Source organism: Diabrotica virgifera, chromosome 1 (genome assembly GCF_917563875.1).
Source record: "Diabrotica virgifera virgifera chromosome 1, PGI_DIABVI_V3a".
NCBI classification, from domain to species: domain Eukaryota; kingdom Metazoa; phylum Arthropoda; class Insecta; order Coleoptera; family Chrysomelidae; genus Diabrotica; species Diabrotica virgifera.
In genome coordinates, this window is record NC_065443.1 from 25703483 (window position 1) to 26210655 (window position 507173).

The 507173-nt window shown below is 32.4% G+C and overlaps 4 protein-coding genes, 1 long non-coding RNA gene and 1 other non-coding gene across 11 annotated transcripts; 2 read left to right on the top strand and 4 right to left on the bottom strand.

Annotated features, from left to right (window-relative positions):
• Positions 1-333: 333 nt before the first annotated feature.
• On the bottom strand, positions 334-96132 carry LOC114324164 (uncharacterized). 5 transcript variants are annotated; one of them, XM_028271915.2, is made up of 6 exons: positions 95948-96132; positions 58643-58796; positions 49355-49603; positions 27018-27310; positions 23360-23444; positions 334-784 (listed from the first exon to the last, which is right to left on the bottom strand). In XM_028271915.2, the coding sequence occupies exons 2-6, from the start codon at positions 58734-58736 to the stop codon at positions 771-773; spliced, it is 735 nt and encodes a 244-aa protein (XP_028127716.1). In that variant the 5' UTR covers positions 58737-58796; positions 95948-96132; the 3' UTR covers positions 334-770. The 5 variants fall into 5 exon arrangements, with proteins under 5 accessions (XP_028127716.1, XP_028127715.1, XP_028127713.2 ...); XM_028271914.2 differs by having other exon boundaries at positions 23153-23444; XM_028271912.2 differs by having other exon boundaries at positions 23153-23444; positions 95874-96000.
• A 32596-nt stretch (positions 96133-128728) lies between these two features.
• LOC126887729 (uncharacterized) lies at positions 128729-130477 on the bottom strand. The gene is made up of 2 exons (XM_050655445.1): positions 130121-130477; positions 128729-129645 (listed from the first exon to the last, which is right to left on the bottom strand). The coding sequence occupies exons 1-2, from the start codon at positions 130167-130169 to the stop codon at positions 128933-128935; spliced, it is 762 nt and encodes a 253-aa protein (XP_050511402.1). The 5' UTR covers positions 130170-130477; the 3' UTR covers positions 128729-128932.
• Positions 130478-174088: 43611 nt separating this feature from the next.
• On the bottom strand, positions 174089-174160 carry Trnaq-uug (transfer RNA glutamine (anticodon UUG)). Its single transcript has one exon. It is a non-coding gene; the product is annotated as a tRNA-Gln (tRNA).
• A 7250-nt stretch (positions 174161-181410) lies between these two features.
• On the top strand, positions 181411-184707 carry LOC126887741 (uncharacterized). Its single transcript, XR_007699180.1, has 2 exons — positions 181411-183853; positions 184432-184707. It is a non-coding gene; the product is annotated as an uncharacterized LOC126887741 (long non-coding RNA).
• A 236-nt stretch (positions 184708-184943) lies between these two features.
• LOC114328870 (titin) lies at positions 184944-374591 on the bottom strand. Of its 2 annotated transcripts, XM_028277838.2 has the most exons (18): positions 373920-374591; positions 343784-344086; positions 342631-343464; positions 334348-337218; positions 315986-317935; positions 311697-312229; positions 303236-303552; positions 300332-300762; positions 290894-291252; positions 285940-286035; positions 280391-280507; positions 279125-279340; positions 219013-220012; positions 208976-209121; positions 207463-207763; positions 196205-196455; positions 192264-192413; positions 184944-187109 (listed from the first exon to the last, which is right to left on the bottom strand). In XM_028277838.2, exons 2-18 carry the CDS (start codon positions 344025-344027, stop codon positions 186840-186842), a joined length of 10086 nt encoding a protein of 3361 aa, XP_028133639.2. In that variant the 5' UTR covers positions 344028-344086; positions 373920-374591; the 3' UTR covers positions 184944-186839. The 2 variants fall into 2 exon arrangements, with proteins under 2 accessions (XP_028133639.2, XP_028133640.2); XM_028277839.2 differs by lacking the exon at positions 315986-317935 and having other exon boundaries at positions 373920-374568.
• Positions 374592-375423: 832 nt separating this feature from the next.
• LOC114328871 (piwi-like protein Ago3) lies at positions 375424-464770 on the top strand. The gene is made up of 9 exons (XM_028277840.2): positions 375424-375983; positions 386730-386909; positions 388275-388638; positions 395791-396139; positions 428662-428916; positions 437085-437291; positions 441347-441648; positions 458165-458436; positions 460564-464770. Exons 1-9 carry the CDS (start codon positions 375599-375601, stop codon positions 460893-460895), a joined length of 2646 nt encoding a protein of 881 aa, XP_028133641.1. The 5' UTR covers positions 375424-375598; the 3' UTR covers positions 460896-464770.
• Positions 464771-507173: the final 42403 nt, after the last annotated feature.

Here is a 507173-nt window from a genome sequence, read left to right on the forward strand (position 1 = left end):
TCTACATACCATAATATGAATTGAAGTCAAATTTTATTAATGTAAAAATTGTTAAATCAAAATAACAATTTACTATTTTTTACCATTTTGTAAAATACAGGATGTTCATAAAAATAAACTTTAAAATGTAGGTGTAGACACTTACGTGATAGAATATAGTATAGGGCGTCAATAAGTTATTTAATCGATGACATACCATGACGCCACTTTTACTTATTCTCCCTAGGGAGTAAAAGTACTTTGTATTCCTAGGGAGAAAAAGTAGGACTGCCCCCTACAATGAGGCCAGGAAATGTATACTTTGGATAGAGGTAGGTAGAAAAAACAATAAAATCCACTGAATTAAATTTTTTTATTAATTGGTAAAGCTTTACATGATTACCAAAATTGAAACCAATCAAAAATAATATAATTTTTACAAATTCCTGCACTCTAGGACGTTCCTAAAATATAATGATGGAATGCGAGACACGCTTATAGTCAGCACCGATCGTCCCAAAGGATCATTTACAAAAAATTAAAGAAAACAGTGTATATGTTACATATTTTACATAAAATTAGGTGTTCTTAATATTACTTTGTATAATTTAAGGCACTTTGTAGTAAGTATGTGTATATAACTTATATTTTTTGTTAAAATGAACACTCGGTTGAAACATAGGTTTAAATAAGTGCAAACAGATGTTTCAATGCTTTTTTTGTTCAGTCAGTCGCTTGTGGTATACTGATTTTATGTTGACTCCTCGTTGTGTCATTCTTTTTTATTCCACTTAGTAAACGGCAGCTGCAAAAATAAAAAAAGATTAGTAAAGGAAATAACTCCAAACATAAAAAAACATCTAAAATATATTTGTAATTTTCTTGCAGAGATGCAACTTTTAATGCCACATTTTTTTTTTGTTCAATAACAATATGATATTAAAGAAAATATCAACATTTGAAAATAGGTATCTAAAGACAAGAATTAGTGTGGTATTGTAAAGTTAACACAAGTCATATTTTCAATAATTCTCAAAAAAATTACAAATAATATACCATCTTTTGAGCTTTTCAAAATTTCAGTTGTATCCAACGCTCATTTGGAAAACCTTTGTATAAAAAATCAGTTAAAATGCAACATACTATTGACAAATTCGACAAAAATACATAATTTTAATATCTGAAATAAAATCTACGTTTAATACAAATAATATTTTATGTAATAATAAGCGTTGTTTACAGTTTTAAGATTCAAATTTAGGTTTTATCATGTTTGACTATATCTAGGCATATTTTAACATAATTTTTGTAAGGTAAATACAAAATAACGTATTTTTTGACATTGTAATAATTAAAGTTTTGGATATTCCGCACTCATCAGGTAGATATGTAAAAAAAGGAACAAAAATTAAGGCTGCATTATTATTTAAAACAGTAGTAAAATATAAAATTTGGAATAGTTTTTTTCTGAAAGTTATCTTTACTTTAAAAATTGTCAAATATGATAAAACGATTTTTAATACATGGAAAATATTAATTTATTGTCTGACTACTTTATCTATACCATAGACAGATTAATAGCGAAAAAAGTACAAGTTTAAAATATTAGTTATATTACATAATAGTATGTTTCACCTGAACATTAATCACAGTTTTTGACCAAGAATTAACAATTTTTAATAATGACAAAGCTGCTTCTAAATGTCACACTATCGTTGCTGTGTAAGAGCGGCTTCAAACTTATGAAATTTGTTATATTTTATACAAATAAAATAACATATATTTCAAAACTTTATAAAATTCGACAATAAACAAGAAATACGTTGGGTAGATGTAAATTTTAGTAATGTTTAACCGTTTAAATGTTCAGGCATGTTGTTTTAAAAGTCTCTAGTTTCCCTAAGTTAAATAACATTCAGTCCAAAAACTACTGACTACTGGCTATAGGCTATACTATAGAGTGGGACAAAAATATTTAAGATACAAAATCTAAAAAACGAGTTTGAAATTTTTTTAATATCTATTGCTAAATTGCGCTAAAAAATATAAAAATCAAAGATTTACCAAAAATAACCATCCGTTTTAAAAATCTGGAAAAGTCGGGGGAAAATCTGGGAAGATTAGCGTTTTAAATTTGATTTGCAATAAAAAATATATCAAAAAAATATCCCACCAAAAAATAACAATATCAAGGTTAAATTTCCCAAAAATCATAAGAAGCTTCTACAAAGACATCTTTTAAAAAAGAAGAAAGGAAGACAGGATTTGTCCTCCGCAATACTGCATCTTCATTTAACTATTTAACACTAATGCTCTTTCTCAAAGTGCCATACTCAATTTTGGAAGTGAGCACCCGTCTGCAGATATCTGTGATATAGTGTATATAGATACACGGACCTTATAGTTTAACGTTAGGTATATCCGAACGACTAGTGTAAGTGTAGAGGACCTAGACTATCAGATAACATAGATTTATAGACATATTACAACATCACGATTTGTCAAAGCCCTCGAAGCGGCGACCTAAATAATCCTTTTTGACTTTTGTAGCGAGGATCGAACTCAAATCATTTGGCACAAAATGCGGACACACTCACCTCTGAGTTACCTAGGCCCCCTAGGATATCCTTCACATTATATGAAATTTAATAGTTAATTAAACATATTCATCACTTTATAATAAGGTATGTCTCAAATGGATTATAAACCAAAGTTCTTATTTATATACAGTTTTATCCTTGTGTAAAACTGTATAACTGAATAATTTAATTTATTTTCCTATTCCTCATAAACTTAACAAGCTTATATCTACGTTCCCCTGTCTCTTCCATTTTTTACTAAATACATTAAAGTTTAGTTAAACATAAAATAGAAGAATAGAACCCATACCAAGAAAAAGAAAACAAAACCGAACAAAGCTTCAACTTGTCTGTCTATGCTCCTATGCTTATGTATGAATTTAGGAAGCAAGAAACTGATAATTATCGGAGGAACGGTTAAAAATAGAGGTAAAAACCACTTATTATTTAAAAGTTTTAAAATCCCAACCAGCAGGAAGACCTGCTATGAGATGGAAAACTTACATAGGAAATTCTATGATAGATATAGACCTCAAAGATGGCCACTGAGAACACAGAGTGCTGTGAAGGACGAACACAGCAAACTCATAATGGGAAAAGGCCGAGGAAAAAGAAAATTCCAATCATTAAAACACTTAAGTATGAGTATCTGTACCGACTGTATCGATATTATTACAAATTGAGAGTAAAGTTACATCGGATGTAGCTAGTTTTACACTTCTTGGTGACCACAACATGGCCTTTGTATGGCTTTTGTAGCATGAAAAGATTTAGTACATAATATGTCTCTTATTACCATAAACTGCTTACTACACTTCGATCATACTAATTTTACGTCAGAGCGAGAACATGATTCCAAAAGTTACAATAATAATGTTTTTTCATACTGAACAGAGATAGCTAATTTTTTACCGTAAATTGATTAATTAGGTTAGATTATGTTCAATATTAGTATAGATTATGTTCAATATAGTGGGCGTTTAACTATCCCTCCATTCGACCGAAGAGGTCTATCGTGTTAAAGTTATATATTCAGCTCAGACTTAGACTCAGACAAACTAGCCCTAGTTGACACTTCTACAAAGTCGTAGGGCTGGAGTTGATGATGCTCAAATGTATTGAGCATTATACTCTCCAACCCTGAGAAGTTGCACAGAAAGTGCAACTGTAATGCAAGTTATTTATCCGTTTCACCCAGTTGAGTATCTTTCTTTTGGCTGTGTTTCTTGCTACGCCAACGACAGGGTCTGACTCTATGTATGTTGATTTTGCCACTATCGTCCCAAGCAGGTCTACTTTTTCATTCCTTTCAATACCAGTGTGCCCAGGCATCCTTAGTAAATTTACTTTGTTACTTTTTCCGATCCGAATCAGATTCTGAAGACAGTTCCAAACTAACAAAGTCAATTTTATGCGATTCTAGTGCCTTTAATGCGAAATGGCTATCTAATATAATTTTTATAGAGCCATGTCTACATTTTCTCTTTATTAATTTACGCAGGCACACATCTCTACAGCAAAAATTCCTGCTTGGAAGATAGTGGAGTGATTATCTTAGCTTTCCTCCTTTGTTTTCCTGAAAGCCATCTGAGAGATTTTAGAGGCATCTGTTTACCAGCAAAAATTGCTTACTTAACTTACATCACACTAATTGTATGCCAAAGTAGACATTTAAAACAAAACGCTTCCTATAGTTAGCATCATGTGAGTAACAGGAAAATCTACCACCATCACTTTTGTTTTCTGCTTGAAGTATACAATTTTCTTTCCACTAATTTCATTTACCCTACTTCTTAAGTCTTAAACTAGAAATTAAATAGATTGGTCATTGCAATAGGTCCCATTATAGGGGTCTAGGACGTTTCATCGCCGCCAGTTCATCGCCGCCGTTTCGATGCCGCCAGTTCATCGCCTGCCGATTCATCGCCGGCCGATTCAGCGCCGGCCGATTCATCGCGTCAGTTAATCGTTATCTGATATAATGCCTATATTTTCGACAGTTACATTTAATATTTATTTTTAATATTAATTAGGAATTCTAGGAAATGCGAGATATGACCATTCCCGTTGCCATACTTAATCTTTTAATAGACTTTTAAACTTTTATAATATAAAATATATTATAATGATAATCTTTTAAATTTCACGGTCAACATTTCCAACCAAGAGAAACTGTTTCTTAAATTCGAAAAGAACCCAAAATTTCTGTACAAAAATTTAGGGGAAGTAGAACAGTAGGTAAATATAAAAATATTTTTTATCTTTTTAATTGTCATAAGTTTTGAACTGAATTTAACGTCGTGTCGTGTCATCTCCCATAATACAAAATGAACTGACTTATACGTCGTGTCGTGTCATTTCCCATAATACAAAATGAACTGGCGATGAAACGGACGGCGATGAAACGGACGGCGATGAAATGGACTGGCGATGAACCGGCGGCATCGAAACTGCGGCGATGAACCGGCGGCGATGAAACGTCCCATTCCGCATTATAGGTATTGTTCAATTTTTTACATGCAAAATATAATATTTTATTTTTTACTGTATTAAACCCATAATTACAATCCTTAATTTTAAATAATTTCTAAGCCAACACTGAATAATAGTTTCATCCCTAACCTAATACAAAAAATTTTGATGAGACATGTTATGAACTGAAAACGCAGATACCCTTTCTTATGTTACCCGCTGAAGGATAAAGACTCCTTTGGGTTAGCTTTCGTTGGCAACACATCTATCTCACTACACGAACCTTTCTCTGGGTTCAACTATTAATGCGAACCTTTCTCTGGGTTCAAATATTATCACGAACCTTTCTCTGGGTTAGATTACCGCTGAAAAACGCTTTCTCTCTCTGCGCAATAGTCTAAGACGATAATCAGACATAAGCAAACTCCTAATCCGCTAAAACAATTAAACCTCGCACAAGAAGCAACCGCGTATGAAACCGGCATATGTGTTCGGGTGACAGACGCGGGCGAGCAGTGACCAAACAGTGACTTGGGTAAGATTTTGTATAAACTTATAATATTGTCTATATCGTCACAATCCCTCTCTAAATTCTACTTTAACCAGCCACCTAAAAACATACAGTTCACACAACTGTGAAATTATATGAATAATTTCATATATATGTAGGTACGTGCCTTAATTGTACAGGTGTGGAGATTATCATCGCAAACAACAACTCCGAAACTTGGTTATTCCGAGAATTAGATCACTGTTCTTCTAGAAAATGCAAATATCTTATAGGGAATGTAATATTATAAAAGTTAACGACAATAATATGTGTAGTTGAACAAACGCATTGTTTGATGTATGTGTGTAGCTTGTTACAATTTTTGGAAAATTACCTCAAATACACAAATTAAAAAACATCTTACATTTTATCAAAAATTTTTATCAAATACAATATTTTTTTTTCTGACAAATGGCTTTGGCAGAGCCAATTAGCCAGAATAAGATATTTAAAAAAATCCGCAAACTATTATAAAAAAAAACCTAACAAAAATTTACCACTGTAATTAATAAATATCGAGAATTAACCAAAATTACTAAATTGAGATTATTATCTAATGTTTCGACTTCCAAACTGAATGCCAATCCATCAAATAAATTAGTTCGAATTTAAAAATTATGGTTAGCTAGCAATATAGATTAATTAATTACTATCCTACATTCATTCCCAAGATAAGCACATGGTCAAACCCATTACTGCGTGTGTCGTGACATCGAAGCTTGTCATTTGTTAGAAATTAATTTCCAACCAATGACAAGCATCGAAGACATGACACACTCACAGATGGGTGTGACCTCGAGCTTATCTTGGGAATGAACGTAGTGTAATATTTGTTTATATAGAGGTACGTATAGATATGCGCGCCGTGTGTGCGCTATGCGCTCGTCGGTCCGTTAGATTAGTATGCGTTAGTACGTGCTTTCAAGTGGCACACAAACGGTGCGCACACGATCCAATTTCTGTCGGCGCCACGAACGCACGGCGCACACACGCGCGAAGTGCGCGGCGCGCATATCTATACATACTTTTATGTTTTTAATTTAAACACAAAATGTGAACCCTTTATTAGTACATTTATTCAAGCAATTCACGTCGCAATTATAAATGCCTTCATGGATTTGTTTGAAATTTTGACAGTAGCTCAAAAATGATGCAAATAAAAACCTGACTTGGTGCCAATGTATGCTTCCACCCCGGGGGCGAATGCCAACCTTTCTCGGGGGTGGATATTTAAAATTTCAAAATGACACCAAGAATCGATAGAGAATTGAATTTTATGAAGAAAATGTAGAATATAATTTTTTACTTAAGTTCTGAGTTGTTCGCTATTGAAATTCCAAAAAAAAAACACGTTTCAATAGTTCTTAGCGAATAACTCGAAAATTACGCATTTTCAGGGGAAAATTATCCTTAAAATTGAAGCTTGAAAAAATACAGAAACCAGTCAGTTTTAATTTTATTGTTTAGATAACATTAAGCAACTTATGAGTCATTGAAAACGAATTTTTTGTTTTTCGTAAATTTATGCAAAGATTTGAGCTCAAATAACGGAAAAATGATTAATTTTTCATAGAAAATGGTAATAAACATTTTTAAAGTACTTTTTTAGACCTTCAAAAAAAGCTTTGATAATAGCCTCTAGCATGAAAATTAAGGAAGTTATGATGAAAATTAGTCAAATACCTTGAATTTATAAAAAACAAATTACGGTAAAATGTATTAGTCCTGTCGCCAGGGGGGGTACAACGGCCTCGTTAATTCAGATGGACTTACTCAAGTTTTTTTTATGTATTTTGACCCGTAGAACACGAATTTTTTGGGTAACAGTTGATCCGGATGTCGATAAGATTGTTATAGACCAAGAACTTGAGGAATCAAATAACAGCGATTTTTGGCAAAACAAAACAATATTTTGTATTTTGTGGGCCATTTTAAGTAAAAAATATTTCTACAAGTTTTTTCGTAGGATGCACAGTTTTCGAGATAAACGCGGTTGAACTTTAAAAAAATCGAAAAATTGCAATTTTTGAACCCGAATAACTTTTGATTAAAAAATAAAATAGCAAGTCTGTTTACCGCATTTGAAAGTTTAAGTCAAATTATATCGGTTTTGATTATTTGCATTGGTAAAAATTTATTTTTTTATTGTTTAACAAAGCTATAAACACGTAGGGTTTCCCGTGCTTTTACATGCGTTTTAACGCATGTAATGTAGAAATAGTCTTGATTGCACTAGTACCTATTCTACCTACTCGTTCGATTTTAAATGAGAAATCATAGAAACATCACTCACGCACTAGTTGTTTTTAGCTTTGTTTAACAATAACACAATAAATTTTTAGCAATGCAAATAATCAAAACCGACATAATTTGACTTGAACTTTCAAAGGCGCTAAGCAGAATTGCTATTTTATTTTTTAATCAAAAGTTATTCGGGTTTAAAAATTGCAGTTTTTCGATTTTTTGAAAGTTCAACCGCGTTTATCTCGAAAACTGTGCATCCTACTAAAAAACTTGTAGAAATATTTTTTGCTTAAAATGACCCAAAAAATACAAAATATTGTTTTGTTTTGCCAAAAATCGCTGTTATTTGATTCCTCAAGTTCTTGGTCTATAACAATCTTATCGACATCCGGATCAACTGTTAGCCAAAAAATTCGTGTTCTACGGGTCAAAATACATAAAAAAAACTTGGGTAAGTCCATCTGAATTAACGAGGCCGTTGTACCCCCCCTGGCGACAGGACTATATGCCATGTGCGTCAAAATGAATATTAATCGTAGCCCATGTAAAATTAACTTTATTTATGTTCCGACAACACGTTCCAAAATTTTGAATTATTTAGAGCAATTACATTTTGAAAAAACTTGTTTTAAGTAATTTTTTTTTTCTCCATTTTCCAAAAAATACATTATTTTTTCAAAATATCTCAAAAACTATTGGATTTATGAAAAGTGTCCTGACCAAAAATTTAGCTTTTTTTTGCTGAAAATTTTGATTTTCTTTATAACTCACGTAACTTAAAAATTAAGCGAGATATAAGCGTTTAAAGTATTGATTTCAATGCAAAGGGAGCGTCTTTTAGCCATTTAACATTAAAATTATCTGAACAAAAGGGTCTAGAAAGATTGCAACCCTCATGATCTTATGAAAGTACCTACAAAATTATGTGAGAGTGAATGCAAAAATCTTAAAGGGAAGCCGAGTTATTGTTAAAAAACCAAATAAATTTTTCTAGAGATAATGTTTGAAAATTACGGAGCGTCTGAATTTTGATGTTTTTGGAGTATTAATTCTTTATACATGCAGTGTCTGCTTTGTATTTGCATATCGGGCAACAAAACTGTCAATTTTGCTGATTGGGGATAGACAAACGTGAATTGGCACCTTGGCAACAAACAAAATAACGGATATTTCTGCACCAGAAGAACTACTTAAAATGATATTTTGCAATTGCAAAAAAGGATGTGGGTCAACTTTTGGGTGTCGCAAACTTGGATTATATTGCATTTAATCATACGGTTCTTGCTCTGGTGATAGCTGCCAAAATTGTCCTCCTGTCGACCAAGAGGAAAAGGAAGTTGATGCAGAAGAAAAAGACGAATTTGGAAGTTGAAGTTAAATTATCGATATATACTTTAAAAATCATATGCATTTTATACTTAATTTAAGGTTGTAAAATAAATATTTTTCTTTATCATCAAAATGTGAAGTTTAAAAAGTTTAATTTCCCTCAAACGTATATTTTTATGGGACACAAATTTTATAAATATATCATGATATCATAAGAAACAATAATTAATTTTCCTTGTCTTAACGAATTCCATTACTTCAAGCTTTCAAATAGATTTTTTCCCTAATTTTTATGATAAGGTGTAGTTTTTAGTGGTTGATTCAAATTAAAACTTGTATGTATCAGGTTTTTTATATTTAAATAATATATATATTTTCTATTTAAGATCAAAAATAAAATGATTTCATAATCTCAGCCAATTTTTAAATAAATAGAAACAGAAAAAGACTGTTTGACTTGTACACACTTCTATATAAATCAGTAACAGCTGTTGATTGTAAAAATGGTAGTCATTTTTTAAAATACATTAAATGTGAATATTTTATACATAAAGGTTACCCTGACCGGTGGTTAGATCCCTGGGTTAATTTTTAATATGAGAATGTGTTTGTTCAAAGTTTTCTCTTCATTTGAGGTAGTTACAATTATAAGACGATAGCTCTGATGATGGCATTAAAAATGCTGAAAGTACTTAGCTGATTTTAATAAATTTATTTACACACTATCAGTCTTTGAAAACATACACCAGTTCCCGTTTTGATTTAATTTTTAAATAACTGTATTAGGGGTAGTTTTTAAGGGTAGTTACATACTCGTATAAAAATATCGAACTATTAGTTACATTGTAAAAAAACAACAAAAATTTAACATGTTTAAACATATTGATGTGTCTATAACTGCTTCCATTTATTAATTTTCAATTTTTTCCCAAGTTTCATTCTTAGGGGTGGTTTTTGGTGGTTGCATTATGAAAAAAATTAAGTGTCAGATTTCTTGTACTTGATGGAAAGAAATTCTCCCATTACGATCCAAAGTAAAAAAAAATTTATGTGTCTTTACCATATTTTTGAAATAATCTTTTTATGAGGGGTTGTTTTTAAGGGTTGGTGAGCTGTAAAATATCAAAATATTAAAGTCATGATTTAAAATAATCAACATTTAACATATTTGAACATAATTATAGGCCATTACTGCTATAATTCATTAGTTTTCAATGTATTGGAGTAAGGGGTAGTTTTCACCCCTTAAAATTAAAAAGCATACTTAACAACTAAGTCAGGTTTGAAGAGGAGGGTAAAATAACCTTAATTTCAAATTTTCAAGAAGATCGATGAAGGCAATTAGAATTGCGAGGTTTGGATTTATTTTAAGCTTGAATGATTGTACTATATACAATATACAGGGTGTAACAAAAATACAGGTCATAAATTAAATCACATATTTTGGGACCAAAAATAGTTCGAATGAACCTAACTTACCTTAGTACAAATATGCACAGAAAAAAAGTTATAGCCCTTTGAAGTTACAAAATGAAAATCGATTTTTTCGAATATATCGAAAACTATTAGAGATTTTTTATTGAAAATGGATATGTGGCATTCTTGTGACAGGTACATCTTAAAGAAAAATTATAGTGAAATTTGTGCTCCCCATAAAAATTTTATGGGGGTTTTGTTCCCTTAAACCCCCCAAACTTTTCTGTACGTTCCAATTAAATTATTATTGTGATACCATTAGTTAAATTCAATATTTTTAAAACTTTTTTGGCTCCTATTATTTTTTCGATAAGGCAGTTTTTATCTAGTTGCGGCTTCTTTTTTAATATGTTTACATAAAAATTTTATGGGGGTTTTGTTCCTTTAAACCCCCCAAATGTTTGTGTACGCTCCAATTAAACTATCACTGCGATACCACTAGTTAAACAAAATGTTTTTAAAACTTTTTTGCCTCTTTGTATTTTTTCGAGAAGGCACCTTTTATCGAGATATGGCTTCTTTTTTAGTACGGTTCAAAATATACCTAAAAATGTAAATCATACATAAATTTTCATATTATTACCAAGGCTCCATAATCGTACTTAACCATATACAAATATGTCGTGCATTTGACAAATATTCAAAATATCTCGATAAAAACTGACTTTTCGAAAAAGTACTAAGAGCCAAAAAAGATTTAGAAATATTGTGTTTAAGTAATGGTACTACAATAATAATTTAATTGGAACGTACACAAAAGTTTGGGGGGGTTTAAACGAACTAAACCCCCATAAAATTTTTATAGGGTGTCCAAATTTCACTATAATTTTTTCTTAAGATGCTGCTGTCATAAGAATGCCATATGTCCATTTTCAATAAAGAATCCTTAATAGTTTTCGATATATTGAAAAAAATCGATTTTCATTTTGTAACTTCAAAGGGTTGTAACTTTTTTTATATGCACATTTGTACTAAGGTAAGTTAGGTTCAATCAAACTATTTTTGGTCCCAGAATATGTGATTAAATTTATGACCTGTATTTTCGTTACACCCTGTATATTATATTTACATTTTTGCAAATACATAATATTTGGTATTGTTAATTTGATACGAAATTAAATCCAAAATGTTTCATATAAAATAAACGCTTTTAGCAGGTAATTAAGGTGAAACAGTAGCGAAAACGCGTTCCAAGATTGCGGCTGTAATTTTGAATATTTTTTCGAGATATTTGGCACACGAAATTACTCTGTAATTAAATACAATATTAAAAAAACGAGCCTGTACCGCCATTAAGAAGAACAAAAAAATACACTTTCTTCAAATAAACTTTTTTATCCGATGCCTAGATTTTGTGTCATTTTGGAACTACTAATGAAATAAAAAATTTTAGTAGTTCCAAAATGACACAAAATCTAGGCATCGGATAAAAAAATTATTTGAAGAAAGTGTATTTTTTTGTTCTTCTTAATGGCGGTATAGGCTCGTTTTTTTAATATTGTATTTAATTATAGAGTAATCTCCACATATTAATATATTTTTCAAATTGGGCTCTGTACCGCCATTCTTTATTATATTACGAATACGTGTGCCCATTATCTCGAAAAAATATTCTAAATTACAGCCGCAATCTTGGAACGTGTTTTTGCTACCTGTTGGTCGCTACTGTTTCCTCTTAATATTACCTGGAAGAAAAAGTAGACAGTAGTCATACCCGATTACAAGAAATAAAAAAATAATTTGTCTGGCCATCACCAATGTGATATTTTACCAAAGTTATATAAAACATCGTAATTTTAAGAACATGTGGTTACATGTATTAATATAAAGGATGTCCACAAAAATGTTCTTTTCAAAACAAAACTACTAATTCTGGAACTCATTTTATGTGGATTTAACGTAAATCTTATCCAAAAATGCTTTCTAAGGAAGTAATTATATCAAGTTCAAATTAATATTATACACCTTTACAAACAATACCAAAAGTTTTTTCATATATATTTACAAAAAATTTTCTGTATTTTTTATTGTTACAAATGAATGAAGTATGTTAAAGTAAGTAAAAAAAGCTTTTAATTTTTAACATAGCGTTACTGCGTTTTAATTTTTCTGATGTGGCATTCACTGTTAGTCTAAGAGCTAGTGAACCCTCCGACTAACAGTCGTCCTGTAAGGCTAGAAATTTGTCTAGTGATTATTCATAGCACACCAAGGCTAAAAACCATAACCTGGCAGGCATCAGCCGTGCACGTGTATCTACCAGGTGAATCGAAATGTGCATAGTTTAGGGGTAAAATAAACTTTCTCCTCTAAGGTTTAAATTCAAGTATGTGTTTGAGTAAGTCATTTAGAAGAAATGTGTACAATGACAGGCGATTCTGAAGAGCATAAGACCTTGCCAGGCGAGGGGAAAGATTAGGGGTTTTTCCTAAAATTATTTTTTTTTGCATCGAACAAATTTTTTTTAGGTTTTTTGAATCATTCCAAACAGAAAAGGTCTTTAGTGATTTTTCTCTTAAGATAATAGTTTTTGTTATATAAGCGATTGAAAATTTTGAAAATTGCGAAATCGGCCATTTTTAACCCTAAATCGGACATTTATCTAAAAATTTCAATGTTGCCAAGGTACGTAGATATTCTTTAAACATTGATTGATGAAATCCCGAAGAGTTTTTGCAATAAAATATCGAAAACCCCCTTGTTTTTTTAATTGCTAATCAAGCGAGCGCGACACTGTAGTATAAGTGAGGATGTTTGAGTTTGCATAAATTCATTATCTCCAGAATGGGCAAATTTCAAGAGAAATCCTCAGCCAGGTCGATTTTTTATTTTTGAATTAGGACTTTTTGGCGTATATATAATACTAGTGACGTCATCCATCTGGGCGTGATGACGTAATCGATGATTTTTTTAAATAGGAGTAGGGGTTGTGTGATAGCTCATCTGAAAGGTTATTTAATTCTCTATTCAGTAATATAAACAATATAAACATATAAACAGTTAACCTAATTATTTATACAGGGTGTACAATAAAATTTTTTCTTCTATTTGTCAAATTTAATCAAAGTTAATTTAATAAAAAAAAATTTTTGTACAGCCTGTATAAATAATTATGTTAATGTCTATATTAGTGAATAGTGAATTAAATAACCTTTCAAATGAGCTATCACAAAACCCCTACTCTCATTTAAAAAAATCATCGATTACATCATTCCGCTCAGATGGATGACGTTACTAGTATTATATATATATATATATATATATATATATATATATATATATATGATATATATATATATATATATATATATATATATATATATATATATATATATATATATGCCAAAAAAGTCCTAATTTAAAAATAAAAATCGACCTGTCTGAGGATTTCTCTTGAAATTGGCCCATTCTCGAGATAATGAATTTATGCCAACTCAAACGTCCTCACTTATACTACAGTGTCGCGCCCGCTTGATTAGCAATTAAAAAACAAAGGGGGTTTCCGATATTGTATTGCAAAAAACTTTTTGAGATTTCATCAATCAATGTTTAAAGAATATGTACATACCTTGGCAACTTTGAAATTTTTAGGTAAATGTCCGATTTAGGGTTACAAATGGCCGATTTCGCAATCTTCAAAATTTTCAATCGCTTATATAACAAAAACTATTAACTTAAGAGAAAAATCACTAAAGACCTTTTCTGTTTGTAATGATCCATAAAAATCTAAAAAAAATTTGTTCGATGCAAAAAAAATAATTTTAGGAAAAACCCCTTATCTTTCCCCTCGCCTGGCAAGGTCTTATGCCCTTTAGAATCGCCTTTCATTGTACACATTTCTTCCAAATGACTTACTCAAACCATTACTTAAATTTAAACCTTACAGGGGAAAGTTTATTTTACATCCAAACTATGCACTTTTTGACTCACCTGGTAGATACACGTGCACCGCTGATGCCTGCCAGGTCATGGTTTTTAGCCTTGGTGTGCTATGAATTATCACTAGACAAATTTCTAGCCTTACAGGACGACCGTTAGTCGGAGGGTTCACTAGCTCTTAGACTATAATTCTGGAACTCATTTTATGTGGATTTAACGTAAATCTTATCCAAAAATGCTTTCTAAGGAAGTAATTATATCAAGTTCAAATTAATATTATACACCTTTACAAACAATACCAAAAGTTTTTTCATATATATTTACATAAAATTTTCTGTATTTTTTATTGTTAAAAATGAATGAAGTATGTTAAAGTAAGTAAAAAAAGCTTGTAATTTTTAACATAGCGTTACTGCGTTTAGTCCAGTCGGGTTAGACGGTTAGACGAATAACAGGCCTAACCTTGCATTAGGAGCTGCCCCAAATTTTATTTTTTAATCTTTAGGGGGCTCAATAGTAGTGTAAATTTAAAATCTCGACTGAATTCCGCCATTGCTTTAGCCGCCATCTTGATTTTAAACGAGAACCGTTTTTGCTCAATATCTCCGCCATTTTTAACTTTTCAACAAAAAGTATAACAACCAAAATTGTTGAAAATGTAATTTTCCATCATTTCTATTTTCACAATTTTTTCGTGCCATCGATATTTTCCGAGTTATAGCGGAAAATAGTGACAGTTATACATAAAAATAGAGCATAATTATTGAATTATCTCGTTTATTGTTAGCTTTACGACAAAAATGTCCCTATACAAAAATATTCTACACAATTTTAGTTTCTCATTTTTTTGCTAAAGTTAATATTTAAGGTAGTATGTATGCGATAATGGCGCGAGCGTAAGACCTGATTGATTTTGTAGCAAATGTTTTTGTTCAATATCTACGCCATTTTCAACTTACATTTTTCCAAATATGATTTCCTACAATTTCTTTTTAACAATTTTTTTCATGCGGTTGATGTTTTACGAGATAAGTGGGAAAATAGTAAAAAGTGGTGAGGGGAGCATAATTACTGAATTGAATCTTTTTTTCCAAGCTGCCCCAAATTTTATAATTCTATCCTTTAGGGGAGATCAATAGTAGTGTAAATTTAAAATCTCGACTGAATTCCGCGGTTGCATTAGCCGCCATATTGGTTTTAAAGGAGAACCGTTGTTGCTTAATATCTCCACCATTTTCAACTTTTCGACAAAAACGGTAGGAACTAAAATTGTTGAAAACGCAATTTTCTACAATTTCTTTTCCACAATTTTTTTATGCGATCAATATTCTCCGAGTTAAGAAGGAAAATAGTGGAAGCGGAGGGGAAGCATAATTATTGAATTGTCTCATTTATTATTAACTTTACGACATAATTGTACATAAACAAAAATAAAGAGAATTATATTTTATACAATTTTTGAAACTTCCAATGAAACCAACCAAACTAAGTACATAAAAGACATAAATAATAACTTATATGCATTAAGTTCATTTAATTTTATTAAATAGCGGGTTTTATTGGTTGAATTTGTCTGTCGATAATTAAGTTTCATGTCAGCTAACATATTTTAATATTTCAACAACTTTTCTTTAATATTGGACCCCGTTAGGGGGACTTTTCCTATTCCCCCCCTCTTAGACCCGCCACTAGTTCTCTAGAAAAATTGTAGTAAATCGTAATTGCAACAATTTCAGTCCTTACACTTTTTGTCGAAAAGTTGAAAATGGGGAAAATATTGAACAAAAACAATTGCTTGAAAATCAATCAGGTCTTACGCTCGCGCCTTTACCGCATACGTACTACCTTAAATATTTATTTTAACAAAAAAATGAAAGACATCAAAATTGTACAAAATTTAATTCTCTTCATTTTTGTATAGGTTAAAATTTGTTGTAAAAGTAATAATAAACGAGATAATTCAATAAATCAATAATTATGCTTTGACTGTCACTGTTTTCCCCCTTCTTCTTAACGTGCCCTATCAAGCCCCCTTGACGTTGGCGATTAACATGGCGAAACTGTCTCTGTCTCGAGCTATTCTAAATAGGTGTTCTGCTTTTTTTATTCCTGTCCACTCCCGGATATTCTTCAACCAAGAGGCCTGCTTTCTATCCCATCCCAGATTTTACCCATCATAATAAGTTGAAGAATATTATACCGGTCTCCCCTCACTACGTGTCCAAAATAGGCCATCTTTCTATATTTGATGTTATCAAGCAGCTCGCGGGTAGCATTTGCTCTCTTAAGGACTGCCACATTTGTCAGAATAGCCGTCCATGGTATTTTCAGAATACGTCTGTGCAGCCACATTTCAAAGGCCTCCAAACGGTTAATGGTGGATATTTTTAATGTCCATGCTTCGACACCATACAAGAGGACTGACCAAATGTAGCATTTAATCATGCGCTTTCGAAGTTGAAGTTGCAAGGTATCATTACAGAAGAATGACCTCATTTTTAAAAATGTCGTGCGGGCTATCTCGATTCTACATTTTATCTCTTTTATCTGTTTTCCCCCATAACTCGGAAAATATGGACCGCACGAAAAAAATTATAATAAACGAAATTATAGAAAATCGCATTTTCAACAATTTTATTTTAAAATGGCGGAGATATTGAGCAAAAACGTTTCTCGTTCAAAATCAAGATGGCGGCTAACGCAACGGTCAAATTCAGTCGAGATTTTAAATTTATACTACTATTGATCCCACCTAAAGATTAGAAAAATAAAATTTGGGGCAGCTCCTAATGCAAGGTCAAATGGTATCCCGACTGGGCTAGTTTTAATTTTTCAGATGTGGCATTCACTGTTATGGGTCTTGTCCAGATGAAGCGACTTAATTCGCGCATTTGTTTTTCAAAATATCCAAAATTGAATTGCTTTTGTTTGTTCATGGTAAATGGTATTTGTTCATGGTGTTTGTTTCATGATCTCTTTGTTAACTAGAAATTGTAATCTTCGGTGAATTGTTAAATTTATTACATAATATACCTAGTATAATGAGAAGAATATTTCGTATTTTCTTAGGATGCCTCTACTTCAATTTCGTCCATCTAGTTTACATGCATAGATGGATTCATTATAGTCCAGAGAAATAAGGATTTTCTCGGGACACTCAAAGATCCAGGCAGCTGACCACTTTTTTGGTTATTGTAGACCTAAAGGAAGAAAACCTACCCGTTTCCTGCCTAGAGTTCGTGTCCGCTTTTTAATTATTAACAATTTAGTGCAAAAATCGCGATATTTTCGATTTTTTGCACCCCATTCAAAAGCTAAATAGTTGACATAAAATTACAAAATTTAATTTTTTAGAACATTGAAAAACCTTCAAAATGCCGATTTTTGAAAGTTAAAAAGTTAATTTGTTGCTACGCAAACTGCAAAATAAGTGAAAATCGTTATTTGTTAATAACTTTTACTAAAAATACCTTAAAACTATAGTGTTTCAATCAAAGTTGAGAATTGGGGTACTTAACAAACACTAAAAATTTGAGATCGATCCATTAATTAGTTTAAGAGTTATTCTATTTGTTTATCCCAGAGACCTTTATTTTGCAATAACATAAAACAGAAAATAATGAAGATTCTGAGCAATTCTGAGTATTCCAAATGAAAGTAGAAGAGTGATAGTATCAAAATGTATTAAAAAAAGATAAAAAAATAATTAATATAGTCAAAAATCCTAATGCCAAATTTTTGAAATTTTGTAATTTATAAATATTTAGAATAACTTTAAAAATTTTGTCCGTAGAAATAATTTTTTATATATTCGAAAAGCTAGTATTTTAACACGAATTTTCAAATAAAAAAATTTAGCCTGGGTTCATTTGGGACAAAGTTAGCCATGTGTTTTTTTAAATTCACAGCTAATTTGTTTATAATAATTAAGGAATCTCATTAATGCGATTTTAAAGAATGGGATTTGTAATTTTTTTTTCATTTGTACAAACATTGTACCTTCACAGCACCCTCTACGATTGTTAAAAGATGTAGTTCAAACGATTACTAGGGGGAACCTACAACCTACAATTCCACCGAGTTAAAATACCGAAAAAACAATTTTAAACCAATAAAATTTCTAATGTCATTTCTACGTACATTACAAATATGCAATTTGTTTATAAATTTATTAATTAATAGACAGTCTAATTTGTTTAAACAATTCTTGAAAAAATATTTTTTTACAAGAATCTATTTTATTATTCATAGTATCATTAATGATAATATAAAAGGTTAATATATTTTTTATAATATAAAACGTTAAAGTACACTTTAATAAATAAATTATTTTTATTAGATGATTATTTATCGAAGATAATTTATTTATTAAAGTATACCTTAACTTTTTCTGTAATTAATAATGATAGTATGATTAAAATCATGGATTTTTGGGAAAATATTATTTTTTTAAAAATTGTTTAAACAAATTAGACTGTTTATTAATTAATAAATGTCTGGACAAATTGCATATTTGTAATATACAGAAAAATTAAATACAAATTAAAAAAAAGAACAATCAAAATAATATTCAGTAGACCCCGAGATATAGAAAATGATAGTAGTTTTAAGTTGCCTTTTTTAGTTTTTGAACTCGTGCATTTGTTGGCTCCCAGCTCCTCCTTCACTTACCACGACTAGTCACCAATTGAACTACATTTTTAAAAATTCGTGTAAAATGCCAGATTTTGAATATGTAAAATGATTTTTTCTACGGACAATGTTTTTAAAGTTATTCTAAATGTTTATAAACTACAAAATTTAAAAAATTTAGCATTAGGATCTTTGACTATATTAGATAATTTTTTATCTTTTTTAGTACATTTTGATAGCATCAATCTTCTACTTTCTTTTGGCATACTCAGAATTACCCAATGTTTAATATTTTTTGTCTTATGTTATTGCAAAATAAAGGTCTCTGGATAAAAAATTAGAATAACTCTTAAACTAATTCATGGATCGGTCTCAAATTTTGAGGGTTTGTTAAGTACCCCAATATCCAACTTTGGGTGAAACACTAAATTTCTAAGGTAGTTTTAGTAAAAATTATTAACAAATAACGATTTTCATTTATTTTGCAGTTTTAGTAGCAACAAATTAACTTTTTAACTTTCAAAAATCAATGAAGGTTTTTTGAATTCAAAAATGAAGGTTTTTCAATGTTCTAAAAAATTAAATTTTGTAATTTTATGTCAATGATTTAGCTTTTGAATGTGGTACAAAAAATCGAAAATATCGCGATTTTTGCATTAAATTGTTAAAAATTAAAAAACGGACGCGAACTCTAGGCAGGAAACAGGTAGGTTTTCTTCCTATATGTCTAATAACTAAAAAAGTAATCAGCTACCTGGATTTTTGAGTGTCCCGAACATGGTCTATTTCTAGCTTATTTCCCTGAAGTATTAAACAACTAATATATTGAATTTTTATTTGCAGTTTTTGTATCCAGATTTCTTGCCCTCCAAAACAAGTTTTGAAAAAGTCAGGAGATTCCGTTGAAATTTTGTGAGTTGCTATAATAACAGTAGGTATCATCTCTATCCGTTTGATGATGGTGACTGAAGAAGTAGGAATATCAGTAACTATAAGATCAGCCCCATTATATTCTTTGGACTAACCAAGCAGTGATGTTTTTTTATAATTCTTTTTATAACCAGCAATTGGTATCCAATGTTTTTCCAGCGGGCCTAAATATTTTATTAGATAATACGTAATTAGAGAAATTATTTTTGTCATTATTTTGTTAGTAATGCACCACCACCGATCTCGATGTGGTTAGGTATTTCTTGCATGCTTGTCCAATATACGTTTTGAAGTATTTATTTTGTATCAATTTAGTGCTGTATTTTTCGATGAAGGTTGAAAACCTACGAGCTAGCTAAAATCATTGTCAACTTAGTTATAGTTTGCCACTTTTCCATCATGGTAGGGGAGCCCAAGCGGGGATTTTTGCAGTCACTCGAGCGCGTCAGATTAGCATATGGTGAGAAACCTGGTACCCTGCAGATGTACCTCTACTATATATTGGCTCTTAACACAAGGGAGTTCGTTAAGGGGGGCCCGAAAAAAAAATCTACCCTTAAAAAAACTCGAAATTGTCAGATTAAGATAAGGTAGGTTAAGTACATGCAAACGAGTGTATGTTTCAAGAATCTGACGATTTGAGCCGGGCGTAAGGAAATGGGTGAGCCCCAAATTTTCACAAGATAAAACCGAATATTTCGCGAAATGAATGACAGATCGAAAAACTAAAAAATATATGCTCAATATTTTTTAAAAATCTATCGAATGATACCAAACACGACTTCTCACGGAGAGGGGTGGGGGGTAAATTGAATATTTTAAATACGAATCCCGTGATATTTCGCGAAATGAACATCAGACCGAAAAACGGTAAAATACACTTATTCAATATTTTTGACAAATCTGTCGAAAGGCACCAAACACGACCCCCCATGGATGTAGGGTGGGGGGTAACTTTAAAATCTTAAATAGGAACCCTCACTTTTTATTGCAGATTTGGATTCCTTACGTAAAAATAACTAACTTTTATTCGAAACATTTTTTCGAATTATGGATAGATGTCGCTATAATCGGAAAAAACGATTGTTGGAAATGGAAAATTAAATTAAAAAATGGCAAGCGCCCACTAAAATGGAAAACTTTACTTAACTTTTTTTGGTTTTAGGACCTACTGTTTACAACCCAATAGGTTCCCAAAGCGCTCGAGTGACTGCACATTTAGCATACTTTGCTCCCCTACCATCAGTGAGATAGGATTTATTAATTGTCAGCGGGAGCGAGATTTTAAGGATTTTGTGTCCAAATTCTTCATGTTAGATCTTATCAAAAGTCTAACTAATATAAAAGAATAAAGATTACAACATTTATTTTATTCTAGTCTAGTATGTTAAGTATGTTAAGTCCTGTATTCTACGCAGTCGCTGAATAATTTCTTCTTCTTATTGCGGCAATATTCGAAGATCGATGAACCAAATGGTAATTGTAGCTTTAGAAGATGCATAAGTAGTAAAACCATGAACAATTTAATAAACTTATTTTTAGTTAAATTGATCCTTTGTTCTTATTATTTGTTTGATACGTTCCACATCTAAACGCAAAGAGTTTTCGAATTCGCGTATAGAAAACGGGTAGAAAATGGCAGTAAGGTCGCATCATCTCGACAATGTCATGGTGCCGCATCTCATGGTAGTTTAGTAAATATTATTGAATTAATTTTATTATATTGTCTTAAAATATACTGAGAAAATATGTACAATAAATATCATTATAATAAAATTTTGTTGAAATTAAAAATTTTAGTGTTCGCTCAGTCTTTGATCATGAATAAATGTATTCTATTTTAAGATATAAATAGTAGATACCCATATACTGATATTATTGTTGTGTTTACGTGCACAATTAGATTTCTTTCTACACACTACTGAAATCATATTTTGTCTTCATTATCTTCTTGATTTCGCTTTGAAGTATAATGAATTTAAGGGTAAAAACTCCAATATTGTAAATTCAAACTTCCAAAAATTCTCTATCATTTCCACCCTACTTTTCATAAACCTTCATCTAATATAACTTCAAATTCTTTCTTGTTATATGGTAGATCATTTTTCCTGCATAAATATGATGTTTACATCAAAACCGTATTTTCGTGTAAAAGTATAAATATATCGTAATATATGGAGCTTATTTTCTATTGCAGATTTAGATTTTGTTTACATTGTAACTATTTCAGTTTACCAAACTCTGACCAGGCTTACTCAATTCTGAATATATTTTATCTTCCGAAGCTATTTTATTGTGGCAATACAATTTACTATTTTTACTAGGAATAAGCCACAATTTTACTTTAAACATTTCGATTTCCACTTCGGAAATCGTTCGAAATCGTCGAGACCTAAACGTCAAAATAAACTTATTTTAAAGTAAAATTGTGGCTCATTCTCAATAAAACATGTAAATTTTATATGTTATGTTTTTTGTACACTGTTACCCTTTTATTCTACATTCCAAGTACTTACATTTTTGAATATTTTTAGATAATTTGTATAGTAAGTCAGTGGTAGTAACTGCTTGAAGTTGGAAGACCAAGTATGTCTTTCCTTCCTTCTTAAAACATATAATTGAAATAAATATATTCTTAATTCGTGAAAATTTATAATTAGCAATGCGGAGATCTGTAGTTTTCTTATGACTCTTGCTTAAGAAGTCCTATTTTTTAACGGTCTTCTGAATTTTATGCAGTTCTATAAGATATTTACCTAATCCTTTTTCCAGGGCAGTTCGTTTTGGTATTTGAAAAAATATTTCTTTCTTCTTTATAATATTTTGGTCTTCGTAACAAACAATTTTATCAGTAAGCATTTGCTGTGTTTCTATTATATAGTACTTTCTTCTGTCTTTTAAACCATCAATGACTTTCTACATGAATTTCTTATAGTATAGTGTCCAATTATTTTTAACTGATTGTAAAATATACTTTTCTCAGTGTATATATTATATGTTATATTTTGATGGGATACATGATTCTGATATAATCTCTCCAAACCACAGCGGTGAGGAATGCGCAATTAGTAAAGGAACTTACCGAACGGCCTAACGGGGTGTTTGTCCCACAGGAACGTCCTCTTGACTGGGGAAAGATATGAGTCGCGGAGATAGAATGGGGATTTGCCCCATGGGTTGTGCACAGAAGCGGGTTTGAGAGGAGAGTCCCACCAGAAGGGATCACGAGATACAGCGGATACAGGGAGATTTGGAGAAGGGTTTAAAATGTCGTCGAATAGTTTCTTACTTGGATACAACCCTCCACGGGTATAAATTGGTTGGCCAGCGTAGTTAAAGGCTACTTCGTTTGGACGAGGAGCAAATTCACCAGCCTGCAAATGAAGAAACAGTATGAATTAAGACTTATTATTATTTAGCATACTATCAAAATTAGAAGAAACATTCTTGATCTTTAATACATAATATATTTGTTTGACAATTTAATAAGATTTGCCCGCTTTTTTGCACACGAATAACTTTATTCACAAAATAGGTATATTGATGGCTAAAAAATGCAACACTTTGTATACGGTTATTTATTTGGATCAAAAGTATTTCTTTGTAAGTCTTATCAAAAAATGTATATGTGATGAAAGTTTTCACCTCACTATCTTTTCTTTAACTGAAGTTTTTTCTTTTTTTTTGCAAAAACAAATAGATAAAAAAATTATTTCTGTATATTTAACTTTAGTTTATTTTTGTAAATTTTAGTTAGTCATTTTAGATTGTTTTTGATTTAACCAAAATATTTAAAATGCCTATAGTTCGCAGCTGTCGGCAAGTTCGTCATTTAAGTGACTTCGAAAAAGGCCGCATTGTAGATATAAAAGAGGCCGGTTTTATTTTACGGCCATTTGAAAAGATTTGAAGCATCCATCAACAGTATTAAGAGTTTGGAGGAAAAGTGGTCTACTGATGAGACTTATCGGCGTGAGGGTCTGGACGTCTTAGACTATTTCAAGGCCTTGATTCTATGACCAAGACCATCTTAGACTTCTTGCTCTCAGAAATAGACGGGACAGTGTAATTCAAGTAAGAGATGTTTTATTTGCAGATACAGTAAGGGTAGTCTCAGAAGGATAGAATAGACTGAGTGCTTACGGTCCGATTTGATGTTACCTTTGACACCACATCTTAAAACTCGACGCTTAGAATGGTGCAGAGCTCTGCAAAACTGAAATGGCTAATGGAATTTTGTCTGCTTCAGTGATGAATCTTGGTTTTGTTTGGTGGCTCCGATGGGTGCATGATAAGACGTTTTTGAGATGAGAGACGAAACATAAACTTGGTTGTTGAACGTCATAAAACAAGACAACCAAGTATTATGCTACGGGGTGTTTTATGTTTGGGAATCAGATCACAATTAGTGAGGAACAACAAGGTTTTCGAAAAAATAGGTCCACAATAGACTCCATATTCATAGCCAGACAAATTGCTGAGAAAGCACTGGAATATAATGAACCTTCATTTATGTGATTTATAGATCTGACTAAAGTCTTCGATTGTGTACGATTAGAAGATCTGCTAAGATTGCTAAAGGAAAAAAATCAGCCCAACAAGATGATAAAGATAATTAAAGACATTAATAAAAAGAACAAAACCAGAATAAAAGTCGATAATGAATTAAAAGTGGAAGTAGAAATCAACTCGGGAATCAGACAACGGAATAGCTTGAACCCATTGCTTTTTAATCTAGTAATGGACAAAATCATAGAAAACATTAAATGTACAGGAAAAGGATATAAAATGACAGAAAAACAAATAAAAATCCTTTGTTATGCTGACGACGCAATCTTAATCTCCGATAACGAGGATAACTTACAGCGAATGGCACAAACTTTCAATACAGTGGCGAAGAATACAGCATGAAAATATCAACAGCTTAGACCAAATCCCTGGTAGTGTTACGGGAACCCATAAGATGCAAAATAGTAATTAACAACGAACTAATTGAACAAGTCTCGAGATTCGAATATCTGGGAGTCGAAATATGCAGTTATGGGGTTTTTACGGGGTTACGGGGTTACGGTAAATAATAAAGAACCTAAAAAGAATAAAGCGCCAGGAACAGACGAAATTTTGGTAGAATTATTAAAACATGGATGATTCGAAAAGAATTCATTATATAATAACATTCATATGGACAAAGGAGGAAATGCCGGAGGAATGGGCAGTTGGCCATAAACAGTCAATATTTATAAGAAAGGAAATAAGAGGAAATTCCAGAATTATAGGCCAATTACATTGCTATTTTGTAGTATACAAAATTATTTTAGGTATTATCTACTCGTACAATATATTGTTAGAATACTAGGAAAAGATAATTTGTGATTATCAAAATGGATTCAAACCAAATAAAGCCACTACTGACAATATATTTATACTAATAACTATACAATAAAAAGCTTATGAAGACCTTCGTAATCTAGGTATTCTTAAAAAATATATCAGCGTTATAAAAATGACGTTGCAGGGTTCAAAAGCCGTAGTTAGAGTAGATGGAGAACTGACTCCCCTATTTGACATCAATGTGGGAGTGAGACAGGGAGACGCACTATCAACCATACTATTCAACCTAGTTCTTGAAGCAATCATCAGAAAAACCAATGTAACCGGCCGTATAAATACCAAAGCAGTACAAATTACTGCATATTATGCAGACGATGTAGCTATCATTAGTAGGAGTAAACAACGAGTAATGGAAGCGATGGAGGAAATTAATCCTAAAGCACGAAAAAGAGGGTTTGAAATAAACGAAACAAATATGAATTACATGACCGTCAAAAGAAAACTTGACAATGAAAATAATATCGCAATAGACAACTATACCATTGAAAGTGTGCACAGAACATATATGTGTGTACATATCTGGGCACAGAAATCAATTAGAAGAATTCCGTCAGCAGATAAATAATAATGAATGCACGTATTTCCAGTGGGAATCGTACATACTGTGCTATTAAAAGATTGATGGCATCGAAATGATTAGACAAAAGAACCAAAATTACTAGCTACAGAACATTGATTAGACCCGTAGTAACCTATGGTTGTGAAACCTGGCTAATGACAAAAAAGATGAAGCTGAACTCAGGTGATTTGAGAGAAATCTACTAAGAAAATTATATGGCCCGGTGCAAGAGAAAGACGGCACATGAAGAATCAGGAGAAACAACGAGGTTAATGAATTGAATGAAGGGCAAAAACAGCAAAAAAAAAAATTATAATGGAAGCCGATAGAAAGACGAAAAAAAAAAGGAAGACCTAGAACGAAATGGTTGGATGACATGGAAGACGACCTGAAAAATCGGGACAGGGATCACTTGTGAGCCCTTCAGACACCTAGACCTCCTACGGCGGGTCCATTGTATCACCCCTATCTTACGGACAAGTTCCATAAGACTCTGGTCTTTGGTCTTTGGCGTTTCTGGTGTCTATGAATATAAGACAATGGAGGAGAAGGGCATGAGAGAGGCCTAAATGGAAGGACATAGCCAGACAAGCCAAGACCTATCCAAGATTATGATCCTAAAAGAAGAAGAAGAAGAATTTCTGTTGGGACTGAGCATTGAATTCTCCACTATAATTTGTAATCTACTATTGTTGTTCAATGGAGATAAGTGTAGAAGCTATAAGCTAGTTTTTATTAAACAAATTCATAAGAACTCTTCATTACATTAGGAGATGAGGGCAATTGCATAATAATATTCACTTCTGGTGACGAAGTATTCCCAAAAATTTTCGATTTCCTAGTAAAAATATTTGAAGAAAAGTTTGTGAACTGTCTTTTGTATTTTAGGACTGTGATATCTCCCAAATCTCTAGATGCGAATTGAAATCTGAAGTCAGTTCATGACGTAAACAAGATGCTAACGTCTATATTAATTTTAATTATTAAAGATTCTTACCTTGATTGGAGTTGGTCTTCTGCTTCCAACGGATGGCCATAAGGAGGGATAGAGTTTGTCGAGCTCGGCAAGACGGTCCATGTGATCCAACCAGGAGCGGTGTGGATCGTATTTGTCAGCAGCTGGAGCAGGTCTCTTACTGTACACTAAGTACAATGGATAGCGAGAGAATGGGTAAGATGTGTGGAAAATGCTGCTGGGCCATTGTGATGGCTCGCGTCCTTTTACACGGTCAATGTGGTGTTTCCATGCCTCGTCAGCGTCGATTGGTTTTGGTTTTGTGACGTGGTATGCTAATTAACATTAAAATAAGAGTAAAGGTGAATTATCATTGCATGTTCTTACGTTGGATACCCAAGTAAATTACAAAAGAGAACTGAGTTTTTTCTGCTACAAATTTTAAAATATACATAATATAGAGTTCTAGTTTTACTCGTAGTAAATTATCTTGTGAGTTTTTGTATTATTGAATTCATTTACAAATATGCAGCATATAAGAACAGATCGTAATATTTATTAAATCTAATTTTTTAAGGCTTAGTTTTTTTATTTTCTATTTTTCATTATAGTAATGTGTAGTATAAAATGTCGAACCTTGCTCAAGATGACTCAAGTGTGCACAATGTATACAGATCTGAATCAATGGAGGATAAAGAATTTTTTAAAGAATCTATTTGGAATAGTCTGGAAAAATCAAACAACGTCAACATTAATGTTTCTAGCAGGTGTTAAGTTTGGTAAAATGTAATAAAACGTTCTTGTATATATAGACACCTCAGAACGGGGTGTCAGAAAAGGAAGTATACTATGTCCATAATTTTTCAAAATTTATGTGGGGAGCATATTATGAGAAGAGCACTTGCAGGATTGGGAAACGGCATCTTAATAAATGGTCATCAAATAAACAACCTACGTTTCGCAGATCACACAGCCATACTTGCGAGTAGTCAAGCAGAGCTTATTGATCTTATACGACTGGTCGAAAACGAAACTCAAATAACTGGATAGACTACATAACAATCATCCACACATAACCACAATTACCGGTTTGAGGTTGTGACGGCTACTTATATTTGGGATCATAGATCATAAACATAGGGATATTACAGGAAGAGATTGAACGTAGATGTGATCTAGCAAAAGTTGCCACAGCAAAAATGACCAATATATGGAGACTGTCAAATTTAAAGACCTTAAAAATAAGTTTGATCAACTGCTTTATTCCCAATACTGACCTACGGATGTGAATCTTGTACCTTGAGACAATCGAAAAAAAAGATAGACGCCACTGAAATGTTTTGTTGGGGACGAATGTTACGAATTCCTTGGACCGACCGGACCGTATGACAGATAATTTAATTTTAAGAGAGCTAAAAGTTAGGCAACAACTCTCCAGTAAAGTCCATCTCCAACAATTAAAATACTTTGGACATGTTATGAGAGCAAACACAGCAAACATGGAAAGACCCATTATACAAAGAAAGGTGGAAGGCCGAAGATCACAAGGAAGATCCCTTATAAGATGGATCGATCAAATTTCAGAAATATGCAAAAGACCTATGTATGAATTAAAAGAAATGACCAGAGACAGAGATCTTTGGAGGCAGACAATACACATCACGTCGACCATTACACTCCCTCTGGAGGGTCAGGGTTGAAGGGAGATTGGTATAGAAATTATTAACACCTAAAGTTATTAATATTCTGAAGAAACAGATTTTTCAGACAAATATCAGCTCATAATCATAAGGCAAGTTTCATTCTATTGAAATAAAATACAGTATTTTTGTCTGCGTTCTATGTTATGTGAGTTTGTATTAAGTAAAGGGGCAATGTCATAAATAGTTTTTATACATTGAGTTGTTCGAGTAGTTGCTGTATTCTTTGAGTTGAGTGTTTTAAGTATAAAAACAGTTTACAGAGTTCTGAACGACCTACACACAAGTTTAATCTAAATTTAACTATTTATAATAAAACTAGGTAACTCACGATGTCACAAACTACTACGGTCAAAGCTAGAAAACGATCTATTACATGTGACTCCGATCGTGAAACCAACGGTCTATTTTAATATTGTTTACAATTGATATAAAAGTTAATAGTTGTTTATTTACGTAATACTCTTTTGTATATTGTCCCATAAAATCATTTATAAAAGGTATATTTATTAAAAATAACCCTTTAGGGCTACATCACAGAACGTTTTCAGAATGATAATTCCATCTTCAGCACTGCTACGAGGTATAAATGGTTAAAATCACTAAAATATATGGGTTAAACCCATTTAAATGTTATAATATATTATGTTATAATAATATGTTATAATATTACATGATGTTTAAACTTTAAGGTGATTCACTTCATGGCAACGTAGACCTCCCAACTAGGGCGTTGCTGGCCCGGAGAGAGCCTCTTTAAACGGACCTTAGGCAGCAACTCTACCTATCTATCTACTCGTACCTATCAGCAACAATGTAATATAATAAAAATTTTATAACATTTAAAGGATTTTCACCCATATATTTTTAGTATCTTTAACCATGCAAACCTTGTAGTAACACTGAATATGGAACTGTCATTCCGAAAACGTTTTGTAATGTAGCCTGAAAGGGTTTTTTTAAAAATAAATACACCTTTCATAAAAGATTTTTTAATAAACATTTTTGTAATTTGTGGTATACAAATGACTATAGGAAATTCATTTCCTTGTGGACAATATTAAATGGTAAAAAATAAGCTTTTAAAATTGATATGTGATATTCAAAAATCTTCTTTCTCAGTTCTAGTTCTGTAAGTTACAGAGAAGAATTAGTGTTACAAGATTAGTTGGTATCTGTGTTAGAAGCAGATATTTACATGTTAAGAAGCATTTTATAAACACGCCCAATAAGCAGAGTAGTTATTATAGCATAATGTTTTTGATTCTTTTAGACTTCTTTATGTTTTTATTTAAGGGTCTAGGTTTCAGATAAGTAGTTCATATTTTAGAAACCTCAACAGTACATATTTCTTGTTGATAATTATATGTTGTAAAAAAGTATTTGTGCCAGATTCATAAATCTATAAACCATTTGCAATTTGCTTTCCATTCCGGAAATCGTTCTCAAAAAGTGAATAAACAAATTAATAAATAGTTTGTTGTTTGGCACTTGGCAGTTGATAAAAAATGCTTCTGACTATTTAATCTTACCTGTTTCGCTCCATATAATCAAGTGTAGATACCGTTTGACCTTGAATGGCGAGCTACTCCAAATTGTATTATTCTAATCTTTAGGGGTGGTTAATATAAGTATCTACTGTAAATTTAAAATCGCAACTGAATCTTACTGCTGCCTTAGACACTACCGCGTTAGCTGCGATCTTGGAGCTAAAGGAGAACCATCTTGCTCAATGTCTCCAATGGGTCAAACTTTTCGATAAAAATGGCAAGAACTGAAATTTTTGCAAATACGGATTTTCTATAATTTCTTTTAATTCAATTTTTTTCGTGGTCAAATTTTGGTTTCTTTCATTATTTTGTTAAACTACTGACTATTATGGTTTAAATGGTATGTCTGCCATATTTGATTTTTTAATTTAGGTATGCTTTTTTAGTTGCAAAAACATATTTAATAATCACACACACGTTTATTTTTTTTGAAAAACGTTGGTTTATGAACACATAATGCTGATGCCAAAGCTCGCTGAAATAGTAAGCATGTTGAAATTTATTTTTAGAACATATGTCAAAATCTTGACACAATTATTTGAACCCAGTAACAGTTTGATAAATTTTTGTAAAACTATATTCTTAAAGTACATTTTTGACGAATTTTTTACCTGTTTAAATTTGCATATTCATTATAAAATAGAAATATTGAATTGGATATGAAAATTATATTTTTATTTAACAAATGTTTGACGTTTCGATTTCCACTTCGGAAATTGTTGTCAAAATAGATTATTTTAAAAAATTCTGAGAAAATTTTATAACCTCGTTTTTAGGTTCAGTATTTCTTTTGATATAAAGGTCAAATTTTTAATTCTTATAAAGTACCATGATATGGATACCTCCAGTTTTATTTATATTACAATAATTGCAGTAAATGGTGATCTATCATTATTGATTTAATCCATTATAACAAGATAATGTTATAATATGCATTTATTTTTCACAAAAATTGTAATTCAGGGGTACCAAAACCTTTTTAGTCAAATTTTCTTTTTTTAGATGCCCATGAGATATGTATATTCGTCAATGTAATCAACAGGATAATAGTGTACCTATAATCTAATTTATTCAAATTGAAATTTTTTTATTTTAACGATATCATTATTTGTCATTGGCGATAAGCGGCAAAAGTTTAAGGTAAACAACTTTATTCGACTTTAAAACCTTTATAGTACCTATCATGTTCTTCTTTTAATCAATACTTTGTTAACTTTTATAGTAGTGATATGATGATTTAAGAATTCTCTACGCAACTTTTGGTTTGAATAAGCAAAGTTTATTTATTGTTTGGATATCATAGATTATCGGATTTCGATACAAAATTCAACCACGACTTTATCCCTTATGCCTTTTTGTGTATTGAAAATGTCATAATAGATAAACAAAGGAAAAGGAAAATTAGAGTTGCACGGCGTTCGGTTTTTTAAAAATCGAATTTTCCTTAATTTTCTCAACTATTTTAAGGTAAAATTTTTCGTTTTCACAATCTGCCGTTATGCCTCTTTTGCCGGTTTCTTGCCATGAAAAGTAACATACTTTCAATTGACATGAAGGAAAAAATATGTTTATGTGAAATATGAAATGAGAATGTTTAAGTCATAATTAGCATCTTATATTAAATTTTTAACAATAGAATCAATACTCCTCTATCGATTCGTAAAGTGGCATAAGGGAAAAATCATCGTAGCACATGTGATTTTCTTTACAATAGAAAATTCCATTTTTGCGCCGATTTCCCGAGGAAACCCCACAGTTTTCACATATTTTACTCTCCTTGATTTCATATTTCAGTATTTTCAAAGGCAAAAGGAATAAAATAGTGGATAAACTTCTATTAAAATCCAACGTACTATCATAGCCGTCGAAAAATCCAAACTAGATGTATCTCGTATTGTCCACCCTAATACGACACGAATTTTGTATATTATTATTATTGAAATATGGAAAAGCTAAAGCAATTCTACAAAGTGGATATAATTAAATACATTAGATAGTAGAGGATATGTGATATGTGTAATTTATAATGGGCTAGATACCTATATAATTTAGAGACTTCACATCAAAGGCAATAAGATCATTTCTGTATAATATATTTATTTCATCCAATCTATGTCCTATAAGTTAAAAACTGTGTAGTTGTGTTTTTGCTCACATTTTTAATTGTAACGAATTGTTTATTTTTAGTATTTTGGTTTAGATTTTTTCAGTAGATATTTAAAAAAAAGTATCCAAACACTCGTTTCTTATTCCCCTTATATTGACAACAGGTAGTTATGTTTATCGTCATACAAAGATTTGTGTTGTAAATAAAAGAATCTGTTCGAAATGAATCTTGCAAGGAATTCAAAGTTTAATTGAAAACTTTCAGGTTCGAAAACTATATAAAAACATTATTAAGAAATTATGTGATCAACTAAAGACTTTATTTTTGAGACTTTAAAAACCTTTTGACGACACGTTTTTTTAAATTAAACTTGAAATTGATCTAGATTCTAGATAAAAGATGTAAAACTTAACATTGCTTATTGGTAACAATCTGTTAAAACAATATATTGTAACAATCAATGAAACGTGTGTTATAAAGTATATAAACTCAGGAAATCTATGGAAAATGTATCTAAGACTGAAGCATGTATCAAATATCTATTTAACTACTGGAGTAGTATTAAGTCAACAAAGTAGTATCGAACTTATACTTCGAAATGTGGGTATATGGCAAAATATTAAAAATAGTTTAGAGATTATATATATTAAATGACAAGATCATTTTTGTAATATAAATTAAGCAATTACAGTGGCTAGAGTGACGAAAATAAATATTATAACAGTATCGGATATTAAATTTGAAAACGGCAAGTAAAAATCTCATAAATAGAAAAAACCTTGTTTACAAAATCACATAGACCAGAGTGTAAGACAACAGCTGAAAATAGATAAGATTGTGCCAAATTTCAATAGATGGGAACGAGATCTCCAGACGAACATGTATTTATTAAATTTTGAACACTATTTCCACTAGATGTTTGATTTGCCAAAAATCGTTTTGGCGATTATTTATTCTTACCAATTTTTCATGTCCTTAACTTTTACCAACTTTTTATTTAAACTACTAGACACTTAAAATACTTTCACTTTAAAACTTTTATTTGCAGAGAACCAATTTTTATGTACTTTCTTGTTTCACTTATCACTATTTTATTTTTGAACTTATCACTATTTTATTTTTAAATTTTCATGGAAGGTATCCTTCCATATCCATAAGATGGCTTCTTTGTATATTTCAACTATGTTCGTATATTCTGTCCCAAATAATTAGGAGTGTGGAATAATGTAACACTATCCTATAATAGTAGTCAAAATATTTCAAAATTAAATAAACCAATGCTTAAAATTTCAATCAAGCAAAACCGTATACACGCTAACGGCTGATTCAAATTGTTTGAAATATGCTGCTGAAGCCTTGCTATAAAAATAACTTAAAAAAGTGTTTAGATATGATAAGTTTTTATTTAAAGTTTCAAATAAAAATGTAAAAGCCTCTTTCCATTTTAAAAAAATTGATTGCTATTAGCTAAGCCATACAATAATTGTTAATATGAAACGCCAAAGCATTGTTCTCTTACCTCCAAGGCGACCATGCAACTCCTGATCCCCTCAGTAAAAAAGTAAACAAAGATATTTCCAAATAATATTTAAATAAAAAAGGTACGAGGGTAGGAAAAAAATTGTGGTTCGCCCTGGCAAAGGCTGGAGCAACTTAAGGGTGGTTGGTTAAAAAAGCCATGAATGTATGCGAATATTCGCTGTTAATCAAAAAACAATTGACAACTCCCGTTTCAATCATTTGTTTATGTTACTTTCCATTAGATATGCAATTAGCATCACTCCTTTATTTACTTAGTTTAAAAATTGTTTTATAAATAGACTTACTTGGACGCATGTTCAGATCGTAATACCTAGAGTCAAGTGGTTTGCCGAGTATAAATACCAAAAGTATCAAGCGCAGTATTTTTGGAAGACCTTCAGTATTTCGTAATCGGCATGAAGTCACCGAGTAAAATTAGGTTGCCAGAAAGCCTGATCATATTATTCGTATATTTAGGAAAGTTTGAACAATGTGGAAAAATGTTTTTGAGACGGCCCACATCATCGACTGAAACGATTAATCACGAAGAGGATAAATCTATATATGACGTTATAGATAGGTATGTGTGACAGTGTGACCTACCTAAATATTATTAAAACCGATGTTAAAATATGACTTTCAAATTTATAGAAACAAATTTGCCAAACATGCCAAATTTCTTCAAAAATAGAAAAAAGTGACAGAAAATCAATGTTTCTTAGAATATAATATATTATTTGATTGCTTTTTTTATCGATTGAGAGATGGAGAATTAGTTATCTAATGCAGCATTAATGGCAACAAAGGGTATTTTGTTTGTTTCGTCTATAGTTTATTTTTTAACCAGGAGCAGCAAACTAAAAAGACAGATTCACATCCAAGAAAGTCACTAGAAAAATAACCAAATACATCTTCTTTTTTCATTGATCATGTCAGCCCACAACGGTAATCCATAAATGTTATATTATATTAATACGTCACTAAAGAGTTCTAAAAATACCTGCTTTTTATTCGCGGTGTGCAAGTACTTGGAAGGGAAACGAGAAACGACCGTGCGCGAGTCGCGGAGAATATTGCAACTATCTTAAATAATTCATATTGTCACTTGAAATTGTCAAATTGACGTATATTTTTACCTTCTGTCATTGAAGCAGAAAAATTATATATTGCTCCACAATATTGATATGATATGCAATTATTATATAAAGGTAAATTTAATTAATTGTATTTTGCTTGCAGTACTGCATTTTAATAACTAATTTTATTTACTACATACAATTGTTTACGTTTGCATAGCATAACCTGCATCTTATTTTTTCTTCTTATTATTTTTTGGGACTATGGCCTTGACAATTATCCAGCAACCAGGACTAATATAATTGACCAATATAATTAAAAGTGCGAATAAAAGTACAGAGCGTAGAAATAGAGGTCGCTTTGCCGAACTTGCACGGTCCCAATATCAGAGCAAACTAAAAATCTAAAAAATAAAGGAATAACACACAAAATACAAAAAATCGCCGATATAACTTAATTAACCTATGAAATGTCAATTGTGTCAAAATGTAATAAATGTCAATAGTGTCAAAATTTTATATCAGTGGAGTAAATTTGCCTGCGGTTGGACCAATTATTACAAACAAGCATTACAGCGCGGTAAATTTGAATCACTCCTCTTGATTTAAAAACAAACCATAGTGGGCAAGTTAACACATACAGGATGTCCAAAAATCTCCTCACAAACGAAGACCGGAGATTCCTCAGATACTTTTAAGACAATTTAATCCAATTCACCTAGTCCGAAAATTCTTCCTAAGGGAACTAAAGCTCTTTAAAGGTGGCATTTTGTAATTAGTTTTTTTTAAGTATTTCCAGAACGCTTCTATTTAGAAAAGCTAAAACTGGTACGTCTATTTATCTTCCAGAAATAAATCGATTCCATTAATAGGGCTTTTCATTCACAGTCATGTGTTTCGAGCTTCTGTCATATGTCGTATAATCCGTGTATATTAATATTATACACAGATTATACAACATATGACAGAAGCCCGAAACAAATGGCAATCGATGAAAAGCTCTATTACGAATTTATAGTACCTACCGGTCGTAGGTGTCCGTTTTGAGTAGGGCAATGGTTATTTTGTCGCATAACGTTTTTGATAAAATACCCGTTGCCGTTGAAACTAGAAATTCGCAATTAATGGAATAGATTTATCTTTGGAAGATAAATAGGCGTACCAGTTTTCGTTTTTCTAGATATGAGTGTTGTGGGGATATTAAAAAAAAAACTAATTAAAAGACGTCATCTTCAAAAAGCTCTAGGTCCCTTAGGAAGCATTTTCGGATTAGGTGGTAAAATTATCTGAGGAATCTCTGGTCTTCGTTTGTATAATAATGGTAATAAGGTATATGTATAATAAACATATAGAAGCCGGACAGAAAAGACTAAAAAAGACAACTAATTTTACAATAATAATTAACAAAAGTGGTTAAAATATCTTTTCGAAAGTCAAAGTATAAAAATTATTTAATTAAATTACCTATTCTCATTAATTCATTCGTCTGGAAGTATTTGGAAGGATAATTTTAAGGCTAACGCGAAATAAACAAATTAGACCATAGAGAAATTGGCATTATAATATTAAAATTGTATTATTTGGTTTGTTGTAAGAGAAACAGAATATAAGCTGGTATAATTGTTTATTTGAGAAAAATTTAAGAAAATTCAGCAAAACTATAATTGTGTTTTTTAAAATTGGTTTGACTGCATATCCAGTTAATTGTTTATAGCATCAACATGATAGAAATGCGATTAAAAAATAGAATAGGAAGTTGTTTTGAAAAAGGAAGTTGTAAAAAATTGGTTAATTAAGATTAAAAGTGCTTTACTAATATTATCTACTAGCAATAAGATAAAGTTTCTGATTGAAGAATGTTATGAGTTGCACTGTCTATAAGAAGAGAGAGTATCTGTTAAATAGAATGGCGATAAAATGGCATAAGTTTCTGATTGAAGAATGTTATGAGTTGCAATGTCTATAAGAAGAGAGAGTGTCTGTTAAATAGAATGGCGATAAAATGGCACATATACCTTTACTACTATTGTGCTTTTCAACTGGTAAGCAAAAACAATTTGAGAGATTTAGGTAAACATGCTACTTATATTATAACCTGACGTTATTTCTCAAACGCCATATTCTCCTTTTCACAATGTATATACCTTTTTCAGAATAGCTTAACTTTTAAAAAATTCGAATACTATTAGGTTTGTTCTAGCCAACAGTCAAACTAGTCACTAGTCAGAAACCGTCAGCAAACAGTTGGTCAGTGAGAGAATAATATAATACAGTCACCAGTGCTATCCCCTCTACTCGCGCTGGTCCACTATTCGCTGATGGTTTCAAACCGTTTGAAACTGTTGCTAGAACAAACCTATATTTTTTCAATGGTTTTGCTTTCTTCTTTTGATCTTTTATTTAAGATTTAATACATGTATATTTATATTGCTAATATATTTGTATTTACTGCTATTATTTAAATTTATTAATCATGCATTCATTATATTATTATGTTACTCAAGAAAAGAAGGTCCGGAAAAAAATACCGAAAAATTGGATTGTATGAGTAATAATTAGAGAATCTGCATTACAACACTCCAGAAAAAAGAAGAAAGTAACACCAACTCACACATGAAAAGATTCACAGAAAAACTATTGGTAGCTAACTAAATATGGAACAAAGCAAAATACTTATGGAAAAGCTGGTAAACACGGTCGAACGGGGATCAACAGGTAGTCGAGAGATTAACAACCTCACCATCACTACTATGTATTTGCAGTTGAATTACTGTAAGGTTAGGATAGGTTAGGTTTACTTCACTTCATATAATATTTTTTCTAAATGTGTGATTAGTAACCTAAATAAATAAATTAGATATTATTTTTTATTCCATATTTTAATATTTTTTATTTTTAGGCATCAGATGTTCATTCGCCAAATTTTTAAATATTTTCATATTTTTGAAATTTTGGTGAATGCACTTAACCCATTATAATCTCAAGTTTAAAAATTAAAATTAGATATACAGAGAGAGTCTGTAATTTGGAATAAATTCAATATCTCAAATACTAATTGTTTATTTGAAAAATGCTCAGACCCGTCGATTAGTATTTCAAATTGTCCTTTTTGACATACAATAATAATGTATACCTACAGAGTGTCCCAATTTAGAGATATGACGTCATCGTTGATTTTCTTAAAAGGCAACACTGTCATTTTGATAGCTATTTTGCTAGGGTGTGTAAAGTTATACACAACTGCAAAATACAAAATTTTTATTCTCTACCATTTACAAGATAATAGAAAATAACAAAGTTATATCTGTAATTTGGAATAAATTCAACAATTAAAATACTAATTGCTTTTTTGAAAAATACTCAGGCCCGTCGATTAGTATTTCAAATTGCCATTTTTGACATACAATAACAATGTATACATGGTGTCGCAATTTAGAGGTATGACGTCATCGTTGATTTTCTTAAATGGCCACAGTGTCATTTTGATAGCTATTTTGATAGCGTGTGTAAAGTTATACACAACTACAAAATTTAAAATTTTGATTTCCTACCATTTACAAGATAATAAAAAATAACACAATTATGAAAACCTTGTAATCAAATAATAATTGAATTTAACTATTTCAATTAAGCAAATACTCATGATGTTGCCCTCAATGATGGCCAAATTGTCAATGGGCAACGTTATGAGCATTTGCTTAATTGAAATAATTAAATTCAATTATTATTTGATTACTTGTTTTTCATAACTTTGGTGTTTTTTATTATCTTGTAAATGGTAGGAAATAAAAATTTGAAATTTTGCAGTTGTGTATAACTTTACACACGCTATCAAAATAGCTGTCAAAATGACAGTGTTTCCATTTAAGAAAATCAACGATGACGTCATATCTCTAAATTGGGACACCCTGTATATATTATTATTATAATATATTGTATAAAATGACAATTTGAAATACTAATCGACGGGTCTGAGCATTTTTCAAAAAAACATTTAGTATTTTAATTATTGAATTTACTCCAAATTACAGATATAACTTTGTTATTTTCTATTATCTTGTAAATGGTAGAGAATAAAAATTTGATATTTCGCAGTTGTGTATAACTTGACACATCCTATCAAAATAGCTATCAAAATGACGGTATGGTCATTTAAGAAAATCAACGATGACGTCATATCTCTAAATTGGGACACCCTGTATACATTATTATTGTATGTCAAAAAGGACAATTTGAAATACTAATCGACGTGTCTGAGTATTTTTCAAAAAAATCTATTAGTATTTGTGATATTGAATTTATTACAAATTACAGACTCTCTCTGTAGATATACTATGTATGTATTGTACAAAATGTACTATTTTTCCAAGCATAATCAAAATTGATATTAAAAACTGTTGTATTAAAGAACTTAATGAGAAAAATACTGAAAAAATAAGTGTTACTGAAGACACCATTATATAGTCCAATTAAAAAAAGATCTAAAGGACAAATCAACAAATTAATATTGTATCTTATATAAAACATGCACGCGAAAAAGACGCCTACGAAAGATATTGCTAAATCAGTTGCAAAAAAAGAAAACGATTGAAAAACCGTAATTTTAATCAAACGAAAGTCAGTCTAATTCAATAAACTACATACATACTAACAAAATAATATTAACTTGAAAGCAAGACGAACATGCAAGTTTACAGGTAATATCTTGAGATATTGTAATGAAATTTAAGGAAAATGGATATATACCAGGAGATCATGTAAAATACGTTTTTGCACGATTGATCATTTTTGACTGTTTACCGTGACAGATTTTACGTCAGTAGGTGACATTTACTAGCAACTCGACGGTAAGTAATCCAACTTGACGGTAAGTACTTTAACTCGACGGTAAGTAATTCACTTACCGTCGAGTTAAAAAAATCTCTTAATTTTAATTTATTTTTTGAAAGAATAAAGAAAACTAACGAATTATTTATTAATATTGAAACTTCTTAGGCCTATAGCCAACATTTTTTCTCTTCAAATACGTGATCAAAGTTGAAAACTTGGAAATATCAATGCCATCATAAAGAAAAACGGTGGATGTAATCATTGAATATTCTGCCCAGAGGCTTCCAGGAGCTTTCAACTGCATATGTCTTTGAACGAAATGTGCCAATAGAGTCTTTTCTTCGATTCTTAAATTCTTGCCTTCGCACCATTTTTTAATACTTTGGTAGGTATTTTGATAACGGATTTTGGATTTTTCGGGAATAATTGCGGAACACCCTTCTTCCCAAGCCCGTTCAATTTCTTCAAATTCACTTTCGCTCATATTTTAATTTATAATAATCAAAATTGTACTTAAAATTATTGACAACTAAATAAAAACTCAATTCTCCATTGTTGTTATGCACCCTAGTTACTACCTAACAACCAAAGTATCTATCTTGATAAAATGAATGAAACTAGTCAATATGACGAAAATGTTTAATTTTATAATTTATAATGGTATCAATCGTGCAAAAAACGTTATAAGCATGTCGAACGTTAAGGGTAACCGATCTCAGACAATAATTGGAGTCGTCGCTCCGCTCCTCCTCCAAACAATTGTCTTCGATCGGTATAAAACCCTTACCGTTCTCCATACTTAATATACTATTAAATCACTTTAGAATTTAAACGTTAAAGAGATAGCAAAATTTTTCAGAATAAAGGAAATTAGTAACAGTAGTAACTTATTTTCAATGATAACTTTTTATCTTCTTCTTCGGCACTATTGCATAGTGAGTTTGCCGATTTAGCCCTCCAAAGAGTTCTCTCCTCACAGTCATCTTCTCTGAGATCCCTTTCCATCATTGTATTCCCTATAATATGTGTTTACCATCTCGTAGCTGGTCTTCAACTCCATCGTCTTTCTAGAAGTTCCCATTCCATTACTCGTTTTGGCCACCTATATTCTGGCTGTTTTTAAATATGACCGTACCGTTGTAGTGCTCTGTTTTCCAAATTTTTTTGTTATTGAGCATTCTACTTCCATCCTGTGCCATATTTCCTCAGTCCTTAGTCTACTCCTTCTGTTAATTTGAACACATCTTATTCAAAAGTTCAATTCGACTGTGATTATTTTAATTCGTATCGTTGTTGTCACTAATCATATTTCCGCTCTGTGTAGCATAATGCTTTCCACGATACTGTAAAAGATTATCTTTTTGGTTTCGTTGGTGAGAGGGTTGTTCCATATCAACTCATGAAATGCTTTTGTAGCTTGCTTTCCTCGAGCTATTTTTATTCCCATATCTCGTTAACTTGTACCATTTCTATGTCATACCGGTGCTAAATACTTAAAAGTCTGGCAACTTTTGAGGGTCTCGTCTCTAAGCTTAAGTTTATATCTGCAACCTCCCCATTTATACATAAGTATTCCATCTTACTCATATTTAACTTTAGGCCCCCTCATTCGTACGCAAATTTTTTATCATATATTTCATGTGATAACTATGACAAAAAACAAAGCTGGATAAAGAATACTTATTGTGACAAGGAGTAACCATAAATATTACATGGAGGCGAACTGAACCAGTGATACAAGAGAAATAAAGTTTTTCATTGCAGTCTACGCTGCGCAGTATTTTACTCTTTTACTTTTCATTTTTACGTAGAAAATTGGAATTAATTTTTTTGGGGCATTCCTTTTCTTTCTTTGTGTTGGTGACCAGCTACAAACTCGTGACGGTATTCTTTTATTGATAATTTTTCGTACATGAAATTACTCTTTAATTATTTTTTATCTATGTTTTTTATTATATTTTCTAATTTCATCGCTTTTCTTATATTTCCATTCCTGACATGGTCAAATAGAGTTAAACCTAAACATCTTCGCTTCTGTGAGACATTTTTGCTTGTAAACCAGTTTTGACGTACAGATCAATACATGTTAATATCTCTTCCTTTTCCTATATTTATGTATATTATTATTTTTCATGTATATTAAGTATATAGCTCCACAATATTTATGCTGTTTTCTAAAAAAACGGGTTTGTTTATTTCTATTTAATACACAGTTTTTGTTATTTTTTCTATCACAAATAGTCCAAGTAATGAAGCTTAAAATAGGACAAAACCTCGAAATTTTTACAGAATGGATAGATTTGCTTGAAAATTTGAGAATAAGTAGTGGATAGTTCAAGGATCAAAATCTATATCATGCCGAAAGGCGCTTTTACCATGGGGGTGGTTGCCACCCCATCTCGTGGGTGAAATTTTTTTATTATATTTTAATCACAAAAGTTGGTAAAACTGTTCATTCTAAGCAAAAAACGTTTTATACATTTTTTTGATAAAATTGATAGTTTTCGATTTATTCGCTACCGGAAATGTTAGTTTTATATAGAAAAAATCGATGTTTTTAATAAGTTTTCTGCTAATAACTCCAAAAGTTTTCGTTTTATCAAAACAACTTTACCTAACAAAAATATACCTTTCGAAAAAATAAACAAAACTGTTTTTGTTAATTTTCATTAAGACCAACAGTAATCGAGCTATACTTTATTATATGTTGGCTCTTCTTTTTCAAATGCTAAATATTGTAGTTTCAAAGTCAAAAGACGGGAAAACTATGCATTTTTCAAGGACAACTTGTTCTAACTAATTTAGAGAATTTAAAATTTCTATCTTCAGTAACAAAAAAAAAGTCTCTAGATAAAAGATTAAGTAACTTATAATGAAAAGAATATCAGTCCCTATTTTTTCAGCAAAAAAGTGTTCGGAAGCAACTACCTAATCACCACCCTAATTAAAATTAGTCATTGATCTTATTTGGTCTTTTTTATTTTTGTATTGTTAATAGGTACTAGAAGTTTCACCGGCTTAATTAGAATGATTAATTTAAAAAAAAAATGGAGTTAAAAGCGAATAACGAATTTTTGTAGTTTGGAAAAAATGTCTTTTCTTCAGAATGGCAAGATTAGCATCAGAGATACGAAAAAATGTTTAAATATGAAATTGTAGATTATTTAGTTTCCAAGAACCTGGTTTGCAAAAATTTTTTCTACGGCAAATATTGAGTGAGCTATTGACAATTAAATCTTGTAATAGCATGCAAAAAGCACCTTTACGAACCCTTTCAAAGTCACCTCTTTTTGCAAGTGAGGATTCTAAAAAGATTTAATATTAATAAGCTTATAGATCTGGTAAAAACCTACAAAATTCTTTTTTATCACACTTTCTAAAGTAAAAAATAAAAAAATTACGGTTAAAAAATCAATATATTTTTTTGAAAAACAGAAAGGGGGAAACAAATTGGAAGCATAATAATGTAAGTTAGCGGTGTTTTTAGTCATTGACCTTATCCATTCTTATTTATTTATATATTATTAATAGATTCGAGAAGTTTGACTCTGGAGTAGAATGATTAGTTATTAAAAAACTGGAGTTAAAAGCAAATAACGAATTTTTGTAGTTTGGTAAAAATGCCATTTTCTTCAGAATAGAAAGATTAGCATCAGAGATACTAAAAAATGTTTCTTTATAACAATGTAGGTTATCTAATTCCCAAGAACTTGGTTTAAAAAAATTTGTTCTACGGCAAAAATTGAGTGAATAGTAAATGAATACATACATCGAAAACATTGATTTCTTCAATATAAAACTAACATTTTCAATAGCGAATAAATCAAAAACTATTAATTTTATCAAAAAAATGTACAGAACATTTTTTGCTTAGAATGAATGTTTTTATTACTTTTTGCGTTCAAAATATAATAAAAAATTTCCACCCCCGAGATGGGGTGGCAACCACCCCCATGGTAAAAGCGCCTTTCGGAATCATATAGATTTTGATCCTTGGACTATCCACTACTTATTCTCAAATTTTCAAGCAAATAGATCCATTCTGTAAAAATTGCGAGGTGAAAAGCTTCGGTTCCTGGACTAAAATACTGTACATAAATCACGTTAAAAGAATGGCGGAGCTAATGGAGACTATTAAAAATATTAGGGACATTAAAAATATATCATACAGGGATAAGACCAGAAAAGTGAGACGAAAATTTATAATATGTACAAATAAAATATCAACAAAAAAGCATTAATTCAGTTAACATTAATTCTATCTATTTTAATACACATAATATTAAGATACTGAATTGGACAACAAACTAAATTTAAACAACAAAAGATATCAACAAGTGCTTAATATTTAAATTTAGAATGGCATGCCTGTCCCCAGAATATCTAATTTTTCTTGAAGAAGAATAGACTCATTTCCCAGAATGTACCACGGGATCTTTTTTTAGACTTGAATGCTACTCAAACTCATTTACGATGCATTCCTTGTTTAATCGTGGATATCAATGAGTTTAGTCGATCTGAATCATACTTTACAAGCATGCGATATAGTGAATCACAACCTGATGTCTTTAAATAGTTATTAGGACTATTTAAAACAGTTAGCAACAACAAATGATCATATCAGCTGTTAGTATATAGATAGTTTAATAATAGAGATTAATACTTTTGTTATTTACAATAAGTGTGTGGGTATTTTTTTGTATGTAATAGGCACGACCATAGAAATCTTTTTGAATAACACTACATGCATCAGACGATTTTGTCATCAAGATAGTTTAAATTGGATGTGCACACAAGTGGTTCCAGAATACCAAACTCCCAATACAAACGCCCAATTTGAACTACAGTAGAGCGTCGATTATCCGAACTAATTGGGGGACATGGGTGTTCGGAAAACCGATTTGTTCGGATAATCGAACTATATTGAGATTGTCATACATATTTATCCACAAGTGAATAAAAACCATATTTATATAACTGTATATTTGTTTATACCTTGATAATGACAAATAGCAATTAAACAAAAAAGTGCAGTCTTTACAACAACATATTTTTGGATACACAATTGAAGAAAATTGAAGATATTTTAAGCGTTAATTACTAATGCTTGCTCAGTACTCGAGTGCGGGGCACGGGAGTCGGGAGTTCGGATAACCGGTCGTTCGGTTGATCGACGTTGGGATAATCGACGCTCTACTGTATCTTAAAAACTGGGTCAAACATTCCATGTAGCGTCATCCAAGTACACTCATCTCTCACAGGCAAATACGTTTTTTTGTTATTACTAACTCTGATAGAAAAATAGTGGCCCCAAGAAATAATGTCTATCATCACTCTGTTTAGTATAAATATTTTTATATACAATGATTTTAACCATGAAAACAGGCTATCTACATTAAGTAAAAACTGTTAAAATGAAAATTTAGTTTCGCTTGTACCCTCTCTGTTTGTATAACTACTCTTATGTCAACCAATAAGAAATAGTATGTTATACGGACGACGCAATAATTATCTCAGAAGATGAGGGTAACTTACAAAGACTCCTGTATCATTTCGAGCAAACATCAAACAAATTCAACATTCAAATAGGTAACGAATACGAAAGCCCTCATAGTATCTAGAGAATCTAAACTGTATAAATTCTTCTGTGTGCAATCTGCAATCAGTGCATAGAACCAATAATGATATTTAAATACCTGAGTGTAAATATAACGAGTGACAGAAATATAAAAGACGAAGTAAGGCCAAACAAAAGGGTATCACTAATATCAGGATATCTTAGAGACATATGTTGGAGAAATAAATATATGTGCACCACGAGTAAAGTAAGGATCTATAAGACTTGTGTAAGACCGATCATGACCTAGGCATTAGAGAGTATAGAGTGGAAAACATAACAACAAAGAGAGTGTCGACAACAACGGAAATACGGACGAAAATGCGAACATTAAGAGCTAGAATCAGAATATACTCTATATGAAAGTAAAAATAATAAAGCAGAAATAGAGATATGTGACATCCAGGACCTAGTACGATGGACAAGAAACAGAAGAAGAGAATGAAGAGATCATGTTAACAGAATGTCCGGAAATTGGTTATCCAAAATTGCCTAACAAAAACACCCAAACACACCTCTACAGTTGTAGGTCTTCGTCATTTCAACTGCTACTCCTGAACCGTTAAAGAAAAATAACGCCATTGGGCATTAAATTAAAATAACTAGTTAAATACTGTCATGTTGACAGATAACAACCTAATGTGGTATGGTTACCACAATTACGTGACGACTATTTCTGGTAAATGTACTTATTTAAAAACCAATTAATTCAAAATTAATTCAAATTTTTTGCATATAAAGAATAATTTAGTCGGACATTAAACGTTGAAGGCACTACGGGTATTATAGATAATAACGCTTTCGGTCAACGTATATCCCTCGGGCCAAAGACCCTCAGTATATACACCATTGACCTCAAAAATAATTTAGTCGGACATTAAACGTTAAAGGCACCACGGGTATTATAGATAATAGCTCTTTCGGTCAACGTATATCCCTCGGGCCAAAGACCCTTAGTATATACACCATTGACCTCAAGCATTATTATCCTTATAATACCCTTGGTACCTTAATAACTATAATATATTATTAATATTCTTACAGTCGGAAAAATGAAAGAATACCCATGAACGATGACATCAATCACTTATTTTGTATTTGCTGTCTTTTTCTATAAATAACAAACTTTTGTTATAGAAAAAGACAGCAAATACAAAATAAGTGATTGATCTGATCTTTCATGGGTATTCTTTCATTTTTCTGACTGTATATAAATTTTTAATACGAGCTTTTTTCCGCTACTAATAGCAAATACATATTTGGCTACTTAGTTCCAACTAAAGGTCTTAATTATTGGTGAGTGATCATAGCTCATACATTAGCTGCTCAATGAGATGAAGCAAAGTTAGAAATACAAATGGTAATAAAAGTGCTCGTGGTTCAATAGTAGCTAATAATTAAAACATGTTAGTGTTGTTCTGAAGCTATTTCCTTGTGGCATTTTTATAATCAACTATTTTTAATGGGAATAAGCCACAATTTTACCAAAAAAATGATTTTATTAACGTTTCGAAGCCCAAATCGGGTTTCGTTGTCAAAATACAAAATAATACTAAAATTAACAAACATGTTGTTGCTAAGTAAAAAATTCTTCTAATAATTTATTTAATCTGACTCATTTATTTTGGCAATTCAGACGTATATTATAAGTCTTCTACTTTAAAATGATATCGCCAATATTTATGAGTTGCGTTCCTGGGACGACTTTACTAAAAGATAGTTCATTCGATTACATGAAATCAATCCCAACTCAAGAATATCCGTCACAAAAAAAAATAAAAATCATAGCATGTGATCTGTCTTTAAAAAGACAACCAAATGCAACGATGACAGTAAAATTCTCGCGTTAGAGATTCCATAGTAAATCACGAGGGAAAACCAGGAAAAAACCTCGTTATACTATCCCGACATCGTAAGTATTTGGTCTTACATTTAATTTACTTTCAAAAAAATTAATACCAAATTCTGACTTTAATATGTTTAAATTATAAATAATATTAATAATGCATAGATATACAATAAGTAATACAGTCGAACCCGCTTATTGGAATAGCCTTCGTGCCAAGTAAAAATATTCTTATAACCGGGATATTCTAATAACCGATCGTTGGTAGCTAGCCGAAATAAATGTATCGAATGTACGTAATGATAGTACATAACTATGTTATCATGTATATGTATACGGTTTTAGGTCTTTTTATGTCAATAATAGATACAGTAGTGTAACTATTAGATACTTATTTATTAAAAACCAAATTGCATTATATAATGTGGATACATAGAGGAATTAATATGAAATGTATACAATATAAATATAGATGTGTAAATATTTTCTTATTAAAATACATATAAAAGAGTTACTTATTTTGTCTTGAAAGAAAAATAATAGGTGATTGTACTGTTTTTTTTTTTGTTACATAAACCACTAATTAGTTGTTGCTCTAAATTATAGAAATTACAAAAATTTCCATTGGATTGTACCCCTTCAGAAAACTTCTTACCTACGAGCGGTCAGGATAGCAGATTAGCTGTTTCTAAAAATGTTTTTATGTCAGGCAAATGGGCGGCAATATGTAAAGAAATTTGCAGACAAATGAAATTATTTTATGACCTGTGTCGGCGAACGATTGAATTCGTACTCATAACAAAGTAATAAAGTAATAAAGTGTAGGTATTACTTGACAAACCCCAAAAATATATTAAACAGCACTAAAGGCCTTCGAGGTCTTTGTCGACAATCCGTAATACCAGACATAATTTAAATTTTTAGGAAATTGTAGGTAAAAATTTATTCGTTGATATGAAGAATATTCTATAAAGCGGTACCATCTTACTAAATCCTATTCCAATAAACGGATAAATATATTAAGCAGTAAATGGAAACGTTTCGGGACCTCGAATTTTTATTCCATAATCCGGGATATTCCTATAAGCGGTACTCTAATAAGCGGGTTTGACTGTACTAAAATATAAAATTTGTACTAACTCGATATGTTATTGACTTACTAATCGTGGTATTTTCTTTCTATTGACTTCCTCTTTCAGTATGGGTAACCACATCCTACTGCATTCTACAGAGGAATTTGCGACACAATTGGTTTCATTTAGCATAATTAGAGCCGCTTCTTTGATTTTTCTCTTTTTACTATCTGATTATTTCAGGACTATACTTGAATCTCTCCACTGAACTCTATGTTCATTTTCCCATGCGTGTTGACATATTTGAGATCTATCAAATTCTCTATTTTTAATATAAGACTGATGTTCATTTATTCTAACGTTTAATGGTCTTGATGTTTCACCTAAATAAAATTGTTCGCATTCACAAGGTATTTTATAAATGCAATTCTTTGTTCTTTCTTGTTCATTGTTAGGTTTAGTTTTAGATAGAATATATCTCAATGTGTTTGTTGTTTTGAAACGTTAATAAAATCATTTTTTTGGTAAAATTGTGGCTTATTCCCATTAAAAATAGTTGATTAAAAACATGTTAGGTTTAGGTACTATATTACTAAAAGAATTCAACCATCTTGATAAGATTAGTACACTATGTATTTTGTAAGTTTCAGTGTTAAAACTGCACGGATATCTGTTGTTTATTACTTTTATATGATTGAAACGGTATGTGTCAATTGTTACAAAAAGTTATACAGGGAGCTCAAGCTTTTGCGGGGCGGCGCACACAAACGGTTGGCTTTTAAACATTTTATTATCCATTAATGATATACAACACGTATAGAATTATCAAATATCAACACAAAAGATTACAAGAAAATACAGAATTAAAGATGACAAATAAAATAATAATAATCGCACGAGAGCAGTGAACGCAGCGTTGTTCGCGGTATGCTACAAGGACCCGTGCTTGGACTCATAAGCTATCAAACTGTCCATAAAGGCACTTGAAGTGGCAGATAACATAAAATACTGAGAGAACGACTTTCAGTTGTGATTTCTAATGTTTGTATTCGAACCTACCGGGCCGGTATCTGTCTAGAGAGCCATAGTTGTGTGGGTAAATTGGCCTGGGGGAGTAACCGTAGATATCTCTGTGAACTGGATCGTATCTGTAGCCGGGAACGTGGATACGTTCTGCAGCTGCGCTGGGCTCGTCATAGATTGATTTGGTGTATGGCCAAGAGGATGAAATTTCTGGGATGTCACTGATGGGACGGAAGATGCCCCTGCGGGAACTGACTGAATCGGTTGCCCTTAAGTCATCGGATCCTGCAAAATAAAAAATAGTTGTAAAATATTTGCCTGTTTATATCTTGTATTTAAATTTATAATACTGGACATAACACATCTATTTTATGTCATTTATATAATTTAAAAAATCCACAAGGAAAAAGTTTTCCTGTAGTTGGCTGTATACCATGTAATACAAAAAAACAATAAAATCCTTTATAAAAGGTATATATTTAAAATCCCTAAAACGAGCTACATCACAGAACTAGTTTTCGATTTGGTTTACCAATCATCATCAGTGCTTACGTGAAATTTACATACTAACCACCAAGATATAATTTTACAAAAATATGTGGGTCAAAGCCCTGTATAAGTAATCCGTCAAGGAAACATCGATTAAAAGCAAGGAAAGATCGGTTAACATGCTTAAGTTAGCATTTTTAACCGATGTTTCCTTGACGGATTACTTGTACAGGGCTTTGACCCACATATTTTTGTAAAATTATATCTTGGTGGTTAGCATGTAAATTTCACGTAAGCACTGATGATGATTGGTAAACCTATCGAAAACTAGTTCTGTGATGTAGCCCTTTTTAGGGATTTTAAATATATACCTTTTATAAAGAATTTTAATGTTTTTTGTTTTTTTTTATATAATTCAATTTATAAATATATTTAGCGACTTTACTTTCTTACACATTCTACATAGCACATTATTTTTGAGCGGTAATCACTTGTTTCTTTTTCTTAATAATGATAATGCATCTTATTTTCTAATTATATATTATGTTTGTCGTAGTTTTGCAATTTTCTTAAAATAAAAACCTAATGTTTTTTTCGTAAAGAATTTTAAAGTTTTAGGGTCTAAAGTGAAAGGATTTTACTAGGTGCTTTTTGGTTTACGCCTTGACGATACAATTATGCATTTACTTTTATTGATTTATATGTCCTTGATATTGTTGGTTTTTTATAGTTTATAGTTGTTAGTCATCATCTTATTAACATATTATATTTTCAGTTTAATTGGGACACTAAAAAAACACTTGCCGATTGCTCCCTTTTAACATATTTTAGAAGATAACTTTAAGTATAGTTTTTGTATTGAAATTTTGAAGAGTATAAACACTCACAAGATAACATCTTGTATATTAAATTACTTGTACGATATTTTAAATATTGTCAAACAAAATGTAGTCTAGATATGCAAATAAAATCAATGTCAAGGTATGTGTTAAATGAAAACTCTCAACAAGTGGACCAATTAGAGCTCATACTCAAATGTTGTTAGGAGGCCAGGAACCGAAGCTTTTAACCTCGCAATTTTTACAGAATGGATCGATTTGCTTGAAAATTTAAGAATAAGTAGTAGATAGTCCAAGGATCAAAATCTATATGATTCCGAAAGGCACTTTTACTAGGGGTGGAAATTTTTTTATTATATTTTGACCACAAAAGTTGATAAAAACGTTCATTCTAAGCAAAAAATGTTCCATACATTTTTTTGATAAAATTAATAGTTTTCGATTTATTCGCTATTCGCTTATTTATATTTGTATAGAAAAAATCAATGTTTTTCGATATACCCGTTTACGATTCACTCAATTTTTGCCATAGAAAAACTTTTTTCAAACCAATTTCTTGGGAATTAAATAGCCTATAATTTTATATGGAAACATTTTTTCGTATCTCTGATGCTAATCTTTATATTCTGAAGAAAATGGCATCTTTTACCAAACTACAAAAATTCCTTATTCGCTTCTAACTACAGTTTTTTTAAAACTAATTATTTTAAGCCAGTCAAACTTCTATAATCTATCTTCTTCTTCTTAAAGTTCCCTATCCTATCGGAGGTTCGATATCATAATGGCTATGGTAACTTTGTTAGCTGCTGCTCTGAATAGTTGTAATGAACTACAGTTAAACCATTCTCTAAGGTTCCTCAGCCAGGAGATGCGTCTTCTTCCTATGCTTCTTCTTCCTTGGATCCTTCCTTGCATAATAATTCTCAGCAACTCATATTTTTCTCCTCTGGTAATGTGACCCAAATATTCAAGTTTTCTAGTTTTTATACTTTTCATAATTTCTAACTCCTTATTTAAACGTCGTAGCACTTCAACATTGGTAATCCTTTGAACCCACTGAATTTTCAATATTCTTCTGTAACACCACATTTCGAACGCTTCTATTCTTCTTATGTGTTGTCTCTTCAATGTCCAAGCTTCCATTCCGTATAGCAATATAAAAAATATGTAGCATCTTAGAGCCCTCAATCTGAGAGGCAACTGAAGGTCTTTGTTTGTAAGCAGTGTCTTCATTTTTATAAATCTTTGCCTTGCAGTTTCAATTCGGACTTTAATTTCTTTGGTTTGGTCATTTTTGTCATCAACCCAGGTTCCCAGATATTTGTATGGCTTAACTTTTTCTATTTGGGTTTGCTCTATCATTAATATAATCTATCATTAATACATAAATAAATAAGAATAAATAAGCCCAATGACTAAAAATACCGCTAACTTACATTATTATGGTTCCAATTGGATTTCTTCTTTTTTTTTCAAAAAGATATATTGATTTTTTAACCGTAACTTTTTTAATTTTTAATCTTAGAAAGATTTGTAAAGAATAATTTTGTAGGCTTTTACAAGGTCTATAAGCCTATTAATATTAAATTATTTTAAAATCCTCAGTCGCAAAAAGAGGTGACTTTGAAAGGGGTGGTAAAGGCGGTTTTTGCATGTTATTACAAGATTTAATTGTCAATAGCTAACTCAATTTTTAGCATAGAAAAATGTTTGTAAACTATGTGCTTGGGATTAAATAAGCTACAATTTCATATTGAAGAAGAAAAGGCCATTTTTTCCAAAATCCAAAAATTCGTTATTCACTTTTAACTCCATTTTTTTAAAAACTAATCATTCTAAGCCGGTCAAACTTCTCGAACGTATTAATAATACATAAATAAAAATTTTTAATTAGGGTGATGATTAGGTGGTTGCTTGCGATCACTTTTTCGCTGAAAGGGGAATGGGGACTAACATTCTTTTCATTATAAGTCACTCAATTTTTGAGCTACAGATTTCTTTTTAATTTCTGGAGATAGATATTTTTAAGTACTTTAAATTAGTTTGAACAAATTGTCCTTGAAAATGCATAGTTTTCCGGTCTTTTGAGTTTGAAACTACAATATTTAGCATTTGACGAAGAAGAGCCAAAACATATAATAAAGTATAGCTCGATTACTATTGGTCTTAAAGAAAATTTACAAAAAGGGTTTTGTTTATTTTTTCCAAAGATACATTTTTGTTAAGTGAAGTTGTTTTGATAAAACAAAAACTTTTGGAGTTATTAGCAGAAAACTTATTAAAAACATTGATTTTTTCGATATAAAACTAACACTTTCGATAGCGAATAAATCGAAAACTATCAATGTTAGCAAAAAAATGTATAGAACGTTTTTTGCTTAGAATGAACGTGTTTACCAACTTTTGCGATTAAAATATAATAAAAATTTTCACCCCCGAGATGGGGATGGGGTGGCAACCACCCCCATAGTGAAAGAGCCTTTCGGCATCATATAGATTTTGATCCTTGGACTATCCACTACTTATTCTCAAATTTGCAAGCAAATCGATCCATTCTGCAAAAATTGCGAGGTTTTGTCCTATTTTAAGGTTCATTACTTGGACTATAGTCAACGATTCCCAAGATAATAAAGAAAATCACTCGGTTCACTTAAAAATATTATCCAAACCTCAATTTTAGCTATCATATCTCACTATGCATCAACGCACAGAGGGCTAGAAAAAAAGATCAAAGGAGAAATAGCTGGAACGTAATATGTTATGTTCAAATTGCGTACGAGTACCTATCCTGTGCGTAAAATGAATTAAAAATGCAGCTATTTAAGATAATTATATTCAGCTATCACGAGAAGTATATGTCACAGATATTATATATATTCAACCAGAAGCTCACTGTAGTCAAAACAATTGATTTGTTAATGTTTACTACTGTGAGCTGAATACTTTTTACTATGTAAGAAAGCGACATAGTATAAATGGATTGCATAATTAGATTTAAAGGTTTTATTCCTACTTCCTCAATCTACTGACGCCTCCATCTTCGTATGCCTTTTTATTGGACGCGTTATTAAGTGCACCTTACACGCGATTTTTATGTTTTATTGCCTTCTGGAGCATGCTATGACCTGATTATCTTTTAAAGTTCTTCTTCTTCTTTTTACTCTCTTTCTTGGCTTGCATACTTGTGCATCTACCAGTTCTTTTAAAGTTCAAAGCTGTTTTTAATTGTCAATATTATGTTACCCAGAGACCGGATCATAAAAGCTGTTACACATTTATAATTGGAGTAATCAAAAAATCCTAAAATTTCCAGCCAATAAGAATATCCCACTCGATCTTAAAATATCTCACTCGACTTGGGGAAAATTTTCCAGACAAGCTGTTACTACATGGTAAACTGCATTTATTTCGTTTATTATGGAGATATTTTTCAATGCATATGTGGATAGCTATAAGGAAAAGTCAAACAATAAGGAATGCATGTAAAAGACTAAGTTTTCACTCTAATGGCATATAAAACAACATAGTGTTAGTGTTGCTCTACATCCCACCAGACTGAAAACAACGGGAACCTTCTCTGGTTACACCTCCAAGGCTTCTACAATTTGCAAGCCATACGGATGCTGAGACTAAGGAAGATGAGGGAATTTTACAGTTATAATTCACGTCCCATCTGCTTAGCGCGGTAAAGTTCCAACGAGAATGGTTCCCTTCGTACTCCAATCAGAGTAAACACGTAAATCAAAAATGAATAACCATTTTTAATTTCGTTGCAAAACGAAAATACAGCCGCACCATATTCTAGTCCAATCAGAGAGTGGTTTCGAAACTTATTAGTCTCTCATCAGGAGGCACATATGCTGCTCTCTCTGATCCAACCAAAACAAACCCCGGCGTGCAGTCCCGGATTGCAACGAACGAAATGGCATAGATGCCCTAGCGGCAACTGCTAGCAAAAGACAGATTTCACTCTAATGGCATATAAAACAACATAGTGTTGCTCTACATCCCACCAGACTGAAAACAATGGGAACCTTCTCTGATTACACCTCCGAGGCTTCTACAATTTTCAAGCCATAATCTCTTCCTTCCTTAGTCTCAGCATGCGTATGGCGTGCAAATTGTAGAAGCCTCGGAGGTGTAATCAGAGAAGGTTCCCATTGTTTTCAGTCTGGTGGGATGTAGAGCAACACTATGTTGTTTTATATGCCATTAGAGTGAAAACTTAGTCTTTTGCTAGCAGCTGCCGCTAGGGAATCTATGCCATTTCGTTCGTTGAAATCCGGGACTGCACGCCGGGGTTTGTTTTGGTTGGATCAGAGAGAGCAGCATATGTGCCTCCTGATGAGAGACTAATAAGTTTCGAAACCGGTAGAGGTGCTTGCTGCACTCTATGATTGGACTAGAATTTGGTGCGGGTATATTTTCGTTTTGCAACGAAATTAAAAATGGTTATTCATTTTTGAATGCATGTAATTTTCTCCTTGTTGCAAAATTCTAAATTTGAAAAAAAAAATATATTGGGAATAATCAGATTTTTTTGACATGCCATTTCCATTACAGCGATCATTTCATTGGCTAGAATTAGTGACGAGTTTATACGACGTCCTTATTATATTTGGTGAGATTATAAATGGTAACTGACGTCCATAATATTGGAGGTTAAATATAATGTCAAATTATTGTTTTCAAATTATATTTTATTTATTGAGTTTATATTTTAACGACAGTTTATTTTTTAATCAACTTCACTTTCTCTTTCCTATCCTTGATTGGTCGATTAGGTTCATAATAGTTTTGTTGTATGGTAGGTTTAGTTAAGAGGCGTTGATTTTAAGAAATGTTAGCTAGATAGGCTAGGTAGGCTAGATAAATGGATACAGCTCCCAAAGGCCATAAAAGAATAAGAAAAAAATTAACAAACAAAAATCTTACATAACCTTCTGTAAGACAACATGACCTTGACACTTATATTACAGATTTGTTTCACACTCTTAAAGCCAAAGAGAAACAGTGTTGCCGGAAGTTTGGCTTTTTTATTTGGCAACAACGCTTTCCTGATAAACTTAACGATAGCGAAAAAACCAATACACTTGAGTCCACGGTTCTTTACCCGTGCGTCATCATTTAAAGCATACGAAATAAGTCGGTTTACTAAACGCAAAAGCAAGTGACAGAAAGTTGCTACTGCTCCGATCACGGGTTATACATATAAAATTTGACGTTATCAAATAAATAGAATGTCAAATAAGGTAAGTTTTGCTTTTAAATTTTGGTGTAGAATTACAGCTGCATTTGAAGTAGCTTAATAAATTCTTTTAATATCATTAGTGATTAATAAATAAATAAATAATTTATAAGACAAGCGTAAACACAGCCATTCCTTAACTGTGTGAATGAGGTTGAGGTTAGCTTTATGTTGTAAAAATTAATAATAAATACACTTTTATAAAATTTCAAACTCCGATATTCGCGGTGTGCAAGTACTCGGAAGGGATACGCGAAACGATCGTGCGCGAATAGGGCTTTTCATCGATTGTCATTTGTTTCGAGCTTCTGTCATGTGTCACATAATATTAATATATCTACGTCATACGTCTTTGGTTTGTATCATTGTAAAATACCAATAACGTATGATGTACATATATTAATATTATGTGACACATGACAGAAGCTCGAAACAAATGACTGTGAATGAAAAGCCCTATAGCGTAGAAATATTGCAACTTTCTTAAATTATCCATATTGTCAATTGAAATTGTCAAATTGACGTACATTTCATACCTATTGTCATTTAAGAAGAAAAATTATATATTGCTCCACAATATTGATATGATATGCAATTATTATATAAAGGTAAATTTAATTAATTGTATTTTGCTTGCAGTACTGCATTTTAATAACTAATTTTATTTACTACATACAATTGTTTACGTTTTAATAACATAACCTAAATCTTATTTTTTCTTCTTATTATTTTTTTTGGACTATGGCCTTGACAATTATCCAGTAACCAGGACCATATGATTGGCCAATATAATTAAAAGTGCGAATAAAAGTGCAGAGCGAAGAAACCAGGTGTCGCTTTTCCGAACTTGCACGGTCCCAATAAAATTATTTGTGAAAACAACTGTTTGTGTACGATAAAAACTTCAAAATGCAAAAATTCGACAAAAACACAGCAAAAAATTCAACAGACTGACAGCCACAAAAGTAAACAAACCAAAACGTCACAAATGATTGTACTTAAAATCTGAAAACATGCCCAAACGTCTTTTTTGTACGCATCTCTTTTCAATGTACTGAGTCTAGAGCGTTCATTAAAATGAAAACATGTTTTTACTAAATAACAGGCAGTAGCTGGTTTGTCTTTAGTTTCATACGTGGAAGAGAATGATGCTAGATAAAAAGTATGTGTTTCATCTCGCCAGGTATTAATGACGCACGGGTAAAGAACCCTAGACTCAAGTGTACAGTTGAGTCAGTGAGTCTTTACCCGTGCGTCATTAATACCTGGCGAGATAAAACACATACTTTTTATCTAGCATCATTCTCTTCCACGCATGAAACTCATGACAAACCAGCTGCCGTTTGTTATTAAGTAAAAACACATGTTATTTTTATGAACCATCTAGACTCAGTGCATAGGGCTTTTCATTCACAGTCATTTGTTTCGAGCTTCTGTCATATTTCGTATAATCCGTGTATATGAATATTATACACTGATTATACAACATTTGACAGAAGCTCGAAACAAATGACAATCGATGAAAAGCCCTATTGAAAAGAGATAGGTACAAAAAAAGACGATTCGGGATGTTTTCATATTTTAAGCCCAATTTGTTTGACGTTTCTGCTTTGTTTACTTTTGTGGCTGTCAGTCAGTTGAATGTTTTGCGGTTTTTGTCGAATTTTTGCGTTTTGAAGTTTATTTATATTACACAAACAGTTGTTTTCACAATAATTTTATATTGGGCTTTGAAATTTATATTTTGGCAATTAATATTTAAAACATACAAAGCTAACGTCATTCACACAGTAAAGAAATGATTGTGTTTAGATTTCCGTCAAAGTGAATAAAATAACAAAAATAAAGTATGTTATTGATTTTTTTTTATAAATTGTTTATTTATTTATTAATCAATAATAATAAAAGAATTTATTAAGCTACTTCAAATGTAGCTGTAATTCTGCACAAAAATGTTGAAGCAAAACTTACATTTGACATTCTATATATTTGATAACGTCAAATTTTATAATAAAACCCGTAATCGGAACAGTAGCCACTTTCTGTCAGTTGTTGTTGCGTGAAATAGATTTCCGACTTATTTCGTATGCTTTAAACATAGAGTTATATATTAGCATAGAGAGAGTATCATTCAGAGCGAAGTGACGACACCATCTTTTTTATTTGGATTAGTGCTGTTTCACTCTTAAGCATAGTAAAGCTGCTACAGTTGTCCTCCTCTTCCGTGCCTATATTCACACTGAATGTCATCATAGATTTTCGATACAATGTGTTAGAAAGAGATGCAACAAACCAGTCCATGAGATCTTGTCGTCAGGAAGCGCGGAAGGTAGGCTCCCTCTATGTTAATATATACCTCTATGGCTTTAAATGATGACCACGGGTAAATACTCGCGGACTTAACTGTATATGAGGAAAAATTTGTTGAATTTGTTTGCCGTCAAGTTTGTACCGGTGCGCGGTGGGTTGTGATGTCATTAAATCTATGACGTGCATTCCTAATTGTTTAACTTTTAGTTTATTGAGCATTCAGTACCAAGCCAATAACACTAGTCGTAATTATTTACGGGAGGTCTATGTTCAGCAGTAGAATAAAAACGGCTAATGATGATGATGAACATTAGTCGTGTTTCTTTATATTAATAGAATGAGTTGGCATCTTTCATTTCACTTGTATTTGAATATTTAAATTAAAATAACCTTAAGACAATTTTTATAAACATGTAGGTGGTAAATTTATATTGTCACCTTTTAGGGATCTGACAAAGGCCTGCCAGAACTTAGCCTTCTTAGAAGGGGATTCGTTAAGGCTTATCATCTCCAAATGTTCCTTGAAAGACATGGTGTTAGTTGTTGGATGTTAACTTTCTTTCTAGATTCGGTCTTTTTCGGTCGTTCGTCCCTGTAACAAAAAACACGTAATATAAATATTGTATACAATCTGAAAATTAAAATAAAACAAAAAGACATGTCATTTGTTCAAACTTTATAACTTAAGGCCATCGGTACATAATTCGCAAATATTTTACGGCTATCCCTACTTTTTCTATCTTTACACGGCAAATTATGTGTACAGTTGAGTCCACGAGTCTTTACCCGTGCGTCATCATTTAAAGCATACGAAATAAGTCGATGATAAGTCGGAAATTTAAATTTACTACACGCAAGAGCAAATGACAGTCAGTAGCTACTGATCCTATTACGGGTTAAAATTTGAGTTATCAAATATGTGTTTTATCTCGCCAGCTATTAATGACGCACGGGTAAAGACTCGTGGACTCAACTGTAGTAAAATTCACACTGGTATGGATATGTAAACATTACTAGAATGTCATTCTACTTGACAATGTCATCATTAACTTTAAAGAGATGGCTTTTGAATGTTCTTGGATAACTGTTATTTTTTATAATAATTGCAAATTATTAATTCAGTTAATAAATGTGATAATGTTTTTCACTATGTTTCCAGTGATTGTAATAATTTATATGTACAACAAAAACTAATACTCAATCGAGAAAAGAGGAAAAGTGTTAAAGTGATTTTTTAATAATAGGTTTGTTCTAGAAAACAGTCAAACTAGTCAGAAACCGTCAGCAAAGAGTTGGTCACTGAGAGAACATAATACAGTCACCAGTGCTATCCCCTCTACTCGCGCTGGTCTGCTATTCGCTGATGGTTTCAAACCGTTTAAAAGTCCTAGAACATAGCAAAAGATGCTAGAACAAACCTATTATATTGTTACTATGGAACGCTTACAATCAATTTGAACATATTTAACAACAAAATACTTAGATCACAGAATTTAATCCTGATGTATTCTCTGCTTGGATCTTCCATAAATAACAAACAATAAATAACTTTTTATTAAGTTCACGTCTTCAATTAATTATTTATCAAATACATTATCAATATTATTTAACCAACAACTCAAAATATTCCCGGTGCCATGTCAAATATTTAAAATATTTAAAACTGTCACTGTCTTGTCATCGTATTCTATTTGACTCAGTGCGCTGTATGACAAAGATAGCGAATGTTCGATTTGGAAAATATCACCACGGACATGGTGTCCATTTTTTTCGAATCCTGAAGAAGCTAATAAATGTTTTTGAAAAATTTAAACGCAGAATGAAAAACTAAATTATTATCAAGGGCAGAAAGTCCCTTAGAATAAATAAAAAGTTTCTTTTGAATGAGATATTTAAAATTAAAAATCACACTATATTTTCTCTTAGTTTTTCACCCCTGTAACTTATTAAAATAAACATTATAGAAGTTTTCAGAGACTTTCGGCCCTCGGCAATAACGTAATCTTTAATTCTGCGTTTAAATTTTTCAGAAATACTTATTAGTTTTCTTAGGATTCGAAAAAAAAATGAATCCGCGTTTGAATGACATTGCAGCCAAAAATACGTACCCATCCCCTTAAGAGAAAAGGAACATTTTGACGCCTGTCAAAATTTTCAATGCATTTTAAATTTAATCATTTTTTAATCCTGAGTAAACTAATAAGTAATTTGGAAAAATTTAAACGCAGAATGAAAGATTACTTTATTACCGAGGGCGAAAGTCCCTTAGAAAGAATAAAAAGTTTCTTTTGAATGGGATATTTGAAATTAAAAATCACACTAAATTTTCTCTTTGCTTTTCACCCCTCGGTAATAACGTAATCTTTCATTCTGCGTTTAACTTTTTCAAAAATATTTATTAGTTTTCTCAGGATTCAAAAAAAAATGAATCCCATTTAAATAGCATTGAAGGCGAAAGTTCGTACCCATCCCCTTAAAAAAAACAGAAGTATACTATATGTATATATATATATTTTACAGTTCAAGTTGATTCTCAGTTAGATTTGACTATTCCTAGTAAGAGAAACTAAAACTAGCAGTAAGAGTTGATTTGAAAATTTGAATTCGAGTTTTACTAGTTGAAGAAGACTCTTTCTAACCCTTGTTAGTGAGAGTAGATCCCGGGAAGAAGAGAATCAACTCTTACTAGTTTGAGTTTACTATTCCTAGATCTACTCAGTAAATGTAGAATCGCACGTGATTTTTGATGCGTGCCTATCTCTTTATTTTGATTGTTATTAACTCTTAACATTTTATTTAAAGAATCTGGTATTTTTTTTATGATGGATTTTTAAATACTTAGTTCTTATTTCTTTTTTAATTTTAGGTGTTTCAAGTTTTAATAAATTACATTTATGTTGATTGTTTTTGAAATGTCAGAAATGCATGAAAATCTTGAAGCTAAAAGATGAGCGTTTGAGGGCAAAAGCAAATATTTTGATACTATTAAAAGATAAGTATGAAGAATGAAGAATATATTAAAGAAGTCAAAAATCTGAAGGCTAAATCTAAAAAAGAAAGTAATTTTTACAGATTTTTTTAAAATATACGATGTTATTGAAATGAATAATGCTCCTAAATTAAACCACCCTGTGACTTGAAGAGGGATTGTTTGGAATAAAAATGGATTGATTAGGTATTATTAGTTCTCAGAAATAAGGAAAAGAAATATCCTGTTGGTGACACAATCCCCTCCAGGCCGAAACCAAATTTTTTGGGTCGTATGGACATCTATAATAATAACCCACATGTTTTCTGTAGCCGATTTTGATGATATACGTAGTTATAAACAAATAAAGATCAAAAAACGGTAAATTTTCGCTTTTTTCGTCTATTACCAAAAAGTTAAGCATTTTAAACAAGTTTGAGACTAAGAAACTCCTAAATCGTATAAAAAACATCAATATGGCGTTCGCTGAATATGTCTATCCTTATTGGTTGCTTAGAAAATTGCAAAATAAATCATAAATTTTGAGTTTTTATAAATATTCATACCTTGTGTAAAAATTAACTTAGAACCCTCTTATTACACGAAATAAGTTAATAGTATAAATGTTCTTCTTTCATAAACTGTCCGAAGTTATACTGTAACTTCATAATTTTGTGACTTATAGTGTTGCAAAAAAAATTATTTGGGATAAACAAAGTAAATAACTTTTAAACAATTTGACCAATTGCTTTGAAATTTAAAATATAATTTAAGCACAAGAAGTCTCAGCATTCCGTGTAATAAGAAGATTCTAACTTAATTTTTGATTTATAAAATCTCAAAAATTTATTACTTATTTTGCAATTTGCTAAGCAACAAATAAGGATTGACATATTCAGCGAACGCCATATTGAAGTTTTTGATAGGATTTATGAGTTTCTTATTCTCAAATTTGTTTAGAATGCTTCCCTTTTTAGTAATAGACGAAAAAAGCGAATATTTACCGTTATTTGATCTTCATTTGTTTATAACTATGTATATTATCAAAATCAGCTGCAGAAAACATAAAGGTTATTAATATAGATGTCCATTACTACTCAAAAAATTTGGTTTCGACTTGAAGGGGGATGTGTCACGAGAAAAATCTTATTTCTCTGGACTATATATACATGACAGTGATCTGTTCTCAGTTCTGAATGAAGCACACATATCCACAGGGTATGGAGGACGAGATAGAATGAATAATCAACTAAAGACAAAATATGACAACGTCACAATAAAATATACTGTGTTTTTTGTAAGCTTATGTTCAAAAGTTGAAACACAAAAAGGAGTGGTCGTTAAGCCTTTAATATTCAGTGAAATGAACTCTCGGTGCCAAGTAGACATGATCAATGAAAACAAAGTCCCAAGGGATAAGGAAGTGGCTCTAAGAACAGTTGCAACAGCACAATCATCGGGAAGTGGACAAGGATTTTTCAGAGGCTCCTGCCAGACAATGTTTCTCCAAAATGTGAAATGCAATTCGAAATTCCACAGCTGTAGAATGTATAATGAAGTTGTATAAATAGCATCAAAAAAGGAAAGAAGCTCCCATAGCTCCAAAAAACATTATGGTGACAATCAAGTATTATTTTGTAAAAATTTATAAATGAAGATATTTGAAATACAGAAAATATGAATACTAGAAACTATGCTAGAAGAAAGGGAAACGGAAACATTAGTGACAATTAAAAACAAGAACACAGATTATATAAAATTCTCATGGGTATTGTTTTCCTATGTAACATACAAAATAACCAATAAAAGTAAGACCATCACGAGTCCAACATACCGGAATGCTAAGACAGATTATTAAAGTGACTTGCAAAAGTTTTCTATAGTGGCAATAGAGAAAAGGGTGTAAAAATAGTGTTCCAAAGCAATAACACCAAAAGGAAATATGTATATGAAAAGTAGTAGAAAAGAAGACCCCCTTTATAGCAATATGCAAGCATAGGTAATAGATTTTGACAAAAACTATGACCTTGAAAATTTCATGTTAACGTGTGTACTAAATGGGCATGACCCCATAGCTCTTGTCAAAATCCAATACCCATAGACAGAAAAATTTTGATAAAAGATAAAATAAATAGTCTTATCATCGATATTAAATGAATACCTATTTGCGAAAACTATGAATGTAGACTAGAAAATTGCGAAAAATATTAGAAGTCAAAATAAAAAAGAAAATGAATGATATTGGTACAGATTAAGAAAATATATTGGATGCATTCTCTTGTAAAGGTGATAACGCTGATGGATAACACTGGATAAAAGATCAAGATGCGAACTGAAGCGATAACAACTGAAGCAGGATAGAAAGAATGAACAGTTTAAAAGAAACTGAAAATTAATAAGAGATATTTTACACAAGAATAATGCAAAATTTCAACACCTACGTAAAATAAATTCAAACTCTATTTTCTAACAAATTTTCATTGTTTTTAAAATTTATATTATATTGACGCATGAGATGTTTCACAACACTGTGGTTACTTCAGATATTAAAATATTACTCAAAATAAGCTTTTAGAAACCATCATGTGTTCATACATTTTGATTTATAAATACAAATATCAGAAAATTTAAAAAAATATAGTTTGAATTTAATTATGTGGTATATTTTATATTTATAAGTAAAAACGTATTGAATTCTATATTTGCGCATATAGTTCTACCGTTGCATCTTTGCACATGAATGAAATTATTCACGAACTACTTTTTATACTATACTTTGTTTCACGTCAAGAATAGAACGTTACGTTTACGGAGGTCAGTGTTGCCAAACCTCTCACGCACGGGTGGATACTCGACTGCCGATATACTATTGATTCTAGTCAGTACGGAGTGGCATCGGCTCGCTTCTATCGTTTATAAGAAATACATGGCGCTATCTCCGCAATGTTCTATTCTTAACGTGAAATGCTCTATAGGTCTCTTTTTTACTCACAGAAATTAGTATCGCAAAATAAAACTGGTTGTTCATAGAAACCACAATAAGTTAAACAAAGATAAACAATACGGCATGTCTTTGATACCTTGTTTACTATGAATTTTGACGTTTATCATTTTCAGTGACAGTAACATTATCGCATTTGTTGTATTTATTGGTTTATTTGCATTTATTGTTCATCTTGTTTTTCATATTATTTAAACCTTTATTCTTTATACAGGGTGTCCAGAAACTCTACCGACAAACGAAGACAGGAGATTCCTCAGATAATTTTAGGACAATTTAACTAAATTCACCTAGTCCGAAAATGCTTCCTAAGGGAGCTAGAGCTCGTTGAAGATGGCGTCTTGTAATTAGTTGTTCTTAAATACCTCCAGAACGCTTCTAGTTAGAAAAACGAAAATTGGTACACGTATTTATCTTCCACAGATAAATCGATTCCATCCATTGTGGATTTTATTACCAGTCATAGACGTCCCTTTTTGGTGGGGCAACAGTTATTTTATCGCATAACTTTTTTGTCTTTAAGTTTTAAGCATTTTTGATACTGGATTATTAAATTGTGAGATATTCTAGTACTAAAAGGTATCATTCATTTAAGTCGGTAGGACACACAGTTTTCTAGAAAAATCGATTTGAAAATTTTTCGTTTTTAAATTTGAAAAAGAATTAAAATTTTTTTTTAAAAGAAACGGTGTATTTTGCCAAATTAAAGCAAGAGTAACTTTTAGTACTAGAATACCTCATAATTTAATAATCTAGTGTCAAAAATTCTTAAAAATTAAAGACAAAAAGTTATGCGATAAAATAACCGTTGACCTACCCAAAACCGACGCATATGACCGGTATTAGAAATTCGCCATTATTGAAATCGATTCATCTCCGGAATATAAATGAACGTACCAGTTTTCATTTTTCTAAATAGTTTTTTTTGAGATCTTTTTTTTTGATATTAAAAAAACGAAAAATTTTCAAATCGATTTTTCTAGAAAACCGTGTATCCTATCGACTTGAAGTAAGAGTTTCTTTTAATACTATAATACCTTACATTTTAATAATCCAGACTCAACAATTCCTAAAAATTAAAAATAAAAAAGTTATGCGATAATATAACTGTTGCCCTACCCAAAACGGAAGCCTATGACCGGTACTATAAATCTGCAATGGATGGAATCGATTTATCTCTGGAAGATAAATATGTGTACTCATTTTCGTTTTTCTAAATAGAAGCGTTCTGGAGATATTTAAGAAAAACTAATTACCAGACGCCATCTTCAAATAGCTCTAGCTCCTTTAGGAAGCATTTTAGGACCAGATGAATTGGGTTAAATTGTCTTAAAATGATCTGAGGAATGTCTTCGTTTGTCGGTAGAGGTTCTGGACACCCTGTATATGTCATTGTAATTTTTATTTTTAAACATAATTGTTAGAACGACTAACTGTTGCTCTCTTAATTCGATTACTTCCGGTAAGCATTTATTTTTTACGCTAATGAGATAATTCTATTTTCTAACTTACTACCGACGTACGTTTCACTTAATGTTTTGATTTAACTTGTTTGGAAATTAATCATGACGTTTGTGCAAAGATATAATGGAAGATCTATATCTGCTTCCACGTAAGCGTAAAGTAAAACGTATTAAAATTGATACCTATATAGAAATAAAAACACTGATAACGACTAAATGCATGTTTCTACATAATTACAATCAAGTATCCTGTAACTTCATAAAAGAAGCAATATGTATATTTTATTTTATAACGTTTTTTACACAGTAGCCACGAATGATACATAAACTTTTTAAGCTATAAAGTTTTGCGTCATACCCAAGTATTTCTCAAAATGTATAATTAGATTATATCAAATATGCGTGTACGTCAGACTTGTTTATTTTAGTTTTAAATAAAAATCATGTTTAACACGTGTGTTTATAAAAGATAGAAAATAGAAATTGTGTTCAATAATTTATCTGATTACGAGCCATCAAGATAGATCCTGGATACTGCAACACAAAGGACAGGATTTATTTAATTTTGAAACCGTAATTAAAATTTACATAATACTATAAAATTTGTTGAAATTTTTTTTACTTAACATCAGTCCAAATTATAGCATAATAATATGCTGACGACGTGGACATTGTAACAAGAACACGGAAATCCTGACCGAGCTAGTAGCAGCAGCAGAACGAATGGGAATACATTGTCATATAAATCAAAATAAAACCAAATTTATGGCGACTAACACAAACATAAGAGATAGATATGTTGATGCAGATCTCATTGTTAATGACAAAAAACTTCGTAGAGGTCAAAGAGTATATATTTAGGGACATCGGTTAACCCCAATAATAACACATCAGGGGAAATAAAAAGGCGACTCATAATTTCAAACAGGTGTTATCATGATCTATCAAAGTACTTAGCTAACAGACGTCTGTTTTAAAAACTCGTATAAGACTGTATAGAACACTGATAGTACCCGTTATCACATATGGATCAGAGGCATGGACTCTAAACAAAACAGATGATGAAAGGTATTACGCGAGATATTCGGAGCGGTCTGTGAAAACGAAATATGGAGGCGCAGATATAACTTTGAACTGCAGAATACCTACAAGCATAAGTTTCGTGGAAAATAATACCACTATATAATCAAGCGAAATCGTCTGCAGTAGGTAGGACATGTAGCCCAGGCCTCCGAATCGAACGGGATATAAAAGATTCTAACAGCGGAACCGTTGGGAATGAGAAGACGGGGTAGACCAAAGCTGAGGTGAATAGACGGTGTAATACAGGATGCTGAGGAGATCGGTATTTTCAACTGGAAAATCCAAGCAAGAGACAGAACAGAATGGTGCAGAAAGCTTGAGAAGGTCCAGGCCGTCCAAATGCTCTAACACAATGATGATGAAGGTGATGATATCAAAACACCTAATAGGATCCGCAAATAACAATGGATATTTTTGGATTTTCATCCTGACGGTTTACGTTTAGACTACCGTCCCCTTCCAATTCTTCTGCCGATGTTATGAACGTTTTTTCCAGAAAACTGCACAGAATTTTTTAATACACCGTTAAAATCATTACGATCAAAATCATTCAGAGTGCACATTCGCGAAAATGTGCCATCCATTCTGGAATTGAATGCTGCCGCCAATGATTTATTTCTATCCCTACTAATATTTACAGGAACAATAATTACAAAATATTAGCTAATATTATGTAGATATTATTTAAAATTTAAAACAAAATGTATCTCCTCATATCACAAAGAATTTATGTTTTTTTTAAACTAGTAGAATATATACAAATATAGAATATAGTACAAATATAGTAGAACTCAAACGTTGACCTCTTTGTTTGAGGACGAAAATAGAACATAATATTGAGCATACAAATTGCAGGATGTGCAGACGACGTTCAACAATAGAATGGAGCAAAAACAAAACTTATATTGAAAACCTTAGTAAAGGACGTAAAAATGATTGGACTAAATATATATATAAAAAAAAAACAAGTATATACTTCTTGAGAAGTATATACCTATCGATGTTACAGTTCAAGAACACTTATTGTAAATTAACTGAAAAGACCAATATATGGACATATATATGGATGTGTATGAATTATATGATACACTGATGAAGAGCAAAAACGTTGAAATCGTAATTGTGTTTTTGAATTGGAATCGGAACTAGTTATTGTTAACATAAGTTAGCAATAGAAATATTGGAGAATTCTTTTTTATGCATTTTCTGTGTGCCTTAAAAAAACGTCAACAAAAACGTTTAAAAAAATCAAAGGAAAATTAAAAACTTTTTGGTCATAGAATGTGAGCTGACTCACATCATGTAAACTATTAATATAAGACTAGTATACTAGTATACGAAAGCAGAAGTATTGAAAAGAATGGATACACGTCCTCATCTGGTCAATACTATCAAAATTAGGAAGACGTCATATTTCGGGCACATAATGCGTCATAGGGAATTTGAGCAGTTCCAGGTAATATTAGAAGACAAGATCGAAGGTAAGAGGGGTATAGGAAGAAAGAAAAAATCTTGGCTACGAAACATCAGAGATTGGACCCACACAACAGGAAATGACTTAATTCATCAATCCCAGAACAGAGAGAAATTTGCCAAATTAATCGCCAACCTCAATAGAGAAGGCACTTAAAAGGAGGGAGTATAATCTTCTCCTGTTATGTCACTGTCTATTATCCTCCTGCTATTCCACGTGGATGCAAGCTTGGTTGTGAGCTTGAATAGAAAATGTTGTCAGAAAAATGGATTTTTTCTAAAACGAATGCAAATCTTCGAACAAAAGAACTTAAGAAAGAAGAATATCCGTAGAATGTGTGGTAATCTGGGGAACTGGATCTGGAAAAGGAGATATAACTTGGAGATGTTTACGAAATATGAAGACATGGCAGATGGCAAACATATTCTTTTTAATGGATTAATTCAACTAAAATTGTGGTCCCTAAATCCCATTAAAGAAAATAAATAATATTAAAATGTCCAAGATGTGAAGAAAATAGCTTCTAAAAATATTATTATCGATCCTTGTGGGAAATTTAAGTAGGTGCAGGCCGAGATTCTGCATCTGGCGGGTCAAATTGGCAATGGCTGGTAATGGACAGGTACGACTAGTGAAATTGTCTGAAAAAGTCTCAAGTAGAGGTGTAGTACTAATTATGATAATAAGAAAAATGGAGTACCCAAAGGTTCTAAAATAAAAAAATATCAATAGAAATACTAAACTAGGTAAGGTAGCGAGCCGACCTTTTGTGACCTAAACAATAGGAACAAAGTACCAAAATTGGCAATTTATATTGTAGTTGTGGCTAATTCTCAATTATATAGTTGATTCAAAAATAATATGCAAAAAGAGAATAGTTTCAAACATTAAATATATGTAAAGATAGTCTAATAATATTAGAAATTTCATGAGATACGAACTCAAATGAGATGAGATGAGAAGATAAAATGATCCAAAAAAATCAAAGAATGCGAAACAGATGATAAGTACATATGAGAAGATCAGATTAGAGAAGATAATGGTGAAGATAAATACGTAGAATACGGGATACTGATCCCTTATACAGACAGGAACTCATAATGGACAGACTGTCAGATTATGATCATATTTCAATACTGAAGACATAATTAAAAAAGTATCTGAAAGAAAGTTTGGATTATATTTTAGTAGGTAGAAATCGTCACTCAATACAATAATTTTCAAACTTATTTACATCAATCATACGTAGACATTTACAGTTAGTATTTAGTACCATTTATATAAATTAATAAATATGTTAAGCCTTGCGCCCATACTATAATACATTTGACAAGTAACTTTTCTGTTGCAGCATTCAGGTGGAATCTCACATGTGTTATTTATAGAAGAACTACCTGTTACCGTTCACATTGATAAAAATGTTGTGCTCCAATTAGAATTTTTGGGGGTTAATTTTTCGGTTAGTGATAAATATATCTTGCCTCTCGTTTTAGCTGATAACAGCCAAGTAAATGCAAACGAAAATAATTCCCAGAAAATACACGATAAATGTTGATATTTCTGAGACTGGTATCATGGCCATCACATCGGATTGGATCGGTTTCGTACTAATTTGGGTCGGTGGATTTTTCAACTGGCGTACAGCTCTATTTTCGATGCCGTATATTCCCCTCTCCCCGTGATGTGTTTGGACTCTGTGGCCCACTCGAGAGTCAATTAGATTTGTTTTATTTGCCACCCACTTGACGACTCTTGAAGTTATTTTTAGGGAGATTTGCTACAGATTTTCGCGGATCAAGGTAAGGTTTCCAGTTGGTTGCTCCAGATTAAAATTATGACGAAACTCCATTGAGATGAAATGATTACTTTGTACTGGTGCACGTCTTGGGTTGCAAATTGTTTACAAGGTATTAACTGTGTTTAAATAACCTGGAGTGAATTTCATAATATAACATAAAGTATTTAAACAAATCACTGTTTTTATTCTTCACAGAATATATTCAACTTAACATGTTCCGATTAAACACCAGTTCTCCTGATAAATGGCAATTTTATACTATTTTTGAGTGCTAACAACATGTATACCTTAATAGACCAGAGTTTTATTGCTTTCTACTAAATACCTACTAGAGAGTCTCGGTGGTCTCCCAATATACAGGGTGTTTCATTAATAATTGTCCATATAGTAACTGGAGAAACCTTAGCACAAAATACGAAGATTTAACCTAAAACACTTAAATAAAATGTGGTTCCTTACTGAGTTACAGGGTGTTTTATCTAAAAATTTTAAAAATATTTTTGCTCGGCATTTTAAAACTATTCGACGTATCCTTTTCATACTTGGCAGGAGGTATAAGTACTGTACAAACTACTAAATTATGTTAAACACACATTTCTGGCTATTACCAGAGGCGTACGACGGGGGAAAGTGAATGGTTGACCCTTTTCAAATTCTGCGCCACTGGCGGAATTGCTATTTTAGTTAAATTTTTATATTCTCCAATACTTTCTATGAAAATAATATACTCTTCATTCGTAACGATAAAGTCATCAGTTTTCGAGATCTTTGAAGTTAAAAATGAAACGACACGGTTATTTTGATTTACAAATATCTCGAAAACTAATCATTTTATCGTTACGACTAAACAGTATATTATTTACATAAAAAGTATTGGAAAATCAAAAAATTACACGAAAATAGCAATTTCGTCAGTGGCGTAGAATTTGGGAAGGGTCAACCAGCCACTATCCCCTGTCGTACGCCTCTGGTAGTAGCTAAAAACGTTTATTTATCTTAATTTAGTAGGGTGTACAGTACTTACACTTTCTGCCAAGTATGATAGGGATACGCCAAATAGTTTTAAAGTACTGGGTACAAATAATTTTTAAATTTTGATCATATGAATCATATCATAAATTAATCAAAATAACTGTGCCGTTCCATATTTAACTTCAAATATCTCGAAAACTAATGACTTTATCGTTACTAATAAAGAGTATATTATTTTCGTAGAAAGTATTGGAGAATCTAAAAATGGCACTAAAATAGTAATTCCTCCAGTGGCGTAGAATTTGAGAAGGGTCAACCATTCACTATCCCCTGTCGTACGCCTCTGGTAGTAGCTAGAAACGTTTTTTATCATAATTTAGTAGGGTGTATAGTAGTCGCACTTGCTGCCAAGTATGAAAAGGATTCGTCGAATAGTTTTAAAATGCTGAGCAAATATACTTTTTAAATTTTTAGATAACTCAGCTTTTTTTAGATAACTTTTTAGGTAACTCAGTTAGGAACCACATTTTATTTAAGTGTTTTAGGTTAAATCTTCGTATTTTGTGCTAAGGTTTCTCTAGTTACTATATGGACAATTATTAATGAAACACCCTGTACATATAATATATCTATAGATGGTAAGTATTTATATATAGTGGCTAAACACCCCTTTAGGAGTTATGCCGCTTAAGCTCTCTAGATCTATGTTTTGAGGTAGATCAGTCCTCATGTTCTTTATATAATTTTCTCGGTTATTGTTCTCCACTATTTCCTATCTCTGGTTTTTTCTTTCCTTTGTCGTATATCCGCCTTGTTGAGATCATTTACTACTTCTTGTAACCATGTAGATCTTGGTCTTCCACGTCTTCTTTTGCCAGCTGGTGTCCATTTCAATATTGAGAATATCGCCGTAGTTGATCCGGATCTCCATATGTGTCCTAGCCATTTTGCTCGTTGCTGTTTTATTTTACACACTATATCTTCCTTAATTTCTTCCAGTAGCTCAAGGTTCGTTCTTTGTCTAGATTCATTTTCATTTATTTTTATTGGTCCTAATATTGCTCTTAGTATTTTTCTTTCTTGTATTCTAAGGTTTTCCTCTTGTTTTTTTTTGTCATGCTAAGGGTTTCGGCTGCATACATCATCATAAGTATTTAGATAAGTAAAAAGTAATATTATATTATGGTGTTTCATGTAGGCGGTATACATTAATGTAACTATACTCTATGGAAATTAAAAAGTGATTCGGTAAATGGATCTAAATTAATAACTAGAATACGCGGACGACATAGACATTGTGGGAAGTGAGAAACACCGTCACCAAAGTAAAGGAAACTTTCAATAAATTAGACACAAAAAAACCGGTCCAAGAGTCAATGAAGAGAAAACCAAATAAATGTGCATTATCAAAAAAAGGACCAAATAGAATAGAGCAAAATGAAACAATAGACCCATAGAATTTTAAAACAGTGAAGAGTTTTAAATATCTCGAAATGACAATAACCACCGATAACGATATCACGGAAGAGATAAAAGGGAGAATTCAGGCAGCAAACAGTTGTATGTTAGCCTCCACAGTACTATTAAATCCAAGAGCCTAATACGCACATAAACAATCAGGATATATAAAACAGTGATAAGACTGGTGCTCATGTATGGGTGTGAGACATGGATGGTGACAAAAGTAATGGAAATAAAACTCAGATATTTTCAGAGAAAAATTCTCAGAGAGATCTTCAGACTCTATCACGACCAATACCGAATGTCGAGGTCAAACGGATGTATAGGGCTGGCGACGAAGTCCAAGAGATTAAATACCAACGTCTAAGATGGACTGACCATGTCCATAGGCTCCCTAATTACCAAGTTAATCTGGATAGCAGAAGGTCAACTCTATGTCAACCAAACCCCTGTAGAACGAGTTACCAACTACAACTACCTCAGCACCCTAATAAATAAATAATGGATTAACACCCAAGGAATAAGAGCGTGTATCGGAAAAGCTAGATCCGCGTTCAAGTAAGAATGCTGCGATGATACGTATTCTCTGTCCTTTTTTATAATGTTGAATCGTGAATCTTAAATGAAGATATGTGCAAAAAGTTGGAAGCATTTGAGATGTGGTTGTATCGAAGAAATTCCCGTGGAGTGACTGGGTCACAAACGAAGAGATTCTCAGAAGAACGATGCAAAACCGAGAGGTGTTGACCACCATCAAATCTCGAAAGTCTTACTTCGGACATATTATATATAAACTCACACAAGTCATCCTACAAGGAAAATTATTTGGAAAGCGAGGTCCAGGAAGAAGAAAATCCTGGTTAAATAACTTAGAATATAGTTCAACACAACAACAGCTTTTTCGCGCGGCTGCAGATAAGATAAAGATTTTCATGATGATCGCCAATATTCATCACGGATGGGCACATCAAAAAGATCTGTTTAACTATATTTTCTAACTAAACGTTCCCCCAAAATTTTTATTTAGAATTTATTAATACATATCCACCCACAGTGAACAAAATAAAAATAAGACATGGCAGGAAAAGCACTGTAAAAACCTCATAATACCGCACAGGAAACATAATAATTCTAATAATAACAAGAAGCTTTTAAGTAAATGGGCATTCTTAAATAATACGTCAAAAGTTGATCATAATTATTATTAACTGCAAAACTTATACTCTGGGCTAATTAGCAAAATACAAGGAAAAGTTATTTACCAGCAATTTTATTGCTGGAATCGAATCTTATGATTATATATAGTAATAATATAGGTATGCAAAGTCCGCAGATAGTGTGCTACTTTTTTTATAAACAAAATGGTGCCCGAAAATCGTGTTTTTTTAATTTTTGTTCTATAACTCCAAAGATTTTAACTTTACACCGAAAACACCCAAATAAAAATTCACCGTAATTAAATTCTGCATAGAAACGTGTTTTTCCCGATTTACTTCGACGAAAATTTTCCCCGGAAAATGCGGGTTTTCCCAACAAAATCTTTAATTTTCAACTAAAATTTTAGTTAAGTAATTGTTTTATAGTAATTAAATAACTTGGTAATATAAAAGCTCTTTTCGTATAGATTGTAATTCCAGAAGCAGATGAAAACTGATTAAACAGTTTAGCAACAATTGAATTGTTAATTAAAAACTTACGGTCACTATAATAACCACAATAATTATGATACATAAGAATTAGACAAGGCAGAAACGGCGGGTTCGTTGGGAAAAATTATTCCCATGAGATATTTTTGCATAATCACATTCGTGAGACATCCCAGAATAAGGTTCAAGAAGTCGCCCACGTGAAAAGTGGGCCAATTTTTTTTAACAATTTTTTTTAATCAAATTGCAAAAATCAATATTTTTGGCCCGGACTAATTTTTTAGGTTTTTTTTGACCATTCTGGACAAAAAAGGTCTCTTATAATTTTTGAAACGCGAAAATGGCCATTTTTAAGACTTAATAACTCGGTTAAAAATTATAATTATGAAAGTCAGACGTGACTAAATCAAAGTTTAAAGTCGCCGCTACATGATCCTGTAGAAATCTGTGTCATTAATTTACTGCTAAGCTGTTATTTTTAATTAAAAACAATGAGCAGTTAGATCGTATTGACGCCGCTGTAAATGTGAGTGCGAGTAAGATGCAGAATATTGAACTGCTGGAATGGCTTCTCTCTCGCACTCAGAATTTACAGCGGCCGCAAACGTGCATGGCGCTTATTACTATTACTTAAAAATAACAGCTTAGTAATAAAATAATGACAAAAATTTCTTCAGGATCTTGTAGAGGGAGCTTTAAACTTTGATTTAGTCATATATTGACTTTCATAATAATAACTTTTAACCGAGTTATTAAGCCTTGAAAATCGGCATTTTTCGTTTTTTTCAATTTTAAATTGCTTAAAGTCGAAAAAGATCAACTTTAGAGAAAAATTATAAGAGACCTTTTTTGTCCCGAATGGTCCAAAAAATTAAAGAAAAAATTGTTCGGGACAAAAATATTGATTCTTGCAATTTGATTAAAAAAAAATTGTTAAAAAGAAATTGGCCCACTTTTCACGTGGGCGACTTCTTGAACCTTATTCTGGGATACCTCACGAATGTGATTATGCAAAAAAATCTCATGGGAATATTTTTCCCTTCGAACCCGCCGTTTTCGCCTTGTCTAAATCACTATGATTTTTGTATAAATAGATACTGTACCTATATGTATAATGTACTTTACAGAATTGAAATTGGACTATTTAAGCGGCCTTAGGAATATTTTAAAATTATAAACAATTTTTGGCTTAAAAACAAATAGAATATCTCGGGAAATATTAGATTAAATTAAATCGTGAAAACGGTATTGAAAAAAGAGCAGCAGGGCGCTTCTATTAAAAGAAAAAACGTTTAATTCTGATGAGTGGTTCCTGAGATACAAACGTGGTAAGTGTGTGGGTACCACGTGTGGGAGTCATATGTTGCCCTAGGGCCGTAGCCATAGGAATTATATCCATCCTTTAGATTTTGACATTTTTGCATCTATATGAGACTTTTAGTCAGTTTTTAAAAGGCTTTGACCTTTGTATTTTTTGGTTGGCTCATCATGTTCTTGTAACACTGATGATGCTCTTGTTACAGAGCGAAAACGTTTTGTTTCTATGTTTGTAGCCCTAAAGGGGCTTTTTAAACTAATATACCTTTTACCAAGACAAAATTTTTTTTTATTAAATTTTACTTGTAATTAATGGTATAGAGCCAGTTACAGGAAATTCTTCCTCATGGGTTTTTTTAATATTATTTGCTTTAAAATGTGATATTTTGATAGTATATTTAACCTGGAACAATTTTTCTGTAGATGTGTTTGTATCAAAAGTGCATAGAACTCACCCTAATGCACCTTGTGCCTAGGTGTTTCTTTTTATTTAATTTATTTAATTTAATTCATCCTTTAGCCAGTTTAGTCTTAGTGACTTTACAAATCTAACAATATCTGCGCTCTGCATTAGTTCATCCAGTTCGTAGCTCATTCTAATTCTCCACGAACCATCGCTGCAATAGGTTGGTCCAAATATCTTTCTTAGTATTTTGTGCTCAAATATTCTCAGTGGATTTTCATCAGTGGTTAAGAGGGTAAACGTTTCAAATCCATATGTGACCACTGGTCTAATTACTGTTTTATAGATTCTAAGCTTAGACTCACGATTCAGTAACTTACTTTTCATTAAGTCTTTGTATGCATAAAAGTACTTATTACCGCTAAGAATCCGTGCTTATATTTCTTGATTTGAGTTGTTGTAATTTATTATTGAGCCTAGGTAGGGAATTTCAGATTCTCATGTTGATTTGACTTTGTGTACTCCATATGTTTAGTTTTACTTTCATTTATATCATATATACAGCTTCCGATTTCAGCTCTACAGCTTTTTCGCTTAATATCCTTTTGTTGCGGCTTATTATAGTAACATCATCCATATATGCACATATTTGCATAGGTCTTACATTAATACAGCCGTTCATATCAAATTTTCTTCCAACAGCTTTCGAAGATAGATTAAAACGTGTTGTTGATAAGGCATCACCTTGCCTAACTCAATTTTCAATATCAAATGCCTCTGTCATATCTCCATTTATTCTCACCATGGCTTTGGAACCCTCTAAAGTCATTCGTATAAGTTTAACTAACTTATTGGGTATCCCTAACATAGATAGTTGCTTTAACATCTTTTGTCTATCTATTCCATCAAACGGCTGTTTGAAATCGATATACAAGTTGTAAATTGGTTTGTTATATTCAACACATTTTTCATGTATACCTCTTAACATATATATTAATTTGATCTATAGTTGACCTCTTTGGTCTGAAACTACATTGATATTCGCCAATCATTTCTTCAGAAAACTATTCCAAAAACGTTCATTTCGAATGAGATAATTTGAAGTTATCCATGATCAAAACTTTGTTGGTTGTGAAGTGGTGTCTTCTTTGACACATGATTCCCCGCAAGTGGTGCAGTGTATTTTGGATATTTTTCCGTTTTTGACAGTTAAGTTCTTTTCTTCTTAGTTCTCAACCTACACAAAATCTACGAACTAACTTTCGAATCGATTTTCCCAATTGGTCTTTTGCGGCTTCTACCAACCTATTTGATTGAGCACTACTCAATGCTTTAGGTCAGGGGTCAGCAATTAGCGGCCACGGTCTGCATCCGGACCGTCATTAAATTTAGAATATAGCGTTTGGCAGTTTTGAAAATGTTTGGCCATGAAATTGTATATTAAGTTTGACTGAACTTATGTGTGCGAAGCCGCTATATCAAGAATGAAGTTTATTAAAAATCGGTACAGATCTCAGGTAACAGATGAATATCTCAACTCCCTAATGAGAATCAGTTGCAGCAAACTCACTCCAAACTTCAGACAGGTTGTACATAATAAAAAATGTCATTTTTCTCACTGATAATTTAATTTTGTAAAGAATGACAAATTTTCTGATTCGGTTTTTTGTGGATTCCTGTTCAAAAATGTCCCCTTAAACAAATCAGAAGGGGCCCAGGATGCCGGGCAAAACAATATTTGTATACAAATTCAAAATTACCTTTTAGCCCCGAAAATTGTATTTAAAAAAAAAGGTCTCTTGTCATTTTTTTCAAAAGTTGATGGTTTTCGAGTTATAAGCGATTTAAAATCTGAAAAATGTGAAAATTCCTACGCATTTTCGAGGTTTGAAAACTCATGTAAATTATCAGTTTTCAGGTTGCCAAGTGCCTAAATTGAAGTTTATAAATTTAATTTCAAGATTCTAACGAGTAATCGGGACTTACTTCAATATAGACCGTTGTTTTTTAATTGTTAATTATGCGAGTCCACTCGACTTAACTCGCCGCACAACGCAATTTATGGTTCGTTTCCGGAATGGGACGTTTCATCGCCGCCGGTTCATCGCCGCCGTTTCGATGCCGCCGGTTCATCGCCAGTCCATTTCATCGCCGGCCGTTTCATCGCCGGCCGTTTCATCGCCAGTTAGTCAGTTGATCTTGTATTATGGGAGATGACACGACACGACGTTAAATTCAGTTCAAAACTTATGACAAATAAATAAATAAAAAATATTATTATATTAATTTACTGTTCTATTTCTACTTCCCCTAAATTTGATATTAAACAGTATTAAATTTGTAGTGTTAAATTATATTTTATATTATAAAAGTTTAAAAGTCTATTAAAAGATTAAGTATGGCAACGGGAATGGTCATATCTCGCATTTCCTAGAATTCCTAATTAATACTAAAAATAAATAATAAATGTAACTGTCGAAAATTGGTCGAAAATTTGGAAATATATCAGTTAGCGATTAACTGACTGGCGATGAACCGGCGGCATCGAAACGGCCGGCGATGAATCGGCCGGCGATGAACTAGCAGCATCGAAACGGCGGCGATGAACTGGCGGCGATGAAACGTCCTAGACCCTTCGTTTCTGTCGCACTTATTATACACATTATACGTACTTATGCAAGAAATGCCCAACAAATACTTCTCATTTATTAAAATTTTATAATTTATTATTAACATATTTTTCTTTAATGATTTATTTATTTATTCAATTAATTATTGCCAACGACAACGACGCTACTTGGACAATAACAACGACAACCGACTTGGGCGTCGAAACGTTAATAAAATAATTTTTTTGGTAAAATTGTGGCTTATTTCCCATTTAAAATACTTGATTATAAAAATGCCACAAGGAAATAGCTTCAGAACAACATTAATATGCTACTTAAATACACCAATAAAAACAAACGGTCGAAATTGAAATAAACCCCGCTAACTCATCAGAATCTTAAAATTGAATGTTTAAACTTCAATTTAGGCACTTGACAACCGCAAAAATAATAATGTACACATGAATTTTCAAGCTTTGAAAATGCTTATTTTCGCATTTTCCGTTTATAAATCGCTTATAACTTGAAATCTATCAAGTTTTGAGAAAAATGACAAGAAAATCATTTTTGTTTAAGATGACCCAAAAATGCTAAAAACATATTTTCGGAAGCAAAAAAGGTGATGTTTTGGATTTATTAAAAAACTGTTAAAAAACAATTTCTGCCTAAAAATTTCGCACTGCATCCTGCTGATTTGTTTACCAAATTGGAACAACCAGACAAGTAGTGTTAACTCCGGACCCCGGAAGTGTCATAGGTTTTCGAAACGGATTAGGACTCAGGAAATATAATTGGTGACCCCTGACTTTAGGTGATCGTCTTTTTTGGAAGCCTTGCACGTGCATTTATACATGGTGTACTTTGTTCTCATTCATTTATGGTTTTATAAATGATGGATACCGATGATTTTGACCTCTAAATAAATTTAAAATTTCGCGTTTTGGCAACCCTCCAACTAAATTGTACACGGATTTTCGGATGTCCAGTTTGTACGAAATAATTTTTTTAATATTTGACAAATAGGATATGACATATTGAAAGACAATCATCCAAAATTTGTTTGCAGTCGTGACTAGAATATATTTAGAACTAATTATCAGATAATGAATTGTTTCCGAAAATTTTTGTTAGGTACATTCGTTATAGTGTAGTAAAAATTCTAAATTCTAAAAAACTTCTAAACAGGAAACTAAACAATGTAGGTACAGGTCATTCTCACAGTTTCTTTTATTCCGAAGGAAATCTATTAAGTCGGAAATGGTATAATGATTATTAATGTTGAAATATGTGTGCAATCTATGGAAAATGTAAATTATAGATGAAGTATAAGAATAGAAGCTCCTGAAAAAATTCATATGTAGCCTAAGGCCTAAATTCTGATATAAAGTATGTTTAGATTTAGGAAATTACTTTATTCATTATAAAAGATTCGGCATTTATAAAACCTAAAATATAACCACCAGGTAAATACATTTTTCAGTTGTTTTCGAGGTTTGTTAAAAATAAAAATGTTGCTTAATTTTTGATAATATAAAGCATAATATTATTGTCCTGAAGCTTATTTCCTTGTTGCATCTTATACAATTGACTATTTCATTTAGGAATAAGCCACAATTTAAGTTTGAAATTAAATTTATTTGACGGTTTGACTTCCACTTCGAAAATCGTTATCAAAATATGTAGGAATATGTATATGTAAGTATGTTGATAACAATTTCCGAAGAGGAAGTCGAAACGTCAAATAAATGTAATTTCAAACTTAAGGTGGCTTATTCCCAAATAAAAATGTAAATTGTGTAAAACATATAACTGCAACATCATTTTTTAAAGCATTTTTAGCTTCAGGTTTCATATTCATTCGTCGTTTTGTTTTCACCCAATTTTGAAAAAATGTGAAAACTTTGAATTATTCACGTCCGTCTGTCATCCACGTCCGTCTGTCCGTCTGTCTGTCTGTCTGTCTCTCTGTCCGTCTGTAATCACAACTCCTCCGTCAATATACTAGCTAGAATGATAAATGAGGTGTCAAATGAAAGCTTATAATCCAAGGATGGTACTAAAGGGGAGAAATTTTACCTAGGCTGTCTGACCGTCGGTCTGTCCGACCGCGAATATAACTCCTCCGTCCTGATACCAGCTAGAATAACAAATGAGGTGTCAAATGAAAGCTTATAATCCAAGGATGTTACTAAAGGTGAGAAAGTTTACCTAGGCTGTCTGTCTGTCGGTCTGTCCGACCGCGAATATAACTCCTACGTCATTGTACCAGGTATAATGACAAAAGGTGTCAAATGAAAGCTTATAATCCAAGGATGGTGCTAAAGGTGAGAAATATTACCTAGGCTGTCTGTCCGTCGGTCTGTCTGACCGCGAATATAAAGCCTCTGTCCTTATACTAGGTAGAATGACAAATGAGATATCAAATGAAAGCGTATAATCCAAGGATGGTACTAAAGGTGAGAAATATTACCTAGGCTGTCTGTCGGTCAGTTCGACCGCGAATATAACTCCTACGTCATTGTATCAGGTAGAATGACAAATGAGGTGTCAAATAAAAGCTTATAATCCAAAGATGGTATTAACGGTGAGAAATTTGACCTAGGATGTCTGTCCGTCTGTCTGTCCGACCGAGAATATAACTCCTCCGTCATTTTACCAGGTAGAATGACAAATGAGATGTCAAATGAAAGCTTATAATCCAAGGATGGTACTAAAGGTGAGAAATTTGACCTAGGCTGTCTGTCAGTCTGTCTGTCCGACCGCGAATATAAGTCCTCCACTATACCTCCAATTGAGGTGTCGAAAGAAAGCTTAGAATCCAAGAATGGTATAAATGTGAGAAACTTGACCTAGGACTTCCGGGTTTAGAAATGCGACCAGAAGTACTGTTTTAAAGTCACCGGAATAGTACAAGTGATATATTATTTGGCGCGACTTCGCAACAAGAGAACAAATATATACTTCCGGTTTCATGACTGTCTGTCCGTCTGTCTTTCTCCTCCGTTATTAATACAGATAGAATGACAAATGAGGTGTCGAATGAAAGCTTATAACCCAAGGATGGTATTAAAGATGAGAAATTTGACATCGGACTTCCGGTTTTAGAGTTGCAACTGTAAGTACTGTTTTAAAGTCACCGAAATAGTATAAGCGATATTACATTCGAGGTGCCTTAGCAAGATAAGAACAAAAACTGTAAAATTTTGGTTTTATCTCATTTCCGGAAAAGTAGTTCTAACCAGAACTGCCGTTATAGTCGCAGAAATATTACATGTAACACATCAATCGAACCGTATAGTTGAGTTTTGAATCTTTAGTTTCGGTTTTGAAATTATTTCTGTTTAAACAATGATGACCCAAAGTTTAGTAAAAATGACTAAAAATTAGTAAAATCGTTTTCAATCGGTGCAAAGTTATATACACGAAGCGTTCAAATATCGACTACCAGTTCTACTTTCGATTACTTTGGGTGAAAACCTAGGACTTGCGAAGTCCAATTACTTGTTAGGCTATTGATTATGTACTTTAGAAAGGAACTACAACGCTTAAGGTGTTTTATTGTTTCTTCAAATGGTCAAGAGACCTCCAAATATGACAAAACCGCGGAGTACTGTTATTTAAAGTGGTACATTTTGAGAAAAGGGTGAATTAATCCCTATGCAATAAGGCGCTTTAGAGTGAATCCTATGCACTCTTCGTACATACAGAGTGGGCCAAACAGAACAGTCCACCTCGATATTTGACAGTATTTATTAGATTTTAAGAAAATGAAGAAACAGGTCGATTTATGATCTAAGGGGGACACATTTTTACGGTACATACATCTGTCATTTGTCAACCCCCCCATTCCATTTCCTCACCCCTTATTTTTAAATAGAGAATACGGGTTGTGTGCTACCTCATTTGAAAGGTTATTCAATTCTCTATTCAGTAATATTAGCATTGACATATTTATTTATACACCGTGTCCAAGAAAAATTATTTTGAATTAAATTAATTGACACAAAAAGAAGAATGTATGCAATTTATTCAACTCAAAATACATTCTACTACTGACAGAAAACAGAGAAAAATGTTTATTTGACAAATAAATAAATGTGTCCCCCTTAGATCAAAAATCGACCTGTTTCGTCATTTCCTTAAAATCTAATAAATACTGTCAAATATCGAGGTGGACTGTTCTGTTTGGCCCACTCTGTATATGTACATCTACAGAAAAGTTTTTCAAAATTTAATTTCCTATCGAAATGTCACCTTTCAAAGTTAAAAACAATTTTTGAAGTTATACTTCTTTAGGAGCGATGGAGCAAATGTAAATGTACGCGATTTCATCAAAAAATTTTAGCGCAGATGTAATGTTATACGTTTGCTCTGATTGGGCATTACAATGACCTGTCAAAAATTATTCAATATGGCAGCTATGGGTAAAGAGAGACCAAAGTAAGTTTATAGTTTTAGTGACTTTTTAAATAGTTTTTAAAAGCAACAGGTTGTTAATTGTAAATGTTTTAATATTGTAATTAAAAATTACGTAAATACCTATTGTTTTAATAAAAAATTAAGGTATAAAATTAGTTTAATATTTAGATAAAATAATAATAAACTGTTTAAAGTATATTGATTTCGTTGAAATTATATAATAGAAGTATGACTTCTTACGTGCGTACAAAGTACGCATGCATTCTTTTTCTTTTGATACAAATATATTCAAAAAACAAAGCAAAAAAAACATAAAAAAGCGCGATTTTTTTTGTCCACAACCTTTTTCCACGGGTATAATGGCATTGCTTCACATAATAAACACTTGTGTTTTTCATTTTCATTGATATCAATCATTTATATCATTGATTTCAATGATATGGTTTATAGTATCCGAGATACGATTTTTGAAAGTTCGCCATTCATTGAGCCATTTTCGCTATTTTTTCACAAACTTTGTTCTATAAGTTTTTTTTACGCACTTACGCAGTTTTAGGTATGTGCAATGGCACACTTAGTAGAAAGAAAAATCATTTATCTTTAAAATTACATATTTGAATATGGTTTTTAGTTGTGACAAATCTTTGTTTAACTGTTTTCGATATTCTCAAAAATAAAGCTATTTTACCCTTGACCAAAATTTATTCATTTTAACACCGTGTACACAACTGAGCAGATGCCATGAAAATTTTCCAGAACGTTCCAACTTAATAAAACATACTGTATAACAGGAGTAAAACAATATCTGACAAATCCCTCTTGCAACGTACCGTTTTATGATATTCAGTTTACGCGAAATATTGGTATCAACTTTTGAATTTTTTGTGCGTACTTTGTGGTTTGTTAAAATAATATTTTTGCGAATCTTGCGTGGAAACTAATTTTGACGGAGCGTGGATATTATATTCGCTATAACGTTAACCAATGTAGGGCATGGTATGCCAAACCAAACTCCGAAAACGATTCGAAAATAGATCTCCCAAAATTAGATCCAACGGCCTCCACACTTTTGCTATTCGGTTCGTCTTGTCTCGAATAATTTACAACTTGTAAGATATTTCTTAATTATTTTCAAATTATTAATACGAATTATTTTGTTCTAATTCAAATAGATGTACCTGCATATAATGACTGCATACTAAATATCGTTTGTGTATACATATAACTTATTTTAAACGTCACCTTGATATTTGAAACAACTGCTGATATCATTTTTATAATGTCAAATGATTAAATGCTTGATAGATTCGACCGTTACTTGATGAAAGTTCATTTTATCTAACAATAAAACACTGAAAACTTTTTCAATGCTCCCACAAAATTTATTATAACTTAATATCACTATAGCTGTTTCGTCAGAGTGTCTTTCTCAAGTGATTTAATTCTATTATGAATCTGCATTTTAAAATCTCTAACTGAATAGGTTGAGGAGTGGGCAGCTGTTGGTGTCAAGTTGGTCATTCAGAATTATATCTGTATTTTTTAATTTATTAATTTCCATAGATTCTAATAAAGAGAGCTTAAGTTCTTTATTTGGGATATGAAGAATTTGAAAATGTTCATTAAAAGAATGATTATGATGTAGAAGATGAAGTGTGTAGGTAAAATGTTTTTCTATTGTTGAAAACCCTTTTGTGTTTTGCTGTCCGTTTGTCAAAGTATCTGTCAGTTTGACCGATATAAGTTTTTGGACAGTCACCACATTTTAGTTTGTAAACACCACTATGCAATTGTTTTTTCTTTTGGCTCTTATTGTTCTTAATGTATTTTGATTAAGTTGTTGTTAGTTCTGAAAGCTGGTTTTATTCCTCTCTTTTTTATGTGTTTTTCTATTTTTGTTGATATTTTGCCTGTATGTATATGTGAGAGAGCAGAAGATACCGGGTTTTTACTGTGGTGGTGGGAAGACTAATTTCAGTTTTTTCAGTTTTTTTAAGGAGTTTTTGGTTTAAAATTGTGTTAATTGTTTTTTAATTGTACCCATTGTTTACTGCTATTTGCTTAATGATGTTCAATGAGGAAGGCACCATTCCGTACAAGAGCACAGGCCAAACGTAACACTTTATTATCTTGTATCGGAGGTTGAAATCCAACTTGAGATCAGTCAGAAATTTCCGAAGGCATGCCTGGCTTGTTCTGCTCTGCTCTTTATTTCATTCTCAGTGTCCCAACCCTCGTTCAGCGGACAACCCAAGTGTTAAAATTGCCTGACTCTTTCGATTTCTTCTCCAGAGACATATATCTTTGTTGGCCCAAGATGGTTGGTTAAGGTTCTCGTTTAGAGTTTCACCATGTTCTCAGAGGTTATCTTTTAACATCGGCGTTTAGCCTTTTCAATTTTACAATACTATAATGTAGATTCTGAAGAATACAGAAAACAGAGTCAAAATAAACAATCAATCATCAGAAAAATTTATAGTAAACGAAGGATTAAGACAGGGCGATCCTCTGTCATCTTTACTCTTCAACTTATGCCTAGAAAAAATAATGCGAGAAGCAAAAATCAATAGAGAAGGACTCATATATCAAAGAAGACACCAAGTTTTGGCGTTTGCGGATGATGTGGTGTTACTGGCAAGAGGAAAAAAAGAGCTACAGGAGATGGTACAGAGAATAGTAAAAGCAGCGAAGAAAATGGGACTATATATAAATTCAACTAAAACAAAATGTATGGAGTGGACAGATGGTCAGTTTAGGAATGGTCAAAAGTTTAAAGTAGAAGTAGAAGAAGGAACATCATACGAATTCGAAATGGTAGAAAGATTTACATACCTAGGGGCAATAATATCACGTAAACCTATCATTAAAGAAGAAATACAAGCTAGAATAATGGCAGGCAATAGAAGTGTACATGCGCTTAATGTAATGTTGAAAAGCAAGTTTCTATCAAGAAGGGCAAAAGTACAGCTATACAAAACAACTATACAGCCAATAGTAACATACTGCAGTGAGACATGGACAATGACAAAAAATGAACAAAATTTACTGGAGATCTGGGAAAGGAAAATACTAAGGAAGATATATGGAGGAAAAATAAGGGACGGTTTATGGATAAGAAGATCAAATGATGAGTTAAAGCAATTATACAACCAACCTAATATAATAGGAGTGATAAAGGCTCAGAGACTTAGATGGCGAGGTCACATTGAAAGGATGCCAAACACGAGGACTCCAAAAAAAGGTACTAAACTACACTATAACTTCAAGAAAGAGAAGAGGAAGGCCGAAAAATAGATGGAAGCAAGACGTCGAAAAAGATTTGGAAAGAATGGGGCTAGAGGGCCAAAAAAGAAAAATGAGTGACAGGAAGGAATGGAGGAAAATCACATATCAAGCCAGAGAAGAGCTCAGCACATAAAGAAACGTGAAAATGAAGAAAGAAAAAAACAAACTTTTCAAGCCATGGGCCTCTAAGGCCTTTAGTGCTATTGTATATATATATATATATATATATATATATATATATAATGTAGATTGGATAATAATTACAACCATTGTTTGATTCTGGGGCTAGGTATAGTATATATGAATTCACTGATGATGGACTGATAGGTCCGAAAACGTTCTGAATGAACATATTTTGAACTTCGATGTTGTCTGCCACTATCGCTGTGTCATCGGCATGCCTGATGTTATTAATAAATATGCCGTTAACTTTAATACCCTCATTAAAGTCTGCCACTGCTTCTGTGAAGGCTTTTTCGACGTATACATTGAACAACATTGGGGACAGTATACAATCTTGAATTTCTCCTTTTTTAATTAGAAGTCTTCTGTTTCTGATTAACCTGATGGATAAACAGGTATATATGTATATAGAGTATAGAGAATATTAAGAAGAATATACAGTGCTAGTCAAAAGTCCGTACCCCCCCTCGTATCTTTTGAACGGATATACCTATAATAGTGAAATTTGGATGGAGGAAATAAACGGATGTAAGCTTCTTAACTAGACATGACAGGTGACGTAATAGTAACAGATGACGTTACAGAGCCACTGTGACCGATAATTTTAAATGGGACCTTATGGCAAGCGATACCTCGTTTGAAAGGTATTCAAAATACCTATTTAGTCATACTAATTCTTTTTGAGTTTAAGCTAATTTTGATGAATAAATGAAATAAATATAAAATTGAAATTTCGCATTTAATTAATAAAAATTCAAAATTCCGCATATAATTACTTGTCAAATAGGTTGACGTTGACGTAAAAACTACTAGAGAATTGAAATACGTCAACCTTTTTGACAAAAAAACCATAGGCGGACATTTGAATTTTTATTAATTAAATGCGAAACTAAAATATTATATTAATTTAATTTATTCACCAAAATCAAAATCAACTAAAACCCAATAAAATTAGTATGACTGAATAGGTATTTAGAATACCTTTCAAACGAGGTGTCACTTGCCATAAGGTCCCATTTAAAATTATCGGTCTCATTGGCTCTGTAACGTTATCTGTCACTATTACGTCATCTGTCGTGACTAGTTAAGAAGGTCACGTTTGTTTATTTCCTCCCTCCAAATTTCACTATTATAGGTATAACCGTTAAAAAGATACGAGGGGGGGTACGGACTTTTGACTAGCACTGTATACATAGATACAACGGCGGATCCAGCAACCTTGCAAGGAGGGGGCAATGAAATGAAAATTTTCTCGTCACTCGCGTACGCAGGATTCTTTTTCGCAATGGGCTGTTATTCTCTTTTTCTTCATGTACCATGTCCTTTCAGAACGTTGGTTTATATCATAGCTATCTTAATTATTTTATTCACTGCCACCCTAAATCAACCACGAAGTGCTTCTTCGTCCTGGGCTGCGTTTGGCTTCTATTTTCACTTGCATAATATTTTGTAGCAACCTATATTTGAAACTTCTCATTACATGTCCAAAATACTCCACTTTTCTCTTCTTGATGCCTTCTATAATCTCAGTAGTCTTGTTGAGACGTTCTAGTATGGTGGAGTGTCGAATCTTCTTCACCCAAAATACTTTTAAAATTCTTCCATAGCACCACATTTCGACCATCATAACCTTGGATTTAAAATATTGTTTTTATTTTTATTTCAGTTATATTAATTGTTTAATTATAGTAAACTTTGTATCTAGTTCTTTTCGTCTTTCTCGTTTTACGAGAGATGTCGTTGTTTCTCGTCTCAAAGGTGGAATCATTGCATCGCGGTGATTTCCATTAAATAGGCAGGCTGTTGATATTTGGTTTAGAGTTGTGACTGCATAGCTCCACCGATGACGCATGATATGCAGAAATAGCTATCTGGAGATGGTGGTCCAACTCTGAATCAAATAAAAACAAAAACTTCCTTTTCCTCCTTCCTAGATCGTTTTTATTCACAGTCCAAGACTCGACACCACACAGTAAGACTGAGAACACGTATTTCGGAGAAGGAATTCTGTTTTATGTTTCAGTTATTCAGTTATCAACAGGACACAAAACCCACTATTTATTTTCAATCGTAATTATCTCTTTCTTAAAAAAAAATGCAACACCCGGCGAAGTCTCAAGGAGGGGGCAATTGACTCCATTGACCCCCCTTGGATCCGCGCCTGCATAGATACATATGAACATAACAAGTAATAACAAAATTGATGGTTGTTAGTAAAACGCCAATACAACCACCGACAATACAACCGGAAGTTGTAACAGCTTATGGTGAACAACTGGAGAGAACTAACAATATCATCTACCTTGGTTATAATCTAAATTAGAACTGGGACATGAGCAAAGAAATTAGGATACATGAAGTAAAGAAACACAGACGTACTCACAATCATTTAATTTACTTCGACGACCGGTTTCGATCTCTACAATATACAGATCATCTTCAGGTCGGCGTTACAAGTGATTAAATGCTACAATTAAAGAAAGCCAGAGTTAGAACAGTGTCTGGTTGTATCAAAATGCTAATAGAAAGCCAAAATTTTGAAAGGTATGTAAATGTTGACATTTCAGAACAACAAACCAATACATACGTATGCACCCATATGAGCAAACAGGTACTCATAAGCACGCACACGCACACAGATGAATTAGGTTTATGACTATTTGTTAACTTAAATTAAATTTTAAATTTTGATCTACTTACATGCCGTTACAAGGGATGACTTGTAAGTTCATCAGTAACATGTTTAAACGTCCAGATTATGCTAGTAGGATAGCTAGGTGAAGGCCTGGGTAGGCGGACATGCTTCGTATGTCAAACCACAGTGTATTGGAATGGATCCTGAAGGCAGATGTGTGATGTGAAACAAGAAACAAGAGTATTCTTGTTTCATTGTACGTCTGTGTTTCTTTACTTCATTTAAAATGAACTCACATATTACTCCCATTCAACATTTAAATTAGGATACGTATAGAGAAGGCCAGATCAGCATACTTTAAGATGAAGAAACTTATGTGGAAACAATATTACTTTAAGTCTGAAAATTAGATTAGTGAGATGGTAGGCATTCTCTACTCTTTTGTATGGTGTCGAAGGTTGGACTTTAACACATACACTTCTCAAGAATCTGGAAGCCTTTGAAATCTGGGTGTAACGGAGAATCCTGCGAATAAGTTGGGTGAATAGAGTTCGAAAATAAGTTGTTTTGTATCGGATGGAAAAAGTTACGAAAGTCGTCAAAACAGTTAAAAATCGTAAACTTGAATATTTCGGCCATGTTATACGACATCCACAGAGGTAATATACCTACTCCTTTTAATAATACTAGGCAAGGTAGACGGAAGAAGAGGGCCAGGTCGAAGAAGAACGACATGGCTTAAAAACCTGGGAGAATGGTTTAACAGATTTCTGCATCCCTTTTCCGAGCTGCCGTCAACAAAATTCCTATAGCCAACTTGATGGCCAACGCTCGATAATCGAGCACGGCACATGAAGAATAAAATTAATAAGTAATAACAAAATATGTACTATATAACAAAAACATAGTTTGTAATATTTTGCTTAAGTATATTTCTGATAGTTAATTATTGTAAATTTATTAACCTGTTTTAATTTAATTAAAAAATAGACCGCTTAGTGCCTGACATTGCGATCATTGTTTTCTCGTGTAATTGTTTTTAACATACGTATCTCACACCGTAAACACATGTCCAAAGCTTAATGTTTTCTATTTATGACATCGTTGGGTTTAATTTAGAAACTATTTTAAAAAAAGAAAGTGACATACGGAAGTGCGGTGTAAGTATTTTCCAGGTTAGGTATCTCAAAACTAACAACATTGCAGTTCTGGCCTATATAAAAATTTGAAAAATTTTTAGGAATGAGAATTTGATTATGTTAGCATATTATTGGCTAATATTATATTAATATCTGGTTTTCAAATAATTTCAAATCTTAATGAAATAACTTTAAAAACGTGTTAAAAGTTCTCTTTTTTTTTAAATTTTTTATTATGATTTTAAGACCATACTACGAACATATTATTATGACCAGATCATCGATTTTTTTAAAATTTATTATTATGATTTTAAATTATTGAAATTGTTGGAAAACCAACTATAAGTTTATAAATGTCCCATTACTTTATGTTGTCAAAGGCAATACCTCCTTGACATTCAAATACCTTCCGGTTCCTCAAAAAAATCACTTCCGCTTCCGTACCCTCACTCAAAAATTAGTCTCAAAAAATGTAACCCCACGAAACACGTCGCTCTTAGCATTTTTTTCCACCGTAAGTTTCTCTTTCTCTATCTCCCTCTCACTCTCTTCATCTTATGTTCTACAAGAGTAAATAATTGTAACTAAGTGATAAGTGTTTTTGTAATTAAGTTAATAATAAATCGATAAAGAAGATGATAGAATAGAACCGGCAACCTACACCCAAAATACTGTAAATACTCAAATTCGACAGGTCGTCACAACGGTTTGACTCCCAACAGGAAATTTGTTGAACAACAGAAATAAAGAGGATGACCAACTAGACCATACTAAGAAATATAAAGAAAGATAAGTCATATACACAATTAAAAGAAAAAAGTTAGAATATCTCGGACATATAATGAGAAACGACAGTAAATATAGATTACTATAAATAATCCTGGACGGCAAAGTATTCGAAAAACGTGGAATTGGGAGAAGATGAATATTATGGTTAAAAAGCCTGAGAAAATAGTCCTCCATAACAACAACTAATCTATTCGGTAAATAAAATAATTATAGGCAGAATGATCGCTAATATTTTAAACGAATAGACACGAAAAGAAGAAGAAGACTTTTGTGTATTCTAGATACTTTTAAATATGTAAATGATAATTATTTTATAACAAGTTATGAAAGCAAAGGACAGTAACTAATTTATTGTTTCCAATAAAATATATAAGGTTCTAAATACATTGAACGTATTATGAGGAACGAAGAAAAGTTTTTGTTATTGGAGGTTATTATCCAAGAAACGATTTAAGGCATTAAAGATCCTGGAAGAAGAATCTTCTGACTTGTTAAGTTGCGTAAGTGGTTTAGAACAACGTAAACCGAACTGTTTTGCAGTGCAAAGAACATGGCTTGTACTGCATTGATGATTGCCAACGTCCGGAACGAAAGGACCAAATAAGGATCCCAAGAACAAGAAGAAGTAAATACGGATACTTTTATAGTGTTTTATTTTCTTCTATAATATTTCTTTATATTTATATTTATATTCTTTATATTTCTATTTATATTCTTCTATAATATTATCTTCTATAATATTTTCCAGCCTTAACTTAAATCAAAACAGGAAATGGGAAAACGGCAAGTTAACAATACAAAAAGCAAACTCACGTTTTGCTAGGTCTGGGACAATTTTTTAAACTAACCAAAATCAAATATAACTGAGTTAAAAGGGAATTTCGTACTTGGGAACACAATTAATTATGATCTCAATGGCGTATTGCGCCAGTGCCATCAAAAGTAAACAGCTTAGTAAGACTAAACTCCGTTAGCTTAACTGAGATTCATTTTGTCAGATTCGGAATAGGAATCATACAACACAAAAATTTCTACCTCACACTATTTTAACAGATCGAATAAACTTACTTTTTCATTAAAAAAAATAATTATTGTAAATAGTGGAGTGTATACTAAACTGTTTCGGTTATTATATTCAAAATATTTAATTTCAGCGCAGCCTGTATTATTAGATATTACACTATTATTATTGTTTCGTTGTTTGTTTACTTTTAATCTTGGCTATGAGCACGTGTGCTTGGTTGTATAGTAATTTCCAGCCACGTCTAGTCTGTCAAAATGTAATTAACTTCGCAAAAAATAATTACTAAAATTACTAAACAATTGTGTCTGAGATTAGCGAACCGACTATACCACCTAAAACGTCAAAGTACCTACCTTCTAGAAAAATGTGAAAAAACATTATGGTAATTGGTCTTTTCATAGCTCTGAGTTATCACTTCAAATGGGAAGTGAGTAAACTAGAACTGCCGTTGCTGTAAAAATAAAAAGACATGGCAGAATCTATATTATGCGACTGTAAGTTGCGCGAAGTATCTCCCGAAATAAAAAAAAATATGCCCCATTTGCAATTTACAAGTAAGACATATGCAACAAACAGAATAGTCAAAAATATCTAAAAACTGTTTTATTTTATAATTCTTTGTTATTAAATCGAAATAAACAAAAAAAAAAAATTTCGACCCTTTTGTTTGTTTTTTGTTTTTTGAGCAGTCTGCAAGTCGGTTCGCGGATTGGTGTAGCCAAAATTGTACCAGATTGCAAATTTATGACGGATTTCAATTCAGCATTAATAGTTATGTGGGTGAATTCGAGAAAACTAAAGAAAATTTATGTACTCTTAAACTACGATACTATTTATCCCGTGTTTGGAGTTTCCGTTGTGACTGAGTATTGAATTCCCCAATATAGGTTTTAAATACTACCGTTGTTAAGTGGAAATAAATTTTGAAGCTGCAAGGAAAAGTTTACTCAAGAATTTCTAAAACTTTGATAAAACTTTAACCAATGAATGAGTGCTATTGATCAACCAGTTTTGAGATTTAAATATTGATGTTGAAAATTGTAAAGTTTGAACTGTGGCCTGTAAAGAAGGTTCAGGAAAATGAAAATGTTATTTTCGTAATAACGAAAAGAGTCAGAGTGAAAATAGTCTTAAAAAGACTCAGTGACAGAGGCTGCAGAGATAGAAATAAGAACTATGTGCGATGAAGGATAGAGCTGTTAGGAGTTGAGGAAAAGAGAGGTAGAGTGTAAAACTGAGAGGAAGATGGAAGGACTGTATAGCAGAGAACTTGAGAGAGAAAGGTTTAAATGAAGAATAGACGATGGACAAAACTAAGTGGTGGAGAAGAATAAAAAACAGCGACCCCCGAGAAGGGAAAGTCTGAGAAAGAAGAAGAAGCTAGCGATTTTTTATTTCCGATTTTTGCTGATTTTACAAAATTTTGCACCTAAATGTTACTATTGCCATTTTATACTATTTAAATATTTGCTAGTGACAACAATGTATAAAAATGGCAAAATGGAAAATCTAAAAAATATATAAAATCAATTTTTTAAGAAAAATAAATATTTTTAATAGTACTTCCAAAAACTTGTTATTCAGCCACTATAAAATCCTACTTAGTATAAGTATATAAATAAAAATATATGAAACATCAAAATACTTTCAAGATTTAAAAAAAATCAACTTGCAAGATATATGAGAAATCGTAACGTAGTAAGCAAAACATTTTTCAGAAAATTGGAAAGAGGCGCAAATTTTAAAAAATTTAAATTTAGGTTGGAAAAACGCCAAATCTGCGCCCCTTACCACCTTTTTACAGTAGTGGGAGTTTCATATGCAGCATCCTTCTTATATTTCTCAGGACAGTAGCTTTTAAAAAACAACTTCGCTTAAACCTTCAATATTAAATTAAATTTTTAAGAATATTAGGTGATGCATGACAAGACATAATTTAAGGATAAAAATCTATACTTATAATGCAAATATTTTGTTTTTCTGATAACCATTTCCAAGATGAAAATAAAAAACTACGTTTAGTTTAAACTGCGGTTAATTCTGTTAATCTAGTAACTGTTCGAAAACACAGTTTTTTAAAACACATTTAAAACACAATATTTAGCTGTCATAGTTTACGTTTAAATAATGTGTTCTTCTAGTTTTCTTTTTCGATCTGAATCCGAATCCGACACCAATTTTTGTATTTGTTACAATTTTGGCTGCATTAATCATATGATAGATAAATTATGTAAAAATTGGAAAAATTAGGCTGTGTTTTTCGTTAAAGTTCGTTCAAGAGCCACGCAGCCTTTCCCTTTGCATAAAAGTAAGAATGGTGCGATGCTACGTCTTCTCTGTCCTTCATATGGTGTTGAATCGTGGACCTTGAACGAAGATATGTGTAGAAAATTGGAAGCATTTGAGATAAGGCTATATCAGAGAATTCTTAAAATCCCGTGGACTGACCGGGTCACAAATGAGGAGATCCTCAGAAGAATGAAGAAGAACCGAGACGTTTTCTTCTTCTTGATGTGCCTATCCGTGACGAATGTTGGCGATCATCATGGCAATCTTCACTTTATCTGCAGCAACGCGGAAAAGCTGCACAGATGTTGTATTGAACCAGGTTCTGAGATTCTTTAACCAGGATGTTCTTCTTCTTCGTGGACCTCGCTTTCCAAATATTTTTCCTTGCTTGTAGGAGGCTTGTAGGAGGGCATATCTGGATTCATTTCGCATAATGTGTCCAAAGTATTCCAACTTTCGAGATTTGATGGTGGTTAGTACTTCTCGGTTCTTCCCCATTCTTCTAAGGACCTCTTCATTTGTGACCCGATCAGTCCATGGGATTTTAAGAATTCTCCGATAAAGCCACATCTCAAATGCTTCCAATTTTCGGTACATATCTTCGTTCAAGGTCCATGATTTAACACCTTAAAACAGGACAGAGAAGACGTAGCATCTCAGCATTCTTACTTTTATACCAAGAGGTACTGACCACCATCAAATCTCGAAAGTTAGATTACGTTGGACACATTATGCAAAATTAATCCAGATATGCCCTAGTACGAGCCATCCTGCAAGGAAGAACATTTGGAAAGCCAGGTCCAGAAAGAAAAAGAACATCCTGGTTAAAGATCCTTAGAATCTGGTTGAACAAACATCTGTGCAGATAAGATAAATATTGTCATGATGACCGCCAACATTCGTCACGGATAGGCACAAGAAGTTCGTTAAAATATAAGCATAAAGAAGTTTCTGAACACAGTAAACTTAAAAAAAAATAGATACGTGTTATATTCTGATTATACGACGCACTGGGAAATTTCGGTAAATCGTAACAAATATATTCAATATAAGTAGCAAAACGGAGGTAGAAACTATTAACTAAACAAAAGAAAATGGATGTATGCAAAGGACGAAAATGAAAAGCAAAATAGGTACTAATACATACTTAAACATTAATAATGAAAATACACTAGGTCATGCCAAAAAATCGAAGCCATTGAGACTTGGCCTTGTAGAACATGCTATACATTCCATAAAATTAATACAGAATAATTAATAAGACAAAATACATAGTTGGAAAAGTAGGTCAGATTATAGAACGTTATGGAAACTACAACTGTGGCAAAAATAATCACATTTTCGGAAATCACCATAGTATAATTTATTATATGATCTATATATATTCAGTAAATGGTAATTAAGTTAGTAGGGTCTTTTTTGCGGTAGAGTAAAAGAGATTGGTCCAGAAAAATGGCATTACTGTTCCTCGTACAAAATTTAATCTAGCACTGAATCGACACATTTTTGTATTATCAAATTTACGTATTTTGCTCAGAATCCGCAGCAAATCCGATCTGCCAAACCGTATCTGGAGAAACACACTTCAAGCTTTGTTATATAAATAGACAACTCTCAAAGTCAGTGGTTACATAAAGCGTCGTGACGGTTAAAAAAAGATTTCCTCTTCGAAATAAATAATCCTCACTATTTTCTTATCACATATACTTACGAAAATTATGTTAGAAACTTAAAAACTACACTGTAAAATCACTTTTTTGTAAAAAAAATCAGTTAGGTACTAACCTAAGTAGAGCGTTAGTGAGTCGAAATCTGCGACTGACGATGTTCGGCACTGACTGCGTCCCAGAGTGCGTTGATAGCGTCGTAAGGCGTCTCTGGCCGCCAAGGCTATACCGAGAGATGCCCACGTCACAGCGTGATGGGGGCGCCGCGCCTTGCGGTACCCCCTGTAAACGTTACTTGTCGATGCCATTCAAGGCAGATTTTCTGTTTTTTGGAAGCTTACTTTCTTTTGGCAAGGATCCGGAATGAGTATTTTCGTATGTTGATTACCTATTTTGATATTAGAAGTAAATATTTGCTGGGACTATTACAGAAATTAGTCAAGAGAAAAAAGTCTGTTCAAACTCTCATAAACAGCTAGGGGTCGAAAAGATAAGAATTCTTGTCTTGACAATAACTTCTTGTCTTGTCTTGAGAAAAAATTAAGAAACTTAAAAAAATCTTGTCTTGACGTTTTCTTGACATCTTATATCTTGTCTTTGCTCAAGAAATTTCAAGATCTTGAAATTTCTTGATTACCCGGTCGGGTGATTCCACGGCGACCTTTTTACTGCGTTGCGTGCTAACACGGCCTCCGCTGCCACTGGGGGGAGTCCCTGATCTGCATTTGTTTCCTGACGAACCCAAAATTGATGTGTAATTGCATGCTTACAATAAGCATTTTGTATGTTTCGCACATATTCTAAGCTGAGCTGTCCAGGATTTCATAAAAATTGCTGAGCCAAATCGAAACAGTTTAGACATCGAAAAAGATTTTGATTATTTGGAGGATGAGATCGAGGTAGAAAATGCTATAAATGCTACTACAGTCAAACCCGCTTATTGGAATAGCCCTGGTGCGAAGAAAAAGTATTAGTATAACCGGGATATTCTAGTAACCGATCATTGGTGGCTAGTCAAAACATTTCGGGACCTCAAATTTATATTCCTTAAACCGGGATATTCTTATAACCGGTATTCTAATAAGCGAGTTCGACTGTACTTTAGATTTTAACTCTCCTGTAAGTAAAATTAAACACCTTGTAAAAAAAATCAAAAACTCAGGGCAAATGCAACTTAAACTTAACAGTGCTTGCGAGGAAATAAATTGTAAGATGACTATGCCAGAACTAGATGTGCCTACAAGATGGCATTCAACTTTCGAGATGCTAACATGGGGCTTAAGTGTAAAAAATGTTTAAAACTATACATATTTTGTGACAACAACCAAAATTTAAATAATTGGAAAATTTTAGATAAAGAATGGTTCTGATCAGTAAATTTTGTCAGTATCTGAGAAGGTTTAAAACACTTTCTTCAATTCTCGCAGGGGAAAAATATTGCACACTTCCATTGGTGGTAGTTGGAGTAAATTTACTTTTGGACAAACTGGAAATATGGGCCCATGAACTTAATAATAAAATTGGTAGAGACGCTACCGATGAGCAATTAATTTACTGCATTCAAGCTGCGAGAGATAAAATACTGAAACACTATAACAAAACTAATTGAATATACTGTAGTGTTGTTATTTTGAATCCTCGTCCTATAGACAAGGCGAAAACGGCGGGTTCGAAGGGAAAAATATTCCCATGAGATTTTTTTTGCATAATCACATTCGTGAGACATCCCAGAATAAGGTTCAAGAAGTCGCCCACGTGAAAAGTGGGCCAATTTTTCTTTAACATTTTTTTTTTTAATCAAATTGCAAGAATCAATATTTTTGGCCCAAACAATTTTTTCTTTAATTTTTTGGACCATTCTGGACAAAAAGGTCTCTTTGATCGTTTTGATCTTTGAAAAGTTGATCGTTTTCGACTTATAAGCAATTTAAAATTGAAAAAAACGAAAAATGGCGATTTTCAAGGCTTAATAACTCTGTTAAAAGTTATTATTATGAAAGTCAATATATGACTAAATCAAAGATTAAACCCCCCTACAAGATACTGAAGAAATTTTTGTCATTATTTTATTACTAAGCTGTTATTTTTAAGTAATAATAATTAGCGCCATGCACGTGTGCGGGGCTGTAAATGCTGAGTGCGAGAGAGAAGCCATTCCAGCAGTCCAATTGTGCACTCACATTTACAGCAGCGTCAATACGATCTAACCACTCATTGTTATTAATTAAAAATAACAGCTTAGTAGTCAATTAATGACACAGATTTCTTCAGGATCATGTAACGGCGACTTTAAACTTTGATTTAGTCACTTTCTGACTTTCAAAATAATAATTTTGACCGAGTTATTAAGTCTTAAAAATGGCCATTTTCGCGTTTTTCAAATTTTAACTTGCTTATAACTCGAAAAAGATCAACTTTAGAGAAAATTATAAGATACCTTTTTTGTTCAAAATGGTCCAAAAAACCTAAAAAAAATTAGTCCGGGCACAAAATATTGATTTTTGCAATTTGATTAAAAAAATTGTTAAAAAAAAATTGGCCCACTTTTCTCGTGGGCGACTTCTTGAACCTTATTCTGGGATGTCTCACGAATGTGATTATGCAAAAATATCTCATGGTAATATTTTTCCCAACGAACCCGCCGTTTCCGCCTTGTCTGATAAAGTAGAGGCATTTTCCTCTTCATCTTGGGAAAATCTTCTATAATCAGAGGCAGTACAAAAATTTGAACAAATATTAAAGCTAACTGCTTTAATAAATCCCAGAATGATCTATAGAATCCAATACCAGAGCCAGTACTTAATCTGAAAAAAGAAGATAACGAATTTGATTTAGATATTAGAGAGTTATCAAGTAAAATTCTATCCATCCGTTATTTTGACACGTAAACGCTATTTTTTTACGGTATAAGTTTTAACGTATATGTAATTTTAGAGTTATCAAGTGGTTGAATTTCTGCTTCACGTTAATAGTTGGCAGCTGTCAGTCAAATTTCGTATTTGACAGCACATAATTAAATTTGTTTAAATTTTTTTCTGTTTTTGTTTTATTTCACCCAAGATACATCTTTTGTAATTTTGACTTGTTTTGTACAATTTGGATTTCAAATTTTTCTAAAAAATATGGAAGAGATCTTATAACAGGCAATGTTACTTGAAGCCAATGACGATGATATAGAGTACTTAATACTAAATCTCGTTTTAAATGATGATAACGTTCAAAATCAAAATGTACATCCTGTCTTTAATTTCGATACCTTAGAACTTGAACAAGCCAAACAGTATTTTTGGTTTGAAAAACAGGATATTCCAAGAAGGCTTGTACAATTGTTAGGGATACCAGATATAATTGTAACAGAAACTGGCCATACCTGTACTGGTAAGTAATGCTGAGAGGAACTAAAACTTTAAACTCAACCAAACCAAAACAGTCAACCAAAACCAAGCGAAGAAAACAAAGAAAAAACACCTGTTAACATACAAAATAAAATTTCATAACACAACATATTTATTTATTACATGAACATGACAGAACTGAAATGGCCGAGTCACTCCGAGTCCTGCCGAATTGGTGCGATTCGCTGCTAACGTTACCGTATTTTAAGCCCGCTATCCGACCTACCGTAACGGAGCACGTTAACGTTAAAATCATTTCCGTTATTCAATATTCATACTGCGCATGCTCCATTGCTAAAATAACGTTACCGTATTCTCCTCGAGTTACTTGATAACTCTCTATTACCGTTGATTGAGATTACCGTACAATACCTCAATCAACGATATTACTTACCTATTTATGAAAGCTGATAATGATAATTTACAATCTTGGAAGTATGAAATTGAAAAATACTTAAATGAGCCTAGGTCAAAAGATTCTGAGAATATATATACTTGATTGGTGGAGAAGACACGAAAATATCTAACCGTCATTATCGAAAATGGCCAAGGATTTTCTCGGAACGCCAGCAACATCTGTACCTGCGGAAAGGCTATTTTCAAGAGCAACTTTAACAATAACAAAGCCAAGAAATTAGCTAGGCGTTGACTCCATAAGAAGTGTTATCTGCAATAATTTATGGCTTTTCCGATTTAAAAATGTGCTAAATTTGTTATTTAAAATAAAATCTAGTTTTTATTATTAGGTAGTCAAGATATTTCAAGATTTCTTGTTTTCTTGACAAGAAATCTTGGTATTGACATAAAATTTCTTGTCTTGTCTTGAAATCTAAAATTACTTATTGTCTTGATCTTGTCTTGAAATCAAGACAATATCAAGACAAGATCTTGAAATTTTCAAGAAGTTGGCGACCCCTATAAACAACCTAATTATAAATAATTATGTAGTAACCATTATGGATTTGGTTGAAGATCAGAGAAGAAATAGCAGAGTGCTAACCGGGATAAACTACTCCATTAACTTTTCCAAGTAAACTCATTATGACAAATATACCAAATGTAAGCCTATCAAGGATAAACAAAAACAAAAACAAGGATAAGGTACTCCAGTAATACTTCCTAGTAAACCCATCATGATAAATGCACCAAAAATAAGACCCTCAATCCCTTACAGACTACGGTCAGAGGGTGCCAATAATCTCTGGGAGATGTATAAAAATTGGAACATAAAATGTTAGAAGCATTTTTCGGATTGGTAAGCTGGAAGCATTTTGCAGATTGACAAAAGATAAGTTACATTAATTACATTACTCCGAACATAAATATCATCAAACCCACTAACATGGAGTCCGAATCATAGTACATAAAGATGTAGACAAAAGTACAAATGAATCAGTTATAGGCATGGTTCTTTTATTGCAGAAAATATTGAAGCTACAGCTGTAAATATCAAAAGGAAAAAGGGATATGATACATATATATATATATATATATATTGTTGTGATCTTGATTATTGATATGAGATAATATTTTCATATGTCATTTAATTTAATCAATGCATTAATAATAATCTAATTAATTTACCAGATCACATATCAATATGTTTTCAATCTCAGGGCTTTTTATAAAATTAATTACTTACATACGTGGCTTCTAAGTATTTCTTAATGGTTCCTAATCGGGATAGGAAAGAAAAGAGTAAAATAATAACACATATGGGTTACAATTGTAATCAAAATATTGTTTATTTTATTTAAATGGCAATCACTGCTTAATATTTGCTATATCTTATTATTCTTAAACATAACATTTACACATGGGAATCTTATTTCCTTTTGATTTCCAATTGAAAGTTTTTATTAACATTTAACTATTATGATTTATTAGCAACAATTCTATTTAAGTTTGATGAAGCTTTTCTGATATTATTGATTATGTTTCTTCAATTTTAAATGTGGTATTTACTACGAAAAACCCATACATTCATGTCCAAACAAATGAGACTGACCTTTTTTTTGTGCACTGAGAATGTCTTCACACAAGACCCGTTTCCTGCTATCCTTGGCTGCAATCAAAACCTCGTCCTGGCTTTCAGTAATGTTCTCCTCTGAAACTAGCTCGTATAGCTCTCGTTTCCTGCTTCTGTCGTGATGCTGTGTTCTACCTTTTTCGAAACTGCAATCAGCTACCGGGAACTCTTGGCTCAAAGAGGTTCTTTTACTCTCAACCTGGCCTACCTCTCGTTCTACGATAGATACTCCACACTCACGGAACTAAGGCTTTCTCACTCTCCGTACACTACCGTCTACTACTCGACTTCACTTCTCGACAGCTCGAAACATTCTGCTCTCTATTTGTCATTCATTCCCCTACTTTCTAAATATCCCTTCCAGATTCACAAATCAAAATTCCACCACCAACTCTCATTCGTAATATTCCTCAAAACCAATTTTTAAACTTTCTAAATATGCTTAATGGATTTCAAAGAAAATAGTTAATTCCCATTCTAAAATAACTTTCTACTATATACAAATTTTAATGACCTATTCTCTATTTCCACTTAGTCTTATTTAGCATCGGCTAATGACCGATCCTTCCGCGAACAAACGATAATGACCTATTAACGATTTCACTTGAGTCTTATTTAATCACTTCTTAAAATTAAATATAACAATTTGTTGTATACAGGTTGTTCTAAATTTATATGCCCGTGGTTGAGAAAATTGAAAATATTTTATATTAAATTGAATTCTGTTTATAATTATCAAATTTTAATTTTCATATCACATAGAAATATAACAAATCCCCGCCTTGTATTCGATAAAATTTATCTGCATTTTTAAATAAATTTTCTCGAGGCAAAACCAACTCCCTGTATATTTCCTTACTTTAATCTACGTCTTATACCCCTTCTTCTTGTATTACTCTAATTAGTCCCACCTGTAGAGTAATTGTTTCCTTTTTTTCAGTGTCCTCATCCTGTGTTAGAGTGTCGGCTATTATGTTGTTTTTCCCTTTTTCCCATATCAATCTTCTGTCTTTTTCCTCAGATTTTTCACATACTTTTACCGTGTATTCTGCATCCTCGTTTTCATATGCCTCCTCTTCAAATGCCACTGTTTCGATCATATCTTTTTCGCTTTCATTTGTTAGCTTTATTTCTTCTTCTCCTGAGCTCATCTCTTCTTTTGAGGAATCCCAGTTTTCTTTTGCTTTTGATACTCTCAATTTTTCTTCTTCTGGGCTCAACTCTTCTTTTGAGGAGCCACAGGTTTCATTTTCTTTTGTCTTTTTCTGACTTTTTCTCCCTTTTCTTCTTTGTCCTTGCTTCGTTGCCAAATTCATTTCCACTGTTTGTTCTTTACCTGATTCGTCCGTATTTTGTTTCTCCTGTTCCTTGTCCTGTTCTTCTTCTTTTTCTTCTGTTAGATTCATCGTATTATTTTTAAAATCTATCACTACATGTTTTTCTGCCAATTCGTCAACTCCTACTATCATGTCATGTGACATGTTTGGCATTATTACACATTGTAGTGCATACATCTTCTTACCCAGTCGTACTATTACTCGTATGCCTTCATTTATAGTTGCCAATGTCCGTTTGTTTGCGCCCACTAAATTTACCCTAGGTATTTTGTAAATTAAATTTGTTAAGTTAACTTCTTCTATTAGTTTTCTGTTGACCAATGTTATTTCAGATCCAGTGTCTATCATAATTTTAATTGGTTTCTCGTTGATAAATCCATCCACAAATTTTAAATTAACTCCATTTTTCTTTTCGTTGTTTCCTGCCAATTTAATAAACTCCTTGGGGTGACAAAAGATTCCTGTTTGATTTTTGGTTTTTAGTGAGCGCCGTCGTGAAAAGACGCCGGTTGCTCATCGTTGTTTATATTTTCGTCATAATGTCTCTCTCCGTCATATTCATCTGTCTGGGTATTATTTACTTCTCTTCTATTTTCTCTTGGTCTGTCGGATCTGTTTCGGTTTTCTCGATATCCCTGTTCATTTTGTCTACCATTATTTCTGTTTTCTTGATTTGAGCGTGTGGTGTTTCTATTCTGGTATTCTCGATTTCTATCCTCATTCCATTGCCTATTTCTTTGTTCATAATTTCCTCTTCCGTTGTCTCTATTTTCGTTTTCCCTTCTGGGATTAAATTCTCGTCTTGTATAGTCCCTCCTATTTTGATTTCTATCTCTGTAATCCTGTGTTTCTCGGAGCCTGTAATCTTCTCGCGACCTTCTTGATTTTCTTTCTCTTAAACGTGATTCTCTTATTTGTAGGAATTGGCATAAACTATCTATGTCTTTGTAGTTTTGCAATGTGATATGGTCTTCCAGCGTTTCTTCGAAATGTCTTGCAATCAGTTCGACTAATTGTTCCGATGAGTAATTATATTGTAGATGTTTTGCGTTATAGTAAATTTGTAATGCATATGTCCTTTCTGATATACCCATCCTATCATTGTATTTCCCATTTTGCAATTCCTTGTTAATTTCCAATTGTTGGACTTTTCCCCAGAAATAATTCAAAAATTTTTGTTCAAATTGTTGCCAACTGTCAAATTATTCTTCTTTGCAATCGAACCATAGGCTTGCTTCATATTTTAGATGGTTTCTGATAGTTTCTTTTGCTGTTTCGAAATTTCCGATGTGCTGTATTTTCTTTTTCAGGCTATTTATGAACGGCACTGGGTGTAATCTTCTTACATCCCCGCCAAACCTTATCTTCACGTCATCTGTGCTATGTATAACATTTTCTCTTCTTTCTCCTACATTTTGTTGAATATTGATTTCCGCAATCTTTCTTTCCATTTCTTCTCTGATTGCTTGAATAGCGTTTTCAAACTTGTTTTCCACATTTTCTATTTCCTTTTTCTGGCCATTCGTTAACTCCTCCATTTTGTTTTGAATTATCATTTCTTGTTCTTTCATGTGGTCCTTCATTCTAATTTCTTGTTCTTGCATGTGATCTCTAATTTTCATTTCTTGCTGTTCTATCTCGTTTTTCATTGTTGTCAAACATCCTTTTATTTCCTTTTCATACTTTTCTATGCGTTCCTCTATTTTCTTATTGTTCTCTTCTATTGCTTGTTTTGTTTCCTTTTGATTGTCATCCATTTTTTGATCCACTTTATCCATTTTCTTTGATGTTTCTTCCTGATTTTTATCCATTTTTTGTTGTGTTTCATCCATTTTCTGTTCCATTCTTTGTGACTGGAGTTGCATCATTTGTAATATTTTATCTATTCCTGATAATTCTTGCTGTTCTGATGCCATGATTGTCTTGTCTAAAATATCTTCTTGGTCTGAATTATTCTCTTGATTTGAATGTTCTTTTTGTTTTTTGTTGTCTTTGCTTTGGCTTCTTGTCACAGACATTTGTTTTCAAGAAGTACTGTCCCCGCCAAATATGAAATTTTACTAGTATGTTACCAAGACGACTTTTTCTCACCCAAATATTATAAATTGTCAATAAATATATCAAATGTAAATATCGTAAAAATAAAATATTAAATCAGTCATGTAAAATTTGTACCTAAAGAGATCTAAAATTTTATGTTATCAAATGTAAGTATCTCACTTTTTACCACAGGCATATAAATTTTCAAATACCGGCTTTACTCTTTCTATCCTTCAAATTTGCCACTAGAAATACTTTCAAAATGCTTTCCACGTTGGACGACAGTTGTTGTGATCTTGATTATTGATATGAGATAATATTTTCATATGTCATTTAATTTAATCAATGCATTAATAATAATCTAATTAATTTACCAGATCACATATCAATATGTTTTCAATCTCAGGGCTTTTTATAAAATTAATTACTTACATACGTGGCTTCTAAGTATTTCTTAATGGTTCCTAATCGGGATAGGAAAGAAAAGAGTAAAATAATAACACATATGGGTTACAATTGTAATCAAAATATTGTTTATTTTATTTAAATGGCAATCACTGCTTAATATTTGCTATATCTTATTATTCTTAAACATAACATTTACACATGGGAATCTTATTTCCTTTTGATTTCCAATTGAAAGTTTTTATTAACATTTAACTATTATGATTTATTAGCAACAATTCTATTTAAGTTTGATGAAGCTTTTCTGATATTATTGATTATGTTTCTTCAATTTTAAATGTGGTATTTACTACGAAAAACCCATACATTCATGTCCAAACAAATGAGACTGACCTTTTTTTTGTGCACTGAGAATGTCTTCACACAAGACCCGTTTCCTGCTATCCTTGGCTGCAATCAAAACCTCGTCCTGGCTTTCAGTAATGTTCTCCTCTGAAACTAGCTCGTATAGCTCTCGTTTCCTGCTTCTGTCGTGATGCTGTGTTCTACCTTTTTCGAAACTGCAATCAGCTACCGGGAACTCTTGGCTCAAAGAGGTTCTTTTACTCTCAACCTGGCCTACCTCTCGTTCTACGATAGATACTCCACACTCACGGAACTAAGGCTTTCTCACTCTCCGTACACTACCGTCTACTACTCGACTTCACTTCTCAACAGCTCGAAACATTCTGCTCTCTATTTGTCATTCATTCCCCTACTTTCTAAATATCCCTTCCAGATTCACAAATCAAAATTCCACCACCAACTCTCATTCGTAATATTCCTCAAAACCAATTTTTAAACTTTCTAAATATGCTTAATGGATTTCAAAGAAAATAGTTAATTCCCATTCTAAAATAACTTTCTACTATATACAAATTTTAATGACCTATTCTCTATTTCCACTTAGTCTTATTTAGCATCGGCTAATGACCGATCCTTCCGCGAACAAACGATAATGACCTATTAACGATTTCACTTGAGTCTTATTTAATCACTTCTTAAAATTAAATATAACAATTTGTTGTATACAGGTTGTTCTAAATTTATATGCCCGTGGTTGAGAAAATTGAAAATATTTTATATTAAATTGAATTCTGTTTATAATTATCAAATTTTAATTTTCATATCACATAGAAATATAACAATATATATATATATATATTAGAGCGGAGTAATTTTTTTTGTCATCGGGTCACAATCAGTTTCTGATTCTAGAATGAATTCTGTGAAAAAAAAACTTTACATCATAGGTATCTGATGAATTTCGAGGCGCCACATTTTTCATTTTAGTTTTGAGGTACATCAGAACTCGTCATTTTACGACTTCTGATGTACATTGAGGTTGATTATGGACAAAATTTTAACTTTTTTTATTACGGAAAAGTGTATTTTTGTAGCTTTTGAGACGAGGAATCTATTTTTGATATCTATTTGTACCAAAAACACTCACCAGGGGGCGCTACAATGCAATTTTTGTCATTTTACGACTACTTTTTTGGATAAAACAGTGTTAATATTATTTTTTCAACGTTTTTATTTAATAAGCCCTGATTTTATGTTACAAAAAATAGGTAATATTAATTAGTTTATTATAAACTTTACTAAAGAATATTTTGCTTAATTAAATTTATTTGAAATACCTATAATAAATTAGATGTTTTTGAGTAACCAAACCACTCAATTTTGGATCAAAAAAAATTTGGATCTTCGATTTTTCTAAAACTTGATGTATAGCTTCTGAGGAACGTAAAAATAAGCTCAAGCTGAAACATTTAAGCCCGAACAGTCTTCTTATTTTTTCTCAATTTGTATATTTTATCATAAAGTATCAATGGAAAAATATAAGGTATTAATACGAGGGACTCAAAAATGTCATTATAAGGCATTATAACAAATTATTATAATTCAAAACGAGATTTTGGTCAAATTTTGGTGTAGAAAACGTTAGAATGCCGTTTCTTACATTTTCCTCCATTCCCAAAATATTGTATACTTCGATTTTGCTGATCATCTTGGCAATATTTTGCCAAGCATAATTCCTGTCCTTTGACATGTTCTACGTATCGGACTTATGACTTATTAAAATGTCCAGTTGGTGATAAATAGTAGTCTGATTTTCGCAAATGTGTGAGTGTTTAATGAAAGGGTAACAAATCAATTGGAAGTTCTGACAAAATATATGGGACGTTTTCGTAGTCTGACGTTCCAAACCTTAACCTGTTTCACAAAAACTTCCCTTGTTCCAGTGTTCCCAAAGATCAAAGTTTGTCCGACTAGACACCGTTAAGCTATTAACAAATTTTCAGCTTGCTATTAATCAACTATTTTTTTGTACGCGCGATCCAGGCCTGTATACTTTTAGAGCGCTCACTTCCGCCTTTATCTTAATTGTAAGAATTTTATACCTTTTTTGTCTTGGAGTTACATGACTGCGGGCTCTTAAATCTCCTTCGCTGATTTTTGTAACTCATAATTATACACAATAATTGTTTAAAACGATTTTAGACAATATTTGTTACATTGCAAACCGCTACAAGTAATATTACAATTGGTTGAAGTTTTTATCAATTTCCGCGCCCAAATCATAAAAATCTCACAAACACATCACCGGGGATTACGGCTTTTAGATATGACATTGGTGAAGCAAGTTGTAAACCTTTAGAGATGTTTCTATGTAATCTCGTGAAATATTGATGGGCAAACGTTGGAAATTATAAGTATTTTAGCGTGGGTTACTAGTCTTCTTACTAGTACTTCAACAGTAGTTTTGTAATCGTAGGATATTCAGTTATAATTTGTTCCGCAAGTTCAGAGTTTATTAGGTAGATGCATATTCTGTTATTGGAGATTCTTGAGGCTAAGCAAAGGTTTATGGGACTAACAATGTTACCTATGTACTTGACATATTCGAGTAGTAGTAAATTTGGTTCTGCATTGATTAGTACCTATGGTTTGCTCTTTTTGGATAGGTATTTAGGTTTCGGCTTTGACATAGTAACAGTTGCATGTGAACTAGAAATATTACTGTTAGAGTTGAGTTCAGACATGTTGTTGCTATCTGTTACTTATATAGTCAAAAGTACTGGACTAATTTGTAGCGTTAATGTTTTTATACCATTGAATGTAGCCATTCAATGGCTACATCACTGTACGGCAAAACATCACTGTAACACTATAACATAGAATATTATTAGGTAAACATCTATTACTGATCGAGGTTACAATTTTCTCTTGATGATTAACACTTTACACAACAGTTGATACTTACTATCTGATGAGTAAATAGTATTATAAACTAGTATTTAAGGTAATAATAGCAAAAATCGACACTAATTTTCAGATCGGTACGTAAACGATCTGACGCTTATTTGACAGTCAAATTAAAATTTTAATTGGTTAATTGAACTAAAGCTAATACCAAACCCTTCTTTCTGTGCATCATAGTTTGTCGAATTCTCTCGATCGTGATTATTATAAATAGAAGTCAGAAAATTATGTATTCATTGAAGAATAGTTACATACTTTCACAATGTCAAGAGAAGAAATTACAATTGTCATTCTAGGTTAGTTACAATTGTCATATTTCGACATTTTATCGTTGACGCACTGAAAGAAGGGTTTGGAATTAACTGTATGTATTTTTAGTATGTAATACGTTCGTATTAGTAGGGGAGACAGGTGTGCTAAATTGGCACTTACTCGAGCGTTATGGAGACCTATTGGATTGTGAAAATTAAGTCCGAAAACCAAAAAAACTTAAGTCAAGTTTTCCATTTTACTGGAGACTTTCCATTTTTTAGTTTAAATTTCAAAAATCATTTTTTCCGATTACAGTGCCATCTATCCATAATTCGAAAAAATGTCTCGAATAAAAGTTACTTATTTTTACCTAAGAAATCCAAATCTGCAATAAAAAAATGGGGAATCCTATTTTAAGGTTTTAAAGTAACCCCCCACCCCACCACCGTGGGTGGTCGTGTTTGATGTCATTTGATACATCTTTAAAAAATATTGAACACATATTCTTTAGTTTTTTGATCTCATATTCATTTCGCGAATTATCGCGGGGTTCCTATTTAAAATTTTAAAGTTACCTACACTCCACCTCTGTCCGTGGGGTGTCGTGTTTGGTATCATTTGATAGATTTGTGAAACATATTGAACACGTAGTTTTCAGTTTTTCGATCTGACGTTCATTTCCGACGATCAAAGTTGTAAAACTTTGTGACTCATCCATTTCCTTACGGATCTGCTCAAATCGCAAGATTTTTTTAAATATACTGCATGTACTTAACTTACCTTACCTTAATCTGATGATTTTGAGATTTTCTAAGGATAAATTCTTTCGGACCCCCCTTAACGAAATCCCCTGTAGTTACAGTCCATATAATATATATTATGGTAGGGGTACATTTACAGGGTACAATGTTTCTCCCCATGTGATATTCTAATGTGCTCGAGTAACTGCAGAAATCCCCGCTTGGGCTCCCCTACCTAATATAAAAGTAATTGCTTAAGGTCTAGTTAATTATTATATTTTAATTAATTTCATTAACAGAATTATTAATTTTTTTAAATTTCATAATTATCAAGTTAATGTTAAATATTTTTAATAACACAAAATTAATATCTACCAAATAAAAATAAAAGAAAAAATAATAATATTAACATTGCTTTACTCACAAAATGACGCAAATTGCGCTGTAGCTCCCCCTGGTGAGTATTTTTGGTACAAATAGATAAAAAAATGAATTCCTGGTCTCAAAAACTACTAAAATACACTTTTTCGTAAAAAAATGTTTAAAATTTGTACACAATCACCCGCAATCTACATCAGTAATCAGAAAATGACAACTTCTGATGTTCATAAAATTGCATTGTAGCGCCCCCTGGTGAGTGTTTTTGGTAGAAATACATATCAAAAATGGATTAATCGTCTCAAAAACTACTAAAATACACTTTTTCGTAAAAAAATGTTTAAAATTTGTACACAATCACCCGCAATCTACATCAGTAGTCATAAAATGATAACTTCTGATGCTCATAAACTTGCATTGTAGCGCCCCCTGGTGAGTGTTTTTGGTAGAAATACATATCAAAAATGGATTGCTCGTCTCAAAAACTACTAAAATACACTTTTGCGTAAAAAATGTTTAAAATTTGTCCACAATCAAACGCCATGTACATCAGAAGTCATAAAATGACAACTTCTGATAATTATAAAATTGCAATGTAGCGCCCCCTGGTGGGTGGTTTTGGTGCAAATAGATAACAAAAATGGATTCCTCGTCTCAAAAGCTACTAAAATACACTTTTCCGTAAAAAAAAGTTTAAAGTTTGTCCACAATCAACTGCAATGTAGATCAGAAGTCATAAAATGACAATTTCTAATATTCATATAATTGTATTGTAGCGCCCCCTATTGAGTGTTTTTGGTAGAAAAACATATTAAATTTAAATTTCTCGTCTCAAGAAATACTAAAATTCTCTTTTCCGTAAACAAAGTTTAAAACTTGTCCACAATTAACCGCAATGAACATCAGTAGTCATAAAATGACAACTTCTGACGTTCACAAAATTGCATTGTAGCGCCCCCTGGTGAGTAATTTTGGTAAAAATAGATATTAAAAATGGATTCCTCGTCTCAAAATCTACTAAAATAAACTTTTCCGTAATAAAAAAAGTTGAAATTTTGTCCACAATCAACCTCAATGTACATCAGAAGTCGTAAAATGACGAGTTCTGATGTACCTCAAAACTAAAATGAAAAATGTGGCGCCTCGAAATTCATCAGATACCTATGGTGTAAAGTTTTTTTTTCACAGAATTCATTGTAGAATCAGAAACTGATTGTGACCCGATGACTTTTTTTTTGTCATATAAATTACTCCGCTCTAATATATATATATATATATATATATATATATATATATATATATATATATATATATATATATATATATATATATATATGCACCTACATCCCGAAACGAGGAGGGAGAACTAGAAAAATTCGATGATCACTTTTGTCAAGCATTACACACTAATGTTCATATTTCCTACTAGTGTGTACTATTTGACTATAATACTACTGAAACATGTTAAATGTTGACTAATGAGAACACGAACAGCTGATAAGAATAGCTGAAGACAGAGAGGAGTTTGAAATTATATTAGCCAACCTCCACTGAGGACAGGGCACTATAAGAAGAAGAAGAAGAAGAAGAAGAAGAAGAAGACGACGAAGAAAAATAAGAAGAATTAGAATTGGAGATTTAAATGTCAAATTCGGCAAAGAAGAATACTAGTACTTGATTGGAGGACACAAACTTGTCAAACGTAATAATAAATGGGAGAAATATTTAGGTTACCTAATACAAGAAAAAAAAGTGGTAATCATAAATACATTTTATAAACTATAACATAAAGTTTACTTTCACCTTACAATTACATATCTCAAAAGTTCTTTTTTCCGCTGGTGACACCTTCAAAGCTGTCTGTGATAGATTTTCTGTACATTTTCTCCACTCCGTCCGGACCACGGTCAATCCTTACATGTCTCTCATCTTGTTTCTCTTTTCCTGTCTATTTCGAGTATTTTTTTCTGCGCCTTCTTCTTGATTCGTGAACCCGGTTGACAAGTCTACTATCCATTCCATTCCATTCTGCAAATGTGTCCTTACCAACTTCGCTGGTTACTCTCCATAGTATTTATTATAGGTTCCTGTTCAGATTCAGTTCAAATTCAGTCCTTATTTCATCATTTCTAATTCTATCAAATAGCTTATGTTGCCTTGTCCATGTTTTACTTACATATAGTATTACTGGTTTAGCTTGTAACGGGTAGTTCTTTTAAGGACGACAGACTCAGTAAAACACAAGTTAGAAATAAAGCAAATATATTAAAGATAATTATATACAGTTTAAAACAAACAAAATAAAATATAATTCCATCTTCTGCAAAGGAAAAACAATATTAAACTTTATTATATCCATCCGATCATATCAGCAACATTAAAATAATACGATAAACCATATGTACAATAACAACATTGCTACGTTAAATCAACATAGCCTGGAGACCGCATTTTACTACAATGCAGTCACTTGCTCCTTGCTACTACCGCATACTGCGATAACGATTGCGGCAAAACTCCACGTCACTACGGTGGCGTCTACCTCTAGGCATAGTTCCACCTCACAAACGGTGCATCTTTGCCAAGCCAGCTAAAGCTCGTTCAATACGCGAGCATCAGCTGTTGAGCCATAGTTAGTTCAATACGCTAACCATGACTGATTTTCTCATTCTCCTAGCTCGCCTTAAATATGCTCTCGATGCCCTCTCCTTCGGTTTCCCCCCAGCGGTGCTATGAAGAAGGAATGCGCAAACACGGACACTCCGTCGGTCGTCTCTGGTAATAGCAGCTCATCGCTTGCCGAGGTATCATATCGTTACACCCCCTTCTCTTTGGAAAACAAAAAAAATGTAGCATACATTTTTTTTGTGCCGTGTGTGCAACACGGCTTGGACTCATCATCGGTGTGGTCTTGGTCGGTTCTTCCTTACTTCGTAGACTGGTCCTGGATGGCTGTCAAGAAGATGCTTCCCTCTGAAGATCTTGGTCGTGGTCCCCTCATATCCATTGGGACAGTGTACCAAGGCTTTTCTACAGCAAATGGTCACATTCTTCCTGCTGGCTGCATCTGCGACGGTTTACTCTTAAGGCATGTACTTTCTGTCGATTTTCTTTTCACAAACTGGTCTGGGATGATTGTCAAGAAGATGTTTCCTTCTGTAGATCTTGTTCGTGGTCCCCTCAAATCCATTGGGACAGTTTACCAATGTTTTTCTACAGCAGATGGTCACATTTTTCTTGCTGGTATCATCTTTGACGGTTCCATCAACAATGTCGTCTTTTTCGGTGATTCGTAAATCGGTCTCGGATGACTGGCTAGAAGGTGCTTCCTTCTGTAGATCTTGGGCGTGATCCCCTCAACTCCATTGGGACAGTATGCCAAGGCTTTTCTACAGCGAACGGTCGCATCTCTTCCTGCTCGTTGCATCGGCGATGTTTATTTTCGGATCATTCTCGATTTGGTTCATTTTCGGTTCCTTAATAATCTGAAAACAAAGAAGCTTAATCATCTTTGAACGGGTTTTATTTATATATCCACGACGTGGACCTGTTACTGAGTCTGTGTCTTTATTTGTCGGCATTTTTGGTATTTTCCGGGTGTCGAATAACGACGTTTACTTGTGTATATTTCTAATTTTTGCTCGGGCGCCATTTTGTAACGGGTAGTTCTTTTAAGGACGACAGACTCAGTAAAACACAAGTTAGAAATAAAGCAAATATATTAAAGATAATTATATACAGTTTAAAACAAATAAAATAAAATATAATTCCATCTTCTGCAAAGGAAAAACAATATTAAACTTTATTATATCCATCCGATCATATCAGCAACATTAAAATAATACGATAAACCATATGTACAATAACAACATTGCTACTTTAAATCAACATAGCCTGGAGACCGCATTTCACTACAATGCAGTCACTTGCTCCTTGCTACTACCGCATACTGCGATAACGATTGCGGCAAAACTCCACGTCACTACGGTGGCGTCTACCTAGGCATAGTTCCACCTCAAAAACGGTGCATCTTTGCTAAGCCAGCTAAAGATCGTTCAATACGCGAGCATCAGCTGTTGAGCCATAGTTAGTTCAATACGCTAACCATGACTGATTTTCTCATTCTCCTAGCTCGCCTTAAATATGCTCTCGATGCCCTCTCCTTCAGTTTCCCCCCAGCGGTGCTATGAAGAAGGAATGCGCAAACACGGACACTCCATCGGTCGTCTCTGGTAATAGCAGCTCATCGCTTGCCGAGGTATCATATCGTTACAAGCTATGGCTTTATACACATGTAATTTTGTATTTTGTCCTATGTAATTTTTCCTTAGTATACATAGTTTTATTGATGGCATAATATATTTTTTGCACGATTGATCATTTTTGACTGTTTACCGTGACAGATTTTACGTCAGTAGGTGACATTTACTAGCAACTCGACGGTAAGTAATCCAACTCGACGGTAAGTACTCCAACTCGACGGTAAGTAATTCACTTACCGTCGAGTTAAAAAATCTCTTAATTTTAATTTATTTTTTGAAAGAATAAAGAAAACTAACGAATTATTTATTAATATTGAAACTTATGGTACAATTTGTTAAATTATTTAATGAAATCCCACTTGTTTGGGCTGTGGTTTCACTTCTAACAGAAACTCCTGCAGAATCGCATACATTAGTAGTATTACTAGTATTGCACAATATTTTTTCGGCAAAATCTATTTTATTTTGAAGAGAATCTTCTACATGACGCTTTAATCCGAGGACATCAACACCTTGATTAGCCAAAAGCGTTGCTGATGTCTTCCTGAACGAATGGCCAGTATAGTTCTCGGGATTAGGCAAATTTAAGAATTTGGCAATTTGAGAAGGCCAGCCCCTGATTGTCCCTTTCTCTATTACTTGAGCACAACATTTTCCTTTGGCGTATCTTAAGAACAAATGATTTGATTTTACTTGTAATGGACGAAGTTTTATATACTTTTGCAGAATTTCTAAATATGGAATTTTATCGTCTGGTTTATTAACGACTGTAAAAGTACGCTGGATGTTCGTTTTTGTATTGGGTACTTTTACAATCATTAAACCATCGGTTTGTTGGATGTCATTCATAGTAATATTATATAATTCTTCTCTTCTACAGGCACCAGATATTCCCAATATCATTGCGACCTACAAATTATGAAAAAATCTTCATTAGAGTATTTCTTTTACCTAAACTAGCTTATATTACCTTGTGAACTAGAAATTCTTCATCCGGTGCTTCCATCAGAAATTTTTCAAATTGCTCCCGTGTAAAAATGCTCGCTTTCTTATGCCTATAGCCAACATTTTTTCTCTTCAAATACGCGATCAAAGTTGAAAACTTGGAAATATCAATGCCATCATAAATAAAAACGGTGGATTTAATCATTGAATATTCTGCCCAGAGGCTTCCAGGAGCTTTCAACTGCATATGTCTTTGAACGAAATATGCCAATAGAGTCTTTTCTTCGATTCTTAAATTCTTGCCTTCGCACCATTTTTTAAAACTTTGGTAGGTATTTTGATAACGGATTTTGGATTTTTCGGGAATAATTGCGGAACACCCTTCTTCCCAAGCCCGTTCAATTTCTTCAAATTCACTTTCGCTCATATTTTAATTTATAATAATCAAAATTGTACTTAAAATTATTGACAACTAAATAAAAACTCAATTCTCCATTGTTGTTATGCACCCTAGTTAGTACCTAACAACCAAAGTATCTATCTTGATAAAACGAATGAAACTAGTCAATATGACGAAAATGTTTAATTTTATAATTTATAATGGTATCAATCGTGCAAAAAACGTTATAAGCATGTCGAAAGTTAAGGGTAACCGATCTCAGACAATAATAGGGATGTTCACAAAAAATTAAAAAGTCATTTCAAACATGTAAAACGATTAAGAAACACCCTAGGAATAATTGTCCAAAATTTCAACAAAATTGAAAAAGCCTTTCTATAAAAAATCTTTATTAGAAATCTAGCATTATTTTAAATTTCAAGAACGCTTCTCTATTGGCCTGACGTCACTAGTTGCATACCCCAAGCGCGCGCTATTCTCATAGTGTTACTGTTTACCTGTTTGACGTTTCAGGTCATTTTATTTTGTTCTCTTCTTGTTTTATCAGGGTTAAAGTGGAGTTTTATAGTGTATTTGTTTAGTTTAAAGTGGATAGACTGTTTGTAAGGACATATTTTGGGTTTTACAAAAATAAACAATTAACATGGAAGAAGGTTTTCAGAAAGCCGATTCGTATAAACTACCGACTGTAGTGTAGATGTAACAATGGTGTATGATTTATTGCATCTTGTAAAAAAATAAATCTACCACAGCTTTACTGAGTGTATATTCCATAATATAATTTTCCATGTCTTCTTTAAGCTAAAAAAATAAATGCTTAATACTCCACAAAAAAAAATAGAGAAAGTTGTATGCATGCATTGTACGCATGCATATTGTATACATACATTGGCTGGTTATTACTTTACCTTGGTTAGGTGTATTAAAAATATTTTTATTCTTCTTCATGTGCCTTGTCCGTTGTGGACGTTGGCTATCATCATGGCAATTTTAATTTCATTTGAGGCGTTTCTTAATAACTCGATCAATTTTTGTCCAAATCATTGGCGTAAGTTTTTAAGTCATGAGTGTCTTTTCTTCCGGGTCCGCGTTTGCTCTCTATTTTACCTTGCGTTATCAGTTGGAGTATACGATATTTATCATGCCTCAATGATATGACCGAAATATTTAAGATTTCGTTTCTTAATTGTAAAAGAGATTTCTTTTTGTTTTCCCATTCGACGCAATACCTGTACGTTGGTGTGGGTCGCCCAGGATATTTTGAGGATACGTGGGTACACCCACATCTCGAATGCCTCTAGCTTTTTCATTAATGTTTCCATTATTGTCCAGGCCTCTGCGCCATATAGCAAGACCGGAAATAATAACATTTTAACAGCCGCATTTTTAGTGGGTTATTATGTCGCAATGGGTGAAAATATTTCTCATGCATGTTGTTAAATGTTGCTATGTCCTTTTCAACTCTAGATCTTATTTCGGTTGTTTCGTATTTCGAGTTGACAACTGTTCCAAGGTAAAAAATATTTTTGAACTTGGGTATTATACCTTTTCATTTCAACCAATCTTTTCACTAAATTATTAATGATTTTAATATAATATAACGTCATACCTACAACCACATGTAGTTATTTCAAGGTTTACTTTTACTGTATGTATTATTAGAATCCCGTTTTTAGGAATATCCCAGTTTAAGGAATACAAATTTGAGGTCCCGAAACTTTTTCATTTACTCTTTAAGGGGGTAGGTGCAAAATCTTGGTCCAATGCGATTTAAATTCATTAATTTTTTTCGAATCCTGAGAAAACTAATAAGTATTTTTGAAAAATGTAAATGCAGAAAGAACAATTACATTATTACCAAGGGCCGAAAGTCTCTGGAATACTTCTATAATATTTATTTTATTAAGTTAGTTCTTTAAGTTAGTTATTTTAAGTTCTAGCTGCAACAAACCATTTCTTTTTCTGTTTTAAATTGGCTGGAACGGTAATAAAAATCTTGTCAGAACTATTTTTTGATGTATTTACACACCCAGGAACAAAACACCACTTATTTGGCTTTATTTTTAATAATTAAATACGTAAAAAACTGCGCACATTCAAATACACTGAGTAAATAAGTATACAAAACTAGTCGTCGATCAAAGACGTTACGACTGCTGACGTCACAGACCGCAGCCTCGCTGCAGGGTACCGTTTTTCTAGCCTCCAAGAAAATCAACATTATGAACTCATTTATCTTAAAAAATATACATTTTTAAACAGTTTTATGATTGTTACGTTTTTATATACCTTGTAATCTATTGAATTTAACTATATTTAAAAATTAGTGAACATCCCTATTGGAGTCGTCGCTCCGATCCTCCTCCAAACAATTGTCTTCGATCGGTATAAAACCCTTACCGTTCTCCATACTTAATATACTATTTAAATCGTTTGTTATCAATCTCCTACGTATTGGAATGTTGTCACTTTCTTTAGTTCTTGTCCGTTGCAGTAGATTTTATTTTCCTTATTTTCTTCTGTTATCTGTTCGTTTGTTATTATTATTTTGGTCTTTTCTGTATTTACTGCCATCTTCATTTGCTCTATTTTTGCGATCCATCTGTTTAGAATTCTCTGTAATTTCGTTCGCGTGTAAAAGTAAAAAGAGTAGAGGACTAAGGATAACTACTTGTTTTATTCCTTTTTCGATGTGGAATTCATCCACTTTTTATCAATTAATTTTTGTATCCATCTTCTTACTGTTCTAGAGATACTCTTGATTACTTGTATGACGTGCCTTACACTTACCTCAAAATAGAAAGGAAAGTTAAATCTTTAAATAAATTAAACAAAAATGTTGTTGCTTAGTAAACAAATTCTTCTAATTTAATTTAATTTGATCTGACTCATTCATATCGGCAATTCAGACATATATTATACATTTCAAAGTAGAAGACTTTAAAATGATATTGCCAATATTTATGAGTTGCATTCCTGGGACGACTTTATTGAAAGATAGTTCATTCGATTACATGAAATCAACTTTAACTCAAGAATATCCGTCACAAAAAACCACATACAGTAGAACGTCAATAATCCGGATTAATTGGGACCAGACCCCATCCGGATTATCAAATTATCCGGATTATCGAAATTACCTCAAAAAAGGCCAGTATACACATTAAAGTACAACAAACGTTTTAAAGTTTTATGTTTTCTCTTGTACAGTAAAGTGTCTAGAGGTGAAATTAATCAAAATATTTTTTTATGTTTAAACACTGTATTGTAATTAATTTTTAATAGCACCATGTGTACAGTAAAAACATCAGACACTATTTGGGCTTTTAAAAAAACGTGTAAAATATTTTTGAACTGCGGTAGAGGTTCGTTTTTCGCAACGAAGTTCTTAATTTATTTTAAAAGAATCAGATATTTTTGCTAAATACAAATCCGGATTATTGACGGTCCGGATTTTTGACGTCCGGATTATCGACGTTCTACTGTACAATGGTATGAAATAGAGAATGTGGAAAAATCCCCTTACGAATAATTCACACATCCACTACTTCGGACTGGGAAAAATTTTTTGAATAGAATCAAAGATCCAAACACCAGTTCTTAGAAATGTGTTTTGCCCTCTTCAACCTCTCTGGGCTCATTAGTGAATTATTCGTAAGAGGATTTTTCCACGTTCTCTATTTCATCCGTTTGATTTCGTACGAGTGGTCGTTAAACCATTAACCTTGGATCTTTTGATCACTGAGTGTGTTTGAAAGATCTACATCTTTTGTTTTTAAACATCCAATGGTGAATTAAAATTCTCGTGTTAGTAATTGCAACGAATGCTACAATTGCGATGTCTGCAACGAATTCTACAATTCTTCGTTCACGTGGTTCGCAGAGGTGACGATAGTTTGGAAAGATTAATTGTTTCTGGAAACGTTCCGGGGAGAAGATCAAGAGGACGATCACCAACTAGATGGTCCGACCAGATTAAGAATTCAGCTGGAAACTCATTCTGCGAAGCTCTTAGAGTAGCTGAAAATAGAGATCAATGGAGAACAATTGTTAGGAATATTGGAAGAAATCACCATCCTCAGTAATGGGGAAACGACAAGAGAGAGAGAGAGAGAGAGAGAGAGAGAGAGAGAGAGAGAGAGAGAGAGAGAGATAGTGATTCCATAGTAAATAATGATACTATAAAACACAAAAAAACATAACATACATAAAAAAAACCTCATGATACTATCCCGACATTGTAAGTATTTGGTCTTACATTCAGTTTACTCTCAAAACTAACATCAAACTCTGATTCTATATGTATGTTATTTTAAAATATAAATAATGTTAATAATACATAGATACATATATAAATAATACTACAATATGAATTATGTACTAAGCTTCATATGATATTGACTTACTAATCGTGGTATTTTCTTTCTATTGACTTCCTCTTTTAGTATTTGTCACCACATCCTACTGCATTCTACCGAGGAATTTGTGACACAATTATTTTCATTTAGCATCATTAGAGCCGCTTCTTTGATTTTTCTCTTTTTACTATCTGTTTCTTTCAGGACTATACTTGAATCTTTCCACTGAACTCTATGTTCATTGTCCCATGCGTGTTGACATATTTGAAATCTATTAAATTCTCTATTTTTATTATAAGACTGGATATTCTTGAGTTAAAGTTGATTTAATGTAATAGAATGCACTATCTTTCAATAAAGTCGTCCCAGGAACGCAACTCATAAATATTGGCAATATCATTTTAGAGTCTTCTACTTGGAAATGTCTAATATACGTCTGAATTGCCGATATGAATGAGAATTTGTGTAAAAATTATTAGCTTTTCAAATATATAAAAAAATCTAGTTAAAAGTTGTTCTAATTATTTATAAGTTAAAATGACAGTAACTTTACAAAACAGCTTTAGGTTATGGTTATAAAAATGATTTTTTTAACTTTTTTAGTGTTTATTAAAAAGAAAAGTCTTTAACTTTCGTAAGGTTTATGTAGAACTGTTGTATCTTCTGAACTGTAAAAACAAAATAACAGTTTAAAAGTTATTCTAATTATTTTTAAGTTAAAAATAACAGTAAATTTACAAAACAGTTTTTGGTTATAAAAATGATATGTTTAACTATTTTTGCTGTTTATTAAAAATAAAAGAAAAGTAAACCTTTCGTAAGGTTTCCGTAGAGTTATTGTATCTGTTATTATTTTATATCTTATGTTATTAGTGAACAATTACCTCTGGAAATACAAATAGTACAACAAAATTATCTCTGGGATAAACAATTTGAATAATTTTTAAATTAACTGATGGATCAAGCTGAAATTTGATCGGTTTATTAAGTAGGTAGGTACTATAAAACTCCCGTTTGAGAGCAATCACAGAAATGTAAGTTAATTTTTACATAGGTTATAAACAATTAACGATTTTGCATTCTATTGCTGGTTTGCAGCAACGAATTAATTTAAGAATTTTTTTAAACCCATTTTGGAAGTTTTTCTATTTCTTAACAGATAAAATATTTATATTTAAGTATAGATGGATACCTTTTAAATAGTAAGCAAAAAATTCGAACAAATCACATTTTTTGCACTAAATTGTTAATAATTAAAAACCACGCCGCAGTGTCCGCAGCAGAAAACGTATGTTCAGAGGTATAACGGAAAGCTATTGCGATGTTTTGAACACCCTTCCCCTTACATTTTGCTTATTCCCTGGAGTACAGGCCGAAGGAAGAGAAATGTAGACGATCTTAGAGAAATGAAGTAGACAAATCAATGATAAAACGTATGAGAAACGGGGAATTATGTCATTGTCTTGTTTCATTGAATATTTTTTTACATCTAAAAATAAATATACATGAAAAACAATGGGAAAATTATAACTTTAACCATTTTTTTTTAATTTAAATTGTAAAAGAAAAATTATAAGAAAACATATTATTATTTACACATACATTCGTTAATGTTAACCATTAGTCTCTAACTTATTACATTACCACTACACCTTTAGGTACAAAAATATCCTTGTTATAATAATTGTTGGCATCGTTCTGAGTAATTGTGTGACAAAACCATTGAAATTGAATGGTGTTTGTATTTTAAATGAGATCTTGCAAGAATGTTCCAAAAATAACTAGGTTGTCCCATTTTCGAGGAAGGCCGTACTCTTATTATTGAAAAATGAATTTTTAAGATTTACAACCGTACAACTGTCAAGGATATTGCTTTTTTATGGTAACCATGACACGTGAGGATCGATTTAGTATAAATATTGTAGCCTGTTGCAAAATATAAGATATAAAAAAGCGATATACTTTAGCTCAACCTATCGTTATTATAAATATAAGATAAACCGATTTTAAACAACTTAAAAGTGCCTTCTGGGAATCTTCTATTCGTTTTGAAAGTTTACAAACATCAACGTAAAGGCTCATTTATGTTAGGACGAGACGTGTACAACACGAGCCGGGGAACAACCGGGTTCCGCACAGATTTCGATTTATGGTACGACCGGTCGCCTCCGTCTTCTGCACGGGTTTTTTAAATTAGTTTTATTTGCGAGTGTCTTGAGTGGGTTTCAAAAATTAATTTTACAAACATGGAATTGCTAGCGATATCTAGCTATAGCTTTGGTTGAAGATGAAAGAAGGAAAAGGCGATGGGCTGTCCACCCAGCATGGATATTATAAATAGCTGGGTACTTCCTCATATACTCAATTAAATGTTCGTCATTCATTGTAGAATATAACTTCTTATTCTTTAGCTGCTTTTTCTGGTCCAGTCTTGGACATAGGCCTCACTTTTTGTTTTCCGTATTCGCAACTATTGTGCTATCTTGTGCCAGTTTCTTCCTGCCTTTTCTTTAATGTTGTCGATCCATTTTCTTGCAGTCTTCCTATGCCTCGTTTATGTTCTCTTGGTCGCCAATGTATTTTGTGGGTGCCTCTTTGCCAACTTTGTAACCCTTACAAAGGTTATTGGCTAGCTCAGCCTGGCGTAGGTCCTGTGCTGTGCAACAATAAATCACTTTTCCAAGAATCTAAGTAAGGGAGGTTCTGTCTGTAGAGTAGGGAGTGTGAGTCAAGTCCCACAGCACTTAGGCCACAATTGACCCATTGTACATCCTCCCAGGGGGTTGTCGTCCTTAGTTCATTATCCATCCTGCTATTTCCAGGAAGGTGGACAAATCACCTGGTGACATCTCCCCTATATCGGCAAGTGTAGGCCAAAGCTCGCCGAACGCATACTCTCGTATTGACGATAACTCCGGACATTCACATAGGACATGTTCGACAGTTTCGTCATCTCGTTCACACCTCCTGCATAGAAATGTGACTACTAGCCCCAGTGTGTGGAGGTGTTTTCTTAGTTGACAATGGCCAGTTAAAAAACCAACTGTCAAGCGTAGGTTTTTCCTGGTCATTCTCAAGTACTTTTTTGATGCTGACTTCCCAAGGTTCCTTAGTGTTACCTGGGCAAATCTACATCCTGGCCCTCCTTCCCATCTTTTTACGGTTTGTGTGTGGGAGTGACATTTGACAGTTTCCGCGATTGTTGTAGTTAACAAGCCAAAAAGATCACAAGATCCTAAGAGTCTTGGGCCTGCTGCCCTTCTAGCTAGCTGGTCAGCAATGCGGTTGCCTTTATTTCCGTTGTGTCCTTTAACCCACCTCAGGATGATGTTGTTACCATCCGAAGCTTGGGCTAGTGATTCATGACACTCCATTACTAGCCCTGATATGACACGTGGTCTGTTCAGGGTTAGTAGCGCTTGTCTGCTGTCTGTGCAGATTATTACAGTTTTGCCGGCTATATATACCTTTCCCGATTATCTCTTTTGCGGCTATGGAGATACCAGCCAGTTCAGTCTGAACTACGCTGGCATTTTTCCCATACCCCATTTTATACTAAGGTTCAATGATCTGGAGTATATTCCACATCCTGAGCCTTCTTCCGTTTTGGAGCCATCGGTGTAGATGCAATATGCATTTGCCACGTTTGACAAGTAAGGGAGACTCGCGGGATTCCAGGACTCGCCTACGGCTCGCCCTGGAAATTTCCTACTCGTTTCGTAAAATATCACTTTCGTAACTTGTTACGTAAATTACTATTAGTATCCAACCAGTACATTAACATCAAAATAAATGAATTAAAACTGGTAGATAATTATAATTATCTGGGGCACAAAATTATAATTTGCAGAGCTAACCATACGTATGAATTGAAAAGACGAATTTGTCTCGGACTGTCTCGGACTAGCCGCATGTGGAAAACTATGAAAAAGGTTTAAAAGCGATATATTCATAGGTTTGAGAAGAAAAGTGCCTAAACAATGCGGCCTACCCGTACTGAGGTAAGGAGCAGAAACTCTTCCCTAATAAAATCATCAGCCACCAACAGGTCTTGGGCCCATACTTAAAAAAAATCATGAATACCTCCCTGATCAGATTTCGTTTATTCATAAACTGAAAAGTCTCAGATACAGAATCCACCATTATAATAAAATTAAAATGGTAAATAATTATTTAAATCTGAAAACTTTTCTTGTTGGAAATTCTTTCTGGTACATCCTTAATCTGTGACTTTTACAATTTATAAGGCTCTACTATATGCAGTCACATTCCGTTTTCATTCGTCTAGGAAAAGGGCAGAAAGAAATTTCCTAGTACTCAAATCTGAGTAAAAATAGAAAAGAAAAAGACGGTTTATGCTGCCTTTCGATTCAGAGGGATGCACAATCCCTGGACAGCTGTTTCTGTCTTACAAATTTCCTCAGCAGACCTCTGAAGCAAAACCAAACCAAACCATATATTTATGTGGAATTTCAAAGATCATTTAAAATTCACTTTGGGACGCAATCAGCGACATCTCTTAAATAAGCTGAAAAGTCTCAGATACAGAATTCACCATTATAATAAAATTAAAATGAAATACCCACATACAATGATTTGGGATCAAAGAAACCACTAAAAGAAAACAATGGGAGCGCAGCCTCGAAATAAAACTACGTATTGAGATGGCCAGAAGCGCTTTCAATAAGATGAAAAGAGTATTATACAATGGAAAACTGGGAGTAGAAATTAGAACTAGAGTATTGAGATGTTATGTATTCCCTTTCCATTTATATGGAGTTGAAGCCTAGACAATTACAGATGCAACTGAAAAAAGACTTGTCAGCATTGAGATGTGGTGGTACTGAAGAATGTGGAACATACCAACACGCAACAAACTCGGAAATATTATGAAATATGAAAGATGAAAAAATAAATACCTAACACTATGAAAGAAAGAAAAATGAGTCACTTTGGTCACATACTAAAAAATGACGTGACCCGTCAAAATGGCCCGGTCAAAACAGCCCCGTCAAAAAAGCCCCGTCAAAAAAGCCCCGTCAAAATAGCCCGGATACAAAATAGCCTCGACAAAATAGCCCGTAAACAAAATAGCCGCGACAAAATAGATCGCACACAAAATAGCCCCAGTCAAGACAGCCCCGGCTAAAACAGCCCCGTCTGAAACAGCCCCGGCTAAAACAGCCCCGGCGAAAACACCCCCAATAAAAAGTTTTACCTTTTAACGGAGTACCATTTATTTTATATTCCTATTCTAATTGGGAAATAAGCCACAATTTAACTTAAAAAATTATTTTATTAACAAATTGAAGAATCTCAGATGCAGAATCCACCAATTTAATAAATTAAAATGGTAGAAAACTGGGATTTTTCGTGTTTGAAAGTTCTTACTGGTACATCCTTAATCTGCGACTTTTTCAATTAATAAGACAGCAGACGACGAATATAGAAAACGAAAGGGAAACGATCACATTTCGCTTTCATTCGTCTCGGAAAAAGACAGCAGAGGAACTTTCAGTACTCAAATCCGAGTAAAGGAAATAAAAATAATAAATGATGGTTTTGCTTGTTTTCGATTCAGAGGGTTGCACACCAGCTAGACAGGCCCTGTTTCTACCCTTTCAGGCGTCATCAGTAGCTTTCTTTATTAACGTTTCGAGTTCCACTTCGGACGTCATTGTCAAAATACAAAATATTAATAAATTACAAAAATGTTGTTGCTTAGTAAAAAATTCTTCTAATAATTTAATTTAATCTGACTCATTCATATCGGCAATTCAGACATACATAATGGTGCAAATGAAAGGAATAAATTCCTTATTTCGTAAACCCGCGACGTTAAGAAAAAATCCTGAAATAAGTTAATTTTTATTTTTAAATTATATTTTGGTATATACGTCATACTAGTGACGTCATTCATCTGGGCATGATGACGTAATTGATGATTTTTTTAATGAGAATAGGGGTCGTGTGCTAGCTCATTTGAAAGGATACTTAATTCTCTATTCAGTAATATAAACATTTACACAATTCTTTATACAAGGTGATCAAAAACTTTTTTTAATTCATTATTTAACAAAAAAAAAAAGAAGAATGTATGTAATTCATTTAATTCAAAATACATTTTACTGCTGTCAGAAATCAGACAAAAATGTTTATACCACAAATAAACATTGATTTTCGCTTAAATTAAATGTTCAAATTTGCAAGAGGCAGATGGCTGGCGGGAGCTGGCTTGAACATTGAATTTAATCGAAAAGCAGAACACATTTAATCGAAACAGAAGACAGGGTTCGAGTTCCCTAAAAGGACTATTTTTATTTAATGTGATTAAGATAAACATCTGAATAGAGCATAATTATAATTTCCGAAAAAATATATTTTCAAGGGATTATTTCATAATGAATTCTGAAGGGAGTTCTTTTGTCGGGACTATTTTGTCGGAGCTATTTTGTGTGCGGGATATTATGTTGGGGCTATTTTGTCGGAGCTTTTTCGACGGGGCTATTTTAACGGGGTACCAAAAAATGAAATATAGGTAAAAGGGAAAGTGGAACGAAAGAGACGACCGGGGAGACGACGCACCTTCTGGTTGAAAATTTTAGTGTAGTGTAGCAGTGTAGTGTAAAAACAACAATAGAACTCTTCAGAACCCCTGCAGACAAAGTAAAATGGGCCATGATGATCGACAATGTTCTTAAAGGATGAGGCACTTGAAGAAGAAAAAGGTGCATGATACGAGTACAAGAGGATTGGACCTATGTTTTACATTCGACGATAAATTAATGATGATAGGCAAAATATAAGAGAAACCCTAGGTAGGTATTAGAAAATTCAATCCCATCAAAACCTAGAAAGGGTCAATGGCAATTCTAACTACTTGCTGGTGTACGTCCAAAAATATTTTTCCTTAAAAACACAATATAGGTAACATCCATAAACTACGTCGTAAAAATTTTGGACTTTTAATACCCTCCCCCCTTCCGTCGTACACCGTCGTTTACAGTTGACCCCCCTCATACCGATGTCGCAATTGCAACTCATGACCCCCTTTTTAGTGATTTTTTTAAATTCCATGTTATTTCTGGATTTTTTAAAGTTAGCTATCAAAGTTTATTTACGAATGTATCCAAATCAGTATTACTATGTAGCTCATTAATATCCGCGTACTTTTTTGTCTCAATTCACTGTACAACTAATTAGCTTTATTGGGACAAAATACAATACTTTTATCGGAGTTTCTATGCCTTCTTATCTGCATCATATAAATCTTGATACTTATTTTGTTTTGATTTCAATACCATTTCTTTTAGTATAAATACAATGTACTAACTAAATAAAATAGAATATTTTATTTCTATTTATTCTTGTAGAATAATAATTGTTTCACACAGAGTATTCAGTAAATAAATGAACAGTTTAATATTTATTGCTTCAAGACGTTGTTCTGTATAGAAGCGTTTGTTTAAATACATAGAACAATGTTTTATTGTTTGTTATTCTGTACAGAACTGCTAGCAATATTATTAAGGCTGTGAGTGATAAAAACGAAATGAAAAGTATGTATGCGACAAAAGTAATATATGTACCTACCGTTTCTTTTTAATCCTACAATAGGGTATATTTTTTATATTCGTGAACATCAAACGACGTCGGATGTGAACTCATGGCCTCCTCCCCCCTGTCGTATACCGTCGTAATAAGCAAAGACCCCCTCCCCCTTTTAAACGACGTAGTTTATGGATGTTCCCTTACCTAATAGAATATTGACAGACATTGATTGACTTAATTTAAAATTAGGTAATCAATAATATTATGATATGTCATGAATTTTCAATTTTTGCTCTATATCTATTTAAAGATCGATTTATTTAAAACCGTTGCGTATTATTAAAAAGACTCCATCTGTTATTTTATAATACATTAGCAGGGATTTTATTATGTATTCGAAAAGATAAACATAAATTATAGAATACACGAGATTTGGCTGGCAACTTTCTTAGATGCTTTAACACATTCCTCTATTTTTAAAATCGAACAAAAAGTTGTAAATACAAGACTGACGTCATGTGGTATCCGGTCGCCATTAGGCTGGATTATTTGTGTTTGGTTTCCACTTATCACTTATTTATCCTTCCAAAATCCAAAACATGACTTGCACTTGGTGGTGCGCAAAATAATTAGACTTTGAAAAAATAAAGGCACACTCCCGCACAATATAGCCCACGTTCCATTTTTTGGCAGTGGATTAGTAGAAGTTGTTCACATTAATCATTTTTAATTAAAAAATTAATCTGTTTATATGGTAGTTTAGATTAGGAACATTGTGTTTACATGTTTTGGTCAGACGAATATTAAGAAAATATTGCCACAAGCCTTATGATAGTAGGATGAATATTGTTAATAAAATGTTCCACTTCTCTTTCCTTGTCTCCTTGAGTGCAAATTTTTATTAATTTAAAAGGCAATTATACATTCAGGGCACTATTTCTTGTCGTATCATAATGAACAAAATGATCAGATTCCGTTCATTCAGTTAACTTTAAGATAAGTTTAATAGTGTTGCTGGTTGTAAATATAAGGCCACGGTTATATTGGATGCGTAGTCTGACGACCAATCAGTCGGACATAAACGGACGACCTTCGTAGTGCGACTAGGTGGTTGGATTGCATGCGTATAACTGCGACTTTGCGTTCAGAAAACATGGCTGAAGATGAAGAATATTTATTAGAAAATAATTTTTTACGCCTTTTGATGTTAGAAAACCCAAAAATATGGGTAAATGATTTATATAGAAATAGAGAAGAAAATGGCGAGTTTCACTTAATATGGAATGATTTGTTACACCAACCACAGCAGTTTTTTGAATATTTTCGAATGTTACCTGAAACATTTAATTATATTTTTTCTCATATTTCCGGAAGACTGGAAAAACAGTCGAACTTTCGAAAGTGTATTCAACCAGCAGAGAAACTGGCATTAACGTTAAGGTAAGTCATTACTTTTTATTATAGAAATGATTTATTAAACTAAATATGTTTTATACAAACTTAAAAAAGAAATAATTTTTCATGCAGTAAGGATATAAAAACTAAAATAAACTAATAAAGTACTTTCATTACACTACTGAAAATTATGTAAGTATTCTCGAACACCTGAATATCCTGCTTCGTTTTGATCCATTTCTTGATCCACTGCAGTAGTTCTTGTCCAGACAGACTGAGCACGTGGCTGGACTTCCAAAAGAACTTGTTAAATTTTTCGCACATCTGAACATCCTAGTTCGTTTTCTGATGAAGCTGATGGCAGTACCACTTGATACCTGCTTTGATCGGTTTCTTGGTCCACTGCAGTAGTTCTTGTCCTGACAGACTGAGCACGCGGCTGGGCGTCCAGAAGAAATTGTTGTATTTTTATCCGTACTGATAATTTTTGGTCTTCGGGTATTTTCTTCATGTACGGCATCAGACTCATGAGGAAATGAAAGTCACTATCTTCTTCCTTTGTTCTTTCCTTACACTTTTCTCTATATGCTTTCAGTTTTTCTTCTTCTATAGCGATCATTTTTTCATATACTGAAGATTTAGCTTTTTTACTCTTTGTACCCGTTTCCTTATTTGCTTGAGCTATTTTAGCAGCCTTGGGTGTCGTAGGCATAGTGTCAGTATTTAATTCTGAATCTGAATTAAATTCAGAATTATGATTTCTCTCATAATCAGGTTCAGAGATTGTATCTGGCGTAGTATTTTCCTCGTATGAATTTTCTTGGTTATTGAGAGGAGGAATATTTCCTGTAGCATTTCTTTGGGTCATATTGTCTTTTAGGAAAAGCATCAGTGTGAAATAAAACCATTTTGATGGTATTGATATTCCACCAGCATCTCCGGATCGCCCTTTTTTTGTTTTTGTTAGTTCTTTTCTAAAGTTATCTCTTAGTCCCCGCCATTTTGATTTGAGTACATCGCCTAAAAATTAAGAAGTAAATAGTATGTTTTGCAAAATGAAAAATTAAATATGTGCTTTTGGCATATTAACGTCCAAATGGAGAGTATTAAAAAACGATATGGAAGTTTACCCCGACAAAGTTGATATAATTGTAAAATGTACATGTATTCTTCATAACATTGTCATTGACCAAGAGGGTATAAAGGAATTAAATCTTCCAGAAACAGTATCAACTATGGAGACGTACCAACCAAATAGATCAAGAATTAACAACAGAGCAAATCGACAAGCATATGATATTAAAAATGCCTTTAAAACGTATTTTAATAGTAACTCTGGGTCCGTTCCATTTCAATATGATAGTTTTTAACCTCTCAAAATATAAAATGCATATATTTTAATAATGACAATATTAAAAATAGTCTGTAAGTACCTTAGTATGTATTAAATAAATATTAGATTAAAAATAATGCAAATATCTATAAATATACTTACTGTTTTCACCCATTTCTTTTGCCAGGGATATCCACATCTTACGAGCCATATCTCGGTTGTGGTAATCCTTATTTGTTTGGTCCCATAATGCTTGTCTTTCGAGTACTCCCAAAATTAATTTTTCAATGTCCAGACGCACGTTGCCGCACGAAAAAACAAACAAGTTTGTATTTTAAAATTAGTCGTGCATATACCACAGATCACCTACCTCCTCTAGATGTTTCACGATAACGCTTTGGTTAAATATGAAAAACAGCGCTCCATGCCGCTTGTATCGGAACTAATTTCAAGCGGGAATTTCAAAATGTAATTTTGGTGGAAAGAAAATGTTAGGTTAAAATATTTGTATAGTTGAAAAAAAAATAATTTGGTTTTAAAATATGTAAATTATTTTTAATTTCAAATATACAAAATACCATTTGGGAAAAAATAAGACATGACAACGTATTTTTATTTATTTATTTCATACCAGCAAAACCACTTTGTATATACTTTTTTACAAATCGTATCTTTACAAATGAAATTATTAATAGTTATCTTCCAAATACTTCTACAAAAGGGTATCTCAAATGATTGAAACATGTGTGCATCTCTACTTGTTGAGGACTTTCAACTAAAACAAAAAATTAATATAATTGATTTGATAATAACCATATTCATTTCACGTAAAATAATTTGTATTAATTATATATTTTCTGTAGGGGTTACTTACTTGGTCTTGGTGTTACATTCGTTTGCTTCCCTACACCACTAACTGTGTTACTTGTTCTCTAATAACAACTCACCATGCAAATGTAAGCTAGGAATTTGATCTTCCTAGGGATCTTCAAATCACATTCGTTTTGTTTCAAAAACTGTATTTGAATCCATTTTATCTAAATCAGGATTTTTTATTATTGCTAACAATCAGATAAACATTTTTACTGACATAAAGATAAAAGATAAAGGCATACTGACACTGACAATGATGACAATTGACAAATTATAATGACACTCAGACTCAGTGATATAGAAGAAATCTTCACTCCAGGTGCATGGCGACATCTCAAAAAACGTATCATTACTAAAAATGACATTTAGTTTAGTATGACCTTGAGATACCTGCGTGAAACATCTAAAGAGAGTTAAGTGATCTGTGGCATATACGTGCATTAACTGACGACTATTACTTATTAGGGAGTTTTTGTTGCTACGTAACGTACGCATCTCCGTATACGTAAAGCCACTAACGTGTCGTAGAGGATGAACGTTAAAATAGGTAGTTTTTGTGACTGCTTTAACGTAACGTAAAGCAAATCGTAAAGTAATTTTTAAATTCCGTTGACATTAAAAAAATAAAACAATGTTCACACAATATACAATTAATATACAAATGTAAAAAAAGATAAATGAATGATGAAATTGTATGGTTTTTATTGCTTCTATTTAAATATAAAAATATTATTTTTCCTTAGGTTAAAATTTTTTTATTTTTGTTTATACCTACTTTTTAGTTGTAAATTATTGTACCTACATCAGAATTCCAGTATAATGTAAATAGTTTGTTCATATTTATTTGAAAATTTTACAGAAATTAGGTCATTTGTTTATCAAGTTATTAATTGTGGTGATCACAGTATTTCTTAAATTAATACAAGATTTGTTTGTTTTGCTTTATTAATAGACAACTTGAAAACAATAAAATTTTAAATCTATTATGAAGTTCCAATTTCCAATTACAAACACAGAATAATTTTACTCAATTAGACTAAACCAATAACCAATATAACCTTAATTATTTATAAACGGGTAGTACGCTGATGAAATGTTCATTTGGTAGCCATTGGTAGGTAATCGCCAATCGGGCAAGATCCTCGTGTGCATTCGGTGACTTTCGTCTCGATAGGGATGCGTTCTCACGTACGTATCAGAGCGCTACTTTAGGTAATACGCATCGAGATACGGGAGTTCAACCATTAATGCGCAAGCGTATATGTCAAAAAGATGGGTTACGTTTACGTATTTGTGTGCACAAAAACTCCCTATTCAATATTCAATATAACCGTTCTTACTTATCTGCCCGTGTTTGTTTCATTCGTCCGACTACGCACGAGTACGTCCGACTCGTTAGTCGTCAGAGTACGCGTCCAATATAACCGTGGCCCTGGTGAATGTGAATATATTTTTCAATAGGGCTTTTCATCGATTGTTATTTGTTTCGAGCTTCTGTCATGTGTCACATAATATTAATATATCTACGTCATACGTCTTTGGTTTGTATCATTGGATATACCTTAGACAAGGAAAAAAGAGAGGACGGGTAACACTCATTTAAAACACACGTTCCAAAAGTGAAGCCAGTTTTTGGTTTGTTTGTCACCAGAAACATGGCGGCCACGTCAAAAATAACAATAGGTTGCCAGTGGTGGGTGTTCGTTGAAGGTTAAAATTTCATAAAAAATAAAGTAAATCATCATCTAAAATTCGTAATAAAAACATATGTATGTATTGAAACATATGTACGTAATATGAGCAACTTAATAAAACATTTACCGTACACAAATTCTTCATTTTAAATACATTTCATGTTTTTATTTTAAATACTCAATGCATAACAATACCCCAAAGATACGTCGATGATCAAAATCTCTGGTGTCAGTTTGGCTTCACTTTTGGTCAAGGATTACTCGTCCTCTCTCTTTCCTTGTCTAAGGGATATACCAATAACGTATGACGTAGATATATTAATATTTAGTGACACATGACAAGCTCGAAACAAATGACTGTGAATGAAAAGCCCTATTGAGTGAAAGTGAAACACGTAGTGTGGGTATATAGTCCAGAGAAATAAGGTTTTTGTCGGGGGACACTTGACCAACCAGGCTGCAAATCAGTTTTTGGGTACTATATACGTAGTACATTATAAATACAAAAGTGCCGTCACAGTTCGGATGAGAATTTTACTTATTAACAAATAAGGGTCAAAAATGGCAGTCTTTTCGTTTAAATCGCTACAGGAAAAAATGGGGTAATTAAATATCTAATTTTGAGTATTTATCTTTTAGTAGATGACCAAAAGTTTAAAATGGCAGTTTTTGAATTTTGGTCCAATCATTTGTTGTTTTGGATAATGCAAAATAAGACTAAAATTTCCAAAATCAAAAATTTGCTATAACTTTTGCAAAAATGAACTAACTTAAGGCTTTGATTTTCATGAAAAGTTTAGTCAAATAGTCCATATAATGCACAAAAAATTTCAAGACGATTTGTCGATTAGTTTGAATTTTGTTCAATTTGTTTATCCCAAAGAGCTTTTTTTGCAATATAATTGCTCAGAAAACATTATATCGATAGAGAAATTCTGTGGATACCACATGGAAGGAGAATACTTATACTTTCAATGTATTTAAAAAAATCAATAAAAGGTCATTTTTACCATTCCGAAAACATTTTACTAATATTAGTCCGTTCTTTAACGGCAAAATATTGCAAAACCTCTAAATTTTAAAGAACCGCTTGAATTGACATAAAATTTGGCATACACATAGCTAACAAGTCAAAGAAAAAAAGTGATATTGTGCCGATATGTGCTTTTGCCCTGGGGGTGGTTTTCACCCCCCTCTTGGGGGTAAAAAAATATTCGTCCAAAGAAAGTCAGGAAATGGATAAACTGGCTAATTTTAAGTAACTTTTGTTCTATAGAGTTTTTCACTAAGTCTATACTTTCGAGTTATTTGGCAGTGAATATGTTCATTTTTTCAACAAAGTAACCACGCTTTTAGACGGTTTTTCGCAAATAACTCAAATAGTAGGTAATAGACCAGGGCGCATCTGTAAAAATATTAGTACATTTGGACGTTGAGAGGTGACTCAACTTTTTTTGCAGAAATTGCTTGAAAATAACTCAAATAATAATATTTGAGTTATCCTCCCTCTCAAAAAGGTCCGGAACATTGTTTAAATAATCAAAATGTCAAAAAATGAAGGAAACATTCGATTTTTTTCTTGGTTTTTTGATTATAACTTTAAGAGTAGTCATTTCCGAGAAAAGTTAGAGTATAGAGGGTATAGAGTTAATTGAAAATTTAAAAAATAGTCACCCTTGTTGCAAAATAGCAATAATTGGGAAAAAACTAGACAAAAACAAGTATTCGCATTTTACGTTTTTCAACCATTTATACTAAACTTGGGACCTTCAAATTTCACCCAGAAAAACTATGTCATACAGTTAAACAATACTGTAAATTTCATTAATATAGGTTCAATAAATTTTGCAAAATAAATTTTGCCATCCAGCTTTCGCAAAAAAAATTAATTTCTTAAAACTGTTACAGGACTGAAAATAAAGCAGGTAGCAAGTTGAAATTTTTTTTGCTTATAGAAGTGTACCGTACCTTTCATTTGCAATTTGCAAAACTAAAATAGATCCACCACCACGGCGTCAGGATTTTTTTTAAATAAACATTAATTATTGGTGTTGCGCGCAGGACACCGGATAGTTTGCTCTGATTGGGCATTCCAATGACCTTTGATAATTATTGATACATTTTAATTTTTATTACATTTCGATATAAATAAATAAATTTGTTTATGGCAAAATATAAACACATACTCTATCCTTTGAAATAACACTTTTTTTAGCAAAAACTTTCTTTGTTCATATATTTTAACTTGAGAATAAAAGTTTATTATTTTTAAACATATGCAATTGTTTAAACAATATTTCACAAACAATAATAAAATTAGTTTGATTTTTGTGGAATTAAAATATTAAAATACAACAAAATATAGAGTAAGAAAATAATATATTAGATGAAGATTGGAAAAAATTTTGGTGGAAATCAACTTCATGTGAATCGAACACCGCTCTCCTGCGCGTAGCACCAATAATTAATTTTTATTTAAAAAATTCCTGACGCCGTGGTAGTTTTCCATTTTAATTTTGCAAATTGCAAATGAAAGGTACAGTACACTTCTATACGTAAAAAAATTTCAACTTGCTATCTGCTTTATTTTCAGTCCTGTAACATTTTGAAAAAATGAATTGTTTTTGCGAAAGCTGGATTGCAAAATCTATTGAACCGATCTTAATGAAATTTACAGTATTGTTTTACAGTGTCATAAAGTTTTTCTGGCTAAAATATGAAGTTCATAAGTGTAGCATAAACGGTTGAAAAACGTAAAATGCAAATACTTGTTTTTGTATGGTTTTTTTCGCATTTATTGCTATTTTGCAACAAGGTTGATTCTTTTTTCAACTTTTTACTCATTCTATATTGTAGGATATTTAATTATGCAACTTTTAAGTCAGTACATCTTTTCTGGGAAATGAATAGTTTTAAAGTTATAATCAAAAAACGAAGAAAAAATCGAATTTTTCCTTCATTTTTTGACATTTTAATTATTTAAACAATGTTCCGGACTTTTTTGAGAGGGAGGATAACTCAAATATTATTATTTCAGTTATTTTCAAGCAATTTCTGCAAAAAAATTTGAGTCACCTCTCAACGTCCATCTCAAAACAGATGGGCCCTGGACTATAAGTATTTTGTCGAAAAAACATTCTTAGCAAAAATATAGTCTGTAAAACATTTAAAAAAAAATGGTGTATATATCACGTCTCTACACCTAGTAGAAGCAGAGTTATAGCTAATGAAAAATAGGTTCATATTCGTGAAATTCCAAAAATGAAATACTTTAACGTGAAATAACCAAAAATGAAGCACATTTCGGGGAAAACTCATTACAACTTATTTAAGTGTTTAAAAAAAGCTTCATTTTTGTTTTATAAAAAAAATGCTAGCATCCAAATTAAACAAGTTACGCTCAAAATAAAGTTAGTCCCTTTTGGTTTTGGTAAAAAAATCGAGAAAATCACCCCCTAATTAGTATCTTAAATGAACTTAATCGTTACGACTTCACAAGTTTCTTGATTCGTGTATATATTGTTTATATGATTTGTAAGTTTCATCGGTTCAGAGTCCTGATTATTGAAAGGGCTGTAGTTAAAAGGGGTTGAACGAGTCACTGATCACGAATGTATGCAAATTTAGAAACACCAAATCTCAATCAATTTTTGTCTAACAGAAAAACAAAAAAATACATGCTATTCAGAAAAGCAAATCTGACTTTTTTTGTCTTTCGAGATTTTTGGTATCTCTAACAATTTTTAAGTTATTTTGAAAAAAGCATATTTTTCAAAATTTAAATTTTTAAAAATTTTACTTTGAAACCAAATTTTTTCAAAAATAAGCACTGTAAATCGATAAAACTTACAGATCATATAAACACAATATAGGTAAAATAATTTGTGGAGCGGTAACGATTAATTTCATTTAAGTTGCTAATTAGGGGGTGGCCTTCCCGATTTTTTTTTGCAAAAACAAAAGGGACCAACTTTATTTTGAGCGTAACTTGCTTAAATTTAATGCTAGAAACTTTTTGTAAAAACAAAAATAAAGCTTTTTTTAAACACTTTAAAAAAGTTATAATGGGTTGTTCCCAAAAAGTGCTTAATTTTTTGGATATTTCACGTCGAAATATTCTATTTGAAATTTGGTGAATATTAATCAATTTTTCATTGGCTATAACTCTGGTTCTACGAGATTAAGAGACCTAACGTGTACACCATTTTTTTTTTGCTTTTTTATAGGCTATATTTTTGCTAAGAACATTTTTTTCGACAAAATACTTACTTTTTGAGTTATTTGCAAAAAACCGTCTAAAAATGTGGTTGTTTTGTTGAAAAATGAACATATTCACTCGCAAATAACTCGAAAAGTGTTGACTTGGCGAAAAAGCTCTATAGAACAAAAGTTACTTAAAATTAGTCAGTTTACTCATTTCCTGGCTTATTTTGGACATATATTTCTTTACCCCCAAGAGGGGGTGAAAGTCACCCCCAGGGCAAAAGCACACATCGGCACAATATCACTTTTTTTATTTGACATGTAAGCTACACGTATGCCAAATTTCATGTCAATCCAAGCGGTTCTTTAAAATTTAAAGCAAAAACCGTGAAAGAATGGACTATATAGAGTCATTTTTGGCTTATAAATAATTTTAATAACTTTGTTAATATTGACTGTATACTAAATCTACTTTGGGATTAGAAACGCTGAAATTTTTACACAAATTAAAAAAACACTTTTCGCCTTTTCGCCTTTTCGCCTAGGTTATTTACGGTCAAAGTTTTTTTTCAATTTTTGCTCTATAACTCCAAAGATTTTAACTTTACACCAAACACACTCAAATAGAAATTCAGCGCAATTAAATTCTGTATAGAGACGTGTTTTTTCCGATTTACTTCGACGAAAACTTTCCCCGGAAAAAGCGAGATTTTCCAACAAAATCTTTAATTTTCAACTAATCTTTTAGATAAGTAATTGTTAATCAATAATTAAATAACTTGGTAACGCAAAAGCCCTTTTCATATAGATTATATTTCCAGAAGCCGATAGAAATTGAATGAACAGTTTAGCAACAATTAAATTGTTAATTAAAAATTTACGGTCGCTCTAATAACAACAATAATTGCGATGCATAAGAATAACTATGATTTTTTCATAAAAAGACACTATACCTATCTAATGTACTTTACAGAATTGAAATTGGACTATTTAGGCGGCCTCAGGAATATTTTAAAATTATAAAGAATTTTTTGGCTTATAAACAAATAGAATATCTCGGGAAATATTAAACTAAATTAAATTGTAAAACCGGTATTCGAAAAACAGCGGCAGGATGCTTCTTCTAAAAGAAAAAACGTTTAATTATAATGAGCAGTTCCTGAGATACAACTGGTCAAAGTTGACCGGAATTTACGGCAAAGATATAAACAACAGGATCATAATTTTCAAACCATCAGCTTTTTATTTTCGTCCTCTTTTTCCACACCAATTTTCATATCCTTAAAATACTCATAACATATATTATTATAATAAAAACTATCGATAATACGTGTGAAAATTGCCAAAAATAGCAAAATTCCAATCAAAAATTAGGTTAGAGAAAATGTAACCCTCAAAGTTCAAAATCGGTATACGTTAAAAAAATGCATTTTCTCGGCTTCCCATGGAGCAATTTCCTTCATTCTTTTTTTGTTCCCAAGTAACTCGAGTAGAGGCATCGAACTAATGCATTATTAAATGTCAAACTTGCTTTTGTTTTGTTATAATAAATTAATTTATTTATTATAACACAAAATTTTAATTTGTTTAAATAAAAATTGTTTAAATAATTATACAGCTTTCAAATGAGAATATTTATATTTTTAACTTTATAAGGTACACTTGTAGTAAGTTTATCTAAAAAAAAACTGGAAAAAATATGTAGTTTTCTGTTCTTATAAATAAATTAATCTATTATAACAAAACAAAAGCAAGTTTGACATTTAATAATACGTTAGTTCGATGGCTCTACTCGAGTTATTAGGGAACAAAAAAAGAATGAAGGAAATTGCTCCATGGGAAGCCGAGAAAATGCATTTTTTTAACGTATACCGATTTTGAACTTTGAGGGTTACATTTTCTCCAACCTAATTTTTGATTGAAATTTTGCTATTTTTGGCAATGTTCACACGTATTATCGATAGTTTTTATTATAATAATATATGTTATGAGTATTTTAAAGATATGAAAATTGGTGTGGAGAAAGAGAACAAAAATGAAAAGGTGATGGTTTGAAAATTATGATCCTATTGTTTATATCTTTGCCGTAAATTCCGGTCAACTTTGACCGGTTGTATCTCAGCAACCACTCGTCATAATTAAACGTTTTTCTTTTAAAAGAAGCGTCCTGCCGCTGTTTTTCGAATACCGTTTTCACAATTTAATTTAGTTTAATATTTCCCGAGATATTCTATTTGTTTATAAGCCAAAAAATTGCTTATAATTTTAAAATATTCCTGAGTCCGCTTTAATAGTCCAATTTCAATTCTGTAAAGTACATTAGATAGGTATAGTATCTTTTTATGAAATAATCATAGTTATTCTTATGCATCATAATTATTGTCGTTATTATAGCGACCGTAAATTTTTAATTAACAATTCAATTGTTGCTAAACTGTTTAATCAATTTCCATCGGCTTCTGGAATTATAATCTATATGAAAAGGGCTTTTACATTACTTAGATATTTAATTATTTATTAACAATTACTTATCTAAAATTTAAGTTGAAAATTAAAGATTTTGTTGGAAAAACCCGCATTTTCCGGGTAAAGTTTTCGTCGAAGTGAATCAGGAAAAACACGTCTCTATGCAGAATTTAATTGCGGTGAATTTTTATTTGAGTGTTTTTGGTGTAAAGTTAAAATCTTTGGAGTTATTGAGCAAAAATTGAAAAAAACACGATTTTCGGGCGCCATTTTGTTTATAAAAAAAGTAGCACACTATCTGCGGACTTTGCATACCTATATTATTAATACATACAATAATAAGATTCGATTCCAGCAATAAAATTGCTGGTAAATAACTTTTCCTTGTATTTTGCTAATTAGCCTAGAGTATAAAGAATATTTTCCGAGTAAGCGGAAGCTTATTACGGAGTAATAAGCCTATTTTCAGAAGAGAGTTGGTAGTCTTTTTTTTTAATTTAATGAATTATTTATTGAATTATTATTTTTATTTATTTATTTTATATTGAATTATTATTATTATAATTGTAAATATCTATTTTTGAATTTATATTTTATTTGATTTATTTTAACTTTATCTTACTCAACTTCATCAGGGTTGGATTATTTGTTGTCTTCTTCTATTATTATAGATTTCTTGTTGTTTTTTAGATATTATTTCTGTTAGATTGTTTAATATTCCAAAATATTCTTCATTTTGTAATATATCTCTTATTTCAATTCTTTCTAATCTTCTTCTCATTTCTCTATGTTCTTCACTTTCTATAGTATTTTCACAATGTAACACTATATGTTCTGGTGTACCTAGTTCTCCACATTCACAATATGCATCATATTTTAAGTTAAATCTTTCCAAATATGTTGTGTACGGTCCATGTCCTGTTAAAAAGTGTACTAAACCTTGTTTTGGATTAAAATAAGTTGGAATGTTTTCTAATATTGGTATAAAATTATATAAACGTCTAGTTTTTGTTGAATTTTCCCATTCATTTTGTCTTTTTCTATTTATTATTTCTATTAATTGTCTTTTATTTCTTATATCTAATCCTATTATTTGTATTATTTTTTCATATTTTTCTTTTTTTAGCCAATAATTACCATGCAACCATGCAACAGTGCGCGCTCCGCCTCGGCGGTCCAATCGGTGGCGGTTTACATGTAGAGGAGCTCATGCCGTATCGATTGAAGCAGTTGCAGGGAGGGTGGAACGCAAGTGTAGTAGATATGTGCCTTTAGTTATGGAAGTGATTACCTTGTACAACAACTTCAACTTCTCATCATCATAATCATACATCTCCAAGTGGAGCAAAGGGCACCTTGCGGTGTTTCAAGTAGCATGAGAAATGATGGTGAGGTTGCTAGTCCCATGCATCATCTGTTGAGTTCCGTCCAATTTGGTTTACTAGTTTTCTCCATTCTCTTCCTTTTTTTGCTATCTTTTTTGCATAGTTTCATGTTAAATTATTTTCTTTGAGTTCTTCCTCTATTGTTCTTTTCCCCGTATAAGATGGTCTACCTTTTCTTCTTTTGCCTTGAAAATTGTAATGTAGAGCTTGTCTAGCAATATTTGTTGCTGATTTTCGTAAGGTGTGTCCTATCCACTTCCATTTCCGTTTTTTTATTGTATGTTCTATCCTTTCTTCATTTGTTATTCTCCACAATTCGTCATTAGTAATTTTGTTTGGCCAAAATATTCTCAGTATAATACGTAGGCACCTGTTAATGAAGGGTTGTATTTTCTGAAAGAATTGTTTATGATGTTTCCATGTTTCTGCTCCATATAACAGGACAGACTTTATATTAGTTTCAAATAATCGTAGCTTTGTTGCTCTGCTGATGTTTGTCGAGGCCCATATCTTGCGTAAAGAGTTGAAAGCGTTTTGTGCCAAGCTTATTCTTTGTGTTATGTCCTTTTCTGTGCCTCCTGTTGTGTTTACCAGACTGCCCAAATAACAGAAATCTTTTACTTCTTCTATTTGTTTCCCTTCTAAATATATATTGTTTCCGTTCGTTTCCCCATTTGATAATATTTTCGTTTTTTGGGATTTATTTTTAAGCCGGTTGTTTTTGCTATGTTGTTCAATCTGGTAATTTTGTTTTGCGTCTGTTGTGTGTTTGATGTTATGAGGCATATGTCGGCAGCGAACTCTAGGTCCTCTAGTTTTTTAAATGGTGACCATTGTATATCTGTGTTTTTATCTTCAGTTTGTTTCATTATCCAATCTATGACTATTATAAACAACGTCGGTGACAAGACAAACCCCGGTCTTACTCCTTTTTTGATGCTTATTTGTTGGGATAGTTCCCCTTTATGTTCAACTCTAGCAAAACATTAGTCGTAGAAAAGCCTTATTACTCTTATATATCTGTCTGGTATTACATAGAGTTCTAATATCCTCCACATCATATTACGATTTACTTCTCATACAAAAGTTAATAACCTCTAACAGAATATCAGACGAATGAAGAAAAGCAATATAGCTGATGTTCTTCAAGAAAAGTGATAAGACGGACCCTAATAATTATCGATCAATAAATGTTTTAAATACAACACTCAAATTAGCAACAGGGATAACAGAAACAATAATGAATGGATAAATAACTCTGGAATAAGAACTCTCCGAAAAGTTGATTAATAGCAAGCTGAAAATTTGTTAATAGCTTAAGGGTGTCTAGTCGGATAAACTTTGATATATGGGAACACTGTAATATGGGCAGTTTTAATTGTGGAACAGGTTAAAAATTTGGAACGGTCAGACCACGAAAACGGCACATTTATTTTGTCCGACAGAACAGACTTAAACTCTCCGAACAGAGATTAAACTCTCATGCAAAAATCAGAGTGCTATTTATCACCTGTCCTAATTCCTGTCATTTGACATATTCTATCATTTGGTGATAAATAGCAGTCTGATTTTTGCATGAGAGTTTAATCTCTGTTCGGAGAGTTTAAGTCTGTTCTGTCGGACAAAATAGATGTGCCATTTTCGTGGTCCGACCGTTCCAAATTTTTAACCTGTTCCACAATTAAAACTTCCCCTGTTCCAGTGTTCCCATATATCAAAGTTTGTCCGACTAGACACCCCTAAGCTATTAACAAATTTTCAGCTTGCTATTAATCAACTTTTTTTTCATACGCGGGATCCAGACGTATTAATTTTCTCAGGATTCCCTGTCATAATTATATCTCTGTGTCACTTTTCATAACAATTTATAAATATAAAGTTAAATTAATAGTAAAAACGAAAAAAAGAGTTTAGAATACTGTATAACTATTAAAAAACTTTTCTACGGAAATATTTTGTTAAGTGATATTTGGTGTAATATATAGCCATATTTTAATCCAAATAGACTAACCCCAATAATTTATGTCTCAATAGTTATAACCCACTTTTTTAATTTTAATTATAATTATTTGTCTTTTATCTATTTTAAAACCTTAACCAAAATGTCTTTAAAAAATTGCCAACATTTGTGGAACGTCAAAAATAATAAAGATAAATGCAAAATGAGGAATAATAACATATTGTTATTATCAAAAATAGAATAATTGAAATGAACAACATTAGATCGTTAGTTGTAAATATTAATAACCTTCAAACAGTTTTTATTCCATATTATGTAACACATTTTGGCTAGGATTTTGAACACGTGCTAAAGTTACTTCCACAGCTGGCTTGATTTGTATTTTTTCTGTCAATAAAAATGAAAAAATATTAAAACAACAGACAGGCATTTATCTAATTAGTCTAATCAAAACTAGCTCAAAACATAAATCTGGTAAAACTGTTAAACGAATGAGGTGAACATAAACGAAAAAAATGTTAAAATTAAAAACTCTTCTGTTGTAACACATGAGTTCTGTTAACCAATTTTTTTCAGTTTATACTGGTACCACAGCGCAACTTTTTCTGCAAAACAAAATGTTTTATAGCGCTTATTTATAATACAATTAATATTTTTTTTGGAAATTTGTTTTTTAATTTGTATTTACAATTATTTAAATAAATTATGGGTCAAATTTAATTTAGTAAGTCTTATATAAAAGATTGTTTCTTTATAAAGAAAACCTTAATAAAAACATGAATTACCGCAGCAGTTAAAAAAGTAAATTTTGAGCAAAAATTGCCCATTTTTAATTATTTAAACAATGATCCCCTCATATGAATCATATATTTTCTTGAAAATATCTTCTGTTTTGACCTAAACTTTGATAAGAAAATTATTCCAACCTGTACGGAATTACATTTTGATTAGCATGTATTGTAATTTTATTTGATCGGTCTATAATGTTCAAGAAAAAAGACTACAATGGTTTGGTCACGTCAGATGTATTAAGTAGTGAGATGCCTCTATAGTTAAAGCCCTTGGTTTTATCTCCCTTTTTATGGATGGATTTTCCTGCCATTTTGTTGGTATTTTCTCCTCTTTCCATATAAGTGTTTTCGTTGTGTAATTGTCTACGTAAAGTTTCTCCCCCGTACTTACGGAATTCGGCCGATATACATATTATAGGAACCTGGAGCTTTTGCGTTTTTCAAGTTGTTAATTGCTTGCAATTTGCAATGTTTCGTCTATTTTTGGGTTCTCTACAAGTAGGTTCACACCAAGGTATATATCGTCTCCATGTTCATCCTCTTATCTATGTTTAGTAAATTTTTGAAATATTCTTGTCATATTTGAAACAACTTCTCTTCGACGATTAGTAATTTATCATTATTTTTACTCAGTACAGGCACGCAGCTAGGTCTGAAGCTGTTTTTTTTTTCGTTTGACACAGATTTGTAAAATGCTCGACTATTTGGCTGTTCTCTATTCTTTTGGATTTCTTCATATTGCTATTGTTCGTATTTTCCTTTTTCTCCCTAATTAATTTTTTAGTAAATTAGTTACTCCCTAATAAATATAAATTTATTTTTCAAATTACGGATATCCAACATCATTTTATTACAATTATGATAACTATTTTATTATCAATTTTACGAAAAAAGTTATTTGTCATAAAATGCTCTACCTGGTCTAAAATATAAGATACAACCATCAGATATAAATTTTTTTCAATTTTTTACAAGGTATGTCAAAAATATGAATTTCGCTAAGAGTTAAGTACCTTTATAGTTCCATCCATCCATCCAATGGCACTACAGGCCAAATCGAGCCTTGGCCTCCTTCAACAAGCTTCTCCAATCATTTCGATTTACCGTTACACAGGAAGTTCCTGGCATCCTCATCGACTTCGTCTTCCCATCTCTTTTTAGGTCTTCCAACAGGTCTTTTTCCCTGCATTCTTGCATTTAGCAATTTTCTGGGGATTCTATTCTCATGCATGCGGACCACGTGCCCTGCCCACCGTAATCTCTGCAGTTTAGTGTATTGTGCTAGAGTTGGTTCGCTATATTGCTCGTATATTTCTCTATTATACCTAATTCGCCAGTTGTTATTTTCACTTATTGGGCCCAGTATCCTACGTAATATTTTTCTTTCAAACACATCTAATGCATTAGCAGATTTCTGTGTCACCACCCATGTTTCACAGCCATAACTTACTATGGGCCTGATTATTGTTTTATAGACCCGGAGTTTTGTTTTCCGGTGTACGTCTCGCGATTTGAATATGTGGCCCATCGGGAAATAGGCTTTATTTGCCAGCACAAGCCTTCTATTTATTTCCTGTTCTTCTTCATTGCTTGTGACCAGATCCATTCCTAGGTACGTGAATCTATTCACATGTTCTCTATCGTCAATAAAGTGTTGTTGCGCCGGTCTATTTGATCTGGTTTGTATGAGCAGTTTTGTTTTATTTGTATTTATTGCTAGCCCTACTGCTTCTGCACTCTGGTTCAACTCAACGTAGGTTTCTTCCGCTGCATTCATTGTTCTGCTCATTATGTTTATATCATCTGCGTATGCTGCTAATTGGGTAGATTTGTTTGTATGTTATTTCCGCTTACTGTCAACCGTCTAATTACATATTCAAGAACAAGATTAAAAAGCGTTGAAGCCAGTCCGTCGCCTTGTTTCAGTCCTTGCGCTATCGTAAACGCATCAGTGATCTGTCCTTGAATACATACCTGTGCTTCTGTTTCTGTCATTGTCATTTGCACTAGTCGTATTAATTTTGATGGTATGCCAAATTCTTCCAATATATTAGGTAGAATTGTTCTATCTACTGAATCATAGGCTTGTTTAAAATCTACAAAGAGATTGTAAACGTCCATGTCATATTCCCATGCTTTGACTAGTATTTGTTTAACTGTAAATAGTTGGTCACTGGTAGATCTATTTTGCCTAAACCCTGCTTGATATTCCCCGATGATTTTTTCCGTGAGAGGTTGAAGTCTTCGATTAAGGATGTTTGTGAATATTTTGTATCCCGAACACAGTAAAGAGATGCCTCTATAATTCTGACACAACAGTTTTTCTCCTTTTTTATGGATAGGGCAGATAATACTTTTCTTCCATTGTTAGGGGATTTCTTCTTTTATCCAAATCTCTCGTATTAGCTGGTACATCTGTTGTGTCAAATTCCTTCCTCCTTGCTTGAGTAGTAATGCCGGTATTTTATCTATTCCCGGTGCTTTATGGCTTTTTTGTATGTGGATTGCCGTTTGGACCTCCTCTAGCGTTGGGGGTCTAGTTAATTCATTTTGTTCTCCATCTCTATATTTCACAATATTTTAATTAGAAAAATGTAATTAAATATTGAAACATAGTTTTAATTCTAAACATCTTTTCTTAATAACAATTTTCGATATTGTGAAATATAAAGGTACTTTACTCTTGAGCGAAATTCATATTTTTTTGACATACCTCGTATAAAATTAATAGCATTTGATATATGATGGTTGCATCTTAGATTCTATACGATGCCGAGTATTTTATCAAGAATAACTTTTTTTCGTAAAATTGACAATAAAGAAGTTTTCAATAAGTTCCAAGTTACGCAAATATACTGTATGAGCTCAAAAAAATTTTTTTTAACATTTATCATTGTTTAAACTTGTTATTAAATGTATTTTAGGTAAGTTGTACAGAAAAAAGTTTTGATGATTTTGTATACTGATTGTATTTTTTAAACTGATAATTTTCGGTTTTTGTGTTACATTTTTTTATCTTTCTTAATTTTCTCAAAAATAAGTTGTTTATTTCATTTTTAAAGTAAGATCATTCAGTGCATTTTAAAGACTACATATTAAGCTTAAAAAACATATATAAATTTGTAATATACCCGTTTAAACTTGAGTAATATCCTCTTAAAATGGTAGTTATTCTGTAAAACTACGAAGTTTTCAAAAATTACATTTTTTGAGACGTCCGTATCGTTTGAATTTAATTTTTTAGATTTTTTTGCATAAAACATCGTTTAGTAAGATGTTTGAAAATACTCTGGGCTAATTAGCAAAATACAAGGAAAAGTTATTTACCAGCAATTTTATTGCTGGAATCGAATCTTATTATTGTATGTATTAATAATATAGGTATGCAAAGTCCGCAGATAGTGTGCTACTTTTTTTATAAACAAAATGGCGCCCGAAAATCGTGTTTTTTTCAATTTTTGCTCTATAACTCCAAAGGTTTTAACTTTACACCAAAAACATCCAAACAAAAATTGACCGCAATTAAATTCTGCACAGAGACGTGTGTTTCCCGATTCAGTTCGACGAAAACTTTTCCCGGAAAAAGCGGGTTTTTCCAACAAAATCTTTAATTTTCAACTAAAATTTTAGATAAGTAATTGTCAATAAATATTTAAATAACTTGGTAATGTAAAAGCACTTTTCGTATAGATTATAATTCCAGAAGCCCATGGAAATTGAATAAACAACTTAGCAACAATTGAATTGTTAATTAAAAATTTACGGTCGCTATAATAACGACAATAATTATGATCCATAAGAATAACTATGTTTCTTTTATAAAAGACTCTATACCTATCTAATGTAGTCTACAGAATTGAAATTGGACTATTTAGGCAGCCTCAGGAATATTTTAAAATTATAAACAATTTTTTGGCTTATAAACAAATAGAATATCTCCGGAAATATTAAACTAAATTAAATTATAAAAACGGTATTCGAAAGACAGCGGAACAACGCTTCTTTCAAAAGGAAAAACGTTTAATTATGATGAGTGGTTCCTGAGATATAACCAGTCAAATTTGACCGGAATTTACGGCAAAGATATAAACAATAGGATCATAATTTTTAAACCATCACCTTTTTATTTTTGTCCTCTTTCTCCACACCAATTTTCATATCTTTAAAATACTTATAACATATATTATTATAATAAAAACTATCGATAATACGTGTGAAAATTGCCAAAAATAGCAAAATTCCAATCAAAAATTAGGTTGGAGAAAATGTAACCCTCAAAGTTCAAAATCGATATACGTTAAAAAAATGCATTTTCTCGGCTTCCCATGGAGCAATTTCCTTCATTCTTTTTTGTTCCCTAATAACTCGAGTAGAGCCATCGAACTAACGCATTATTAAATGTCAAACTTGCTTTTGTTTTGTTATAATAGATTAATTTATTTATAAGAACAGAAAACTACATATTTTTTCCACTTGTAGGCTTTTTTTTAGATAAACTTACTACAAGTGTACCTTTTTAAGTTAATAACATAAATATTCCCATTTGAAAGCTGTATAATTATTTAAATAATTTTTATTTAAACAAATTAAAATTTTGTGTTATAATAAAAAAAAGAATGTGTGTGTACTTTGTACGCACGTAAGAAGTTATACTTCTATTATATGATTATATGATTATAAACGAAATTAATATACTTTTTATTTATATTTTATTTAAATATTAAATTAATTTATACTTACTACTTCTCAAAAATTTTTATTAAAACAGTGCCAAAACACATTAAAAATGCCACAAATGATTTCTGAACATTAATTGTCGGAAAAATTTTTAACTAAATACGTATTTTCTGAAAATAAAATTATATAATAAATATACTTACAATCATAAAATGTATAAAAAAAAATAAAAGTTTCTATTGGGATTCGAACCAACTTACCACGCGGCTGGTATTTGCGTTGTATTGGGATTCACCCGCATTAAAACTTCGCCACAGAGACAGCTTGTCATTATGTGCGAAGATCGTCTAACTAAACAGATTAACCTTTTGACATTTTAACTTATGTAAATCAAATTATTTTGATTTTGAATTGAAATGATTTAGAATTGAAAAAATACAACAAAACATAGAGTAAGAAGACAATATATTAGGTGAATATTAAGGTGTAAAATAAAAGTATTACATACTACTTATGTATTTTGGTAGGTTCAAGGTAGGTATCGGAGCCCGTATAACGACTAATAAATTTCGCAATCACTTGCGTCGTGCAAAGTGGCTATGTTCAAATATCATAACAAAATTTGATCAACTATTTATAAAACACTTACCAGTGAAAGATTCTTTAGCTTTGAATAAGCGAGATCTGCGGCACTCATACTAGTCACAGTTTGATGAGCTTTCACATTGGCATGCAACAATCATCTCTTCTATGTAAATAAGTCCAAAAATATAATATGAAAACTATTTAAAAAGGCAGTATAACCATTAACTAACTTTTTGTTTGTTGTTTCTCTTCCTACAAATTTTAAAACGCAACAAGCATACATTATAACCAAACCATGCACAGTCCCACAGCTGTGCCACAGCTGCCATATTGGATAATTTTTGTCATGTCATTTGAACATCCAATCAGAACAAAGTTATAATGCGCATGCGCCTGGTCGCTAGGTTTTCCCATATAAAATTTCACCGTCATTACGCCCGTAAAGAAGTATAACTTCAAAAATTTATTTATTATAACAAAACAAAAGCAAGTTTGACATTTAATAATGCGTTAGTTCGATGGCTCTACTCGAATTACTTGGGAACAAAAAAAGAATGAAGGAAATTGCTCCATGAGAAGCCGAGAAAATGCATTTTTTTAACGTATACCGATTTTGAACTTTGAGGGTTACATTTTCTCCAACCTAATTTTTGATTGGAATTTTGCTGTTTTTGGCAATTTTCACACGTATTATCGATAGTTTTTATTATAATAATATATGTTATGAGTATTTTAAAGATATGAAAATTGGTGTGGAGAAAGGGACCAAAAATAAAAAGGTGATCGTTTGAAAATTATGATCCTATTGTTTATATCTTTGCCATAAATTCCGGTCAACTCTGACCAGTTTTATCTCAGGAACTACTCATCATAATTAAACGTGTTTTCTTTTATAAGAAGTGTCCTGCCGCTGTTTTTCGAATACCGTTTTTATAATTTAATTTAGTTTAATATTTCCCGAGATATTCTATTTGTTTATAAGCCAAAAAATTCTTTATAATTTTAAAATATTCCTGAGGCCGCTTAGATAGTCCAATTTCAATTCTGTAAAATACATTAGATAGGTATAGTACCTTTTTATGAAAAAATCATAGTTATTATTATGCATTATAATTATTGTCGTTATTATAGCGACCGTAACTTTTTAATTAACAATCCAATTGTTGCTAAACTGTTCGTTCAATTTCCATCGGCTTCTGGAATTATAATCTATACGAGAAGGGCTTTTACATTACCAAGCTATTTAATTATTTATTAACAATTACTTATCTAAAAGTTTAGTTGAAAATTAAAGATTTTGTTGGAAAAACCTGCTTTTTCCGGGGAAAGTTTTCATCGAAGTAAATCGGAAAAAACACGTCTCTATGCAGAATTTAATTGCGGTGAATTTTTATTTGAGTGTCTTTGGTGTAAAGTTAAAATCTTTGGAGTTATAGAGCAAAAATTGAAAAAAAAACGATTTTCGGGCGCCATTTTATTTATAAAAAAAGTAGCACACTATCTGCGGACTTTGCATACCTATATTGTAAATATATACAATCACAAGATTCGATTCCAGCAATAAAATTGCTGGTAAATAACTTTTCCCAAAAATGGCCTATTCTCCGATAATCAGCCCAGACTAAAAGTAAGTTGTGCAAATGTTAGAGTTTTATAGGTTAAATTGTATTAGTTACACATTTTTAAATTATTTTTAAACAAAATTAATTTAAGACTTATTTTCCGCCCACATTGTACTTATGCCCATAACTTTTTTTATTTTTATTACAACTATGTTTAATGTTCTAGCTTTAATGTTCTTCTTTCATTTCCAATTTGTAAAATTTAATTTGATCAATTAGTTAAAAAATTATCATAAATTAACTCAAACGCCCGTTGCGTCGAACGGTACTATACAGTTCGCAAATGTTTGTGAGAGGGGTGACTTAAGGGTTATAAATAAGAAATTATAGAAAAATCTTTATAAAAGATTTTTGTGTAAAATTTTCAGAATTTTTAAATGGTCAAGTCAGTTGTTTTCTAAAATTTATATTTTCGTAGGTATTTAAAAAACAACTAATTTCGCAGTTCATTTGTTTCATAAAAAGTGAAGCACCCACCTTTGGAGTAGAGCTTTTTGATATGTTGTTTATTAAACATTTCTTAATGAAATTACAAAAAGTTCTTGTTTGATTTTTTCAGTACACAAAAACTCCATTGACTCCCCTACCAAGGATATTCATAATTATGGTAGGGGAGCCAGTGCCGGATTTACCACTAGGCCGAGTAGGCCACGGCCTAGGGCCGCAAGCAAAAGGGGGCCGCAGCGTTTTGTAAAAAAAAATTTAGGAGGACGCATTTAGTTTCCCTAATATACTCATTTCTAATTTTATCCTTCTTTGTCACTCCACTCATCCATCTAAGCATTCTCATTTCCGCCACATGCATTCGTTGTTCCTCTTTCTTTTTCACTGCCCAACATTCAGTTCCGTACATCATAGCCGGTCTTATGGCTGTTTTATAGAATTTTTCCTTCAGCTTCATTGGAATTTTTCTGTCACACAACACACCACTCGCTTCTTTCCACTTCATCCATTCAGCCCTAATTCTACTGCATGCATCTCCATCTATTTCTCCATTACTCTGTAATACCGATCCTAGGTACTTAAAACTATTGCTTTTCACAATCATTTCACCATCCAAAGATACCATTTTATTTGTAGTAGCTCCATCTTTAAATGAACATTCCAAATACTCTGTTTTTGTCCTACTAAGTTTTAAACCTTTTTTCTCCAGAGCTTGTCTCCACTCTTCCAGATTTTTTTCTAAGTCTCTTTCACTATTTCCTACTAACACGACATCACCAGCATACATTAAGCACCATGGAATGTTACCCTGTAGTTTCGCTGTTATCTGGTCCAAAACTAATGAGAATAAATACGGACTAAGCACAGAGCCTTGGTGCAATCTTACTTTCACATGAAATTTATCAGTCTCTCCCACACCTGTCCTGACACTAGTCGTTACTCCCTCATACATATCCCTCACAATCTTGACATATTCACCAGGGACTCCTTTCTTATTGAGTGCCCACCACAGAATCTCTCGAGGAACTCTATCATATGCTTTCTCAAGATCAATGAATAGCATATGAGCGTTTGTTTCTTTACTCCTGTATTTTTCCATCAACTGCCTTATAATGAAAATTGCATCTGTTGTTGATCTACCCTGCATAAAGCCAAATTGATTCTCTGATATTTCGGTCTCTTCACGTATCCGTCTATCAATTACTCTTTCCCATATTTTCGTGGTGTGGCTAAGCAGTTTTATAGCCCTGTAGTTTGTACATTGTTGTATATCTCCCTTGTTTTTGTAAACAGGTACCAGTATACTGCTTCTCCATTCGTCTGGCATTTGTCCGACTTCCATAATTCTATTAAATAGACCTGCTAGCCACCTTGTTCCTGTCTCTCCCAAGGCTCTCCATACTTCCCCAGGAATATCATCTGGGGATGATATTCCGCTTTTCCTTCTTTATTTTTTGAAGCGCTTGAGCCACTTCCCCGTTTGTTATTTTGGTGACCATTGCTGCTACTGTCTCCGTTGACTCTACCGGCCGTCTGTCAAATTCTTCATTTAATAAGCTGGCAAAGTACTTTCTCCATCTCTTTTTGACATCCCTTTCGTGAACTAGTATTTTATTATTTTCATCTCGGATACATCTAATCTGATTAAAATCTTTTGCTTTCTTTGCTCTCTGTTTGGCTATTTTATATATCTTCGTTTCGCCTTCCCTGGTATCAAGTTGATCCTAGTTTCTTTGTATTAATAAAGCTTAAAAATAGTCTCTCTCTTCAATCCTGACCCCTCCCCCCCCCCGGAGGGAGTGTAGTGGTCGACGTGATGTCGTGTATTGTCTGTATCCAAAGATCTGTCTCTGGTCATTTATTTTAACTCATGCATAGGTCTTTTGCATATTCCTGTAATTTGATCGATCCATCTTGTTGGGGATCTTCCTCGTGATCTTCGGTCTTCCACCTTTCCTTGTATAATGAGTCTTTCCATGTTTTCTGTGTTTGCTCTGACATACTCTGACATGCTCTGTGTTTCTCATATGTCCAAAGTATTTTAGTTGTTGGAGATGGACTTTACTGGACCGTCGTTGGCTAACTTTTAGCTCTCTTAAAATTGAATTATTTGTCCTATGGTCGGTCCAAGGAACTCGTAGCATTCGTCTCCAACAGTACATTGCAGTGGCGTCTATCTTTCTTCTTTCCGATTTTCTCAGGGTCCAAGATTCACATCCGTAGGTCAGTATTGGGAATATTAAGCAATTTATTAACTTCATCTTTAACGCTCTTGAAATTTGACAGTCCTTCCATATTGTGGTAATTTTTGCTGTGGCAACTTTTGCTAGATCACATCCACATCTACGTTTTATTTCTTCCTGTAGTGACGTTGTGTTTGTGATTAATGGTCCCAGATATAAGTATGAGCTCACAACCTCAAACCGGTCAATTGTGGTTTGACAATACTACACTATATTAAAAATTGTTTGAAAATAAATAGAAATTTTTATGTCACGTTACTACCATTCTACAGGGTGTGAATGTTGCTATGAAATTAACAAAAAAACGTAATTATCTTTTAAACTACTTCGTATATTAATACGCAGTAAACCCTATATGTTAGGAAAGAAGACTTTGAGGAGAATTCAAAAATGTAAAAATATACACATTTAAAAAACACATGTTTGTGTCACCCTGCAATACGGGTGTCCCTTTATATTTCAAAATATTTTTAAATTATGGTCCTGTCTGTGCCCCAACTTTTACCTAAATAATTTTTTTTTCGTATTTCTTACGACAAACGAGTAATTGGACTTCTTCGCACTAATGCCCGACCCTGTATGAATTTGGCGAAACACCTAATATTAAAAAAATAATAAAGCGACAAAATTAATATTTCCACAACTAATTAGCGACAAAAAGCGGCAAATTCAGCACCAACTCGATTTGAATTTGAAACATTATTCGCTGTTGTGATTCGATAATATATTATATGAAGTTAGCAAAACAATGAATATTAAAAAAATAATGAAGTGGCAAAATTAGTTTTTCCACAACTAATTAGCGGCAAATTCAGCACCAACTCGATTTGAATTTGAGACATTATTCGCTGTTGTGATTCACTATGTTATATGAAGTTAGCGAAACATCGGATATTAAAAAAAAATAAAAAAGCGACAAAACTAAGTTTCCACAACTAATTAGCGGCACAAAAGCGGCAAATTCAGCACCAACTCGGTTTGAATTCGAGACATTATTCGCTGTTGTGATTCGCTATGTTAATATGAAGTTAGTGAAACATCGAATATTAAAAAAATTAAAAAAGAGGCAAAATTAATTTTTTCACAACTAATTAGCGGCAAAAAAGCGGCAAATGTCTATTGGGCTTGCGGTATTATTTGCGAGAAGTGATTCGCTAAGTTTATGTACATTTCATAAAGCCTCAGTTCATAAAACTTCGGAGTGCCTCACAAGTTTTTCGTCAAATTGGCATAATTGTAGGGATTAATTTATCATATTCTTCTTCTTCTTCTTCTTTTTGTATAGACATGAATGTCTGTTTTTTTTTTTCAATGTGAATCTAGTAAGTTGTCGTTCCATCGTTTTCGTGGTCTTGCAACTGATCGTCTTCCTATTGGGGAACCGTCTCTCGCTGTCCTTACTACTCTATTGTTGTCACTCGGCTTATGTGGTCATTCCATTCTATTCTTCTGTTACTTACCCAGTTATTAATGTTGTCCACCTTGCATCTCCGTCGTATATCTGTACTTCTAGCTCTGTCCCATAGAGTCTTGCCATCGATTTTTCGAAGGGTTTTCATTTTCGCTATTTCGAGCAATCTTTTTGTCCTCTCTGTGTCGGGTCGTGTTTCTGCCGCGTATGTCGTTATTGATCTGATGACTGTTTTGTAAATTCTGCCTTTCATTTCTTTTCCGATATTTTTATTTTTCCATATTGTGTCATTTAGGCAACTTGCGGCTCTGTTTGCTCTATTCACTTGATCTTCCACTTCTGTTTCGAGCCTTCCGTAGCTAGATAGTGTGATGGCTAGATATTTAAACTCCATTACTTGTTCTATTATCTGACCCTCCAGCTACAATTTACATCTTACTGGATCTGCTGTATAATCATGCATTTTGTGTTTTTTTGGAGAAATTAACATGTTAAATTGTCTGGCGGTTATGTTAAATTGGTGCAGCATACGTTGTAAATCATCTTCACTTTGAGAGATTGGTATTGCATCGTCTGCATAGCCGATTATTTTACGTTGTTTTTCTCCCATTTCGCATCCTTTTTTATGAATAATAATATATATTTTATTATTAATAATAACGTCCTTTAATTTGACCCTTGTCAAATGCTTTCTTAAGGTCCACGAAACATAATTACGCCGGTTTGTTGTATTCTAACGATTTCTCTTGAACTTGCCTCATTATAAATATAACGTCAGTGCATGATCTTCCCGACCTAAAACCTTGTTGTTCTTCTGCTAATGTTATAATTTCATTCAGTTTGTTTGTTATCACTAAAGACTGGATTATATGCAAAATGCATATGCATATATATGCTGCATATTTCTCATGTTTTTCATAAATGCATATGCCTTGCATATTTGGAGATTTAAGAGCATATAAATGCATATTTTGATGGGAATTTACTCTACCCCATTTAAAAATAAGGTATATATTAGTAACATCAACATCCATTAAAATAAAATGTGAAAGTAAATATTTTGCTGTTAAGCTCCTTTGTTGTTGTACCCATAAACATAATGGGCGTTATTTATAGCTGCAGGTATCATTATCCGGATATTTAAGATTTATAGACTTCTCAGAATTTACAAATTACCTAAGTAAATACCGATTATATTTTGAATAACATTACAAATATTACCTGTACTTTCTGCTGGTGTCGGCCAACTATGAATTATTCTGGGAAAACCAACCAAAACGAAATTTTAAGCATTTTAAGGGTAGGATAGATTATTTTATTTTATGAATGGTTAGTCTTAAATCAATCGCCGATTATTCAACTTTTGTGATTGCAAGTTATTGACTATACTGTGTAAAAAAATCATTTTATTATTATTGTGAAAATGCCTAAAGTAGCAAGGGAAAAATCAAGTCTTCTCAGAAGTTGGATTGGAAGTAACAATCATCTAAAAGTTATCGACAGTGAAAGTATGTTTTGCACCATTTGTGATAAAAAGGTAAGTTCTCCACTTCAATAGATTTTTAAACTTATCAAACTTCTTTGCACATCTATGTGTCTGTCTATTCTAAAATGACAAACCGTCCCATTTCTTCAAAAACTGTTTTTTAAAGTTCGCAACGGTTTGGCTTATACAGAGCGAGGTGTTGAGAGTGGCCCACCCTGTATACTACGGTACACTGACTGTACTTTATTGTTTGACGATTTCAATTTCACTTTGAGAAATAAAAAAAAATTGGGGGAGGTTTAAAAAGTTTGATCATTTTAATGTAGGTATCTATTTACGAAAACATCTAAAACATCATTATCATTATATTCCAGATTCCATGTCAAAAGAAATTCCAAGTAGTTCAACACATAAAAACTTCACTTCACCAAACTAAGCTATCAAAAAATGATAATAAACCTCGCCAGCAGATTCTACAGAACAGTTTGCAGATTCAGAATACGTCAGTTGGGCAAGAAACCTTTGCAAAGGATTTATGCCATTTTTTTTTGAACTGCAATATCCCTCTGCACAAGTTAGAACATAAATCGTGTCAAAACTTTTTAAAAACTTATTGCAAGATTAAAGATAAACCAGCTCAAATACCAAGTTCTTCAACTCTTCGGAAAAAATATGTCAGTGCATGTTACAAAGATGTGATGACGAGTATTAAAAATCAGTTAAAAGCCGAATATCTTTGGATTTCCGTCGACGAAACAACGGATACAAAGGGTCGACAAATTGCGAATCTAATTGTTGGAGTTCTTAACGACTCTGGCGATTTTAAAAACTCATACTTAATTAGTGTAAAATGTTTGGAAAAAACAAACTATGCTACAATAGCTAGATTTGTTAACGAATCCCTAACAAATTTTTTTTTACCTGATCAAGTACCATTTGAAAAAATATTATTAATGCTTAGTGATGCCGCCTCATATATGATGAAAGCTGCATCCAATCTTAAAATCTTTTTCCCTAATTTAATTCACTGTACATGTTTGGCGCACGGCCTAAACAGAGTTGCAGAGAAAGTTAGAATTGAATTTCCCAATGTAAACACCTTAATAAATAATGTAAAAAAAGTATTTCTGAAAGCACCACTACGTGTACAGGTATATAGGGAGATGCTTCCCGATATTCCTTTACCACCAGAACCAGTATTAACCAGATGGGGAACTTGGCTTAAAAGTGCTATATTTTTATCTGAACACTACGACGACATCAAAAGCGTTATTTCAAGTTTTGATCCGACTTGTACCGCTATTGATAACTGTCAAAATATTTTTAAAGAAAAGTCTATTAAAAATCAATTGTTGTATATAAAATCGAATTTCGATATCATTGAAAGTTCAATTACAAAATTAGAGGCTCAAAATTTATGTCTTCACAATAGTATGTCTATTGTTGATTCGGTTAAACAGAAAATAACAAATCTGAATGGGGAAATTGGAGTAAAAATTAAAGATAAACTTGATGACGTTTTAAACAAAAATGAGGGTTTCACTTTATTGCGTTCAATAAATAATATAATCAATTTTGGAAACTTCGATGAAAATATTAATATGGATCCGTCTCTAATAGCAAAGTTTAAATATGCCCCAATTACATCTTGTGACGTTGAGAGATCTTTTTCTGCCTATAAACAAATATTAACAGATAGAAGACATAATATTAGTTTAGAAAATATGAATCAATATATGATTATTTATTGTAACAATAAAAATATGTAAATTTGTTTTATTGTACTCTTTTTATAATATTAGTTTAGAAAATATGAATCAATATTGTAACAATAAAAATATGTACATTTATTTTATTGTACTCTTATTTATCTTGTGGTCAAAATAAAATATTTTGCCGTTTTATTTGTCACAAAACCTGAAGTTAAAAAAATATATTAAGAAATAATAATACAATTTGGTTTAAATTCAAACCTATTTATTTATTTTTATTATTTTTTATTTATTTATGTATTTAACGTAAACCATAAAATTATTCATATAAAAATAAGTGCATATATAAATGCATATTTGCATGTTAATTGTGCATATTCAGCTTGTTTTAAAATGCATATTGCATGCATATTTTAGACATTTTTTAGTGCATATTTTCCAGTCTCTAGTTATCACTTTGGTTGTTAATTTTAATGTTGTGTTTAATAAGTAAATTCCTTTGTAATTCTCCAGGTCCAATTTGTCTCTTTTTTTAAGAGAGATATTAGGATGCTCGATCTACATTCATGTGGTACATATTCTGTTTTGTTCTATTATTTTTGTATTAGTTTTAATAGTTGTTTAGTATTTTTAGTCAGATCTTGTCCTCCGTGCTTTAGAAGTTCGTTCGATATTCTGTCCTCTTCTGGAGCTTTTCTATTTTTTAATTTTCTTAATGCTTCCTTTACCTCTCCCTTCTCGATATTAATTTCTTCGTTTGTCGTAACTTCAGGTATTGGTGGTTCATTATCGTCGCCTTTAGCAAATAGAGATCGAAAGTAGTCTGCCCATGTTTCCTTCTGAATGTGTTTCGCTTTTATTAATTCCTTCATTTCCTTTCTTTGCCCTCTGATCATTCTCCATACTTCTTTTTGTGTTCCGTAGAAGTCGTGTTCCATCTGTTTTGAGAAACTTTGCCAGTGCTCCCTTTTTATTTGTCTCACTGAAGTATTCGTTTCGTTTCTGATTCGTTTGTAAAGGTTGTATGCCTGTTGTGTTTGCTTTGTTCTGTATTGTAAAAAGGCTTTCTTCTTTACTTCACATCTTATCTTCACTTGCTTTCAAAACCACGGGTTTTTTTTAATATGTTAGTATTCGTTCCAAGTGATTCTGTTGCAGAGTTGATTATGTTATCTTTGAGTTTTTGGCAGCTTTCCTAGATGTTATCATTTTCTAATATTCCATTCTCAGCAATCTTCTCTGATATTCTTTTTCTGTATAAGTATTCCGTGGATTCCGTATTTAGTCATTCGACTCTGATTTTTGTTTGTGTTGGTGCTGCCCTCTTGGGTGTGAAGTATTTCATCATGATTCCTATTTTACATAATACCAGGCTACGGTCGCTACCTACATCTGCTGAGTTGAGGCAACTTACGTCGATTATTTTTGATGGATGTATACCTCTGTTGGTTACAATATAATTCTATCATAGATCTTTGTCCACGGGTGTTATTGAATGTATACTTGTATTGGTCTTTGTGCTCAAAAAATGTGTTGTTTATTCTAAGTTCGTTATTCGTGCAGAAGTTTATCATCAGTTCTCCATTTTCAGTGGCGGCCGGTCAGGGTCGGCAGGGTCGGCAGTGCCGACCCACACATTTATAGATATAGATTTTTTTTAATATTTAATTTAATCAGAGTTGATGTCATTTGTATCTGTGAAATAAAAACAATCTGTCAGATAATACAGACTGAATTTTATTCATGGTTTTTAAAAGGATTCGGCCAATCCGAGCGTTAAGTGATCCCTGCGCATAAGAGACTTTTCAAAAAATGAATGATCCGAGCCATTCATCTGACTGCCAAAACGGCTTGCATCTGTACCAGTACAACGATAGTAGCTCCTTCCTCCCTTGGCGTTTTTTGCTGCATAGTAGGCATATTTGCAACACTGACATACCATTAGTCCTTGTAATAGGTGCCACTTCGTTGTATTCTTGATCTCTTTCTATTTTCATCAAGTTGTTTTTGTACTATATCGAATAATTCCTCTTTCGTTTTCGGCAAGCCGACCACAGCTCATCTCGAGCTTGACGATTTACACGTAAAACTCAACGAAATACGAGTCGAAGAGCAACCAAACGCATATTTCTCCCCGTAGACATTAAGCGGCAGGTACGGCACGCATTTCTGCAGTCGGCAGAAATTGTAAAAAATAGTCACGTCGTTTTACGTCGTTTAATTGATATTGTAATTTATTTAAGTTGTCAGGAATTATCATTTACGGGACATGGTGAATCGGAGCATTCGTTAAATCAAAGTAATTATAGAGAACTAATAAAATTGTTTAAAAAATACGATTTGAAATTTTCCAATTTTTTTTTCTGATTCGAAGATATCTATTTAGCGGCATGTCTAAAACAGTACAGAATGAACTAATATAATCAATTATGTAGTTACATTTTAAATAACGTTATTGAATCTGAGATTCTGAAAACAATTTGCTTTTCGCTAGAAGTAGATGGAACTTCTGATTATCATGTCATTCACAACTATCAATTGTTGTTCGATAGGTGTTACGTGGTAATATCTATGAGAGGTTTTTAGGTTTTACAGACGTCAGTAAAAGCAATAAGGCAGAATATATTTTTGGTGTTTTAAAGGACAGATCAGATTAAAATTTTTGGATATCAAAAATAAATTGGCAAGGCAAATTTACGACGGCGCTGCCGTGATGTCCGGTGAATTGAATGGTCTCCAGGCAAAAGTTGAAACTATTACACCGCAAGCTTTATTTACTCACTGTGATGCGCATAGAATGAATATAGTTTTGCAGGATATGTGTAAAAAAATTAAAGAATATCGTCTTTTCTTGTCATTTTAGCTCGCCTAAACGGACTACTGTTTTAGAACAATTTGTTTCGAAAAAAATGCAAACAGTTTGTCAGACGCGATGAAATTTTAAATCTAGGTTAGTTTTCACTATAGCAGATTTTCGTGAACAGCTTTTTGGAAGTTTTTTATTTTATTATGGAAGGTGACGATTTTGAAAGCGGTGATATCTCGATCCGTGTAACAATCGGTTTGAGAACTTTATTAAATGATTACTCTTTTAATATTCTTTTAGATATTTTTAGGAAAGTGTTTGCCCAAACCCATTTGATATTCATTGTTGTTCAAAATCAGTTAATTGTCATTATTTATTCCAAAAATAAAATAAGAAAGCTGGTGCAAAATCTCAGGGATTTCGTAATGATAGAAGTTTCCAATATATACGCAGTGACGTTTTGGATTCGCTTGATATTTTCGAACCACTCCAAAAAAGACAAAGGCATGATACATATCTCGAAAAGCGAGTATATTTTGAAATTTTGGATACCTGCTATTATGCAAATAGATACTCGTTTTTCGAATTTTGAAGATTTGTAAATTTTTGACCTCTTTGATAATTCAAAATTTAAAAGTTACCTTCGCCAAAAGATTTCCAATATACTTATTTACAAGTTACTTAAAAATTATGCTGATCCAAATATTTTCAGAAAGTGGGATAAGTTACAAATATGTATAATTTTATATAGTAAGTACCTACTGCAATTCACTACAACAAACTGTTCATAAATTCTCTTATTACCACTAACTTCTGCCTCAAATGAACGGGATTTCTCTTGTCTCAAAATAGTCAAAACGTATTGTCGAAACACTATGACACAAGAGAGAATGTCATGTAAACCAAACAAAAAAAAAACAAAAAATCTCCTATGATGATTTAAGCCTGTTAATTAGATGGTATACCTACAGTCGGAAAAAAGAAAGAATACCCATGAACGAACATATAAAACACGCTGTATTTTCCTGTCACCGTGTCACAAAGAAAATTGTTCAGTGCAAGTACATGTAACAATAATTATTACATGTACTTGCACTGGCCATTTTTTTGTGTGACACGGTGACAGGAAAATACAGCGTGTTTTATATGTTCGTTCATGGGTATTCTTTAATTTTTCCTACTGTATATGAGGAGAAAAATAATTTTGCCGACCCTGTCTCTAAGGCCGCGAGCCGCCACTGTCCATTTTCGTTTTTAACATTTTCATTATGTTTTTGCTTAATTCCGGGTTTAACTTGGTTACCTATTCGAGCGTTAAAATCCCCCAGTATTATCATCTTCCCTCTAACTTGGTCTACTTCTTGTTGTAATTCGTCATAAAAGATTCCCCTTGTAGTTTGAGACTTGTTATTTTCTGGGCCGTATACTCCGATGATGTTCAGGTCTTCCTTTTCCAATAATTTAATTTATAATATTAATCCTGGTAAATATAGCTCCTTCTGATATTTTACAAATCCAAAATAGATGAAAAATTAAATATGATCCGTGTTATAAAACTTCAAAGTAAATATCAATTTTTATTTACGAACAGATGGTATTAATGGTCATATTAATATATATTCAATACTTATAATTAGAACAAAATTAAAACTTCACAAATGTATATAAATCAGCAATAAAGTATCGAGCAGCTAAATATAAAAACATAAAAACAGATTTGTACCAGATATTTTGAACTCCGCTTAAAGTAATTGCGTAGAAATTTTTGATATGCTTTCTCAAAACCCCAGTTTTATTACCTGAAAAAGGAGAATTAGACAAAATACTGCAACAGATTAATTGAGCCAATCAGAATCAAGACCTACTAAATTCTAAATTTTTCGTTCTGCTAAATGCAAATTAAAGTACAAATTTCTGATGATGTACCTTTGATGGAGAAATGCCGGATACTTTTTGGAAAATTGACATTATTAATGTTTTTTTAGGCTCCTGCCAAAATTTTAAACCATGGATCTAGCAGGTTTCGATTCTATAGGCCTCAATTGAATCGGTAATTTCTAAAACAACACAGGTCAATATTTGGGGTAAAATGACTTTTCGACGCCATGGCGATTTCAAAGTTGAAATCAACCATTTCGCGCGAAGACAACGCAAGTTATTGTTTAAAATACTGTATGGCAGGTCGCCATTTTTTTAGGGTTATGGCACTAACGAAGTCGGGGTGCGACATAAGGAAAATCATTCTTCATTTCCTAGATAAAAACATAACAATTCGATTATACTAGAGAGTGAGTCATCATAATATTCTCCAAGCTTCCGAATGAGCTTCCAAGTGTTCTCATTTAATAATCAAATATTATATATTTTAATAAAAAAAACTCAAATAAAATATGTTCCACAGCTGTCTAACGCCGCCGAAAAACTTCCACGTTGTTCCGGAAGCATATTTACAAATGCTCCTATATGACGGCACCAGAGTGCTGAAATCGGTTAGCCTTTGATATACACTATTACGCTACAAACCCTCATTGATTTCGGCACCTATTAAGTTATAAGACATCTATTAAATTTTGGTGACTAAGTCTTTATTGCAATTAATATTATTAGTCCAGAAAGCCACTGCGCATCCGCTAGGAAAGATATTGTAATTCGGATTTTTTGCACAATCTTACTCAAAAAGGACTCCTTTTAACAAATTTGCATGTTGCCAGGACAAAAAGGTGGTCAAAAAATTTTTAAACGTTTTTTTTTGTTTTTTTCCTAAAATAATTTTTTTGCATGGAAAAAAGTTTTTTTAGGTTTTTTGGATCATTCCAAACAGAAAAAGTCTTTAGTGACTTTTCTCTAAAAATGATAGTTTTTGACATATAAGCGATTAAAAATTGAAAAATTGCGAAATCGGCCATTTTTAACCCTCAAAAACTATGTGAAATACTGAAAATTTGAATGTTGCCAAGGTAGGTAGATATTCTTTAATCATCGATTGATGAAATCCCGAAGAGTTTTTTGCAACACAATATTTAAAACTCCTTTGTTTTTTAATTGCTAATCAAGCGTGCGCGACACTATTTTCCACCGACAGTATGGTTCAAATGAAAGGAATAAACTCGTTATTTCGTAAACCGGCGAATTTAAGGAAAAGTCCCGAAAGAGGTCGATTTTTATTTTTATGTTATGATATTGTGGCATATATGGTATACTAGTGACGTCATCCTTCTGGGCGTGATGACGTAATCGATGATTTTTTTAAATGAGAATAGGGGTCGTGTGGTAGCTCATTTGAAAGGACCTTCAATTTATACAGGGTGTCCTTCTACTTCTTTTTTTGTCAAATAATTTAATTTAATAAAAATTTTTGGACACATTGTATAAATAATTATGTAAATGTTTATATTACTGAATAGAGAATTGAAGAACCTTTCAAATGAGCTAGCACACGACCCCTATTCTCGTTTAAAAAAATCATCGATTACGTCATCACGTCCAGATGGATGACGTCACTAGTATACCATATATGCCACAATATCATAACTTAAAAATAAAAATCGACCTGTTTCGTGATTTTTCCTTAAAGCCGCCGGTTTACGAAATAACGAATTTATTCCTTTCATTTTCACCATACTGTCGGTGGAAAATAGTGTCGCGCACGCTTGATTAGCAATTAAAAAACAAAGGAGTTTTGAATATTGTGTTGCAAAAAACTCTTCGGGATTTCATCAATCGATGTTTAAAGAATATCTACCTACCTTGGCAACATTAATATTTTCAGTTTTTCACATAGTTTTTGATGGTTAAAAATGGCCGATTTCGCAATTTTTCAATTTTTAATCGCTTATATGTCAAAAACTATCATTTTTAGAGAAAAGTCACTAAAGATCTTTTCTGTTTGGAATGATCCAAAAAACCTAAAAAAACTGTTTTTCCATGCAAAAAATAATTTTAGGAAAAAAACAAAAAAAAACGTTTGAAAAATTTTTGACCACCTTTTGGTCCTGGCAACATGCAAATTTGTTAAAAGGAGTCCTTTTTGAGTAAGATTGTGCAAAAAATCCGAATTAGAATATTTTTCCTAGCGGATGCGCAGTGGCTTTCTGGACTATATTGTAAGTATTGTATATTTCAATTTATTGTATTTAAATAGAAATGTCGAATCTGCAATAAACCTAGCATACTTAAAAATGTGTTTTTGACCCTAACCCGAGAAACAAATAAAACAAAAATTAAAACAAAAACGCCAATGAATAAAAAACAAATAAATATTTTTTATTTTTATTTATTTATAAGTACAGATATAATTAGGTATGGGTATTATATTAGGTATTAGGTCATACTCGTATACAGTGCGTCCACAAAGTAACGCATAAATTCATTTTTAACTAAATAAACAACATTATTAGACATTACCAAAACAGGTCGATTTTTGATTTTAATTCATAATTTTTTGGCATATTTATATATCATATTAGTGACGTCATCCGTCTGCACGTGATGACGTAATCGATGATTTTTTCAATAAGAATAGGGATTGTGTGATAGCTCATTTGAAAGGCAATTCAATTCTCTGTTCAGTAATATAAACATTAACATAATTATTTATATAGGGTGTCCAAAAACAATTTTTTAATTAAATTGATTGACACAAAAAGAAGACTTTGCGTAGTTTATTTAACGACGTTCTACACCTTCGTTTCGGGGTATGCCTCTCAGAGGAAAGGGGGGGGAAACTTATATGCAAGCGAAAGTTGGTAACAATGCATGAATACTCAAATAATATGTTTCAGTATTGAATACTTTATAAAAATAAATTATAATAAATTACGGAAATTACGGAATAAATTACGGAATTAATTATAATAAATAAATTAAAAATAAATGGTAGGTACGGTAAACAATCCTTATTTTTTAATATGTTATTCCTTACAAAAAAACCTTTAATTTAAGCACAAATAATTAAAAATCGTAAATTTGGGTCAAAAGTTATTAACTTTTTAAGAATTCCCATAAGAGCCCATGTTAAAACTTAACTTTGACCCTTAATAGTAATTAAACGGCACGGTTAAACAATTTTTAAAAAATCAAGTCTTAGTTTTTTGAAGTAAACTATAACATACTAAAATTTCATGCAAATCCTTATTTCTTTGCCGAAGGTGTAGAACGTCAGAAAACACAAATAAAATATTTATTTCAAATATAAACATTACTGTTTGCTTAAATTCAATGTTTAAGCTGCCTCCCACCTGCCTCTTGACAGTTTGAACATTTAATTTAAGCGAAAAGCAATGTTTATTTGCCAAATAAAAATTTTATTTCTGTTTTATGACAGCAGTAAAATGTATTTTGAATTAAATAAATTACGCACCTTCGTCTTTTTGTGTCAATTAATTGAATATAAAAAAAAATTTGGACACCCTGTATAAATAATTATGTCAATGTTTATATTAGTGAATAGAGAATTGAATTGCCTGTCAAATGAGCTAACACACGACCCCTATTCTCCTTTAAAAAATCATCGATTACGTCATCAGGTCCAGACGGATGACTCACTAGTATGATACACAGGGTGTTTGGTAAAGAATGAGATAAGTTATAGCTTAACCTTAGATTCCTGAGGTTAAAATAGGTTGATTTAAGCTAACTTACCTTTGTACAAAAGTTGATAATAAACGAAATACAGGGTGTCAAAGTTAAACTTTTATTTTATTTATTCTTGAATATTTCTTAACAAGCATGGGATAACAACACAAAATTTGGTAAGCGGGGGTTTTTTGGGATGAGAAATCTAAATTAGCCACCAAAAATTATGTATTGCCCAGAGGGCGTCACATTTGCCTTTCAGCGCTCATTTAATATCGGCACGACTAATTATATATGTACCTATATATAATTAAAAATAAAAAATGTTTATTTCTTTTTTATTCTATGGCGTTGTTTTATGATTTTTGTTTTATTTGTTTCTCGGGTTAGGGTCAAAAAACACATTCTTAAATATGTTAGGTTTATTGCAGTTTAGACATTTCTATTAAAAATTTCGACATTTCTATAAAAAAAAATAAAAGTTAAGCAACAAAATGTACCTATGTAGGTATATAATAGTAGATTATACCACGAGTCAATAATGATGGCTATTATTCCCGAGGAATATTTCGAGGGAATGAGAGCCATTATTGCGAGTAGTATACTCTACTTTATCTACGACAAATTAATTAATTTAAGATTTTTAATGAACAACTTTATTTGTTAAAAACATTAAAATTAGTAATAGTACAATTAATAAACTGAATTGGTTGAGAATCATCATTAACTTTAGTAGAGTTTTTAATACAAATATTTGGGATGTCGATTGCTGTAGAACAAGAAGATGGTACATTACTGTTTATCTCTTTAGCGATAGCATTGCGATAGTATCTGCTGTAGTTGCCTTGTTTCTCATAGACTGATCAATGTATCCTTCAGCTACCTGTGTTGACTTCCAGCCCCCATGACGCTTTAATCCAGTTAAATCGCCTCCTCCATCAATATACAGAGTGGCAGATGATCTGCAATAACAATGGCCGGTATAACTTTGAGGATTTGGCAAGTTTAAATATTTGGCAATCTGCCTACCAATATCTGCAAATTTGTTCTTTCCTATACGTTGTATTGTACATTTAGATTTTTGATAATTTAGAACGAATGAATTTATTTTCACATGTGACGGACGGAGATCGATGTATTTCTTCACAATATTGTAAAACGTACTGTTTATGGTAAATTTTCGTACAATTTTGGTTTTAGACTTGGGGATTGTTATTAATAAATCTGTTTGGAGATCCTTCACGTCTTGTATATTCATTTGATAAAGTTCGTTTGAGCGGCATGCACCCATATAATTCCAATGATCAATATTACCTGAAGCAAATAAGCATATGAGTTTTTGAATAAATCAAATTAAATATGTATATTTACCTTATGTAAAAGATAAATTTCATCAGGAGCTTTGTCAATAAATTTCCTAATTTGCTCTGGGGTTAGAGTGGAAGACTTTTTTGCTTGAAATCCTTCCGATTTTCTCTTTAGAAACGCTTAGTTTGCCGTATTTTTCCAGATCAACGTCATGGTTTATTCTCAACATAGATTTAATCATTGAATAGAATGACCATAATGAAGACGGTTTATATTTTGCACTTAATTCAGCGAAATAGGCCAGCAGAACATTTTCGGAAAATGATTTCGCGTTGTTTCGAACACGCCATTCGTTGAAGGTTGCGTACGTTTTATTATAAATGGATTTCGATGTTTCAGGTATTAAGGTAGATGCTGTTGCTGTAGCTAGTTCTACAATTTCTGGTGGTGTACAATTAAAAGATTCTTCATTTTCGTCCATCTCAACACAAACTGTCAAATGAAGACCTTGGGACCAGAAGGGGACAAGCCACAATTTCGTGAAAAATGAGTTAAAGTAGAAATCACACATTTTAAGACCATATTAATGTCTCAAACAGAAAATTTCAGCAGTTTTCTCATAGATGGCGCCGCTGTAGTTAAGTCCCGTTGTGTCACCATTACTTTATATTGCAACAGAAGGAGACAAGCCACAGTACTAATCAACATGGCGGCGGAAGATTCCCGTGCATGTAAACGGAAAATAGACTTTTCTGAGTTTGATTCTGAACACAGTGACCAAGATCTGTTTTTAAATAAAAGCGAAGATGACAAAGACTATACAGTATCCGGAAGTAGCAGCGATTGGGAAAATATAAACTCAGGAACAGTAAGTTTATTTACTGTGTGGCTTGTCCCCTTATGTTATATTTTTCGAACCTAAAAATATTAGGATTGCTCTAAAGGTTTTTTGTGGCTTATACCTTTTTAGTCAAATACCTACTTCATTGTAAGAAAATGAATAGGTTTATACCCCCACAAACTTCTCAGAAAAGAAGGCGCCTTCTAGATGATGACACAAGGATACCCAACGACATAAAAAATTAAGCGAAAGATAAAAAAAATCTAGTTTATGAATATGTATATAAATACAAAAGGGAAGAAAATAGAACCAAAAAATTAGGTGCACCTTGCGGTTGCAAAAAACAGTGTAGGCAGAAATTGGTGCTTGCCAACAGATTCTACCAGATACTGAGAATAATGAACCACTGGAAGACATTGAACATTTGGACGACTTTTCAGATATTGAAAATATTGCCAACTGAAATATTTTATTGTTGCATTTTATGTTCATATTTTTAGAATATAATTTTTTATACAAAAGGGGATAAGCCTCATATTTTTTCAAAAAATGTTCAGAAACTCAAAAACCGTTAAATAATCATTTGTGTTACTTTTATTGTGTATTTAATATCATATTTCCAAACGATTATGGGCCTTACTACCAAGAAAAATTTAAAAATTGGATTTCAGGATTTGAAAATAAGTTTAAAATGATGTTTTCTCCAAAATATTGTTTGGTGGCATGCCCCCTTCTGGTCCCAAGGTCTTCAAATATACTATTCGTTTGACAGTGACACTTTTTGAGGTTGATTATTTTGTTTCCGTGGTGAATTTTGTGATTGTTGTGCCAGAGGGATTAATAGCTATTAATCCCGCATTATGAATCCCTAAGGGATTATTATATGGCATTATATTGCAAACACCACAAGTATAATACATATATTATGTATCAGTCGTAGATAAAAATAATATTGTAGTAATTATGTTATGAAATAAGAAATTTATGACTATGAATCTGCAATCAATCACAAATAAGTCTGGCTAATTGGCTCTGCCAAAGATATTTTTCAGAATAGAAAAGACATTTCTATTCCTGTTTTTCAAGCAATAAATTGAAATATAAATCTACAATACTTACAATAATATTAATTGCAATAAAAACTTATGACACTAAAATTTAATAGATGTCTTATAATTTAATATGTGCCGAAATCAATAAGGGTTTGTAGCGGAATAGTGTATAATATCAAAGGCTAACCGATTTCAGCACTCTGGTGCCGTAGTATAGGAGCATCTGTAAATACAGTGCATCCATAAAGTAACGCATAAATTCATTATTTCGTAAACCGGCGATATTAAGGAAAAATCGCGAAACAGGTCGATTTTTATTTTTAAATTCCGATTTCTTGGCATATATATCATACTAGTGACGTCATCCATCTGGGCATGATGACGTAATCGATGTTTTTTTAAATGAGAATAGGGGTCATGTGATACCTCATTTGAAAGGGTATTCAATTCTCTATTCACTAATATAAACATTAACATATTTATTTATACAAGGTGTTCAAAAAAACATTTTTTTAATTAAAATTATTGAGACAAAAAGAAGAATGTATGTAATATATTTAATTCAAAATACGTTTTACTGTTGTCAAAAAACAGGAAAAAAATGTTTATTTGACAAATAAATATTGTTTTGCGCTTAAATTCAATGCTAAAGCTGCCACCCACCTGTCTCTTGGCAGTTTGAACATTTCGTTTAAACGAAAATCAATGTTTATTTTTCAAATAAAATTTTTTTCTCTTTACTTACAGTAGTAAAATACATTTTGAATTAAAATAAATTACATATATTCTTCTTTTTGTCTCACTTATTTTAATTTAAAAAATGTTTTTTGAACACCCTGTATAAATAATTATGTTAATGTTTATATTATTGGATAGAGAATTGAATACCCTTTCAAATGAGCTATCACATGACCCCTGTTCCCATTTAAAAAAATCATCGATTACGTCATCACGCCCAGATGGATGACGTCACTAGTATAATATATATGCCAAAAAATCGTAATTTAAAAATAAAAATCGACCTGTTTCGGGATTTTTCCTTAAAGTCGCCGGTTTACGAAATAACGAATTCATGCTTTACTTTATGGACGCACTGTATATGGATATGCGTTCCCGAACGACTACCTACCTATATAATAATTATAAAGATAAAGATTGTAGAGGACAGTCGAAAATATAGATATATGCTATATGTACGGTTAAGTAGGTAGGTAAATAAATACATATGTTAAAATTAATTATTGTATTTTAGTGTTAGATACTGTAAAAAGACCAAGTAAATTAAAATAAACATTAAATTTGTGTCAGAATTGTAATATTTAAATGAATACGGATACTTAAAATTTATTGTGTTGTATATAAATTTATACTTAAAATTTATAGTGATAAATTAGATATTACTTAAATTTCTTGTGATATTTCAAAAGTTTCTTCTGATGTTTCGAAAGATTCTGCTGGTGTTTGAAAGTTTCTGCTGATACAATCTACGGACGTTGTCTCTTTAGAAAATAAAGTTTCTAACGATATTTCTTCTCTGGAAAGCAAAGTTTCTGCTAACGTCTCTTTAGAAATCCCTAGTCAATTCTGAGATTTCTTCTCTCGACGATAAACTATCTTCATTGGAAAACAAAATGGCTGCCGATATTTCGTCTCCTGAAGAAAAGATGAAAGAGATTGAAAATATTTTCTTTTTTGAACAGAAACTGAAACATTGAAAAGAAGATGGAGGAAACAGGGACAGCAGAAAGAGTTACTCGATCAATTACAGTAGACAAAGGACGACGAGACAAAATGTAGGTACCACGAGACACAAATGCGCCAAACAATCGAAGACTTGTTTCACGTATGGAATTATTCAAAAATTGAACATTACCTAAAACCACCTGCACTTAACCGCGGCAAGTTATAGGTAAACTGTGCCACAGACAGGGCCGTGCGGTACTATGATGCGGTGAGGCAGCCGCATCAGGCGGCATCACAAGGGGGGCGGCATAATCAGTAAAATCAAAATATAAATTGAGCCATTCAATAATTAAAAATATGTATAGGGCCAAGTGTCAGCCGAAAATATTTAACTGGTGAAGGTTTAACAGAACTTATTTTGACAAATTTGGAAAAATTAGTTCTTGATTTAAAACGGCTCCGAGGACAAGGCTATAATAACGGGGTTAATATGAAAGGAATGTAGGGTGTACAAAGCAGAATATTTCTTCTACAGAAACAACAACCCTTTTTTGTATTATACAAGAACTGTGCACTTTTTTTTGGTTTTACAAAGCGTTGAGAAGTTCTAAAAAAAAACATGTTTCACAACAACACTAAACCGTTGAGTACTACCAGATGGTTAAGTCGAATATATTCATCGAAACCTCCAAGATTTCAATTTTGTGAAATATAATATAATGTTTTATTCGAAATAATAGAAGACGTCAACAATGATTCAGAAACTAAACTCAAAGCACGAGTATTAGTAAAAAATATTAAAAATTATAAATTTATATGCGGTGTAGTTCTTTGGCATGATATTTTATTTCAAATAAATTTAGTCTCGAAGAAGTTTTAACATGTAACTATAAATTTGTCAGATTGTGTAAAAATGTTATTAGAAACTATGGAAAAAATGAAAATTTGCTGACAATTTGGCTAATTACATAAAATTGCAGAAAATCTTATAAATAAGTTCCGAATTTCCTGCTGAAAATGAATATTGAGGCAAGAGAAAAATACGTCAATTTGATCTGTGGATCAACTCCAATAGAGGAAGATAAATTTAAAGTAAATTTTTTCATCTATATTTAAGACATTGTTTTTAATTCTTTGATTGATCGATTTTCGCTTTTAGAAACTCATAATAAAAATTCTAAATTTTTATATGATATTTTTAAATTGAGGGAAATATAAAAAAAGGGAAAAGGGAAAGATGATAAAATACTAGAAAAATACTAGAAAATCTTCATTCAATACTTTTCATAGAAAAAGAATCGGATATAGAGGAAACTTATTTTCTAGAAAAATTATTGCATGATTTATCCCAAATGATACCATACTGCATGAAACCTTTTGAGCTATTTGTACCAAAATAACTTAATTGCTTTATACCCAAATATAGTTGTATCACTAAGGGCCGGTATTATCTGTCCCGATTAAACCCCGGTTAGAGGAATTTTGTCATGCAAGGTGTAGAAAGTACCGGCCCTAAGAATTTTATTAACACTCTCTGTCTCGGTAGCTTGCGGAAAGAAGTTTTTCAAAATTAAAAATGATTAAAAACTATTTACGAAGCTCCATAAGACAAACAAAACTAAAATAATTAGCACTTATTTCAATAGAGTCCTCACTAGCTGCTACTTTAGACTACACCAATCTGATTGACGAGTTTGCCAAAATTAAAATCAAAAGGATAAAATTGTAATTTTCATAAATGTTATTTAATGTTAATACATATTTCATTTAATTTAAAGTATGTTTTGTTTTTAAAATAAAAGTTTTCGTTCATTTTGTGTAATTTTATTTAATAAAAATAAATACTAATAGTATGTATTAATTAACTAGTTTTGATGAAAAATAAGCCACAATTTTACTAAAAAAATGATTTTATTAATAGTCCTGTCGCCAGGGGGGGTACAACGGCCTCGTTAATTCAGATGGACTTACCCAAGTTTTTTTTATGTATTTTGACCCGTAGAACACGAATTTTTTGGGTAACAGTTGATCCGGATGTCGATAAGATTGTTATAGACCAAGAACTTGAGGAATCAAATAACAGCGATTTTTGGCAAAACAAAACAATATTTTGTATTTTTTGGGTCATTTTAAGCAAAAAATATTTCTACAAGTTTTTTAGTAGGATGCACAGTTTTCGAGATAAACGCGGTTGAACTTTCAAAAAATCGAAAAACTGCAATTTTTAAACCCGAATAACTTTTGATTAAAAAATAAAATAGCAATTCTGCTTAGCGCCTTTGAAAGTTCAAGTCAAATTATGTCGGTTTTGATTATTTGCATTGCTAAAAATTTATTGTGTTATTGTTAAACAAAGCTACAAACAACTAGTGCGTGAGTGATGTTTCTATGATTTCTCATTTAAAATCGAACGAGTAGGTAGAATAGGTACTAGTGCAATCAAGACTATTTCTACGTTACATGCGTTAAAACACATGTAAAAGCACGGGAAACCCTACGTGTTTATAGCTTTGTTAAACAATAAAAAATTAAATTTTTACCAATGGAAATAATCAAAACCGATATAATTTGACTTAAACTTTTAAATGCGGTAAGCAGACTTGCTATTTTATTTTTTAATCAAAAGTTATTCGGGTTCAAAAATTGCAATTTTTCGATTTTTTTTAAAGTTCAACCGCGTTTATCTCGAAAACTGTGCATCCTACGAAAAAACTTGTAGAAATATTTTTTACTTAAAATGGCCCAAAAAATACAAAATAGTGTTTTGTTTTGCCAAAAATCGCTGTTATTTGATTCCTCAAGTTCTTGGTCTATAACAATCTTATCGACATCCGGATCAACTGTTACCCAAAAAATTCGTGTTCTACGGGTCAAAATACATAAAAAAAACTTGAGTAAGTCCATCTGAATTAACGAGGCCGTTGTACCCCCCCTGGCGACAGGACTATAACGTTTTGACGTCCAACTCGGATTTTGACGTCGAAACGTTAATAAAATCACTTTTTTTTTAGTAAAATTGTGGCTTATTTCCCATCAAAACTAGTTAATTACAAAAATGACACAAGAAAAGAGCTTCAGAACAACTAGTATTAAGTTTCAATAATATTTATGGAGCGGCATTTAGAAGACTTTTGCATCATATTGAAAAGATGTACCGCACGGCTCTGGCCAGAGAAGTACCTATTGTATTAGATTCAAATGGTATTTTAAAACTTAAATATAGAATAATACACATATATTACGAAAACAGATTCTAAGTATAATAAAATAATAAATTAAATAAATAAAAATAATAAAAAAAAAACAAAAACACTAGGTCCCACCGAGATTCGAACTCGGATCGCTGGATTCAAAGTCCAGAGTGCTAACCATTACACCATGGAACCTTGAAAATAAATTTTAAAATGGAAGCTGTTATACAAACTTACTAATAAAAATAACAGTGTAATTTATAGTATTATGTATTATATTAATTTATTTTATATTTCGATCTATTTTTGTCAAACACATTCTCATTATTATGTAAAATATTTCTCACAGAATCAATAAGTTCAAGAAATCAACTTGAAATCACGATGCGCATAAGAAGTTGCCTATCCTATTGTAAGGAAATAATCGGCCATGGCCATAGATTAGGAATGTTTAGTGAATGGTCAGCGTTAATAAAAAAATATTCAAATAAAAAACATTTTGTACTTTACTATTAAATCTATAGATCACTTGGCGTGAAATACGTAATGAAAAAATGTTCCAACTTTGTCACGGCGCATCGAAACCTTGCAGCCGGGCGCAGATGATTAGCAGCGTCTGTTATACTGCTCAACATTATTTTTGATACACTGCTCGAAAATAAATATCACAAATTCGAAATAGATTTTTCGAAATAAGGAATACTTTTCTAAAATTAACGTTTACGAAACTCTTGACAATTTATCGATAGTTTCCTAAATAATTACTATTGTTGTTCTGAAGACTAAATGTATCAGCTTTAATGGATTTAATGAGATTATGTACCTATTTTCAACTAAATAATTATTTCTATAAACAAAATTTTGGTCTAACAATGAGCTCTACTTTATCTTCATTGGTCTTCTTCTTCTAGTGCCTACTCCACTAATGAAGGTTGGCTATAACCACTGCAAATTAGTTTCTTCATTATTAGCGAATATATTTATGGATTTCTAAAGAAATATTGTTTTCACCCAATTTTTAAAAAAAAATATGAAAGCGTTGAATTATATACGTCCGTCTGTCCGTAAACACAACTCCTCGGTCATTACATTATACCAGGTAGAATGACAAATGAGGGGTCGGATGAAAGCTTATAATCCAAGGATAGTACTAAAGGTGAGATATTTGGAATATGACTTCCAGTTTTAAAAATGCAATCGGAAATACGGTTTTAAAGTCTCCGGGATAGTACAAGCGATATATTATTCGACGCGCCTTAACAAGAGGAGAATAAATATATATTTTTGGTTTCATGACTGTCTGTCCGCGAATATAACTCTTTCATTATTAATATAGATTGAATGACAATGAGGTGTCGAATGAAAGCTTATAATCTTCTTCTTCTTGTAGGTAGGCTTTAAAGCCTGTTTCTTCTTCAATATTAATTATCGCACCATCTTTTTCTTAGTCTGCAAATACTTCTTCGTGCATTTGGTGACTTATCTCGTGCTATTCGTACTATCATATCCTCTGCCATTCTACTAATGTGTTCGTTCCACTCCAGTTTCCGTTTCGTCATCCATCCATGTATGTCTTCTACATTGCATTATCTTCTTATGTTTTCGCATCTCTCTCTATCCAACAGTTTCCCTGATATTCGTTGAAGTATTTTCATCTCGGTTGTTTCTAGTAGTCGTCTCGTTTTAGATGTGTCAGGTCTTGTCTTAGATGTTCGTTCTTCCAGATTGTGTTATTAAGAGATCCCACCGCTTTACTTGCTTTTAAGCTTTGTTGTCATACTTCCTCTTCAACATTTCCGTAAGTGGGTATATCTATTCCCAGATATCTAACCCTTGCTTCCTGCTTTATTTTCCCATCAATTTCGATTTTACATCGTAGTGGGTATTTAGATGTTGTCATACATGTGTTTTTTTCTGCTGATATTATCATATTGTATTTCTTGGCTGTTGTATTGAAGATGTGTTAATCTTTGGAGATTGTCTTCTGTCTCGGCGATTAATGCGGCGTCGTTTGCATAACATAATATTTGGAGTTTTTTGTTCCCCATTCGGTAACCATGACCTTTACATACTGCTTCTATTATTTCGTCCATTATTACATTAAAGAGCAGTGGGCTTAACGGGTCACCTTGTCTGACTCCGCTTTGTACTGATATGAACTGTGTTAGTTTTGTATTTTTCTTTGCCTGTATTCGATTATGGAAGTAGATGTTTTCGATGGTTCGTATAATATTGATTGGTATGTCTCTTCTATTAAGTGTAAGACGTCTTCGACTTTAATGCGATCGAAAGCCTTTGTCAGTTCTATAAAACATATATATGCCGGTTTATTGTACTCGATGGCTTTTTCTGTGATTTGTCTTAGTACAAAAATAAATAGTACAATACTGGCCCAGGTTCTTTAGATACTGTCAAACACACATACTTATTTCATTAAAACCTCTGCTTGCGATACGTTCGTGCCACAAAAAACTATAGCAATGTTTGTGAGAAATATCAAATATAGTGAAGTTGTAACATGATAGGCGTCTCATGTAAAAAGAAAATCACTCCGATCTCCATTTGGTAGTGATAATACAACTTGGAGATGAAAGCAACAAACTACAGTACTGTCATCTTCCTTTGAATCCCTGATATCTAACTCCTTTTTTAACCGAATTCGATTTTTTTCTCTGATATGTGCATCATACTTAAGTTGTTGTAATACTTTTTACAACACTGGTCTTTTTTGGCTGAAAAAAGGCAATATTAAATTCCCTGTTGAAAATCTTGGTGTAATAATGGAGTTTTACTTGGTACAGTTTGTACATGGTGGCTATGTTTACAGATTTGTTTTTTCTTGCTCCGCAATAATGAGAGTCAATTACTCAAAAATATTTGATGTGGGACCGCACGAATTCATTTTCATCATCTAGCACCATTGGTCGCCAAACATTTTTTCTTCCTCCGCAATTGTCATTATGTGCAAACCCTAGCTCTGTTTTTTTTAATTGCTGTGCATGCTTTTCATTATTATCCTATTCGAAATGTTCAAAGTGTTCATAAAGAAAACTTTACATACTCTAATTTTTTCATTTCTCATCTCAAAGTAATAAGCTCTATTTTCGCTTCTAAGACTCCCTTCTTTCTTACATAGTCGGTTCGCTAAACTCAGACACAGGCTAGTAACTTTAGTAAGTAATTTTGCCAATTTGGTAGTGTTGGCAAAAAAAAATTACTAAATAGTTAATAATAATTAATAAATAGTTAGTAATTTTGTCAATTTTTGTCAAAATTTTGTCAAAAACAAAAAAAATACCTATTTAAATCACTAGCCAGTTGTGACTGAATTTAGCGAACCGACTTTATTGATATTTTGGCTTAACTGGCATTACATTGTTAACTATAAAATCTCGCTGCCTATTTAGATCACCAAGACCCCAGTCTTCTCTTTCTGTATCACTCTTTCTGTATTCTATTTCTGTATCACTAAATTTTTCCGAACATTTAATTTAGCAACAATCAGTGCAAGCAGCTTTCACACACCATTTTGAGTTAGTAGCTGACAATAGTTCTACCGATCAAGTTTCATTATGCACTAACTCAAAGTGATGGGGTATGAAACTACGACGTTCTAAGCAAAATATTCGAGTCTGCATGTTGACAAGTCAAAATTTTTACGATGGTGTTGGAATTTTGAGATGGTGTAATTTGAAACTGATAAATAAACATTTTATCCATTTCCTCATACTTACCTCAATATTGAAAAATTTTGAGTTGGTGCAGTCTGATACTGATATATACTATATATATATATATATATATATATATATATATATATATATATATATATATATATATATATATATATATATATATATAATGAATAGCAGTGGGCTCAAAACTCCACCTTGCCTTACTCCTTGTGTAGTAGCAAATTTGTTTGATTCACAGTTTAATGCTCGCACAATGTTCAAACTCTTCCAGTACATAGATTTTACTGCATCAATTAGTTCTACTCCAGCATCGAACTGTTCAAGCGCTTTCCAAATGTGATGTCTGGGCACCTTGTCAAAGGCTTTTTCCATGTCTATGAAACATATGTATATATCTTTGTCAAAATTAAGGAATCTTTCTGTTATTTGTCTTATAGTAAAGATATGATCTTGGACACTGGGCCCCGGTCGGAAACCACTTTGTGCATCGTGTAGTTGATGTTCCACTTTCTTTCTCAGTCTCATCTCCAGTATTCGTTCATAAACCTTAGCCGGGACACTTAGCATGGAAATACCTCGACAATTTGAACATTCCTGTTTATCTCCCTTCTTAAATAAAGGAGTCATTACTGTTGTTGCCCAATCTTTCGGGATGCGTTTCTGTTTCCAAATTGCTAACAGTAATTTGTGTAAGTAGTGTAATGCAAATTCCCCCATATATTTCAACCATTCTGCCTTTATATTATCTATTCCTGCCGCTTAATCTTTTTCATTTTGCGATGGCTTCCGTTACTTCTTCCAATGTTATTTCATTACTCTCGTTTCTCGTCGTCCTAGATATGATCTCTTCTTCTTGATCTTCTTCCAGTAACTCTTTGAAATATTCACTCCATCTGTTAACTATATCTTGTGGTTGGGTAAGTATTTCACCATTTTTATTTTTTATTTGCACGACAGTACTACTTGATTTAATTCTCATTTTTTTCAGACCTTTATAGAACAATTTTTGGTTTGTCCTGCCCCATCTTTTCTCCAAATCTGTTACTTTCTAGATAAGCTCTCCATGCTACTTTCTTTTCTTTCACAGCTATTTTTATCTCTTCGGTCCACCAACTAGTCCTTTTTTTTGACCCACCAGTAATTGTATATCCGCAAATTCCTCTTAACTGCTTTATTTATTATTTCATATTTTGTTATTTGACTACTAACGTTTTCGGTTTTTTTTTTATAATCAGTGCTTCTTCACTGACCTTAATCGGCAGGGGAGGAAAATCTTTATTCTTTTTTTCCTCAGTAGTTCCAAAAGTTGACGTTATTTCTTTTTCTCTGACGTTGATGGTTTTCTTCCTTTTGTGTTTGTGGCTTTTGTCTTTGGAATTGTTCCCGTAGATTTTTTTGTCGTTTCCTTTATGGTTTCATTTTCCCTCGATTTGTTTTCTATTTGATCAAATCATCTGTTCATTGATTTGGTAACCTTACTACTTGATGTAATAATGGTTTGTTATAATTTTTAAACTTTTTCTCCTACTCATTTTATGTCCTTCATCCTATTTTGTTGGTTTCTTTTTCAGTTGTTCAATTAGTATACAATTTTTATAAAATAAAACGGTGCATGATTATAAATATTTTATTATAAAAGAACAATTACATCTTATATTTTTTCTTAAATCTAATAAAAAATATAAAAACTATGTACATGAGAACGTAAAAAAACCGAATAGTATATAAAATTAAACAATTTCTAATAAATTCGATTTTAGGAGTGGGAAAATATACTGTAGTCAATCAATACAAAAAAATTTTTGGCAGTTTTTAAGTTTTCTGTAAAAAATAATATATACCGAAATATTTGTTGTTAAATCAATACTATAATTCCATTTTTGAAGTATTTCATTTATTAGAATGTCTTTTATGCCACGTTAACAAGATTAGGGGCTGTTCATTGGGTGTACAAATCACTCTCAAAAGTAATATAGTAATGGAAACATCGAAGTTAACCAATGGTGAACGAAAAATTATGTGAAAATATATATCCAAAAGTATGCATAAACAAAACCATCCAATTAATTATGTTTTGTGTAGTGTATTCGCACATGAAGAGAAATCACGGTATGATTTCAAAACTTTTAGGAAGATTTTCCAAATTTGAATTATTTTTATCAAAAATTATAGCAATAACCATCAATAGGTGTCACAAACATGACATATTAATTAATAAGCGCCATCTTATAATGGGCGGAACTCAAATTTTTATCACAATACAAAATGTTGACCATTTTTGTAGCAAAAGAGCTTTAGAGGCATATTGTGTAGTTGACATAACTTGAACAAAGTGGGGATAGTGGATCTCTACCCATGTGGCTATGTGCTATCAATAGCTGATACAGTTCAAAAAGATACGACATAAACAGAGTGGGGATAATGGATCTTTACCCGTGTGCCATTAATAGCTGATACGGTTCGGAATAAGATATACTTATTTATATACATTGGTCGGTCACTAACACTTTAAGTACAGTTTGCAGCATTTCACTGACGTTTATATTGTTACGTTAAATTTATTTATTTTATTGTATTGTTTTTGCCTTCAGATTTTTTTTATTACACAAATAATGTTTTCACACTATTTATTTATTGTAATTTACTAGAGTTTCAATATTAAACTCTTTTAATATGAGTCATAGAGCATAAGGAGAAACAACGAAAAAAAAAACGCCCAAAGGTAAATCCTCCCGCTTTAGTTGTTATCATTAGTGATAACAATTATTTTGATCCCGAAGGTGATGAAACATAAACTGCAATTTAAATTGTTTAACCTTCGGTTTTTTTTTAAATTATTTTATGTTGGAATGTAACTGACACTTCTCCTTATACTGTGTATTGTTTATACAGTATGATGTATGATAGATCCCGATCCCAATAAACTAGAGAGCAATATAAATTATATACTATAAATGTTATGGTTTAGAATCCAATAAAGTAGATATTATCGAATTATTCTGTTGTCCTAATGACGCATGTATTAAAAACCTTTTTGAAAATATTACACAACAGAATCTGTAAAAAACTAGATCTCGAGTTGAAAATCGAAACGTCAAATTTAAAATATTTTTAATCATAATAACAGAGAACTTGCATAAAATAATAAATTCGAAAAAATGCTATAAATCACAACATAATTTAAAATATATATCAAAAAAGTTTTTTTTTCTTTCGTTTGGCCCCTAAAGAAGATTAAAATCAAAAGAAAATTCAAATTATAGCAGCCAGCCCAAAACGCGCCCTCATTGGTCGTGACGTCATATCATTATAATATTTGAAGTCCGCGATATAATTATTCATTACGTTTGGCATTCGTTCGGACACTCAGTTTTGTAAATCTTTAGATAGTTGCTATGAACTATATATTTAAAAAATAAAAATGTATACCATTTTTATTCAGTTGCAATGCGAAGGCAAAACAATCTTACTTTTCAATTAGAATACGGAGCGCAGTCCAGTCCTCTGAATCGCGATTTTCGGCTCTTATTGGAGCCTCATCGGAAAGAACGTAGGCACTGTTCTCCATACCCTAACTGACTAGCGTCGAGAGTTTTTCTTCACCCTAACTGACGTTAGTCAGTTAGGGTATGGAGAACAGTGCCTACGTTCTTTCCGATGAGGCTCCAATAAGAGCCGAAAATCGCGATTCAGAGGACTGGACTGCGCTCCATATTCTAATTGAAAAGTAAGATTGTTTTGCCTTCGCATTGCAACTGAATAAAAATGGTATACATTTTTATTTTATAGTCGTATTACTCCGTAGAGTAACCAGGTGCATTTTCCGTTGGAACTTTACCGAGCTGCAGACGGGGGATGTGAATTGCATAGTGTAGAATTCCTTCCCTTTGTCTTCACTGCAGCATCCATTTGGCTTGCAAACTGTAGAAGCCTTGGAGGTGTCACCAGGGAAATGTACCAATAAGTTTTCAATTTAAAAATCTTTTAGTAATATTTTTAATATTTTCAATATTATTAATTTTGCTATTAGGATTGAAAACTAACTTCATCTTTATATAATATTTCATAATATTTGAGTGTTTTTGTTAAGACAATTTTTTTAAAATGACCGAAGAGGTCTTTTTTGTAAAGGGCGGTATGATAACTTATCCATTATAAACATATATCTTTATTATTACGATTAGCTTATTTTAATTTTATAGTAAAAACAGCTCCAGAAAAATATTGTATACGCTCTGAGCTTCGCTGGTGTCGCTAACTAGAGTATTACTAATGCAACTTTCGCCGGAAATTTTTAAATTTATTATTTAATTTTATGTATGTATACAGTCGGAAAAATGAAAGAATACCCATGAACGATCACATCAATCACTTATTTTGTATTTGCTGCCTTTTTCTATAAATAACAAACGTTTGTTATAGAAAAAGACAGCAAATACAAAATAAGTGATTGATGTGATCGTTCATGGGTATTCTTTAATTTTTCCAACTGTATTTAAAGTAAAAATATACAACACAGCTCTGACCAACTAATATTTTTCCTATTAATGTTTTTAATTTTAATGTTTTAAATTAATCACTTTGACATTTATGTCACATTTCCAGAAAAAGTCACTGACTTGTCACTACTGGCGCTCACGAACTTTTAAATATCCCCTCTACGTATGATCTCACAGCGTATAGGTAAATATCATTCAATCTGTAATATATAACTACACAGATTTAACTGAAACCCTCAAGGTCACTTGCACTGCATTAACAAACGTCTGTCGTGTCTTCTCTTGGCGGTTGCAGATAAATCGGTTTTACTGTACATGTACCAAAATATAGCAAAAGTTATATTTTCTTTTTGTTCAAAATACACTTATTTATTAAAAAAACTAAAAGTGTCTTCTCTTGGCGGTTGCAGATAAATCGGTTTTACTGTACATGTACCAAAATATAGCAAAAGTTATATTTTCTTTTTGTTCAAAATACACTTATTTATTAAAAAAACTAAAAAGTAGACAACAGATATTAAATACTTGCATTAAAAGTATTTTCACATACATGAAGACCTTGAGAATGAATTAAATGTCCTTTCGACATGCATCTAACCACTTCATTAAACGCCGTTTCTTGTCAACTGGTAATCTAATAAATATTTTATTGGGGGTTTTAATAGTTGTACATTTACATTTAGTTTCCATATTAAACACACCCACAATTCAATACTACCTCTTCAAAAACTGTATTAAGCTACAAAGTAAACGAAATGGTATATAATTTTATACGAGACACGAGAAATGTCATTACAAATTATTATATGACGTCACAAAGGGTCGCAGAAGATTTTAAATTTGTACTTCTAAGTTATTATGAGGTTTTGAGGCGTAAAATTTTGGAAATCATATTTTTAAACGAAACTGAACAATATTGTGTAATAAAACAAAAATGTGCAAGTTCCCCATTGTGGTTTATTAAAAAAAATACACAAGAAACGCTTCACAACCAAGATAAAAGCAATTAATAAAGCTGGAGATAGATAGCAATAACAAAGATTCTTCAGAATATGAAACGTCTAATAATACGTTAATTTATGATAATGAAATAAAATTTAATAAAATAAAATGTAAAGCAGCTGTTTGATTTTTTTAATGGCATAGACATTAATCATTCAGCCAGTCGCAATCAGATGATAGTTTCAGTTCTCTAGATCACTAGCTCAGGAGAGTAATGTGCAGTGTGTGTTGAGTAAATGTCTTGTTACTTAGTAAAGTCGACTTCATTGTCGTTACCAAGAGACGCTTATTGTATCCGAACGTCCTTAATTATTTAATTATTCAATTCAAGTAGACACACCCAAACTTTATGGAATCACCATGTATTTCAAAGCAATATTTATTTCTTTTGAAAAAACTTGTTAGTGTTGCGAAGAATAAAGGTTTTTATTGAAAATAAACAAATTGATAAGACAATCAGATAGTATAGCTCGGTACGGTATAGGTTAGTTGCTTGAGTTGCAAATTGAACGAAAATAAATTAACTTTTGGGTCCAAAAGCGAAAATATCCGTCATGTGGGGGTATAGAACCTACAACGGGGAAATATATTGGTCTTGTGGAGAAAGTAATGTTCTCAGAGGGACGTAGCTGTAGAGCTATGCGTAACACAGGGCGTTCTGTCCAAAACCTATGCTAGGTAAAAGGAACTAGGTCTCTGTTTGCCGTATAACCCTACCAGCAAACCAATCAGCATAAGTTGGACGAATTAATATGATAACAACTAAGTGGCAACGCATTCCTTGTAACGGCATGTAAGTAGGTTTGAACAATATTACTATCTATTTGTTATTGCTATTTTGAGTTTGGATGCATATTTAAGTTTGCTTAATGGTTTAATTTGTTTTAATTGTTAATGATTTAAATTTCAACACAAACTCACAAACTACATGCACCCATTTGCTCATATATGCTTATGAGCATTTTAACTCATAGGTGTGCAATTTGTAGGTATCAATATTCTGAAATGTCAACAGTTGAAAACCCTTATTGCAAAAAATTTTTTCGAATTTGGCTTTCTGTTAACACTTGTGCAACCAGATAATGTTCTAACTCTGGTTTTCTTTATTGTAGCATTTAACTACTTGTAACGCCGACCTGAAGATGATCTGTATAATGTAGAGATCGAAACCGGTCGTCAAAGTATAATTAAATGATTGTGAGTAAGTCTGTGTTTCATTACTACATTTAATATGGACTCACATATGCAACCCATTCAATATTTGAACTAGGAAAGCTTAAAAATAAAGCAAGGGAAAATCGCCAAAAAGTAATAGCGACGATCGTTTAATTGTCCAATCAGCTGGAAAACACCCAACCATTTCTCACCTGCAGCTCCAAAGTCAGTTTTTGGAAGCTACAGGTGTAACTTTTTCAGTTGAAACGATAAGAAGAAGAGTTCGTGTCAAGAAGTATACAGCAGGAGGCAGTTGTGAGTTCCCGAGTTATCCAGGAAGCACAAGATTGATCGCCTAAATTGGTGTCTTCATCACCAAAACTGGAACATTGGGAATTGACAAAATGAGCTATTTTCAGAAAAAGTCAGGATTGATGTAAAATCAGATGACCCACGAAATCGTGTACTTAGAGGTCAAAGAATACAAGTAAGAACGAAAACTTTCAGATCTGTTCACAAATATACAAGGGGAAGTATAATGTTCTGGAGAGGAATTGTGATCCGTAAAAAAACTCTTTCTTTAATTTTCACCCTATCAACTTTAACTGCTCAGACGTATGCTGATAACCTGTAGTTAGGCTCTGGAGAGATGCAACAGGAGAAAATTTAATTTTTATGCATGATAATGGACCTCCACATACCATTAGAGTGACTAGAGACATCATTGAAGCAGAAGGTATCCCCTGTTTGGAGTGGACTGCTTGCTCACCTGAGCTTATCCCTATAGAGTATTTGTGGGATATGCTTAAAATAAAAATTAGAGCTCGCCGGGATAATCCACAAAACACCGCACGGCTAGTATAAGCTGCTCTTGAAGAATGGAGCAACCTACCACAACAAAATGTTGAAATTTGATTAGGAGCGTGCCAACGTAAACTAAAGCTTGCATATGACTAGAGGTAATAACACTGACTACAAAAAAAAAATTAAAAAAATTAAACAATTTAATATACAGGGTGTCCCGAAAAGAATGGTCATAAATTATACCACACATTCTGGGGTCAAAAATAGTTCGGTTGAACCTAACTTACCTTAGTACAAATGTGCTCATAAAAAAAGTTACAGCTCTTTGAAGTTACAAAATGAAAATCGATTTTTTTCAATATATCGAAAACTCTCAGAGATTTTTTATTGAAAACGGACATGTATCATTCTTATGGCAGGACCACCTTAAAACAAAATTATAGTGAAATTTGTCCACCCCATAAAAAATTTATGGGGATTTTGTTCCCTTAAACCCCCCAAACTTTTGTGTACGTTCCAATTAATTCATTATTGTGGTACCATTAGTTGAACACAACGTTTTTAAAACTTTTTTGCCTCTTAGTATTTTTTCGATAAGCCAGTTTTTATCGAGATGCGGCTTCTTTTTTACTATATTTACATAAAAAATTTATGGGGGTTTTGTTCCTTTAAACCCCCCAAAATGTTTGTGTACGTTCCAATTAAACTATTATTGTGGTACCATCAGTTACACACAGTGTTTTTAAAACTTTTTTGCCTCTTAGTCTTTTTTTGATGAGTCAACTTTTATCGAGATGTGGCTTCTTTTTCAAAATATACCAAAAATTTAACTTATAAATAAATTTTCAGATTATTAACAGGTGTCTATAATCATACTTAACCATATACAAATATGTGGTGGATTCGAAAAATATTCAAAATATCTCGATAAACACTGGCTTATCAAAAAAGTACTAAGAGGCAAAAAAGTTTTAAAAATATTTTGTTTAACTAATGGTGCCACAATAATAATTTAATTGGAACGTACATAAAAGTTTGGGGGGTTTAAGGGATCAAAACCCCCATAAAATTTTTATGGGGTGCACAAAAATTTCACTATTATTTTTTTTAAGATGATGCTGCGATAAAAATTCCTCATGTCTATTATCAATAAAAAACCTCTAGGAGTTTTCGATATATGAAAAAAAATCGATTTTCATTTTGTAACTTCAAAGGGCTGTAACTCTTTTTGTGTGCACTATTGTATATAGGTAAGTGAGGTTCAATCAACCTATTTTTGACCCCAGAATCTGTGGTATAATTTATGACCATTCTTTTCGGGACACCCTGTATATAACAATTTAAACATTATTAGTTTTATATTGAAATTTTTTATTCTATTGACTTTAAAACAACTGGTTTCAATTTGTTTGTTAAATACTTTATTGTTTTATTTAATTGTTACGTATTTGTTATTATATTGCTTTAAAATAGATTATGATTGACTTCGTGTCTTTGTTTTTCAAATTCGCACGAAATAATAAGAAATATCAGATGATTCCATATAAGTTTGGGTGTGTGTATACCAAAGATAATCACAAGTTTAATTTTGTCTTTTTCTATTTAAAAATAAAATATTCAACATAATTTTGGATAGTTATTTTCCTATCAATGATAGTTCCATTACTTTTATTCCTACTAAATTTTTTTAATGCTTTGTACAAACCCCAATTTTCCATATCATTTGACAGGTGTCGCTGGAGTCCCTGAAGGAACAACTGTCGTCGTTGCAGGAGTTACCTTCTTTGGAGAATGTTTACACAATTTGCAATCTTCGACACCAGAAGACGAATCGGAGTCTGAGCTAGAACTAGATGATCCGGAAGAATCTGAATCCGATTCTGAACCGTCCGAACTGGAATCGTCTGATTCTTCTCGGGGAATGAAAGTTACTTCGTTATAACCCATTGTATTAATCGGCAAGTTGTTTAGTTCAGTAGGCGTAAATTCCTGCAAAGAAAAAAAATGTTTATGTACAAATGAACCAATATCTACTCATTTCACTATGATACAGGTAAATACTGAATTAGTTTGGTCAAACCCGTCATAAAAATTACAGCAACCGCAATAGGGAACTTGCATAAAATTTTAAATTCGAAAAAATGTTATAAATCACAACGGAACATAATTTAAAACATGTATCCAAGATACAAAAGTTTTGTTTGTCTTTCGTTTGGTCCCTAAAGACGATAAAAAATTCACATTATACCAGCCAGCCAAAAACGCGTCGTGACGTCATCCGGTTATATGTTTACATTCTGCACCAACAAAGTAAACAAAATTGTATTTAATTTTAAATTAGACATTATAAACGTCAGTAGAAAATACAATTACGTGACACAAGTGTTTTTATTATTATATGTCACATTATTATGTCACAAGTGTTTTTGATCGTTTGAACTATTCATAGAAAACTTGTACTTTTACAAAATTGTTTTATTTTCCATAGTAATTCTTCTTTCCTTTCCTTCAAAAACTGTATCAAACTCCAATCTCAACAAACTGGTATATATTATTACAATGACATACTATCAATGTCATTAGAATATAAATATTTTTCCCTTATTCCACGACGATGAGCTGGCCAAATACCCAAGTAGGTGGAGGCCAATAAACTAAAGAAAAAGAAGAAGAATATACGTAACTATAACCACAATCATAACTATATAATAAAGCTGTGACGTCACGGGTCGTTTGAACTATTTTATACCGCAGAAGACTTTAATTTTGTATTTCTAAGTTATTACGAGTTCGTGAAGCGTGAAATTTTGGAAATCTCATTTTTAAACAAAACTGAACACTATTATGTAATAATAAAATGTGCAAGTTCCCTATTATGGTGATGTTTTGTGGCATTTAAAAAAACTATTTTAGCGGCATTGGTTAAGTAAATAGTGTCAATGAAGCACTGGTTGGTGCTAGTTAATACATATTATAAATAGCAGATAATAAATATCAAATAGTAGATACGAGATAACAAATTCTAAGTATAAGTAACTTTCCGAAGATATTTCTAAAAATTTTAAATCCGACTCACATCAAGCGTAGTTATTTTTATAGAAATCCTCACTGACCAAAGACACTACAGAAGACCTTACAACAAGACTATAAAAGCAAAACCATTCTAATTTAACATCGTATTTTAGTTCATTCGTCATTGCGTAATCCTAACCTGAAATGTTCTTCCAACTGCTCTTACAGCAACTCGGGGACTAAATGCTTCAGACCAAAATATCAGTTAGGTTAACCCGTGCAAAAACCCATTTTGGCAAGGTTCTAAGTTAACCTAACTGATATTTTTTCCAAACCAAAAAACCCATTTTGGCAAGGTGTGGTGGTGACCCACATGTCTCCCTGAAACCGGGATCAGTTATGATCAGTGACACATTCAGTTTTACAGCTGTTGCTATAATTTTGAAACTGCAATTCCGAAAGAACTCATGTCATCGTTTTAATATGAACATGATAAATTGGATACTATGCATTCACCGGGAACTACTTTGATTGTCCATGTCATCCTACTGTTGTCCATTAAAACAACATTGTTGGCCATGTAGGCGAACTGAGCTACATCAACGTATTGTAACAATTAAGTGTAGGTGACTTTAATAAAGTTCCTATGAGAAAAATGTGATAATTTGTCTCCGCGAAAAGTAGGGCATAACATCATCTCACACCGTCTTCCAATATCACAAAGGAATGTCAAAACATATCATTTAAATTTTGTTTCTGAGCATATAAAAGGACACCTTCGACAATGGATGCAATACTGTCAACGATGATTTAAGATTTCGTCCAATATATTATGAAGATAGGTACGTTTCTACAGAGTCGGACTCCAAAACTCACGGGAGTTTCAAAGATTTGGTTGTGGCTATTTAATGGTTTGGGGTGGAATAAATGGACCTTATTGTGTGGGTTTCGATTGAATAACGATGCAAGATATTGCAAAACCACAAATTGCAGCCATTATCACAAATTGTCTGAAAGTGTGAGGAATTCAAACAATGGATTGGCCTGGCATACCTCCCAGCTTGAATTCTACTGCACACGTTTAGGATTTGTTAACATATGACTAACATTGTACATATTAATCTAATCTCCTAAGAGATTAATCTTAAAAGCATGCCAGTGAGATGTTATGAAGCTGTTCGTGATGGTGAACACACGCGATATTGAATCTAATATCTAATACTGTGACTAATCTAATCTTGTTACATTTATTAATTTATGAGAATAGGGTATTATGAAGATCGAATTCTTTATGTTTATTTTTTACACTACAAAGTTTTTGGGTATAAAAAGACTTGTGTTTTTAAATAATAAATTAATTGCAAATGTGAGTTCATTAAGTGAGCAATTTGCAAGTGTAAAATAAAACATAAAAAATACTTATTTAGGTCCAAATGTTATTTACCAGCAATTTTATTGCTGGAATCTAATCTTATGATTGTATGTATATATTATTAATATAGGTATGCAAAGTCCGCAGATGGTGTGCTACTTTTTTTATAAAGAAAATGGCGCCCGAAAATCGTGTTTTTTTCAATTTTTGCTCTAGAACTCCAAAGATTTTAACGTTACACCAAAACACCCAAATAAAAATTCACCTTAACTAAATTCTGCATAGAGTGTTGTTTTTTTTTCGATTTACTTCGACGAAAATTTTCCCCGGAAAATGCGGGTTTTTCCGACAAAATTTTTAATTTTCAACTAAAATTTTAGATAAGTAATTGTTTATCAATAATTAAATAACTTGGTAATATAAAAGCTCTTTTCGTATAGATTATAATTCCAGACGGCGATGGAAATTGAATGAACAGTTTAGCAACAATTGAATTGTTAATTAAAAATTTAAGGTCGCTATAATTACCACAATAATTATGATACATAAGAATAACTATGATTTTTGTATAAAAAGACACTGTACCTATCTAATGTACTTTACAGAATTGAAATTGTACTATTTAAGCGGCCTCAGGAATATTTTAAAATTATAAACAATTTTTGGCTTATAAACAAATAGAATATCTCGGGAAATATTAAATTAAATTAAATCATGAAAACGGTATTGGAAAAAACGCGGCAGGACATTTCTTTTAAAAGAAAAAACGTTTAATTGTGATAAGTGGTTCCTCAGATACAACCGGTCAAAGTTGACCGGCATTTTCGGCAAGATAAACAATAGGATCATAATTTTTGAACCATCACCTTTTTATGTTTGTCCTCTTTCTCCACACCAATTTTCATATCTTTAAAATACTCATAACATATATTATTTATTATAATAAAAACTATCGATATTACGAGTGAAAATTGCCAAAAATAGCAAAATTCCAATCAAAAATTAGGTTGGAGAAAATGTAATCTTAAAGTTCAAAATCGGTATACGTTAAAAAATGCATTTTCTCGGCTTCCCATGGAGCAATTTTCTTCATTCTTTTTTTGTTCCCGAGTAGAGCCATCTAACTAACGCATTAATAAATGTCAAACTTTCTTTTGTTTTGTTATAATAGATTAATTTATTTATAAGAAAAGAAAACTACATATTTTTCCAGTTGTAGACTTTTTTTCGATAAACTTACTACAAGTGTACTTTTTAACGTTAAAAACACAAATATTCTCATTTGAAAGCTGTATAATTACAGTGGAACCCCGATAAGTCGACCCCCGATAACTCGGAAGTCCGGCTAACCCGGACCGATTTTCATCAGAAAAAACAAAAAATTTTTCATTTCAACTCAGGTTTTTACCAAGAAATAAACAATACTCTATACAACTGTATGTAATTTAGATGTACTGTGCATATGGATTTCATGTTTTGGCATTTATAATGGAGTTTATCTCTAAGTATACCGTATTTTAATAATTTTTACCATATTCTCCGGCTAACCCGGATTTTCGATAACCCGGATCGGCCGCTGTCCCGATTAATCCGACTTATATAGGTTCCACTGTATTATTTAAAAAATCTTTATTTAAACGAATTAAAAATTGTTGTTATAATAAATAAATTAATTTATTAGAACCAAACAAAAGCAACTTTGTAATTTAATAATGCGTTAGTTAGATGGCTCTACTTGAGTTACTTGGAAACAAAAAAAGAATGAAGAAAATTGCTCCATGGGAAGCCGAGAAAATGCATTTTTTTAACGTATACCGATTTTGAACTTTGAGATTACATTTTTTCCAACTTAATTTTTGATTGGAATTTTGCTATTTTTGGCAATTTTCACTCGTAATATCAATAGTTTTTATTATAATAATATATGTTATGAGTATTTTAAAGATATGAAAATTGGTGTGGAGAAAGAGGACTTTCAATTCTGTAAAGTACATTAGATAGGTACAGTGTCTTTTTATACAAAAATTATAGTTATTCTGATGTAACATAATTATTGTGGTTATTATAGCGACCGTAAATTTTTAATTAACAATTCAATTGTTGCTAAACTGTTCATTCAATTTTCATCGGCTTCTGGAATTATAATATATATGTAAAGAGCTTTTATATTACCAAGTTATTTAATTATTGATAAACAATTACTTATCTAAAATTTTAGTTGAAAATTAAAGATTTTGTTGGAAAAACCCGCATTTTCCGCGGAAAATTTTCGTCGAAGTAAATCGGGAAAAACACGTCTCTATGCAGAATTTAATTACGGTGAATTTTTATTAGGGTGTTTTTATGTAAAGTTAAAATCTTTGGAGTTATAGAGCAAAAATTGAAAAAAAACATTATTTTCGGGCGCCATTTTGTTTATAAAAAAAGTAGCACACTATCTGCCGACTTTGCATACCCATATTATTAATATATACAATCATAAGATTCGATTCCAGCAATAAAATTGCTGGTAAATAACTTTTCCCAAAAATGGGCTATTCTCCGATAATCTGCCCAGACTCTAACTCAGTCCAAATGAGTAAGTACAACCTGATCATGAGCTGAATGTTAGAGCCCGAAATCGATCGTTGTAGTTACAATAGAAACCAATTATAAGTAAGCCTCTTTTATTTTTTCTTTTTACCACTTGTATTTTTTGCACTATTGTCTAAATTGAGGAAGAGTTTTTTTAAGCACGATATAAATATAAGTAGACTTACCTGATAAAATTCTGCAAATTGTCCTGGAACTAAAGCAACTGGATAGTTGCCTGGATGCGGTGCAGGTATTGCTGGTACCATTTTACCTTTGGGATAATGTACAGTGAGATTTTGTAAATCCATACAAGTCTTTCGTGACTCTTTCCTTGTCTAAAAAAATGTACAATTAATAAATGTTTAATTCAAAAATCAGCGTCTAGTAGAAATTACTCTACTCGACAATTTTTATGTAGTCCGTATAAATTTTGATAAGCTGATTATAAAGTAAGTATAAAAAAACCTTAGGCGGCCATTAGATCATTAATTACAATTAGTTAAAAAAAATGAGTGGTCGGGTTTTTTAAAACAATATACACATTAATTATTATAAACCACTTTACAAATACACTCTAAAATATTAACTGTTTGGACCACAGTACTATTATTTATAGTTCAAATTTAGGAATATCGAAATTGAAATTAAATAATAAAATAATAAATGATGGTTTTGCTTGTTTTCGATTCAGAGGGTTGCACACCCGCTAGACAGGCTGTTTCTACCATTTCAGGCGTCATCAGTAGCTTTTGTAAGCGTGCACACCTCTGAATCGAAAAATAGCTCCACCATCATTTTAAAGGGAATCTGAAAAATAATTCAAATTTCCCATTAGACGCGATACAGCGACATCTCATAACAAATTGAAGAGTCTCAGATGCAGAATCCACCAATTTAATAAAATTAAAATGGTAAATAGTCATTTAAACCTGAGACTTTTCGCGTTGAAAGTTCTTACTGGTACATCCTTTTTCTGCGACTTTTTCAATTAATAAGACAGCAGACGACGAATATAGAAAACGAAAGAGAAACAATTACATTCCGCCTTCATTCGTCTAGGAAAAAGACAGCAGAGGAACTTTCAGTACTCAAACCGAGTAAAGGAAATAAAATAATAAATGATGGTTTTGCTTGTTTTCGATTCAGAGGGTTGCACACCCGCTAGACGGTACCCCGTCAAAATAGCCCCATCAAAAAAGCTCCGACAAAATAGCCCCGACATAATATCCCGCACACAAAATAGCCTGCAGACAAAATAGCCGCGGAATAATAGCCCGCCGATAAAATAGCCCCGACAAAATAGCCCCGAAAAAAAGCTCCCTTCAGAATTAATCATGAAATGATTCCTTAAAAATACATTTTTTCGGAAATGGTAATTATCTTCTATTCAGATGTTTATCTTAACCACATTAAATAAAAATTGTCTTTTCAGAGAACTAGAGTCCTGTTTTTCCTGCCTCTTGGAAGTTTAAACATTTAAGTTAAGCAAAAATCAATGTTAATTTATGATATAAACATTTTTTTCTGTTTTCGGGCAACAGTAAAATGCATTTTAAATTAAATACATTAAATACATTATTCCTTTTTGTCAAATAATTTAAATTAAAAAAAGTTTTTGGACACCTTGTATAAATAATTATGTAATTGTTTATAAGAAGTTGTTTTAGCTGGGGCTGGTTTGACCGGGGCTATTTTGTGTGCGATCTATTTTGTCGGGGCTATTTTGTTTGCGAGCTATTTTGTCGAGGCTATTTTGTGTTCGGGCTATTTTGACGGGGCTTTTTTGACGGGGCTGTTTTGACCGGGCTATTTTGACGGGTCACGCCGCTAGACAGGCTGTTTCTACCATTTCAGGCGTCATCAGTAGCTTTTGTAAGCGTGCACACCTCTGAATCGAAAAATAGCTCCACCATCATTTTAAAGGGAATCTGAAAGATAATTCAAATTTCCCATTAGACGCGATACAGCGACATCTCATAACAAATTGAAGAGTCTCAGATGCAGAATCCACCAATTTAATAAAATTAAAATGGTAAATAGTCATTTAAACCTGAGACTTTTCGCGTTGAAAGTTCTTACTGGTACATCCTTTTTCTGCGACTTTTTCAATTAATAAGACAGCAGACAACGAATATAGAAAATGAAAGGGAAACGATCACATTCCGCCTTCATTCGTCTAGGAAAAAGACAGCAGAGGAACTTTCAGTATTCAAACCGAGTAAAGGAAATAAAATAATAAATGATGGTTTTGCTTGTTTTCGATTCACAGGGTTGCACACCCGCTAGACAGGCTGTTTCTACCATTTCAGACTTTTCTCAGGTTTAAATGACTATTTACCATTTTAATTTTATTAAATTGGTGGATTCTGCATCTGACACTCTTCAATTTGTTATGAGATCGCGTCTAATGGGAAATTTGAATTATTTTTCAGATTCCCTTTAAAATGATGGTGGAGCTATTTTTCGATTCAGAGGTGTGCACGCTTACAAAAGCTACTGATGACGCCTGAAATGGTAGAAACAGCCTGTCTAGCGGGTGTGCAACCCTCTGAATCGAAAACAAGCAAAACCATCATTTATTATTTTATTTCCTTTACTCGGTTTGAGTACTGAAAGTTCCTCTGCTGTCTTTTTCCGAGACGAATGAAGGCGGAATGTGATCGTTTCCCTTTCGTTTTCTATATTCGTCGTCTGCTGTCTTATTAATTGAAAAAGTCGCAGAAAAAGGATGTACCAGTAAGAACTTTCAACGCGAAAAGTCTCAGGTTTAAATGACTATTTACCATTTTAATTTTATTAAATTGGTGGATTCTGCATCTGAGACTCTTCAATTTGTTATGAGATGTCGCTGTATCGCGTCTAATGGGAAATTTGAATTATTTTTCAGATTCCCTTTAAAATGATGATGGAGCTATTTTTCGATTCAGAGGTGGGCACGCTTACAAAAGCTACTGATGACGCCTGAAATGGTAGAAACAGCCTGTCTAGCGGGTGTGCAACCCTCTGAATCGAAAACAAGCAAAACCATCATTTATTATTTTATTTCCTTTACTAGGTTTGAGTACTGAAAGTTCCTCTGCTGTCTTTTTCCGAGACGAATGAAGGCGGAATGTGATCGTTTCCCTTTCGTTTTCTATATTCGTCGTCTGCTGTCTTATTAATTGAAAAAGTCGCAGATTAAGGATGTACCAGTAAGAACTTTCAACGCGAAAAGTCTCAGGTTTAAATGACTATTTACCATTTTAATTTTATTAAATTGGTGGATTCTGCATCTGAGACTCTTCAATTTGTTATGAGATGTCGCTGTATCGCGTCTAATGGGAAATTTGAATTATTTTTCAGATTCCCTTTAAAATGATGATGGAGCTATTTTTCGATTCAGAGGTGTGCACGCTTACAAAAGCTACTGATGACGCCTGAAATGGTAGAAACAGCCTGTCTAGCGGGTGTGCAACCCTCTGAATCGAAAACAAGCAAAACCATCATTTATTATTTTATTTCCTTTACTCGGTTTGAGTACTGAAAGTTCCTCTGCTGTCTTTTTCCGAGACGAATGAAGGCGGAATGTGATCGTTTCCCTTTCGTTTTCTATGTTCGTCGTCTGCTGTCTTATTAATTGAAAAAGTCGCAGATTAAGGATGTACCAGTAAGAACTTTCAACGCGAAAAGTCTCAGGTTTAAATTACTATTTACCATTTTAATTTTTATTAAATTGGTGGATTCTGCATCTGAGACTCTTCAATTTGTCAATTTGAAATTAAATACTTCTAATAAATTTTTGTACAGAAATGAGTATGTTAGGGGAAGTATAGGTGTGGCACCAATTGATGCCAAAATGAGAGAGCATAAGTTAAGATGGTTTGGTCATGTTCAACGTCGAGAACTTAATTACCCAATACGAAGAATAGCTGAAGTGCAGATTTCTAGAAGGAGTAGGAGAGGAAGACCAAAGAAGACCTGGGGGGAGACCATAAGGCAGGACATGCTGGTAAAGGGGATTAATTTTGATATGACCCAAGATAGAATTGTGTGGAGAAATGCAATTAGGGAAGCCGACCCCGCATAGGGATAAGAGGCAAAGAGAATGATGAAGATATGTAATCGTCAAAACGTATTAAACCCTTACCTTGTTAAATCTGGCGTTCCACTGCGCAGCTGAATGTACAGCCTGCTCTGTAATATCAGCTTTACATTTATCCTGCGCTGCTGCCAGACTCAACGCCTTTTGTTTATTTATTAACTCTTTGGCCTGTCGATCTCTTTGGTGTTTGCAATACTCTTCATATTTCTCTTGAAAATCAGTATACATGATGTCCAAGATATCGGCTGCGTTAACAGCCGTAAGGCCCAAGTCGCACATATTCTCTGAAGCAAGACCTGAAGCAAAAATATTATAAATAAATAATATATAAAACTAGATCATAGACAAAAAGGACTTACGAATAATAACAAACCTTTATAGGTCGGGATCCCGCGTATGAAAAAAAAAGTTGATTAATAGCAAGCTGAAAATTTTTTAATAGCGTAAGGGTGTCTAGTCGGACAAACTTTGATGTATGGGAACACTGGAACAGGGGAAGTTTTAATTGTATAACAGGTTAAAAATTTGGAACGTCAGACTACGAAAACGTCCCATGTATTTTGTCAGACAGAACTTCCAACTAATTTGTTACCCTTTCATTAAACTGTCCTGCAAAAATCAGACTGCTATTTATCACCAACTGGGCATTTTACTGAGTGGAACACGTAGAACATGTCAAATGACAGGAATTATGACAGGTGACAAATAGCAGTCTGATTTTTGCATGAGAGTTTAATGAAAGGGTAACAAATCAATTGGAAGTTCTGTCCGACAAAATATCATGGGACGTTTTCGTGGTCTGACGTTTCAAATTTTTAACCTGTTCCACAATTAAAGCTTCCCCTGTTCCAATACATCAAAGTTCGTCCGACTAGACACCCTTAAGCTATTAACAAATTTTCAGTTTGCTCTTAATCAACTTTTTGAAGTAAAAACTTCTTTAGGGACGTTGTGCACTTTTTGGATGGGAAAAAGTATTAAATTAGCGACCGTCATCGCTTCGACGAAATAAATATTTGAAGTAAGAACTTCTTGAGGGACGTTGAGCACTTTTTGGATGGGGAAAAGGTATTAAATAAGCAACCGTCATCGCTTCGACAAAATAATTTTTTGAAGTGAAAATTTCTTTAGGGACATTGTGCACTTTTTGGATGGGAAAAGTATTAAATTAGCGACCGTCATCGCGACCATCATCGCTTCGACGAAATAAATATTTGACGTGAAAACTTCTTTAGGGACGTTGTGCACTTTTTGCATGGGGAAAAAGAGTTAAATTAGCGACCCTCATCGCTTCGACGAAATAAATTTTCGAATTGAATATTTCTTTTGGGACGTCGCGTCGTGCACTTTTTAGATGGGAAAAGTATTATATTAGCGACCGTCATCGCGACCATCATCGCTTCGACGAAATAAATATTTGAAGTGAAAACTTCTTGAGGGATGTTGTGCACTTTTTGGATGGGGAAAAAGTATTAAATTAGCGACAGTCATCGCTTCGACGAAATAAATTTTTGAAATGAAAATTTCTTTAGGGACGTTGTGCACTTCTTGGATGGGGAAAAATATTGAATTTGAGACCGTTATTACTTCGCTGAAATAAATTTTGTGCGTATATAAATTATGTGTATGTATACATAAATGGCATAGGGCATCAACATCGCGTGTACGATATAGGTATAGAACTTCTTTTTGGATGGGGAAAACGCATTAAGCTCGTAATTTATTTATTATAAGAAGTTTTCACTTCTGTCGGCACTCCCACGAGTGCCTTCAATTTTTTTTTCATACGCGGTTTCCAGACCTATTACTGGAATCAAAGAGCACAAATTGTAATAGATAACGAACCCAGTCCAGGCATTGACATCAGGAGAGGAGTTAGGCAGGGAAGTATTGTATCACCATTACCATATTACTTAACGTATATAGTGAAGTAATTTTTGAAGAAGCATTACTATCTCAAAGTGAAGGAACAATAATTAACGGAACATCTATTAACAACATAAGATATGCAGATGACACCATGATTATGGTAAGCTCTGCTGAACAACTCCAATTACTACTAAACAAAACAAACAGTTTCTGTGAAAAAATGGACTAAAAATGAATATAAAAAAGATCAAATACGTGATAATAATTAAAAACATAAATATACAAACAAACATACATACATTTGGGAAGTGTGACGATAGAAAGGGTTGATAAATACAAATACCTAGGAATCTGGATTTCACACAATAATGATCAAACAACAGAAATAAGGGCCAGGATAGAAATATCAAGAAATGCGTTTGTAAAAATGAAAACAATACTCTGCAACAAAGACTTTCGATTAGAACTGAGAGCAAGAGCTCTCAGATGCTACATGTTTTCCATACTGCAATATGGACTTGAAAGCTTGACATTAAAGCAAGAACACATAAATAAACTACAGTAATTTGAAATGTGGTGTTACAGGACGATGCTTACAACAGCATGGGTAGGTACAGAGGAAACGAACACGGTATTGTACGTATTGTATTGAATAAGTATTGCGAGAAATGGGCAAAGAATACGAAATAATAAACACAATAAAAATAAGAAAGTCACACGTATCTGGAACACATAATGAGGGGATAGCGATATGAAATGCTAAGACTGATAATACAGGGAAATATGAGAGAAGGAAGGAGTATAGGAAGAAGGAGATTGTCATGGTTGAAGAATTTAAGGGACTGGTTTAGTGCAGTTCAATAGAACCCTTCAGAGCAGCGGTACATAGAGTAAAGATAGTGATGATTATATCCAACCTACGATTGGGAGATGGCACCTAAAGAAGATCATATTGGGGTGCACACTTGAACATATCACTTTGAACAATACCGGGTGGTGAATCGTCAAACGGGCCATATGAAACTCAATGGTAAATTTTAAACTGTTGAATTCCTGCTTCCCTAATTATTTCACATCAAAATTCATGCGAAACTATTTGTAGAGAACTGAAATTTTTATTAAAAATAAAGGTTACATTTTCTAAGAATTCAACATATTCCAAAATTTTGCAAAAATGTAATACATTTGCCAGAGTATTATTTGTCCAATCGTGAGAAGTTTGTCCCCTAAAAATCATACGAACAAGCTGAATTTTGCTTAGAATATCAATTTTAGTACTCCAAAAAGATACACCACTACCTTCCCCCTAAAGCTCCGCAATAAGGATCGCAAAAGTGGCAAAAATCGCGCAACTTTTATTTAACAGCTGTAGAAACTGACTTCATCTGCAACAAAATGCAAAATTGTATAAAATTATAAGGCACTCAGGCGAGTGCCGACAGAAGTGAAAACTTCTGGCGAACCAAGCGCCTACAGGTACACACTCTATTCCTCCCCCACCTTCGGTCGAACTTATACGCAATTCAACTTATAGTATATAAATTACTAATATCTCGCCGTAGCGATGACGGTCGCGAGTTCAATGCTTTTTTCCATCCAAAAAGAAGTGCTATACCTATATTATACACGCGTTGCGTACGTGCTATGCTATTTATTTATACATACACATATATACGTACAAAATTTATTTCGGCGAAGCGATGACGGTGGCGAATTCAATGCTTTTACCCATCCACAAAGTGCACAACATCCCCAAAGAAGTTTTCACTTCAAAAATTTATTTCGCCGAAGCGAGGACGGTCGGCAATTTAATACTTTTTACCCATCCAAAAAGTGCACAACGTCCCTAAAGAAGTTTTCACTTCAAAAAGAAAGCTACTCTTTTCACCTATTAAACGCATTTTGATTTTTGTAGATAGGACACTCTAATCAAATGATATCGAATTTTTACCGTCGCACAGTGGGGCAGGAGAGCTAAAAAGTTGGCATAAAATGAAAATACCAAATGCAGTATTTTCTGTCGCATTCATTTTAATTAAATAGTACACAATCCTACATATGATTTGGCATCATTTTTTTCCCATTAAATCCCCCTTCACCAGTTGCGACGCGTCGCAAGGAGCACATGGTCCCGTGTTAACAATGCATAGGCCGCGATAACGTGATTCGACTTACGTTTGATCCACTTATTTCAAGTCAAAAGTTAATTTACCAGTAAAATTGGCTACGGATATTTGATCTTCAGGAAAGTGACAATATTATTACAGATGTGATATAATAATTAAGTAAATACAGTCTCTTATAATATGTTGTTTAAAATTACCTGTACAAAATATCAAAATATGCATTTTTCAAAAAGAGCAAGTGATTTGTTAGTGTTCCCAGACTGATCCAACTTTAATTTTGTTTTATTTTGAAAGCTTGAGTATTATTCTTCAAAAAGTCATTTTAACTTTTTGCTCATATTTGCTCCTTTTTTTATAATTGTATTTTTTGTGAGGTTATGTTGACCTAATTAAATTGAATAACACTCTATTCTAATTTTTGGTTATTTGCATAATTCAATTAAAATAATTCAAGAAAGTGTAGTAGATCCAAAACAAATTAAGATGTATTCCACTTTTTGTTGATTAGTAGTGATCCACTGATCACAAGCAAAAGAAACATAAAAAGAAAGAAATTAGAAGACCTGCCAGTGGAAGCACTGCATATTAGTGCATAATATATTATGTTTCAAATCTCCGAATGTGCAAGATGTTGACGTCACATCTGATGATTCTGATGATGATCTGTAGTTTAAGTTTTTCAATATTTTACTTACGAAATTTTATGTTATTTTTATAAATATGCGGTAAATGGTTTTAAAGAACAATTTGGTTAAACAATTTTTCAAAAATAATGTTAACACAATTGTTTTGAGATATAAATAATATTAGATAATAAATCTACATAAAAACAAGTAAATTAGACTGTAGATTTATTTTAAATTAAAATGACTAAACTTCAAATATCATTTAAATCAATATCGGTAGTAACTACGGACATGCAGCTTTGAAAATTTTGAGCTAAACACTTTTTGAACAAGCCATCCTTCAAGGAAAAATATTGTGCTTTAACACAACATCTGTGCAGCTTTTCCGCGCTGCTGCAGATAAAATTAAGATTGCCATGATGATCGCCAACATTCGGCACGGATAGGCACATTGAGAAGAAGAAGAAAACATTGAAAAAACATCGTTTTTGTTTATGTACACACAACTTATAATATTTGAAAAAAAAATTGGCCATAATATATCGACAATGACTTAATGCCAACTTATGTTGTCTCTTGCCCCACTGTGCGTCGAGTTCATACACATTTTATTAAAAAAAAAAAAAAAAAAAATTGATTTCGAGTGCGTAAATGACGTGACGTTTCAAATCACCAAGCGTTGTTTCAGAGAGAACGGTACTTTCTACACAAAAGTGCTAATAAACATTTTTGGGCAAAATTAACTCGGCTACATTTCTTATTTGAAACATCTTCAATTTTTTTGAACGGCAAATTATTGTTAAATCGGTTTTCTCACCCCCCCCCCCCCCTCCGAGGGGGTTTTAGGAGGAAATCTGAGTGTAGGAATAGCAAACTTTTTTGCATCTTCTTTAGGGTCCCAAAAATAACATCATTCTTAGCAAAATTCAGCTGGTTCGTATGATTTTTATCTTGATTTTATGTCAGATTGATTTTTGGATTTGTACATACAGACATTGTACCGGGTGTCCCATTAAGAATGGCTCTCGGCCATATCTCAGGAACCGTTTATAGTAGAGCTTTGAAATAAAAAATTTTATGACAAAAGTTGCCTCAGGAAAAGTCTGGAAATTATTTTCATAATTGTGGGACCACCGCTAGAGGGCGTAATTGAATATCAAAAATTAAAAAATCCAAATTTTACAAAATTTTCCTAACGAATGGGCACTGGAAATCCGATCGTCGTATTCTTCATAAAATTCTACGCATATTTGATTTGACAAGTTTAGGTCTACCTTTGTAAATAAGAGGTGGGGGTGAGTGGGAACCTTGTTATGAAAAACTGGCTGTGAGTCCCGTTCTGCTTAATCAAATTTTGCAAACTTGGTCTTGTTGAAGACAGATCTTTTTCGTCAATGTAAAAGTTATGATTTCGAACCAACTTACTGAGTAATATGCCAGCTAGAAGGCGTTATTTAATTTTTTTCAGAAATCTAGTGTTCCTTGGAAAATATTAAATACAAACATGCATTTTTAATACCATATTACAAAATTAGACAAAATTAGGAACAGAATAGCGAAAACCGCATGTTAATACCTTTTTTCTATCTCGAGATATCTTACAAAACGTGTAAATTTAAAAACATAACTGTTACTGTCACCGGTAAACGAAATAATTCATTAAAAGTAGTGTGCTATGGAAACAACAAAGAAACATTTTCCAGCTGTCAACGTATATTAGGTCTTTTCAACGCTTGTCATTTGTTTCGAGCCTCGTTCATATCTCGTATATTAATATTATACACGGATTATACGGCATATGACAGAGGCTCGAAACAAATGAGAAGCGTTGAAAAGCCCTATTACAAAGAAATAAAAACAACTATTTAGTGATGACATAAACGTTCAAATTTTTGCCCATCATTTTCGTTGCAAACATTTACTCTTTCAAGAGTAGATTGAACAGCAGTCTCAATTTCTGCTCTCGATATGCTTTGAATGGCGTTTAGTATTCTCTGGATAATGTATTCTAGAGTAGTGTATGATGGGCAACAATTTGAATATTTAGGTCGTCACTAAGTAGTTCTTTTTGTTCTGTGTTATATTTAATTTTAATAGTATTGTTTCTCTTTATATTGTTGTTTTAATTAATTATATTTTTATACGTTGACATCTGGAAAATGTTATTTTGTTTTTTTCCACAGCACACTACTTTTCATTAACTTAGTTTACCGGTGATAGTAACAGTTATGTATAAAATTTACACGTTTCTCGAGATATCTTGAGATAGACAAAAGGTATCGACATGCGGTTTTCGCTATTCTATTGCTAATTTAATCTAATTTTATAAAGTATGATTAAAAATGCATACTTGTATTTAATATTTTCCAAAGAAAACTAGATTTCTGAAAAAAATTAAATAACGCCTCCCAGCTGGCTTATTACTTATTAGGATGGTTCAAAATTATCACGCTTACATTGAAGAAAAAGATCTGTCTTCAACAAGACCCAGTTTTCAAAATTTGATTTAGCAAAACCGGACTTACAGCCATTTTTTCATAACAAGGTTCCCACTCACCCCCACCTCTTATTTGCAAAGGTAGAGTTAAACTTGTTAAATCAAATATGCGCAGAATTTGATGAAGAATACAATAATCGGATTTCCAGTGCCCCTTCATTAGGAAAATTTTGTAAAATTTAGATTTTTTTATTTTTGATATTCAATTACGCCCTCTAACGGTGGACCCACAATTATGAAAATAATTTCCAGGCTTTTCCTGAGGCAACTTTTGTTATAATTTTTTTTATTTCAAAGCTCTACTATAAACCGTTCCTGAGATATGGCCGAGAACCATTCTTATTGGGACACCCGGTACATTTTGGATTTGTACATACTCTGGCAAATGTAATTTTTATTGTATTTTTGCAAAATTTTGGAATGTGTCTAGTTCATGGACGTATAAACACAAATGGACTGAGTTATTTACATAAAATTGTGAAGCCAAAATTATGTGAATAGGTCACAATCTAAGCACCTTCACATGTTGTCACGTTTTTTTTATTAAAATTTCTTATTCGCGTATCGCTGGAAATGTTATTTCTTATTTTATACTCTACAGATGCTATCAAACTAAAATAATAATTTTTCAGTAATATTAATTTACATAGATTGAATTGTAATTACAATATCAAGTGTTCATATCATTGAATAATAGGTATCAACCAATTATTGTATATGTAGAAGCACTGACAACTATTTATAAATGGCAACGGTGTTTACATTTCTCTGTCATACAAACGTCTTGTAAGTTGTCAAAAGTTTGTTTACTTTTTAAGTTAGAGGAATAGTTGTTTTTCGCTATTTTGGCTCTATTTTGAGTGATATTTGTGAAAAGTGAAATAAGCATATCATAATAATGGTGCTACAGTGTTGCATTTGCAAAAAACGAAATATTTATATCCCGATCTTTCATTTCATTTGTAAGTAGGTACTGTTTATAGAAAATGAGGAAGTCTGTTTACATTTTAAAATGTCTTTCATAGGCGTACCATTAGGTTCCTTCATATTAAGGTACTGAACAAGATATTAGTTCATTAAATTAGTATTATAGACATTTTTAAATTGTAAGTAGAAATCATCTGATTAAAAAAGATCTGTTTAGTAGGCTTTTAATTTGATATTTCTCATGGATTCAAATAAATTAGTGAAATAAATAAAAATCATTTATTTTTCTAAGTAGGTATCCGAATACCTAATATTGACGATCGAACTAGTTGGGTAGCAAATTTAGGATAAAACATAAAGATTTCAAAATATTTTTTAATTGATTTGTTTTATCATAGCATTATTTGATACCTGTTAAAAAATTAACTTGGGCTTAACTATATTGACATTGTATTAATTTTAATAACAAATAAAATTGTATTTTATTTTTTCTATAAAAACGTGATTGTTAATAGTTATACTGTTTTTTTTTTTAATTAAATTCTTTGAACGTGTTTTTATAAATTATTACTACTTTCAATTATTAACGTCTGAATAATTATCCCCACGAGTAAAAATTCAAGCACGCTTATGCTCATTGAGGAAGCATCACTTTCTATCGAAGCTTCAAAACAGTGTGTGTTCAAGGTATCTTATTGCTGGGTCCATCTGTGTTTATACGTCCATGGTATAATTCATGGTATAATTCGTAGAACAAATCTAACATTTGTTTTGAATAGAGACTTTAGTTATCTACAAATAGTTTCTTATGACTTTTGATGTAAAATAATTAGGGAAGCAGGAATTCAACAATTTAGAATTTCCCATTGGGATTCCTATGGCCTGTTTGACGATTCACCACCCAGTATACAGTTTTAAAAGAATCGAATAACTTAATAACTTCTATTTGTACTAAAAGGTGGCTACCTTTCCTTTCAGAGCTGCGCTTACTTTATACACTGCGGTGGAATAAGTGTTGCCCCCCCCCCCCTGTTAACTTGTTTATTTTAAGAATATAAGCAAAACGCTCGGACCGGTCGATTTTTAAACTAACCATAGTATATTATAGCATCAACGTTTCGAACTTTACGCGATCCCTCTTCAGGTGACAGCCGTAACTTTGATTTTTTTAAATGGGAAAGTACATCATGTGACACCTCATTTAAAAGCTCTTAAAGTACTGATTTCAAAAATGTATAATAATTTAATCCTATTTGAGAGCGTAGGCGAAAAATTTCGGTCGAATTCTTTCTAAATGCAATCATTTTTTTTTCGAATCCTGAAAAAACTAATAAATATTTTTGAAAATTTTAAACGCAGAATGAAATATTACAGTATTCTCGATGGTCCAAAGTCCCTGAGAACTCCTATAATGTTTATTTTAATAAGTCACAGTGGTGAAAAAAAGAGAAAATTTAGTGTAATTTTTAATTTCAAATATATCATTCAAAAGAAACTTTTTATTTATTCTAAGGGACTGTCAGCCCTCGGTAATAATATAATCTTTCATTCTGCGTTTAAATTTTTCAAAAATACTTATTAGTTTTCTCAGAATTCGAAAAAAATAAATGCGTTTAAAAAGTGTTCGACCGTAATTTTGCGCCTACGATCTCAAAAAGGATTAAAGTATTATACATTTTTGAAATCAGTATTTCAAAAGCTGTTAAATGAGGTGTCACGTGATGTACTTTACCATTTAAAAAAATCAAAGTTATGGCTGTCACATGAAGAAGAATCGCGTAAAGTTCGAAACGTTGATGCTATAATATACTGTGGTTAGTTTAAAAATCGACCTGTCCGAGCGTTTTGCTTATATTCTTAAAATAAACAAGTTAACAGGGGGGGGGCAATACTTATTCCACCGCACTGTATTTGTTTTCCTTAATAAAAATTGATTCATTGCACATATGTAGGTGTATTATTTTTCAGGTAAACAGACTTCTAAATAATCATATCCCTGTTTTTCTAAATCCATTGCCTTCTAGTTAAGTCTTATTTATTTTCCTTTTCTTTTGCCATTGATTCGCATTGTATCTCAGTGTAATACTTATGCTGAGGCCACACTAACGTTAACGTTTAACATTCATTATCGTATTAATTTAGACACAAAAAATTATGCGGATTAAAGGGACTGGCCACACTTATTTTAGCGCGTTTCAACGCGATAAGTGATGTAATGAAGTCCTTTGATGTGTCGAAGCAACCGCCACTCAGGTTATCGCCTAATGCTTAACGTGATTAATAATACCAATAACAAATTAGCGCGCTAAGTCGTGGCCACACGTCTCTTTAATGTCAAATAATTAACGGCATTAGACGTTAGTGTGGCCCCAGCATTACGAATATGAAAAAATGTAGTATTTTTAATGTGTTGTGGGTAAGTCGGTTGATATTTCCAACACGTTAATCGCCGAAATGAAGCCCACCTCCAGACCCAACTTGACAGACTACAACAGTTTACGCTATTAGTGAAGGTTGCTGTATGGGTGCCGGAACGTGTACGACCACGGGATCTGAAAGCCAACTGTCAGGTGTCATGGCGATTAACGTTTTAAAGTTTAATTGTTTGTAAATTTGTTTTATTTTTTACAGAGGTTTAATTTTGATAGCAGTCAAGGTATGTTTTAACGTAACAGTCAAGGAATACGCAATTTTGGTAATATAATTATATAACATATATAATATAATTATAACAGCTGTTCGCAAGATGGTTTCTCTCAAAGAGGAAGTCATTTAAATCTTAAAATGAATTTTTATACCCTTAATGTCTAATACACTACTTATAACTTAGAATGAAACCTAAAGAACCCAATACAATGTAAGCTATTAGATTCTTCCTCCTTCCTGGTCTGGACAGTTTTAGACTTTGCTCCTGTATTTCAAGCTGATGATGGCTCGGTAAGAGCCGAAACGCGTCCTTGTATGACATTTTTATAATATACATTTTTGTGGTACCTCTTTGAGTTTTCTACTTTCTTAAATTAGATGGAGTATATATCATTGGAACAACAATAACAAATTGAAGCATAAAATATAAAATAATATTAAATTAAAAACTTTATTGGGACCATTTTCTAGTTACACTTCCGTGGCTTCTAAAAATGCAAGCCAAGCGGATGCTGGAGAAAGCGGTCCCAAGCCAAGTTTTTAATATATTATTTTATATTATATTAAATTGAAAACTTTGACTTACAAAATATTTCAATTTGTGTATCTTACCTTGCTCTCGTATATAATCCCTCTCCTGCATATCCAGCATTCTTCTCATGATTCCTGGATACTTTCTCTTGAATGACTTAATACCTAAGAATTGAGCTACTTGTTCTTGCAGCATAAACGGCCCATTTCCTTTCCAATAATATTCGGATAAGAGATCAGCCGTGATCACATTGGTATCGGGTTCTTGTACTTCCAAACGAGGTGCTTTACTAGGTCTAGAGGGGGTTTTTCCACTTTCTGTTGTTCCGGTACTGTGAACTGAACTTTGCGATTCTTCCACTATGTCAGATGAGGTAACAACCTAATTTGTAACAAAACATAAAATCATTTATCACAATATACAGTCTTGAAGTAGAAATTGCATAATTTGTCAAACTATACTATTAATGAATACATACAAAAATTAAGTACACATTCAGAAGTAGGTATAAGAAAGTACAACCAGAAAATATTTATTAATCCCATAAGTGTAAACAAAAAAGGCTACTGATACAAAAGGCTGGCGAAGATGGTATTTCAGCGTGTGTATATGTACAAATTTAATTGTAAGCAATTGATGTTACGGAAAAAAAGTTTCAGTCAATTTCATGTTAATATTAATATGTGAAGAATAATAATATATTTTATAATCAATGAAACAAGCAAAACCATATTCCTGTACATCTACATATCGTTTGAAATGTACTCGCCTGTGAGACCGCAGACATTCAGATTCAATAAACGTCTCTTTAAGACAATGAAGTCGACTTTACTAAGTAACAAGACATTTACTCAACACACACACATACACACACTGCATATTACTCCTCATGAGCTAGTGATAGTAATTACGTGGCTAAAGGTTCCAAACCAAGGCCAGAAAACAAAAAAAAATCCTTGAAATATTTTCTTTGATCATTAAAGCCCACGCCCACTCAAAGATAATGTTCCATTAGTCAGTTATTCTGGATACTTAGTTTGATACACCTTTGGCATTTAGTGTTTTACTTAGTACTTTCGTTGAATAAAATTAACTGGTTGTTGTGCGTGATGGTATGATCTTCTGATGAAAATAAGTATTTGCACTATGTTTGGTTGTTCCAGGATATACTGATTTACAATTACAGGAATGAGGTGAATTTCTAGAGTAGACAATGGTTCTTTTGGATCTTTATCCACTTAGACTTCCTCGTATACTTTAACCATCTTTTACAAGATTTAGTCATAGGACTCTAATAATAAACTTACACAACTACTGGACAAGAACACTTGTGAACAAATAAGTGAAACGCTACACAACCAACTATATTCTGAGCAAAATTGATCTACCAGACCAGGCTAACAAATTAGAAAAAACGTACAAAAGGTATAATATACCTGATACCTCATATCATATTTGAATACACCATATCGAGAGGAGTGGTAAGGAAAACATTTTCAATGAACTCGATATCCAAGAAATTCCCGCTCATGCAATGTTTAAAATACAATATAAAATCAAGAAAATGTTCAAATTTTTTGGTAAAGTACAAACCTGCTTGGCTGGAGTCTGAGCTCTGCTATTAGTTTCAGCGCTCATTCTAGTTTCTTCATCGACGATCATGACTTCTGAGGGAATGCTGGTACTGCTACAACTTACTGAAGATATTTCCGGATTGGAAGATTTAGGTAATGAGGTACCTGAAACCAGATACAACAATAAATTAGATGATAAAAAAGTTGCTGATGTAAATACATACTGACCATATGTTAACAAAAATAGAGATAAAATATAATTCAAATTATTAACATATGTTACAGTTCAAGTTGATTATCCAGTTGGAGTTGACTCCAACTAGTTGGAGTCAACTCTAACGGCTGGTTTCAGTAAAAGTTGATTATAAATATAAAATGAAGATTTATATTCAACATTTACTAGTAAAAGTAGACTCCAACTAGGAAAAGTATACTCTTCCCAATGCCATTTAGTAAAAGTTGATTCTGATTCACACAAACAGCCGATTCTAGAAATCAAATGTTACTGAATATGTTCAAATTGGTCTAGGCTGTATCGTCGTCCCCGTTAGGTAAATTACTACGATTCGAATTTTTTGCACAAACTTGCTCAAAAAGAGGTCCTTATAACAAATCTACTGGGTGCCAGGCAGTACCTTGATCGATAAATTGTTTAAACAATTTTTTTTAGACAAATTCACAAAAATAATTTTTTCACTTCGAACAATTTTTTTTAGATCATTTGGGTTATTCTGAACAAAAAAAGGTATTTTGTGATTTTTCTCTAAAATTGATTGTTGTCGAGTTATACGCGATTTAAAATTTGCAACATACGAAAATGACCATTTTCAAGGCTTAATAACTCAGTTGAAAATTATTATGAAAGTCTGAAAGTCACCAAATAAAATTTTAACGACCCCCCTACAAGATACTGAAGAAATTTTTGTTATTATTTTATTACTAAGCGGTTATTTTTAATTATTAACAATGAGCGCTAGGAGCGTATTGACGCAGTTATCAATGTGAGTGCGAGTGAGATGCACCATTGCACCATTTTGACATTCAAAAATTCAAACTTCTGTCAAACCACAAAACTGTTAAAACTTTTTTTGTAATTTATTGCTCACATGTCATCACCATGACAAGGCGAAAGTTCTTCTTCTTGTGGTGCTTTCTCCTTTAGTGGAGGTTAGCGACTACACTGGTAAATTTGTCTCTGTCCAATGCGGCTCTAAACAAAGATGTTGAATCAAGGCCGGTCCCTTATGTGTCCCAGGTAGCTAACTTTTCTGACTTTAATGATTTTTAGCAGTTCCCTATCTGTACATTCTCTCAGAACATATTCGTTGGTGGTGTGAGTTGTCCAAGGTATTTTCAAGTCTCTTCTATAAAGCCAGAGTTCAAAGGCGTCCAACTTGTTCATCAGTGTTGTGTTGTGTCCAGGCCTCCGTAATCAAGTTGATTGTTGAACCAGCAACCAAGATATTTGTACTGGCTTACGTATTCAAGCTGTTGGTGTTTCACATATTTATTGGAAGAGGTAAATTTTTTTTCCTTGATATTCTTATAACTTTGGTTTTCGCAGTATTGATCGTCATCCCTATTTTTTCACAACTCTCAGTAACCCTGTCCAACAGTATCTGCAGACTATGGTCCGAATCAGTCATTAATACTGTGTCATCTGCATAGCGGATGTTATTTACTCTCTGACCGTTTATCCTGATTCCTTCTGAAGAGTGCGATAAAGAGTTCGCAAATATTACCTCAGAGTAGACGTTAAAAGTATGGGTGATAGCACACAACCCTGCCTAACACCTCGTTGTATTTCAATTGGCCTTGACATATTACCATTGGTCTTTATGATTGCTGTATGATTCCAATAAATAGCCTCTATAATTTTAGAATCTCTTTTGTTGACTCTGATGTCGTTCAATTTTTCTATCAAGGTCGTGTGCTTCATCCTATCGAACGCTTTCTCAAAATCTACCACCGCAAATAATGATATGTACCACCAGTGGTACATGTACCACAGATTGAGAACCGCTGCTTTACATAATATGAGATAGAGTAGATAAAAATTATTTTTGTGAATTTGGTTAATCAAAATTGGTTAAACAATTTTTCGACCGCGGTACCGCGTGACACCCTGTGTATTTGTTATAAGGATTGTTATACGGATGTATTTCTTTGAGTAAGTTTGTGCAAAAAATCGAATCAGAATAATTTAACGGGGGCGACGTTACAGACTATACTAATAAGTAGTTGAAACGGTCAAAACAAAGAAACGCACACTCATCAAAAGTGCACTTGAGATTCTCGTATAATCAACATTTACTGAATCGATCCAGGAAGAGTCAACTCCAACTAGTAAAAGTTGATTTGAATTTTTAAAATCAACTTTTACTGCTCGTTTCAGTTGGAGTTGACTCCAACTAGTTGGAGTCAACTCTAACTGAGAATCAACTTGAACTGTAACATATACATATTTATAATTCTTGGTAAAAAGGGAGCGACCGGATTCAGGGCTTACAATACAATGAAGGGGTATACATATAACAATAAGACACTGAAACTTAATAATCTGCTCAAACAACTGTAGTGACATTAATTTGTAATACATATTGTGACAGTATTGAAAAAAAAGTGTTCAATGTTGTTATATAAAATCAACTTCCATTAAGTAATGGTCAAATCCACAACTTATATATTGTAAACTGCCAAACTGATTGTCCCGACAATTAGTCAATAGTAATATTTTATGAATAAAATAAAAAAAATATTTTTATTCTATTTATAATTTCCTTTAAAAATCACGCCTTGTCTAACAAAATACGCACAATCTCCTACAAATATGTTGTTTCTTTAGTCCTGTTTTTCTACTATTTACTCCATCTACGCTAGTAGAAAAGATAAAAAAAAAGAATATCACGGCCCATTAACATTTATGAGTCAAACAAGCGGGAAGATGCAAACTTAAGACAAAAGAGATTAACACAGCTCTATAAACCAAAAATTCTTTGAGTGAATATGTAGAAACTAATAACGACAAAAATTATGGAAATCAAAGATCGAAGTTCTGGGTTCATATCACATGTCAATATAAACCCCAATATCAACAAACTAAAAATTAGCACCAATTAACCAAGAACGCAAGAAATAGAAATGGCCATAGAAAAACTGAAAGCAGCCGGCCCTGACAATATTCCAGCAGAGTTGTTAAAAGCTTGCCCAACCATAACAAAGCTAATCAAATCACTTTTGCAAATACCTGGAGAGGAAGAGTTCCCCACAGAATGGAAAATGAGACTTATGCCCGATTTCACCAACGATACCTAAACAGTTGCCTTGTTAAGTAATTCTTATCGATAGGAACTTCCTAAGTCAATACTTAAAAACAATAGCGTTTCATAACTAAAAGAACTGCTTATCTAGGAAATTCTTTCCTAGGTATTAATTCGGGTATGTTTGAACTATTTTTGATAAATAAAAAGAAGAATAAGATGACAGTTCCGTACTTTTTCGATTATTTGTCATTACTGTTTGTTTGCCAATTTGGTTTTATTCAGTTTTGTACTGTTATAGTTATTTTATTTAGTATTTAGTTATTTGTGAATTAAGTTCGTATATAATAAATATAGTTTTGTATGTTATTTGTATATGTACAGTGAAATGGAGGAAGAGAAAAGAGTTGTAAATTTCACATATGACGAAAAATTAAAGTTAGTTGAATTGTCATTAATAAAATAATTTTAAAATAAATAATACGTTGAAAATTGCTTTTTATTATTAATTTTTAATGACACACTTTTAGTGATATCATGAATGGGTTTTTGAAACACAACACTAGTTTGTTAGGTAGTAGGTAGACTACATAATTTTGTCAATAGACCTGTAAAAAACTCCAAATGATTTTCTATATTTTCCAACACATATTATACTCGTATTATTAGTATATTTATAAGATAATACAAAATTACAACTACTAAAATTACAGAATAACAGAAATATTAAGGTAAGAAGCAAATTATTGACAAACGTCACAAGTACATTAGTCAAAATTGTAAAAATATAACGTGCCTGTCAACGATAAGTAATACCTAAAGTTTAGGGAGATCGAAAACCGTATCCTAACGTAAGGTAATGCTTAATCGGTTTAGGCAATTCTTATCGTATAGTGAAATCCGTTTTAGAGTTAGGAAGTACCTAAACCCACTTAGGTAATTCTTAAATATTTAGGTATCATTGGTGAAATCGGGAATTAGAATAAAGATTCCAAAAAAGGGTGGCAAAAGATATTGCGAAAACTGGAGAGCACTCACACTTCTGAACACCATAAATAAATTAACAGCAATAATTCTGTGACTGAGGTGAGTAAGCACATAAGTCAAATTTACCGAATTTTTGTGTCAGAACGCCCTTTGTGTCAGAACTTGGCTATAATGATCCCTGCTGCAGTAATAATACTGGTAATTAAATCTTATATTCTTCTAATTTCAATTGTTGCAAAACCTAACTTGCAGGATTCGAGTTGTAAGCTAATTGTCATTTTGGTTACAGAACAAAACTATGTATCGGAATATCTTCAAAGCGCTCAGGATGAACCAATTATTATACAAGAATTAACTTCATCATCTACGTTTGTTCAACCAACAAGCTGGTTATCGGAATATGTTGAAAGCGCTGAGGATGAACCAAAAACTATTCAAGAATTAACTTCTCCATCAATGTCTTTTCAACCAGAGCAACACAAAAATTCAAACAGTACAGATGGAATATTATTTTCAGAAGGTTGGTAATATTAATATAAAATTACTAAGTGGTAACATATTTTATTGTTCCAGATCAAAATTCAACTTTACTGGTAAAACCTACAAATGAAGATGGTTCAGATGATGAGTTGATAGAGGATCCGCATTACATTCCTGAAAGCAATACCGTTTTGATTACAAATGAAAATACTACAAGAAAACGCAGATTAGAGCGTAAAAGATCACGTCAACAGCTGGAAAAACTACTGGACACAAGAAAGGCTAGAGAATTAAGGAAAAAAAAATCGTAATTCCGTTAAGTCATATGTTACAAAAAAAGGTAAAATCATTCCAGAAAGACCATTTCAAACTCTGCCATTATGCCGTGCTAAATGCAAAACAAAAATCACTGAAAGTCAGCTGAAAGAAATTTTTTCCGAATATTGGAGTTTAGGCAGTTACGACAAGAGAGCAGCTTATATAGCCAGTCTTTTCACCATACATGACAAAAAATCACACAGGCCACGTACAGACGATCCAGACAAAGAAAAATTTCGTCTTAAAACCAACAAATATTTTTACGAATAAATGGTAGCCATATTTCTGTTTGCCGTAAGTGCTTCCTTGTTTGTGACTTTCAATGAAACAGAAAATTTCCTAAAAGTTATCGCTTAAAAAAAAAGAGCATCACCTGGAGAAACAAAGACTGATTCTTTCCAAGGAAAGAATATTCCACTTAACAAGTGGTCTGAAAAAAGTTAGAAGAAGCCATTAAGCATATTCTGAGTTTCCCGAGTTACGAAAGCCACTACTCACGCGGCCAAAGAAATAAAAAGTTTCTACCATCACATCTGACCCTAGAAGCAATGTATTCACTGTACAAGGAGTCATACCAAAATCCTGTGTCGTATCCGTATTATAGAACAGAATTTCATAAATTAAATCTATCGTTTAAAAAGCCTCAAGCTGATACTTGCCATAAATGCGACAAGTTTGTTATGGTACTGAAATGCACCGATGGAGCAGATAAAGAATCTGCAGCAATAGAAAAGGAAAATCATATAATCTCTGCAGAACAGGCATATCAGACTAAAAAGCAAGACAAGCTTTTAGCTCAAAAGACTAAAGGAATGAAATGTTTTACTTTTGATCTCCAGCAATGTCTACCAATCCCTTTTTTAAAGTCTTCAATCGCTTTTTACAAGCGATAGCTATGGACATTCAACCTCACTGTAATGGATGAAAATGGGAAATCAAAGCATTTCATGTGGCACGAATGTACTGCAACGCGAGGGGCCAATGAGGTTGGATCATGCTTGTATAAAGTGTTTCTAGAATTGCCTCCTGAAGTTACCCATGTTGTGCTTTATTCCGATACATGTGGAGGGCAAAATAAAAATTCACACATTTCATCCATGATTATGTCAATATTACAGAGGTCAGACGTAAACGTGCAAGTAGTTGATCATAAGTTTATGGTACCTGGTCATACCCACATGGAGGTGGATGTAGCACACTCGATGATCGAGAAAAAAAAGAAAAGATCGAATATAGACATTTTTCTTCCTCATGATTGGTATCAGCTGGTCAGATCAACAAGTTCAAAATTTGAAGTAGTGGAGATGGCCCGTAAGGATTTTTTCGATTTTGCTTCTCTGTTAAGGGGGCCATTGGCGTTTAGGAAAAAAGACGAGCAAGGAGAAACTTTTCGCTGGCATGACGTGCAATGGCTAAACTATAGAAAAGGGGATAATGGAAAAATATTTTTCAAAAAATCCTTAAATGTAGAGGAGCTATTTAAGGAAATGTCTTTTATTAGACGAAATGGGTTGGGAAATTTAGTTCCCCCATTGAAATATAAGATGGATGTGCCAATAAATAAAGAAAAAAAGAAGGATCTTCTTGATTTGCTTCCCTTAATCCCTACAACTTTTCACGGGTTTTATGAAAATCTACCATCGAGTGAAACAGCGTTGCTGGACTATCCAGGTATCGACGAAGATACTGATTAAATATAAAGTTATTATGTTTAAATATTTCATCAAGTTTTTTTAATGTTTATTTTTTTAACAAACTTCCTTTTTTGTAACAAATAAAAGATACTTTATGTAATAATATTATTTTAATAACCCTTCTCTGTAAGTGCAATAACACATAAGTCATAGACACGCTTGGGATCCAATGACATAAGTCACGAAATTCTTTTGACACATTTTTTATTTCATTTCTGGTGAAAATTTTGGAGAATGTTCTATATTAGTACGAGACATTTACATCGATAATTATAAAAACAACAATTAAAACCAAACAAAGTAAGTAATACGTAATTGTCAGCTATAAAACGGATTTAGCGGTACCCGGCGAATTTTAAATCGCTTCTACTGAAAACTAGGCAAAATGACTTACGCGCTTTCTCACATCAGTCACAGAATTATAAACAACCGATTGACAAACAGGGTGGAACCAATATTAAGGAAGCAACAAGCCGGTTTCAATCCAAACTGATCATGCATAGACTGAATTAACACACTTAAAGTAATCATAGAACAGTTGCAGGACTTCAACTCACCACTATTCATATGCAAAAAATATTTCCTAATAAAACAATTGAAATTGAATTCTTTGTTCTTCACCTTCATCAAAAAACAAAAGCTTGGATGACAGTAGAAATTCTTGAACTTATGGAAGAACGAAGAAAACAAAGCAAAAGACCTGAATAAATACAAAGAAATTCAGAGGAACATCAGAAAGAAAATTCGAGAGGAAAAAGAGAGGTCTCCGACAGATGCAAAGAAATAGAAGATCTGAATAAAAAGTATGATAGCTTTAATTTATACAAAAAAATCAAAGAAATGACAGGTTCTAGAAAAAGCACAAGAATGAATACCCTTAAAAATGATAAAGGGGATACTATTACTGATGTGAAGGAGAAATTGTGTCACTGGACCAATTACATCCAACAACTATTTAATGATGAAAGAGAAGAACTGTCATTAGAAACCACAGAGTATACCGGACCACCAATATTAAGAGAAGTTTAAAACTTATTGATGAAGATGTTATTGATGTATTGGTTGAACTCTTTAATATAATATATCAGACTGCCACAATCCCCAGACAATGGCTGCAATCGACCTTTGTAGCAATTCCCAAAAAGTCAAGTGCAATAACCTTCTCAGATCACAGAAAAATATCTTTAATGAGTCACACACTTAAAACATTTTTGAAAATAATACACAGCAGAACTGTTAAAACTCTTGAATACGAAATTAGTGACACACAATTTGGCTTTAGAAATTGTACCTTGATGTATGAGCATAAGAGATGCTTTGTTCGGCTTGAATGTGCTGGCCCAGAGATGCATGGACATGAGTCAGGATATGTACTTATGCATTGTAGACTTTGAAAAGGCATTTGATAAAGTTCAACAAAAAATGCTTGTAAATATATTAAAAAGGCAAAAATATTGACAGTCTTGATATGAAAATTATATCTAATATACAGTGAAACCTCGATTATCCGTCAGGGCACCGGACCAAGGGTCTGACGGATAATTAAAAAGAAGGTTAACAGAACATTAAAAAAAATGAAAATTGATAGTACAACTCTCAAATTTTATTTACAAGTTTTGTTTACATGTTTTGTTTTACAAGATAAGAGGAATTTTTGTTCGTACAATTGAATCAATTTGGTTTAAAATATTCTGAAATCTTTGTTTATTTTACTGATGCTTCACATTTTTCTTAATCCTCGTAAGATCATGCAATCTACTTTATTGGCTTCTTCTTGTCAAGAATACCACTCGATGAATTGTTGCATGTGCAATGCAGCTTCTCTAGCTTCTTTACGCAAATCTTTGTCAGTTGCAATAACATCATCGACATTTTCAGCTTCTGAAACTGTTTCGTCCGCCTCTTTTGCCATTTCATTGATTTCATCATCTGTCAGCAATCGATAGCCGTTTGCGTTCTTATTACAAATTAACAATTCGTTTATGTCATCTTTAGCCAATAAAAACAAAACAGCCATAACTTCATTTGTTACCACACTGTACATTTCAGCGAATTTCGTTTGGCTTATCGCAATGCTCAAACAAAATGAATTGATGACCCAATTTTTGTTTATGTAGTCAATACAACTTATGTACGGACCCTGACGGTTAATGGAGAGACGGATAATTGAGGTTCCACTGTATATTGGAATCAAGCTGCCAAGGTAAGAGTTGACAACCAGGACACCCAAGATATCAAAATACAGAGAGGAGTCTGTCAGGGTTGCGTGCTGTCCCCACTACTCTTCAATGTCTACAGTGAAGCGGTATTTCAAGAAGCGCTCTCAAATTCAATAGAAAGTATATCTATCAATGGAGAAGTTGAACAACTTATGTTTTGCAGATGATACAGTAATAATAACGGATAACAACAATGATTTACAGAACGTAATGCAACACCTTAATGAACGCTGTCATGAGTACCAAATGAAGATGAATTTAAAGAAAACTAAATGCATGATCATGACTAAATCAGCACACGCAAACATCCAATTGACTATTGAGGATACTGTAATTGAGAGTGTGGATAACTACAAATACTTAGGAACATGGATAACATCAAATGTAGACCAAATCAAAGAAATTAAGACACATATTGAGATAGCACGTACATCATTCACTAAACTTAAAAAGTTTAAGTTGTTGTTGGGATAAAAGGTTAGAACTACGTCTAAGGATGCTTCGGTGTTACGTGTTTTCTACTCTTCTCTATGGCTTGGCAGCGTGGATATTAAAACAAGTCGATCTAAATAAGTTGGCTGCCTTTGAATTTTGGTGTTACAGAAGAATCCTACGAATATCATGAATTCAAAGAATGTCAAACGTGGAAGTAACTAGAAGGATAGGAAATAAAGCAGAAATAATACTAACTATCAAAAGACGAAAACTTGAGTACTTGGGACATGTGATGAGAGGGCACAAATACTCATTATTACAACTTATTATGCAAGGCAAAATCCGAGGAAAGGGAAATGTGGGAAGACGAAGAACATCCTGGCTTAAGAACCTAAGGGAATGGTTCGAATGCAGTAGTGAAGAGCTATTTAGAGCGGCAGTCAACAGGGTCCGCATTACCATGATGATTTCCAACCTTCGATAGAATATGGAACTTAAAGAAGAAGAAGTTCTTTATCTCCAACTAATAAATGCCCTTTATTTCAAATTATTATTTGTGATCCTATCAATTCGTAAAATACTGTATCTATGTGTCATACACCTACTTTTGGGGAACTGTATCAATGTTTATTAACTACTAAAGAAGTATAAAAATAAACTTACCTAATTGTGAAAATAGTTTTGGTGTTGCTGGTGGCGCCAATATGGACGGAGAACTTTTCCCATCAGCATCTAACACAGATTTTCCAGTTTCTACTTCATCTTTTTCTGTACTGGAACCTTTAATATCGGTTTCACTTTTCTCTTCATGTAACGGTATTTTCTTTTCGAAGCTCGTTTCTGTTTCCACAGAATCAACTTCCATCAACTGAACTGGCTCTTCTGGCGTAACTTTAAGATCTTCCTGATTCTCTTTTACATTCTGAGTTGTCTCCGATCCTTTTTCGGATAATTGCGAATCTTCTGATTCTATTTCTATAATATCAGGCTCTACAGACTTCTCAGCGGACTTTCTAATTATATTCGCTGTTTCCTTAACTGTTGACTTTTTATCTGGAATAGCTATAATATCAGGCTCTACAGACTTCTCAGCGGATTTTCTAATTATATTCGCTGTTTCCTTAACTGTTGACTTTTTATCTGGAATAGCTATATCAGGCTCTACAGACTTCTCAGTAGACTTTCTAATTCTATTCGCTGTTTCCTTAACCGTTGACTTTTTATCTGGAATAGCTATATCAGGCTCTACAGACTTCTCAGTAGACTTTCTAATTCTATTCGCTGTTTCCTTAACCGTTGACTTTTTATCTGGAATAGCTATAATATCAGGCTCTACAGACTTCTCAGTAGACTTCCTAATTCTATTCGCTGTTTCCTTAACCATTGACTTTTTATCTGGAATAGCTATAATATCAGGCTGTACAGACTTCTCAGTAGACTTTCTAATTATATTCGCTGTTTCCTTAACCGTTGACTTTTTATCTGGAATAGCTTCGTCTAATATAACAATCACTTCACGGGTAGGCGTAAAACCACCAGCTTTTCCTAATTTAGATTTGTCCGATGGTCCAGCCTTATCCGAGGGATTTTCAGTAGATTTAGGATTTTTATCTTTATCAGAAGTAGATACCTCTTCTTCTTTTAGGGTGCCCGTAAATGAGTCCTAAAAAGGGAAAAGAATTAGTAAATTAAGAGTATAAACACAAACATAGCTTAAGGGACCCGCATGTATTATAAAAAAAAAAAGAAAAAACCGACTAAAAACAGATTTCGAGCCCCCAGTAATACATTTGTGTAGAACTCTTAATCATTGGTCAAAACTGTTTAAGACAATTTATACATTACGTTGTGTTATTCAATCCATCCTAGAAGTGATAGGGAATATTATCCACTTCAATTTTTAACAATACTGGAAAAAGTATTGTTTACACTGCTTATTTGAGTGATTCGGCTTAACTAGAGGAAATATCAGGTACTCCTTGTGAATATCAATGAATATTAATGCAGAACACTATTTTTTTAAGTTCACTTGAAAAGTTCAATTAAAATAAACAATTTGAAAACATGTTAAGCAAGAATTATGTGTATTAAAAAAAATTGTAATTTTTCTTCGGTAGTCAATATATCAAAAGCTAACAATATCACTATTCAAGAGGAATTCTTATGTTAAGATCTTTCTGCTTGGTTTTCAAAAAGCTCAGAGTAAGTATCACACCGGTTTTGTATCCTGTTCCCTCCTATTTTTAGAAAGTTATCTGTTTTAGTCTGATTGATCTACTTTTATAATGGCCTCTGGCTATTTTATCTACTATTCTAGTTCTGTTCATTGGTTTCTTGTATTTTGGTGGTTTTAATTCCATTAGTTTATTTCTACTATCCATTATATTGTTTTAACTTGAAATATCTTATGCATCAGCGCTTTATTTTACTAGATTGTTTCCCTTTATAATTAGGTTTGTCACTACTGCCTTCTAATTTTTGGATTTGATGTTACATTTGTGCTGACTTTAAATATTTTCTCAGAAAATTTTGTTTCCTAAAGAAATAAAATATTTTGAATTACTAATAATGATGAAGGTGGATTTCACTCAGAATGAAATTTGAGTACAGTCATCAGCATAAAGAATTCTAGAACTAACAAAAAATTATTCTAAATTCAGGTTTGCCTTAAAGATATAGGTCTGGATCCCGCGTATGAAAAAAAAGTTGATTAAAAGCAAGCTGAAAATTTGTTAATAGCTTAAGGGTGTCTAGTCGGACAAACTTTGATATATGGGAACACTGGAACAGGGGAAGTTTTAATTGTGGAACAGGTTAAAAATTTGGAACGGTCAGACCACGAAAACGGCACATCTATTATGTCCGACAGAACAGACTGAAACTCTCCGAACAGAGATTAAACTCTCATGCAAAAATCAGACTGCTATTTATAACCAAATGGGCGTTTTAATGAGTGGAACATGTAGAATATGTCAAATGACAGGAATTATGACAGGTGATAAATAGCAGTCTGATTTTTGCATGAGAGTTTATTCTCTGTTTGGAGAGTTTAAGTCTATTCTGTCGGACAAAATAAATATGTCGTTTTCGTAGTCTGACCGTTCCAAACTTTTAACCTGTTCCACAATAAAAACTGCCCCTGTTCCAGTGTTCCCATATATCAAAGTTTATCCGACTAGACACCCTTAAGCTATTAACAAATTTTCAGCTTGCTATTAATCAACTTTTTTTCATACGCGGGATCCAGACCTAATATCATTGAATGGAGATTCATAATATACCTTACTAGGTGAAACAAAACAAAGAAACAAAATATAAAATTATAACTCATAACAAACCGAACAAAAATAATTAATGAGAGTTCAAGGAATACATATTCTTATGTATCAATAATTATTTAGAGAAGAAAAAGATGAAACGGAAAGAAGAAATGGAAGAAAAAAGTGGCCAAAACCAGAAATAATGATACTGATTTGCGGCAAGATAGACAAGGACTAAGCAGGATAAAAAATACAACCTGTCATTTGCATGTAAGTTAGCACAATTTCTCCTGCTTAACTGCTTGGGAAATTAAACGAAGTTGTTTGCGAGAAACTGTAATCTTAGTTAACTAAAAATCTTCCAATATAAACAAAAAATATTTTGAAAGCACTTTTCTAGAGTAAAAAAGCGTTTTTCTTTAAAAATATGGTACACAAATGCTTTACAGAAAAAATATACTACAGAAAAACTTTTCTTTGTTAAATTGGTAAAAAAAAAACGTTAAAAACAACGGCAAATAACAACTGCTTATATTTTTTTAGTCAAATTTTACAACTTCATATTAAACACTATTATCCGTATGATGTTGCAGTAGTCACTACCACGTGTATTTAAATATCTACAATTAAATTATACTTTGTATCCTTCCTGACCGAAAATCCCTTAAAAGAGTAGATATTTTAAAACGATAAAAGACTACCCAATAACAATAACAAAAAATATAAACTGAAAAACTTATAAATTGCAATTAAATGCGTATACCGAACACCGAAACTGAAATATACTCACAATCCAAACATAACCTATAAATTCTGCTTTGATCTTGGCCACGCAAACAAAAAATAAATAATATAACAAAAAGTAGAAACGTACAATAATGATGAAGCACTTATTACACGCGTTTTTTTATCATAGTTTCTTTATCAACGTCAACATTTTTATAATTCGAAACATTTATCAAACAAACATCGACGAATCATAAACTAAACCACATCGACAATCGATTTACATAATTTTATTTTCATTCAGGAGTGACTGTGAATGCAGGTATATTAAAAAATGTAAACGAATAATACTCGTATTTCGTATAAGTTTTTGCCTATCAAGTTCGATTTGAACTACTTCTGTATTGAACGAGACAAAAACGATGTTAAAAATAAATCCAAAATTGTAGTACGACGCAGCAGGTGACCAGTCGGCTATTTTTAGTAGGACGCACAGTTTGTTACATTTAATTCATATTCATGGGCTTATTGTAAGTGTGGAAGCGAAAATTTTCGAGGCAATTGATAAAACGCAGCGAGCAGTATATTAATAGTAGAACTAAAAATTCACTTTATTTTTTGGAGTGAAAATTGAACTGAGACAGAGTACTTAAATGTTTGGATATACATACATACTTATACAGGGTAGCTAGAACTTGGTGTTAAAAAAATATACAAATATTTGATTGATTCGGCCGATATGTACTGAAAATTAATTTTATAAATTAAACTAAATAAATGAAAAATCGAAAAGCTCCTGGGAAAGATGGAATAGCTAATGAAGTTTTAAAATACCGAGGAGATAGACTTCACAAAGAACTGAATATCCTTATAAGTAAAATAATAAATTTAATACATGAAGAATTCCAGAAGAATGGAGAACCACTCAAATGATAACGTTATTTAAGAAAGGTGATAGGACAGACCCCAGTAACCATAGAGGGATAAATTTACTGAGAACTATTATAGTGAAACTCACAACAAAAATACTTATGGAGAAAATAATGGCGTGCATAAATATATCTGATGAACAACAAGGATTTAGAAGTGGAAGATCATGTAATGATGCAGTTTTTGTGATATGGCAAATAGCGGAGAAATCATTAGAATATAACAAACCAGACTTCATCTAATAATAAAACACTGAAAACGTTTGTTTTCTACACTTCCACAGAATTTATTATAACTAAGTGACTACAGCTGTTTCGGCAGAGTGCCTTTCTCAAGTGATATAGTTTACAATGTGTTTGCCTTTTTAAGTCTTCAACTGAAGAGGTTGAGGAGTGGGGAGCTGTTTGTCTCGAGTTGGTCATTCAGAATTATATCTGTATTTTTCAGTTTATTAGTTTCCATAGATTCTAAAAAAGATAGCTTAAGGCCTTTATTATGAATATGCAGAATTTGAAACTCTTCATTGAAAGAATGATTATGATCTAGAAGGTGAAGTGCGTAAGTAGAAGTGTCTGTTTTTCTATTGTTGAATGCCCTTTTGTGTTCTGCTATCCGTTTGTCAAAAGTTCTACCAGTTTGACCGATGTACGTTTTCGGACAGTCACCACACGTTAGTTTGTACACACCACTCTGTAGTTGCTTTCTCTTTCGGCTTTATTGTTCTTAATATATTTGTTTAAGTTGTTGTTAGTTCTGAAAGCTGGTGTTATTCCTTTCTTTTTTATGTATCTGGCTATTTTTGTTGTTATCTTGCCAGTATATGTGAGAGAGCAGAAGGTACTGGGTTCTTTCTGTGGTGGTGGATACACTAATTTCAGGGCTTTCTTATGGAGTTTTTGGTTTAAAATTTTGTTAACTGTTTGTTCGTTATAGCCGTTGTTTACTGCTATTTGTTTAATGATGTTTAGTTCTATCTCGAAGTTATTTTTTGTCATGGGAATTTCTGTCAGTCTTCATCAGAACATCATTAAACAAATAGCAGTAAACAACGGCTATAACGAACAAACAGTTAACAAAATTTTAAACCAAAAACTCCATAAGAAAGCCCTGAAATTAGTGTATTCACCACCACAGAAAGAACCCAGTACCTTCTGCTCTCTCACATATACTGGCAAGATAACAACAAAAATAGCCAGATACATAAAAAAGAAAGGAATAACACCAGCTTTCAGAACTAACAACAACTTAAGCAAATATATTAAGAACAATAAAAGCCGAAAGAGAAAGCAACTACAGAGTGGTGTGTACAAACTAACGTGTGGTGACTGTCCGAAAACGTACATCGGTCAAACTGGCAGAACTTTTGACAAACGGATAGCAGAACACAAAAGGGCATTCAACAATAGAAAAACAGACACTTCTACATACGCACTTCACCTTCTAGATCATAATCATTCTTTCAATGAAGAGTTTCAAATTCTGCATATTCAAATTCATCTTTTTTAGAATCTATGGAAATTAATAAACTGAAAAATACAGATATTTAACAGAAGAAATTAGAAAAGCTATAAAAGAACTGAAAAACGGTAGGTCTCCAGGACCAGGGGATATCCCAGCCGAACTAATAAAATGTGGATCACAAAAATTGTTTGAAACCGTCACTTGGTGCATAAATCAATTTATAAATGGTTCTCCCGTACCAGACGAGTGGAAAATTGCTTATATTTCGTCGATCCATAAGAAAGGAGATAAGCTTAAATGTGAAAACTATAGAGGGATATCAGTGACTAGTACATTCAGCCGTTTGTATGGACGAATAATTAGAGACCGCATTGAGAAGGAGTACAAAGACCAAGAGGAAGAAGAACAATCCGGTTTTCGAACAGGAAGAAGCTGTACTGATAATATCTTCTGCCTCAAACAACTAATAGAAAAAAAATTAAGCACAAATCAAGAAACCCACCTCATGTTTATTGACTTGCAGAAGGCGTACGATACAGTTCCTGTAAACAAACTCTGGAACGTGTTACGACAGACGAATATTAGTGTCACCTTAATAAAAGCCTTAAGAAATTTGTATGAAGAGTCAACATCACAAATAAAAACTGGAAACAGATTATCGCAAAGCTTCCTGGTTAATAAAGGTCTACGTCAGGGGTGTTGTGTATCACCGACCTTATTTAAAATATATGTTGCAAAAGCATTGAAAGAGTGGAAACGAAAATGCAGAGGCATGGGCGTAGACCTTGGAGAGATTTGCTTATATACATTGCAGTTTGCTGATGACCAGGTTGTTATAGCAAACGATAAAGATGATCTAGAGTACATGGCAAGGAAATTACAAGAAGAATATAGAAAGTGGGGATTAGAAATTAATACAGAAAAAACAAAATACCTGCCAATAGGTACCGAACTATCGAACATCACATTAGAAAATAATGAAATCATCATGCCCTGCGACCATTACACATATCTAGGAATCGTTTTTGACACAACGGGGAAAGATGATGAAGAAATAAAGAGAAGAATAACACAATCCAGAAAAACAATAGGTTGTCTAAACAGCGTACTATGGAGTCATGAAATAGGAAAAAGAAGAAAACACAATATCTACGAATCTCTTATTAAAAGCAGTCTATTGTACGGAGCAGAAACTTGGCGGATAATCGAAAACAACAGAAGAAAACTGGAGGCAGTAGAAATAGACGCTTTTAGAAGATCAGTAGGAGTGTCACGCAGAGAGAGAATACGTAATGATGAGATAAGACAGCGAATGGGGGTTGACGGCTCTCTAACAACAGACATAGAAAGAAAACAGCTGATATGGTATGGACACGTCCAGAGGATGGATAACTCAAGACTCCCTAAAATAATTATGCAATGGGTACCACCAAACCGCAGAAAGAGAGGAAGACCCAAGAAATCTTGGAGAGAGGGAATAACGAAGGCGATGAGCGCAAGAGATCTTAGAGAGGGCCAATGGGATGATAGAGTGTCATGGAAATTAGGCATCGGACAACGTCGCAAGACGTTTTAAAACCGATTGATATATATAAAATACAGATATAATTCTGAATGACCAACTCGAGACAAACAGCTCCCCACTCCTCAACCTCTTCAGTTGAAGACTTAAAAAGGCAAACACATTGTAAACTATATCACTTGAGAAAGGCACTCTGCCGAAACAGCTGTAGTCACTTAGTTATAATAAATTCTGTGGAAGTATAGAAAACAAACGTTTTCAGTGTTTTATTATTAGATAAAATGAACTTCCATCAAGTAACGGTCGAATCCATCAATTAAACCAGACTTTTTCTGTTTCATAGACCTAGAGAAAGCGTTTGATAGAATCCAATTAAAAGATGTGATACACCTACTATATGACAAAAATTTACCACTGGATATCATAAAACTGATAGAAAACATATGTGTAATAGGCTATTGATTATGTATTTTAGAAAGGAACTACAACGTTAACGGGGTTTTATTGTTTCATAGAGTCAATGGAACTCTATATATGAAAAAACCGCGGAGTGCTACCATTTAAAGGGGTGCGTTTTTGAGAAAAGGGTGAATTAGTCCCTAGGCACAGGGCAAATTAGAGTGAGTTCTATTCACCTTTGGTACAAACACGTCTACAGAAAAATTGTTTCAGGTTAAATTTACTATCGAAATCACATTTTTAAGTCAAAAATATTTTTTTACAAAAATATATTCAAAAGAAAAGCAAGAAAAAAACACGAAAGGTAGCATTTTTGTTTCTTGCCCTACAACTTTTTTTCACGGGGGTATAGGTATAGGCATTGCTTCATAGAAAAAAAACTTTCATCCTTCCTCTTTAAAATGGCGTTTGGTGTAAGTCTGTACGATTTACAGTTTCAAAAATATGATTTTTCAAATTTCGCTACTCACAACAATTTTGGGCGATTTTCCTTGTTACTTCGCAAACATTGTTCTGTAACTTTATTTTACGCAGCTTTAGGTATATGCAATGTTGCATTTAGTAGGAAGAAAAGTCAGTTACCTTTCAAATGGTCTATCGTAGAAAACTATATGACTATTTTTAAGCAAGATATGGTTTTCCAAATTTTATACTTTTAATGATTTTTTATATATTTTACGATTATTTTTAAAGGACATCGCACACATCTTATGGAAAATATGTCACTCAAATTCAATAAAATTTATAAGATTAGATTCGTTTTAATATAACGATCAATTCTTATCATTGCGCCAACTCTTAATTATGATTAATTACGGCGCAAATTGCAATTAAAGTTTATCGAAATCACATTTTTGGAGTCCATAAAATGTTAGTTTACAATCATTATTGCTCTGAGTGCTATTCATAACAGCTTAAATCCCGCTGGGCCTAAGCGGATTAGTGAAACTAATCCGCTGATTTATGGAGTACCGAAAATCTGGGTATTTTAAAATATTTTTTCTCTCTCTAACTTATGTACCTACCCATTTGATTTCAGATTTATTTATATCAATTTCTGCTCTTATTTTTGGAAATAGAGAGTTGGCGCAATGATAAGATTTGATCGTTAATTTAAAACGAATCTATTGGTATAAATTTTATTGAATTTGCGATGTCCTTTCTCATTATAACTTTTTATTGTATACTTAGGTATACACATTGTGCAATAAAAAGGAAAGCTTATTTTCTTTACTTTAAAATGGTGTATTGTAAAAAATTCTAGGTCTATTGTTAAACAAGATATGCTTTTTCATAATTTGACATATACACATGCAATAGGTCCCACTAAGTTGGAACCATATGGAAAACTTTTTATTATTAACTTTATGAAAAAAATTATTGTTTATAAAATGCTCTGCATAGTCTAAAACCTAAGATGTAATCATCAGATATAAAATTTTATCAATAGTGTACGAGGTATGTTAAAAAATATGAATTTAGCTCAAGAGTAAAGTACCTTTATATTCCACAGTATCGAAAAGTGTTCTCAAGAAAAGTTATTTGGAATTAAAAATTATGTTACAATATGTAATTATATTCTTCTAATTGAAAAAATAAAAAAAATTTAAATTTTTTCTCAAATTACGGATCCCCTTGGATATCCCACGGATATCTTGTTTAAAAATAGTCCTAGAGGTGATTGCAATACAACATTTTAAAGTAAAGAAAATAAGCTTTTTTTATTCTAAAATGTATATACTTAAATGTACAAGAAAAAAAGTCATAATGAGAAATTTAAAAAAATAATCATAAAAAATATCAAAAATCATTAAAAGTATAAAAGCTTGAAAAACCATAACTTGTTTAAAAATAGTCGTACGACCTTACACAGTGACCATTTTCAAGGCAATTGACTTCTCTTTTTACTAAATGTAGCATTGCATATACCTAGAAATGCGTAGAAAAAAGTTACAGAACAATGTTTGCGAAATAATGGGGAAAATTTCTCAAAAATTCTGTGAGCGGCAAATGTTGAAAAATTCTATTTTGGAAACTATAAATCCTAGAGTCTTCTACCAAACGTCATTTTAAAAAGGAAGGATCGAAGTTATTTTTCGCTGAAGCAATGCCTATACCTATATCCATGTGGAAAGAAATTATGGGGCTAAAAACAAAATTACTTTCTTTTGTGTTTTTTTCTTGCTTTTCTTTTGAATGTATTTTTGTAAAAAAAATACTTTTGATTTAAAAATATGATATTTCGATAGTAAATTTATCCTGGAACAATTTTCCTTTAGAAGTGTTTGTACCAAAAGTGAATGGAACTCACCCTAATTCACCCTGTGCCTAGGGACTAATTCACCCCTTTCTTAAAAACGCACCCATTTAAATGGTAGCACTCCGCGGTTTTTTCAAACATAGATGTCCGTTGACCATATGAGACAATAAAATCCCGTTAACGTTGTAGTTCCTTTTAGCTCTCTTATTTTGAACATAATCAATAGCCTATAAGAAATAAAATAGAAATGAAAGTCAATGGAATAATAACAGAACCCATAGAAACAAACACAGAAATCGGGCAAGGAGATTCACTAAGCCCCCTACTGTTTAACATAATGTTGGATGCAATAATAAAACAAGTGAAGAAAAAAACAGGGTAGAAAATGGGCAATAGAGAGATAAAAATACTCCGTTACGCTGATGACACCGTGTTAGTAGCAGAGTGCGAAGACAACCTACAAAGATTATTGCACGAGTTCAACATTAACCTTTAACTACCCGCGCATCAAGTTATAGCATAACTACACGCGTGGCGTACTTTATACGCCACAAGAAAATACACTTAAAAACAGCGGATTTGTTTATCTTTTTTTGAAAAAATACACTTAGTTGTTTGTTATAAACTTTATTCGGCATCAGTGAATACTTGTAGTTCCTTCTTAGTAAGGCAATTGGGATTTATAACTGGAATCAGGAAATAACTGGATTCCATGATAAATAAAATTACTAATAAAAATTTTTTTGAAATGTGATTTTTTACAGGAGAAAAAGTATTGTTTATAAAGAAAAATATATTTTGTGCCATAATGATTAAAAAACAATTGAAATGTGTACTTATATTACTACTTATATTAATATAATCGTGGCATATATTGTCCACCCCGGAAACAACAAATAATAAACTGTAAATTACGATCTTCCCAGAAAGCCGATTTTAACGAAACTAAAACCAAATTGTAAAGCATATTCCAGTGATAGGTACAAGGTAAAAAATTAAATTTTTAAATATATTTGCAGTAGAATTCTTATATCTGGCGTACAAAGTACGCCAGCGCGTGTAGTTAAAGGTTAACGCAAAAGAAACGAATATGAAAATATCAGCCCACAAAAAAAAACTTAGTAATTGCCAAAGAACCAATAAAATGCAAATTGGAGTTAGACAATCAAATTATACAACAAGTAATGACTTTCAAATATTTGGGAATTAATCTATCAGCCGACAACAATATTGAAGAAGAGGTAAAAGACCAAATAATTAAAGCCAGTAGAACGGCCGGTGCCTAAACGACACAATTTGGAAAAACAAACACCTAAGATTGGAAACAAAAGCCCGAATATATAAGTCAGTTATTAGGCCAGTTATGACTTACACAGCCGAAACAAGACCAGATACAAGCGAAACACGAAGACATCTGGAAACCAACGAAATGATGATCTTAAGAAGGATTGCTGGAAAATAACTACAGGATAGGGTAAGAAGTGAGGAAATCAGACGCATATGTGGGGTAGATAATATAAATACCTGGGTAAAGAATAGAAAAGAAGAGTGGAATGAGCACATACGCAGGATGTCTGAATCAAGGATAGTAAGAATAGCCAGGGAAAAGTCACCGTTAGGCAGGAGAAGTATAGGACGCCCAAGGAAAAGATGGAATGACAACTTTTGCCTGCTTTTTCATTTTGCCTTCGGTGCCTTTTTCATTCTGCCAAGAGCAGAATGAAAGGCACCGTTGAAGAAAAACAGGCAGTACTGCCTGTGTAAAAGAAGAAGAAGAGAAGAAACTAAATAAACTTTCACATAATGAATTAACAAATATTATTTTAACAGTTTCAGTGTCGATACACCTTTATTAAGTTGTACGTTAGTCGCCATCTTGAATTTAAAGGAGAACCGTTTTTGCTCAATATCTCTGGGAATTTCAACTTTTCGACAAAAAAGAAATTGTTGCAAATGCAATAGGACTTTCCAACGCGTCTCATTTGTTTCGAGTTTCTGTCATATGTCGTATATTAATGGGCATTGAAAAGGAATGGGCATACCAGTAAGAAACGAATACCTATATATCCTAAGTTTTGCTGACGACCAAATAGTGATCGCACAAGATGAAGATGACCTCAGCTTTATGATGAGGAAACTGGAGCAAGGAATAAACAAAGAAAAGAATGGAAATAAACCTAAAGAAAACTGAATACCTTACAACGTAGAATACAAAAATGAAACAACTAGAAATAGATGAAGGTAAACAAATCAAAGGAACAGAAAAATACAAGTATATATTTAGGATTCATAATAACAAACAAAGGAACAACTGAAGAAGATATAAAATATAGACCAGGACAAACAAGAGACTGCATACGAAAATTGAATCCGGTACTGTGGGACAAGAACATCCTGTATAAAAATAAAAAGAAGAATGTATAACACTATGACAAAAAGTATCCTGACTTATGGATGTGAAAATTGGATAATAAATAATAAAACCAAAAACAAAATAAGAGTAACAGAGATAGAATTCCTAAGGAGAAGCTGCAAAGTAACAAGAAGAGATAGAATAAATAACAAATAGATTAAGAAAATAATGGGAATGAACTCAGACATATGTATAATAGACCACATAGAACAGAAGTAATTAACCTGGTACAGACATGTCCGAACAGACAAAAAACGTTGGATAAACAGAATAACAGAATGAAGCTCGATAGAAAGAAGAAAGAGAGGCAGACCTACCTAGAAGATCTTTCAGAGATGAAGTGGAAGAAGCGATAGAAAGAAGAAATCTGCAGGAAGGGGACTGGTATAACAGAATGAACTGTCTTATAACATCTAAAAAATTAATGTAAAAAAATATTTTATCTTTATATCGGCGTCCCTCAAAATTTGGCGCCCCGGGCGATCGCTCGGCTTGTCCGCCCTTTTATCCGGCGCTGATGTCAAATGACAACTCAAAAATCCTAGGAAATACAGAGATTTTAATTTCATAACTACGAAAATCGATTAAAATTCCTCATTTCAATTTCAAAAAACGATTAAAATCAAACAACGCCCATATCACGTACGCTTGTATAAGTAGGTCGGTTAAGGTGAAGTCATTTTATGAGTGAAATTAAATTTGTTATCGTCCAGTGGAATGTATTGTTTTCAATCGTTAATAATATTATATTGTTAATTTTGTGAAAATATGTTCCTGCTATTGTACTGAAAATGCCAAGACGTGTTTTAGATGTATAATAAATATGTATTCTAGTTTCTAACCTATGTAAGTACTTTATCGCAGAAAACACAATGATGGCCTTTTACAATCGTGTGGTGTGGTGTGGTGTGGTGTGGTGTGGTGTGGTGTGTGTGTGTGTGTGTGTGTGTGTGTGTGTGTGTGTGTGTGTGTGTGTGTGTGTGTGTGTGTGTGTGTGTGTGTGTGTGTGTGTGTGTGTGTGTGTGTGTGTGTGTGTGTGTGTGTGTGTGTGTGTGTGTGTGTGTGTGTGTGTGTGTGTGTGTGTGTGTGTGTGTGTGTGTGTGTGTGTGTGTGTGTGTGGTGTGTGTGGTGTGTGTGTGTGTGTGTGTGTGTGTGTGTGTGTGTGTGTGTGTGTGTGTGTGTGTGTGTGTGTGTGTGTGTGTGTGTGTGTGTGTGTGTGTGTGTGTGTGTGTGTGTGTGTGTGTGTGTGTGTGTGTGTGTGTGTGTGTGTGTGTGTGTGTGTGTGTGTGTGTGTGTGTGTGTGTGTGTGTGTGTGTGTGTGTGTGTGTGTGTGTGTGTGTGTGTGTGTGTGTGTGTGTGTGTGTGTGTGTGTGTGTGTGTGTGTGTGTGTGTGTGTGTGTGTGTGTGTGTGTGTGTGTGTGTGTGTGTGTGTGTGTGTGTGTGTGTGTGTGTGTGTGTGTGTGTGTGTGTGTGTGTGTGTGTGTGTGTGTGTGTGTGTGTGTGTGTGTGTGTGTGTGTGTGTGTGTGTGTGTGTGTGTGTGTGTGTGTGTGTGTGTGTGTGTGTGTGTGTGTGTGTGTGTGTGTGTGTGTGTGTGTGTGTGTGTGTGTGTGTGTGTGTGTGTGTGTGTGTGTGTGTGTGTGTGTGTGTGTGTGTGTGTGTGTGTGTGTGTGTGTGTGTGTGTGTGTGTGTGTGTGTGTGTGTGTGTGTGTGTGTGTGTGTGTGTGTGTGTGTGTGTGTGTGTGTGTGTGTGTGTGTGTGTGTGTGTGTGTGTGTGTGTGTGTGTGTGTGTGTGTGTGTGTGTGTGTGTGTGTGTGTGTGTGTGTGTGTGTGTGTGTGTGTGTGTGTGTGTGTGTGTGTGTGTGTGTGTGTGTGTGTGTGTGTGTGTGTGTGTGTGTGTGTGTGTGTGTGTGTGTGTGTGTGTGTGTGTGTGTGTGTGTGTGTGTGTGTGTGTGTGTGTGTGTGTGTGTGTGTGTGTGTGTGTGTGTGTGTGTGTGTGTGTGTGTGTGTGTGTGTGTGTGTGTAGGCGCGCGCGAGCGATGTTTTAGAAATTAGCGAATTAAAATAAGATCTGCAACAAAAAGTGAGAATAATGGATTGCCGGAAAACGATCATCGCAAAAAACTCTCAATTTAAATATTGAATTAAAAAAATTAAATATTAAATAAAAGTCCGAAAAATTATGGTAGGGGAGCCTAAGCGGGGATTTTTGCAGTTACTCGAGCGAGTCACATTATCATATGGGGAGAAACCTTGTACCCTGTAAATGTGGCAAATATTTCGCGAAATGAACGTCAGATTGAAAAATTAAAAAATACGTGTTGTGTGTGTGTGAGTGTGTGGGCGCGCGCGCGCGATGTTTTAGAAATTAGCGAATTAAAATAAGATCTGCAACAAAAAGTGAGAATAATGGATTGCCGGAAAACGATCATCGCAAAAAACTCTCAATTTAAATATTGAATTAAAAAAATTAAATATTAAATAAAAGTCCGAAAAATTATGGTAGGGGAGCCTAAGCGGGGATTTTTGCAGTTACTCGAGCGAGTCAGATTATCATATGGGGAGAAACCTTGTACCCTGTAAATGTGGCAAATATTTCGCGAAATGAACGTCAGATTGAAAAATTAAAAAATACGTGTTCAATATTTTTCAAAAATCTATCAAATGATACCAAACACGATCTCCACGGAGAGGGGTGAGGGGTAAATTTAAGATTTTAAATACGAACCCCGAACATCAGATCGAATAACTGAAAAATACACGTATTCAATATTTTTTTTGAAAAATCTATCTCAAATGACACCAAACACGACCCCCCCCCCCCCCCCCCCGGAAAATCTTAAGGTACTAGTACACTTCAGAAGACCAAAAATAATCATTTTTTCAAGAATTTTTTTCAGAACCTTTATTAAAAATTAACATAAAGCTTTTTACATATTAACATACAGGGTGAGTCACCACTAACGCGACGCAAGATTACAGCGAAATGGTAAAAGATTTGAAAAAAATTTAAATTGAATAGTTTGTAAGTTGATAAAAGCTACATTTTAAAATTATTTTGAAATATACAGGGTGTCCCAATAAATGGCGGCGTATCAAAGTTATATTTTTTCTTATGGAACACCCTATATTTTATTGAATTTTTTAATTGTCCGCAAAAAATAAGGTATAGTTTCATAAGGCTTCCCTATACCTAGGTACAGAGTGTTCTGAGTTATGTTGACTTTTCTTAAAATGTAAAGTTTTAAAAGAAGGCTTATTCTCAAGTTATTTAAGAAATTATAAAAACATTACTTTTACATCTAAATAGTTGGATATTGGTTGAATGTATTCCATGATTAATTATTACACATTTGTCTACAGGGTGTTCAAAATTTACAGTTTCATTAGTGGAGTATTCAATGTGTCATATGATGCTTATTTTAAATATGGATGTCCTATACCTAGGTGTCATCGCTTTTGCGTAATTTACAATTATTTAATTTCTTAATCTGTAAATCGATTTTAAAATAAAAGATGTAGTTGTATGACATTCTACTGTAGACATGCTACTTTTCATTGGGGAATATTTTTAAAATTGTCTCTTAGCTTCTAAAGTTTTCGCTTAAAGGTATCCTGATAGAAGACACCCAAAAAAAGGACGTTTTTGAGAGATTTCTCGATAGATTCCGTGCTACTGGCAATGTTGCATAGGTACGAAAAGTTAAATAAAAATAAACAATTTATTTTTAATGACGTCAACGAACTTGATGTCCTGCTTTCTGTTACGGAAAACCCAAATACTAGTACGTGAAAAATTTCGAGTCAATTGGAAATCAGTCAAACGAGTGTATGTAGATACATAAGAAAAACCACTATCATCCGTATAAAACTCAACTACACCAGCATTAGACAGAACAGGAACGTTTAACTTTTCGTTTATAGACTTAAGAATTTGGAGAAGATCCTTATTTTTTTTAAGAATGTATTGTGTACAGACGAATCTACCTACTTTTCATAATAATCGTCTAGTTAATAGACATAGCTTTCATTTTATTATGATACAGTAAACAAACATTTTACTGTTGATCACCAACACCGATGAAGTGTTAATGTTTGGGGCAGTATTCTAAGCGAGTACGTTAACGATCCATATTTTTTGACGAAAATCTGAATAGAGCAGCTTTTTTAAATTTCTTAAAACAAGTTTTTTGGATCCTTCTTAAAACCTTCCACTTAGCGTGCGAACAAACATGTGGCTCCAATTGGACGGAGCTCCTGCTTATTTTTGACGTGATGTTAAGAACAACATCAACATAAAATTTAGAAATAAATGAATAGATAGATTCGGTCCATATATTTGGCCACCTAGGTCACCAGGATTGACCAAGATGAATTTTTTTTAAATGGGGTTATATTAAAAATATTGTAAATGCTACACTTCATACCCTACTACTTCAGATGATATTTTTATGAAATTAAGAATTTCGAACGCTTTTGCGTCTATAACACCAGCTATGTTAAATAATGTAAACAAATAATTTAAAATCGCTTGTTGTATAAAAATTTTGAACATGTATTACATAACTAATCATTTTTTACTTATAGTAAGTTGTGGTTCATTTTGTATTTAGTTATTTTCTTAATATTATTACTTAAAAACGAAAAAAATTATTTTACAAATCAGCAAATAAAAATATATCTACATATTTATTTACAACTACACTCTATAACAACTATGCCAAGATGATGGGTTTAAAAATCGAGAGTGACTATAAGTATTTTTAATATCGATGTACCGTTTAAGAAAATTGTAAATTATGCAAAAACTATGACTTTTAGTTATAGAACATATACCATATACCATTCGAAAGAGGAACAACCTGTGTTTAGTGTAATTCTTGATTAATATACATGGTGTTCTAATAAAATAACCATCATATTATGCTACATTGAATAATCCAATAATGAAACTGTAAATTTTGAACACCCTGTAAATAAATGTGTAATAATCAAGCATGGAATGCATTAATTATAAGATAGTTACCAGACCGTATTGTCATAAAGTGACAATGTCATACAATGACATTAATTAACTTCATCTTTTGTTTTAAAATCGATTTACATATTAAGAATTTAAATAATTGTAAATTACGCAAAAACTATGACACCTAGGTATAGGACATCCATATACCATTCGAAAGAGGTAAATTTGTTTAGTATAATTATTTATTAATATACATGGTATTCCATTTAAAATAAGCATCATATGACACATTGAATACTCCACTAATGAAACTGTAAATTTTGAACACCCTGTAGACAAATGTGTAATAATTAATCATGGAATACATTCAACCAATATCCAACTATTTAGATGTAAAAGTAATGTTTTTATAATTTCGTAAATAACTTGAGAAGAGGTAAATTTGTTTAGTATATGTAATTATTTATTAATATACATGGTATTCCATTTAAAATAAGCATCATATGACACATTAAATACTCCACTAATGAAACTGTAAATTTTGAACACCCTGTAGACAAATGTGTAATAATTAATCATGGAATACATTCAACCAATATCCAACTATTTAGATGTAAAAGTAATGTTTTTATAATTTCGTAAATAACTTGAGAATAAGCCTTCTTTTAAAACTTTACATTTTAAGAAAAGTCAACATAACTCAGAACACTCTGTTCATAGGAAAAGAGAAGCCTTATGAAACTATACCTTATTTTTTGCGGACAATTAAAAAATTCAATAAAATACAGGGTGTTCCATAAGAAAAAATATAACTTTGATACGTCGCCATTTATTGGGACACCCTGTATATTTCAAAATAATTTTAAAATGTAGCTTTTATCAACTTACAAACTATTCAATTTAAATTTTTTTCAAAGCTTTTACCATTTCGCTGTAATCTTCCGTCGCGTTAGTGGTGACTCACCCTGTATAAACACAGAGTTTAGAGAGTACAAAAAATATATTTTTTTTCATTTATGCACGCACACTAATATTGTAGAGTATAGCGGGCGCAAAACTCGAGGACTCGAAAAATGATGGCGGACAGTTAATCTCAGGATTGTGATATCTGAAACAAAAAAATCGTACGGCATTTGAAAAGGGAAGGCTTCTTACGTCACAATTTGACCAAAAAATAAAAAATTAATATTGTTTAACCATGAAAAACTGAAGAAAAACGGGCGATTTTTTCACAAAAATTTTTCAAATTTCCGTAAAATTTTTTTTGTTGCGGAATTTTTCACTAACGGTGTTAAATTGTCACGTAAGAAACCTTCCTTTTTCAAATGCCGTATGGTTTTTTTGTTTCAGAGATCCCAATCCTGAGATTAACTGTCCGCCATCGGAACTACTTTTTTTCGAGACCTCAACTTTGGCGCCCTCTACAGTATTAGTGTACGTGCATAAATTAAAAAAGACATATTTTTTGTATTCTCTAAGAGTTAGATATTAACACGTAAAAAGTTTTATGTTCATTTTTAATAAAGGTTCTGAGAAAAAAAATCTTGAAAAAATGCTTATTTTTGGTCTTCTAAAGTGTATTAGTACCTTAAATAGGTGCCCCATTTTTTATTGCAGATTTTTTGCAGAAATTTTATTTGAATTATGGATAGATGGCGCTATAATCAGAAAAACCATTGTTGGAAATGGAAAATTAAATTAAAAAATGGAAAGTCCCCCACTTTGTGGAAAACTTAAGTTAACTTTTTTTGACTTTAGTACCTACTCTTCACAATCCAATAGGTTTCCATAACGCTCTAGTAACTGCAAATTTAGCATACTTTCCTCCCCTACTAACAGTGGAATGTACATACATAAAACTAAAGAAGCAAAGTTCTGAAACTGTTTTCTTGTGGCATGCTTAATTTAGTACATAGATAAATACTCTAGATTGCGCCCTGGCATCTTAACCCGCCAGTGGTCGCTATATGAGATTTTCTCTCACGGTCTGAGAAAATTGCGCACAAATTTTTTTCTGGGAAAGTATACGCGCTGTAGTTCCTTCTAGTCTCCTAACTATCCTCCCTCGACAACCTAATAGATTCGTCCGCTCAGATAGTGACACAGTTTACTTAGTATCAGCATATTGTTGAGTCAGTGCCCTTCATGTGAGAGATCTTCTCATCAAGCGACCACCGGCGTCACCAACTGTGTATAAAAATTAATATTATTTTTCCCCTTAAAACCTAAAATAATATCCTTTTATGATGTAATAAAAGGCGCCGTGGATGTGGTCGATGATATAAAAATCCTATATTCTGTTTCACGGGTGAGTTGTACATGGTCACTTACCATATATTTTTCAATGTTAAATATTGGCGGTATCAATAATCACATTTTATTTAAAGATAATAATAATAAAACAGAAAAACCTCGTGTCTTTTTAAAGCAAATGGCTTTATCGTTGATGAAACCTCAACCTTTTTTGTAAAATTTTGTTAAAAAGGCAAAAGTTGGATATGTGAGAGAAAATCTCACGCGCGACCACTCGCGTAACAACCTACCTAGCGACCAATGCCGGGTTAAAATGCGTGACAGTTGCGACAGAGATAAATGAGCCCATTTGGTCGGTAGTCTCTTTTTAATTCAAGGGGAATATCGACGACGTGACTATCCCACTTTATCAAGTATTATGTATTGACAGTTCGAGCGGGTGGTGACGAGAAATGGTCTTTGGTTCAGGACGTAGATAATCGTGGTTCGAATCCCATACCAACTTTACCTTTTTTATTTTTAATTTAATCAATATTGTGTTTATTAGATATTTTTACATCTGAAAAATGGACCTAAGTAAATCTGCAGATAATAAATGTATGTATAGTAAGTTAATATTGGAATACATACTATAAATCAATATAGGTATGTATTGTTAAATTATACTGGTAGTATACCATACCATTGTAATAACAATTACCAATCAATATTAGCATTTTGTGGTTTTGATTTAGTATAATCCTCATATTAATAATTATTAAAAACTTTCTACTGCAAATAAAATACGTTAACAGTAGAATTGTACTTTTATTTCTTTTATAATAAAAATAATACAAACAATATTTAATTAGGTACTTATTCATCCTTTGAGACATATTATACAATGTATAGGACAAGTCATTCTTTCTATGGACAAATAAAATTAAAACACAAAAATTATATAAACATTACAACATTTAGATATTTCTCACCGAAAAAAATAAATTCCACTTCAGTATAATGTTTACTTATCCTTACAATATTAATTTGTGAACTGCATGGTAAAATAAAAGTCGTTCGTTATTAATACAATAATACGTATAAATTCGGCCTTATTCGAATGATGTGAATAATGTTTGTTTTGCTTCTACCTTTTTAAAAAATTGTAACAATAGTTTCATAAATAAAAATAATGTCTAATTATAAGGTCCACAATTTTCAGAAACTAACTTTTTGAGAGGAATAGACTCCTTTAAGATAAACGTTGTGTGCAAAAACGACACCAGTCCAGTAAAAAAATTAGGAACAAAACTACTAGTCTTGTCGCCAGTGGGGGTACAACGGCCTCCTTAATTCAGATGGACTTACCCAAGTTTTTTTTATGTATTTTGACCCGTAGAACACGAATTTTTTGGGTAACAGTCGATCCGGATGCCTATAAGATTGTTATAAACAAAGAACTTGAGGAATCATATAACAGCGATTTTTCGCAAAACAAAACATTGTTTTTATTTTTTAAGTCATTCTAAGCAAAAAATGTTTTTACAAGTTTTTTCGTAAGATGCATAGTTTTCGACATAAACGCAGTTGAACTTTCAAAAAATCGAAAAATTGCAATTTTTGAACCCGAATAACTTTTGATTGAAAAATAAAATAGCAATTCTGCTTACCGCATTTGAAAATTCAAGTCAAATTCTATCGGTTTTGATTACTTTCATTGCTAAAAATTAATTTTTTTTATTGTTAAACAAAGCTATAAACACATAGTGATTGAATGATGTTTCCAATGCATTTCCCATTTGAAATCGAACGAGTAGGCGGCATACACACAATTTCTACGTAGATTACGTACATTAAAACGCATGCATTGGGCACGGGAAACCCTATGTGTTTATGACTTTTTTTAACAAATAAAAACTTAATTTTTAGCAATGCAAATAATCAAAACCGATAGAATTTAACTTGAACTTTCAAATGCAGTAAGCAGAATTACTATTTTATTTTTTAATCAAAAGTTATTCGGGTTCAAAAATTGCACTTTTTCGATTTTTTGAAAGTTCAACCGCGTTTATCTCTAAAACTATGCATCCTGAGGAAAAACTTGTGAGACCATTTTTTGCTGAGAATCACAAAAAAAATACAAAACAATGTTTTGTTTTGCGAAAAATCGCTGTTATGTAATTCCTTAAGTTCTTTGTTTATAACAAACTTATCGACATCCGGATCAACTGTTACCCAAAAAATTCGTGTTCTACGGGTCAAAATACATAAAAAAACTTGGGAAGTCAATCTGAATTAAGGAGGCCGTTGTACCCCCCTGGCGACAGGACTATACAATATAACTCTGAATTTTGATGTCATCCATTTCATCAATCTTTCAACTATGTAGTTAGTTTTCTTTGCTCTTCTGTAAAACTAGGAATATGTGACTCGTGTTGTTTTTGAAATGACCGATTCAATTAATAAATCGATGGTACATTATGTTGATATTAATTATTGGTAATTTGTACGAATATTTAACAATTACTTTACCATTTCTACCATTAACTTATTAAAAAAATAACATTGGCTTTTATATTTTTAAACATCTATAGGTAAGTACCTACACAGTTTTTCTTATTTGTTATATATTTCTTTGCATAGATTTACTTTAGAGATGTAATAATATCTAATAAACGCAATATTGATTAAATTAAAAATAAAAAAAGTAAAGATGGGTATGGGATTCGAACCCCGATTATCCACGTCTAAAGACCAGGGAGTCAATTCTCGAGAACGATCGTTCGCTGAACGTATACGTTCGTGACGTAATGAGCGAACGTTTCTAAAAAATGCAATTCTAGAGGAATGAATCTTGAACGATTCGTTCGAAATCAGCGCTCAAAGTAATCGTTCGACAACGAGTGGTCTTCATCATACGTTCGATAATAGTAACGGCGTTCTTCTTAACTTCAACGCTGTTTTTTGTTGTAAATAAGATTTTGGGAAAATGAATGTGGAAGATTTGATATTAGAAAATATGATGATGATGTGAGGGAAGCTGAAATTTTAGTGGAAGAAAGTTTTAGTGGCCGCGAAAGACATTTTTATGATATATTTAGGTTAGATTCGTGGTAATTTTACATTCTTTCAAAAATTGATTGGTACAGTAAATAAGTTATTTTTAGATATATGTAGTAATTATAAGTTAATGCATGTAAATACACGTTATCTAGGCGCTACACATGATGAACTTATTTGGAATCAATCTTCTTCTTCATGTGCCGTGCTCGATTATCGAACGTTGGCTATCAAATTGGCTATAGCAATTTTGTTAACGGCAGCTCGGAAAAGGGATGCAGAGGATGTGTTATACCATTCTCTCAGGTTTTTAAGCCATGACGTTCTTCTTCGACCTGGCCCTCTTCTTCCGTCTACCTTGCCTTGTATTATTAAATGGAGTATATTATATCTCTCTGGGTGTCGCATAACATGGCCAAAATATTCAAGTTTTCGATTTTTAACTGTTCTGACGACTTCTGTGACTTTTCCCATCCGGTGCAAAACAACTTCGTTACGAACTCTATCCACCCAACTTATTCGTAGGATTCTTCGGTATACCCAAATTTCAAAGGCTTCCAATTTCTTGAGAAGAGTATCTGTTAAAGTCCAACCTTCGACACCGTACAAAAGAGTAGAGAACACATAACATCTCACTAATCTAATTTTAAGATTCAAAGTAATGTTGTTTCCACATAAAAGTTTCTTTATCTTAAAGAATGCAGCTCTGGCCTTCTCTATACGTATTCTAATTTCTTTGCTCATGTCCCAGTTCTAATTTAGATTACAACCAAGGTAGGTGATACTGTTAGTTCTCTCTAATTGTTCACCATAAGCTGTTACTACTTCCGGTTGTATTGGCGTCTTACTGACAACCATCACCTTGGTCTTTGCGGTGTTTAGCTTGAGTCCATATTCATCACACGTTGTGGTAATCCTATTAATCAGATGTTGAAGTTCTTCATAATTGCTCGCAATTAACACCGTGTCATCCGCATATCTCAAATTATTAATATTGACGCCATTCATTTTGATACCACACTGAGCACCATCCACTGCTTTATTGAAAACAGACTCAGAATAGATGTTAAATATTTCTTGGAATCAATACAACTACCAAAATGTGCCACAAAATCTTTTTTTAAGATCAAGGTCATTTTACCTATTAGGTCAGAATTTATTTATAATATACCACAAGGTATGGCCTGAGAATTGACCCTGAATTAGTAGAATAAGATTTAATTAGTACTGTTATATTATTATGAATTATTTTCACTATTAAAGAAATAAATTGAAAATTTACTGACTTTTACTAATTATTAAACTGAAATAATTTTCCATTTTCATAAATGTAATATATTTCAATATTGGTGAATGAATGTGACAAATCCGGTTTTAAATAAACACCGAAACAGTTTTATCGTTTTATCACATGGAACACAAACTTTTCAATAATATTTACCACGATGCCAAATCTATAGATCTGTTAAAATGAGCGAATACGTTCATCGGAGCGAGTAGTTAAAAATATCCTGGAGAATTAACATTGCCGGAACTATACGTTCAATTTCATTCGTTCGTGAGCGTGTACGCTCAGGGAACGATCATTCTCGAGAATTGACTCCCAGTTCTCGTCGCCACCCGCTCGAACTGTCAAAACATTTAAATAATACTCGATAGAGTAGGATAGTGACGTCGTCGATACTCCCTTTGAATTAGAAAGATACTACCGACCAAATTGGCTGTGAGTTTCGACGGTAGCGCTATCTCGCGGTTTGAAACTTATACTTTTCTGATAAAATTTATGTATGTGAAATATGCAAAACGAGAAAAATAGATACTTTTCTAGAAAGACACAAATTATGAACTGAAATATTATTGTAACCTGATTACTAAACGAATACACAGAATTAATAGTCAAATTAATTATGTTTTTTTATTTTATTCATTATAATTTTAATATTTAATATATAAGTTTTTTGAAAAATCCATATTATCCGCCATTTCAGTTTGTGAAGTTTATCAAATGCACAAAACAAAACTGCCAAGGCCAACTGCCACTAACACAGCGTTGCCACATTTTATTTAGAAAATCTACTGTAAGTTTAGCTTACTAAAATTTACTTATCAAAAACTAAAATATACTATAAAACTTTATTAATATATTTGTATATAATTTAGGACTTTTTATAATAAAAATAACAGCTGACTAACTAGAAATTTTTTTTATTTAGCTAATGCCTCGACAACTAATGGGCATTGGCATGGTGATGGTACAGTGGATTTTACCAATTAGGTAGCTAGTGTTATGTGTAGTGTGTGTGTTGAGTAAGTGTCTTGTTACTTTGCAAAGTCGATGTCATTGTCTCTGCAGAGACGCTAATTGTATCTGAACGTCTGCGGTCCCTCCGGTGGGTACCGATCCCACAAGGATAGAAACTATTTTCATTTATTAATTTATAATAAACGAAAAATTCTCTACCCTGGTGAGATTCGAACTCACGACCATTCGGACCTTTCGATTAAAAGGTAGGCGCTCTTACCACTGAGCCACAGAGTAAGTTTAACTAGAAATTAATATGACTGTTTGTAAACAAAAACCAAACATTTTTATATTTTAACTGGGGAACAAAATGACCAACTATAATTAATTTTTATCAGTTTCATATTTAATATTTGTATATAGTATTTTGTCATCAACTGATTTTAACATCTGCATGTCTGGATCACATTCTTCAAACAATTATTTCGCATTTTACATTAGAAACACGCAAACACAACATTTGTTGTTTTGCAAAGTTACATATATTATAATTATAATATATATTATATAATATATATTATAATGGGTCATTCCATTTCAAATCACTCAATTTTGGAGCAAAAAAAATTTATGACCTCCGATTTGTCTGAAAATTGGTATATAGCTTCTTCGGGACGTAAAAATAAGATATTTAAGGTCAAAAAATCTTCTTCTTCGTTTGTTTCTCAAAATGTTATTTTATGCGATTTTACAGTGATTTGGTGTTTATTTAGACAAATTTGCATTTTCTATTGTAAAGTATCAATGGAAAAAAATATTTTAATAGAAGGGACTCAAAAATGTCATTATAACAAGTTACTTTGATTCAAAACAAGCTTTTGATCAAATTTTATAGTGTAGAAAACGTTAAAATACCGTTTTTTACATTTTTCTCGATTCCCAAAATACATCAAAATCGATTTGGCTGAAAATTTGCCCACAGATAGACAAAACATAGGACTTTAAGTGGTGAAAAGGATTTGAATTATATATTACAATACCAAAAAAGTTACATGCAATATTATAGTCAAAAATATAGGCATCTACTGTAAGTACAATTAACTCAAAAATATCGACTTCACGACAAAAATTGTTAGAAAGAAATTGTAATAATTGTAAATACGATTTATTTGGAACAATTTCAGTTCCTACCATTTTTGTCGAAAAGTTCAAAATGGCGGAGATATTGAGCAAAACAGGTTCTCCTTTAAAATCAAGATGGCGGCAAACGTAACGGAGGAATTAATTCGTGATTTTAAATTTAGGCTACTATTGACTCCCCTAAAGATCAGAAAAATAAAATTTTGGGCAGCTCGGCATTCAAGGTCAAATGCTATCCCGACTGGACTAATATATACTGTTGAGTCTGATATTACTGCATGTAACTTTTTTGGTATTGGAATATAATTCAAATCCTTCTAACCACTTAGAGTCCTATCTTTTGGCTATCGGTGGGCAAATTTTCAGACAAATCAATGATGATGTATTTTGGGAATGGAGGAAAATGTAAAAAACGGTATTTTAACATTTTTTACACTATAAAATTTGATCAAAAACTTGTTTTGATTCAAATTAACTTGTTATAATGCCATATGATGACATTTTTGAGTCCTTTCTATTAAAATATTATGTTTTTCATTGATACTTTACGACAGAAAATGCAAATTTGTTTAAATAAAACCAAATCACTGTGAAATCGCATAAAATACCATTTTGAGAAAAAAAGAAGAAGAAGATTTTTTGACCTAAATTATCTTATTTTTACGTCCCGCAGAAGCTATATATACCAATTTTCAGACAAATAGGAGATCCAAAATTTTTTGCCTGAGTGATTTTACATGGAATGTACCTAATGTATATTATATTTTAGTTTTCCATCGTTAGCTTCTAACAGGCTCACCGAATACCAGAACTCTTCAATAACACCTGAAATAGGTACTGATTGCACTGCTACTTGAAATCTGCAAGTTTGTTACACCAGAATCCAGTTTCATTTCTGTTTAATATTCATCTTCTACGTCCTGGGGCTAGATTCCGTGCACTGTAGATATCTGCACTTCGCTTTCTATCGATGTCAATTGTCGTGAAAATATTTGAATTTTTAGCTTTAATTGAATTATTTTCTAGTTTTGCTAGTTGATGCTGAAGTGACACTTAGGGCCGGTTGTTCGAACGCTAATCATGATGACTATCAAATATTTAATTACTGTCACAACTGTCAATGTCAACTTTGGTTGGGTTGCTGAAAACATAATTTATTATAATTATGAGATTAGTTAATCAATTAACATAACAATTATTAACATAATTGATTAATTAATTTCATAATTGTAATCAATAAAATTGTTTTCAGCAACCCAATCAAAGTTGACATTGACAGTTGTGAAAGTAATTAAATATTTGATAATGATCATTTTTGATTAGCGTTCGAACAACCGGCCCTTAGTAAAACCAGAAAATATTTGAATTAAAACTAAAAATTCAAATATATTGACATTGATAGAAAGCGGTCGGCGGTGTTAGCAATTGTACACAGAATCCCATCACTGAATCTTATTTTCGGTAATGACATTGGAAAATTGTAACAAATGTCTAAAAATTAATTTAGAAATGGGGTAAATACTATTAAAAAGCAAATTTTATTTTAGTCATAAGAAAATGTTGAAATATACCAAAAATCTACTAATAAATATTGCCTACTAGAATTTTTTAAAATATATCAAAAATCTACCAAAAAAGTAGAAATCTACTAAATGTGGCAACGCTGCACTAACAGCGCTGGTGAAAACCGTCAAATCCCCTCTCCTCTACCCATGGCGCGCCATTTGAATTTATCAGATAAATGCACAAAACTGCCACTAACAGCGCTGGCGAAAGCTGTCAAATCCCCTCTACCCATCGGCTCATGGCGAATAGGCTCATTTATCTCTGTCGCAATCGTCACCCATTTTTAGATGACAAGACGCAATCTAGCTAGAGTATTATATATCTATGATTTAGTATCATGTTTATATGGGATTGAGCCACAATTGTAGGAGTAAGGAATATTACCTTTCTTAATTAACTATTGTTTGACGTTTTGATTTCCACTCCAGAAATCGTCCTAAGAAAAAATTAAAAGAAAGTTAGGTTTGAAAATACTGGAAAAATTTCTCATAACCTGATCTTTTTAGGTTATGTGTATTTTCCATAGGGGCGCCCTGCAGTTCATCAACACAACTCTACCTTATCGGTAGAGTCCACGAGACGTGAACGGTAAATTGAAGGTGTAATTACAAAAAAAATGTATGTCTTTGTACTCACTTTATCACGCTCAAAAAATTACGGGATCTGGATTTCACTGCATATTTTTTATAATTCTCGTATCAAAGTTACGCGTGAAGTTAGGCGTATTGATGACAGTTGAGAAACTGCAGGCGACCCTTTCTATAGGTACAAATAGAATTTTAGTCTCAATCTTATCGACTAGCAATCTGTGGTTGAAAAAACATTGTTTGAAATTATGTTACTGCCACCAGGGGTATTAAATTCTGACTGTTTTTGTGTTTTTTTAATTTGTGTTAGTTTTTTTGTGTAAGTTGTATCGTAGATGTGATTGTTGAAAAAATCAAATTTAAATTTAAATTAAATTTCATTATGAAATTTTTAAATTTAACAATAATCTATAGCGATCAACAGTTAGCCAAAACGCGTTCCCAGATTGCGGCTGTAATTTTGAATATTTTTTCGAGATACTTGGCACACGTATTCGTAATATAATAAAGAATGGCGGCACAGAGCCCAATTTGAAAAATATATTAATATGTAGAAATTACTCTGTAATTAAAAACAATATTAAAAAAACGAGCCTGTACCGCCATTAAAAAGAACAAAAAAACGCTGGACGGAAGGGCCGCCCGAGAACTTTATCGTGCCGATCTATTATCGTTATGGTACTAGATATTGGCATTCTATAAAAATAACAAAGTTACTCGTTATTTTGATATTTTAGAAACACCTACTGTACTTAAAAGTATTTTATGGTTCTACGCATCATTAATTCCTGCATTTGAGAAAATGTTCGATGCCATATTTCGGGGACACACTATAGATGTGTAGATTATTGCATAAATCAATAGAATATTATAGTCATACTTTCATTTCAAATTAGTTCATTTTTCTGAGAAATTAATAGTTTACAATATTTGCATTTCATTCTATTTCGATTACGCCAGTCAATGCGCGAGATTAAGAACAAGATCTCCAAATTCTATCCTACTGCATGGATTTTAATGAAATTTTGGGAGTAGCCCAATCTCCTAATTCAAAGTCTATCCTATATACTATGGCGCTTTTATCATGGGGGAAGTTCCCACCACTTCTCAGGGGTGAAATATTTTTATTTTCGAATTACATGGAGAAAAAGGAAGATTTTTAAGAAAATTTAAAAATTCATTCTATAATTTGATCACATTTTTTAAAAAAACCATTCATTTTAAACCCGTTTAACTTTTTGAAAGTAGAAATAACACTATATTAAAAGGTATTGAGAAGAAAAACAATGCATTTAAATTATGGTGGATGGGGAGTTAAATGTATATACTTTTCATTTTTCCTTAAAGTACATTAGTCATTATATTTTTTGCACCATATCTCGCTTAGTTTGTAAGTAACCGACATTTAACGGTGCTCGTTTTAAAGGCCTTTTCAAACACTACAAAAGGTGTTGGTAGCATTATACACCTAAAACCTACCGTTCCTCTGTTATTTCAAGTTGAATACACCAATTTGAGCATGCACCAAAAAACAAACTATTTTCACCTACCATATCTCTTTTTGTATTATAAATAGAACATTTACGAAGGAACGAATCTCTTTATTATTTATAATCTAAAAAATGTTTTATATAGAGTTTTTAGTTCGATGCATAGTTTTTAAGGTATTCACAAAAAATCCGTCCGAAAAGGTGTCATTTTTCAATGAAAATGGCCAATTTTCAACTACGCATAACTCAAAAAGTAGGTATTGAGTTCTCAAAAAAAAGTATAGACCAGTTTTTGCTTAGAAATAGGTTCTTCAGCCACTTCCGTGCTTATTTTGACCAACAAATTTTCCACCCCCTTGAAGAAGTGGGAACCGCCCCAAGATAAAAGCGCCATAGTATATAGGGTAGATTTTGTTTCTTGAGCTATTCCCTACTTACTGTGAAAATATCAAGTACATCAATGTAGTAGGATGGAATTCGGAGCCAAATACCCTCATTGACTGCTCTACAATAATGCTCTGCTATGAACGCGTGAGAGAGGACACACATAAGATTATAGCAAAATTTCTATTTACCGTAACTTTTCGAGTTTTTGAGCTACAGCAATAAATTTTATGTCATTGGAAAGGTAATTTTGCATTCTTTCAAAATGTGTTAAAATATACAGGGCGTATCAAAAAAATTAAGATTTTTTATTCATTTCCGGTTCAACCGGAAGCCATGTTTTTGGTAAAATTTATTGTGATAATAGATAATAAAATACCATATATGTCTGCAAAATTTCAAATTTTAGTTTCTATTAAGAAGGAAGTTACGGGCACTCGAATATTTTTTTATAAAAAATTCATAACTCCCCTCCTATGGGGAGTTAAGATATATGACTAATGTCATTCAATTTACTGGTAGGATATCAAAAATATATCAAAAAATAAAAAAATTCCTTGGAGCCATTTTTGAGAAAATCTAGTTCAAATTTATGTCAAAATTTGACCCCTTACATATAGGCAACCCGTAACTTTTTCTGAAAAACGATAACATCTTTCTTATAGCCCCATCTTTAGGCTATATAACGACTTTTTCAAATTAAACTTATCTTCAAAAACTTTTTAGATAGATAGGGAAATGTGTCGGGGGGGCGGTCGGCCATGTTGGCCGCCATTTTGAATTTGGAAATGTCAAATTCCGTACTTTTATTTACCTATCGATGAGCTTACTTTGAGTTGAATTTCATTTATTTCTGTCAAAATTTTCAAAAATGGGCCCTAAATAACCCCCCTATTTCGGCCCCCCTTTGAGAGATTTTTTTTAAAAGCTTAGTTTCTCGACAAAATTCTCTTAAACTTACTCATACCGAATTTCATCAAAATCGGTCCAGTAGTTTTTGCTGGGCGGTGGCGACATACGTACGTACATACGTACGTACGTACGTACGTACGTACATACTTCCGACATGTTTTTTTTTATTTGCTTTTTAGACTCAGGGGGACTCAAAACGTCGAAAAAAAGTGAAATCTGAAAAAATTTTTTTTGCACGATCCTATAACTTTATCTATTATACTATACTACGTATATAGTACGATAAAGTAAAAAAATACACTTTCTTCAAATAAACTTTTTTATTCGATGCCTAGATTTTGTGTCATTTTGGAACTACTAATGAAATTAAAAATTTTAGTAGTTCCAAAATGACACAAAATCTAGGCATCGGATAAAAAAAAATTATTTGAAGAAAGTGTATTTTTTTGTTCTTCTTAATGGCGGTACAGGCTCGTTTTTTTAATATTGTATTTAATTACAGAATAATTTCTACATATTAATATATTTTTCAAATTGGGCTTTGTACCGCCATTCTTTATTATATTACGAATACGTGTGCCAAATATCTCGAAAAAATAGTCAAAATTACAGCCGCAATCTTGGAACGAGTTTTCGCTACCTGTGATCGCTACTGTTTCCTCTTAATAGCATTATTATAACAATAACTTGTTTAATCAAATTAGAAATTTAATCTTTTGTTCAAAGCTGTGTGTGTGTTGTGTGTTGCATATGTATTGGGTATGAAACTTTCCATGGTCTGATTTTCGTTTGGCTAGTGGCTAGTTGGTATTTTCTTGTTCTTGACTTCTTCTTTGAGTATTGGTAACCAAAGTCTGCTGCATTCTGCTGATGGGTTTGCTACACATTTTTGTTTGTTGAGTAGGATGAGGGTTGCTTCTTTGACTTTTCTCTTTTTCATGTCTGTTTCTTTCATGATTATTGAAGCATCTTTCCATTTTGGTTTGTGCTTCTTGTCCCATGCATGTTTGCATATGGCCATTCGCACACACAGCTGCTAAAAAGAAACCAGTTGGTAATTTTAGTTACCAATCAGTTACTTAGTAGTCACTGTCCATGTATTTTAATGAGCGTCCTCACACAGCACTACTAGTTAGCAGCCGGTCTATAATGCGAGAATGATCAGTCGACAGCGGACTGGACATGCAGGTCGCTGGGGGACTAGTTCGTAAACATTTGGAAAATGAATAAAGGATTGAATGGGTCGAACTTTGGTGCTCAGCGAGAGGTAGGTATTTATTACGGATATAGGTAATACCGGATTTATACTCAGCCCTGTTCGACAGGGAATTGGACAGGGAAGTGGGCAGCGTGAATGTGTAAATAGCTCACTCGCGCTTTTACTCGTCATGCTACTGCCACTGCACCTACATACCCAAAAAGTCGGTTCTAGTGACGGAAGTCAAAGGAGAGAAGTCAAAGGCGGCTTCGCCGCCGGCAGAGCGGCAAGTGAGTAAGGGAGCAAGACGATGTTGTTGTCACATTCCTTTCTTGTGATTCGTTCGGTAATGAGACTGATGTAAACACCTCACTCGTGTCGAGATCATATTTCGGGCAATATTTCCGTCAACGGCAGCGGCAGTAGCAATAGCTGAGTATAAATCCGGCATAAAGAAATAGTGGGAATTGGTTTACATGTTCTATTGTTGTTTACATTAAAAATAAAAGATGGTTATTTTTGATATCTTAAATAAGCTTAAGATATGAACATGGTTTGTTTGGATTATGCGTGTAAAATTTTTTTATTAGTAGATATTTCAAAGCTAGTATTTTGCAGTAAATTAAGCTAAGCCAAATTATTTTGTGTGAATTATTGCTCTTATACAGTAAAATTATAAAGGCTCTTAACGATATAATTTCTTATTTGCAGTAAACCTTATTACCTATCTCAGAGAAAAAAGTGTCATATTTTGTTAAAGTTTAACACGCAAAATCAGCGGAATCGTTTAATATAAAATTAGTGCAAGAAGTGGAAAACATCCGTGCCTATATAAACTTAATTAACTAGTACCTATTGATGGGAAATATTCCACAATTTTACTAAAAAAAAAATGATTTTATTAACGTTTCGTAGTCCAAATCGGATGCCGTTGTCAAAATACAAAAAATATTAATGAATTAAACAAAAATGTTGTTGCTTAGTAAAAAATTCTTCTATGTATTTTTTTTTAATCTGACTCATTTATATCGACAATTCAGACATATATTATACATTTTAAAGTAGAAGACTTTAAAGTGATATTGCTAATATTTATGAATTGCGTTTCTGGGACGACTCTACTGAAAGATAGTTTATTCGATTACATGAAATCAACCCCAACTCAAGAATATCCGTCACAAAAAATCATGACATGTGATCTGTTTTTAAAAATACAACTACATGCAACGGTGACAATAAATAATAACAACAATATGATTTTAAAGTCTTCTACGTTAAAATGTATAATATATGTCTAAATTTCCGATATAAATGAGTCAGATTAAATAAATTATTTGAAGAATTTTTTACTAAGCAAACATTTTTGTTTAATTCATTAATATTTTTTGTACTTTGACCACGGCATCCGATTTGGACGTCGAAATATTAATAAAATTATTTTTTAGTAAAATTGTGGCTTCTTTCCCATCAAAAACTAGTTAATTACAAAAATTTCACAAGAAAATAGATTCAGGACAACATAATAAATATATAAACTTAAACACCGCCTAACAAAGCTACTCAGTACAAAGTACAGTCAAGAAGTGACTCGTTTTATTAATTTTCGGTAGCGTAATGTGCGAGCCAAAGTTGATAACCCGTTGATAACTCTGATTACCAACTAGTTTAGTTTCTTTTTAGTAGCTGTGTGTGCGAAAGGCCTATATCTGGGATTTTCTCGAAGTCTCTGTTCTTGATGCACTTTTCATGCTCGTTAATCCTGACACTTGCGTTTCTCCCACGTAGAAGTTGTCGCATTCGTATTTTGTAGATGCAGTTTTTGGATCTTTCTGGCGTGTTGTTGGGTTTGGTTTTGGACAGGATAAATCTCAAAGTGTTGGTTGTTTTGAATGTTGTTGTGATATTGTACTTGTTTCCTATCCTTTTTAATTTTTTTGATAAACTTTTTACATATATTATTGTTATCATCTTTGAATCCCAGCGAAATTCTCACTATTTGCGAACAAATCGCTCTAGATTGCGTCTTTCAGATAAAAATTGTCTTAATTATAAGTATTACAATATTTTACCAAAAGATATTAAACAGCTGAGCTGTAACAGTTTCAAAAAAGTCATAATAAGGTATCTGTTGAAACACTGCTTTTATTGCTCGGAAGAGTACATATATGACTCATTGCAGAACATCTACTGAACTGCTTACCGTGACACAAAATATTTTTTGTTAATCTATGTTCTTGTTTGTGATATTTATAAGTTATGTTTTATATTTCTATTTTATATACCTTGTAATTTTGACTTGCTACAAACAATTTTTTGTGAAGTAGTTAAATAAATATATCTATCTATCTATCTATCTATCTATCTATCTATCTATCTATCTATCTATCTATCTATCTATCTATCTATCTATCTATCTATCTATCTATCTATCTATCTATCTATCTATCTATCTATCTATCTATCTATCTATCTATCTATCTATCTATCTATCTATCTATCTATCTATCTATCTATCTATCTATCTATCTATCTATCTATCCCTTTTTCAGAGACATCGCCCTCCAGAGATAACCAAAAGACTTCGAGAAATCCCAGGTATGCAAACATGCCTGGGACAAGAAGCACGGAGTATTGGGACCGTGCAAGTTCGGAAAAGCGACACCTGGTTTCATAGCTCGGCAACTTTTTTCGCACTTTTAATTATATTGGCCAATCATATGGTCCTGGTTACTGGATAATTGTCAAGGCCATAGTCCAAAAAAATTCTTCTTCCTCTTTAAGTACCGTGCCCAAATTTTTAGGCGTGGGTAGCTTTCATAACAATTTGCCAATATCGTTCTCGATCTTGTGCGGCGTGTAACAATTGATCTGCTGATAAGCCAGTCCATTGACGAAGGTTTCGGAGCCATGATTATTTCTTTCGACCAATTCCACTTTTTCCGTCGATCTTTCCATTGAGTATTAACTGCAGCATCCTGTATCTGCTACCTCTCATTATATGCCCCAGATATTCAAGTTTTCTCTTTTTTATCATCTTCATTAAGTCACCTTCGCCTTGACCTACTCTGTTTAAGACTTCTCTGTTAGAAATGCGTTGAACCCAAGATATTCTGAGCATTCTACGATAAAAATTTTCCAAAAAAATTTTAAGAAGAACAAGTAAGATTTAGGTTATGTTATTAAAAGGTAAACAATTGTATGTAGTAAATAAAATTAATTATTAAAATGTAGTACTGCAAACAAAATACAATTAATTAAATAGTTTTATATAATAATTACATATCATATCAATATTGTGAGCAACATATAATTTTTCTTCTTTAATGACAGTAGGTATGAAATATACATAAATTTGAAAATTTCAATTGACAATATGAAGTATTTAAGAAAGTTGCAAGATTTCTCCGCTATTCGCGCACGATCGTTTCTCGTATCCCCTCCACGTACTTGCACACCGCGAATAATAGAAAGATGCATCAATAATCATGAAAGAAACAGACATGAAAAAGAAAAAAGTCAAAGAAGCGGCCCTCATCCCACTTAACAATGAAAAATTTGTAGCAAAAACATATCAACAGAATGCAGCAGGCTTTGTTTACGAATACTAAAAGAAGAAGTAAAGAACAAAAAAATACCAACTAACCGAACGAAAATCAGACCATGGAAAGTCTCATACCCAATACATATGCAACACACAACTCTGAACAATAAGATTAAATTTCTAATTTGATTAAACAAGTTATTGTTATAATAATGCTATTAAATAGATTATTGTTAAATTTCAAAATTTGATAATGGAATTTAATTTCATTTTTTCAACAATCACTTCTATGATACAGATTACATAAAAAAACTAACACGAAAATTACCCCCCAAATCAATCAGAATTTGATACCCCTGGTGGCAGTAACATTATTTCAAACAACGTTTTTCAATCAGAGATTGCCATAGATATATAATACTCTAGATTGCGCCCTGCCGTCTTAAAATGGGTGACGGTTGCGACAGAGAAAAATGAGCCTATTAGGTCGGTAGTCTCTTTCTAATTCAAGGGGAGTATCGACGACGTCACTATCCTACTCTATCGAGTATTATTTAAATGTCTTGGCAGTTCGAGCGGGTGGCGACGGGAACTGGTCTTTGGACGCGTATAATCGGGGTTCGAATCCCGTACCAATATTTACTTTTTTTATTTTTAATTTAATCAATATTGCGTTTATTAGATATTATTACGTCTCTAAAGTAAATCTATGCAAAGAAATATATAACAAATAAGAAAAACTGTGTAGGTACCTATAGATTTTTAAAAATATAAACGCCAATGTTATTTTTTTAATAAGTTAATGGTAGAATAGTATAAAGTAATTGTTAAATATTCGTACAAATGACCAATAATTAATATCAACATAATGTACTATCGATTTATTAATTGAATCGGTCATTTCAAAAACAACACGAGCCACATATTCCTAATTTTACAGAAGAGCAAAGAAAACTAACTATATAGTTGAAAGATGGATGAAATGGATGACATCAAAATTCAGAGTTATATTGTAGTTTTGTTCCTAATGTTTTTACTGGACTGGTGTCGTTTTTGCACACAACGTTTATCTTAAAGGAATCTATTCCTCTCAAAAAGTTAGTTTCTGAAAATTGTGGACTTTGCTGTTTTTGAAATGACCGATTCAATTATAAGTAATTAGACATTATTTTTATTTATGAAACTATTGTTACAATTTTTTGAAAAGGTAGAAGCAAAACAAAAATTATTCACATCATTCGAATAAGGCCGAATTTATATTAATAACGAACGACTTTTATTTTACTATGCAGTTCACAAATTATGTATTCCAATATTAACTTACTATACATACATTTATTATCTGCTAGCTTTACTTAGGTCCATTTTTCAGATGTAAAAATATCTAATAAACGCAATATTGATTAAATTAAAAATAAAAAAGGTAAAGTAGGTATGGGATTCGAACCACGATTATCCACGTCGTGAACCAAAGACCATTTCTCGTCACCTCCCGCTCGAATTGTCAATACATAATACTCGATAAAGTGGTCACGTCGTCACGTCAGTCACGTCGTCGATATTCCCCTTAAATTAAAAAGAGACTACCGACCAAATAGGCTCATTTATCTCTGTCGCAACCGTCACCCATTTTAAGATGACAGGGCGCAATCTAGAGTATTATATATCTATGGAGATTGCTAGTCCATAAGATCGAGACCAAACCTAACTTTCTCATAACCTAAAAAGATCAGGTTATGAGAAAATTTCCCAGTATTTTCAAACCTAATTTTCTTTTATTTTTTTCTGAGGACGATTTCTGGTGTGGAAATCAAAACGTCGCGCGTCGATCAGTAGTTAATTAAGAAATGTAATAATAATTACTCCTACAATTAGTTATTGTGGCTTAATCACATATAAACATAATACTAAAAATTAAACAACAATTGACAAATGAATGCACGCTCATTGCAGAATGCACAGCATGGATGTACTCAAATCTAAATTATTACATGTGGCAAAACAACATGCAAAAACAAAAATCTTTTTGGTGGATCAGATTATTGAAAATTAAGGTCATCAAATTTTACACCTTCCACTATACCACTGTCAGTTTAATCTCATTTTCCACTAAACGGACAGTTGTGTTTATGTTTTGTTTGTATTTTCTAGAGCTCGAAAAACAAAAAAAAAAACTGACACAAACCCAAAACTCCTGTTTCCATCAAGCGGACTTCATTCTGCTTAAGTTTTGTTTTTGTTTTCGGTACTTTTCCACTGGTTGTCATAAGGAAGTCAAAGTAAAGTTTTTCCTTCAATAACCAACCGATATGTTTAGGGAAGAAGATTGTGTTATTAGTTGTGTTTGGTCGTTACTGAAATCCTAGGGAAAAAGAGTTACTGAAATCCTTTCATGCCTAAAACTCATTGCGTGATACCAAATCAATTGGATGTAAAATGCTGTCTTACGCCAGATTTTCTTTTTTTTTAGATGTAGTTTCTTCTTTCACGTTGATATTGTGAAATTATGTTTTTATTTTTCTTTCAATTTCTATCCAGTTGATGTCAGTAATTGGACAATTTCTTTGTAGGAAGCCATTTTGTAAGTTCCCGGAAGGCATCTGCACTCACTGGCACGAAAAACGGACACCCAAAAATGGGTCATTTTTGATGTCTCGTATCTCCTAAACCTGTTGTCCGAGTTAAGTAATTTTTTTAATATGTTATAGCCTTATTCTTTAACAACATCGCTGTAATAATATTGTTGCTGTAATAAAATTTTCATTGTATACCGGGTGTACCAATCAATCTGGGTTTTTTTCTCAATTTTCACAACACCTTGTGGAATATTCTAGCCTTTATAAAATATTGAAATTAAAACCCAACTAAAGTCCCAGGTTTTCTTAACTTTCTGTTTTTTTATTTATTCGCTTATGTTATACAATAAAAAAGTTAGGGACTTTAACGACTAGCCATGTCTTTATCAATACAGGGTGTTTCTAAATAAGTGCTACAAACTTTAAGGGGTAATTCTGCATGAAAAATAATGACCGTTTGATTGATAAACCTATGTCCGCAAATGCGTCGTTTTCGAGATACGGGATGTTAAATTTTTTCTTACAAACTGACGATTTATTTATTGTTCTAAAACCGGTTGAGATATGCAAGTGAAATTTGGTAGGTTTTAAGAGGTAGTTATTGCGCATTTTTTGACATACAATTAAAAATTTTATATTCACCATTGGCGTGCATGTGGGTAATATGACCCGTATGCACGTCAATGGTGAATACAAAATTTTTAATTATATGTCAAAAAATGCGCAATAACTACCTCTTAAAACCTACCAAATTTCATTTGCAAATCTCAACCGGTTCTAGAGCAATAAATAAATCGTCAGTTTGTAAGAAAAAATTCAACATCCCGTATCTCGAAAACGAAGCATTTGCGGACATTTATTTATCAAGCAAACGGTCATTATTTTTTCATGCAGAATTACCCCTTAAAGTTTGTCGCACTTATTTAGAAACACCCTGTATTGATAAAGAACATGGTTAATTGTTAAAGTCCCTAACTTTTTTATTATCCAGCATAAGCGAATAAATAAAAAAACAAAAAGTTGAAAAACAAAGAAAACCTGTGGCTATAGTTAGGTTTTAATTTCAATATTTTATAAAGGCTAGAATATTCCACAGGATGTTGTGAAAAATGAGAAAAAACCCAGTTTGATTGGTACACCCGGTATACAATGAAAATTTACCTGTCTAGCATCAAAATTATTACAGCGATATTATTAAAGAATGAGGCTATAACATGTTGAAAAAATTACTTAAATCAGACAACAGGTTTAGGAGATACGAGATATCAAAAATGACCCATTTTTGGGGTGTCCGTTTTTCGTGCCGGTGAGTGTATTAAGATACAAATCTTCTTCAGTAGTCCACTGCTTTTTGGAAACTTTGCCACTTTCAGACATGATCTATAAATTTCAATAAAACGTTTCATAGTTTTTAAGGTACTCGTTCAATAAAATATATTTGATTTGTTACACCCGCTCCTGACTTTTAATAATTGAAACAAATTTAAGTTACATCGAAAACATATATTAATTCTTTCATAGTCGATATTTTTAATGTATAAAAATAGGGAATTTTGATTTATAACATATAAATAAAATACATAATCTATTACAATTTATAAAATTGTTAAAAGTACACAACATGAACTAAATAGTACAGTAATACGACTAAATGCACAATCTGTTTTACAGATTTTTGACATACCTAATGCCTACTAGTGTCTTTTTCAACTCTTTCAACTTTCAAACGATAACAACTTTTAAAATAACATAAATAGTCAATTGTGTAAAATAAAAGGTTCTTTTCTACAATAATTTGTTCTAAATTTACCTTCCTTACATACTTTTTGCTTATATAAAATATCTTACTCTCCTTATGTCGTATTTTTTTTAAATATATTTTTAATATTTAAAACAGTTTAGACTACAAATAAAGATAACTTTAAATATAACGGAAATTAAATTTTCAGCAGAGCTCGGCTTTAGAGAGAAATTTCTTATTAAGACATAACAAACAAACGCCAAATACATGTGACCATGGCATTTATCTAATCTACAACGTTATCCAATTAAACTTTGTAAGGCCTGTTCAAAAACCTACAATATAACAACTCGGGTATAATCATAACCTGAGAACCTAATCACCTTTAAATACTGAAGGACCCAATTAACAAGAAAAATTTAAAAATAATCAAAGACTTCAACACTCCCTATGCAAAAACGGAATAAAAAAGGTGTATTAAACTCAGAATAGTCGAAATAAACAGGAAAACGTAAGAAGCGAAAGGGAATTTCACATGCACTTATATTAAGAATTCAATTATAGTCCAGGGCGCATCTGTTTTGAGTTGGACGTTGAGAGGTGACTCAAATTTTTTTGCAGAAATGGCTTGAAAATAACTCAAATAATAATATTTGAGTTATCCTCCCACTCAAAATGGTCCGGAACATTGTTTAAATAATCAAAATGTCAAAATATGAAGGAAAAATTCGATTTTTTTTATTGGTTTTTTGATTATAACTTTAAAACTATTCATTTCTGAGAAAAGTTGTACTGACATAAAAGTTGCGTAATTAAATTTCCTACAATATAAAATTGGTTAAAAATTTTAAAAATAGTCACCCTTGTTGCAAAATAGCAATAATTGCGAAAAAATTACCATACAAAAACAAGTATTCGCATTTTACGTTTTTCAACCATTTATGCTACACTTAGGACCTTCATATTTTACCCAGAAAAACTTTGTGATATAGTAAAACAACGTTGTAAATTTCATTAAGATCTGTTTAATAGATATTGCAAAATAAATTTTGCAATCCAGCTTTCGCAAAAAAAATTCATTTTTTTTTAAATGTTGCAGGACTGAAAATAAAGCAGATAGCAAGTTGAATTTTCTTTGCTTATAGAAGTGTACTGTACCTTTCATTTGCAATTCGCAAAGTTAAAATCGATTAATTACCACGGCTTCAGAAAATTTTTTAAATAAACATTAATTTTTGGTGCTACGCGCAGGACAGCGGTGTTCGATTCACATAAGTTGATTTCCACCAAAATTTCTTCCAATCTTTATCTAATATATTAGTTTCTTACTCTATATTTTGTTGTATTTTAATATTTTAATTCCACAAAAATCAAACTAATTTTATTATTGTTTGTGAAATATTGTTTAAACAACTGCATATGTTTAAAAATAATAACCTTTTATTCTCTAAGTTAAAATATATGAACAAAGAAAGCTTTTGCTAAAAAAGTGTCATTTCAAAGGATAGAGTATGTGTTTTTATTTTGCAATAAACAAATTTATTTATTTATATCGAAATGTAATAAAAATTAAAATGTATCAATCATTATCAAAGGTCATTGGAATGCCCAATCAGAGCAAACGATCCGCTGTCCTGCGCGTAGCACCAAAAATTAATGTTTATTTAAAAAAATTCCTGACGCCGTGGTAGTTAATTGATTTTAATTTTGCAAATTGCAAATGAAAGGTACAGTACACTTCTATACGCAAAAAAATTTCAACTTGCTATCTGCTTTATTTTCAGTCCTGTAACATTTTGAAAAAATGAATTTTTTTTGCGAAAGCTGGATTGCAAAATTTATTTTGCAAAATCTATTGAACCGATCTTAATGAAATTTACAGTATTTTTTTACTGTATCAAGTTTTTCTGGGTGAAATATGAAGGTCCTAAGTGTAGCATAAATGGTTGAAAAACGTAAAATGCGAATACTTGTTTTTGTATGGTTTTTTCGCAATTATTGCTATGTTGCAACAAGGGTGACTATTTTTTAAATTTTTAACCAATTCTGTATTGTAGGAAATTTAATTACGCAACTTTTATGTCAGTACAACTTTTCTCGGAAATGAATACTTTTAAAGTTATAATCAAAAAACGAAGAAAAAAATCGAATTTTCTTTTATTTTTTGACATTTTGATTATTTAAACAATGTTCCGGACTTTTTTTGAGAGGGAGGATAACTCAAATATTATTGTTTGAGTTATTTTTAAGCAATTTCTGCAAAAAAAATTTGAGTCACCTCTCAACGTCCAAATGTACTAATATTTTTACAGATGCGCCCTGGTCTATTAAGGTATTCTATGCACATTCAAAATAAATTACGAATATTTACGACAGAAAAATTAGCAAAAAACCAACAGTTATGGAAAGAAAATGCTAACTATCCAACAAGTAGACCGGAAAATAAATAGCTGGATCTGTCAGCAAACGTCGTAGAAAAAGTAAGAAAAATCAAAGTAAGATCATGTATTATACAGTGATGAGCGTGCTAATAACCGGCAAAATAACGCAAAAGATGAAAAACATAATGCGTTGTGAAAGAGAACGAGATGGAACTAGTAGAGGTATAAAATTATCGATAAGAACGTATAAATTTACATTACATAGTTTCCCACCTTTAGACGTTTGTGACAGTTGTTACTCCGCCGATACGTCTAAAGGTGGGAAACTATATTTATAGGTTCCCATCGATAATTTTACACCTCTACGAGTTTCATCTCTTTTTTTTCATAATGTATTATGTTTTCCATCGTTTGTGTTATTTTGCCGGTTATTAGCGCGCTCATCACTGTATATATATTTCAGAGTAGAATTTAATAACTTTTCGCGGAGGACAAAATAGTGACTAAAGAAATCAGAGAAAATCCACAAGTTTCATTCTAAGATTACGTCAATGCGGACAATGAAACTGACAATAAAATGATGGGAGTCGTGAAAATGGATAAGACAGGAAACAATGAAATAAGAGAAACATAAAAACAAGTATCAAAAGGTAAAAGAAACAATAATTCACTAAATTTGACCATCGTTCACGCACGGATAGATGTAGTTTAATACTTGTAATTAACTAATTGTACTTTTGAAGAGAGAGAAACTCGAAGGTTAGAATAGAATATCAAAAAATAAATGAGATCAAGGGTAGTAAAAGTCTGTGAAGAACAGATTTGTGAAAAATGAAGCGGTAGTACTTAGGGGCTGAAGCTTCTAAAAGACTGGTATAAAAGAACTTGAATTCGAGCAATAATAACTACAGCCAGAGCGAAATTCAGAACTAAATATTTTAACATCCAACATGAATTATTATTAGAATCCTACGCAGAATTATTTTAACTCTAAGATGGGAAATGTTCGGAAGAACGGAAATATAATGTGGCATGAAGCTAAAAAATTAGTAGATTTCATTCTATGCAGTTTGAAATTCTCATATATTTAAGACCAAACCTGATATGTATAGAATTAACTACATATATGTTTTCAATTCCAAGTGCTTTTTTTAAAATGATTCCTTAGTAACTTATTATAATACGCAAATTAGAACAAATTAGTTAAATATGATTAAGTTGTTACCGTTTGAAAATTACGATTGTGAATGTCATTTATCTAAAGCACTGTCCCGAAGAGAAATATATTTCTAATTAACAATCTATATTCCCATTATTTGCGACCAAATTTAGAAATATTGTTAAATTTTTACTTATTCCACATTTATTTTTTTAACTTTTATTCTACTGAACGTGTACAGATAAAAGTTAACCAAATTTTGAAAGAGATTGATATACAATTGATATATGCCTTCGATTTATTCCAAATTATACATTGAAAAAGAAAACAAACAAAAACGAATACAGAAAACAGTGTAAAAGCATGAAAGACAAAAATGTTAGATCGAATGTTGTGTATGTTAAGATCCACTTAAAAAATATCAACTGGTTCCCAATTCATAAGTTTGTTACCGGAAAGATAAAACAAATTTTGATCCATAAAGCAAAAAACATAAATAATTCTAACAGATAAACGAAAAGTAGAATAAATTAGTAATGGAAAGTTTGTGCAAGGATTGCTCAAAAGTCAAAACATGAAAGAGAGCAGGAAAGCAAAAACATATAAATAATTCTAATAAAAAAAACATGAAGAATACATAGCACATGAAAATAGAAGAATGAAAGGATATTTCGCAAAATTACTATTAAATGAAGTTATATTGAATGTTCCTGCTTTATAGAGCCCTTTCGGTAAGGATCAACAAATGATCAAAACACAAGCCTCTATCTTCCATCGTCCTCACACAACGGTGAAATTCACTAGCGAATCGGGGTTGTATGTATGACGTAAACCTTAAAATATACCGTATACCTTAAAATATGAATACAAACGAAATACTTATGATATTTCATATTTTATAAAACATAAAATAGTCCAGGCTGTATCGTCGCCCCCGTTGGGTAAATTATTTCGATTCGATTTTTTTGCACAAATACTCAAAAAGAGATCCTTATAACAAATCCACAGGATGCCAATTGGTACCGCGGGTCATTCTGAGCAAAAAAGGTATCTTGTGATTTTTCTCTAAAATTGATTGTTGTCGAGTTTAAAATTTGAAAATGGCCATTTTCAAGCCTTAATAACTCGGTTAAAAATAATTATTATGAAAGTCAGAAAGTGACCAAATCAAAGTTTAAAGCCCCCTCTACAAGATCCTGAAGAAATTTTTGTCATTATTTTATTACTAAGCTGCTATTTCTAATTATTAATATCGCGCTAAGTGCGTATTAGGCGGCCGTCAATTGTGAGTACGAAAGAGATGCACCATATCGGCCGTCCAATGGTGAATCTCACTTGCACTCACATTGACGGCCGCCTCAATACACGCTTAGCGCTCATTGTTGATAATTAAAAATAACATCTTAGTAATTATACAGGGTGTCCAGAAACTCTACCGACAAACGAAGACAGGAGATTCCTCAGATAATTTTAAGATAATTTAACCCAATTCACCTAGTCCGAAAATGCTTCCTAAGGGAGCTAGAGCTCTTTGAAGATGGCGTCATGTAATTAGTTTTTCTTAAATACCTCCAGAACGCTTCTATTTAGAAAAACGAAAATTGGTACACATATTTACTTTCCAGAAATGAATCGATTCCATCCATTGCGAATTTCTAGTACACGTCATAGGCGTCCGTTTTGGGTAGGGTAACGGTTATTTTATCGCCTAACTTTTTTGTCTTCAATTTTTAAGCATTTTTGACTCTGAATTATTTAATTGTGAGTTATTCTACTACTAAAAGGTACTCTTAGTTTAAGTCGATAGGATGCGCCGTTTTCTAGAAAAATCGATTTGAAAATTTTTCGTTCCTTGAATTAAAAAAAAAAGATTAAAAAAAAACTATTTAGAAAGATGAAAACTGGTACATTTATTTATATTCCAGAGATTAATCGATTTCATTAATGGCGAATTTCTAGTACCGGTCATAGGCGTCCGTTTTGGGTAGGTCAACAGTTATTTTATAGCATACCTTTATTGTCTTTAATTTTTAAGTATTTTTGACACTAGATTATTTAATTATGAGATATTCGAGTACTAAAAGTTACTCTTGCTTTAAGTTGGTAAAATATATCGTTTTTTTTTAATTTTTTTAACTTTTTTTTTCAAGTTCCCAAAACTAAAAACTTGTAAATCGATTTTTCTAGAAAACGGTGTATCCTATCGACTTAAAGAGTACCTTTTAGTACTAGAATACCTCACAATTTAATAATCCAGTATCAAAAATGCTTAAAAGTTGAAGACAAAAAAGTTATGCGATAAAATAACCGTTGCCCTACCCAAAACGTACGCCTATGACCGGTACTAGAAATTCGCAATGGATGGAATCGATTCACTTCAGGAAAGTAAATATGTATACCAATTTTCGTTTTTCTAAATAGAAGCGTTCTGGAGGTATTTAAGAAAAACTAATTACATGGCGCCATCTTCAAAGAGCTCTAGCTCCCTTAGGAAGCATTTTCGGACTAGGTGAATTGGGTTAAATTGTCATAAAATTATCTGAGGAATCTCCTGTCTTCGTTTGTCGGTAGAGTTTCTGGACACCCTGTATAATGAGAAAATTTTCTTCAGGATCTTATAGATCTAGATCTTTAGGTTCAAAATAGACGGACCACGCTGCAGCGCTACGCTGTGGATCCACAAAGTAGTTTCCGATGATTAGACGTAAATTCCCATGCAAATCAAACGTACCATGTACCATGCCAGACGAGCGACAGTGGCCAGCCACAGTCGCTCGTCTGGGATGGAACATCCACTCCACATAGGAACCCACGGCCAATCATCGGAAACTACTTTGTGGATCCACAGCGTAGCGCTGCAGCGTGTTCCGTTTTTTTTTTTGAACCTAAATCTTTTTGGTCAGTTTCTGACTTTCATAATAATTATTTTTAACAGATTTAATAATCCTTGAAAATTGTTATTTTCGCGTTTTTCAAATTTTAAATCGCATATAACTCGACAACAATCAATTTTAGAGAAAAATCACAAGAGACCTTTTTAGCTCAAAGTGACCCAAAGAATCTAAAAAAAAATTTGTCCGAGGTGAAAAAATTATTTTTGTGAATTTGTTAAAAAAAAACTGTTTAACCAATTTTTCGACCACGGTACCACATACCCTGTGGATTTGTTATAAGGACCTCTTTTTTAGTAAGATTGTGCAAAAAAATCGAATCTGAATAATTTACCTAACGGGGGCGACGATACAGCTGGACTAAAACGAATATTAGAAATGAGCAAGTTTGGAGATTAATTCCCTCTTTTCTCCGGTTTGTGGAATGAATTATGGCAGTATGCAATTTTTTATACTACATATTTCGAAATTTGTCACAAAAAAGGGAACCATATAAAACCAAACAACACGTGACTTTTCTTACTAATCAGACTTATTTGTAAAGCTTTGTTTTCTATGTACAAAAATGTACAACATACTCTTTTACTACTGTCGTCGATGAATTATTCATTATTCAGGTAACTAAAAATAAAAGAAAAAGCAACTTTCAGTTAGTTGCAAGTCGGAAAAGAAAATTGTTAAGATATTCTCATTTATAAATGAAGAATATTAAAAAAATCATAAAAATATAAACCTCGTCGAAATTTGTTATAGTTCGCTCTACATGAAAATCTTTGATGAAAATGTGCAAAATAATTTTTTAATTATAAACAAGGAAATGAAATATTGGTTAAAATCAAGAATTAGTGAATTTTATGACCCTCATAAAAATAACACAATAGAAAATTATTGTCAAACATGTATCAGCAATTACATCTTGTTTAAGGACTTCTTTTTTCGGAGCAACTGAAAGTTGTTAACAACAATTCTTACGTTAAAAAACGGCATTGTGGCAATGACCAGAAGCGCATTCAATAAGATGACAGCACTATTATGCAATGGAAAACTGGGAATAGAAATTAGAACTAGAGTATCGAGGTGCTACGTATTATAATCTGTCCTTTTATATCGAATTGAACTAGAGTATTGAGGTGCTACGTATTATAATCTGTTCTTTTATATCGAGTTGAAGTAATAGGGAACTTGCATAAATTTTTAAATATTAAAATAATATTAAAAAACATAAGGTAACATGATCTTAAAACGCTTGCCTGCAAAAAAAACAAATATTTAAATCCATACGGTTATTACGACGCTTTGAAAATGCTATGAAATTCAAATTTCTTAAGAGGCGCTTGAACATCTTTCTATTGGTCTGACGTCACGGACCACGGTTAACCGGGCTAGGAGTTGAAAACAACGCGAATAGAGTATTACGGAAATTGTATATTACATTTTAATCGTATTTAATTGGAAATTACCAGGTAGTATTTGTATTCTTGTATAGTTCTACAATCAGTAGTTTATTTAGTTTCAAAATAAAATTTATAAATCTTTAGAAATTGCTACTTTCTAAAGGGTTTAAAACGCATAAGTACTATTACTCATGATGGTTTTTCAAAACAAAGCGATTAGGTTATTCTGGGGATTGTAAGGGTAAGTTTAATTTAATTGAACTAACTTGGGGATTAAAAATACAAGATCTTAAACATTTACTAATTAATGGAACAGATTTTGCAAATATTCTCGAAGCATTTCTTTCGCTTATGGCGAAATCATCTCCAAGAGACATAAATGTGTGTCCTGTTATCTTTTTTAGAGTTAAAAATAGATGCATTGTTTGTGTTTTACAATATTTTTCCATTAACTAAAACGTATAAAATGAAGCGTATACAATCTAGGTATGTATTGAAACTTCATCGCTGTACAATTCCGATACAAACTTTTAAATTGTTTTGCTTCCTCTTCTTTCGCATCTTCATCACAAGATACAGAAACACTTTCATTGTACCAATAGTCATCACTCCCTCACTATTATCTTCAAATACAGAACTTCCTGGTTCACTTTTTGAATCTTCAAATATTGTTTCAAGTCTTTTATAGGTGAAGTTCCTGCATCCTTATTATGTATTTGCAATGGCGGCAACCCGACTGTAACACTCCTTTGAAATTTGCACTGAATACCTTTATTGAGATACCGTTTTTTTTTTAGGTAAAGCTGGTTGGTTTAATTCAGGTCCTGATTGGAGTAAGTTTGTGAAATTAGGATCACACTGTCTCTTATCATCATTGTCCTCTAGAACAGACTTAGATGTAGAAGCGACATCTTCAAGAAGCTGTCGTTTAACCCTTTTAAGGGCTGCTTCCCTCATAGGCTGAAAAAGTTCGTTTTCTGTCTGGTTGACAATCAAATAATTGCGGGACAATATTGTCCTTTTCATGATCATTTTTCAGTGCGTAACAAATGATAGGAAAAAGGGTAAGTCCGTGATAATACACATTTATGACATTTATTCTAACATGACATTTTAGTTAAATCTGACAGTTGTCACATTTTATTTTCAATTTGGAATAAAAACCAATCAAATGTGTTTCTTGCATTTATAAAATGGTATTTTCTTTGATTTCTATAGTCTTATAAATTATACAGATTATATTTGTAATATTATTATCTAATTAAAAAAAATTATTTTTTTATTATGGCGCCATCTATCGACAACTAGAATAACTAGAATAAATGTTATAAAAATGTCACCGACGTGCCTTTTTTTCTGTCACATACAATTTAATGCGTTAGAAAGAAATCGAAAAACTGTGACGCACTGAAAGATGATCATGAGAAATACTGTACCTGACTTAATAATTTTGTGACCACCCATAATCTTGAATTATATATATGTTTTGTTCTAGCAAATGGTCAAACTAGTCAGAAACCGTCAGCAAACAGTTGGTCAATGAGAGAACATAATACAGTCACCAGTGCTATCCCCTCTACTCGCGCTGGTCCACTATTCGCTGATGGTTTCAAACCGTTTGAAATTGATGCTAGAACAAACCTATAGTTATCCATGTCTTGCTCCAACTGCAACCAATCAACAAGTTTAAGCAGGCACATTTCATGAAATGACAACTAATATTTTTTCTTGAAACAGAAAATGTCTTATTAGGTACCTAATTAGATAAATACTCACATCGAAATAATCCTCACAGACATAAAGACCTTTGCTACTTTGTGAAATATCCTTTTTATCTCGCAAGCATGCCTTTAGCCATTTTAATCGACGTTTTAATTCTACTTGTAGAGTAAAAATTGTTTGTTGGATGTGCTGACAGTTGTGCTTTGGTATTCCGGTACTACATATATAGTACTTATATAACGCTACGCAGATTTGTTTTCAACTTTGATAAAGTATATTATACACTAAATACAATAATATTGTTACAATACAATACAATAATAACACAGTTATTCGACACGCACAACTAAGAATGGCAGAATGCATAAAAATGCAACAGCTCACCGAACGGGCGAACGAGAACGCAGTGGTTGGTGACGTCAGACCCCAGCTCGCGCTTTTGAAGTTGTTTGAAACGGAAATTTTGCGCGCGGAACTTTGATCAGTTATTGTACGTACACCATTCATTGTTAAGACGTAATATTTTGAATATAACATTTTTAAACATAAATTAACAATTTTATGCAAACATATTTTTATGTGCAAGTTCCCTATTACAGGTGCAACTGAAAAATGAGTTGCCAGCTTTGAGATGTGGTGTTATCGAAGAATGTGGAAAATATCATGGACACAACACGTAACAAAAAGAAAACATTAAGAAAGATGAAAAAGGAAAATAAATACAGACTCAACACCACAAAGGAAAGAAAAATGAGCTACTTTGTTCATATACTAAGAAATGAAAAATCAGTTGACGCGATTGGTTATCCAAGGAAAATGGAAGGAAAAAGAGGACTGAGGAGACGATGCACGGCTTAGTTGAAAAATTGAAAGCAGTGGAGTGGAAAAACAACAATAGAACTCTTCAGAACCGCAGCAAACAGAGTAAAATGGGCCGTGATGATCGCCAATATACTTAAACGATGAGGCACACCAAGAGGAAGAAGAAGATGTACGAAGGATCTTATTTTTATGATCAATGAGATAATCAACAAAGGTTATTAAGAGGACGACAAACATACCTAGCTTTTCTAGGCATTTAATAGACCGGTCTAGTCAGACGCAAAAATACGAGTGAGGTTACAATAATTACCATCAAGCTGAAAATTGGCAGGATTGTTCAAAATACCATCATAAATGAAATCTAAAAAGTCCTCATAAATCCGACCCGAGCTAAAAAAATTACGCGGGGTCAAAGGTCACCAAATATGGTTTTTAGCGATTTTCGGCGAAACGGTAAGTTAAATCATAAAATTAGTACTAACAAAAAATGTAGATTAGATAATTATCTATAAAAAATATCTTAATACTTTTTTTCGTAAGAGCCACCGTTTTTGAGATACAACGATTCAAAGAGTTGAAAGAGTTCTAATCGTCATAATATGTATTAGTACACCACGTATATACATCGCTGAAGCTGTAATACAAGTAAACATAATATTCCAGGGGTGGCCAAGCTTCTTGATATTCCGAGCCACTTTTCCGAAGTTGAAATTTTTCGCGAGCCGCAATTAAATATCTACGTATTCAAAAATAAAACTTTTTGAACAGAACTACATTTATTGAAAACAGAAATAAAATTACGCAATATTATCTAAAACTGAATTACATTTGTTTTCCTTCTTTTGACAATTTTTTTAAATTTGGTGAATAATTTGTGGCAGCACTTCTCAGTAATTATTTTTGAAGCCGCGTAAAATGACTAAAATGTATAATCCAAATTACAAATTATATCCGTAGCAATAGTTAAGCCGGTCACTCACGATACTGCGGCGTCGTTCAATTTTGTCGAATTCAACTAATTGGCAACAATTTTGATCGTGTGTGACCGTTCATCCAACAAAATTGTTACACTTTTACCACAAAGAGACTGGCCTATCTGCTGCAGTACTGCAGAATTGATATCATCGATGGTTTTATTGAACGACACCGCAGTACCGTGAGTGGTCGACTTCAAAATCGGTCTTGAGTCGGTTGATTACTGACTTTTATGTCGCGCCACTCTTAATGTTCGTTCGGGATATTTTCGATTGTCATATCATTTTTAGCTCGGATGGAAATGGAATTTGTTATAAAGTAGCATTTAGTCTTTCATATTTGTTGTCAGTGATTTAAAAACATTTTGAAACACATATGGAACCATAATAATTTTTTAAAATAATAACACAAAATTGAAAATGAACTCGGGTACATTTATCGAGAGCCACAAGCAATCCTTCAAAGAGCCGCATGTGGCTCGCGAGCCGCAGTTTGGCCACCCCTGTATATTCTATCGGTCAACTTAACTTATATTACACATAATATTATAAGATATTATAAATGTTACAGCTTGCAGTCTACCGAGGGATGCAATGTATAAACTTTATTACAGTGCCAACAAAAAATCTTTACAAGGTGAATGTAACGCGAAAATAAGAATTATTATTTCAATTTTACGGCTTATTCCCAACAAAAACAGTTAATTGATATGAAAAAGTATTAACTTATAATAATTCTTCTTACTTATGCGTCTTATTCAATTTGTAAAGATGGGTTTTGTCGGAATAAACAATGGCTATCGGTACGTCGGCTAATCTAATCACCCTACTTATTCTTTTCTCAGAAGGGTTTGAACATAATAATGAAAGCAACTTTCTAGGCAAAATGTTTATTGCTAAGTACTAATAAACATTTCAATATACAATAAACTTTATGCAAATTTAGTTTGTTTACTATTATGCAAATTACACCGTTATCTTCCTGGGTGGCGAAATCCTTCAGGTAGATGACACCCTCGAGGTATTAATTAGTCTGGAGTACTACTACGGAGTGAAAATACGTGTTAAACCTAATTTTACTTGAATGTGCTGAAGTTTAAAAAAAAACTAATTCAACTCCACAAGAAGTTATTTCCAACGGAATTAGCTTTCTTCTCTCTATGTATGGAGGGCCTAAAAAAACTACGTGCTTAGATAAGTTTCGATATGCATGTTACTGTAAAAATACTCGAAATAAAAAATAAGTGCAATGATCTTGTCTTCCTCCAACCTCAGCGACTGCTCATCAATATCTTTTTCGGGTATATTACCTCTAGTTCAAGTGTGGCTTGGTTATCAGCTAGATCCAAAAGACTGGGGATGGAAATTAGTCGACAGTTCATTAGAAACAATTCAAACTTTACTCCCACCTGCGCCGGAAAAACTGCCGAACACAATTTTTTGCAATTGTAAAAAGGGACGTAGCGCTAAATGTGGTTGCAAAAAAGTTGGACTGTTTTGTTCGATAGCATGCACTAATAATAATTGTCAAAACCGGTCGTGCTACAATGTTAAATCACCAACAATTGAGGATTCATTTGATTCTATTGAGGAGCGATGCGATGTGTCATTATTGGGGCAATTTACTTACACCCAGGATGAACAAGAAGAAGAAGAACTAAAGGTGAAGAAGAGGAAGAACAAGGAGAAGAGGAAGCAGAAGTATTAGAAAATTATGAAGCAGTTGGATAAATTTTCCTTTTTTTAATTTATACCGCTTTTTATAACTTTTATCATTTTTAACCCTTGCCAATATCAATTTTTCAGTAGCTTCAAATTAAACAGAATCATAACAGATCTGTGGAATAGGCCTGCTGGGGAAACCACGTTAAAAAAACGCGCTAAGTACACTACCTCAAATGTGGTGTGGAAACGTGTGCGCATATTATGACGATTACAACTTTTTGAATCGTTGTATCTCAAAAACGGTGACTCTTAGGAAAAAAAGTAATGACATTATTTACAGATAATTATCCAATCTACATTTTTGGTTAGAACTAATTTTATGATAAAACTTACCGTTTCGCTGAAAATCGCTAAAAACTATATTTGGTGACCTTTGACCCCGTGTAAATGTTTTAGCTCGGGTCGGATTTATGAGGACTTAGATTTCATTTATGATGGTATTTTGAACAATCCTGCCAATTTTCAGCTTGATGGTAATTTTTGTAGCCTCGAATGTGTAAGTTGACCGGAGTATAATATAATTATACGAGTTATTCAGTCATTATACAAGATCACGAAAAATTGCATAAAAATATTATATCAGAAGAGTTCACAACGAGGGATGCAAGACAAAGGGAAGTTGACTTTATTATTTATTAAGTAAGTTCATGGATGACATCACAAAAAAAAACAAAAACTAAGCCATTAGCCAAGGTGTATAGGATATAGGACATAGGGTACTTAAATCTACAAAAAAAAAAACATAGACATCAGATTGCAGATGATGTAGCAATACTAGCATCATGAGAAGAAGAGATCCAAAGACGTGTAACAATATGGACCAAAGCTTTAAACAAATAGGACATGAACATCAACAAGGTGAAATAAAAAGTGGTGGTCATAGCAAAAGACAGAGTGAACATATAAGTTCAGATTGAAGGAATACAAATTAAACAGGTGAAAACGTTTGAATACTTAAGAATAACAATTGAAGAAACTGGCAGACAAGAAGTAGAGATAAATAAAAGGATAGATAAAGCGAATAAAATATAAGAGGCCATAGGAAGCACAATCATCAACAAGAAAGAAATAGCGAAACAATATCTTACATGTGAGTGAGCTTCTTCTTCTTCTTCAAGTGCCATCTTCGTTCCGAAGGTTGGCGATCATCAGGGCTATACGTATTTTCGAAACTGCTGACCGAAACAATTCGTTGTTGCTACAGCTATACCATTCCCGTAGATTCTTTAGCCAGGAGTTTCGTCTTCTTCCTATGGACCTATTTCCTGCTATCTTCCCCTGCATAATTATTCGAAGCAGTTCATATCTTTCGCCTCTTGTAATGTGTCCCAAGTATTGCATTTTTCGTTTTTTGATCGTAAATATGACTTCCTTTTCTTTATTCATTCTTCTCAAGACCTCGACGTTTGTGACTCTCTCCGTCCATGATATTCTCAAGATTCTGCGATACATTCACAGTTCAAATGCCTCTAATTTTTTGATATCAATCATTTTCAGCGTCCATGACTCCATTCCGTAGAACAGCACAGAAAGTATGTAACATCTCATCAGGCGAAGTTTCATTTCAAGGCTCAAATCTCTTCCACAGAACACTCTCTACATTTTAGTGAATATGGATCTGGCTTTTTCAATTCTTATTTTGATTTCTGCTGAGCTATCGTTGTCTTCATTTATAAAAGTGCCTAAATATTTGTATTTGCTAACTCGATCGATAATTTCATTGTGTAAATATAAATTTTGGACATTTCGTGTTGATTTCGATATTACCATAAATTTAGTTTTCTTTATGTTCAAAAATAGTCCATATTCTTCGCTGCAGTCTGCTATCTTATTCACCAATGTCTGTAGCTCTTCAAGTGTTTCTGCGATCAGAACGGTGTCGTCGGCAAATCTCAGATTGTTTAATCTAACACCATTTATTTTAATACCTATGGATTGCTCAGCTATTCATTACGTCTTCGGAATAGAGATTAAACAGGGTTGGTGACAGTATACACCCTTGTCTCACACCTCGCTTTATTTCAATTTCTTCAGTGGTATTATTCTCTACTCTCACTACTGCTTTCTGATTGTAGTACATATTTGCTATTAGTCGGATGTCTCGTTTATCTAAATTCTTTTCTGCCAGGAGTCTGATTAGATGATCATGCCGAACTTTATCAAAGGCCTTGTTATAATCTATAAAACACATGAATACATCTTGATTTATATCAAGACATCTTTGAGACATAACGTTCAGTGCAAACAACGCCTCTCTTGTTCCGAGTCCATTTCGGAATCCAAACTGGGTATCATTGATGTGAGTGAGCCCTGGGTACCAAATAAGCAACAGCAAAGTAAGATACAGGCGGCTGAGATGTAATATTTACGAAGGATACAGGGAGTAACTAAAGGAGATCGGGTATGAAACAATGTTATAAGACAAGAGATGACAAGAGAAAAGATGCAGTTAATTTGGTGGGGTCATTTGCAGCAACTACTAAACACTAAAGGAAACTAAAGCGTAATGGAAAAAGAAGAAATGAACACTTAAGGAGACTTGGAACGATGTGATATCAAAACAACCGGACAAAAAAGGAGTTACATGGAGAGAAGCAAAGGACATGTCACAACTTAATAAGATCTGGAAGTGATTTATACACAATTGAAATACAGTGCATCAAAAGAAAATAGAATGGCAGTAACTTATACAAATTCCTTACATTGAAAATGTACTGTTTTATTACCTTAAAATATTTAGTTTTCAGTTTCACTTATTCTTTTTTACTTAAAAAATTTTCGTACATACTTTCAGTTGTCCTTAAATTATAAGAATCCAAGTATGTGGACATTCATCCAGTATGTGGATATGTTATGTTTCACTAATGTCCTTTTTATATTCGCAATTTTAAGTCACAATGACGACCTCTCGTGGATTACGGCGGAACTAGATTCAAGAGAGCTTTTAATGTCAAATCGTTGTCAAATTTGTAAATTTCAAAGGCATGAAAAAATATTCATTGTTTATTTTTACACGTTTTAAATTAATTGCTAAATACTATTAAATTATGAACATAGAATCTTTAAGTTTTAATAAAAGTTGGCGTCGATGTTATATAAAAATTTGTAAAAAAAAATCTGCTGATGGAGTACAATTGCATTTTTTCCACTTTAAAAAACGGAGCAAATATTATGGATAGAAGCTTATGATTTAAAGAAATATAACAAGAATTTTTATATTCACCGTAACCACTTTAAAAAAGACGATTATTACATCACTGCACGTAAGTAATTTATACAGGGTGTAACAAAAATACAGGTCATAAATTAAACCACATATTCTAGGATAAAAATTAGTTCGAATGAACCTAACTTACCTTAGTACAAATATGCACATAAAAAAAGTTATAGCCCTTTGAAGTTACAAAATGAAAATCGATTTTTTCGAATATATCGAAAACTATTACATATTTTTTATTGAAAATGGACATGTTGTATTATTATGATAGGAACATCTTAAGAAAAAATTATAGTGAAATTTGGACACCCCATAAAAATTTTATGGGGGTTTTGTTCATTTAAACCCCCCCAAACTTGTGTGTACGTCCCAATTAAATTACTATTGTGGTACCATTAGTTAAATTCAATATTTTTAAAACTTTTTTGCCTCTTAGTATTTTTTCGATAAGTTAGTTTTTATCGAGTTGGGGCTTCTTTTTTAATATGTTTGCATAAAAATTTTATTAGGGTTTTGTCCCTTTAAACCCCCCAAATGTTTGTGTACGTTCCAATTAAACTATTACTGCAGTACCATTACTTAAACACAGTGTTTTTAAAACTTTTTTGCCTCTTTGTATTTTTTCGAGAAGGCACCTTTTATCGAGATGTGGCTTCTTTTTTAATATGGTTCAAAAAATACCTAAAAATGTAAATCATAAATAAATCATATTATGTATTACCAAGTCTCCATAAACGTACTTAACCATATACAAATTGTGGTGGATTTGACAAATATTCAAAATATCTCGATAAAAACTGACTTTTCGAAAAAGTACTAGGAGGCAAAAAAAATTTAAAAACATTGTGTTTAACTAATGGTAATACTACAATCATAATTTAATTGGAACGTACACAAAAGTTTGGGGGGGTTTAAAAGAACTAAACCCCCATAAAGTTTTCATGGGGTGTCCAAATTTCACTATAATTTTTTCTTTAGATGCTACTGCCATAAGAATGCCACATATCCATTTTCAATAAACGATCTGTAATAGTTTTCGATTTATTTAAAAAAATCGATTTTAATTTTGTAACTTCAAAGGGCTGTAACTTTTTTTATGTGCACATTTGCACTAAGGTAAGTTAGGTTTAATCGAACTATTTTTGGTCCCAGAATATGTGATTAAATTTATGACCTGTATTTTTGTTACACCCTGTATATTAATGATACTTATTTAAAAATATGAACTTTTTTTTCATATTGTATTACATGGACTAAAAATATATCCTCTGTTATTTTTACACTAAGATATGTACACAGTGTACATAATTCTATCACAATCTTTTATAAAATTATTAAATCATCAACTTATCCCGACACCAATATAGTCCTGTCGCCAGGGGGGGTACAACGGCCTCCTTAATTCAGATGGACTTACCCAAGTTTTTTTTATATATTTTGACCCGTAGAATACGAATTTTTTGGGTAACAGTTGATCCGGATGTCGATAAGATTGTTATAGACAAAGAACTTGAGGAATTACATAACAGCGATTTCTCACAAAACAAAACATCTTTTTGTATTTCTTGGGTCATTTTAAGCAAAAAATATTCCTACAAGTTTTTTCGTAGAATGCATAGTTTTCGAGATAACAGCGGTTGAACTTCCAAAAAATCTAAAAATTGCAATTTTTGAACCCGAATAACTTTTGATTAAAAAATAAAGTAGCAATTCTGCTTACCGCATTTGAAAGTTTAAGTCAAATTATATCGGTTTGCATTGCTAAAAATTAATTTTTTTATTGGGAAACAAAGCTATAAACACATAGTGTTTCCCGTGCCTAATACATGCGTTTTAACGCATGCTACGTAGAAATTGCCTCGCTTGCACTTGTAGCTACTCTACCTACTCGTTCGATTTTAAATGAGAAATCATTGAAAACATCACTCGCGCACTAGGTTTTTATAGCTTTGTTTAACAATAAGATAATAAATTTGTAGCAATGCAAATAATCAAAACCGATATAATTTGACTTTAACTCTCAAATGCGGTAAGCAGAATTGCTACTTTATTTTTTAATCAAAAGTTATTCGGGTTCAAAACTTGCAATTTTTCGATTTTTTGAAAGTTCAACCGCGGTTATCTCGAAAACTATGCATCCTACGAAAAAACTTGTCAGAGCATTTTTTGACTAGAATGACCCAAAAAATACAAAAAGATGTTTTGTTTTGCGAGAAATCACTGTTATATAAATCCTCAAGTTCTTTGTCTATAACAATCTTATCGACATCCGGATCAACTGTTACCCAAAAAATTCGTATTCTGCGGGTCAAAATATATAAAAAAAACTTGGGTAAGTCCATCTGAATTAAGGAGGCCGTTGTACCCCCCCTGGCGACAGGACTAATATGGTGTAAGGGAATTTGATTATATATTATATAAATCATCAACTATATATTTTTAGCTTGCATAATGGTAAAAGACGATTGAAAGTCAGTAATCCCATCGATTATTCTGATGCGTTTATACAATTCTCCATACATCAATGGCAAACGTGATTTTTATTCAAACGTGAAGATTCCATGTTAATCATTTTATAGTACCCAACAATCTAAAACATGTAAACATAAAAAATATTTTTTCGCGCGTTAGAAATTTCAAAATTTGACATTAAAAAACCCTCAGAACATAAAATAAACTTTATGTTCTAAGAAAACCCACATGAAACTGGTTCCGCCGAAATCTACAAGAGGTCGTCATTGTGACTTAATATTACAGTGCGTCCATAAAGTAACGCATAAATTCATTATTTCGTAAACCGGCGACTTTAAGGAAAAATCACGAAACAGGTCGATTTTTATTTTTAAATTACGATTTTTTGGCATATATATCATACTAGTGACGTCATTCATCTGAGCGTGATGACGTAATCGATGATTTATTTAAATGAGAATAGGGGTCACCTGATAGTTCATTTGAAAGGTGCTCTATTCAGTAATATAAGCATTAATATAATTGTTGTCCAAATTTTTTTTAATTAAATTGACAAAAAGATGAATGTATGTAATTTATTTAATTCTAAATATATTTTACTTCTATCAGAAAACAGAAAAATGTTTTATTTGAAAAATAAACATTGATTTTCGCTTAAATGAAATGTTTAAACTACCAAGAGGCAGGTGGGTTGCAGCTTTAACATTGAATTTAAGCAAAAAACAATATTTATTTGTCAAATAAACGTTTTTTCCTGTTGTCTGACAACAGTAAAACGTATTTTGAATTAAATATATTACATACATTCTTCTTTTTGTCTCAATTAATTTATTTAAATTTTATTCTGTCAAATGACTACCTATTAAACAGAAATGTCAAAAATGTTGTTTTAGACTATTACAATCTTCCGTTAAGAAGATTCAATAGAAAATTTTTTTTCTGCACAGACGTCAGGTCAGAAAGGGTTAAAGTCGCCGGTTAAATGAATTTATGCGTTACTTTATGGACGCACTGTATATGAAAACGCGTGAAGATGGTTTGGCATGGTGATCAATTTATAATTACATATTGTTATAACATAAAATCTAAATAGTATTAAAATCTAATATTTCGTTACGAATTACTACCTTAGGTTTGCCCAAAAGCTTTAAAATTCTAATGTTTAATCTTCCAATATGCTAGTGTTCAAATATGTACAAGAATTCAAATTATATAATTTATTCTTTAACCTTTACTATAGATAGAGGTCCAAATTACTAAAGTAACAATTGACGGAAAATCTTAAATATAAAATTACAAAAAATGTTCACCAAAGATTTCGTAAATGCACAAAAATAAAATATCAAAAACTCACCCTTTCTGTTAGTGATCTGTTTCCCGCGCCCCTCATACTGCCTCTTCCCCTTCCAGAACCGCGCGACTTCCTTGGTTTAATACCAAGTGTATCACATATAGACTGACCTCCTCTGCAACTTCTTTTCGGCCTTCCTGACTCTATGGGCTTCTCGGCCTCCTTGAGTTTTGGCGAATCTTCTGGATTTTTAAAATCCTCTCGGGGTTCTAAAGGTACCTGTAATAAAATATATCTTAAATGGAGTGTTACATTGAAACGCTTTCAATTTGTTTTTCTACGTATTTTTTATGTTTTATTACACCTTTTTCTGATGACTATTATTTCGGACACACTTTTATGCTTATTATTATTATTTCATTTTCCAAAGAGTGTCGCCATGAATAGGTTGTACATAGGGATGGACTCGAGCCGAGCCCAGCTTTTGACAAGCTTGAACTCGGCTTGAAATTTCAAGCAGAGCTCGAGATAGAAGCTCGGCTTGAACTTCGAGCTGCAGGTTGAGCTCGTGGCTCCGCTTGAATATTTAGAGTCGAGCCGAGCCGGGCTCGGCTCGGCTAACCTTTACTTAAAAGAATTGCCAGAAGTCATACTTATAATAACATGCATGCGTGAGCCACCAAAAAGATATGGATAAAAACCCTTTAAACGTTACAAGATCCTAAATGATACTACATATTGTAAATAAAAATAATGGATGTTGCAAATATTCCTCGATATTACCCAGGGCAACAGAGGACTCTAACCCACGTGGATGTAATGTCAAAGGGATGAACCTCACATATTGAGAGTTGAATGTCAACTGAAGGTAAAGGAACTTTAGAAGTACATATGTCAAAGACAAACTGTCAATGCAACGTTATGAGCTGTTTTATTGTTACTTCAGCCAACGAATTTAAAGTTTATGTTGATATTGAACATTTTCTTGGTATATCTACCTTGACCTACTTAGGTGAGTTCTCCAGCGTTAAAGTAGTATTAAAAACAATAATTTTAGAGTAGCTGAATCCGTAACAAACATTTCTGAAACATTTCTTTGATATCTTTATTTTGCCTTGTTGTTTTGTATGCTATTGATTCCACTGGTTTTCTTTTTATCACAGTCGCCTACTTATTTTTATATTTAATATTTCACGGTCATATAATTAATAAAATTTCAGAATCCAAGACATGGAAAATGAAAAAGGAATAATAAAACTCGAAGCACGAAGATCTTTGTCATTCATTTCAAAATCAGTTTAATCAATAATTTAAAAAGCAATAACCTACCTTCCTTGGTCTTCCCATCTTTTTCTTAGGCACGGGCGAAGCAGTAGCTGAGTCTGTTTCGGTAGCAGGCTCGACAGCAACGGGCTCAGGTTCTTTTTCTTTGGGGGGACTAATCGTCTGTAAAAAGATGAAATAATCACGGTAAAACAAATAACAGGCGACGATATTAGCTTTTAAATTCATTAATCAAAATAAGTACCTCATTATCGACAATAGTTTTTACTTGGAAGTTGAAAGGGTTCATCACTAGAAGTAAAAATGTATATAAGCGATAGGACTGACTATTTTAATAACCTTTATTGATTTTGAATTTGTGTAGTAAAACTATTTGGCAGCTTCTAAACTTGTTCTACACTCCTCATTATTTGCCAACTGCTGTACTTATCCTTAACCCCAACACGGCGCGTCCCAATGGCTGATAGGGAACGTTCCTGTAGATATACAGGACAGGTACGAATAAGGCTTCGCCAAATAAGTACCGGCGGATCAACTGAGGACATGACACAGGACAGCAGCTGTGTCATTAGTGGCTCGCGGCTAAGGAATACAATTCCTAACAGGTGCGGTGCCATAAAGTCGCAGGCGACAATCAAATAATGATTTAACCGGCTGCGATACTGCGAACCTAAACCTAAATAAAAACCGAATGTGCTACGGTATAAGCAATCAACCGTTACCAGGAGGTACGGAAGGGCACTCTATTGTCCTGGGATTGAGAAATCGGCCCCGAAGGCGGATGAGCTGAAAATTCAGTCAACGGCAGTGGAATCAGGAAAGCAACGGGAAACTACCTGATTATAACTTCCCTAGTAACTCATGATGACAGATGTTAATAATGTAAATATATTTACTAATCATGGGACTCGGAATCCAAGATTCGGCGTGGGAAACAGCAGGGTTTCTCCAGTCGTCAGCAAGCGAATTCCCTGTAATTCATCAAATTTGGTAATAGATAAGGAATGTTTAATAGCGACTTGGAATATTACAAGTATGTTTGAATCTGGAAAGATTCACAATACGATCAAGGAAATGCGAAGGTTAAATATAAATATCTTAGGTATAAGCGAGATGAGGTGGCCAGGTTCTGGCCATATAACGTTAGATAATTATGAAATTTACTACTCTGGTGAAGAAGGTCCGCAACATAGAAATGGTGTGGCATTTATTTTAGAACAAAATGTCGCAAAATCAGTAAAAAATATCGTGCTATACTCAGATAGGTTAATAATGTTACAAATAAAAACAAATCGTACAGACTTAAACATCATTCAGGTATATGCACCTACACAACAATATGACGATGAAGTTGTCGAAAGCTTTTATTCAGATCTAGACTATTTATTATCACTCACAGGAAGCCAAGATATAAACATTGTATTGGGGGATTTCAATGCCAAGGTTGGAAGAGGTAGTGAAGAAGATGTCGTTGGCAAGTTTGGTTTAGGAACGAGAAACGACCGTGGAGATAGAATGATTAGATTTTGTGTAGAAAAACAATTAGTAATATCCAACACTTTTTTTGACTTGCATAAGCGACGACTTTACACCTGGAAATCTCCTATGGACACTTATGGAAGAATAGTAAGAAATCAAATTGATTATATCTGTATATCAAAAAGATATAGAAATGCTATCTTGTCCTCCAAAACCTATCCAGGAGCGGATGTACCCTCCAACCACAACTTACTAGCAGCTAAAGTATTACTTAAATTTAAAAAGATTAAAAAACCCAAAATATCTCCTAGGATCAGCAAAGATAAACTTTGCGGTATTGAAATATTAACCGATAAATTAGAAGATCAGTTTCAGAAATTGGGAAATAAAAATTCAGAAGAACAATTATGGGAGTCATGCAAAGAAACATTGGAAAAAGTCCAAGAAGACCATCTAATGGAAAATCAGCGTAGGAATAAGCAACAGTGGATGACAGAAGAGATATTGAATTTAATGGATGCAAGAAGAAAATATAAGAATGCTAATCTGACAGAATACAAAAAGCTTAACAGTATGATTCGAAGAAAAATAAGATCAGCTAAATCAGAGTGGCATAAACAACAATGTAAAGAAATTGAGAACTACGAGCGTATCTATGACGCATTCAATATGCACAAAAAACTGAAAGAAGTTGCAGGACTGAATAAAAAATGTAATCCTCCACTAATCGAAGATAAAAACGGAAAAATTATAATAGATATCGAAGGTCAACTAATACGATGGACAGAATATATAAAGGAATTATTCGATGATGAAAGAAGCGAACTAGAAACGCTAAATGACATAAGCGGTCCTCCAATAACTAAGGAAGAAGTGCAATACGCTATAAAGAACGCAAAAAACGGGAAGGCGATCGGACCAGATGGGATTTACGTAGAAACACTAAAGCTTTTAGGTGTCGAGGGCATTAAGATACTTACGAAATTGTTCAACTTAATCTATTAAATCATAGCGGAAAAATTCCTAAAGATTGGCTTAAATCCTCATTTGTTGTACTACCAAAAAAACACAGAGCCACAAAATGCAGCGACTATCGCACCATCAGCCTAATGAGTCATGTATTGAAAACGTTTCTTAGAATCATTCATCAAAGAACATATAGAAAAATTGAGGAAAGAATCTCAAGTACTCAATTCGGTTTTCGCTGTGGCCTTGGAACGCGTGATGCACTATTCGCAACACAAGTTTTAATTCAAAGATGCAGAGATGTAAATCATGACGTTTTCATGTGCGCGATTGATTTTGAAAAGGCCTTTGATAAAGTTCGCCATGAAAAAATGCTACATATTCTCAAAACTACCGGTCTGGACGGTAGGGACATTAGAATAATCGCAAATTTGTATTGGGGCCAGGCTGCATGTATTAGGGTTGCGAATCAGTGCTCTGAAGAAGTAAAAATCAAGCGCGGAGTTCGACAAGGCTGTATATTGTCACCAATGTTGTTTAATCTTTACGCTGAAACAATCTTAAATGAAGTCTTGGAAAACGCAAAAGAGGGAATACTCATTAATGGTATGCTTATGAACAATATCAGATACGCAGATGACACCTTGTTGCTGACTGGATCAATTGAACATCTTCAAGCGTTATTAAATCGAATGGTGGTATTCTGCGCGATATATGGACTCAAACTCAACGCAAGAAAAACAAAGTTTATGGTTATTAGTAAACAGGCAGCCGTAAATAATAATAACTATAAAGTAACAATCGGTAATGACTCAATTGAACGAGTTAGTAATCTTGTATATCTGGGTACTCACATTAATGAAAGCTGGAACCCTAGTACAGAAATAAAAAGTAGAATTGCCAAAGCAAGAACAAGTTTTATGAAATTTAAGAAAATCCTGTGCAGTCATGATCTAAATTTGGAACTTCGCATAAGAATGGTCCGATGTTATATATTCCCAGTACTACCTTACGGGGTTGAAGCATGGACACTGACAGAATCGCTTTTAAAAAACCTAGAAGCATTTGAAATGTGGGTCTACCGCCGTATTCTGAAGATCAGTTGGGTAGAAAGAGTCACAAACGAAAGGGTTTTGCAACGTTTGAATAAAAGTTGCGAAGTAGTGAACACGGTTAAAAGGCGCAAATTGGAATACTTTGGTCATATAATGCGTCACCCAGAAAAATATGACATACTTCACCTTGTCATGCAAGGTAAAATAATGGGAAAAAGAAGTGTGGGCCGCCGTACAACTTCTTGGCTTAAAAACCTACGCCAATGGTTTGGAAAAACTAGCACTGAACTATTTCGTGCGGCTGTAAATAAGACAATGATTGTTAATATGCTGCGCAACATGAGAGCCAACGATCGACAAGCGGTCTCGGCACCTTAAGAAGAAGAAGTACTTATCCTTAGATACTGATAGTTACTCAGCACGGTCTTACAGATCGTTCAGTTTTTTGGACGGATTGAAGTCTACTTCTATAATAACTGTTCGACTTCATCTCAAATCATATATTTGCAATATGATTGTTTACTGTATTGTGACATATAAAAACTGTAAATTTTACCTGTGATGAAACTTTTCAGAAATGGTTCCGAAACTATCAGAGGGTCTCGTTGGCTATCAGAGAGTCTCGTTGGCTACTTTTTTCTTGCCGTCATAAATATCCCTTTCAGCACGTAGCCACACGATTGTGTGGGTTTGTTTTGAAACGATATAAAACTGCTTAATCGTAAAATCTAGCGTTCATTACGAACGACGATGGTCGTGTAGGTTCAGTATTGTGTTTTGCGCTACCCGACGCGATTGTTAAGTTTATTTTGTTTCGACAGTCACAGCTTGTCTTGCAAAAATGGCGGCTCGTCATTTCCGTAAGAAATATAAGTAGGTTTTTGTTATTAAAAAATGTCAATAATAAAATGTAAATGCATGTAGACTACTAACACATGTCTGTAGAAAACACCTATACATACATATTTTAAAAAATGAATATTAATAACCTTAGAATATCCAATTACATTACTACTAACACGATTGTGTGGGTTGGGTGATCGTTATTGAATTTCTCTTTTTTTGAAGATTTTGACTTTAACAAACCAGAAGATGTCGAGGCATTAATGAACATTATAAATTATGATTCAGAACTAGAAGGCCTTAGTGATGACTCAGATTCTGATCTGACGTGGTGTAAGGAGCTAAATAGCCTTCCCAAAAGCCTCGGAGACAGTGATTTCTCGGATTCTGACCAAGAAGAAGATACTCGTGAGAATTCCCTAATTCCAAACAAAAACCCGCCTTTTCAAAATGACACTGAGGTTCCTGGTCCTTCCGGTATAAGTGCAGCTCCCGTTTTAGATCAACCACAAACTACTGAAGACCTTAGTCAGCCTTAACTACAGCCAGATTTTGCAGAAGATCGGGTTGTAAAAGCAGAACCCGTGTTCGATGTCTTAAGTGCAATGTTTATCTATGTCTCACCAAAGACCAGAACTGTTTTTTGAAATTCCATACAAAATAATAATGTGTTGTAATGTATTAGATTTTTATACCATTTGCTTAAAAAAAACCCAGCCTACACAATTGTGTGGGTATGTTATTTCTAGACACCCTGTATAAAGAATTATTTTATTATTTTTCCTGTATTACTTTACACATAAGAACATAGAGTACAAAGTTTCGAAATATTTGTTGAACATTTTTTGTTGCCGTGCTGAAAGGGATATACATAGATGAATTTCCAGTTTTACCAGAATAAAAACATTAATTTAACAGAATAAAACTCCAGGCCGTTTATTTGCCCCTAAGTTGGTAAGATAGATAAAGGAATGTTCTGTGTATAATGATTTCATTAACATGTTCTTCTGACTTTGCAGTATCGCAAACTTAGATCTTCCTAGAACATCTTAGCTTTGTTCAAACGAAGGTTATGTTCCGGTTTTATCCTACTAACCTAGATAGGATTTCTTTAGAATTGATATTCGTGAGCCTCACCAGACTTTTGTGAAATAGTTTCCAGAAATTCTTACATTTACATTATACCGATTTGTAAGTAAGGAATATTAAATCTGCGCCGGGTTGTGCGTTTTCTATATAACAAAATCTTACCTTGCGAGGTCTTCCTAATTTTTTCTTCTGTGTAGCTGCTTCTTTTTCTGCAATCGGTTCAACCTCTTTTGGCTGATCTCCTGCAGGACTTAGCGACTGAAATTTGTAACATATTGTATGTAGAAAATGTAGAAAATAATAAATAATTTAGGCAGTTTGGTTTGGTTTATAAATAAGGATTGCCCAAGTACAGTTTTTTTACTTCTCTCGACAATGAATCGCATTTATATACAATCGGTTTTTAATAGAAAATAAAAAATATATACAAAAATATAACAAAGTTCCGTTATATAATTTTGTTTATTAAATGGTATAAAAATATATAAAATAATATGATAATATCATATTATATCATATCGTCGCCTTAGCACTATAACTTGATAACTCCAAAATTGACGTTTTTGAGATAACTAGTTCACAAGATGTATTTTATTTGCCTCCATATTGTGTAAAAACTTGATAACTCGCTCCAAACTGGTTAAGTATTTATTTATGATTGACGAAAGTTGATAAAACTTAAATGCCCCTAATATTCACTGCTAAAACTTGACAAGATCAGTTATCAAGTTATTATTTAATCGAATTAATCGCGAATGCGACATACACTGAATGCTACAACTAGCTAACTTTAGTTATCTAGTTGTAGCACGTGATTTTCTAAAACCATTGAGCTTACCACGTAATTGCTATCTATTGATTCGGTTCATGTTAATGCAAAAATTCGAGAATTGTTAGCAGATCTGGCAACCTCCATGGCAGAGGACTAATTTTCACCAAAATAATGCTTAAAATATTAGTTTTGTTACAAAAGTTCACTTAGATGCAACTTGACACGACATGCGACATTACCAAAAAATGTTAACATTATGGTAGTGTTAAAAGTTGATAACTTTACTTTTTCATGTTATTTTCCATATTGGAAAACAAATTTGCATCGTATTCCTAAATAGATCAGTAGACAAAAAGTTAAGGAACAGTATTTTAGAGCTACAGAGTTAATTCCGTAGCAGCACAAATATCTTTAAAATCTTTAAACCCGTTTATCTCAGAACTACTAATTTAGAGTTATCAAGTTATGGTATTAAGGCGACGATATTATAAAATACATATTATTTTTAATACATTTCTCGATACACCATGTTTTCGACACCATTGCATCAACACTCGGAGACTCTTATTAGTTTTTCGTGGGGCCCATAAAATCTGAGAAAAAATAGGAAGAACCGATTCTAAGCACCTCTCAGCAAGCATTGACTGTGGAAACTCTACGAGAGGAGGAATAGGCTTTCATCACCCCTGATGATGTTAACACTGAAAGCAGAAAAAATAGTCTGCATATGTATATAAACCTGGAAGTCATCGTCTAGAGTTAGAGTGACGAACACCCCCACTATACCCCGTTTTTAAACTAGGAGTAAACTCAAAAGACAGATTCACACCCAGTGTCACTAGAAAAATCACCAGATTCATTTTCTGTTTTGGTTGACCATGTCGGCCTTCGACGGTAATCCAGTAATCAGTATCGGACAACTTATAAGACTAATAACAATAATACGTCGCTAAAGAGTTATAAAAACAACAGTTCTTTTATACAGATGGAGACTAAAAATCTAAAAATTAAAGGGAATAACGTAGAAAATACAAAAAATGCCGATATAACTTAATTAACCTATGAATTTTAAGTGTCAGTAGTGTCAAAATTTCATTAATGTTATCTAAGGATGACATTTATGCAGAGGTGTAACCAGGATGATCCTAAGGGGGGGAAGGTTACAACTACTTGATGGTCTCTGGGGGTATGGAATAGTAATGGTGTTAAGCGTATAGAGCTCCAAGTACACCCAAATGGGGGGGTATAACCCCAAACACCCCTGGTTACGCCTATGAATTTATGAAATGAACGGTGATCTTTTGGACATTCACCAGAAACCAAATAGAGGTCGTGCTGGTCCAAGAACTTTGGATGCGCCAGAGGCAGGTTAGAGGACTCTTATGCCAAAAAAAGTAAGATAACACAAGAAGAATCGTCGAGAACTAGTATCACTACTAGAAATACAGGGACTACTTCATTGTCGCTAGTCATAAGTTTGTGATACAAACATCATACAAACGCATAATATCTGGAGGATCAAAGATATCAACGTGGGAGGTGAGCAACTTTTAAAATATGTTGTGGTGCCGGGTGTTAGCGAGCGAGAAAAATATTCTCGAAAATGTCCAACGACACAATACACTACGAGGTCACATTGCATCGTCAAGACCTACATATACAGGGTGTTTGGTAAAGAATGGGCCATAGCTTAACCTTAGATTCCTGAGGTTAAAATAGGTCGATTTAAGCTAACTTACCTTAGTACAAAAGTTGATAATAACCGCAATACAGGGTGTCAAAGTTAAACTTTTATTTTATTTATTTTTGAATATTTCCTGACAGGCATGGGACAACAAGACGACATTTGATAAGTAGTGCTGGTACTGTAAACCCTACTAAATTATGTTAACAAACGTTTCTGGCTACTTCCAGAGGCGTACCACGGGGGAACGTGCATGGTTGACCCTTCCCAAATTCTACGCCACTGGCGGAATTGCTATTTTAGTGCAATTTTTTGATTCTCCAATACTTTCTATGTAAATAACTTACTCTTCATTCGTAACGATAAAGCCATTAGTTTTCGAGATATTTGAAGCTAAAAACGACGGAGTTTTATATATTAATCAAAAATGAAAAAAAAAAACTATAATCAAAATAAGTGTGCCTTTTCATTTTTCACTTCAAATATCTCAAAAACTAATGACTTAATGAAGAGTACATTATTTTCATTAATGGCGTAGAATTTCGGAAGGGCCAACCATTCACTTTCCCCTGTCGTACGCCTCTGGTATTAACCACAAACGATTATTTAACGTAATTTAGTAGAGTGTACAGTACCTACACTTTCTGTCAAGTACCGGATAATGTCAAATAGTTTTATAGTACCGGGCCCACATAGTTCTTAAAGTTTTAAATAAAGAATAAATTATTTAAAAAAAAAAGAATACTTTAAAATAATTTGACATATCCGTGTGATACTTGGCAGAAAGTGTAGGTACTGTACACCCTACTAAATTATGTTAAATAATTGTTTCTGGCTACTACCAGAGGCGTACGACAGGGGAAAGTAAATGGTTGATTCTACGCCACTGATGAAACTGCTATTTTGGCATAATTTTTAGATTCTCCAATACTTTCTATGCAAATAAAATACTCTTCATTCGTAACGATAAAGTCATTAGTTTTCGAGATATTTGAAGTTAAAAATAAAAAGGCACACTTATTTTGATTAATGTATTATGCTCCTTCGTTTTTAGCTTCAAATATCTCGAAAATTAATGGCTTTATCGTTACGAATGAAGAGTATGTTATTTACATAGAAAGTATTGGAGAATCAAAAAATTGCACTAAAATAGCAATTCCGCCAGTGGCGTAGAATTTGGGAAGGGTCAACCATTCACGTTCCCCCGTCGTACGCCTCTGGTAGCAGCCAGAAACGTTTGTTTAACATAATTTAGTAGGGTGTACAGTACCAGCACCACTTACCAAATTTCATCTTGTTGTCCCATGCCTGTCAGGAAATATTCAAAAATAAATAAAATAAAAGTTTAACTTTGACACCCTGTATTTCGGTTATTATCAACTTTTCTACTAAGGTAAGTTGCTTAAGGAGGGGGTATGGTTTGAAATCAACATATCAAGTACATTTTTGTGAATTTTTTTCGAAGCTATGGTACAAATATTTTATTTTTAAATTATATAAGCATATTAAGTACAATTCAAATGCTTAGAAAAAAATCCAATCCAAAATATTGGAAAATAAGCCATTGGTGACAAATTTTGACAGGCAGCTCACAAAAGAATGGATTTTGCGGTGGACATCAGAACTCATCACTCGATCATATGAAACAAAAAAATCAAAAAGATTTAATAAGCTTATGAGTTTCACGAGGTCACAACGTCGAGTTTTTTTATTTTTAATGATTTTTGAATTTTTGGTATCACTCAGAAATCAAAAAAATGAAATTGTTGGTAAAAATTTTGTGAAAATCAACAGACTTATTATTGTTGAACAAAAAATAAGCAAAAAAAGAAAAATATCTCGACGTTGTTACCTCATGAAATGTCCAAAGAAAATATGTGCAAAATATCAGGTAGATCGGCCCAGTAGTTTTTCAGTTACAATGTCCACCGCATTTGAAAAAGCAGTTTTGAGAAAAATGCGTTTAAAGTTTTGACAACTGCATCTTCATCTTCTTATTTGTCTGCCAAATCGTAAAGTGATGCACATTGGAATATGTTTTTTAAATCGAGGAGTAATCTACAAAAGAGAAGGCGAACAGTTGTTTAACATTTCTCACTACGCTCAAGCGAGCTGGCGCGAAGCCGCGGCAACGTGAGTCGAAGGTAGGGATATTCAACACCCTGTATCTCTGGTAATTTTACTCCGATTATTTTGAAATTTTCAGAGAGTATTCTTGGAAGTATGCACTTTTATTTGAAATAATAAAAAAAATTAAATATTTCAAACCATACCCCCCCCCCTTAAATCGACCTATTTTAAACTCAGGAATCTAAGGTTAGGCTATGGCCCATTCTTTACCAAACACCCTGTCTACAGAAAGACTAAGTGTAGTCAACATGCAAACATTGTGACCCGTAAGCAACGTCGACTTCGAAGAGATTTAAATACCAATTTGGTGAAATTGACATTGAAATATCACAACGAAAAAAAGGAATTAGGAAGAATAACGCGACGTGGTGAATCCATCCAAGAAGTGATACGAAAAGACATAAGCAATGCAACGAATATCTATGCCATAGGCTAATCATAGAATAAACAGAAATACATAATAATATAAAAGGATGGCGAATAATGATTGAATATAAATTTTATTTAAACAAAATTTAAAATATGCTTACCCTCTTTGGTCTTCCTCTTTTTCTAAGCACAGGTGAAGGTGTATTCGATTTCGCCACTGACAGACTCCCTCTTAAACTAACGTTTTTCCCTGCATCTATCGAAGATATTGAATCATCTTTGCCATCATCCAATAAAATTACACTACCGCTATCCTGGGACCTCGAATCCTCACTAATTGTTATAGGAGAATCTACTTTGGATTCTATGATCTGAATTTCTGCATTATCATTTTCTTTTTGTTTTAACTTATCATTTATATTTTCTTTTCGAGATCGTTTAGCTTCTATTGGACATTCGAGACTTTGATCTCGGTGTGAAACCTTCGACTCGGTCGCTGAATTTGATTTGATTTCACCTCCTACAACAGACACATATACAACAATTATTAAATACACTCCTGGCCAAAAAAATGGGACACCTTAAAAATGGGTCATTTTTTATTTCTCGAATCTCCTAAACCGGTTGTCCGATTTTAGTGATTTTTTAAGTTATACTTCTTTACCGGCGATAGAGGGTGATTTTTTTATATGTTAAAACCTATCAGCCCGGCGCATGCGCATTATAACTTTGTTCTGATTGGATGTTCAAATGACATGTCAAAAATTATCCGATATGGCAGCTGTGGTTTGGAGGTAAAGGTAAACAAATGTATAATATATTAGTTTTATTGTTGTGAGGTTAGAAACAAAAAAGTTTATAATATTGTAGTGACTTAAATAGTTTTTAAAAGCAACAGGTACGTAATAATTGTTAATGTATCATGGGTATAAACCTACCTATTTGATCTGCCAAAATACATAGTACCTATGTAATACTTTTATTTATATAATTTGATTACCATCAAAATTTCTATCAATATTCACCTAATATATTGTTTTTTTACTCTATGTTTTGTTGTATTTTTTCAATTCTAAATCATTTCAATTCAAAATTAAAATAATTTGATCAATTTTCAAAATATCACAAGTTTAATCCGTTTAGTTAGTCGATCTTCGTAAATAATGACACATAGTGTCCGTGGCTAAGCGGAGAAGGCGAATGAATTCCAATACCAACCGCTCTTATCAGCGCTGGTTCGAGTCCAAATAGAAACTTTCTTTTTTGTTTTTTTTTAATACATTTTATGATTGTAAGTATATTTATTATATAATTGTATTTTCAGAAAATACGTATTTAGTTAAAAAAAATTTCGACAATTAATGTTCAGACATCATTTGTGGCTTGTTTAATGTGTTTGTGTGTGTTTTATTCTTTTATTATTTTAATTTTTGGCACTGTTCTAATAAAAATGTTTGAGAAGTAGTAAGTATAAATTAGTTTAATATTTAAACAAAATATACATAAAAAGTATATTAATTTCGTTTAAATCATATACCTAATAGAAGTATAACTTCTTACGTGCGTACAAAGTACACACACATTCTTTTTTTTTTTAATATGTTATAGCCTTATTCTCTGAGAATATCGATGTAGTAATAGTGTTGCTGAACAGGTAAATGTAATTGTATAACGGGTGTAACAATAATACTGTGTGTTTTCCTGAAAGTTCGTAACACCCTGTGGAATATTCTAACATTTAAAAAATATGTATTGAAATTAAAGCTAAACTATAGCCTTAGCCTTTCTTAACATTCTGATTTTTGACTCATTCACTTATGTTGGATAATGAAAAAGTTAGGTACTTTGACAACTAGCCATGTTCTTCATCAATACAGGGTGTTTCTAAATAAGTGCAACAAACTTTAAGGGTTAATTCCGCATGAAAAAATAATGACAGTTTGCTTTATAAACATATGTCCGCAAATGCTTCGACTCCGAGATACGAGATGTTGAATTTTTTCTTACAAACTGACGATTTATTTATTGCTCTAAAACCGGTTGAGATATGCAAATGAAATTTGGAGGAAAGTTTTAACAGGTAGTTATTTCACATTTTTTGACATACTAATAAAAATTTTATATTCACCATTGGCGTGCATACAGGTAATATGACCGGGTAATATGACCCGTATGCACGCCATTGGTGAATATAAAATATATAATTGTATGTCAAAAAATGCTTAATAACTGCCTCCTAAAACCCACCAAATTTCATTTGCATATCTCAACCGGTTTTAGAGCTATAACTAAATCGTCAGTGTGTAAGAAAAAATTCAACATCCTGTATTTCGGAAACGAAGTATTTGCAGACATATGTTTATAAATCAAACGGTCATTTTTTCATACAGAAGTAGCCCTTAAAGTTTGTCGCACTTATTTAGAAACACTCTGTATTGATGAAGAACCTGGCTGGTTGTCAAAGTGCCTAACTTTTCATTATCCAACATAAGTGAATGATTCAAAAAGCAGAATGTTAAGAAAGGCTAAGGCTACAATTTAGTTTTAATTTCAATATTTTTTAAATGCTAGAATATTCTACAGAGTGTTACGAACTTTCAGGAAAAACACAGTATTATTGTTACACCCGGTATACAATGACATTTACCTGTTCAGCAACTCTATTACCACATCCATATCATCCATATTCTTAGAGAATAAGGCTATAACATATTAAAAAAATCACCAAAATCGGACAACAGGTTTAGGAGATTCGAGTCCTCAAAAATTACCCATTTTTAAGGTGTCCCGATTTTTTTGGCGAGGAGTGTATGTGGGCAAAATTTTTTTGATGTTGCATTTCGTGTTTTTAACAGTAAATTACATTGGATCAATGTAACAAAAGCTGAATTAATTGTGCACTGAAGACACTTGCCATAGGATCATCAACGAAAAAGGGGAAGCCTTTTTGCCATTTCGCCTTAACAGCCTTCAGTATGTTACAAGTCCGGAATCACAAGAAAGGTACGCATTTAACAATTGTTTTAAGTCAAGTATGTAGCAGTTGGCCGGCATTTGTCTTGTCTGCTGTTTTTAATTATTTTTAAATTACATTGTTGATTAATTGATTTGTAAATTATTGATTTAGGGCCGGTTGTTCGAACGCTAATCAAAAATGATCATTATCAAATATTTAATTACTGTCACCAATTGTCAATGTCACCTTTGTTTGGGTTGCTGAAAACATAATTGTGGATTACAATTATGAAATTAGTTAATCAATTATGTTAATAATTGTTATGTTAATTGATTAACTAATCTCATAATTATAATCAATTATGTTTTCAGCAACCCAGCCAAAGCTGACATTGACAGTTGTGACAGTAATTAAATATTTGATAGTGATCATTGTTGATTAGCGTTCGAACAACCAGCCCTAAATGTTATATTTATTTAGGCAGAGGCTTATATAGTTCTTTCAATCTATCTTTTCCCATGCAGGATTCACGAATTACTTTTTATACTAGGTCTCTTTTTTACTCACAGAAACTAGTATCGCAAAATTAAGCCGCTTGTCCATAGACATCGCAATAAGTTAAACAAGGATAAACAATACGCCATATTTTTGATACCTTGTTTACTATGAATTTTGACGTTTATAATTTTCAGTGACAGTGACATTCGCGCGTTTGTCGTGTTTATTGGTTTATTTGCATTTACATATTGTTTACTTGATTTTATAAATCAATGAAGTTTATTTGGTTTTATATTTATAAAAAATAAATATAATATTTAAGTTAAATAAGAGAAGAGTTGCAATTGTGACTTTTGGGTCCCCAGACAAAGACGAGTATCCTTTTTCTCATGAGGATTTTTCAGTGCGTCACAGTTTTTCGATTTCTTTCTAACGCATTAAATTGTATGTGACAGAAAAAAATGCACGTCGGTGATTACATTTCGTCAGTGACATTTATAACATTTATTCTAGTTGTCAATAGATGGCGCTATAATCGAAAATAAAGTAATTTGCGAATTATATACCTAATATATCTACGAATATAATCTGAACAATTTAAAAGACTATACAAATCAAAGAAAATACCATTTTATAAATGCAATAAACATAATTGATTAGTTTTTATGCCAAATTTTAAATAAAATTTGACAACTGTCAGATTTAACTGATATGTTATGTCACTAAAATGTATACCTATTATCACGGACTTACCTTTTTTTCTATCATTTGTGACACACTGAAAAATGCTCATGAAAAGAAGATTATTAGTAATACTGTAGTGTTTATAACAAAATTGGTGAAAAATTTACACTTGTATCACTGTTTACCCAAAAGTGCGATATATTACAAATATTAATTATTTTTTTATGTAATTCACTCGAAAATTTTGTAATTCTCAACCGTAGGTAATATTAAGGGGCTAACCTAGTGTAAAAGTAAGAAATTCGTATACTTTTTTTGGTAATTTCTAAAATAAAAAGTACTGTATCCTTTGATAATTTGCATGAGCATTTATCATAAAAAGAAGTATAAGTAACACAATTTTCATAAAAAAATATTGACAGTTAAACGATTTATGCGCCATCTACTGGCACCGTGAAAATAAAAACATAGCTCCACTGCTGCAGTGATTGGGACTAATAGAGATCCTGAAACATATAATTTCAAAGTAATTATTGAAATATAAGTTATTTCCTATACCATCAACTAGGATTTTTGAAAAACATTAAAATTTGGAAAAATGACGAAATGTTGAATTTTTTTTTAAATTAGCTAAAACATTTTCAGTTTCAAAAACCGCCAAATTGACATTTTTTATCCGATCAAGAACCCCCTACTTGATGGTATAGAAAATAACTGATATTTCAATAATAACTTTAAAATTTTATGTTTCAGGATCTCTGTAATAGCCAGTTGCACCAACAAATAAACGATTGATTTTTTGATTTGGATTGCCCGTTTATTTTAAAATGCGTTGCACCGACCATTACTCAATTAAAACCGACAGTTTTTGATGTGCCAAAATTAACCTCCCGATTTTCTGCGGTTATTTAAAAAATCGACTGTTTTTTACCTGACGTTTGACGTTTATTCCAATAACCTATAAAATTCCAGTTGTTGATAAAAATTAAAATAAGATAATTGAAAAGAGTAAAACCACGTAAAACGTTAAATTTAATTATTTTGTCATTTAAAGATGTTTAGAGAACATCATATATCCCATAATACTAATCGTTCAATAATATGGAAGTGCAATTGAAAATACTATTTTAGTTTTTAAATACTTTTACATTATGGGTATATAAAATGGGGAATTTCTGGAGAATATAATATTATTAGGGAATAGTGGATATCGCAGTCCTCAACTACAACTACCCAATGACACATGACACCATTGCAGAATATTCAGACAGAAGTTGTGTTTTACAATCAATCACAAATCCCTTCAAGAGTTGTTATTGAAAGAACATTTGGTATTTTGAAGAGATTTCCCATTTTAACATATGTAATGAGATGCAAGTTACCTTTTCTTCAAAGAATAATATCAGCTTGTTCAGTTTTACACAATATTGCAGTAGATAATAGATAGATAATAGAGAAAACCTTGAAATAGTGGCAAATGAGTGTGCTGTTGATATTGATATATTAGAAGCTGTGGCAGTACATTTTCAACCAGAAGCTAATCTAATGCAACTAAATTGTGTGTGTGTTTGTTTAAAAATATTGTTTGACATTTAAAGCTAGCTTAAATTAATTTTATTTTTGTTGGACTGCAGTTTGTTAATAAATTAATATTATATCGGTGACTGAGTTTAAGTACTTTATGTTCATTAGCAGGTTTTCAATAATAAATTTATAAATATTATACATGCTATTGGTGTTTAATCTTTTATCATTTAAAATATGTTCATTACTATCAATTATGACCCTCTCTTTTCACCTTTGGATAACTAGTTATCAGGAAGTTTATCTGACAGATTAGATACTAACAGATATCTGACAGAGAAATACTTCCCGTTAACTAGTTATCCGGAGCTGAAAAGATAGATACTAAGGATACTGCTATATAAACTTCCCAATAATTAGTTATCTGGAAATGAAAAGACCTCTAATATCTAATCTGTCAGATAAACTTCCCGATAGACAAAAATATAACAGAAGAATTAACCTTTATGATGGTTTTTTATTAATTTTTTTTGGCAGTGTTTAAATAAACAAATACTGAGGGCATGAAATGGATCACGAACAAAGATGTTCTAGGAGGAATGAACAAAGAATTGGAGATTGTGTTTACCATTAAACACATAAAACTGCAGTATCTGGGACACATATGAGAAATCAACACCGTTACTTCCTGATGCAGTACATATTGCAAGGTACAGTCAAAGCTAAGCGAAGACCCAGTAGAGGGAGAAGATCAATGGAACTGTTTCGAATCGCAGCTAGCAAGGTTATGATTGCTAATATGATTTCCAACATTCGAAACAGATAGGAATCAAAAGAAGATGGCATGAAAATGACAGTGTATTACCTAATACTTTTGACTAAAAACTTTATAGATTCTAATCTATAAAAAGATTAAATTTTCAAATATAAATACTTGAGCCTTTGTTTTATTTTATTAACCTGTTGTTATATATCTGTTGAATTGAACTCTATTTTGAATCTAGAATTTTAACGATATTAAAATTTATTGAAATTACCTCTTTATATCTATAATAAAAAATATTTATTTCTATACAAAAATGTAAAATATATTGAGTTTAATAAATGAAATGATATTCTATGTCTGATCACTGTAAGTAGTAACACTTTAAAATTATTTACATAATATTCCTTTTTACTTTTTGTAATAACTCTAGCTTCAATAAAATGTTCTTTTTTATATTCGTTTGGGTCAAAAGTCAAAACATCAATAATCTATATCTGAGAATATTACTGTAGAGTTCTTTTTAATAAATAAAACCCAACATACAACTTTAATGATGAAAGTTTAATCAAATATCAATCCCACAATAATATATAAATTATTAATCCAAAGAAGCGACAACACGATAAATTCAAAAAACAAGTGAAGTTAGAGCATTCTTCACATTTTTAACACGTTATGTCAAAATAAGGGAACTTTTATAATCATCTTACTGTGAATGCGGAAAAATTGAGTATCTAGATCATATTCTTCTAAAGTGTCCAAACAGTTTAATTTGAGAATCGAACTTACAAAATTAGGAGTACCAAAGAATTCCAATGTTCAAAATATATTGCAACATCTTACCCATGAACAACTAGAGGCAGTGATTATTCATTTAAACATTAACAAAATGGTAAATCAAGGCAACATTTTTAGGTTTTCATTTCAGTGTTGCAGCATTGATTAGAGCAAGACGAGCTGCAATATAATCAAATGTACTGACAGATGCACAAGTATGCAAGCCAAGAAAGAGAGTAAGAAGAAGAAGGAACTTTTATTAAAGGATCGATGTTAAATAGGGTCTCGATATCTCTCTATTATCTAATAAAGTATCATAGTATCATCATAGATTATAATTTATAAAAATGGATTTATCATCAAGTTCATCTTGAGGATTTGGAAGATATAATGCATATGCTACCAAATATAAGATCTGTAAGAGATCGCAATGAATTGTATAGTATAATAAGTAAGTATAATGAAGATGAATTTAAAACAAGGTATATCTTCCCATATAACAAGCTAATATTTTCCCATGCAATGGCTTTTTGTTTATTTTTCACACCATCTGTTTGTTTATTTTCTACTATAAATTTATATTTAATTGCTAAATCTAAAATTATATCTTTCTCTAAACTAGAGAAGTGGCTTCCTTTATTTTCCATCGTAAGTATGAATAGTATGATAAGTATAATACAAACAAATTTGCAAGAAAACAATGTAGTGTTCAATTCATAACATAGACATAACCTTACAAACTACAAACAAAACTTTCTTTGACAATCTTTTTTGACAGACGACACTCGGATTCGAATGAAATAATCGAATGAAGTACGATGTTGCCACTTATATATTGTCGGTTTGTAAACCAACAGTTTTTTTGAATGGTGCAACCCGTTTGAAAAATAACCATTGTTCATCGATTTAAATCGTCGAATTGACGGTTAGCAAATCAGTTGATTTACAGTCTGTTGGTGCAACTGGGCATTAGTCTCAATTACTGCAGCAGTGGAGCTATGTTTTTATTTTCACGGTGCCAGTAGATGGCGCATAAATCGTTTAATTTTCAATATTTTTTAATGAAAATTGATCTACGTATACTTCTTTTTATAATAAATGCTCATGCAAATTTTCAAAACAATTGGTAAAGTTCTTTTTATTTTAGAAATTCACAAAAAAAGTATATGAATTTCATACTTTTACACTAGGATAGCCCCTTAAATCTTAACAATATTAACTTTGTTGTGACTTTTTTTAAATTTATTTATTACCGTTCTATATTTATCTTTATAGGTAGTATACCCTGTTTTTAAGACAGATTCACACCCAATAATGTCACTAGAAAAATCACCAAATACATCTCCTTTTTTGGTTGATCATGTCGGCCTTCGACGGTAATCCATAAATATTATATTATATTAATACGTCGCTAAAGAGTTCTAAAAACAGTTTTTTATATAAAAGCAGATTAAAAATCTAAGAATTAAAGGAATAACGCAGAAAACACAAGAAATCGCCTATATAACTTAATTAACCTATGAAATACCAATAGCATCAAAATTTCATAACAGTGGAGTAAACTTGTTCGAGGATGGACCAATTACAAACAAGCATTACGGAGCCGTAAATTTAAATTACTCCTCTTAGTTTAAAAGCAAGGTATAGTAATAGTCGGTATGATGTTCAAGATGTTTAATGTTGAGTCCATCAATCTCCACAATCAACGTCCACCAGGATAATAGCCATTTCCTAATTATTACATTGATAGTATGTATCAATGATATTAAACATTGACGTACATTTCATTTAATGGTTTGATTTAACTTGTTTGAAAAGGAATAATGACGTTAATGTTAAAGATACGTAATGAGTTAAAGATCAAATGGAACAACTATATTACTTAATTTTATCGATAAATAAAATCATTGGTTCACTTTCTGAGATCCATTGCAAGTTAAAAATAAATGTTCGTGATTGGTTTTGTTCGCCAAACAATTTCTTTCAATTTTGTTGTCATCAGCCAACTAAGTTGAAAAAACAATTATTTCTGATGTTTTATTTTCCCACCTCTCAATAATGGTAAATTAAGTGCTTCTTCTTCTTCTTCTTATGGTGCCTATCCGTTACGGATGTTGGACACTAACATGGCTATTCTGACTTTGAAATTAAGTGCGTTTAATAATAATAATACAATTGAGATACATACAAACTTGAGAACTGTATGTTTATTTATTTCGTGCTGATGTACTTTATTGTGGTTTTCTTGAAATTTTTAAAAACGTAGAATTACCATTTGTAGATTGTTATTTCACGTAGATTACAAATATTCATTGTGTATATCAAGTTTTTCAATTAAAATTCAGACTAATCAAAATATGGATTAAACAAATAAAATACTTCTTTTAAACATACCTTCATGGTATTCTTTATTCCTAGTGGATCTAGTTGACACAACAGAATCTGTATCAACTTTCTGCTTCTTATTTTTCTCAGGAACAGGCAACTCCTCTTGAGGTCTTTTTAATGGATTATCATCACCTTGATGCACGATATGGTGTCCACCCTCTTTTGAAAATTTGACAGTTATCTTAGCCAATCTTTCAGATTTATCTTCATCGGTAAGATGTTCCCTTTTTTTAGGGTCCTTAGCTGGACTCAGAGGAAGATTCCCTTTATTAATTTTTAAGACGATTCTCTCTTTTACTTCTTCTTCTTCTTGTGAAGGAACCGATTCTAGTTCTTGTGGTTTCACGATCGGTTTTATGGTGATTTTCGGACTGGTTCGTTCTTTTTCCTCATTTGCCACATCTTCTTCTGACTTTTTAATTGGTTTTATGGTCAACCTAAAAACAGAAGTATTTAAACTCATATAAAAATTAGATCAGTTAAAAGCTTATCAGTAATTATCTAACAGCGTTTGAAGAAGTACAGGTATTTTAACAAAAAAGTTAAGGCTATGGGTACATAATTCGCAAATATTTTACGGCTATTCCTACTTTTTCTGTCTTTACACGGCAAATTACGTGTAGTAAAATTCTCACTGGTATGGAAACTGCAGATGTAAACATTAGGTTGATAGTGACATTATCATTAGAAAGGTAGAGATGGCTATTTCGGTTTCGTTCAGTTTTTGAATGTTCTTGGATAACCTTTACTTGTATAAATGATAGGATTATTTTTTCACTAATTATGTATTCAGTGGTTACCATTATTTATATACTATACAAATAGTCGAAAAAGAAAAAAAGTTGTAAAGTTATTAAAATCGAAGAAAGCGAAGAAATAGACGGTTAGCTCAATTGAAGTAAGTACTTTTTTACATAAATCAAATTAATTACTTTTGTATTTTTCGAGTTAATTTTAAATTTATAGTGAAAATATGGTCTATAAAATCTATCGGTAAACCAATAATTTTCGCATTAAATTTTATTCTCGTTTAACCTTCGGATGACCAAGCGGGGGAAATTTGGACCCCAGCGTATGTTTTTCTTTAATAAATTCAAAAGAATTTTCAATTTTTAACTCATTATTTTTTTATTTGACTTTAATATCATTCCAGATATCCTCCTATTTTGAAATAAAAAAAAATTCCCTATATTTTACGAATAAAAAATATATTCTGAAGTTGATGTTTAGTAAAACACCGTCTATTACGTGTAATTCCAAGTAGTTTTACGCTAATGACGTCCACTTTGCAAAGTAACAAGACACTTACTCAACATACACACTCCACATGACACTAATACTTATGTTGTGACTGGCTGAATGACATAAAGTCCATGCCATAAAAAAAAACTTCATTTTTTTGTTAATTGTCATTTTTGACATTTTTGACCTGGGTCATTTCCCCCCCCCCCTTTGTCATCCGTGTAACAAAAAAAGGTTGGTCATCGGAAGGTTAAAGAAGTAAACTATATGTTGGATTGTTGGAAGTTTTTGCCGATTGTAGATATGTTTGTGGTCATATCAAATGATCACATCAAATGATTTATTACTATGATCACTACAAAGCGTAGCGCCAGTCGTGTCTGCATTACATCAATCGTGATGGAATTAGTTTTCCATGTGCTTGTGATTTGTGAATTCACATTTTTACGTACCAAATTATTAGAATTGTACATGAGTAAAAATGAGTGACTCAGATCCGAAGCGACAAAAGAGTTACGCGAGGATAAAAATGAACAATTGTTATTTGTTAATCTTCTTCACAATTATTACATTTTATTTGATAAAAGAATGACCCCAAAAATTAAGAATCTTCTTCTTAATTTGTAAATTTTTCTATGACACACATTCATAAATGCTGCCATATTGTAACAAAAAAACACCTACACCGAAGACATCCACCCACCAACTTCACTTAAACTGAAGCAAAATACTACTAAACAAGCACATACTTCAAAAGCGTAGTACATTCTTCTATGTAGGCTGGTAAGTAGTAGCAAATACTACGGAGAAAAGCAAATGCTTTTTAAGTGTAGTGAAATCTTCAAAAATGTAGTACGTACTTGAAGCATTAGCATTTACTACATTTTATGCCACCATGAGCACTTTACTTTATAGCTAAACTCGTACCTATTTACGGTTATCGGAGCAAACTCTTATAAAATAATATTTTTATTTGAACTTTAATGGCTTGAAATACTTGGATTTTCCATAAATAATATATAAACAATAAATAAGTTTTTATTAATTGTACGCCTTAAATCAATTATTATTTTTCAAATACACTATTACTATTTAATAAACAACTCTTTGATTGCTTTTATTATCATCGTAAAAGCGTTAAAAAGCAGTAGCAGAATGAACTGCTATATCAAAATAGCGGGTCGGACACATCTCTACTTGTCACTGTCTTGAGTTTTGTCATAACATTATATTCGAATGAGTGCATTGTATGACACAGATAGCGAATGTTCAATTTCCACGGACATGGTGTCCATTTTTTTCGAATCCTGAAAAAACTAATGAATATTTTTAAAAAATTTAAACACCAAATGAAAGACTAAATTATTATCGAGGGCCGAAAGTCCCTTAGAATATATAAGAAGTTTCTTTCAAATGAGATATTTGAAACTAAAAATCACGCTACATTTTCTCTTAGTTTTTCACCCCTGTAACTTAATAAAATAAACATTATAGAAGTTCTCGGGGACTTTCGGCCCTCGCTAATAACGTAATCTTTCATTCTGCGTTTAAGTTTTTCAAAAATACTTATTAGTTTTCTCAGGATTTGAAAAAAATGAATCCCCATTTGAATAACATTGCAGCCGAAAATACGTACCGATCCTCTTAACAAATGGAAAATTGATTTACCTTGGATTCGTTTCTTTTTCCGAATCTGGTTTGGGAATGGGTTTAATGGTAATCCTCGGGCTTTGAAGTGGCTCAGCATCTTCATTAGATTTCGCGGCTGATTTTATTGACGTTTTTCTACCACTTTCTTCATCTTTTGCGGTGACCTTAGTGTTGGCCTTAGTGTTTATTTTTATTTTCAAAGGACTAACAGGTGGTTCTTGTTGTTTCACCACTGGTTTTATAGTTATTCTAGGACTAATTGCACTTTGATTGGAACTAGTCGGTGACTGTTTGGAGCTTCTGGTTGACATTTTAGGACTATGTTGCTGTTCAACCTAAAATGAAAGAAAAAAATCTATTTAGAACAGTGAAGAAAGAACAATGTGCATAAATATTTTTCGTCAATAAAGCCCAAAATTTCACAAAAAAAAAAAACTGTTGTCTTTTCTTGTTACAACTATTAATTTTAATTATGAAGGATTGGAATCACAAATCTAGAGTGCTATGTATTAAGAGTATAAGTCAAAAATGAAATTTTTTTATTAGGACTTTTCAAAGTCTTTTTCACCACTGATGAAATAACTATTACAACTAAATTAGTACGTTCTTTAAAGGTAAAATATTGCAAAACCTCTAAATTTTAAAGAACTGCTTGGATTGACATGAATTTTGGCATACACATAGCTAACAAGTCAAAGAAAAAAAGTGATATTCTGCCGATGTGTGCTTTTGCCCTAGGGGTGAGTTTCATCCCCTTTTGGGGGTAAAAAATATATGTTTCAAATAAGTACGGAAATGGATACAATGACCAATTCTAAGCAACTTTGGTTCTATAAAGTTTTTTCACCAAGTTAATACTTTTCGAGTTATTTGCGAGTGAATATGTTAATTTTTTTTACAAAATAACCACGTTTTCAGACAGTTTTTCGCAAATAACTCAAAAAGTAAGCATTTGGTCGAAAAAAAATTCGTATCAAAAATATAACACGTAAAAAAGTGAAAAAGATGGTGTATATATTAGGTCACTATACCTAGTAAAAGCAGAGTTATAGCTAATGAAAAATAGGTTCATATTCGTCAAATTCCAAATCGAATATTTTAACATGCCATAACCAAAAAACGAAGCACTTTTTTGGGCAAAACTCATTTTAACTTTTTTAAAGTGTTTAAAAAATGCTTATTTTTGTTTTTAAAAAAAAATTTTTAGCATCAAAAGTAAACAAGTTACGCTCAAAATAAAGTTGGTCCTTTTTTTTTGGTAAGAAATAAGGAAAATCACCCCCTAATTAGCATTTCAAATGAACTTAATTGTTACCACTTCACAAATTTTTACTCGCGTATATATTGATCATATGATCTGTAGGTTTCATCGGTTTAAAGTCCTTATTTTTGAAAGAGCTGTAGTTAAAAAGACTTGAACGAGTCACTTATCACGAGTGTATGCAAATTTAGAAACACCGAATCTTAACCAATTTTTGTCTTACAAAAAAATACAAATAATTCAGAAAAAGCCGAATTTTTTATTCTTTAAGAATTTTGGTATCTCTAACAATTTTTAAGTTATTTTATAATTTTTTTCAAAATTAAAATTTTTTAAAATTTTACTTTAAAATTATTTTTTTTTTCAAAAATAAGCTCTTTGAATCGATGAAACTTACAGATCATATAAACACAACATAAGTAAAGTAACTTGTGATCTTCCTGATTTTTCTTTTGCCAAAACAAAAGGGACCAACTTTATTTTGATCGTAACTTGGTTACATTTGATGCTTGAAATTTCTTTTATAAAAACAGAAATAAAGCTTTTTTTAAACACTTTAAAAAAGTTGTAATGTGTTTTCCCCAAGAATGCTTCATTATTTGGATATTTCACATTGAATTATTCTATTTGGAATTTTTCGAATATGAACCTATTTTTCATTAGCTATAACTCTACTTTTGCTAGGTATAGAGACCTAATATATACACCGTTTTTTTCACTTTTTTATAGGCTATAGTTTTGGTAAGAATATTTTTTTCGACAAAATGCCTACGTTTTGAGTTATTTGCGAAAAACCGTCTAAAAAAGTGGTTATTTTGTTGAAAAATGAACATATTCACTTGCAAATAACTCGAAAAGTATTGATTTGGTGAAAAAACTCTATAGAACAAAAGTTGCTTAAAATTAGTCAGTTTATCCATTTCGGGACTTATCTTGGACATATATTTTTTCTTGCCCTAGGGGTGAAACTCATCCCTAGAGCAAAAGCACACACCGGCGCCATATCATTTTTTTTCTTTGACATGTTAGCTATGCGTATGCCAAATTTCATGTCAATCCAAACGGTTCTTTAAAATTCACAGCAAAAACCGTGAAAGAATGTACTAAATATGAAAATGGTGACGAAATATGATTAATAAATTAGTAATTAACTATTTTACTTTCTACTTTGATAATACCTTATTAATTATATAATTCAAAATATAGACAAAATCCTTTTTTATGACTTATACTCTTAGTACATAGCACGTTAGAAATATAACATAGTTTTGTTTAACTTATAATTCAAATGTGATTGTGTCATTGTGATCAAAGATATCATAAAAATATTAATAAAACAATTTCGAACACAACAAAAAGAAGTATAGAGATACAACCTTATTTGATGTCGTATTTTCAGATATAATAAGTATATTCTGATTTACAGGCTTAACTTCTTCAATAACAGAGGACGACTCTGTCTTAACTAAGAGGGTTGTCTTTTAAGTTTGCAAATAGCCATAAAGACAAAAAATATGTAGATTTAAAGTACTTTATTGCTTTCCAAAATATGTTCCACAAATATTGATACACTTTTGCATACCTTCAAACAAATTGGTAAAACAGTTATTCCAGTCTTCAGTTGACACCTGCAAAATCGCTGTTTTGAAGGAATCGATGGCTTCTTCTGGCGACTGGAATCGCTGCCCACGCATTGAATTCTTGATCTTTGGGAACGTGAAGAAGTCGTTGGGACTTATTAGTCTAGTCGCCACATAGGGGGTCCCGTGGGCATTTTAGGTCGCCGCGATTTGATGGTGGTATTACAGGTTTTTTGGGTCGCTGAATCCAATGGAAGTGGTCTGGAAGCCCAAATGTGGTGCGTTTAATTGTTATTAACAAATTATGGTAAAATTAGGTGTTTTTCAGGAATTATTAGAAGCCCTGTAAATAAATTGATAGTGTTAAGGTCTTCTCTGGTGTATTTTTGGTCGCTGAATCGAATGTGACTAGTCGCGATTACTCAAAATATGTTCTTATTTTGTTAATAACAAAATAATTGTTTATTCGCCGAAAAACTCGAAATGCTCTATCCTCTATCTACAGCAAGTTTGTAGTTTTTTTCATACTATTTTTATACGCTAAATCGATTGCCACTAGTCTGATAGCTTAAACCACGTTCCGACTTTGTTATTAATAAATTATTGCAAAAATAACGGTTTATAGTACGTTCACTCACGATTTTTTGCTCTAGATTAAAAAAAAACCACTTGGATTGACATGAAATTTGGCATACACGTAGCTAACATGTCAAACAAAACAAGTGATATTGTGCCGATGTCTGCTTTTACCTGGGGGTGAGTTTCACCCCTTTTCGGGGGTGAAAAAAGAAACCTTTAAAATAAGTCCGAAGGTAGATAAACTGATTGATTCTAAGCAACTTTTGTTCTAAGTCAATACTTTTCGATTTATTTTTGTTTTTTTTTTGTTGAAAAATGAACATATTCACTCGCAAATAACTCGAAAAGTATTGACTTGGTGAAAAAACTGTATAGAACAAAAGTTGCTTAGAATTAATCACTTTATCCAATTCCGGACTTATTTTAAAGGTTTCTTTTTTCACCCCCGAAACGGGGTGAAACTCACCCCCAGAGTAAAAGCAGACATGGGCACAATATCACTTGTTTTGTTTGACATGTAAGCTACGTGCATGCCAAATTTCATGTCATTCCGGGTGGGTTTTTTAATTTAGAGCAAAAACCGTGAGTAAACGTACTATAAACCATTACTTTTGCAATAATTTATTAATAACAAAGTCGGAACGTAGTTTACGCTATCACGACTAGTGCCAATCGATTTTGCGTATAAAAATACTATGAAAAAGACTACAAAGGACATCGCACACATCTTATGGAAAATATAATGTCACTCAAATTCAATAAAATTTATACCAATAGATTCGTTTTAAATTAACGATCAAATCTTATCATTGCGCCAACTCTCTATTTTCAAAAATAAGAGCAGAAATTGATATAAATAAATCTGAAATCAAATGGGTAGGTACATAAGTTAGAGAGAGAAAAAATATTTTAAAATACCCAGATTTTCGGTACTCCATAAATCAGCGGATTAGTTTCACTAATCCGCTTAGGCCCAGCGGGATTTAAGCTGTTATGAATAGCACTCAGAGCAATAATGATTGTAAACTAACATTTTATGGACTCCAAAAATGTGATTTCGATAAACTTTAATTGCAATTTGCGCCGTAATTAATCATAATTAAGAGTTGGCGCAATGATAAGAATTGATCGTTATATTAAAACGAATCTAATCGTATAAATTTTATTGAATTTGAGTGACATTATATTTTCCATAAGATGTGTGCGATGTCCTTTGCTGTAGATAACGCATTTCGAGCTTTTCGGCGAATAAACAATTATTTTGTTATTAACAAAATAAGAACTTATTTTGAGTAACCGCGACTAGTCGCATTCGATTCAGCGACCAAAAATACACCAGAGAAGACCTTAACATTATCAATTTATTCACAGGGCTTCTAATAACTCCTGAAAAACACCTAATTTTACTATAATTTGTTAATAAGAATTAAACGCACCATATTTGGGCTTCCAGATCACTTCCATTGGATTCAGCGACCTAAAAAACCTATAATACCACCATCAAATCGCGGCGACCTAAAAGTGTCCATGGGACCTCCTATGTTGCGACTAGACTATATATCGCGGCTATACAATTAATGGTTTAACAATTCGATGTTTTGAAGTTCCAAAAACTCTATTGTCTTTTGGGCAGTGTGAGCACTTCATTGTCCTGATGTAGGATGATTCGCCGTTGTGTGTTGCTTTGTCGGAGTTTCGCAATAACTTCTGGTAAACAAACGGTTATAAACCAATCAGAAGTAACCATTCTTCGATCTTCTAGAGCAAATTGTTGCCACATGACCAGATTTTGACCCAAAAGTTGCGACCATTTTCTTTGACACACTTCAAGAACGGATCACTTTTGTTTGGTTTTCCTCATTGTGAAACGTTTATTTTCCGGTTCGTAGGAGTATATCCAAGATTCATTGTCACTAACATACTACAAACGTTTTTTGAGCTTCCTTTGTTCAATGTTTTTCGACACCAACTGACGCGAACCGCTTTTTGCTCTTCTTTGTGCAAATGAGGGATCCAATGGAAAACCAACTTCGTAACATCCAGTTCTTCATGTAGGATCTTTTGAATCGCGGTCTCTGAAATGCCCAAAAAAGCCTCTATCTCCCGGTATGTTACACGGCGGTCATCCTTAATTAGTAGACGAACCGCATCAATGTTTTCTGTATGACTGCTGTTTTGGGTAGACCTGGCCTGGATTCGTTGTTGAGACTGGAGCGAGCACATTGAAATTCTCAATAATCGCGGGAAATAGTTGACTGGTATGATGTTTCATTCCTAAAGGCAGAAACCATTTCAACGAGACATTACTGTTGGGATAATCCTCTCCGAAAATTGTAAAAAAATATTGCTCAAAAATGTTCTCGGCTAAAATTCATTTTTCGACCGACTTGCTAATTTCAAAAATTCACTGTATCTTCACGACTTGTATCGTAATGAAATTCTGGATTTATGTCAACAGAAGATTGAGTTTACATTTGTGTCGGAAAGTTTTATTGGTGGCGCCCTCTAAGCGGCTATATGCAAAACGAAAAAGACAAACGTTGTATTCTCGATACATGTTTTATACACAGTTTTGATACGAAGAGCTCTGGAGGTACTGCGATATCTTTACATGCCTGATTAGTTTTGAGGAAACATCGACAAAGTACAGCATCACAAACTACTTCATATTTTAAATTAAAGGATTCTACTATTGGGACCGTGCAAGTTCGGCAAAGCGACCCCTATTTCTACGCTCTATACTAAAATTCGCACTTTTAATTATATTGGCCAATTATATTGGGCCTGGTTACTGGATAATTGTCAAGGCCATAGTCCAAAAAAATAATAAGAAGAAAAAATAAGATTCAGGTTATGTTATGAAAACGTCAACAATTGTATGTAGTAAATAAAATTAGTTATTAAAATGCAGTACTGCAAGCAAAATAAAATTAATTAAATTTACCTTTATATAATAATTGCATATCATATCAATATTGTGGAGCAATATATAATTTTTCTGCTTCATTGACAGAAGGTATGAAATATACGTCAATTTGACAATTTCAATTGACAATATGAATTATTTAAGATAGTTGCAATATTTCTCCGCGACTCGCGCAGGGTCGTTTCTCGTTTCCCCTTCCAAGTACTTGCACACCGCTAATAGACTTAAATAATGATAGATAGAGTGTCATTCAGAGCGAAGTGACGACACCATATTTTTTCTTTGGATCAGTGCTGTTTCACTCTTACGCATAGTAAAGCTGCGACAGTAGTCCTCCCCTTCCATGCCTATACTCACACTTAATGTCATCTTAGTTTCTCGATACAATGTGCTAGAAAGAGATAGCGCAAACCAGTCGAAGAGACCTTGTCGTCAGGAAGCGCGGAGTGTAGGCTCACTCTATGTTAATATACAGGGTATCCAGAAACTCTACCGACACACGAAGACAGGAGATTCTTCAGATAATTTTAAGACAATTTAACCCAATTTACTTAGTCCGAAAATGCTTCCTAAGGAGATAGAGCTCTTTAAAGATGGCGTCTTGTAATTTGTTTTTCTTAAATACCTCCAGAACTCTTCTATTTAAAAAACAAAAATTGGTACGCGTATTTATCTTCAAGATATAAATCTAATCAATCCATTGGAAATTTCTAGTACCGATCATAGGCGTCCGTTTTGGGTAGGGTAACGGTTATTTTATCGCATAACTTTTTTATCTTTAACTTTTATGCATTTCTGACACTGGATTATTAAATTGTGAAGTATTCTAGTACTAAAAGGTACTCTTGTTTTAAATCGGTAGAACACACCGTTTTCTAGAAAAATCGATTTGAAAATTTTTCTCTTTTTGAATTAAAAAAAAACTGTTTAGAAAGACGAAAACTGGTACATTTATTTATATTCCAGAGATAAATCGATTTCATTAATTGCGAATTTCTAGTACTGGTCATAGGCGTCCGTCTTGGGTAGGTCAACAGTTATTTTATAGCATAACTTTTTTGTCTTGAATTTTTGACACTAGATTATTAAATTATGAGGTATTCGAGGACTAAAAGTTACTCTTATTTTATGTTGGTAAAATACTTCGTTTTTTGTTGAAAAGTTCTTTCAATTTTTTTTTCAAATTCCAAAAACGAAAAACTTTCAAATCGATTTTTCTAAAAAACGGTGTGTCTTACCGACTTAAAGCAAGAGTACCTTTTAGTACTAGAATACCTCACAATTTAATAATCCGGTGTCAAAAATGCATAAAAGTTAAGGACAAAAACGTTATGCGATAAAATACCCGTTGCTCTACCCAAAACGGACGCCTATGACCGGTAATAGAAATTTGCAATGTACGGAATCGATTCATCTCTGAAAAGTAAATATGCATACCAATTTTCGTTTTTCTAAATAGAAGCGTTCTGGAGGTGTTTAAGAAAAACTAATTTCATGACGCCACCTTAAAGAGCTCTAGCTCCCTTAAGAAGCATTTTCGGACTAGGTGAATTGGATTAAATTGTCTTAAAATTATCTGAAGAATCTCCTGTCGTATCTGAAGAATCTCCTGTCTTCGTTTGTCGGTTGAGTTTCTGGACACCCTGTATACCTCTATGGATTTTACAACAAAGGGCGACTGTTCCAGTAGCGGAAAAATCACACAAGAATTTAACAATAAAACAGGGAGTTCATAAAACCTGCAATTAGCTACAGATATTATTCAATACCTACTCAGAGATGCTGTCCAGGGAATATCAATAGGATAAAAGAGAACAATAAATATCAATGCTGACAGATTAAGATATGCGGATGACACAGTTCTGATGGCTGATAGTGTGGAGGATCTACACACTAATAGGCTGAGTGGTGGAAGCCTGTGAAAATAATGCATGAAATTAAATTGTAAGACAATTTTTTTTAGTAAGCAAAAACTATAAAATAGAAAAATACCAACACATTCACGGACGATAGACATTAAGTGAAGAAAAAGTGTAATAAACAAATAAGTGATACAATCTAGGTAACCCACAGTGATAACTATTTCGTAGGTAATACTACACATATTATAATCGATTAAAAAACAAACCTGACCTGTTGTATTTTGGGTTTGATGATTAATTTTGGAATAGGTTCTTCTTCAGGCTCTAAGACTGCCTCAGAATGTTCCTGATCACTAATTTTCAATATGGAATGTGTGTTATCAGATTGTTTTGTGATAGTCATCTTTAAGCTTCCTTTGCTTATTTCAGAATCGGCTGTTATAGATGTGGTCGTACTAACTTCCTCGTCAGGTACTTTTATGGGTTTTATAGTAACTTTCGGACTATAAGTTTTTTCTTTCTCTGATACATCAACATTTATAGTTAACTCTTCAAAATTATCAGACCTTTCTGACTTTCGGTGTTTCTTAGATTTCTCTGAACTTTTAGGTTTCTCTTTATTATGCTTAAGAACTTCGTTTTGGGAGTGTTCTTGAGTGCCCGAAACACTAAATTCTTCAACTTTATTGTCAGTAGTTGTTACTGATGTTGATTTTTCTTCTTCCTCTTTGAAGCTGGTTTCCGGTACTGATTCACATACTACTTTTTCACTTGTTGAAGCTTCTGACTCATTTGCGCTTGGATCTGTAAATAAAAATAAAGAATGTCTTACATGTCATTCAACAATGTTCTACACACATCAACAGTAAAAGTTTCATAACAATAAAAAAGGCATTTATTTCTACAATTCCATAAATTATAATAAACGGAAAAACAAAGCAGAGATGCTGAAATAACATTAGAACACTCTATTGATACCGATTCAAACACGAAAGATTTGATGAATTGTGCCCCTGCGCCATATTTTTGTCAATGAAAATTCAGATTTGGCTTTTAAATTCATCAAAGCGATAGCAAAGCTTTTGCTGAAATATGTAAACGTTTGCAAATGTCACAACGCAAAAGACAGAAAGCCTTATTATCAAATAGTTTTCGTTTATGGCCATCAAAGTAGATGTCTCCTTTTTATGCTATTTAACACTTGAAGTGGGAAGTAAGCAAAAGACATGCCTTGGCCGTTCCATGTGTGAATTTGTATCAGTCCGAGTGTCTAACGAAGCAGGGATGCTGAAATAACGTTATAACACTTTACTAATAACGATTCAAACAGGAAAGGTTTGACGAATTGTGCTCCTGTGCAATATATTTGGCCTTTCAATTAATCAAAGCGATAGCAAAGCTTTTGCTGAAATCTCTAAACTTTTTACATAACACTTTAAATAACATTGAATACATTTCAATTTGTTGAAAAGGAATCTGCTTCAAGTAAACCCCTTAGCTAGTGCAACTCAGTTAGCCAACTTTTTGGTAGTAAAAAAAACAATGTTACAAATATCAACAACAATGTAACAGAACAAAATTACAAAAGCTAGGAACACGGAATACTGTGATGAACGCGCTAATAACCGGCAAAATAGCGCAAAAGATGGAAAACATAATACATTGCAAAACAAAAAGAGATAAATCTAGTGGAGCTGGAAATGATCGTTATAAACGTATAAATTAACGTTATGTACATTACATAGTTTCCCACCTTTAGACGTCTGTGACAGGAGTATTTTATAAAATTCTACTGTCACAGTGACAATTGTCATACTCCTCTAAATGTTAATTTATGCGTTTATAACGATCATTTCCATCTCCATTAGTTTCATCTCTTTTTGTTTCGCAATTTATTTTGTTTTCCATCTTTTGCTTTATTTTGCCGGTTATTAGCATGCTCATCACTGTATAATTTTGGAGACAGAATGCAAAGCCTCCCTCGAAAAATAATTGAAATCATGTCAGAATTGGAAGTGGAAATTGGTGTTATTACTACCACCAAGATGAAAGGCTGACCATGAAACGGAAAACATGATACTCTGGCCATTGTTAAAGTGGGACCCCAAGAAAAATATTATAATTTCAATTTCTATAATATGAAAAGATATAGGAATATTTATAACATGATGAGAGGAAATAACTGAGAAAACGAGGAAATTGAACCTTTATATTTTATGCTATGCCAATAATGCAATGAGATTAGACAATGGAAATTATCTGCAACGACTTTAAGTACATGGCAATTATCAAGCAAGAAATTAAATTCAAATATGTAGATATAATATATAAACATAGGATGTTGGAGATGTCGTGGCACAAGTACGAGAACAAACAATAAGACCAACAAAAACGGCAATATGTCTTAAACGATACTATATGGCAAAAAACATTGGCATAGATTTGAACTTGATATGGTTTAATGGAATCAACAGATATTAAAATTACTCGAAAGAGACTCTCAGACAGAGAAAGAGCAAGAACGTAATGCAAAGTTCGGTACATTTAAAGGAAAAAACATAATAGCAAAGAACACATTAGCAAATTAGATGAAGCAAGAGTGATGAGGGAAGTCCTGTTCGCTGTAAATGTACTTGTGCAAAGGTGCATGGATGTTAATCAGCCTGTATATATATATATATATATATATATATATATATATATATATATATATATATGTGTTTCTTGAATTACAACAAAGCCTTCGATAAGTTCAGACATAACCGCCTTATCGAATTACTTGAAAAGAAAAACTTAGACATGAGAGATATCAGGATCATTAGCACTATCTATCATAATCAAATTTCTGTGGTAAAATGGAACGTCTTTTCAAATGAAATACAGATTGAGAGGGGCCTCAGACAGGGCTGTGTCCTGTCTCCTACCTTGTTCAATTTGTATTCAGAGGGAATAATCCAGGAAGCACTAGAAGAACTAACTACGGGAATAAAAGTAAATGGTCGACCAATCAATAATATACGGTTTGCCGACGACACTATTTTATTAGCGGAATGTCTTGAAGATTTACAACAAATGGCTGACCGAGTGGTAGAAGTCAGCGAAGAAAACGGACTGTTCCTAAACACAAAAAAAGACACAATTCATGGTAATAACAAAAGCCCAACAGCGCCAAGAAAGCATAAAAATACATGGAGAACAAATTAAGAAAGTTGAAAAATATAAATATCTGGGTACAACAATTAAGGTACAATAATTAATGAAACTAATGAATACACAGAAGAGATTAAAGCAAGAATAGGACACGCAAGAAATGCTTTCAACAAACTGAAAAAAGTATTCTGCAGAAGGGATATTACAATTTCTTTAGAGATAAGACTTCTGAGATGCTACGTGTTCTCGGTATTATTCTATGGGTTCGAGGCTTGGACATTAAAGAAAGATGTTTCGGACAGATTAGAAGCCTTTGAGTTATGGGCCTACGCAAGAATATTAAGAATAATTTGGGTGGATAGAGTCACGAATGTCGAGGTGTTGAGGAAAATGGGAAAAGAAAGAGAGGTTTTAAATACAATTAAAGTTAGATAAATTTCAGTAAGAAAACTGCAGTATCTGGGACATGTCATGAGGGGCGAGCGTTATAACTTGTTGAAATTAATACAAGGAAGAATACAGGGTAGAAGGAGTCGTGGAAGAAGACGCATATCCTTGTTAAACAATTTGAGAGCTTGGTTTAACTGCACTTCTGGTGATCTCTTTAGAGCAGAGGTATCGAAAGTGCGAATTGCCATGATGGTTGCCGACCTTCTTAGAAGAGATGGCACACGAAGAAGAAGAAAAGTGATGAAATACACTCGAGATAAATCATCAGTATAACATCACTATTAGGATATCGTTATTCCAAAGAGGTGGATCAATGACTGAAGGCTACAGAGAACAGTTAGTAAGTAATAAAGAGCATCTCTTGAAACAACTTAGTAATATGGTTTAAATAGAAAGGCGTTAAATTTGAGTCAGAATACTTTAATCAAAGACATATAAAATAGATCAGGAAAAGAGGAATAACAATACAGTAATATGAAGAAAATGATATGTGTATTGTCCGAAAACATAACAAATTAAATATAGCCTGCAAATGTATGATTCTTTGGTTGAAAGTTCTCTTCCAAATGGAAAGCAAATTTGGTAATTTAATTACATGAGAGAACGGAAGATTTAAGTAACAGAAATGGACTTTTTTATAACATCACCATGAAAATCAATGTCAGAAAGAATTATAATTGAGCACAGAAGAATGTTATTTCGACATATACATCAGAAACACTTCATGTGAGATTATCCTGTAAAATAATGGATAAATGTGGTCAAAGAATATACTTCAACTGAATATTGGACAAATAAATAAAAACATCCAAAAGAAACTAATAGTTTTAAATTAATCTCATGATGAATTAATCTCATATGTGTAGCTAATTGGTGTGTAGTATGTTGTGTAAGTGGTATTGGAAGTGTGTGGCATTCATTTTACAAGCCAAAGTAAACAATTAAACTACAAATATATACCTTCTGGAGTTGTTGAATCTTCACTAACAAGACTTTCTTGAGCTTCTATAGTAACATTAGTATTATCTGGAGCACTATCTATTTCAGGTTCTTGGATAGCAGATACTTCTGTCACAGAATCTTCAACACTATCAACTGTTGTTACCGCTTCTACTGTTTTGACTTCATCAGTAACGGATGTCACTAAGTCAGGTTCTTCAGTAGAATCTTCAAAATTATCAACTGGTTTTTTTACTGCTTCTGATTCTGTGTCGGCAAAAGATGTTACTGCATTGGATTGTTGATTGGAAGTTGACGATTCAGGATCCACTTCCAGTTGTTCAGAAGTAGATACTTCTTTCACATCTTCATCAATATCATTTGTTGCATCAATGTTAGAAGTCGTAATATTAGGTTCAATATCAGACGATTTAGCAATAGATACATCAGAATGCGATGTTTCAACAACATCTTGTTCAATATTTGCGGCTTCAGTTTGTTGAGTGGAGTTTGACGTCTCAATTTCAGTTGGTTCAGAACTCACTGCATTATCTTGTATCATTGGTTGTGTGTCTATTTCATTTACTTTTTCTGAGTCAACAACAGCTTTAATTTCTGCTTCACATGTGGATTCTTGTATAGAATTTGTATCAATGATTGGTTCCTGTACTGGTTCCATTTCTGTTACAAGCATAGAAATTTCTTGATCTTGGGTTTCAATTACATCCCCCTGAATTAAACATTCTGATTCGATAGTGGGCGTCATATAATCATCTACATACGAGTTACTAGAAGGTTCTGTAATACTTTGTACAGCCATTGCCAACGCTTCCATCTCTCTCCTCTCTTTTTCGCTTATATTACTTTCATCTTGTTTTGGAATATCAATGTTCTGCAAGCTCTGAACAGCTAATATAGTCTCCAAATTATCCGGAGTATCTACTAAAGCTGGTGCTACCGTTTGAATAATCATATGTTTATCATCCTCTACCATTTGTTCCATTTGTGGCAGTGTTTCTAAAACCTCTCCAGTGTCTGGTGAATTTATAACACTTTCCTCAGGTGTAAGTGCCAACCTAGGCACAGTTTCTTCCTCTGAGTCATCATCCTCAGATAGTTGTAAAGGTGCTAATTCTAATTCTGCTAATGATTTTCTAGTTGTAACAGTTTTTGGTTTATTTTCAATTTTACTGTTCACTGTTTCTTTAGTTTCATCTATACCTTCATCATATTTGTTTTCGTGATGTTTTTCATGATCCTGACAAGAGTCAGCTGCAGATTCAGTAGGCGTGTCTTCTGAGATTACTGGTATTAAATCTGTGCCTTCAGGTAAAACGTGCGATCGGAGGACATCACAGTCTTCATTGGATTTATTAATGGCTTTTACATTTATTATATCAATACCACATGGTGGACTGTTACTGCTAGCAGCTAAAACTTCTGTTGATTCTGTATTATCATCCGGTTCAGTATCGCTTTCATTTACTTGTTCGGAAGCCACAGCATCTGTTGGTTCTACATGTTTATCAACAACTGATATATCGGTAACCTCTGTACTTTCGGGTGAAATATCTGTTGTGTGATCAGAATTTTCGTTTGATTCTACAATGGTTTTATCAACATATTCATCAGGAGTAGCTTTATTTACGTGTTCAGAACTATCTTCATATTTATCTGAAACCTCTGTACTTTCGGGTGAAACATCTGTTGTGTGATCAGAAGTTTCATTTGATTCTACAATAGCTTTATCAACAGGTTCAGAAGTAGTTTTATTTACTTGTTCAGAAACAGTAGCATATACTTCTGCTTCATGTTTATCGCCAATTGATTTATCTGAAACCTGACTAAATTCAACTGCTTCGGATTCCTGGGAAATGTCTGATTTTGACTCCAAAACTGTAATTTCCTCATCTACTGAAACTTTTGGCTCTACTTCAGCTTCTAACACATTTTCGGAAACTGAATTGGCATCTAGAATAGAAAAAGCCAAAATTATACAATAAAAAGTTAGAATGCAACACAGACGTTTTATATTATACGGGATGAGTAATGACGAACTGTATATTATACTCCTACCTCATACAGAGCCCCGATGGGGAATTTCAAATACACCTTAATCAGTTTTTGCTCCCATAGATTAATAATATAGAGGGCGAGTGGTAAATTTCTACTAATATGACATATTTATATGACTGATACGACATTGTGTTTTGGACATTACTTTTGAATAGTAATTTCGATTTATCTAATATGTTGGTAAAACATTAGATACACTACCAAAAAATTCAGATCTGATCTTAAAACATTAGTTCGTTTTATTAATATCAAAAATTTCACCCTGTATGTGGTTTTTGAAAACTCTAATATAATAAAGCTCTTACAAAACTACACAAAAACAAAAAAAAAACAACGGATTTATTTTGTTCCCATACAATGACTTAATGCGAAATAAAAAATTCAAATGCAACTATAAATTAAAAGTTTGATAAATTGAACCATAGATTTCAAAAAATATCTTTTTTGCAAAAATTTAATGTTTTGTACAAATATTTAATTTTTAAAAATTAACAGAGCCATAGCTCATGTAATGTTTTAATAATACTTGAAATAAAATTTAAGATCAAATATTCTTGTAAACAGTTTGTAAACCTGCTTTAAAATGTTCCTATTGACAGGCCTTAATATGTTTTTAGGCGTATGTATTTTCTTTTTTTGTGTAGTTTTTATTTCGAAGAAAAAAATTAATAGAAAAAAAAACGAATTATCTAACTAAACTGAATTATTAAAAAAAAACGTTTTTTAAAAACTGATAGTCTTTTTAGTATATGAAATTAACTCCTAATTTTGTCAGGCCGTCCGCACATGAAGCTACTAAAAAGAAACCAGTTGGTAACTTTAGTTACCAATCAGTTGCTTATTAGTTACTGTCCATGTAACCCTCAGGCAGTCCGCACACAGAGCTACTAAAAAGAAACTAAACTAGTTGGTAACTAGAATTACCAACTGGTTACTAACTATGACTCGCACACTATGCTACTGAAAATTAATAAAAACGAGTTACTTCTTGACTGTACGAGTAGCTTTGTTATATGTACAGTGTTTAAACTTTAAACCTTTATATATTACTGAGTGTTATTATCGCGTTAAAAATGTCTAGTGATTCAAGTGATGAAGATATTATTCTTTTATTCTTATAACATAAGACGTAAAAAGCAGAAAAAAGGAGGTATTGGGTTCAGCCCTACATTGCAAACTATATAAATTGCATAGCATTTGTTGCTGCAAAAGGATTAAAAGAAGGTGATACTAAATGTCTTGCATTTTATAGGATATTAAAATAATCTTATTTACATTTAGTATAATTGCTTGTACCTGCAATTTATAAGAAAAATATTATAATGCGAGAATATGTTGGAACGGAAGAAAGGATTTTAATAACCCTCAGGTAAGGAAGTAACATTTATTTAATTTCTTTAAATGACAACATTCTAAACCACTAATACTACTAAACTAATAATACTTAAGATATCGGTAGCTAAATTAAACATTCGTATTACATATTTATTCGAACACAAGTTCATAATAGATCAATTTCGCCATTTCGCGTGTTAAACTTTAATAAAATATCACAACAAACTAGAAACTAGTCCTCAAGCGACCTGCATGTCTAGTCCGCTGTCGACTGATCACTGATGCATTACAGACCGGCTACTAACTAGTAGCGCTGTGTGCGGATACTCATTAAAATACATGGGCAGTGACTAATAAGTAGCTGATTGGTAACTAAAGTTACCAACTGGTTTCTTTTTAGTAGCTCTGTGTGCGGACGGCCTTAGTTTCCGGATTTTTGGATTTTGGAAACTTTTTTTGGATTTTTTTTGGCATTTACTTCCTGACGATAGTTTTAAGTCCGCCTTATTTTTTCGGTCATAACTTTTTAAAATAAGCTAAAAGCATAGTTTTTTTTCTAGCGATCCTTTAGAGTACCTACAGTAGGAAAAATGAAAGAATACCCACGAATGAACATATAAAACACGCTGTATTTTCCTGTCACCGTGTCACACAAAAAATTGGCTAGCGCAAGTACATGTGATAATTATTATTACATGTACTTGCGCTGAGCAATTTTCTTTGTGGCACGGTGACAGGAAAATACAGCGTGTTTTATATGTTCGTTCGTGGGTATTCTTTCATTTTTCCGACTGTATAAATCTTTATTGTGTATTTAACACGAATAGTTTGAATTTTTAAAGTATTAAATATCAGCTGATAACAAATAAATGATGTTTAACAGAACGTTTTTAAAAAATCTACTCAACACTTCGGATATTGGCGAGGAACCGCAAAGTGGGCGACGCCTGGTGGCGAATTTGAAAAGCATCAACTCAAGGAAAACATTGGGTGCGTTCGGACGACCACAGCGGCTGGACAGCTGAGCCAGCAGTAGCTGTCAGACGTCACCGCTGAGAGATTTACTAAGCTTTCCCTATCACGGCTGGATACAACCACTCAGCCGATTTCTGCTGTCCGCCAGCCGCTATGGTCGTCCGAACGCACCCATTGACTTTGCCATTAATTTGTGTACATATTTGCGGTCAGTTTATGTTGTAATTAACAATAATTTCGACTATTGCAGTGTTCCTCAGTATTCATTCCTATTATACTCTACATAATGACCTAAATTAACCAATGCCAAATCACACATTTTGTTAATTTAACGTTTGTATTAAAAGTAGTATTTTCTAATGTTTAAGCGACTGCAAAATTAAATAAATAAATAAATAAAATGTAGTATATATTCTGTACATTGAATTTACATTGTTATGCAAACTATCCCGACCACTTCGTAATTTCCAGAACACAATTATTATAAAATAAATTCACCTACTTAGTTTCCAGTTTTTATTTAATTAAAAATTGTTATCTGTTTGTGTAAAATAAACTGTGGTGCACCTATTAATTAAATTAAAAACAAAATTAGAAATCCTAAGATAGATTAATAATTTTAAGAACGCTGTGTGATTATCGGGGGGGCCAGATTTTTTTATGAAAAAAAGGTAAAAACAAATCAGTAGTTAGCATCAAATTTTAATGAATGCATACAGATTAAACATAATTTTGAGTCGTCTTTAACTTATAAGATGGCTTAGTTGCAAAACTTAGTGGTTACTTTGGCAAAACACTCAAATGTACTCGAATTTAGTGGTACTTAAAAGTACCGTAGGCAGACTAAGAGCCCGTTCACAAGAAAGGCACTTAACACACGTTTTGATAACGCGCAATTACAACTACATACATTTTACTTAAGACCGTTCACATGCTAACGCACGTTTTAAGTCATTAAAATCATTTATGCCCGGTTGCACCAACATATCTTAGGCTTAAGTCGAGAATATCATAAGAATTAATATAATATAATTATAATATATTACAATAAGAATACCATAATATAATAATAGATGTAATTGATAGTAAGGTAAGAATCTAAAATTATGGTGCAACGTAAGTGATACTCAAGGAGAACCTATCTATAAGTAGAGCTTAGCTAAGCTGGAGCTTAAGATCTGTTGGTGCAACCAGGCATTAAGTTACTAAAACGCGCGTTGGCATTTGAGCGGTCTCAGGTAAAATGTATGTAGTTGTAATCGCGCGTTATCAAAACGCGCGTTAAGCGCCTGTCTTGGGATAACGCACGATTACAACTACATACATTTAACTTGAGACCGTTCACATGCTAACGCGCGTTTTGTCATTAAAACGCGCGTTAGCATGTGAACGGTCTCAAATAAAATGTATGTAGTTGTAATCGCGCGTTAAGCGCCTGTCATGTGAACGGGCTCTAAGGGTAATGAGTATCGGCACAGAGCGCTACTAGTTAGTAAGCAGTCTGTAATGAGTCAGTGATCAGTCGGCAGTGACTGGACGTGCAGATCGCTTGGCGACTAGTTTCTAGTTTGTTTTAATATTATTATTTTATTAGTTACAATTACCACGCGAAACTGACAGAAAATTCGTTGAATATAAAATTAATACAAAAAATGGAAAAATATCCGTGCCTATATGACTATACGTTGAATGAATTTTCGCACAAAGACATCACTGAAAAGGCTTGGAATGTTATTGGAAGAGAAAAGAGGAGAAGAACAAACAATAAAATTGTATTAAATGTAGATTAAAGATTATAATTGTTTGTATTACCAATTATTGTCCATTAGTTTTAACGATGAATCATTATCGTTTTAATAAATATGATTATTTTCCAATTACAGAGTATTTTATTCAATGTAGCTATTTATTTTGACTTTGTAGGTATGTATATGTATACTATAATGTTTATACTAGGCCGTACTAGTTTATCCTATGTTTAGGGCAAACTAGTTTATCCTAAGGCCATTATTAGACTAGTTAACTGGTGACGCAACTAGTGGCTCCACCAAATTAAAGCACACAAAATATTATGGGCAACTGGTGGCCGATATGGGCAACTGGTGGCGCAACCAGTTACCGTAGTCTAATAGGTCTCATTTACTTAAATGGCCCGTGACGTAATGAGTCACTGGTGGAGCAACTTGGTGGCGTCACCAGTTACCTAGTATAATACTGGCCTAACGCGTTTAGGACAAACTAGTTTGGCCTAGGCCAAACTAGTTTTTCCTGAAATCGGGTTTGGCTGGTAACATATATATGATTCTTTTGACATCCTATAAAATGCAGAAACTTAGCATCAGTTTCTTGTAATTCTTTTGCAGCAACAAACGCTCTGCATTTAATATTGTTTGCAATACCTACTTCTGCTTTTTGCGTCTTCTGCTACAAGATAATTTTTAACGCGATAGTAACAATCAATAATATTTAATTTATTTAATTTAATTTAATAACATATAATTTAATTTAATAACATAAATCATATTTAACAACAAAGCTATAATCGAGAAATGACTTGTCTTCATTTCTTTTTAGTAGCTGCATGTGCGGACGGCCTCACATTCACGTTTTTAAAAATTTATAATAAAATATTTAAAGAGCTCATATATTTTTTTATATTTTGCGAACATAAACTTTACAGTAAATTGGCGCTAAAAGCAAAGCAATCTGCGAAAGCAAAAAGGCAGAAGTTATTGTTATATGTGTTAGTAAGAAGAATATGTGTTAGTAATATTGACTGAAATCGAAATGTAGATTCGATCCCTTTACATGACATTAGCAATATTTCTTCTCTTTTTATTTGGCTCAGAAACGCTTCGTTTCTATTAGTGCACAGTTTTGTGCTAGCTGTGGCTTGTCTAACTGTACCTACTGGATCAAAGTAGCTAGAGGCATGTGGTCCCAAATATCTGACTGCATTAGTTGTGAAATGCTTTTTACATCAATCACAAAGAATATTTAATGAAACACATGATTTTCTTTATAATTTTCATTTATAAAACTAGTAAAATTTTTTACTTAAACTACTTAAAACATGTTTTCTTTAATGATCATCAATTTATGAGACTTGTTTGCTATTCTTGGCATATCAATTAAAATCAGGAGATATATGAGATTATAATCCTGCGATTTGCATCTTAAATGGGAATAATGCCAATTCCTTACTTTCTTCTTCATCTGTATTTGTATGCCATTTTGCAGAATTTTTTGTAAGAGAAATTTTATTTCTGAAATAAAATAACTAAACTTTTATCCTGCAATAGTAAAGGCCCTGGTCAAATTATTAGACGCACTAATAAGAATTTATAAAAAATGTTAATTATAAGGCGATACTAAATAGGTTTTTTGACTACCAGGCGTATGTTGTTTGCTTGTCCATTTAATTGTCTTTATTTTATCACAAATGAAACATCATTATTAATGAACAAATATGTATTTATTGACTCCTGAAAGAAAACAGAAATAACAACAATGGGGAACTTGCACATTTTTTTTTATTACATAATAATGTTCAGTTTTGTATAAAAATGAGATTTCCAAAATTTCCCGCTTCAAAAACTCATAATAACTTAGAAATACAAATTTAAAGTCTTCTTTATTTTAAAGTAGTTCAGACGGCCCGTGACGTCACATAGTTTTACATTAGTTTTTTATATGGGCCCTGATTCTAAATCAAATTTCGACACTAAACAAGTCGCTTTCAATATGGCGACGGTTGAAATGCGATTGTGCGAGCCTTGTGGATTTTAGTTAAACTAACGAAGTGACGTCATGAAATAGCGACTATCGAAATTAATAGCGACTTTAAAAAGGGTGTTGATATTATAATTTCGACTGTCGAAATTATTTGACACGGAGATGAATGAATGGCCAAAAGCGAGGTTAGGTTTAGTTTAGATGTGTTTTGTTTATTTCTTGCAAGGAAAACTAAAGCAAAAGGTATTATAATATAGCTGGGTTTAATTGAAATTTGCTTGTTTTGAGGAATTAGATAGAATAGTATTAAATTAGAAATATAATAATTGAGAATGTCCACAACATGAATCATCAACTCAATGAAAGATGTAAGGTAATAATCTGGGAAAATTAGTAAAAAACAAGAAAAATTAATTACCAGCTATTTTATTGCTGGACATGCTGAAATCAAATCTTAAGATTTCCTATATTAGTAATATAGCTGTGCAAAGTCCACAGAAAGTGTGCTATTTTGTTTATAAACAAATTAGCGCTCCGAAATATTTTTTTATTATTGCTCTATAACTCCGAAAATTTTAACTTTAAACCAAAACACTCACATAAAAATTGACAGTAATTCTGCACATTGATAATTTATTCCAATTTCCTTCGATGGAAATTTTCCTCGGAAAATTCGGGTTTTCCAAACAAAATCTTTAATTTTCAACTAAAATTTGAGGGAAGTAATTATTTATCAATAATTAAATTATTTGGTGACAGTGACATAAATCTTTTTTGTTATAAGTGTCTTGAAGATATGAAAATTTGTATGTACAAAGAGGACCGGAATTAAAAGGTATCTAATGGTTCAAAGATTAAAATCCTGTTGTTTATAACTCTGTCGCAAATGCCGGTCAAATTTGACCGGTTATACCTGGAATCACTCCTCGCAATTCAATTTGTTTTTCTTCGAAAAGGACACAGAAGCCGTGCCCTTTTCAACAGCGTTAACTTAATTTAATTAAATCTAATATTTTCTGAGGGGTTCTATTTGTTTATAAGCCAAAAAAATGTTTCTTTATAACATTCCTGAGACCGCTCAAATGGTCCAATTTCAATCCTGTGAGGTACGTTGAATAGGTATAGTGCTTTTTTATACGAAAATCATAGTTATTCTGGTGTATCATAATCTTTCTGGTTATTATTTCGACCGAAATTTTTTAATTAACATTTTAATTATTGCTAAACTATTGGTTAGATTGTCGCCGGTCTCCTGATATACAGAGAGGGGCTAAATTATGGAATAAATTCATTTTCTCTAAAATGGACGATTTTAGAGAAAAATCCCGAAACAGGTCGATTTTTATTTTTAAATTAAATTTCTTGGCATATATTTCAAACTAGTGACGTCATCCATCCGAGCGTGATGACGTAATGGATTATTTTTTTAAATAGGAATAGGGGTTCGTGTTGTAGCTCATTTACAAAGGCGTTCAATTCTCTATTCAGTATTATAAACATTAATATCATTATTTATACAGGGAGGCCAAAAAAATTTTTGAATTAAATTAATTGACGCAAGAAGAAGAATGCATGTAATTTATTTAACTCAAAATACATTCTATTGCTGTCAGAAAATAGAAAAAAATGTTTATTTTGCAAATAAACATTGCTTTTAGCTTAAATTAAATGTTCAAACTGCCAATAGGTAGGAGGGAGGCTGTTTGTGATTTAATTTAAGCGAAAAGAAATGCTTATTTGTGAAATAAACCTTTTCTTCTATTTTCTGACAGCAGTACAATGTATTTTGAGTTAAATAAATTACATACATTCTTCTTTTTGCGCCAATTAATTTAATTCAAAAATTTTTTTTGGCAACCCTGTATAAATTCCTAATGATAATAATGTTTATATTACTGAATAGAGAATTGAACGCCCTTTCAAATGACCTACCACACGACCCCTATTCCCATTAACAAAATTATCGATTACGTCATCACGCTCAGATGGATGACGTCACTAGTAAGAAATATATGCCAAAAAATTGTAATTTAAAAATAAAAATCGACCTCTTTCGGGATTTTGCTCCAAAATCGTCCGTTTTAAAGAAATTAATTTATTCCATAATTTAGCCCCTCTGTATAATCTACTATAATAAATCTTTCATGTCATCAATTATTTAATTATTGATAAATAATTAGGTACTTCCCTAAAATTTTAATTGAAAATTGCAGATTTTTTGGGAAAACTCGGATTTTCTGAGTAAAATTTTTGTTGAAGGAAATCGGAAAAAAAAAATAACTTTGTGCAGAACTAAATTACGGTGAATTTTTATTTGAGTGTTTTTGGCTCAAAGGAAAAATTTTAGGAGTTACAGACCACTAATTGAAAAATAAAGAAGATTTAGAAGTGCTAATTTGTTTATAAATAAAATAACACACTTTCTGCGGACTTGTCATACCCCATATTACTAATAAAGTAACGCATAAATTCGTTATTTCGTAAACTGGTTACTTTAAGGAAAATTCCCGAAACACGTCGATTTTTATTTTTAAATTACGGTTTTTTGGCATATTTATCATACTAGTGAAGTCATCCATCTGGGCGTGATGACGTAATCGATGATTTTTTTTAATGAGAATAGGGGTCATATGATAGCTCATTTAAAAGGGTATTCAATTCTCTATCCAAGAATATAAACATTAACATAATTATTTATACAGTGTGTTCAAAAAACATTTTTTAATTAAAATAAGTGAGACAAAAAGAAGAATATAATGTAATTATTTAATTCAAAATACATTTTACTACTGTCAGTAAACAGAAAAAAATTTTATTTGACAAATAAACATTGATTTTCGCTTAAACGAAATGTTCAAACTGCCAAGCGACAGGTGGGTGGCAGCTTTAACATTGAATTTAAGCAAAAAACAATATTTATTTCTCAAATAAACATTTTTTTCCTGTTTTCTGACAACAGTAAAACGTATTTTGAATTAAATAAATTACGTACATTCTTCTTTTTGTTTCAATTATTTTAATTAAAAAAATGTTTTTTGAACACCTTGTATAAATAATTATGTAAATGTTTATATTAGTGAATAGAGAATTGAATACCCTTTCAAATGAGCTATCACATGACCATTCTCATTTAAAAAAATCATCGATTACGTCATCGCGCCCAGATGGATGACGTCACTAGTATGATATATATGCCAAAAAATCTGAATCTAAAAATAAAAATCGACCCGTTTCAGGATTTTTCATTAATGTCGCTGGTTTACGAAATAATGAATTTATGCGTTACTTCATGGACGCACTGTATATGCAATCTTAAGATTCGATTTTAGCAATAAAATAGCTGGTAAATAATTTTTCCCAAAAATGGCATTTTTTCGATAATTTTCCCAGACTATCAACAAGTTCCAATAAACGGGAGCGCCAACCCAAATTCTGAGCGGTCTCAACATCATACGGTTAATATCCCCAGTTGTAACTAATATCGAAATGAATAAGAATCGCTATATTCTGCGGCTGTCATGGCGGTGTCGAAATGAAATTGCGACTGTCGAAATGAATTAGAATCAGGGCCATGGTTATATCAGTGATGTGGGAGGGTTATATGTAAGTATATTCTTCTTCTTCTTTAGTTTATTGGCCTCCACCTACTTGGGTATTTGGCCACAGCATCGTCGCGAAATATGGGAAAATATTTATATTGTAATGACATTTTTTGATCACTATACTTAATAGGAAGTGTGTACCTACTAAGTTTTATCGTTAAATACTTATGAGAATAATAATCAGAATAAAATCACAGTATAAAATTAGTAGGTATAATGGGAGTATAATATACATAATATATGTATTAACTTATCTGCTTTAACTCCCCGAACTTCTCCGACGGAAAAATTTTGACTCTTTTGAAAATATGTAGCCACCATACACATATCAACTATAGGTAAGTTATCAGACTGCCCTTTACAAAAACCCTCTTCGGTCATTTTAAAAAATATATCTTAAAAACACTCAAATATATCAGAAATAGAAATTATCAAATATATTTATAAAACTCAGTGTCAGTGTCAAAACGAATGCCAAACCTATAAGGGAACTTACACATTTTTTTATTACGTAATATTATTCAGTTTCCTTTAAAAATAATATTTCCAAACTTTCACGCGGTAAAACCTCATAATAACGAAGATAATTTAAAATCTATATATTTTTTTCTGTTTTCTGGCCTTGGTTTAGAAGAACCCTTAGCCAATGTAAAATAATTCAAACGATCAAAAACGCTTGTGACGTTACATAACTGTATTTTCTACTGACGTTTATAGTGTCTAATTTAAAATTATATACAATTTTGTTTACTTTGTTGGTGCAGAATGTACATGCACAACTATATGACGTCATTATGCGTTTTGGACCACCTGTTTTAATTTGAATTTTTAATCGTCTTTAGGGGCCAAACGAAAGACAAACAAAACTTTTTTTATCTTTGATACATGTTTTAAATTATGTTCTGTTGTGATTTATAACATTTTTTTCGAATTTAAAAATTTATGCAAGTTCCCTATTAAATGTTAATATTTTGTTAAGCCACCTTTAGCCGCTATTAGGGCTTTAATTCTGCACGCCATAGTATATTATCAATGCATGTATGTCGCGCAGAATTAAAGCTCTAATAGCGGCTAAAGGTGGCTCAACAAAATATTAACATTTAATTGTCGTTATTTCTGTTTTCTTTCAAGAGTCAATAAATACATATTATTTGTTTATTAATAATGATATTTTATTTTGTTACGAAAATCATTAACATTTTCGCTTCACCCTGTATCCTAAATCCGTTTCAGAGATTGTACTGTGTATTGCGTAGAGTTATTTAGTTTTTTCGTTTCTCACGATCTTAGATCAATCATCGGCAGAAATGCTTGTTTCTCGTGAATAGATAATTTTTATTTCTCAAAATGTTTATATTAACTTGTACCGACAAAAGGATTTAATGTATTTTCGAGACTGAAGTTTGTTTACTTCAGAGTTAAAATGTTTATACAATACATTCCATTGTAGCGATAAGATGAACAAGTGTCTTTGAGTCTAGGTTGGCTAACTAGCTGAGTTAACATTTTTGGTGTGAACCGACAAACTGCCTACGAATATTGTATATTTTTTATTGGTTAAAAGAAGATTTACGACTTTTAGTGGGATGTGACTTAGGAACATACCCTGGTTATTTGATTGGTAGAAGCAATATTTGGTTTCTTTTAATTGGATAACTATCTGGTGATTGTCATATGGGAGGGTAATTTCTGTGTTTGAGAGGAGATGGAATGAATTTTGGGTTGTGGGAGAGGGAGAGTTCTAAGGAGATTCGTGATCACTAGTGATCAGTTCTGAGGAGTCTACAGTAGAAAGCTGGTGTTCTTTCCGTCAGCAGCCTCTTTTACCTTGCTGACGGAGATAACTGTTTGATAATAGTTGAATGGAAATAGTTGTTTAACAATAGTTTGATGGAGATAGTTAAATGTATTTAGTACAGTCCAGTTTTAGTTCCAGAGCCGAAGTAGGCTGAAGTGGCCGCTATATCTACGGTCGTATAGAGTGTAAATTCTCGGCCACATTTTGTGGTTCTCGTAATGAATTAAACTGATCCAAATTTGGTTTTCTTTTGTCGAAGAGTTTTTCGTTTTTTCTTTAAATTAAGTTGAATCAATAACAATAATAATAATAGTATTCAAATGTTGAATACAATAAACGAACAATGGAATTTCGTCTCTAATATAATTAATAGCTGTACTTTATCTGTCAAAATGGGTGTCGTTATGTGTCGTGACAGCAAATGTGCCGTGAAATCAAGAAAAATGTTTAACACCTTAACTGCCGCATCGACTATGGAACACCTATGGATAAAGAAAACAACAAGGTACTTGCGCTATTTTTAATTGTTGAACTCTTACGTTTTTTCGCAAATTAATAGAATGATTAAGGACTTTTTTTTCTTGATAAAAACTTTGATAAATTTTTATTTGTTTTCAATAAAGTAAGAATTATGTTTAATTATTACATTTTCTTTACCAATCTCTATCCTTCTTATAAAGTAACCATACCTGAGAGTAGCTACGGTAAGTACAAATATCTCAGTAGGGGGCATTCTTAGTTTTATATTTTTTTTTAGAAGTGAACATATACTATATCTTTTTTAATTATGGCGCCCACGAGCATTTGAGTTTCTATCATATTTAAAATCTATTAAGAATTCATCCCCTAGGTCTCTGAAGACTTAGAGCTACCGAGGTACTTCGAAAAGTTACGTGACACCAAGTATATTTTTATGTTTTATTTAATTTGTTGTTACATATTATTTTTTTTTTTGGCCTTGGTTATCCATAGGCGTGCCCATTCGTGGTGTTACAAAAATGTCGCCCACCGTCAAGGCTTTAGCATTTAACGTGTTAATGGCTACATAAATTTTGCACTTATTTAGGATTGATACAATTTGTGATAAAATATAGATAATTAAATGGACAACTAAACAACATACAGATCATCCCAAACCCATTTTTCAGTGCGTCACAGATTATCGAATTCTCTCTAACGCATTACAGCTGGAAGTGACAGAAAAAAACGTACCTCTGTGATTATTACACATTGAACTTAGAAAATTATGTATTCCTTGACGGGTATTTGCATATTACAACGACTTATATGTACTTAAGGATGTATAATTGATTGGCGATTACGATACTCTAAATTCTAAATAGATAACCAATCAATGATGAGAATAAAGATAATTTGACACAAAAGTAATCGATCGTGACATTATTTCACAAAATCATATGGCAAAATGACAATTGAAATTTCTAGGTTAGTATTTTTCAGCGACGTAAATATAAATATTTTATGTCATTGGTATATTCGGACATTGCATAGTGAAATTTGATTTTATATTTATTTTTACAGTAAAATATTTTGAATATTAATATTCTGGCAAATATTTGTATAAATATTTTTTTAGAGTTTATCATCCCTCTTAAAAGTGATTTAGATTTAAAATATGACGTTTTTTACTACGATTTTAAGAACTGTGATTTTAATGCTATTAACAACTATTTAGCTAGCATATCCTGGGATCATGCACTTGATCATGGTGACATTAACAAATGTGTGGAATATTTTTATAATGTTTTGTACTCTGCTATTGATCATTTTGTCCCGATTAAACATTTTAAGTCATCTAACTTTCCATCTTGGTTTAGCAGGGAATTACAGAGGCTAATCATTGATAAGAAAAAAGCACATTGTAAATTTAAGCAGACTGGGAATTATGAGGACTATCAATTATTTTCACAAAGTAGAGATAGATGTAAAATTTTACGCAATGAATGTCACAACAACTACATAATGAGAATAAATACAGAATTGTCCGTTAACCCTAGTCTGTTCTATAAACATGTGAATAATTTACGGAGATCAAGTGCATATCCTAATAGTATGTTTCTTGATAATGAGACTTGATAACGTGACAGTGGTCAAGAAATTGTAAATTTATTCTCAAAACATTTTGCTTTATCATATAAAAACAATGATGGGGAGATTCCTGACTATAACTTTAATTATAGTTTAGATCTTAATACAGTGCAATTTTCTTTAACAGAGGTCTTTGATGGTATAAATAGTTTGCCGAGTAGGTATTCACATGGCCCAGATGGAATTCCCTCTGTGCTGCTGAAGAAATGTGTTTGTACGTTGAGCCAACCCTTGCTGCATGTGTTTAACTTGTCCATTTCCACTGGTATTTTTCCCGACTTTTGGAAAGTAAGCTTTCTTACACCTATCCATAAAAGTGGCAATAAGAGTGACGTTCGTAACTATCGAGGGATTAGCATACTATCAGCTATTCCTAAGCTTTTTGATAAATTATTTTCCACCCATCTATCCTGGCACTGTCGCAAAATATTAAATGACGAGCAGCATGGATTTTCTCAAGGTAGATCCACCGTGACCAACCTTTTAACGTATCAGTTTGACCTGTTGAATGCCTTTGAGAGCTCCAAACAGGTAGACAGTGTTTACACGGACTTCTCGAGGGCATTCGATAGAGTTAGTCATAAACATATTGTTGCCAAACTAAGTGCAATGGGTTTGGGTGAGAGCCTTGTAAGATTTTCTTATAGTTTGTTAACTGGGCGTACTCAGTTCGTTCGGATTAACAATTACTTATCTAGCGAGATTCAGGTGCTTTCAGGTGTTCCACAGGGGTCTCACTCAGGCCCTGTCTTGTTTAACTTGTTTATTAGAGACCTGAGTACTATAATATTACATTCTGCACTTCTGGCCTTTGCGGACGATTTCAAATTTTATAAGGTTGACCGAACTAGACACTGTACTGCTACAAAAGGATCTAAATAACTTATGTGTATGGTGTACTGATAATGGTCTAGAATTAAATGTTAAAAAATGCTTTAGTATTACCTTCAGTCGCTCTAACAATACCATTGTAAAAACGTATATATTGAACAATACTGTTATTGAATCTGTGGACTGTATTAAAGACTTAGGTGTTTTGTTTGACAAAAAATTAACTTTTATTCCACATATTACAGACATGATTAATAGGAGTATGCGAAATCTTGGATTTATAACACGTAATAGTTCTCAACTGTCACCGAATTGTTTTTTAAGGTTATATGTTTCTTTTGTGCGCTCATTGCTGGAATATGCCTCAATTATATGGTCACCTTACTATGATTGTCACATTAGAAATATTGAGTCCGTCCAGAAAACATTTCTTCGTTCTTTGGCATTTCGAGCTCATATCAATATTCGTCAGGGTTTTAACATTAATTATGATCTGGTTAATCAAACATTTAAATTGGATAGCTTGGAAGTAAGAAGGGCTAAATCAGATTTAACAATCATTTATAAAATATTAAATGGTCTGTATCATTGCCCAACTATCTTACAAGCTATAAGCCTCAATACTGTCCAAAGACGGGTTTCCCCAATTTTTCGCATACCTTATCATAATACGAACTATTGCTTTTACTCCCAATTGTCACGCACCTTGCGTCTAATTAATCAAAATCAAAACAGTCTTGATCCATTTGTGGACAGTCTTCGTGTATTTAAAAGAAGCATACATAATTCAGTAACTGAAGTACAGCTCTAAGTTCCTATAATTTATTAATTATTTATTATTGTTACTAATTTAATTTTGTTGGTTTTTATTGTTGTCATTGTTGTCATTTTTATTATCTTTTGTTATTTGTTATTTTAGGTTAAAATTGGTTATCTTTACTGTTTACCATAATATTTCATTTTTTTTTATACATTTTTTGTAAATTGGCTCTGCCGTTTATTGAATAAATAAATAAATAAATAAATAAATAAATATTGATGTTTACATAAATAGAAATATCCTGACAACTGTCAGATTTAGCTAAAATGTCATGTAATGATTTTCGACATCATTAAAATCCTATATGACGTCAAAATTAATAACGGACTGAAAAAATGGTTTGGGATCCACTGTACATTGTGTCTGGTACATACAAAAACCCTATTTAGTATCACCTCATAATTAACATTTTTTTTATAAAATCTTATAGTGGTCTAATAATTTGGCTAGAGACTGTATATTATTTAGTTCTGCAATTATAGTGCTATAATTTACGCATATAAACAAGCCCGCCTAAAGAAAGTGTGACGTTATAAACTTTACATTTTTTTTTCATTTTTATTTAGTATTTATGTTATCAGCTTTCCCCTCTTTTACTACCATTTTTCCCATTTCCAAATATTATTTTTCTTAAATAATTCTCGGCTGGCTATTTTACCTCCAAAAGAGTCAACAATGTTCAAAACAAGTACTAATTTTTTTTCAACATTTCGAAATTCTCCTGGGTCGTCCTTGCGAGAGTTAAGTACATATTGAAATGACTCGAGCTTTCTTTGTTTTAGCTTGTTTCGGCATTGTAGTTAACATAAATAAATAATGCAGTACAGTGATTCTTGTTCTTATTGATCTATCCATACTTCAGGTGTTTATTTTATGCGACAAAGAACCCAAGACATTGGATACAGAGTCTTGCTCATTGCAAATGCTCTCTCTTCCTCTCTGATGTCAAATAAACTTCAGTGTGGATCCGCTGATGGCATCAGACCTTACTTAGATACGAAATACTTATATGTTTCCTAAGAGTAGATAAATAGATGGCTACATTTAAAATTTTCGTTTATAAATAAAAAATAACAAGAGCAGTGCAACAAAAATTCCTTACCTGATTCTACTTCCATTTTTTCCTCATCTTGATTAGCTTCGAGATTAGGTTCATCCATATTCTTCCCAAATTCGACACACGCTTCAGACTCTTCTTGGATTACCTCAACTGGATCAAAAACTTCATCTATTTGCATGGATGATATCTCTTGACTAGTTTCAACTGATTCAGTATCATCCTTTGTTATTTCACTTGACTGTGGTGGTTCCTTGATATTATTTATTTCCTTGGATAGTTCTTTTTCAGGTTCATATACAGAAACAGCTTCCGTTGTATCCCCAATAACTTCATTTGGCTGGGAATCTTCTAGAACACTTTCTACTTTTTCTGACACTTCGTTGGTCGCAACATCTTCCGTTGTATCCCCAATGGCTTCATGTGGTTGGGAATCTTCTAGAACAGTTTCCACTTTTTCAATTTCATCGTTAATTATCACACTTGATTGTGTTTTCTCCACATCTTCTTCATCAATTTTTTCTGAGTTAGAAAGATCCTCAGTTTCTTTATCAGCTTCAGTCGCATCTTGAATTAATGCAGTTGATATCGAGCCTTCCATGACTTCTTCATTTGTGTTTGATAATTCATCAGTTTGGGATTTGGAAACATTTGTATCAGCTTCAGTCGTATCATTAATCACCTCCTTTGATTGTGACTCTTCAAAATCCTCTATTGTTTCTGTCAAGTCCCCTTCATTTTGAGATCTAGAAATATCTGTGTCAGTTTCAGTCGCATCTTGAATGAATGCACTTGATGGTGAGGCTTCCATGACTTTTTCAATTTTTTCTGGTAATTCTTCAGTATGTGATATGGAAGTATCTTTATCAGCTTCAGTTGTATCGTTAATTACCTCACTTGATGGTGACTCTTGAACATCTCCAATATTTTCTGATAATTCTTCATTAGTTTGTAATCTAGAATCATCCTTATCAGATTCTGATGAATCTTTAATTGCTCCACTTGATTGTATTTGTTCTACATCATCGCTAATGTTTTCATTTAATTCTTTTTCTGACTGTATTGGAAGAGCACTATCTCCTTCAGGATTATCCATACCTATCTCACTTGCTTGTGACATTTCTATATCTTCATTTTTTTCCAATAAATCTTGATGTGTCGGTGATCTTGAAATATCTATATCACTCTTAGTGTCGTCCTCTACTTCACTTGCTTGTGCCTCAACATTATCTGATAGTTTTTGTTCAGTTTGTGGTTCTAACACAACTACATCATCAGTTTCAATTTGTTCCGATTCTTCTGTAGAAACTTTCACAAATTCAACATCCATTTGATCAGCATTAATAGGTGCAGCTTTCTCTGAATCTGTGATTTCAGGTTCTTCAGTTTCAACTACTCCTTTTTCATCAATATATTCTATCACCTTGCAAGTTTCTTGATCAAGCTCTGAATCATCTTTATCAGTTTTAGTAATGTTTTGGGTATCTTTTGTTTCTTCCACATCAGTTTTAGACATGCCTTCACCGATTTCAACTTGCCTGTTCTTCTCCATATCAGTTTTAACAAGCTCCGTCATCTCTACGTCACTTTGTACTTGATCTGTCTGTTGAATATCAAGATTAATATCTGTCTCTTTTATACATGTTTTACACTCATCGTTTTCCACATCATCAGTTTTCATATCATCTGTTACTTCTGCATCATCTTTAATCTCTTGTAATTCCACCAAAACTTCTTTCGGTTCTACTAAATCAGTTCTACCCTCTAATGTCTCTTCTAAATCAGATTCAACTTGTTTTGTTTTCTCTTCGGCCTCACATATATCTTTTATATCAGATTTAATGTCTTCTTTAATGTTATCTGTTTCTTTAGAACTTCCCCCTGCCCCTTCTACATCAGCTTGAATGTGTACTTTTTCTGTTACAACGTCATCTGTCTCTTCTTCCTTAGTTTTAATCTCTTGTATCTCATTTACATTAACTTGTTCCGTTTCCATAACAACTTCTTCTCCAGTATTTGTATCAATTTTAACATCTTCATCAACTTTTTCATTTGTTCTAGACTTTGTGTTTTCCTCCTCAGGTGTAAGTAATTCAGAACCAGCTTCTTTCGTAGCTTGGGGTGACTCTAATTCTGGATTATTTAGAGTTTGCTCTACAGCTTTAGTTATATCAGAATCGGTTTGATCAGGACTGTGTGACTCTTGCTCTGACTGATCATTTTCACTTAAATTTTTTTCATCAGGTTCAACATCCATGGGCTTTGTGTCTCCAATTGTATTCTCTAATTCTGGTAAATCCTCAACGGATATTATTTCAGACCCTTTTGATTCATATAACTTAATGTCTGATTTATTTTCATTCTCCTGTCTAGTATTATCGTATATTTTAGATTCGGTATCCTCAGCAGTTACTTCCTTAATTTCACTGCTTTCTCTAACTGATTCTACTATATCTGAATTCGATTTTTCATTAGGTTCCTCTGTTTCACTAACTGATTCAATATTTTCTACAATATGACTAGTTACATCAGTTTCTTTGGCAACAATCACTTCTGATGTTGCTCCATCCTCAACATCAGGTTGAATATTTTCTGGGGTTAATTCAGGTATTGCTGAATCTAAATGATTTACATCTACGGATTCTTTGGAGATGGCAATGTCATCTGTTAATGAATTTTCAGCATTACAAGATAAGTCTTCTTTAGATATTTCCAAGTTATCAGATTTATCCAGCTTAACAATGTCTTCCAAGTTTTTTGGATTTTCACTTGAACCTACTGCTTCTAGATTAGATGGTTCATCCTCAGTGTTCTGTAGTTGGGTTTCTTCTTGTTGGACAGAAACTTCACTGGATGATATTTCCATTTGTAATTCAACATCTTTTGTTTTTTCACTAGTAGTAGCGTTGTCAGATTCTACAAAATAAAATACTATTTGAGAATTACATAAACCAAAAAAATCCAGAAATAAAAAAATCAAATTCCAGATGTACCAAACAGTAAGTGGGTGTTCTTTTTTAATAAAAATTGCAATTCAATACTGCAATTGTATTTAATAATGTTAAGTCACAAACATAAATTTTTACAAATAAGAAACATTTACCTTTTATGACTATTCTATTTTTGAGTTCACAGATCAACAATTAGGGTTTAGTGTTAGTGAAAAATGTTAAAAATGTGTGCTTGTTTTTTTATTTTTTTGTTTGGTTTTTGGTGCAAACTTTTTTATATGCATACTTTTCACAGTACATATTTTTTCTTTAAAACGCAAATTACAATGTTGAAATCGCAGATTGGTTACAAAATTATAATTTTAATTTAAGGTTAATAGATTGAGTCTTTATTATAGGGCATTCCAAGACTTTGACGTTTATGATACCGCTGGGAGTCAAACTGTCAAACATTGTATTTATTTGTATTGTACCATACTGTGTTTCTTAAATTTTTTTCCGTTAATAGTTTTTTAGTTGTATTTTCCGAACATTTTGTTGTTGATTTTGTGTAGTTCTTAGTTGTGAAGTACTTGAACGACTTTATTTAGTTTTAAGCAGTGAATAAATAAACATGATTGAATATTTTCAAAAGTTGTTGGTAAACAATACATATGCTGCTAGTAGATACAAGCTAAAGATTGACAAAATAAATAATATAGATTAATTTTTCCTCAAGGAGTCTATGTTAACCTACAGTGGAGACAGTTTTCCAAGCGTAAGTAACATGGACATAGTTCTTTAGCATTTTTATAGGACATTTTATAGCATTTAGCCATTGTTTTTGTGACTCAAATGATAATTTATTTAGTTTGGTTTTATGCTTAAAATGTAGCACTGATGGTAACCGATAAAACTGAACTTTATCACGGTTATTTCACATTCCACACTTTAAAACACAACAGAAATTAGGCATATTATCTTTTTAAATTAATTCTTCCCGTGAAAATATTAAACTAAACTTTATGCAAAACAATACTACAAAGGAACGTAAGTAAAATTATCTAAAACACATTACGAACTAACAGAATAATATTTATGTTTGCCTTCCAGTCGCCATATTGATTTAATTTTGACAGCATGTTAGAATGCCCTATACTTTGATATTCAGAATAGGGCTTTTCATTCACCGTCATTTGTTTCGAGCTTCTGTCATATGTCGTATAATCCGTGTATATTATACACAGATTATACAACCTATGACAGGAGCTCGAAACAAATGACAATCGATGAAAAGCCCTATAGACACAATAGATTATGTCAGAAATGTAAAAAAAAAAAAAAGGTTTACACAATGTTATTGGTATGTTGAATGGGTTGCATGTGAGAGTTTATTTTAAATGAAGTAAAAGACAGACATACTCTCAATCATTAATGATTGAGAGTACGTCTGTCTTTTATTTCATTTAATGTTAGTGGTGTTTGCCTAGTATTTTCAAAAAGTACTGTAAACTTGACATCGCTTGAATTTTGAATGCAAGAATACTTTGCATCAGCAGATCTCTTTGCGCAGAAAAGAATAAGACCATGACATAAAGATGTTTCATCGGGAGTAAATATTTCATACAATAATTTACAATGTTTGTGTAGTTTAATTATATTTGATAATTCAGATGAAGGAACAGTCAATTAATGGATTACAAATCAACTACACAAATACAGACAGTTGGAAAAGTCACTTCAGTGAACTTAATTTTATAGGAGGAATTGAGAAAACATATGGCATCAGAACAGAGGCTCTCTCGTTCCATAGGTGCCTCCTGAGCAGCAGTAACTAAAGAAAGTCAAATTACTATAATGCTGGTTTTACTAATAGTAAGATAAACAACATTATAGTAAGTCCACTCTAACTTTTCCCATGCAAGAAATTATTCACGAATTATTTTTATAGAAACCACAATAAGTTAAACAAGGATAAACAACATGGCATTTCGTTGATATAACTTTTCGTTTTACTTTGTTTACTCTATATTTTGACGTTTATGATTTTAAGTGGCAGTGTCATTAGCGCATGTGTTGGTTATTATTTGAATTTATTGTTTATTGGTTTCTCAAATTATTTAACTTTTAGTCTTTATATCGCACCTCCGCTCAAATATTGTCACAACTAAAAAAAAAATAAAAACGGTTTAATTGCACCAACAGTTTAATAAAACTTCAAAATCTTATCTCAAAAAGTGTTATGCTTATGGTTCATGTATTTGTCATTGGATGACACTAGGGTCATTATATGATTAACCAAAATCAACGGTGCACCGAACACAAACAGTAAATCGACTTGTGAAAAACATTTTTCCATCCGAGATGTATTTAAGCGTCGTTTGTCGAGTTAAGACAGTATATATGATTACTTTATTCAAAACAATCTGCGTATGAGCTCAAGAAAAGTGACACATTTATCACTTATTTATCTTTATTTTTGCAGTATTTTTTGTTTAATGTTGTTACTTGTACTTAAAGTTACATCCTTAAAAATTATGTCTGTTAACCAGATAATATTAATGATATATTCTGTACTTCAAGTGCCGCTTTTGATAAATAATATTTCGTAAATTTTTCGTTATTTTACCTGTAGTGTCACAACTCAAAAAAAAATATTTTTAGCATAAATAATACACTATTTTGTAGAGCTTAAAAAACCTTTGTAACTGACTAAAATAGTTATACTAATTTCTAACAGTTTTTGAATTAAACCCGGAAAATTTCTAGCACAAATTTTAATCTTCGCTTTCTCGATATTTGGCTTCTTTGACTTATGGCACTGTTTGAGTGGAGGTGCTATATATGTTACTGTAATTTTTATTTTGAAACATAATTATTGTTAAAACTATTGTCCTCTCTTAATTTAATTACTTCCGGTAAGTACCTATTTATTCTGTAAGGAAAAGTGACAAGTAATATTTGTGAGTGTGGCTATAGTTCTGTCGAATGGAAACTTATTTGTTTATTTTTGAGATTACTGTTTACCTTTTGGTTTTTTTAAATATATTGATTACCATTCTATATTTTTCTCTATACAGTGGAACCTCGATTATCCTTCTCTCCACTAAGGGTCACCTCTGTTAACCAACAGGGTACATACAGAAGTTGTATTGACTACATAAGCAAAAATTTTAATGTAAATAGATAAAAAAAAGTTATTTGATTTGTGATGAGGACACAAACGGCTATCCATTGCTGACAGATAAAGAAATCGTTGAAATGGCAACAAAGGCGGACCAAACAGATTCAGAAGCTGACCACAGACTTGGAATTTGACTGTAGCTATGTTGATGAACCTATTGTAACTGACAAAGATTTGCGTAAATAATCTAGAGAAGCTGCATCGCATATGCATTAATTTATCGAGTGGTATTCTCAACAAGAAGAAGCCAATAAAGTAGATTGCATGATCTTATGCCGATTAAGAAATTCAGCCGTCGCAAAATGTGAAGCAACAGTAAAACAAACACAGATTTCAGAATATTTTAAATTGATTCGATTGTACGAACACAAATCACTCTTATATTGTCAAACAAACCATACATATTTTATTCTCTACTTGAATGATATAGATCTGTTTGTTGATTGTGAGTTTGTTAATCTTTTTGCTGACGATACGTTAATAGCTTGTAGTGATGTATGCTTGGAAAATGCAGTGGCAAAAATGAATTCAATTCTGGAGGCTGTTTATAATTATTTAACATTAAACAAGTTAAAATTAAATGTATCAAAGACAAAAGCTCTAATTGTAACCAGTAGATATAAGTATAACAAAATCAATATAAATAACATTAATTTATCCATAAATGGTGAAAATATTGAAATAACAACAACTATTAAATACTTAGGATTTCAACTTGATAACACTCTTTCATCGGAAGATCATTTTTTTATATACACAAAAAAATCAGCAAGAAATTATACTTTTTTACAAGAATAGCAAAAAATTTATCTTTAGAAACTAGACTTACTGTATATAATTCAATAATCCAACCTCATTTTGATTATTGTGCATCAGTCTTATATTTGTTTAACCTAAATAAAATGGGACAACTTCAAAAATTACAAAATCGTGGTATGCGTATAATATTAAGAATGGGCCGATTGACACCAATAAATTTAATGCTGAATACATTGAACTGGTTTTCGGTATATCAAAGATTTGTTATTTGTTATTAATTTTAAGAATAAATTGAAGGTTTTTCTTGGGACAGTTATGTTGAAATGACAGTGAATGTACACAATTTTCTTGTATTTATTTTATTGAATTTTTTTATTGTGAATCATTGTATTTATTGCTTTTATTTTGTTTATATGTAAGAAAAGTGTAATTTAAGTTAAAAATTTGTATATTAGGTTACCTATTTGGAAATAAAGATATCTACAAATGAAATTTGTAATTCGTTGCAAAATGAAATTGTAAAAAACTAACACCATTGGAAGCAATTCTGCGATACAGAATATTATTGTGTGTTCACAAAAAATTAACATAAAAAAAAAGTAAAATAATGACAAACAAATAAAAAAAAACAAAAAAAAATAATGAAAAAAAAGGAACTAAAACTAAACAAATGACTACATAAATAAAACATTAAGAAAACCAAAAAAATATAATAAAAAAAAAATAAAAAATATACATAAAAAAATGCACTAAACAGAAACACACAAATTTTACTAACATTTAATAACATTTATCATTTAACATTTAATAACATTCTAATAACATTTATCCTAGGGTGTGAGAATTTGAACAATTAATTTATTTACATTGGATCATAAAAAATGCTCTTTTTATAAATAAAAAATAAGTCTGGCTAATTGGTTTATGCCAAAGATAATTACAAATAAAAAAAATTAAATTTGAGAGATGTACTATGAATTTTAAATTTTTTTTAATGTTCTGTTAACCGTCTTTTCGATTATCTGTCATACCCTTGGTCCGGTGCCCTGACGGATAATCGAGGTTCTACTGTACTAGTAATACTCGGTATGATGTTCAGGTTGTTTAATGTTGAGTCGATCAATCTCCTCAATAGTGCAAAAAGATTAAACACTTCAATAAAATAACTTAACGAAATACGTCCACGAGATACTAGCCATTTTCTAATAATTATTACCACTGACAGTGACATACATATCAATGATACTACATATCGATGTACGTTTCAATTAATATTTTGATTTAACTTGTTTGAAAATGAATCGTGACGCATGGGAAAAGATAAAATGGAACAACTAATCACGAGGTTATTATCCCAAATATTTTGTTTTATTCTTCCTACTATGATTGGCAAATAATAACTAATAAATAAAAAAAGTTATATATAAAAATAGAATCTAAGGTAGTTATACATACCTTCAATTTCAAAAGGAACTGCTTCTGCTTCACAAGATGTTACATCTAACCCCTTTACTTCATTGACACACTTATCTTCATCTTCACTTATTATAACTTTTGAGCTATCACTTTCTGTATCTTTATTAACTAGACCTATGCCAGTCACCTTACTAGCCCCCTCAAGCTTTTCTATATTTTCCGTAATAAGATCAAGTTTTCTATCTACTTGATCAGTAGCCTCAACTTGAATAGAGTCAGCTTCTCTATTCTCTTCAGTATCCATCCTTAACAGAGATGTTCCTGCTTTATCTCCACTTGATGTTATGTCATCTAATACATTCTGAGAATTAGCTATTGTGTTTACAGGTTGTTCAATATTATCCGATGGAGTTGAACTTACTGAAGACTCCAATGCCATTGCCTCATTAAGATCTACAATTTCCCAACTGCTTGTACTATCATCATTGGTTAATTCATTTATTTCATTACTTTTCGCATCACTAATTATGTCCTTATTCACTTCAATAGTAATTAATGGATTATCTACTGCAGAATTATTTTCAGTATCAATTGATAGTTCTTCGGAAACTAATGGTTCCCTTTCATTACTATGTTTACTGTCAATAGTAGGATCAACAGTCGTATTCATATTATCACAAATTGGAAGGTTTTCTTCAACTCCTATTTCATCCTTTGCAAAAGTAGGAGATTGTGAACTAATTTCTGTTGTTTTATTCTCTATTTCAAGTTGATTACATCCTTCTTCACTATTCACATCTTTATTTTCAATAGTCTCTTTACTAGATATATCCAGGGATGAATTACTTTCAATGTTTTCATTATTTTTAATGCCTGGAACAAAATATAAATGATAAATACACAATACAAAAAATTCCACTATTAAAAAATGATAAAAACTTTATACCGATTTGGATTAGTATTATAATAAAACAATCGAGTGGAAATTGAAACGTCAAACATTAGTTAAAAATGTATTCCTTGCTACAATCAGTTGTGGCTTAATTCCACGTGAACATTGGGTACATTGGGTATGAAACAAGAAACACAACAAATTTCCAATTGAGGATACCAATAAAAAAGATATTATGTTTAAGACAAAGTAAAAAATATGTAATCAAAAAAATCAGATTTAAAATATCAAAGTAATTACCTTCATCATCTTTGATTTTTTCTGTAACCTCATCAGATGATGATTTACTATCATCGGCTGTCTTAGGTCTTATTTGTGCATCAAAAGATTGTGATGTTTTTCCCAAGAGGCTTTCTAAATCATGAACCAGATCTTCAACATCTTCAGTAATTTTCTCATTAGGCACAGGCATTTCTAACAGCTCATTAACATTGTCAGATGATGGAACCTTCATTATCTCACCACCTACAACTTTATTATTCATTATTGGTGGTTTTTGGTCGAAATTGTCAGATGATGTGCTGCTAATTGGATCTTCTGAAACTGAAAATATATGGATATATTAGAATACGATAATTACATTGGCATATTGTGTTGATACAGTGATCATCATGTTTTGATGCTGTTGTAGGGTTCTAGCTTTTTTGGTATATTATGTCCCTTATGATTTTTCTCTAAAATTGATTGTTGTCGAGTTATACACGATTTAAAATTTGAAAAATGCGAAGATAGCTATTTTCCAGGCTTAATAACTCGATTAAAAATTATATTATAAAACTCAGAAAGTGATCATAGCAAAGTTTAAAATCCCTCCTTCAAGATCCTGATAAAATTGTTGTCATTATTTTATTACTAAGCTATTATTTTTAATTAATACTCCAGGCCAGGCTGTAACGTCGCCCCCGTTAGCGAAATTATTTCGATTAGCTATTTTTGAACAAAGTTACTCAAAAAGAGGTCCTTATAACAAATCCACAGGGTGCCAGGCGGTGCCGTGGTAAAAAATTGTTTAAACCGGTTTAAATTGTTTAATAGGTCTTTTAAAATTTTAAAAACATATTTTTAAAATATTTATTAGTTTGTATAGTAACTTTTAAAATCAAAAAATACATAAAAACAGTTATTTTCCTAATAGTCTTAAAGATACTTCTAAAAGTTTTTTACTTCTCCTGTAAAATTAAAAAAAATGGAAGTGACTCCGTTTCAAAATGACTGATTCAATTATTATTATTCATATTATTTTTTTGTATTCAACTAATAAGTAATCATTCAGCAGTGTGATGAATCACTCACGTTAAATATAACGTAAAGTTATCCTGTAGTTAAGTTATTAATAATTCGAGTAATCCTCGAATTGGTGTGATGAATAGAGCTTTTCATTGATTAAAAATGTAAAGACTGAAATAGTTTTGTACACACTGATGAATACAGGTAAATAGGGAGAAGTGTACGTTTGAAGTGTGTAAATTAAATAATTCCTAAAGAGCGCTTTCGGCTTATAAAGCCATCTTCAGAGCTATGGTCAAAGGGTTCAAAATACCACTATGAAGAGAGATGGATCCCATGTATGATATAAAACTACTTCTATTTTCTTATGCAGTTTTTTTTAATTGATGGAAAAAAGTGAAAAAAAACCTTGTCTGACTGTTGAAAAATGCTCAACGTTGCTTTTGTTTTGAGGTCGGAAAAGTTAAAAACATCTATTACAAGCACAAAGGACTTTCACACGAAAAATTACATTACATAAAACAAATATTTGATCATGGTAGGACAAAGGACTTTCACAAGAAAAATTACTTTACATAAAACGAATATTTGATCATGGTAAGGTCAAGAAACCTTACCATATGAAGTCTACGGTGTCAGCATGCAGAATTCTGCATCCTCTTTTTCTTTCTCCTTGGGGATTCCACTCTAGGGCAGTTTTTGCAATACTGGAACTATCTTTTCGGAGTGTGTGACCTATCCACCCCCACTTTCACTTTCACTGAACCACACCGAACAGAGAACAGCTGTTTGGTCATCGGTAGCCGGTGGGTAGGTATACCAACTTCTCGTGATTATCTTTCTCACTCAAACCTGTACTGATTCTACATAAGGTTCTCTTTTTAGACAACTTAATATTTTCTTCCTTGTATAACATTTAAGACATAACTCATCTCATAACGGGGGATGATCCATCACACGGAATTTACGTTTTAAAGTTATGGAGATAGTTATATGTCATAGTTATCATAACTTTAACGCAAACGTTAAAAATAACGGTAATTCATCACAGGACTGATTATGTATGTAACTAATATTATTAATTTTTAACAACTACTCAATGTTTATTATGCAAAAAGAATCCAGATATGCCCTCCTACAAGCCATTCTGCAACGAAAAATACTTGAATAGTGAGGTCCGGGACGAAGAAGGCACTCCTGGTTAAAGATCCTCAGAACCTGGTTCAACACATTTGTGCAGCTTTTCTGTGCTGCTGTGGATAAGATGAAAATTGCCATGATGATCGCCAATATTTGTCACAGATAGGCACATCAAAAAGAAGACTAAATGCTTTTATGTCCTGTGTCTCATTATTGTTGTCTTGGAGTTGTAAAAATGACGAAGAGATGGACAAAAAAATATTAACAAAAGTTTTAGCTGTGTTAGAATTGCAGACTTTATTATATACAGTGGTAGGTGCGCTATGAACCAGCAAAATAGCGCAAAATATCGAAAAGAATATTTTGTGAAATAAACAGAGATGAAACTTATAGAGGTGTGAAATTATCAGTAGTAATTAAACGAGAGCTCTAAAATTATTGATTTGTATCCCGAGTGACACTTTGAGTTTTGAGATATCAAAGTGTCAAGAGGGCAAAACAAATCAGTAATTTTTAAGGGCTCGAGTGTTATTCGATAAGATTATTTCATAAATAAAACTGTTTTTAAATCATTTTAACTAATATTTTATTGATATATTCGTCTGAATATTTACTAAACCTGTTCATGGTGTTCTCTTTGACAAGTTGTAAAACATTAATTGTCATTAATGTTACTGAATGTTCATTTTTGAAAAATCCCGCTATAATTTTTATTCTTATAGCTTTCTATTTGTCAGAATCTCTATAAATGAAATAATCTATCTGATTATCGATTTTATAGTCAAGTCATTTATTCACTTAATATACAAAAGTACTTACATACGTCAAAAAATAGTGTGCAACTTTGGTTCACAGATATAAAATACAAATATAAAAACACAAGGCATAATATGAAATAATACATACATTAATTAAGACAAACACTTTCTGGGTTCCTAAGAATAAACAAAGTACAATTCAACAATTCACAGCCCAGTTTGAAACATTAAAGTTAAACTTTAAAAATTCATCACTGCCGTAAAATGCTTGACTAATGAGAAAATTCTTTAATGATTTCCTAAATTGTAAAATTGGCAATTCAGCAATTTCAGTAGGCAGCTTATTGTAAAATGTTACACCATAAGAATCAATCAATTATAAATCACACATTTCCAGTACAATACAGAAGTCTATGAAGATGCCTGGCTTTATAAAAAGAACCACCAGAGACTTTACAAACGTCTCAGCTATTAAATCCCTTTATTTCTCCCTGGTTAGATCTCATTTCGATTACTATTCCACAATTTGGTCCCCCTATTACTTTACTCATAAACTGAAACTTGAGGCTGTCCAACACAACTTTCTGAGATATACTGCCACTAAGATGCATGTATACTACGATTATTCTGTATTAGAGCGCATACTGAACTTACCTCCTCTTGAGGTACGCAGAAAACAAAGAGACTTAATAACTTTATTTAAAATTATCAACGGGCTGTGTAACTGCCCCGAGCTTCTCTCCAAAACATCTCTATTTGTCCCCAGTCGTTCGACTAGACAGGTGCAAACCTTTTATGTCTCTTTTCATAGATTCAATTATTCTTACAACACATTTATTCCTAGAACTCTTCGATTAGCTAACTCATTAAATAACCTCGAAATTTTTAATATATCAGTTTCCCGCTTTAAAAACCATATTTCTTCCCTAACTTTTTAACTTTTTAATATTTTCGGCCAGAGCTTTTGTATTGTGATTAGTGTTACATGACCTGTATGTATTAGATAACTCAAAACCGTTATACCTTGGAACATTTCTGATTTGATTTAGGTGATATCTTTTGTTTGCAATTGTACTGACCTAATGTTATCTTATTCTTTTTTTTTTCTTTTTTGTAACTGTACTACTCAGAATTATTTTTTCTCAAACCACTTTGTTATGTTATATTATGATAATTTATGTTATATAATTGGTTAACATTAATGGTATACAGTATGTCCCTGTAAGTTGTATACATATGGAAAAATTCTTTATTATTAATTTTACGAAAAAAAGTTATTCTTCATAAAAAGCTCTGCATGGTCCAAAACCTAAGATTTAACCATCAAATATCAAATTTTTTGAATATTATACGAGGTATGTCAAAAAGTTTGAATTTCACTCAAGAGTAAAGTAGCTTTATTTTTCACCATATTGAAAACTGCTATCATGAAAAGTTGTTTGGAATTAAAAAATATATTCTAGTATGCAATTACATCCTTCTAATTGAATTTTTTTTTGAATTATGGATAACGTAACAATATTTTCAGTTATTTCAATTTAGATAACTCTTTTATTATCAATTTTACGAAAAAAAGTGATTCTTAATAAAAAGTTCTGCATGGTCTAAAAAATACAACCATCTCTAGTCAAATTTTATCAATTTTATACGAGGTATGTCAAAAATATGAATTTCGCTCAAGAGTAAAATACGTTTATTTTTCACAATATCGAAAATTGTTATTTTAAAAAGTTATTTAAAATTAAAAACTATGTTCCAGTATGTGATTACATACTTCTAATTGAAATATTCTGAACTAAAAAGGTACTTTACTTTTGATCTAAATTTATTTTTTTTGACATACCTCGTATAACATTGATAATATTTGATATAAGATGGTTGTATTTTAGGTTTTAGACCATCCAGAACTTTTTATTAACAATCACTTTTTTTCGTAAAATTAATAATAAAAGAGTTATCAGAATAGAAATAACTGAAAATAATGTTATTTATCCATAATTTTTCAAAAAATATTTTTTTTTTCAATTAGAAGGATGTAATTGCATATTAGAATATAGTTTTTAATTCCAAACAACTTTTCATAATAGCAATTTTCAATATTGTGAGAAATAAAGCTACTTTACTCTTGAGTAAAATTCAAACTTTTTGACATACCTCGTATAACATTCAAAAATTTTGATATCTGATGGTTAAATCTCAGGTTTTGGACCATGCAGAGCTTTTTATGAAGAATAACTTTTTTTCTTAAAATTAATAATAAAAAAGTTTTCCATATGGATACAACTTACAGGGACATACTGTATAATTGTATAATTATGGTATACAGGGTGTTTCATTGGGAAACGGAAATACTTTAATGGTGAATAGAGGTCACCAAGGCGGTTCAAGGTATACTAAATTTTTTGCCCTACCGACTTTTATATCCGAGTTACAGGGTGTTTTATCGATTTTGCTCATTTCTTTCCTAAGCCATAACTTTAGAACCACCCTGCATATTTTTTTAATATTTGGTACACATATCTCTCATTCAAATCCCAAACCACCGACATACTAATCTCAAGAAAAATCCAGGTCCGTATTAACAAAAAATTATAAAATAATTGTGACCTTAAAACAACACCCTGTATATTGAAAATTTAAAAATCTGTTTGCATATTTGAAAACAGCACAAAAAACTAAGTCTAATAGTTTGCTTCGATTTTTCGGCCAGACAATTTTTTGACTTTAATTTTGAAATTATATTGAATTTTTTTAAGAACTCTACATTAAAAAGCAGGTATTATTAACTTTTAATTATAAAATGTTAAATTTATTGAATAAATACTCATTTTAAAATGAATCAATATTTATTTTGGGACTGTCAAACTAACGTCAGAACGTGTATGTATCGATCTGTAAATTGGTGCCGAAATTTGTAATTATTACTGTAAATACTAGTTATCAAAATTAGTTTTCGCTCAAATAGTGACTAATAACAATTGTGTTACATGTTAATCATCAAGAACAAGCTGTAACTTCGGTCAGTAAGAGATGTTTTACTTAATAATCTTCCAACTTAAACACATTCAGTGTCAAAATGTCAATGGTTTTTCACTGTTGCTATCCCGTCCCAACGGACGCCAACGGTTAGGCAACCAGTATTGCAGTGATGTATCCAAGGTTATCACTTATTTCCAGACATCCAAAGCGTTAATATAAACAAATTCAAGTTACTTTTGACTACATGAGTAACAATTTAAATCAATGTTCCCCACTGTTAGCAACATCATGTCTGGATCCAATTCTTCCAGTAATCTTACTAGTTCATATGCAACTGCTACTATGACTAAACAACGTCCGAAGTATCCCAAGAAGACCGAAGCAATTTTATAATTACAGTAGAACGTCAATAATCCGGATTAATTGGGACCGGACCCCATCCGGATTATCAAATTATCCGGATTATCAAAATTAACTCAAAACAAGGCCAGTATACACATTAAAGTACAACAAACGTTTTAAAATTTTATGTTTTCTCTTGTATAGTAAATAAAGTGTCTAGGGGTGAAATTAATCAAAACATTTGTTTATGTTTAAACACTGTATTGTAATTAATTTATAATAGCAGCATGCGTACAGTTAAAGCATCACACACTATTTGGGGTTTTAAAAAAAAATTGTAAAATGTTTTTGATTTGCGGTAGAGGTTCGTTTTTCGCAGCTAAGATCTTAATTTATTTTAAAAGAGTCAGATATTTTTGCTAGATGCAAATCCGGATTATTGACGGTCCGGATTTTTGACGTCCGGATTATCGACGTTCTACTGTAGTTGTACGTCTCTATAGTATCCAATGATTGTATATCCAATTTTTTTCTTCATAATTTTTACCTAATGTTATTTAAGATTTAGAAATTAACTGTTATAATATTTAGTTTTAAGTCCTTATTGTAATTAATTATTGTATAACCAATATTGTTTGTGTCAATGGCAATTGCTGCCGAGACACATAAATTTAAATAAAAAAAAATATTTATTTAACACATTGGAAAGACTCAATTATTAATCACAAGAAAAATCCAGGTCCGGATTAACAAAAAAACATAAAGTAATTGTGACCTTGAAACAACACGCTGTATATTGACATTTTCAAAAATTGTTTGCACATTTGAAAAGACCACAAAAATCCGAGTTTATAGATTCACTTTGATTTTTTGTGCAAAACTTTATTAACTTTAATTTTGAAATTAAATATTTTCAAATTTTCAAGAACCCTGAAATTAATAAGCAGGTTTTTAAAGCACTTTTATTAATAAATCATTCAAGTTAATGAATAAATACTAATTTTAAAAATAATCAGTTATTATTTACAGCATTAGAAGGACTTACTTAGTAATCACAAGAAAAATCCAGGTCCGTATTAACAACAAAATCCAAAGTAATTCTGACCTTGAAAAAACACCCTGTATATTGAAATTTTTAAAATACGTTTGCACACCTGAAGAGAGCACGAAAAACTAAGTTTAATGTCCCGCTTTAATTTTTTGTGCAGACAATTTAATGACATTACTTTTGAAATTATATCGAAATTTTTATTATGAGTTCTCAGAGTTCTTAAAAATTTCGACATCATTTCAAAATTAAATTCATTAAATTGTCTGGCCAAAAAATTGAAGCGAACGATTAAACTTAGTTTTTTGTGCTCTTTTCATACCAATGTGCAAACGGATTTTGAAAATTTCAATATACAGGGTGTTGTTTCAAGGTTACAATTACTTTACTTTATATTATTTTGTTTATCCGGACCTGGATTTTTGCTGTGATTTGTAAGTGGGTCATTCGAATGTCGTAAATAAGTATTGATTATTTTTAAAATAGGTATTTATTTAATAACTTTAATAATTTATGTTAAAAGTGCTTTAAAAATCTGCTTTTTAATTTTAGTGTTCTTAAAATTATCAATATATTTAATTTCAAAATTAAAGTCATTTATGCCTGGTTGCACCAACAGATCTTAAGTTCCAGATTAGCTAAGCTCTACTTATAAATAGGGCCTCCTTGAGTATCACTTACGTTGCACCATAATTTTAGATTCTAACCTTATTATCAATTATATCTATTATTATATTATGGTATTCTTATTGTAATATATTATAATTATATTATATTAATTCTTATGATATTCTCGACTTAAGCTTAAGATCTGTTGGTGCAACCGGGCATAAATTTCCTTCACGAAAAATTCAAGCAAACCGATAAACTCAGATTTTTGTGGTCTTTTCAAATGTGCAAACAAATTTTGAAAATTTCAATATACAGGGTGTTGTTTCAAGATCACAATTACTTTATTTTTTTTTTTGTTAATCCGGACCTGGATTTTTCTTGTGATTAATAATTGGGTCATTCCAATGTGGTAAATAAGTATTGATTAATTTGAAAATAAGTATTTATTCAATAGCTTTAATATAATTTATGATTAAAAGTTAATAATACCTTTTTTTAATGTCAGAGTTCTTAAAAAATTCAATATTATTTTAAAATTAAAGTCATAAAATTGTCTGGCCGAAAAATTGAAGCAAACGATTAGACTTAGTTTTTTGTGCTCTTTTCAAATATGCAAACAGATTTTCAGAATTTCAATATACAGGGTGTTGTTTTAAGGTCACAATTACTTTATAATTTTTTGTTAATCCGGACCTGGATTTTTCTTGTGATCAGTATGTCGGTCGTTTGGGTTTTGGATGAGACACATGTGTACCAAATATCAAAAAAATATACAGGGTGGTTCTAAAGTTATGGCTTAGGAAAGAAATTGGCAAAATCGATAAAACACCCTGTAACTCGGTTATACAAATCGGTAGGGCAAAAAATGTAGTATACCTAGAACCACCTCGGTGACCTCTATTCATAATTAAAGTATTTCCGTTTCCCAATGAAACACCCTGTATAATTTAGAACACTGTAACATTTATATCTGAATAGGGCTTGCCCGTGAATAAATAAATAAATAAATAAATAAAAAAATAAGTAAATAAAGAGTTTGGTCCGTCTCTACTTCTTTGGAGCCTGGTGTAGAGCAGTATTAAGGTATGCTTATTCCTGGTTTCATATCGGTGTAAATCCTCATGTTTTTGATGACAACATATATTTTGTTTTACATGAACAATGCTCACTAGAATAAATAGTGAAGGCAGAGTTAGTATGTGCAGTGCAACAAATGTTTGCTGAAATTCTTTCTGATAGGACAGGCCAACAATTATCCTTACTATTCTTCTCTGAATACGAAAGACATTTTTGGTTCCAGCAAGTAAACCCCCAAAAATTTCCAAAAAAAAACCAACAAAAGTCTGCTGTCACAGTTTTAGTGGTCATACTGCTATGATACATCTAAAGGTGGGAAACTATGTAATGTAATGTAAATTTATATTTTATTTTCACTTCTGCTACTTTCATTTCTTTTTATTTCATAACATATTATGTTTTCGATCTTTTGCGTTAGTTTGCCAGTTCCTAGCGCACTCATCACTGTATATAGGGTGAGGCAGATAACTGGCCTATTAGAAATATCTCGAGAACTAAAGGCAACAGAATCATGACAATTGTAATAAAGGGGTTTTGAAGGATGATCTATTAAATGAAAATATTTTCATCTCTTTGCAACTTCCGGTTATAACTTCGTTTTTTTTAAATGGGACACCCTGTATATTTTTACATTTTTGGATTCTCTTCGATGCCTTCTTTCTTAAAATATGAGGTTTTGTAATATTATACAGGGTATTTTAAAAGATAATTACGTTTTTTTTTATTAATTTCGTAGCAACATTCACACCCTGTAGAATGGTAGTAGTTTGACATCTAAAACTCTACTTACGTTCAAATGATTTTTAATATACTCTACTATTGTTAAGAATCATAAGTATAGCTAAATTTTTAATTTTAGTATACAGGGTTGGTCGAAACTCGGAATGAGTGTTTTCTGAGTTTTCTTAAATGGAACACCCTGTATTTTTGTATTGTAATGAAATGATATTTTATAGTACTTTTTTATTTCTTAAGCATTCCCTATACCTAACTGCTTTAATTTGTGGGTTATTGGTGATTCAAGCTAAACATTAATTGCACCAAAAAATACGTCAAATTTTATTAGGTTGGCCGTGAAAATACTCAATCCCAAATAATTTTTCAGAAATAAATACATATTAATCCAGACTGGTCCTTAAAATTACCAATAATGGTTTAGCTATCAAAATACCTACGTAGTTAAGATTGTTGGTGCAATTAACAATTAGCACAAACTAAAGCAGTTAGGTATAGGCTCGGGTATAGGGAATGCTTAAGAAATAAAAAAGTACCATAAAATAGCATTTCATTACAATACTAAAAAACAGGGTGTTCCATTTAAGAAAACTCAGAAAATAATCATTCCGAGTTTCGACCAACCCTGTATACTAAAATTAAAAATTTAGCTATACTAATGATTCTTAACAATAGTAGAGCATATTAAAAATCATTTGAATGTAAGTAGAGTTTTAGATGTCAAACTACTACAATTCTACAGGGTGTTAATTTTGCTACGAAATTAATAAAAAAACGTAATTATCTTTTAAAATACCCTGTATAATATTACAAAAATATTTTAAGAAAGAAGACGTCGAAGAGAATTCAAAAATGTAAAAATATACAGGGTGTCTCATTTAAAAAAACGAAGTTATAAGCAACTTCCGGTATAACCGGAAGTTGCAAAGAGATGAAAATATTTTCATTTAATAGGTCATCCTTCAAAACCCCTTTATTCCAATTTTCATGATTCTGTTGCCTTTAGTTTTCGAGATATTTCTAATAGGCCCTTTATTTGCCTCACCCTGTATATAATATAAAGAAAAGGGTTAATTATGCAAGTAAATAGTACAACATAACAGCAATGCATCGATTCTAACTTGACAGCAACATACTGATTAAGGAAACGTCAAACAATAAGGAATGCACGTAATTTTCCCCTTGTTACCACATTCTAAATTTCCAATGCCATTCCTATTACTAAAAGCATTTCAGTGGCTAGAATTAGTGACAAGTTTAAATGACCTCATTATTATATTTGTTGAGATTGTAAATGGTAACTGACCTCTGTCATAATATTGGAGGTTAAATACAGGGTGTAACAAAAATGCAGGTCATAAATTAAACCACATATTCTGGGACCAAAAATAGCTTGATTGAACCTAACTTACCTTAGTACAAATCTTGCCTGCAAAGGTAAAATAGTATATGTGAAAAAAGTGAGTTTTGAGATATGACTTTTTGTATAAAAAAAGTATGTTATTATAATAATTATTACAACAGCAAATAGGTATAGTTTTTTCAAATGTGCTTGTAAAATGACATAATATACTGTTTTACCATTTTTCCATTATACCCAAAGAGTATATAAGACTTTATACATATATAGCGTCGGGGGAGATAAAAATTCCCATTGGTCATACTATGGTAAAAGAATATAATATGAAATGTTTATACTATTTTACCATTGGAATTGGGACACCGTTTTTATGAAATATGTTACCGTATAACAGCATATACCACATATATCCTGTTTTACCAGTAGATTTTCAAAAAATAGATATAAAATAATACCAGGGATAAGCAGTGTATGACGCTGTATACTATTCTGCTTTTGTAGAGTTTGTCGAATATACTGTTTTACCATAGCAGAGACTGCCATACAGAGTACACATACTCATATACTGTTTTACCAGTGTCACATTTTGAAAACTAAATGAGATAGAAATAAACTGAAAATTGCATAAGAAAGAGCAGAAAAGTAACCCAGTTTCGGCGGAAATTCAAAAATCGATTTTTTTCACATATACTGTTTTACCTTGGCCGGCAAGAAATGTGCACATAAAAAAAGTTACAGCCCTTTGAATTTACAAAATAAAAATCAATTTTTTCCAATATACCGAAAACTATTAGAGATTTTTTATTTAAAATGGGCATGTGCTATTCTTATGGTAGGGACATCTCAAAAAAATAATAATGGTGAAATTTGTACACCCCCTAAATATTTTATGGGGGTTTTGTTCCCTTAAACCAGTGGTTTCCAACCTTTTTGTACTTGCGCCCCCCTTTAAAAAGAAAAAATTGTTGCGCCCCCTTAATTTTTCAAACAATCTAATTTCGTAAATGCTCAACTGATATTGTAATTTATTTAATGGGCTACAAAATAATATAAAATATCATATAAAAATATACATAAAAAAAAATTATTTATTATAAGAAATAATAATTTTAAATGTAATAAAAACAAATCTTACAAAAATACAAAAATGAATATATAATTAATACATTATAAAAATTTAATGAGACAATTGAGCTTGTTTTTCAGCACAAATTTTCTCAATCCGTGGTATCATGGTTTAAGACAGCCACTGTACAAAAATCAGTTTCACATAGGTACCTAATATGTTACAAATGTCAATAAAATTTCTAAAACTTTGTTTGTCAAAGTAAGAAATTCGTCCTTTACTCGTAGCCAAAATGAATATATTTGCGAATATATAATATGCGGATGATGCGGAAGATGAGGAAGACCTACAAAGAGAACTTTATCGATTCTACCAAGCACGTCGACCACGCAACATGAGCATATCCACGTAGAAAACAAAATGCATTACCGTTGTGAAAGATTCAATTAGATTCAAGCTCGTGTTAGAGGAGAAACCCATAGAACAGCTAAACCAGTTCAAATATCTAGGTGTAGACTTATCAAGTTATCATAACCCAACCAGAGACCTAAGAGGACGAATAAACAGGGCCGCAGTCATGTCCGGATGTTTGAGATGTGATCTGGAATAACCCATATATGAGAATGGACAGCAAAGTTAGAATTTATAAAACTTGCATATGTTATGACCTATAGCATTGAATCAAGAGAAGAGACCAATAAAACCAAAAGCATGCTGCGTACAGCCGAAATGAAGACACTAAAAGTAATATAGCAGAGAAGACAAGAAGGGATAGAATACGAAACATCATCAGGAAAGAATGCGGCGTGCAAGATGTAGCAAGCTGGAGTAGACAAAGACGAAGAGAATGATTCAGTCATGTAAAAAGAATGGAGGAGCACAGACTACCAAGAATTGCGCTAGAAGGAAAACCAGCTGGCAAGCGTCCACCGGGAGACCACCAAAAGGTATGGGCATTACGAGGGTATGGAGAGATCGACATATCTACAAGTATAAGAAGAAGATTTGGAGCTCGGTTCCAAACGCGAAAGCGAGATGTTTTTGTTCCAGCAAGAGTACGGATGAATGTTTTAGTATTTGTACCAGAAAAATTCGCGGCGAGGATTGTGGATTACGTATACCTATTTTGCAGATTCATTCTTTTGACACCTATTCGACTTTTTTGGTTTGTATTCGAAAATATTTTGGAAACAACTGCGTGCCCCCTTGCAACAGTCTCGCGCCCCCCTAGGGGGGCGCGCCCCACAGGTTGGAAACCACTGCCTTAAACCCCCTCAAACTTTTGTGTATGTTCCAATTAAATTATTACTGCAGTACCATTAGTTAAACACGATGTTTTTAAAACATTTTTGCCTCTTAGTATTTTTTCGATAAGGCAGTTTTTATCGAGATGCAGCTTCTTTTTTAATATGTTTACATAAAATTTTTATGGGGGTTTTGTTCCCTTAAACGCCCTAAATGTTTGTGTATATTCCAAATAAATTATTATTGTAACACCATTAGTTAAACACAATATTTCTAAAACTTTTTTGCCTTTTAGTATTTTTTCAATAAACGATTTTTTATCGAGATATTAATATGTTTCAAAATATACCTATAAAATGTAAATGCACAATAAGTTTTCATAGTATTACCAGGTTCCTATAATCTTACTTACCATGTAAAAATTTGTGATGGATTTTGCAAATGTTCAAAATATCTTGATAAAAACTGACTTATCCAAAAATTACAAAGAGACAAAAAAGTTTTAAAAACATTTTGTTTAACTAATGGTACCACAATAATAATTTAATTGGAATGTACACAAATATTGGGGGGGGGGGGTTTAAGGGACAAAACCCATAAAATTTTAATGGGGTGCACAAATTTCACTTTTATTTTTTTTAAGATGTTCCTGCCATAAGAATTCCACATGCCCATTTTCAATAAAAAATCTCTAATAGTTTTCAATATATTGGAAAAAATCGATTTTTATTTTGTAATTTCAAGGGGCTATAACTTTTTTTATGTGCATGTTTGTACTAAGGTAAGTTAGGTTCTATCGAACTATTTTTGGTCCCAGAACATGTAATTTAATTTATGACCTGTATTTTTGTTGCACCCTGTATAATATCAAATTATTATTTTCAAATTAAATTTTATTTAAATAATGAATGGGTTGCATGTGTGAGTCCATACTATTGTAGTAAAGAAAAAAGAGACGTTCTCACAAACAATTTATTTTACAACTGACGACCGGTTTCGCTGTCTACAATATTCACAGCATCTTCAGGTCACGGTAAAAGTAAAATTAAATGTTTCCGGTATAAGGGAAGAATATAGTAGTATTCAATATCATACTTTTTCTCCAAATTATGCTAAAGGGAGAGATGGTAGAGGGACAGATTTTATTGTAATGTACAAACAAAACAAAATAATTGGCAGGATCTTGAGGGGATTAGTAAGGGAACACGACATTAAATCGTGAAACCAAAAATTGTTAGTTATATATAAAGTGATGTTATTTTTAAATTTTTTAAAGTGTATATTTTTAAATTTATTGGGATTATTAGATGTTGTTCTGGATGTTCAAGAACTGATGGATGTAAGATTGGTTGTGCAATTTTCTTAAAACCAGAATTGGTCAGTTGTGTATTATTTGTGGTGTGATTGTGAAAATGTTTTAATTTTTATTTGTTGGAGACATTGAAATTAAACTGAACAATAGTAAATAGGTAAAATTTGCTAAAATTTAAAAGTGTCAAACAATAAAATCATTAATAAATAATTCAGAATTAAATTCAAATGTGAAGGTAACTAATTGTACATGACATTGTGAATATTGTAGACAGCGAAACCGGTCGTCAGTTGTAAAATAAATTGTTTGTGAGAATGTCTCTTTTTTCTTTACTACAATAAATTTTATTTATTTAGTTTATATTTTCCCTTCCTTATCCTTGATTGGTTGATGAGGATCGTAATAGTTTTGTTGTAAATATGGTAGGTTTAGTTAGACATTAATTTTAAGAAACTTTGCTGGCTAAATGGGCACAACTCCCAAAGGCCATAAAAGAAGAAGAAATAAAACAAACAAAAATCTTACATAACCTTCTCTAGGACATGACTTTGACACTTATAGATAGTTATCTTTGTTTCACACTCTTAAAGACAAGGTGAAACAGTGTAGCTGGTAGTTGCTGTGGTAAATACATATTATGATTTTTATTTGGCAACAGTGTCTTCCTGATAAACTTGACAGTGGTGAAAAAACTAATATATGAGGAAAAATTTGTTGAAGTTGTTTGCTATCAAGTTTGCAATGGTGAGTTATGACGTCATTAAATCTATGACATGCATTCCTAATCGTTTGACTTTTAATTAAATGATAACTTTCTGACAAATAGAAGTCCTTGTTTACTGTTTACTGTTGCCTTCCACCTATTATGCAATTTTTCACTTTTCTTTTCTCACTGTGAGCTATGAGGTGGATCCTTTTCTTTTGTGTTATATGTAACCATTTACATATTAGTATTATGTATAACACCAACCTGAATTCAAAATATCTGTGACAAAAAGTTTATCTAATGTCACCCCCCCTTTGTGAACACACACAATCTGAATGCATATTTAGATATTTCAAACTTTCATACCATTCATGCTAATGTTATAGGGTGCCTCAAAAATATAGATCAGTGATGAGCAAAGTACAGATCGTGGGCCAACTCTGGCCCGCAAAAGTATTCAATCCGGCCTGCCGAGGGTCCGATGACATCGATAATATACATATGCTTTAACCCAAAATTCATAATTCTGGCCCTCCTATAGAATTTCTTGAACTTTGAGGCCTCCCATTAAAAAAGTTTGCCCACCACTTCTTTAGAGAATTATTATGATTTTTCTCAATCTTGTTGAGTCATGTACCACCAAATACTTTGTATTATTTTTGGTACCACCTAAGTGAAATACTTACCTAGCTAGGTGATCTAATTAACTATAATAGTGGTGCTGATTTTGGCTGTTTTGCGTTTTGTGTACCACCTCAAATAATGAAATGTACCACCAATGGTACATGTACCACAGATTGAGAACTGTTCATTTATACTTATTATATAAATATGATACTACTGAGCCTAGAACTATTTAATTTATGTAATCAATACATTTAGAACATTTGATAATGATCAATTCATAAAAATTGTATGTCAATGTACTAATAAACCAGTACAGTAAAACCTGCAACATCCAGATCAATGTGGCGACTGACCGATCTGGATATGAAAAAATCTAGATATCAAGACCAATTCTTTTAGAGTCTCTGTCTCTGTAACGTTTTCTCCTTCATCCATTCCAGCAATCAACGCCGTCAATAACTTTTATCAATATGCATGTTTTATAGATTCTATAACACCTTGATCAACGGGCTGACAGAGGGATGTCACTTTATTTCGCCAATTTTTTTTTGTTGGGATGAGAGTTGTCCAACAGCAGGACTGCCTTTCTCGATAGATCTGGGTAGATGCAGACAGTAGAACCGTCCGGATATGGGAAGGTCTGGATGTGGCAGGTTGTAGTGTATTTACAAAATAATACAGAGAAGTACTTTTTCAAGACAAAATTTATGAGTTAAACCCAAAAGACACAAATATGTGATTAAGCGTTAATTAATAATTATATGACCACATACCTAAAACAAGTTAGAACAGGAAAATGGCAAATAAAAACTGATGTATAAATCAGTCAATAAGAGCTTTGAGGAATGTTCTTTTAATAAACCAATTATTAAAGTGTGGGTTTCACAAAGAAAAGTCAACTATCCATCAAATATTCCTTCTAAGACAAGCTTTGGAAAAAAGATATGAGTATGAAATTGATACTCACCATTTATTTGTGGATTTTAGACGTACCTATAACAGTGTAGACAGAAACGCATTAAACAAGCCTTGATAGAATTTAATATCCCAATACACTTTGTGAGATTGGTGAAAGCAACCCTCTCAACAGTAGAGTGTAAGGTTAGAGTGCAGAATGGACTATCAAAAACTTTCCATGCACAAATAGGACTTCGACAGGGAGATACACTATACCAGTGGTTCCCAACCTTTTTCGGCCTACCGCCCTTTTTTCCAAAAACAAAATACTTAACGCCCCCCTTAAAAAACTCTTCCATTCTTAAAATTAGTAACGCACTTTCATTCACAATTGTTTTACCTTTTTTGGGTCAAAGGCTACCTTAAATATGATTCGACGGCCCCTTAACTAATCCAAGCAACAACAAATTAAAAAAAAATGTTTTATTCAAAAATACAGTATTCATGTATTGATCAAACTTTAACTTAAATACATATCATAAAAAACAATATAATAATAATATAACATTTTTAATGAGAAGGCTGAGCTTGATGTATTGATAGTAATCTGTCAATATTTGGTTCCATACTTGTCATCAGCAATTTTAAATCACCGCGCTCCACTATGGACAGTCTATTTCTCTTCTTTGTTAATAAATTGCTGACTATACTAAATCCTCTTTCGGCTTAATACGATGAAGGAAAGGCAATGAAAAACTTCTTTGATGCAGCCCATAAAGCTGGATATAATACTGAAATTTGACATTGCAGCCAAAATTCTTGATATCCATTTTTAAATTTCACTTTTAACTCTTCATTTGTTGACAATTCTATCAATTCCTCCTGTAGTGATAATTCTGCTGTTTCTAAACTTGAGAACGGTTGTAGCACCCAATCTGGAATAATCAGACCAAGGATATCCTGAAATCTATTCCTAAAATCTTCTTGAAGTGCTTCCAAGTGCTGGCAATATACCAGAATGTCTTCATCATTTGTCTCCACAGAGGAAAGATTTTGAAACTGATGAAATTGTCTCCGACCCAAATTTTGCCTATACAAATTAAGTTTTGACACGAACGAGGAAATAGTTCCTTTTGCTTTGATTAAATTCAAATTATCACCTTGTAGCTGTAGGTTTGTTTCATTAAATTTATCGTATAAATCAGTTAAATAAACAATATCGCTCTTAAATTTTAATAAATTGTCTCTCAAAGAATCATCTTTGCTTTCAAAAAACTCTAAAACTGAGTCAAAGAGATCATAAAATCTTTTTAGACAGGTACCCTTCGAAAGCCATCGAACTTCTGTGTGCAACAATAAACGATTAAAATTCTCGTCGTTTTCATCACACAGTTTTCTAAACAATCTATCATTGAGAGCAATGCTTCTGATCTTGTTAACTGCAGTAATTACATATTGTAGTGAACAATGAAGGCGATTACTAAGATTTTTTGCAACTAAATGCTGTCTGTGAATTACACAATGCACGGCGAGTATATTTGGTACCGCTTTTTTCAAATATGCTATCAGTCCGCGGTGTCGTCCAACCATTGCCGGAGCACCATCTGTAGCAACAGTTATGACATTTTCCAGAGGTATACCTTTATCTGTAAAATAGTGTTCCAGAACATCAAATATCGATTTGCCTTTAGTATCTGTTTCCAGTGTTCTTACAAATAACAGTTCTTGACAGATTTTTTCACTTTTTATGAAGCGAACGTACGCAAGAAGTAAAGACTCATTGTTTGGCAGAGTTGATTCATCAAGCTGTAAAGAAAACTCAGTAGTCTTTAAATAATCAGTTAGAGAACGCTCCACATCCTCAGACATTTCGTCAATTCGTCTCTGTACCGTATTATTGCTTAATGGAATTTTTTTAATAATATCAGATGCCGGCTGGTGCAGTACAGTCCGCAAAACTTCACTTACAGCTGGCAGTATTAATTCTTCGCCAATAGTATGGGGTTTTCCTGATTTAGCTATAAGTAAGGAAATGTTATAAGAAGCACGTAGCCAATCATCGTCTTGCTTTGATGCTGCTGAAAAGATACTAGCTAAAGTTGGACGTTTGAAATGTTGTTTTTTGAGCATTTCAAAATGTGATAAATTTCTGTCTTTTCTGTCGGGATGTATTTTGGTCAAATGTTCTTGTAATCGTGAAGGTTTCATTGCTTCATTTGAGAAAACTCTCTGGCAAATTAAACACATTGGTAATGCCTTATTAGAAGGCGACTGAATAAAACCATACTTCAAATATTCGACATTGTATTGCCTGCACTTTTTCTTTGGATCGGACATACTGTAGGTATATCTGTAAAAATAAATATGCTGTAGCCACCGCTTTGATAATTTTAAATAATAAACTTTTAAATATTTTTTTAGTTAGCAAAATCAATATTTCAGAGTGGCGGAATATCCAAGCAAGTAGTCGAGAAATTTAAAACATGCCACAAGTAAATAAATATACACTGAGAGAAGAATTTGAGGAAAAATTACAAAACAACTTATTAAAAATTACCATACTGTACACATATTATAAAAATAACTTTATATTCAGTAAATAGTTTATTTTTGGCAGTCTATGATCAGATTACTATTCAGTATAGTAAATTTTATTAAGATTTTTTGTACTTTTTCACCAATTCTTCTCTCAGTGTAGGTAGGTCCTAATTAACTTTTTACTTTGATCCAGTTTGTGCAAGTTGGTACTTTTTGAATATTTTACAATAACTATACATATAAGGAAACAAATTTAGATTTATTACATTTTTACAAATACCTCGTAAATTACGATAGGGAAAAATAATAAAGAATTATAGTAAGTGATATAAATGCTACGTAGATACTTACCTTTGTGACAAATATGTATTACAATAAAATATATTTCTAATAAATGCACTGCAACTTTCTGCAAATAACACACAGAAAATTCACCACCCTGCTTTAGTGAAACAATCTCGAATGATTAAGTTATGCCTGACCATGCCGCTGCGCGAAGGAGGAGCCAAAATTCACTTAAAGCAGAAAGGTTCTACTGGAAGTGGAATTATACTAACCAAACTGAAACGTTCGACTGCAACGTCGAAATTGTTGCAGTGTTGGACTGAGTGATAAATAAAAAATTGCACGGTGCATAACCAAAGTGCATTTTGTGCATTTCGTTTATATTTTCGGATTCACCTTCTCTATTTGTGTGTGAGAAGCGAAAAGCAAAGTTGTTAGAAGCAAAGGAGCAATGAGTTACTTTAGGGGGGCGGCAGCTGTTCCTCAACGCCCCCCAAATTTTCCTTGGACCCAAAAAGCCCCCTTATCTCTCTTCAACGCCCACCGGTGGGCGGTACCGCCCCCGTTGGGAACCACTGCACTATACTATAGGGCCTTCTATTTGATACATCCTGTCACATTGATATCATAGCAAGAAGAAAGGCAGACCTGGTTTAATCATTCACTGCATTGGAAGCAGCAGCAAAAAGCATGGGGCTACAAGTTAATACTAATAAAACCAAGTATATGAAGGTCTCAAATAATAATCAAGTAGCAGAACCTGAAGATCTAATGGTTGGAACATATTATACTTTCAAAGGAGTAAGAGAGTTCGTGTATCTAGGCTCACAAATCAACCAAAGTAGGTAATGCAGTAACTGTAGAAATTAACAGACATATATATCTAGCAAATAGAGCATACTATGGATTAAAGAAACTTTTAACATCAAACATAGTCACAAAAAGAACATAAATATTGATATACAGAACTCTAATCAAGCTCATCTTTATTTACGCGTCAGAAATGTAGATGATAACAAAACGTTATGAAGAATGCGTCGTCGTCACAGCAATACTAACCAAGTCCACTTTTGTCTAAATTGAGTTAAGTGTCTTGATCGATTCACAATATCAATTTTCAGTCTGTCAAAAATAACGAAGTCCTAGAAAGTATCTAGAGATGATTGACTAAGTCACTGAATATGCATAAGTCCAAAATTACCATTGTGTTGTCAGGCAGAAGTCACTAAATGTTCGTGTTCTCAGATTTGTTGTTTTGGACTTAGTGACTTTTGCCGTGATGATGACGAACGGTTAGGCTGTTTTGAACGTAAAATCCTCAGACATATCTATAAAGGCGTGCAGGAAAACAGATGATGGAGTAGATTCTATAATTTTGAGCTTTACCACCTTTATAGTGAGCCTAGTATTTGTAGATCTATCAAAATAAACAGGCTGCAGTGGCTAGGCAACTTATAGAAAATGAATGAGGTGGAGCCGTCGAAACACATTTATAGCCAGACATCAGATAGAGTGAGAAGAAGAGACAGGCCCAGAGCATGATTTAAGGACAGGTGGAAGATGACTTGCTATTGTTAGGAGTGTGAAATTGGAAAACCAAGGCGAAGAATAGGAAGGACTGGAAGCTGATTCTGAAACAGGTCAAGACCCACCATGGGTTGTATAGCCAATAATGATGATGATCATATAAATGGAAGTTTTTACTTCTTGTAAGCTCTACATAATTATTATGATTTAAGTATACAGTCCTCTCTCTATAACGATATGCAAGGGACCCAGGAATTTTCATCGTTATAAGGAGAGATCGTTATATAGAGAGACACAAAATTCATTATTGTTCTAATAATAATACTGTACTAAATATCCTATATTAATTTAACATAGGTTAACTTTTAATAATACGTAAAGTACTTCAACCGAGAGTACTTTTTGCTTTTTCGAAAACATGATGACTGTTCACAGACTGAGATACAACCAAAACTGGAAGTGAAAAATCGTCAATAGATGACAATATTTTTATTATTTGTCAATGATATTTCGGACTGTTTTAGATTTGCTGAATTCTTGTGTTTTGCAGATGACCTGAAATGCTACCTCAAAATATCCTCCAAAGAGGACTGTCTTAAACTTCAATCAGATCTGGCCAGATTGGATGAGTGGTGTGAGATCAATGCCATGGATCTAAACATCACTAAGTGCAACTCCATAACTTTTACTAAGAAACTTAATAAAATTAATTTTGAATATAGTATTAAAGGAACACCATTGTCCCAAGTCTCATTAATTAGGGACCTTGGGGTCACAATGGACTCCACACTCTCTTTTGTCAATCACATTGACATCATAGTTTCTAGAGCACTTAGGATGCTTGGATTCATTAAGCGAAGCACACATGACTTTAGGAGTATTAATGCTATTAGAGTGCTGTACTGTAGTCTCGTCAGGCCTTTATTGGAATATTGTTCTTCAGTCTGGAGCCCCCATTATACTTCACACATTCACAGAATTGAGCAGGTGCAGAGAAAATTCCTTAGGTACCTAGCATATAAATCCAATATACCTCGTGTAAATGAATTTTCATATGATTTTGCATTATTACAAGATACATTTTCCCTGCCTACTTTGAAAGTGAGGAGGGATCAGGCCGATCTCAAAATATTTTTTAAACTCATTAATAGCATGATTGACTGTCCTTCATTGATGTCCACAATGTTGTTTTCAGTTCCATTAAGAAACACCAGATCAGTTAACGTATTTCATCAGCCATTTAGGAGAACCAATGTTGGCCTTAATTCTTATATACCTAGAGTGTCACGAATGGCTAACTGTTATGCTGATAGTTTAGATTTTTTTAATGAAAGCTATAGTAAATTTGTGAGCCTGTTAAAGCAAATTGTGATATAAATTTTTCAATGTGATATATTGTGATGTATTGTATTTGTACCTGTCAGTTTTATATTATATCAATGTTGTATTGTTTTATTATTTTAACTTTAACTTTATTTTTCTAAGCACTTTGACTGTTTTTAGATTGTTTTTATATTAAGATTTTATTATTTGACTAATTCTATTGAGGTTTTTAAACTGTAAATTATTGTACTAAAAGTGGGCAAGGCCCGTTAATAAATAAATAAATAAAAAATAAATATCTGTGTGAAAACAACAAAGGCACACTGCCCAAACGATAAAAGAGTGTTACTCAACTTTCTGTACACCGGATTGAAATTTGAACCACCAAATATTTGCTGAATGTTGTAAAGTGGTCCACAAAATGAATCACCTACTAATCTATTTTTTTGCCGGGTTAGGTTATCAGCAAAACGGGAATGGTTATCAGTTATTTCTTGAAAAGTGAGGTCATCGACTATAGGGCTTTTCATTCACAGTCATTTGTTTCGAGCTTCTGTCATGTGTCACATAATATTATTATATCTATGTCATACGTTATTGGTAATAACAATGATAGAAACCAAAAACGTATGGCGTAGATATATTAATATTAGGAGTTTAAAATTAGAAATCAACCTCGATGGATGTAATTAGCAATTGCTCCTAAAAAACTGTTGTTTTACAAGTAAATATCAACAATTAATTATTAAAGTTATATCAAATAAGCTGAATTAGTACAAGGAATTTGAAGATCATCTTTCTTTTTTGGAAAAACAATTTGTTTGTCTGTAAATTGCAATAATTGCAATGCAAAGTTTGTACCTTTAGTTTTTCTTTTTTAAACAAAAACTTGAAGCAATTAGGACAAATTGATAGTGATAGATAAGTAATTACCATATACCAGTGAAGTGACTTACTATCTTTATTAAAGGGTTTATTTTTGACATTTTGTTGAATATTCAAATATGGGCAAATGCTTGTTATGCAAGAAAGATGCTGCAGAGGATAAGACTTCTTTCAAGTGTGATGGATGTAAGAGGGCTATACATATTAATTGTGCCAGTATAACAGCTACAGAAGTAAGATGTCTTCAATTGGCAGCAGATACTAGGAAATTAAAATATTTCTGTGAGGATTGTGAGCAAGGTTTACTGTTAGTACCAATTTTGAAATCTATGGTTGAAGATCTAAAGATTGAGGTAGAGAAACTTAAGTGTGCCAATGAAAAATCCTTACACGAAAAGGATAATCAGATTTGTGATCTAAGGAAGACTATTGATGAACTGAAATGCAACTCCAATGCGCCAGGTTTGCCATTTGAGGAAATGTTCATAGAAATAAATGATAGAATTGTAAAATCTAACAATATTATGTTATTCAATGTTCCCGAATTGAATTCTGAGAATATTGAAGATAGGATAAAACAAGACAAAGCCAAAGTCGAGGAAATTATGAAACAAATGGGAAAAGATGAAGCGTTGGAGGATTTAGTGAAGGTTGTTTGAGTAGGAAAGAACACGGGTGGTAAGTCTCGTCCACTTAGAGCTATTTTTTCCAATAATGGTGTTGTTAAGGACATTTTAAGGAGTAAGAAAAGACTACAGAACTCAACAATCAAAATAAATAGTGATCAAACAAATATGCAAAGGGATATGTTCAGTAAAGCTTGGAAAGAATTAAAAGACAGACAAAATAAAGGCGAAAAAGACATTGCCATAAAATACAGAAATGGTGTACCAAAAATTGAATCATTCAAGAAAGAAGGAAAAAACTAATCTCATCCCCATTACAAGTTTATTGTCAGAACGTCGGAGGACTTCGTACAAAAATTCAAGATCTGATTAGTTCTATTTTATGTTCTGATTATGACATTTTTATATTTGTTGAAAGTTGGTTACACGAGGATATTTTAGATAGTGAAATTAAAATACCTTCATATAGAACTTTTAGATGTGATCGTGATAATAGTTATAAGTCAAGAGGAGGAGGTATTTTGATTGTTGTTAAAGACTACATTAAGGTAACTGTGCTGAAACCCTTGTACAAATCTATTGAACAACTTTTCTTTTATGCTCATTTGGTAAAGAAAATTTTATAATTGGAGGGGTATATATTCCACCAAAATCCGTAGAACAAATATATGAACAACACTGTTTATCAGTCGAAGGTATATCCCAAAGGTATAATCATCATAAGACATATATATTCGGAGACTTCAACCTTCCGGAAGCTTCATGGGATAACAATGAATCAGGTGTCTTGGTGAATTGTCCTCAAGGTTCATATGCATTGTACTTAGCTGAGTTTTATGGGTACTTGAATTTTTTCCAGATGATTAATATTCCAAATGAAAGAAATGTGTTTTTAGACTTAATATTTACAAATGTTTGTGATTTACAAGTAGCAAAAGCCTCAGATCCGATTTTTAAAAATAGTTATCATCACATAAGTTACACTTACAATATTAGTTTGTGTGAACATCGAGGTAAGTCATTAGAATATACTGAATTTTATCATGATTTTGTAAATGCAGACTATGAAGGTCTCAATAACTATCTTTCAATGATACCTTGGGAAGACCATTTGAATTTGTCAAATGTTGATGATGCTTTAACAGAATTTTACAACATACTTAATATGTCACTATCATTGTTTGTACCGGTGAAAAGATTTAAAACTTCTAGTTATCCAAAATGGTTTGATGCCAACTTGCGTTATTTAGTTGTACAGAAAAAAATTGCTCATAAAAATTATTTAGCTTCCTGTAATCAAGAGGATTATGTGATTTTTTCAGAACTTAGGAGATTGTGTAAGGATCTATCAAATCAATGTTATAACACTTATCTGAATCAAGTAAATCATAATTTATGCAGTAATCCTAAGTACTTTTGGCAGTTTGTAAACAGTAAGAGAGCATCAAATGATTTACCAAACAGTATGTACTATGGTAATGCTATAGCAACAAACGGACAACAGATTGCAAACTGTTTCCGTCAATTTTTTTCAACAGTTTATTCGCCACAATCAAATATTAATAACTTGGAAGTAAAGGGAAACAACAATCTTTTTATACCTAATTTTTCAATATCAGTGAAAGATATTTTCAACAACATTTTATCCCTACCCAATAGAATAGAATAGAATAGAATAGAATAATAAATAATAAGTTAAGCAGTGGTCCAGATGGTATTCCCGATTACTTTCTAAAGAACTGTATATATTCACTAACTAATCCTTTATATCTTCTTTTTGAGTCATCATTAAAGACATCAGTTTTCCCAACTTTATGGAAGCACTCTTATATCTGTCCAATTTTTAAATCAGGTAATAAACAAGACATAACAAATTATCGAAGCGTTTGTAAACAATCCTCTATACCAAAACTTTTTGATAGACTATTGCACGATCAATTAAAATTTTATTGTAAAGAGCGTCTAATACACAATCAACATGGATTTTCTCAGAATAAATCAACGGTAACAAATTTAGTACTCTTTGAACAAAAAATATTAAACGCGTTGGAGAATAAAAGTCAGATGGATACTATTTATACTGACTTCTCCAAGGCATTTGACAGAGTAGATCATAACATGTTATTGGGAAAATTAAATGCTTTTGGCTTCAGTCATCAATCCTTACAATGGTTCAATAGCTTTTTAAGAGATCGCACACAGCAGGTGAGAGTAGGTTTTAATTCAAATATAATTCATGTGACATCAGGAGTACCCCAAGGAGCTCACTGTTCACCTTTGTTATTTAATATATTTGTGAACGATATATCAGAGTGTTGTAGAAATTGCGATTTCCTGATGTTTGCAGATGATTTGAAATTATTTAAATCCGTAGATTCAAATGTTGATGTAACATTAATTCAAGAAGATTTAGACCGGTTGAGTATTTGGTGTGAGAATAATATTTTGCATTTAAATGTTGCTAAATGCTGTTATATAAGCTTTTATAGAGGTAATACAAAATATGATACTTCTTACACAATTAATGAAAATGAATTGGAACACAAAAAATAGGCTTGACAATAACCCTCAAAACTGTACTTTATCACATAGGTGGACTATAGACAGTTTTGTTTATTTTCCAGTAACATCTGATGAAGTTCTTGATATTATTTGTGGTCTTAAAAATAAACATTCTTTTGGAAATGATGAATTAAACACAAGAATGATCAAACACATCAAGGATGTTATATCAGAACCGCTGGCATATTTAATTAACCTAGTATACAACACAGGTGAATTTCCTGAAAACCTAAAATTAAGTAAAATTGTTCCAGTATATAAAAAATCCGATCACACTTGTATTGATAATTATAGACCTATTTCTTTGTTAAATGTAATTTCAAAAATTTTTGAACGAGCTTACTACACTAGGATCATACAGTTTTTGGACAAAAATAATGCACTGTGTTCAGAACAGCATGGCTTTCGATCCGGAAGATCAACAGAGGGGGCTACTGAAGTATTTATGGAATCTGTCTATAGGCATCTTGATGATGGTCTTCTTGTAGTGGGTATCTTCTTTGATCTTTCCAGAGCATTCGACAGTCTTAAATTTGAATTTGTCCTTAACAAATTGTATGTCCACGGAATAAGAGGTAACATGTTAAATTTATTGAACTCATATCTTCTGGAGAGGAAATTCTATGTTGAATTGAACAAGGAAAGGTCAGACATCTTCAGTGTGGATGTAGGAGTGCCGCAGGGATCTGTGTTGGGACCACTGCTATTTCTTATTTTTGTCAATGACCTACCCGATCATATTACTCATGACCACATTGTAATGTACGCAGATGACTCATCTGTGATTGTATCAGCACATACATACGTAGAGCTTCAAAATAGAGTGTCAAGGGTTATCAGATTATTCCAAACATGGTGTACACAAAACTTGCTACAACTGAATATTGATAAAACATCGTATATACATTTTAGATGCAAACGAAATATGCCAGTTGTGTCTATTCCTGAAATTGTAAATATTCCAAACATAAAATTTTTAGGTGTATTCTTGGACCAGTTTATGAGTTGGGATGTTCACGTTGAATATGTTAATAAGAAACTAAATTGTTCATTCTATGCTTTAGTACAGTTGAAGAGAACACTCAGTATTAAAACTCTCATTAATGTATATTATTCTTTGGTTTATTGTCACCTTACTTATAATGTTACGTTATGGGGTAATTCCACAAAATCAGACACAGTGTTTATTAAACAGAAGAGAATTATTAGACTTATCTTCAATATTCCTTTTGGGCATACTTGTAAGCAAGTTTTCATTAATAACAATATCTTACCGTTGCCTTCCATATATATCTTGAAATCCATATTGTATATTAAGCATAATTTACATTCATTCAAGAGAAATTCTGATTTACATGCATACTCAACTAGGAATGCCAATCAGTTTGTTACTGTTGGTCACAAACTATCCAAATTTGAGAAGTCCACAGATTATGTGGGGGTCAGGCTATATAATCATCTTCCAAATGAAGTTAGATCTTTGCATCCGGTGAAATTCAAAAGAGTTGTGAAAAGTATACTATGTAAACATGCATTCTACAGTGTAGAAGAATACTTAGCAACTAGATTGCTGTTATGAGTTCTGTCTAATATTAATAATTTTCATATTTATCAATGTACATTATGTTAAATCTAAAATTTAAGTGTATGTATAGGTATTTGATTATGTGTCTGTGACTATATTGTGTTGTATATCTGACGTGTATATCCATCTTTATGATGGCAGCTGTAAAGCTATACCAATAAAGTATTCTATTCTATTCTATTGTCTTATGTTAAAACAATAAAAGACTTAGGAGTCACATTTGATGAGCAGTTGCGTTTTGTGCAACATATAAATAGTGTAACAGTAAATGCATCAAAATCTTTGGGCTTTATCATTCGCAACTGTCTGAGACTATCTGTAGGGGCTTTAAGAACGGTATATTATGCTTTGGTTGTATCTAAAGTGGAATATGCATCTATTGTATGGTCTCCACAATACCAAGCTCATTCTACTACGTTGGAGAGATTGCAGAATAAATTTTTGAGATATTGTGCATACAAATTAAACATACGCATTACTAATCATGATTATACCTATATTTTAAAAACACTCAACATGAATTTATTAAAAACTCGACGAGATAACTCTGATTTGGTATTTGTGTTTAAATTAATAAATGGTTTAATTTGTTGTTCTGAACTTCTCCAATCTATTAATTTATATGTTCCCTCCAGAAGTCTCAGACATGTTGATTTGTTTTATATACCTTTTCATCGGACAAACTATGGTATGCATTCGCCCATTGAGCGAACACTAAAAATTATAAACGAGAATAACTTGAAAATGTTTGGTGTCTCCTTGGCTGGTTTTAAGAATCGGATTAAAAGAGCTTGACAGGTACTTTTTGTTTATTTGAACTGATTTGTGTAATAGATGTAATATGTGTAATGGATAACTATTAATATTTTGTTTAATAAGTATGTAATTAAGATTTATTTTACTCTAGTTTAGTAGATATTACAGAGATTGATTTTATACTGTATGTGTTGTAATGGGGGTAATCCCGTAAATAAATAAATAAATAAATAAATAAATATTATGTGACACATGACAGAAGCTCGAAACAAATGACAATCGATGAAAAGCCCTATTGAAAGCTGAAAAGTGATCGCTATCAGTATAGAGAAAGAATTAATACATTGTCCTTATGACGAACCAAACATTTAGTATTTTCATCGTTATAGAGGAACTATTGTTATAAAGGGAATCGTTATAGAGCAGCGTTTCCCAACCGGTGGGTCGCAACCCACTAGTGGGCCGCGAGCGGATTTTAGGTGGGTCACGGCGTGGCTCTTAGAGTAGCTGAATAACATACATATATAACATTATGGGTGAGAGATGGGTCGCGAATATGAAAAAACATCAGAAGATGGGTCGCCAGACATAAAAAGTTGGGAACCATTGTTATAGAGTACTGTACTTATATAAATATGATCCTACTGTCATCATATCAATTCATAAAAATTATACGTCAATGTACCTACTAATAAACTATTATATTTACAAAATAATATAGAAGAGTACTTTTTCAAGACAAAATTTATGAGTTAAACCCAAAAGACACAAATATTGTATGTGATTAAGTGTTATTAACTAACATTTATATTACCACATACCTAAACAGTCAATACTACCACATACTGTTCTAAAACAAGTTAGAACAGGAAAATGGCAAATAAAAACTCAAGTATAATCAGTCAATAAGAGCTTTAAGCAATGTTCAATGTTCTTTTAATGAACTAATTAAAGTATGCCAAAAATGATAACGTTACATGACTTATTGCTTTACAATATATAATTTATTAATAATACCGGTATGCAATATACGTGTCTAACTGTTGAAACAAGTTCTAAATTGCAATGGCTTGGTCTGAAACATAGGACAACTGATAAGTGGTATTAAGTTACAGATTACAATCGTAAGAAAGTTATAATTTCGATTTAAATAATTACCAGTTTCAGAAGCCGTAGAGTTGATATTTGCATCGGTTGAAGAAGTTGGGGTAGCATCTAGAGCTGTGTAGTTCGTGAACGAACTAGTTCAAAAGATCGACTCTCATAACTGAACTAAAAGATTCAATCACAAATATTAAAAAGATCGAATCATATCGAACTAAACGTACTGACTGCAACTGCAACACACAAACACAACGCAACGGACAGAGCGAGAGAGGCAACGATGGAACGATGTCGATATTTTCGATTGTCGATCTCGATCTTTCAACGATTTCAATCCATCTCGCCAACCGCAAGCAAACGTTTGTCGAGGTGGAGCTGGATCGAAGTAAATTAATATTTAAACATTATTTAAAGAAAAAGCGACATAATTTAACCCCACGAGGAAGAGTGAGATGCAAATTCGGTTTACTGTTACTGAGTTTGATTATTTGATTTGATATTTGATGGTTTTAGTTTTAGTTACGACTTTACGGTTACGACCTACTAGCGAAATAGAAGTAAGGTTGCGTTAAGTAAGGGTTCTTTTTCTTTTTCATTTTATGAAAATGAGATACGATGGAGGGTTAAAGAAAGAGATGCTGAATAATGTCCCATACTTTTCCATTAAATTTTTTAATAACCGTTATTTTATAAAACCGTTATATTATATTGAAAGATTTATTTCGAGGAAAAACTGAAAACGTGAAAACCCAGACTTTTAGTAAACCGTAACAAAACAAATACAATTTTATAGGTTACTTTTTATTTTTTTATATTTACAAAAATATTTAATGTCATTTGTCAAAATAAACGATTCCTGATTGATCTACTTTGAACTAATTTATATTTGATTCTCCCATCTTAAAGTATGTCGTATGAATCATCAGTGAACTAAATGAACTAAACGAACTACTCTTTTGTACTATTCATTTTAATGACCGAGATCGAAAGATCGAAATCCACGTAGTGAACTAAACTTCCCAGCTCTAGTAGCATCACTAGAGTCGCTTTTTTCCTCTTTATTGGACGTTGACAGGACATTGCCCATTGTTGAGGTTAGTTCATCAGATTTTGAGCTATCCATTGTTATACTATACCATCGAATTGTGTAGAAAGTTATTGGAAAATAACTACAAAACTATTATATTTATACTTCCGCTATTTTATAACTTAATATCAGCATTTTGTTTACTAATTTTTATCATAACGCTACTTATGCACAAAACGCCAAACATATAAACGGGAAATAAGGAAACTACAAACTACGTTTTTCTTTTTTGACAGTTGGAATGAAACTCAAAGCCACTCAAAATCAAAATATTTCAACCAATAAAATGGCACACATGTTTAATTTCAGCAATAGGAAATAAGCAGAAAGAGTTAGTTAGAGAATGTTGTACGAATCGGTCCGAATCATCCGAAACCGAAGGCATATTTTAATTTTATGTGAATATAATGTGAAATTGCCTTAAATATGATCCATCAATTTCAACTGTCAAATGTCAAATAAATTTTGCGCGCAATCGCAGTTGTTATGTTGGTAAAATGAGCGCACGAGAGTTCATTTTGTAGTTATTTGCATTGGTGTTTCAAAAATTTGTGCAAGCAAGGCATTTATTTTATGTTTATAATTGTACGAGTACAGACCAAACAAACAATTTTAATATTGTAACAAATACTTAAAACAGCTAGAGATGAATAGACCGCCGCCGAGAGGACGTGGGGCCCTTATGGCCGCACTTAAACTTCAAAAAGAGAAGGAAGCTGAAAAACCTGTAGGCATTGAACCAGAACCTCCAAAGCCAACACAAGCTAGGGGCCGTTCTGCCAGTCTTTTAAAACTTTTAGCTGCCAAGCCAGGACCTTCAGTAGAAACTACAACTGATGTAAATAAACCTACATCAAGTGGTTCAACTTCCAGTGTTCCAGTGTCTTCAGATGAACCAACTAAGACAGTGTCCGCAGATGAACCAACTAAAGCTGATGTTCCAGTATCCCCATCTAAAAGCAGTGTAGAGGAGATCACAAGATCCACATCTCAAATGTCCTTTGTTGAGAAGGAACCTGTGTATTTTCAAGGTAAGTGAAGATACCTTTCGGTTTTATATCACGCAATTATTGAATCTAGAGTCTTGTATTGAATTACAAACCTCAAAAAGAATTAAGTTAGAGATAGTGCAAACACTCCTGACCATGGAGCTGCGCGAAGGTGGACATTTTCATGTTACATAGCACAGTGCGTTTCGCATGGCAGTGGGGACTAAACCAAATTTTGTCTACTGTGCTGTGGTCACGAGTGTTTGCACTATCTCTACTACATAAGGTGCTGTTCATTAATCAGGTCAGGCTTGAAAGAGGGGATGTGTTCATAAAAAATCACAAAATACCACAAGTGGGATGGGAGGTTGTAGTAATATATTACCTGTAATTTTTTTCTTTGAACATGCTATCAACGAATATAGATGTGAGTAGGGTAGAGAAGGGTACTGCCTTGTAACGTTTTATCATAGGATTTTGTGTTCCCACTGAGTAGGTGTATAGACCTGACAACGACTACGGAGCATACGTGATCTCACCACCACCTACACTGTGGCCGCAACATCCCTCGTTAACAAGCCTACTTTGAAGTGACAAATAAATGTAACCATCTGTTTCATATAAAATCCTCTTCTAGGAGAGTATATATTCTTTGATGCTATACTCAACCATTGTTGTTGATCTCCAACAAACACTGTACAACAGCAACTGACTTGCAAGATTATTTAAATAAATTTTTGTTAATTTTGTATTAGTCCAGAAAGCCACTTCGCATCCGCTAGGAAAAATATTCTAATTCGGATTTTTTGCACAATCTTACTCAAAAAGGACTCCTTTTAACAAATTTGCATGTTGCCAGGACCAAAAGGTGGTCAAAAATTTTTTAAACGTTTTTTTTTTGTTTTTTTCCCAAAATTATATTTTTTGCATGAAAAAAAGTTTTTTTTGGTTTTTTGGATCATTCCAAACAGAAAAGGTCTTTAGTGACTTTTCTCTAAAAATGATAGTTTTTGACATATCAGCGATTAAAAATTGCGAAATTGGCCATTTTTAACCCTCAAAAACTATGTGAAAAACTGAAAATTTGAATGTTGCCAAGGTAGGTAGATATTCTTTAAACATCGATTGATGAAATCCCGAAGAGTTTTTTGCAATACAATATTCAAAACTCCTTTGTTTTTTAATTGCTAATCAAGCGTGCACGACACTATTTTCCACCGACAGTATGGTGCAAATGAAAGGAATAAATTCGTTATTTCGTAAACGGGCGACTTTAAGGAAAAATCCCGAAACAGGTCGATTTTTAAGTTATGATATTGTGGCATATATGGTATACTAGTGACGTCATCCGTCTGGGCGTGATGACGTAATCGATGATTTCTTTAAATGAGAATAGGGGTCGTGTGGTAGCTCATTTGAAAGGTTCTTCAATTCTTTATTCAGTAATGTAAACATTTACAGAATTATTTTTACAGGGTGTCCTTCTACTTCTTTTTTGTCAAATAATTTAATTTAATAAAAATTTTTTGGACACCCTGTATAAATAATTATGTAAATGTTTATATTACTGAATAGAGAATTGAAGAACCTTTCAAATGAGCTAGCACACGACCCCTATTCTCATTTAAAAAAATCATCGATTACGTCATCACGCCCAGATGGATGACGTCACTAGTATACCATATATGCCACAATATCATAACTTAAAAATAAAAATTGACCTGTTTCTGGATTTTTCCTTAAAGTCGCCGGTTTATGAAATAACGAATTTATTCCTTTCATTTGCACCATACTGTCGGTAGAAAATAGTGTCGCGCACGCTTGATTAGCAATTAAAAAACAAAGGAGTTTTGAATATTGTATTGCAAAAAACTCTTCAGGATTTCATCAATCGATTTTTAAAGAATATCCACCTACCTTGGCAACATTCAAATTTTCAGTTTTTCACATAGTTTTTGAGGGTTAAAAATGGCTGATTTCGCAATTTTTCAATTTTTTAATCGCTTATATGTCAAAAACTATCATTTTTAGAGAAAAGTCACTAAAGACCTTTTCTGTTTGGAATGATCCAAGAAACATAAAAAAACTTTTTTCCATGCAAAAAAATAGTTTTAAGAAAAAACCAAAAAAAAAACGTTTAAAAAATTTTTGACCACCTTTTGGTCCTGGCAACATGCGAATTTGATAAAAGGAGTCCTTTTTGAGTAAGATTGTGCAAAAAATCCGAATTAGAATATTTTTCCTAGCGGATGCGCAGAGTCTTTCTGGACTATATGTGCATATATTATTATGCTCTGTATTTTCTCTCTGTTATGAGATTGATCAGCATCTCATTAATTCGATTAATTAAATAATTAGTTTAATTGCTACTCATGAAAACAAAACCACATTTAATAAAACTTTCCAATAAAAATATTCTCAGGGCATAATTGATTTTAATGTATTACCTTTAGTTTGTGGCTTCTAGTTTTTCTAGTTGTTTACTTTATCCAGGACAAAACAAGGAAAATAAATATACTCAAAATCATATAAATTTTATAACTATTTTTTATTTATATACTATACCATAAATATTGGGACCATGCAAGTTCGGCAAAGCGACCCCTATTTCTACGCTCTATACTAAAATTCGCACTTTTAATTATATTGGCCAATTATATTAGTCCTGGTTACTGGATAATTGTCAAGGCCATAGTCCAAAAAAATAATAAGAAGAAAAAATAAGATTCAGGTTATGTTATGAAAACGTCAACAATTGTATGTAGTAAATAAAATTAGTTATTAAAATGCAGTACTGCAAGCAAAATAAAATTAATTAAATATACCTTTATATAATAATTGCATATCATATCAATATTGTGGAGCAATATATAATTTTTCTGCTTCATTGACAGAAGGTATGAAATATACGTCAATTTGACAATTTCAATTGACAATATGAATTATTTAAAATAGTTGCAATATTTCTCCGCGACTCGCGCAGGGTCATTTCTCGTTTCCCCTTCCAAGTACTTGCACACCGCGAATAAGATTCAAAATGTATGCTAAACTTTATTCTGTTGTAAAAATTTCTTATCTAATAAAAAAAACTTTAATTCTACTATCTCCTTTAACCAAAATTCATTCAAATCATTCGGTAGACTGTTCTTATTATTATATTTATAAAAAAAAACAAAATTTAATTTTCACTTTTTAAATAGATTACTTATATCTTCTATGAATTTATGAATGAATAAGTTATGCTGTAAAACTGACAACTAACTCTGACTAACATTTTCTATCTTCTTTACTTCTTCTCATGGGTTGTGTTGTCCTCGGTTCTCCCACAACGTGCTCGTCTGATGCTGCGACTGTCCTTCTCCTTCAAACTGTTTCACAAACAAAAACAGCACTTGCTCGAATTCTCTCATTTAAATCTATGGCTCGATACAAACAATATCAATCTTTATAATTCCAAGATTTCTTCTCTCAGCTCGATATCTCGTGCAAGTTGATATAAACTGGCTACTCGTTCCAGACAGAAACTGTAATCTATTCGGACACAAGGAGTTTGTACTTCTCGACTTGATCACGATTTCGTCTCAAACACGAATCTGCTTCCATGGCCACCAAATTAACCACTTTACACAAAGATACTACCTTTGAAACTGGACTGGTTGCTTGCGATCTTAATTACACAGTGAATTCTTTTTCCCTCATCAATCCGAAACTCAACCACTCTATTCTCCCTCCATAGGTCTCCTCACCAATCACAAGCATTCTCCACACATCATATCCCTACTTTCATTGTTAAGAGCAAATAGTAGTGTATACTTCATCTAATTTACTAACCGTTGCACGTCATCAGCATCATAGCCTTTGACGTCACTAGTGATGTTAGAAAAGAAATTCTCAAGAGAATATTCTCGAGAACGAGAGTATTCTCGGGCAAAAAATTCTCTCGAGAATATTCTCTGCCAAAATTTTCTATATTTCCAAAAACCGAAACAAAAATAAAAACTAGATACGGGTCAAATTATTATAATTTAAAAAATATATAGGTATATTGTTTTTGCCAATCCCATGAACCACTAGCAAGGGTGTTTACAGTGTCAATATTTATTGTTTTGGTGCAATATTAACATGCAAATATTTAGAATGGTGTTCATTTAAGCAGAGAAGAACAAGTGGAGGAAACTGAGTTTGTAGATAATTTAGCAACTTTAAAATATGGTGATGAGTCGGCTGAAATAATGGCAGATTTGGCACTTTATCGGTCTAAGGAGGGATTTTTTGGAAAAACATATGTTGTAAAATCAATTGAAAAACTAGACTTGATCATATGGTGAAAAGGAACATGTTTCGGAACAAAATTAACTAAAATAGTAGTTGATATATTAAGCATGCCTTCATCCAGTGCAGCGACTTAAAGAAGTTTCAGTACTTATGGTGGTTTTTTTTATCCACTCCTCTAAAAGAAACCGGCTCACTGCTGAACGGGCTCATAAGGTAACTTTTATTGTTCACAATTTAAAATTGTTAGACGTAGACCAATCCATGACTGAGCTGGCCCTCATGAAAAACAAAATCCCACAATTCATCAGTACATTGAAATGCAGATTGTAGATGACTAGGATGAGCTAATGATAGAAATAGATTCTGAATCTGAGGTCTCATCTTTTATCATACCACATCGATTATTTGCTGTTAAGAAGAAAATTTCATTTTTTTTATCAAAGAAATTTTGTGTTTTTTGTTGTTTTTGTATTTTTTTATATACAAAGAACACTGTTGTTTCGTCTCATAATTTTGTATATAAGATCATGATTTTTAACACCCTAGAGAGAGAGAGAGAGAGACATACTTTATTGATACAATGTACCAAAAGGCCATCGACCGAAGTCTTTCAGCCAATTTACACAATTAATATACATTAATACAGTATATGTATGTTTGTTGTTAATATTAATACAATACAATAATTAAAAAAATATATTTGTATGTGGCGGTAATCACAATATCACTGACAATTAGTTACAATACAGATGATGATTTAAATAGAGTTGTTTATTGTCTTGATGTGTAGCAGATTTCTTCAAAAAGAGTTCTTCCTGGATATCTACGGGCACTGGCCTCTGGTATCTTCACAATGTGGGGCTCAATCAAATTTTTGTTATTGTCATTAATAAAGAGATATTTAAACAGCTTATTGAGCCTCTCATTAATAGGTTCAATTCCAGTTTTATCATACAGCATTCTGTTTGATGGATTATGAAGTGGATTATCAGGATGACGCATTCTAGTAATTTGTCGAAGGCTAGTTGTTTCAGCCACTTTTATATTATTTTTGGCAGGACCTTTAGAATTATAGAAAATTGCAGAACCATACTCCAGCATGGGCGCAAATCATTTTATAAATATTGGCTGCTGTTTCAATCGTAATTCCCTCATTCTTGTATGTTAAACTTCTGAAGTGTTTTGCTCTAGTTATAATTTTCCTTTTTATAACTGCTGTGTGGTGGTTGAACTTCAATTTGTTATCTATTTCTATTCCCAAATACTTAACAGTTTGGCAGGGTTTAATAATATTGTCGCATATGTTTATAGTTGGTGAGTGATCTTGGATTCTATGGTTAAATATTATTAGTTTTGTTTTAGAAGGATTTATTGTTAATCTCCATTTATTCATCCAAGATATTGTGTCATCCACCTGCCTCTGCAATAAGTCCATTGTCTTTATTAAATTTTTTCCATATGCTATCACTGCAGTGTCATCAGCAAATTGTAGCAAATTAGTATTGGTTAGTCTATTGTCGCATATGTCACTGCAATAGAGATTATACAATAGATGGGAGTGGTGAACCTTGTGGAACTCCTTGTTGCACTGAAAATGAATGGGAATATGTTTCATTGATCTTAACTATACACCTGCGTCTTCTAAGAAATTCGTCAATAATCCATATTAGAGAAGGGGAGCATTTCATTCTGTGAAGTTTATATAACAATCCTCTATGCCAAACGGAGTCAAAAGCCTTTTTGATGTCCAAGAAAACTCCAGCGGCCTTTAGTCCTTGCAATCTTGCTGCCTGTATATTGGATGTTACTATTGAAAGAGGAAGGATTGTAGATGATTTTTCTCTAAATCCAAACTGGTGTGCTGGATACTGGTACGGCTGTTTTGTCTTCTGTTAGTTGCTTTGTTTCCAAAAACAGCTTCTCAATAGCCTTCTTCTGCTCATCAAATGAGTCAGAAATGTACTGGACTGATTTTTTCAATTCACCAAGTTCTTTTCTAATTGCTTCTCATCCATTTCACTTGTTTTTATGTTAGGATTACAGCAGTTTACAAATTCTTTCTGGTTCTTGTCTTGTTTCACAACTTTGGCTTGCTTTGCACAGCTTGGATGAAAATAAGAAGTGCAATTTTGACAATCCCAGGAACTTACTACGAGCTTTTTACACTGCTTGCAATATTTATTTTTATTTTCCTCCTCAAATTCTGGTAAACTACAGTCCGTCTAATTTACTTACCGTTGCACGTCATTATCTACGCCAGAGATCTAAGTTGACATAGTTGCCAAAGTATAAAAAAATCCTGAATCCATTTTAAATCAAATAGATCACATAATGTTTGTTTTGTTGTTAATTTTTTAACCCTGTAGATTTAAGTAATTATTGTATATTATAATTGAAAAAAAAAGAACAAGAAAAAAACAAAAAAAAAGAGAAAAAATTCCAAAAAAAAGATAAAAAAAACTAAGAAGATGTAAACCTCCGAAATGTTGAATCGGGTTTATGTCTTAGCGTAGTAAAAAAAACAATGAAAAAAAGAATAAAAAAAAAATACAAAAAAAATATTTACATCCAAAACAGTGTATTTTTTTAGATAGTAGTATATTAGTTTGTTATGTACTTATATTTAGAGTTAGAAATACAGAAAAATTCCTCTGATTGAAAAAAAAAATGTTTGTTTTTAAAATAAATTGTCTGGCTAATTGGCTCAGCCAAGGCCATCAAATTCACACACAAAAAAAATTAAATAAAGTACCCCCCTCTGTGGCTCAGTGGTAAGAGCGCCTACCTTTGGATCGAAAGGTCCGAATGGTCGTGAGTTCGAATCTCACCAGGGTCAGAAATTTTTTCGTTTATTATAAATTAATGGATGAAAATCGGTACTCACCGGAGGGACCGCAGACGTTCGGACACAATTAGCGTCTATTTGCAAAGACAATGACGTCGACTTTGCAAAGTAACAAGACACTTACTCAACACACACACTACACATTACTCATCTGAGTTAGTGATAAGTTATAGTCTAAAAAATCATTATGAAATTGACTGGCCAGTTGGTTGTGAAAACCAGTGCCAATAAAACACAAAAAACACACACACACACATTGCTAATAAATTATATATATATATTTCTTTATTTGCTACATTGTTACACTTATTATTATTACCAGATTGACAATCGGTAATGGTAAATTGTCAGTTTTAGACAATTCAGTCATGGCTTACTTAAAATTTGGAAAGATTTCGACCCGTAATTAATAATTTGCCATGAAAAATGAAAAAATCTCGAAAACTAATAAATTTAGACATAGGGAATGTTATATAAAAATTAAAGTACGGTCATGGTACTTTTCGATAGTGATATAAAATATAGGGTGTTCCATTAAAAAAAAAACATAAGTTTGGTCTGCCACTATGTTATCGAACACCCTGTAACATTCTAATTAATTTTGAAATGTGAAGCTCAAAGTTGGCTACAATTTTTGTTACTAACTTTTATTGCTATCTATTGCTATAACGGATCTACGGAGCTTTACCCCACTAATCAATCACCCTGTATTGTTAGTTTCCCACCTTTAGATGTATCGGAGGAGTTTGACAACTGCCATTGTGACAAGACAGTTTGACTCAGGTAAGTCTAAAGGTGGAAAACTATCAATATAATGTAAATCTATAGGTTTATATTGATGTTTTCCCACCTCTACTAATTGCATCTCTTTTCACTGTATTAAAGTCAGCATTACTTATTTATCACTCATGAATTATAAAATTATCTTATTTTATAGGTATAATGAGATATTATTATATATCTGTAATAGACTACAGGCCCATGTCCAAAAAATGGATGGGTCATATGAACCACCAGGTGACGTATATAGGACGATATAAGAGCAAAGTAATAAGGTTTAGCACTATGCCGTCACTTGTAAGCTGTCCAACTGAGTGCTGGTGGGAATTCAAAAGTGCAGGTAGAGTGAGTACATTTTGGTCATATGTTTTTGTACGGCATTTTTACCATCGATAGATCCATGAAAAATAATAAGAAAACGCGCAGTGCCGTAAAAAAAATGGTGCGCCACAAAATTGGTAAATTTTTTTGATTTTCTGACAATTTCCAGGGTAAATTTGGTCATTTATTTTTGTACGGCATCAGTTTCGTACTGTTTCAATACAGCTTCTAATCCATTATTCCACAAAGCCGTACAAAAATCATGCGACGAGGGGAAAAATCGAGGGTTGCAATCCCCTCTCTTTCCCTGGTCCGGAGGGTGATTTGAAACAACATAAAATTTATTTTATTTTGAAACTATTTTATGCATAGATAATATTTTTCTACATGCCGTACATTTTCGTTGGTCCAAAAGTTTGTAGGGGAAAAAAACTCAAGGAAAAATCCATAGAATGAAATGTAAATTCTTGACGATATTTTTTTATACGGCATTTAGATAGTTTATTTGTACTTAATGCAATAATTTATAAAAAGTTAATGCCGTACAAATCTGAAAGTTCATATTGATAAGAAAGTAATAAAAATATTAAATATAATTTACATTTTTTACAGTATGGTGCAAATGAAAGAAATAAATTCATTATTTCGTAAACCAGCGACTATAAGGAAAAATCTCGAAACAGGTCGATTTTTATTTTTAAATTATGATATTTTGGCATGTATATCATACAAGTGACGTCATCCATCTGGGCGTGATGGATGACGTAATCGATGATTCTTTTAAATACGAATAGGGGTCGTGTGCTAGCTTATTTGAAAGGTCATTCAATTCTCTATTCAATAATATAAACATTTACATATTTATTTATACAGGGTGTCCAAACAAATTTTTTAATTAAATTATTTGACAAAAAAAAGAAGAATGTAGGTATGTAATTTATTTAATTCAAAATACAATTTACTTCTGCCAAGATAGAAATCAGACAAAAATGTTTATATCACAAATAAATATTGCTTTTCGCCTAAATTGATTGTTTAAACTTCCAAGAGGCAGGTGGCTGGCGGGAGCTGGCTTGAACATTGAATATAATCGAAAAGCAGTGGTTATTTCTGAAATAACTATCTTTTTCTGTTTTCGGGTAACAGTAAAATGTATTCTGTGTTAAATAAATTACATACATTCTTCTTTTTTTTTTGTCAAATAATTTAATTGGAAAATTAGTTTTGGACACCGTGTAAAAATAATTATGTAAATGTTTATATTACTGAATAGATCATTGAATGACCTTTCAAATGAGCTAGCACACGACCCCTATTCTCATTTAAAAAAATCATCGATTACGTCATCACGCCCAGATGGATGACGTCACTAGTATTATATAAAATATATGCCAAATATCATAATTTAAAAATAAAAATCGACCTGTTTTGGAATTTTTTCTTAAAGTCTCCGGTTTACGAAATAACGAATTTATTCCTTTCATTTGCATATCGCTTACTGAGCGATGTTGTGTTACGACACAAAATACCGTGTTGTGTGCCGTACATTAAAATGTACGGCAACATTTTTTCCTAATTTATTTATCCTAATACTATTTAAAACAAGGGAAAATGTAGAAAATTGCTATATTTTATTAATCTATGAATATTGAAACTTTTGCAATAATTTAAAAAATTTCTGTTTTTGTATTTTCCTAATTTTTTTTAGAACAGTTTCTTTTGAACGGCAATACTATATAACAATTGTATTTTACAATACCATGTTAAAAAAAAGTTGCCGTACAGAGTCAAATGATTTTACAGCTTTATAAATCAAGTATACCCTGAAATTAAGATAATTATTAATATACATTCAAATGAACAATATAATTTTTTGACGGCATTATTTTTAATAGTACTTTTAAGTGCTAGATAATGCTCTGGAACCGAAGCCGTATTTTTTCAAATCACCCCCCCCCCACGGAAAGAGAGGGGATTGCAACCCTCGATTTTTCCCCTTGTCGCATGATTTTTGTACGGCGTTGCGGAATAATGGATTAGAAGCTGGGCCCAGAGCACGCCAAATACAATTCTATTTTGCTGACGTCACAAAATAGAATTTCATAATGGGAGAATCGACGGTTGCTAGGCAACGTGACGTCACTAAAATAGAATTCTATTTGGCGTGCTCCCGCACCATATTGAAACAGTATGAAACTGATGCCGTACAGAATGAAATGACCAAATTTACCCCGGAAATTGTCAGAATATCAAAAAAATTTACCAACTTTGCCATACAAAAATATATGACCAAAATGTACTCACTTTACCTGAACTTTTGAATTCTCACAAGCACTCAGTTGGACAGCTTACAAGTGACGGCATAGTGCTGAATCTTATTATTTTATGCTCTTATATCGTCCTATATATGTCATCTGGTGGTTCATATGACCCGACCCATCCATTTTTTGACATGGGCCTGTAGTCTGTAAGAAATATCGTTATCAATATTAAAATGTAATCGTAAACTGCTTATAATTGTTGCTTTTAAACTGTTCGCCAAATAATGCATTTTTCTAATATTTTAGGTGAGAGTGGTAAACCCCTGCGCCTATCTGTCAATTACATTAAATTAGAATTGGCACAAGATAGAGGAGTTTATGAATACGAAATCAAATTCAATCCCGAATTAGATGCTAAGAATAAGAGGTTCAGAGCTGCTAATCAAGTTATAAAACAACTTGGCATGGCTAAAGTATTTGATGGAGGTAAGGTTTATTATTATTTTATTTTATTTATTTATTGACGGGATACCACCCAATTAAATATACATATATGTACATAAAATATTACAATTATTATAAATTTTAATATTAAACATATAATATTAAATGTACTGAGTGGTTTCCTAACATTGTTATAACGTATGTGAATGTCACGTTAATGTTAGGAACGGTCACACGGTCAGGAAGTCTCTTCGAATACTGCCCGTTTATTTTGAGAGATCGCCACTCACGAACCCTAACACCACCTGATGCGTACATATGGGGAATGCTGAAGGAGGCAACCAATCCACCATCTGACATTCCGGAATTGCGGACTAGAATTAATTATTTGTTTTGTGTCAGAGGGCATCTTTAACATCTGTTTTATCGGGAACGTTGTCGTGAATAATGTTTGCAAGGCTACATCATGTATATTATACTAAATATATAAATAGTAATCATAAACATGTCAATATTCATTCAGTACTGTTTATTTTGCCGAATATGTACTGTAAAAGCAAGACACAAAGGCTTAAATTAAAGGGTTGCCACAATTCCTACACATATTGTCTGATTTTAGTGTGTGTGTACAGAAACGTTTACATGAATCATTGTTTTGCAAAGACATTTTGGAACATGGCTGCCTGTGAGTTCCCTGGGTTTACTGCGATTTTTCATTGAATGCATCAGTCGTTTAACTGATTCTTCTTACTTCTAATTCAAGCAGGATTCCTTGAGTCCTTTATTGTTCAGCCTGTTTATGGATGAAATAATAAGTATGAACTAAAAAAAGATACCAAATTGGAGAAAAACAAATTAAAATAATCTGCTATTCCGACAATGCCATACTAATCTTACAAAGTGAAGATGATTTACAATTTATAACCACGATTTAATATGTATAACTGCCAGAAATTTGAACATGTTAATTTTTTCAAAAAAGACAAAATACATGGTTATTGTTATTACAGTCCAATAAGATGTAAATTGGAGCTGGAGGGTCAGATAATAGAAGTGATGGAGTTTAAATATCTAGTCAGGACACTATCTAGCTACGAAAAGCTCAAAACAGAAGTGGAAGGTCAAGAGAATAAACCAAACAGAGCTGCAGTTGCCTGAATGACACAATATGGAGAAATAACAATATCGAAAAAGAAATAAATGAAAGGCAGAATTTACAAAACAGTCTAAGTTTAAGTTTCCAACGCCTAACGTTGTCTATTTTATGCTGCTTACTTCAGTTTTTCCTGAAATATGATATATGAACACATAGTATTTTTTTATCATATTGATGTAACAATGTTGAACTATTCTGTTATTTACAGGTATTTGTGTTTAAAGTTTAATTATTTTTTTTTAAATTCATAGGCAACACCCTGTATCTTCCACAACAAATAACGAGCACATCTCAAACTTTTACTGTAGACGATGAGGAGAAAACCATTTCCGTGAAATTAATTTATAAAAAAAAGAAAAATATGGCGGATTATGACTGCCTTCATTTATATAATGTTTTATTTAAACGCATTATGAACAAATTAAAATATACAGCTATTGGTAAAAACTACTTTGACACTAATAGCAAACATTTGGTTCCTCAACATAAATTGGAAATCTACCCAGGTTTTGCTATTGCCGTCGATCAACAAGAGGATGGCTTGATGCTGTGTCTAGATCCGCAGCATAGAGTTTTAAGAACTCAGAATGCGAACGAACTCCTTCGCGAACTAAGGTTAGTACATAGTTATGAGTAAACAGTAGCGCGTCATCAATATTTTTGTTTTTCGAAAGTTCTGCGAACTTTCAACAGTGAGACAACAGTGGGTCGGTAATTCGAAACTGACAGTGACATTATACTATCAAAAATAATAATTTTTATACTCATCGGCGTGCTAAATGTTGCCGAGTCAGACACGTTCGATTTCTTGTTATAGAAAATCGATTTTTAGTAGATCCAATGTGGCACAAAATATAGGTATGGGATAAAAAAGTTTATTTGAAGAAAGTGTATTTTTTGTTCTTCTTAATGGCGATACAGGCTCCTTTTTGCAATATTTTATTTAGTTATAGAGCAATTTTCACATACTATATTTCTCAAATTGGGCTCTGTACCGCCATTCTTTATTATATTACGAATATGTGTGCCAAATATCTCGACAAAATATTCAAAATTACAGCCGCAATCTTAGACCGCGTTTGTTGCTACCTGTTGATCGCTACTGTTGCCTCTTAATCATTGTTTAATTTACATAAAATTTCAAAAATTGTACGCAATGCTGGACAACGTTGTAAACGCCTAATCAGATATTGTCGACAAATTTAATAAAACACGTTATAATTGATCATTTTGAAAAAAAAATCTTTATGAGCTTAGTATGATAGACTATAGGATGCATAAAGCAAAGTCTCGTAATATTCCCCACAGTCGGCAGTACATTATTTTGCTCATATAGAAAATGTTCCATGGAAAACCCTCATATGAAACTATCAGCGGTTACAACGTTGTTCCAGCATAGCATTCAATTATACTCTGGGCTAATTAGCAAAATACAAGGAAAAGTTATTTACCAGCAATTTTATTGCTGGAATCGAATCTTATTATTGTATGTATTAATAATATAGGTATGCAAAGTCCGCAGATAGTGTGCTACTTTTTTTATAAACAAAATGGCGCGCGAAAATCGTGTTTTTTTCAATTTTTGCTCTATAACTCCAAAGATTTTAACTTTACACCAAAAACACCCAAATAAAAATTCTCCGCAATTAAATGCCCGCAATTAAATAGAGACGTGTTTTCCCCGATTCACTTCGACGAAAACTTTCCCCGGAAAAAGTGGGTTTTCCAACAAAATCTTTAATTTTCAACTAATCAGATAAGTAATTGTTAATCAATAACTAAATAACTTGGTAATGTAAAAGCCCTTTTGGTATGGATTATAATTCCAGAAGCCGATGGAAATTGAATGAACAGTTTAGCAACAATTGAATTGCTAATTAAAAACTTACGGTCGCTATAATAACGATAATAATTATGATGCATAAGAATAACTACGATTTTTTCATAAAAAGACACTATACCTATCTAATGTACTTTACACAATTGAAATTTGACTATTTAAGCGGCCTCAGGAATGTTTTAAAATTATAAACAATTTTTTTGCTTATAAACAAATAGAATATCTCGAGAAATATTAAACTAAATTAAATTGTGAAAACGGTATTCGAAAAACAGCGGCAGGACGCTTCTTTTAAAAGAAAAAACGTTTAATTATGACGAGTGGTTCCTGAGATACAACCGGTCAAAGTTGACCGGAATTTACGGCAAAGATATAAACAATAGGATCATAATTTTCAAACCATCACCTTTTTATTTTTGTCCTCTTTCTCCACACCAATTTTCATATCTTTAAAATACTCATAACATATATTATTATAATAAAAACTATCGATAATACGTGTGAAAATTGCCAAAAATAACAAAATTCCAATCAAAATTTAGGTTGGAGAAAATGTAACCCTCAAAGTTCAAAATCGGTATACGTTAAAAAAATGCATTTTATCGGCTTCCCATGGAGCAATTTCCTTCATTCTTTTTTTGTTCCCTAATAACTCGAGTAGAGCCATCGAACTAACGCATTATTAAATGTCAAACTTGCTTTTGTTTTGTTATAATAATTTTATTTATTTATTATAACACAAAATTTTAATTTGTTTAAATATAAATTGTTTAAATAATTATACAGCTTTCAAATGAGAATATTTATGTTTTTAACTTTAAAAGGTACACTTGTAGTAAGTTTATCTAAAAAAAAAGCCTACAACTGGAAAAAATATGTAGTTTTCTGTTCTTATAAATAAATTAATCTAATATAACAAAACAAAAGCAAGTTTGACATTTAATAATGCGTTAGTTCGATCGCTCTACTCGAGTTATTAGGGAACAAAAAAAGAATGAAGGAAATTGCTCCATGGGAAGCCGAGAAAATGCATTTTTTTAACGTATACCGATTTTGAACTTTGAGGGTTACATTTTCTCCAACCTAATTTTTGATTGGAATTTTGCTATTTTTGGCAATTTTCACACGTATTATCGATAGTTTTTGTTATAATAATATATGTTATGAGTATTTTAAAGATATAAAAATTAGTGTGGAGAAAGAGGACAAAAATAAAAAGGTGATGGTTTGAAAATTATGATCCTATTGTTTATATCTTTGCCGTAAATTCCGGTCAACTTTGACGGGTTGTATCTCAGGAAGAACTCATCACAATTAAACGTTTTTTCTTTTGAAAGAAGCGTCCTGCCGCTGTTTTTCGAATATTGTTTTTACAATTTAATTTAATTTAATGTTTCCCGAGATATTCTATTTGCTTATAAGCCAAAAAATTCTTTATAATTTTAAAATATTCCTGAGGTCGCTTAAATAGTCCAATTTCAATTCTGTAAGGTACATTAGATAGGTATAGTGTCTTTTTATGAAAAAATCATAGTTATTCTTATGCATCATAATTATTGTCGTTATTATAGCGACCGTAAATTTTTAATTAACAATTCAATTGTTGCTAAACTGTTCATTCAATTTCCATTGGCTTCTGGAATTATAATCCATACGAAAAGGGCTTTTACATTACCAAGTTATTTAATTATCGATTAACAATTACTTATCTAAAATTTTAGTTGAAAATTAAAGATTTTGTTGGAAAAACCCGCTTTTTCCGGGGAAAGTTTTCGTCGAAGTGAATCGGGGAAAACACGTCTCTATGCAGAATGTAATTGCGGTGAATTTTTATTTGGATATTTTTGGTGTTAACTTAAAATATTTGAAGTTATAGAGCAAAAATTGAAAAAAACACGATTTTCGGGCGCCATTTTGTTTATAAAAAAAGTAGCACACTATCTGCGGACTTTGCATACCTATATTATTAATATATACAATCATAAGATTCGATTCCAGCAATAAAATTGCTGGTAAATAACTTTTCCCAAAAATGGCCTATTCTCCAATAATCAGCCCAGACTATTATACAAGTTTCTAAAAACATTTTATATACAGGGTGCGCCAAACCTCCGGCTTTCTTTTGCTATAGCAAAGCTTTGGAGTATACAGTGATGAGTGCGCTAAGAACCGGTAAAATAAAGCAAAAGATGGAAAGCAGAATACGTTGTGAAATAAAAAGGGATGAAACTAGTAAAGATGGGAAATTTTCGATAGAAACCTCTAAATTTATATTATCACTAGATAGTTTACACACCTTAAGACGTTAGCTTAAGGGGGGGTATGGTTTGAAATATTTAATTTTTTTTATTATTTCAAATAAAAATGCACACTTTCAAGAATACTCTCTGAAAATTTCAGATTGATCGGAGTAAAATTACCCGAGATACAGAGTGTTGAATATCCCTACCTTCCACCCGCGTTGCCGCGGCTTCGCGCCAGCACGCTTGAGCGTAGTGAGAAACGTTAAACAACTGTTCGCCTTCTCTTTTGTAAATTACTCCGCAATTCAAAAAACATATTCCAATGTTCATCACTTTACGATTTGGCAGACAAATAAGAAGATGAAGATGCAGTTGTCAAAACTTTAAACGCATTTTTCTCAAAACTGCTTTTTCAAATGCGGTGGACATTGTAACTGAAAAACTACTTGACCGATCTACCTGAAATTTTGCATAGATTTTCTTTAGACATTTCGTGAGGTAACAACGTCGAGATATTTTTCGTTTTGTGCTTATTTTTTGTTCAACCATATTAAATCTGTTGGTTTTCACAAAATTTTTATCAAAAATTTCGTATTTTTGATTTTTGAGTGATACCAAAAATTCAAAAATCATTAAAAATCAAAAAAATTATACGTTGTTACCTCGTGAAACTCATATGCTAATTAAATCTTTTTGAATTTTTTGTTTCGTATGATTCAGTGATGATTTCTGTTGTCTACCGCAAAATCCATTTTTTTGAGCTGCCTGCCAAAATTTGTCACCAATGGCTTATTTTTCAATATTTTGGATTGCATTTTTTCTTAAATATTCTTTGAATTGTACTTAATATGTTTGTTTAATTTGAAAATAAAATAATTCTACCATAGCTTCGAAAAAAATTCACAAAAATGTGCTTGATATGTTGATTTCAAACCATACCCCCCCTTAAGATCTAACGTTAACTCATCGATCTAAGTTAGCTCAAGAGTTCACTTGAATCTTAATTATACGTATGAGGTCAAACATTTACGTTTTTTAATTTCGCATAAAGTAAAAACCGATTGGAAACAATAAAGCAAATGTAAATAAAAACAATTAGTATTTTTTTAATCCACAAATAAACAATTGATCAAGAATAATTTCTACTATGATTTGAGACGTCGCATATACCCACTCTTGTCAAGATGACATGGGAAATTAAAATAAAATGTCATAGTTATAATAATTATGACTGAAGTCAGCTAGCCACGTATAATAACTAGCTTTATCTCATACTATTTCACAACTTAATGTATTTTCTATCTTGGTATATATTACTCATAAATAATTTTTATAAAAAAATGTTTATAACAAAATCGATGTATTAGACCTTGGGCCCACGCTTAAAAAGAATCATTACCTTCCTCAGGAGACTTTTCTAATACAGAAATTTTTTTTGAGAGGAGCATTTCATAAATATAAAGGTTTCTAAACTTTGGTGTGTCCGACAACTAGACTACACTTAAAAATTTGGACAATATTACCAGTAAATTGTAAGTATTTTTATCAAACAATCCTGCAAAAAAAAATCATAATTTATGACTCCAAATGGGACGGTGGGGGGGCACGGCTCATAAAGAGTCACAGCTGATTTTTGCAGGATTGTTTGATAAAAATATTTACAATTTACTGGTAATATTGTCCAAATTTTTAAGGGCACTCTAGTTGTCGGACGCACCAAGTTTAGAAACCTCTATATTTACGAAACGCCCCCCTCCCGAAAATTTTCCATATTAGAAAAGTTGTCCAACTCGTCATGAATAACTGAATAAACAAAGTCTCATGAGGGGGTAATCATTTTTTAGTGTGGGCCCAAGACATATATATCAAAAACGTCTATGATTATACAATAGTGTAGGAAACAGAGGTTGAACCGTGCAAAATGGACACAAGTCCGGTTTTATTTTTTTTTTCTGGTATATCAAGGGGTGCTTATTATGAGACTAACTTTTTCTTAAAAAATTTCGCCCCGGAACCCCCTTTTCGCCCCTTTAAAGGGGGTCATTTGTGGTTTTTGCGGAACGTAGCCCTTCCTGTACCTTTTGCAAAAAATTTCTTTTATAGAAATATGAAGAGGACTATATTTTCTACGATTTATTTTCCAACAGAATATGTATAAAACATGCTCCTCGCCAAGGGATAGGGGTAGTTTCTGCAGCACAAAATTATATATGAAGTATATTAATAAAGGGCATTGTGTGTGAAGTATTCCAAGAAAATCACTTTCTTTATTAATTCTTCTTTTTTTTTGGGTGGTTCCGAGGAAAAAATGGGGGTGCATTATACAAATTTGTAAATAGCACCAGTACATGGGTAATCGCTGAAAGTCTTTTTACTCTAGCATAAACGGTTCAGATGGTATAAAAAGGAGTTTTTTAAAATATAACACCCTGTAATTAAAAAAAGGGCTATTACCCTTAAGTGAAACCTATACCAAAAAATCAGTGACTTATTTGTAAATAATTGCCGCAGGATTTCTTCTTAATTTCTATTACAGTTAGGGATAAATATTTTTTTTAACATGTTTTTTAAAAACTTGTCAACTTTGGGACCCCACCCCCACTAAACGGTGGGTGATAGACATATTCTGTTGGGAAATAAATCGTAGAAAATATAGTCCTCTTCATATTTCTATAAAAGAATTTTTTTGCAAAAGGTACAGGAAGGGTCACGTTTCGCAAAAACCACAAATTACCCCCTTTAAAGGGGTGAAAAGGGGGGTTCCGGGGCGAAATTTTTTAAGAAAAAGTTAGTCTCATAATAAGCACCCCTTGATATACCAGAAAAAAATAAAACCGGACTTGTGTCCGTTTTGCAAGGTTCAACCTCTGTTTCCTACACTACAAGGTCAGTTGGAACAACGGGATGAACCAAAGTTGTTTTTTTTTTAATGAAACACCCTGTATATTAAACCATTTTTAAATATACGTTTTAAAAATATGCAGGAATATAATTCTGAACTTTTATTGAGAAAGATGATAATATTTAAAGGACTGTAACTAGGCTTCCAAGGTAATAAAAATGTAATCTGATAAAAATGTAGTCCACAGTACATGGACCTTTTGGGAAGATGATTACAAAAGTATTAAAAATTGTCTTAACTCCTTCGTTTAAGCGAGTCTACCGTTTTCTGAAACATTTTAGAGTGCGGTTGGATGCGTTTCCGCGTCCCGCATCATTAACAAATTTACGTTGTCGGACTAATGAAACGCGGCTGTCAATTTGTCGAACAAGAAATCGACAATCTTTATTAATTAAATATAAGTACTGAAAATTGTAAATTAAGAGTTTTGTAATAACAAAACTACCGCGCTAGAGTGGCATGTTGCGGGTGTCGGACTCTACGATTTTGTTATTACGACACTCTTAATTTTCAAGTTAAAGTACTTATATTTAATTAATAAAGATTGTCATCTCTTATCCGACAAATTTACAGCCGCGTTTGGTTAGTCCGACAACGTAAATATGTTAATGAGGCGGAAACGCGTCCAACCTGCACTCTGAAAATTTTCAGAAAGTGGTAGACTCGCTCAAAGAAGCAGTTAAGACCATTTTTAAGACTTTTGTAATCATCTTCCAAAAAGGAAGATGTACTGTGGATTATTGGATTATAAAAAAATTTATATAACTGGGATATACTTTCAGGTCCCAACATCGAGATATTCAAACCTACCAAAAAGTGGCCACTGAATATGTAATAGGATGCTGTGTTTTTACCAAATACAACAATAAGAACTACATTGTAGACGATATTATTTGGGATCAATCTCCACAAAATACCTTTCCTACAAGAGACGGAAACCATATATCTTATATCGAATATTATAAGCAGCAATATAATATTACTATACAGGACTACGATCAACCCCTGTTAATTAACAAAAAAGAGGTGCCGGTACAGGGATCCGAACAGAAAGTTGAAAGAGTGGTTTGCCTCATTCCCGAAATTACGCATCTTACCGGACTCACAGATAACATGAGGAGTGATTTTAAGGTAGGTTTTTTTGAAGTTATACTTCTTTAGGGGTGATTGAGAAAAATTGTTTAGAGTGAGTTTTTGTTGCAGTTAAACCAGCTTATTAAGACACGTACATACTATAGTACAATACTATAGTCTCTTGTCGCTCGCTATAGTCTCTTGATTTCGTTTTACGGCGAATTCTTCTGGATTAGTTTTACTGCTAACTGATACATAGATAGTTTATTGGTAATAATGATACAAAAGTATCTTTTACAAGTCAAATAAATAAATACAAATGTCGATATAGTCAAAATATACACACACAAATATAAAATACAGTTAACAATCACAGCATATTAAAACTGGAAGTAAAATACTCCTCAAAGGAAAAAAGGCGTTCACTATAAGGTAACTCTTCATTTTTGCTTTAAATTGATGAAAATTAAGATCTTTTATTCCAGCTGGCAGTATATTGTAAAATTTTATGGCTAAATACCTTGAACCATTTTTGGATCTCTCAAGTCGGCCAATTTCTGGTATAAGATTATTATTGTATCTGGTAGGAGGGTCAATCCATGCCAAGTGGTCCAATATAAATTAAGTTGGTTGCTTGACTATTTTTAATATTTTTTATTTTTCTACCCTTTAAACTTCAGTCTATAGAGACTACATAATTCCATTTATTTTATTTTTTAAAAATTTAGTTTGCCGATGACTGCCATTTTTGTTAAAACGTATCGATCATTTTCACGGAAACATGGCTTCGCTCTTTAGCCAATATTTTCACTGAGGTTTGTCCTAGAACAATAAATCAAAAACCAAACTTTTTAGAAAAGTATGCTCTAAAAAACGGATTCTAGCATTATTTAATTTCAAACTACCCTTAAGGCCTTAATGAACCTCAAAATTTTAAAAGGTAAACTGATAAAATTCCATTTTCAGCATTTTTTTAACAGCATAAGGCAAGCCGATAATGGTTTGTAATTTTTTTCTGCAAAAGACATACGTACATACTTTAAATAAAAAAAGTTTGAGCTTTGAGACTTAAGTACATTTTTTCAAAAAAAAACTCAAAAATGTAATTTTTTGAAAAATCTCAAAGTTTGACCCCTTATATCTCTGATGGGCACGGATGAAAAAATTTGAAAATTGGCTGAATGTTAGCCCCTAGCAAGTAGAATAAGGTGTAAAAATTTGGAGTTGCAGACTTACTTCATATAGGAGTAACAGGCCTGAAAAAATGGTCAAAAATCAAAATGGTGAAAATTTGAGCGTTTGCGGGTAGGGTAATTAAAATTCAAATAAACTGTCTAATGAAATAAAAATTAATCTATTTTCACCAGATTTCACAATGAATACAAATTTATACAGGATGGGCCAAAGATAAGAGTTCAGCTTGATATTTGGCAGTTATTAGATTTTAAGGGAATGCCGAAACAGGTCGATTTTTATTTTTAAATTACAATTTTTTCTTATATATATTTCATACGTCTCCATGGCGTGTCATCGTCAGTGACGTCATCCGTCTGCGCGTGATGACATAATCGATGATTTTTTTAATGGGAATAGGGGCCGTATGTTATCTCTTTTGAAAGAGTGTTGAATTCTCTGTTCAGTAGTATAAACAATAATATAATTAATTGAAGAGTCTCAGATGCAGAATCCACTAATTTAATAAAAATTAAAATGGTAAATAGTAATTTAAACCTGAGACTTTTTCCCGTTAAAAGTTCTTACTGGTACATCCTTAATCTGCGACTTTTTCAATTAATAAGACAACAGACGACGAATATAGAAAACGAAAGGGAAACGATCACATTCCGCCTTCATTCGTCTCGGAAAAAGACAGCAGAGGAACTTTCAGTACTCAAACCGAGTAAAGGGAATAAAATATTAAATAATGGTTTTGCTTGTTTTCGATTCACAGGGTTGCACACCCGCTAGACAGGCTGTTTCTACCATTTCAGGCGTCATCAGTAGCTTTTGTTAGCGTGCACACCTCTGAATCGAAAAATAGCTCCACCATCATTTTAAAGGGAATCTGAAAAATAATTCAAATTTCCCATTAGACGCGATACAGCGACATCTCATAACAAATTGAAGAGTCTCAGATGCAGAATCCACCAATTTAATAAAAATTAAAATGGTAAATAGTAATTTAAACCTGAGACTTTTCGCGTTGAAAGTTCTTACTGGTACATCCTTAATCTGCGACTTTTTCAATTAATAAGACAGCAGACGACGAATATAGAAAACGAAAGGGAAACGATCACATTCCGCCTTCATTCGTCTCGGAAAAAGACAGCAGAGGAGCTTTCAGTACTCAAACCGAGTAAAGGGAATAAAATATTAAATAATGGTTTTGCTTGTTTTCGATTCACAGGGTTGCACACCCGCTAGACAGGCTGTTTCTACCATTTCAGGCGTCATCAGTAGCTTTTGTTAGCGTGCACACCTCTGAATCGAAAATAGCTCCACCATCATTTTAAAGGGAATCTGAAAAATAATTCAAATTTCCCATTAGACGCGATATTTATTATTTTATTTCTTTACTCGGTTTAAGTACTGAAAGTTCCTCTGCTGTCTTTTTCCGAGACGAATGAAGGCGGAATGTGATCGTTTCCCTTTCGTTTTCTATATTCGTCGTCTGCTGTCTTATTAATTGAAAAAGTCGCAGATTAAGGATGTACCAGTAAGAACTTTCAACGCGAAAAGTCTCAGGTTTAAATTACCATTTACCATTTTAATTTTTATTAAATTGGTGGATTCTGCATTTGAGACTCTTCAATTTGTTATGAGATGTCGCTGTATCGCGTCTAATGGGAAATTTGAATTATTTTTCAGATTCCCTTTAAAATGATGGTGGAGCTATTTTTCGATTCAGAGGTGTGCACGCTAACAAAAGCTACTGATGACGCCTGAAATGGTAGAAACAGCCTGTCTAGCGGGTGTGCAACCCTCTGAATCGAAAACAAGCAAAACCATCATTTATTAAATAATATAATTATTTATACAGGGTGGCCAAAAAATTTTTTGATTAAATTAATTGACACAAATAAAGAATCTATGTAATTTATTTAACTCAAAATACATTTTATTACTGTCATAAAAGAGAAAAAAAATTATTATTTGGCAAATAAACATTTCTTTTCGCTTAAATTAAATGTTCAAACTGTCAAGAGGTAGGTGGGAGGCTGTTTGTGATTTAATTTAAGCGAAAAGAAATGTTTATTTGTGAAATAAACATTTTTTCTATTTCTGACAGCAGTACAATATATTTTTAGTTGTCACAAGACTAGACCCCTATTCCCATTTAAAAAAATCATCGATTACGTTATCACGCTATGATGGATGACGTCACTTAGTATGAAATGTATCCCAAACAGTTGCAATATAATAAAAATAAAAATGGACCTATTTCGGCATTTCCTTAAAATCTAATAGGTAACTATTGCCAAATATCGAGTTGGACTGTTTTCTTTGGCCCACCCGGTATAAATTTGTATTCATTGGAAAATCTGGTGAAAATACATTAATTTTTATTTCATTAGACAGTTTATTTGAATTTTAATTACCCTGCCCGCAAACGCTCCAATTTTGACCATTTTGATTTTTGACCATTTTTTCAGGCCTGTTACTCCTATATGACGTAAGTCTGAAACTCCAAATTTTTTACTTCCTATTCTACTTGCTAGGAGCTAACATTCAGCCAAGTTTCAAATTTTTTCATCCATGTCCATCAGGGATATAAGGGGTCAAACTTTGAGATTTTTCAAAAAATTACATTTTTGAGATTTTTTTTGAAAAAATTTACTCAAGTCTCAAATCTCAAACTTTTTCATTTAAAGTATGTACGTATGTCTTTTCCAGAAAAAAATTACAAATTATTATCGGCTTGCCTTATGCTGTTAAAAAAATGCTGAAAATGGAATTTTATCAGTTAACCTTTTCCAACTTTGAGGTTAAAATTAAATAATGCTACAGGCAATTTTTTTAGAGCACACTTTTCTAAAAAGTTTGGTTTTTGATTTATTGTTCTAGGACAAACCTCAGTAAAAATATTGGCTAAAGTGGAAAATGAACGTCACGCTTTAACAAAAATGACCGTCATCGGCAAACTAATTTTTTTAAAAATAAATTGAATGCAATTTTGTACTCTCTATAGACTGAAGTTTAAAAGGTAGAAAAATAAAAAATATTGAAAATAGTCAAGCAACCACCTTTGGACCACTTGGCTTGGATTGACCCAGGATAATTGTGAAAATTTTCATGCGCATTGTATTGGCTAAGATTTTGTTTAATGTGCAACAAACACTGCATAATATATACGGAAGGTAAAGTTAAAATTTTAAAAGCTCTAAAGGAGTTTCTACAATCTGCTATATAACGAGCCCAGAGATAATACGAACACACTTTCTTTGTTGCCCAAACACTTTATCAATATGACAAGAGTGGCCCCAGCTGAGAATAACATATTATGTAAGATGAGAATGGAAATTGCTATGATTTTCCTGGAAGTCACTTTCGCAAGGTTCCTGAAAAGGAAAATTTGTCGGGAAAGCTATAGATTAACTATATGTTGCTCCCAGGTTAATCCTGCATCCAAATGTACCCCCAGAAACTTCGCCTCGGTTGCACATTGTGGTAGAGCAATGTTTCCAATAAGTGTTATTTCTTAAAGTAAAATTAACACTTTGTGATGTCGAGTTGTTCAAGGAGAGACAGTTAGTTAAAAACCAATCAAATAAGTTTTTTTTCAGATGTTTGGTAATTAAGGGTCTTAAATTCAGAAGGGTGATAGCTTATATAGAAAGTAGTGTCATCATCAAATAAAACAGTGTTATCCCTAATAGCACACGACGTCCAATGGACGTCCAAAATAGGTCCATTTTTGGTCCTAACGTCCATGGACTATAAATGGACGTCCTTTGGACGTCCCACGTTGGACGTCCTTCGGAAGGAATAAATATGGACGTCCTTTGGACGTCCGACTTTGGACGTCCTTCGGACGGAATAAAAATGGACGTCCGACTTTGGACGTCCTTCGGAAGGAATAAATATGGACGTCCTTTGGACGTCCTTCGGACGGAATAAAAATGGACGTCCGACGTTGGACGTCCTTCGGATGGAATAAATATGGACGTCCATATACTGGACGAAATACGGACGTTTTATGAACGCTTCCCTAATAGCACACGACGTCCAAAATAGGTCCATTTTTGGTCCTAACGTCCATGGACTATAAATGGACGTTCTTTGGATGTCCGGCGTTGGACGTCCTTCGGTGGACTAAATATGTACGTCCTTCGGACGTCCGACGTTGGACGTCCTTCGGTGGACTAAATATGTACGTCCTTCGGACGTCCGATGTTGGACGTCCTTCGGGTGGAATAAATATGAACGTCCTTTGGACGTCCGTACTGGACGAAATACGGACGTTTGCTGATCGTCTATATTGGACATATTATACGAATTACGGGATAAAATAGCAAAATAATTCAATAAAATATTTTATGTTAATAAAATAGTTTACATCGAAAAGATAATTATATTTAATTCAAAATTGCACAGTTTAATATTTTAAACATGTTTTTGTTTTTTTTTTTTTGTAAAGTGTGAAAATCTTATTTGTAAATTATTTGTTACAATGTTTTATTATTCTAGTTACCAAGATCACATAAGTTTGCTAATTAATTCTAGTAAGCAAAAATATAATTTTTATCAATGTATCCGTACTACAAATGAATCTTAAGAGCATCTTTTTGAAGTTGAATATACGTGCTCAAAATAGGTCCAGTCTTAGTCCTAATGTCTATGGACTATAAATGGATGTCCTTTGGACGTCCGACGTTAGACGTACTTCGGGTGGAATAAATATGAATACGGTGGACTAAATATGTACGTCCTTCGGACGTCCGATGGTGGACGTCCGATGGTGGAATAAATACGAACGTCCTTTGGACGTCCGTACTGGACGAAATACGGACTTTTTGTGGACGTCTGAAAATCAACCCCACTACTTGGTTCCTCTGTTGACAAAACTATAACGATAGGCGATAGATTTTCGATTCACCCACCGATATCAGTATCAGTTCGAAGTTGGAGAGTTGATCTCTCAGTCGTTGTCGTCGTTAGGGCTCCGCGTAGAGTTTTATTCATTAACCACTGATTTTCATAATGTAAGAAATTATATTATATACGAATTAAAGTGTAATATACTTATACATATACTATATATTACGTAAAACTATGAAGACGCTGTTTCACAACATAACACAGAGTCCGACCGCCTCATCGGGCCATTTAGAGCATCAATGCATAAGTCCATCCAATGGATTATTATGTGCCCCTTTGACATAGGCGCACAACATTTTAATCTACCACCCTGAGGATTCCTGCTCCTGGAGATTTTCTGAAGTGCCGAAACAGTCTATGTTCCTGATTCCTCGATCAGATGAGAAGTTTTCGGAGCCATCAACCCCAGACAGCTACTGGAGCTCCACGTTGCAGCCAGTCACTTCTTGGTAAGTGAACGCCAAAGAGGAAGCATTCAGACTCTGCTGCTACCACCGTCTGGACATAGCCTATCGATTCCTGATGGCCTAGAGGACAAACTCGCCGAGAATGGTGGACAAAACCACCAGCCAGGACAACTGGTATCCAAACATTGGTATTATTTACGTTTTTTATTACATTTACATATTTTTTCATGCTCTTTGATATATTTCTTATGCTTTCTGGTATATTTTTCATACATTTTTCAATCTTATGGGTGTTTGGTAAAGAATGGGCCCTAGCTTAACCTTGGATTACTGAGCTTAAAATAGGTCGATTTAAGCTAACTTACTTTAGTACGAAAGATGATAATAACCGAAATACAGGGTGTCAAATTTAAACTTTTATTTTATTCTTGATTATTTCCTGGGCAATACATCATTTTTGGTGTTGAATTTAGATTTCTTGTCCCAAAAAACCCCCGCTTACCAAATTTCGTGATATTATCCCATGCTTGTTAGGAAATATTCAAATAAAATAAAAGTTTAAATTTGACACCTTGTATTTCGGTTATTATCAACTTTAGTACTAATGTAAGTTAACTTAAATCGACCTATTTTACCCTCCGAAATCTAAGGTTAATCTATGGCCTATTCTTTACCAAACACTCTGTATAAGTACATAATTGCATTCTAGCCAATCTTTTTGATTTTCTATAAAGTACAGACTTCCTTGAATTTTTACTGCAAGGTAACTTCTTGGATTTGAATTTAAAATTTATTGTTAAAGGAAATTTCCGCTAGCTCGGTGGCCCCTTTGTTCGTCTTACTACTTACCTCTACCCAACGGTTCTTTTGTCAAACAGATTGGGTTGGTATGTACCTGGTAAGCAAAAGGTATTTATCTCAGTATTTTATAATCTATTTATAATATTGAAATATCTAAGCGAAGGCGGATGAAAAAAAATTAGACAAAAGTTGAATGATTATTATAATATTATAATATAATATTACACTATATAATAAGTATACATAGATAGAATATCTTCTTTTTAAGAAATTGTCCATTATCTCCAAATGAGCAAGGTGTCGATTTGAAATATATGTATAATATACAGCCCATTACGCACCACCTTAAAAATTGAGCATTTTTGATGTCTCGAATTTCCTAAACCAGTTGTCCCATCTAGGTGATTTTTTTTTATAATATCCTCCTTAAGGTGATACAGTAGCGATCAACAGGTAGCAAAAACGCGTTCCAAGATTGCGGCTGTAATTTTGAATATTTTTTCGAGATATTTGGCACACGTATTCGTAATATAATAAAGAATGGCGGTACAGAGCCCAATTTGAAAAATATATTAATATGTGGAAATTACTCTGTAATTAAATACAATATTAAAAAAACAAGCCTGTACCGCCATTAAGAAGAACAAAAAAATACACTTTCTTCAAATAAACTTTTTTATGCGATGCCTAGATTTTGTGTCATTTTGGAACTACTAAAATTTTTTATTTCATTAGTAGTTCCAAAATGACACAACATCTAGGCATTGGATAAAAAAGTTTATTTGAAGAAAGTGTATTTTTTTGTTCTTCTTAATGGCGGTACAGGCTCGTTTTTTTAATATTGTATTTAATTACAGAGTAATTTTCACATATTATTATATTTTTCAAATTGGGCTCTGTACCGCCATTCTTTATTATATTACGAATGCGTGTGCCAAATATCTCAAAAAAATATTCAAAATTACAGCCGCAATCTTGGAACGCGTTTTCGCTACCTGTTGCTCGCTACTGTTTCCTCTTAAGCTTGTCATGCACGGGGAGCTATATACTGTAATATATATTATATCACATCGCTCTCTATAGTAATGAGTGAGCCTGCACACATGGAACCATTAGTTCCGTGTGCCACATCAATGAGGGTTGTTTGTCTCGTTAATTTATTGACTAATACGAGATCTGGTCTATTATGCGCCACTGTTTGGTCTGTGAGCACAGTGGGGTCCCAGTATAGCTTGTAGTTGCCATCCTCAAGCATACTCTCAGGGACGTATTGATAATATGGGAGATGGTCGGTTTGGAGATATGGTTTTATTATTATTATTATTATTAATTATTATTGTAGTACCATTTAAACACAACGTTTTAAAAACTTTTTTGCCTGTTATTGCTTTTTCGAAAAGTTAATTTTTATCGAAATATTTTGAATATTTGTCAAATCCACCACATATTTGTATATGGTTAAGTACCATTATGGAGACTTGGTAATATTATGCAAACTTATTTATGCTTTACATTTTTAGGTATATTTTGAACCATATTAAAAAAGAAGCCAGATTTCGATAAAACGTGCCTTATCGAAAAAAATACAAAGAGGCAAAAAAGTTTTAAAAACATTCTGTTTAACTAATGGTACCTCCAGTAATAGTTTAATTGGAACGTACACATTCAAAATTACTGAATAGAGAATTGAAAACCCTTTCAACTGAGGTGCCACACAACCCCTATTCCCATTTAAAAAAATCATTGATTACGTCATCACGCTCAGATGGATGACATCACTAGTATGAAATATATGTCAAAAAGTTGTAATTTAAACACAAAAATCGACCTGTTTCCGGATTTTTCTCTATAGTCGTCCATTTTAGAGAAAATTAATTTATTCCATAATTTACCATTTGTTTCCTGTCTGCAGGCTCACTCATTACTATAGAGAGCGATATGATATAATATACATATATTACAGCATAGCTCCCTGTGCATGACAAGCTTAAGGAGGTAACCTATAGCCTAGGCTATAATATTATAAAAAAATCACTTAGATGGGACAACAGGTTTAGGAAATACGAGACATCAAAAATACCCCATATTTAAGGTGGTGCGTTAATTTCTTGGAGAAGTGTATTGTAATTTAATGTAAATAATGTAATATCTGTTTAATATATATAGCTGTGTAACAGCGTAGCAAGGGGCTGCGTGCTAGACATGACATGGCTAACTTCAAGCCAGTCAACATGGTTGTCACTTGTATGATTTATTGTATGTAAGATGTTTAGTAAGTCTTATAAAAATATAAAAGATTACTCAGTACTATGATTGTTTGACTTATAACCCATTAAATAAAGTAGTTTAAACATGGCGCAGTCAAACAGCTAGTTGGGTTACAGTTTACAGTCGAAAAGCTAAATTTATAGCAACTTGTACACGAGGTACCATACATAACCTACAATGGCAGTGATGGGAATAAATGTAAAATTACCACCAGATTTTGACCTGCAGGATCAAAATGCTGCAAGCGAATGGAAGTTCTGGAAGACTAGTTTCGAAGATTATTTACTAGCAACGGGACAAGACCAGTCAGCAGATAAAATGAAAATGTCAATTTTAAGAAATATAATTGGGGCTGAGTCTGCCAAAATTATGTCCACATTCGAGATCCCAGAAGCCGAAAATAACAAGTATGACTTGATGATATCACTAATCGATAAGTATGTTAATCCAAGGATGAATGAATCATTTGAAAGATACAATTTTATCATGAGGGTCCAGAAAGAAGGAGAGTCGTTTGAGCAGTTTCTTACTAGTTGTAGACATTTGATTCGAACATGTAATTATAATGAAATTGATCCAGAACAAACAGCCGAAGATAAAGCTCTGAGAGACAAAATATTAATGGGCATCAGAGATCCAGTTACTAGAGAAGCTCTATTGAGAGTGGACAAACTTACCCTACAAAAAGCCATCGAATTTTGTAGAACTAGTGAACAAAGTAAGAACCAAAATTTGAAATTTCATACCGAAAGAAAATATGTAGACATAGGAGAAGTTCGTAAAAATAGGTACCAGGGCCATAGAAATTATAATAACTCTAGAAGTAAAGCGAATACCAATGAAAAATTCAAGTGTAAAAGATGTCAATCAACTCATGGGGCCAGAGAATGTCCAGCGTATGGAAAGAAATGTAAGAAATGTGGGCTTTTAAACCATTTTGCAAAGTCGTGTAGAGTGAAGAATATTGATGTCATAGATGAAGATAGCAGTGATGGATCAGCTGATAGTTTTGTAGGATATGTCAATAAAGTATACCAAAATGTAAGTAGTCAAAATATTTGGGATGAAATTATAGAAATTGAAAACAAGAGAATTAAAGTAAAACTTGACACAGGTGCAGATGTAAGTATAATTCCATTAAAAATTTTTAAGAAAATTGATAAACAATTTAAAATTAGGGATAATCATTATGTACTGAAAGGGTTTGAGGGTACTCAGGCTAAAACAATGGGTGTCGTAAATTTATTTTGTAAACATAAAAATAAGTATGTTTACGAGGATTTTACAATTATTAATGGGGCAACTCGAGTTCTTTTAAGTGGTAAATTATGTATTGATTTGGGGTTAGTTAAACGAATCAACAATATTGAGAGTTGTGGTACTTTAGAATTAGCAGAAAGGGATAAATTTATAAACCTTAACCCTGAAGTTTTTAGAGGTCATGGTAAATTTTGTGGTAAACATAGGATCACTACAGTAGACAATTTTGAGCCAGTAAGTTACCCACCTGTAAATGTACCTGTCGCAATTAGAGATAATTTAAAAAATGAATTAGATAGGTTGACAAAAAGAGGGGCAATTGTCAAAGTTAACGAAATTGACCCCAGGGCAAGCATAAACCGCATTGTTATTGTGGAAAAGCAAAATGGTAAGTTACGTTTATGCTTAGACCCATTAGTTCTAAACAAACAAATAGTCCGCAAACCAAGAGTAGTACATAAATTGGAAGATGTTTGTGCACAAATGATAGGTAAAAAGATATTTTCTGTATTTGATCTCTCTGAAGGGTATCATCATTTAGAACTTGACGAGACATCATCATGGAAATGCTGTTTTGCAACTTCTTATGGAATTTTCAGATATAAAGTATTGCCATATGGATTATCAAATTCCCAAGATCTGTTTCAAGAAGTAGTAGAAGATAAATTTAAAGGTATAGAGAATTTATTGATTTGTCATGATGATATGATTGTTATGGGAACAACAAAAGAAGAACATGATACAACTGTTAAAAAAGTGTTAGAAAGGGCTAAAGAAGTAGGAGCAAAGTTTAATGGGGACAAATTTCAATATTGTCAAGAAGAGGTCAGATTTATGGGTCAAGTTTTTTCACATAAAGGGATGCAAATAGATCCTGACAGAGTGGAATCACTTTGTAAACTTGAAAAACCAAATAGTAAAGTAGAATTACAAAGAATTTTGGGTGCATTTAATTACGTTAGACGGTACATTCCGAACATGGCTGAACATATTCAACCTCTTTGTCAATTACTTAAAAATAATGTAGAATGGGTGTGGCTCCCGTCACATCAAAAATGTTTTGATAATTTAAAGAACATAATTTGTAAATCACCAGCGTAAGTCCCTTATGATCCTAATCAAAAAATTATTTTACAATGTGATGCATCTAAAAATGGTTTAGGTGTTTGTATGTTCCAGAAATATGATTCTATTTTAAAATTAGTAGCTTGTGCATCACGAAATATGAATGATAGTGAAATAAATTATAGTCAGACTGAGAAGGAACTATTGGCAATTTATTATGCTACTCAAAAATTTCACAATTTTATTTATAATTTTGATGTTGACGTTCAATCAGATCACAAACCTATAATCTCCATTATGAAGAAGCCAATTTCCAAAATTGGATCAGTTAGACTCCAACGTTTAAGGCTTAAACTTCTCAAGTACAGATTAAATGTATATTTTGTTCCTGGGAAAGACATACATTTTGCTGATATGCTATCTAGGTCCAGTTTAAATATAGAGACACATGACCCAGAAATGTTTGAAATGGTCCACTCAGTGAGTAAACATTTACCTATGAGCCAGGAAAAGCAATCTGAGTTAAGACTAGCTACTAGCCAGGATGAGGCATTAGCAGTAATTTTTGATTTTTATTATAATGGGTGGCCAAAAGAAAAAAATGTTCCTCAAGTGTGTAAAAAGTACTATGGTATAAGAGATTCACTGTATTTTGAAGCTGGCATCGCATTTATTGATGACAAAATAATTATTCCGAAAAAACTTAGGCTTGACATGATAAAATTGCTTCACAAAGGCCATATAGGAGTCAGTAAAACTATAAACAAAGCCAGGAGTATATATTATTGGCCAGGACTTAATGATGATGTGACAAACTATATAAAAAAATGCAGGATATGTGAGAAATACAGACCAAATAATTTTAAAGAACCAATGATGCCTCATGACATTCCCAGACTAAGATTCAATAAAGTTGGTACAGACATTTTAGAGTATGGTTCAAAAGCATATTTAGTAATTGTAGACTATTTTTCGCATTGGTTGGACATTTCAATATTAAAAGATAAAACCTCCAGTTCAGTAACCAACTCATTTCAAGATACTTTTAGTAGATTTGGATATCCAGAAATTTTAATTGCAGATAATCTACCATTTACTTCGGTAAAATGTAAAAATTATTATAGAGAAAAAGACATTACAATTATGACATGCACTCCACATTACCACCAGAGTAATGGACTTGCAGAAAAAGCAGTCAATATAAGCAAACAAATTTTAAGAAAGAGTAATGAGGAAAATGTTGATTTTAGAGATTTGGTGATGGAATATAATAATACCTGCATAATAAATCTTGATGCATCTCCAGCTCAAATTTTACAGAGCAGGATCCTGAGAGGACAATTACCAACTACAGCTAATAAATTAGAACCTACAATCCAGAAACAAGTATATAAGAATTTATGCAAAGAAAAAGAGAAATTACAAGTACGTTATGATAAGACAGCACGAAGAAAACCAGTAGAGTTTAGAAAGGGAGATAGGGTAGTAATAAGAAGTTCAAAAGATAATTATTGGCGTAAAGCAATTGTGTTAGAAAAGGCCAATGAACCTAGATCATATTGGGTGAAAAAAGAAGATAACAATAAAATTATTAGACGGAATTCACACCAAATGAAACATTCATACACCACAACACTTGAAAAAGAACTCATTTTAGAACCCGAGTTGTACCCTGATATTCAGTCACAAAGTGTTCATAAAGATACCACTCACATTAACGTAAATGATAGTGTTAATAAAACCATTAGTTGCCCAAGCCCAAATGTAAAATCAGTACCTACATTGAGTCATAAAGTCAACCCAAATATTGAGACTTCTAACAGTTATAAGACGAGAGTTGGTCGTAATATAAAGACCCCTTATAGATATCGATCTTAGGGGGAAGGTGTTTAATATATATAGCTGTGTAACAGCGTAGCAAGGGGCTGCGTGCTAGACATGACATGGCTAACTTCAAGCCAGTCAACATGGTTGTCACTTGTATGATTTATTGTATGTAAGATGTTTAGTAAGTCTTATAAAAATATAAAAGATTACTCAGTACTATGATTGTTTGACTTATAACCCATTAAATAAAGTAGTTTAAACAATATCCAATAATTGTAATTTAATATAAGATGTAATATAAGTTTCTTAAAAAATATATTTTTTATTTCCCACAATACATTCTTCACAGGTCTAAATATCAACTATAGACGTCCACCGAACGTCCTCCCAGGACGTTAGATGGATGTTCGGCAGCAAGACATTGGACCAAACTGGGACGCCCTATGAAGGCCTAATTGACGTCCACCGAACGTCCCCTTGGACGTTAGGTGGACCTCCATTGGACGTTTGGCAAAGTGGAATTTGGACCAAAATTGGACGTCCTGTTAAGGTCCAATTCACGTCCCCTAGGACGTCCGATTAAGGTCCGATTTACGTCCGATTAAGGTCCAATTTACGTCCAATTAAGGTCCCATTTACGTCCGATTAAGGTCCAATTTACGTCCGATTAAAGTCCAATTTACGTCCGATTAAGGTCCAACTTACGTCCGATTAAGGTCCAATTTACGTCCGATTAAGGTCCAACTTACGTCCGATTAAGGTCCAATTTACGTCCGATTAAGGTCCAAGTTACGTCCGATTAAGGTCCAATTTACGTCCGATTAAGGTCCAATTTACGTCCGATTAAGGTCTAATTTAAGTCCGATTAAGGTCCAATTTACGTCCGATTAAGGTCCAATTTACGTCCGATTAAGGTCCAATTTACGTCCGATTGAGGTCCAATTTACGTCCGATTAAGGTCCAATTTACGTCCGGTTAAGGTACAATTTACGTCCGATTAAGGTCCAATTTACGTCCCCTAGGACGTCCGATTAAGGTCCAATTTACGTCCGATTAAGGTCCAATATACGTCCCCTCGGACCTTAGATGGACGTCCAATGGACGTTCGGTAGCGCGACATTTGGACCAAAATAGGACGTATAAAGGACGTTCCTCGGACGAAAACGGACGTCCCTAAAGTACGTGAAGGACGTCCAATGGACGTCCATTGGACGTCCTTGTGCTATTAGGGATATAACTGCCTCATTTTGAGAGTACACTAGATCATTAATATAGATAAGAAATAGTATCGGACCCAAAACCGAGCCTTGAGGGACACCATAGGTTAGAGATTGTTTTTGAGAATCACACTAATTGAAGTTGATCACGATTTGACATATATGAATCTATTAGTTGAATAACATCACTATGAAAATTATAATACGGAAGTTTTCTAAGCAGAATACTATGTGTGACACAATCGAAAGACTTAGTAAGATTTAAAAACGATGCAGGAGTGTCAAGAATTTTTCAAACCCTTCCAAAATATTACTAGTGAAATGATCAATAGCTAAAGTTGTTGTTTTATTTTTTCGGAATCCGTACTGGTTTATGTCAAACAGTTTATTATATTCAAATTATGGATTAATTTGATTTTTTTAAATTCGTTCATAAACTTTAGATAAGATGGGCAACTAAGATATGGGTCGATAATTGTTGTAATCATCAATAGAGCATTTATTCTTAAACAGAGATATTACCTTTGCAGTTTTGAAAACTTGAGGATAAGTTTTACAAGCTATTGATTGGTTTAATGAAGTTGTTAGAGGTTGAACAATGATATTTTTAATAGCTTTAATAATTTTTGTGTTAAATCCATCAGAATATTTGCTGTTACTATTGTTTATTTCTGAAATAGCCAAGTCAACGACTAAAGTTCACTGCCTGAAAACTGAAACACGGGATATATTCCTGTGGTATACAATTCAAATAGTCATCAAGAGTACAATTCAAATAGTCATCCCCATTAGCAGTATTTTATCAAAAGTTGGTGGCCTGCGAACCAAATTATTTGATGTGATAAAGAGTATTTCATGTTGTTCGTATGACATTATAATATTTGCTGAAAGTAACCTTAATGATAATATAACCGATTGTGAGATTACATGTGTTGGCTTTAATATCTACAGATTTGACAGATCTTTAAGGACGAGTCCCAAACAAAGCGGTGGTGGTGTTCTGGTTTTTGTGAGCAAGAAGATACAATCTCAACGTATCTCAATTAATGAAGACAGAGTTGAGCAAATCTATATCCTATGCCAATATAAAACAATAAGGTTTGTGGGGGGTGGAGTATACATTCCTCCACAATCTTCACGAGATACTTACAGTTTGCATTGTCAATCTATAGAAGATATCACCATACGTTACACTTCACTTAACATATACATATTTGGTGATTACAACCTACCCAATGCAACTTGGCTGAATGACGAGTATGGATTAATGGTTCAGTGTCCTGGAGGGGATCGTGCAATAGATGTTGCTCAAGAGTTAGGGTTTTTAAAATTCTTTCAACACATTAATGTTCCTAATAATCGTAATGTATTTTTAGATTTGGTTTTTTCAAATGTTAGGGAATTAAATGTCTTGAAAGCAAAAGATCCTTTGGTAGACCCTAGCCAACACCATGTGGGTTATGAGTGTTTTTTAAACTTAGATTTAACTGATTCAAAAAATTTAAAATATGATGAATTTTTTTATGATTTTGTAAATGGAAACTACGCTGAACTCAATAACTTCCTTGCATCCATAGATTGGCAGAACTGTCTGGTTGAGGGTGTTGATAATTCTGTGGGTTTGTTCTATGATGTTCTGTTGACGGGGATAGCATTGTTTGTACCATTAAAAAGATTCAGAACATCTACCTTCCCTAAATGGTTTTCCCACGAACTCAGGAATTTAACGCAGGAGAAAAAACGTGCCCACTCTATGTACATGAGAAGTCAGTCTGATGCTGAATATGTTAGGTTTTCTCGCCTTAGGGCTGAGTGTAAGCGTTTGTCTGATACATGCTTTAGTGGCTATATGGGTGGAGTAGACATTAGCTTAAAAAATAACCCTAAATCATTTTGGAAGTTCATTAATGACAAGCGATCTACTCATAGCTTACCGAGCTCTTTATTTTATTTAGACCAATCAGCATCTCTAACGGTCAAGATATAGCAAATTTATTTAAGAAGTTCTTTCAAACTGTTTACTTGCCTAATAATGGTCAGCTCCGGGTGCCCTGCTACCCTGAGGGTAGCAATGTAAGTACATGTATTAGACCTGCTGCGATATCCATAATTGAAATTTTTGACAGTATAAGTGATCTTCCCAATAAGCTGTCAGCTGGTCCTGATGGTGTGCCTAATTATCTTTTGAAAAAGTGTGTCTGTACTCTAGTCATACCTTTGCATTTACTGTTTAACAGGTCTTTAGCGACATCTATGTTTCCGGCTGCTTGGAAGGAGAGCTACGTTATACCTGTATATAAAAATGGGCAAAAGGATAACATTGAAAATTATCGCAGCATATGCATTCAGTCTGCAATACCCAAGCTTTTTGACAGCCTGGTGGCCAAGCAGCTTTCTTGGTTGTGTAACGGATTAATTTCCGATTCGCAGCATGGATTTCGCATAAAAAGGTCTGCTGCGACGAACTTGGTCGAGTATCAGTCTGACTTATTGTGTCAAATGGAGGATCGTAAACAGATAGATGCCATATACACGGATTTTTCGAAAGCATTTGATCGTGTTGATCACCAGATACTCTTGGAAAAGCTGGTGTCTGTGGGTTTTGATGTTAACTTTGTCGAGTGGATTAAGAACTCCTCATCGGGGCGTACTCAACGAGTGAAGATTGGTAGCTATTTATCTGACATTATTACAGTAAGCTCCGGAGTTGCTCAGGGTGGCCATACTTCTCCGCTTCTATTTATCATCTTTGTTAATGATATAAATAATTGCTTTTTGAATAGTAAATGCTTAATGCTAGCTGATGATCTGAAATTCTGGAGACCAGTGGATGGTTTGTTGGACCAGGCGTTGTTGCAGGAGGATCTTGATAGACTGCAGGAGTGGTGTGTTCGAAACAAACTTTTCTTGAATGCCAGGAAATGCTGTTTTATAAGCTTCTTTCGGAAAGTCAGTAGAATTGAAACAGATTACATCATTAATAATCAGCCACTTGAATATGTATCTTCCGTTAGGGATTTGGGTGTTGTTTTGGATGAGAAGCTTTCTTTTGTGGAGCATATAAATGCTGTATCTGTAAAGGCAGCTAAACTTTTGGGATTTGTTACAAGAAATTGCAAATTCTTCTCTATTGAATCTACTAGGCTTGTTTACTGTAGCTTAGTAAGGTCCCTCTTGGAGTACAGTTCTGTGGTTTGGTCACCCTATTTCCAGACTCATATTGATACTATCGAGAGAATACAACATAGATTCTTGAGATCATGTGCTTACTATACACAAACTATCATTGTCAATCACGATTATTCTTTTCTTGAACAACAGTTGTCCCTACCTCCACTTAAGGTACGCCGTGACATAGCAGGTGCTGTTTTCATTTTTAGGATCATAAATGGACTTATAGATTCTCCCAATCTTTTAAGTCAGATTAATTTTAATGTTCCTTATCAAGCTCTCCGTTACCATAATATGTTTAAAATACCTTTCCATAGAACATTGTATGGCGTTCACAACCCACTTGATAGGTATATGGGATTGTTAAATAATTACGCACTTGATTTATTTAATATAACTCTAAATCAATTAAAAAGATCTCTTGCTCTGTGATGTTATTTTTATACTCTTAAGTGTTATGTTTGTATGTTGTATATTTTTTTGTAGTCAATATTTATGTTATATATTAATTTTCGTGACATATGAAATTTTTCAGTGTTTTTATACTTTTCTAATTCTCTATTTTTTAGATTAATTAAGTCATATTTAACACATTGAATTTATTATTACCTTTTGGAAATGTATTAATATTTAACTGTAATTTTTCTGTTAATGGGGTTATCCCGTATAATAAATAAATAAATAAATAAAGAGTTAGCTGAGAAACCTCTCATTTAATAGTTTAAGTTTTATTTCTCCGAAAATAAAACTTTAAATTGCTTTAGGCAGATGTTGCTGCGGCATCCATATCGAGTTATTTGGTCCTGATTCGATACTAGAAGGCTTGGTGTGTTTCGGCCGCCGTCCAAAACATACAGGGTGTTTCATTGGGAAAGTAACATACGTTAACTGTAGAAATTGGACACTTAGGCGATCTCAAAAATACCATACTTAATGGATCTTACTCCATTAATAACAAAGATACTGAATACTGGGTGTTTTATCTATTTTGCCATTTTCTTAATTGGTTCATAACTTTTTGACCACACTGTATATTTATTTTATATTTGGCACGCAAATATCATTTAAGGTGTACAATAAACTAATTTATTTACAATTGTAAAAAATCCAGATCCGGATTAAAAAATATTGGAAAAATTTTCCGACCCCAAAACAACACCCTGTACATTAAATTTTTTTAAAATGGATTTTTCAGTTGAAAATAGGATGAAAAACTAAATTCAGTGGTATAATTTGAATTTTCGGCAAAATGATTTTTCTGGTGAAATTTTGAATTTGAATTCGGAAATTAAGTGAATTGCGAGAGCTCTAAGTAGAAAAAAATTGAAATACAGCTTACAACTTGTCAACCTCACTCTATATTGATTTTATATTTAACACGCGAATATTCTTTTAGGTGTCCAATCAATTAATTTATTTACAATTATAAAAAATCCAGGTCCGGTTTAAAAAATATTGTGTAAATATTCCGACCCAAAAAACACCTTGTATATTAATTTTCATTAAAATGGATTTCGGATTTGAAAAGAGGATGAAAAACAAAATTAGTGGTATACTTTGAATTTGAATTCTGAAATTATGTCAATTGCGAGAGCTCTTGTAGAAAAAATTAAAATGCGACTTAATTTTAATTAATACCATTATTTAATCTAAATTGTTAAAATGTTAATATTTTAGTGTTTCTTCATTATGTGTGAAAAATAGTTTTTGGCGAATATTCATCTTTAAATAATGAATAAATAATAAAAGGTCAATAAAGAATACATCATTTTAATCAACAAAATAGCTAAAAAATTATAACAACACGGTGAGAATTTGCAGCATAATCACTATTCGCAACTTAAGTACTTATTCAAAATTACCATCATCAAAAATTATTTTTTTTATACGTAGGTACGGTAAATTTTTGTAGTTAGGTACCTAGCGTCATGTGTACTGTGTGTGTTGAGTAAGTGTGTTGTTACATTGCAAAGTCGACGTCATTGTCTTTGCAAAGAGATGCTAATTGTCTGCGGTCCCTCCGGTGAGTACCGATCCCACAAGGACAGAAACTATTTTCATTTATTAATTTATAATAAACGAAAAATTTCTGACCCTGGTGAGATTCGAACTCACGACCATTCGGACCTTTCGATCCAAAGGTAGGCGCTCTTACCACTGAGCCACAGAGGGGGTCATCAAAAATTATTGTTATGTGTGCAAATGTTAATATTTTACCAATTTAGATTAAATAATGGTATTAATTAAAATTAAGTCATATTTTAATTTATTTTACTTTGAGCTTCGCAATTCACATAATTTCAGAATTCAAATTAAAATTTTTACCAGAAAAATTATTTTGCCGAAAATTCAAAGTATACCACTAATTTTGTTTTTCATCCTCTTTTCAAATGCAAAATCCATTTTAAAAAAAATTAATATACAAGGTGTTTTTTGGGTTGGAACATTTATACAATATTTTTTAATCCGGACCTGGATTTTTTATAATTGTAATTAAATTAATTGACTGGACATCTAAAAGAATATTCGCGTGTTAAATATAAAATCAACATACAGTGTGGTTGACAAGTTGTAAGCTGTATTTCAATTTTTTTCTACTTAGAGCTCTCGCAATTCACTTAATTTCAGAATTCAAATTCCAAATTTCACCAGAAAAATCATTTTGCCGAAAATTTAAAGTATACCACTGAATTTAGTTTTTATCCTCTTTTCAACTGAAAAATCCATTTTAAAAAAATTTAATGTACAGGGTGGTTTTTTGGGGTCGGAATATTTTTCCAATATTTTTTAAGCTGGACCTGGATTTTTTACAATTGTAAATAAATTAATTTATTGTACGCCTTAAATGATATTTGCGTGCCAATTATAAAATAAATATATAGTGTGGTCAAAAAGTTATGAACCAATTAAGAAAATGGCAAAATAGATAAAACACCCAGTATCTTTGTTATTAATGGAGTGGTATTACCCATTAAGTATGGTATTTTTGAGACCGCCTAAGTATCCTCTTTCTACAGTTACCGTATGTTACTTTACCAATGAAACACCCTGTATAACGACTCTACCTTATCGACAATAAGTCTACGAGAAGTGCAGAGTAAATTGAAGATGGAATTACAAAAAAATATATATGTATGTCTTTGTATTCACTTTATAATGCTCAAAAAACTACGGGATCTGGATTTCAATGCATATTTTTTTATAATTCTCTTATCAAAGTTGCGCGTGAAGTTAAGTATTACCGGTTTTGGGGGCGACCCGTTTGTTTCAGTTTGTTTAGATGCACCCGGTATGCAATGAAAATATAATTGTTTAGCAACAGTACTATTACAGCGATATTGCTAAAAATAAGGCTATAATATGTTAAAATAATTAAATCGGACAAGTTTAGGAAATTCGAAACATCAGAATTGGCCCTTTTTAAGGTGTCCGGTTAATTTTGCACCCCAGTGTAGTAAGGGTGTTTATGGCGCTTTCTGAACAAACTAAAATATAATACGTCTCTTGATTTCCTTTTACGGCAAATTCTTAAAAAATTTTACTTTTATAAAAACTAAAACGGGAAAGTTCCTGGGACTTGGTTTTATACCATGTAGTTAAAAAACTCTAACATCGAAGTATAAAACTCCTTAGTATAAGTTAAAGTATTAAAACTCCTATAATTTAATTACCAATCTTAAAAATCCAAATGGATTACATATGTAAATGTGTTCAGGAACGACTTCAAAGTGATTTAACAAGTGATATGAAAAGTGCTCTGAACTATAGTAATAGTGAAGTGACTAAATTTCTGAACCTAACTAAATTGTACAATCTAATATAAAAACAGACTTAAGTCCTCAATTATTGTAATTAGTTGTTATAAGCGAACATCTGATTTTATGTAGAACTCTCCCCCGCCAATACCCTTTCATGGTTGACGCGGTTAATATAAAAAAACGTGTTCAGTACGAACGTTTTCGGACCTGTCAGTCCATCATCGGTGAACTCATGTGCTTGCAAAACAGCCATAAACAGTGGTTATATGTAGTATTCAATTTACATTCTTAAATTGTAAAATTGTAAGGAACTTGTTAGTGGATACCTTCCGGAAACATGAAGAAACCCTACTCGAAATATTATTAAACAACCTCTTGGTCAAGTGACCAAGGCAGTGTTCACTTGGCAGCCACCAGTTGACCAAGATGGTTGTTTAAGATTTCGGGTAGGGTTTCTTCATTTTCCCGGAAGGTGTTCACTAACATCGGCTTTAAGTCTTTATAATTTTACAATTTAATAATGTAAATTAATTACTACATATAACCACTGTTTGGTTTTGTGGCTATTTTGCAAGTATGTACCGGGTGTCCCAATAAGAATGGCTCTAGGCCATATCTCAGGAACCGTTTATAGTACAGCTTTGAGAAAAAAATATTTATGACAAAAGTTGCCTCGGTAAAAGCCTGGAAATTATTTTCATAATTCTAGGTCCACCGCTAGAGGGCGTAGTTGAATATCAAAAATTAAAAAATCAAAATTTTACAAAATTTACCTAATGAAAGGGCACTGGAAATTCAATCATCGTATTCTTCATAAAATTCTACGCATATTTGATTTCACAAGTTTAAGTCTACCTTTGCAAATAAGAGGTGGGGGTGAGTGGGAACCTACTTATGAAAAAATGGCTGTAAGTCCGGTTCTGCTAAATCGAATTTTGCATACTTGGTCTTGTTGAAAACAGCTCTTCTTCGTCAATGTAAGAGTCTTATTTTCGAAATAGCCTAATTAGTAATATGCCAGCTAGTAGGCGTTATTTAAATATTTTTGGAAATCTAGTTTTCTTTGGAGAGTATTAAATACAAGTATGTATTTTTAATCCTTTATTACAAAATTAGACCAAATTAGCAACAAAATACCGAAAACCGCATGTCGATATCTTTTTTCTATCTCGAGATATCTTAAGAAACGTGTAAATTTTAAACAAATGTTAATGTAACCGGTAAACTAAGTTAAGGAAAAGTAGTGTGCTATGGAAAAAACAAAGAAACATTTTCCAGGTGTAAACGTATATAATTAATTAAAACAACAATAAGACAAACAACACTATAAAATATAACAAAGAAATAAAAGCAACTACTTACTTAGTGACGACCTAAATATTCAAATTGTTGCTCATCATTTTCGATGCAAGCATTTTGTATTTTCTAGATCATGTTTTCTCGAGTAGTGGGCCTAGCGACAAAAACAAGGTCTTTAATCCGTCTCCATAAATAAAAGTCTAAAACAGTTAAATCTGTTGCTATTCAATCTACTCTTAAAAGAGTAAATGCTTGCATCGAAAATGCAATTTGAGCATTTAGGCAGTCACTAAGTACTAAGTAAGAAATTGCTTTTATTTCTTTGTTATATTTTATACTGTTGTTTGTCTTATTGTTGTTTTAATTAATTATATACGTTTACATCTGGAAAATATTTATTTGTTTTTTCCATAGCACACTACTTTCCTTAACCTCGTTTACCGGTGACAGTAACAGTTGTTTAATATTTACACATTTTTTAAGATATCTCGAGATTAAAAAAAGGTATCGACATGCGGTTTTCGGTATTCTGTTGCTAATTTGGACTAATTTTGTAATACAGGATTAAAAATGCATACTTGTATTTAATATTTTCCAAAGAAAACTAGATTTCTGAAAATAATTAAATAACACCTCCTAGTCTGCATATTACTTATTAGGCTATTTCGAAAATAAGACACTTACATTTACGAAAAAGAGCTGGTTCAACAAGACCAAGTATGCAAAATTCGATTTAGCAGAACCGGACTTACAGCCATTTTTTCATAAGAAGGTTCCCACTCACCCCCACCTCTTATTTGCAAAGGTAGAATTAAACTTGTGAAATCAAATATGCGCAGAATTTTATGAAGAATACGATGATATGATTTCCAGTGCCCTTTCATTAGGCAAATTTTGTAAAATTTTGATTTTTAAATTTTTGATATTCAATTACGCCCTCTAGCGGGGGACAGAGGCGGCTCTAGCCCATGTAGCGCCCGTGTGCAGTCGATGCCTGGCGCCCTTCGGTAGACGCGCAGTCAAAATGGAATAATCGAATAGGTACCTACCTAGTACTAGTACATGGAGTATTAGATGGTATTAGGTACGCTTATAATGTAAGTACTTTGATGTAAACTTTGTGATTATTTAAAAAATAATATTTATGATTATAAAAAAGATGTTATTATAAAAAAGATACTTTTCGTGCTTTTGCATTAGCAAAATCTTAAATAATACCGGTTTATTTTTTATTTAAATTTTGGATGTTGTATTAAATATACCCCTTTTTAAAAAAATTGCTCTTTTTGTAGTCGTATCTTATAAGCATAGCCCCCTCCCCAATAACAGCTAACTAGCTCTGGATCCGCACCTGATTACAATGTTAATTATAATTAATTAAATAAAACATTAAAAGGGTAAACCCTGTAGTTGGCTGTATACCTTTGTTAAGACAACATAGAATGAAGTAAACTTTTCTGTTGTATATAGGTATATTATAAATTTATTAAAAAAAATTTAAAATTCATCCACAAGGGAGTGGTTGTACAAAACGTTTTCGGTCAAACTGACCATCCTCAGTGTAAACGTCCAGTGTACAAGTAATTGAAACTAGCCACTTGAATAGGTGTAAAACCTCAAAATAACATTATTGCTACATTATGAGCTGTATAGTAATCGACAATAAGTCGATGTCTTAAGATTAAAAATGTATCACATGTGGATGTATGTCATCCTTGCTCGGAATTAGCACAAGGTTGTGATCAGGTGAGAGGTTAACAACCGTTGGTTGTGATCTGAAAAGTGCTCTGAACTATAGTAATAGTGAAGTGACTAAATTTCTGAACCTAACTAAATTGTACAATCTAATATAAAAACAGACTTAAGTCCTCAATTATTGTAATTAGTTGTTATAAGCGAACATCTGATTTTATGTAGAACTCTCCCCCGCCAATACCCTTTCATGGTTGACGCGGTTAATATAAAAAAACGTGTTCAGTACGAACGTTTTCGGACCTGTCAGTCCATCATCGGTGAACTCATGTGCTTGCAAAACAGCCCCAAACAGTAGTTATATGTAGTATTCAATTTACATTCTTAAATTGTAAAATTGTAAGGAACTTGTTAGTGGATACCTTCCGGAAACATGAAGAAACCCTACTCGAAATATTATTAAACAACCTCTTGGTCAAGTGACCAAGGCAGTGTTCACTTGGCAGACACCAGTTGACCAAGATGGTTGTTTAAGATTTCGGGTAGGGTTTCTTCATTTTCCCGGAAGGTGTTCACTAACATCGGCTTTAAGTCTTTATAATTTTACAATTTAATAATGTAAATTAATTACTACATATAACCACTGTTTGGTTTTGTGGCTATTTTGCAAGTATGTACCGGGTGTCCCAATAAGAATGGCTCTAGGCCATATCTCAGGAACCGTTTATAGTACAGCTTTGAGAAAAAAATATTTATGACAAAAGTTGCCTCGGGAAAAGCCTGGAAATTATTTTCATAATTCTAGGTCCACCGCTAGAGGGCGTAGTTGAATATCAAAAATTAAAAAATCAAAATTTTACAAAATTTTTCGTAAATGTAAGTGTCTTATTTTCGAAATAGCCTAATAAGTAATATGCAAACTAGGAGGTGTTATTTAATTATTTTCAGAAATCTAGTTTTCTTTGGAAAATATTAAATACAAGTATGCATTTTTAATCCTGTATTACAAAATTAGTCCAAATTAGCAACAGAATACCGAAAACCGCATGTCGATACCTTTTTTTAATCTCGAGATATCTTAAAAAATGTGTAAATATTAAACAACTGTTACTGTCACCGGTAAACGAGGTTAAGGAAAGTAGTGTGCTATGGAAAAAACAAATAAATATTTTCCAGATGTAAACGTATATAATTAATTAAAACAACAATAAGACAAACAACAGTATAAAATATAACAAAGAAATAAAAGCAATTTCTTACTTAGTACTTAGTGACTGCCTAAATGCTCAAATTGCATTTTCGATGCAAGCATTTACTCTTTTAAGAGTAGATTGAATAGCAACAGATTTAACTGTTTTAGACTTTTATTTATGGAGACGGATTAAAGACCTTGTTTTTGCCGCTAGGCCCACTACTCGAGAAAACATGATCTAGAAAATACAAAATGCTTGCATCGAAAATGATGAGCAACAATTTGAACATTTAGGTCGTCACTAAGTAAGTAGTTGCTTTTATTTCTTTGTTATATTTTATAGTGTTGTTTGTCTTATTGTTGTTTTAATTAATTATATACGTTTACACCTGGAAAATGTTTCTTTGTTTTTTCCATAGCACACTACTTTTCCTTAACTTAGTTTACCGGTTACATTAACATTTGTTTAAAATTTACACGTTTCTTAAGATATCTCGAGATAGAAAAAAGATATCGACATGCGGTTTTCGGTATTTTGTTGCTAATTTGGTCTAATTTTGTAATAAAGGATTAAAAATGCATACTTGTATTTAATACTCTCCAAAGAAAACTAGATTTCCAAAAATAATTAAATAACGCCTACTAGCTGGCATATTACTAATTAGGCTATTTCGAAAATAAGACTCTTACATTGACGAAGAAGAGCTGTTTTCAACAAGACCAAGTATGCAAAATTCGATTTAGCAGAACCGGACTTACAGCCATTTTTTCATAAGTAGGTTCCCACTCACCCCCACCTCTTATTTGCAAAGGTAGACTTAAACTTGTGAAATCAAATATGCGCAGAATTTTATGAAGAATACGATGATTGAATTTCCAGTGCCCTTTCATTAGGTAAATTTTGTAAAATTTTGATTTTTTAATTTTTGATATTCAACTACGCCCTCTAGCGGTGGACCTAGAATTATGAAAATAATTTCCAGGCTTTTCCCGAGGCAACTTTTGTCATAAATATTTTTTTCTCAAAGCTGTACTATAAACGGTTCCTGAGATATGGCCTAGAGCCATTCTTATTGGGACACCCGGTACATACTTGCAAAATAGCCACAAAACCAAACAGTGGTTATATGTAGTAATTAATTTACATTATTAAATTGTAAAATTATAAAGACTTAAAGCCGATGTTAGTGAACACCTTCCGGGAAAATGAAGAAACCCTACCCGAAATCTTAAACAACCATCTTGGTCAACTGGTGTCTGCCAAGTGAACACTGCCTTGGTCACTTGACCAAGAGGTTGTTTAATAATATTTCGAGTAGGGTTTCTTCATGTTTCCGGAAGGTATCCACTAACAAGTTCCTTACAATTTTACAATTTAAGAATGTAAATTGAATACTACATATAACTACTGTTTGGGGCTGTTTTGCAAGCACATGAGTTCACCGATGATGGACTGACAGGTCCGAAAACGTTCGTACTGAACACGTTTTTTTATATTAACCGCGTCAACCATGAAAGGGTATTGGCGGGGGAGAGTTCTACATAAAATCAGATGTTCGCTTATAACAACTAATTACAATAATTGAGGACTTAAGTCTGTTTTTATATTAGATTGTACAATTTAGTTAGGTTCAGAAATTTAGTCACTTCACTATTACTATAGTTCAGAGCACTTTTCAGATCACAACCAACGGTTGTTAACCTCTCACCTGATCACAACCTTGTGCTAATTCCGAGCAAGGATGACATACATCCACATGTGATACATTTTTAATCTTAAGACATCGACTTATTGTCGATTACTATACAGCTCATAATGTAGCAATAATGTTATTTTGAGGTTTTACACCTATTCAAGTGGCTAGTTTCAATTACTTGTACACTGGACGTTTACACTGAGGATGGTCAGTTTGACCGAAAACGTTTTGTACAACCACTCCCTTGTGGATGAATTTTAAAAATTTTTTAATAAATTTATAATATACCTATATACAACAGAAGTGTTTACTTCATTCTATGTTAATTAAATAAAACCTACAAAAGCCTCGTCCCTCCCCTCACGAGTTGTTTGTATATATATATTAAAACGATTTAACTTACCGTTGTTCCACACTGCACTATAATTTAACATATACAGTGATGAACTACGTATTTTCAGTTTTACTAAAAAACCAACAACAAATTGTTAATATGGATAATTTTTTAAGGAGCTCTGACTCCGTTGAAAGTCATAATAATTGTGGTAGTAAAAAAAGAAAATCTTCCTTTTAAATAATTTTAATCAAAAGAAAAGCTGCTTTATCTTATACATATTTACATGTTAACTTAAATATAATACTTAATCCATTCCGCCAAAGCTTATTTCGCAAAATTACCCCGCGGCACGTGTACAAACGCCTTTGAAAATGTCTGGCAAGTCCTAAGCAATTTGACCTTTATAGGTTTCACAGCCGATTTCAGCCGAATCAAAAGATTGCCGCCCGTCTGTTGGATGGACAGCCGGGCGGGCGGTAATCCATAAATCGCGCTTAAGTGCCAATGTAATTCTTCATTAATCGTTTTAAAGCATATTTGGATAGAGTTATTCGAAAAGGAACCAAGCGACAAATTCGAAAATATGAAGAAATTACCACCAACCGATTTCTACTGGAGTATATTAAATATTCTAAAAATATCCAAGCTCCAGAATGACTCCAACGACATCTATTAACCAGAACACCAAGCGCCATCTTTAAAATTACAGTTATCTAATTGTCGAAAAGGAACCAACAGCCAAAACTCTTTCAAATATTTTCTTTAAGTCGCTTGGATCTCTTTCGATTTTTATAGATTTCGAGCACGTGTTACGTACCGGTAGCAATAATAATTATTTATAGTATAAGAGCTGTGAGACATTTTTGAGTAGGTATTTTAGGCAACCTGAAAATTTTTCAGGTGACTTTTCTATGATAGCCTAATACAAAAATGCCGGTCTGGCTGGAGGGTAGCGGTTATTTTCCCCAAAAATCCCCCCCAAAGTTAAAAAAAGGGCAAAAATTGATATTACAAAAAATACCATTGACGTGACTTTAAAGTAAATTTAAATATTCAAATATAAAGAAAATAAACAGACCAGGCGATTTGAGGGCGATTTTAACTCTGCAAGATACTTGCATGGGCGTCAGGATTATTTTCAGGGGATGCATCTGAACTTCACAAGATTTCATCTGAATCTGTACATACTATTAACGAGTATAAAATATACAACTATACATGCATAGCTATGTACACTCCTTCCGGACAGGGAGGTGCAATTGTTATTTTGACAGGGTATTTTTTAATATTAAAAATAAATATTCTAAAAAAGACAGGTTTTTTTTGGTGAAATTTTCCAACTGCCATGTGATCAAACAAATTACGGGTGCATATAAATGAAAAGCGGTATAGGTAAGCACCAGTGTGAGAAAGAGCGTATACCGATAGCTGTTTGCGTCCTCTGTTCTAACTGAGCGAGTCCGTTCGCTCGAGAAAAATCACGTGACCTAGCGATAACCATGTTGTTGTAACTTTTTCTTAATTAAAGGAAAATAATACGTACTATACAATACAGTGATGAGCAAGCTAATAACCGGCAAAATAGCTCAAAAGGTTGAAAACATAACACATTGCGAAACAAAAAGAGTTTCATCTCTTTTTGTTTCGAGATGTATTATGTTTTCCATCTTTTGAGCTGTTTTGCCGGTTATTAGCGCGCTCATCACTGTAGATTTTGCAAATATGATAGAAAAAAAAACAAATGTATTATTATAAATATATAGGTAGAAAAGTATTAAACTATAGACTAAATTAATTCTGTGTCTTGTACTTCTTCTTCAAACTCCTCATCTGAGCTTAAATATTCATTCTCTTCTTCTTTGTTAGACTCCCCTCAAGACTCAGATTCGTCTTCTACCTAATCTGTAAATAGTTATAATATGTATTTAGAGTTAATTAAAAGATTATTAGTGATTAATTAATTGAGTTGCTACGTATTCTTTCTTTTAAAACCAATACTTAATACTTTTCCTTATATAACCAATCACATCAGGTTTTTTATTTCTTAGTATATGACCAAAGTAGCTAATTTTTTTCCTTCATAGTGTTGAGTATTTCTTGTCTAATTTTCATCTTTCTTAATGTTTCCGCGTTTGTTACGTGTTGTGTACATTATTTTTTTACATTATTCGATAACACCACATCTCAACAATGGCAAGTCTTTCTTCAGATGCGCCCGTGGTTGTGCAGGCTTCGACTCCGTACAAAATGACAGAGAATACGTAGCAAATCAATTAATTAATCAGTAATTAATTTTTAATAAATTCTAAATGCATATTACAACTATCTACAGTTCATGTAGAAGAAGAATCTGAGTCTCGAGGGGAGTCTGACGAAGAAGAAAATAATGAATATTTAAGCTCAGATGAGGAGTTTGAAGAAGAAGTACAAGATTCGGACACAGAATTTATTTAGTTTATAGTTTTATAATTTTCTACCTATATATTTATAATAATAAATTTGTCATTTCCTATCATATTTGCAAAATCTATTGTATAGTACGTATTATTTTCCTTTAATTAAGGAAAAGTTACTTAAAAAACTATAATATATAACAATTACTCTAACGTTTCGAGGCACAACAACATGGGTATCACCAGGTCACGTGATTTTTCTCGAGCGAACGGACTCACTTCGCTAGAACAGAGGACGCAAACAGCTATCGGTATACGCTCTTTCTCACACTGCTGCTTACCTATAGCGCTTTTCATTTATATGAACCCGTAATTTGTTTGATCACATGGCAGTTGAAAAATTTCACCAAAAAGCTGCCTTTTTTAGAATATTTATTTTTAATATTAAAAAATACCCTGTCAAAATAACAATTGTACCTCCCTGTCCAGAAGGAATATACATAGCTATGCATGTATAGTTGTATATTTTATACTTGTTAATAGTATGTACAGATTCAGATAAAATCTTCTGAAGTTAATATGCATCCCCTGAAAATAATCCTGGGACGCCCATGCAAGTATCTTGCAGAGCTAAAATCGCCCTCAAATCGCCTGGCTTGTTTATTTTCCTAATATTTGAATATTTAAATTTACTTTAAAGTCACGTCAATGATATTTTTTGTAATAACAATTTTTACCCTTTTTTAACTTTGGGGGGGATTTTTGGGGAAAATAACCGCTACCCTCCAGCCAGACCGGCATTTTTGTATTAGGCTATTATGGAAGAGTCACCTGAAAAATTTTCAGCTTGCCTAAAATACCTACTCAAAAATGTCTCACAGCTCTTGGACGTGTGTTGTTACTAAAATAATAATATGGGTGACAAAATCAATAGCTGTAATTATGGGAGCAGAAATTCAATATTGTACCTAGCTTTACAAAAGGATTTGCCTACGACTTTGCATGTCAAACAAAATAGTGAAGTCAATGTTAAGCGAAAATCAATGTTTATTTTTAAATAAAATATTTTTATGTTTTCTGACAGCAGTAAAATGTATTTAGAATTCAACAAATTACATACATTCATCTTTTTGTTTCAATTAATTTAATTTAAAATTTTTTTTGGACACCCTGTATAAATAATTATGTTAACGTTTATATTAGTGAATAGAGAATTAAATACACTTTCAAATAAGCTATTACATGACCCCTATTCTCATTTAAAAAACATCGATTACGTCATTACGCCCAGATGGATGACGTCATAAGTATGATATTAATGCCAAAAAATCGTAATTTCAAAATAAAAATCGACCTGTTTCGGGATTTTTTCTTAAAGTCGCCGGTTTACGAAATAATGAATTTATGCGTTACTTTATTTAAGTTCAATAAACCTTGTAAAAGGATCCATGTTTTATTTACCTCTAATTTTGAAACAGAACCAAGCGCCAAAATTATCAAAAATCCACCCTTTTCATAATCTTATTATTTTCAAACTTTCAAGCTAGAACAATAAAACAACATAGAATGCTATGGAATATAAAGATTTTCATAAAGTTTGAATCACGATTTATAATTTAAACTAAATTTCTAACGTAATTTTCTCCGAATTACTAAATAGGCGCTTGGTTCCTTTTCGAATAACCCTATCCATTTCATGTTGAAACAAAGTAAAGGACCCGCTCTTTGGCGCCCGTGTGCACCGTACACCCTGCACAATCGGTAAAGCCGCTTCTGGCGGTGGACCTACAATTATGAAAATAATTTCCAGGCTTTTCCTGAGGCAACTTTTGTTTTAAATATTTTTTTCTTAAAACTGTACTACAAACGGTTCCTGAGATATGGCCTAGGGCCATTCTTATTGGGACACCCGGTACATGAGTTCACTGATGATGGACGGATAGGTCCGAAAACACTCGTTCTGAACACATTTATGTAATCCATTTGGATTTTTTAAAGATATTTAATTAAATTACACCTACTACTAAGAGTTTTTACTTCGATGTTTTTTACTTCTATATCTTTATGCGGTATATCATTTTATAATTTTATTTCAGGTTATGAAAGATGTCGCTCAATTTACTCGAGTGACACCGAATCAGAGGGTAGCTGCATTAAGAAAGTATTTACAGAATATAAATAACAACGAAGAAGCGAAACAAATTTTAGCTGATTGGGGACTGAAAATAGCAAACGATACCTTAAACCTGGGTGGTCGAAAATTAGACAATGAAATAATATATTTCGGACAAGGTCAACAGTTTCAAACGAACAATAACGCTGATTGGACGCGACCGTCGGGAGAAAATCAGGTAAATCTCTTTACTAGTTTGTTTACATAAAAGGAATCATTTAACTCGTGAAAGACCTCTGCTAGATTAATAATTGTGTACAGCATAGTTCTGGATCCCGCGTACCAAAAAAAAAGTTTATTAATAGCAAGCTGAAAATTTGTTCATAGCTTAAGGGGTTAGGTCCACTTGTAAGGCAAAAAAAGAACGCTTTTTGCAAATTTTTTCTGAAGACGGGTTTTATTATTTATGAATAAATCTTTTTGTACATTAAAGATATACATTTCAAGAAGTTACAAAAAAAAAATTCATGTCAAAATGTCCATAATATTAAGAGATATAGTCAACGTCAGATTTTGCGGTGATCACGATTGCAACAGTCTGAATCATCTGAAACCAAAAAAAAAACGAACGGGGATCTTTAGTAAATCAGTTAATGCTCCTACGAAGGGTTTGTTCATATTTTGATTTGTCGCAACATGGCGGACGTTCAAAGTCAACATTTTTTTTAACCCAAATTTTCGTCACTTTTTCGGCTATAAAAAAAATTTAACCCGCCGTTACACGCGTCTTCTATTGTGACGTGGTTGCACGCGTATGAGCGTCGCCCTCACCCACATAAATTCGACTTATTTCGAGGAAGAATGAATGTCAACATGTAAAAATATAAAATGGGTTGTACTCACATATTATAGAAAGTCTCGTAAACCAATTGTTTTTTATTAATTTAACAAAACAAAAGTAAAAATAATATAGATCAAAAGCAAGTTTTCTTAATTTTCAATTTCAGCAAGCCACTGAAGAAATTAACGTTCTTTACGCGAATTCATTTTACTAAAAATACAAATTAAAATTAAAAACTGTTCTGAAGTTATTTCTTTGTGGCATTTATGTAACTAACTATTAATATTTTGTATTTTGATAACGACGTCCGAGGTGGAATTCGAAACGTCAATAAAATCAATGTTTCAAGTTAAATTGTGGCTTATTTCCCAATTAGAATAGGTAAATTTAAAAATGGGTTCTTAACCAGTGGCGCACCTAGAATTTTTCTCTGGGGGGGGGGGGGTTTGCTTGGGCACCGAAAGTTTTTTGTATTATTTGTGAAAGACAAGTTACATTTTCCTACTTTCTTTTATATATATTTCTATATGCTCTGGGTGGGAGTTTAACCCCCAAACCCCCCCCCCCTCGGTGTGCCACTGTTCCTAACCTAATCCAAACAATAATATTTTAATTAAACCTACCTAAATATTAAATAAAAACCTAAAAGTTTCTTTGAGATAATAGAAACGTGATTTCACTGTGATTGCACGCGCAGTGAGGAATTCCCTCACTTGAAGAGGGATGTCTCTTCTTTCAACTATCACACAGCACACTGGCCGCCTGAAATATTCTATAACTTTTTCATACCCTCTCATAAACCATGCTAAAGGCATTCCTGGGTGCTTAAGGTTATCGTATTAGTTTACACAATTTCATTGGTTATAAACAAATATGGTGAGGGATTTCCTCATAGCGCGTGTAATGGCGGGTTAAAGCACTCGTGGGAGTGCCGACAGAAGTGAAAACTTCGACAGAAGTGAAAACTTCTTATAGTATCTAAATTACGAGCTCAATGCTTTTTCCCCATCCAAAAAGAAGTGCTATACCTATATTATATACACGTTGCGTACGTTCTATGCTATTTATGTATACATACTATTATATATACATAATATATATACGTAAGAAATTTAGTTCGGCAAAGTGATGAGGGTCGCAAACACAATACTTTTTTCCCTATCTAAAAAGTGCAAAACGTCCCTAAAAAAGTTTTCACTTCACAAATGTATTTCGTCGAATCAATGACGGTCGCTAGTTTAATACTTTTTCCCCATCTAAAAAGTGCACAACGTCCCTAAAGAAGTTTTCACTTCAAAAATTTATTTCGTTAAAGCAATGACGGTCGCTAATTTAATACTTTTAACCCATCGAAAAAGTACAAAACATCCCTAAAGCAGTTTTCACTTCAAAAATTAGTTCGACGAAGCAATGACGGTCGCTAATTCAATACTTTTTCCCTATTTAAAAGGGGCAAAACGTCCCTAAGATAGTTTTCACTTCAAAACATTTCGTCGAAGCAATGACGGTCGTTAATTCAATACGTTTTCCCCATCTAAAATGTGCACAACCTCCCTAAAGAAGTTTTCACTTAAAAAATGTATTTCGTCGAAGCAATGACGGTCGCTAATTCAATACTTTTTTCCCATATAAAAAGTGCACAACGTTTCTATAGAAGTTTTCACTTCAAAAATTTATTTCGCCGAAGCGATGACGGTCGCTAATTCAACACTTTTTCCCCCATTGAAAAAGGGCAAAACGTCCCTTAGAAAGTTTTCACTTTAAAACATTATTTCGTCGAAGTAATGATGGTCGCTAATTCAATACTTTTTCCCCGTCTAAAAAGTGCACAACGTCCCTAAAGAAGTTTTTACTTCAATAATATTACTATTATTATACGTAGATTATAATAATATACGTACAAAATTTATTTCGTCAGAACGATGACGGTCGCGAAATCAATCCTTTTCCCCATCCTAAAATAGGTTTCATTTATTTTAAATTTAAATACTTCTACACAATTTATATATACATACACATAATAATTATACGTACAAAATTTATTTCGCCGAAGGGATGACGATCGCGAAATAAATCCTTTTTCCCCATCCTAAAATAGGTTTTACATTTATTTTAAATTTAAATACCTCTACACAATTTATATATACATGCACATAATATACAGGGTGTCCCGAAAAGAATGGTCATAAATTATACCACACATTCTGGGGTCAAAAATAGTTCGATTGAACCTAACTTACCTTAGTACAAATGTGCTCACAAAAAAAGTTACAGCCCTTTGAAGTTACAAAATGAAAATCGATTTTTTTCAATATATCGAAAACTATTAGAGATTTTTTATTGAAAATGGACATGTATAATTCTTATGTCAGGAACATCTTAAAGCAAGATTATAGTGAAATTTGTCCACCCCATAAAAAATTTATGGGGATTTTGTTCCCTTAAACCCCCCCAAACTTTTGTGTACGTTCCAATTAATTCATTATTGTGGTACCATTAGTTAAACACAACGTTTTTAAAACTTTTTTGCCTCTTAGTATTTTTTCGATAAGCCAGTTTTTATTGAGATGCGGCTTCTTTTTCAATATATTTACGTAAAAATTTTATGGGGGTTTTGTTCCTTTAAACCCCCCTAATGTTTGTGTACGTTCCAATTAAACTATTATTGTGGTACCATTAGTTAAACACAGTGTTTTTAAAACTTTTGTCGCTTAGTCTTTTGTTCATAAGTCACCTTTTATCGAGATGTAGCTTCTTTTTCAAAATATACCTAAAAATGTAAATTATAAATAAATTTTCAGATTATTAACAGGTCTCTATAACCGTACTTAACCATATACATAATATATGTGGTGGATTCGACAAATATTCAAAATATCTCGATAAACACTGGCTTATCGAAAAAGTACTAAGAGGCAAAAAAGTTTTAAAAATAATGTGTTTAACTAATAGTGCCACAATAAAAATTTAATTGGAACGTACACAAAAGTTTGGGGGGGTTTAAGGGAACAAAACCCCCATAAAATTTGTATGGGGTGCACAAATTTTACTTAATTCTTTTTTTAAGATATTGCTGTCGTAAAAATGCCACATGTCAATTTTCAATAAAAAATCTCTGAGAGTTTTCGATATATGAAAAAAAATCGATTTTCATTTTGTAACTTCAAAGGGCTGTAACTTTTTTTGTGTGCACTATTGTATATAAGTAAGTGAGGTTCAATCAACCTATTTTTGACCCCAGAATCTGTGGTATAATTTATGACCAATCTTTTCGGGACACCCTGTATAACATAAGTGATGACGGTCGCGAATTCAATGATTTTTCCCCTATCCAAAAATCGCACAACGTCCCTAAAGAAGTTTTCACTTCAAAAATTTTTCATTGTAAAAAAAATCCTTCGTCCATCCGGAGGACAATTATATGTAAAATAAGTCGTTAAAATTTCAAGAGAATCAATACAGCCGTTTTCGAGTTACTGTGATCACCGACTTCGAAAATGTGGTTTCGAGAAAAACGCGTTTAAAGTTTTGAGTTAGTTTACATGCAGATAGAAATTTTAACCTCAAAATATCGAAGCTATGTATTTGAAAATACAGATGCGCCCGGACCAAGCAATGCGACGTGCGTTCAGCTCAAAGTATCACGTTCAACTGCTGTGTGCTGTGTAAGCAGCTAGAAAAGGAGCAGCAGGTAAGAAAAAGACAAAAGAGAAAAGGTAAGGGTCGAGCGCACAGATGCCGCTACCTACCTGTTTTTGAGCACTCGAGGTAGGTGTGTTCTAAGTTGTATATCTCGGCGAATAATAGTCCGATTGGTCTAAAAATTTCAGGGAATACTTTTGAAATGTTATACTTTTAGAAAATGTAATAAAAAAAATCGATTTTTTGAAAATCATGAGTGGACCTAACCCCTTAACGGTATCTAGTCAGAATATATGAAAAAATGTTTTCCACCTACCTCTACCGAAAGTATACTTTTCCGGATCTGATTGTAGGGAGCAAAGTTGTACTTTTCCTCCCTAGGGAGGAAAAGTAAAAGTGACGTCATGGTATTTCATTCATGAAATATAACTTATTGACGCTCTGTACAATATCTATTTTCTATTACGTAAGTATCTATACATTTTAACGTTTATTTATAAAACACCCTACCCTGTATTTTGCAGAATGGTAAAAAACAGTAAATTGTTATGTTGATTTAACAATGTTTACATTAATAATTTGACTTATATTTGACAGTTGACAGTTATATTGTACCTACTTGTTAGTTTTAGTTCTAATAAATTTTGTTGGTTAGTTACATAAATAAATTAAGTAAAAATGATAAAATGACTTGTTATTTGAGGAAGGTGGAAAAACCTCCACTACGCGTTGGGCAGTAAACTTCCTTCTCGGGAGAAAAAGTAGCACTTTCCTGCCTTATTATACAAATAGCTATTGTACAACAAAAATGTTTGGCATTTTCACAAGTTTTCACAATAATAGTGATAACTAACAGTCTGATTTTTGCACGAGAGTTTGTTGAAAGGGTAAAAAAATCAATTAGAAGTTCTGTCCGACAAAATTCATGTTTGTCCAAAAAATTCTGTCCAAATTTCGTAGTCAGCATTTTTGTCTATATCTTACAGATTTCGAACGTCGGACTACGAAAACGTCCCATTAATGTTGTCGGGCAGAACCTTCACTTGATTTTTTACCCTTTCATTAAACTGTCATGCTAAAATCAGACTGCTAGTTATCACCAACATAATTTCTGTCATTTGACATGTTCTACGTCTCGGACTTGTGAAAATGCCAACATTTTTGTCGGACAAACATTTTTTCATATATTATAATAACGTTGGCTATTAAATAAACTTAAAAACAACCTACTAGTTTTCACAATCATAAACTTGTCAGCATGACACATTTATTACGTTCCACAATTAAAACTTCCCCTATTCCAGTGTTCCCATACAGCAAAGTTTGTCCGACTCGACACCGTTAAACTATGAACAAATTTTTAGCTTGCTGTTAATAAACTTTTTGTGGTACGCGTGATCCAGGACTAGTAGAATCTTACCAATCCGATACTATTAAAAACCGGAGGGTTTTGTCAGTTGCTATCAAATTATTGCAAAATTCTATTTTTGTCCTACTAAGTTTTAAACCTTTTTCCTCCAGCGCTTGTCCCCAGTGTTCCAGTTTTTGTTCTAAGTCTCTTTCACTATTTCCTATTAACACTACATCATCAGCATACATTAAGCACCATGGAATGTCACCCTGCAGTTTCGCTGTTATCTGGTCCAAAACTAATGAGAATAAATAAGGACTAAGCACCGATCCTCGATGCAATCCTACTTTCCCATGAAATTTATCAGTCTCTTTATCTTTTATAATACTTTTTCATATTGTGTCCTATAAATAATAAAAACGTGTTATAATAAAACGGTCTTTTTTATAAAAGTGTAATTGTTTTTATCGCCAACCGTCACTAAAATCATTCATTATTGTACTCATTTGCTCTCATTTGCGGCAGTAAAGTAACACTTTATTGTACTGAAAGAAGAATTTTACTTTACCTGCCGCGATTAATCGAGATTGAATGTAAGTGGCCGATGACAGTAATCGATTATTTATTTGATTAACTTACAATTTATGTACTTACTTTAGTTATTTAAAAATATTGTACACAATTTGCGATATTATCAATGAAATTTATGTCAAAAAGTGAAATTATGTAGTATTTTGCAATTAAATTCATATAAAATAAATTGAAACTTTACCGATTTAGTAATTATTCAATATTGATAACTATCGATTAAAAATCGAAAGTAGCAATCTTGCAAAAGTTATCTGTCATAACTGTCATGAAATTATTATGACGTTTAAAATTTAAAAAGTTCTTAAATAGTAAATTGTAAGTAAGTGTTAAAACCAATATCAAATGTGATAAAATTTTGTATGCACCACGTCAGTAAAGATTCTTTATCGAACTCGCTCGCTCATGCTATGCTCATAATATCAGACTCGTTCGATAAAGAGTAACTTTATTGACTTGGTACATAAATAACTATTATTATTAATTTTCCTGGTCTTTTTTCATTTTATGTCCCGATTTTGGGCCAGCTGACACGTCATTTGTCAATAAGCTTTGGAACAACTGACTATATAAAAATACAGCCATGTCAAAATGCTCCGGTCAAATTTGACGCTACCTACCTGACTACTTCTTCTTTTTATTTTATAGACGCCGGAAACTCACCTATCACTTCAATGTATAATCTAGATTCTGGCCCAATTTTCGAGAATTTTGTACATGAAGCTAAACCTACCGATCTCTTAATAAAAGAGTTTTATAATAAGTTTATCTAGAATACGAGTGTGTACCTCGGCAGCAAATACAGGGTGTCCCGAAAAGATTGGTCATAAATTATACCACAGATCCTGGGGTCAAAAATAGGTTGATTGAATCTCACTTACAATAGTGCACACAAAAAAAGTTACAGCCCTTTGAAGTTACAAAATGAAAATCGATTTTTTTTTTCATATACCTATCGAAAACTCGTACAGATTTTTTATTGAAAATGGACATATGGCATTCCTATGGCAGCAACATCTTAAAAAAATTAAAGAGAAATTTGTGCACCCCATAAAAATTTTGTGGTGGTTTTGTTCCCTTAAACCCCCCCCCAAACTTTTGTGTACGTTCCAATTAAATTATTTTTATGGCACCATTAGTTAAACACAGTGTTTTTAAAACTTTTTTGCCTCTTATTACTTTTTCGATAAGCTAGTGTTTATCGAGATATTTTGAATATTTGTCGAATCCACCACATATTTGTATATGGTTAAGTACGTTTATAGAGACCTGTTATGATCTGAAAATTTATTTATAATGTACATTTTTAGGTATATTTTGAAAAAGAAGCCACATCTCGATAAAAGGTGACTTATCAAAAAAATATTAAGAGGCAAAAAAGTTTTAAAAACACTGTGGTTAACTAATGGTTCCACAATAATAGTTTAATTTGAACGTACACAAACACTTGGGGGGATTAAAGGAACAAAACCCCGATAAAATTTGTATGTAAATATATTAAAAAAGAAACCGCATCTCGATAAAAAATCGCTTATAGAAAAAATACTAAGAGGCAAAAAAGTTTTAAAAACGTTGTATTTAACTAATGGTACCACAATAATGAATTAATTGGAACGTACACAAAAGTTTGGGGGGGGGGGGGTTTAAGGGAACAAAACCCCTATAAAATTTTTATGGGGTTCACAAATTTCTCTTTAATTTTTTTTAAGATGCTCCTCCCATGAGAATGATACATGTCCATTTTTAATAAAAAATATCTGATAGTTTTCGATATATTGAAAAAAATCGATTTTCATTTTGTAACTTCAAAGGGCTGTAACTTTTTTATGAGCCCATTTGTACTAAGGTAAGTTAGGTTCAATCGAACTATTTTTGACTCCAGAATGTCTGGTATAATTTATGACCAATCTTTTCGGGACACCCTGTATATACACGACTTTGTAGCATTTGCGCAATTTAGTAACTTTGCAAATTTATTTTATAGGTGACAGGACCGGTTGATATGTACAATTGGATAGTGTTTCATACAGACCGAGACAGAAAGTATGCGTATGACTTTGGTGAGTTAATGTGTAAGCTAGGAAATGTAATGGGGTGTCACATTAGTAAGCCGAAAATGGTTAAACTTCCGGGCGATACAAACGAAAATTACATACAAGCCTGCCAGCAATATATTGATAAAAATGTTCAGGTAAGTTGAATTTTTCAAAACACAATTAACTAATCGATAAGTACATAACTTTCTTAATGGAAACTTAATTTTATCTACCTGATTAATATTGACAATTCAGGCATAGATTATACATTTCAAAGTAAAGTATGCGGCAAAATAAGCAGTACTGAAATGAATATTGGAATGTTTATTATTATTTATATATTTAGTGCCGTAGACATGATACACGAAACATAAGGCAATGGACAGGGATTAACGACATACAATCTCTGATACACATTGCAAGAAACGGAGAGTTAATGGAAAATGTGATCGCTAACATCCATTAGTGGATTTGCATCTGAAGAAGAAGACATGATATAGCTTTGCAAACATTATTCATGACGACGTTCCCAATAAAACAGATGTTAAAGATGCCCTCTGCTATGAAGAAAATCTTTAATTCTAGTCCGCAATAGGGATGTTCACTAATTTTTAATATAGTTCAATTCAATAGATTATAAGGTATATAAAAACGTAGTAATCATAAAACTGTTTAAAAATGTATATTTTTTAAGATAAATGAGTTCATAATGTTGATTTTCTTGGAGGCTAGAAAAACGGTACCGTGTAGCGAGGCTACGGTCTATGACGTCAGCAGTCGTATCGTCTTTGATCGACGACTAGTATTGTATACTTATTTACGAAGTGTATTTGAATGTGTGCAGTTCTTTACGTATTTAATTATTAAAAATGAAACCAAATAAGTGGTGTTTTGTTCCTTGGTGTGTAAATACCTCTAAAAACAATTCTGACAAAATTTTTATTACAGTTCCAGCTAATTTAAATCGTCAAAAGATACGTAAAGAAGAAGTATGTATCAATAAAAACCAAGCTTTTCTCTTGCGAAGATCACTTCTTTATTGTAAGTTATGGATCTTTTCCTAAATAAATGAGTTTTTAAATTAACTACTCATTTTTACCAATTTCTATGATATGTTTTAAATTTAAGTTAGCTTGGTTATAAAAAAATAAATTATAAAAATTATTAATGGTACCTACTTATTACCTAAAGAACCTATTTATTACCGACAGACCCTATAAACTATACATCATTTAAATTAGTAGGGCAAAATCTGGGGCAAATGCTATTTAAATGCATTAATTTTTTCGAATCCTGAGAAAACTAATAAATATTTTTGAACAATTTGAAGGCAGAATTAAAGATTACATTATTACTGAGGGCCGAAAGTCCGTTAGAATAAACAAAAAGTTTCCTTTGAATGAAATATTTGAAATTAAAAATCACACTAAATTTTCTCTTTTTTTCACCCCTGTACCTTATTAAAATAAACATTCCACTACTCTGTGGTTGATTTATTTCTTTACAAGATGACAAGAAATCAGACACCATTATTACATGTACAGTAGGTAGGTTAAACGAATGAGCTATTTTAAAACGTTTCATTTTATTTATTTATTTGTACCACCCAAAATATGTCATTAGAAACAGTCTATCCACTTTAAACTACACAAATTCACCATAAAACTCCACGTTAGCCCTGATAAAACAATAAGAGAACAAAATACAAAATAAAATGACCTGAACTAACGTCAAACAGGTACCTAAAGAATAACACTGTGGACATGGCGCGCGCTGGAGTATACGACTAGTGACGTCAGAAGCGTTTTCTTGAAATTTAAAATAATGCTAGATTTCTAATGGAAGTTTTTTCATAGATAGTACTGTTTATTTTGCCGCACACCGTAAATGACTTTAAAATGATTTTTCAATATTTTTGAGGTACGTTTGTGGGACGACTTTATTGAAACATAGTTTATTCGATTATATAAAATTACCTTAAGCTTGAGCATACTCGTTATAAAAATTTGATTTTACTTTAAAAAGTAAACAACAACAGAAATCAAAAATGTAACACAACACCTTTATCCACTAAAAATATACACTGGATGTATGACATGGCGCCTTTATCATAAAGAAATCCTACTTATTATTATTGGGAGATTAGATATATATCAGAAAAGTTTACAAATTGCAAAAAGCAATTTTTTCAAAAATGTGACTTAACACCTTTATCCATTCATATCTTCAATTTGTACAGGGTTTCTCATTATATTTTACCCCCACTTATTTTCCTTAATTCCGGGAGTACAAAAAAAAGTTTCAAATAAAAGTTGTATTATTTTATCTGTACCGACCAACAGTGTGACAACAGACCAAATTTTGTATACAGGGAGTGGCCAATAAAATGCATTTTCAATATTTCAAATGAGACACCCTGTATTTTTTTATAGTTTTGGGTAGCCCTGCGTTTCCTGATTCCAAATATATAACATAGTGTAGCATTAGTTTTGTTCTTATTGGATGATTGTAACCAACTTCAGCAGAATATAGAAATATTGGAAAATTGGTGCAACAGCAACAAATTACAACTTAACACAAAAAAATGTAAAGTAGTCACTTTTTCTAGGAAATCAAGTTTATTTGTATTTAACTATAGTTGTCACGATAAAATATTAGAAAGGCAGAACACGGTTAAGGATTTGGGTGTAATTTTTGACACAAAACTCACTTTTGTGGAACATAATATGTTATATATGTGTGTTAAAGTTTCTGAAGCGTTGAAGGCTTATGGGTTTTTAATTCGCAATTGTAAGTCATTTAATAATATAAAGTCATTAACATTGCTATATTATACTTATGTCCGCTCTAAACTTGAATATGCCAGTATTGTATGGAGTCCTTTCTATGATTGTCATAACATTGCAATTGAAAGCGTTCAGAGAAAATTTCTAAAATTTTTAATGTTTAAAGTAAATGGTCTTTATCCGGCTAGAGGTATAGATAATAATTACTTGTGTGATCGTTTTAGTATGTGTAGTTTAGAATTAAGAAGAAAAGTTGCATCTTTAATTTTTTTGTACAAACTTGTTAATAATGCAATTGATTGTATTTCAATATTACAAAACATTAATTTTAATATTCCAAGGTCAAATTTAAGAACAAATGTATTATTTAGGTGTACAAGAGCTCGTACAAATATTCTATGTAAGGCTCCTATTAATGTAATGTGTAGAAATTTTAATGTTATTGGTAAGCATTGTGACATTTTTTCATGTTCTCAAAGGAACTTTATAAAAGTAGCTATTGAGTGTCTGAAATAAGCACTAATTTTTTTATTTTATTTTATTTTATTTTTTTATTAATTTATTTTCTTTTTCGGTTTGAATTTATATTCATTTTAGTCTAACTTGTATTATTAATGTTATTTTTTTTGGTACTACTGCTTAAATCTTACCTATAGGTGTTATAAATTATGTAATATTTTTATCATTGTCCTGTAAATGGGAAACTGTTGGGCAATAAAGCTATTATTATTATTATTATAATGGCGTATTTGTAATGTGTGGATCGGCAATAAGGGTACCATTACATGGCCACCAAATAGTCCCGACTTAACACCATGTAATAGCTTTTTATGGGGGTTTTTAGAACAAAATTTTTTTTTTGATTCAAATACAAATATTAACACTATCACGGCAAAAGTTCGCGCGGAAATTGAAAATTTAAATGGTCATAATAACACAATATCTGACGCATTAGAAAATTTGAGGCGAAGATATTACTTGTGCATTGATAACAATGGAGGGCACTTTGAGCATCTATTGTAATCTTAAGTGTAGTATTGTAAGTCATTAATTTTGTTGACTTTCTAAATATATTTTTTTCTTATCTTAGTATAGTACAGTAGTACCATACGCCATTATAGAAAAAAACTAATGCTACACTATGTTATATATTTGGAATCAGGAAATGCAGGACTACTCAAAACTATAAAAAAATACAGGGTGTCCCATTTGAAATATTGAAGATGTATTTTATTGGGCACTCCCTGTATACAAAATTTGGTCTGTTGCTACACTGTTGGTCGGTACAGATAAAATAATACAACTTTTATTTGAAACTTTTTTTTGTATTCCCGAAATTAAGGAAAATAAGTGGGGGTCAAAATATAATGAGAAACCCTGTACATATTATGAGCTATTTAATAATAACTATTTGTTTGCTTCAGATTGTAGTATTCATTTGTCCAACCATGCGGTCAGATCGGTATGGACACATCAAGAAGATGTGCTGTTCACAGATACCAGTACCTTCGCAAGTCATCAATTCTAGAACACTTTCAAATCCGGGCAAGGTCAGGTCTATAGTGCAAAAAATCGCACTTCAGATGACCTGTAAATTGGGAGGAACTCTGTGGACAGTACGATTCCCATTCAAGGGTTGGATGATCTGCGGAATCGACGTCTATCACGGGAAGAAGTCCAGCTCAGTATGTGGATTCGTTTCGAGTCTTAATGAATCCGTATCAAGGTAATGTAATAACAGTTTAAAGATAATTACACCTTTAATTAACCTAAAAACAGTTTAAAAATAAATACACCTTTTTATAATATTACAATATATTCGTGGGGTTTTAACGCGTTAATCGCCACGCAGCATTTACGGTATCCCGCACTAAAAAATTAGTTTAAGTTCTGCGGCACAGTAGTTATGCCGCATGCTATTACAATGTATTTTGTTCCGTGGCATTTCTATCATACCGCGGTGGCTATACATTTATATTGGAGTAATAAATATGTGGCTTGGCCGACCCAAGTCACTCACTTCCCCAGATTTTCAAGTTTCGGTTACCACAGAACTCAGTATACATGCGGATGGGTTGCTTTTATTCCTGTATCGTAAGAAAATTGTATATCGTTGCCTGGAAGCAACAGTAGTATGTGTAAAAAAATGGCTTTTGTGATATCCATGTCAAATAATTCGAAATTAAACCTTCTACTGAATGTAACACTAAGATAAGTAAAAAGTTAAATACTTTTTTCATAATATTACATATCCTTGTGTAGCTTAATTCCCTTCAGCCTAAAATCTATAATGTAACACTAAGTAAGACAACATATATGTAAGACGACAACTATGTAAGATAACATAGATATCATACTGTTATAATATTGTCGTTTACCCATTTTGGTCACAGATATTAATGCAACACTAAGTTATCTTACTGTTGCCATGTAGTTATTGCTGAATTGTGAATACTGTAATATGCTGAAGATTGCAGTAATCTTAAACACTAGTTATACCTACTATTACATTCATTTTAAAAGGTGTATGTTAAGACTAAAAATGAATAGTCCACCAATTTCAATTGTAAAAACTTTGAGGTATCTAGAAGACGTTAGTATTTAGTGTATTTACCGAAAAATGATACTGATTCTGAATTTGCCATCTGGAATTTATTAATCACAGGAAAAAGGTAAGTTAAATTATTGATTATTTAGAGATAGTGTCAATACATGATAAATTCCCCTTTAGAAAAATGCAATAATAGACTAAGAGCCGCTATAGATGAAATTTCTTAATCATTTTAGGCACGACGGGACCCTATAACTTACATAGTAGAACTTAAAAGAAAATGTTTGAGCACTGTGCCGTCACTTTTCAGTGGCACATGCGTCTACAGTGGCGCATCAAACTTTCCACTTATGGACGGGATACATAAATTAAAAAATACCCTCCCTCATTACCAGAATTTAATTTTTTTCATTTTTTTTAAGTTCTATGTGATTAAGACATAAAATTCATCGTAATTTTAACCCACCACCCCCTTCTCCCTGCCCCCACCATCGAAAACTTTATTTTTCGATTTTATTTTTTTTTGGTGGGATGCAATCAATTTTAAAATTTCAAAAAATTCACACGCATAGTTAAGGCTTTTATAAAACACGTCTATTTTTTATAGACCTGTAGGTTGAGTGTACATAACCTCAAAAAAATTTTAAAATTTGTTTTTTGGAAAAAGGTATATAACTTTTTTTTTGGGATAGCTGCAGATCTAATTTTTTCTTAGTCTTGTGTATTTTATCAAACACTATATTTCTAATTTTTTTCAGATTTTTCTGTAACGCTGGTCACCTTCAAAAATCCAAAAAACTGTTTTTTAAGGGGGTTTTGGGGGGTTTGAACGTGTTTTTTTGATTTTTAAATATTATAAAGGACTCAGTTACTTCAAGTTACATATAACCTATAAAAACAAAATTTATTTGATATATTATGAAGTCTATAAAATAGGGAAAATCCCCCAAAACCCCCCAAAAAACAGTTTTTCGGATTTTTGAAGGTGGGGATCCTTACAAAAAAATCTGAAAAAAATTTAAAATATAGTGTTTAATAAAACACACAAGATTAAGAAAAAATTAGACCTGCAGCTATTCCTCAAAAAAAGTTATACGCTTTTTTGGAAAAAAAAATTCTTTTAATTTTTTGAGGTTATGTACACTCTACCTATGGGTCTATATAAAATAGGCATGTTTTATAAAAGCCTCAGCTATGCGTGTGAATTTTTTGAAATTTTAAAATTGATTGCATCCCGCCAAAGAAAATAAAAACGAAAAATGAAGTTTTTGATGGTGGGGCAGGGGGAAGGGGGTGGTGGGTTAAAATTACGCTGAATCCTATGTGTTAATCACATAGAACCTAAAAAAATAAACAAGAATGTGTGTGTACTTTGTACGCACGTAAGAAGTTATACTTCTACTACATATTATGTGATTTTTAAGACTATACCAAAAATTTAAAAAAATAAAAGAATAAAACGCACACAAACACATTGAAAAATGCCACAAAGAAAAAATGATTTCTGGACGATAATAATTGTTGGCAAAAATTTTAAATACGCATTTGCTGAAAAAAAAATTATATAACAAATATACTTACAATCATAATATGCATAAAAAAATAAAACTTGCATCGGGAATTGAACCCTTGAATTTCGTGCCGCTTTGACTCGTAATCGAAGGACTCACTCGTCCAATCGCACATTATTTATCATGTGGAAAAATACGGTAACTGAACGTTTTACTGTTTGACAATTGTTTTGAAAATTATGTAGTTTAAATTTTGTGGAAGAAAATATAAAAATATAACAAAACAGTAAGAAAACAATATATTAGATGAAGATTGGTAGAACTTTTGTTGGTAATCAAATTAAGTATGTAAATCAAAGCATTACATACCTACTAGATAAATAAATCTACGCCAAAAAATCATAATTTAAAAATAAAAATCGAACCTAATTTGGGATTTCTCTCTAAAATCCGCATTCTTGAGAAAATAAATGTATGTATTTCAACCTAATCCAAATGTATAATTACAATATGATTATAATAAAAACTAGGTACTTACCAAATTAGAATGAGTTTTCCTTGTCCAAAAGTCCAAAAATATAGGTATATGAAAACTATTTAAAAAGGCAGTATAACTATTAACTAACTTTTGTTTGTTGTTTCTTTTCACACAAATTTTAAAACGCAACAACCATAAATAATCTAACTACAGCTGTGCCACAGCCGCCATATTGAATAATTTTTGACATGTCATTTGAACATCCAATCAGAACAAAGTTATAATGCGCATGCGCCCGGTCGCTAGGTTTTCCCATATAAAAATTTACCCTCTATCGCCGGTAAAGAAGTATAACTTCAAAAAAAAGAATGTGTGTGTACTTTGTACGCACGTAAGAAGTTATACTTCTATTATATTATGATTTAAACGAAATTAATATACTTTTTATTTATATTTTGTTTAAATATTAAACTAATTTATACTTACTACTTCTCAAACATTTTTATTAGAACAGTGCCAAAAATTAAAATAATAAAAGAATAAAACACACACAAAAACATTAAACAAGCCACAAATGATGTCTGAACATTAATTGTCGAAAATTTTTTTAACTAAATACGTATTTTCTGAAAATACAATTATATAATAAATATACTTACAATCATAAAATGTATTAAAAAAAACAAAAAAGAAAGTTTCTATTGGGACTCGAACCAGCGCTGATAAGAGCGGTTGGTATTGGAGTTCATTCGCCTTCTCCGCTTAGCCACGGACACTATGTGTCATTATTTACGAAGATCGACTAACTAAACGGATTAAACTTGTGATATTTTGATATTTTGAAAATTGATCAAATTATTTTAATTTTGAATTGAAATGATTGAGAATTGAAAAAATACAACAAAACATAGAGTAAAAAAACAATATATTAGGTGAATATTGATAGAAATTTTGATGGTAATCAAATTATATAAATAAAAGTATTACATACTATGTATTTTGGCAGATCAAATAGGTAGGTTTATACCCATGATACATTAACAATTATTACGTACCTGTTGCTTTTAAAAACTATTTAAAAGTCACTACAATATTATAAACTTTTTTGTTTCTGTCCTCACAACAATAAAACTAATATATTATACATTTGTTTACCTTTACCTTTACCTCCAAACCACAGCTGCCATATCGGATAATTTTTGACATGTCATTTGAACATCCAATCAGAACAAAGTTATAATGCGCATGCGCCGGGCTGATAGGTTTTAACATATAAAAAAATCACCCTCTATCGCCGGTAAAGAAGTACAACTTCAAAAATTAATTCTGTTAGTAAGGGAGGGTAACTTTTAATTTATTTATCCCGTCCATAAGTGGAAAGTTTGATGCGCCACTGTCGACGCATGTGCCACTGAAAAGTGACGGCACAGTGTTCAAACGTTTTCTTTTAGGTTCTACTATTTAAGTTATAGGGTCCCATCGTGCCTAAAATGATTAAGAAATTTCACCTATAGCGGCTCTTAGTCTATAAGCTTTTACTTTCAGCATCCGCTATTACCAAAACTGATTCTGATTATTTTTTTCATTTTATTTTGTTTCTTTTCTTTATTGTCGAATTTTTATATTTTTGGAAAACAAGTATATAATTTATGTAACAAAAGGTTTGAACAACAAAACTGTTTTGTTTTTTGTATTGAAATGTGTAAAATTTTAAACAAAACTTCAGTGCAATAAAAGTTTATATTAACAACAAAAATAAATATCGTTAAAAAAACAGATTATCTTTTAGGGCAACAGTAGGACAAGTAACTTTTTTTCCAATTATTTTTTACTTTTTTATGTGACGCCTGTAAAGTTAGGTACTCAAACAAAATTCCATATCCATTTAAAAATAAAAAAAAAGTTATTAGGTAATGAAGCTTCGCAAAATTTTCAGTTGCGTTGTTATCGAAACTGCATTATTTTACATATCCTATTGTTGCTTTGATACGACGATATGCTTTGAAAGTTTGTGTATTAGAAAAAACTAAACACATTCTATATCTAATCATCTTCAGAGTTTTCGCCCCATAAATTGCTATATTGCCATAAAATGAAAGAACGTTGTTCTTTCTCATAACTTATTTTTCAACTCTATAGGACTAAAGTAACTGCACTCGCCGAAGGTACGATTACAAATGATCAAATAGTGTAAAATGTAACATGCAAATTCACGAATAGACAGGTTTCAACGGGAAAGAGCGGCACTAGTTGCAAGTCGTTTGGCCACGGTCAGTCATAAGTAAGCATGTGAAGTGGCTTTTAGTAAGAAGGTTGGCAACAGTGTGCTTGTCAGTGTTGGCCAGTGATGTGGGAGGGAGGGGATGTGACATGAGGTGAAGTAGACGGGATCGCTTTCACGGGCTAAATGGGGAAGGCAATATGGCGGAACAACTCTAGCAGTATATTCTGTTCTATATAAAGTATATAATTATAAAATTGTATTATATTATATAATATATATATATATATATATATATATATATATATATATATATATATATATATATATATAATTAATAATTTTAATAATTAATTAACAACATATATTCCACGTATAACATAAAAAACCTGCCCGCCGCCATATTGCCTTTCCCAAAAGTGTCAAATCAAGTGGTCCCATTTAGTAAACACGAGAGCATCTCTTATGTCATATCCCCTCTCTCCCACATCATTGGTGTTGACACACATCCGCCGGCTTATGAAATGCCACTTGCCATACCACGATGAAGACAATGTACGATTATATAATTTGAATATGTATTGTTTAATTTGTAAAACACTTTAATAAAGATAGTAAAACCATAAATACTTATTTATAACACAGTCAACAAAAATATTTCTTTAGGTTCTGTGGTACTTAAGTTGTGCCACAACCAAAAAAAAAACAATAAAAAATGTTTTATTGGTAAAATAATACTGCAAATTTTCTGAAATATATTCACATAACTAATAGTCTAAGAGCTAATCAACCCTCCGAGTAACGTTGTTCCTGTAAGGCTAGAAATTTGTATAGTGATAATTCATAGCACACCAAGGCTAAAAACCATGACCTGGCAGGCATCAGGCCTGCACGTGTATCTACCAGGTGAATCGAACGGTGCACAGTTTAGGGGGTAAAATAAACTTTCTTCTGTAAAGTTTAAATTTAAGTATGTGCTTGAGTAAGTCATTTAGAAGAAATGTGTACAATGACAGGCGATTCTGAACAGCATAAGACCTTTCTAGACGAGGGTAAAGATTAGGGTTTTTCCTAAAATAATTTTTTTGCACCGAAAAAATTTTTTTTAGGTTTTTTGAATCATTCCATACAGAAAAGGTATTTAGTGACTTTTGACTTAGGTTAATAGTTTTTGGCATATAAGCGATTAAAAATTGCGAAATCGGCCATTTTTTACCCCGAATCGGATATTTAACTGAAAATTTCAACGTTGCCAAGGTAGGTATTCTTTAAATATCGATTGATGAAATCCCGAAGAGTTTTATGCAGTATAATATGGAAAACCCCTTTGTTTTTTAAATTGTTAATCAAGCGGCCGTGGCACTGTAGTAATTAAGTGAGGACGTTTGAGTTTGCATACATTCATTATCTCGATAATGGACAAATTTGAAGAGAAATCCTCAGACAGATCGATTTTTATTTTTAATTTAGGACTTTTTGGCATATATATATATAATACTAGTGACGTCATCCATCTGGGCGTGATGACGTAATCGATGATTTTTTTAAATGAGAGTAGGGGTTGTGTCATCGCTCATTTTAAAGGTTATTTAATTCTCTATTCACTAATATAAACATTAACAAAAATATTTATACAGGGTGTACAAAAATTTTTTTTTTATTAAATTAATTTACACAAAAAGAAGAAAAAAGTTTTGCACACCCTGCATAAATAATTATGTTAACGTTTATATTGCTCAATAGAGAATTAAATAACCTTTCAAATGAGCCATCACACGACCCCTACACCCATTAAAAAAATCATCGATTACGTCATCACGCCCAGATGGATGACGTCACTAGTATTATATACAGCGTGTCTACTTAAGTTGGAAACATATGGGAAACTTTTTTATTATTAATTTTACGAAAAAAAGTTATTCTTTATAAAAAGTTCTGCATGCCCCAAAACCTAAGATTCCATCATCAGATATCAAATTTTCTCAATATTATACGAGGTATGTCAAAAAATATGAATTTCGGTCAAGGATAAAGTACCTTTATTTCTCTCAATATCGAAAATTCTTATGATAAAAAGTTGTTTGGAAGTAAAAACTAAGATCAAATATGTAATTACATGCTTCTAATTGGAAAAAAAATCTCAAAGTTATGGATACCCAACATCGTTTTTAATTATTACAAATATAACTCGTTTATTATTCATTTTATGAAAAAAAAATTATTCTTCATAAAAAGCTTTGCATGATCCAAAATCTAAGACACAACCATGATGTATCAACTTTTATTAATTTTATACGAGGTGTGTCAAAAAATATGAAATTCGCTCAAGATTATAGTACCTTTATATTTCACAATATTTCAATTAGAAGGATGTTATTGCATATCGAAACATAGTTTTTAATTCTAAACAACTTTTTTAATAACCGTTTTCAATATTGTGAAAAATAAAGGTACTTTACTCTTGAGTGAAATTCATATTTTTTTACATACCTCGTATAAAATTAATAAAATGTGATATCTGATGGTTGCATCTTCGGCCTTAGGACATACAGAGCTTTTTATAAAGAATACCTTTTTTCGTAAAAGTAATAATAAAAGAGTTATCGTATGTGTAATAAATAAAAACGAAGTTAGTATCAATAAATTTGAGAAAAATTTGGAAAATATTTTTTTCCAATTAGAACCATGTAATAGGGATGTTCACAAAAAATTAAAAAGTCATTTCAAACATGTAAAACGATTAAGAAACACCCTAGGAATAATTGTCCAAAATTTCAACAAAATTGAAAAAGTCTTTCTATAAAAAATCTTTATTAGAAATCTAACATTATTTTAAATTTCAAGAACGCTTCTCTATTGGCCTGACGTCACTAGTTGCATACCCCAAGCGCGCGCCATTCTCATAGTGTTATTGTTTACCTGTTTGACGTTTCAGGTCATTTTATTTTGTTCTCTTCTTGTTTTATCAGGGTTAAAGTGGAGTTTTATAGGGAATTTGTTTAGTTTAAAGTGGATAGACTCTTTGTAAGAACATATTTTGGGTGGTACAAAAATAAACAAATAAAATGGAAGAAGGTTTTCAGAAAGCCGATTCGTATAAACTACTGACTGTAGTGTAGATGTAACAATGGTGTATGATTTATTGGCATCTTGTAAAAAAATAAATCTACCACAGCTTTACTGAGTATATATTCCATATAATTTTCCATGTCTTCTTTAAGCTAAAAAAATAAATGCTTAATACTCCACAAAAAAATAGAGAAAGTTGTATGCATGCATTGTATGCATGCATATTGTATACATACATTGGCTGGTTATTACCTTGCCTTGGTTAGGTGTATTAAAACTATTTTTATTCTTCTTCATGTGCCTTGTCCGTTGTGGACGTTGGCTATCATCATGGCAATTTTAATTTCATTTGCGGCGTTTCTCAATAACTCAATCGATTTTTGTCCAAATCATCGGCGTAAGTTTTTAAGTCATGAGTGTCTTTTCTTCCGGGTCCGCGTTTGCTCTCTATTTTACCTTGCGTTATCAGTTGGAGTATACGATATTTATCATGCCTCATGAGATGACCGAAATATTTAAGATTTCGTTTCTTAATTGTAAAAGAGATTTCTTTTTGTTTTCCCATTCGACGCAATACCTGTACGTTGGTGTGGGTCGCCAGGATATTTTGAGGATACGTGGGTACACACACATCTCGAATGCCTCTAGCTTTTTCATTAATGTTTCCATTATTGTCCAGGCCTCTGCGCCATATAGCAAGACCGGAAATAATAACATTTTAGCAGCCGCATTTTTAGTGAAAGAGATATTATGTCGCAATGGGTGAAAATATTTCTCATGCATGTTGTTAAATGTTGCTCTGTCCTTTTCAACTCTAGATCTTATTTCGGTTGTTTCGTATTTCGAGTTGACAACTGTTCCAAGGTAAAAAATATTTTTGAACTTGGGTATTATACATTTTCATTTCAACCAATCTTTTCACTAAATTATTAATGATTTTAATATAATATAAAGTCATACCTACATCCACATGTAGTTATTTCAAGGTTTACTTTTACTGTATGTATTATTAGAATCCCGTTTTTAGGAATATCCCAGTTTAAGGAATACAAATTTGAGGTCCCGAAACTTTTTCATTTACTCCTTAAGGGGGTAGGTGCAAAATCTTGGTCTAATTCTATTTAAATTCATTAATTTTTTTCGAATTCTGAGAAAACTAATAAGTATTTTTGAAAAATGTAAATGCAGAAAGAACAATTACATTATTACCAAGGGCCGAAAGTCTCTGGAAAACTTCTATAGTGTTTATTTTATTAAGTTAGTTCTTTAAGTTAGTTATTTTAAGTTATAGCTGCAACAAACCATTTCTTTTTCTGTTTTAAATTGTCTGGAACGGTCATAAAATCTTGTCAGAACTGTTTTTTGATGTATTTACACACCCAGGAACAAAACACCACTTATTTGGCTTCATTTTTAATAATCAAGTACGTAAAAAACTGCGCACATTCAAATACACTTCGTAAATAAGTATACAAAACTAGTCGTCGATCAAAGACGTTACGACTGCTGACGTCACAGACCGTAGCCTCGCTACAGGGTACCGTTTTTCTAGCCTCCAAGAAAATCAACATTATGAACTCATTTATCTTAAAAAATATACATTTTTAAGCAGTTTTATGATTTTTACGTTTTTATATACCTTGTAATCTATTGAATTTAACTATATTTAAAAATTAGTGAACATCCCTATTGCATATTTGATCTTAGTTTATATTTCCAAACAACTTTTCATAATAAGAGTTTTCGATATTGAGAGAAATAAAGGTACTTTACTCTTGAACGAAGTTCATATTTTTTGACATACCTCGTATAATATTGAGAAAATTTGATATCTGATGATTAAATCTTAGGTTTTAGAGCATGCAGAACTTTTTATAAAGAATAACTTTTTTTCGTAAAATGCATAACAAAAAAGTTTCCCATATGTTTCCAACTTAAGTAGACACGCTGTATATGCAAAAAAGTCCTAGTTTAAAAAATAAAAATCGACTTGTCTGAGGATTTCTCTTCAAGTTTGCTCATTCTCGAGATAATGAATTTTTATGCAAACTCAAACGTCCTCACTTTGTACTACAGTGTGACGCCCGCTTGATTAGCAATTAAAAAACAAAGGGGCTTTCGATATTATATTGCAAAAAAACTCTTCGGGATTTCATCAATCGATGTTTAAGGAATATCTACCTACCTTGACAACGTTGAAATTTTCAGTTAAATGTCCGATTCGGGGTTAAAAATGGCCGATTTCACAATTTTTTAATTTTTAATCGCTTATTTGTCAAAAATTATTAACCTAAGAGAAAAGTCACTAAAGACCTTTTCTGTTTGGAATGATTCAAAAAACCTAAAAAAACTTTGTTCGGTGCAAAAAAAATAATTTTAGGAAAAAACCCTAATCTTTCCCCTCGCCTGGCAAGGTCTTATGCTGTTCAGAATCGCCTCCCATTGTACAAATTTCTTCTAAATGACTTACTCAAACACATACTTAAATTTAAACTTTACAGGAGAAAGTTTATTTTACCACTTTTCGATTCACCTGGTAGATACACGTGCAGGCACGTGCACCTGGCAGGCATCAGCCAGGTCATGGTTTTTAGCCTTGGTGCGCTATGAATTATCACTATTCGCGGTGTGCAAGTACTTGGAGGGGATACGAGAAACAATCGTGCGCGAATAGCGGTGAAATCTTGCAACTTTCTTAAATAATTCATATTGTCAATTGAAATTGTCAAATTGACATATATTTCATACCTACTGTCATTGAAGAAGAAAAATTGTATGTTGCTCACAATATTGATATTAAAAAAGGGCAATAAACTAAAATGTAGCAATTATCGCGGAATATCAGTAACAAATACAATAAGCAGAGTATATACAAAAATTTTAAGAGAACTGATTGAACAAGGATACTCAGAATACGAAGAAGAAGAACAATGCGGGTTTAGAGCTGGAAGGTCCTGTACGGATAATGTATTTTCGTTAAAGCAAATCATCGAAAAAAAATTAGAACGGAATAGGCCAATACACCTAGTTTTTATAGATTTGCAAAAAGCTTATGACAATATACCGATACCGAAACTATGGGAAGTACTGCAAAACTCCAACATTAACTTTACTCTCATAAAAGCTGTCCAAAATTTATACAGTGACATGAAATCTGCAGTAAAATTAGGAAACAAAATAACAGATTTGTTTACAGTCAACAAAGGTCTACGACAAGGATATTGCATATCACCGAGTCTGTTTAAGATTTATATCGCCAAAGCCCTTGCAATATGGAAAAGAAAATGCAGTGGAATGGGCATCCAAATCGACGACAACACCTGCCTGTACACCCTTCAGTTTGCAGACGATCAGATAATATGTGCAAACGATAAAGAAGATTTGGAATATATGACTCGCAAATTGAAGGAAGAATACGAAAAATGGGGATTGCAGATGAATGTAGAAAAAACACAATATTTATGCCTAGGTGAGGATTCAACTGATATGATATTGGACAATAATCAGAAAATAACTAGCTGTGATAAATATAAGTATTTGGGCATTAATTTCAACAAGGAAGGTACTGACGATGCAGAAATTAAGAGCAGAATAAATAAAGCAAGAACGATAATTAAATCATTGAACGGAGTTTTATGGAGTACCGAGATAGGGAAACAAAGAAAAATGCGAATGTACAACACCATGATTAAGAGCACATTGGTATACGGATCCGAAACATGGAGAATAAAGGAACACCTAAAACGAAAATTAGAAGCTACTGAGATGGACGCCCAAAGGGTAAGCACAGAACAAGTAAGTCGCGGTGGAGCTGTAGCTGTCGGTCGCAGTCGATGTCGATATCCATGTAAAACAAACACATTGTAATGAATGGAAGCGAACAGAGCAGGTAAGTCGCGGTGGAGGTTTAGCGCGATGCCATCCAGGAGGTTTACATCGATGCTTCGATGCTTTTGAAAATCACTTTGTTTTAGGTACATGTCATTCGAGGCCAAGTTGTCATTACCTGCGCTACCTGAGTTGCTACTTTTTATATAATTCTTTTTTCGTATTCAGTTTATTTTTGAATTTCTAAAGTATATAAATTCAGTAAGTTTTTGAAGTGCTAAATATGAAGGAGGATCTGATAGCAATTGTGCAGCTAACTTCCGTATTGTGAGTCAAGACCCACAGACAACATCATAACCGGCATGTTCTTGCGAAGGAGTGAAAGGAGTGAAAGGAGTAACTCAACTTGTATTGGAATGACAGGTAATTGATAAAAATGAGAATATAGTACATTCTTTCACGGTTTTTGCTGTAAATTTTAAAGAACCGTTTGGATTGACATTAAATTTGGCATAAGGATAGCTAACATGTCAAAGAAAAAAAGTGATATGGTGCCGATGTGTGCTTTTGTCCTGGGGATAGGTTTCACCCCATCTCGGGGGTTATTTATTTATTTATTTTATTTATTATTTATTTAGCGTATGGCTCTATCAGAGTTTTTGTATAAGAATAAAGATCACAATACATTAAAAAATAATAATAATTAATTTTTATAAACGAAAATTTAGTTGATAAATATATTGAATCGATTCATTGGTCGCCATTAAAAAATCGGACCAATTGCCACTGTACGATCTGATGGGGCATTCCTCCACCAAATGCTTAACCGTTTGTCTTTCAGCACCGCAATCGCAATTTGGAGAAGGTATTTTTCCCCATCTAAAAAGTAAGTCAGAGCATCTACCACAGTTGGTTCTAATTCTATTTAGTGTAGCCCAGATCCGTCTTGGTTGATTGAAGCCCTCTGGCTTGCTTGTAATACATGGCATATTTCGGATGTCAGGTGGAGCATTCTTCTCCCAATCTTCTTGCCAACGGTCGGTTATTTCGAAATTCCTTTCAATTAGTATCCTTGCAGAATCCAGAGGGTTTTTTCTTGAACGAAGCCTACTTATGTCTCTGTCGTTAATATCAACGTGAGAGCGGAGCACAGGATCGGCGTTAATTTTTCTATACTCCCTGACAAGAGCATGTTCTCGACGGATTTGTGAGGGGGCTATGTGGCTTAGTGCTAGTAGCCAATACGTTGGTGTGGCCTTGATTGTAGAAATATATGTCATAAATAAATTTATAAATTTTATAAATATATAAAATCATCTCGGGGGTGAAAAAATATATGTCCAAGATAAGTCCCGAAATGGATAAACTGACTAATTTTAGACAACTTTTGTTTTATAGAGTTTTTTCACCAAATCAATACTTTTCGAGTTATTTGCAAGTGAATATGTTCATTTTCCAACAAAATAACCACGTTTTTATACGGTTTTTCGCAAATAACTCAAAACGTAAGCATTTTGTCAAAAAAATATTCTTAGCAAAACTATAGCCCATAAAAAAAGTAAAAAAAAAACGGTGTATATACTAGGTCTCTATACCTAGCAAAAGCAGAGTTATAGCTAATGAAAAATAGCTTCATATTCGAAAAATTCCAAATAGAATAATTCAATGTGAAATATCCAAATAATGAAGCATTCTTGGAACACATTACAACTTTTAAAGTGTTGAAAAAGCTTTATTTCTGTTTAAAAAAAATCAAAGTTTTGGTGAGATACAGATCCATCCAAATAGGGAGTAGTTGTTTCCAATAAGTACTAGAATGTCTCAGGCGTCATCCTCATATACAAATAAAATCGTTCCGGGTCATTTTTCATTTCGTGAAAAAGATGATATTCCCCTAAACGGCTTTTATTCAAATTTATTGGATGCACTGAAAACCGTCTGTTGTATATATTATCTATCATCCACCGTTTGGTTATAGCTGACATTTCATCACTATCATCACTTGATTGACACAACATCGCAAAAGCAAAACTTTTTTGTCATTTAAATTTCATTAAACTACTTCACTTGATAGTGGTTCTAGCTCGACTGACAGCGCAGGTGACCTCCTTGCTATGTGCTGTCGACATCGACCGCGACTTAACTAGTAGCATCTACCGCGACCTACATATCCACCGCGACTTACTTGTTCTGTGCTTACCCTTAGAAGAGCAAGTAGAACATCGAGATTGGACCGGGTTAGAAATGAGGAAGTAAAGCGAAGAATGAATTCACAAGAAACGGTTGTAGAATGCATTGAGAAGAAACAATTAACGTGGTACGGACATGTTCAGAGAATGGGGGAGGAAAGACTGCCAAAGAAAATTATGAAATGGATACCCACAGAAAACAGAAAAAGAGGAAGGCCAAGAACGACATGGATACAAGGAGTAAGACGATCAATGAGTGTACGAGGATTAGAAGATGAAAACTGCAATGATAGAAGATATTGGCAACAAGGCATCGGACAACGTCGGAGGACGTTTTGAACCCGAATTTATATATATGCAATTATTATATAAAAGTATATTTAATTAATTGTATTTTGCTTGCAGTACTGCATTTTAATAATTAATTTTATTTACTACATACAATTGTTTATCTTTTAATAACATAACCTAAATCTTACTTTTTCTTCTTATAATTTTTTTTTGGTTACGGCCTTGACAATTATCCAGCAACCAGGACCAATATGATTGGCCAATATAATTAAAAGTGCGAAAAAAGTTGCCGAGTTATGAAACCAGGTGTCGCTTTTCCGAACTTGCACGGTCCCAAAACAAATTTCTAGCCTTACAGGAAGACCGTTACTCGTAGGGTTCACTAGCTCTTAGGCTATAAATATTGACGTTAATTTAAAAAATCGCGAGGTGGCCTTTTTAGGGTGGTAATTTTTTTTTATTTAACTGGCGATTAACGTGTTAAACATTGACTAACCTCCATATAATCTGATTTAATTTGTAGTCTTTAATATTGTATAGGTGATTCGCTTAACTTGAACTATAAAGCATATACTGCAAATGTCGGATCTTTGAGATATCGACTTTATGTTTGTTAGTTTGTTCTAAATTCGGACGTAAAAAAGATAGATGTACAGATGAATTGTTTGCGCATGTGAGTCCATGAAAAATGTGATTTATATTCCACAACATAAAGAAACTACACTTTACCAGTCTCTGTATTCGGAGTATATTTAAAATCGGCACGTTATCGTGATGTCAAGATATTTTCTCATCATCAGTGATTGTAAATTGTGTATTTAACAGGGCTCGTTTTGTTTGGTAGACCTTTCTATACTGCGAAGTGACAGATTTTTGAATACGGTTGCGGAACTGTATGTTGCTTTATGTATACGGAATCTGTATGTTGCTCTGTCTACTTTAACCATTTTACAGAAATCGTTTGCGTGAGCAAAGTCTAGTTAGAACACATGTGATTACTCTGAGTTAAGTTTTTTCATCATCATCACGTAGCGCTACAACCCTGAGTGGGTCTTGGCTGACTGCAACATTTTTCCAATTTGTTGGGTCTTCCATCAACCTAGGGTCAAATGGAATGTTCATTTTCCGCAGAAATGCTTGGATGTTATCTCTCCATCGCATTCTGGGACATCCGAGTGGTCTTTTGCCTGTAGGAATATCCTCCCATACCAGTCTTACAAGTCTCTCGTTATGAAGTCTGTGCACGTGGCCTGCCATCTTGAATTGGGATACACAGCATCTCAATAAACATCATATTACAAATAAACCTTTTAATAATTAAATGCCCGTGGTAATGTTTGTTTAATAAATACGAGTAACCTAGTTTTGCATGCTAGTATTTGATACAAGGTCGAGTTGCAATAATATTCAGTGGGTGTTTATTAACAGTCAGCACTTTAAATCACGGTCACCTCGTCTTACCAAAACAGTAAATAAACAATAACCGACTTTAATTATATTTTTACGAGAACAGATAAATCAATTAGCAGTTGAGATTCGACGGGGTAACATCGATTTCAAGTAAATAATATACCACCAGTTATTTTCTGTGATATATTTAACGTGTAAATAAATGTCTTAACAACGAACTATATTTACTACATCAACCCTCATAGTCGGGGTAACCACCCCTCAGTATCCAGGGTGGCTCAGAAGGCGGGAGCCACCATAATCTTAGTCGTTGTGATTTAATTTCTTGGACAATATCGGTGTCATTGTAGAGTGCTTGTGTGCGAGTGCGAGCGGAACATTGTAATAATCTTTTGTTTGCCTGTGACTTGGAATACTTCTGGTATCCGACTGTTATCGTTAGATACTCATAGGTACTCTGACAGTTTGTTTTAATTTATTGCATCGTGTCTCATTCACAAAACGCATCTAAATACATCATATCCTGCCAAATTTTTACATACACATATTTGACGGAAAAAGTTTTTTTCCATGTACGTTTTTTTTTCATTTAAACCTCGTAATATCCGTGTTCGTTATAGAGAGAGTCCACTGTATTACAAAACATTTCGGAACTATTTGATGTAAAATGTATCTTTTTGCTGTTTATTTGTAGGTGGTTCAGCACTGCAACGTTCCAGGCAGGGGAACTTGGAGATTTTATGAAAACAGCATTTATAAAAGCATTAGAAGCAACGCGAAATGCAAATGGCTACTACCCTAAAAAAGTTGTAATAGTTAGAGACGGTGTAGGCGATGGACAACTAACCCACTGCCAAAGATATGAGGTTAAGCAGTTAGAAAGCTGTTTAAAGGAATTAGAGTTGGATATAAAAATATGTTTTGTGGTTGTACAAAAGAGAATAAGCACCAGGATATTTTCACAAGGTAAGTGAACTGTTTGTAAGATTGTTCCTATATCTTCGAGTATACATTTTTTATCAGCAACTTTTTAAACCGCTCTTTATTAATATTAACTTTACATACTCATATGTGTCTCTTATGTTCTGCTTACTGTGGCATAGAGGTCGTGACTAACCAAATTTCATGCTAGTAAAACCAGCTATAACATATTTATTAGTATGTAATATGCTGACCAAAGGTGTATCTCTTCTCAAATTAAGTAAGGTGCAAAGACTTTCTGGCCTTAAAATTACATAGTGCATATTGTTATAAGGGGTAAATAAGAATGGAATATTAGAAATTGCCAGAAAACCTGAGTGGCGTAATGGTTATACCAGCATATAGTAACATCATCAATGAAATTAGGCGTACCGTATGGATGATGACTTCTGACCATATGGTACCCAAATACCGAAGATACCAAAGTATCTGAAGATCCATGTGAACACCTGCTCAAGATAGGGATGGAGCAGAGGAAGCACATAACCTGGGCCGTAAGGTTACACCGTAAGGGCACAGAGGTGTCTAAAACTGCAGAAGGGTTGGATGCAGGAATTTGCAGTATTGGTGGATATGTAAGCAAAGATTTATACAATTTTGCATTGTATAAGAGAAATTAACATAAGTGCTTTTGAAAATAAGAGGATCAATATACAGCTAATATATAGTCAAGCGGCTATGGGGGCTCTAAGGAGCCCTAAGGTAATCTCTAGGCTAGTGTAGGAATGCCTAGAACTCGATAGACTTGTTAGGCTTAATAATGTCCTACTGGTACTGGTGCCCCAGGTATTTGAGAATATGCAATATTACTCTCGCTAGTAATGTAGACCCGTTAAATAACATAGCAACATGTATATTAGACCGAACTACCCTAATAGAGCTGAAATACTGCGTAAAATTAGCAGAAATTAAGCTCAGAATCAAAACAGGTTTCCTCACTGGACATTCGTCAGTCATGGACACCTGCATACGTTGAGGTTGTTTTAACGAGATTAAAACTGCATGCTTTGTGGCAGAGAATCTGAAACTTTCAACCAGAGTAGATCGCAGGCAACAAACACTTTTTGAACACTACCAAATAACTCCCAACACACTATATACCAAGACCCGTGTAAGCTGGTACTGGGTTCAAAAATTCTTGAATGGGCATCATGGACAAATGCCCAAAAAGGGTGAAAATCGACATATTTATTATTGTTAAACAAAAAAAAATGCTTAAAACAAAAAATATCTCGAGAACGTTACCTCACAAAATGTCTAAAGAAAATCTATGCAAAATTTCAGCTGGATCGGTCTAGTAGTTTTTCAGTTACAATGTCCAAATTGAAAAAGGCAGTTTTGAGAGAAACATATTTAAAGTTCAACAACTTTTATTTTCAATCTCTTTTTGGTGTGTCAAGTCTAAAAATGTTGTACACCGTAATATGTTTTTGAATCTGGGAGTAATTATTACAAAAATGAGTCGAAGGTAGAGATATTCAACATACTGTAATTCCGGTGATTTTGCTTTAATCATTCTGAGATTTGCAGAGAGTATTCTTAAAGTTATGTATTGTCCTTTTCATGAGCATTTTTCAGTGCTTAACAAATGATAGGAAAAAGGGTAAGTCCGTGATAATAAACATTTGACATTTATTCTAACATGACATTTTAGTTAAATCTGACAGTTGTCACATTTTATTTTCAATTTGGAATAAAAACAAATCAAATGTGTTTCTTGCATTTATAAAATGGTATTTTCTTTGATTTGTATAGTCTTATAAATTATACAGATTATATTTGTAATATTATTGTCTAATTAAAAAAAAATATTTTTTTTAATATGGCGCCATCTATCGACAACTAGAATAACTAGAATAAATGTTGTAAATGTCTGTAATCACGGACGTGTCTTTTTTTCTGTCACATACAATTTAATGCGTTAGAAAGAAATAGAAAAACTGTGACGCACTGAAAGATGATCATGAGAAAAAGAATACTTTCATTTAAATCTCCCCACACCACCACACTTAAAAGTTATGCAAAATATACTCTATGTATTTCTGAAAACTTATGTAGGCACAATGTAAAATATTTTTTTTATAATAACGATTAACCGCATAAATTTTTTAGGCCACGATGGTGCAGATAATCCTCCCTGCGGTACAATACTGGACCATTCAATAACAAGGCGACAATTACCAGACTTTTTCCTAGTGCCACAAAGTGTTAGACAGGGTACCGTAAATCCTACACATTATATTGTTCTTCACGATACATGTGGGCTAAAACCTGATCACATACAAAGACTGTGCTATAAACTTTGCCATTTGTATTACAACTGGCCTGGTACGATTAGAGTACCAGCTCCGTGTATGTACGCCCATAAGTTAGCATCATTAGTGGGACAGCACCTCAAGAAACTGCCCAGCGCTGCGCTGGCAGATAAATTGTTTTATCTGTAGACATATCGTTTGTTAAAAATTATGTTCTCTACGGTACCTGCTACCAAAAGAGTGATTATGCGCACAGACTGTGTACACTCTTCCAATTATGTTACAACTCGACTGGTACGATAAAGGTACGTATCCATGAGTTGGTGCTCCGTGCTCCGTGTAGCTGCTCAAATGGATACGGCATGCGCTCCCCTACATATAAACCGCAAACCGGTTGAATCGAAGAGGGTGAGCGACGAACACCAACGTATCCACTATGTGTAGCTGCTACACGGATCACGGAGCACCAACGTATGGACACGTACCTTAAGAGTACTGACTCTGTGTATCGACATGTTCTGTGTTGGCTGATTAATTGTGAAATCGGTTGTTATAAGGTGTGTTTGTTTTCTAAAAATTTGTATTTGTTTTTTTGTGCGTGTGGAGTATATTATGTGGAGTTGTGAACTAAAGTGTCGCTTCAGAAAATTGTATATATAGCTTGAAAACTGTCTTAATAATATCTATAGTTTTCCATCATAAACTTTATTGGCGAGCGGTTTACCCCTAAATAGAATAAACAATTTTTTTTTTCATTTCTACTGCACCAAACCTTTTTTTAATCGATACGGTTTTTAGCAAGATAGAAACCACTTATCATCGTCATATATATATTTGATTACAGATTCTAAAGCTTTTTGTGGAATTGCAATTGAGTTATTTATTTTTGTAGAAAAAGAATCCCAAAGATTTTTAATTAACCCATTAACGCCTAAAAAGAAACAAGCTTGGAAAAATGGTAAAGGATACAAAATTGTGTTTGGGTTACACATGTATTACATAATGTTAAAAAAACCTTTTTTTTCAAAATCATTTTGAAATACAAAGACGTCCTCAAATGGGGACGTTAGGTATTTGTATGGTATTTTTCAAAATATCATTTTTCAATACACATTCTTTTTCACACTTTTTCATGTCCACCTTGCCTTCATATGACACACAGAACACTTTCTGTTTTTCCAGTTTTCCCGGAAAATGAAAGCTTTCGGTGACTTCAATGCTGGAACCAGCTTTTCTTTTGCTTTGTGTTCTTGGAACTACGTACTATTTAAATGATGACAAGATTCTAATTGATCCATCACATTTTCAGAAAAAATTTGATTAAGTTAATTCAAGATCATGTCAAGAAAGTACGTAAATAAAACCCACCACCACTTTTTGTCTTTTATTCTTATACGATATAATGATACGCACTGATCATGCGCATCAGCTCCACAAATTCAAAAATTGTAGGAAGCAAACAATTTTGGCTGTACTATATTTTCTTTTGATTTTATACCGTTTTACATGACCTAGTGGTTCAAGGGTAATTGGATAACATAGAACAAACACTATCGTCAAGCCATTGTGCAAACAAAATTTCATTAGTTTTGTCGAATCTATAATCATATGTATCTCTTGCCATTTTCTTCATTAGCTAAGACTCCATTACTGGACACTTTTGCACACAATTTTCTCTTACAGTTCCTTTTGCCTATGTTTTTTTGTTTCAGATACGATCTTTAAAATCACCTATTTTGGCATTAGCCTCTAGATGAACAAACTTTCTTATTTTTAAGTACCTCATCGCGTTATAAAACACAGGAAACTCCTAGGTCCTCATCTAATGACCAGTATAACCTTTCTCGTGATAATCTGTTATACCCAGTTAGATAATATAATATTGCAAAAAAAGTTTGCATTTCGTTTGGATTAAAAGAGTGATTATTTTTTTTACTGTGCGTACAAAATAATTGACTGGTCTCGAAGGTACCTACAGTAGGAAAAATGAAATAATACCCATGAACGAACATATAAAACACGCTGTATTTTTCTGTCACCGTGTCACACAAAAAATTGGCCAGCGCAAGTACATGTAATAATTATTATTACATGTACTTGCGCTGGGCAATTTTTTGTGTGACACGGTGACAGGAAAATACAGTGTGTTTTATATGTTCGTTCATGGGTATTCTTTCATTTTTCCGACTGTATGTAATAATTTCTTCAGTAATTTTTCATGAATTTGAATGGGTGATAAATTCCTCAGAGCTTCGTTAACGTTTTTCTTCTCCTCTTCAAATGATGTTTACTGTTGTGGTAGTGGATTGAAAATTGGTTTTTACCCGCTTGAGTTTTAAAAAATTAGCACATTCCTTGGATAGTCCACCCGAAACTTCATCAGTTCTTCTATCATCTGGTTTATTATGAGACTTAATAGAAGTTTCTATAGTTCCAGGAATTATTTGGAATGCAATTTAAGTCTTCTAGAAAATCATAATCAAGTTCTTCGGTAAGTATCTGTCACTTCATCCAAATTTGGTGGCAGAACACACAAATCAATATTTTTCAGATGTTGATATTCCTGATTATTAACTTCTTCCACGTTTGTTCCAATTTTTGGAAGGTTCCATAGTTGTAGGATCCATAATGATCTGAAAACAAGCAAATACGCGAATTGGACATATTTGTGCCTAACGTCCTCGTTCGAGGACGGTAAAATATAGTGGCTGTTAAATACTACCAAATATAAAATAAATTTGTTGTGTTGAATACTTACATTTAGAATAGTCCGTGGGCTTATAATTTGCGGTATAAAACTTTTAAAACTAATTTTTTTTTTCTTGGTGGAAAAATGTTTTTAATTTGTAACTGCACCTCTTCAGAATCTCATGTACTACAAAGCACTATATAGTCACAACTGGTTGTATTTAAAGCGAACTGAAGCCAGTTACTGACTACACTATTTATCTTAAGAAAAGAAAACGTGACAAATAGCCCAAAACGTTTTTAAATTCAACAGAAATTTTATTTTTATAGGCCTCCTCAAATGAGTACGGTCGGCGTTAATGGGTTAAGGCATTTTTATGGGGGTAAACCGCTCGCCTATTATTATCGTATATATCATATGGGTTCTTCATGAGAAGATACACTTATTAATGTGGCAAGAAACCACACTATGTGATGTAACGAAAGAGGTAAATGGAAGAAGTCAAATGACATTTGCTAAATTTTGAGATATTGAGTTATTTTAAAGTTACTTTCTTGTAGCACATTTGAAGCATTATATTAAGCCGCAGTTATAGTTTGTCAATTATTATAAATCTATTCCTAGACTCCTGGTCTATATAAATAAAGTAACGATAGTTTTTATCTCTATTGTTTGCCCGGTCTACGCGTGATAATTGTCTATAGATAAAACATTATTTTAACCGATCTTTGATTTCCTTCCCTAGCCCCAGCCATCCTTCACCTAGCAACGTTTTCAACCTAAACGTTGTTTTCTTGTATTTTGGATTCTGAATATCATAGAAATACATCTTTTCGTTAGTAACAACATTTTTGTAGCAGTAATAATACTACTAGAGTACCAAGCGCGCTAAAACCAAACCTATTATTATCTTGCATTGTTGGAAGAGACACAATGGTCTACAGTGGGTCTCCCCCATTCTTTTTTTCTATTTAGTGTCCACTTGTTTATACACTGTATGTTACATTTTCTTCTAATGTCTTCACTCCTCTTTCGATCCCTTACTGAAGCTTATGTTATTACAAATGAAATGATCCGTAGAAATCCATCCAATTATAGAATATGTTCAAGATAACATCGACTGTCTCGAATCTGTTTCTGATCTATGGCCATACTATAAAATTCTTCAGAATTTTAAAGTTTGGCCACAGAATACTTCAGCTTATCACAAAAGGTAAAATCGAGGTCCGCAAAGGAATTGGAAAGAAGCAGATGTCATGGCACAAGAACATTCCGATGGGATAGGTATAGGCAGTGCCGAACAACTATTCCGATCTGCTGAAAACCGTGAACAACTCACCAATGTAATTGCCAACGTTAGGAGGACCTAACGTGGTACCGAAAGAAGAAGTGTGGCCACATACTCACAGGAACTCCTTTTTTCTTCAGTGCCCATCACATATCATCTCGAGGTACTCTATGATATACTTTCCTAAGATCAATGAATACCAACATTTGTTTTTTTATTCCTAGATTTTGTCATTGGCAGTCTTATAATGAAAATTGCTTCTGTTGTTGCATAGATAACAATGTAATCAACTTAATAATGTATAACAATTATTACGTTTAAGCTGTTGTTTGATTTTTTTCCATTTTTCCTCAGATATCAACTGAGGACAAGTTTAAAATTTATTTTTATATAATTGCGTAAAATTAGTTCACAACTTAATTTTTTTAAAGCCATAACTTGACTTAATTTTGTAATCCTACTTATATTACGTAGACTTTTATTAGAGTTACCTATATTTTAGTATTATCACTTATCCATATTTCTTTATCTTTCTTAAGTGTTACAAAGAAAGTTAATTTTAAGGATAATTTTATGTTGATTTGGCATAAATATGGCAAACAGTGCGCGTCTAGAGTCTTCCCGAAATTGTTCCCTGTTCCGTAAAACTTAAATTAATAATTTTTGTGTAACTGAACTGTTCATAGTTAAGTTAGTAGAAAAATCTCAAAATGCGCATTTCACAACAATTTTTTGTTTATTCAGTTCACTTTCTGAACGATACAATTAAAATTTACATTAATAATTTTTTTGCATCTGAACTGTTTATAGTTTTGATGACGTCCGAGAGACTATCTTATAAATGGCGAAAGTTTTTGTAATATTTTAAATAAGATTATAAATATGGAAATTTAAAAACTTGTTTCGAGTTCTTTTTGGTGATAACTACACGATTAAAAATTCTTACATTGTTTTAACCCCAAAAAGGCCAACTATTTTGATTGGTATGACTTATGTAAATATTAAGTTCAGTTATCCGAAAATTAATTTAAATTTTAATGTGCAGGGAGTATATTGCGACTGTTGTTTTATATTGATGATATTTGAAATCAATGTTTTGAACTTTGGGTGCAATTCATCCTCAGCTATAACCTGTTCACTGCCAAACATATACTTTCTCGAGAAACTTAAATTCCGATCTATTCTGCATGTTGCAATATAATTGGTAACAGATCATATTAATATCATCAATTCATTTTCTTAGGCATATTGTCACATTTCTTTTATCCGCTCTTGATCTTCATCCTAAAATTGTTCTGGTCCACCTATTATACTGTCTTTTATTCTGCCTATACAGTGTGTAACAAAAATGTAAGTCTTAGATTAAATCACATATTCTGGGACCAAAAATAGTACGATTGAACCTAACTTACCTTTGTACAAATATGCACATAAAATGTTCAGCTCTTTGAAGTTACAAAATGAAAATCTGTTTTTCCCAATATGTATATCGAAAACTCTTAGGGATTTTTTATTGAAAATGGACATGTGGCATTCTTATGGCAGGAACATCTTAAAAAAAAATAACAATGAAATTTGTGCGCCCCATAAAAATTTTGTTCCCTTAAACAACCCCAAATTTTTGTGTACGTTCCAATTAAATTATTATTGTGGTACCTTTAGTTAAACACAATATTTTTAAAACTTTTTTGCCTCTTAGTACTTTTTCGATTAGCCAGTTTTTATCGAGATATTTTGAACATTTGTAAAATCCACCGCATATTTGTAAATGGTTAAGTAAGACTATAGAGACTTGGTAATAATATTATGAAAATAATATTCTATAATCTTATTTAACCATATATGTGGTGGATTTTACAAATGTTCAGAATATTTCGATAAAAACTGACTTATCAAAAAAGTACGAACAGGCAAAAAAGTTTTAAAAACATTGTGTTTAACTAATGGTACCACAATAATAATTTAATTGGAACATACACAAATATTTGGGGGGTTTAAGGGAACAAAACCCCTATAAAATTTTTATGGGGCGCACAAAATTCTCTGTTATTTTTTTTTAAGATGTTTCTGCCATAAGAATGCTACATGTCCATTTTTAATAAAAAATCGTAATAGTTTTCGATATATTGGAAAAAATAGATTTTCATTTTGTAACTTAAAAGGGCTGTAGGGGTTGGGCTGTTTTTATGTGTACATTTGTACTAAGGTAAGTTATGTTCAATCGAATTATTTTTGGCCCCAGAACATGTAATTTAATTTATGACCTGCCTTTTTGTTACACCCTGTATGTCGTGTCACATCAATTTAAGTTTAGCTAAGTATTCTGTAATGTCCTCCATACAACATACAACTCCTGCAAATGTCTTTCGTTTTTACACTGTCTCGCAAAGTTATGACCAACAGTGATCTCTCTACTATTCTGTGTCATGAGATTGCACCATTTCAATCTTCGTTCGTCTTAGATGGCTGCAAGTTTTATTTCTCCAACTCGGTGAGTATCATCACTGAGTAAAGGATCTTCATCATATAATATTTGATACCGGTTGAGCAATGGAACAGAATTTGGAGTTAGTCATTGAACATAGAAGAAGAAACATTCCTCGCAGAGAGCTTTTTCAAACGAAAATGAAAATACTTCAAGGAAGAAGAAGGAAAAACGTGATAATACGCGCTTGGAAGAAGAAGGCTATTGATAGGGAAGACTAAAAAGACATTATTGGGGAGGGATAAACCCTACATAGGGTTGTGAAGTCATAATGTATATTTTAGAATTATTATTTTCACAATAATTTTCTTTCGGGTCATCCCAATACCCAGTCCCAGTACCGGGTTATTTTTTGCGATGTTCTTTTTTTGTGCATCGTAGAGTGACCTAGCTATATCTACTATGAATATTACGTGTAATAAAACGTTGGGATTTTCACCTTCAGTGAGATTCTTAAATATTATACTTTAAAGAAGGCCGTTTTTCGTCAATGTGGACATAGTTCAACATAATCTTGAGAATATCTAACTGATTGAACTTTTTCCAATCAAAACGGAAATCTAGCCAGCTGATTTTGATTTGTTAAATATGGCTTAATAGTCAAATTTACAGTGGATGAGTGCGCTAATAACCGGCAAAGTAACGCAAAAGATGGAAAAAAATAATACATTGTGAAGTAAAAAGAGATGAAACTAGTAGAGGTGGAAATTATCGATATAAACTTAAATTATAATAAATTAATTAACATTGCATTACATAGTTTCCCACCTTTAGAAGTGTTGGAGGAGTGTGACAACTGTCACTGTAACGGCAGACTTTTATAAAATACTCCTGTTACAGACGTCTAAAGGTGGGAAACTATGTAATGTAGTAATGTAATAATTTATACGTTTATATCGACAATTTCCTCTACTAGTTTCATCTCTCTTTACTTCACAATGTATTATGTTTTCCATCTTTTGCGTTATGTTTCCGGTTATTAGCGCGCTCATCACTATACGTTTAAAACTACTACCTCGCTTCAAATCACCAAAAAGTGTATACTTTTTATATGAGCAATTTGATTTGATTTGATGAGAATTTGATTGATAAAGAGCAACGAAATCCTAATTACATCAATAATTCTTAGTTTTAATTTCTATTGTTTCTTCCACTGCAATTTTTGCAAAATTTCGTTGCGTTGATAAAGGTTTATTTTGCTTTAGAATTTCTTCGGCACACTTTTGCCATTTTTGTACAGAGAGTACATTTGATTTATTTTAATGAATGTTGATTTGTCTGTAATGTTTGGTTCCTTATCTTTTAATTTCTCAACTATTGCAGCTGTATCTGTATATGGGCATTGGGAGACATTTAGCATTTGATAATTTGATTTTTGCTGTATTGAATACATTTTCTTTATTAGGATTTGAAAACCAGTATCTCTTAATATGACAAGTAAGAATACAGCCCACCGACGATTTTTTATTTTTTGATAAACGTTTTAAAACATTTGACAGAAACATTCATTAATAATTTCAGGGGTAAAATATTATTATTAAATTTTTTTCTCTTAACTAAAATGTCATTCTGTATAAATATTTAAAGTTCCAACCCACAGCAATTCATTTTTAGAATTTAGTCAGTTGTTTTTCAGATGGCTCGATATTTATGTAATCTTTTAAAGTAATTTCTTTTAATTTTGAGTTAGCTCTTGAGTATAAATTATATTGTAAATTCAAAATGGAACATGTGATTTTGAAAATAATATTTGGGGTGTATAGATGTCCGTTAGAGAAACATGTTAATACAGTAAAACCTACAGTTAACCGAAACAGCTGAGACTTTCAATAATTTGGTCAGAAATCGGAAACAATTCTGTTAATTTGTCAACATTGTCAACTTTGCATTCATACAACTAAAGAACACAATTAAATATACAACACATTACAAAATCACCTCATAGTATTTTTTAATACCAACTTTGATCAAGAATACTCAATTTGATACAAGAAGAGTACAAAAAACAGTGTTATTTTTAACCGAAATTCTTGTTATCTGAAACGGCTTCCCCTCCACTTATTTCGGTTAACGGAGGTTTTACTGTATATGTATATTATTTAATGAGCGGTAATATGTAAGTCGTCATCAGGTGAGATATGGCCATTATCGCAAGGTGAATACGATACTGTATCTATGACTATAACAATAAATATCAAGATATAAGTACAAAGAAATAACTTTACAAATCTTAATAGTTAAATAATAATAGACGAGTTTTAGTTGCAATGACTTATTTTGTTGTACATGTTTGCTTCTGTCCATTTCACTCGTCTTCTCTCAAATATCTTTCCGTTTATTTCATCCCATGTCGTCTTGGTCTTCTTTTTTTTCAATATTTTGCTTCTCACTGGTATGGTATCTTTCATTCGGTGTAAATGACCCCACAAACTCAGCTATCTCTGTACTATAAACTCCAATCTGTATGTATTTTCAGTTCCTTCCTCATTCAATCCATTTTCGTACCACCGTGAACTCGTATCTTGCCGTTCGGTTAGTACCCATGATTCGCTGCCAAAGGTTGGAACAGGTTATTGTTTATTTAACTGTAAATTGTGGACTGAATATTTTGACTGGATTAAGATATATTTTGAATAAATTTATGGATTATTTTTGTGTTTATTGCGTATATCTCGTAGATATACCAACTGGTTGAGAGGTTATACAATTGTATATTGTGTTTGAGGTATCTGTCATATTCTTTTCGAAATCATCAATGTGTCTCTAGCTCTATGCGGGCTCGGCTTCCCTAACTGCTTTTCTCCATAAGTTTCCATCTTGGGTTATATCAACATCAATTCCCTTTACCGACATGTCCTGTCTACGCGTCTCCTCTCAAGTCTTCTTTGGTCTTTCTCTCCTGCTTCTTCCAGGAGCCCGCAGTTCAGCAATTTTCTGTATTGGGTGATTAACGTCTCGACGTTGAACATGACCAAACCATCTTAACCTTTGCGCCCTCATCCTAGACTTCCCCTAATTGTGCATTCCTAATTTTATCCTTTTTTGTTACTCCACTCATCCATCTAAGCATTCTCATTTCCACCACATGCATTCGTTGTTCCTCTTTATTTTTAATTGCAAACATTCAGTTCCGTATATCATAGCCGGTCTTATGGCTGTTTTATAGAATCTTATCATGAGCCGGCGTAGCTAAGCGGTAGTGTGCTTGGCTCGCGTGCCAGTGGTCAGAAGTTCAAATCCTACTGCCGGCAAGAACAACTAGACATTTTTGAAAATATTTATAGGCTCCAGGTCGACTCAGCTTGAATAAAATGAGTACCTTTGGTAAAACCAGGGGTATAATAATAATATCGTATGGCATTTTTGCCGGGGAGATCCTTTCGGATAGTTCCAGCGCCAATTACATCTTTAACCCTGTTTCAAGTAACTAGTGTCGATGTACACTAGCCCAGGGGGACCGACGGTTTAACGTACACTCCGAGGTACGGTGAGATGGCTCGTGTCATTATTGGAAATGAAAATGGTTTGTCTTTGGCAGGGCTCGAACCCACGTATACTGGCGTATGAGGCCAGCGATTATGCCGTTACTCCACGGCCGCTCAGGCCGCCTCAAACCAGGGGTAATAATAGGCGGTTGAAGCGTAGCACTGACCCTGTTACCTTCCTTGTATACCGTAGGCCCTAGATATAGCAGACTACCCTGCTATACTCCCAAAGTCACGTGAGCGGTATAAAACGGGAGACTATTATTATATAGAATCTTTCCTTTAGCTTCATTGCAATTTTTCTGTCACACAACACACCACTCACTTAATTCCATTTCATCCATCCAACCCTAATTCTATTACATGCATCCAAAACTCTTACTTTTACAATCTTTTTACCATCCAAAGATATCATTGTATTTATAGTAAGTCCATCTTCAACACCACATCATCAGCTTAAGCACCATGGAATGTTTCCCTGTAGTTTAGGTGTTTTCTGATCTAATACTAATGAGAATAAATAAGGACTAAGCACCGAGCCTTGGTGCAATCCTACTTTCACATGAAATTGATCAGTCTCTCTCACAATCTTTACATATTCACCGGAGACTCCTTTCTTATTGAGTGCCCACCATATAATCTCTCAAGGAACTCTTATCATATGTTTTCTCAAGATCAATAAATACCGTATGAGCGTTTGTTTCTTTATTCCTGTATTTTTCCATCTAAAAAAACTATAAACAATTTGTGTAAATGTTCTTCAAAAAATAAAGACGAATTAAATACCGACCTATTATTTGATTAGATATTTACTGTTGTGAAATAGTCAGGATAATAAGGAAAGTTACGCTTATTAACGCAACCGGTATTGTTGAACGTATATTCGTCATTAAACCTAAAGGCACGTATCCACTATGTTCGCGAACGTCTTGCGCTCTGCGTTCCCTGTAACTGCTCCAATCGATACGGCATGCGCTCCTCTACATATACACCGCCACCGATTAGAGCACTGAGGCGGAACATGGATGTATTGAGTATGTGATGCAGTTACAGGAGCGCGAATATTGGATGTGGATATTGGATATGTACCTTTATATTCATGGTACCTTTGTGAAGTACGTTTTATATGTTTACTTGGCTTATATTGTTCTTCCGCTTCTTCGTTTTGTGTATAATGACTGTTTTTTAAATGTGCCTCCAGTAAGTTGTTCCATGGTTTTCTTCTGTCTGTCCATTTTTCTTTCTGAATGTGTTTCGTTTTTATTAGTTCTTTTATCTATTTTCTTCGTCCTCTGATCATTCTCCATATTTCTTTTTGTGTTCCGTAGAAGTCGAGTTTCATCTGTTTTGAGAAGCTCTGCCAGTGTTCCCCTGTTTATTTGTCTGACTAATAAAGTATTCGTTTCTGATTCGTTTATAGTGATTGTATGCTTGTTGTGTTTGTTTTGTTCTGTATTGTAAAAAGGCTTTCTTCTTTTCTTCACATTTTATCTTCACTTTCTAACCATGTTAGTAGTCGTTGCATACCTCTCTCTAACACGTTCGGTTCCCATCTTGAACAAGCGCCACTTAGCTAGTACCACGTACCTACTTAAATCGTTCATTTAGTAACACAGTACTACTGACGACACCCGTGCGTCGTCGGTACCCTCGATGAAACCGTTGTGACGATACTCGTGCGTCATGGGCTCCGAACGTGTTAAGTGATTCTGTTGCTGCGTTAATTATGTTATCTTTTAATTGTTACTACAGTAGAACCCCGCAAATCCGAACTAATTGGGGGGACAGCCGGTTCCGATTCCGAAAAGTTCTGATTATCCGAAAGTTAGCCATGGAAAGCATGGCACTTTTTAAGGAATGGTTTGAAAAACAATTTGTTCCATCCGTTTCGATATTCAATAAGGAAGTGGAAAAGCTGTTTTCCTACCACCAAATATGACCACCTACAAGACGATCTAGAAGTCGTAACACAACTTCCAAGATGTGAAAACAAAGAAGAAAGTGCAATTACAAAATGTATTGAAGCTGACGACAATGGGCACCAATAATTTACGGATGAAGACATTGTAGACTTGGTTCAACCTTAAGGCAGCTCTAATGAAGAAGAAGAAAGCGAGAAAGAAGTTTTTCTGCCAGATGGAGTGTCACACGCAGTTGCCACTAAAGCTCTGGGTGTGGCTCTACGTTACGTCGAGCAGAACTCTGCTGCAATACCGGTCGATGTAATGTTTATGCGTAAAAGTTTCCGTGGGTTCCGATTTGCCGAACGTTCGGATTAGCGGGGTTCTACTGTAGTTTTCCTCAATATTATCGTTTTCTAATATTTCATTATCAACAATTTTCCCTGATATTCTTTTTCTGTATAAGTATTCCGTATTTAGTCCTTCGACTCTGATTTTTGTTTGTGTTAGTGCCGCTCTCTTGGGTGTGAAGTATTTCATGATGATTCTTATTTTACATAATAGTATGGCTTATACTGTTTTTCATAAAATTTGTGTTATCTTCCTAAGAAATCTGTTTTTTCCTACACCTCTCCGACCTTCTATTAAGAATTAATTCCTCCTACTTTAAGAATTACGTACTCCTTCTCCTGAGTATATGTGAGAATACTCCTGAGTACTTCCTCGTTAGTTTTCCTTGCCGTCAGAGGTATTAGTCCAAGAGACAGCGCTAAAAAATCTCTTTGAATTTACTAAAGCTAGATTTTTCACAGTTGATTACTGTGATTGTGTAGAGAAACATACTGCGGTCGGTCAAGCGAAACGTAGAACAGGGGTTACTGAGAGGGTATCAAAGTTGCTTTCCTACGAAAGTAATTAAATCCAGTTACTAAGGCTGAAAATCAGTACACACATTCTAAACTACATATAAATAAAAGTTATTATAGTCGGTCAGCTGTATGACGGGACAGAGCCGGTCGGTCGGCCCCAGTGAATGTACAGGGTTATTCACTATATTTTGACCCCTTTTTAAACTGCTTTATTTGCAGAATTAAAAAAATGTAAAATACAAAAGTCATTCGATTTTTAAATTACGATTTTTTGACATACATATCGTACTAGTGACGTCATACATTTGGGCGTGATGACGTAATCAACTATTTTTTAAATGGGGAATGGGGGTCGAGTGCTAGCTCATTGGAAAGGTTATTCAATTCCCTATTCAGTAATATAAACATTAACATAATTACTTATACATGGTGTCCAAAAAATTTTTTTTTATTAAATTAATTGTTTTATTAATAATTCAAAAAAAAATTTTGGGCACCCTGTATAAATATTGATCTTAATGTTTATAGTACTGTATAGAGAATTGAATATCGTTTCAAATGATCTATCACACGACCCTTATTCCCATTTTAAAAAATAGTCGATTAAGTCATCACGCCCAGACGGATGACGTCACTAGTACGATATATATGTCAAAAAATCATAATTAAAAAATCGAATAACTTTTGTATTTTATATTTTTTTCTAATTCTGTAAATAAATCAGTTTAAAAGGGGGTCAAAATATAGTGAATAACCCTGTACATTCATTGGGGCCGACCGACCGGCTCTGTCCCGTCATACAGCTGACCGACTATAATAACTTTTATTTATATTCAATTTAGAATGTGTGTACTGATTTTCAGCTTTAGTAAATGGATTTAATTACTTTCGTAGGAAAGCAACTTTGATACCCTCTCAGTAACCCCTGTTCTACGTTTCGCTTGACCGACCGCAGCATGTTTCTCTACACAATCACAGTAATTAACTGTAAAAATTTAGCTTTAGTAAATTCAAAGAAATTTTTCAGCGTTGCCTCTCCGTCTATATCTTCAACGTCCGTTTATGAATCCACCTTTCTAATGCTTCAATTCGGTTTGTGCTTTACTTTTGGAGTCTACCCTTCTGCTTCATACAGGAGTACAGACCAAGCATAACACTTACTATTCTTTCTTTTAGTTCTAAACTGAGATAATTATTACAAAGAAATATCTTCATTTTAAGGAAAAGTGATTTTAGTCATTATTGTTATTCTGCATTTTATATCTATGTCTGTGATTCCATTCTTTTCAACTTTTTCAACTGTGATTCCATTTCATTGAAGCTCTGCGTTTGGATGTGGTTAACGCCTAAAGACTAAAAAATTTGTTTTGTTCGAGTTTATGTGAACACTTATTTTCTCTTTTACTTCGTGAAAACGATCAAGTAGAATTTGTACACCTTCAATATTTTCTGACAGAATGACTCTATCGTCCGCTTATCTAATTACATTAAATAATTCCTAGTTGATTTTTATTCCCTATGGCTGTCTCTCAAACGCTTTTTTAAATAAATGGTCTGACTAAACATTGAATAATGTTGGGGACAAAATGCTGCCGTGTTTTACTCCTCGATGTATGGACATGATTTTGTCGATGTTGCCATCTGCAATTTTTACGGTGGCGATTTGATTCCATTACAGCTTCTTAATGACACGAATATTTTTATCGTCTATTCCTATATTTTTTAGCATCTGCAATAATTTTACATGCTGCACTCTATTATCGAATGCTTTTTCGAAATCCACAAAGCATGCAAATACATATTTTCTTCAATCACGGCATTTTTGTTAATAGAATATTTAACTTAAAAAGTGCCTCTCTAGTTCCCATAGCATTTCTAAAACCAAATTGGGTGTTTTCTAGATCTTCTCATTTGCGCCTAATTCTGTTGTGTAGTATTCTTCAATACCTTAAGGAAATCTGAAGAATATGGTTATTAGCATTTCCTAGCGTTGTTTTTAGGTATTTCAACAAAAAGATATTGAGCCAGTCTGTGGGAATCACCCCAGTATTATATATTGGATTTTTTTAAGTTTCACTACTACGTTTATGTTATCTTCTATTAGTTTCAGCAACTTAGTCTGTGTATTATCTGGACAAAAAGCTTTCCTAATTTTAGCATTTTTATAGTTTTATTCTAGCTTTGATTTCATAATTTCTAGACTGTCAGCACATTTTTCGTAGAATTTTCTATTACTATTTCTGTCATCGTCAAACAGTCCTGATATAATATACAGTTGCCATTCTCTTTTTATTTCGTTCATAAGAAATATTCTGTTGTCATTGTCTTATTTATTTTACTTTTTTGTGCAATTAAATAAGTCGTGCCTAGATATCACATCGAGAAGTGAAATCTACATTTTGTAGTTTCAGAAAATAGACGATGTTCTTAACACTTGCAAGAATTGGGTGAGAATTTTTAGTTACCCTGAATAGATTAGACTTTACATCTGAATTACAGCACAAAAAAGAATCTGTTAGCAGTCTAGATATATTTTAAAATATATATATTACAATCCAAAAATATTTCAAAATCGCATAGTCTTGCCATAATCTTCAGTGTCGAATAACATAAATAACCCTGTAGAATATATTTATAACGTTGAACAAAATCCAGCTCATTTTAAATGGTAAGTATAGGTTTTATGTTGACATTCTTAAGTAACATGAATTAGTTAAAAAAATTATATAAAAAATTGAGAGAAAGGTACTGTTAAGTTTGATATGATTATTACAAAATACGGGTACAAATAATAGGTATATAAGTGTTACATTCAGTACTATCTGGAAAAGCTGAATATGTCTATATACGTAAGTTCGTCTTAATTTTTAAACCTAAAATTTCATCATTCACCCGTAACGATTTTGCATGCATGCATTATTAATTTCATTTATATATAATATTCTATAAATAAGTTACTTCCGTTATTAAGTAACGAATCTCTTTTTCGTAGTATCGACTGCATACTAGGAAATTTTTATGTAACATTACTAAAATCACTGATATGTACTGATATCACTGATAAGTATTAATTAAAACAGTAAAAAAGTCGATGTCTATAATCGATTTTTCAGATTCGCCAAAATTCTGTTATCGATCTATTATTATTCTAGAACTGAGAATATATTAGTTAGCTCATATATTATTTAGGATGGACATCAGTTACTAGCTAAGTACCAAAAAAATGTTAAGTGAATCTATTGGTGGCAACCTTTACAGCCGGTTGTTACAATAATATCAAGCCTAAAATATAATATGAGAAGTACCTATATGTTAGATCAGTGTTCATCAAATAAAAATACTCATTTCAATTAAGCTATTAAACGATCATAGTGATGTGGCGAAGTGGTAGACAAGGTATTTTCGGATTCCTTCTTTCATCTCTTTTATTAACTAATTGCCAAACTAGCGTTTGGTCCTTGTAGACTTAACGATCTACATATTGCCTCCTCATTCCTTGACCCCTTGTCAGGGCGTGATGACACTAAATATTATTAGCGTGCTGTCTCCATTGGTTGCGATCATGTGCTAGATGGACGGTTTCATGTAGGGTTTTTTCACCAGAGTCTTCATTTGGTTCGCCCATCGTGTTGGAGATCTTCCTCTTGGTCTTCAACCTTCGATCTTTCCTTCTACTACGAATAGTTCCTTGGTCCCCGTTCTTCTGACTATGTGACCGATGTAATTTAGGTATAATCGGCATACTTGTTTATAGCCTGTCTTTTATATGATTGATAGGTTGGTTCTGTGTTCTGTCCAGGACACTTTTAGAATTCTTCTGTAGACCCACATTTGAAAGGCTTCGATCTTACTTCTATCGATTTTTTTGAGAGTCCATGTTTCAGCTGCGTATGTAGCAATAGGAAAAATAAGCGCATTAACTAACCTCGGCTAAATATTCCTTATTATTGTTCGATCTTTCCATAGTTAATTAATTTAGCTATTGCGGTTCGGGCTATTGCTAATCTACGCTTGATTTCTGAGGAGCAATCGCCATTGTTGTTTGTCAGAGAGCCCAACTATACAAATCTGTCTACTACTTTGAAATTCGCCATTTAGTATGTGCGGAGGACTATTTGCCCTGTCTACGATTATTATTCTTGTTTTTCCTGTGTTAATCTGAAGTCCGAATTCTTTGCTTATCCGGCTTAGGCGTTCGGTGATGGTAATCATTTAGATTTCATTCGCTGTTAGTATAAGCGTGTCATCTGCGTATCGCAGGCAACTGCGATTCCTCCATTCCATTCGTCTAGTACTTTCCTCATGTGATGAGCGCGCTAATATGCAAAATAACGCAAAAGATGGAAAACATATTGTGAGATAAAAAGTAATGAAACTAGTAGAGTTGGAAAATTTAGCGATAAAAACGTATAAACTTACATTCTGTTAAATTTATCGTTTCCCATCTTTAGACGTATCTTATGAGTGTGTCAACTAAAACTGTCACAGCGGCAGTTGCCAAACTCGTCTGATACATCTAAAGGTGGGAAACAATAAATAGAATGTAAATTTATAGGTTTTTATCGCTAAATTTCCCACCTCTACTAGTTTCATTCCTTTTATCTCACAACTTAATATGTTTTCCATCTTTTGCGTTATTTTGCCGGTTATTAGCGCGCTCATCACTGTATATTCAGAGTATATGTTGTATAATAATGATAATAGTATACAGCCCTATCTACTTCCTTTCTTTGTTTTGAACGCATTTGAAGGGATCCCATTTGACTGAATCGAAAGCCTTTGTGTAATCAACGAAAAAAAGCAACATTGGTATATTGTATTCTTTCACTTTTTCTATTATCTGTCTGGTGTACAATAGTTGCTCACGCGTTCCTTTTCCTGGTTCAAATCCGCATTGTTCGGCTATCTCAGGAAGTAGAAAGTTCATGAGGAATAAGGGCAATGGTTCTGAATTGCTGCATATGGTTAATGATCCTTTTCTATGGATAAGGATAAAGGTTGATTCGTACCACTCATCAGGCTATTCACCTGCGATTCATTTCATGTTGCACATATCCAGTATTACATCTACGCCTACGCCAATCTCATCCATTGCTTTTAGAGTCTCCGCCATCGATGATTGGATTTTTTTGTTTCTTAGTTGGCTGTTTGCATGTTTTTTCTGTTCTGAGACTCATGCATAGACATTAAGGTATTGCTTGAAAAATGAGGAGGTATCGGAGGATATAATTTATGTCTCCATGGCATTTCAAAACGCGACAGTTCGATGGTTAAAAGCGCAGATATAGTATGTCCAAATATCTTAATTGTTCAGAAAAACGTTTTGAAGTTTTAGCGTTACCTTTTGTTTGATACTGGTGATATATTGATATATTATAATGTTTGTGTAATAAGTTCGGTTATCGTTATTAGCTTACTGTAGATACTTTTCAAAATATTATGTGTTATTGGGTTAAAAAATGTATTTTTTGAAAATTTGTATGGCCATACAACATAAGGGTTCTTACTGTTTGGACATACAACATGTTAACCTAAATAATTAAAATAATGAATTTGTTTAAGTTTTTTTTATTTTATGCTTTATTTGTTAAAACAAAATAGCGGGTAGAACACAAAAGCAATATATTTTATTCATAATAATCTTCTTCATCTGTAGGGGTCCGCCAAGGAACAAGATGTTTTGTTTTTTTTTTAATGTAGGAAGACTTTCCAAATACGTTTCACAAACTTCTGGTATGATCTCCTTATTTAGTAAATACAATGTCTTTCTTTTTTCCTCAAATATGAAAAGTATTTTTTGATATTTGGATTTTAGCTTGACATCCCATGTACCTACTTTTGTAACTTGTTTAGCATGTATTTTGTTTTGTGTGACATCAAATTCTAAAAATTGTTCATTAGTTAGTCAATGAATATTTATATTGAATAGCAAATGGCCTTGTTTTTCAATTTGGAACCACTTAACCTGAAGCCATTTTATTGGATCACCTAACGCATTAGTTTTCTTATTTTGCACTATAAGCGAAGCAAGATTCTGCAGGTCATAAAAATCTGAATAGTTCAGCTTATGTAATTCGTAGGATTTTGGTTTGTGCTAGCCATGCTAATCAAAAGTGCGCATTCTTCGGTCGTGAACATCTTTTTGTGCATGCCCAATTGTTGCATCAATTGAGTCAGCTTCCAAACAAGAATGGCCAAATTCCATAAACTTTAGGTCGATCGTTTTAAGATTGTCAATTTTTGCAACAGCGTATAGCATCGCAGCACAAACAAACTTGTTGCGGTTTTGCCCACCACATGTGTCTGAGAAAGTGACTACATGTTCAACGGTTTCTGGCACACTATACATATGTTTTAAAAGGCAGGTGTCTATCTCTGAGGCACCTTTGGAACCCTGGGTTTCATCCCACACATTCCAGTGACCACTTTGATCAAATGAATCATAAATGGTAAAGTTTTCGTTTGTAATAAATCTGAGAATCTGCAGAAAACTGCACGTAACTGCATTTTTTCGTAAACAAATGCAGTTATGTAATTTAATAATTGTTATAAAATCACTATTTTAAGTTCACTAATCACATAAAACAGTACTTCATTATTCGAACGTAAACATAGAAATGGTATTAGATTACCGAAAGTGGTTACAACTGATTAAGAGACGGACATACGAAAACTGTGTGCAAACTATGCACAAACATGTTATGTTATAATGTTATTAGATTAATGTCAAATAATTTAAAGAGTAAAAATATTGCATGTGCGACAAACAATATTTACAGCCATGATAAGTTTGATCGAGTGAGCACTAATATTGTATGTCCAAAACATTGTGCACTTCAACGGACATAATATGTGTGTGCAAGTCGGTTTTTGATACAAATGGGAAATACTATATTTAGGCAAGGCGGTTTAACCCATTTACAATAATTCTGGACTTACAATAATTATAGAGAACATTCATATGACCCTACTGAATATTCTTATGATGTTATCTTAAAATCAGCAAAAAGTGGACATACTATGTTTGTGCTTTAAACCATCGTTGTATAAACTCAAAACCTATTGCCTCGTAGGAAATTGGTTCTGCGGTACCTACCATACCGTCACCGCCAGATGGTTAAATATCTTTGAACCCACTTTGTAGTACTACGAGTTGAGAATAAACTGAGTTGCGAAAAAAATTTCTTCCTACCAAATTTTTATTGTCAAAATGAATACCATTGATTAATTAAAAATCAACTTTTTAGTACTCGGCTAATAATTGATGTACAAGTCTTCATTCATTGTTATAAATAGTCATAAAATTAATCATTATTTTTGTAGAAATAGTTTGCAATAGTTTTATAGTTAGTTAAAAGAACTGTTTAGTGTAAAAATCATTTTCTATTTTGAATAAAAACGTTTTGCATATATGGATTGTTAAATTATTTTCCTGATAATACCTTAGATTTATAGTAAGTCGACTAAAAGATTGGAATCACTACAGCTCAAAACAATTTTGTTGGTTATTATATCATAAATCTTAAAAATAAAAACATATTAGATTTATTTACTATACTCAATTAACCAGTCTGGTTTATTATACTCCTACGTGGTATAAAAATATAAATATAGTGATGAGCGCGCTAATAACCGGCAAAATAACGCAAAAGATGGAAAACATTAAGTTGTGAGATAAAAAGAAATGAAGTAGTAGAGCTTTGAAATTTAGCGAAAAAACCTATAAACTTGCATGCCATTGATTGTTTCCCACCTTTAGACGTATCAGAGGAGTCAACTAAAACTGTCACTGTCACAATAGAATGTAAATTTATAGGTTTTTATCGCTAAATTTCTCATCTCTAATAGTTTTATTCCATTTTTTCTCACAACTTAATGTTTGCTATATTTTGCGTGATTTTGCCGGTTATTAGAGCGCTCATCACTATATAAAAGGTGGAGTGACAAAAAATATACGTTAATTACCCAATACGAAGAATTGCTTAAGTGCAGATTCCTGGAAGACAGTAGAGGAAGGCAAAAGAAGACCTGGGAGAGACGATTAGGCAGTACATGTTGGTAAAGGGAATTAATATTGATAATATGACCCAGGATAGAATTGTATGGAGAAATGCAATTGGGGAAGCCGACCCCGCGTAAGGATAAGGCAAAGAGAATGATGATGATGTGGTATGAAAATAAATAAATTTTAGAAGAATTGCAGCATTATCTTACAGTGGCACTAACCTCCCAAATAAGCAAAATTCTGACCATCAGCAATAAAATATCAGATCATATTCCCAAAAATTCCAAGAAGGTGGCATCAGAGTGCAAACTAGAAACATAGTTTGCTACTCAAAGGCTTTTGATGATGTAAAATGGAATAAAATTTCTATCAGCAACAAGAGATCAGATCAGATTGCCAAATATTCTAAGAAGAGGCACCAGAGAATTCAATCTAGAAACATAGTTGGCTACTTAAAGGCCTTTGTTGGTGTAAAATCAGGCTTACTTAGAGTAGGTGATGGAAACTCCAGAACAGCTTTTCTGTTAAAAAAACTGTGTGTAGGTATACAGCCTAACTCAAAGTCAAAATTTGGCGAGTTTGTGTTCCCTCGGCCACTAAAAACATATTGGAGTATGTCAACCATAGATATAATAACTAGTAGATTAGGCAAGGTATGGGCCGCTCTGTGCATCGAGGTGTAACGCCCATATTAAGGATTGAGTGGTCTAGCCATCTTTGTCTGTCACATGCGCGGGATCGCTTGGTTAAAAGAGATAGATCGACTGCTTCCACGTTACGCTTTTTTGCTCAGTATGCCTTGTCCACCCTTAATATGTCTATGATGTCAACACATGTGCCTCAGATATGGTGATGATACCGTAAAATTGCTATCATCGACCGATGAACTCGAGAATATGACTAGATTTAACATAACATAACAAATTTAGCATAACATTGCTATCATCGACCGATGAACTCGAGAATATGACTACATACATTTAGATGGAATCTAAATCCAGGAAAAAACCTCTTGATACTATCCCGACATCGTAAGTATTTGGTCTTACATTTAATTTACTTTCAAAAACTAATACCAAATTCTGACTTTAATATGTTTAATAAATTATAAATAATATTAATAATACATAGGTATACAATAAGTAATACTAAAATATAAAATTTGTACTAACTCGATATGTTATTGACTTACTAATCGTGGTATTTTCTTTCTATTGACTTCCTCTTTCAGTATGGGTAACCACATCCTACTGCATTCTACCGAGGAATTTGCGACCCAATTGGTTTCATTTAGCATAATTAGAGCCGCTTCTTTGATTTTTCTCTTTTTACTATCTGATTCTTTCAGGACTATACTTGAATCTCTCCACTGAACTCCATGTTCATTATCCCATGCGTGTTGACATATTTGAGATCTATCAAATTCTCTATTTTTAATATAAGACTGATGTTCACTTATTCTAACGTTTAATGGTCTTGATGTTTCACCTAAATAAAATTGTTCGCATTCACAAGGTATTTTATAAATGCAATTCTTTGTTCTTTCTTGTTCATTGTTAGGTTTAGTTTTAGATAGAATAGATCTCAATGTGTTTGTTGTTTTGGATGTTGTTGAAATGTTGAATTTATTTCCTATTGTTTTAAGTTTCTCGGATAGTCCTTTTATATATGGTATTGATATTTTCCTCGTATTATTTCTTGTGAATGTTGTAGAATCCCGTTCTAAGTTGTTCTGTTCCATTCGATCCAATCTTGACAATTCCTTATTTATAAACGATAAAGGATAATAATTTTTTAATAAAACAGATGTTAACAATTGTTTTTCTTCTAAAAATGATTTTTCGCTAGAACAAGTAATTTTGGCTCTATCATATAAGGATTTAATGATTCCCTTTTTAACGTTGATGTTGTGATTTGATTTGTAATTGAGATATCTGTTGGTGTGTGTTGGTTTTCTATACACTTAAGTCTCATATCCAGTATCCTTCTTTGAGACTAAACTTTGAGACTAAAACTAAAACTTTGAGACTAAATTTTCAAGCGCTTTCTTTAAGTCTTCATTTTCACTTTTGAACGTTACTAGCTGATTCTCCCACCATTTACCAGATTGGAGATTTCTTTTAGAAGAAACTTTTAAATATTTCGTAAAAAATTACATTTTTATATCTGCAATTGTGATTGGTAAGTTGATGGCTGAATGATTTGCACTGCAACCTTAGAGATAATATTGTTACATTTAGGCATGTCGTCAGGGGTCAAAGGTCAAAGTGTCCTCAAGTGGCTACCTTACTAGTTACACTTACACTTACTCGGTAGTTCCTTACCGGAAAGCCAAAAATGTAATGCACAACTTAGAACCGCTAGTTTTCTAACTTCGTTTCTAGGGCAGATACGCAGTTAAAGCATGCAGGAATATGTTTGTGTCACCAAAATTCCAAAAATGTAGCGCACGTCGTAAAGCCTCTAGTTGTCTAACTTCGTTTCTAGGGCAGATACGCTTTTAAAACAAGCGATATAATGTGATTGTTTCACGGGAAACCCAAAAGTAATGCAAAATAATAAATAGAATTGGACGATCTTCTTGCATTTCTACTATCCTGATACTAAACTCAGTAGACAGAAGTAGCAAACCACGTTGTGGATGAATGAATGATGAGAACACTTTTTTTGTCATTGTTACGTTTAGGCATGTCGTCAGGGGTCAAAGTGTCCTTAAGTGGCTACCTTGGGAGATTTTAATTGTTGGAATACAATTTATGAAGATGACCATTATACATGATGGATTGGACTATGTATATGGACGCCATATACATTATGGATTCAAAACAAGATTTCGAACTAACTAGATATTAATATGATAATCGAATGTGTAGTATGTACATATTCTTTCATTAAAGTGCGTGCAAATCGGTATTTTACTATTCTCAGCCTATCAAATTTATTTACGAGTTTTAAGTTTGTCGCATCTTAGCGAATAAATAACCATGTGTTAAGCGAAAAAATATCATGTATAAATAAACACAGTTGGAAATTGTATTAATGTATTTATTTTATAATATAATAATGATTTTCACCCGATTAAAGATATATTCAGTTCTATAGAAATTTATAATTTGCTAAAAGAATTAGAAACAATTTTAATAACTACCTATATCTTTTGTTTCAAATAAGTATCTTGTATGTAAAAACTGTGATTAATACGAAATAACTGTGGAATAGGCGGATTCTGAACGGTTTATAAATGGGAGTGAGAATAAGTACATATTTGCCAGAAACACCATACGTATACTATTTGCAAAATGTCATGAATCTGACTCACACATTTGGTGACGTCAATCTACGACGGCAACGATGAAATTCGACATTACTGAAAACATTTAATTGTCGTAGACTTTACATACAGTAAGCGCCACGCTAGTAGACACACGGGTACCTAATTTCTAGGCGTGGGCTAATCCGGCCCGTTCTCACCTGTGACTTTCATGTTTGCCATGTCATGAAACTATTCATAATAATTGCATTTCCATACAAAAAATACTTCAATTAATACCATTGTTACTCTGCTGTAATAGTTATGTATGTACCAAGTCAATAAAGTTACTCTTTATCGAACGAGTTAGCAGAGTATTATGAGCAGAGCGAGCGTAGCGAGCGAGGCGAATAACAGATGAATTCGATAAAGAGTCTTTACTGACGTGGGGCATACAAAATTTTATCGCCAACAATTTGATATTGGTTTTAACACTTACTTACAATTTAAGAATTTTTTAAATTTTAGCCGTAATACAAATTTCATGACACTTGACACTGATGACAGATGGCTTTTGCATGATGACCGCTTTATCAATATTGAATATGTAATTACTAAATCGGTAAAGTTGTGATTTATTTTATATGAATATAATTATTACAAAATACTACAGAATTTCACTTTTTGACATAAAAATTAACAATGTCGTAAATTTAGTACAATATTTTTAACAATTAAAGTAAGTAAAAGTAAATTGTAAGTTAACTTAAATAAATAATCGATTACTGCCATCGACCACTTACCTTCAATCTCGATTAATCGCGGCACGTAAAGTAAAATTCTTCTTTCAGTACAATAAAGTGTTACTTTACTGCCACAAATGAGGACAAATGAGTACAATAGTGAATGCCTTTAGTGACGGTTGGCGATAAAAAAAGCTTTATTTAAACACAATACATACTATATAACTTTTACAATTTTAATACAATGACAACTATAAATTTTAAATACAATTGTTCTATAAACTGTCAACTTTCTATGTTTATATTGGTTTCTATATATTTTCTGACTTTCTAGACATAAAAGTAAACAGTGCAATAAGTGAAGGGTCCAGGACTGCATTACGCGAGATTTCAGTTTCTCCAGGACTTGTGTTATGGGAGAATTTGGACCAATCACTGGTCACAGATTTTCGATTTTGCACTTGACAGTTTGATTGTCAACTTTCGAAAATAGACGTTATCGACCCGTTTAAAGGTTTACCACAGTAGGCACAGTGTTAAAAACAAATTTCTTTTTAAGAGGATCGGTACGCATTTTCGGCTGCAATGCTATTCAAATGGGGATTCATTTTTTTCGAATCCTGAGAAAACTAATAAGTATTTTTGAAAAATTTAAACGCAGAATAAAGATTACGTTATTAGCAAGGGCCGAAAGTCCCTGAGAACTTCTATAATGTTTATTTTAATAAGTTAAAGGGGTAAAAAACTAAAAGAAAATTTAGTGTGATTTTTAATTTCAAATATCTCATTCAAAATAAACTTGTTATTTATTCTAAGGGACTTTCGGCCCTCGGTAATAATTTAGTCTTTCATTCTGCGTTTAAATTTTTCAAAATATTTATTGGTTTTTTCAGGATTCAAAAAAAATGAGCACAAAGCCGTGGTAATATTTTCCAAATCTATCTTTGTCTTACAACGCACTCAGCCGAATATAATATTGTCAGCATATTGTCAGTCAGACACTGATAATCAGTGACAATTTTAAATATTTGACATTTCATCGGGAATATTTTGAGTTATTGATTAAATATAGTGTATTTGATAAATAATTGATTTAAGACGTGAACTTAATAAAAAGTTATTTATTGTGTACTATTTGTGGAAGATCCAAGCAGAGAATACATCAGGATAATATATTCTGTGATCCAAGTATTTTGTTGTTAAAGATGTTCAAAATTGTAAGCGTTCCATAACAATATATTATTAAAAATCACTTTAACACTTTTCCTCTTTTCTCGATTGAGTATTAGTTTTTGTTGTACAAACAAATTATTACAATCAATGAATACATAGTTAGTGAAAAAATTATCACATTTATTAACTGAATTAATAATTTGCAACTATAAAAATAACAGTTATCCAAGAACATTCAAAACCCATATCTTTAAATTAATGATGACATTTTCAAGTGAATGACATTCTAGTAATGTTTACATATCCATACCAGTGTGAATTTTACTACACGTAATTTGCCGTGTAAAGACAGAAAAAGTAGGGATACACGTAAAATATTTGCGAATTATGTACCCATAGCCTTAATACTCTGTGTTTATATAAAAAAAACAGAGTACACCCCTTTCATTTTGATATTTTTATCCATTTTTATTTTGTTCTGTAGTATTCTGTACTTTCATTGATCTTTGTAGATTAATTGGATTTATAGAAGTATAATTGGATTTACATTTATCAAAATAGAGTGAACTATAAAAATGTAAAATAAATACACCTTAAATATAAATAAAAGTGTTTTAATTTATTATCGAAACAAATTTAAAATAATAAATGAGGTACTTTTGTTAGATCTAACTTCCAAAAAGACAAGTTACAATCAAAGAAATAAAATATTTAGGATTAATTTTCTAGTATGTATTTCCCCTTTCATTATAAGACATTTTTCTATGCTTGGAGTCGCAAAAAAAAGGGTAAATACTTTTGGATTTTTTATAAATTCTTTATAGAAAAACAACCAATGTCATTTTGTTCGTATTATGGTATTCCCTATTCCCTACAGTACATAGCTTAAATATTTAAGACTTTGAATAAATCCTTAATTGCCTTAACTTTCAAAACAATTCAAATCTACACCATTACCCATTAAACCGTTAAACGTACACATATTTTAAAAAATAGCAAGAAAAGCCTCAAATGTAATAAGCACATAAATACCATTATAAATTCTTATTTTACCCAAATTATTTATTATTGTCTAATAAGTAAAGTGTCTACACAAAATTGATAAAGAATGACGAGCAACAGCACAGCAGCTGTTCAAGTGTCAAATCGAAAATCTGTGACCCGTGATTGGTCCAAATTTTCCCATAACACAAGTCCTGGAGAAACTGATAACTCACCTGTTAGGTACCTCAACGTACCGGTGTGTTTACTCTAAAACTGTCTGGTTGTAGTAGATTGGCGGTTACTGTATATAAGTCTATGTTAATTATTGTCTGCAGTGTTCTCACAGCAAGACAAAGTCGGACTAGTGAAAATTTATTGCTTTTTTTGTTAAGTCGTTGGTGACTTTATATTAGGATAATAAAAATTTATATTCAATCATGTTTATTTTAATATGTGTAAACTTTTTTCTTAAACATAACTGATATTATTAAATAATATTGTCTACAATCAAGTGGTTTCACATGGAAATTAATAATAACAAAGTGCTACATAGCCAAGAGAGGCAAATTATTTTCAACATTTATTTATTTATGAATCGGGAAAAAATTGAGATATTAAACAACTCCCTGAACTCTAATAGAGCGAGTAGCTCAAGCAACTGGTGTCTCAGAAAGTACAGTAAAAAGGGTAATTTATAAGGAAGGTGAAAACAAGCCATCAACTTCAAAATTTTATGTTGATGAATCTGTTAGAAACGAAAGGATTGAAACTAATAAACTATCTTCTTTTGGAAAAATTGTGAACAAATTAAGAGTTACATGGAAAAAATAAAAGAAAACAGAAACATTTTGGTGAACAATAACTTGGCTTACTAATAAGTTTTGTCACAAATTATTTAAAATTTATATATAATCGTATTTAATTAAATACTATACTCTGTTTTTAAACTATACCTCGTTTTTTAAATAGGAGTAATTCAAATTTACCGCTAATACTTGTTTGTAATTGGTCCAACCACAGACAAGTTTACTCCACTAAATTATAAAATTTTGACCCTATTGACATTTATGAAATTTTGACATTAATGGCATTTAGAATTCATAGGTTTAATATTAGACGCAGCAAACAGGTTCATCCCTAAGAAAAAGCGTGTTAGATTCCATAAACCACAATTACCTTGGTGGGATGAAGAGTGTTCAGTTTTAATTAAATCAAAGAGGGAGGCAGTCAAGAAGTTCAAACAGGTACCTTCTTTAGAAAACTTAATTAATTTTAAAAAAATTAGGGCACATTGTAAAAAAGAACTTAAATCCAAAAAGAAAAAATCATTTGTTGTGTTTTGTTCCACAATTTCACCTGATACTCCAATATCAGTAATGTGGAGAAAAGTGAGAAGTTTCCATAAGGCTGTCACTAAAGCCTCAGTTAGAACTCCTAGTAATTCATCGTTAGGGGAGGAAATGCTTTGTTCATTGACTCCACCTGTATTTGAGGACATTGCGTCTCACCCAGTGAAATCTAATACTATCGAGTGTGAACTCTTCACTTTAAACGAACTTTCATTGGTTTTGGTTGAACGAAAGGATACTGTGCCGGGCCAGGATGGTATAACATTTTCTATGTTGCAACATCTTCCAGAGTCAGCAATCAAGTTCCTGTTAAAATTTTTCAATTTATGTTTAAAGGAGGGAATGCATATTCCCACTCAATGGAAATCACAAACAGTGTGTTTAATTCCCAAACCCAATAAAAATATAAATTGTCTTTCGGGCTGGAGACCAATCGTTTTATCATCGTGTGTTAGTAAACTTTTAGAGAACATGATAAAAATAAGGTTAGATTGGTATGTAGAACATTTTATGATCCTATCGCCTTTCCAGACTGGCTTTCGTAAAGGTAGAGGGGTGTCTGAAAACATAATTCATCTGGTCAATGAAATCTCAATGAATACCTCAAAAAGGAAACCAGCAGCTGCTGTTATGTTAGACATTTCTTCTGCATATGATAAAGTGTCAATCATCCAATTATTGGACGCTTTGGGAGATCTCAATTTGCCATGGTTACTTATTGAATTGGTTAAACATTTATTGACTAATCGTTTGGTGTCTGTTCGTGATCCTATTTCCTTAAATCTGCTAGGACCAAGAACTACCAATGTGGGCCTTCCTCAGGGTTCCCCTTTGAGTCCAGTACTATTTAATATTGTCATCAATATAATTTCATTTTGTGTGCCAGAGGATGTTCTAATTACTCAGTATGCAGACGATGTTGCCCTCTATTGCTCCGGCAACAGCTGGGTGGATGTTGTGGAAAAATTGAATGGTACAGTAGAAAGTATTTCTAATAAACTTCATGATATGGGAATGTGTCTGTCATCTAGCAAGAGTCAAGCAATTTTTTTTGACAGAAATAGGAATAATATTCCGAATTTACTAATATCAGTGAATAACACACGTTTAGATTGGAAACAAGAAGTTTCTCATTTGGGAGTTATTCTAGATAGTTCCCTTTCTTGGAGAAGTCAAATTGAAAAGATGGCATTGAGGGCTTCCAGTGGAGTCAATATTATTCGTTGTTTGTGTCGAACTTGGTGGGGAGCACATCCTGCAACTTTACTCACTCTATATAAGGCATACATTAGATCACATCTTGACTATGGATCCATTTTTCTGGGAGGTTGTGCACGTTCTCTACTTGCAAAATTGGATAAGGTTCAGTATAGAGCTCTTAGAGTGGTGGGGGGATTTATGAGGTCTTCTCCAGTTCATATAATTTTGTCAGAGTGTGGAGAAACACCGTTAGATCTCAGAAGAATATGGCTAGCATCTAAATTCATTTTAAAAGTAGTAGCCTATGACAACCCAATATATGCCTCAATTGAGCAATTTCACAATGTCTTTCTGGGTTACTTTAGTTTTTGGAGAAGAAAATATTTCCCACCAATACTGGCTGCTTTCCAGAATACTTTACATGAAATTCATGAGGTAGCACATAGCTCCTTATTTCCTTGTCACTCCTTTCCACTTAATATTCAGATTTCTCCTATGGCTTATGAAACTGTCAATATGGGCAAAGAAGCAAATAACCAAACCAAGTTTATGGAATGGTACCTCAATAACTGGTCGGAATATAAACTTATTTTCACAAATGGATCCAAAGATAAACAAGGTAATGTAGGTATTGGGATATACCTTAACGAGAGAACACAGTTAACAGCAAGATTACCCTCCGCTAATTCAATTTGCTCAGCAGAAGTATTTGCCATTAAAAAAGCATTAGAGTTAATCCAACAGAATAATTTTACAAAGTGCCTCATCTGTAGTGATTCTAAGAGTGCTCTAGAAAAAATCACAAGATCAAGCTACAAGGCGGCAATAGACTCACAAACTCTCCAACTAAAACAAAAACTATGTGAATTTGATGAACAACATAGAGAAATTAAATTTGCATGGATTCCAAGTCACACTGGAATTATTGGGAATGATAGAGCTGACCATCTTGAGAATCTTGGAAGAAAGCTGCCCATTAGTGAAGAACCAAAGGCCTCCTTTAAAGATTTTCAAATTAAATATAAAGAAAACCTATGGATCGGTTGGGAAAATCGATTCCAACAAATAGGACAGGCAAAAGGAATTACTTATTGCTCACAAGTTACAGTTCCATATAAAAAGGCATGGTTTACAAAATTTCCCAACCTGGGGAGAGGTATAATCACACAAATGTGTCGTATGAGAAGTGGACATTGTAGTGTTCCTGTACATTTATTTAGATTGAAGGTAGTGAATTCAAACCAGTGTTTATGTGGCAGTGTAGGAACTTTACAACATGTTTTATTGGAATGTACTAGGTTCCAAAGAGAGTCCCAGTTGCTTAGAAGGGAACTAGAAGGTGATCCGACATTAACTGATGTGTTGTTTAAAAATTTAAACTCAAAGACATTAATCGCAGTGCAAAAGTTTTTAACATCAACAATGACTCGTGTGTAGCTTGCTTAAAAACTTTATGATATGCTTGCTTGCAATGCATGTGCTTTGTGCTTAGTGCGGTTTTGCGTGGTAGTACTAGAACTAGACCATTAATAGTAGAACTTTAGTTATGAAACTTATAAACAATTACAAAGTTTTTTTTTTATCTCTTAATATTTCAGATTCAGGAGCTATGAGCTTAAGCCCAGATGTACCTCAGGTACGGCTCTTGAATATTCAAGTCTATATTCACGGATCCTGGCCGGATAGCCCTGGCAGCTAAGGCCATTCAAATGAAGAGAAGAAGAAGAATTCATAGGTTACGTTAATTAAGTTATATAGTCGGTTCGCTAAACTCACACACAACTGGCTAGTGATTTTAGCAAGTCATTTTGCCAATTTGGTAAAATTGGCAAAAAAATAATTACTAAATAGTTAATAACTACTGAATAGTTAGTAATTTTGCCAATTTTGGCAAAAAACAAAAAATTACGAACTAAAATCACTAGCCGGTTGGGTCTGAGTTTAGCGAATCAACTATATCAGCGAGTTTTTGTGTTTTCTGCCATATGTCTTTGATTTTTAGTCTGCATGTATACAAAAAACAGTTGATTTTAGAACTCTTTAGCGACATATTAGTATAATGTAATATGTATGAATTACTATGGAAGAACGACATGGTCAACCAAAAAGTAGATGAATCTGGTTATTGTTCTAGTGACATTATTGGGTGTGAATCTGTCTTTTGAGTTTACTCCTACTATTTAAAAAATGAACCATAGGTGTAAACTCAAAGGGTATATTTACCGCCAATAATGTCACTAGGAAAATCACCAGATTCATCTTTTTTGGTTGACCATGTCAGTCTTTGACGGTAATCCATAAAAATTATATTATACTAATCCGTCGCTAAAAACAACTGTTTTTTATATATGTAAATGCAGACTAAAAATTAAAGGAATAATGCAGAAAACACAAAAAATCGCCGATATGAATTAATTAACCCATTAATTTTAAATACCAATAGTGGCAACATTTCATAAATGTCAATAGTGTCAAAATTTCATAATATAGTAGAGTAAACTTGCCTGTGATTGGACCAATTACAAACAAGCAATACGGCACGATAAATTAGGATTACTCGTCCTCGTTTAAAAGAGACATGGGTCTAGTTCTATTAAATTATACCTTAATCCGTCCACATCTCATATCTAATTCAAAATTCGAGTCTAAAATTTTGCATTTGATGTGAGCTGTGCTTTACACTACGTGCAAATCCGACCCTGTCTCGCAATTCAATATGAAATTAAACTAGTCAATGTGTTTATGATTCATTTTCTTTCGGGCATGGGCATGAGTATTTCCAAAGTGCGCACCACACTCTCGGCGAAGTTAAGCAAGTACGAGAGTGTAGACAGCCACTTCTTGCTACTTTGCTTCGCTTCGTTCTACTTCCGTTCTGTCGGTTTCGCGCGTCCGAGTCAAAGGGATCGAAGTCGGTATCGCACCGCTTGAATGTGTTCCTCGCGAAGTTGAACGAGTGTGTAGTGATGGGTACATGGACTTCGGTCAATTTTGCCGAAGTAACTTCGCCGAGAGTGTGGTGCTCGTTCAAAGTTAATGAGGTTTTCCACCAACTCTAAAGCCGGGTACACATATGCGAGCTGCAGGTATCCGAACGCTATATTCTGTTCATTCGTCACTTGTTACGAATCACGGCCTATCGGTTTTTGGGACGAACACAAAGGATATTCGTAGTTCAATTTTAAATGCGTACGCAGCGATATTGTCGGTTCGTATCGTCGCGTGTCACGTCGAGATTGAGTGAATGACGTGTTTCTAGAGATAAGAAACACAATGTAATCAATTTTTATTTATAGTTGAGATAAACAAATAATTGCTGTCTTTATTTACATTTAGAACGTGACTTTGAGATAAAATTACAAATTAAATGAGTCATTTACACAATGAGTTTGCACAAGTTGGTTCGTAGTTAGTTCGTCGCTTTCCATGGATCGTGATTAGTTTGCGATGAGTTCGCTGTAAATATATTTTCAACGAACTGTATGCGAGCAGTTCGCAAACAGTTTGGCTCGCATATGTGTACCCGGCTTAACAATATTACATATCAATAAGTAGGTACATTTAAAAAATATAAAATAAGCATAAAATATAAATAAAGCTATAATTTATAAATATTAAATGTAAAAAATTAACAACAAAATTTTAACAGTTACACAAGTTAAAATATTCGAGATATTCTAGAAATTGAAGGATTACAATTCATACAGAATTAAAAACACAAAAGCTACTTCTAAGTTTTCACAAATGACAACTTTTGTTGAAAATAAGCAAGATTTAAATTCTATATTATTTAAAACAGTCTAATAATTTAAATAGCTAGTTCTGATTCAAAACAATTGCTACATCAGGGATTCTAAACACTTTAGCGAGAACATAAAAATATCACATAAAGGTCGGCCATACACGAACAGCTTCAAGCAGTTGAGAGCGACTGCACGGCTTCAAGCTGTCATCACGATGAAATTCCATCGCGCTGTCGACAGCTTGAAAGCGGTTGCAAGGCGACAAGAGACAACTCCGCTCCAGATCTAGATAACTACGACCGCTCGAGCTGTCCGTGTATGTCGCTCAATGGTAAACTGCCCCAGTAGTCCGTGTACGGCCGCCCTAAGACAGTCTGATACACTAAATTGACAGTTTCATCTTTTGCTAAGGTGTCAGCGAGCGAGACATTAAACTTCATGAACAAGCACTTGTCAAAACGCATCCCAAACCCCTTTCGTCACTGCTTTATCACAACACATTTCCGGTGAGGAGATTTCAGGAACAAACTAATGAAGTGGCAATCGGAAGTGTAGGTATTGATTCGTTATTATAAACTTTTTTCAAAACAGCGAATGGCACAAACTTTCAATACAGTGGCGAAGAACTACAGCATGAAAATATCAAGAGCTAAGACAAAATCCCTGGTTGTGTCAAGGGAACCCATAAGATGCAAATTAGTAATTAACAACGAACTAATTAAACAAGTCCCAAGATTCGAATATCTGGGAGTCGAAATATGTAGTTTGGAGATGTTAAAGAGAGCGTCCGAAAGCAAGCAAATAAAGCCAATTACGTGTCAGGATGTCTGAGGGATGTCATCTGGAGAAACAAAGATATGAGTCTGGAAGGGAAAGTACGCATATACAAATCATGTGTAAGACCGATCATAACGTACGCTATAGAAACAAGATGTGACACAGCAGAAACCAAGAGGATACTGAGAACATCAGAAATGAGAACTTTTGAGGTCAATAACTGGGAAAACACTGAGAGACAGAATACCGAACGACAGAATAAGAGATCTCTGTAATATACAAGATATAGTACGGTGGGGAAGACAGAGAAGACGAGAGTGGAATCAGCATGTGACGAGAATGGACAGCGAGAGAATAGCCCGTATAGCCAGGGATTCGAAGCTAACAGGCAAGAGACCAATAGGAAGGCCCTTTAAAAGGTAGCGAAATAGCTGGCAGTCAACATCACTGCTACGAATACAAGCTCAAAATCGGTTAGGAACAGGCCAAGAAGCCTAATATAAGAAGAAGAAGAAGACAAACTTTTTCATGGAAAATTCGAACAAGGTGTACAATTAGCTAGCTAATAAATAGTCACTGTGTTGTTTCCGTTATGTGCGTGACACTTTTGTGATCTGGAGTAATACAGAACATCAAATTACAAATTTCTTAAATTTGATAAAATCCCTCAAGTCTAAAACCCAGTTCTCGATTGAAAGGGAGAACAACACACTAAATGCATTTTGAGAGTACCTTAGTGAAAAAAAACGTACACTAGCCGTCTCTTGAATAGCAACTGCAATCACTAACCTAAACAAAGGAGAGGGATCACGAAAAACCTTACCTCTCTAGTGCCCGATTTTTTTAGTAAAACTACCAAACACACTAAACTGAAAATTACAGCGTAACAATTTGTCTAATCGGCCAAATTTGTATAATAGGGGAGGCAAGTATGCTAAATTTGCAGTTACTCGAGCGTTATGGGGACCTATTGGGTTGTGAAGATTAGGTCCTAAAACCAAAAAAGTTAAGTTGTCCATTTTAGTGGGGACTTTCCATTTTTTAATTTAATTTTCCATTTCCAATAATCGTTTTTTCCAATTATAGCGTTATCTATGTCTCGAATAAAAGTTACTTATTTTACGTAAGGAATCCAAATCTCTAATAAAAAATGTGACTACTATTTAAGATTTTAAAGTAACCCCCCACCCCATCGTGTTTGATGCCATTCGATAGATTTTAAAAAAATATTGAACGCGTATTTTTCAGATTTTTGATTTGATGTTCATTTCGCGAAATATCGCGGAGTTCCTATTTAAAATTTTAAAGTTATCCCCCACCCCTCTCCGGGGGAGGGGGTCGTGTTTGTGACTCGCTTATTTCCTTACGCCCCGCTCAAATCGTCAGATCTTTTAAATATACACTGTTGTGTATGTACTTAACTTAACTAATCTTAATAGATTTTTATAATTTCTAAGGATAGATTTTTTTCGGACCCCCTTAACGAACTCCCCTGTATTAAGAGTCCATATGAAGAGTACAGGAGAAAAACAAGGAATGTCATATTTTATACATATTGAGATAAACACCGATAAAGGTTTAATTCTTATGATGCACCAAAAAACTGCTAACATTCCTTATTTTTATTCAGTGCCGTGCGGACAATCCTGGTCCTTCGCCTGGATACAAATTCTTAGAACATTTATATAGACTGATCTTTCTGTTTATTGTACTGAATCGATAACCTAGTCCATAGTACTCAGTTTTTACTACCACATGGCGAGAAAAGCCAAAATTAATGAAAAACTGACATTCCTTGTTTATCCCCTGTACTCTTCATATATGGTAGGGGTATATTTACAGGGCACAAGGTTTCTCCCCATATGATTTTCTTACGTGCTCGAGTAACCGCAAAAATCCCCTCTTGGGCTCCCCTACCATTAACAGCCAATGCTTATCCGATCTAATCCAGAGGCTGGTTTGGGTATTGCAGCTATAAAATACCTAAATAGTAAGTCTGGAAACTTTCATTACGGCCCGCCTTAAGGCTGGGCACTAGAGTGTTTTACCATATCGTGCCACACTTTGGCCACTCCAGCAATTTACCGCATTCTCTATAGTTGTGGTTTAGTGTAAGTTGGAACACAAAACCGTAAACTGTTGCAGAAAACACCATCATTCAAGGAAAAAGCAAATTGATGAAATGAAGAAACAAAGGTAACTATAGTATTTTTACTACAAAAGCGATATTACGTAGGTCAAAATTTTTGACGTAAGAGAACTGTCAAAACATTAGAACGTGACTTTTCATTATTGCCATGTTTATAATAAACATGGCAATAATGAAAAGTCACATTCTAATGTTTTGACAGTTTTCTACGTAAGAGATTTATAATAAACATGGCAATAATGAAAAGTTATATTCTAATGTTTTGACAGTTCTCTTACGTCAATAATTTTGACCTACGTAATATCGCTTTTGTAGTAAAAATACTATAGTAGAATATCAAACTACGTATCAAACAAAGTAGAATAACGTATGTCCTAAAAGTTTTGGCACAAAATTCGTTGGCTTTAATTGTAACAAAAACAAAATAATAGGTTTGTTCTAGTATCAGTTTCAAACGGTTTGAAACCATCAGCGAATAGTCGACCAGCGCGAGTAGAGGGGATAGCATTATGTTCTCTCATTGACCAACAACTGTTTGCTGACGGTTTCTGACTAGTTTGACTGTTTGCTAGAACAAACCTAATATCAAGTTGCCTTTGGAAACAAAAGTTTGTTTACTTTGTCTACTGACAGCTGAGATTTATTTATTTTGAAATTTTCGTTTTAAGATGTCGTATAAATTAGAAATAAAAAAAGTATATACAAGTTGGTTGGGCGGGTACCCAAAGCTAAAATCTGTTGAATATTCCAGATTGAAAACATTTCACGCAGAACCATGTATAGAACAATAACGGAGTGTGAGCAGAATACCAAGACTGATTCTACCAAAAAGTGGAAAATCGTGCATTTACTACACAGAGGTCAGAAAGATTGGTGAGAAGAGCAAAAAACGGGTTGTAATATCAACTAGGAGATTGGCTCGTTAATACAGATCTTCTAAGAGTACGATATCGTTGGAATTGAGGAGTAATGGTCCTAAATATCGATAGAGACGTAAGTGCCCCAAATACTCTTAAGCGCAACTCCTTCGTATACCAAGATGCTGTCGTCAACTGAGGCGAGTACACTTTGTCAATGAAAAAGTCATTATTTTAAATGACGAAAAGTATTTCACTTTGAGTAATTCTGAAATGAAAGGAAACGACGGATTTTATACGGACAACGTAGAGGAATGCCCTAACAATGTTATGCTGCGTCCGCATTGGTAATTTTTCGTGCGTACCAGCTGTTCGTCGCAAATATTTGCGTGCTCGAAAATTGTGCTAGTGTGGACGTGTTCGTCGCATAAAACGAACGCAATAATTTTAGACGCACACACCGCACACGCTCCATCGGTTATCGTTTTCAAGCGAAGGTCAAATGATTTGAGCACTGCGTCCTCACTGGTAAAAAGTACCCCGCACAAACCTTATGGAAATTAGGTCCCAGTGGATTTCGTTCACACTTTGGGAAAATACTCTTTGAAGCATTGGGATGAAAAGTTCTCATGGGCACAACTCAATCTTATGAAGGGTTTTCAAGATATAGAGGCACAAACTCGGAAAATTATAAGATTTACTGGGTATTCTAATTCCCTGAGTTACTGGTTATCTGGCAACATGTACCGGGTGTCCCAATAAGAATGGCTCTCGGCCATATCTCAGGAACCGTTTATAGTAGAGCTTTGAAATAAAAAAATTTGTAACAAAAGTTGCCTCGGGAAAAGCCTGGAAATTATTATCATAATTGTGGGACCACCGCTAGAGGGCGTAATTGAATATCAAAAATTAAAAAATCTAAATTTTACAAAATTTTCCCAATGAAGGGGCACTGGAAATCCGATCGTCGTATTCTTCATAAAATTCTACGCATATTTGATTTGACAAGTTTAGGTCTACCTTTGGAAATAAGAGGTGGGGGTGAGTGGGAACCCTGTTATGAAAAACTGGCTGTGAGTCCGGTTCTGCTTAATCAAATTTTGCAAACTTGGTCTTGTTGAAGACAGATCTTTTTCGTTAATGTGAAAGTTATGATTTCGAACCATCTTACTGAGTAATATGCCAGCTAGAAGGCGTTATTTAATTTTTTTCAGAAATCTAGTGTTCCTTGGAAAATATTAAATACAAATATGCATTTTTAATACCATATTACAAAATTAGACAAAATTAGCAACAGAATAGCGAAAACCGCATGTTAATACCTTTTTTCTATCTCGAGATATCTTACAAAACGTGTAAATTTAAAAACATAACTGTTACTGTCACCGGTAAACGAAATTCATTAAAAGTAGTGTGCTATGGAAACAACAAAGAAACATTTTCCAGCTGTCAACGTATATTAGGTCTTTTCAACGCTTCTCATTTGTTTCGAGCCTCGTTCATATCTCGTATATTAATATTATACACGGATTATACGGCATATGACAGAGGCTCGAAACAAATGAGAAGCGTTGAAAAGCCCTATTACAAAGAAATAAAAACAACTATTTAGTGATGACATAAACTTTCAAATTTTTGCCCATCATTTTCGTTGCAAACATTTACTCTTTCAAGAGTAGATTGAACAGCAGTCTCAATTTCTGCTCTCGATATGCTTTGAATGGCGTTTAGTATTCTCTGGATAATGTATTCTAGTCTAGAGTAGTGTATGATGGGCAACAATTTGAATATTTAGGTCGTCACTAAGTAGTTCTTTTTGTTCTGTGTTTTATTTAATTTTAATAGTATTGTTTCTCTTTATATTGTTGTTTTAATTAATTATATTTTTATACGTTGACATCTGGAAAATGTTATTTTGTTTTTTTCCACAGCACACTACTTTTCATTAACTTAGTTTACCGGTGATAGTAACAGTTATGTATAAAATTTACACGTTTCTCGAGATATCTTGAGAGAGAAAAAAGGTATCGACATGCGGTTTTCGCTATTCTATTGCTAATTTAATCTAATTTTATAAAGTATGATTAAAAATGCATTTTTTCATAACAAGGTTCCCATTCACCCCCACCTCTTATTTGAAAAGGTAGAGTTAAACTTGTTAAATCAAATATGCGCAGAATTTGATGAAGAATACAATAATCGGATTTCCAGTGCCCCTTCATTAGGAGAATTTTGTAAAATTTGGATTTTTTTATTTTTGATATTCAATTACGCCCTCTAGCGGTGGACCCACAACTATGAAAATAATTTCCAGGCTTTTCCTGAGGCAACTTTTGTTATAAAATTTTTTATTTCAAAGCTCTACTATAAACGGTTCCTGAGATATGGCCGAGAGCCATTCTTATTGGGACACCCGGTACAAGTTTGGATGAAGGAAAAGTACTAGTAGTATAGGATTTTTTGCTAGCTATCCAATGGCGACCTTTACTCTGACCTTGATTTTCAACGGACGTCATCTTCTAGAGTTTCGAGGGGTTTCGGCATTAAATTGATATAAACAGATTACTCATGGGTTTTTGGGATCGCTAAACACGAATATGCCATCAGAATTGACCTCCGGAGGAGGTGGTGGCCAAGGCCACTGCAAGGGACGTCATCTTCTAGAGTTTCGATGGTTTTCGGCATTTAATTGATGCAAATGAATTACTGGAGGGTTTTTTGAGATCGCTAAACACCAACTCCCGGAGCACCTGGTTTCCACGGTCAATGAAAGGCGCTCCTCGAGTTTCGAGGGTCTTTGGTACTACATTAATCCAAACGGATTAGTTATAGGTTTTTGGGGTTACTGAACACGAATACGTGATCAGCACAGATACAGGAGCACGTGGTGCCTAAGACAGGTTATCTTCTGGAGTTAAAAACCTAAGAGTAATCCATTTGATTCCTCCGAAACTCCAGAAGATAACCTGTCTTTGGCACCAGGTGCTCCTGTGTCTGTGCTGATCACGTATTCGTGTTCAGCAACCCCAAAAACCTATAACTAATCCGTTTGCTTTAATGTAGTACCAAAGGCCCTCGAAACTCCAGGAGCCCCTTTCATTGACCTTGGAAACCAAGTGCTCCGGGAGTCGGTTCTGGTGGCATATTCGTGTTTGGCAACCTCAAACAACCCTCCAGTAATTCATTTGCATCAATTAAATACCGAAAACCATCGAAACTCTAGAAGATGACGTCCCCCGCAGTGGCACGACACCACGTCCTCCAGAGGTCAATTCTGATGGCATATTCGTGTTAAGCGATCACAAAAACCCATGAGTAATCTGTTTATATCAATTTAATGCCGAAAACCCTCGAAACTCTAGAAGACGACATCCGTTGAAGGTCAAGATCAAAGTAAAGGCCACCATTGGATAGCCAGGAAAAAATCCTAGACTACTAGTACTTTTCCTTGATCCAAACTGCTACATGTTGTCAGAAAACCAGTAACTCAGGGAATTGGAATCTCTAGTAAATCTTATAATTTTCCGAGTTTGTGCCTCTATATCTTGAAAATCCTTCATACGATTGAGTTGTGCCCATGATAACTTTTTATCAGAATGCTTCAAAGAGTATTTTCTCAAAGTATGAACGAAATCCACTGGGACCTAATTTCCATAAGGTTTGTGCGGGGTACTTTGCGACGCAAATTCTTGCGGTGCAAATTTTTGCGACCATTAGTTTAATACGCACAAAAAATTTATCAATGCGGACGCGCCATTAGATACAAACATAAAATGAAATTTGCAGATACAATCCTTGTCTAGATTTCTAACAGGGGTGTATTCCGACCTTTTTTTGGGAAGAGAGAGGGGTGAAGCTTTGAATAGTCAGAGCTATATTGATACCTGCCTTTCCAAATTGCTTCAGTTTGTTCATAAACATCATGCTAATGACGATATTATGTTTTGGCCAGACCTAGCATCATGCCATTACTCAAGCGATACTACAAAACTGGCGTCGACCACACCACCTACCCTGTGTTTCCAAAAAAGATAATCCTGCAAACTTATAGAAGGCTTACTTGCAGTTGAAACGTCATACAGAAATAATAGTAGGACAGGGCTTAAAGCCAAAAAATGTTTTGTTAGTGTAGGTAATATGTATTTAAAATTCGTAAAAACATATTTTTCGTCCTTTGTTTTGTAAAAACTTAAAAGATATCCTTCGTATATTTTGCAATTGACAGTCTGTTATATTATAATATATTTCTAATCTTTCCAAGAAGCTACTATAGGTGATATCACGCGAGCTTATGAACTTTCCAGATAAAAATTGTATATCACTAAAAGCTTATATTTTCATTTGAAATTAATTTATTACTAATTTTGTGAAGAATAAGATTTTTTTGTATGACAGTGATTATATCGGTCCCTCTCCTATTGGATTAGGGACATCTTGGATATTAAAGCACCCTTTGTAATGCACAGCTGAATGTGGCTGAATTTTTATGTTTGTGGGTCACAGTGTTGCCATGCTGTTTTCTATATATTTCTTTCATAATTTCAATCAATGTTAAATGTACCTACAAGAATAATAGAATAATAACGTTTACTTCTCCGTCATTATACTAGGTAAAATGACAAATGAGGTGTCAAATGAAAGCTTACAATCCAAGGATAGTACTAAATGTGAGAAATTAGACCTAGATTGTCTGTACCTAAAAAAATAAGCGTTATATTGGGGATTTCTAATGTTGACATTAAAAGTTACACTATTTTTTTTTATAAAACATTTTGATCTAAAACTTACCATAAAACTTCTTTGTACTCTTTACTTTAAAATAAACATGATTGAGAAGCTAAATTTTAAACTTCGTCACACAACTTTTGCGATTAAACTTTGCAATGCACAAATCCGCACCTTTTTCTTTGAAAAATTCATAACCTTTATCATGATAAGAATAAAAACTTGAGGCAGATACCTTTGTCTTCAGAAATGTTACAGCTATATAGTGTAAAAATTTCAGAAAAAAATATTAAAATGGAACAGAGTTGTAACGAGGTAAATGCAAAAAACGTGATTTCTTTTTTTTTTATTTTTATGTTAAAATTGCGATTTTGACAATGTTCCCCCACATAAAATTCAAAATAAACTTCATTTTCGTTTTCAGCACCCTCGAAAATATAAAGTATGAATAAAATTAGCCATTCATCCCTCTGTGGTCAGTATCTCGAAAACTAAGCGCTTTTTTGAGGGTGTCACGATCGTGTATAATATCACAAAAATTGTAACGTGATAATATGAAAAAATAGAGGATACGGCAACGATGTCACAAGTGATGGTCGGATCGAACGCCAAAATCTACACAGACATATTAGGGTGCTTTAATATCCAAGATGTCCCCGATTAGTATGGGCTCACTGGCTAAGAATAATATTCTCTTAACTCAATCTTACTTGAAATAGTCTCCTTATAACAAAAGTGCATGTTGACAAAAGAACATGATTAAGCAAATTGCAAAAAATTTAGATCCCGAAGACGTTTAAACAATATTTGACCATCTTCTCTTGGCAACATTCACTTTTGTTATTATGGACTGTGGCTATTTTTATGTGAATATTTTTCCTAGCCACTGCGCCCATACTAGCCTGGTTTCTATTAAATTGAAGCAAATAAAACTATATTTACCTTTAGTTGGCGTTTTCTTAAACTTATCGTTTTACAGTTCTGAGACCAACAGAAGATTCAAAACCTGATTTTAAGCCTTCTAGTATCATCCCATTCCTCGATAATGATAGATAGAAGTGATTTATTATTTTTACTAGGAATAAGCCAAATTTTACTTTAAAATAAGTTTTATAAAATTGTAACTTATTCCTAGTAAAAAAAATAATTGCATTAAGACGCCATAATAAAATAGCAGTGATGATTAACCAATACAATAATTTTTAAACGAATTCACAATCCAAATGTAATACAGATGATCCCAAACCTTTTTTTCAGTGCGTCATCGTTTGTCGAATTCGCTCTAACGCATTAAGCTCGACGTGGCAGAAAAAAAAACATACGTCCGTGTTTATTGTACATAATTCTTCAAAAATTACGTAATCGTTGAAGGGTATTTCCATATTAAAGCTACTTATACTTATAGATGTATAATTGGTTGACAATTACAATACTCTAAATAGATAGCCAATCCATGATGTGAATAAAGATAATTTGAAACAAAAGTAATCTATGGTGACAGTAGGTTTCACAATTTTAACGGATAAAATGACAATTATTTTAATTCTAGGTTACAAATTTGTCAATATAAATATCAATGTATCAATGTCAACGTAAATATAAATATTTTATGTCATTGGTATATTCGGACATTGTATAGTGAGCTTGTACTCTATATTTATTTATTTTTTTCTTAAAATATTTTAAATATTAATATTCTGGCAAATATTTATATAAATATTAATATTTAATGACGTCAAAATTAATGACGCACTGAAAAAAGGGTTTGGGATCAACAGTACATTGTTCGAACATAATAGATTAATGTTCTCAAAAAAATATTGTTATATTTAAACAAGTAAATTTACGCACGACCTTCTTAAAAAAATATGAGTTTCAATTTCAGTATTATTTACAAGTAACAACTAACACCCTCACAAGCATATATATATTTTTCATACAGTCGAACCTCCGAGAGAATACTTATGCGTCTCTATTTTTATTAAATTTACTATTTTACTTTGAAAATAAGCCACAACTTAAGTTGGAAATTAAATTTGTTGACGTTTTGAGTTCCACTTCGGAAATCGTTATCGAAATACAAAATATTAATAAATTAAACAAATATTGTTTATGTTGCTTATTCAAAAAAAAATTCTTCTGATTATTTCATTCATAGGAGATTCTGACCAATAGAAAGCTACAGAAATTAAAATTAAACTGATAATTTTTGATAATATCCCGTCGTCAAGTATATTACGTCAGATGCCCTTCGTTGCTACGAAAAAGTACATTCAGTGACATTAATGACAATTATTAATGTTTTAAAAATTATAAAAGTGATGACTTTCAACCGTCAAATATTTATAACAAATGTGTGTTTAATTGTATTAATTTGTACTTACATAAATAAATTTCAATAAAATTTTGTTTTTGAACAGTTTTATTCATGAAACAATCGCAGCAAATTGCACTCGATCTCTAAAATTATTATCGAATTTTTGCCCTCGTCACACTTTGACATAATTTTACTCCCCTTCGGGTCGTGAAATTAAAGCTGTCAAAGTTTCACTCGGGAAAAATTCGATAATTTTAGAGCTCTTGTTCAATTACTACTGATAATTTAATTTAATCTAACTCATTCATATTGACAATTCAGACATATATTATATATATTAAAGTAGACGGTACTATTTTAATTTTTATTTTAATGATGAATTTTTTCAAAAGTGGATTTTAAACTATTTTTAAAATTCCACATAAACATACAACAGCTGTCTCTGGAGATGGTGCATCGCCTCTTAATCGAAAGGAAACATAAACTGTCTTTTTACTTCAAGTTTTGAGTATATTAGCGTTCCGTTTTTAATACAAATGTATACAACCAAAAATCCAAAAACTTTTTGAAAAACGATTTCCGGAATAGAATTCGAAACGTTAAATATTTTTAGGTATAAATGTAATTACAGTTATGTAATTACAATGTAATGACAATTTTATTATTGGTATTACAAAAAACTGTGGCTAATCCTATATAAACACAATATTTAACTTAGATATACCACAAAAAAACAGTTCCAGAACCTTACCAAAATGATAACCGGATAAGACATATAAAATGTGACATGATTTTAGATCCGTAGTGTTTCTCAGAAGTTCGACAGTATACATGACCATATACAATTATTCCTCTGTAAATCTTATCTAATAGACAAAGTGATGCTCTTTTAATGATACAGACTTCTGTCATTTGTCAACCCCATCTTTTCAGTACCACAAACCCAGTAAATCCCACAAATTCATTAACAAATTTAACAATGTTTAATAGGAAATATATCGGACACATAATGACAAAAATATGTAATATTTTGACATTATCATGTGAACTGAAATTTTTTGTGCTGCAATTATTAGCCCTCAGAGTGTCGTAGGAGTATGATTTTTGCATTTCAAATGCGATGTTTTAAAGTGTGATATAAATGCTGGACCGGATTTAAAACTAATATGGGGTATATGGTGGTCAATATAATCTTTTAAATTGAATCTCATCAAGGTAAGTATTTACTATTCCAACGACATGAGGACGTGCGTAATCGTATACTAACTCGAATCTGTAATATCCAATAGAGCTGGCACATGGTAAAAGATGCTCTTTTAAAATGGTTTTAATGTAAATTCCAGCTGTCATTCGTCCAATCACCTTCACAAATTCGGTATGTCCTGTCTAAGCAATACCGCTCCATAGCACTATGCTGCCACCACCAAAATTAACGCTCTATGAGGTTGTTAAATCAAGGCTCTGAACTCATGCCAGAAATAACTCTCAGTGAAATTAGACAAGCGATGAATAAAATGAAATCCAATAAATCACCAGGAGACAATGGAATAGTGATCGAGGCTGTTAAGAATGGCGGTGAACCTCTAATGAGAAAAATAAAAGTTTAAATCTATGTTTGACAAAGAAATCCATACCATCTGAATGGAATAGAGCCAAAACAATTCTTCTGCACAAAAAAGGAGAAAAAACTGATCTTGAAAATTACCGACCAATCAGTCTGTTAAACCATCTTTATAAACTTTTCACGAGAGTAATCACCACAAGATTAGACAAAAAATTAGACCTATATCAAAGTAGAGAACAAGCTGGATTCAGAGCAAACTTTGGAACCAACGATCACCTCCAAACAATAAAACAACTCATCGAAAAATTCATAGAATATAACAAGCCCTTAGTTTTAACATTCGTAGATTTCCACAAAGCATTCGACTCAGTAGAACTCGACAGTGTTATAGAAGCACTAAACGAGAGCCGCATTGATAGCCGATATTCGAGGCTAATATGTAATATATATAAAAATGCGACAAGCTCGATACAACTACACGCTAACAGCAACCAAATAAAAATCCAAAGAGGTATCCGTCAAGGGGATACGTTGTCACCTAAACTTTTCATATCGGCTCTAAAAAAAGCGATCAAAACCCTCGAATGGGGTGATAAAGGAATAAATGTGGACGGAGAGATGCTACACCACCTAAGCTAAGCAGACGATATAGTCCTGAGTGCAGACGATTTGGGAAAAATAAAGAAAATGTTGGAAGAACTTAGTACAGCATGTCATAAAATAGGCTTAAAAATGAATATAACAAAAACAAAATATATGACGAACTTAGTACCAAGTAAACACCTTGAAATACAAAATGAACAAATAGAACTGGTAGACGAATATATACATCTGGGTCACGAAATTAAGATAGGTAAGGACAATCAAACAACCGAAGTATCCAGAAGAATAATACAAGGATGGGCAGCATACGG

Excerpts from the sequence above, each read along its gene's own strand:
- LOC114324164 (XM_028271914.2), bottom strand. The coding sequence starts at position 58,736 with ATGTCTTTCAAGGAACATTTGGAGATGATAAGCCTTAACGAATCCCCT. Across the intron at positions 49,604-58,642 it reads CTTTGTCAGATCCCTAAAAG|GATCCGATGACTTAAGGGCA; the intron begins GTGACAATATAA and ends TTTATTTTGCAG. Across the intron at positions 27,311-49,354 it reads TCTAGACAGATACCGGCCCG|CATACCACGTCACAAAACCA; the intron begins GTAGGTTCGAAT and ends AATGTTAATTAG.
- LOC126887729 (XM_050655445.1), bottom strand. The coding sequence starts at position 130,169 with ATGGCTCGTAAGATGTGGATATCCCTGGCAAAAGAAATGGGTGAAAAC. Across the intron at positions 129,646-130,120 it reads AAAAGAAATGGGTGAAAACA|GCGATGTACTCAAATCAAAA; the intron begins GTAAGTATATTT and ends CTTAATTTTTAG.
- LOC114328870 (XM_028277838.2), bottom strand. The coding sequence starts at position 344,027 with ATGAATAATAAAGTTGTAGGTGGTGAGATAATGAAGGTTCCATCATCT. Across the intron at positions 303,553-311,696 it reads TCAAACCCAAAATACAACAG|GTTGAACAGCAACATAGTCC; the intron begins GTCAGGTTTGTT and ends CTTTCATTTTAG. Across the intron at positions 209,122-219,012 it reads AAAACTATTTTCACAATTAG|GTACCTCATTACCTAAATCT; the intron begins GTAAGTTTATTT and ends ATCTGGTTTCAG.
- LOC114328871 (XM_028277840.2), top strand. The coding sequence starts at position 375,599 with ATGAATAGACCGCCGCCGAGAGGACGTGGGGCCCTTATGGCCGCACTT. Across the intron at positions 375,984-386,729 it reads GGAACCTGTGTATTTTCAAG|GTGAGAGTGGTAAACCCCTG; the intron begins GTAAGTGAAGAT and ends CTAATATTTTAG. Across the intron at positions 428,917-437,084 it reads GACCGTCGGGAGAAAATCAG|GTGACAGGACCGGTTGATAT; the intron begins GTAAATCTCTTT and ends TTTATTTTATAG.